The sequence below is a fragment of the Centruroides vittatus genome, unplaced genomic scaffold (assembly GCF_030686945.1).
Source record: "Centruroides vittatus isolate TY-2023 unplaced genomic scaffold, ASM3068694v2 contig_5, whole genome shotgun sequence".
NCBI lineage: Eukaryota > Metazoa > Arthropoda > Arachnida > Scorpiones > Buthidae > Centruroides > Centruroides vittatus.
Genome location: NW_027122286.1, coordinates 1,460,130 through 2,036,845, shown reverse-complemented (window position 1 = coordinate 2,036,845; position 576,716 = coordinate 1,460,130). Strand labels below are relative to the sequence as shown.

At 29.1% G+C, this 576,716-nt stretch overlaps 13 protein-coding genes and 2 long non-coding RNA genes across 18 annotated transcripts in view; 9 read left to right on the top strand and 6 right to left on the bottom strand.

Annotated features, from left to right (window-relative positions):
* The window catches only part of Ada2a (Transcriptional adapter 2A), a 22,756-nt gene extending 21,603 nt beyond the window's left edge, over positions 1–1,153 (bottom strand). The window contains exons 1-2 of the mRNA XM_067273847.1: positions 935–1,153; positions 663–754 (exon numbers count right to left, since the gene is read on the bottom strand). Of these exons, the coding sequence (XP_067129948.1) occupies positions 663–754; positions 935–1,105 (263 nt within the window). The 5' untranslated portion in view covers positions 1,106–1,153. The remainder of the gene's footprint in view (positions 1–662; positions 755–934) is intronic.
* Positions 1,154–14,569: 13,416 nt separating this feature from the next.
* Positions 14,570–42,917, top strand: LOC136978213 (PI-PLC X domain-containing protein 3-like). Of its 2 annotated transcripts, none has more exons than XM_067273873.1 (4): positions 14,570–14,627; positions 22,918–23,127; positions 23,249–23,324; positions 41,398–42,917. In XM_067273873.1, exons 3-4 carry the CDS (start codon positions 23,261–23,263, stop codon positions 42,600–42,602), a joined length of 1,269 nt encoding a protein of 422 aa, XP_067129974.1. In that variant the 5' UTR covers positions 14,570–14,627; positions 22,918–23,127; positions 23,249–23,260; the 3' UTR covers positions 42,603–42,917. The 2 variants fall into 2 exon arrangements, with proteins under 2 accessions (XP_067129974.1, XP_067129973.1); XM_067273872.1 differs by lacking the exon at positions 14,570–14,627 and adding an exon at positions 17,749–18,141.
* Positions 42,918–48,663: 5,746 nt separating this feature from the next.
* On the bottom strand, positions 48,664–51,343 carry LOC136978196 (uncharacterized). Its single transcript, XM_067273846.1, has 2 exons — positions 50,074–51,343; positions 48,664–49,665 (listed from the first exon to the last, which is right to left on the bottom strand). Exons 1-2 carry the CDS (start codon positions 51,277–51,279, stop codon positions 48,664–48,666), a joined length of 2,208 nt encoding a protein of 735 aa, XP_067129947.1. The 5' UTR covers positions 51,280–51,343.
* Positions 51,344–66,200: 14,857 nt separating this feature from the next.
* LOC136978219 (uncharacterized) lies at positions 66,201–71,850 on the top strand. Its single transcript, XR_010881189.1, has 5 exons — positions 66,201–66,255; positions 68,160–68,214; positions 70,122–70,264; positions 71,063–71,766; positions 71,825–71,850. It is a non-coding gene; the product is annotated as an uncharacterized lncRNA (long non-coding RNA).
* Positions 71,851–81,685: 9,835 nt separating this feature from the next.
* On the top strand, positions 81,686–85,952 carry LOC136978216 (glutamine synthetase 2 cytoplasmic-like). The gene is made up of 7 exons (XM_067273876.1): positions 81,686–81,822; positions 81,980–82,138; positions 82,321–82,482; positions 82,573–82,719; positions 84,187–84,314; positions 84,440–84,639; positions 85,432–85,952. Exons 1-7 carry the CDS (start codon positions 81,816–81,818, stop codon positions 85,718–85,720), a joined length of 1,092 nt encoding a protein of 363 aa, XP_067129977.1. The 5' UTR covers positions 81,686–81,815; the 3' UTR covers positions 85,721–85,952.
* A 2,489-nt stretch (positions 85,953–88,441) lies between these two features.
* Positions 88,442–100,906, bottom strand: LOC136978195 (serine/threonine-protein kinase Nek7-like). Of its 2 annotated transcripts, none has more exons than XM_067273844.1 (9): positions 100,821–100,906; positions 95,436–95,631; positions 92,624–92,686; positions 90,913–91,023; positions 90,692–90,800; positions 90,502–90,609; positions 90,321–90,415; positions 90,109–90,222; positions 88,442–89,693 (listed from the first exon to the last, which is right to left on the bottom strand). In XM_067273844.1, exons 2-9 carry the CDS (start codon positions 95,601–95,603, stop codon positions 89,514–89,516), a joined length of 948 nt encoding a protein of 315 aa, XP_067129945.1. In that variant the 5' UTR covers positions 95,604–95,631; positions 100,821–100,906; the 3' UTR covers positions 88,442–89,513. The 2 variants fall into 2 exon arrangements, with proteins under 2 accessions (XP_067129945.1, XP_067129946.1); XM_067273845.1 differs by lacking the exon at positions 100,821–100,906 and adding an exon at positions 99,654–99,801.
* A 3,056-nt stretch (positions 100,907–103,962) lies between these two features.
* On the top strand, positions 103,963–170,987 carry ValRS (Valyl-tRNA synthetase). The gene is made up of 27 exons (XM_067273842.1): positions 103,963–104,035; positions 104,123–104,278; positions 109,787–109,859; positions 109,926–110,026; positions 113,026–113,150; positions 113,231–113,395; positions 115,843–115,924; positions 119,408–119,527; positions 121,267–121,375; positions 121,458–121,637; positions 122,261–122,385; positions 122,479–122,582; positions 122,661–122,742; positions 125,618–125,694; positions 130,371–130,461; positions 134,652–134,757; positions 135,754–135,824; positions 137,943–138,068; positions 139,760–139,864; positions 139,939–140,086; positions 140,241–140,368; positions 140,444–140,599; positions 140,667–140,873; positions 151,767–151,878; positions 153,657–153,832; positions 170,628–170,777; positions 170,850–170,987. The coding sequence occupies exons 2-27, from the start codon at positions 104,126–104,128 to the stop codon at positions 170,916–170,918; spliced, it is 3,141 nt and encodes a 1,046-aa protein (XP_067129943.1). The 5' UTR covers positions 103,963–104,035; positions 104,123–104,125; the 3' UTR covers positions 170,919–170,987.
* Positions 170,988–179,704: 8,717 nt separating this feature from the next.
* Positions 179,705–181,084, bottom strand: LOC136978173 (peroxynitrite isomerase THAP4-like). 2 transcript variants are annotated; one of them, XM_067273822.1, is made up of 3 exons: positions 180,991–181,084; positions 180,691–180,846; positions 179,705–180,407 (listed from the first exon to the last, which is right to left on the bottom strand). In XM_067273822.1, the coding sequence occupies exons 2-3, from the start codon at positions 180,841–180,843 to the stop codon at positions 179,928–179,930; spliced, it is 633 nt and encodes a 210-aa protein (XP_067129923.1). In that variant the 5' UTR covers positions 180,844–180,846; positions 180,991–181,084; the 3' UTR covers positions 179,705–179,927. The 2 variants fall into 2 exon arrangements, with proteins under 2 accessions (XP_067129923.1, XP_067129924.1); XM_067273823.1 differs by lacking the exon at positions 180,991–181,084 and having other exon boundaries at positions 180,691–180,915.
* A 1,727-nt stretch (positions 181,085–182,811) lies between these two features.
* Positions 182,812–197,999, top strand: LOC136978193 (telomerase RNA component interacting RNase). The gene is made up of 3 exons (XM_067273841.1): positions 182,812–183,050; positions 194,922–195,005; positions 196,863–197,999. Exons 1-3 carry the CDS (start codon positions 182,856–182,858, stop codon positions 196,980–196,982), a joined length of 399 nt encoding a protein of 132 aa, XP_067129942.1. The 5' UTR covers positions 182,812–182,855; the 3' UTR covers positions 196,983–197,999.
* Positions 198,000–213,704: 15,705 nt separating this feature from the next.
* On the top strand, positions 213,705–231,396 carry VhaPPA1-1 (Vacuolar H[+] ATPase PPA1 subunit 1). Its single transcript, XM_067273877.1, has 7 exons — positions 213,705–213,852; positions 220,329–220,377; positions 223,412–223,495; positions 226,877–227,024; positions 227,111–227,171; positions 227,250–227,440; positions 230,986–231,396. Exons 1-7 carry the CDS (start codon positions 213,780–213,782, stop codon positions 231,013–231,015), a joined length of 636 nt encoding a protein of 211 aa, XP_067129978.1. The 5' UTR covers positions 213,705–213,779; the 3' UTR covers positions 231,016–231,396.
* A 6,607-nt stretch (positions 231,397–238,003) lies between these two features.
* Rtf1 (RNA polymerase-associated protein Rtf1) lies at positions 238,004–241,139 on the top strand. Its single transcript, XM_067273840.1, has one exon. The coding sequence runs from the start codon at positions 238,254–238,256 to the stop codon at positions 240,222–240,224; it is 1,971 nt and encodes a 656-aa protein (XP_067129941.1). The 5' UTR covers positions 238,004–238,253; the 3' UTR covers positions 240,225–241,139.
* A 9,746-nt stretch (positions 241,140–250,885) lies between these two features.
* LOC136978204 (KICSTOR complex protein SZT2-like) lies at positions 250,886–466,076 on the top strand. The gene is given in 65 exon segments (XM_067273857.1): positions 250,886–251,038; positions 267,279–267,416; positions 270,026–270,208; positions 275,298–275,375; positions 289,000–289,092; positions 292,076–292,213; positions 295,661–295,814; positions 295,897–296,117; positions 296,843–296,964; positions 304,178–304,320; positions 306,209–306,305; positions 318,124–318,282; positions 318,410–318,550; positions 318,676–318,741; positions 322,732–322,935; positions 323,021–323,135; positions 325,717–325,910; positions 332,592–332,825; positions 333,537–333,615; positions 343,717–343,823; positions 344,325–344,487; positions 356,418–356,736; positions 363,600–364,494; positions 378,942–379,193; positions 383,384–383,564; positions 385,518–385,635; positions 393,667–393,936; positions 397,149–397,341; positions 403,788–403,890; positions 406,222–406,407; positions 408,142–408,912; positions 410,674–410,926; positions 411,866–412,019; positions 414,845–414,941; positions 415,439–415,577; positions 418,631–418,768; positions 420,259–420,358; positions 423,628–423,692; positions 432,135–432,196; positions 444,383–444,527; positions 444,620–444,744; positions 444,836–445,000; positions 447,069–447,162; positions 455,554–455,727; positions 458,630–458,830; positions 458,922–459,076; positions 459,226–459,421; positions 460,601–460,785; positions 460,852–460,999; positions 461,125–461,387; positions 461,472–461,508; positions 461,511–461,659; positions 461,756–462,038; positions 462,109–462,170; positions 462,253–462,429; positions 463,455–463,711; positions 463,793–464,030; positions 464,107–464,320; positions 464,433–464,563; positions 464,629–464,999; positions 465,069–465,168; positions 465,171–465,299; positions 465,368–465,568; positions 465,642–465,710; positions 465,792–466,076. Coding segments are annotated over 65 exon segments (11,559 nt in total). The 5' UTR covers positions 250,886–251,005; the 3' UTR covers positions 465,924–466,076.
* A 150-nt stretch (positions 466,077–466,226) lies between these two features.
* On the bottom strand, positions 466,227–484,857 carry LOC136978209 (golgin subfamily A member 6-like protein 25). Its single transcript, XM_067273866.1, has 5 exons — positions 484,762–484,857; positions 481,788–482,706; positions 467,744–469,448; positions 466,600–466,738; positions 466,227–466,425 (listed from the first exon to the last, which is right to left on the bottom strand). The coding sequence occupies exons 1-5, from the start codon at positions 484,855–484,857 to the stop codon at positions 466,342–466,344; spliced, it is 2,943 nt and encodes a 980-aa protein (XP_067129967.1). The 3' UTR covers positions 466,227–466,341.
* A 3,967-nt stretch (positions 484,858–488,824) lies between these two features.
* On the top strand, positions 488,825–499,938 carry LOC136978207 (uncharacterized). The gene is made up of 24 exons (XM_067273864.1): positions 488,825–488,957; positions 489,030–489,168; positions 489,233–489,430; positions 491,654–491,793; positions 491,879–492,023; positions 492,095–492,260; positions 492,326–492,591; positions 492,652–492,842; positions 492,908–493,181; positions 493,241–493,388; positions 493,458–493,579; positions 493,638–494,579; positions 494,648–494,692; positions 495,241–495,717; positions 495,781–496,128; positions 497,183–497,668; positions 497,817–497,915; positions 497,975–498,129; positions 498,204–498,345; positions 498,407–498,655; positions 498,725–498,997; positions 499,069–499,197; positions 499,507–499,752; positions 499,816–499,938. The coding sequence occupies exons 1-23, from the start codon at positions 488,904–488,906 to the stop codon at positions 499,707–499,709; spliced, it is 5,391 nt and encodes a 1,796-aa protein (XP_067129965.1). The 5' UTR covers positions 488,825–488,903; the 3' UTR covers positions 499,710–499,752; positions 499,816–499,938.
* Positions 499,939–508,786: 8,848 nt separating this feature from the next.
* On the bottom strand, positions 508,787–537,529 carry LOC136978172 (uncharacterized). Its single transcript, XR_010881186.1, has 5 exons — positions 537,335–537,529; positions 521,011–521,077; positions 517,822–517,984; positions 516,518–516,574; positions 508,787–508,903 (listed from the first exon to the last, which is right to left on the bottom strand). It is a non-coding gene; the product is annotated as an uncharacterized lncRNA (long non-coding RNA).
* Between the last annotated feature and the right edge of the window lie 39,187 nt (positions 537,530–576,716).

Here is a 576,716-nt window from a genome sequence, read left to right as displayed (position 1 = left end):
AAGTTCTTATCATTAGAAATAAACTCCAAAATTTTTATTACTGTGGAAGTATTTGTTAACAAAATTAAATTCTTAAAATCAATAATTTTTGCATAGCTGTTGCTGCTTGAAACTTTTTCCACTAGTTATATTAATTTATTTTGGTTCACTATAGTTACATATCATGGTCTTAAAATATAATACAGAAATTATAAGCTTGCCCTGCAAGAAGGACTGGAAAGACAAATAAATAACATTAGACAGCAATTATGCAGACTGACATAAAACACTAAAAACAACAAAACACCAAATATAAATTGAAGAGGTTAGAAAATATTTCAGACAAATTAAAAAACAAACAATAAGTCTATGTATTCCAATAAAACAATTTTTTTAATAATTTATTGAGTTTTAATTGATATTTTAGATTTCTGAAGAAGTATCAATAGTGTATTTGAAAAAATAATATGGACAAAATGTCATTTAAATGATAAATGAGGAAGATAATTGCTCAAAACACATTCAATTAAATAACATATATATTAATAGATTACAAACATAATTTTAATATCTTTTAAATACACATAATTTTCAGAACACAAGTAAATTTAGATTATTAAATTTTTGAAAATTTATATTACTTTCATAAAACAATTAATTAGTGCTTATTTATAAAAACTCACCAATTTCCAAGACCACATTCAAATAAAGCATCCAAGAGACAAACTTCTTCAGCAGCTGTCCATCCAGATACTAAAAGAGGGAAATTATTTCTCTACAAATAAAAAAAATAAAATATGCTCACCATAATGTAATAGGTAGATATATTTTAGATATATAATAATAAACTTTAATTAATATTTATAAAAATGAATTTCTCAATTTAAACTGTATTTAGTATTAACTTGTTAAATTACAATTTATAAAATTTATTTATATATTTAACATTTCTGACCTTGATTTCATATGAATGGTTGTTTTGATGATTACCAAATTCTTTTCCTTTAGAAAAGCAAGTCAAACATAAAAAGCAATTTTTACAATCAGCACATTGAATATATGGCTCAGATAAAAATACTCCACATATTGGACATAATCTATTCTCTTCACAGTCACTCATCTGCATTAAAAATAAATTATTATTATTGATTTAATTATATTTTCATTAGTTAATTCTAAATTATTGTATTTAATTCTTCTGTATTCTATATATAGACAGGCTTCAACTTTCACACAACTTGATCTTTTGTACATATTACTTTTATACCTCTAAATCACTTTTCATATGCCTAATTAGAACCCTTGTACATTTTTTCAGCTGACAAAAACTATAAGACATAATAAAGTGGTGTTTTTTGTCAATTTAGATTTTCATAACAGCAAAGTTATTTGTAAAAGTTATTTTTTATCATCTATTTCCCATTTAATTTATGGTTTTAATGTTTTAAATAATGTTTTATGCCTCATAACATATTCACTGTAAAAAAGTAAAACTTTCATACCTTAACAGGATATTTTGTAATTTTTTTTGTTTTAGCTTTCTGAAAAGAAATTTTTTTATAACATACAACACTATGTTATTATTTCGAAATGATGAAATAATATTTTAACCAGATATTCATTATGCTTTATTAAATACTTAAACAAATACATCATTTTTGATTTATTATTATTTAACTACATTATTTGTAGTAGTCAAGTATTATTTCATTAGTTCACTATTTTCAAAAATCTTTAAAATATGCATTTCTTCAAATAATTATTTAGTTACTTAATGTGAAATTATGATCAAATAATTATGAAGAATTAACCAAAAAAATATTTAATATAATGATATGGTCATACTACTGGAATCAAGAGACATGCTTGGTGGATAAAGAGTAGAGGATGCCACTTTGCCACACTATAGATGTTAGTAAATCTAGCCACCTATGAGTTTTTACTTTTTACAGGAATAGTACAACAGTGGTTAAAAATGTCTTCTAAACTATGTAAAAAAAATTTCTTTTGGCTGAAAGTAAGTCAATGAATTTATGGTGTTTAAATAAAAGGGATTATGGATTCATAAATATAATTTGGACAGAAATATTGATAGAGAATTTGTAACTGTTTATAAGATGGCATTGTGAGGACAAGTTTAGACTATCTTTTCATGAACAAAATATCATTCAATTATCTTTTGAGAAAAGTGGACAATAGTCTTGAAACAGTGGCATATCCAGAATTTTGAGAATATGGGTGCTATACAAGGCAGATTCAATGGGTACCAATATGTCATTGTTTTCCAGAAAATGCCACTAAATTACCTTACCTAGTTTTTACATCACTCTTCTTTTATTATCTTTTTAAAATTGTTGAATAGAAGATGGAAAGTGGACACTTGATAATTTTGAATTGATAGGTTGATTATAAATTATACAAATTACAGTATAGTTTATACTCAATTTATAGTTTATACAGTACAGTTTATACTCAATTTTAATTCCAAAAGAAAAACTAGAAAAGGCTTAAAATTACCACATTTGTTATTTTCACTAGAAATTTTCAAAATTACAGTTAGGCTATTTTAAATTCATATGCAATTATCTTTAGTCTAGATCTACTATACAACTTGTCAGCATGTTTACAGGAAATATCAGTTTAAATTTTTCTGCTTTTTTTCGTCTGTATAAGATTACTTCCTGCCATTGAAGTCATGTCATTTTTGTTATTACATTTATAATATTTTTATCTTAATGTAGCAAAACTACTTGCTTTAATATTGTGCTGCTGCAGTCCCATAAGTGCCCTCCAGGATATGTCTGTCTTGAAAAGACAACTACAAATTTTAGAAAGGCTATACCAGCAAAAGAGATTAATAATTATATAGTCTGTATGTTCCTAAATGTATTATTAAGTTTTACCATGTTGTATGTAAACATAATAACGTTTGTACAGATGTTCTATATATTTGTTTAGTCATAATGTTTTTAAGCTATAAATATGTATGTTTTAAATATATTCATTATATATTCTATATTTGTATATGAACATAGATTATCACAATATTCATATATGAACAGTAAAAAAAAATTTATAATAATGCAAATTTATTTTATTTTCTCCTAATATAAGTTTAAAAACAAAATACTTTATCAGACTTAGTTAACATTAAATTTTGACCCAGATTATGAATACAAAAATGACTGATTTCAGCACTTATACTAAGATTTTCTCTATGATGGATAGATGAATTAACAACACTGTTAGGGTAGATATTAACCAGGTTAGTTGCCAGGCTGATTTAACTAAAGGGTAGATGGGTAGGGAAACCAATGAAGCTAGCTCCATTTCAAAACATGTGATAGATATTCTGTGTGCTGAGCATGTCACAGGGCTGTGTTCAGTAATGCAGAGCACTAAGTCAGAATCCTGAGCAACTTACTGGGCACAGCCAAGAAAATTCTGAGCATTATTGAATGATTATTCTTTGCCAGACAATTAGGAAAACTGGCAGACAAAATTAAATAAAAATAAATATAATAAATTAAAATTAATACAGTAATTTCTTTATCTTTAAAAATGAAGTTATTTAATCCAGCACAAACAGCTATTACAGTTGTAAGGGTAAAATTCTTCAAAGCAAAAATGATGAGAGATGGAGTGACATCATTAAGCACAGTAAGTCTACTAAAAGTAGTCTGAGTAAATGAGTAAGAATTCTTACAGTGGATGGAGTAAGAATTACTAAAAATATTGTCCAATATCAAAGCACAGCCTGACTAAGTCAGAATTCTGTATTAATGAACACAGCCCTGGTGACTAGCCACCCACTGTTCACCAAGCTAGCCGCTGACAGTACAACATACCCTTTATAGTTATAACAGCTAATTGAATACAAGCTATAAAAAATACAAATTGGAAAAGACAAGAATACTTGAAATATAAACAACCGAGGAAGGGTAATAATCAGTCCGAAACATAAATATTGGTTTAACAAAATCTCAGTGAACTTTCCAATTGAAAACTGTGGTCTGATAAGTCCTTAATATTTATAGCAAATTAAAAATGACTATTTAGAAGATTAAAAGCTATAAAAAGTTGCAATATTTTAAGATGTAACTGTAAGTGCTTTCAACAATATTTACTTTATGTTTTTTAGGTGATTATACTTTAAAATATATAATTTTTCATTGCTTTTATTCATTATAGCATTTAATAAAATTATTATATATAAATAAAATTTTATTATTTCTAATGTAGTATTATTTGGACTCCTTTAGATCAGTATACAAATTCAGTGACAGTCATAATTCCACATTATTAAATATTGTTAAAGAGAATGTATATTTTATGAATTTAAATGTATATCAGAATCTTGGATTTTGTATAGTAAGATATAAACACAATTATTATTATTTAAGAAACATGATTTTCATAATAAAGGGTCTGAATAGCTACATTCTATATTTTATATTATATACAAAGTAATATATATTTTATTATATTAAAATAAATCTTCTTAAAAAACCTTATAACCGGCGAGGGTATGCTCAAACCTTGTAAGCAAACGTTTTCGGATCCCTCCCTGGGTCCATCCTCAAGCTATGTTCTTTTTAATGAACGGTCATAAGCATACCCTCGCTGGTTATAAGGTTTTTTAAGAAGATTTACTGATATTACACCAGTGCATGTAGATTATTTGTTGTTATATTAAAGTCATAAAATATTGTTTTAAAATTCAAGATCTCTAAGGATATTTTTCTCTATTGGAATCATAATTAATATAATTCCTCTGGAATTAAAAAATATATTGCATTTATTTAATGATGCTTTAATGTAAATTAATGATTCTGAAGTTTTTGACATAAAGGTTTTCCTAGAATTTCAATTTTTTGCAAAAGAAAAAATCATTACTTAAAATTTATGTTAATTTAAATATTATTATTACAGATAAACGATCACAGTTCTTTAAAACTGGAATTTTGACAATTAGTAATAAAACAAACTATTCTATGTTCCAAAGAACATACAGAAAGTTGTTATTGAGAGCAAATCATACAGGAACACTCCTTTTGATGAAAAGAGTATATTTTTACTTTCTATAATTCACAACAGATATGCATTCCAAGCTTTATACCCTACTCAGTATTCCTTATTATATATATATATATATCGATAAAACTAAAAATAATTATAGTGACAACTGGAATAACTAATTATTAAAACCGTGGGGTAGAACAAGTAAAACTGTAAAAATTACAGTTTTAATCATTAGTTATTTATAATAATTAATCTACTCTTTCCATCAAAAGGAGTGTTCCTGCATGATTTGTTCTCAATAGCAACTTTATGCCGAGTTCCAAAGAACATACAACTAATTGAGAGAATTGACAGCAAGCAATCAAATAAAAAAAACAAACTCTGTTTCATTCTGTTGTAGTTCTGTTTTATTTAAAACTGGGATTAAAAATACATTGATAGAAAACAGTAAATTTGATTAAATTTGATTAGTTATTTCTGTAAAATTTTAATAATTTTTTCGTAGTTTCACGTTAATAATAATGCTACTTGTAATAAATCACAAGATTAATCAAATTGACAAAATAAACGTTTATTTAAGCTGATAAGTGAAAAAAAAATATAAACGTATTAGTAAAACTCGATGTTCCTTTTAAAAAAATAATAATTAGAATAAGAAAACATCTTACAATTTCAAAAGAAACAACAAAGTAACACATGGTACGGATATAGCGGCCTCTAATGAAAATCCACATTAAAAAAAGAAACAAACATTTTCAATAGTAAAAATATAAAAAAGTTATTAAACGCAATAATTCTATATAAATGTTTATGTTTATTTCAATTATAATAAATAAATTGAATTAAGTAGAAATTTATATATTTATATTTTAAAAATTGTAATACCCCTTTCAGAAGTTTTTTAAAACTCTTTCCGCCCTGTGGGCATTAAGATCTCTTTTTAGCAAGCTCATTATGGGTGCGACCGGGTAATGAGGGACAGGGTCCGACATATCCGGACGGACCCCACTCCCGAAAAATTCCTAGAGAATTTTCTATCCGGTCGTGATTCGATCCCAGGTCCTTCAGCGCGGTAGGCTACCACCATCACGGCTCGGCCATCTGGAAACGACTACGTCTTTTTTATTTATATAAAAAATTTCTCATCCAGCGAAAAAGCTAAAAGTAATTAAAGCTTTGAGTAGCTCGATCTAACAACCGGAATGGTAGTAAATTTGATGAGGAAAGTAATGAAGCCAATGAAAGAAAGATTCCGCGTAAAAAACTATAGTTCCAAAAGACTCCGATACGGGAAAATGTTACACTGTTGCAGCCTAGGGATCCGAGTGTTTGCTGGTAACAACCTTTAATTACTGCAAAGTCATGACAACGTAGGGTGCTTAGCGTCGGTATTTCTGGCTATAATGGATGAAAAAACGTCAGAATGACATTGTGATTACCAGTTTTGTTCAACATGTGTCTTTCGTCATCTCAACGTGCTTTACTTGTGAAGGTATTTCACCTTCACTAGTCGCAGCTACTCTTCGTGAATTTAGAACCCGTCAGAAGTTGTGTAAAGGCTCACTGTCAGTTAACGCATTGAAATTGATGATTGAGAAGTTTGAAGAAACAGGGTCACTATCAATGCAGCCTGACCGAGGACTGAAACCAGTGTCAGAATAGACAATTACAGATGTTGCAACTGTTATCGTCGCCGGCACAAGGTTCCCTTGATGGCAATAGCAGCGTCCGTAGCAGGACAAATAGATATGAATTATGCCACGGCGTGGAAAATCTTGTTGAAAGTTCTTAATTTCTATTCATACAAGATGAACGGGTTTACAGAAACTTCAACACAACGATCATGGTAGACAATGGATATTTGCTCTCACGTTTCTTGCCAGAATGGAAGTCGACGATGCCTGGCATGGGAGAATTCTGTAGGGGATGAGTCTCATTTTTATCTGGATAGGACCGTCAACATTCAAAACTGTTGAATCTGGGCATTCGAACCACCATTCGTTTCAGGAAATGCTATTACAGTTGATAAAAATGACTGTGTGTGGAGTTTTGCTTCACAGTAGATTTTCTCATAGGTCCATTCTTTTTTGAGGACAATACGCCGATGGAACTAGTAATCTGTTCCATTATCACATAGAAAATTCGCGCTAAGTTGGACAGCTATTATGTATGAATGACGAAACTTTCGTCATTCCACAACTTCATCAAAGACATGTCTGGACAAGATCATTTTTGCATAACTGAATCTAACTCTGTGCAGCTTTTGGCTGTGGAGTTACTTAAAGTCCAACGTCTTTCTTGGCGGAGTCTCGAACTCGACTTCTTTAAAATAGACAACGTTTCATGAGCTTTGATGAATATGTTCTATTGTAGACAACGTTTTTCATAAGATGTAATTTCAGACCCACAAGAACGGTGGCCACATTGAAGTTGGTCTAATTCCACACAGGGGAAGTGAATGTGCTGAATAAAAGGTAGTTTTACGTAACTTTCATTTAACTGTTCATTGTAACGTTTTTTACATTGCATAGTGCCACATTTTTTCCTATTAGAAACTTCTGGAACTACAATCTCTTTCGTGGAATCTTTTTTTCATTAGTTTTTCCCACCAATTTTGGTACTTTTACGATTATTAGATTGAGGTACAAAAGACTTTTAAACAGTGTCAGTTTAATTACGGCTCCCCTGTATGTAAGACACAAGTTAACGGAGTTAGGGTTTTCAGACACAAAATGTTTTTTTTTTTTTTTTTTTTTTATTTGTGGTTTTAGGCTCTTTACCGCTCAAAGATCACAAAAAGGCTAAAACACAAAATGTTAAAGCACGTTAAGCCTTAAAGTCCTTTAGCTTAATGGCGATATCTTAAGTACTTTAAGGAATGTCGAGTGATAAGTAAAATCCTAAAATTATATTAAACAAAAATTTCTACTTATTTATATTATTTCCTGTAAATAAAAGATTATAATCATTCTGATATATCTTTTTCTATTTATTTATTATTTTTTATTTTTTGTAGAAACCAACGAGCTAGAATATACTACATAGTGGCTGTAGCGACACCATGTTTAAAGAAAATTGAATACACGTCCGCCATTTTCCTTTTAGTCAAGGGGGCGCGCCATTTGTGTTGTGTAAAGGAAACGAGATAGAATATTCTACTCGTGTGAACGTGTGCAAAGGAAAAAAAGAGTTATAACTTATAACTGACAAGTGAGATGGTGTGAGTGAAAATGACCCTACTTAGTTTTTTTTTTAATTTTGAAAATAAATAAATAAATAAAGGTTAAAAAAAGAAATGTCTTGTTAAACATTTCTAAACAAGATAAAAATATTCTGTAGCAATAAGTTAAATACGTTTCTAAACATTCTTAATTTTACTTTGTAGACATAACAAGGAAAAGTATTGAAATCGTGTCAAATTTGACCCTGAGAGTTTTTTTTTTTTTTTTTTTTTTTTTTTTTGCAAATTTTCATGTTTTGAGACCTCCCGAACTCAAAGGTTTTTAAAAATGGAAAAATATTCCATGTGGTGAGTATTTGTCTATAAGAAACAAAACGCGATTATAGTAGCTTGTGTATAAGGAGTATAGATGCTATTAAATTTTGGTGGTGAAAGGTCAAAGAAGTGGAGAGATAGAGAGTTATCATGTCATATCTCGAGAGAGTTCGGACTTAATGAAGATGTTATTCGTTATTGGGCTTCAATTTGAAAATAATTGTAGACCTGTAAATTCCCATTGTCGTCCGTCCATCTGTCTTTCGTTAATTTCGAGAACAGAAGTAGATAGATGAAATCCAAGAACAAATATGGGAACCTTCGGGGCAGGAAGTCCCAATTAACTATATAAGAACTTCCGATGCAAACCGGAAGTCACGTTATTTCAATTAAAAACGTTTTCCCTGAAAGCAGTATGATATACAGGATGGCAAGACACTACAGTAAATAAATTAAAAATATGATTAAAAATTTAAGCCTGCATTGTGTAGTCACAATAAATAATAACTACTCTCAAAATTAAGCTTTTTGCCATTCGATAATAAATTAAAAATATAAAAAGTTATAAGTATAGGTTTGGACGAATAAACCGAAACGTTATGTCTTTCGAATTCGCCATTCATCCGAGTTCAAGAATTATTCAGAAGACAATTGAACTTTTATTATTAATCATCTTAAAATATAGAATACCATGCATAGTGTAATATTTAGAATGAAAATTAAAGGAAGAAAAGTAACGAACTGGCGACGTGAGACACGTCAGTTACGCCCCGGAAACCAAAACAAGCGGTCACAAGGCGAAGTACAGCTGTGCTGTTATGCTCCGGAAGTGAACCGAAACCACACAAAAATGTAAAAAAAAAATTTGTAAAATAATTTTATAAAACTATTAATGTTAAAAGGTAGAAATTTCATGTCCATAAAAGGACATGTGTTGAATTGAATATATATATATATATATATTTAAAAAAAAAAAAAAAAGAGAGAGAGAGAGAGAGAGAGAGAGAGAGAGAGAGAGAGAGAGAGAGAGAGAGAGAACTTCTCATATTTTAAACAATTAAAAGTAGAAATTTCATGTCCATAAAAGGACATGTGTTGAATTGAATATATATATATATATATGATTTTGACTCATCCCGTAACCTAAGTTCCGATCTCCTTACACTTACAAGTTAGTAACGAATGACGACCAATTAGAAAGCGGAGATGAGTAAGAACAACCAATAGAAATGGTCGATCTGGGACCCGAAAAAGTTATAAAAATTGCAATTTTAAGAATACGGGGAGCTTCTCTCTATTGTTTCCTATTGTACCACACCTTACTTGGAAGAATTATCTTTACCCCAACTCAACGTCTTTACGGACTTCCTTACAACTTCGCCCCGGAGCCGTCGACTCGCAGGAACCTTCAGAGGAGCCATCGAAGAACCTTTCTCTTAGAACTCTCTCTCTCTCAGTAAGAAAAGGAAACCTTTAGATTTAGTCTCTGCCGACAGATCGAAGAATATTGTTGTTGTAAGCTATATTTTTAAGTTACAACAAATCGGTTTGAAATTTATGTAACTGGAGAGTTGTCTCTGTACCAAACGCACCCACTTACGATTCGAAACTACTTGGATATCCTATTATTACGCGCATACCGGCAACCTCACAGTGCTACCGCCCGCCAAATTGAAAATATCCGGTTTTCTGGTAATTCCGGATTTCTGGAAGCCAGATAATTGGACTGTTACTGTATTCAACTCTTCAAATTAGCAATTATTAAAAATATAACTATATCGGTATGATGTTGTATCTACAGAACGATCATTTTAAGTTAAAATTGATCAAAAACTACTTCCGATCAATAATGTGTCGAGAGAGACATTATCTCTTTCGATCGTCCATTGAAAGAGATATTGCTGAAAAACTGGACTTTTTTCTGTAATTGATTAATTCAGCCGAAATGCTGTTTTGTTTCTATACACCTATTGAATTTTTCAATTCTTAGTAAAACTATCGTACACATTTTTATTATCAATACTTTATATGATTTACAGTCTATTTCTATATTAAAAAGGTCGGTATTGTTGAAGATCTAAATAAATCTATCATCTACGTCAATCGCACTTTTAATGGGCCTCGAAAATAAGTTTTGCCTAGGACAGTAGTCATTTCAAAAGAACTAAAATTTCTGAAAAAAAACGAACTTTATAAAGTAGTTTCGAAAAGTAAATTTTATAAATAGTAAATATTAAATTATGTATTTTATTAAACGAGAATAAAATGTATTTGAAATTATTTCAAATAGCTCGAAAGAGTAAAAATCTTGGGGAGAGATTTATTGTTTGACCGATCGGCATACTTTCTGTCCGTTATATAACAGAACCGGAAAAGTAAAAATGAAATTTATAGAGTTACCGCAGAAGGAGAATCTGATGACTTTGTACTAACTCCTTGACTAAAGATAGGTAAACCATTTTATAATACGCTTTCAGTCTGTAATTTGAATCTATAAAGGTTAAATTGCAGCCGTTATATTTCAATTAAAAGTTCTACTGGAGAGCTCCATATTTAGTTCAGCTCTTCTGCTAAAATGCAACTATCTTAAATAAGCAAAAACTTGCTGTGTGATCATTGATGAAAATACTTCTGCCTAATGATTTTGGTAAAAAATTATTTCAAATAGGAAAATTTTTCAGAATCTTTAAGACATTTTCTTTCATTCTACTAACCCCCGCTATCCCTGTCACAAAATATTTACACATTACCCCTCTCTAGTGTGGGAGTCAAATTTAAAAGACTTCTAATTTTCATTTGCAATAATTTAAATTTTCCATTAAAAATTCAATTTTAATTTTATTTTAATTGGAAAGTTATTAATGTAGTACTGTATTATTTACTTTAAAACAAAAGCACAATTAATTATGTCCGGTTATTGTAAAGTCCATGTGCAGTTTTATGTTACAATAACTAAAGATACACAAAGTATGCGATAAATAATATTTGAAAGTCTAACACTTAAAGCTTTTTACTTACTAAATTTTAGCAAGTGGAGTTAATTTATTTTATTCACACAATGACTCAATGACTCAAAATTTTGACAGTCGAAAAGAAAATAAACTGCATCATTTTGCTTGCAGAATTAAATTCAATAACAACTGTTAGAAAATAAAAAACATTAGCATTACGATTGTATGTGTATCTAAAATGAATAGCGTACTTACTTCTAGCAACAGTTACTACTATAATTCTACAAGCTAATTTTGCTTTCTATTCGACTGTCACCATTCGGAGTTCACTAACAGGATCTGTAAATAAAACAAAATAGTTCAACTTTGATAAAATAATTATGTAAGACAATATTTGAGTCTAACTTTTGATAGTATTTATCGCATAGTTTAAACACAGTTATCGAAGTCCAAAACTGTGTAGAACTTTAGGACCATTCTGTAATTAATTTAATTATTTGAAGTTACAAATATGTTTAATAAACTACAAAAATTATTTAATAAAATATCTATATAAACCAAAATAAATTAATTTTTTAAAATAAATTCTTCAAATTAATATTTTTTTAATTTTCAATTATTAAACAACTCGTCAAGTGCTTAGAGTTAAATAGCGATATATTTTTCTTTCTTTCTTAATTAATAATATTGTCACAGAACGATAGAAACACATTTCAGACGAAACACTATAATGTATTCACAAGAATGTTATATACAATTAGCATCTATGAAAAAATAACTCCGAAAATAATGAAATAACACAAAAATAAAAAAAACTAAGTAATTAGATGCATAAAATAAATAACAGTTTAAAATTTCGGAGTACTCGAGAACAGTTATCGGCTTAGACGATTCCAAAATCGAATTAATTTTTGATCACGCTTAAAAATTAATTCGGTTTTGCAGAGGCCAGCATCTTTCAAATGAAGTCCTTTTTGAAAGATGCTGTGGCCTCTGCTGCTCATTGGCTGAGAGCCACAACCACGGGATCTAATTTTAATATTAATTAAAAGTCTATTTAAACAACACACTTTAATATTTAAATACCATTTTAGAAATTATTTATATAAATTACATTTTAATGTATCATCAAACTTCAAGACTGATAACTTTTCTATCTGTAGAGATTTCATTGTTGTAAGATAAGTAAGATAAATAAGGTAAGAGTCATAATACTTTTTGTACGAATTGAATTCGTCATGAGCAATTGTATACCTGGAAATCGCTCATAGCAGATGTGCATTTGCTTAGGATAAGTGTTTTTTGCAGTTCATGGCACCACAAGTTCCTTAGTGACAAGGTTTAATAAACCTACGGAATATATTTCCAAAAAAAAATCAGTATGTCCTGAAATGTCAACTTACCAAATTTGATTTCATTTGGACTGCTAAATACAAATATGTGCATTTAAAGAACAGCAGAAGAGCAGAATAATCTACAGAATAAAATGCTTACCAGTGGCCGAGTGGATAAAACCACCGAACACTGGTAGTTGGTCACGGATGCGCGCGTGAACAATGAGCTTGCCAAGTAAAATTTTTCCGAATTTCTTCACATGTTTAACACCTAAATAGGGTTTCCGGTTTCCCAGAGAAAGTCCTGGCTCTTAGCAGATCGTCCATATGTTGCGTCGCCTTAGCCCATCAATCTAATCCGATGTAAATTTAAATAAACAAAATAAAGATTGTCTTTAAAATATATTCATAATACATACGTAAATCTTGAATATGTATATTTCGATAATAAGCTCTTTAGTTTACTACTTTAATTTAGGGAAGAGAAGAGCATGAATATGAGTTTCAATGGTTAAGAAAGCAAATGTCGTTAAAATAGAAGTAAGAAGTCGTTAAAAACCCTATTTATTTCTATTTTTTTACTTTAAATCGTTAAAATATAAATAAAGTATAAACAAAATATTTAGTGAAATTACCGGCAAATTTTCTCTAAATATTGAAAACCTTAATATAATAAACCGAAAATTTAAATTAATTGTATCTTATTAATTTGCAAATTTTGAAGAATTATATGTAAGTACAATTTACATTTTATAAATAAATTTCGTTACTTTTAAAAATTTACATTTATAATTACAAAATTTAAATTCAATAATTTTTGTTATTAAAATATTAAGTTTTTTTAATGGTAATGTAGAAATACAGGGAAGAGAAAAAATCAGTTAACTAAGATATATTCCTGATCAAGAATATACAAGGTATCTTGATTAACTGATTTTTGAATACATTATTATTTTAAAATAATTACGAAATAAACTTTAATTTATATACAATATAAAACTTTGAAGTATTTTAATTCCAAAATTTTAATATTTTAATCGAGGGTTAAATAATGGAAGGATAAATGTGCCAAGCTGTTTTTGTTGGGTTTGAGGCGGTAACAAGATGAGAGACGATAATTTGTAAAAATAGTTGAATGTCATTCTCTTCCTCCTTGGTGAATTGCTTGATATATTAGAAAAAAATAGAGGTGACTTTTCATTCCGAAGTGAACTGACTAAAGAGTAGAGCTCTATATGCACATACTCTGTAATTTGGACTCAAATTAATTAAAATACAATAATAATTGTATACAGTCAATCTTCCAACAACGCCACCTCTAAAAGGCAGCCATTTTTCAGGAACGTCTTTCTGAAAAGCATACGAATAACTTTCAAACAATGGCCACTTCCAAGCAATGGCCGCTGTTTATGCTTTATCAATGACCGTTGTTCAGAGACTTGACCGTATTTATATTTTAAATAAATTAATATATAACATATCGGATTTACACCAGTCATCCAGGTCATATATTTCTGAAAATCTTGAAAATTTAATCAAAAGAGAAAAGTACAGTTATTAAAGTACATGTAACTAAGAAAATAATTCACTTTTTAAAGAAGTGAGAGAAAGTGAACCCAAAATTTAAAACTATATTTCAGTTAAGATAAGCGCGGAATTTTAAATGGAAACATATGTTTTCGTTTTATCTTCAATACTTTAGAGATAAGAAGTCTTGGACTAGTGACCTGAATCAATCTGTATGTACTGTATATGTGTAGCCAATCAGGTTTAATGAAACTCAACTGTATATCTCTGTAACTGAATTACAGTAAATTTAAATATCTGCAATCTATAATATACAAGGTAAGCAAAAGAAATATTTTCCTTAAAATCAATATCTAGATTTTGTTTGATATATACTATTTGAGATATTGCAAATAGTTTAAAGTGATATCACATATAGAGTCGTATAAAACATAATTTGCATAGTGTAGTATAATTTATGAGGGCATGCTTTATATAAAGTTAAAACTCGGTAGTTTTAATTCTATATATGACTTGCCTCATATAATTATGCAATTTCAGAATTTCTATAGAGCATATTCCAGAGCCATCGAGACGGGAGAGTTGGGGATTTGAGTTTCTAGTGATTTCTACCTGTATAATTAATGTTACTTTATTAAAAAATTAAAATATTTAAGACTGCTTTTTTAATAATAAAAAACGTTATACGTATTTCATTTGTTAAAAAATAAATAAATAGCGAAATGAGCCCGCACTATCTGCAGACCAGGTACAAGTTCTCGACAGTCCCTGCATGTTCTACAACTTAAAAAATTCTATTCACCTCAATTTATTATCATATATCTTTGTTAGCTTACATCTTCCATTTTATAATCTCATAAACTTTTAATAATTCTGTTAAAAACAATATAACTTTTTCACTTTCTATGACTTCAGAAAATAACTTTAGTTTTTTAATTCTAAATTGGAGAGAACCATACTGTTGATAATTCCTTTCTTTATGTATTCTTTCTTTATTTACTATATTAAAATAGAAGATAGAAGTAAAGCATGATTTGATACAATAGTGGTTACATATGATTTTACCATAATGAAATACATATCATTGTAGAATCTTAATAAACCGGTTGCATCAGGTCATGTTGGTCCTGTCTTCTATTTCAGAAAAATAAATAAAGAAACGAGCAATTATTTATTGTGACATCATCATAATTCCGGGTTGCAATTTTTAATCATATTTTAAATTAATTTAATTTAATTTTAAATTTATTTAATTTAAAATATATGCTCTCCGCCTCAAATTAGTAGTGGCTGACCCCTGTACATCATATTTTTCCTTTAACAGTAGAGTCGTGACGGTCATCTACATAACACCTTTCAGGGGAAATTTTTGAATTGAAATAACGTGACTTCCGGTTTGTATATAAAGTTCATGTATAGTTACTCGGGGCCTCCTGCCGTTGTCCTTTCCATACCTGTCTCGGCTTTCATCTACCTAATCCCGTTCTTGAGATTAAGGGAAGAACAGATGGGCGAACAATGGATAGATGAATGACTGAGAAATTATAGGTCTACAATTTTTTAAAACTGCTGTCCAATAACATTTTACACAGTCATTTTCTATGTGAACAGTTAGTGAAATATCCAATTTAAAAAGTATTTTTGTGAATATGATTGACAGTAGAGGCGTTAGAATATACAGTATGAATTTTATGAATAATGTATAACAAAGAGGTGAATGGAATTTGAGACAATTGATCCCCTGTGGCATTTGATTAAGAACAACGACATTATCTCCCTCAATAAATATTGGTTTTAAATTGTCGTAATGTAATTAATAACTCGTAATTGTGAATAACATTAATTTTCAGGATGTTTCTATTATTTTACCATGTTTAAATTTCATAAAATTTGAAATTTTTATTAGGACTTTATTTCTAAATTTTAAATATTTATTGGAATTCTAAATCAATTCATAAAGTATCATTGTTTGAAAGAAAAAATGATTACAAGTTTAATAGATTCCGTTTTAAAGATTTAACTGATTCCTCGAACTAATCATCGTTTAAGCAAGCTGTTGTAAATCCATCTCCAATTTTCCATAGGATCAATATAGTTCTATATAGAAATAGTCAACAAACTAGCTTATATAAAATTTAATACAATCATAATACAAAATCTATGCAAGTAATACTGTATAATATTCTCGACGGAAAAAAATAATTAATAATATGTATATGAATTAATAACAGAAATAACTTATATCATATAGCTTTCTGTTAGCGTCTTTCAGCTTCAGCTTTAAGGCTGGATATTTTGTGGGAAAAAATTAATGCTAATGCCGAAATCAATGCTATTTTCCGGTTTTCACAAGCTTCTGCCTTAGGAAGGTTGCGCCTCTTGCAGGCTTTACTGTTTATTACAATGTGTAATATATGAATGAGCACTAACAGAACTATAAAATAAACAAACTTAATAGATAAAACTTTTATAAAAATTTTCAACGTAAATTCCACAATTGTAAACTGAAAAAAAAAATTGTTTGAAAAGTTAAATAAATTAGAAACGAGACAAATATTTAATTTCTATTGATTTATATAATTTTAGTAAAAATACTTTGACCACTTTAACCTTATGATTCAATTATTTCTCTTACTAAAATGTAATTTATATTAATTTGTGAAATTATTTTGATGGACATATCCTTAGCAATTATCATCATTACTAATCATTATTTCTTGGTAGTATTATTTAACGTCTTATTTTTTAAAATTCTGAACATTTAATATAAATTTCGAGACATTTTCTAACATATAATATACTGTATATTTTTGAAGTTATGTTATATTAATATCATAATTTTAAACCATATTTTAAAACTAATTTAGAATAAAACATCTTGCATATAATGCCAATAAAATATTAAAAAAGATAAACAATGAAAAAAATATTTATTAATAAAATGTAAATAAGCTAACTATATTTATAATAAACCTATAAACTATCTGTCAAAGAGCTTAGATGCTGTTTATATTAAAAATGACTCTGACAGTTTACTTTAAAAATGCTTCTCAAAATTAAATTAAATTAAAAAGCCTTTATTTTATTTTAGTAATATGTTTTGTAAACTATACAGCATTTTTTAATTTTATTTTTATACAAACACTCATTTAAAAATTATAATTAAATTAAACTAACTTCAAATTAAAAACACTAAAATAATTTTTAAAAATTACTTTCTTAAAATAATTCATGTAAATTTGAAATCAAATACATTGAAATTTGATTTATAATTGATTAATTTTAAAAACAAATATAATTTACATTTATATTAATTATAAACAAAACATAGGATCAAGGTTAAGAAATATAAATATAATTATTTTATCATGATTTATAATGTGGCTAATTAATAAATTATTTATTAAATAAACTACAACTGACCTAATTCCTTTACAACATTCAGCATTTAAAATCATTCAACATCACATTCACGCACCAATTCGAAACGTGACCTTTATTCAAACTATTGTTACAAATTTTTCCATTTAAAAAGTAGGAAGATTGGGATATAAAACAGTACTTAATATCCCAATCTTTCTATTTTGTTTCCTTTTTTTAAATATGGAAATCGCAGAATAGTTGCTAGCACGAAGTAACGACAGGAAATTAAATGAAAATAATAGTATAAAGTGAAAATATTATGTTTCATCATTAAAGAAGATCAATATTCGATCTTTATATTGATAACATCAATTATCAAGATAGGTATATAAATGGTTTAAAAAGTATTGATTTCTCTTCTTATATCAAATAGCATTGCAATAACAAAGGAATTACAGGGATAAAAACAGTAAGTATAATATAAATTTTTTGTTAATATATTTAACTTATTAAATTAAATATCAATTGGGTTTATTTATCTTTAATACAGATATTTACAATTATTTTGTATTTATATTTATATTATGGGAACTTCTACTTTCTATACATAATTCGAGAGCATTAATTACAGTAAAAATATATTTTAAAAATTGTTTAAATCATGTTAATAAATTCGGAAAGCGAATATTTATTGTAATATGCTAATCATTTCCATTAAAAATTTATTTTAATTAAAATACTGTCAATTTTTAACATAAAAATATTTTAAATGTTTGTTTAATATAATTATTGAAGTAGGAAACTAACAAGATTAGATTTTTATAGCTAAGTAAATACTGGATCTATTTAAATCTTTCGTATGTAAAATTTTGCTATTATAACTAAAATATCTATAATATTTTGAAAATAATTTAATTATTATTAATAAAAATGGTAAAGTTAATTATTTCTTATTCCTATCGCGTTTAATATATGAAATTCTTTATACTGTAATTATATATATGTATTTTTTGTTCTATAATTTGATTCTTTATATTTCATTTAAAGAGGGCAATTACAATATAATATATGAAATATATTATATTGTAATATTGCAATGATACATTTTTAAATGAAATAATGTAACTTCATTTTGTAATAATTATTTTTTATTATTGTCATTATAATGACAAAATTAATTTTATTTTGTCATAATTTTAATGAAGTAACGTATAATATATGTATAATATATTTATACTTTTATACTATATTATATCAAAAACTATATCAATTGGAGAAGACGATTCTGCCGTGTTTGATGCTATTAAAGTGTAAACGTCGGCAGAACCTGTTAATCTTACTATTTCAAGTTAATTTGATAAACGTTCTTCATCTTTTGGTAATTTGACGTATACATGAACATGTTATATATCCTATTAAAGTATGTGATAAGTAGAATAAGATATAAGTACTGATATTTTCAGTTAATATGCATTTATTTATATGCCATTCCAGTTATATGCATTATATCTATTAGTAAAACACTGATAGAAAGCGGGTTAACAAGAGCTCTAAATATGACCAATCATTGATGAACCAAATAAGGCCGGTGGGCCTTATTTTGTTATCAATTTTCTTGCATGCGATTTGTTATTATAAGCCTCATAAACACATTCTGTAAGATACAGTAATGTATATAATCATCATCATCATCATCATCAACCTGAAGTTACCGGAAGAAAGGCTCAGAGTATGAACCTGGGTAGGGCTGCAAAGATCAATAAATGTTGTCAGCAAACTATTTTGATAAGCTGAAGGATGTATTGGCCCGGTTAGATATTTTCGACAAGCCCCATCTACTACATAGACGAGAAAAGCTGAAGACTCGCTCTCCATAAACAGCAAAATGTGTATGAAAGAAAGGAGAAAAAAAGAGTGCATCTTGTAGAATCTAAACACGATAAAAACGTGTCTATTGTCTCGTGTGGAAAGGCACTGAGTTAAGTTATACTTCCTATGATTATTTTCGAAGAGAAAAGATTAAATCCTGAATGGAAGGATAATCTTCCACCTGGCAGAGAGATTGTTGCTGTGATCATTGAGATGACTGAGAAAAAAATCAGTCATGAAAAGGGTTTATCATTTTGCAAAACCAATGATAAATCTTGTAGTTGGACCTAGTGCAAAAAAGCAATGAGAAAAGAAAGCTGGTTCTGTTATTCATGCAGAGCAGATCGAATTGCTGACGTGACACTGTATGTACTGTACAATGTTCAAAATGTGTTCATGAAGAGTGCATTGGCCTTACTGCTAAAGACAAAATATCCAGTTTTATTTACCCAAAATGTGATGTTACCCTCTCTTATATTTTATTGGGTTTAAATACATTTATTATAGTTTTATTAATTACGGTAAAAAGTAAGAACTAATTAATTATTTCTTTACGTATGGGCTTTATTTGGAACCCCTATTCCAAATAAGGTCCATTACATAACTTTTGAAAACTATATTATTAAAGAAAACTTTTCGAATGATGCTAACTTTACTTTCACAATTTCGCAAGTATGCATCTTACAGTATGTTGCAGTACAACTTTCAGACTTTTTTCCTCTAATAGTGAAAATAGAAAACGTTTTAAAACGTTAGGTGGACCTTATTTGGCGAATGTACGTTATTTAATTTATTTCTAAATTTTTCAAATTAATTTTAACTTTCTAATTTGTATTTCATTTTAAAATGTATAAATACATTTAAAGAATCTATTTGAATACATAAAATTCAAAACGAGATTAGCCACCATACTGAGGAATGCAAATAATGTCGGATTCAGTTTGTTTTACTGTGAACTATCGGAATGAGTTCCAAAACAAGTTGACAATATATGTAAAGTTATCAGGAAATGACGATTGTTATTTTCGTTCAGTTGCAAAATGAAGATAACAATCGTCGGGTTAAGTATTTGACTTTTGAAACCACATATTTCAGTTCAAGAAATATTTTATAGAGCTGCGAGTCATTGTATTCTGCATTCAAGCTTGAAGGACAACAAAGCCAAATTTTATGTATATCTTCAAGACATCGCAAAAATGTGACCAATTGGGAGGTGCACTTTTTTCCTCGATACATTAAAGAAAATGTTCCACTCGAAGTGAACGAGTTGCATCTCTCTGCTGACGCATGTAATGGACAAAACAAAAACAATGCACTTGTTCGTCTCCAGCTAACTACTAGCTTGACCACTAGCGGAATTTAGTGAGTGTGCCAGTACTTTTCAGTACGAGGCCAATCTTATCTTCCCTGCAACAGGAATTTCGGAATAATTATAAGATAAACAAAACGAGCATGATTAAGTTTACGTTCCGGAAAAATATATGTAGATAATATAGACTGCAAGGAAAGAAAATCTGTGTACTGAAAATGGTGAAAACGGTTGGTAGCTTGCAAGTGAAAGAATGATACCAAAATTTTTCAAAAATAGTTTTTTTTTTTTTTCTATTTCCATCGAGTTGGGAGAAAAGGCAAGAAGGAAATGCCACTTTTCCATCTCTCAGTACAAAATTCTCGCTAGTTCCGTCAATCACAGAAGTGACTGTTGCACAGGAGTTCAAAGATAGCGCTTTTTTCAATTTTTTAAAGGCACAGAAGAATTCCAATTTAACTGTGACACCTCCTTAATAAGATAAGCTCCCTGTCAAAACGATAAAAGATATCCTAAAAGAAGTGCGTTACGTGGATTCCGCGAATATAGAATTCTTTGACAACATCCTAAGATGGAAGACAGTAGAGAGAGGACAGAGAAAATGAAGAGAAGGAGAACAGCTGACTAATTTTTCTTTGTATGTATCTGTGGATTAACAAAACGCTAAAAATTGTCTAGTTGTCTACGAAATATCGAGTTTCAAAACGAGATATGCCAATGACCTTTTCTTCACCCTGAACATACTGGTTGAGATTAATCAATTTACTCTAAGTATTCTGAGAAGGACAAGCAATAACGATTCATCAATACCTCGAATTTATTTAAAATTATCCAAGATAAATGATTTTTTTCCCAAAACATTGTTACAGGGGATAAAAATATTAATAAAAATTTAAGTAAAATTAAAATAAGATTATTTTATAAATCTTGCATTTTTTGTATGCATTTATTTAGTTATTATAAACATACATCCCGTCCCAAAGGTCCCGCCACCACCCCTTGCTGTACCTGCGTGAGCGTACCAGCAAGTCCCTTAAACTTAATACACCATCCACTATCTACTAGTCCTATGCACCATACCCATAAGGACACCTATGTAGATTTTTATTGGCATAGTATGGTCATGCCAACACCATGTATGCACCATATAGTATGTTAGAAATGCAGCAGGACGTTTATGGACATCACTGCTGCTATCATACAACGTGCCTTCCCCGAGCAGGAGGGGAACCATACCACCTGTAAAGTAAAAGTATATATATAAAAGCATAAAAACTATATAAATAAAAACTATATATAATAAAATACCACTTATATACTAATATAAAACCTTAAAACACACCTGTCAGTGCGCCCAGACTGACCATAAAATACCAATTTAAAAGTATATATATATATATAAAGTTATAAATAAAATTATAAAACATACAAAATGCAATAGACAAAATATAAAATACAAATGCACGATAAGAGACAATTGTTAGCCAGTTACAATACCTTATCATGTGGATACCGCGGGTTGTCTGCTAATATATTTACAGAATATTTATTTTTCCAAATTTTATAATTTTATTCCAATTGTATATAAGTTTATATAGTTTATAAATGTATATTAATTATTTTAAAAATTTATAATTCACTAACAAACCTCCATTTTATATTAACCAACATATTTGCAAATTTTAATTTAATTTATAAAATAAATCAATATTTTTCTAATTGATTATAATTATTTTATTATAATTAAACCGATACAAATTTTTAAATGACATGAAAAACTGGTTAATTTATTAATTTAACTATTTTAATTAAAAAAGTATATATGTATTACATTTTCTAGAGTTATTTTACGAGTTAATAAACTTTTATTAATAAGGGTTTAATTAAAGGAAAGCAAGTGAAAACAGCATAAAATTATAACTTAATATCTTATATTGTTTGCACCCTCTTAAAGCTTATTATATATTTAATAATACAAATATTTAGAAAAATAGATTGATTTAATAATTTCTATTTATATATTACAAAATATTAATATATCTTTCACCATTATAAAGTCAGTTATAGGTCAAAAAGGAGTTTACATTTTCTTACTGATAACATCTGCTCTTTTATCTGGTGAAAGCACTGAAATTTATCGAGTTAAATGTTAATCATACTTTAAGGAAACTATACGTAGATATTAAGCTATATCCTGTGTGAGGAAACATTTCATCCTAAATTGAGTGCAGTTTATTTCTCCCCTGGCTTTGGATAAAATATCATTGCTTGTATTCGGTAAGTTTACATAATATAAATTTAATTTTAAAGCAGAATACTAAGTCGTTTTATTTACATTTTTATGCATATATTTTATTTATAAAATAAAATATTTCAAAATATTCTTTATATTAACTAGATTGCGCATTATATGCCGAAAATGCTAAGAAAATACATCACATTTTTGCTATTTTTGAGTTTATTTTTCAATACAGGTATAGTTTTTATTTTATTTATTTATAATATGAAATTATTAATTAATCTGTATAAAATAAACCGGAATCAATATATTTTATTTAGACTTATTTATTCATATTAACGTATATAACTGCAGATATTTTATTTTGATTAAATATTAGGTGAATAACTTTTAAAACTTAAAAAATAAAAGATAAATAAATAAAAATAAATTTAGAAAAATTTTCATTAATAGAATAAGTTACTTGTTTTGCTTGTGTAATAACATTTCTATCATAGCATAGCGTATAAAATTGAATATTATATTCTAACGTCAGAAAATAATTTTAATAAATTAAATTATATAATATTTATAACCTTGACTAAAAATTAAGAATATTCAACGCTGTAATGAATAAAAATTTACATGATAACCTTTACAGAAACACTAAGTTTTCCTTGTCACGTGCATTCTATCAAGAAAATTAATATTTATTTATTTTTAGTAATTACAAATTATATTTTACTGTAATAATATTTATCATTTATAATAAAACTCTGGGTTATATATAAAATGTTTAATATATTTACGTATAAAAGTCTGCGATTTAATTTTTAGAATTTCGTAATCAATCAACTAGAACCGATGTGTCAAACTTTTCATAGAGATGCAAAAAATTAGTAAATATCATTTAATTTCTTTAATCTAATTTTTAATATTATTTGTATATTATTTATATAAAAAAGCTTCAAATCATTAAAGTCACATTTCGTTTATACGTATAAGAATACCTTTGTTGCAACACTGACTCGTTAATTTGCCACCAAAATTGCGAGTAATCCACTAACTCAAAAAGTCTTATAACACTGAATTAAAATGTTCAGATGCTCCAAAAGTCTATTAAATGAGATATATTTCAAATGTTACTTTTACGATTCCTAACTGTTTTATCATTCTTAAAGTAATCTTAAAAATATATCTTGGTTGGCTCACCAGTGACCAAATGAATAAAACTACTGAACACTTGTAGTTGGTCTCGGATCGCGCAAGAGCAAAGGACTGATCAGTGTGGGATTTTTCGAGTTTTCTTCAATATCTATCACTTAAATAGTAAGTAGATTCCTACAGTAAACCCTCCCGAGAGGCAGCTCACCTTCGTTTTGCATTGTCTTATCCCATCAATTAGTGAATTGAATATACAGAATATTACAAAAGTCAGATAAAATAATAATCTAAAATATACGAGGGTTAAGACTTCAAACTTTTTCACTGTTCATAAAATTATTTTAAAATTATTTTTGGGCCATATATGTATATCATAAATTAACTAGAGTAACTTTTTAATTATTATGCCTTTTTGTCCTTTCTAACTCTATTTAAAATTTATTTTGTATACTAGTACTTTCTATATATTAACAGAACTTATTATACTGAAAAATTATGGATGCAGATATTTAGTCTTACAGGTCAAAAATAATGTTCTTTATTTAGTTCACCTGTCTCTGCGTTCTCCAATTTTCCAGAAATTCGGCTATAGATTATTAAATAATAATCTATAACAGGTGAACTAAATAAAGAACATTATTTTTGATCTGTAAGACTAAATATCTGCATCCATAATTTTCCAGTATAATAAGTCCTGTTAATATATAGAAAGTACTAATATTTAAAATTTATTTTGTATACAACTAGAGTAACTCAAAATTATAATGATGTTCCAGATAAAATGATGGCAAATAAATAAATTTATCATTGATTTCAATATTTATTATCTTCTTTGATGAAATCAGGTCATATAAATTATATAATAACAAAGACAATAGATTATATAGAATATAATCTATTATTCTTTATTATTTTCATATTTAGATCACTTTTATAAATATTCAGTTAAAATAGAAAATATAAATTAAACTATTGTAATATATGAAATTAGAATTTTTCCGTAACGGTTGAATTTATATATTGAAATTTTATTCTAGAAAAATACACATACATGTATACGGTACATATGTTATTGTTTATTGAAATAAAAACTAAACAATAATATTAATTTTTATCTTAAATATAAATTCTAAAAAAATATTCGAAACAGAAATTTAATTTTTATAAGAATTTTAGAAATTTAAAGCAGTATGATATTTAATTTTTCTATAATTCTACATATTCTTTTACATGTAATTATTTTTGTTTATTTAAAAAAAACACGTAATTATTACACGAAGTGTCCGAAAAGATCTGCATGATTATAAAATTTTATTTTAAAATAAAAGAAGCGGTCTATCGAAATATGGTTTGCGGTAAAATAAGATTAACTCATCTTTCTTTTATCGCAAACAACATTTCGATACACCACTTCGTTTTTTAAAATGAAATTATATAATAATTTTCAAGTCTTTCTCGAACACCCTGTATATCATTATAGTTATTTACAGTATATTATGTATACTAGTTGCATATTTTACATAAAGAAGAATACTTATATGTAAATATTATATGCACAAACCTTAAAATATCTTTTTATTTATATACATAAAAATTTAAATAACATTATAGCTACTTGAATGAATGAATCTAATCAATGTTCGTATCGTTTCGACGATACGAACATTGATTAGATTAACATTGCACCTACTGTTCCTAACATGCTTCTATTACTTGTACAGTACAAGTAATAGAAAATGTGCCACACTTTTGTTATGTGATTCGATATTTCATTTTTTAAATTTAATTTAAATTTTATTTTATTTTTATAACAGTTTTTAAATTTTATATAAAAGGTTCTAACATTAATTTGGAAATTTAAAAAGTGATTTTTTTATAAGACATTGTAGATAATATATACTCTCAATAGACAGTTAAACAAAAGTATGTATTGTCTAATCCTTCTTAGTTGGCTATATTATTATTTGCTTGTCTTTGCATCGTACGGTTAATCAAGAATTACAGCAGAAATGAAATTGTTTGTCATTTCTGTTATAATTTTCAATTAATCTTGAAAATAAACAGAATTGCAATTTGACGCTCTTTTAGTGTAACAATTTGCTTAACTCTTTCCACCACGTAAGCACTAACAAGTAAGAGAATTCTATATTCAACCCATTATGGGTTTGGCTAGATCTTCAATGGGTGGCCGGACTATGAAGTTTGTAATCTAAATACTTGGAACAAACTTCCTATTAAAAAATCGTTGGATTTCTTGCCCGGATTCGATCTCCTTGTCTTCGAGAGCGACAGGATGACGCTTTTCCACCTTGAATTCTGGTCATCAGACAAAAAAAACCAATGTTAATTGTTACATCTTATTGTATAAAATTTGTAATCAAAAGGTATTTTTCTGATCTTAAAAAAATTGGTTATTACTTCACAGAGTTTCAACTGTTTTTAGATTAAAAATTTGATTGCTCTGTTTTGAATAATAATAATAATAATAATAATAATAATAATAATAAGTGGGTTAGGCAGAGGCTCACGTTCGAAAAATAGGTCACAGTCTCCCTTGGTTACCGGTGGCGAAAGCAGCACCGGCCCAAGCATGGCTACTGCAATGCCCTCAACAGATGTGAGGAACCAACCCAGCCTTGGTGTTTCTGTGGCAATGCATCCACAGACCACAAAGGCTGGAAAACCACGCCAACGGATGAAATGGACAGTAGAAATGAACGAGTTTATCATCCGTACTTATTACACCATCACAAAACTCGAAACAAACATGACAGCATACAGACAACAACTACACCATAGATTCACACAACAGTATCCTCATCTCACTGTCACTGAACAAAGGGTTGTTGATCAAAAAAGAACAATTATACACAACAACCTTATTCCACAAACAACACTTGAACTTATCAAACAACAGGTTGCTGATCAAATACATCAACAGACAGAAACATCTAACATTAATGAAGATCATGTAACCTGTCAGGATAATCCAGCAACAAGCATTGATAATAACACACATACAACAATTACCACTAATGATACTACAGACATTTCCTCATCCATCACTGATAACATAGACTTGGATTTAGTTAATACGCTCTCACTTATATTTCAGGAAACACTCACTAAATATACAGGTACAGATCCCACACAACGACCACGAATACCAAAAATCAACACGTCAAAGGAAGTAGGAAAAACACTAAATTATGTAAACACTCACTTACTACCACACTACATTCATTCAATTTCTACACTCGCAGACATTCATACATTAGTTTATGCTGGGGCAGTCACAGTAGTGACACACCATGGACTGAAAGTACAATCACAGACAAATACACAGAAAACACAATTCTATCACAAGCCTGCCTGGCAGAGAAGAATAGAAACACAAATAAATGACATTAGACAGCAATTAGGCAGGCTAACACAATACACTAAAAACAACATAACACCCAAATTAAGGAAACAGCTCAAAAACATTTTCAAGAAAATAAAAACACACACAAAACACGAACATCACAACACACGCATTACAGAATACATTGATACACTAAAACAAAAACTTGCTGCCAAAGCACGTAGACTCAAACGATACAAAACATGTACACTACGAAAACAACAAAATAAATTATTTACAAACAATGAAAAACTCTTTTACAGACAAATTAATAACAAAGCAAACACTGATACACAGCACAGTGGCACACCAACAGAAGAAGAACTCACAACATATTGGTCTTCTCTTTGGTCCAGTGCTGTCACGCACAATGCTGATGCAGGCTGGATCGAGGAGGAGAACAGAAACTTGCACAACATACCAACTATGCCCTGTGTTGAAATAAACATACATGATTTCCAATACACTGTTAACAGAACACACAACTGGAAGACACCTGGTGTAGACAACATTCACAATTTCTGGTACAAAAAGTTTACATCACTGCACCAGGAACTAGCTAAACATCTAACACACATCATCATCAATCCACAAGACATGCCAAATTTTCTTACCCAGGGCATCACCTACATGAAAGCTAAAAACAACAATACCACAGACCCCACACAATACAGACCAATTACATGTCTTCCAACACTCTACAAATTATTGACATCCTGTATCGCAAACAAAATATACAAACATGTTGAAGAACACGACATTCTAACAGAACAACAAAAAGGTTGTCGTAGAAACCACAGGGGATGCAAAGAACAGTTACTCATAGATTCAGTCATTCTACGGCAAGCACACAGACAACACAGAAACATACACATGGCATATATAGACTACAGAAAAGCATTCGACAGTGTTCCACACAGTTGGCTGCTACATATCCTACACATGTACAAAATACATCCATCACTCATTGCATTCTTTCAAAACACTATGCAGCACTGGAGAACAACACTACATCTCAGGGTTAGTAACACTTCCATACAAACAAACCAAATTTTTATTAGGCGAGGAATTTTTCAAGGAGATTCCTTGAGTCCTCTCTGGTTCTGCTTAGCCCTGAACCCATTATCCAACATGTTAAACAACACGCAATATGGTTACAATATTAGACACAAAAAAACAACACAGTTTACACTGTCACATCTCATGTACATGGATGACATAAAACTTTATGCATCCACACAAAAACAACTTCATCAAATCCTACAAATCACACATTCATACACCAAGGACATACAAATGGAATTTGGCCTAGATAAATGCAAAACAGTTCACATAGAAAAAGGAATCCTGAAGAAAGAAGATTTTGCACTTGGAAATGGAGACATTATTGAATCCATGGAAGAGGGCGAGTTCTACAAGTATTTAGGATTCCAACAGGCCAAACTAACAGAACATACACAAATAAAGCAAAGATTAATTAAAGAATACCAAAGTAGGTTAAATGCTATTTCTCAGAACACAATTAAATGCAAAACACACAGTTAAAGCAATAAACACATATGTCATCCCAGTACTCACATATTCTTTTGGAGTTATACATTGGACTCACACAGATCTTGAGCAACTCCAAAGGAAAACAAGAACAACACTTACTAAGCATAAACAACATCATCCTAAATCCGCCACAGAAAGATTAACCCTTCCACGTAAAGATGGCGGACGTGGCCTGATTGACATAGTTAACCTTCACTACAAACAAATACAGTCACTGCGAGAGTTTTTCTACAAAAAACAAGAAACATCACAATTACATAAAGCAGTAACTCTAGCAGACTCGAATAACACACCATTAAACTTACACTCACATCATATGGACACAACACAACATATAAAAAGCATAGACACCATTAAGCAATCGTGGGCTCGAAAGGCACTCCATGGCAGGCATCCTTACGATCTGGCCCAGGATTTTGTTGACAAAACTGCGTCAAACAGCTGGTTAGCTCGGGGATGCCTCTTTGGGGAGACGGAAGGATTCATGATTGCCATACAGGATCAGGTCATAAATACTAAAAACTACAGAAAACACATACTCAAAGATGCAACACTCACAAATGACACATGCAGAAAATGTCACATCATGCCAGAAACTATACAACACATCACCTCTGGTTGCAAGCTCTTGGCACAGACAGATTATTTACACAGACATAACCAAGTAGCAAATATAATACACCAAGAGCTTGCAAAGAAACACAAATTAGCAGACATCCACGAACCATACTACAAATACATTCCACAGACAGTATTGGAAAACGACACGCACAAAATGTACTACGACAGAGCCATAATCACAGATAAAACAATTTACCACAACAGACCAGACATCACACTCATTGACAAACACAATAAAATCACATACATTATAGACATATCCATTCCAAACACTCACAATATACAAAACGCATGCACTGAAAAAATTAGCAAGTACACAGAACTCGCCCAGGAAATAAGGCATCTGTGGAGGATGGATGGGGTGCTTATTGTACCTGTAGTTCTCTCCTCTACAGGTGTCATACCACACACACTACACAAAAGCCTGGGCACATTACAATTGAATAGAAACACATACATCACACTACAGAAGGCCACTATATTGAATACATGTCATATTGTGAGAAAATTCCTGAATACAGACACACACACTGATACACTTCTTTAATTTCTGTTTTGGTGTAATCAAAAGGTACTTTTCTGATCTTAAAAAAATTGATTATTACTTCACAGAGTTTCAACTGTTTTAGATTAAAAATTTGATTGCTCTGTTTTGAATAATAATAATAATAAAGTATTTTCACATATGAGAGAACATTTTCGTAATCACTATAAGAGACTCTCTAAAGTAATAGTCTTGAATTATTTGCACAGAAAGATGGTATTTATCATTCTATGGATGATTATTTTATCTGCAATGACCACAAATTTTTACCATTCGTTATGAGTTGATGAAACATTTATCTTCAATTTGTTATTGAACAGCACAAGAGAGAAAGGTATTTTCTGGAAAGTGCTGCATAGATTTATATGGCATTCAGCGAGCATCGTATGAAATTCGATTTCAGCACGTTAAAAATATCAGTAATCTATGGAATAATTACGAAAAGATTGTTCTAAATAAAATCTCAAAGCTTCTGTTTGAAGAATTATTTGTGAGCAAAATTATTCAGAAATGTGGTCGCATAATAAATATTAGCTATATAAACTGTAATGTGCTAAGGCTCACATTAATTGGTCAATCACTCAATTAATACTTGTTCAGCACGTTTTACTATTTTTCACATGAGATAAGAAAATAGCAATAATTTATTTCAGAAAAAAATCATGTGGTATTTTTACTTAAAAACTTATTAAAAACTGTCGTATATTATATAAAAATATGCAGTTCTACAAATTGTATAATTATCACATCAACGATTATCAACCTTTTCATATAAAATATATAGCAACCAAAATTTTTCAAATATTCTTTAAGAGAGTAAACTTTGTGAAAGGCTCAATAATATCATAAAATTCAGTCACGTTTGTATAATAGAAATCCCAACTTTACCATACAACGTGAGTTGCCATACTGAAAAGGAGGATGGGAAGACAATATAATTTAATAGAGGATTGTCATCCCAAATAGAAGACGTTTGGTAACTCTAGTGTATGGTCTTCATACGATCAGTGGCGTAGCCAGGTTTTCATGTGAGGGAAACCAAAGCATAATGAAGTTATTAATAATAACAAAATAACTGACTGAAAAATTAAAATAATATATAAAAAAAAGGAAATAAACATAACAATTTGGAGTTCAAAAGTACAGTACCGGAAGATTTTGTTATACGCCTTAGTATAAAGTCAATAAAGTAAAAAACGGCTTAGATTAATTATTTGTTTCTTAGACCTTCGTAAAGAATTTATTTCTGTGAATTTAGAGAGATATTATTTGTTAAATGATATTAGGTTTCGAAATTTCGCTTATTATAAACGCATTGTTTACAAACTTTTACTTACGAAGTACTCGGAACAAAATCCTGAAAATATAAGTATTGTAATTACATAAAAATTTTAAAAAATCTTTTTTGAAGACAATTTACATCAAGAATAGACAAAAAATAGACGCCATATTTTACATATAATATCCATTGACAATTGGAAGCTGTGCGCAAGTGCGCGCGATTTTTCCTACGGCGCTCGTTCTTTCGTGAGTTGGTTTATTATCTTCTTTTTTGGTTACTAATAAGAGAGTGGTGGGGAACCTTCGTTCTAACTAAACATAAGCCCCAAACAAAATATAATAAAACGAAAAATAATAATAAAATAAAAATAACGCTCGGACTCAGTTCCTTACAGGCCTATATCTCAAGTCGCTTTTTACCCTCCAATTGTTTTTATACTATTACTGGCACGAAATTTAGAAATAGTTTATATAATTTATATATATGTTACAGTCAAAACCCGTTTTTAGTTAGAACGCGTTTTAACTGGTTTAAACTAGTTTATACTGGATGTCTTTGTTAAAACCCGTTTTGTCTAGGTAAAACTAGAATTTACTGCTAGTCAAAAATGAATTTGAGTTAAAACTAGTTTTAACTAAACAAAACGGGTTTTAACAAAGACATCCAGTATAAACTAGTTTCAACTAGTTAAAATGCGTTCTAACTAAAAATTGGTTTTGACTGCAACATATAGAGTGATTCGGGGTAAGATGGAAGATGCCTACTTTTTGATATTTTCAAACGGTGCCGTCAGATATTGGCATGTGTTTGTATGATGAAGCGTTGGGCCAATATTGAGTGCGGAGAGCTGTAGTTCGCTACCGTTACCTTCATTTTTTGAGAAGAATAAAAGCAAGACAAGAACGAACTTTTTGTTGTGAAATGTTTCTAGAATCATTTTAAAACTAAAAGTTAAAATAGAATTTATTAAAAATTGCGAAAAACAATTAGTGTGTGATGTAGTTAAGCTTCTAAAGTTTCCATTGTGAGCTACTGCCGATCCCGATCACACATGCTACAACACGTGACTCCACTAGGCATCTTACTCTGACAAATGGAAAAGATGCCACATTTTTCTTGGGGTAACATGCCTATTTTTTGTTAATTGAATTCTAATATGCCTAATTTTAATAAATATTTGTTTTTTTTGTTTTATTGCAGGATATGCGTAGAAATTATATAAGACTTTTCAAAAAGGTTTTTGGACTGAAAAAAGCTTTCAGCTAGCTATAGAGCACGTTAGAACGGGCAGAAACTTAACAATACTTATACTGCACTGTTATACTTACTATGAAGTACAGTACTTTGTACTACATATGCAATAAATTAAATTTGGTTAAGATATTCGAAAATTAATTTTATGCAATTATATTTGTTATCTTACCCTAATGTCATTTAGCATCTCACCTGGATACTTGGGGTGAGATGCCTAAAATGCCATACAGTAAAAAAGTCGTCATTGCAAACACAATACACAATTCTTTTTCATATACTCCGAAGTTTTATTTGAAAAACATGCTCAAGAATATGATATTTTCGTTAGAGGCCTCCAAAACCTAAATTATCGCTATAATTTCCTTCATAAGCAAAATGTTATGTATAGTGACTCGGAGGAAGATGCCTAACTTTATTTATTTCCCCCAAACATATTTATGTAGCTAAAATTAGTTTTAACTAATGTTAAAAGTTAAAACTAGTTTTATCTAAAATCAAAACATGTACAGTAGTAAATTAACTAGACAAAACCCGTTTTATCTAGTTAAAACTAGAATTTACTGCTAGTCAAAAATGAATTTGTGTTAAAATTAGTTTTAACTAGACAAAACGGGTTTTAACAAAGACATCCAGTAAAAACTAGTTTCAACTAGTTAAAACGGGTTCTAACTAAAAACGGGTTTTGACTGTAACATATATATTACGAATTATATACTGTTTGTAATTTCATTTTTATTTAAGTTAACATTGTTCATTGACAGAGAATATATCAAAGTATATTATAAATTATTAAATAGACTGTAAAACAGTTTAGTCAAACATAGAAAATTTTGGAACATATTTTATTGCATTGATATACTAGAAAAATAAAAAACTGTGCAGATAATTGAAGAAATGAAATATTGGCGACAAAGGTTAATAAGTTGTTTATATATATTTGGCATTATATTAAAAGTTTAATAAAATAATTAGCAATATATTTATGGTCTTTGCTAAATTGAAAATGCATAGAATTAAATTACTTAATATATTGCTTTAATAAAAATTTATTTCATCGTCCTGTATTTTAAAAACTTTAATACCGGATACTGGGTGGCCGGATAGTGAGGTGGTAAAGGCATCAACTTTGCCATTCTGGGATTCCTGATTCGAGTTTTCGATTGATTCAGAAAGTTTCTCGTGGATAAGCTAATCTGGATAAGTCGACCTTCATCCCTCACTACCCCATTACTTCTCCCGGCCGAATTCATGATGAATTGAAAAAAAAACAAAGACATTCTTGATACTCTCAAGGTAGAAGTACTTGCATTAGCTACGAAATTTGGTGCCTATGGCATAAAAAGTAAAAAGCTATTTCAGATATATATATATATATCTGAAGTAGCTTTTTATTTTTTACGCCATATATATGCCAATAAATCAAGTTTCAAGTTGTTTTTTTTTTGAATTATATGTAGTTATTATTGATTTAATAAAATGAAAAAAATATTGTTATCTTTGATCAATAGGAGGAAAAACGAACAGTCTAGATTTGGTTGCTAGGTGTTCCAGGTATGCTTCACTTTTGGTGTCTTCTATCGTTGCTATTTTTCCACATATTGTAGTGTACCTGGACAAGTACTGTACTTACAACATGTTAGAAAGCTGTTATTTTAATTTTTAAGTAGTTTAATCTTCAATTTACTCTACAGAGTGCCGTTAATGAACCCGTAGAAGTTACTGTAACCACGTTCAATAAATACACCAGTTACATCGAGTTGCAACCATATGAAACGTATCACATGACCTCCTGATTTATTTCAATAGCAATAGTGATAGGAGTTACTCAAAGCTGATAAAGGAAAACTTATTTTGAAACATTTGCAGGTTGTGTTGCTTAAATTCAAATACTGTACATTACATGGATCGCCATTTATTTGCACTCATTACTTCTTAAGGAAGGAAACAGCAAAGAAAACCTATATACTTATTACACTGTTACCGTATTTTACGGACTATAAGACGCACTTTTTTCTTCGAAAAATTGCCTCCAAAATTCAGGTGCGTCTTATAGTCCGTAGCGTCTTATAGGTATTTTTTAAAAAAATTGCTTAAAAATTAAGGTGCGTCTTATAGTCCGTAAAATACGGTATTACCCTCAGTGTCGACTTCATATTTTTAAGTACCTGCTTAGTTTTTTGGAAAATTAATATTTTGTATAGTTCATGCAACAACTCAGGAAGGCACTCATTATTTAACATATCATGAAAAGGTAAGCCTCGATTTTTGTTGGAGGGAACCATAACAGATACACAAGAATTGGATGGCATGCTTATATCGTTGTTCCGGAAAAACAACGTCACAAATGCAAAAAAAAAAAAAAAAAAAAAAATACCATGAGATATAAAAGCAAATATTACTTTTAAGTAACCAGAATATGCTAACAATTGCTTTATTAAATGTTTCAAACGTTTTTATTCATTTTTACTTTCCCGGCTGTTAACAGCATGCTTTTGTTAACAGCCGGCATGTTTAACAGAATAAATGTATGGCAAAAAATGACTCCCCAAGAATTTTACATTTTTTAACTCAGAGAACTTTGAAACGTCAAAAAATTCAAAAAAAAATAGTTGACGTTTTATTGCTTTTTTGCTGTATATATAGATGTTAGTGTGTTTGTGAGACTAAAATTTTGCTTACACACTTTAAAACTAACTCCTGTCTTTTGTCAAAAACTAAACATTTGCCAGGGAGGTTTGTGTATTAGGAGGTTAATATTATTAAATTATGGAAGTTAAAAGTCAAGGGCGTAGGCAAATAGAGCATGCACATGTGTCGTATCTCTAGTGGGGACGAACTTAATAAAGCTTTTACTCGTTATTAGCATTTACTATTTTTTAAAATAAAACTCATCTCTACCCTCAAAATTAAGCTTTTGCTATTTTATAATGACCTACACTCCTCAAAAGCAAAATTGCAACACCACAAAGTAATGCATGTAACCACCTGAAAATTCCAGGACCAGTAGACATGACAGAGATTTGCAAATGATTAAGTTTCTGTACACCGAATTGTGTGGTACCCAGTTTCGGGCTATAAAGATGAGCAGCTTGGCACGGGCCGTAAATGCTATCAGCGACGGTTCGCCGCAGCCAGAACTTAAAAAATGCCTCGGAGACAACAGCGAGCTGAATACTACCAGTTAACGGCTGGGGAACGAGACAGAATCCTGGAGCTGCGCGACCTCAGTTTGTCACTGCGGGCAGTTGCCACGTGTGTTGGGCATAACTTGAGTACTATCAAGCAATGTGTGACACGATGGACGCAAGATCGTCTGCGAATATGCTAAAGCAAAAAAAAAAAAAAAAAAAAAAAATTGCACCGTCGCACGACAGAGCACACAGACCGGCAGATTCGCCGAACGGACCAGTTCGCCACAAGTGACAAACCATTTACAACTGGTTGCATGAAGTCGGGCTGCGTGAATGACAACCAGCAACGGAATGCCATTAATCGCCCCACACAGGGCTCCACAACTGGATCACTGAACGGCATCGGTTATTGTTTACGCATGAATCCTGCTTCTGTTTATGAAGGAATATAAGCCATAGATGGGTGTGGCAGTATCCTAGGGAACACTATGTGCAGCCCTTTTCACCAAGCATCACATCGGGCATCGTATTCTATTGGCGGACAGCTCTGGTGCACATTTCTGGTACTCTGACAGTGGACCAATACATCACACAAATTGTGGGGCCTGTGGTTCGGTCACTGGTGCAAGCCAGTGTTTCACAAGACAATGCATGACTATGCGTTTCATGACAAACTCTCACCAGCCTGAATGGAAACATCCTTTTCTGGCTGGCAGCTTTGCCAGATCTCTCTCCCATCAAACACCTGGGGGACCTTGTCTGATGTAAGGTGCACAAGGGACCACCGCCACAAATTGTAGACATGTAAATCACATTGGACATAGCTTGGAAAGGGTCTCAGGCAACCATTAATTGTCTCATTGATAGTATGCCTTGCCTTATAGCAGCCTGTGTAGCTGTCCATGAGGGCCATATTCATTACTGAATAAACAGGTGTCTGTTGCATATCTTTGTTCTTTTAATGATTTGCATATTTCTGTCACCTTTGTGGTCCTGTGGAAAAGTTTTTAAAACAATCTCATGACAGATAGCCCCGCACAAATTTAAAATTCGGCTGGAAATATTACGCAGTATATTAAGTCGTTGCTGGAATTTTTAATTACAGTTATGAATAATTAATAATTTTTTTGTATCTCCTAAAAGGTTAATTCATATTTTGTACATGTGGTATGACCGTATTTTAGTATAGGTAGCCTACTGTTATCAAAAAGTACACTAGAGATCCATAGATCAACACGTCTATATTTAAGCTATTTTTTTGCCTTACCAAGTATTTTAACACTCTTTTAATTTACTAATAAAATTATGAGGTAATGTATGTAGGCCTACTTACGTTTTTAATTTCAGCAATTTATTTAAATCGAATGTTTGAGGTGGAGCGAAGCCTCTTCTATGTTCTACTACTTACAGAATTGCGTTCGTTCTCAAAATTTGATTGCCATTTTCTATTAATTGCTATGAGGAATCCAAAAATGTAATATAAATAGAGGGTCCATGACTTCGTTTTCGAGGTGCAATAGGGGCAAAATACAATGTCTATGCTCCCTGATGTTATTTAGCGCGCATAACGTAGTTTAGGATGCTAAAATTTTAAAAACAATGTGCACCTAAAGGAAAATGGGCGAAAAGCAAACAAAAACACAAGAACAAAGCAATAGACATTGCTTTGAAGAAAGCAATGCCCATTGCTTTGTTGTTGGATATCCTCTGCATGGTAAGTGATCGCCTTTCTCGTGCCTGGACAATGCAAGGCTTGCCTCTCCGTAGTGGAGAGTGCAAGGTTTACCTGTCCATGGTTCGTCAGGTGCAAGGATCACCTATGGCCGGCAAGTACAAGAATCGCCTCTTTCTTTCCATCTCAGCTTCAGTTCTATCGAAATATTTGTCGTACTAGTCACGCAATGTTCTAATAAGTAAATTTTATATCAAGCAGCGTGTTATAACTGGTGTGTTTATTGTACTTAATTAACAGTAACTTCTACAGATTCTTTAACAGTATATAGAACTGTAAAGTAGGTTATAAAAATACTTAAAAGTTAGAATAATGACTTTCCACATACTGCAAGTACTTATTCAGAGATCACTCACGGCAGAACGTGACAAAACATCAATTACAGAAGATACTAAATAGGAAGTGAAGCATATTTGAAACACCATCTAGCGACCAAATCTAGAACTCCGCCTATTGGCATGTATGGCCGTGGTCATTTTGAATTCGAAATGAATGATGCATACTTTTTCAAGTTTCATGAAACTTTTGTCGTATTCGTTGCAAGAAGTTATTGATACTATTTGAAAATAAAATCTCGTGTTTAACAGTATCTGACTTTATTATTTTGAATATTTCTTTAATATTGCTTCTATAAATAAAAATAAAAGTAGCCTAAATTTATATTTGCAAACAATGAATTACAAATTTCTTATTGAATTAGATAAAGAATTGCAGAAGAAAATGATAATTACCATGAGCCTCTTAGATAAAATTTATATCTGTAAGAAAAGCCAACTTATAAACATTTACATTTAAAAATACATGTGAGGACGTCACAATCAAGAGAATGGAATAAGTTTCATAGAAATGAATAATCACAAGTAATTATATATATGTATATCCATAATATTAGTAGTAGTTTGGGCCATACTGATCACAAATTTTAACTAAATTAATTTTTCGAGAGAAACCTTGATCAAAAAATTAATTTCAGATGTCGATTAAATTAAGATTACAAATAATTTGTTGTGTTTAATTTTAAAATTAATTTTTCAGGTTATAAATTATTTTCAGATCAAAAATTTCTCAGGAAAATTAAAATTTATAAATAATTTTAATATTTAGAAAACTTCTCAATTCAATCCATTTATTTAGTTTTCATAAAACATCTTGTAACAATAAGGCAAAGGTTAATATATTCTTTCTAATTATTAAATTAATTTGCAATAATAATTTTTACAATTTGTTCTAATATCCAAGTAAATTAAAACACAACAACTTAAAATAATATTATAACAATAAGACAAAGCAAAATTGGGAAATAGTTCATTATAATAATTATTTAAATTATATTTGTTACTTATTTATTAAATATCGCAAAGAGAACAATGCTTTTTAAAATATTTGTGGCAATAATAATTTCTTAAATATTATCTGATCTTTGACACCGAAGAAGTTCGATGTCTAAATAATTGTAGTTCCAGTTTTTAAACAGATTTTTTTTTCTATCCGTCCACCTTTTAGATAAAAATAATTCGTTATACGTTGTGAAATAATTTAATAACTTTTGTAAATTACTATGTTCAATCCAACCAGTTATATCCGATGTATTTCAAGTATAAAATTTAATCCACAATTTTTTTTTTTTTTTTTTTTGGTAGTAAAATCGACTTGCCATTGATCTTTCGCTCATAATTGATACTTTTTAACAGAATCTATATAAATGTCTATTATAGTTTCTACAGGACTGTGTACTGCTTTTATGGCCTACTGTCGATAAATAATTTCATGATCTTTTACTTGAAATGCTTCAAAATCTAGTAGAATCACATTCTGTAATTTTATATAAATAAAAGTTAGGATTAGTATTATTATATATTTAATAAGAAAATTACGAAAAGATTTCATACATAAATATTTTTACTGACCATATAGAATGTTCATTGATATACCAAATGTTGTCTTGTCTTCCTATTTTTGATATTATATTACCATTATATTCAATTATTTCATCCATTTTATCAAATTGTTAATGCGAAATCTATAAAAATATAATTTTTAAAATTTATGTTGTAATTGAATTGAAACTTATGTTTTTAAAATTTACAAAATTTAGTTACTATAATGAAATGACAGTAAAAGATATATTACAAGAATTTAAAATTGTACAGTAGCAATGATAATAATAATACAGTATTATTACAAAATGGTCTTTTTTCAAATTAAATTTATACTGTGTGATCAAGCCAACTCATTAAACTTTGAATTACTATATGGTTTATACTAAACCACAATTTCTTTGAAATAATATTTATTTAACTGATAAACTCTAATTAAAGATATTAAATTTATAAAATGAAACTCTGATTATATACACTTTTTTTTAATATTATAAACTCATCTCACCTCAATGTAAATAATTATATATCAACGAACTTTAAAAATAAATTTTACAACAATAAGGTAATTTATTTTAAAAACAACTTATTTAATTAAGCTAACTAAAAACATAATAAAATTGTAACACTATCTGTATTAGTTATATATTATAGTACGTACAATTAGATTAGTTTTAAATATATTTTAAAAATTTATATATAATATGATTACATTTATTTTATATCAATAATATTATCATTTTAATTAATTTCTATACATTTAAATTTATATTAGTGAGTATTTATTTAAATATAATTAAGAAAAAGTTTAAAGAATATTACACTCCAAGAAAACGAACCTCTGATTGTAATTCCTTAAAATTTGTTTTTCATATGATAGATATAAACCGTACACATAATTGCTGAATTCTTATGTCTAACTGTTAACTTTTTAAAAATAATAGATTCATTATAAAAATGAATTTCGCTGAACTTTTCCGTTCAGTTTATCTACAACATGACAATAAATCGAAAAAATTTTTGTTTAGCATCATAACGCCAAGGATTTTTCAGCATCCATTAATTGGTACAGAAAATAGGTACAGCGACTTGGGTTTTTAATTAACGAAAAGCATGAAATATAAGCCATACCAATTAATCACTTTATAATTATTTTCAAATGAAATTAATTTACTTTCAAATAAAATTGATAAATTATCCATTTAATATATAGAATATATAATAGAGTATATTTTATTCCTCAATTTTTACTTAATCTAAGTGAAAATTTATCATTCAAAACTTTTTGATTGTTTTTATTAAGCATTGTACCTTTTCATTTTAATAATTACAAATTAATTAATTGATTTTAATGTTTTATTATCATTATCATTATATAGTCTTACTAGTTCTATAACAATTTTTCAAACACATAGCATATATAATTTATAAAGCTTTTTCGAAGTTAAGCATTTTACTTATTTTTTCATACTTTTGTTTTCAAATTTATTGTCTTGAAGCTATTTGTCATCTCAATGGCTCCCGATTATAGTTTAAGTAAACTGTAATCGGGATAACAATAATTCAGTTCAAAGGTTTCCCAATTTACCTTTTCTTTCTGAAACAAACGTTACAATATGATATTTCTCAACTATTTTTTTTAATTCGAATTTCTATATTTCATTAATTTATGACAAATTTTAATAAAATTCTGTCCGTTATACTTAACAGTTTTAAATTATATTCAATTTAATTTAATAATTTAACTAACAATTTTATTTTTTGAAGGAAATGGTGATACCAGTGTTTTTCTCACTGTATCTTCACTCGCATGGAAAGAAGAAAATGGAAAAGTAATACAAAGACAAGTGGAAATGAATTGGATTCATAATAATACATACGAAGAAGCATGGGTTTGTCTTTATGATCACGATCCTTTTGATTCTAAAGAAGATTGTCTAGTAAAAATTAATGTGACGAACGATCCTACAGGTTACCACAAAACGGAATTCGGTTTCCCAAAAATAAATTTTAAACCCGATAATTTAACTGATGAATGTCTTCACTATTGGATAGCTCTCATTTCCTCAGGGGATATCATTGTGTCATCTTGTTATAGGGCACATCCTCACTGGATGATTAATCTACGTGATCAGATAGGCAACTATAGTTTAGATGAATTGATGCTTCCAGGAACTCATAATTCTGGAAGTTATCAAAATTATGATCCTAGAAAGGATTACATAATGAACAGATACATTGTGACTCAAGATGAAACAATATGGAATCAATTGGTATATGGTAACAGATATTTAGATATTCGTGTTGCATATCAAAATGATACATTCTTCATAACTCATAGTGTTTTTGTATCAGATATTCCTCTAGCGAAAGTAATCGAAGATGTAAAACTCTTCTTAAATTCCACCCAAGAAATTGTAATTTTAGATTTTCATCGATTTGAAAATGGTTTTAATGGGCTTAACTCGGACAGAATACATTTAAAATTAATTCAGTATTTGGAAAATGAGCTCAGCTCTATAATGATACCTTCCAGTTATGGTTATAAAGTCTCTTTAAATACGTTATGGGAAAATAATCGAAGACTTTATGTAGGTTATACTAGTTATTCTGCAGAATTTGGATTTAGTAGTGAATATCTCTTCAAAAAAGTAAGCCATCAATGGGCAGATGCAGACACTATTCACGATCTTGAAGAATATTTTAACAGAACTGTTTGTAAAAGAATCAGAAAGAATTTACAATCCTCAATGGCACAAATGACACCTAAAATGGCTGGAATTTTTTTCGATAGATATAAAGGTTTACGTGTTATGGCACAGGCGGTGAATTTAAAAGTCACAGAATGGTTTCGTGAGAGATGGTGGCACTGTGCCAATATTGTTGCAACTGATTTTTTTCATGGGAATAATATTATTGAAGTTGCAATTGAAGCTAACAAAAAAAGATGGTTACAGTTGTCTATATATTAAAAACACTATCCATTGGTTAAATATAAAAATAATTAATTATAATTAGGTTTTTTTGTAATTCACAGATATAAATTATATGTTTATTAATGAAAAGAAAAAATATCGTATAATATACAAAACTGCCGAATATTATAAGAAATTTGATAATGAACTTCGACGAAAAATTGTTTTTTGAATTTTCTGGTAAAAAATTTTTATATGAAATTTTTATATTGTATTATTTCATTTATTTGTAAAAATAATATTGAATGCTTGTTGTGTTTATTGTGAAAGAGAGTGTATAAGTGTATGGTGATAATAAAAATCCAGCAACGAGTTTCGTAACTTTCCCGGAAAAAATATTTGTTTAAGAAACACATTACCAAAGTTTAAAATTGAGATTTTATTTAAGGCTTTTAGGCTGCGAAAAGAGAGCTAACAGGTGAAAGAGGCCTTTTGAGATTAGAATTCTTACTCGCGATGCAATTTATGCAGAAAAAGGAAACAGTATAGTAAAGAAGGAAATAATATATTACAAAATATTGTATTAAAAATTTCTTTTGTTGTAAGCAAATCAAACAAAAAAGAGAAAAACATTTTCAAAGAAATCTACAAAAAGATTTATGAACGAAAGAAAAATTATTAGTTATAACAAAAAAAGTAACAAAAATATAAAAAAACTGCAAAAATATGAAAGGAAAATCACAAAGGAATTACAAAAATGATCATAACAATCGCATAAGGTTCAGCCAGTATTTTGGTTACATAATTGGATTAATGGATAAATAATGTAAGTGTAGGTCCTACATCCATCAAATTAAAATTTCAAACTTATTATTATTTTTTTTATTTTTATTTTTTGTTAAATACAGTATATCTCGTATAAGTGACGCCATTAGCCAGTATATTCCTTCTCGTCATATTATTGACTAATTACAATCAGATCGAGTTGTTTTCAAAACTGAAAAGTTACACTTACTATTTTGAATAGTTGATAAGTGTAATCGAAAAAGATAGTGTAAAAGCTACCTAAAATAAGTAGCATACGTTTAATTAAAATTAATCATTCCTAGTTAGAACAAAAACAAAAAATATTAATATTTTTCTTACATAATTTAAAAGTTCTCATATACTGTTTCTCAGAAACAGTGCCCAGGGCCTGGTCTAGATCTACATATGTCGTGGGCCTTAATAGTAGTTCTGTTACTGCTCACGAATAAAACGCTTCATTTTGCTTTGTTTATACGAAGAAGACTGAAGCGTTTTAGTCGGTTTTCTGCATACTTTACAGCAATGATGAGCAACAATTTTAGGTGCGGGCCAAAAAGGAACTTCGTAGACTTCCGGCGGGCCGAATATATTTTTTTCTTACAGAGTTTCAGACTTTAAGCTTATCAAGTTCCAACATACTCCATAACTTTCAGCGTATTAAGTGCAATATGCGCCTAAGGTATTAAGTACCGGTACAGTAAATAGGTACAATACAACCTAAAATAATATGTGCTAATAATATGCAAACTTAATAATGTATAATAGGGCTGCAATTTTAAAATTGTAGAACTATAAATGTCCACTGGCGTCCACAAGCCTCTCTGTTTATTTGTCTGTCCTTCCTTAACCTCCTTAAGAATTGAGATAGACAGATGCAAGTCGAGTTTAGAAATGGAAATCTTAGAAGCCGGAGGCCTCGATTAAATATATGCATTATTGCAATTCAAAAATTTTCTCCAGAACAGAGTTAGATAGATGACCGGCATGACTCTCTTGTTAACAGGAAAAGCATGATGTATAGGGGGCAAAACACTACTAAAATCAAGAGCATTGTGCATCGAGATCAAAAAAGTTGCAACCCGGTATTGCAACCCAATAATTGTTCATTTTTTCTCATCTCTTCACTGGTCAAGTTTCGTTTGTCAAGAATATCATTTTAATCAGGGTTGCAAATGGCTGAAGCCCAAAAACAGAAAAATAAAATTACGTTTCCAAAGTTCCTAAGCAACATGTTAGGACCCCGCAGACCACGAGTTGCTCGTAACTGTTCTAGATAAAATTGCGTTTAAGTTCGAGATTAAAACTTGCACAACGGATTCTTAATATATAAAAATGTAAATCTTTCTTTAAAACGCTTAATAAATAGATTCTTATTCTGTACAAAAGTTCCAAGAAAAATTATGTTTAAGTTTATAAAAGATTATTCTTAATCAAAGGATTGTCGTATTCCACAGCTTTTGTCTTTTTTATACAAATTTTGAAAGTTTTGCATCACTTCATGTTCTTCTTTGGTTGATTGTTTGTATACTTTAACTTTAATGTTATCTCGAAACTCCGATTGATTTGCGTTTTTGTATCGAAACATATTGGTTTTTTCCCATAAATAATGCCATCGTCGTTTCACGTGTAAAATCTAATGGAAATGTCTTTTTCATACAACGGAAAACGTTAAGATTGCCAAATTTTATGTCTCAAAAATCGGAATGTTTTATAATTATTACATAAATATAAGGAATGTAATAGAAAATAAAAAAAAAAAACCAATTCGATCGCAAACAGTGAAAAAAAGGCGTGGGAAAGTTTGACAGAAGCATTAATTCCACACCTTACCTTAATGCAATAATTAATATTTCTCACAATTATTCATGAAATATTTTAATTTAAAAATGTAAAATTTATTTAAATACAAATATCCATCTACATTTATGTCCAATCACTTTATACATTTAACAAAAATTTTTAAGATTACATTATTAAATAACTGTTTAAAATTCACGTTATCTTGTTCATCTAAATTATTGATAGTTAATTTATTTTTAAAAAAATTTATTACCGTAATAAAATATAGAGATAATACATGGTATTTTTTAAATTTTGATTTAAAATAATAAACCACAAATTATGATGAAATTACATAAAATATAAATAGATATATAGCTTCATGCCAGATATTTATCAAAACCAGAACCGACTTCATGAGTGTGCGACTTTTGCATTCGTCCTACTAAGAACCCCATCGCTCTTAGTAGGACTTCGAGAGTAGGCCAACTCGTGCTTAATTAATGCTCAGTCTTCAGCGTGTTGAAAAAGCCCTACAATCATATTTTACACAGGAACCAGCAAAATATGAAGGTGATTCTGCATAAAGCACAATTTTAATATTACAGAAAAATGAGACTTACAATAAAACGTTTATATTTGGTGTCATGAATACAAGTGAGATTACATACATGCTTATATTCAATCAACAATATTTAATTTTTGGATTACATTATTATCACACTTGTATATAACTGTAGAATATATAGATATTTACAAATCATATATTTAAAAAATACTTACATAAATATATTTCACTAGAAATAATTGTATTTTGCATATAATAAACAACAATAGTCCTCGCAGCAAAGGATTAGACAGGAGTCAGCTTGAGCTGGAAGGATTTATGTGAGATGAGGAGACGTAAAAATTGATATATGAATCAGATCTCTTTCAGCTGTTTTGTTTTTTTACATTTTAAAAATATTTGTATCTTAGATAATTTTACTGTTTTTTACAAATTTTATTATTTCTGTGATCTGTGTATCAACTCCCACTTCTCTTTCCATCCCTTTCATCTGACGTAGATCCTTCCAGCTCAGGCTCACTCAGGCTAATCATTCACTGATTATATCTTAATTCTATTTTAATTTTGGTTTTACAAGTTACATTCTATATATAGGGTCTATAACTGTCCATGTTTAAACAATATGCGCTAATGATAAAAAAAATTACTTTTTACATTTTAATATTAAAATTACAGACTGATTCATACAAAACACCTGAAGGATATTAAATATGGACTACATACACAGACCAAGCAAACACTTGGACATATTTGTTATGCGTGTGTTGAATGCATGCATAACGTCAGTCGTAGTAATGTGTTCGCCATAATATTGGTGGAAAGCATTTATATGTGCATTTAGGTAAATGGTGCTCAAATATAAGCTATCATACTCCATGACTTATTGATAACTGCATAAAAAATGAATGTTATGTTCACGTATGGAGACTTTTGTATCACTCTCTAGTATATTATTTAACTTTTTGTTGATACCTTTTCTAGTTTTTATAATATTAGGAAGTTCACGGAGACATTTCTTTTTTATCATATTGATTAGCAAAGCAACATATTAAATGAGAAAAGACGCTATACTATTTTCTTACTATAACCCTGTAAATTTTAATGATAAATATCACAAGGTTTTTCCTTTATTTGTCACGTCTCTATTTGAGATTCACTTAAATATATTCTATAGAAGTACATGTTTAGATCAAAATGTTATAAAAATGCAAAATTTAAACTAATGATTTATTAAAAGACTCAGGAAAAATTTCAATTATATTGATATAATGTATCTCTCCGCTAAACTCTGTGGCAGAATTTAACAAAGAGATATCACAAATGAACATATGTGTATCACGAATACAGAAATACTTTGTGGAAAACTATTTGCGGATTAATTTCACAGAAGTATTCGAGATAGAAGAAACAATGGACAAATTGCACGAATATCGGATGGATTTAACCTTCAACGTACTGTACTACGTGGCAAAAATACAATTCTTAAGCAGAAAAGAGAGGATGAATCCCACAATGTAACGGAATGATTCGCCTAATTATGGACTGATTAATATGTTGCTCTCACAAAAATTATTCTAATTGTTTCTTATTCCGTTGTGTTGATGCCAATGAAATGCACAATATTAGATTGAATAAGTATATTTTTAATTAAAATGACTGACGGTATTTTTTAAAAAAATTAAAAATTAAAGAAACCAAGTCGTCTTCTATCCGCCATATCCAATCATCAGAAAACATTAACAGTCTTTCTTCACAAAGACCTTTTATTTTAGGCTATGCCTCTGCAGAATCATGCAAAACAGTTAAAAAATGTTCACTCGATGACAAGCCAATTACAAAATACAGTATATACACAATTTTAATTAAAATGGCTGACAGTATTTTTTTTTAAAAATTAAAAATTTGAAGAAATCAAGTCGTCTTCTATCCGTCATGTCAACCATTTTTCAGTATTGAAATAAAATATAATTTAAAAAAAATATCTCACTGTTACGCTTTTCCCTATTCATAAGGAGGACGGGAGGATGATTGCAACCGTAGTGGTTATATATGTTACACTGAAAGTAGATTATACAGTAAATATGATTACTAGTAAATGTAAACCTTCACTGAAATAATCAGTAAATATGGAACAAATCGTTCATTTTCAAATAAGAAATCCACATTCACTAGTGATTGTATACTCTCTCTAGTATGTATGTTTGTTTGTTTGTTAACCTTTACGGAATGAAGTGAAAAATAGATTAAAATAAAACGAAAAAAAAACCTTTTAATTAACATTTTTATTTATTGCTGCATTTCGAAGAGTTATGACATTTAGAAGTGTATAAAGTGTCGTTCTTCTTGCATTTACACTTCATAGTCTGGCATTTCAAAGTGCAAGAACATTTGAAAGAGCCTTGTTCTATACCGCAAGATTAGGCAGTTGCAATCATCGTTAAAGTAACAGTTTTGTCCGAGGAATTTCATATTCAGCGATCAATTTTTGAAGGCAAGCCGAAAATTGAGATCTTATAAACGTTACGTAATTTAATGAAATTAATGTATTAAAGTATAAGACTGCTATTGACGAACCGCGCTGTTTGGAACCGTTAGCTCTCTGTCTTGTGATGTCTGAAAAAAGTCTATTATAATCTTATTTATTTACTTCATATTAATAGTCAGTAACTGTTATTAGTTCAGGCCAGCCCAAACTGATAATACAGAAGACTCCGCTTATTATAAAACAAATATCAAGCAATGGGATCGGTTATTGTATATTTAAAAAACAATAATCTCTAAAAAATTGTAAAATTTCTTAAATCCGCTTATTATAATTCTTCTCCGCTTATTATAATCTTATGTGATAAAAATGAAAACGGCTGATGATAAAGGACAAAGTCGAAGATATCCATAACAGACACTCATGATCTGTATTCCAACCCAGATATCCAGAACAGCAGGCCAATGCATTTATTAAAAAAATTAATTACTTGACGAAGTTAACATTAAAGAATTTTTTTCAAAATTTTTTCTACTGGAAATTTTATTTATAAATTGCTTCAAAATAGCAATACGAGTAAATGCCAACAATATAAAAACTCCCTGAAGACCATTAAGTATAATAAAAAAATTCCATAACCATTCCATGTTAGAATAAGTAGAGATAAAGCCAAAAATCCAAGTGAAACCCATTATTAATGCAATTTTTATATAAAGAAAGAATCGAACATAATTTTTATTCTTTGCATTTTTTCTTGCAATTTTTGAAGATTTCGAAGTTTTATAAATTGATTTTGCAGTAATTGTGTAGAATATTATATTTATAATCAAAACTAATCCTAATGGCACAGCAAAGAATATTAAGAGGGCATAACGATTGCATATCCAACAATGACAAGAACCATAATGAGGACTAAATGTTGAATGAAATGCCCATTCACAAATGATAGAAACAATAACAATTATCATAGGTAAACCCCAACAATACAAAATACTGTAAATAAGGTGTGTTTTACGAATTTTTAAGGATAAATGTTTCATATTGGTAAAAGTTTTCCAGATATCAAACGCAAGAGCATTGGTACAGAAGACTGAAGCCAAGTAGAAATAATGCATAAATATTGCTATTCCTATGCAGAAATAATTACTGGGACCAACAGTTCCTACTAGAAACAACAGCTGAGCTAAAAGTAATGATAATGACAGATAAAATACTATAATCATTGGCAGTTTTTTATATTCTGATAAAAATATAAACAGTAATAATTTTATTATTAAACAAAATATTGAAATCGATAGGCATGCAGTGGTTAAATAACTTTGCACTTGAGAAAATTTCCGAGCATTGTTAACTTGTGGTGCACATATCAGGATGGTAGAGTTAGATAACATTTCATAATTTCCTGGAGTTATGATTAATCCATCTTTGTTTATAACTATTGTCCCATTTTCGTGTATGAAAAATTTATCGGCATCGATTGATATCTACAATTCAGAAAAAATATTGTTTATTGTAATTATTCTATAATTTATTTAAATTTTTTATTTTAAGATAGTGTTTCCCAACTTATTTTAATTGGATTTTTTTTTTTTTACATTTCAATGTTTCGTAATGTTACCAGCAATGTGAATTAGGATTTTTAGAAAATCCTTAACATATTAGTTAGGAAACACTGAATATCTATTATTCCCAAAAGTCAGATAACACTTATTTGTAAAAAAAAAAAAAAATCATTAATTTGTGTGTTAAAGCGTTTTACGTATTGAATAAAAGAATCTTATTATTGATCCAATTTTTTCAAATTTTCTAATCAATAAATAAAATAATCATTCATTGTAAAGATTAAATTGCTGGCTTTTGGGCTACACTATATTTTAAAAGAATAAACTTACCTTCAAACAAGTAGAATTTAGAAAACTATTGTAAGAAACTTGTAAATTATTAAAGGCATTTCTTGTAAACGTTTCTTTCTTAATACATATTCCATTTCTATAATAAAACAATTTACCACATTGAATGATTCTACATTTTTTCTTCCAAGGATCATATACTTGTCCAGTAGGACATCTTTCTTCTGTACCAACGATGACACCACCTTTATTAAAATCTAAATCTAATAAGATTGCCAAAGATTGCTTTTTCTTTTTCCTTCGACTTTGTATGAGTTCAGTTTCGTTTGAGGTTTCAGTCTGACCCGAGTTTTCAATTCCATCCAACGTAGTACACTCCAGTTGATGCGCTTTTAGACCCGAACAAAATGCACAAAATTTATTTTTATAAATATACTCGATACCTTTTTTATTCTTATGTTGCACTGGAGCATAATATGTAACACATTTTTGTCGAAAAGTATCGTTGTGACATTCGAAAATTCCACGCCATTCACATGTTTTCGGGGATGGCAATGATTTAGGTGGATCAAATTCCACTAAATATGAGCGATTACCGTTATTACAGATTTCGTTTGGAGTCCAAGGTAATACGTCATTAATATTATTACATATTGCGCAAAATATGTTCCTATAAACGGTCAAAGTAGATGTACTAGTAACTGGCACGTGCAATAAAGGATCATTGTGATACGAAGTTGTCTTTTCACACAGACATCTTGTTTCATTGTCAGCCCAATATATAGGACAATAAGTTACCATATAGTATGAAGGACTGTGTGTTTCGCTTGTAGAAACACATTCATATAAAGAAGGATCTGTAAGATTATCTCGTACAGAATCCCAGCAGCAATCCCCATACACGAAACAGTCTGGAGAACAGTTACACAATTTGTCACTGAATATTATTTGGTTAATTTGTGAACAATATTTGTGAGTAAGAAAACATTCTAAATTATCCAAATCCGCTAAATCAATGTCTGTAGATGATACAGTAAATTTATAAGCGAAAGGATCGTCATAAAATCCATTACTTTGGTCTTCTCCATACGTATCAGTAGTAACGTCCATCAACGTAGTTTTAGACATTAAATGAGAACCGAAAGGACTGTCAGGTCCCACATTGCACGCTAATATTAAATAACCATTTATCATAACTATGAAAATAAAATTAGGAACACTCATAGATTTCGGTGCGAAATTTTCCATCGAGAATTATTAGTAAACTTACCATTTTAGTTTAAGCACATGTTATAAAAAAACTTTAATAAAACTGGAAGTATCTAAATTTCGTAAGCAACAGAATAAAAACCGGAATTGATAAATAGAAAAGATAACTTCTTCCTGTCTATTATTTTATTCTGTTGTCTAGTAAATAAAATAAATTTTAATTTAAATAATAATTTGACTACTAAATAAACCCTTTACTAATTTAATTTTTAATGCTCTTTTTAATTTTAAATTGCTCAATTAAATTATACTAAGCATTTTATGTTGTGCATTTCTATATTTTTAAAAACATTAGGCCTATATAAATTTATAAAAATAAAATATTTAATGCCTATTATCATAGAGCGCGGTAACGCTCTATAGTAGAGCTCAGCCACACGTTTAATATTAAAGTGCTAAATTTGACCGTTAATACCTCCAAGACTAATGAAGCGATTTGGATGAATTTTAAAATATTTAGTTTCCAAGATGAGGACTGTGAAACCTTAAATTTTTGAATAAACTCGTTGAATCGTTCTGGACTTAAGATACCGAATGTGCTTTTCTTCCCAGATGCCTTTTTCTATGTACAGGATGTAACAAAACTACGTGTCAAAATTTTAGGTATAAATTCTAGGATCAAAAATAAGCTGTAAACGTTTTTCTAATTCTGCTTCGTTTTCGAGATCTGACCTGCCAAAACATACTAAAACTAATTTTAAACTTCCTTCCTAAAGGATACTGCTGTATGTTTTCCCCTTCTGTGTTAATATCAATACAGTATCTACAAACTGAAGCTTTCTTTTAAATGCTGGAAATTTTTTAACGCATTGAAAATGAACTTGTTTTAATACAAATGTTGAATTTCAATTGTTTTTATAAGAAATAAACTTCCGTGTCCATAGAGGAAATTTTGAGCAGTTCTTTTAAATTATTCTGTTTAATTTTATTAAAAACAAAGTGAAGTTGTATTCAAGTAAATTTTCATTGAAAAACTCTTGCTTTTTAACTATTATAGTTATTTTTATTTTTTGTGTAAAAACAAAAAATAAGCAGATTGATAATGCAAAATTTAAAATCGGGGTAATTCGTTTACATTTATTACAGTAAAGTCTATTTGGGCAACATTTACTAACCTTAATATGCTGACAGAAGCATAAAAAAGTACAAAAGTATGTATAAAGTTGCCAACTCTAGTGTTAGTATTTTGGTGGAAAATTTGAAAAGTACCTTTTTTTGGCAGGTCAGATCTCGAAAACGAAACTGAATTTGAAAAACGTTTATAGAGAATTTTAAGCATATTTTAAGCCCTAGAATCTATTCCTAAATTCCTTGGTACAATATATATGCCTGTTGATTGTTTTATAATTTATATAATTTGATAAATCAATTTTACCCTAATGTCACTTTCATCACTACTGTTCAAATAATTTAAGTAATATTCATAAAAATAAAAAATAGACATTTAATTTCACTAAAAATTAAATTTATTTTCTATTACATCAAATTAAAACGATTCTTGTTTTAATTTCAAATGATTCATTGAACGTTTCGGTTTTAGAAAAGTTTCTTCAAATGACTTCAGAATAAGAACAAATACAACAAACTGTATTTATTCGAGTGTCAATCACGTATTTTGATTCTTTAATATTGATAGGAGAGATAAAACATAAGAACATTGCAATTACTATTGTAATTATATTGTTTAAACGATGTAAACAATTTAACTAAGTTCTCTTTGGCTTCGTCAACTGGAAGAATTTATTCGCAGTAATCATTAAAAGGAGGAATAATTGAATAATTGGTACATAATGTAGAATTAAGAATATTTTAGAAAATTGAAAAGTAAGCAGAAATTGCTAGAAATTATCTAAAATTTAGCAATTTATAAATAGACATTCTAACATATATTTTGTTAAGAGCTGCGGATTTAAAAACATAATAGACCTACTAATTTCGAGGTAAGTTTTTCGAAAACATTAATATAAACTTTTACTTTTCTTGATAACGAACTAAACTATTTTATTTTAGAACATTAAATATAGTAAAAATTGAGAAAATTAGATTAGAACGATCATTTTCAACTGTTGCGAATTTCTCATTTTAAAATGTTAATATTTTGTCTACTTTTTGATATTATTTAGGGGAGAGTCGTGCGGTACCGACCACCTTAATATTTTTGCTCGTCATCAATGTAAGACTCTGGAAAATATGATTTTACAACAGTAATATGATACTTCAAATAGTGCTTCATAAAGTATAGGATAAGATTTCTCTAAAATTTGTCTAAAGTACTAATTATTTATAAAATAAAAGTCACGAATTCGGGTAGTGCAAATATTGTCGTCCAGTACCGACAAGTTACCGTTCTAAAGGATATTTAGATCTTAATGATAATTTAAATTGCTTGAATAAAAATCATTAAAACAAATAAAAGTATAAAATTCTTTGACAATATTAGAATAGCGTACTACAGTATTATACTATTGTAACCAATAACAATAACATTTATTCGAAAAAGTAAATACTAGGAAAACAGGAACAAATCGTCGAAAATTTTATTGAACTTGAACTTTACTGCTTACAATTGTTACAAATAAAATACAAAATATATTCTTGATCGGTAATTTGATATGTGCCAAACCTTTACATGCAATAGGCCTACACTGTACCCAGTCTTCTTGAATGAACTTTTAATCCTAATCTTGCATTTAAAAAAGGTAGTTGTTTTTCTAGTTTTTCATCGGAAATCCTTTGAAATATACCCATCTGAATGACCATACTTATATTTTTGCCAACTTGGATTGCTCTCATTCGATTTATTAATGTTGTTTTTGAAACTGAAAATGTCGAATCTGGCTACAAGAACAGCATCTATTGCAATCTTCATGCCAGCTTTGGTGTATTTTACTTTCTTTATCTCACTTTCTGCTATTTCTCTGTAAATTGAGAAGAAAGAAAACAGACCTTTTCTTTACAAATTACTTTTGGTCGGTACTGCACTACGGGTACTGGACGACGCCACATGGTAACATTTTGGATTGTCCGTTGTATACAGTTTTATATTATAAAACTAATACGATTTATCTTAACCTAATATTACTATAGACATAATAATTTTTAAATTGAAATTAATTACTCATCCCCAAAGTAGAATTAGGGCCGCTAAAATAACTTTCGACGCACTAAATAACAACAAGCACCTCGGGCTCATGATTCCTACGACCCTAATCAAATTAAATAGTCCCCAAAGTACTGTATATGACCTATGACAATGATATTCTGCGTATATGTCTGTATAATGCTGCTACCTAACTGTAGTAGCGAAAAACTACGAGGTCCTTAATAAGTCCTTAGAAAATCCAATAGATGGCGCTCGTAGCATCGAAAATGGCTTGTTTTCAGAAGCATCATGACTCACTAGACTAGGTCTGGCCAACCCAAATTGTTTCGCGGGCCACTTTGATCACGCATAACATTACGGTGGGCCACAATTTAGGCAAACATGATTTTAAAAAATAAAACAAATACAAAATGAATAAAATTTTATTGTTATACTAAGAGTTCGTACTCGCACTTGCGCATTATAACAATGACACATGCAAATTTTCATTTGTTTAATTGTTTTGGTATACACATAACGGCAAACAAAAGTTTTAATAGATATATAATATCGCTTACCGGCCACACAATTTAACGAGACGGGCCGCGGGTTAGCCAGACCTGCACTAGACAGCTGTGAAAGTCTGTCATATCCATCACATGGTTACATTTTTATTGTCGATCGAAGCACGAAACTTTCGTTTACACAAGAAACTCTTAGAAATGGCGGTACTGTACTCTTTAAACACGTAATTTCTGATGTACTAACTTGAAAGTATTTATTAATTCATTAGAACTTTGTAGTAAGGTAGCACAATAATTTAAAAAAATAAAAATAAAATCGTAAAACAAAAATGATTAAGTATTAAATACCATAATTGAGTAAATAAGTATATGCAATAACATTATGTAACAGTACAGCAGACAGCAGAATACGACAAAAAATAACCAACCATTAGCGTCATGCTGTCATATAGTGTCCTTGAACAATTAACGTAATTCAGACACCAGGAGCGCTGTATACTCAGTTCAGCGTAATTCCCTCGCTTACTAACCTGTTATCAATGCACTGTGCTGATCTGAAAAACAATTCTTATTTACTATTAAAATTCTACGTGTTTAAATGAAAGTAAGTAATTCCCTGATTTACTTATTTTAATACCAAGTCATAAAGTAAAAAGTAAGAGTTTACTTTTTACGAAATACAGCGTGTCGTAATAGCGTACATGTACAGTACTTTCACGCTATTTAAATCCATTTACTAAAGTTAATATTTATAAAATCTCGTTTGAGTTGAATGTAATTCAATATTTTTATTGTAATTAATAATTTTGCTGTAAAATGTAATTTTTTATGGTAACAGGATAAAATAAATCAGTAATACTTTTGAAAATAAATAATTATAATGTATAGCTTAAAATAAAATAATTTACGTATATTTTAAGTACAATTTATATTTTTTATGTCTGTTTTTTACAAATATTAAAAATACAGTGTATTAACGAAATTACAGTATTTAAAATATATACAGTGTTAGCTTGTAGGCCAGTTGATGTGACGTTTTAATGTACTGTATCTTGTGTAAAAAATACGGGCGAAGGAAAAGAATATTTGATAATATTTATCGCGTTTATATATTTTTGAATTAACTCACTGTAAGTAGGACTAGCTCAATAGTTTTCTTAGCAAGTTTTGATTCTAAGCAAGTTATGATTAGCAAGACTTGATTCTAAGCAAGTTTTGTATGTTATAATTAAGGTCCGGATTTTTGGGTGCAGTTTTAGAATGGATTGGGTGCTTTTTTCTCCGTTTTGGGTGCTAGTTTGGATGCTTTTAAATGCTGTATTATTAAGACAAAAACCGACAAGATGTACTACATTTACAAACTACATAATTGTTTATTGCAATTTAGACATAAAGATGAGCATTGTAATTTACAACAGTAACCATTTCAATGTTCTTAAAAGTGAAGTTTTCTCGTTTGGAGGATAGAATGTCTTTAAATAAGGAAAAAAAAATTTTTTTACGTCGACCGAGACTAAGGGGACATGTTTCAGTTTTACTCAGAATTCTAGTTCAGTGCAATCCAGAATATTTTTCAAATCGGGATTTTTTGATAAACTAGATTTGAGTTTGTCCAAGGCAAAACCGTCCAGTACATCAAGCACCTGACTTACAACCTTCCACTGATCCCGCATTTCAGTTCCACGTCTTTCCAGCTCGTTGATTTTATCCACCAATAACTTGTACGAATGCACGGAGTAGAGCTCTGAGGTCACTACTGGATCAGCGACCAGTTTCTCGATACTGTCGACGGCCGCAGAATCATCAGGAGGAAGTTCGTCGATAAACGCATTCATTTTCTCGAAGTTCTCGCAGTAGAGTACCACAGTGTTTACCCAAGACCCTCAACGGATGACCAGATATTATAGTTCGTTGAGTTCGTATTTTCAAGTTGGTACTTTTTGAACAACATTGGTTGTACATAGCACCTGGTCGGTGGTGCAACAAGAATGTTCAGCACGTACTGTTTTGTGGAATCCGTTGTTTCTTCCAGTATAAACACTACAGGATTGTCTCCAACAACGTCCAGGTACCCCTATAAATATATGCTCGAAATTCCTCCTTTTTTAAATTCCTACTATTAGTTCACACTCTCCCTATATACATATATATATCTTGTTGTTCAATTTTCAATCGTTAATAAAATACTTTTTATTCATCCACTCAAGTTCAAATACATTTTTTTAAACTTGTAGTGGATGACACTTGATGTTAATACAGTTTTTTCAAATATTAATTCATTAATTAAATTTAATTAATTAATTTTAGTTTTATATGGGAGAAAAAAAATTCTCTTACATAAGATATTTAGCATATGTATATACATATTTATATTAATTGTAATTATTTAATAAAAAGTAACTAGAATAAAATTTTTCTTTGTTGACCTAAGTAGGAATTGACTTTAAAAAATATTTTTTATATTACTTGTTTGTTTGTTTTCTCTATGCTTTTCCAAACTTATGTGTCGCCTGATTTTCGTTTCTTGGTGTTTCACGTCAACCGAAATCACATAATCGTAAATGGAACAGCAAAGAACTTTTCCGTCTGTGCATATGCCTTCATCTTTAAACTTATTTGCTAAAATGTTCAGTTTAGATGCGGACAATTTTGCCATTTTCTAACGTCGCCGACACCGAACAAAGCAAATTGGAACTGTTGCGCTCACAAGTCAAGTAAGGTGACCTCAATACAAAATTTTCTAGATTGTTCTTTTCTTAGAAAACACATGTTGCAGATTTTCAGTGAATCTGTTTACATTCTTAAAACAAACTAAGGCTTAGTTGTTTAGTCCAGAAAATTCCGCTTTACACCCTTTTCTCTCAACAAAAGAAGAGAGTAAGCTAATTATCGTATTTTTTTCCTCAGCCTACGTGGTCTGGTTTAACGAATTTGTTTTTTCTCCCTCAAGGGAATGAATAAAAATCACCAAAAAAAAATAATTGTCAACATATTCTTTGAAAATGTAAAAAAGGGAAAGCTGGATGCAAAATGTATAGTTTGGGTGCTAGTTACTGTTTTGGGGGCAGGTTTGCGATTTGGGTGCATTTGGGTGCTAAACAATTTGGCAATGAGTGAGGCTACTGCACTGAAACCAACTTAGCTTGTCTTTTTACACTCTGCCCCTTTCAAAAATCGAGTGGGTGCGGCACCCAAGAATCCGGACCTTAGTTATAATATCAGTGACATGCTGTGGAAGCGCCGCTTTCCTTATATTTTTTAAGATATAAATACATATTGTGCGGTGATCTTCATAAACAAGTTCTTATATCTTTGTTTCCTGTCAATGTATCTATTTTAGAAATAAAATAAATAAACTGTTTATTTTTGTCATTTTCAATATTTGTTTATAATTTTTATGGAAACAGCTTCCCTATCATCAAACGTCACCGCACCCCATTGTGTGAATACAGTATATATATAGCATATAAATGATGAAAACGTATATTTTTCATCTAAAAATGATCAACAAAATTGCTATATTCAGTTTGTATATAGAATTTTATTTAATTGTTCACAAAAATTTAATTTAAATTTATCAATTTAATGTTTAGGTTTAAATGGAAAGAAATAATAATAAACTAGGAGATCAGACAAATATACTCCAAGCATTAGTTTCGTGAATGATGGAACATTCATTATCATTTATATTATGCAGTTTTCTTATTACAAAATATTCTACCGTTATTTTATATAATAAATGGTAAAAACATAAATATAACAACAGAAAAAGGCTAGATATTTAATTTTTATATATCAAAATAAATTATTAGGTAATAGACTTGTTTCTTGACTTGCGTGACAAGTCTTATAAACAGATCAAATGGATTTATAAAACAAATGGGAGTAGCAAAACATTATATAAACTCTATTAAAATATTAAATAAAATTAAATTCTAAAATCTAATAAAAATTAATTATAATTATTTTTAATAATGATTTTATTTAAAATTTTGTTAAGCCATTTGAAAACCATTAAATAATAAACACTACTTCAGTGTTAAATAGAAGAAAATAAGACAAGCACTGAATTAAAATGATTTTTAAGAACATTTTGTAGTTTTTATGAATTAAATTATATTTCTTAGAAACTTAACTTTCTATTTTTTAAAAAGTTAATTCAAATTATTAATTTAATAAATAAGTAATTTGAATATTTGATTATATATTATCATGTTGAACTTTGTATTAATAATTTTTATCGTAATACATTACAACATAATACATTTATCAACATTTTATAATACAACATTTTACAATACAATACTATTAAATACAAGCACTTATAACAATATCACTTACACATTATCACAATAAGTGTTCATACTGCTGTAGTAATGAAAACTTGAACTCCATCGTTTGCAGGCACTCCAAAATTGCAGCTATAATGTTGACTCTATATTATAATTGACAATATAAAATAACTTAAAATTCTTAAAAATAATAGTTTGTCTAATTAAATAATTTTATACATTTAAATTATTAAATCTGAATAGAATTTCTTGAAGTAATTCGAATTTAAATTCAGTTAACTCGTAACAAATTTTACTAGGACATCACGCGACTTTATGTATTGCGATAGAATTGAAGCGGAAGCGGAGTTGAAAGGAAAGAAGCGATCCCTGCACCTGTTAGGCACAGAAGAGGCGATCCTGGTACAGTACCTGACAGACGCAGACAGGCGAACTTTGCACTTGCACCACTAAAGAGGCTATCATCAGGGCCGGATTTACCAATCCAGGGGCTCTGGGCACAAATTCGGTGGGGGTCCCCCCTTTAAGAGTAGGCAAATTTGATGATTTAGAAAATTTACACAAAATACTGTACTTTCAATTAGATTTGAACTAGGAAGTTGTAAATTTCATTTAAAAATAAGGTTATTGTAAACATACATATATTTTATTGTGTAAAACTAATTATTTTAATTTAACTGAAAAATACCTATGTGAAATTTTTTCCCGAAATTTTCCGATGTTTCATAGGTTTTTTTCCGGGTTTGGTTTTCTCTGCCTGTTGCCCTCCTGATTAGGCCACACTAGGCTGTCGCGGTAATAGAAAAAAAATTATGTTTAAACATAATTGTTTTTTAGTTTTGTGGGGACCCTGGGCACAGGCCCCAAATGCCCTTATGTAAATCCGGCCCTGGCTATCATCATACCTGTAAGTCACGGGAGACACGATCCTTGTACTGTCCTTGCTCCAATCAATTTCGATTGCTTTGTTCTTGTGCTGTGTTCGTTTTTCGCGCCTATTTTCCGTTAGGCGCACGTAATACTGTTTTTATTTTTGACTCATAGGCCTAAATTTCGTTAGATGAGCTCGTAGCATCAGAGAGCATGGACATTGTCACTGTAATACCTTTGTATATCGAAAACGAAGTCATGGACTCCTGCTTTTACTTTCCTGGCTCTGTTATCTATAACAGAGGGAAAGTTTGGCGATCGGTCGAAAAATGACCCCCCCCAAGAATTTACATTTTTGGACTTAGAGGACTTTGAAACATTAAGAAATGCAAAAACAAAAAAAAAACATTCAGGAGGTTTTTCTGTATTTATGGTTGTTAATGTGTGTGTGTGTGTGTGTGTGTGCGTGCGTGCATGTGTGTGGCAAGATTTTGTTTACCCTCTTTGAAGCTTAATAAATCCTGTGTTTTCGAAAATTTCTAAAATTTTGCAGGAAGGTTTGTGTATTATAAAGATTCATACTATTAAGTTTTGGTGGTTTAAGGTCAACGAGGTAATAAAGGGTAGTCGCGTGTCGTATCTCGAGTAGGATCGGACTTCGTGACGATTTATGTTATTAGCATTTACATTTATATATATAGGCTATATATATAAAACTCATCCCTACCCTGAAAAATAAAGCTTCCTGCCATTTTATAGTAATTAAAAATGTAGACAGTTTTTTTTTTTAAATGAAATATCGTAACAGATAACGCCAGCAGAATTTTAAATGTTGTTGGGAAAGTTAAGCGATTCGTTGCTGGATTTTTTTACATTTAAATGTACCCACATTACATTTCTGGATTCATCGTCTCAATTAATGAAAAATGGCAAAGTTTTATCAAAATAAATCTATTAAATTTTGAGAACGAACTCGATTTTATACAAGACGTGCTAGCGACTGTGAAACATCGCATGACAAAGTCGCTTGATTCATACGATATCGCTTTGTCGCGCGAGCTCGTGAACGAACCTAATATCTCGAAAAAGAAGTTATGGACCTCCACTTTTATTGCATTTTTGGATTCCGCATCGCAATTAATGCAAAATAGCAAAGTTTAATAAAAATCTATCCAATGGATTTTGAAAACGAACACAATTCTATAAGTCTCGTAGAAGCTTCGCTAACGCTCCGCTTCAATGATAAGATTTATCATTAAATTTATTAAATAATAAACTTAAATTCGTAATTATATTTAAAAATTGTCACTAATTATGTACGAAATCTGGAATTCATTTAAAATATTGTGTTTCCCCGAAAATAAGACCGGACCTTATATTAATTTTTGCTCTAAAAGACGCATTAGGTCTTATTTTCAGGTGATTTCTCGTCCAAAGGAGATCGCTTTGGTATTTACAAATACTTAATTATAATTTATATTATCATTTATTTTAATTATTAATGTCAATAATAATATTTATTTATATTTAATTATATATTAATATTATCTATAGCCTATAGATAATCCATATGGGTTGATAATAATAATAATAATAATAGCGAGGTTGAGGCCGAAGTTTTAAACACGAAAACGTGTACGTCGGACGTTCAGCCCCGCCATCCTGTAAGTCTAGAAGTTTGACAATGGCGTTTGGAAAGTCAGTGGAATCGTGCTCGACATTCCAAACGCCATTGTCAAACTTCTAGGCTTACAGGAAAGCGGTGCTGAACGTCCGACGTACAGGTTTTCGTGTTTAAAACTTCGGCCTCAACCTCGCTATTAAGCGCAGAGCCCAGAGGGTTAGGAGTTGAAAGTTGAAATTTGGTACAGTTAGGGTCGTCGTGAGAACGTACACGTAAGAAGGGATTTTTCGAAATCCCTCTCGCGGAGGAGAAGGAGCGAATTATTAAGGATTACTCTGAACTCGGATTCTACGGCACTATTTTAGATGCGGTTTTTTGCGTTAACGCCAGGTTCATCTGCTAGTTATTTCATAATTCAATACGTCCGTCGGGGTTGCAACGGACGTATTAAATACGACCATCTGGCTGAAGATCTTAATTGGGGGTTATTTTAGGGGTAGGGCTTATACAGTATTATGCGCACTCTGAAAAAAATCACAGGTCTTATTTTCGGAAAAATGCGGTATATTCATAATATTACAATATGAATTTATAACAGATAATATCACTAAATCTATAACGATATTTAAAATAATAATGGTTTCAATAGTTCATACATTTTTTGAAACTGTTTTGATAACTTGTTTAAATTTTATTAATTGGTAAATAAAACAATCACAATGTTGCAATCACTGTATTTAAAATCTTAAATACATTTTTCTTTTTCAGAATGGCCATGCAAATTATAAACTATAACTACTGTTCGACTTGTGAAAAGTCGTTTACTGGACCATTTCCGTATTCTCAACATATTAGTAGTAAAAGGCATAAAAATAAAGAAGAACTGAAAAATGCAAATATTCCTATATTTAAAGATGAATATTCGAATAATTATGTATTTTGTGAACCTTGTAGAAAGAAATTCACTGGATACAAATGCTATTCCCAACACTTGAACAGCAAAAGTCATCTAAAGCACTGCATAACGCAAGAAATTATATTAAATAAAGAAAATCGTAACTGAATCACTGCAATGTAACAGTAATGTAAGCATTTTTAAATTAATACTTTATTTTTATATTTATTAAATAACAGTATAATATACTTTATTAATTAAGTAATTTATTATTACATTATATGCTTTATTAAATATCATAAAGTGAAATTTTGTTTGAAATATGTTTCTTTATTTGGTCTCTATGTTAATTCTTTTCTTAATTTTAATTAGGTGTTAACAAATTCAATAACAATAGATTTTTTACATTATTCTGACAACCACTCAAAGGTGGTTTTTTAGACAATTAAGCAAACTACAATTAAGTCTTTCCAGCTGAGACAATCACCGGACACCAAGAATTACTCAGAAACTTGTTACCAAATTCCTTTTATTTATAAAAGAACATTATTACAAGTTTGCTTAATTGTCTGAAAAACCTCTTTTAAGTAGTTGTCAGAATAATCAATAAAATCCAGCACATATTGCTAATTTTTAGCTTGGTCTTATTAAAAAGACTTTTTACAGTTATACTGTGTTCAATTCTTAAAGGGATCTCTTATATTTAAAATACAGTGAACTCTTCTTATACTGTAGTTATTATCCGATATAGCGAACGATTTTGTTAGTTCTTTGTTTGCTTTAGTGAACTCGTGATATATGAAAATATATGAATGTTTTCATTCATTGCTTTGACAGTTCTCTACGAGTATATTAAGACTCCATTGCATCTGGCCAGATGTAGAAGTGACTTTAAAATGTTTTTAGTTTAATCTATAAGTTGTGGCTTTTAACATGACTAACAATAGTCAACTACTGACCGAATTACCGAAGTGTAAAGGCTCTAGTCATCTTATTTGGTAGGGTTTGGTGAATCAGCTGTTTTGACTCCATATTTGAACCCGGGTCTACCGGGTTCAAATATGGGTCAGCTCAAAATTTTCATGTATGAATCAATCTCTAACTGTCCGTTTCCCCATTGGTGGGCCGTGCTAACCCAGTGATGGATATGAAATAAAAGACCTCCTTAGTAGTCTACCCATAAGACGGAAAGAGTCAAAGCTGGAAAAATTAGGATTGGCAGCACAGAAAGGTCTCTAAGCCTTGGTTTATACTAGATTTGATCTGTAAGCAGTACCATAACATTAATGATTAGAATTAATTTCAGAAATCAATAACTAGACTGGCAAAGATATTCATTTATAAAATCAAAAAGATATTAAAATAATGAAAGTTTTTTATATATATATATGATGATTTTTATTGTAACATACTGATGATTGTCAGCAAAGTCGTTTATGAAATTGTTTTTATAAATAACAGTCATTTTGTTAACAAAACATGCATCTGGCTCTTTTAACTTATAAAAGCTAGTCTCATTTAATTAATATATTATATGAACATTATATACACGAGATAATTCTCCCATGAAAATATTAGTAGGCTATATTTAATAATTACAGATCTAATTCGTAGACTAAAAAACGCAAATTAAGATTATGTTAAATGTATGAAAAACAAAACAATATCGAAAAGTGCGTGTGTTTAATAGGCGTAGTGTTTCATAGACTAACAATGAAATCACAAAGTTTTATAGAAAGTTTATGATACATCTGAGTTGATATTTACTGTACAGTACATCAAGAATATTATTTTGAATTGAAAAGAAACAAAACATGATGCTTTTCTTTCAAGATTTGTCACAATAAATTATTAATCCTTGAATAACACATACTATTCAGTAGATAAAAATGTAAAGCATTCAAAATTTCCTAATACACTATTAACTCTTGACCCAATGGCTCTCAACTTTTGAGCCAGTTGCACACCGACGAACTATAACTATAATAACTATAATAATAGACGCATCAAAGACGTCTTAGCCTATATATAAACGAAATGTAATTTTAAGGATTGCAGTTTTTTTATGTTAAAAATATACAAATAATACTAAAAAGTAGACTAAACTTTTCATTTTTAAATGACTTCTTTTTTGAAATTTTGTTATTCTCCTATGAGAAAATTTCGTGGCACACCGGTTGAGAACCACTGGTTTAGGCTAACATAACCTAAAACCAATTTGACATTTAAGTAAGAAATAAATATGAACACATCTGAGATTATTATTAATCCATTTAACCCATTAGTGTAATCCATTAGTGCCCCCGGACCAAATCCAGTCAGCGAACATATTTGACGTACCACTTATAAGTGACAGAAATGGGTTTATTTTATTTTATTTATTTACTTATTTTTTGTATATATGAAATATATAAAATATTTGTAACCCGCCTACCTATTATGCACAGTTTGGTCTGCCATTCGAAAAGCTTCGGCACCACTGGTGTAATGGATGAACCAGATGATATACAGTTAATGACTCTTACGTAGCTGTTTAGTTTATTGAACAGTTTAAAAATAAATTATTTTAATTTTTAATAATATTCTTAAAATTCTTTGTTATACATAATTACAAATATGCACAACTGGTAAATAAAGACGTAATTCCATTATTTATATTTTTGTAATAATAAATTACCAATTTTAGTGGAATTAATTCTGATAAACTGTTGAAAAAACAACCTCTCCACTTCTTTATCAACGCATCATTTTTAACGGACCCAAAAAAGATTAAGCGAAAAATCGGGCGTTCTAGGCTATAGCCTAGTCAGCCTATTCGATAGGCTAATCAGGCACTGAGTACAGTATAGTACAGTACATATCGAAAATGTAGTTTTAGTACTTTCTCTGATACATATATATTCTGTTGTATACTATACTTATATAAAATTGTAGCTTACTCTGATATGAGTATACAACTTTTTATAGTGTACATACTTTAATACTATATATATGTAATATATATAATTTACATAGGCTATATTGCTATATAACTTATTCTTTTTATATCTAAAAATGTATAAATACAGCCTGTATAAATGAGAGAAATAATTAAATAAATCTATAATCAAAGCTCTTAAAATTAAGCTTTTAGACAGAATATCTCATTTAAATATTGACTATATGAAAAAATATATATATATGAAAGAATATAGAAATTTTATTTAGGCCTAATAAAATATTCAGGACTTGCATCGTTAATAAAGTATTTTATTTTTAAAAATGTTTATTTCTTTATTGTGTAGTTATCAGTTATTCTTAAAATAATTTAACTCTTTAATTTTGTAACACGCATCCAGCGTACACGTAATTTTGTGACACGTCATCCACGAAACCGTATTTGAAATGTAAAAAAAAAATTGTATGATCTAAAACAGTATTTAACAAGGTAACATTTTTCAACTGTGATGATTTAATTACTAATAAAGGAAATGATTATGTGAATTGCCTAAGTTAATGAAATTCGTGTTTGTTTATAACTAAAATGAATCATTTTATTTAAATTTTCAAGATTGCACAATTAGACGCAATATATACGTCACAAAAATTTCCCATATACGTCAGAGTCTGTAGTGTTGGCCGAGTCTACCTGACAAGCAGCTAACGGCTAAACGTGATCAATTTTAAATGTAACAGATTTTATTAACTTGTGTAATTAGCTGCTTTTTACATAGTAACAACGCAAAGATAATTTAATATTATATTATATATTATAATACAGTATTAATATTTAATATTTATTAATACTAGGTAGCCAGTTAATTAAAACTAAAAATAATAATATTATAAGTATATAATTAATCAGGGCGTCCTGCCTCTGAGGTTTCCATATCTGTTCTTGAATTTCATGTCTCCATTTTCGAGATTAAGGAAAGACGGACAGACGGACGACAGTGGAAATTTATAATCAATTGAATCAAATCAATTGAAACACATTTCGGAAATTGTGAATGAAGTAGCATACTTGTTGTTCGTCTTGATTGATTTAGTTATATTTCATTTTGGCAGTCAGAATTGAGCCTATTCATAGCACTTCTTTATAAAGTGTTAATATTTCGGTTTCAGTTAGCGGTGATGGAATATTTTGCTTTTAATATATATATATACAATATATTATATATAATATCATATTGAATTTGTAAACATATTTATGCAAGAAATACAGCTAAAAAAAAAAAAGAAAACTTTGCTTGGGGGTCAGGAACAAACTAATCCATTTTACATTGTTTCTTATGGAAAAATTTGTTCCAGTTTTAGAACAAATCGGTTTTCGAAGAAATTTTAGGAACGAATTAAGTTCGAAAACCGAGGTTTGATTGTAACTTATAAAAAAAAAAAAAAATTAAAAATGAATCATTTATTTTTAAAAAATGTTCTAATTATCAACCAGTTGAAATAACATAATTTTCTAAAAATATCTCGTTGTTTGTAATTTAATATTTAGAGAACAGAGAGTAAAAGTGATGAGATAAAGTTTTTTTTATCTCTCTAATGCCCTATCTCATCTCTCTTAGGTATAAACAGCCACGTGAAAAGAAATCACGGATATCTCCCCTAACTATTTCCATACCTGCCCCGTTCCAATGACTCAATTATCTGACCCGTCAATGACCGTCTATCTTTTTATTTGGGTGTAGAGACATACCATTGTGAAATATCCTTGAAAAGAAACAAAGAAATTTACTTTAAAAAACCCTGTTGCTGCAGCAACGTCTTTATCCTCTCTCGTCAGGGCTGGGTATAGGAAATACGACGGTCAATCTCTTATCTGTTTCAGATCCTATCTCATTTCTCTCGCATATGAGCAGTCTGTACAATACCTGAACCATACGTCTGCTTCTTCTTCTTCTTTTTTTTTTTTTTTTTTTTTTTTGCAAAAACCGTACAAATACTGTATATAAATAAAATGAAAAACAGATTTTCACCATTTATCTCTGTAAATCCTTTCTTTATTATTTTATTATCTTGATTTTATTATTAAATAATAAAATTAAATTTGTACAAAAACATTTTACATATTTCATTTTCTAATTTTTCGTAGAAATTTCATTTTATTTCTCTTCTAAATCTCTTCACAGTTAAGCTTTTGTTTTAATTCTTTATTTTTGTTACAATATATGAATATTTGTATACCGATATTTGTATTTAGGTTATATATAGTGCAAAAAATTGATTTTTATTTTTCTCATTCAAAACAAAATAAATTATACATGATATTTTATTATATGTAATCTGTAAACAAAGAAACATCATTAGAGAAATTAAATTTACCTATCAATATTTACCTTGTGACTATATTTATATTTTTATAAAATTGTCAAACATAATGGCAATATCTATAATTGTTTTTCTGAATAGTTAACATATTACTTATTGTTCGTACTTGCAAAATAACGATATAAACTACATTTATTATATTAAAAAGGTATTTAAATTGTTTATCGAATAAATTTCTGTTCATTTTGTATTATACTGAAGTAATCGGTGGAAAATAAATGTAATTATTTGTAACAACTTTTCTGTATATTAACAGATATATGAGAACTGTTTTATTGGAAGAATAACGGCAACTATAAGAAGCTTTCCAGGTAATTTAATTATGACAATACTGATAAAATTACCTTAACATAGAATTTATAGTATATAGATATGAGTATACACATACAGTAACAAAATAAAGTTTTATGTCAAACGTTTGAGAAATAAACAGAGGTAAAACAATTTAACAAACTTAGTTAATTGAACATTATTACATTTTTATTTTTAAACAGTTTAATACCGTTAGAGACGAAATGCATTTATTTTGCTAATTAATGGAAGCTAAAAAGTGAAGGGATACAAGTGAATAGCATTGATGGAATCATATTATAACATGTCAAAAGAAATTCGATTACAGTATATACCATAATTTTAATCCCCTATCACTACATCTACTTTTCAAAATAAGTTAACTCTATGCTTTATGAAATATAATGTTTCGATCTATTTCAACATCTTATTTTGACATTGTTTAGAATTGGTTCCATACTTTGCGGGGTACAATGCAAAATATAAATGCGAAGTTTTTTAAGACGCAGAGGCCGAATATTAACCAAGCATGGGTCGTTGCAGATTCACGGGTTGCATGACCCTCAAGCCGACTCTGATATTGATTGTGGTGTTTCATTGTTATATCCAGATAAAGAGTTTATTAATAGTGATTTGTTAATCATAATTTTTTACTAAACGACTAGGTTAGCACAATAAATTTGAAAATTAAATAATTTCCTCCATCCTTCGGTGTTTAGCCTTCTAACTTGGATAAGTTGACATCTGGAAGTATCGACATTATCCAGATTTCGCACATTATCCATAACACTAAATTTGACAAAAATAAATACTGTACTTTAAACAACATAATTGACACTGTTTTTTTCGTCTTGAAATGCCTTGCTTTTTGTTTATGCGGATCAAGATTAGATAACAGATATGCATAATTTATTGAATTTAATTTAAAATAAATTCAATATTTTTTCCAAATGCTTTTGGCTATTCTAAATTCTAATGCTTGGAACGAATTCTAATCGCTAATTTCTGGACTCATTTAACATGTATAAATGAAATTTAGTATACAGTGGTACCTCGTACTTCGAACGCTTCAGAGTTCGAACACTAAATTCGGCAAAAATTCGCTTTTGAGTTCGAATCGTTTGAACTCGAAGCGTAAACGCGATCTGTTATGTCTCAAGTCGTCTCGCTATCACTCTTGCGTTACTCTCATACGGTAGCGAGGTTGCGGCCGAAGTTTTCAACGCGAAAACGTGAACGTCGGACATTCAGCGCCGCCATCCTGTAAGTCTAGAAGTTTGACAATGGCGTTTGGAACGTCAGTGGAATCGTGCTCGACATTCCAAACGCCATTGTCAAACTTCTAGACTTACAGGATGGCGGCGCTGAACGACCGACGTTCGTTTTCACGTTGAAAACTTCGGCCGCAATCTCGCTAGTATGTTTTTTTGATTTTTTCGCTTTATTTCTCATGTGTTTGGTTGTATATATTGTTTGTTATTCGAAGATTTTTACAATTTCTTCCTGAATTTTTTTTTCCTCGACAGTTTTTGGCGCCCGTAGCCGTATGTAGTTCAAAATTTTCCGAACAGAACTTATTAAATCACATTTGACACATTCGAAGTTTAGGAGCATCTTTCCCATACATAATACAAATTTTTTAACTGTTTGTATGGCATTGTATCCTTTCCGAAATTCATAAAGCTTAATGTGTCTGATATGCTTTTTATCCCAAGACATTCAACTTTATTTTATACAAACAAAATGTGAAGTAAAAAATTTAAGATAAACTTTTAAACAAGGAATACAATTTCATATTAGCAATACTGTCTTCAGTCTCACAGCTGGTTATAATTAAATCGCATACCTATGTTAAGTAATGTTAAACAGTTGTTAAAGATACGCAAAAAAGTTTGTTCAATCCAATTTATCGTTAACTTATTTGAAGGGTGTGGAAGCAACGAAATCGAAGAGGAAGGTTGTAATATCGACTATTGAGACGAAAAAGGTACATTTCGCGAAGCATAAGAGCGATACATGTATGACGAATCTGATGACCATGTTATACGATAATCGACAGCTGTACAACAAGTAAATTAAATTTTCATTTATTATACGGTATTTGCCTATTTTATCTCTTCTTGTTTTAGTTTATTATTGGGGCATTTAATTGTGTCAGTTTTACCTTAAGTTGTATATATTTGCTGTTGTAAGTTTATCGAAATGGATATTGTTTATGGTCTGGGAATGGATTAGCCTAATTGACTTTTCATTATTTCTAATGGGAAAAATTGATTCGAAGTACGAAGCACCACTGTATACTGTAGTTAATTTATTTCAGGCCTTGAGATCGAAAATCTCGAGCAAGCGGCTTATTTTCTTAATATATTAATCGGTCATTGGTGCCCACGAACAACCTGAAACCACCCATTTTCATAAATATATTTTAATTAATATTTTGTTTTGTACATTATATAGAAGAAATATTATTGTATATTTACTAGAATACTAATAAATTATTTTTATATATTTAGGAATACGTTAAGTTGTATATATTTGCTGTTGTAAGTTTATCGAAATGGATATTGTTTATGGTCTGGGAATGGATTAGCCTAATTGACTTTTCATTATTTCTAATGGGAAAAATTGATTCGAAGTACGAAGCACCACTGTATACTGTAGTTAATTTATTTCAGGCCTTGAGATCGAAAATCTCGAGCAAGCGGCTTATTTTCTTAATATATTAATCGGTCATTGGTGCCCACGAACAACCTGAAACCACCCATTTTCATAAATATATTTTAATTAATATTTTGTTTTGTACATTATATAGAAGAAATATTATTGTATATTTACTAGAATACTAATAAATTATTTTTATATATTTAGGAAAAGCTTTCGTAGTTGTGAAATTGAACTCATTATCATGATCTGTTTTGGAATGTGATGAATTTGAAATGGTTGCTGATATGAAAAAGTGAAGAATGGAATGATAGCAAATAACTTTGAAACGAACAAAATATTATTTCACTAATGCAGCTTTATTAAAATATCGCACAAAACATTATAAAAAGTTAAATTTAAATATAAATTATTTTTACATGTTAATTATTACTCCATTTTGGTGTATTTCATTATCTACAATTGTATATAAATGTGTTTTAAAAAAGTATTTTGAAATACTGTTTTAAAAAATCAAAATTATTAATGTAATATATAGTATTTTATAATGTAAATTTTAGAATGAGTCAAATTCGTGTTTTTTATTTATTAAGTGATTCAACCTGTAAGTAAATCTAAAGTTCTCTGAAAGAACGATCTCTTAAAGAGATGAGTTTAATTTGATAGAGTTTAATACTGTAGTTATAATGTGAAGATTGTTTTGCTTCTTTTATGTTTTCCTCGTTGTTTTGGGCTAATAGGATTATCAGTCAATACACTCCATCCTTCTAAATTCGTCTTGTAATATTTTTTTTTTTTTTTTTTTTTTTTCGTAATATTGTTAAATAACTTAATTTAAAATTTAAAAACTGTATTATTTCTTCTTTTAGTAAATCAAACGAAAATTATCACACTGATATCAATATTAATGTGTTTTTGCCATAACAAATTAATGTAATTTCAAGTTTTTTTTTTATTATTTTGATGAAGTGTAATTTTTTCATTTAATAAAAACGATCTTGTTTAAATTTCTGTTTATTTCTTAATTATTTTATATAAATAAATGTTAAAGGAATTAGTTAAAAGTAATTACTTACTTTTATTATTGAGTATGATGAATTTATTATAATTTGTTTTACTAACTAAAACTATATAAATAATTCTAATTTTATATTCGAAAATTTATTTTATCGAATAAAAAATTAAGTCCGGCTTCATATTTATATTTTCATATATGTAATGAAAGGTAGCATTTTACTTTAAAATTATCAAGTCATTTTTTTTCAAGTCCATCATGAGTTCAACTAGGCCCACGTTGGGCGGCCGGGGCGTGAAGGACAGGACCCCTTATATCCGGGACAGATCACCCCAAAAAAGTTTCAATTTAATATAACAAAACAACATTTTGTTTTGTTATATTAACTTTAATCTATTCTGAAATGAAATATTATAATATTGCACAATTATATTAGGCCTTATAAAAGCAAACAGTTCTCATTAGAAAATGTGGATAGGAAGAATTAAAAGATTGGTTACGATTTCAGACACGAGAAATATAGCGCATCTCTCTTGTGTCGTATTTACAACCAAGGATCAAGAGTAAGAAGTTAACCAATAAGCATTCACATAGTAAAAATAAAGTACAGTACATGGTTAGCTTCTAACAAACCTTTGGTCCTTGGTTGTGAATACGGCAGTCGGTGGGGCATCAATTTTCCGGTCAATGGGAGTCAGATTTACAGTGGACTATTATCACAACTGCTTTATAGCGTTTCTCTTTTCGACGAAAGCGCCATATTTTAATGACATTTGCCACACCCTATTTAAACCTTTTAAGCTAGATTAACAGTCTTAACACATTGAATGCAACCTCAGATAACTAAAAAATAAATAGATTCATAGATTTGAAGATGTTTCATTTATCAATACAGTCAAACCTCGGGTTTCGAACGCCTCGCTTTTCGAACAATTCGGTTCACGAACAACTTAGCCAGTCTCATTTAATATAATTACGATCGTTAGTTATAATCATCCACAGTATCAAGTACAATTTTTGAACTCTTTTTTTATCCCGGTTGCCGAACAAGCTATTCGGCAAAAGCCGGCCACAGATTAGAGTAACATATATGTTCAACTCCCTATACATCCTATGTTAAAGAAAGTCGACGACCCGACCAATCAATGACAGGACTATCGATCCAGATGTTAGTGGCGCCGAGATTACTTTAAATTATTACACGTCACGATACGAATAATCGATGACGTTGATTTTTTATATTAGATTGCAGTGCACATGCGGAAAAGATACCATATCCGTTTTTCGGTATGCTCCGCTGTCTCCGCTAAATCAAATTAATTAATAAAAACCGCGCTAATTGACGTTCACATAATATAAGTGGCATCTAAGAATACGTGTTTAAATATGCTTAAGTTAAATTAAATGACGAAAATGTATTAATTTAATATTATACACTATAATATTAATATTAGGTAGCCAGTTAATTAAAACTAAAAATAATAATTAAATTTAAAATCAAATCAATTGAAACAATATTTCGCAGAGATAAAATACTTGTTGCGGTCTTGATTGATTTAGTTATATTTCATCTTGCCAGAGTTGAGTCTCTATAGCACTTCTTTATAAAATGTTAGTTTCGGTTTCGGTTGGCAATGACAAAACATTTCGCTTTCAATGTATAAGCTTATATATATAGAATAAATATAGATATTGATATAGCTAAAATATAATATTATATAGGCCTATAATATTATTCCCTTTATAGGCATTTTTATGCGTGAAATACAGCTAAAAAGGTTAAAAAAGTTTTAAAACTTAGTCAATTAATTAAAACTCTGGCCTTTAAACTGAAACTAAAACTAAAATTATAAATAAAATTAAAATTAATTAATTAATTTAAATTTAAATTGAAATCAAATTAATTAAAACATAATATTTCGGAAAGTATGTACTGTACTTGTCTTTTTGATTGATTTTTTATACAGTATTTCATCCAGGCAGTCAGAGTTAAGTCTCTTCTGTATTTATAGCACTTTTATAAAGTGTTAGTTTTAGTTTCGATTTCGGTTTCGGTTGGCGCTGACGGAGCATTTTGCTTTTAATATATACAGTAGAAAGAATAGATATAGATATAGATAATATTATTTTATTTATAATATTATATTGTATTTTTAAGCATTTTTATGCATGAAATACATGTATAAAGGTTTAAAAAAAGCTTTGTTTTGTTTTGGAAACAATATAAAATTAACCGATTTCATTTTGTTTCTTATGAGAAGATTTGTTTCGGTTTTAGTGCAAATCGGTTTTCGAATAACTTTTAGGAACGAATTAAGTTCGAAAACCGAGGTTTAACTGCATTTTATTGATAAAATTATAAGCCTCTAATTGATACTACGAAACTGTTAAAATAAGAACTAAAAGGTTAAATGTTTTAAAAAATGTTAATGGCTAATCTACTATACGAATTTCTTGTAATTAACTACTGTTACAAATTATTAATTTCAGATAAGTAAATAATCACATTTATTTTTCAATTTTTAATTTTTTTTAATAAATTCCTTCTATACTAAATGAAGATGAAATAATTAAAACTTATGTAGACTAATATTTCAAGCACTTATTATTAATTATTAATTTGGATTATTACAGGAAATATAATTTATAATTTTTAAATAAAATAAACACAGTCTAACCTCTAAACATAAAATATACTGACGGGAACATAAAAATTGGACGTTGTTTGCAGGTTATTTTGTATGCATTTCTAAATGTGCCGCCGCTTAGAGATGCCTTTATTGAAGATTCGACTATATTTTACTAAAATTTGAAGCAATAAATATTTTCTATGAAACATTATAATAAAGAGTTAGTATAATTTGACAAAATCAACTGTTAAATTTTAATTTAGAACAATAATTTTTATTTTAACGAATTACTATCTCATTTTACAACATTCTCATGATAAAGATATTTTTTTCTAATCTTTGTGAAATTATCTAAAAGTAAATATAAAAATGTATGCCTTTATAACGTGAGATTAGTAATATCTAAATAGCAAATTATTGAAAACCTAGCCAGTCTCATTTAATACAATTGCGATCGTTAGTTATAAACATCTACAGTATCAAAAACAACTATGTATCCAACTCAGAGTTTTCTTTCAATAATTTAATTAAGCCTCACCTCTTACTCATCCAAAATTAAGTTTAGATATTTCTGACCGACTTTTTTATGAAAGATATATTATTTAATAATTAGTTAAAACATTTTGAGTCTTCGAAAATATAAAATTGAGATAAATTGATACATACCATAAGACTAAACGTCTTTATAGGAAGCAGAGATGCAATCCCCATTGTAAACGTCTCCGAGAGATCTGAATCTGACTTCATTAACTCAGATACACTTTATTAATCACTAGTACAAAAATGGATTCCTAAAAAGAAGCTTTGCGTTTCCTATTATTACGCCAAAAGCAATGACATGAAAGGATGATTCATTTGGTTCATCACGTTATATAAAATCGATAAAATGAAGGCAAGTTTCGTGTGTTTTATAAAGAATTGAGATATCATACTGAAAAATACTTAAACTATTTTCGGATGACCAAAGTAAAATTTGATTATTTGTTGGCCACCTTAAAATATTCTATACAACAAAGTCGTTGTTAGATCATTTGGCATCAGGGGTAAACTTGAACGTGATTCTTTTGTATAAGCCTTTCATTAGTCTGTTACAAATTTAAAACAAAACAAAAAAAAATAAATAAAATAAAAAAAAACAGTTTTCTGTTGTATTGAAATATAATATGCATTATATATCAAAATATTAAAAATAACAGCAATGTTCAATTAGTTTCAGTTTCATTAAAAACTTAAATACATATAATAATTATAAATACAAAACTACTATAAAAATAATAGAACTTTTTGGGTTGCAATTTGAAAATATTGTAGACCTGTAAATTTTCATTGTCGTCCGGTGTCTGTCCTTTCTAAATCTCAAGAACGGAATGAGATATATGAAAGCCGAGAACAGATATGGTCTCGGCTTAAGGGTAGAAGATCTCGATTAACTATATAAGAACTTCAAACGCGATGCAAACTGGAAGTAACGTTATTTTAATTCAAAAATTTGTTCCCGAAAGGAGTTAGATAGATGACTAGCAGGACTCGATTGCAAACAGGAAAACTATGATGTACAGGGGCAAGACACTACTAATTTCGGGTGGCGAATATATATTTTAAATTAAATAAATTAAAAATATGATTTAAAAATGCAGCTCGGTATTATGTCGGTGTTACAATAAAATAATTGTTCGTTATCATCAAAAATAATTTTAGGTTAGTTTGATTTTTCGAGCTTTCGTTATTGCAAATTGATGAATTATGTCATCAAAATTAATACTTTTGGATAGATAGCAAAATTAGTGTAGTCCTGTTAATCGTTCTCGACTCTTCGAAGATCTGAAGTAATTTTTTATCATACGTAAAGGTTAATAATCCGCTTGTAAAGATACTGGTAAAGTATACAACTGACTCACAACAACCTTTGAGTACCCAGTAATATATTTAATTGAAAACAAACGTTTTCGACCGTGTTACTCGGTCTTCTTCAGGTTGAAAAACATCGAGATTCGAATAACCGTTGTGCGTACAGATTTAAAATTTTTAAAATTTTTACAACGTTCTCAATCTTGCATATAAAACTGTTGTGCGTGCGCGTTGCCATGGAAGCATATGTGTCGTTGACATATGTAGCACGCATGGCGAGAACGAATGAATATAATTATTCTATACACAAACAAAGGGATGGAAATGTACGTTAAATAGAGCTGTGGGGGTCTTCCCCTTCGTAACAGAATTTCCAAGCTTGAAAAATGTTAATCGCATCTTTGGAATTGATGCAGTTAGTGCGTAACCCTGCTTTGTATATTTCCAGAGTTTCCAGCAATCGTAAGTGTTCCATTCAGTGAGAGAGTCTTATCAATTCTGCGTTTTGCAGGTCAGCCCTTATGCTTGAGGTCGAGGCATAAGCGAATAGGGCAGTGGTGTCTCTGTTGTGATCGATGTCATATTTGTGTTCGAACAGGCGCTTGTCGAGAGAACGTTTTGTGGAACCAATATACACAAGCTCTTTTTGAAATCTGTCGTCCCATAATGGAACAGAGTATACCCCTGGAGTCAATCTTTTATCTATGTTGTCCTTGCAATTAGAGTTATTAGTGCGCGTGTTCTACACAAGTACAGTAGAGAACCGAAAATCGGAATCAATTGGGGACTGAGGTTGTTCAGATTAGTGATTTGTTTCGATTACCGATTATGTACGAAAAAATACATTAACCTGTCTGATGTTCAAATTTTTCTCCGTTGCGTGTCGCTTCGTGTAGAATTTTAGTCGATTTTAAGCCTAACGAAAATTTTTATAATAATAATCTAGGCTATCGTATCGTTAAAAATTATTTATGCATTTTATACAAACAAAATAAAGATATTGAAGAATATAAAAACATGAAAATTATACTTTAGAAGTAAATTTAGTATCAAAAACGTTCGATTCAGCACGACACAGTCCGATTGAAAGTCGTTCCGATTACCGGCGATTCCGATTACCGGAGTTCCGATTAACGAGTCTCTACTGTATAACCTAATGACAACACTAACACATGCACTAACAACTCGAATAATACTCAGTCTCTAGCTGTTGATTGAATATAACCACCACCGCGATTCTCTTTACAGGGAAATTGTAACACATACCAACAAAAAGATTGCTACAAGAGGCGTATTACTATATATGACCTCCTGCGCAATTGCAAGGACAACATAGATAAAAGATTGACTCCAGGGGTATACTCTGTTCCATTATGGGACGACAGATTTCAAAGAGAGCTTGTGTATATTGGTTCCACAAAACGTTCTCTTGACAAGCGCCTGCGCGAACACAAATATGACATCGATCACAACAGAGACACCACTGCCCTATCCGCTTATGCCTCGACCCCGGGCATAAGCAGCACCTAATTTGACAGAAGGCAGACAAGGCACTTGCCGGGGCCCGTAATAGGTTCTAAACGTACGTATTAGTATTGCGAATTACTATATTATTAGCGCCATATTCAAGGGTTAATAATTAAGAATGACATTGCCTACTGCTCCGACATCTAACAACATCACTGAGAATTAGATAATGTTTGTATATGCGCATTAGATCTGTTCGGTGAAGTTCAGAATAAAGCAGTGTTCGTTGAGAAAAATATAATGTTTATTGCTGCATAATTCTATTGTACCCCAAAAATACAATGCAAGTAAGATATTTAAATGGAAAAATAAAAATACACATTACAACTAAATTAATATTTTTGCAGAATCGAAAATCAGAAAAAGAATTATATTATTATTTTTTAAATTCTTTGATTGATATTTTGACAAAATAGAAAATCAGAAAGAATTGTATGATTTATTTTTTCTATTTTTTTATGCATGAATCGTTATTTTTTGTATTAATATATTGATTATTTTATGTTTGTAATTGTTTTGAAATAAAAATACTTTAATTTTAAATATTACAATTTTATTTATATTTGTAGTAATACAAAATTTGTAAAGGGGCCCATAAATATTATTTTGCCTGGGGCCAGCGAAGGTCTAAATTAGGCCCTGGGCATACGGGCTGACCTGCAAAACGCAAGAATTGATTAAGGGGCACGTCCACAAAATTACGTAAGGGCGATTTCTAGACCCCCACCCACCTCTGTGTAAAAAACCGTAATATTTTCTTTGATCCCCTTCCCTTCCCTATCTTACTTAATATTTAGGTATGATTTTATAGAAAGATTTTAACAAAAATAAATTTTTTTAATGAAACTCTAAAAACCTTAGGTGAAAAATATATAATTATTAATTATTTTCTTTGATATCAATGAAACCGTGTTGTGATTTATGTTTCTTTATGCTGACACAATGAAGTGACTTCTTTCAAACACTTGGCAGGTTATTCATCTTTATTCCTAACTGAATAAAGATGAATAATCTGCCTAAGTGTTTGAAAGAAGTCACTTCATTGTGTCAGCATAAAGAAAAATTATTAATTAGTTAATTAATATACAGTGGAAATGTCGGATATACGACCTTAATCCGTTCCTGATGTTTGGACTTATACCGAATAGGACGTATACCAAACCAACCTTTCCCATAAGAAGTAATGTAAAAATGATTAATCCGTTCTCATGTAAAAAAAACTCCTCTTGATATGGTATATTAATGGGGTTGTAAAATAATTGAAAACACTGTTTGAGCACATTAATAAAAGAACAAATTTTATTATAGATTTTTAAAGTTATTACAATAATAATCGCAAATAATTGCTTCTGATACGCTGTCGCCAGCACATTGTTTTTCAGTTATCGAAAGCAGAAAGCAATTTCTCAACATGATCTAATGTCTCCGATCTCTGTTTAGAAATTGATTTAACCCCTTTCGCAACGTTAGCAGATTTAATAATGTCTTTATTTTTCACGATTGTCGATATCGTCGTTCTCGGAATACGGTACACAACAGCCAAATCTCGAACACGCATGCCACCTTCATATTTCTCAACAATCTCTTTTCAGTTCCATTGTGATTCTAGTCATTTTTTTAGTTTTCTGTTGCTTTTCATTTGCCTTTTTGCAATTCATGATTAATAAAAATAATAAAGTTTTACTTACAAATTAAAATCAGAAGAAATTTAACAAAGTCATAGACCGTGGCACCGCGAACGTCTAGTCTGGTCTAGTACACCGATAGTGCTACTTGTTCATAGATGGTGCGTATAATTGAATTAAGTCGTATACCGAGCAAAATTTGTTTCGTCCAAGCAGGACGTATTCTGAATTGGACGTATTCTAAAGCAGACGTGTAGTATACCGAGGTACCACTGTATACTATTATTTAGCTAGTGCACGTGTAAACAGAAACGTCCTACAAAATAAAACAAGAGAGAATAGAGAGAAACCACATTCCGTTGTCATGTTGATTACATCTTGGCTAGGGCCAAGAAAATAAACTACATGCTAATAAAATGTGCAAGGTGCACCTGGGGACTAAATCATAAAGCTTGTAAAACTCTATATAATGGGAAAATACAACCAATGCTACTTTACGCGGCCTCTAGCTGAGGTCATGTAACTAGTAAAAATTCAGTAGCAAGTAAACTCTCTCTTCAAAAACAGTTTGCCATCAGAATTTCGAAGTGCTGCAGAACTGTTTCTACTAACGCCTCTCTGATACTAGCAGAGCTCCTTTTGCCACTATGTATTGTAGAAAAGGTTCTAAACTATTGCATCAGAACTACAAACATCAAGGCTCAACAACAGTCTCTACTCCTATCTACGGATTTTCATATGCCGCCACATTGCAATTACCCTATCTCTGATCATCACTCGGTAAACAAGGTTATCCCCAGGGTATATTGGTGTCATCTGTTTGGCTCCATGGATAACCATGCAGACATTAATATCTACACAGATGGGTCTAAAAGCCCTATTCATGTCGGCTCAAGTATCTGTATCTTCCTCCAAACTGACATATTTTGCCCAAAATATGTTAGAAGGTACAGATACCTCCCACTACCTCGACCTATCAAGCTGAAGATGCTGTCTACTAAGCTATTCAGTGGGCCACTTCACTACCAAACAAATCTCTCTCTATCAACATTTACAATGATTCTCAGTCTGTCGTGAAAGCTGTATTAAATCCCAATTGCAATAGCAATAAAATCACATATATCCAGCAGCATATAAAAATCTTGTAAATAAGATAACTTTATATTTGTTCCTGGCCATACTGGAATACTAGGAAATGAAAAAGCCGACTTTGAGGCTAAGTCAGCTGCAAAGGACACTGACTTGGACTACACTCACATCCCTCTCTCACGTAGCAGCCTTAAAAATTATATTCATGACGGTATGCAAAAGTGGAATCAACAATGGTTGAACAGTATAACTGTTAGAATAACAAGACTTTAATTTTCCTAGTGTTGAATGCAGGTTCTCATCACCACTTAGAGATTTAACGTTTGCTACTGCTCAAACTACTTACTGAGCATGGTAATTTTAGAAGCTACCTGGCGATGCATAACCGGGCAGAAACTGCCTCTTGCTTTGCTCTACAGAAAGCCTAAACACCGTCGACCATATGATCTATCATTGTTATCATTGTGCAATTTACGATCAAGACAGACTTATTCTGAAATTAGAAATCTTTACGCTTGGTTTCAGGTGGCCATGTCCACTCACCCCATAACTTTGTTCAGAAGCCACTGTTTGATACTTTTTACAATTATGTTCAAAAAACATGGAAGAAAAGACTATTTATAATTTCTAATATCTAGTTTTACATTTTAGTTTTCACTAAAAGCCGAATACTAATTTTATGTTTACTTTGTATCATGTATTTTGGTTTATGTATTCTTAGTGTTATAAATGTCACCACCATATATGCGGTTAAGTTACGTAACACGAAACTTATTTTTTAAAAATTGCTCCAAACATTTATAATTTCGGAAAAATGGTGTTGCAATTAATTTCCGGTTACTTTGATAAGTTTCATTGAGTAACAAAATAATTTAATGAAACAATTCAATTGTCGTTTTCAAAGTTTTTAAAAATTCTCGAAGTAGACATTTTAAACATTGTTCCTTAAAGCTGTTGATACTTATACTTAATAAACATTCCCAAAAAGCTGTATTTAAACTATATATCTAGAAGGTTTGCTCTAGTTTTAGAATGAAAGAGTTAGCGTTCTTAATGGATCATTTAGAATATCGTATGTCCATCAACTAGGACAAAGTCCTCGATAAAGAAATACATATACAGTACTTATTCTTACGTCATTTTAATGAATGTTTATCCAAACAATTTATAAACGTATTTTTCCCTCATAGATAGACGCTAAAGGATAGAATAATTCTACAACTAAAATGCAAGGTATAATAAAATATTTTTTTTTAAATTATATTTTATATATTATACATTTAAAAAATTTTATGTTTCGCAGTAAATCTTATTCTGCTTTTAAAAACTTTTAATATAAACATAATGAATGATATGTTCTTTATTTTAATATTCATTTCTTATTATTTAGCAAATGCTGCACTCGCTTCTTTTAAAGTTTTAGAACGATATTTAGAACTTCCTTTGGATGAAAGTATTTGTCAAATAACTTATGTATGGATTGATGGCACTGGAGAAAAACTAAGAGGAAAAACCAAAACTCTCGACTTTGTACCAAAAACTGTTCGTGGTAAAATCATTTTATCCAATTTTCGTAAACTAAAATTTCATTAAAATTCCTTTTTATCAATGCATGCAATTATAATTTATGCATATAAATATATAGGCCTATATACCAACAATATTATAGCTATTGTCAATATTATTCTATTTTAATTATTTTATTAAATTAATTAATTCTGGTTTTCCCAGATGTTCCATTGTGGCAATATGCCGGTTGTGGTACCTACCAAGCAGAAACTAGTAGATCTGATATGTATCTTCACCCTGTGGCCATGTATAAAGATCCATTTCTGAAAGGTTGCAATAAGCTTGTGATGTGTGAAACTTATACTCTTGATCAAAAACCTTCTGGTAAATTTGTTGATAAAATATATATATATATTATATATTTTTTTTTAATTTTTTAATTTGTTTTGATTATCGAAAAAATTCTCTTTTCAGTTAATAATAAAAGACGTTCGTGTAAAGAAATATTAGAAAAGGTAAAGGAAGAAAAACCATGGTTTGGTATTGAACAAGAATATACTCTTCTTGATGCGAATGGACGTCCTTTAGGGTGGGTTGAAAGAGGATATCCTGAACCTCAAGGTATTCTTTTCTATTTTAATCTGTTAAAATAATAATGTTATGATATTTTTAAAAAGTTTTATTTGTTTTAAGACTGTTCCTAAAATAATAATAGGCCTAATAGTTCCTAAATTTAACTTGCTGTTGTATTTTCTGAAACTGATTTGAATCGCTGATATGATGGATAAGATCACATCAAAGTATTAGTTTGTATCATTGTAGAGCATACAAAGTTATAATACTTTGTTTCAAACGAGGCAAACAAGAAATCCTAAATAGAACTGAAAAATATTCGAAATAATGCACTTTTGTGTTTAAACTTATAAAATGCTTGCAAAATATTTTTATGAATTATTTAATAAATAATAACTATAAATAAATGTCACGTTGTTTATAACTGCATTTATATACATTTATGAAAATTAATAAGCTCATTAAAAAATATTATAAAAACTTAACTTGAAAACAAAATAAGACATCAAATTAAAAAGTGCAAGTCAAATAAAGTCAAATTTATTTTAAAAACAAAAATTATGAATGATCATAAATGACTGTTCCATTAATTGATTTGTTTTGAAGTTATACATCAAAATATACAAACTTACTATTGGCATCTTATTGGCCATATAATATTGTGAGATCGAGGGAGGTAGGAGGAAGTCATATCTCCCCTTTCCGGCAACAGGTCGTTGACCTTTCACTTGTCAAGATGGCTAAGTTTACGATTTCGGTCTCGAGCGTCGGGACTCTTCGTGTCGGGCGAGTGGATGGGAGGTGGGAAGCGGTCGACGATAAGGAGAAAGCGATATTCGAGTCAAAGAAGACACCATTTAACCATTAAAACAAGATTTATTGGAATTAAACAAAGGACACAATTACAACAATTGACTAATCTCCCTAATTCGCGTAGGGTTCGAGAGAGAGCTTACATGTTCAGTTCATACCTCATAATACGTTCCTTATCGAGTTAGCACTTTGACATCCAAGAAGTGTATATCGGTATCCGGGAATGGCACACTTTTATAAAGTCACGACTGAGCGCGGTGACGCTGGAACTGTAGGTCCAGAGCGGTGACGACCTGCGATAGCGTTGGTCCGGCAGATGATAAGAGACTCCCCTGAGGGGGGAAAGAAGTGGCTTTTATAGCTTTAGGCTGGGAAAATTGGTCACGTGATCGAGGGTTGATGGCGATTTAGGTCATAGGTGTTCCCGGGACCAAAAATATATGACGAATTCGGACGTTAACTATAAACTTAAGTTGCAAGATGATCTGTATACAGCTTAAGAACAATGGATAGTTAACAGTTATACGGCCAGGGACGCATATTTTCTCGGCTAGGAATTTTTCATCAAGGATGTTTACAATTAGGGAAAATTTTTACAATTTTGAGTCTGATGGAATTCCAGATCTCACATTATTATTTATTTCTTTATTTTTCGTTCTTACATAATTTATAAATATATCAAAATCAAAATTTTATTCCTAGGACCTTACTTCTGTGCAGTCGGCACTAATAATGTATATGGAAGACATGTTATGGAAGCGCATTACAGAGCATGCTTATATGCTGGCATTAAAATTGCTGGAACAAATGCTGAGGTTATGCCTTGTCAGGTATAGCATTAAAAATAAAATTAAATAATTATATTTTATGATATAAAAAACTATTAATAATTTGATTTTTGAAAAAATTGCCTCAGATCTTTAGAAAATTTGCTGATGTAAATTATTCTTTTCAGTGGGAGTTTCAAGTAGGACCATGCGAAGGAGTTAGCATAGGAGACGATCTTTGGATGGCTAGATATATATTACATCGAGTAGCCGAAGATTTTGGAGTTATAGTGACTTTTGATCCCAAACCTGTACCAGGTGACTGGAATGGTGCAGGAGCTCATGTTAATTTCAGTACTAAATCAATGAGAGAACCAAATGGCTTGAGGTAAATCAAATTTTATATACAGGATATATGAAAAATGTAATGTAAAAATTGCGAGTATTCAATTATTCCAAATTATAAATTAATTAATTGTAATTAAGTTAAATTATAAAGATGTGTTTAGTATTGGTAATGTATGAATTCTGCCAGACCTTCCACAAGAATTATGGGCCTCCTGAAAATATTTTGACACATTAGCAGAGGCGCTAATATGGGCCTTCTCCATGGGCCTCTGAGATAATCGCTCCCAGAACATATTTTACCAGTCTCTTCTGTAGTTAAAAACCGCGTTACATCTTCAAATCAATTTTACTCTTTCTCTAAGAAGCTGTAATCTGTGTCAGTTATTATTATTATATTTGTAATAAATTAATTATATTGTTGAGAATAAAATTATAAAATAACATTTATTATAGCAATATTTAATAATAAATAGACAAATAAAATTCAAACATTTTGTAATACTCGGAATTTTTGAAGTCTTAATCTTGGAAAATAGTACTTAGTATGAATTTAGTTTTAGATTTAAAAATTTAATTTAATTTAAATATGAAAAGAAATAGCTTTCATATTTTGTAATTATTACTTTTTCAGCAATAAAAAGCATTAATTTTTAATTACAAAACAAAGATTCCAACAAGTTACTGTACTATTATTAACCATATTAATTTTCTTTTTGCGTCAGTTAATTTTTATTCTTAAACTTGTTAATTTGAAAAAAAAATCATGGCATAAAAACTAATTATTAATATTTTTAATTCTATTAATTATACATTTATATTAAATTATATACAGAATTATTGAAGAAGCTATAGAACTCCTATCACGAAATCATCGCCGCCATATTGAAGCATACGATCCCAAATCGGGCAAAGATAACGAAAGAAGATTAACTGGTTTTCACGAAACTTCACGAATTGGGGAATTTACATATGGAGTGGCAAATCGTTCAGCCAGCATCAGAATTCCTTGTCACGTAGAGAAACAGCAATGTGGTTATCTAGAAGATCGAAGACCTTCTTCTAATTGCGATCCATACATCGTTGCCGAAATTTTAGTCAAAACATTATTATTGAAAGAATGATGTGCATGGTTTTTCTATCTGATATATTTGGATATATACTGTATGTATATAAGCCTATAATATACGGAAAGTATAACTTAGCTTGTTTCCATCAGAAGAGTTCGGGTTCGATTCTTACTCGAGATATTCGGAAAAAAAATTTATTTTATATTTGAATAGATTTAATACAAAATGCAATGTAGCCAATACTATTTCTTACATCCGAATTTAATAAACTCGAAAATAAATTCAATTTCATATTGCAATTACATTACTGTTATTGTAATCAAGGTCTCTCACAGGAGACTAGCAGGGTCATTTGGCTGGGCCTCAAAAACATCTTACAAATCATTCATTCTATTGTATTTCTTGTATATTAGCCTATTTTTTCTCTAAACCTCTCAATACTTTCTCAATCCGTTTTAAGTTTCCTATCAATACATCTGTAGGCAAGTTGCACACTATTGTTATTTTATTTTTATACACAAATTTGGCAATGTTTCGGGGACAATACATGCCACCCCCTCTACAATACCAATAACAAAAACAAACGGTTCCTTTTTTTTTAATTCACTGAATTATTTTAGCCATTTAACTTTTTAGTGTTTTTCAATATTTATATGAATTGTCTTCATTTTTAAATTTGAATTTTTAGAAATTTTTTTATAGTTTATTAATTATTTAATATATGAATAAAATATAAACAGCATTTATAAAGCATTCAAAAACATTTTACATAAGAATTTTATTAATAAATTTTGCAATAATACATAAAATATATTCGATCTTATGTACATTAACAATAACATTTACAATAAAAATACAATTTGAATTTTACAATAGTGAATAATAAAAATTTGTTCGTTTTTAAAAAATAAGACTAGAATAACTATTGCTATTGAACACGATTTTGTAAAGCTTACTTAAATTCTGTGCATAGATGGTAATATTTTCAGTATTATAATTCAAAGCAAGTTGTTATACATTAAGAATAATCATTTTCATATTTGCATAAGACATTTTTAAGGCATTTTATAAGGCATTTGTAAGAATTTCAAAGATATATTAATTCAATTAGAGCTTAAAAATTGTACATTAATGAACCTAAAAATGACTTTTCAGAGGCCCAAACATCAATTAAACATTTTCTGCTGAATGCTAAGATCTTTTAATGTTTATATAAAAATATTTTTTAAACAAACTTTATTAAAATTAACTGTATTTTAATTATTTTTTAATAATTTAAATTAAAATATTTTTAGTAACATGTAGTACATAGTAACAGTATTAAATATTTTCTTTTATCAACAATTTAATGATTTACGGGAACAACATAAATTTTCATTACATTTTAAACCCTAAAATATAATTATTACTTTTAATCAATAAAAAAAATCATTATAACAAAAAAACTAGCTAAACTGTACTTAGTTCATAGTTATGCATCCTGCATCAATGACTATGATGTAAAAGATACGAAAATACTTATATTGTAGACAAATTTGGCATTATATATTTAGAATATTAATTTGTTGATTAAATTTGTTTGTTTAAAATAGTTAAAGGTGAGTTTTCCTTTGAGTTATCTATGAAATTATTCCTTATAAATGAACATCCAAGTTAGACTAGATAGCCAAGTACTAAATGTGTCATCCTGTCATTTTGAAGGACCTTGATCCAAGTCAGATCATCAAAAATTGGTTCAGGATTTTAAGAAATTTTCTTTGCTAGTTTCTTAGTTATATGTAGATCCATTATACTTATATACAATTTGAATTAATAAATATAATGAATTCAAAACTTTCAATCACACAATAAAACACATTTGATGCATTTCAACAAAATTCAAATGAAAGTAGTACAAAATAATCCTAAATGTTAATTTAAAAAATTAAAACAATATTTTTTGTTCATTTCAATTAAATTCTTTGAGTATTTAATTACTTACTTTTTATTTATAAATATATGCTTATATAATTAATTTTTGGATATCTTTTACAATGGTTTATTTGATATGTTTATTTCTAGAAAAATGGAATGTGCAAGAATATGGAAAAAACATGTAGGATATTTGGCAAGATATAAACTCTTATAAAAATGATCTTGTGCATACTTTAAATAAATAATTCAGAGTTAAATATTTATGTTTTAAACCTCTCTGCTACAGTTTTCTCAAAACTGATTGAACTATGATAAATTTAAAAATTTGCATCCACCATAGTGTTTATTCATAGCTGCGTTCCCATTAAACTTCTATAATAATTGCATTACATTTTCCAATCATCATTATAAATGAAATACAGATATACACTACCAATTTCCATTACCTTATTTAATCCAAACAAACCCTTACAAGACCTCCTGGAAGGCATTTCCCCTCATGTAAACATCACGCACCGGAGAAGGCAATGGGGAACCACTCTGGTTGTAACTTCCCTCAGGATACACCTCGGTGCCTTAACTAACCACTTATTAACCTGCGCCAGGTGCTCGCAGACGTCAGGATTTCTGATATGGCACGCAAAGAAAGTGATTTGTCTGTATTCTAAAAATTAATACTCATTTGCATTACAGTAAGATGTCTTATTTACATTTTAATAAAAGAAATTAATTTTTAATTTCAAGGTTTCTCAATCTAAATAAAATTAATAATATTTACCACTTTTATCAATAATTTATAGAATATAAACTGATAATATTTTAGAACAACTTTTTACATTTTTAAGTATTTTTCTCATATATATATGAAAATATAGTAAATGATTATTGATAAGTATGAAAAAATAACTTGTTATTGTTATGATTGAATATCATAACAAGCCATAAATGCTAGCATACAAGTTGACCCAGTGTATAAGTTAACTTCAAGATTTTCAGCTCAAAATTCTGGTGTAGACATACCATATAAGTCAACACCCAATAATACAGTATGGATATGATATAAGGTAGTCTATGTAGAAAGCACCATAATACTTTTCAATATATAATAAATATATTATATAGCTCATACAAAAGGAATGTGGACAATAGGATCTACTCATACATACAGTAGGACACTGTGCAAATGCTAAAAATCTTAAGTTATCTGGGCAGGAACTCTATTTGTAAATTAGGTCTATTGATAAACATATTCAAGCCAAAATGAATACCTTCAATATACTATTAATAGTTTACATAACATCATATCATGATAGAACAACTATATAAATATATTACGGTATAGTAGAACATTACAGTGTGCCTTTGCTCAAGCTCTGAATTTTCATCATTGATGTATGGTTAAGCATACCAGAAGTTGAAAACAACAAATGGTATAGTAATGTTCATGTATACCGAAATTTTAATTACTATATTAATATCTATATTAAACACATTCACCAAACATGAGCTTTAAGTTGGAATATTTGTAATGGCTAGCTGGATAATAAGTGCACAGCAAATGTTCAGTGTTGTTTCATTATGTGGAAAAAGCTCACATTTTACATCCATCATATAAGTCAATTCCTAGATTTGGACGGATTTCTGCTTAAAAATTTAACTTAAACATCATCATTTATGATAATTTAGATAATGCAGATATTATTTTTTTTAATAAACTTCTGTTATTAATTTTTGATACTATATCTGATGACTAGCCCAACATTTGAACTAGGATCAAAAACATATGGATCTAACTTGTGAAAAACTGCAAAGCTTATTACCCTGATCATTTTGAGCAATTTCAAATAATACTTTAAATAATTTAAGAATGTAAGAATGAAAACTACTAATTTCTAATTATTCTATTTAAGAACTAATATAGAGTATCTACAGCTTATAATTCTTTGTTCAATGAATCTTCAGAAACAGATGGAGATGGTGTAGATAGATTTGGAGGTGGTGATCTTGGAGATGTGAAGTTTCTTTGCATATCTTTGGCTATTTTATGAACATATGTAATATCCGGTCTCTTGGACGGATCAGGATCAATACAGTCACCAACTAAAGTTCGCAACTGAAAATAATTTTTTAAATTTGATTAGTGAATTAAATGAATCAAAACTTGAAAATAATAGTTTCCATTATTTAAATAATTATCTTAACTTTGAAATTAAAAATTGTCAAAAAAAAAAATAAATAAATAAATTCAACACAGAATGCAATTAAAAAGTAGTTTAAATCAATATAAAGTAAAATTAAGCTTTAAAATGTTTTTATTAACTTTTCTAAGCAATTACTTCGACTATAAATAATAACAGAAACCATTGTAACAACTACAACAACTAAATAGTTTATTTTTAAATATAACAATAAATAAAATTGTTAAAATGTGCAAATTCAGCTGGATTTGTCTAATCCATAATTTCAATCAGTAAAAAAATTAAATCAGAAGTTTTATAATAGAATAATTTATAACTAAAAAATCAAACCTGATGAGAGTAAATATCAGCTGGAAGGGGTGGATAATCACACTGTTCTATTTTCTTACAAAGAGAATATAAATTCATTTTGTCACCATAAAATGGTGATTGTAAAGCTGCCATCTAATTAAATAAATTCAAAAACATTTACGAAATTAAATTAATCATCATATTAAGCCACATAGCTTAATATTAACAAATAGTATATAAATTAAGCTAACCTCATATAAAAGACATCCTAAAGACCAAATGTCAGATTTAAAGTTATAACCATGTTCGTGAATTCGTTCAGGAGACATATAATAAGGTGTCCCAACTGTAAAAAGTTATTTATACAAAATTTTAATTTCTTATATATGTTTGTATAAGTATTTACATCAACTGAAATAAAAATATAATTACCTAGTGAATGAGCTGCAGTTGTTTTTGAGCTAAAAAATCTTCCAAGACCAAGATCACCAAGTTTAACAACACCTTGAGCAGTGATGAACACATTTGCAGGTTTAATATCTGAAATATAAATGTTTGTAGTGTAGAATTTTCAATATTATAACAGTGAAATTTATTGTATAATAATATAATATATAGTAACCTCTATGCATAATTCTTTTGGAATGCATATGTTCTAAAGCACCACAAACTTGAACAAAATATTTCCATATTGTTCTTTCAGGTATTAATCTTTGTTGTTTCTTAAAATGCTAAAAAATCAATTATAAATGAAAATAAAATTATATGATATTTCCAAGTAAAAAATAAACAATAAGCAAACTTAAAAATTAATTTTATACAATATAATTTAAATTCATTTACCTTTATCATCCTGGATAAATCTCCAGCATCAGCCAATTCTAATACTATATGAAGTTCATTATCTTCAATAAATGATGCCAAATATTTAATTACATTTGGATGATTTAATTGCTTTAATAGAAAAAGAAATACAAGTGTATATTGACTATTAAAGTGTTTTATATTTGAATTAGTAAAATAAAAAGTCTATACATTTTGTGAAACATTTCCTAAAGTTGCTTTTTTAGTGTATTAATTTAAATCTCAATTATACATTGTAAAACAAACTATATTCCTTTATTATTATTATACATTTAAATATTTTTACTTGATAATTAAATCAATTCTACAATAGTAAGTATAAATAATAATAATAATAGTATATAAGAAGTGTGTTAAAATAAATAAATATTCTATATTCATAGTTTTTATTTAAAAATTACACATTAAAAGATATAAAATATTAAAAAAAATGAAGATATAGAAGATATCATTCATTAATTGAGATGTTTGGAGAAAAAACAATATCTTTTACAGTTTAACCTAAAGTTTATTTGTTTTAGAACAGATAGTTTGAATCTCCTGCTTCTCTTCTTCATTATTTTGATTAGAAAGATTCAGAATATTCATTAATGGATAAAGACTGAAAAGTTATTCACATCATGAGAGAGGATATTCTAATTTTAAACAAAAACAGTGAACATTTTAATAGCCAAACACACATGAAACTTATATTATTTTTAGGTCATACTTAGCTAATTATTAATTAAATTGTAGATCTTTAGTCTAAAAGTAGATGGTTAAAAACAATTATATATTAATTTTAAATATTCAGTAAGTAATTTTTTTTTTTTATTTAACTCTTTCTGCCTTGTGGACACTAAGTGAACATTATTTAGCAAGCCCATTATGGGTTCAGCCAAGTCCACAATGGGGCAGCCGGGTGGTGACGGACAGGGTCCGACATATCCAAACGGACCATCCCCCCGAAAAATTCCTGGGGATTTCTTGACCCATCAGCATTCGATCCTGGGTCCCGCAAAGCGGTAGGCTGCCACCTTGACTGCTCGGCCATCCGGCCATTTAGTAGTAACTTAGAAAACAATAGTTTAACAATCTAATTTGAAATCAAATTTTGTAGTTTAATTAGTTAATAATTAACTTGATTCTAGCCCAAAAAAATAACTTGGCTTTTAGAGATATTTGGTTATTAAAAATTAAGCTATGGCTTATGTTTATATCTAATGAGCATTTCATTTTCATTCAAGGAATCTTTCTCTATAGTAAGTTCATAGAACTAGCTGTATACCTTGAAGTTAATAATAATAAAATTAAAAGTTTCAATGCTATTTTTCAGAATTATAGATAATATTTAAAATAAAATTTATAATGTAGAAAAGTATATAAGCAAACTTTTGAATTTAAAACTAAAGTTAGAAAGTCCAAATTCAAAATATAAAAACAGTTCATTAACAAGATGCTAATTAAAATTATTAAATTATTGAAAGGTTTAAAAGGTAACTGCAGGTCTAGTTTTTAATTTAATCTATAATACTCAAATTAATTAAAATCAATTAACTGAAATGGAACCATAATAAAAATATATATATTTAAAAATGTTAAAACATTTAAAATAATCTTGACTTATAATCTTGATTTTTGTTCTTTAAATACATAAAATTTAAATGAGAAAAAATTTTCACATTTTATTAAATTAAAAAAATATTTATACCTGAAGTAAATTAATTTCTTTCATACAGTCAAGGCGAGCTTTAGCATCTAACATGTCATATATCTAAAAATAATACAGAGAAATATATTTCAATTTAAAAGTGAAATTTTAATTCTGCAAATTTACTTGGCAAACTTTTTTATTTATATCCAACATTCAAGGACTAGAGAATAACAATTAATTCAATGTATACATTTTGATTTTGCATAAATTCTTTAGATGTATGAATACATCCAAGAAGAAAATTATAAATATAACGATTTGTCAATTGTATTAATAAAGGAAAAATTAAATCTGATTGTCAGATATTTGATACCAATTATTAACATCACTATATTATTCTTCTAATACATTTATGTAACAATTCAAAGACTTAAGCAAAGTCAAAATGAATTTTATACAAATAAAATATTCTTAAAATATATATCTACTATTTTTTTAAAAATAATAATAATTCAACAACATAAAAATTTTTAATTTCATAAAGACATTATGTTCTTCATACTACATCATAGCAACACAATTTAAAAGGAGAAAATTTTTTCCATTATGAATTGAATATCAAATAAATTTTCTTTTATGTATAATTTTGACTTTATTAATATAGGACACAACTACATTTTGTAGAGAAGAAAACTATTTTAATAAATTATGTATGAATTTATAGATGACTAATTACTTGTATTTGCTTTAGATGAACTAAATAAAAACAAAATACAATCAAACTTTTCAGTACCACCATTTGTTTACCACTATATTAAGTATAACAATAAACTGAAATACCTCAAACAATATGAATTATAAATGATGCCTATACACAAGTTTGAATTTGAAAATCATGTGATATGATGATGATAATGGCATCTGCAATGCAAAAATCATACATTTAGTAAAAAACAGATACCAAAAGATTTTCTGTTTCATATTTATTGAAGATCTAATCATAACTTTCATTAGTGCTTTACAAGAATGATGTTACTTAAGAGAGCACTGTATCAAAATTTCACTTTGTTAGGATTTTTTTAATATTAAATCAATAGCAATCATTAAGGTATAAAAAACTGAAAATTTGAAAAGTAAATATGTATTTGACAAAAATTATCAAAAGATTTGAAGACATAGAACAAAAGGAAAGGTTAAGAAGAAGCAAGAAAACAAGTTAGAGAATAAATGTATAAAAAATTGTCAGCAGTTATTTCCTTACAAGAATTACCAGGAATTTATTTTATTTATTTAAAAAAGAAATAATAATTGTTTACGATTATATTTAAATAAATAATAATAAAACTGAATCTCTTTGGTTGAAAAAGATCATTGATCTTCACTGAGGGAAAAAACAATCAATCTATACTCCTCAAAAGTGAAACTGCAACATCACAAAGGAATGTGCAAAGCCACATGAAAATTGCAGGACTGGTAGAGGTAAGAGAGATATGCAAATGATTAAGTTTGTGTACACATCAAGTCATAAAGACTGAAACTGGGTACCACAGCCAGCTCAGTAAATGCTATCAGCAATGGTTCATGGTAGCTGAACTTTTGAAGAAGCATAAAAAATGCCTTGGAGATGACAGCAAACTGCATATCACCAGTTAACAGCTGGGGAACAAGACTATTCTGAAGCTGTGTGGTCACGGTTTGTCAATGGATGCAGTTGCCACGCTTGTTGGATACAACTTGAGTACAATCCAGCAATATATGACTTGATAGACACAGAAACATCTGTGAACTTACTGAAGAGGAAGTGGATTGTACTGGTGCATGACAGAGCACACAGACTAGCAAATTCTTCAAATGTACATTGGGACCCATTCACCATGGGGCATGACATCCAAAGCCACCTGTTGCCATCACAGATACATTTGTGTCCACTCAAACCATTCACAAAAGGTTGCATGAAGTCAGGCTGCATGCATGACAACCAGCAACAGGGTGCCATTAATTGCCCATGTAGGGCTGTACACCTGGTATGGTGTTGTCGGGTATTGTTTATGGATGAATCTGCTTCTGTCTATGAAGGAATGATGTCCGTGGGCGGGTGTGGCAGTATCCTGGAGAACACTATGTGCCAGCCCTTTTTGCCAAGCATCACACTAGCCTCACACTGGGCATCATGTTCTATTGGTAGACAACCCAAGTGCACATTTCTGGTACTCTGACAATGGACCAGTACGTCACACAAATTGTGGGGCCTGTGGTTCGGTCACTAGTGCAGGCCGCACCCAACACAGTGTTCCACAAGACAATGCCCGACCACGCATTGCATGATAAACTCTCATCCTGAATGGAATTCACATTCTTTCCTGGTTGACAGCCTTGTCGGATCTCTCCCCCATTGAACACCTGGGGGACCATGTCTGATGTGAGGTGCACCAGGGACCACCGCCACATACTGTAGATAACATGTTCATCACTTTGGACACAGCTTGGCAAAGGATACCTCAGGCAACAATTAATCGCCTCATTGATAGTAAGCTTTGTCTTATAGTAGCTTGTGTAGCTGTTCATGAGGGCCATATTCATTACTGAATAAACAGGTGTCTGTTGCATATCTTTGTACTTTTAATTCTTTGCATATCTCTGTCACTTGTGGTCCTATGATTTGCACATAGCTACATTTATATTATAACTCAATTATTTTTCAAAAATAAAAAATATAATATAAATTTTTCTAGACAATGTATTAATATATCATTATCTGGATTAAAACTTTTTACCTTTAAATTAAATATTTATTTTAAAATATTTAAAAAACATCATCAATAATTTATAAAAATCTTTTCTGTATAAATGAAATAAAATACAAGTTTACCTGAACCTTTTTCAAAGCCACAATGCTGTTATCCAATTTACATTTTGCTCTATAAACAACACTAAATTGTCCTTTACCAATTTTCTTTTCTATGTCAAAATTTGAAATACTGTTATAAATTGAATCAGATGTAGAAAGTTTTGCCAACTCGGAATCTAATGAAGCCATTAATGTAATAACTGATGTATATCAATTTCTAAAAAGGAAAAAAAAAACACACACACACAAATTATAAACTTATATTAACAAATCTATTTATTTATTTATTAATATAAAACAAAAAACCCAATTTATAGACATAGATTGTACAAGAGGAGACTAAGCCAGAAGCACTCCAAACTAAAAGATCCACTATGCACATTGTATGAGCATACACCTAAAAGTTAATATATTAATATATGCATAAAGGTTATTGAAAATTAAAATTATCTATTTTGGATATTTTGTTATTTTTCTTATTTTAAAATATTAAGCATTATTGTTACATTATATCAACATATACATTATTAAAAGCAAAAGTTATCAGTAATCCTTTCTTACAAAATTGTACAAACTCTTGTATAAAATTACATTTTAAAATATCATTAATTTACCAAATATATACACTTCAAACAAAATTCTATAGAAAAGACTAAAATGTCTTCATTTTCATCACGTCAAATCACCAGGAACAATAGTCTTCCATCGAAGAGACGACATGTTATTAGAGGCTATGCCTCTGCAGAAACATGCAAAATAGTCTTAGAAGTTCACAGGTGACAAGTCAACAATTAATTAAAAAAATATATAATTGGTCTGCAATTTGAAAAAATTGTAGACCTATAAATTCTCACTGTCATTTGTCTGTCCATCTTTCCTTAATCTCGAGAATGGAGTTAGATAGTTGAAAGGAGAGACCAAATATGGAAACCTTAGGGGCAGGAGGCCCCAATTAACTATATTCAAACTTCTGATGCAAATCGGAAGTCATATTATTTCAATTCAAAACTTTTCCCCTGAAAGCAGTTAATACCAATAGAAGACTAGCACAAATCTATTGTTAAGGGAAAAGTATGATGTACAGGGGCAAGACACTACAGTACTAATGTGAGGGGGAGAGCATATGTATTAAATTAAATAAATTTAAAATATGATTAAAAATTGCAGCCCAGCATTTTAAAAAAAAACAAGCAAATAATTGCTTGTTTCTTTTAAAAATTAATTGTTGGCTTGTCACCTGTGAACTTTTCAAACTGTTTTGCATGTTTTTGCAGAGGTATAGCCTCTAATAAAAGGTCTCTGCAATGGAAGACTGTTGTTCCTGGTGATTTGACATGATAAAAATGAAGAAATTTTAGTCTTTTCTATGGATTTTTTTTACTATGTAAATTTGTCAGCCATTTAAAAACAAATTTAATATATATATATACACAGACACACTGTTTATAATAACTTTTTAACAAGACTAACATATGGTTACTTTACTAAAAATAAAATATTTTTCCAATACTGGAATTTACAGTAAGCTTTAAAATTCAATTACATAATGAAATCTAGCCATAATGATAAATATATCAAATCTGTTTTTTATCATTCAAAAACTACTACTTAATAGCGAGGTTGAGGCTGAAGTTTTAAATGCAAAAATGAATACGTTGGACGTTCAGTGCTGCTTTCCTGTAAGCCTAGAAGTTTGACAATGGTGTTTGGAAAGTCAGTGGAATTCTGCTCGACATTCCAAATGCCATTGTCAAACTTCTAGGCTTACAGAAAAGCGGCGCTGAACATCTGACATAAACATTTTTGCATTGAAAACTTTGGCCTCAATCTCGCTAATATGTTTTATATATTGTTGTCTAAAGTAATGTTATGATCATAATTTTAATAACTTAAGAATAAGTTCTTGCAAATAAAAAATTACCTTCGTATTCCCAGTAACACAGCTATTAAAAATAAGGGCATTTTTGATCAGTTTGACTGAACTTCAGCTAATAGAAACCTCGAATAAAATAGAATACAATGTTTGAATTAAAACAGGAACAAGAAATTTAAAACAACACAAAAAACAATAAATATATAAATAAAATACATATAATGAAGTAAATAATAAATAATTAATATAGAAAAAGCATAAATAATTAAATCTCAAAAAGTAACTGCCATGCATTAGAAAGGGTGAAGCATTGTGATGATTAATGCATGTAGATTTTACGAGCTTTATAAATTTCCAACTTCTCTAGATAAGAAAGAATGTGGATGTTGTCGATATTTAGTAGTAGTTTTGAATGATAACAAAAAAAACAGATTTGATATATTTATCATTTTGGCTATATTTCATTACATAATTGAATTTTATCGCTTACTGTAAATTGCAGCATTGGAAAAATATTTTATTTTTAATAAAGTAACCATATGTTAATTTTATAAAAAAGAGCATTTAATAATCATTAATACTAAAAATAAAGTAAATGTAAATGATGGTATGATGATATAAAAATGGCCACCAGCATGTGACTAAATTGCATCTCGGTATTCTTGTGTGCTAGAATATTCATGTTGTTATTGTGTATTCTTACCACTGAGAAGGAACTGATTGATAATACAGTTTGAAATGCATATGGTGTAAGTACATCTTTTTGATAATAAAAAAAGGACTTTTGAAAAGACCAGTGTAATTTTATTATATTCATTGTTTTAATATATATATATATAATTTTAAAAAACTTCCAAAATAAAAGTTATTTTATTTTTTGTACTTCACATTTTACCAATAGTAAAATTCAAAGTGAAGTCACCAGAGTCAAAAGAATTTTACTGACACCAATAACTCTGAGGCTACAACACTAGCAGTAACATTTGAAGCTTATTTGCTTGTGAGGACATAGTATGTAATCATGAGTGAAAATATCTGAAAATAAATGTGAAAAAATTAAAGTTTTATTTAACGATGTAAAACCTACCTAAGAAAGCAATTATCTTTGAACAAGATATCCAAATTACAATAGGAAGAAAAATCAACCCCGAAAATCAGCAACTCTGATTCCTGTATATATAATGAGTCAGTGAGTGCTTTACTTGACATGGAGTCACTTCTGTGACTTTGGATCCTAGCTTGTCTATGTAATCAACATCCTATATGAATGTATGGGATGCTGATGACATAGCAGTAATAAAGCATTCCAAACAAATTCAAAAGCTTTTTTAAATCTGTAGAAAAGACATTTTTAAATCTGTAACTACAGTATCATAAAGTGTCACTACAACAAAGGGAATACAGAGGAGCACTGCAAACCTTTTAATCAAAAAAGCAAGAAGGCAAAAGTTGTAACGTCAAATTTGTATAATTTAAAAATATTCTTTAAAAATGTAACAAAAATCTAAAACTAAATAAAAGAAATAAAAACATTATTAATTGTAAAAAATTAAACAAATAAAGAAGACAACAAAATGTTATATAATAAACATGTTAATTTACAAGTGAAGAGGAGCCAAACAAGTAATTTGGCCAAGATGCATTCTTTAATAAAGAAATGTAAATATTAAATAAAACATCTTTCCAAAAGCAGTAATTGTTCACTAAGGTCTCAATGGTCAGAGGTTACAGAATGAATTGAAATAATCTCGTAATATCAACCACACTATTGTAGTGCTTATATTAATTGATACAAAAAAACCACCCCTCATTGTTTCACAATTTTACTGTTAACTATTTACAAAGAACAAGTGTTTTCCATCAAAATGAGCTTATCTACTACTGCACTTGCTGCCTTCATTGCTGAAAATGATGTTTGTCTCACTCAATGAAGCTCACAACTTACAAGATGTAAGTTGTGAACTTTATTGAGTGATACTAGACCCATTTTAATCTAAAAAAAATAGAAGCATCCAGAAAAGATGCAACCATAAATTACAAGGATGTATAAATCATCTCATATGCCTAGAAGTCCTGCTTTTGAAGTATGTTAAAAATGTTTTCAGGTACTTAAACATCCTTAGTGACAAATACCATCTCAATCAATGAAATATCTGATCCTTCTATTTTTTGTGTGTTTACTTAACATATTTGCATTCAATTTCACAAGATATATAGCATTTAAATATAAATGTCACTTCTCTATATTTCCTTTTTTTCTTTGTTAATACTCTAAAAATAAATTTTTGAATTTTTCAAAACAATTTGATAAATATTTTTAACAAGTCTAATACAGTAAATAACTGCTTAACTTATAAATACAGTACCCTTATGCTTGGTCTCTATTCCATATCCTAATGGATAACAAAGTTATATGTATATAAAAAATTACCTTGTTTAACTCTACAGATGTTAGACACAAAGATGACCTATGACTTTATAGCAACATAACAACTTTCAATAACATTTCCTATCCTAACATACCCTAACGATATAAATTCCACACTATTATAGGCACCAATCATTTACTGTAACCATAATCTATTATGGTTACAGTAAATTGTATACCAGCCACAGTATGATATATGTTTACTTTTTGCTATCTTTTAAATTTAAATACATAAACTAAATTTTAAAAAAATATGTTTTAAAATGACATAATGTATTAAAAAAACTGATTAATAGTAAATGTGAAATGTGATGTCACAAGGATCATTCCTCCTTCCCTCCTCTCATCATGTATCTGAGTTACCAGACTCAGCTCTTCCAAAACAGTTGAGTATTCTGACATCACGGTTAGTACCAACATTCACTTACAGTACTAACCATGATGTAAAAACACTCAATGCATTTGGAAAGCCACTGCTACAGTGGGCATTTGGCAAATATAGGATTGGTATGCACTAGCAACCTCTATAGTCAGTCGAAACAGTTGAGTCTGCCGAACACGGGCATTACGTCACATTCTTAATTACGCTGCCTCCCCACGAGGTGCCACATCCTTTACAGACAGCCCCTAGCAATCTTTGTGAGTTTTTTTTAACATAAATGAGTTAGGCCACATTCTTATTACCTTTGATAGGCAAGAAAAATTACCTTCTTCATGACAAAGGAATTTAAAACAAAAAAAATAATAGTAGTAGTAGAAAGCTTTCATTATCTGACAAAAAATAAAATGGAATATAGTTTATTAAACAGATCACAAAATGTTTAATACTTTATTTATATTTTTTGTTTAAAATTATAAATAATATATTTATTTATTTAATGAAAGTGTTTATTAATAAATCAATTCAATAATGACAGATAAATTTATCAGTTATCACTGATAGAAAAAAAAAATTAAAATCAAAGCAAAATTATTGACTTGAATAAAGAATTAAATGAAGTATATAGGAATACCTGTAGAAAAAAACGTATATATTAGTTAAACTTTTGTCTAAAAATGTGATAATGATTTAACGTAATACACTTTTAAAGTTAGGAAAACTCACAATTTGAACTCAGTTTATTGTAATTTGCTGAACAAAAATTTAAATGACCCGATGATAAGAGCGATAGTCTTCTGCTGTAATATCGTATTTGAAATTAATTAATAGTAATTTTTAAATAATTTTATTTTGACAATTTTATTTAATTTTAATAATTACTAATACTCGTATTAAATTAATTTAAATAAAAATAGAATTGAGTTTTGTTTTGAGAAAATCGAATCCGGATCCTTTGATGCGATCCCGACATTGTAAATCAGTAATTGAAGTTTATTGATAAGTTCTTTATCAACAGAAGTTAAGATGACTATTAGCACTGCTATTAAGCGTTTCTATAGAGAGGTTTCATGTCGACATCACGAGTGACGTCATGAGCATGCGCAATTGTCCAGCGCCATCTTTGTGACTGTTTGTGACTTGTTTACGTTTTGTGTGTGTTCACGTGCGTTTTAACTGGAGTTCTTGTGTTGTTTTTTTCGTCGCGAATATCACTATGGTGATTTGTTGTGTAATTGGGTGTAATGCTAGTTCACTCAAGAACAAAGGAACATCATTTTTTAAAATTCCCGGCATTATTTGTCATCAAGGATCTCAAACTGAGGAGCTTTCACGACGAAGGCAAACTGCATGGCTCTCGAGAATTAACCGGAAAAATTTCGTTACGAATAAAGTGAATATCAATACAAGAGTTTGTCAGAAACATTTCATTTCAATATTTACGTTAATAAACACTAAGTTATATTTTAAAACCTAAAAGAGTTTACTGATTTGCTTATATTAATTTAGTTAGGTATAGTGCATTTATAAACGAATAACTAACGTAATTTCAGGCTTTAGCTAGTGCAAACTTATAAACATTACACGTTAAAACGAAAAGCAAGTAGACTTATTATATGCTAGTTTCAACTAGAAAATAAAGGTACTGAACAATTTGAATTAAAAAATTTCCACGGCTGTTTTTAATTAGACTTTTACTTTCAGACAAAAATTCTTACTTAAGAAATACGTAAAAACACGAGTTTAAACAAACAAAAGAAAACATATCTTTCCAAGCAATATTACTTCGCTGTTATTCATTACTTTTACTTTTATATCAGGAGAAACCCAGCCACTTGTTAAATAGTTATGGGCCTCTAAAGATTTATAAGCTTTCATTTGTGACAGGGTGTAGAAATTTGTTGTAAAAACCAAATAGTTTATAATGTCACCAAATTCTACTTTCGGCCACAACTCTTGATATACGACGAAGTCTGATAAACTGGCTTCGTATGGATCGCCTTGACATAACGAAATTTTCTCTTCGTACAGAGCTGCATCTCGTCCTGTTAGACTGCTAGAATAGCTTGCAAGAAAAGAATCTTTTTTAACTTAATCCATGATAATAGAACTGCAGTATTTTTGTACGTTTAAACTAAAAAAAAGACGTCGAATAACAGACTACGTGCAAGCTAAGCGAGCGAAAACTACCACAAAAATGGCGAATGGGCGGAGCAAACGTGTGTTTTATCACGTGACATGCAGCACTGCTATTAAGCGTTTCTATAAGATTATCTATTTTGACGGCCGAGCGGTCACGATGGCAGCCTATCGCTCTTGTGAACAGGGATCGAATCCGGACGAGTCAAATAATTCCCAACAATTTTTAGGGGGTGGTCCGTTCGGAAATGTTGGACCACGTCCCTCACCACCCGGTCCCTCCATTGTGGGGCAGGTCGAATTCATAATGGACTTCCTAAAAGAGACCCCCTTAGTGCTCACAGGACAGAAAGAGTTAATATACGTGGTACGATCCAAAAGTTCGGGGACTGCAGTAATCTATGACAACAAAAGCATGTATTTGGAGTTACAGCGTATGAAATGGATTCTACCAAACCACCTCTACGTGTTCAGGTCAATTTCACCCATGTCATGTGATTAAACCGCGAGCGCTACTGTTTTTTTTCCGGAGATAGTTACCTTTGTTCTGCGACGTAATAAAAGTGGAGTTTCAAGAACAACCTCCAACATTTTGACTTCGCCATGGTAGAATAACCGTACACCTTTCTTAGCAATTTTAAAGTCTCCGTAGGTGTTTTACCTAAACGCTAACAAAATTTAATGTTGGAAGTTGTTCTTGAAACTCCACTTTTATTACGTCGCAGAACAAAGGTAACTATCTCCGGAAAAAAAACAGTAGCGCTCGCGGTTTAATCACATGACATGGGTGAAATTGACCTGAACACGTAGAGGTGGTTTGGTAGAATCAGAGTCGGTGAAATTAACCTGAACACGTAGAGGTGGTCTGGTAGAATCCATTTCATACGCTGTAACTCCAAATACATGCTTTTGTTGTCATAGATTACTGCAGTCCCCGAACTTTTGGATCGTACCACGTATATATTATATAGATTATTCATAACAAATTTCATTTATAACTTAACCTGCCCAATTCCGAGTGAGGATTCCTTAATATGAACAAAGTTTAGATTCATTTCGAAATACATTTTCACACCCAAATTAATTGGAAAAAAAGTTTTTATTCAAATCACTTTTTCATCAAAATCGAATATAGAACATCCTTCAGATTCCAGAACAAAATATCAAACATTTTTTTTTCGTATCAGTTGAACATCACGAGTTTTTTGAATGTCCCACAGAAAAACGTAATTCCATGGTTACATTGCATTGTTCGCTTCGCATAAGCGAACAATGCAATGTACAGTACTTGTTCTCGATATAGTCTATTCTTAACAAAAATTTCGTACGATTCAACCCGTGAGGGGCCGAACTACCTTCGGACTAACCCTCACTCTCTTTGTTCTCTCCTCGTTTCGTTCCTCCTTGCTTCTCTCTCTTCTTTCCACATTCCTCGGGGTTGAGGCCTAATCCTCCCAGCCCCGTTCGCTTTGCTCAACTCGAGTTTCCTTCGCTTCCCCCTCAAGCCAACCCACTTGTTCAAAAATTTTGCGACGATTCATAAATTCCAGTTGCCGCCGTTTTTATTTTTTTTCCCGTGACGGAAAAGAGTGTCGATTTTAAAACCAAGCATTTTATACATCGAGTTTAATAAAACTATTTAATATTTACAATTTAGAAATAAAAATTAAGAGGGAAACGTTATAATTTTCTATTTTATTTTTCAAGTTAAGATCATCTGAGTTGGCAACACGTTAACAACCACGTTTCATATCCGGTAAATATTTCATCATTTATGACCCACGTTTTTTGATTTGATTACCGTATGTAATTTAATTATTTTTCATTTTTTCATTTTCCTGTTTATTACCCAAGAATTTGTCAATATTTAACCCATTCGTATGTTATAGAAAATGAATGCTGTAAGTAATAATGCCGATATGGATTCAAAATCAGAAGTAAAGAAGAAAAGTAATCCTAAAAAGGATGCTAAGAGAGAAGAAAAGTTAAAGAAATTTCTACAAAAGCAAGAAAAGTCACAAGCTTTGACTCAGAATAAAAGTGAGGTAACTTAAACTTTTATATCTAAATAAACATATAGTTTATTAGCATACATTAGCATGAAGGAATTGGTTAAGGTTTGATACTGAGATTATATTTGTATAATGGGTTAATGTTTATATATTTGTGGTCTTTAGCCCAAAATAGATCATTTAAAATTTTAAAAAATGGAAAATTACAAAGAAATAAAGGATAAAAAAAATATAAATATTTATGTCTTGATTATTGAATGCAACTGCTTTGTGAAGGATCTGCTGCATTGAATGAAAAAACAGGTTGTTTAAAAACTTTATTTACAAATTAATTTTTATGAAATGGTATCATATTTTACATTTAGAAAGGAAATAACTTATCTAAGTTAATATTACATAAGTTATTTCAAATTCATATTTGACACATTTGAAGAAAATAATCTGTTTTTCAAACTAGATTGTTGAACTGCTTCAAACTGTTGGATTGTCAAAAATTGTAATCATGAATTGTGAAAATCATCCAGAGATCATTTTTCATTGAAGGAAAATACTTATTTATTTTTAACATAATATGATAAATATGTTGATGAAGTTGCTTTAAATTACATTTAACTGTAATTTATTTAATTTGACAAAATTTTAAACATTTTGTATTTATTTATGATATTAAGTGATTTTTTTATTAATGATCATAAATACATAAGCATAAAATTTTGAAATGTTTTTACACTGATACTTTATTTCAACAAATAAGTTTATTGTATTTAAAACAAGTAATGCTCTAATCAATATTTTGTGTTTTTACTTAGACATTTTATGGAATTTGAAAATTGTTTTTCAATAATTAGTTTAATATTTTAGTCATTTATCAAGTTTATATAAATTAACAATGCCAATAAAAAAGAGCAACAACTTCTTAATTTATAATAGCATAAAGATAAATACATTGCTGTGCAGGATTTAAAAAATATTACTAAAAGGCTTTCTTGTTTGGAACAAAAGAGTATTTTGTTCCAATAAAGAAAGCTTTCAGTAGATTACAATAACCTCTACCTAATCCAACTCTTGAATGTTTAATTAAACAACATTATTTGCTTTTTATTACAGTTAAGCTACTTTAGTATATATTCCTTTAGAATATTTTAATGGTTAGTGACGCTTCTAAACTCCCGTTTTTCTTTGCTAAATAAAAATGTGCATTCTGATTTCACTTCTTTTAACCAGAATACAGTTTTAAAAAAATTAGTGCTGCGTGCCAAAAATGGGAGATGGCTTATATACACTAAATATTTTTCCTAAATATTCTGTCATGAAATGGGGAAACATCTTATATGCCATAAAATATGGTAAATAAAATAGTGCAATGCATGTAAATATAAAGCAGAAATATCCAGCACAAATAATAAGAGATGGTGTCTATCTCTAATATCAAATTACAGGTACTCCTCACTTTATGACTGAGTTCCGTTCCGACGACTATGTCGTTAAGCGAATTGGTCAATAAGCGAGGAGCTTGCATTGGGAATATAGGATCATTGAAAATTATACAAATTATGCAACAAACTTCAAATTTATTAATAAAAAGACTATTATGGTATGCTATTAGCCTATTATAGTACTATAAGACTATTATAGTATGCTTGGTGCGCATGTCACCATCCACCACTGACCGACACTCAAGCTGAGAAAGGGGATTCTGCAAATTGCAGATCGAAACCCGATTGGTCGTAAGTGCGAGTGGTCGTTAAGCAGATAGGTCGTAAAGTGAGGAGTACCTGTATTTAATATCTAATTATTAATAGTAGTGAAAAAATAGTTTGATTAATTATAGTGATTGTTTGGTTTATTATTAATACTTCAGGCTTAGTGATGTTTATATATACAATGTTTTTTTTACTAAATCTAAGCTTTTTCAAATCGAATATAAATTTAAAACTATACTTTTATAAATGCAACTTTAGTATGATATTTTTGTATATAACTTGTAATAAGTTATTAGTTATTAATGAATTTATTAATTTTTTATAAATTTATTAGAGCTGTTTTCATTGTAACTGTTGTGGACAAAGTGATTAATACGGGCATTATTCATAATGACCAACAAAATTGGGCATTGTAATAAATCTCAATAATTTATCAAATTGACCGGTCATTATGAATACTGCTATCATCTAGTCGGGCAAAGTGATAATAATACGTTGAGGAGTGATCATACACTAGCCAATCAGCAGTCGCATCTGAGTTGCGTGTGCGTATTGCATTTAGTACCGAATTTGGCGGGCAGTTGTGACTGTTTGTGTTCTCGACAGATTCCTCCCAGAGGGGAGCCGCCGCCAGCCGCCGATTGTTTAACGTCAACTAGTTTTTTCATTCACAGTAGTTCTTGAACACACGTATCAGTAACTAGTATGTATCAAACATCTAGTGACGTTAAATAATCGGCGGCCTGCCGGTGGTTTCCCTCTGGGAGGAATCCGCCAAGAGCACAAAACAGTTGCAACCACTGCCATGGTGGTGCACATAGGTAAAATTTTTTAATTAATATAGTTAATAGTACTTAGTTTTAAAAGATTACATGTTCGTTTTAAAATACTTTCGTGACCGGAGGGTCGGAGTCTCTTTGACCCCTCGTCAGGATGTGACACCACCGAGTCGGGCAAGACTCGGAAATCGCAACGCAGAGTTCTTGCGTCACGCGAGCGGTCGCGAGTGAGCGGGTATGTTTGCTGTGGAGGTGGAGGTAGGAGAACCGAGGAAGTGAGTCACTCGGGACACTGGCTAAGTAACAAGAATAACTTTAATAAAAATGTATAAAAATTTTACAGCACGATGCATAGCTAATAAGGACGTATTTTTAGATACGCGGAGAGAGAGAGTTTACAAATGATTCGCGAGTTGATAAATACCTTGGTTAAGCAAATGTGAGAGTCCTGGAGCCGTCGGGTATCCCTGTGAGGGTATGTTCCACGGAGGTTCACAATCCACAGAAGAACTAGTTCACAATATAAAATAATCCGTACAGTACTATGTTCACGATCTTAATTCTCTGTCTTCTAGGTGGGGTCGCTTCGGAAGTAGATCTGAAGATTGCGGGAAGGGTTCAGGGTTGGACTCGCGGTGGCTAACTAAACGATGACTGCCGGATTTTTCATCGTTCCCTCGTATTATTCTTCCACTTGGGTTTTTTCCATGAGGTCAGAATCTCGTTGTTAAGGGTTGGGTGTCCAATATGTGAATTACTTCTGAAAGTTCCGAGTGACATACGTCTAACTCGATGGATCATCCTCAACGAGAAAGCAAGTTCATGGGAAATAATTTTTATGGGTTTCCAACAGATTTTTTAATAAAATGGAGGGACAAAATCGAAAAATTTTGGGTTGAACACCTTCGTCCCTTTGTCTGTCACACTTTGAAATAATTCACAAAAAATAAATATTTCTAAATGAAATAAGTGGATTTTTTAATCAAATTAAAATGTTGCACAATTTAAAATTTGGTACTAAATGCAATACTCGCTCAATGCAATACAATCGGCAACTTAGAGTGCTGATTGGCTAGTGTATGTTGGATGATCACTCCTCAACATATTATTATCACTTTGCCCGACTAGGTGCTAGCAGTATTCATAATGACTGGTCAATTTGATAAATTAACCAATATTTATCATACTGCAAGCCCTTTTTGGTCATTATTCATAATGATCAGAAAGGGTGTGCAGTGTGATAAATATTGCATTGTGATAAATAAAGCATTATGAATAATGCTCAATTAATTACTTTGTCCATAACATAACAATGTAAATTAAAGCAGAAAATTTTTATCTCTGTTGGACACTATTGTTAGGCAGCTAGAATGAGGTGTGCATGGTTAAATCTCATTTTTGGCAATGCTAGTATCAGCTTGGTGTATACTTCCAGTAGTGTATAGAACAGTGGAAACTGAGCAGGAAGTTTTAATCTTCTTTTAAATGTAACAGTTGCTGAATTAAGAAAGAAATTAAAGGAATTAGGGTCAAGAAAACAGGAACAAAGGGAGAACTTTTTAAAAGGTACACAAGCTTAAAATAATAAGTGACACTTACAGTTTTTGTTTTCAATCTTGCTTTTGTTATCCTATACCTGAATGTAGGTTATGTGTAGCATAATCAAGAAATAATATATAATTATTAAAAAAATGCATTATTAAGAAATGCAATAATAATAAATGTGTGATATTAAGATTGAGGTATTAATAGGCTACAAAATGTAGTTAATGATTAATTTAAAAAATAAATACAAAACACTGTTAGCAGTCAGTATGTTCAATTAGAATTTTGACAAGAACTTCTGAACTCTTTTAGACATAGATTTGACTTGACACATAATATAGCCTAGTCAAATCTATGTCTAAAAGCCTAACTGTGAAAAACATTAAGTGTACATTGTACAGTATTTATTAAATAAAAGTCATTCTACTTATACAAAGTAACACTTCATAAAATGTATAAATTAGTGTTCTATAAATTTACCTATACTAGTAACTTCATAATCATTTTCATTGAAATACCTATTACAGATCTGAGCATATTTATTGACTTTTTTTTTTACAATATTTTTATTTATATCTTTACTTTCTGTTCCTTTTTTTTTATTGGGAACTTTTCCTTTGTATCATGATTTTCATCCAGAAATTTGAAATTTCAAACCTGTACCTTTCTTATTATTGGTGTTACACAGAGGCACCCAACAATTAATTGGCACTTCAATAATATCTAAATAACTAAAAAAAATGATTCTTAAACAATGTAAACACAGTATGACTAACAAAACAGGAAGCTGCATATTCATAAGCCAGATACTAGAGTCATGTGTTGGTTTTGAAAAGTGCACACACTATTACAAATTATCTCTATGAAAGCAAAAATATCAACAAGAATAATCTTTCATTAGATATTCTATTTCAAATTTTTACATTCCTTCTAATTTGGCCACATAAATGTAAACATTGGTCTTATATTTTTAATGATTTTTTTTACTTGCCCATTGGGATGAACTTTATATTGTGTATATTATGTATATTTAGAAAAAAACTTTGTTTTCATGATACTCTAGTAAAATTAATCATAAGAACTAAATGTGTGTCAAAGTCTTATTTTTGGCTTTCTTAATAAACAGTTTGAGTTTCCTTTTATTTAAATATGTTACTGAATTTCATTTATCTGTAAATCAAAAGCTATTTATGTTGAATCATTTCTGAATCCATTGTTTTTTTTATTTTTTGCTTTATATAAGGCTTGCAGATTGCTGATGATGCCCACGAGGATGTAAAATCATGCTTATCAATAATAGTTTTATGTGGAATAAATTAAATTTATATATAACATTGGTAAAAAAAAACAATTAAATTTAAGTTTTCTTTTGTGGTTAATTGTTTCATTTATATAAAATTTAATTTTATTGTGTAAACTTAAGACTACTACATTATGTAATAAATATTTCATTAGAAAACCATTATATGGATAATTATAAATTATATAAAAATTTATATTGATATATTTTGTAGAAAAAAATTAAAGAGAAAAAAGAAAAGGAAAAAATTGAATACATTTCAGTTACTCCAGAAGGGGAGAAAAAAGGTAAAATTTATTAATAATTTTTATTTAAGTTTTGACACATTTCTAATAATTTTTTAAATTCCATAGATGTGTCAGGTCCAATGCCTGACAGTTATAGTGTGCCATATGTAGAAGCAGCTTGGTATGCTTGGTGGGAAAAGATGGGATTTTTTAAGCCTGAATATAAGGTAGTATTTTAACATTATAATACTCTTAATTCTGTTTAATTTTTCATGTCTTTAATCCCGTGTATATTATTCTAAAATTTTTTCATGTGAAACTTCTGTTTATGTTTTTTTTTTATTTTTGGAATTCTTTGCTGTTTTAATGTTCTTTTAATAAGAACTAACAGACAAGTTATGGTACCTGCTGAATAAGGAATTAATTCTTCACCCAAAAACCTAATAACCGGTGCCAGTCCACTTAAATTATATGGCAAACGTTTTCGGACACTTCACTGCGCCCTTCCTCAAGCTTTCTAATCTTCTTACAACGAATTTTTGAACAAATGAAGTCATATTTCCGTTACGCACGTGCCAACCAAATAAAATTTAAAAATTAAAAAATTAAAAAAAAAATTAAAAGATCGAACAACTCAAATTCCAACCGTTCAACTATCTTCCGTAAATGAAGCTTCCTCCGAACATTCTACTGTTTTGCTATTTACAAATTCCTACATCGCTCCGCCCTTCCTCTAAAGAGCGATGACGTAAGCAGCTCTACGTCATTGCTAAACGTCGCACTTTTTAACAAATTTCAAAAACGCTCCTCCACACCTTCAATAAAAGATCATCATCCCGTTTCCTTTCTTTTACTCTGTCTCGTCTTTTTGCAGCAGGGCCTGCCAAGCCATCAATCTTTTAATTTTTTTTTTTTTTTTTTGATTTTTTTAATTTTTAAATTTTATTCGGTTGGCACGTGCGTAACGGAAATATGACTTCGTTTGTTCGAAAATTTGTTGTAAGAAGATTAGAAGGCTTGAGGAAGGGCGCAGTGAAGTGTCCGAAAACGTTTGCCATATAATTTAAGTGGACTGGCACCGGTTATTAGGTTTTTGGGTGAAGAATTATTTACAATCCGGTGTTTTAGTAGGAGTTTATGAATAAGGAATTAAATAGAAAAAGTTAATTTATATTAAAAATTGAAATTTAATGTTTATAAAAAGTTACTTGTAGTCCAATATATTTGCACTCCCAACATCTACTACAAAAAGGATTACAAAATTTCTTTGTATGTCATAGATGATAAATCCAATAGAACCCAAGTACTGGCTCTTGATGAACGACCTTAAGTCATCACAACACTATGAATTACTCAGAGCAATGCAAAATTTCAATATTGCAAAAAAGTTCTTATTGAGTCCCTGTACAAAATGATAGGAAAATTTTAGAAATTTGGAACCTGATATCGATATCTCCAGAACAGATCAACAGATCAAAAAATAAAATGCTTATTGCACATCTACAGGCCCAACCCTATCTATCAATATCTAATTGTTCATCTCTGCTGAGAAATCTAGGAGTTCAGCTAACAAAAATATCCTTAGCATAATATACATATAGAAGAAATTTGTAAATTTTGCCATCTGACAATTTATAATTTATTCTAATACAGTTCTGATTTATAAAATTTATAATTTGCAATAAAATTATCATCTATCACCTATATTTTGAGAAACTTTTACTAAAATCTAATTTAGATTTCAAGTTCTAACATACATTTCCAATTTAATGTTTTATTTTTCATTTTTTATCAATTCTGGCTGAGTTTGTTACTAATCAAATTCCTGTAAAAGCAAAGTTTAGACCAATTACACAATTCCTAATGTGCTGTTGTTTTGAGCTAGATCTAGTCATTGACAATTTATATGTTATAAAGTGAAAATATGAAAATGAATAATTATAAAAAAATATAATTTATTCAATTAGAAAATCCATCAGTTTGATTATCAATTGACTATAACTATAGTTAAATTTACATTACCTTCTGAAATGTAAATACATTAATTAGTTCATAAATTAACATTATTAAGAAAATATTCTAATAAACAAGAAAAATTGTTATTCTTGACCACACCACAAGAACAAGAAAAATTTTTAATTCTAGAATATTATTTAAAAGAACTTTTTACATATTTATATACTGAATATTTCATCATATTAAAATTAATTTTATATAAATTTAGAATGATAACTTACAAATTTTCACATATATTAAGTATATGAATTATATTAATATTATCTCTATTAGTAAATATTCTATTTACTAATAAAGTTAATATTAATATCTTTCATAAATCGTTGAAGCTGCAAAAATAGTTTATTCCATTCCTTGCACTTATAAAATTACTCATCACTATATAGGGGAAACTAAAAGGATATTAATTAATTTAAAATATGAAAGGCATAATTCTGTTTTTCATGAACATTGTTTATTTAATAATTGTAATATAGATAAAGAAAACACTACACTTTTACATAGAGAAGTCAATACATATAATAGAAAATTTAAAGAAAGTATAGAAATATTAAAAACAAAAAAATTAACAAAAATAAATGTGAGAATAAATGAAAACTGGATCAAATTATTATAAATTAATAAAAGAAATAATGTAATATATGTAAAATTTGTAAAAATAATATGTAATTTAAAATATAAAATTATAAAAAATATATAACAAGTTACATATTTTTTATAATTTGTAAATTATATAATAAAATACAGAATTAAAATATGTAAAAGCTAATATGTAAATGCCAAAAATAAAAATAAAAAATAGGAATTTTAACATAGAAGTGTTGATTCTGTGTATTGCAATTATTGCATTTGTTAAAATGTGAGAACTGTCATAAAGATTAAAATTAATGTGATGTTAAAAGGGGGAAGAATGTACATCAAGGTATGTTGTAAGTTTTAAGAGCCTTTTACAATTGTAAATACTACATTATTATTTTAATAATAATGTAGTATTTACAATTGTATATTTTTAGTCAACAGAAGAGGGGTTTATACCCAAAATGCATCTTGGCAATAAATATAATATTTAATAAAGCGGATGTGTTGATAGTCTATTGCCTTATTATACCACTTCATTGTGTGTAAGAGAAAGTAACAAAAAAAAAAAAATGCATAATTTCATTAAAGGGAATATATATGAATTATAATTATAAAATCATTTTTATTTTAGAGAAACTTAAAAGAACAAAATTATAAGGGGAAATTTGTCATTGTTATTCCACCACCTAATGTAACAGGAAATTTACATTTGGGACATGCTCTTACTTCAGCTATTGAAGATGCTGTAACACGTTGGTATGCTATTAAAGTTAAATGTAATGAAAAATTAAATGGATAAAAATTTTAAAAATTAATATTTTGGTATTTCATCATAGGAATAGAATGAAAGGAAAAACAACTTTATGGAATCCAGGATGTGATCATGCTGGTATAGCAACTCAAGTAGTCGTGGAGAAAAAAGTTTGGAGAGAACAAAAGAAAACTCGCCATGATTTAGGAAGGGAAAACTTTATTGAAGAAATCTGGAAATGGAAAAAGGAGTAAGGAGAATGAAAACAATATATATGTATATTATATATACATGAATAAATAAATGAAAATATATACATATATATTTTCATTTATTTATTAGTCTTTCCACCCTGTGCTATTAAGAGATGCTCTTCTTATGCTTATCATGGATTTGGCTCTCAATGGGAATGACTGGGCTATGAATGGCTTGACATCCATGAAAATTTCTGAGGGTCCAACAAACAAATAAATTTGAACCTTAAAGGCCCATTTCCACATTACACAGAAAATATCGTAGAAACAAAAATAGTGACATCACTTTGAGTCTATAAATTTATTATCTTGGAAACCTAGAGCATGAAATACTTCAACTTTTCCATTTTTATTCGAAGTTTCTGTCATGTTTTAATTAATAGAAAAACATAATGGTAATGATGCATTAATGACACTGATCATTTATACAACAATCATAAATGGATACTTGTGGTGGATCGCTAGTGAAACCCCTTCTATATGGCTCACAGAATTGTGTTCATACTCAAAATCTGTTTGATTGATTTTTATTAAATTTTGCCATTTTTCATTAATTGCAATGAGGAATTCAAAAATGTAATAAAAAAATGGGGGTCCATGACTTCATTTTTGAAATATGAGGTTTCATGAGTATGTGTGACAAAGCGATATTGCACTAATCATGTGATTTTGTTGCTAGCATGTTTTCTACAGGCTTTTCTATAGAATTGAGTTTGTTCTCAAAATTGAATGGGCTGATTTTGATAAAACTTTGCCATTTTCTATTAATTGCAGTAAGAAATCCAAAAATATAATGAGGGTCAATTTAAATGTAAAATGTAGGGTTGATGAATTTGTTTTCGATATACGAAGGTATTAAAGTGACAATGCCTGTGCTCTCTGGTGTGACTGAGCATGCCTAATGGAATTTAGGTCCAGGGATCAAAAATAAAAACAGCATTGCATGTGCCTAATGGAAAAATAGGCACAAAAATGAACAAAGCAAAGCAATCAATAATGATTGCTTTGTTGTTGCCTTTCCATGTTGACAAGTACAAGGATGTCTACCATGGTCAGTAGGTACAAGGATAGCCTCTCCTGTGGCCAACAAGTGACGACAATTGCAAAGTTTACCTGTTTGCATCCATTAGGTACAAGGATTGTCTTTTCTGTGCCTAACAATTGCATGGATCACTTCTTTCTTTTCATCTCCTCCTCAATTTTATCTCATTATGACAAAGTTGTGCAATGTCTTAGTTTATAAGTCTAGCGCTACAGTCAATGGAAATCTGTTTGAAGTATTCTGATTTAGTTGAAATAGAATTAAACAGAAAATGAAGTGGAATGAATTTTATTAATTTTTATTTTTGTTTTCTGATAATGTGGGAACAAGTTAATGGGCTACCTTTATCAATCTGACTGTTTATATATACAGTAGAGCGTCGAAAATTGGCGTCAATTGGGAACTGGGATTGTTCCAATTAGTCATTTGTTCCAATTTCCGACTTTGTACGAAAAAATATATTAACCTGTCCGATGTTCAAATTTTTCTCCGTTGCGTATCGCTTCCTGTTGAATTTTTCTCCGTTGCGTGTCGCTTCGTGTTGAATTTTCGTCGATTGTAAGCCTAACGAAAATTTTTATAATAATAATCGAGGCTATCGTATCGTTAAAAATTATTTCTCTATTTTGTACAAACAAAATAAATATATTGAAGAATATAAAAAACATGAAAATTATACTTTAGAAGTAAATCTAGTATCAAAAACGTTCGATTCAGCACGACACAGTCCGACTGAAAATCGTTCCAATTTCCGGCCATTTCAATTACTGACGTTCCAATTAACGACGCTCTACTGTATAGTTATATTGAATTGAAATTAAATTTTAATTGAATGGTTTAATTATAAAGCTTTATGTATGTAATAAGGTTTATATGGATCTTTACAAATTAATGTATAAAGTAAATAATGTATTGTTATAAAATTCTTTATTTTTGATGAATTTTAAAATATTCTTATGGTAAGTGTAATTGTGACAAAAGTCTTAATTTCAAGAAAATGTTTTCTATAAACACTGCACGATTTTTGATTTCTCTAAAATATGTAAGCTTGATTGCATTAAACTTTAATTTCATTTGCATTCATTCAAATTTTTATTATATTAATTTTAATAGTAACAGTCTGTATATAAACACTTTTCAGCTTGTATCAACAAAATTTTTGTAACATATGGCCTTTAGTATTCATATTACTTAAAATCAAAGATAAACTACATAATTTTTTTACTGAATTCTATCATTTAGAATTAATTGTTTAATTAAAAGGATGTTAAAATTTGTTACTTTCTGTTTTGCTATTATTTTGAAAAAGTAAGCTAGTAAAAGTTTATGTATACTTATTGATTGATTAATCATTTTATATAGTATTTGATAATTTGTAATTTTTAAAAATTATAATTACAGAAAAGGTGACAATATTTACAAACAATTAAAACTGATGGGCTGTTCTGTAGATTGGGACAGAGCCACATTTACTATGGATCCTGTGAGTAAATTATGTTATCAGTAATTTTTAATATTTTTTATTTTTGCAGTGAATATTTCATTTAAAAATATGTTAGTATTGCAAAATAGACATGTTATTCAATTAACAGTAATTTTGATTTTTTCAAAATATTTTCAAAAAGAGATATTTAACATTCAACATAAATATTGAATGAAATATTTATAATTAATAGAATCCTAATCAGGAAAACAAGCATTGCCACAAAAATGCTTTGAGCTTTATTTTGTCTTAAATTTCCTTCAATAATGTTGCTCAAAATATTAGTAAAGGAATTTTAAGGCACTTGTAAAGCTTGAAGTATTTTTCTGTAATGATTTATTAGTGAGGTTGCAGCTGAAGTTTTCATCCCTAAAACATGAATGTCGAATGTCAAGCGCCGCTTACAAGATAGTGACGTTCAACGTTTACGTTTTAGAGATGAAAACTTCAGCTGCAACCTCACTATTATAATAGTGACATTGCTTCACCAAAACTTCCTGTAATTGTAGTCTGTGTAATGTGCACTTTATTTTTATGTTGAATCTTACTTTCAAATATGGTTCCAGTATCCTTATGCCACAACTTTCAAAAGTTTCCATTATTTAGATGTTTTCATAGGGCTTTACTTTTCAACTTGGTTCCACTAGTTTTTTTTTATGGGAATTCCAAGTATTTTTAGTCATCAATAACTTCATAATAGGATAATTTTCATGATAATTCTATATTCACCTGACAAATGATAGCTTGAGGCACATCATGTTACATGTTAACTAATTGACCAATAATATGTTAAAATTTTAAAAATATGCTATTAACTTATAAATGCTCAATATTTTTAAATAAACCTTTTAAATGGGCAAACAGGAGGCAGTCAGCTTTCAAACAAGATATTAAACATATGCAGACTCCTACATTGTTTGGTAGCTTGGTGCCACTATTCTCTCTCATTATAAATCTAGGTGACAAAATATTGATTGCATAAGTCCAAAATGATTCAACAATTTTATTCAAAATTTAAGAGTAAAATCTGTACTATAAAAATAATAGAAGTCATTACTAGAGCATGAACCATAAGAGTCTGTTATGACCATTAGTTTCTTCTTGCTTCAACAATTTGAATTAATGCTGACTACACCAAAACTAAAATTCAGCAACATTGAGAGATATGAAGTCATGAAGTTCTACTTCCTGCAGTGTGGGTGGCACATTCCTGAACTGACCATTTCAAGGTAAATTCTGGATGCCCAATATTAGCAGTAACAGATGAAATTCATGATCTGATCCTTAAAGACAACTGCATTTCAGTTAAGATGATTTCCAAAATCTTGCAGATTTTCTATGAAAGGATTTCCATGCATAATTTATGATGTTATTGACTTGCAAAAGTTCTCTGTGAAATGGATTCTGAAGCTTCTCAATGCTATCAGAAGTGGAATTAGATGATTGCCTCCAAAGCCATTTTGGTATAGTTTTGTGCCAATGTTGAGGATTTTATGGCCTAATAAGTAACTACTGATAAAATATGGCTGCATCACTATGATCCAGAACTATGATAAAGGAACAATCATAGAGGCATGGAATGAAAGGAACGGTATCATAGATGGTCTTCACAGCCAAAGAAATTGTGTGTTCAGAGAAATTGTAGGTATTCTAGGACAAGGATGGTATCACTTTAGTACAGCATCTGCCAAAGGACTATGGAATCAACATCATTTATTACTTGTTTCTATTGGATGAATTGCAAGAGATTTTGAAGGTGTAAAAAACAGCATAGAAAGCTGAGTTAAAGTGTACTCTTTCTGCAAGATAACATCTTAAAATAATTTCTTTCATACTCCAAGGAAATTGCAAAAAGATATTTCCTTGTGTTGATATCTATATAAAAGTCTGGTGTGACAAAATAATAATTTCTTTTTACATCTCGACCCATACAGTCATCAAAATCTTACAAAAAAAATCAAGGATTTGGTGTTTGAATTGTTGCATTCTGACTATTCACTGAATCTTGCCCCCTTGAATCATCATCTTTCCAGGTTTAAAAAAATACATGACGGGTATGAAATTGGGACTACAGAGGGCCACAGCTCCAATGACTCTTTAGTTAGACAATCTAAGTTCTTTTTGAAGGGATTAAAAAACTGGAGGAACTTGTAATAAATCTGTAGAGTTGAGAGGTGACTATATAGGATAAAATATGTTTAATTTATCAAATTTTTCTTTTCTGCTAGGAAAATTTGCAAACTTTTCAATAACTCCATAATTTGTACTAGCAAATGATTTAATATCATATACTAAAACCTTTAGCCTATGTGTTAGTTACAAGTCTTTGTGACATATTCTCCATAATTGTTTAGAAAATATCCAGCAACATGTTCCACCATTCAACTTTCAAAGCAATGTGACCAATTGAGCTTTGTTTTAGGGCAATGTACAGACCTAGCAATCCAGTTTCAAGTTCATGTAGGATTTAAGTCAGGATTCTGGACTGACCAGTCCAACTTTTTATGCTTTCAAATTAGGATCATCAACAGACAAGCATGTTTAATATCAATATAAATGATTTAAGGACATTTTTTAATATAATTTTTTTGAAATTTTCAAGAATAACAATTTGCTAGAACACTTTCAAATTTTTATTTATTTTTTAATATTTTCTGAAATGCCAATAGACAGTTATTTGTATAACAATTTGCAACTGTAATAAATCTGTGCAAATAAAGTAGCATCTTGAAGTGGGTTCAGACTTGTTGCATATCCTCATATCAATATGGATGGATCTGTTGCACCATTCCATATCAAAATGTTGATACAATGATATATAACAAACTTACAATTATTTACTTGTCAGTCTTTTGACATCACATCAAAATAGCATATACAATATAGGGAAACCATTCTGGACCTGCACACATTTTGCCAGTCTGAGGACTTCTCAGTTCTACAATGGAGTACATAGGCTATACACCAAAAGTGCTTGTTTTTGATGCATGTTTATATGTAAGTTCACCAACAGATTTGATTCATTGTTAACTTTTCTACTCACATAGATTTGTGACAACTGCAAATGTCATGACTTCTTTCTTTTAAGAGTATAATGAAGGTGCCACTGTTAGCTTCACAGATTATAGTCATTGCTGCTTGAAACTATGGGTCCAAAATAGAGCTTCATCTCATTCCTGAAATTTGATACAGGATATAGATATGAGAGGAAAATAAGCTGAATTGATATTCCACAACAATATGATATAAGAGTATGCAATAAGTCTGGACTCATCTTTAGACTACAGTGTTGGTAACTTCTTGTTCAGTTAAAAGGAAATATATAATCATATGGACAATATTTTTTTCATTGCTGAAAAATATTAATCTAATAAATATCTTTTCTGGTTCCTTGAAACTATTTCAGCATTTTTCTGTGTAATTACTGTATTTAAATTTTATTGAAATTTTCTAAAGAAAATATTTTAAAATTTTTAATTTCAGAAAATGTGTAAAGCTGTAACAGAAGCATTTGTACGCTTACATGAAATAGGATTAATTTATCGAAGTAATAAACTTGTTCATTGGTCTTGTGCATTACGTTCTGCTATATCTGATATTGAGGTAAACATTTTAAATTTAATAATAATCTTATACAATTTAAATTTATATTTTATGTATTAAAATAAAATTAATTAAGATTCATGCAGAGAGTGCTCATTGTAAATCATGCCAATACATGTCATTTATTATATCTACATGTTGATTACATTATCTACATTGAGAGAGATAATAAACTTAAATAATTGAATTAATGACAAACATCAATTATATGTGATAATTAAAATGTCTGATTTTCATTGTCTTTTGTTTTATTTGTAGAATTAAAATTATCATCTTTTATTAATTCTTATACTATATATATTATATATATATATATAGTATAATTACAGTATAATAATTACAGTACAGCACTGTCTATGCCAAAGTTGAGTCAACAACTGCCGATAAACAGCACATGCTTGTTTATTTATACCAGCGGAATGCATCTGATGCAATCAAATACACAAGATAATGTAATAATCTATGCAAATGATGAAATGTGTAAAATACTGGAAAACAGCTAGTGGTCTTAAACTTTTGCAAACAACTGTAATAACTGTAACTTTTGCAAACAATTTTTATACTCTATATATATATAGAGTATAAAAATTGTTTTCCATTCCGCATGTTTTGCATTCCGCTGGTATAAATAAACAAGCATGTGCTGTTTATCGGCAGTTGTTGACTCAACTTTGGCATAGACAGTGCTGTACTGTAATTATTATAATGGATAAGAAACCTTCACTCACTTGCAAAAAGGGAAGAAAAATAGTGACCTGCATAAAGTTGGTTTTTCTGAATGTCAAATAAGTTCTAGAGTAAACGTGAGCAAGACAGCTGTTCATCAAGCTATCAGTAAATTTAAAAGTTCTGAAGAATTCACTGACTGAAAGAGGAGTGGTCCTCCTGAGAAAAACCTCTCCACGTGATGGCCATGTGATAAGAAATGTTGTATGATCACCAAGAAACTCCTGCAATAAAATTCCATTAGATCTGCTTTTTCTATGTGTGGTCTTAAACTTTTGCAAACAACTGTATATATAATAATCTCATTAAACTGGTTAATATAATAATAATACTAATCTTGTAAACTAACAAAAATTTTTTATTTTACTAATGCTTTCAAATTAGGATCAACTGATGTCTACTCAATAACAAAATGGAACATACATTTATAGCAGTTTTAATTATGCTATTTGTTCTAAATGCATTTAAATATATATTCTATTCCATTATTATGTAGACCTGAAGCTTATCCATATTTAAAACATATTTAAAAGTACTAGTTAAATTAAATACAATTTTGCTAGTTTTCAAAGTTTACACTTTAATTATACATTTCTCATTTTCTTTTGATGTGTATAAATTGATAATGATACGTTTTTATTGTTGCTTCTGCTTTTGTTTCTTTAGCTATGATTGTATTCTAGTCCTACTGCTACTTGATCTTTGTCCTACTGAAATGTTTTATTAATAACAGTAATATAACTAAAATATTTCCATTTTTGTCTTATCTTTCTATTTTTAATACTCATTTGCTAATTGCTTAAGTATTGTCAAATCAATGCAAATTTTTAATATGAATAAGTCATTAAAAGATTTCTCAAAATTAAACAAATAATATTTGTTTAATTTTGATTTGGCAATATTTGTTTAACAAATATTGCCAAAAATTATTTGTTTAATAACTTTTTAATTTATTTAGTTAAATTTAAATAATGCAATTATTTAACATTAATTAATCATTTTAATTTTTTTAGGTAGATAAATTAGAATTGTCTGGTAGAACATTATTAAGTGTGCCAGGAATGAAAGAAAAAGTAGAATTTGGTGTACTTATATCATTTGCTTATAAAATTGAAAATTCATGTATGATAGATAATTTTTATTGTGGTAATTTTAATAATTTTAAATTCTCTTTATTAAATTTTTATAATTATTATTATTACAGCAGAAGAAATAGTAGTAGCTACTACTAGAATTGAAACAATGTTAGGTGATACTGCAGTTGCTGTACATCCTGATGATCAAAGGTATAAACATCTCCATGGAAAATTTGTTATTCATCCATTCTGTAATCGACGAATGCCAATTGTCTGTGATAAATTTGTTGATCCAAATTTTGGCACAGGTAAATTTTATTTTAAAGAAAAGCATAGCATAATTATAAAAGGAACACAGATAATTCTCAGTTAGTGCAGTAAATGTTTGTTGAAAGTGTACTATTAAGTGAAAGCACATTAAACAAACGTTTATATCTCGTAAGAATATATGTATAATGGTCAGATGCATTCCTGAACTTCATTCTACATATATAAGATTGCTTTGACTCTTATTATTTGTTTAAGTCATAAACTGAGATCACATCTTACAGTTTGAGCATATCTTTGTGCAAGAGCTACTATATTGAAACCTCAAATTTTCTTCATCTATGTGCTGAATTATTAACATCACCATACATTAAATAGTGGGTTAAATCAATTGATAATAATTATTCTAGAAGATCAAAGAAACTTTAAATAAATATTGAGGCTGATAATTCGAGACCAGTTGGGAAACTATAATACAAGGATGGTGTTAGGTTATTTTCCATGTGGCATCTAGAAAAACTTTTCATAGAATTGCATTATACTGAACAAATTATGTACAGTACAAAAACTATACATAATTTGTAAATTATGTAAAAACTAAAATGCATTACTGAGGACTATCTGTATTAATAAATTTTTATAATAATATAATATTTATTTATAGGTGCTGTAAAGATTACCCCAGCTCATGACCATAATGATTATGAAGTAGGAAAAAGACATAATTTACCTTTTATTAATATACTTGATGATGGAGGAATTATCACAAACAACTGTGGGCAGTTTGCAGTCAGTTCAATTAATTCAAAGATTTTAATTTTAAGTTTTATTCAAATAAATTCCTGAATACTTGTTTTTGAAATTATATATTCTTAAATATAGGGGTTAAAGCGTTTTGAAGCAAGAAAAGCTGTGTTAAAAGCACTTGAAGATATTGGATTATATAGAGATTGCAAAGATAATCCTATGATAGTACCTATTTGCAAGTATGTAAACAATTTTTATAGTTATTTTGAATAAGTTTTAAATATTGTGTATTTAATATTTTTTGTGTGTATTTTTAGTCGTTCAAAAGACATTGTAGAACCACTTTTGAAAGTTCAATGGTTTTTAAATTGTAACGATATGGCACAAAAGGCTGCTCAAGTAAGTAAATATAGTTATGAAACTTTTTATCAAAATTTATTAAATATTTCCTACACTTAATTAATTATTTATTATATGTGATGCTATAAAACTTTTTCCATTTGCTTTTGTATTTAACATATATCTTCATTTTAGATGACAAAGAAAAAATTTCTGAACTCAATTCAAGAAAAATCAACTTTTTGTATATTTAGTTTTTAGGATTTCTATTCTGAAATGATCATTTTAATACAGATCACATTTTAATACTGTATTTTTAGATTACATTTTACTTTATTTTTAAACTCTTATATATATAAAGTTATAAATTTCTATTGTAATTAATCATATCAAACACATAATCATATCAAATATAAATTAATACAATAGAATACAAATACAATAGAATAAATTTTGTGTTAAATTTTCAGCAAACCTTCCTTTAGGTTTTGATGATCACTCAATTAGTAAAGACTACTAGGAGTAAGATAAAAAAGAAGTTACCAAAATAAATTTTTGTAGAAGTTGCGAAAAAATTCTGTTGAATATGATAAAAACAATTAACTAATCAATTATTTACAATCATGCCAAACACTTAAGCTTAATTCCTGTACATAATTTGCAAACTGCAGCATGACAAGTCATAACTTGGTTGGTGTTTAGCATTGCTAAACAATTGACACACTGAATGTTAGCATCAGTTTAATTCTATGTGATGTGTACTACAGACAGTTATTGAAATCAAAGAGAAGTTAAATTGGATTTGTGTATAAGTTGAGACTCAAATATAGATCAAGAGCAATTTTACTTTCCAGACTGTTATAACAGAGGGAAAGTATGGCAATCATTCAAAAAATGATCCCCCAAGATTTTTACATTTTTGGACTTTCAACCTTGAAATCAAGAAATGCAAAAAAGTTGGATTTTTTTTTTGGATGTTTGGATGTGTGTGTATATGTATGGGTGAGTAGGTGACATGATTTTGTTCACTCATTTTGAAGGGTAATAACTCCTGTGCTTTTTATCAGAAATTTCTGAAATTTTGCAGTGAGATTTCTGTACACTCAAACCTGTTTTTGTGCGGTCTATTTTTGTGTGATTTTTTGTGTGCGGTATGTGAATTTCAATCAAATTGGTATACTGCACAAAAATAATTGCACAAAACACATTGCACGTATAAAAAATCGCACAAAAAAGGTTTGAGTGTATTAGGGAGATTGATGCTATTGAATTTTGGTGGTTAAAGGTCAATGGATTGGGGAGATAGACGGGGATCATGTGTTAAGAGTGAGGTTGGATTTAATGAAGATTTTATTTGTTATTAGCATTTACAATTTTTTACAAAACATCTCTACTCTCAAAATTAAGTTTTTGATCATTTTATAGTAATTTTTCATAATATAAAAAGTTTTTAAAACAAAATATAACAGATGACACCACCTCAATTTTAAATTTTTTTGCTGGGAAAGTTATGCAACTCATTACTGGAATTTTTTTCTGTTTTAAAATTGGGAAGAAACATTGACTAATATTTAGGACAATGTGATATATTATTATATATAAATTTCACAATAGTTCAAGCATAGAAAGTCAATGTTGATTAAACTAGTTTGTAGAATACAGTAGAACCTTGATTATCCAGACTAATTGGGGATGAAGGTAGTCCGGATAAGGAAAAATCTGGATAATCGAAAAATAATACTGTACTGTATTTAAATCGGGATCAAATTTTCAAGAAACAAACGTTTGTTTTGAATTTGGACTACTACTGACCAGCACTAACACTGTCTATTGTTTAAAGGCCCTCTGATGGCACAAGAAGACAGATTTTATAAAATAAAAAGCAGTTGAAACTGTCAAATGCAAACTATTTATCATTTTATGACTAGTAAAATTTTTTCGTCGCGTTCACGGCTTTTAAGTAATGCATAAACCTTAAAGGCGCAAGGCCGTAGGCAATGGGCCACATCACCCATGCCTTACACCGCCCTTGGCCACAGAAATTATTTATAAATATGTATGTCAAGTTATATTTTTATTATGACGCAAAATGTGACGGGTGAGATGTTGGGACAAAAAAAAGTTATGCATTCCATCACGTACATAAACAGTGTCGCAATCGCCAAGTGCAAATCAGCAAATTTGTAAAAATTTGTTTATTTTGAACAGTCCGGATAATCAAGGTTCTACTGTAATTTTGTAAAAAGTATGCTAATAAATTTATTGTTTTTTGTATAAATTTGAAATTGTAAATAGTTTTGTTATCATATACTGAGAATTTTTTTCAAAAAACAATTAAATGATCATTATGAAAAATGTAATTGATGTACAATTTAGACATGTTCAGCAGAGAATAACTTACAAATTTATGACCACACCTATGCTTTTGCTGAGAGAAAATTTTTAATTTCTAATGTTTTCAGTCTATTCCTATAGGCCATCATCAGGTTTCTTAAAACTGTTTCACAAATAGAACATTCTATTTAAATTTTAACCTTTGAAGAATTCTAAATACAAATTTAAATTGAAACAAGTTAAATAAATAACTTATGAAAAATACAATGTTAACAATAAAAAAAGATAAATTAAAAAAATATATAAGGTTAACAAAATACAAATAAATATTCTAATAAGAAAAATATATACAAAAAAAACTGAGTGTATAACACAAAAGCTAAATATGATTACAGGGAGACATTGCAAATACATTATAAATTTGTAATTGATGTAATCTAGTGTTAGTTAACTATAATAAGAGTGAAAATTATAATTGTTTTCTAGTAATTAATAATCGGTAAAACTAATATTGAAAATTATTAAAATAAATTACTGTATTAATATTCTCTTTGGAAGTAGTTATAACTTTGTATGTGTGAAATTTTATATTTTTATGTAGGCTGTCAGAAATGGATCTTTGAAAATTATCCCTGAAATGCATGAGAAAACATGGTATCATTGGCTTGAAAACATTAGGTTGGTATGACTAATTATAGAAGTTTTACAGAACTCATTATTTATGAACAAAAATTTCTGGGAAAAAAAAATATTCACTAATGAGTTCTTACAGTGTGTTTTTTTAGAACTAATCAAGGAGAAAATAGTGAAATAGACATGCAAACATAACTACACATTGATATTATATACCAAAAAATACTGAAATTTTTTATGTTTAATTTACTTTGCTCAAGTTGCTTTTAGTCTAAAATAGACCAAAAGCAATTTGAAAATTATTCTTTAGTTTTAAAATACTGTAATATAATTTATTCTCTACAAATAATTCTCTATAACTGAAATTGAACTGAAAGGTTTGAAAGCATTCCAATATTTTTAAATTTCTGAAGAATATAAGAATTTGTTTGATATATTTTGTTTTAAAAATATTTAAAAAGCATTACACTTATTATAAGATTGTTATGAATTTAATATCTATATAAAACTACATTGGTCTGAAGAACTGACTAAATCCTTATTCACTGATATGAAATATTTGAATAGAAACAGATTCCTTACAGGAAAACAAATTGGTACAATTGAAACTCGACTATCAAGTACATTACCAGAAAAAATTTAAGAGCTCAGTAAAGTCAAAGTTCTATGAAGTGTCAAAGTTTAACATTTCATGCATCACAGCATGCCACAATGTCTGAGTGATTTGATTAATATAGATATAATCTACCTATTTTTTAAAATGTTTATTATTTAATCTGCTTCTCATTATTTTAAATTACCTTTTCATGGGTCTTACTATTGATTATTGTTTCTAAGTTGTTTTTATTGTTTAGTTATTTAATCAAAACAATATATATATTTAACTACAAATATTGTTCATAGAGAGACTTATAAATTGCAAAACAGTTGTAAAGAACAATACAAAATACCAAGGTTGGACCATCAAAGATGATTAAGGGTTTCCTATTATCATAATTTTCTGTCTAATCTGTGGATTAAGTGTTTATAAAATTCTTCCAATTTTAATGCTGTGGATTATAGCTATAATCTGTGACAATATTTTATACCATCAAAAAGTAAAATCATGTTACTTTTTGTTAAATTAAAAAGTGTTCTCAACATGATAAAACATGAAAGGTATCTTATTGTTGTATACTTGGGTGTATTCACTTCTATTCACAGATGGAATAGGATTATTTACACTCAGTCATCCATACAAAAATAATCTATTCTTTGTTAAAATATGTTTTAAGCTTAGCTCTAGTTGGTTTAACTTACATAGTCAATAACAATTAGTATCTGATCCTGACACCTTGACCAAGAAGATTGAATGTTACTTTGATGTAACACAAGAAGACATGTCATCTTCACTGTTGATATGGAGAAGGTTTGTTCTAAGAAGGATCCAGAAAGTTCTTGTAAACTGGCAGATTTAGGTTTTTCGGGGCCTAGGGCTTACTGAAGTCCAATGGAGCCCAATTTTTTGTTAATATAAATAATACTATAAATTATCATTATTATTATATTATTAATATTAACTATTTTTACTATACAATAAGTGCTCATTGTTGCTGAAAAAATATTAAAAATTTATGATAACAATTCAACTTTTGTGGGCCCTTGACACTTGGGGCCCAGGGGACCTATTCTGAGCTCTTCTGATAACTCAACAAGAGCAATACATGGGACATTCAATAAGTCCCCTTAGCGAAAGGCAGTTAACGAACCTTAGACAAATTGGTATTCTGTGCTCCTCGTTAAGTGGGTTTCGCTATGAGTAGTCGGTCAAGATGTGTCTGGGTTCCATGCTATCAATAGCTATTATGCTTTAACTAATCACAGTTTAGTTAACATTGTATTTTTGTCACGTGACTGCAACCCGCCATTTTCTAAGCGAAACACGTGGTTTTAGCATTGTCGTGTATCAGCGCTAGTGAAATAGTTTTGTTTTAAAATGTCAAAGAAAGGACAATGAAGCCAGCAAACTACAAGTCCCCAGTTTGAGATGCTCATTAATTTTATGAAAGACAACCCTAAATTAATGTCAGGGAAGTTAGATGCTTCTTTTACCGTAAAAGATCGCCAGAAATTGTGGCAAGAAATAGCCAACTGTCTAAATTCTGATAGAGTCAGCTCACAAAAAGATCCAGAAAGATGGCGAAAAGTAACTGATAGCTTTGAATATAAATATATGACTATCATTTTAATTTATACATATGCGAATGAAACCTATTTCAGAAATAAAGTTCATGCTATAGCTACTTTAAATTTTAACAAGAAAGCAATTACATTATTCAGACAATATTCATAAACAGTTAAGGTAATTATTTTTAAGCAATACAACAACATAGTTTATTAACTCTCTCTCCAATTGCATGTGAAGTAAAATCATTCTTACAACAAAAGACGCCATGTTGTTTTCACTTTCGTTACATTCCTAACGGCAACTCAAGACTGATAACAAAAACTTAGTTATCGCATGTGGCTATCAGAACTGAAAACAAAATGTACAGCTTGGAATAGCATTTTCACAGTTGATTAAATGTGAATCACGTGGTTCCAATAGAAACTGGTTTTTATCATATTTGTTAGCTTAACGATACTACTCAGAATAGGTCCCCAGGGCTTAAGTCCTATTAGTCCCTATGTAGATCTGCTCTTGTAGAGATGTAATTTAATTATGATATTTTATTAACACAAGTAAGACAACCATATTCTATAGTATCAAAACTCATACAAAGGAGTTTTGATACTTTAGAATTTGCACATTTGATATGGAAATGACTATTTCTATTGTTACTTTTTATTTATTTAATTTTTTAAAATGACGTAATAATAAAATTGAATTTAATTCTATTATAAATTTGAGATTAGAATGATAATTCCATATCAAGCAACTCTGAAAAAAGAAAGTTTTGTTATTAGTTTTTGAGTCTAATAGTTTAAACCTGAATTTTAGTTAAACATAAAAAACTTATATGTTATTGTTAAATAATATGCATTTATTACCCATTGAAGTGTTAAAGTTATTATGTAATTATTATACCATGCAATTACTAAGTACAATGAATTATGTTGAACTTGAAAATGATATTAATATACCAGCTTCACTAAGTTGTAAATTAGTGATTTACTGCATTTCATAATTCTGGATTTTAAATTTTTATTGTATCATTTTAAAATGAATCATATAATCTCTTTTCTAGATTTAATAATATTTTTTCTTATTAAATGTTTTTACAAGTTTCATCATCTCATTGCTGATGAGCCAGTAAAGCAAATAAACAATTAAGCAAGCTTGTGCAAATTATCCAACCATCAGCCAAATTAATTGGGCAATATTATGTATAATATTGCTCAAGTAATTTGGTTGATGGTTGGATGATTATTAATACATCGAGTTTGTGAGATGATTATATATTGTGCAAATTAGATGACAATAAACTTTTTTATCAATGAAAACTTGCTCTACAGATTATATGCTGCTGTAGTTAATAGGCAGGAAATTATAATAACTCTTTTCAAAAGAAAAGTAAATTTCTTTACATTAAATTATAATTTTTATTTAAATTCAAAGCACTTAAGTAACCAATAATTATTTGATACAAATTTTAAATTATTAGAATATTGAAAAACTATTATATATTAAATTATAACATTAAGAGAAGATTGCAAATAATGCTGAAATTATAATTAGTACAATAGAGTCCCACAAATTTCATTTAATGTGGACTGAGAAGGTGATGAGTTATTGAAAATGACTACAGATAGCTATGATACTAGGCTAAATAGCTGAAGTTTCATATGTATTACATTATATGTGCAGATTCATATACATATTAACTACGTACTATTAGTAACTTTCTATTTATCATTAAATTTTAATTTAAAAAATATTGGCTGTTCAATTGCTACTTTCAATGTCGTCATGTTTTGCAGTGGCATCTTGGGAAAGGTTTATAATTTTTGTTAACACACAGAGTTGATACTATTATCAAGTATCACTAGTGAAGAACGATAATTTATTTGATCCTAGTGTTAAGTTATAGATGTAAAAGTTAGATTACACGTATTTCTTTTTTTGACAACAAGATGAGTTTTATGGAATGTCACATTATTGAGGACCAAGTTTCTGGACTCTACTGTATTTTTATTTTATAAATTTCTTTTCATTTTTGATACTTTTCACCATGTGAGAAATAAGAGGAGTTTTTCATACTCATTGTGGGTTATCCAGGCCTGCAATGAAGGCAGCTAGGTGCTGAAAAATTGGGTTGACACATCCAGGACAGTCCATTTGTTTTTTCTGGAAAGTTGCTCACAAGATTTAATCTCTGGATTTCTAGAGTGGTAGGCTGATACTCTAACATTCTTTACCATCTAAGTTAATAAGTTTTTCCAGGAACTAAAAGTTTACGTAAGTTACAGTTGGTTACATATTTCAGCTATTATATATCAGATCTATGACTGTTACCAATGAAAAAAAAAAATTAAATAATTTCTACATTGAAACAACATTTGTCTCTTATTGATTAAAGTTTCAATTATATTAAATGTTGATTATTTAAAATATATTTTTATGAAATACAAACATTTTACATATTGCTCTAATTTTATTACAAAATTATAATTAATGCAATTCTGTTATTAGATATGGGATCAGTCTAACTGGTTTTGATTTGTGTTGCAATTGTTTTTAGGGAGTGGTGTATTTCTCGGCAGTTATGGTGGGGTCATCGAATTCCAGCTTACTTTGTAACAGTAGATGATCCCTTTATATATCAGGGAACTGTAAGTATTAAAATAATTTTATCTTATTTTATACATTAAGTAATATCATTAAATAAATTATAGTTAGTAAGTTTTTCATTTTAAATTTATTTATTTTTAAATGAAATTTTGTTTTGCAAGGCAAAAATTTTTGCTTGCAATCTGCTGCATTATTTTATTTATATGTTTATAAAATGTATATAAATAAAATTTTTTCTTTTATGTAAAAAATCCACAAAAATACACTTTATAAAATTGAAAAAAAAAATTATAAAAATAAAAAATTAAGAAAAATTAAATATAATGCATTTATAAGTTTAATAAATGTGAAAAAATGCTCATATTGTTAACAATTTAGTAAACTTGCACAATAAAATAAAAATAATCTATTATGTACTGTATATATTATATATAAAAATTTAGGACATTAAAGTTCATTAAAAATATAATTCAGATAATCTAAACAGCATATTCCCTTATCCTTTTTGATATAAGAAACTCATTTAAAATACACTGAAGCTCAGTCTTTTATTTGAGGTTGCAGTTTCAATAAATTATGTAAAAGTCAAAATATGTCCACTGATGATGGGAAAATATTGTAAAATCAAATATATCATATTTAAAAATCTAGAACATTGAAGTTAATTTGAAATATAAAGGTAGATAAACTAAACTGTATCTTCTCTTGTTCTTTATCACACCTTTTTTATATATATGTACAGTAGAGCATCGATTATCCGACTCAATTGGGGACTGAGGCTGGTCGGATAATTGAAAAAACGGATAACCGAAAAGTATGAAAAAATACATTATTAGTATAGTGTATTAGTATATTAGTATATCCCATGTAATAAGCATATTAGTATATCACTATTAACCTACTTCGCGTTGAATTTTTATTGATGTTAAGTCTAACAAATTTTTTTTAAAATAATAATCATCGTTAAATTATTTCTTTATTTTGCACAAAATAAATACAGAAATAAAGAAAAAATAGAAAATTAAGCCTGGTTTAAATACTGGCTTTCCTTTCATGGTGGAGCCAGTGTTTCCTGCTAAAACACACAAAAATTAGCAAAAATAATACTGTATTAAAGTAGCCAAGACATAGCCAAATATTGTAGCGCCACATCACTAGAGGACATTTGAATTTGCCGACCTGAACGCGGTTGATTAACCGATGTGATGGTTGATTGGAGGTCGGATAATCGATGCTCTACTGTATATATAATTTATTTGGTCATACATAACTCAGATAAAAGGAAGACACCATTTGGATTGTCTATATTTGTATTTTTAATGAAACTTGGAATCTAAAGAAATCGGACAGAAGGAAGATAGATGCTTTTGAACTGTGGTGTTGGAGACGGCTTTTGCGCATTCCATGGACAGTGCAGATCACCAACAAAACTGTCTTAGACAGAGTCCAACTGAAAATCTCACTGGAAGCCCAGATAACCAAACAGAAATTGTCCTTTTTTGGTCATATAATGAGAACCAGCTCCCTTGAGAAGGCGATCATACTGGGGATGATTAGCAGGAAAAGAGCATGAGGCCAACCAAGGACTCGGTGGCTTGACACAATCAAGTGACACTGACTTATTTATAACAGAATTGAAGGAGGCTGTGCAGGATAGAGAGGCATGGAGAGCTTTGATCCATAGAGTGACCGAGTCAGACACAACTAAACGGATAAGATAGATAGATAGTATTTTTAATAAATCTGTTGCATAGATTTTCTATCATCAATGTTACTCATTTTTTTCAATTTTCAAGCCAATTTATGTAGATCACAAATTGTTATTATGTTATATTAAATACAATTATATTACTTTTAAAATTTAGTAGTGTATTGAAATGACTATTTTTCTTCCTAAAAAATCAGCTTTATTTAAAAAGAGATTTTTTTTATTCATTGGATAAGATAGATTTTAATATATTCAGAATATATTAAACAGATAAGTATTGTCTTGCATTAAAATTTCTTCACTTTTTTCTACTACTTGATGTTCTAATGAAATCATTAAGCTCTTTTTTTTTTATCTGCAGTGTGTTCTATACAGTTTTGAAGATTCTCAATAGTCAAGTTATAATAAAGAAATTATCTTCTTATTGACACCAAATAAACATTGAATCTGTATAAGTATTATAAAATTTCCACAAGAACCCTACTTTATTTAAGGAATTGTAAGACCAAGGAGAAGAAGCACAAAAACAGTGGACAATATTTGTTTTTCAAATATTTATTGTAACACAAATTTGTATTCTAGGCACTCAGCATTTCAGATTAACTTCCCTCTTCAGCAGAAGGTTACAAAAACTCCTTTTAAAAATATACAGGTACTCTTTTCTTTACGACCTATCTGCTTAACAACCACTTGCACTTATGACCAATCGAGTTTCGACCTGCAATTCGGGGAATCCCCTTTCTCAGCTTGAGTGTCGATCAGTGGCAAATGGTGACATGTACACTAAGCATACTATAATAGTCTTTTTATGAATAAATTTGAAGTTTGTTGCATAATTTTTATAATTTTGTAACGATCCTATATTTCCAGTGCAAGCGCCTCTCTTATTGTCAGATTCGCTTAACGACATAGTCATCGGAACGAAACTCTGTTGTAAAGTGAGAAGTACCTGTATTTAAAATTATTTTTTAACATTCTGCTGAAGAGTGATGGCACTCCAAAATGATCTTCCTTCAACTAGGGAAAAAGCCAGATTTGTAACATATTCAAATATGAAATGCCAGTCAGTTTTTTTCTGCAAAAAAGAATGGTCTGTAAATTGTTGATACAGATAGTGCACAAAAAACATTTACTTTGGGTTAGTCCTGTTCCTGTATAATGCATGCATGAGGATTTTCAGCACTCCATATGCAAACAATTTGACAGTTCACTCTGCTAGTTTAGGCCATGACACACTAGGCAATTTCTTGCCTTGGAGACATATCTCTGCGTGACAAAAACCTGTTGATGTTCAAGATGTCCAGACACACTATGAGATAAGTTGATGGAATCATATGATTGACATTTCTTCCTGTATCTAGTAATGATATTCTTGAATAGTGTGGCTATACCATAAATTGGTTCTTACTATTGAATTAATGAAATTAAACATCATGTCCTATCAACCATCGACGAGTGACTGTCCTCCATTTTTATTTTCATGTTAAAAAGAGTTGTACTTGCATGATAAATCTACATGTGCTCATTGGTTACAACAAGCAACAGGAGACTTTTTGTCTCCCAAAAGTTAAGCAATTTGACTCCCTGCCAGGTTTTTCTGTCACTGGGCAACATGCCTTCCACAAAAATTGCCTAGTGCCTTTAAATAGAAAATGGCCTCATCACTGAAAATGAGTGTGAATACCATCTGCCTCTATCTAGCCTGTTTCATGTAAAGAGAGAAGTTCAGTCTTTGTAGGTCATCAGTAGGCTTCAGTGCTTGCAAGTTATACAATTTGTGGCTCATAACACATTTTTTTTCTCAACACATGGTAAACAGTAGGAGGCTGAGTAATCCTCATTTTTGACTAGCATGATAGGTTGATTTCTTCAGGCTGCATATAAAAGTCTCTCTCACTCTTTTAACATTCTCTGCAGAGATGCCTGGTTGCTCTGGACTTATTCATTTACAAAGACATTCTGTGTCCTTGAACTGCTGATACCACCTACAAATACTCTGAGCTGTCAGTAGATTCATTTGGTACTTTCTATGAAATTCATGCTGAACAGTGATTATCTACTAACATCATGCAAACTGCAACACACAAAAAGCTTTCTGTTGACTAGATGCCATTTTACTTCTCCAAAAGAACTTCATAAACAACACATTAGCACAACCTATTGTTCATAATCCAAAACTTAGACATTTGTCCTTTACATCCATGTATTACTTATCATTTTTTGTTGTTAATTTTTAAAAATATAAAAATTTAAATTAGATGATTGTTTCTGAATTACTCTGTATATCTGACATCTCAAGAACTTGTGTCATCAAATATTAAAGATGGACAAAGACAGTATTTGTCGATTGAGCTAACTTCATCTAGAAATTGCTGATTGTGTTTGGTATATTTAAATTACATTGGCATAGAAAACATACAATTTTTATGCCATTTCTCAGAAACATTTGATGTTAGGCTTTAACATTAATGACTTTTTATCATTTATTTTTTAGTCAGTAAATAGTAATATCTTCTATGATAGGAACAAGATAATGAATATTGGATCAGTGGAAGAACAGAAGAAGAAGCTTTAGAAAAAGCAGCCAAAAAGTTTAAAGTTTCTAAAAATAAAATTAAGTTAAAACAAGGTAAATACAACATTTTTTGTTAAATGTATGAAAAATATGAAATTATCCATTATTTATAAATTTTCATTTAGAATAAAAGTTTTCTTAATTCATAACATATTCTCTTGTATGAGTAATTAATAAAATCACTTTATAGATATAATTGGGACTTGATATATATTTATAAAAAATCTGAAGATTATGAGTATGTACTGGTAATGAATGGAAATTCATCTTTATTTAAACAGTTATTTGAGAAGTTATGTGAATGGTTGTTTAAGAGCCAAGTTGTCAATAAGAACAGTTATAAAATACAAAGAAAGTAACCTTGATTGCTTTTCTCCAATACACTTTTTTATGATATATACTAATAATTTTCATTTTAATAAAAACATTTATGTTATTACCACTTCATTGATAACAACTATAGGGTCGTTCAATGCCAAGTGATGGAGATCTCCATCTCGACCCCTCAGATTTCAATGAAATTTGGCACAAAGATAGCTAAGGACCTTAACTTAAGTCATGTAAATATTAGCTGCATACATTATATTGTTCTTGAGATATAAGCCAAAACATGAAGGCACCTCAGGTGCACAGTGATTAAACAGCCAACTTTGTTGTCCAATGGTTCCTTGACTAATAGCAATTACAGCATGAAACTTGGTAGGATAAGACAAGTTTCACATGGAAAATTCAGATATACTAATAGAAGCTTCTAACAAAATGTAATCTATTCACAAATCTTTATCAAAGATTGAGTAAAATTTATTCTTGTGGAACTGAAGCCACAAGAACAAAGTATTTATTGTAAATATCTACATTTCAATTGCCGGTTACAGGCAATTGAAACGTGGCTGTTTACAATAAATACTAATTTCATATTATAATAGTAATAAATTGTCTCTTGGAATAAAATCCTTTTTGTGTGTATTGAATGAGATCTATATTCCAAAATAATCTGATAAATATAAGTTGTTAAATTAAAATTTATTAAATAACATTTTTCTTAATTAGATGACGATGTATTGGATACATGGTTTTCTTCTGGACTCTTTCCATTTTCAATTTTTGGATGGCCAGATGAAGTAAGTCAATCATACACGAATAGAATATATATTATATAAAATATAAATAGTGCAACAAGTTTGATTTATTTACATACTTTTTTCCATTTTTTGACACCTTTCTGTGTGTGTACTAAGAGGATCTTTTTTTAATTATGTTCAGCTTGGTTCACAGTATATCCAGGGCAGATCATCCTCCAAAAGTTCCTAAATTAACAATGGAATATTCATAGAATTTATACAAAATTATATGATAATGTCAATGTAAATTTATTTTATTTAGACAAATATGTCTTTTTAAAACTCGTTTCTTTTACATAAGTCAAAACCCATTTGTTAATTTTCATACATTTATTAATTCTTAAAATGCTTAGAAAGCTGTAAAATCTTTCAAGAATATTTTATGGACTATCTAATACAAACATACATCACTATAAGGTACTTTGTTAATATAGCACTTTTGAATTATATTCATATTTATTATTTTCAGAACTTCTCATGCTCTTCAGAGGACTTTTGAAGTTTGATTGATTATTATTTTTTGAATTTTTCTCTAAGCTTAACACTATTGGATAATTAATTAATTATAATATAATTGATTTTAGGGTTCTTAGATGCATTGAGAAGTGAATAAAAAGATTATTATTAACTTTAATATGATATTCACTTTAGGTTTTTTGTGGTCTGGAAATTAACCCATTAATCATTATAATAGCAAACTACACGTGTGCAAGGTATTTTAGAAATGATTTATTTTCTACAATAATATGCTATTAAATCTATATGAATAGTTAAGTTTCAAAAAAATAAGACTTTTACTTTATTTTTAATATTTCTAATTTTTTTTTTTTTGTGCTTTTCCTAACTTTATATACATACAAGATATTACTCAAATCTTGACCAGCATATTGTTTATTCTTTCCAATGTTTGCAGCTATCTTTAGGACTGCATACAAATTAAATAAATATAATATTAGAAGTATAAAACATTATTTCCGAATATATTCATTTATTTAACATATTTGAATCATATTTGAATTTATAAATTTGAACATATATATGATGTAAAAAAATAATATTTTATATGTCTGATACTCTATTTATTCGGTTTGTATGCAGTTTGATGGTTGCAAACATTAGAAAGAATAAACAATATGTTGGTCAAGGTTTGTTTAATATTTTAATTTTTTCATATTTTTACTTGTATAATATTTATTTGTAAATATATTTTATTTATATAAATTAAATTTATTCAGTATGTATTGGGTCTGTTAGATACTTCCTTCTTGGTAAATAGACTCATAGATACAATATCGCATTAACTTTTAAGTATTGTTTAATGAAATAAATAACAGGATTTTATTATGTTTCTCTCACATTGAATAATAGAAAATTTGTTTTATGTTTAATTCTTTTGATGTGGTTTTTTTTCTGTCTTTTAAAAGTAAATTACAGTTGTGGTTTATATGATGTTATTTTACATGATTTTGAAATGTAATCTTGGAATATAAATAGAATTAATTTTGATATTCACTATAAGTATAAAATTTAAAGTAATGTACTATAAGTATCTAATTCAAGGCAACAAAATTGTTTTTAAAAAAGCACTTACTCAAGAAATTGAAAGACTGCATTGAACTATATTATACAGATAATGAAGGTTACCTGTGTGATACTGTTTAGTTGAATTTTTTTGTATAGCATTTGCAAATTTCTCTAAATTTTAATATCTATCTATTCTAATTGTTTAAAAATTGGACTTAATACATCTAAATGTTCATTTACATTCAGAAATGTTTATTAATGATGCAATTAAAACCAGTTATTCCATAGTTTTTTTTTTTAAATACATTACAGTTGGGATATAACTCACATAGGAGTTGCATGCTCCACAAATGCAATCTTTGTATAAATCATAATTGCATTATGCTTATATTTTTTGAAAAAGAACTAGGTCAAAACATCATCATAATTTTAAGTATGGAATTTTTCCATCACTAGGATGATAGTTTAATCTAATTCTTTTATATAAAAAAATCTTGAAATGATACAAAGTAGTTTTTTTTAATTTTTTATAAAAAATTGCTTTTTTAAGTATGTCTTTTAACTGTATAATTTAATAATTTTTTAATTTTTCAGACAGATGATCTAAAATTATTTTATCCTGGAACTTTACTTGAAACTGGATATGATATTTTATTTTTTTGGGTTGCAAGAATGGTTATGTTGGGTATTCAATTAATGGGACAATTACCATTCACCAAGGTAAATTTTTTTCTGTAAACAACTAGTAAATAAATGTATATTTTGATTAATTTATGAAATAAGTTGAAATAAATTATATTTTATTAAACTTGTAGAAATTATAATAAAAATTGTTTTATCATTTATATATTATAACTTTTTAATAATCTTGTATTAAAATACTATTTGTATATTAAATGAAAACATATTCCAGACTGTGAAAAAATAAATAGTATTTTTAAGTTGATATTTTGTCATATATACTAAATATACAAACAAATAAAATATGAATGTTTACATGTGCAAAACTTTAAAGTTGATAGATGAAATCCTGCTACGAATTAAATCCATTAGACTTTAGTACAAATATCCCCCATATAACATGGTAGTTAAGTTTCAAAAAAGTGCCATGTTATGTGAATCTGTGCTATAAGAAACAAAGGACTAGTACAAAACATAGGGTTAAGTTTCAAAAGTTAGCAAAAGGTATACTATTCTTTTTCACAACAAAGAAAAATATGTTTATTAAAGTAATTGTTAGTTAATTTAATTAATTAGTTAATCACAATTAAAAGTACTACACATTAATATTAACTTTTTCTTCACTGCCAAACACTGTTAAATTAAAACATTTTCTTTTTTGGTAAAATATCTTCATCTTCTGAGTTTTCTTGTTGAATCTAATCTGAAGTATCAGCAACATATTGATTTTTCTCTGCTTTTTTTTTAAATCTGATATTTTCATTTGCTTGCATTTGCATAAGAGAACTTTTAAAATTAAGTCTTCTTATGTAGTAACTTTTAATTTATTCTATAAAAACAAAATACAGCAACAAATCTTTTGGGTTCATTTACAGCACTATAACAACAACAGTGACATCTGGTTTATAGGAAAGGTAGAACAAGGAAGAAGAAAAATTGTACAGTCAGTTCTCATTAAAGAAAACTGGACTAAACATTGAAATTTTCAATAATTTAAAATCTGTGGGCAAATATAAGACAATATGTATGCATGCTTACTTGAATAAAAAAAATATTGAATTATGGTGTTTGCAGTTAAAAATTATGACATTTTGTATGGGAATGTCTCCAATTCTTGAACCGTGTTAGAGCAAAACTGTGTTATATGGGGATACCTGTAATTTGATTTCTTTATCATAAAAAAATGCAGCAAAATATTTATTCATATAGAAGCAACAAAACATCATAACAAAATGAAGCTTGCTGTATATAAATGACAGGCTCAATCAATTGTCACAATCAGAAAATATGATTAGTGAAAGCAATCATTCATTTAACTATTATAATTTTGTTTCTCATGTATATCAGCCTGAAGAATAAGAACAGAATGAATTTATAAGCTTTTAATACCAGAGTTATTTACAGTACTTTTTAAATATTTTTCAAATCGGAATAAGAACATTTTATTTGTTTTTAAGAGCAACAAATAAAACTTTTCATTTTTCTAGAATTTTTCTAGATTTTTTGTTTCATACAAAATCTCTCTGAGATGATTTTTTAAATAACAGAACAAAATCAGGTGTTCATGAATATCATAGTTAATAAAGCGTAAAAATAGGACTTCACTGTAATGATTCAATACACTCTTTGATTTTATTACATAAATGTAATTTAACAAATTTATTTGTGTGTCACTGCCTCTAAAAATAATCATCTTAAAATTAAGTTATAACTGAATTATTCCTTTTCAGGTTTTTCTCCATTCCATCATAAGAGATGCACATGGTCGGAAAATGAGTAAATCTTTAGGAAATGTTATTGATCCTACTGATGTTATATATGGTATTTCTCTAGAGGTAAATAAATATATATATGATAATATAATTGAATTGTTGTTGTTTTAAATTAAAATTTTTTAATTTGAAATTAGGGTCTTCATAAGAAGTTATTGGATTCTAATCTTGACCCAAATGAAATTGAGAAAGCAAAAAAAGGTCAGAAGGCTGATTTTCCAAATGGCATTCCAGAATGCGGTACTGATGCTCTTAGATTTGCTTTATGTGCTTACATGCTACAAGGTAAATTATATGAAATACTTTTAGGTCAGATAATGAATCTATTTATTTTTTAAAAGATGAAATCAATGTGTAAACTTTTATGAAAGTTTTACAATTAAAAATTACATCAATAACATCAATAATAATTAAAAGTTATCATATTTTATTCTTAAAGGACGAGATATTAACCTTGATATTAATAGAGTTGTCGGATATCGTAAATTTTGTAACAAACTATGGAATGCAACTAAGTTTGCTTTGACATCATTAGGTGATAACTTCAAACCTTTACAACATCTTCAGGTATAATAAAATAATTTCATATCATTAATTATTTTAAATCATCAAGTGTTAATTAATTCAATTGTTTTATTTTAGTTAACTGGTGATGAACAACCAATTGACAAATGGATTTTAAGTCGTCTTAGTGCAGCTGTAGAGATGTGTAATAGGGCTTTCGAAGAATATGATTTTCCCTTAGCAACAACTGCTTCTTATAATTTTTGGTTATATGAATTATGTGATGTTTATCTGGTAATTTTAATATGATATTTATAAATTGTAATTTAAAAAACATTTACAAATTTTTTCTTTTAATTAGGAATGTCTTAAAAGTATTTTTCAAAGTAATAATGAAACAGCAATTTATACATCTAAACAAGTATTATATACTTGTGTGGAGACTGGATTGAGACTTTTAAGTCCATTCATGCCCTATGTTACAGAAGAATTATTTCAGAGAATGCCAAGAAGAACAATGGATGCACCTCCAAGTATATGTGTTACTTCTTATCCTGAAGTTGATGAAGTAAGAGCTAATTAATTAAAGTAGAGTATAATTAATTTATATTTAATAAGATTTAGGATTTATTAATCATCTTATGTAATATTTTTCAAATTATGAAATATTTATTTACTTGGAATTGTAATTCTTAATCTTATTCTTATATTTATATTTTTTTAATCCAATTAACAACAGTGGAAAAAAGCCTGTCTATAACTATTGCAATTACATTTTAGTTGATTTTCCATACAAATTACAGAGCTACAGAAGTGATAAGAAATTCAGTTGAATACTCAAAATTCCTGAATAATCAATAATTTTTGCGATATATTTTTTATTCTTTCAAATATATATTCATACATAGCGATAAGAATGCATGCCCATGTGACCTCACTGCTAATTTTGCAACAATAAAGGACAACCCATGCATTTTCCTGCTCAGTGTGTTGTTGTTTCTCATTTGATGAGCATTACCCCAGACATCCAGCCAAATTCCATTGCTTTTCTTTCTTTTCAGCTTTTTCATGGGACCAAAGAAAGTTTCCAAAGACAGCAGTTCTTTGAATGCCATGTTAAATGTTCATTAATTTTTTACATTAGTCTTTTATATTAATTTCTTCTTTCTTTTAGTATTAAACACTATATTTATTCTCCATAAAATGTGTTTTGGTATGTATTTTGGAGTGTCTAAAATGAATTAATTGGATTTACATTGATTCGTATGGAAATAATTGCCTCGGTTTTCGTTGGTTTTGGATTTCACCGATTGTTTTTGGATGGATTATTGATGAAAAGCAAGGTATCACTGTATTTATTTTATTGTCTAAATAGCTAGTGAGCAAATTAATTCATTGTTTTGACATATTTTGGATTAACAATTCAATTCATCAATCTGGACTGCCAGATTTCAGAATACATTTATGATAATTTGTAATTAATTTCATAATTTATAAATTAATGTAATTAAAAATTATTACATGTATGCAGCCTGAAAATCTCAAAATTTACATTTATGATTGAATAATCCAGGCTTCAGACATTATTTATTATTCATTCATTAAACAGTAATTTTTGACATGATTAAATATCAGCTTTATTTGAAATTAATCTATAAATTTATAACATAATAATATCTATATATTTTTTTTAAACATTTTAACAATGATTAACATTTAATAATAATGAGAGAAAAAGATAAAAATTATTATAAAACTGCTATTTCTGTAACTAAAAAATAAAATAAGCTGTTTTATGTTTATTTTAATCTTTAGTGATAATTCAATTCAATTCAAATTTATTAACGTAATTTGGAAAAATTCCAGTTACAAGGGGTGCATTAAGTTACAAATATTAATAAATATATTATAAATCCGACAATAAATAATTGTTATGTAAGTTACTTCTATTCTTAAAATTTAGTCAGTCTATTACAATATTAAACAAAAAACTAGAACAACAACCAAAACTAAATATATGTATCATTCATTTAGACTCTCCACCGTTTTAATATATTTAATAATGAACTGATAAATTCTGATAATCATAGATGGATCCATCTGAAATATTTTTTGATAGAATTCTTGCATAGACTTGATAGCTGACAAAGTCAAAATTCCCGACTGTTCCCTAAGTTTGGAACAACCTTTACATAAACTAATTGTATGGTATACCGAAATTTGGTCATTACATAACTTACATTGTTTATTCCTAATGGCCACAAAATTTCCTTCAACTGTGATGTAAAAACTGTTTAATCTGATCTGCATATAAAATCTTTTCATCCCGAATAGTATTTTATAATGAATATAATTACTTGCTGGCGGAAAATTTAGATTAACTATATACCATGGGTGAAATTTTGACTCCTGTAGATTTTTCATCTCACGAACAATTGACTCGTTATACATATTCTCCACCAATAAAGAAATTCCATAATTCCAGTCTGTTTCTGAACCGTTAAATAATAAATGGGACAAACCATAATTTGCCAATTTGATTCTAAGTTTGTTATACCAATTATTTTGATAGGTTTTTTTTGTTCTCTGCCAAGGTTTTTAAAACTTTTAATATCATATTAACTTGAATATTCTCACTAGCTAACAGCATCTTCAGAAATTTATGATCTTAATTACCAAGTACGGCTCTAATAACATCCGATTTGTATCATGACAGATCGCATACCCCGGCACTGCTTTGTCTAATCCATAAATTTTTCTTATAAATTGTAATTGAATTTTTTCAAAGTAAGATAACCAGTCCAGACCCCATAATGGTAGAGCATAACAAATAGAATTGATAACCAGCGCTGAAAACAGACGAAACTGCATTTGAATAGAATTTGTTTTCATTTTAACAAATAAACCATTCTATATGCTTTAACCTTCATCCGTTGAAAGTGTTTTCCGAAAGACAACGTTGAAGTGATAAGAACCCCCAGATATAATACTTCCTCAGTTACTTTCAATTTTTCACTCACCAAATAAAAATCATGGTCTTTCCTCGCCAGCTTACCTCCCTTTCGAAACACAACAATATGGGTCTTATTCGGGTTGATCTTCAATCCCATTTTCGAAAAGTATCTCTCAGTTAAATTTAATTTTCTTTGAAGACCTATTTTTGTCGGTGAAATCAATACCACATCATCGGCGTATTGAATCGAATGTACTATCATATTATCCTTAATAATAATACCATCCTCCTCCTTCATAAATTGATTATCTAAGTCATATATCATAAAATTGAATAAATAGGGTGATAACGGATCACCCTGTAGTAAACCTCCACTTATTTCGAACGAAGGGTAAGTAATTAGACCACTTTTAATTGTAATAGTGTACTGACCAAACAAAGACTTTATTACCTTTGTAAATGTTGAGTCTGCTCCATTATCTTCCAATTTCACACATAATTTATCCACTGAAATAGAATCAAATGCTTTTTCTAGATCTAAAAAGGCCATATATACCTTACGTCTTTTTTTAACAGGGTGAATTTGTATGGTTGAAAGCAATAAAAATATTGCCACTTCCGTCCCACTCTTTTTTACAAAAGCAAATTGTGAATTTGAAATTAAACCATTAACCTTGGTCCATTTTTCAAACCTATTCACAAGCACTGATGTAAAAATTTTTTTTAGCGTCGATAATTCTTTGGATCAGTTACTTCGCCCTTTTTAAATATCATACGAAAATAAGCAGAATCCCACATTTCGGGCAATAAAACTTGATTATAAATATAATTAAAATTCGACGCTAAAGCGTCTATCAATTTTATAGGTAAACGTTTTAAAAAACTAACTGGTATTAAATCCGGTCCCACCGCTGTCGATTCTCTTAGTTTTGTAATAATTTTCACTAATTCACCTGCTACTATTGGCTGGTTCAACACCCTTTCTTTAGCTCTTTCCGTAGGTAAATCTATATCTTCAGTAACCATTAAAGCACTCGGCTCTCGCTTCTTAAAAAACCTATACCAGTTTTCGAAACCAATAGGGTCCTGATATTCCACCTTCTTTTTCGGACGGTATTTTTTTATCACTGACCAAAAAAACTTATTATTGTTTTTATCTGATAATAATCTTCTGTTCAAATTATTGTAATAATTTCTTTTCTTGGCCTTTATGAGGTTATTGTAAGTTCTTTTTGCACTTATATAATCAGTTAATCACTCTTTCAATCTAGTTTTACGAAATAGAGTTAAATAATATTCTTTAAGTTTCTTGGCTCTGTAGCAACACAAATCAAACCATTCCTGTTTGAACTTATTTTTCATTTTAAGTGACTGTTGGATACTTTGTGGACTTTGTTCTATAATATATTCATTACAAATATTAATCAATGTGGGATAAATTTGATCGGGCCTCACTTCATGAATTAAGGCCATTCTGTCAACCTATTTAAGCCTCAAATTTATTAGTATTGTATTTATATTTCTTTGTTTGAGTCCAAATTACCTCACTTATTTTATTTTTATAAATTAATACATTTGTTTTTATCGATAGAGTGACAGGAAAATGATCCAATAAATCATCATCAAGAACTCTTAATTCAACACACTGATCTAATACAGGTTCAGTACAAATTATATAATCGATGACTGATGTACCTAGTGCCAAAATGAATGTGTATCTACCAGGATAATCGTCTTTCATGCATCCATTCAGAATAAATAAGTCGCTCTTTTTCACCCAATTTATCAATAGCTTTCCTTTTTTGTTAATTTCATTATCCATGCTATTTCTTAAACTATAAACAGCCGGATTAAACCCTGAATAATCAGAATCAATTTCATTGCCAATTCTGGCATTAAAGTCCCCGAGGATAATCCATGATGTTGTAAGATGCGACCAATCTGAATAAATCATCTCAATTTCTTGAAATGGTAACTGCTGGGACTCATATGGCGGAGAATAGTAGACCATAATTGCAATATAGCTATTGGGATTCCAATTTATTTTAAATCCATCAACTTTGATTATAACAAATATTAAGTTAACATTAGAATGAAAATAAATCCACTCTCCCATATTTTTCTTCACCAATAACAACAATCCGCCCTTAGGTCTTCCAACTCCCAGTTTTTTTGTAGCTGGGACCATTAAATAATTAAATGAAGACTGCAGGAATTCCATCTCTTTAGCAGTTAGGTCAGTAATCCAAGTTTCTTCCAAACCAATAATCTCGTATTGTTTCATTAATTTTTGAAAATAAGTAGAATATAATTTTTTCCTAAGACCTTGAGTATTCCAATTTATAATCGTAATTTTTGGTTCTTTCACTAATGTTAAATTTGTTTTCATAAAGTTATTGCTGCTATTCTTACTAACTCTACTATTTATTTTAGGCATTATGTTGGTTAGTTGATTTCCACTTTTAAAAAAGAACCAGTGTCTACCAAACAGTTCTCAGTTAAATTATAGGTAAATTTCTTATTTCTGTAAATCAGACGGTCATTACGTAATAAAATCGGGCTACCCTTTTTCTTTTCCTCTAAATAATATGGGATCAATTTAGCTCTTCTTTCCCTAGATTCTCGGGTAAGATCAGAAGTTATGTGTAATTTACTATATAATTCATTGGAGGATTCTTTTTTATACTTATAAAACAATGATATTATTTGGTTTTTCCTCTGTATTGAATTTAGAGTGATTTTTAAAATAGTCGGATCTACTTTCTTTATTACATAATAGTCTCTTATTTCCTCTATCTTAAATTCGGTAATCCTTAACTCTTCTTCTATAAATCTACCTAGACTTACTCTAGTATTCATATTATCAGACAAAGGGTATCCAAATAATATTAAATTAGACTGATTTGATATATTTATAATTTCGTTTGTAAAATATTTTTGGGCTTCTAGTTTCCTATTTAGTTCCGGCAATGCTAATTCTAAATTATTAACCTTCTGTTCCATTAATCCAAGTCTAACCTTAAATTCTTTATTATCCTCATGTAGCCGACCAATCTCTGTTTTAACTTCTAATATTAGTTCAGTTATAGCTCCATGTGAAGCTTGAGTCAGTTTAGTCATTTGGTGTAAACTTGCGGTGATCGGACTGTCTTCTCTTTCTATCGACTCCAAACATTCCACAAATGTAGATTCAAAATCAAAATCACTCACCTCCTCAGCTGTTATCTCATTTTTCTCCTCCCTCAAAGCAGGCCTTGGTTTACGTAGCATATTCTTCAAACTAGTCGGTTTAGACATCTTAACAGCATTATTACTTCTTGTTAATGGAGGTCGACCTCTTTTCGATGGTGAATGTGATAAAGGGTCCAGATTTTGCTCAACTCCGGCCAAGATAAGCAAATTCTGTATTATTAAAAGTAAATATACTTTGATCCATAGCATTTCCATCTTTTAAATTCCTAATAACTCTTCAGAACAAGCTCTCACTAAAATTACACCAACACCGTTGAATGCTAGCAGCGCCTCCCAATCTTTAGTGATAATGCTAAGTCTTATGCATTTTCATTTAATGGTAAAAATTTTGATTTTATTTCAAAATAAATTTGATAAATTTGAAATATTTATTGTAAATGTATCAAAAGAAATTATCATTTGAAATTTGTTTTGAAATGATAATTTCTCATATATAATCATCATGAAATAAATATTATCATTAAGACATTCTCTTTATGATTCCTTATAAAAAGAATAATTTTAATTCTAAATAATTTAAAGTTAGAAGTTTTAAAATTATGTTAGTACTGTTCAAATATTTTAATCATCCTGTCCCTGCTCACTTCTTAAAAGAATAGAAATAATATTATTGTTTTAAAATATTTTTTTAGAAATTTGAAAGTTAAAGGGCATTACATTATTTAGAAATTTTCAGCATTTTTTCAAAACTTTAGAATTCCAAAATGTCTAAAGAATATTCAGTTAATGTGAGCCTAGGTATACAAAATGGCGGCACTTCCGGTAACCTCGATTGCAAGTGTTTTTAGGAAAGAAATGTAGATGGCGCTGATAGTAATGATGCCTTTGTATGCAAATATCCATCAAAAAATTCCGTTCAGGAAACATGAGGAATAATGTGAATTTCGAATTTTGGTTACGATGTAGACAGATTATGCATGTTGTTAATTTTTTTAAAAGTGTCTGTGTTTATTTAAAGTTTGTACAATTTACTCGAAGTCTAAAGTTATCGAGGAGGAAAGTTTGTCAATGGTAATTAACATGTTAAACATGTCCTTAATGTGTTTAATGCGTGTTAAATGTCATAAAAGTGTATTAAAGGTGTGTTAACATTGTGTAAGTGAGGTAAAAATTTTGTAAATGGTTTATATGTGGTTTAAATGTGCGTTTATAGTGTGTAAATGTGCTAAATGTGTTTAAAAGTGTGTAAATGTGCTAAATGTGTTTAAAAGTGTGTAAATGTGTGTTAAACGTGTTAAATTTGTCATAACCAAGGATATGTAATAGTGATTTCTGACCCAAAAGACAACGTGAACGACACATGGAAGACTATGTGGCCGTGGATCGCAGGTGCCACCCTCTATGGAGACGCTGCATATCGTAGATGAAAAGGCAAGAGATGTGAATCGTAAGACTGCAGTTCTTAAGAGGAGTAAAATTTATGTACAATACAGGCAAATTTTGTTCGAACCATTGATGTATAGAATCTTGTAATTCACTTCGTCCATGCATCGATTGAATTTATAGGTAGTATGATGACTTTTTTATTTTTCATTTCTGGTCCAAGAGTAAGAAAAGTAACCAAAAGCAGGGGAATAAGTAAATAGCAAATTTACGTTTTAAAAATGTTTTAGTTTTAAAAAAGTTTAAATATAGGCGCGTTTAGGTTATTGTCGATGGTCGCCATCTTGTTTGCATATTTGTGTGTGCAAACAGGATGGCGACCGGAAGCGCCGCCATTTTGTGTACCTAGGCTCACATTAACCGAATATTCTGTTCTAAGATTCTGTATTTCTTACTTTAAGGAGTAATTAATTACTCCTTAAGTATCACTCATATGAAAGTGATATTGGAAAATTGATCTGTCATTATGATTACTTGTCATAATATGTTGATCTACTTTATTATAATAAATTTAAATTAATAGAAAATAATATATATATTATAAAATAAACATTAATGGTGTATAACAAATATTAAATAAATATATATATATATATATATATATGGAATATTTGTTATACACCATGAATGTTTATTTTCATTGATAGATATTTCAGTCATAATTAACTTATGAATATCTGAAATTTTTTTTTTTAAGAAATTAACCATTTCAATAAATTAATTCTCCTTGATATTTTTCATTTAATAAAGTCAATGTAAGATGAAAAGATTCAATTTAATACAGTTTTCAATTTATTTAAATGCGTAAATGATTATCTGATAAAAATTAATCCACCTTTTTATCTGTATATGTTGTTATTTGTCTTTAACTTTTTTGACTATAGGATTATTTATCATTTTTTAAATATTTTTTAGCATTTATATACTCCACTAATAATAAACTGTTATGATCTGTTGCACTTTCAGTAGAAATTTGTTATATAATATATAATCATCAGCATAAGAGATATGACTAGTTATACTGATTGGCAATTAACATGATATGAGTCTGTTTATTTGTCTTTTATTCCTTATTGTGTTAAGTTGCTGACATTTGTTAGTATCCCATTTGTTAGTCAACGATATAATATCAAATTCTGTCTCATAAATATCAATTTTCAATAATTTAATCATAATAATCAGTTTATTGACATAATAGGCAGTCGCCTGTTACAAGGGGGGACATATAAGATAGAAAACAGACATTCAATTACAAAGATCAAACATATCTACAATTTATGAAATCTCATATGGTTTTTAAGATTTTACATTCAAAAGTCTTCTAACACCATTATAGAAATTAAAAATTTCATTAGTGGTAGCCTGGTTAAACTTATTATACATATGACTCACTAGGCTTAGGTTGACATTTTGATCTCTAGTGGTTTCTGAGTCTTGATCTTTATCGAAGTCACATCCATAGAAGAAATGAATTTTTGATATTAGTTTTTTGCAGTTTGGACAGATGGAATGGGCATATTCTAAATATTTACCTTCTAACATAAGTCCTCTTTGATTAAGTTTCATCTGGACAAAAAATTTTTTAACTTGAAAAGTTAAGTTCGTAAAAATATAATTGTTAATAAATGGATAGTTAAAGATAAGGTCATAATAAAACTTGTTGCTTCTATTACGAACATCCTCAGTGTCTTGAACTATGGAATGTTCTATAACTCTATGCATTAATTGGTTGATATATTGATTATTATTTCTGAGATAATTGAAAACTAGATCAATGGAAAAACCATATTCGTTAAGTATATGAGACAGTTGGGTAATCCAATTCCGATTTGTATTTGACCTCTGAGATTTATTGTATAATAAAAATACAAGCCTAGTAGACAAGTCATCTGTATTAATTATCTTTTGTAACCATTTCATGCAGGCTTTAAACAAGGTCGTGTTTATCTTATATCTGTTAAATTCCAAGCGAAGAACACTCCCTGGAGTGTTGAACTCCAATTGATATAGCTTACGTATGAATATATTTTGAAGTTTTTCAAGATTATTAAATTTGTTAGGACACCAAATAGGAGCAGTGTACAGCGAAGCATTTAGCACTATAGAATTAAACAATTTAAAGTGAGTCTTATTATTTCTTATCTTTGCTTTAGAAAATAAAATTATCAAATTATTCAAAAGATTTCTGAATTTAGTGACAATGTATTTATAGTGTCTCTCAAATGACAAATTAAAAGTCCATATGAGGCCCAAAAATTTCTTTTCATTGACAATGTTTATTTTTTCATTGTGAATATAGAAAGACATGACTTTTTTAGACATTCTGTTCCCATTTCTAAAAATCATAACCTCAGATTTCTTAGGATTAATTTTAACCTTTAACTTATCTAAGTATTCAGTTATTTGTAGAATTTTATGTCAAAGAGCAATTGCAGATGGAGCAACAATGACTATGTCGTCTGCATAGGATAATGAATGAATACAAATGTTATCAATATAAATACCGTCATTTTCGTTCGTAAAACAGTCATTCAGATCAAATAGGTAAAAATTAAATAAATAAGGGGATAAAGGATCACCCTGCAACAATCCCCTGCTGACTGTAAATGGCGTCCCACATATATTATTTTGTTTAATTATTACATTATAATTGCTGTAAAGTTGACCAATAATATTTATTAGACGTTTACTAGCCTCATGTTTATGTAATTTGTTTTGGAGCAGTTTTATACATATTGAATCGTATGCTTTTGATAAGTCCAGAAAAATAGCAAAGACTTTTCTTCTCTTTTTTAATAACTGCAGTTGTATAAGTGCCAATAAAACAAATAAGGCTTTTTGCGTGCCTCCGTGCTCTATATAAGCATATTGAGTAGGATTGTGTAAATTATTTGTTTTTGTCCACGTATTCAATTTTTTGGCTAATATGGCTGTGAAAATTTTTCTGAAATTTGACAGTAACGCAATTGGTCGATAGTTTGCAGGATCGTCTTTGTTACCATGTTTGTAAATCATCGATAGAATCACCTCTTTCCAGTTTAGAGGAATTTCTCCGTTGGAGTAGATATTGTTAAAAAATCTAGTCAAATACTGTATTAATTTGAAAGGCAAAAGTTTAATTAAAGAATTAGGAATGCCGTCGGATCCAGGGGCCGATTTGTTTTTTAGCTTGTTAATACATTCTTGAATTTCATGGACATTAATGGTTTCTTCATGATTTAGATGAAGAATCGTGGAATATTCATTGTGAATGTTAGACTGGTTATATAAATATTCGTCCGAAAATTTCTGGAAATGGTCAACCCAGTCTTCACGGCTGATAACTCTTTGGTTAGTATAACCATGTCTATTCTGTCGATAATCATTAATAATTTTCCAAAAAGTTCTCGAATCTTTTGCCTCCATTAATGTTTTATTTAAATTAAACAAATGACGTTTCTTTTTTGCTCTTATTAAATTCATGTAAGTTTTTTTGCTATTTATGTACTTGTTCAGGTCCTCAGATAAATTAGTTTTCCTAAATGTTTTTAGCCAACGTTGTTTAATAATTTTATGTCGATAACAGCAGTCATCAAACCAAGAGTTTTTATATTTTACTTTTCTGGTCGAATTGCGATATTTAACCTGGCATTCCGATAATTTACATATTAACCTCCAATAGTTTGCAATAAGAGCGTTGTTTTTCTCTTGCATTAAAAGTTCATCAGTTATGGATTCAGAACAAGTTAACCATTTCTGCATGTTAAACTTTATGTGATAGTTCTTTTTATTTTTGGATAGTTTATTATTGAATAAATTATTCAATAATTTATTCAATAATAATAAATAGGGAACATTGTGTCTGTGTATTTATTTATTTTTTTCTTATTTAAGTTTTGCTGGAAAAATGAAATATTAGAAACTCAAGTTGCGTTTGTTCAAGATGTGATACATAAAATTCGTTCCCTGCGTTCCGATTATGATTTGGGAAAAAAACAAATTCCTGGTGAGTTTCCATTTAATGTAAAACTAATCTATTTTATTTAAATTATATACTTATGTACAGATTTTAATATACAGTGGGTGATTGGTTAACGAACATAATCCATTCCAAGACTTTCTTCGTTAACCGATTATCAATTTACCATAGATTTTTATGGGAATTTGATTAATTCATTCTGGAGACCCCAAAAAATAAAAAATATGTACTTTCTTACTATGTTTATTTATATGTAATAATAAAAATACATATATACACAGTCTTGCATTTTTATTAGTCATGTTTTTTCTGTTTGTGAGGGTTAAAGAATCTGTCTAATGTCAATTGCTTTTGTCTCTTCTTCAGGATTTTTCAGAAGTAATTAATAGCATTGTAATTGTAGAGATCCCTAAGCCTATTAACCTCAAGCTGGTTTGGATGCCATTCTAAGACCATTGTTCTGACATCTTCCCAATTCTTCAAAAGATGTTTAATAACAGATGTTGGCATTAATCCTCTTTTTCAGAAGAAAACATATCTTTCCAGGTTTCTTGGTGTTCTTCATTCAAGACTTCTTGGCATTCTTCTGTCATCAGATCAGTTTGAGGTTCTATTATGAGCTCTTCAATGTTCTTTATTTCTCAGATGTGATTTTTGTTACTCCTTTAGCTGCTTGAGTCTTCTTGATTATACTGTATCTTTCTTAGATAAGATTGAACTGCAGCTTACTGTAGACCTGTTCAAGCCATAATGCCCAGAAACATAAGACATCTGCCCACTCTATTATACTCTCACTTTTTGAAAATAAAAATTGACACAAAACTTAACGAGTGCCTGCCCAACAGTCTCGCGAACAGTATAAAAGAATTGTTTCTGTCAGAAAAATAAAAGGCAGGAATTACAAGGGAGAGTTTCAAAGTTTTGAGGAATACTATTTGATCAGTATATACCAGGTTGAGTGTCGATGTCGACGTCTCCCTGCTCTGAAAAGTTCCAAATTGTTATCTGGAGACAAGGAAAGAACAATCGGTATTCATTATTTTACATCACTTCTTTTTGTGTTTGTTCTGAGAGGTGTTCCTTGTCCAAACATAAAAAGACATAAAAAGCTTTCACAAAAGTTTTTGTTATCTAATTTATTCTTTAACCAATCACCCAATGTAATTGTAATATTAAGTTTAAATGCTAATTTGAATTGATAAATATTGTTTTCTTGCATGTCACAGACATTTTTTACCTGAACCAATTACAAACATTAAGTGATGAATTTTTTCAATTAATATTAAAAAATAGAGGTATATTATAAAATTACCAAAAATATTCAGATTATTCTCTATCACTTAAAACAATATCATCTATTGATATTATTTTAAAAATAGTCAATGTCATGATTGTCAGTTTGTCATTGTAAGACTCAAATTATGGTCAAATATACATAAATTTTCATAACTGATTTAATTCAAACAAGTATAGGCATCCCTCATACTCATTGTCCCACTATGGACTTGACCAAATCTTTGATAAGCATGAAAAACTCTGTTAGGATGAAAAGAAATGGATTTTAATTTCAGTAAAATAATTTAGTCGTGTGCTATCAAAACTTTTATTTTTAGTTTTAATAAAAATAAAATAAAAATTATAACTTTTTTATTGAAAATTCATTATTGGATGAAAAATAATGTGGAAGAAAATTGAAATAATGTGGAAAAATAATGTGGAAGAAATACAATTTATCATATATATCAATAACCTAATTTATATTAATGTAATTAATTTTCATATTTTTAAAAATTTTATTTTTTCAGTATATTTAAGATCTGAAGATAATGAATTAAAATCAGTATTAGAAACATTTGAAAATTTGATAAAAGTGCTGACATATTCTTCAAAAATAGAAATAATTAATGAAAATGTAAAAATTCCAGAAGGCTGTGTACCAGTTTTAATATCAAACAAATGTGAAGCTAATCTTTTATTAAAAGTAAGTATCTAATGGCTTAATATTAAAGTTATAATAAGATTCAAATTGCAATTTTGGTTAAAATTGATTGTTACTATACATTAATTCTAGATTTAACTTTTAACTCTTATGTGTGAATCATGATTTAACTTTCCACTATCAGATTATTAAAAATTGAATTACAGGTAAACAAGTGCACTATTTGAATTATTTGTAAAAACAATACAACATTTAATTTTTATGACAATTTTAAGCTCTTACAAGTAACTATATTATAAATGAATACATCAACACAGGATTTCCAATTTTAAAAATCTCTACTACGTTTTTGCTCAATTTTTAATTATTTTTGTTTTTAAGTTTTTGTGGCAAAACACCAATTGCTTAGTGTTCATGGTGTTACAGTTTCTGAGCTAATGTTACATTTTATTTCTACCTTTTAGACAATAAAAGCAAATTTGTTAACAAACATTATATTTTGCAACTGTCATAAAATTAATACAGATTCTTTTATTATTAGAATCCATTGTCTTCTAACCTTTGAAAACAAATGTTTAGTTTGAATGTGACATATTGTGTAGACATATCATGACACATTCAGATCTATTAGAAAAAAACAAATTTGTAATGTAGTTCTTCACTTCAATTCAATGATTTCATTATCCAATCTTAGATCATGTCGGTGAATGCAAAAAGTAAGGTCTTAATCTAGAATCAAAAAGCACAGAATCTTGGGTTACAAAATTCTGGATTTGAATATGGTTTAATTCTATTATAGATATAATTTTAATTGATTTTGGAACACTGAAGAATATTTATTTATTTATTTATTTGAAAACTCCATACATAAAATTAATTTTTAGGAGGGGGTTACAAACTTGATAATTTTAGTTAATAAGTTATATTTACACCAAATGGTTTCAGCCAAGTTGTTATTAGAGAAAGGCCATGTATTCTATCAGTCGATTCTTACAAATAGAATTATTAGTACAGTAATACCTCTGTTTTCATTGACTTTGGTTAGCACTGGTTTCGGTTTTTGTTGATTTTTTTTTGCGAAAAATTTGTCTCGGTTTTTGTCAATTGCCTCAAATTTCGTCAGCATGCCAAGTGACCTCACTGCTAATTTTGTGAAAACGAAGGGCGACCCACGCATTTTCTGGCGCAGTGTGGTGTTATTTCTTGTTCTGTGAGCATTATCCTGCAACGGCTCACTATTGGCCAATGTTTCCATTTCTGAACACTGGGAGTTCGGTCGTGGGTTTGCATTTTTGCCAGGATGGGATGGTCATGTGGAGTTTTCTGGGTTTTCTCCATGTCTGTAATGCCTAAATAGGGGCCAGTTACCCTTAAACAGACCTCCTGGAAGGCATCATTCCCCGTGATACGACCATCATAAATGCATACAACTACTATTACATGACAATTATGTCACACTTTACCATGGGGCAATATAGGCTAGAAGCTCATGTCCAACTAACTTCTACAAGACAAGACATTACCCACGCGTCTAGCCAAACAATTCCATTGCTAATTAGTCTTTTATGATTAATTTCTTATTGCTTTTAGTATTTAACGTTATATTAATTCTCTATAAAATGTGTTTTTGGTATGTATTTTGGACTGTCTAGAATGAATTACGTGGATTTACATTGATTCATATGGAATAATTGCCTCGGTTTTGGATTTCATCGATTGTTTCTGGATGAATTATTGACAAAAACTGAGGTATCACTATACATGGTGATAAACATAAGTATTCCAATTTCTCACAATTAAACATGTAGTGATTCAAGTTTGCATTTCCCTTCTCATGCAACTGAAGTTAACTCTATGCTCAAGTTTTTCCATATTAAACGAAACTTACTCAGTCGGGTCTGGATAATCGTTTTTTTAACTATAAATGGCATTTGCTGATAGTACAGTAGAGCGTCGATTATCTGAATCAATTGGGGACTACTGGGGTTGTTCAGAAATTTGATTTTTCAGATAACCGATTATGTATGAAAAAATACATTATTAATATAGTATATTAGTATATCCCAATAATAGTATATTAATATATCCCATGTTGAAATTTTTCTCCATTGCATGTTGCTTCACGTTGAATTTTTGTCAATGTTAAGCCTAACGAAAATAAATAAAACTATATTTCCTTACTGAAGAGACAATATAAAATAAAATAATCAACCATTCCAACTTCAGCAAAAATTCTTTAATCCTAAGAACGTTTTCAAACGCATTAAGCGTTCATCTTCAGTTACATCTTTAAATTAAATATGAAATTCGAACTAATATTAAATTCGAACAAATATTACATAAATTAACGATACGATTACAATAAATAAATAAATACATAAAAAATAAAAATAAAATAAAATAAACAGGATTATCGTAATTTACAAAATTATGTCAATATTTCATCAACAAATAAAAATAAAATAAAAATAAAACAAAAAATAAAAACGAAACCAAAAAAACAACGTGCGGTTTAAACCAATCACGGATTATCGCTGTATTTCTTTACAAATGCCTTCATCCGTCATTAAAGATTTAAAACAATATCAGCTCTAGGATTTATCGTACTTCTATGTTTAGCCCAAATCATCGCACAAAGATTTCCAAGCTGTGGAAAGCCCATCAGCGTCCCTATAATTAATGCATTGCGTACTTCTCTGCGCTCTGTGGATCTCCAATTTTTCGAAAAATTTTATTGCGTGTCTCGATCTAGTAGCCCTGATGATAGAGGCTTGGTCCCAAAAGACCGTGATGCCTTGCTGCTTAGCATAACTGGCCAGGACGGTACTATCAACTGATTTTTCCACCGATCGCTTGTGTTCATTAATCCTCTTTTTTAAATTTCTCAAAGTTGCCCCTATATATACTAATTTAGAATCGAACCTATGATCCCTTAATGGTATCGAATAAATTCCTGTTAGTGAGTTACGCTCATACTTCATCTTATCATTCCTTAAAAGCTTGTATATGGTCGGATTACGTCGATAAATAACCTGCAAATTCCTACTCTTGGAAATCCTTTTAACTAACGGCTTAAGAAAAGGAATGTAATCGAGGATCACTTTCTCTCTTGGTTGGTTTCTACTCCTCCCACTCGTTCGGTTATGGTCTTTCTTGATGAGAGCATCTATTTTTTCTGTTCTGTAGCCATGTTGCAAAGCCGTTGTTCGGATGTATTGTAGCTCTTTAATTGTATCTAAAACATTGGTGCAGTGTGTGTGCGCTCTCTGTATCCACGAGCGAAATACTGCCATCTTGATATGCCCCGGGTCTGCAGAGTTCCTAGGGATAACGATTGGGACTGATATCGGTTTCCGATAGACATTCGTGCAGATTTCCCCTCCTACACATGTTATAGTGAGATCCAAGAAATTAACACTATTATAACTTTGCTGATCTAACTCTAGAGTTAAACCATAGGGGTTTTGATTCATTAAATCTATAAACTTTTTGATGTTGCGATTGTCCTTCCACACGATAAAGATGTCGTCCACGTATCTCACGTATAATAAAATATCATCCCCTACTATCGGGAGAATACTGCTTTCTAGCTTGCGGAGTACCAATTCGCAGAGTATATAAGACATAGGGCTACCCATCGGTACTCCTCGCCCCTGTATATAAGTTTTGTCCTCGAAGCCAAAGAAAGATGTGTGACATATCAAGTCCGCTAATTCCAAGATCTGGGTGTGGTACTTTGCAGCGTTCTTAATATTGGCGAATAAAAAGTCCCGCAAGGCACAAAAGCAAGGAGGCAGCTTGATGGAAGGGTATAATGCCTTGTAATCTAATACCGTCAAACACTCCTCATTCATGAGCGTAACATCCTCAAGTTTTTGGATCAATTCTATCGAGTTTTTGATCGAAAACGGCGAAACTTGCATATTACTTTGTATAAATTTAAGAAGTACTTTTTCTATCTTGAACGTCGGAGCATTACACTTTTCCACTACAGGGCGTAATTGGGAACCTGTTTTATGCGTTTTTCCGAAAGCAAACATTCTCGGAGTCCTGGGAGCTTGTAAAGTGGCAGCATCCATATGTAGCAATTTCGCTAGAGGAGTTAGGGTGAATCTTATCACTCTTTGTTGCAATGCTTCCAAGTAATTATTCGGGGCAAGATGACATTCCGTGCTGTCGATGTATTCATTTAACTTTTCCCTATACGAGCTTCGTTTGATGAGTACAAGACCTTTCGATTTGTCCGCCTTTAAGAGAACCACATCATTTTTTTGGAGCCATTCCTTTGTTTCCTTAATGCGCTGTTGGAAAACTATATTTGTTGAGTTGTTACGTTTTACTTTTTCGGCATATATTCTTGTTTTCCATCTGTAATAATCCTGTGTGGTTAATTTCATACCCTTTATGAGATTTTCAACGTTTGGTATAATACTTTCCGGGCGTATTAGCGGTGTCGGAGCAAAAGAAGGGCCGTGCTCCAAGGCGTCAATTAAACACTGCGGTGGAATAATGTTGTCCCAAGCGGTTAGAAATATATCTTTTTTTACCCTCGGTTTAATATTTTGGCATTTAAAAAGCCATTTTAGCTTTTTAACGTACTTGCGTTTTAGCCTTGTTTTCAAGGAAAACTCCAAATCAATCACCCTACTGTTGACCTCTTCGAGGATAGCTTGATCTTTCGCATATAAATCATTCTCCAAATTTATGGTGGTACGTAACAACCCATAATAACGCCTTCTTGCAATTCTAATCGCCTTATTGAGGCATAAGAACTTTAATTTTGGTAACAAACTGCGACAATCCAAAGGAAGATTGATGCGATGAATTGACATTGGAAAAACTCCGTTTAAACGGCACTGTATAAGAAATTCGAATTTCATTCTTGCTTTGCATAATTTCAGAACGACCTTTCTATAAGTTTTGGCCGGCGGAGCCATTAACTGAATAAATAAAACTATATTTCCTTACTGAAGAGACAATATAAAATAAAATAATCAACCATTCCAACTTCAGCAAAAATTCTTTAATCCTAAGAACGTTTTCAAACGCATTAAGCGTCCATCTTCAGTTACATCTTTAAATTAAATATGAAATTCGAACTAATATTAAATTCGAACAAATATTACATAAATTAACGGTACGATTACAATAAATAAATAACATAAAAATAAAAAATAAAAATAAAATAAAATAAACAGGATTATCGTAATTTACAAAATTATGTCAATATTTCATCAACAAATAAAAATAAAATAAAAATAAAACAAAAAATAAAAACGAAACCAAAAAAACAACGTGCGGTTTAAACCAATCACGGATTATCGCTGTATTTCTTTACAAATGCCTTCATCCGTCATTAAAGATTTAAAACAATATTAGCTCTAGGATTTATCGTACTTCTATGTTTAGCCCAAATCATCGCACAAAGATTTCCAAGCTGTGGAAAGCCCATCAGCGTCCCTATAATTAATGCATTGCGTACTTCTCTGCGCTCTGTGGATCTCCAATTTTTCGAAAAATTTTATTGCGTGTCTCGATCTAGTAGCCCTGATGATAGAGGCTTGGTCCCAAAAGACCGTGATGCCTTGCTGCTTAGCATAACTGGCCAGGACGGTACTATCAACTGATTTTTCCACCTATCGTTTGTGTTCATTAATCCTCTTTTTTAAATTTCTCAAAGTTGCCCCTATATATACTAATTTAGAATCGAACCTATGATCCCTTAATGGTATCGAATAAATTCCTGTTAGTGAGTTACGCTCATACTTCATCTTATCATTCCTTAAAACTTTTTGATGTTGCGATTGTCCTTCCTTTATCGTGTGGAAGGACAATCGCAACATCAAAAAGTTTATAGATTTATTGAATCAAAACCCCTATGGTTTAACTCTAGAGTTAGATCAGCAAAGTTATAATAGTGTTAATTTCTTGGATCTCACTATAACATGTGTAGGAGGGGAAATCTGCACGAATGTCTATCGGAAACCGATATCAGTCCCAATCGTTATCCCTAGGAACTCTGCAGACCCGGGGCATATCAAGATGGCAGTATTTCGCTCGTGGATACAGAGAGCGCACACACACTGCACCAATGTTTTAGATACAATTAAAGAGCTACAATACATCCGAACAACGGCTTTGCAACATGGCTACAGAACAGAAAAAATAGATGCTCTCATCAAGAAAGACCATAACCGAACGCGTGGGAGGAGTAGAAACCAACCAAGAGAGAAAGTGATCCTCGATTACATTCCTTTTCTTAAGTCGTTAGTTAAAAGGATTTCCAAGAGTAGGAATTTGCAGGTTATTTATCGACGTAATCCGACCATATACAAGCTTTTAAGGAATGATAAGATGAAGTATGAGCGTAACTCACTAACAGGAATTTATTCGATACCATTAAGGGATCATAGGTTCGATTCTAAATTAGTATATATAGGGGCAACTTTGAGAAATTTAAAAAAGAGGATTAATGAACACAAACGATAGGTGGAAAAATCAGTTGATAGTACCGTCCTGGCCAGTTATGCTAAGCAGCAAGGCATCACGGTCTTTTGGGACCAAGCCTCTATCATCAGGGCTACTAGATCGAGACACGCAATAAAATTTTTCGAAAAATTGGAGATCCACAGAGCGCAGAGAAGTACGCAATGCATTAATTATAGGGACGCTGATGGGCTTTCCACAGCTTGGAAATCTTTGTGCGATGATTTGGGCTAAACATAGAAGTACGATAAATCCTAGAGCTAATATTGTTTTAAATCTTTAATGACGGATGAAGGCATTTGTAAAGAAATACAGCGATAATCCGTGATTGGTTTAAACCGCACGTTGTTTTTTTGGTTTCGTTTTTATTTTTTGTTTTATTTTTATTTTATTTTTATTTGTTGATGAAATATTGACATAATTTTGTAAATTACGATAATCCTGTTTATTTTATTTTATTTTTATTTTTTATGTATTTATTTATTTATTGTAATCGTATCGTTAATTTATGTAATATTTGTTCGAATTTAATATTAGTTCGAATTTCATATTTAATTTAAAGATGTAACTGAAGATGGACGCTTAATGCGTTTGAAAACGTTCTTAGGATTAAAGAATTTTTGCTGAAGTTGGAATGGTTGATTATTTTATTTTATATTGTCTCTTCAGTAAGGAAATATAGTTTTATTTATTCAGTTAATGGCTCCGCCGGCCAAAACTTATAGAAAGGTCGTTCTGAAATTATGCAAAGCAAGAATGAAATTCGAATTTCTTATACAGTGCCGTTTAAACGGAGTTTTTCCAATGTCAATTCATCGCATCAATCTTCCTTTGGATTGTCGCAGTTTGTTACCAAAATTAAAGTTCTTATGCCTCAATAAGGCGATTAGAATTGCAAGAAGGCGTTATTATGGGTTGTTACGTACCACCATAAATTTGGAGAATGATTTATATGCGAAAGATCAAGCTATCCTCGAAGAGGTCAACAGTAGGGTGATTGATTTGGAGTTTTCCTTGAAAACAAGGCTAAAACGCAAGTACGTTAAAAAGCTAAAATGGCTTTTTAAATGCCAAAATATTAAACCGAGGGTAAAAAAAGATATATTTCTAACCGCTTGGGACAACATTATTCCACCGCAGTGTTTAATTGACGCCTTGGAGCACGGCCCTTCTTTTGCTCCGACACCGCTAATACGCCCGGAAAGTATTATACCAAACGTTGAAAATCTCATAAAGGGTATGAAATTAACCACACAGGATTATTACAGATGGAAAACAAGAATATATGCCGAAAAAGTAAAACGTAACAACTCAGCAAATATAGTTTTCCAACAGCGCATTAAGGAAACAAAGGAATGGCTCCAAAAAAATGATGTGGTTCTCTTAAAGGCGGACAAATCGAAAGGTCTTGTACTCATCAAACGAAGCTCGTATAGGGAAAGGTTAAATGAATACATCGACAGCATGGAATGTCATCTTGCCCCGAATAATTACTTGGAAGCATTGCAACAAAGAGTGATAAGATTCACCCTAACTCCTCTAGCGAAATTGCTACATATGGATGCTGCCACTTTACAAGCTCCCAGGACTCCGAGAATGTTTGCTTTCGGAAAAACGCATAAAACAGGTTCCCAATTACGCCCTGTAGTGGAAAAGTGTAATGCTCCGACGTTCAAGATAGAAAAAGTACTTCTTAAATTTATACAAAGTAATATGCAGGTTTCGCCGTTTTCGATCAAAAACTCGATAGAATTGATCCAAAAACTTGAGGATGTTACGCTCATGAATGAGGAGTGTTTAACGGTATTAGATTACAAGGCATTATACCCTTCCATCAAGCTGCCTCCTTGTTGATTATTTTATTCTAACGAAAATTTTTATAATAATAATTGTGGCTGTTGTATCATTAAAAATTATTTCTATATTTTGTGTAAACAAAATAAATATATTGAAAAATATAAAAACAAAAAAAAATTATACTTTAGAAATTAATCTAGTATCAAAAACGTTCGATTCAGCATGACATAGTCCGACTGGAATGCTTTCGGTTAACCGACATTTCAGTTGATCGGCTTTCAGATAATTGACACTTTACTGTAAATGTGAAAACACTGACAATTGTCTAATATTTCCAGGTACCATGTGTGATACTTAGCCTTGTGAACCCTGTCTCTTTCTTCTCTAAGAAAAAGATTGCCAAACTCAGATAGGATTGTATTTGTGTAATATTTTAAGACACCTGGAAAAGAGTCTATTAAGTGAGATACTTATTCCATTAAGGAGTCACTCCAGTTTAGTAAACCAACAATACTTTAGTTATCTGGAAGATGAGAGCTTCTTCAAGGTAAAATATGCCACACATTCCAAAGAGAATAGGTCTGAAATTATATTCCTCAAAAAATTTAAGGTTAATTTAACAAAACGTTTTCAGGGAAACTCAAGACCCAATTCAGATCTAATTGCATAAGTTGGGATTGACCTCTTGAGACCAAAAAAGATGATGGAAGAACATCATCTCTACAGAATTGATGTCTTCAAAACAGAAAGACCCCCCAAAAAGGCAGACCATAAGACCAACTCAAAGTAAATAAAGAGGCTGCTAGTTTCTTACACAGGACCATATCACTATTCCTTACTCTTCTCAATATGTCAATAATTGAATTTATTTTAGAGAATGCTTTACCTTTAACGTAAGAAGTATAATTTAAAAAAGAACCAGAAGCTAACAAATGAATCCCCAAATAAGTAACTTCATTAACAATACTAATTTCTCTTCCATTTAAGAAAAATTTATCTGCTTTTCTCAACCTTCCGCCTTGTCTGAAGATTATTATTATATAAAAAAACACGGCAACCAGCATCCCGGTAATCTTTTAAATAAGTTACCAAGTTTTTACAACAGACACGCAAATTAAACGATAGGTCTAGAGCCAGCTTGAATTTCCCCAGTCTCTCCCTATCCTCTTGTTGAATTTTTGTTCTAAATTTTTGCAATAAATAATTTTGACATTTCCAGGACAACAACTGTATGCAATAAAATTCCCAAGTTTTGTCCCGCAAACAGGAAATACCTACTATATTATGCCCTGAAAAATCAGCCACATCCAATTCCTTAGACAATAGATTAACAATATATTCCTGAATGTCCAATTCTTATGGAATACTGTGGTTGAACATTAGATTGCTTCTATTGGAAGCATTAACTTGTCTGTTGTGGGCAAAAGTATGCAACTCGCTGATGTCATCGAAAGGAAATTGTTGTTGCTACTCCAACTTATCTACATGCAAACACACTTCAGAAAAGTCTGTTTCCAATTTCTTTACCAACAACAAAGTTGACTGGTTAGCCAATTCCAGATTAGCAAGCTTTTCTTCAATACACTTTAACTTTGAGTGCATCACTACTGTGCTCAAAGTTGTCTCCAAATACTGCTGTAAAGATGACATTTCTTCTTTATCAGAATCTAGAGGATCGTCTCTTAAAATAATATTCCAACTTTGGATACTTAGCTCCCGGGTCACTCAGGGAACGATGATACACACACAAATAATATGGAAATAATTCTCAATTGTAGATTCATTGAAAAAGGAACATTTATGATCCTCAAACCTTTTCAAATACAAAACCAAATCACCTCTAACAGAAAAACATCTTAATAAAATTAAAGGAAAAATTTAAATTTAAATATTTTTCTATCCTGAAACCTAATTCCACTGGTTGATACCAGAAAAAGTTGTCATTCAAAGTGATCCCATTTCTAAACAACCACAGTAATGAATTGGAAATGCGCAACATAAAATCCAGATAACAGAAATCATCATTATACCACTGAGAATAAGAAAAACCATAATGGTTAAGCAATTTTTTTATCCCACCTCCCCAATCAGACCAATCAGAATTAATGTTGAAAAGAAAAGTTTTACAAATTTGCAACAAAGACGATTTACAGTTCAAACTAGTCCAACTACCTCAAGACTCTCTTAATAATATTGAAATAAATAGGACATCTACCAAATTCTAATGCTAAGGAATAATGTGGAACCCCATCATCCTAAGAAGTAAGCATGTCTAATAAAAGTTTCATTAGATAGATTCATATCTTGTTTTCCAATCATAAAACCATACTTTGGCACCATACAATACCACCGATAACATCTGGGATTCATATAAATGAAGTTTGTCTTTCCATTTTTCCAATCTACCCTTCACACATGTTTGGATAATCCTAAACGACAGAGCCTACCGTCTTCTCCCTCATTAGGTCAAGATGTTTGACAAATTTACCATTTGAACAAAATAATACAGCCAATATTTAAATTCTCGGACCACTTCAATGTTATGTCCTCTATAAAACCACTTTTCTTTAACAGAACCATACCCCCTTTCCTAAAAATCACAATTTTCAATTTAACCAAATTAACTTCCATTGCCATGTTACAAACATCTCCAAAACATTATCCTCTGTAGGTTCATCACAAAATCAGCAACCAACATGATGTCATCAGCGTAAGTCAAAATTTTCATTTCAACTCCCTCAAAATCAAAACTGGAAGCATCAGAATCATTAACTTGCCTAATCAAGTCATTTAAGTAAAAATTAAAAAGCAAGTGACTAAGTACACAGTCCTGATGCATACCTTTCCTTGTATAAAAAAAGAAATTTGTATTACCTCTCTCTGTATGTACACAGGCAGAGGAAAAACTGTACCAAAACATTAAACAATTTGGATTAAGCTATAAATTTGTCTTCTTCCACAACAAACACCACAAAAGGTCTCTATCTAGGGAGTCAAAGGCAGAGTGAAGATTCACAAAGAAAGCATAAACTTTACCACATTTCTTACTCAATGTTTTTTAAATAATTGTGGAAAGAACAAATATATTATCCACAGCCTAAAAAACTCTTACAAAAACCAATCTGAAAGTCTGAAAATATCCCATAATTTTCAACCTAAATGGTCAATCTATTAACCAAAATTCTCCCAAATAACTTCAAAAAACAAGAAGGAAATATCATGATATTTTGGGGAAGATTACATGATCTTTTTTTAAAAATAGGAAATATTTTACTAATGTGCCAATCAGCTGGAAAGGACCAAGTCGAGAAACTATCATTAAACCAAGAAATTATATGATCAAATACATCATGAATAAATATATAAAATTCGATTGGAATACCATCCACCCGAGGAGTTTATTACCTGTCATCTCAGCTAAAACAGATCTCATTTCATCTGCAGAAATATCAGAATCCAAAATTGGATCTCCCCAAGGAAAACGATAATTGTATAATGACACATTAGAAATGTAGGATGACTGAGAACCACAGACAAAAAAAATGTTTGTACCAATCCAAATCTGAGTTTCTCACAACCAAACAACTATTCAACCCTCTAACAGTTCACCAAAACTTCCAACTAATCCTAAAAAAATTAACATTATTTGCAATTGAGAGCTGAAATTTATGTTTCCTAGCCCTACAAAGATTTCTTGCGAGATTCTTCAACTTAAGATAATTTTTAACCACTAGTTTATTATATGTGGCCATTTTCCTCAGCTTATTTAATACCCTACTCCTCTCAACTATTGCAGAATGACATGCAGAATCAAACCAAGAAAATTGACGGTTAAATTTTCTGTCAAGGCCAAGTTGGTAACCCATCAAAATAATATATATCTATTTAAAACATCAAGATTAATTTGATCTTCATCTATACACTGCCATTTTTGTAAAAAAGCCAATCTATATTTCATACTTAACTCCAGATCATCCTTATTCCAAAATAATCCATGCGCTGTACTCACTTTACAGGGAGGAATAAACCATCATTACTATGATTGCCTACAATATCAAAACAGATTGGAAAATGATCCGATTCCATTCTATTATCTATAAAAAAAAAGTCTGAGATATAGCTCAACAAATTAAAATGTATTAAAAATAATCAATTACTGATGAACCCCTAGGACCAAGAAAAGTAAATTTGCCAAACTTGTCCCCAAAACTTCTACCATTAAAATAACCAAATTCTTTTGTTCACAGAATTTTTAAAATTTTTACCACAATCATTTAAAATTATATCGTTAGAATATCTTTCAAATTGCAATGAAGAAGTATCCTTCAATATAGATTTTAGCCATTGCTGTTCACAGAGGCAAATTCTAGAATTACAGTCTTCACAAATACAGTAGAGAGTCGTTATCCGAATCAATTGGGGACTGAGGTTGTTCAGATAACTGATTTTTCAGATAACCGATTATGTACGAAAAAAATATATTAACCTGTCCGATGATGAAATTTTTCTCCATTGCATGTCGCTTTGTGTTGAATCTTTGTCAATTTTAAGCCTGACGAAAATTTTTATAATAATAATCAAGGCTATTGTATCATTAAAAATTATTTCTTTATTTTGTACAAACAAAATAAATATATTGAAAAATATAAAAACATAAAAATTATACTTTAGAAGTAAATCTAGTATCAAAAAAGTTCGATTCAGCACAACACAGTCCAACTGGAAAGCATTCGGATAACCGACGTTTCAGATAACTGCTGTTCGGATAAACAACTCTCTACTGTAATAACTTCCTGATTCCCTATTGTAAGTTCCAATTTTGACAAAATTTCCATCCAAAAATTTTCATACCAGTAGATAAATACAAAAGTCAAAAACTTTCTATTAAATTTAATATCAATAATTAAGAAGAATTTATCTTTCAAAACTATATTAAATCTATAAGTAGTTTTTATACAAAAAAGCCATCCACCCATCAAGCGGCCTCTCCAAGAAACGCGAAATCCAGGCATATAAATTCAAATAAACCCAAGTGGAATGGGGATTTTAGGTTAGTGTCCAACACTAACCTAAAATCTCCATTCCACTAAGTCTCCAAAATATAAGACCAAAATGTCTTTAATTCCAGTATAGTTCCAAACCAATAGATTCACACTTGAAATATGTCAGAATGTAGCTACATTTTCCACCAATTTATTTTGATAGTTATAACGATACATTTTACCATCTATCACTGCCAGATTTTTTTTAAACACAATTGACTTAGCCCCAGCTTCTCTTTTCTCTTTAGCAAACAATCTTAATGCTCTTAGTACCACTCTAATTTATTAAGGATTGTCATCATTTATATAAATACCCAAACCTTTAAGTCTGTTAGCTCTTTCTTTTATCAAAAATTTATCTTTATAGTCAAAGAAGCTATGAAATATGAGTCTCAACCTCCCCGGAGATCATTTATCAAGTCTATAAACTCTATCAAAATCACATTCTCTACATCAAACAAATGTCTAACATCAATGATTTCTTTATCTCATTATTTTTTTCAGGAATTTCCTTGACTCCTGAAACTATATTATTATTATGTCTACTAAAACATCCAAACTGTAGAATTGAGATAGAGGGCAGTTGTACTTCAAGTTGATTCACAGTTTCCTTAGAAATACGTGGAGTAGGTCCACCGGAATCCAATTTTTCCAAATGCTCTACTTGCATTTCTAAATCCACTAACGCCTTGTCTAAATTCATAAGCCATACCTGAAGATGATCTAAACATGAAATCAAATTATCTAGTTTATCATTCAGACTCTGATTCATTTTAACCAAGGCTACCAGACCCTCTTTCACCTCAAAGTCACCTTCTAACAGTTGGTCAACATTTAAATTACCAATACCCTTGGAAAGACAAAGCTTTGTTCTACATGAATTGTAGTCCACAGGAGGACTTCTGCTTTGAAGCCATAAATAAATCTTACCTGGAAAAAAATACAAAAATAAGAAATATGCAAAACAGGGTAGCAAGAGGTCATCACAGCCAATCAACACCAAATTAATCAGGCCAATTTCTTTATTCAAAGAAAACCCACCTCTGCCATAACAAAAGCACACAAGCAGAAGAGATTAAAATGGACCAAATAAATGATGTATTGGAAAGAAAAATGAAAGAGAATTATATAGAGTGATGAAAAAAGTTTAATTTGGATTGCCTAGGTGAATTGTTGGTACAGTTTAAGATGGGAAGAACAGACATGTTCAAAACATCAACAAGGTGGCAATTTTGTGATGATATGAACATCATTCAGATGGAATGGAAAGTCTAACATTAATTGTGACATTAATACAGAACAGAAGGAATGTAAATGGCTATCAAGAAATGCTGGAGAAACATCTCTTACCGTTTGCAGAGAAAATAGGAGGCCCAAGATGGATCTACCAACAGGACAATGCCTCAATACACAATACTAAGTCCACTTATTAATGATTTTTGAGTAATGGAGTTCTGATTTTGGACTGGCTACTTTGCAGTCCTGATTTCAACACCATTGAGAATCTGTGGGAAATGCTTGCTAGAGGCGTGTATGCAGGAGGCAAGGAATACTATACAGTATAGGAACTGAAGAATCAATAGTAGCTAAATGGAAGGTAATTGAAGAAAAACATTTGCAAATTTTAATGAAATCAACACCTAATCATGTATTTAATTTCATTTTGGCTCAAGGATGTTACATTGGGCATTAAGAAATTTTTTATTCATGTTTTGTTACTGTTTTTTTAAAGTAAACTTATATTTATGGGACACTAAAAAAATCGAAAAATTTACTGTATAAATTATCTATTAAATTTTAAATAATAAATATTTGTTGGAGTGTAATTGTTATGTAATAAGTATTTTAACAATTAGTTACTACTATATTTCTTTGAACAGTTTTTTAAAAACCTAATTTTACTAGGTGGACGTATATTTATGGGATATGTTTTCTTTTTTACTGTAACCATTACTTTGTAAGTTGCAATTGGATTTTATTTTTAAATCAAAGGCAAATTACCAGAAAGAAGTCCATTTTACCTTTGTTAAAATTGAATTTGTTAACATTAGGGAAAGTCTAACAACTAAACAACAATCTGTAATGCATTAATGTCTGAGATGTCAGACTAACACATTTGAAGTGTGCAATGCCATAATGTTGTAAATGCCAAAAAACAAACTTTTCAGGAGAGAGAAAAAACACTTTTTCTAATGAACAAACTTTAATCAAATGCTATAAAAATTATTTTAACAATTTACACTTTGGAATAAAACATTGGGTTTAATTTCAAACACCTAAGTATGATGGTAAGGAAAAAAAAGTTTAAAAACAAAGTTAGAACGTTGTAAATGCCAAAAACAATTGCAATCATAAAATTAATGTTTCTACAGCTGAAAAATGGTTTTGAATACCAAAAACTTACATTTAAATTATTAAACACAATTTACAAATTCAATATCAATTTTAACATTAAAAACTGGCAATAATCTATTAGTGACTGCTTCCTGGCTTCAACAATGTTGGGCCCACAGTTTTGGTACTTGAACTGGGCTGTAATCTTTATCAATTGTAATATAATTATGATAAATAAAGGAAAATATAAACAATAAGGTATTAATTTAGTGTAATAAAAGTTAAAATGTATTTAAAAACTTCAAATTTGAAAGATTAATGGAAGTCCGAATATCATTTTGAAATATCAAATAATAAGGTGATACAGGTTAACTATTAATAAACTGGGATTCAGTTATCCAGTTCTGCGTAAAAAACTCACTGCGTTACAAATTGGAATAACAAAATGATGTAAATGTAAACCGTAACATTTTACGCGCCAAAAGTCATGTGGCTTGCACTTTGGCACTTGAATTTATGTGCAAGCCATAACGTTTTATCTTCAAAATATAGCCACTTAGAGTGCCACAATCGCCACAATATTTTTTTGTAGGAAAAAACATTGCATTTAAAATTCATTTCTTCAATAAAATGTATTTTGAGAAAAATGGCATTTACAACCTTATGGCATTGCACGCTTCATTTATCTAAAGTGGAGTAAATTATTTGGTAGCCAAATGAAGTCTGTTTCTAATGACATGTTCGATAAGTGCTACAAACTGTCAGTTTCCTGTAATCAGCACAAAAAACTATGTAAGAAATAATTTTCTCAACTTTTTTGGTTGAGATATATAGTCTAAAGTCCAGTCTAGATGTTCACAAAGTACAAGGGTTTCATCCTGCTTAAAAAAAGTACCAGGCACTGCCCTGGCATGACTACTGCACTGAATAAAACTGTAGCTCAGTATGCTTTTACCAAAAGTGTAAGGGAGTGCAAGAATTTCTTACAAAAATGCATGTGTGTTCAAAAGTTTGAGACCCATTGAGTTAAGAGAAAATAAAAGTGTGACACTTTATTAGAAAATATTGCAGTCTTGTTAAATTATATTATAAAAATAATGAATTTTTAACCATTTAATTTAGAAAGTTATTTATTTATGTTTAATTTTGTAATTATGCATCATTTTATGAAATTTTAGGGTACAGTTGATTTTGCTAAAGAAATAGAAAGACTGGAACAGAAAAAAGAGAAACTTCAGTCTCAGCTTGTAAAATCAAAAACTTTGTATAGTTCTTCTGATTATGAAAGTAAAGTTCCAGAAGAAATAAAAGCAGCAAATATAGAAAAGGTAATTTAAATTATTTATGTAATTATATCGTTTATACATTAACCAATGATTTATTAAATTGTTTTTATTTAGATTGCTGAAATGGAAGAAGAAATAAAGAAAATCACAAATGCTATAAATACATTACAAATTATGAATTAACATTGATAATGTATTAATTTTTGTATTTATTGATAAAAAAAATAGCTAAATATAAATTTTATTGGTATACTAGTATTTATTACTTAATCAGAAAAATAAATTTACTAATAAAATTTGATAATATGTATGGTAATACTTTTGATAATACAGTAGAGCGTCGTTTATCCGAATCAATTAGGGACTGGGGTTGTTCAGATAACTGATTTTTCAGATAACTGATTTTTCAGATAACTGATTATGTACGAAAAAATATATTAACCTATCCCATGTTGAAATTTTTCTCCATTGCGTGTCACTTTGCGTTGAATTTTTGTCGATTTTAAGCTTAGTGAAAATTTTTATAATAATAATCGTGGCTATTGTATCGTTAAAAATTATTTCTTTATTTTGTACAAACAAAATAAATATATTGAAAAATATAAAAACAAAAAAATTTATACTTTAGAAGTTAATCTAGTATCAAAAACGTTTGATTCAGCACGACACAGTCTGTCTAGAAAGCTTTCAGTCTGACTATAACCGATGTTTCGGTTGATCGGCTTTCGGATAAACGACGCTCTACTGTACTGTACTTTATCAAATGGATCATGGAATTTAGATTAAATTCAAGCTGACCTCATAACTTGTTATGGGTAGGATGGACACTGTTCTAATCCCTTATTCATGCTAATCAATCTGATTGCATTGATCAGATGCTATATAAGATTAGCCTAGTGCTGTAAATATCTTGATTTGAATACTTTCAGATTCTCATTTTATCATAGACAATAGCAATCTGGGACATCATTTCTCCTTACCATTGTGAGTAACAACATTGCAGATCTAGACCATCAATAATGGATGTAACTGTGGCAAGTTATACAACCTATAATGTGCTGGTATGTTTCGTTAATTAATAAACTGACCTCATTAGAAATTAGCTGTCCATAATGGGCTTAATTGTACCTGTGCATATACTATAGCTTAATGTGCTGATGTCTCAAAACCAATCATTATATGAGGGGAGATCAATAATAAATGTACAGACCAAAATTACACTAACATTTATAATTAAAGAAAATATTTAATACATTTCACAAAAACTTTTGTTTATTTCTCAACATAATTGACTTAAATGTTGAGACATTTATCCAAGCATGACACTAGTTTGAACATCCCTTCACAGTACTGTTGCATGTCAAGTTGCTTGAAGTAGTACAGAACGGTGTCTTCCAAATCCTCCTGATCCGCAAAGCGTTTCCCTGCCAAAAATTTCTTTAAAGATCCAAATAAATGAAAATCTGATGGGGGCTAAATTTGGACAATATGAAGGTTGTTGCAGGACCTCTCAATTCCGCTGTGCCAATCATAGTTTAGTTTGATTTGATGTGTGGAGTATAGTCCAGATTTAGCCCCTGTCAGATTTTCATTTATTTGGACCTTTAAAGAAATTTTTGGCGGGGGAAACACTATGGATCAGGAGGAATTGGAAGACATTGTTTAGACTACTACAAGCAACTTGACATGCAACAGTACCATGAAGGGACATTCAAACTAATGTCGTGCTGGGATAAATATCTCAACATTTAAGGCGATTATGTCAAGAAATAAACAAAAGTATGTAGTTTTTGTGGAATGTATTAAATATTTTCTTTAATAATAAATGTTAGTGTAATTTTGGCCTGTATGTTTAATATCAGACTCCCTTTGCACTATACCAGGTGATTGTAATTAAAGTATCCCTATTCAATGTTGTCTAGAGAGATATTTAATAATAGAATCAGATTCAGTTGCATTTGTATGATATTTCAGGATGGCAATTTCAAGGTATTTCCATTAAAAAATACCAAAACCAAAACTTGCTACTATCATACTTTCGGTATTGCAAGCAACAAAGAATGGTTTTTGTTGCAAAAGCACACATGGTGCAGCCAAGTTTTAAGCATAACAGTGACCACAAGTGTTGAATGTTATTCTTATCAGCTATGATGGCCATCATTTTGCCAGAACATACATTTCTTTTCAATTTACACCACAAGCTCTTGGGAGAATTATCACCTGATCTCAGGAAACAGGACATTTATGAGTTCAACGTAGTCAAAGAGGAAAAATCTATCACTTCACAAGTCATTGGAGATGTTACCACAACTATTGTTTAACAGTTACTGAATAATATTGTAGGCTCTATAGTGCACATGAAATAGTTGGATGTCCAAGTTGGATAACATCCACACTCTTCTGGGGAACCCAGGATTAAATCTGCACCAGCAAAGAACTCCAGGAATTTTTCATGGGCAGAAAGTCCTGGATATGTTGGGCCCTATCTCTCATAACACATAGGATCAATCACCATTCAGTTCTCCCATTGTGGGTTTGGTCAAAACCCACAGTGAGTATGGAAAAAAGGCCCTCTTGGTGCTCACAGCAAAAAGCCAAAAATGGAAACAGTGCACAAGGAATGACGCAGTAGTTGAGCAAATATTCTATGGCACAGTATGAAAGATACTGAGAAAATTAACACATTGTTATTTGTATAAAATCAGCAACAACCAGCAGCTCCTTACTACTGACAAGGAAATTCCCGGACAGTTGGAAGTGGATGTATTGTGACAAGGAAAATCCTTTGAAGCAATGAGGCATATTTTAACCTGAATTGAAAAGTGAAAATACATAAATGTCAGATTTTAGCTACACAAGTATTTTCCAGCATATTTTACTACACTCACCCAAAGTTAGTCTGGTGTAAATTCATAACCACATTTATTCTTGGACCATTTTTCTTTGAAGAAAATTGTTTCATTGGGCCTATGACATGCTTTGTCATTGCCCAGGGATACTAAGAGATGCTCAACATTCATGTCATATCCCAACTGCAATAGCAAGAATACCTGGAGTCAACCACTTTTGTTCAAAATGAATCACCTCTATATATTGGAGACTGCATACAAGTTTCTGTGACATTTTACTAATAGCAAAGTGATTAGTTGTGATTTCCTACAGCCTGGCTACCTCATTCTCTGGATCTTAATTCACATGATTTTTGTTTGCATGGACATTTAAAAAGAGTTATTTAGTAGTCAAGTACATGTCCACTGAATGGTAGGTTGACAACTTAATTGCCCAGTCACCCAATTGCAGTATAATACTGCAAGTTTAGTAGTCTAAACTTGCATTATTATACTGCATGTAAGAAGCAGCAATACTTAGAATAAATTACTGTCAACTATTCAATTTGCCGATCATTGCCTTGTTCTTCACCTCCTTCAGAATGGAAACTATATTGAGAAGGAACCTCTACATTGCTAAGCTCTCTAGAGGTATAGCATGCATCTTGTAAAATAAAATGTTTTTTTCAGTTTGAAAAGTGACATAACAGTGTGTTTTGATACAAATTTCTTTCTACAGAAATGTCTTTCTTATGTCCTGAAATGTTACCATACCAGATTTGCATTTGGACTGTTAAATATGTTTCTAGATTATAATTACAGTACTCCTATTCAATACTATCATTCAGTATATAATTCATTATACACTTGTAATTTCTTTAGTAAATTAAGCAATTTATAAGGTAATATTGCATATGATTGTGCAAGATAGAAAATTATCATTATAAACATGTAGTTTTTATTATTTTCACTTGAAAATTTTGTAAATCCATAAGTCATTTAGAATAATGAAACAAAATAAAAAATAGTTTAGAATAATTTTGGACACTAAAATAAAGACATCATCCTGGGGTTTTTTAACACACTGGATTTATAACTGTCTCCCCTCGCCTGAATGGTGGGTTGACAACTGCCCAACCACCCAATTGTCTCAGCTAATTTTTAATGATTTGCTTTAAATTCTTCAATTGATGATGATAGTCTTAATATGATAAAATATTTATTTTAGATCAAACTTTCTAAAATAATTAAATTATTATTATAGTAAAATAAAAGTTCAGGACAAATCTTTTATTAATATTTAATTTTCAAAATTACTAAAGATTTTTAACATATTCATATGTCAAATTATAATTATTTAATTTAAATATTTATCTTCAAGAAGCTATTCTTTATTTGAAATTTTGTCATATCTAATTTACTTTTAGTTCGATTTATTAGAATCTTGCTCTTTGATCTGATTTTTGGAAGTATTCTGGGAACAGTAGAAGTAATGTATTGATTTCTATTTAAAAAAAAAAAAATAGAATATGCACTAAACACTGTTTAAAATGGAACATGAAATACCATCCAGATTTTCCATTTTTACAGATTTATCTTTTCATTAATATTCAGGGTGATTCAATAAGAGTTGCAGGATTTTAATTTGATGCTATTTTTGGGGCACTGCAATGCCACTTTGCACCCCTAACTGTTCTATTGGCTTGAGAAATTCAAGATGGAGCACCATGCAGCTCAATGATACGTGCATATTGTGCAGCGTTTGTATGAAAACAAGGTTGGGAATGCAGTCACAGTGACTGGTGAACAATATTGTGACATGATCAACTTTTTATGGCTTTTTATGTCAATGGTATCAATGTGACATGGTTCCAGCAAGGTTTGAAACTTTGCAGTTGCTGCATGGGAAATTTCCAGATCACATTCTCTCAAAATGATGAAATCAACTGACCTGCCAGATTTTGCAACTTGACACTGTTGGACTTCTTCTTTTGGAGCTATCTGAAAGAGAAAGTATATGCCGACAACCTGGAAAATATGGAACACCTGAAGGACAATATCTGATGTGTCATAGGTCAGTATTTTAGAGTGTCATGAAAAATGTCACTAAAAGATTAAGTTTGCAAGAAAAGTACGAGCAGCCATTTGCATGGTATTATTTTTGACTCTTAATTTTTCATCTCAGAATCACCTTCAGTGGTGTGTTGGAATCAGCTCATGCAAGCCAGTTGTTAAAATTCTTGATGAATGGATAAATGTTGAAGAATAAATAGTACTTTACATATTAAAAGCAATGACTTATGTTGCTGCAAATGCAACACTTCTTCCAAATTACTTCTAGACATTTGTGTAAATGACAATGAAGAAAAGGTTTGTTTCTGTTAATTTATCTTTGTTATCCAGAATGATGAATGTCATTCAGAATTTTTACTTATCCTAATGGTGCGGTTTCAACATACCAGTCTCTTGCACTTATTGGCATTTTTTTCTTTTTTTGGTCCATTTTTAATGGGCAAATGCAACACTTCTTCCATTTCCCATAACTATTAGCTCCTTATTACCTTTCTTAGGATTTTAATTCTAACAAAGTAGTTCATCTCATGAAAAACATCAGAGCATAGTTTTTCATTGTAAATAGTTTCACAAGTTAAAACCAAAATTTTCTGTATAATTATAATAAAAACACAAGGACATTATATTCTGCAATAGAAAGAACACCGTCTGAAAAAATCAGGTCAATCTGATCTGTATTGAGCATGGTACAGATCAGATTGACCTGAGCATATTATAAATAATCATATTACTGAGAGTAAAGGTGACAACTGATCTTCAAGACCCAGCTCATACTTAGATAATAAAAATATGATTACCAAATATTGTTATATTGAAGATTAAGTATTATATTTACTGGTTTAAACTCCGATCTTGCCTTCTGTACAATAATTAAACAAAACATAGAAAATAGCTATTTTGGAGACAAAACAATCAAGAGTTATATATACAGTAGAGCGTCGATAAGTGGAATGGCCGGAAAGTGGAACGATTTTCAGTCGGACTGTGTCGTGCTGAATCGAATGTTTTTGATACTAAATTTACTTCTAAAGTATAATTTTCATGTTTTTTATATTCTTTAATATATTTATTTTGTTTGTACAAAATGCAGAAATAATTTTTAACGATACGATAGCCTCGATGATTATTATAAAAATTTTCGTTAGGCTTAAAATCAACGAAAATTCAACACGAAGCGACACGCAACGGAGAAAAATTTGAACATCGGACAGGTTAATGTATTTTTTCGTACAAAGTCGGAAACTGGAACAAATCATTAACTGGAAGGACCCCAGTCCCCAATTGGTTCCACTTATCGACGCTCTACTGTAGTTAAAAATTGCCAAGACAAATAAATTTTGTATCAAAAGATTTATATCCTTTATCTAATTTCCTAAATCTTAAATCTAGTGGCAAACAAAAAAATCCAGATATAGATGGAAAAAATAGATTCTAAAGTGATAATCCTATCCAACACATGGTACAAACGTCAATGTTTTGACTTAAAATGTTGGTCAAAAGTGATAGCATCTGTCATCATTGTCACCAAGAGCAGTGTCTAAGATCACAGCCATTCACATGTGTGTGTAATTTTTGCTGATCAGGAAAGGGGGAGTCAGACTCAAGTCAAGATGTATGAGGGGTAAAGGACAGTATGTAGGTGATGGTGGTCATACTGACAAAAGAAACTCAATTATTTAGATTTAAGATGGGAGCTTACAATTTCTTATTGACATTGTTTCACTTCAACGAGGATCAGAATTCCATGATTCTGGTGAAGTCATTGGAGGTGTCGACAGTCCCAGGGCTGTCCAAAGGATGGAGAGCAATGAACGTGGCAAAGACAGAAACAATAGTGTTTCGAGATGACGATGTCACAAACACAGAAAAAGTAGAGTGCCTATAACAAGAGAGTGGTTGTACAAATAGCTGCTGTCATGTCTTTTCCAAACTGTTTATTTAGCTGCAGCCTACTATAGGCTGTATCTATAGTTGGAAAAATGGAAATAATCTAGTAATTATTTAAATGGAAATTCAGGCAAAAGAAAGTAAATGTTGTTTTCAATTTTTAGAATCAGAAGTCATGGCAGTGACTCCCCACCAAGTAAAAAAAGTCACTGACTGACTATATACAGGGGTGCAAAAGTAGGTATACAGTTATTATGGAAAAAATCATACAGGGAGAAAATATGAAGAAAAAACATTTATTTACATTCAAATTAAATTACAAATGAGGAATACAAACTAATAAAAGATAATAAAAATAATAATAATGAACACCAAACATTTGTATTTCTGATTATCAACTGTATACCTACTTTTGCACCCCTCTGTATACAGGAGTTGCTGAATTTCAGGGGTCGATTTCTCCACCTCTCAAACACCTGAAGTAATTCCAAATATCTCGTTTGAAAGAAAATTGTTTTCTTAGGTAGTGTGAAAAATTTCAAGATTTTCTGTAATGCAGTTGCTGAAATATAAGCAATGGCTATTTTTGTACTTTTCAGTACAAAAATAGCCAAAAAAGCTGTATTTTCTTCTTTTCCTTTATCTGGCACTGCAGACACTTGTAGAGAAAAACTACTGGGTCCATAAAGCTTAAATTTTAAACTTAAGCCTTTCTCATTATTAGTGAGGTGCTTATGAAACTTCTGGGTCGGTAGGTTGAAGTTCATGGGGTTTCCTATAGAGCTAATTCAGTTTTATGGCTTAATTTTATGGTTCTAAATATGAAATTGTATGGAAACAAATGAATTTTATTCAAAATGTTACTCAGAATTATGAAAGCTCAAGCTTATGCAAATTAACTTTTTCATAACAATTTTTCTAAATGACATATCGAAAGTGTCAGTCAGTGCCAATTGAAATGAATATTGAAAGCGTTCAGTTGGCAAAACATTTTGTTGGTGGTGCATTCAGTCACCAAGTGCTAACTAAAATGTACATCATATCTTGATGTAATAATACAATTGATATCCAAACAAAAGCATCTGACATGTAAACTATGCCAAATAAAAGTTTATGAAAATTTACTTTCATTTTCAGTTCACATTCAATTTACGATCAAAATCTTTCTTTGGTAAAGATAAGCTTGGCGCTTGGAGGCAGAATGTAGAAAATGATAATACAGGTAAAAAACGTGGGTACCACTTCCAAGTGCCAAGCTTATCTTTATCAAAGAAAGATTTTGACCATCATCTAAATTGTCATAAATTTTTACTTGGTTTAATCTTTTTACATCTCAGATGTTTTACTTTGGATTAATTTTTACTATTATTATTTGTTTATTTAATAAAAATTTTTGGAATTTGTTTATGATGAACATTTACCAGATGTGATAAATGACAAGCCAATTCTTTTTTGTTTTTAATATTCTGAATGTCAATAATTAAAGTTGTTTTATATAACATAAAACAAATGGCTAAATAAAAATATAAATAGTTCTAAAAATAGTTTATTTAATCTAATAAACATGATAAAATGATATAAAATGTCTCAGAGAATGAAAGTATCATGTTTTTCTGTCTATTCACCAGGTAAACTAATGCTATTTATTTTTAAAATTATAAAAGAAATTATAGTTTTCATTTAATTCGTTACCTTTTACATAATTACTTGAAAGATTATATTTATATTTTATCAGCAATGATTATTGTATTGCTTTAAAAAGGCTATGAATATTTTTAAGATGCATTGGATTTGCAATAAACTCAATGGCTTCTTCTGAACAATAAGGATGTGGATAATATACACATTTACTAAATTTTCCACTAACAATGCCAAAGATTTTCCACATTGCCTATTTACAGATTCATATCAGATGTTATAGCATTGACAATTAATCCCACATCTTTACTATATTTAATTATATCAAGAATTAATTTTTAAAACAGAATCATCTGTTGAGTTTTTAGTATAAAAGTATGCAACAGTCTGTTTCCACCTTGTAAATATACCACTTAACATAAATAGTGAATGAGTAGCCAAGCCTCTATGATTTAGTAATGTTACCTTGCAATAATATGTATTAGTACTTGTGTCATAATCAGTGCTTGTAGTGATGTTCCATCCAAAATTAAAACACATTGCTTTTCTTTATCTGTTTCCATATCAACAACTTTTATTTTAAGAAAATCAAACACTTTGTACAATATTCCACTTTCAAATTTTAAGTTTTCCAGTCATCTATGCAAGGTTCTTAAAGACGGATAAGGCAGATTGCATTTGAGTAAGCTGTCGTAACCTTCTGAACCCCAGTCTCAGTCCTAGTACATACTGTTTCATTGAACCATTTTTTAAAACACATTGATTTTCAAGAAATGCAGGCTAGCTGATCCTCTTTAAATATGTTTTGTACAGCTGTCTTAACTTTATCATTTTGGCAAGTTCTAAATTTTTGTATTCTATTCTTAACTAATCTTTTATCAACATTGATTAATTTAAAGTGTAATTTAGAAATTATTTTATCCTTTTTCAATATTACACTTTTTAACTTGTCAATTATTTTATCTTCATCTTTACATTTCTCAAAACTGAAATCTTCATTGAATGTTGTAGAATTGCCATGTTGAATGTTATCTGTTGCTGGTTCATAACTTGATGCTCGTTCAACAGAACTTGCATCATCTTTTGAAATTTTACAAGTTTTTGAAGAAAGTGGGTTTCTTACTGGTGGAACCCTTCTAGATTTTTTAAGTGGTGCATAAGAAAATATGGAAGGGACAGCATTATGCTTCAATTTTCTAGTTCCATCAACTCTAGTTTTTTCCCATTGATCATCAGGAAAATGTACCTGAAAATCAGATTAAGTGTATCATTTCAGATATTAAGACAGCACATTTTGATTTAAACAATTTATGCTATTACTTATTTAAGTGCATGGAACTTATGGTTTGCAAATGCATAATTATAAGTTCCGTGCAATTAAATAAGTAAACTATAACAATACTCATCTTATGTATACTGATTTTTTAATTTAAATTTTAAGCAATTTGGACTGTTTTACGAATGAATATATCATCCGAATATAAAATAAAAATTTTACATACCTAGATGATTGTTAATACTTCACTCACCTCACATAAATAGCTACTGTCGGTTGCTTTCCAGTTTTCTCTTTTTACTTTTATTTCCCAAAGTTTACGACGTGCAGGATCTTTCGGAAAAACTTTCATCAAAAATCCTTTCTCGCTGCGATTTGTGCAGCCGAAAGCGGCACATCCAGTCATACTCTAAGAAGTATTAAAGTGTCAAATAAGTTAAACTAAGTAACTTCTTACTTAACCTTAAAAATATAACAACTCGCATGAAACTCAGAAACTTAAGATTAATACAAATAAACAGTGCATCGTCTATATATTATTAATATCGCTAACCTTTAATTTTAATTTATTTGCAGACAATGGACGTAGAGACGATAAAATTTATCCACGAAGCGTATGGTTCCAATCTCTCTAACACGTTTTTTGGAAGAATAATGGCGGCTTAACGTCACGTGATCACAAACTGCCAATAGAAAAGCGTTCTTTAAGGTCACTTACCACAAGTTTCTAGAGGTTCTTTTCCCGTACCGTAGCGCCACCATTAAGATACCGCAGAACTATAGAATGGAGAACATAATTGATTTTGAAATAACTAATAAAAATTCATTCATAACAACCACTTTGTTGTTGTGAACGAACCAGCCTAGTTTTATAATTTAAATTATAAAGAGAGTATTTTCAATCGTTTTTACACTAGTTAAATTTTTTCTAATGTAAAGAAAAAAAAGCGTGCTACCTGCATGGTGGGGAAATGTCTTAAAACTGATAAAAATTTAAAGTAAAATTAAGAAAACTTAAATCCCATTTTTTAATTTTTTTTTTCTCTAGAAAATAATTGGCAAAATTGGTTTCTATAATTTTACTAATATTCCGCTGTGCGACGGCCGGATGGCCGAGCGGTCAAAGTGGCAGCCTACCGCTCTGGGGGACCCGGGATCGAATCCGAACGGGTCGAATAATCCCCAAGAATTTTTCGGGGGTGGTCCGTTCGGATATGTCGGGCCCCGTCCCTCACCACCCGGTCGCCCCATTGTGGGCCTGGCCAAACCCATAATGGGCCTTCTAAAAGAGGCCCTCTTAGTGCCCACAGGGCGGAAAGAGTTAACAACAGCGGAATATTTTTTTTTTTTATCTATCACGGAATATTTATAACAAGAGTTTTGGATCATAGTTACAAATTATGAATGCTTTATTCGTGATTTATATTAGTTAAAAATGAAAATTAGTTTAAATTTTTAGGATACTTATACATGATTTTTTTCACATAAACGTCAGGTTTTTCGCTCGATTCAAAGAGTAAAATAGAACGTTTATCATTTGTTTATCGTCCCGTAAAAGCGAAAATAAATTAAATTTATGGATAGACATCTTGCTTAAAATAAATTTTTCTATTAAAAAATAATACTAAGATTATGAGATGGAATTATGAATAAAACAAAAACATTGGGGACTTAAGATTTGATATTCTCCCACTGAGAGAAGTGCTATTATTATTAGTAATTGAACGTTCTGTAATATGCATAAGTATGTAGCCTAAAACACGTTATTATTTGCATTCATTATATACAAATATACACACCAATCGAAAACACGTTATTAAATAAATATACTCCCATAACTGCCGTAAATGAACCAAGGTTAAATAACCAACGTAGATAAAACAAGACACCAGCATCGCACATTAGCATGCTACCGTCGCGCCGCTGACTTGATATTGATGCAACACTAAAATAGTGCACACTAAAACTAGCTTTCACACGTGGCTGTAACCATGTGTGAAAGCTACACAATAAGCAGCACGACTTTTTGTGGCACTGGCGGAAAAAGGAACTATTCAAACCGTCTGCAGCGCTGATTTTTTATGTATGTAATTGTGTATAAAGATCCCAATTAATCTACTGCAATTATAAATGGCAGCGCTGTTAAGTGACTTTACTATCTGCAGAACGGGAATAGTTTTAAAAAATATATCATAATTAATACTAGGAAAAAACTTAGTTTTAATAAGTAATAATGAATAAATTATTAGAATGTACGTTTTAATGAAATTTTATAAATTTTAAAATAAAATTAACTTTTTTTATTATACAAAGAATAAATTATTTTCATTTATTTTTATAAATGATTTTTTAATATTAAAACCATTAATTTTATTGGCAACACTTAAATTGAAAACGCTAGTAGGAGTGGGAGACAAAATGGCGGATGATTCCTCGTCTTCATCGTGTGAGTCGACGAACGATAATAATAACGATACTTTGAATAATACAGAGGAAAATAGTAGAGGTTTAAATGCCTTCGCCAACGATGGGAGTTTTATGGAACTTTTCAAGAAAAAAATGGAAGAAGCGAAGAAACAGGAGACGAAAAAGGATACAGGAACAACGAACTTTGTAAGAAGTGTAAACCTCAAATTATCTTTATAATTACGTTCGTATCAGTATCAGATTCCAATATATTTCCTAAATACGGTTCTTCCTCACCTTTAACTTCCCGTTCAAGTAGATAGATTGGATAATAATTCAGCATCTGTGGCATTGAAACAACGTAGAAAGGAAATTTCTAGTAATTAATTAATTAAAAAATTAAATTTGCATAAAAAAAAATGTTACTACATTTTAATTGTCAATAATATCGTAGAGAAGTTGAAAATAATTGTGTACAGATTTCTTTTAGGTAGTATGAAAAAAAAAACTAAGTTTCATACAGTATTATATTTTAATGTATACTGGTTCTTTCTACATTCATCAGTTTATGTTGAAAATATGTTGTAGTTTAATTAAGCTTAATATATTTAAATTGTTAATGGCATTTAGTTGCATTGGCTGAAAAATAATCTGTTTTTATACTTAGGATCAAGGACAGCTCTGGCTGTGAATGGAAGCATTCTCAAGATGCCAAACTTAAGAGCTGCCAAAAATTGTATGATTAATAGTAATAATAATTAATTAATTAATATGGTGATTCTAACCAGTGCTGTTTATGGTTAAAAGTAAAAAATCCTGTTTAATTAAGTGGAAAAATTGGTTTATTCTGTTCCATTACTTGTGCTACTCTGTTATGGTCCAAATGTATCATTCAAAGCTTGAATTGAGCCGGTTTATTAATCAAGAAATTATCAATAATAGATAATACAGTAAAACTTGTTTAATTCAGATTCACACCATACCAACTTCTGAACATGTTTTGGTATTTTCTTTTTTCATCTTTTAACTGTAACAGGTGAATGTTACACAGTTATGTTTATTTTTATATTCAAACCATTATCATGTAAAAATAAATTTATTTCTAGGTTTAATTCAAAGTGACTTAAAAAGATGGGAATATTCAAATGCAAGAATCTGTATATTAATAAGTCTATGGGACAAACATGTCAGGGTCCCATCCTTTAACTTTATCCTGAGCAGTTTTTGTGTTTTGCAGTTTCATTATTGCAAATACTCAGGTTAATAAATGTACGTTTTAGTTACTAAGACCATTGTTTTTATCATCCTCTTCCAACTCAATCTCATTAATCCCTCACCCCCTCAAAACCCAAGCAACACTGGGCATACACAGCTGGTTGAAAATTATTTGATTCTAAAAAATTCTCATTGTTTCCAAGTGCTTGTGCTAAATATTTGAATACTTCTTAAGTGCTATCCTTGAGCTCAAATGACGACAAACAAGCTAATTTGAGTATCAAGAACTAGTGTCTTTTCCTGCTGTCAGAAATTCTAATTTCATTACAGAGATGTAAAGACCAAGTTATTATGTGATCTGACTTCTCAAGGAATTTTAATGCTATATTAATAATTACATAACTTCAAACTCCATACTTACCAACAATGTTAATTAAATTGGTCTCAAATACTTAGTATTAGTTACTAAATAACTATTATATGTAAGGCAAATTGGCAGCATGTTATCTTATTCTCATTGTTTTCAACAAATTACATTCATTACTTGTTTTTGAAAACTGTTCTCAGTCGTTTAATTCTTAAAAGTATTTTTCTGTCTCTAGTTAATTCCAGCAAAGATCCTATGTCTGTATTACCCTTTATTACATGTACTTTATTTCAGGGTTCTGATAAGGTCAAAATTGTTTTTGGAATATGTTTGTCATGCTTTGTGGTGACCATTATACCTGGAGACTATTTTACTTATTTTTCTACATATGGGATCATAATTTTCTGTTTATTTAGGCTAACTTATGTTATTTGTATTTAAAAACTTGCATTTTTACATTAGAGAGGGTTCTGACTTGGGTGAAATTTAACATAGAAAATGGTTTGTTCTGAAGTTTGTTCCATTTAGGTAGGTTTCTGTTTATTCAGGTTTCGTTTTACATGGGTTTTACTTCATAATAATTTGAATTAAGTATTGTAAAAGGTTTAATCCTATTAATTTTGATTTACAACTCTCAATAATTTTTAAAGATGATAGTTTTCTAAGACTATCATCTTTAAATTTAATGCTAAGTACATTTAAAATTAAATTTTAAAATTCTTCAAAAAGTAAACTTCCATTTTCAGAATTAATGAACTTTATACAAAAATAAAACAAAAAAGTATACAATCCATTAAATCATTTTAAAAAATTGAAAATATTATTGAGATGTTCTACACTAACAGATTATGTAATTTTAAAAAAATTAGAATAGATTGGGAAGATGTCAAATCATGAAAATATCAAGAAACAAGTATCTAATAATGTTAATGAGATTACACCAATGATTCTCAGTCTGTTCTAACATGGAACTAAAAACATCTAAAGAACCTACTGAATCCCTACTTGTCCATATTCTCATGAAAGTTGAGCTGTTTTTGTTATCTTAACCTTAAATTATATATTTCATTGGGCTGCAATTTGAAAAAATTGTACACCTATAAATTCCCACTGTCATCCGTTCACCTATCTTTCCTTAATCTCAAGAACAGAGTTAGATATAAATAAATAACGACTAACCCGTTACAAAGCTACACATCCACAAGAGCCGAATTATCGGGCTAGAGTTGGCTATAATAAATAAATAATTAATAAGACAATTTGGCACTAGAGCTTGGTGTTAGGCGCCATCTCTTACTAAACTTAATAATTATAATTAAATTAAATAAATAATTTTAATAATTTGGAACTGGAGGAAAAGAAATCGGCCCGAAGCGGGACTTGAACCCGCAACTTCTGCTATCCGTGCAGACATGTTACCAGTTACGCTACCCGGACCTTTGGTCCGATCGCCTCCTCCAGTATATATAAGCTAACACAACGACCATCGATGGTCATTACGCCTTGCCGGGGTTGCGATGGCCGGTTGAGTGCCTTGGGAGGACGTGGACACTGGATGTGTCCCCAGCTGGCATTGTAATGACCGTCGATGGTCGTCGTGTTAGCTTATATATACTGGAGGAGGCGATCGGACCAAAGGTCCGGGTAGCGTAACTGGTAACATGTCTGCACGGATAGCAGAAGTTGCGGGTTCGAGTCCCGCTTCGGGCCGATTTCTTTTCCTCCAGTTCCAAATTATTAAAATTATTTATTTAATTTAATTATAATTATTAAGTTTAGTAAGAGATGGCGACTAACGCCAAGCTCTAGTGCCAAATTGTCTTATTAATTATCTATTTATTATAGCCAACTCTAGCCTGATAATTCGGCTCTTGTGGATGTGTAACAGAGTTAGATAGATGAAATTTGAGACCAAATATGGAAAGATTAGGGGCAGGAGGTGCCAATTAACTATATATGAACTTCCAATGCAAACTGGAAGACATGTTATTTCAATTCAAAACTTTTCCCCTGAAAGCGGTTAATAGATGATTGGTATGACTCTATTAAAGAAAATTATGATGTACAGGGACAGGTCACTACTACTATGAGGTAGAGAGCGTATATTTTAAATTAAATAAATTAAAAATATGATTAAAAATTGCAGCCTGCATTGTGACAATGTCACAATAAATAATTGCTCATTATTAGATAAAAAGTAAATCAAAAACATAATGAAAATGCCTGTAATTATTTCTTTTAAAAGCATTTGTATTGCAGCAGCAATGGATATTTAGGCATCAAAATGAAAAACTTGTAGCTTGATACTTTTTCATATTTAAAGGGATTTCCACTAGAATAAGAGCAAAGACTGGAATAAAAGGATTCTTCACTTTGAAAATCTTGATCTACAGATATCAGCAGAAGATATGGATAAGTTTGTGAACTTTCTTCTGGCCTGTCTTAGGAATAAATTTAATATAATGTGCTGAATTAGAAATAATACATATATCTATAGTTTCAGCCTGATTAAAAGTTTTAACAGAAACATTAAAAAGATTAAGAAAATATAGAAAAATTAATTCACTGATCATTTAGTCTTGAGTTAGGCAAGTAACAATACACATATTGAAGGTGCTGTGTATGTGAAATTGTTTAGTAGAAATATTTGTTGAAGTTTTTGTCAGCTGACATTCTCAACTCATTCCTGCTGCTTCTTGCTTAACTTTGCTAGTCACCCTGGAGAGTTTTAAAATTAATGAATTTTGGTAATACTGTGCAAAAGAATTATTCAAAATCCCACAGGTCTGTAAAATTTAAACAGAATAAGATTTTTTAAATTCTTATTTCATTAATTCAACCATACAAACAACTTATCTTCAGCAACACAAATGGGCTATTGTATTATTTTCCAAGTGTAAACAAATAAAACAAAAAGGAATTTATCCACTTTTCAGAGAAAAACAAAATAGGTATTTTTGAATTTCTAGAATTCAAGATATTAAGGACTAAAAACACTACAGGAAGAAGGTAAGAGAAATTCTTCTAGAACCAATTGATTTTATAAGGTGACACAGCATTGAACTGTGTTTATTTTCCATCTCTCAAAACACAATAATTTTGTAAATTATAAGAATTTGTATTATAACTTTTACATATCCTGAGAAATATAATCAAAAATGCTATGAAATAATATATTATGAAAAGTTTACTTATATCACTAAAGTAACTACATACTGGTAATTTTCTTTTATAATAAATATTATAAAATAGAAATGAGGTTGAATCATGCATGATATTTAAGAAAATTATATTTGAATCTGATATATAATTTAATTGTAATATATTTTATGAAAACTCAACTATTTAAGTATTTTTTAAAATAATTTTTTCTTATAAAATATTTTTGTAAAATGATAAACATAGAATAGTGGTACTGTATATTTTTTTAGTTTAAAGATCATAAGGAATAAAATAAGTTTTTCTTTACTTAAAAAGTTTTTTCCACTATTAAAGTTAAACAAATTTGGTCATATTTTTGGTTTTGTAAATTCCAAATACAATGAATTCCTGATTTAGTATTTTAACAAAGTTTAAAACTAAATACAAAATCAAGAAAATATTGACACAACTGAAATTGTTTTGAAAATTAATTTTAATTTCTATTTAAAATTATATTTGAATCTGATTTGAATTCTTCTTCCAAAATCAAAGTTCTAAAGTCAAATATTTATTATGTCAGTTTTTTAATGCTTAAACATTTTTGATTCATGAACAATCATTATTAGATGATCAGTATACTTTTTCTAATATGATAAATTTTTAAAATTAGTGCATTTCCATTTTTAAAGAGAATATTTTTGGTCCAATCTCCTAGTATATATAAGTATAAGATATAACTATCGATGGCTATCACGGTGCCGAGTTTAATACGAGATGGCACCTAACGCCTTCCTGTACTGTTATAATTCATAATTATTATTTCCAAATTATAGCCAAATTACTTATGGCTGTGTGAGTGTTTATTTACTACAGAATATTTTGTCTTGTTTAGAAATGTTTAAATAAAGGGTTAAAGAAAGAAGTGTCTTGTTATTTACTTTCAAAATTTAAAAAAATACTAAGTAGAGTTGTTTTGACTCTCACCATCTCAGTTAAGGGTTTAATCTCTTTCTTTTCCTTTGCACACTTTTACACAAGTTAGAAGATTCTATCTGGTTGCCTTTACATAGCACAATTGCACACCCTTTTGACTAAACGGAAAATGGTGGACATGTATTCAAATTTTTTTAAACATGGCATTGCTACAGCCACTGTATGTAGTATATTTTAGCTTGGTGTCACCTCAATAAAAGTACATTATTACCACAATAGGATTAATGGCTGGATATCCAAGGCTTATGGGCTGCTTTAGAGCCAGAGTTGTGGAGCCAGAATCTGATGTTTTTGGGTGGAGTCAGAGTTGATAAAATTCTTTCAACTCCAGCAACTCCAATATTGAAGTTTACCATTGACAAAATGTGATAAAAATTACTTTTTAATTATTTTTAGGTAGCTAAGGAAATTTCTTAGAAAATGGAACACTTCAATAAATTTAGGTATCAAAATATTAACCCATAAAGGCCATTTCATAGTAAAATGTCACTCTCTCACACATGTTCTATGCTTTCAGAAAATAGCTTTTATTAATTTAAGACTCACCAGTGGTTGAGTGGATAATACTTGTAGTTATGGTATCACTTTGAATTTCCAAGCTTATCTTTATCAAAGAGAAACTCTCAAGAAAATATGACTTTCACTTTTCGGGTGCCATAATTTTTACTTGGTCCAATATTTTTTTACATCTCAAATGTTTTACTATGTATATTAATTTCTTTTTTTTTTGACTAATTAATTTTTCACCTCTCTCCTATTGGTTTCAAATTATTTATGACTATTTATTATAGCTTCAATAACATAATTTGGACTTAAAACAGTCAATAGAAAAACAGTGAAAAGGTACAACCAAGATCAGAATCTAACTGCATCAAACTAGAAGAGGAAAAGAAAACTGTGCAAAATGTAATTAAGGATTGTTTCAGCTTATTATTCACTAGTTTAAATTCTTGAGGCATGATTGCACCTGTCAATTCAAAATAATTGATTCCCCCAAATTTCATATTTTAGAATTCTACTATATGAGTTTAGTCAAGCATCGGTAGGAAATTAACTGTTCTTGTAGTAGCAAGAGCAGAAAAATCTATTTTATGGACTGATATATTACATTTTAAATCATTATTTTTTGCATTTTATTGTATTTTTTATTTTCTCGAAGATAATTAAATTTAAATTAAGTTTTTCATAATTAACCAATAAAAGTGGAAATTTTTTTGCTTTTAAGGTGTAAGGTTACTTCTGGGTAGTGTAACTCGAGTCCTGCTTCGGGCCGATTCTTTTCTTCCAGTTTAATCTAAATTAATTAATTAAATATTATAATTATTAATTTTAATAAGATATGGTGCCTAATGCCTAACTCTAGTGCCAAATTTATTTCTAATCTATAATCATATATCCAAAATTTAATCCGATCATTTACAGCAATTGTTGGTGTATTTGCTTATGATATCTGGTTTCATTTGATGTATATTTGTAAGGTGGGGTTTGTTTAAGTACTCAAAAGTTTTACCTACTTCATTATATCCAATTTTGATTCTTATTGTCAATTTTAGTATGGCTTTTTGTAGAGAAATTTTACATAAAAATATTTGGGTACTCAGTGGTGTCTCTTATAAAAGGAATCATAATGTGACATTTTAAAAAAGGGTAAGGTCAGAGTTGGTGTCATACATTGCAAATTTGCTAATGTCTAACTTTTTGTTTACCAACTCAAACACCATACAGTTTAGAGCAGTGCTCGGCAACCGGTGGTCTGTAGACCATTGATGGTTTGCGAGAAAATTTGGGTGGTCTGTGGAGAAATTTGGACATTGATCAACTGAAGGTTATGCATATTACAAAAGAAATGCAAAATGCTTAGTTGCTTTTTTCACTCATTGAGGGTTTTTATTTGAATCTAAAACCAAATAAGAATTGACTGTTATCAATAAATAATGAACAATAAACAATATTGTGAGTGTGATTGTCATCCTTTCTGGAAAAATGCTAAGAATCCATAAACTTATTTTAAACAAGCAGTAATGAACTTTAGGCTTGCATTAATTTGTTATAATTAGACATGCAAGTTTCATATTAATAAAGTAAAATTGAACTTTTATGATCATTATTCTACAGATTTTGTATTGTTTAAAAAAATTCATGATAGTTGTCTGCAGGATTCAAAATTGTGAGTTTAGTGGTCCGTGAGGTCAGAAAGGTTTCCAACTGCTGGTTTAAGTACCCAGGTTGAAGTTTGAAACCTCAAAGTTTTATAGTAGGGTTGATCCTGATTAATCATATTTCACTTCTCAACTCCTCACCATCCAGCTATTCTGTTTTTGGCACAAATGAATAAACTTCATTACTCACATAGAAAAATAAAGAAAGAAAACACATTTATTTGTGATTAAAATTTGAATAATTTAAAAATGGAGATGCGTAAGCAGCTTTTGTAAGATGTTTAAAAAAATTAGAATTATGTAGTATCTGGAATTGATGTTATTGAAATGTTATACTCAAAAATACTTACAATAATAATAAAAAAAAATGACTGCTACAATCAAAAATGTTTTTTTTTTCATGTTTCTAATCAAAGTAAGTTAATCAAACTTGATAAAAATTAATATCAAAGGTTATTTATATTCTAGTTAACTTGAATTTAATTGTTAATTCTATTCATTTTTAAATGAAACTTATTGTGTATATTAATATTTCCATAAAGTTTATTTTCATATTATAAACAATTCATAATATTCAACAATGATAACTTTGAAGAGTATGCTATTATTTTGAATTTAGTCAAAATTTAAGGTGAACTTAGGTGACAAATTGAAGTCAACAGGCTGTTTTGTTGTATTCAGGTCCAGATTCTATTGAATAATAATATGTTGGGTCACAGTGTGTAACTTCAATGTGTACAGTATCAAGAGAATTTTCAACTGATGGTTCATTTAAAATTTCATTGTTGGAATGGGAAGTCAAAAGGTTTGTTTGGTCTGACTGATGAGCAGACATAAAATATTTCAAATTTTAATTGTTGTAATAAAATATTCATTAAAATTTTTGTGTTAAATATAACTATATAAATATTCTAGAAGTTTATATGTAGAATATATTAAAAAATTTTGAGATTTACATTAGGAATATTCTCTTTTTAACGTTTTACAACTATCTATCTATATGATCATCTAATTGATATTGAAAAGGTTCACTTCAGTATGTTACTATTAAATATAAAACATTATAGTACAGAAGATTTTTAAAATTTTAAGAGTTTCTAACAAAAAATGTACAGCAAGTCAAATATAATACCAAATATGATAAAAGTTGAAAATGTAATTTAAATTATGAAATATTAAAATCATTGATAACCTGTTGAACCTAGATTGGCTTGATGCTTAATTGTAGGATATTGACATAAGTACTTGATGATCTATAGATTAAATCTGTTAAACAGCAGTTTACAACCCTCAGTGATGATTATTTATTTAATGATATGTGCTTGCATGTAATTTACTTTTAGTTTAATTTTTTTTTTCTTGTAACATAGTTTTATCAACTTAGAATTACATTAAGTTTATTAGATAAATATTTTGTGAGACTTCATTGAAAAAAATTAAAGCAAAAATAGTAAAATATTACTTTATCAAGGTTTTTTTTATAAAATGGAAATTTTATATCCTCATGTAATTTTTAAATATTTTAATAAAAATTGTATATTTATTTATTTATTTAAATATGATGATTTAATGTATTGTATTAAACAAATATGGTATGTAATATCTTCAAATAATAATACATTTATAAGTATTAACACTGCTATTTCATAATATTTTTTGGGGGCATGACTATGTACTAAATGAAGATCATATACATCTCTAAATAATATGGTCTTTTATTTATTTATTTAAAAAACTGTCAAAAAGAAATAATTTGATTATTGATGTGAAATAGTTTGTTCACTTTAAATTTTGACATTAAATTATATGATCACAATGAATAGATAGAATATAATTTTTTAATAATTATTTTTTATATATCTTTACTAAATATATTTATTTGATTCTATTGTTTAATATTATGAATTGTTATTAAAACTTTATTAAAATATTGCTATTTTTCAGTTTGCATGGTAAACAAATTTTGATAAATTTGCAATAAAAATCAGTTTAAAAAGTTTTTTTTCTGTTGCACTAGGATTATTTTAAAAACAAAATTATAAAAGTTATAAATCAAGAATTCACTGTAACTTGCTTTAAATCAGGTTAATTTTAATAAGATCTATACCTGCAATTTTATTATGGTGTACAGAAAACAGCACAAGTCTAATTTAACTTCATATAAATTCATACAGAGATGTGTTGTATCAGTATTTGAAATACATAATTCCAAGATACAAGATTCTTTCTGAACTGATGGTGATTAGGCTTTTGATCCTGCATCTTTTAACTAGCTACTATTATTTGGCTTTTTTCTGATTTTTTTTTTGTGTAGGATTTATATAGGTTTGCTGCTAATTCTAGTCACTGTTTTTCAACAGTCTTTCTAGATATTTTATATAATTGAACTCTAAAAGTAATAAGTGAATAAAGGAAAATTTCATATAAAAATACTAAAATTTAATTGTGTGCATTTTATATTTGTAAATTAATTGCTATTCTGAGATTTATAAATGTATTTAAAATAATAATTTTAAATGGGTTGGTTCTTTATTTTCTTCTGTTAATGTACTTTTCAAATATATCTTTAAGCTACTATTTTTGTTATAAAAGTTATATAAATTGTAGAACTAAAAGTTGACACATTGAGGAAAAGTTCCTAAAATGTAGTAGTCCTTATTCTGACTGACTTTCTGTGTAGATACTTTTAGAATCTGGAGAAAGAGTATAATACAAATATTTGTGCATGAAAAAAAATTAGTTGAGTCCGCATAAGTCGACACCCCAAGGGGGAAGTGAAAATGTGTCGAGTTATCCAATGTGACGACTAAAGCGAAGTTGGAAAAAAAACCACAAAACTACAATTAGGAAAATACAGTAGTGCGTTATACAGTAGTATAGGCTTACAATACATTGTGTCCTCCATTTACAATTACTCTGTAGATGAAAAACTGAAAAATTCATTTAGTGTTGTTTTGAGCATTTAACTGTCTTGACTTTCTTTTTCAACGATCATGAATGCCTTGAAAACATCATCTTCCCAATTGTCTTTGTTGGCAAGTAACGTCTAAGGATTCTTAATGCCTCTAGCCTGAGAAAATGCAAAATTGAATTCTAGTGTGACATTGATGTAGATTGTATATTTTCTTTTTGTTTATCTGTTATTATTTTATACATAAAAATACATAAAATGTTAAGGCATTTTTATTAATATGTGTATATGTATATATATCAATATATATATTAATTATATATTAATAAATAAATCGACCCCTCCTGAAAAAAATGAGTTTGCACCACATGTGCGGAGTGAATTCATTTTTTCAGGAGGGGTGACGACTTCTCAGAGTGTGGGACAGCAAAAGTATGTCGACTTATCCAGTGGTGACGAGTTACAGTGTCGAGTAAACCGGAGTTTTTTAACATTAATGCCTATGTAAGTCGGCTGGGACCACAGAAAACTGACTACTTAACCAATGGTGTTGACTTATGTGGATTCGACTGTATTTGAATTTGGAAAAAACTTATATAATAAAAATTATAATTCTGTAATTCAACTACTTTTAGCATCATAAAATGCTATTTTTCCCATGACAGGCAGAACAAACTCACTACTAGTGCAAAGTTAAAGTTAATATTAATTATGTTAACTATTGATAATGATGGTTAAAATGTTACTGATATATTTTACTTGGTGTAATGTTATAAATTTGTTATTAGCTTGATATTTTTGAAAAAGTTTTTGGTAGTTAGGAAATGGCTTTTGCATATTTTGTTTTTTAGGTGTATACATTGAATAATAGTGATGAAGTTGTTCTAAATTAGTAGTTTCAATTTCAAAATACTTATATTTTATAATTGTTAATATTATGAAGGTTATATTCAGTATTGTTTGCCTACTTTGTAATAATATAGCATATATATTATAAATAAATATTATAGTATTTATTTATAATGTAGTATCTTAGATACAAAGATGCATAATTAAGTATTGTCTGAGAAAAATTTTAGAAACCTAACATAAAAAATATTTAAAAAAAATCACAATAATAGGCTTGTGCTGTTTGGTAAATACCATTGCTTCTTCTATAATCATTGTACCTTGCAGGTTTGGAAATTAGCAAGAGAATTCCTTGCACAAATACTGTACTGAACTCCAGGGATACTTCCCACATGAAAATTGCAGACTTTTGCTAATGGTGCAAGTACTTATTCTCTTCCCAGGTGGGTAAACGGCGAGGAGGGAAAATCCTTAAGACTGGTCTGGTGAAAAAACAGAAAATTCCACAGAAGGGGGTTAGGGAAAAGGTAAGTATTCCATTTTTTAATTCAATAAATTCAAAATTATCCTAAACAACTAGAGGAAATGATACTTGTAGTAAAAAAAATTTTAACCTTAAACTCCAGTAACAAATTTAAACCCTTAAACATGCTACTAGAGTTTATAAAGTGTGAATTTTTGAGTACAAGATTTATTAAATTTAAAATAATTATTATTAAATTATTAATAAATTATATTATTCTTGAAGAGGAGAAAACTTTCTCATTTTACATAATATGAGACAAGGAAATTAAAAAGTTAATAAAAATGGTTCATGATATTGTTTGAAATACAGTGGAACCAGTGACAATGTCCAAGGTCTCTAGCAAGAGAACACAATTTTTTAAATTCGTTTTTGGCCCACTAGCCAGAGGTTTCCCAGAATGTGTCCATTGGTGTGCACTACCAGATCTTGGAGCCATAAGTGAGAGTTGAATGTACCATATAAGAGGACCAGGATTTGGCACCTTGAACTAGGTCAGCAGCTGATACTGATACCAAGCTGCTACTTTGCCATAAGCCCCTACAGCCTTACAGTAATTTTAAAAAAATTATCATACTGTATATTTATAGATTAAAAAGTCTATAAATATATAGTATGAAAGTAAAAATATTTTTATAATTATTTTTACAAAATTATAAATGAAAGCACATTTTCTCAAAGTTCTTAACTTCTGAATTTCTCATGTTTCTTTAGTGATACATTTTGCTGTTTGATTTTACATCAAATGCTTTGCAATATAAGACCTGAAAAAAGCATGTCTTAATTCATCCAGTCTTATAATTAAGTAAATTTAATTAATCATACATATATTTGTTACTAGGATATGTGAATTGTGATTGAGTATTTGATAAGAGAATGGATAAAACAGCATTTTAGATACTGGCAAAACAATAAGTAACATTAAGATTAGATGAAAATTTTGAAATTTAAATAGTGTGAAGAGAATTTGACTTTGTTTGATTGTGATTATGTACTGGATATTTAAGACATATTCTGATTGATATAAACAAGTGTATATAATAAATTTTATCATATTAAACAATCTTATTTATTCATATTAAATGTTAACATTTTCAAAGTCAAGATTTTTCAACTTCAGATGGCATTTCAAACAGAATATTTGATATAATTGGTAGTTTGTTTGGCAAGAATTGTGGTTTTGTTTACCAGAAATCAGAACTGCTGTAGACCCTTTGATGGGTCTACAGCAGTCAAATGATAGACCCATCAAAGGGTCTATCATTTTCTTCTTATTAATCTATTATATCAAAATAATAGATTAATAGGAAGAAAATGATAGTCTAGTAATACTGTCCCTCTTTTATATCTGAAGATGTCATGATCAACTACAAAATGAACTTTATATGAAATGTGATGATGGATGCAAACAACTATTATTTTAAATATAAGAGAAACAAACATTACATTTTCAAATAGGGACATACACAACAGCTGTCAATGTGTCATGCACTAATAGTCAGTCTGATATTCTTAAATATTATATATCAGTCTGACAGATACCTTGCAACAAATGGATTAACCCATTGCTTCCTAAATCCATTGTAGTTGGGTCCATAAAATCAAGAGTTGACAGTGTTTTTTGTTCAGACAAATCAAAATTAATTGTCCTGTATATAAAAAAAATTAGAGATAAAGTTAACATTATATAAATAATAAAAACGATCTTAAACAATTTATAGTTTTTTAATTAAAAAAAAAATATGAATTTTTGAGATTGTGTTTACTGTTGGCTTACTTTTAATAATTGCATTTTATTATAAACTACATAAGATAAGTAGGCTTCAAAACAATTGGAGATCTCATTATTAATATTTTTTAGGATGTAGATGATGATTCTCAAGAAAATAGAGATGCCTGGTCAAGATATATGGCAGAAGTCAAAAAGTACAAAGAACACGCCTGTGATGATGACGATAAGACTCGACCTCTAGTGAAGTGAACTTCTAGAAACTAATCTGAGTGACACCTGCTAAAGAATTTTCAAAAGAGAAAAGCATCTTGTTGAGCTGTACAGTTAAAAATTTGTTTATAATGTAAATATTTGTTTACTTCCTTGAATTTTTAAAGCCACTTCACAGAATTCTCTCATTGGGACGACAGTAGGTTGGTTAGAGATACTTCTTTCTGTTTTGTTGCTTACTTTATGTAATTCTAAAAATATCTTTCTGTTTTCTTTATTTTCAAACAAATAACTACATTTAAATGGATATAAGAACTTCCATTATAAAGTTGCATTATTTTGAAACTTAAAATGAATTCAATTATGGTTTCAAATAGAAGTTTGTTTCTGTAACATAAATTTTTCATTTTTGAGTTTAGTTCAGACATACTTTTAACACGCTATTCTGTACAGGTAAAACAATATTTAATTAGAATTAAACAGTAGCCACAGATAACCTTTTTTATTATTCATCATATAATTTCATAATCATAGAACAAGCAGCATTTCACACATTCACTTCAAAAATTTATAGGTTAATAATAGCATATGCTTGGCAATGTACTTCTTACATCTTCATAAACATAATCATTTGAAGCAGAGATAAACAATATTTTTTTTGATAATTTGTAAAAATAATTTAATTTGTCATTTAATGAATAATAAATTTTGAATAATGATATTTTGTAATGTATTCAGATTTAATAATTTATATATTAATTTTTATGTTAATGATATTTGTTCTAAAGTTAGCACAATGTAATTAATTGAAACTATTACAAATAAAATTATATATATTAGTGATAAAAAAATGATATTTTTAATCTATTTTATGATGTGTAAAACATTCTCACAAAAGCATGTTGTAAAAATATAAATACATATCTTTGAAGTCTGCTATTTCAAATTTCCATATACAGACTGCCCTCATTTTATGCAGATTGACAATAATGCTGGGTTTAAATTTTCCCAAAAAATTTAATTTTTTTCTCCCCATAATGTGAAGAATATTTTTGCAAAATGTTAAATGCAATTATATATATAATATATATTTGTGCCTTGTGATAGTACAAGTAGCAACTTTGCTTTAATAGTGATTCTATGCAATATTAGTTTGTTGCTGTTATTCTAAAATGTTTATTGTTCACATGGTATTTTATCATCTTAAACTGAGGTTAATGTGTAATAATAAAAATAGAACAGCCATGTCAAATAAAAAAAATAATGAATCCAAATGTTCAAATTGTCAAGAAATCGCATCTATCAATAATTTTAGATGTTAAACATCCTTAAACAATTTTTTGCTAATGCCAGCTCATTGATTGAAAGGATCCTAACTGTGAGCAAAATGACTTTGTAAAATGTTTAAATGAAGCCTTAGCATCTTATTACGAAATTTCCAAAGAGAAGAAAAGAAAGACACAGCAAACACTCACAAAGGTACATGATCCTTAGCCTAGTCCATCATCAATGAATGATCCTCAACCAGGATCATTCATTTGTGTCTAGGCTCTGAGGTTGTGTCCCGTGGCACTGCTATACTTATGAAATAAACACAGTGGTAGCATAAAAACTGCATCATTACTTTCAGATATAATTTTGTATAAGTAAAAATTTTGGTACTAAACATGTTTTTATTGAAAAAGTTATATGTATTCATTTGTGGATGCTTGGAATGCATCTCTGTTTATTCCATAATAAAATGGATTTATTTTGTGCAGATTTTTTTATGCTGTTTCTTTCAGGAATGCATTACCAGTGCAAAATGAGGGCAGTCTGTAGTTATAAAGTAAAGAGCCTTAAAATTTTACCATATTTAGTTAGCTATGTACAGTAGTCATCAACAAATTTTAGAATGGAAGAAATTCAAAAATAAAAATGTGAAGGGACATGAAATTTGTAATAGAATGGAGCAAAACGATATAAAACTCTTAATAGTAAATTAACATGTTGCTCTTAATAAGTTTTGCTGATTCTGTAAGATTTATATTTTATAATTATAACATTTGTTCAGGTAAAGATTCTTATGTAACTTTCAGACATGTAAACATTCAAACATAATTATCTGATCACTTCTTACTTCAAGAGTGGTGGTGATATGATATATCATGTCCTGATTATTTTTGGTATTAATTAAAAGAATGTCAAGAGAGAAAAATTCTGAAGCACTTTAAATAAGTGTAAAAAGTTACTTGCAAAATGAATATAGTGGCAAAAGCCAAAGTTTAATACAGTCAAGCCATTTTTGTTTGTTAGTGACCATTACTCAGAGGTTTGACTGTATTATGTTCAGTTATGCATCATTTTAGAGTAATTTTTCTGTCTGAATAGTCTGATAACTTTTAAAATAAAGATGCTATCAGAAAAAGAACAGAATCTAAAATAATATATATCAATAACAACTAAAGTACATTTTTTATATGTAATAATTGTTTATATTTGAGTTATTAATGTCTGTTTTTTTACTATCACTAAATTATACATAGTCAAACCTTAATACAATGTCATCCTAAAGCAAATGCCACCTTTATAAAGCACCAATGAATACTGATGGACAAATCTTGTCCATAAATATTTGAAATAGCAATCTGCCAGATTATTTATCAGACTATGTTAAGGTTAATTAATAATTAGATACAAAGCAATATGGCTAAAGGTGAGCAGTTAAGTTAATTAGCTTAAATTGAGAGAATTTTTGTTAATCTAACATATCTAAATATACTGCTTTAAAAATAATATATTTAAAGCAGTGTATTTATATACAGTAGAGCATCGTTTATCCGACTTAATTGGGGACAGGTTGGTCGGATAACTGAAAAGTCGGATAACCGAAAAGTATGAAAAAATACATTATTAGTATAGTGTATTAGGCCTGGTTTAAATACTAGCCTCCCTCTCATGGTCGAGCCAGTTCTGCCAGCTAAAAGATGCAAAAATTTAACAAAAATAATAATAAAGTAGCCAAGACATAACCAAATATTGTAGCGCCACATCACTAGCGGACATTTGAATTTGCCGACTAGAACGCGGTCAGTTAACCAATAAGTAGGTTAATCGAGGGTCGGATAATCGATGCTCTACTGTATTTATATTTACAGTACTGTATATAAGTTTGACTTACTAAGGCCAGGATCTGTTAGGTTAGGCCTCTTTATGCCACCTATTGACTTGCTTTTGATTTTTCAGTTCTCTTCAAATGCATAAATGCTCTGTGAATTCTGAAATTACATAAATTAATTATTTACATTTCATATTTAAAAGTCTGTTTACAGATTCCAGCTGGCCTCAGAGCCATAAGATTTGGCTCCCCTTCTCTTCTTGGCTCTGACTAAGATTAGATAAGATAGTAATCACAAGATTAGTCTCTAAAATACTATTTTATAAAATAATTTACATAAATTTGTAAAAGTGTTATACAACTTTTTAGAAATAATTTTTTATCTTTAATATGCAAAGTGTAATGAATTCATATTATCCTTCAGAAAAAAATTACATATGATTGCTTAATAATGTTTCAAAAAACTTTTTAGTTGATATATTTGCAATAAGAAAAAATAAAATGATCTTTAATGGACAATGTATAATAGTTCCTGTGAATAGCTAGAAGCAAAAATATACCATTGGGCATTTCAAAAATAGTTTGGAATACAGGCTACATTCATTCAGTCCAATGTGACAGGAATACATTAATTTGATGAGTTTTTTTTAATTAAAAAATCTAATTTTATTCACTAAGTTATCTTAAATAAGATCAAAAGCTTGTCTTTTTTTAATTTAAAATTTATTGACTTACATTAAGTTACCACCCATTACCTGTTTAAACAAATTATTGGTGCCAAAAATAAGATTTAATTTCAAACTTAAAAGTATTAGGTAAAAGAATTTATATAAAATGATGGAATTAGTCATTTGTTTTTTTTTATAATTTTTAAATTATATAAAGCTATTAAGTATTAAACTAATAGAAGTAAATTTTACCATTAGAAGATTGTAATGAAATTGAAAATTTAAGTATTAAGTTGGGCATTATTATAATAAATACAACCTTGCCAAAAACTGGAACTGTACTTGTAGAGTCGAAAGTAACACCTAAATTCAAAATTTCCAGCAAATAAATTTCAAAGTGCGAACGTTTTCGGCCACTACTTTTATCGGCCGTCTTCGAGAAATATATTTCCTGAAGAGGGCCGATAAAAGTAGTGGCCAAAAACGTTCGCACTTTGAAATTTATTTGCTGGAAATTTTGAATTTAGGTGTTACTTTCGACTCTGGGCATTATTATAATAAAGTTCGTAAAAAATGTGTATTTTACTAATACATATGCACTTAACCAATTTTGTATTAGATACACTGTAATTAAATTCAAGATTAAATATTAAAATAGTTTTTCAGTTTACAAAAACTTTATATTTTTATTCTGTATAATCTATATATATAATTGAGACGAGTTAATAATAATAATCAGCGCAGAGTCCAAACGGTTAGGAGTTGAAAGTTGAAATTTGATACGCAGTTAGGGTATGTCACGAGAACGCGCACTAAGAAGGGATTTTTCGAAATTCTCCACGGAGGAGAGGGACAGGATTAAGGCTTAACACTTCCATCAACAATGGAAGTGTTAAGTAACTGGAGAACAAGAGAAAGCGACGTGCAAGATTTACGGGCGCTGGAGGGGGGGGAAGTAATGTGTTAGAACATTCGATTTTCAAATTTAAACAGATTAGTTCGGTTTTTCTCGACTCTTCTTTATAACATTCGATGAAAATCGAACGATATAATCAGAACACGTCGTGAAAATCGAACAATATTAGAACATTCGATTTTCAAATTCGACCTTTCTTTAGAAATACTTAGTTCGTTGATAAAATTACTTTTTTTTGTGACTATAATGTAATAATCTTAATCTTTGCTATCGTTACTTTTGCCCGAGCAACGCGGGGCCTACCTGCTAGTTTCATATAATTTGAAATGTATTCAAATAATTAAGAATTTCCAATTCATAAAAAAATATACTGTGGAACTTCTATATTCGATATTCGTCAGTATTTTCTGGATTTGTTGTCATTCCCAATATCGGCAGTGACGCTACAATTGCGCACCCGCGCCGATCAGCTAGCCGAGTTAGCTTAGTTTTACCAATTTAGCTAATTTTTTGCTAGATTTAGTGGATTTATGAACAATCTAGGGGTACGTTCGTTAAGTCGAACGAGTTAAACGCGTTAGTAACGAATCGTTCGAAAAGTAGTCGTCTCGCTCAGTGCGCATGCTCCGCGGTGATGACGTATGGAACGAAACCCTAACGAAGCTCACGAAGGAAAGAGTTTACTTCGTTAAGAAAATGGCGCCCGACGATATCGATGTTTCTAGATCTACTCGAGTGTTTAAATTGTGAATTAAAAAGTGAAATGATTGAAATAACGTCCATCCGAAGCAACCTAAAAAAAATATTTTGGATAAAGCTGCACTAGCAACATTCATATCTTCGATTTTAGAAATAGCCATTTAGTTATAACGATGACGTCATTCTCGTTTAACTCGTTTGACTTAACGAACGTACCCTAGCTATGTAAAGTATAACGGCCTAGCAATTCTTATGCTATCTAGCTATAAAAAATCAAACAATTTTAATGGAAACAAAATGATTTGAATATTTTTATTGAAATTAGTAGCTATAAATTTGAATTTTGCGTTGGCAACATGTCAGCTAGCTGTAGTTAATCAGTCTTCTTTGTACGGTCGTCGTGTGTTCTTTGTTTCTCGCGTTGATTATTTTCAAAAACTCAAGTTCCAATGGCTCCAACAAAGTGCACTGAAGAAACACAGCAAAAAAAGAAAGCTGTTAGAACAACAATAGAAATTTTAAAAAATTATTGTTAAGTCTGAAAATGGACAAAGTAGAGAGAAGTTTTCATCTCTAAAACGTGAATGCCGAACGTTGAGCGCCGCCATCTTGTAAGCTTAGAAGTCATCGGAATTATGCTCGACGTTCCAAACTTCGGCCGCAACCTCTCTAGTGTTTCCAACTTACCCAAAGAATTTAATATGCCGACATCATAATTGGAATTACCTAATGTTTTAATTGATGGTATGTCTTTTAAACAATAATAATCTTACTCTTTTTTCACTTCTACGACTATACTGTATTTATTTAGTACAATAAAAATAAAGTTTTACAAACAACAAAATTTTTATTGTATCTTTTTTAGGAGGGAACGGATTAATTGAATATCAGTTATTTATTATGAGAAAAATTGTTTCGTCATTCTCCATATTCGTTAGATCCTTAGGAACAAATTAATGACGACTATAGAGGTTCCACTACTAGATTAACACAGTGGAAATGGAAATCGATGACACACTAGAAGCACTAAGATGATGATTAACTATACATCATTCAAAAAGTTCTCCCCCGAAAGGAGTTAGATAACGACCGGCAGGAGCCAGTTGATTATTATATTTACAGTATGAAAAATTATATGTTTTAGTGCACTGTCGGCCGCTAGCATGCATGCACGCACTGCATACCTACCAAAACCGGCCCTGAGTCGTTCCAAGCGAGACTTTGTCGGCTTCCCATCCATTTTTCCTATGTGTTATATGTAGTTTATAACCTATGCACCAAGTTTCGTTAGATTTGTTGAAATCCGGCCGTGTTAGAAATAATTGGCTATTAAGATGATAAAACGCGTCGTAATCTAAATGGTGTCAATTTCTCACCGAAATAATATATTATGTAAAAGATATAATACATTGCAGACCAACTAAAAACAAGTTATGTGCAAGTGCCCTGCGTACAATAAGAAACTCTTCATATGGAAGTGCTGCTACTTGTTATACTTTCAACACCTAATATAACAAGGTGACGGCCGGATGTTTCAGCTGTTAAGACTACAGTATACCGCTCTGACATCAAATTCGGGCTGTTGAAAAACCCGGGGCAAGCCGATCTGTACCTGGTTTGTCAAGATAGTCCGGCAGCCAAAATTGTGGTTCTTCAAAAACCGACAATGGGTAAGATCAAAACGGCCCTCTATAAACAAAACAAAACTAAAAATCACCAGCTGCCATATTGCAATTGTGATGAAATATACGATGAGCATGAAGATCTTTAATTAATGATGTTAGGTAAGAGTTAGCAATATTGAAATACGAGCGAGATTTGTGCACAGATAATTTCTTACTATAATAAATTTACAGAGATTTTAACAGAAAAATTCATCACAAAGCGATTATTGATGCGAATGTGTGAAATTCCATTTAATCCATGCAAGTTGTGATTACCAGAGCCCCTTCGGCCGCCAATTTAAAGTGTTTTAATCTTTAAAATTGGCGTTTCCACTTCCCGGGACGAGGACCCAGGGGTTGGATTTGTGGGAAGCGAGTGTTCGGGTTGTTTCATTGTGTGGAATTATGCAAAACGAGGCGCTTGACGTGTAAGTGCGTGAGTGCGAGGATTCGAGTAAAGGTTAAACGGTGTATATCTTCGTGTACAGTGATGTTATGTCCGTGCGTGTGTGTGTGTGTGTCTGTGTGTTCGAAGAACATCTTCGGCACGTCTGAAAACAGAAAATCCAGTAAATTACGATACGAGAATAAGATGTGTTGAAAATGAAACGAAAGAGTTCTTACCATCGGAGATTTCGGCAAATATTCACTTGTACGATAAATGGCAAATTGGTCCTCTTCCTGGTAAAGTTGAGGAGGGAGATTCTTCTCCCTCCCAAATGTTCCTACAAAACACAAAGACAGTGAGAAAACGAGAAGTTGATTCATTTATTATCTAAAATCAAAATTATTACCTTTATCAGATAGACTTTCTTCCCGAACAGTGTCATGAGGAGAGCGAAGGACCTGACCAAGCCTATCCTAGCCTAACCTAACCTAACCGGAAGCTCAATCCTCGTAACAGCTGTTTGGGAAGAAAGGTCGGCCGAATGTCGCGTCCGGTGAAGAAACGTGTCACGTCCGGGTGGTCACAATCGGGAGTCAAATCCGTTGTCGTCGACCGAGTGTCACGTTCGGGAGACCAGTCCGTGGTCACATCCGGGTAAGAGAAGGTCACGTCCGAGTAAAGGTGTCATGTCCGGGTGAAAAGTGTCGAATCCGGTCAGAATGTCGCATCCGGGTGCAAAAGACGAGTTGGGTAAAACCGAAGAAGATCACCGCCTAGGCCAAAGGAACCGCAGCCACCCGCAACAACAAAACCGCGGTTCCTCGACTTCGGCGGCGCTCTCCTCCGATTCTTCCCCGTTCCGACTTCGGAAAGACGATGGCGACGCCGTCGCGAGAAGCGAGGACGAAGAGGCAGGCGTCGCAAAAATAGGAGATGACAACGAACTCCAAGATAAGGACCCGGAGGTGATGTCACTCCCTACGGCTTCCACAACAAGGCCTGTGGCCGGCTGATCCCTGACGACCTTGGCCAAGTGGAATGGACTCAGAACTCTCCCGCCTCCGGGAGAGTCCCACGCCACACGCACTGGGGGAAGGTCGTCACCACCCGCTGCCTCTCGCTCGACGGTCTCCAACGACACCGAACATTCGGCAGAGACCAAGTCCACTCCCGGGTCCTCGAACGTCTCATCGGAGCCGTCCGAGGAACCCCCTCCCTCCGGCGCCACCGCATTCTTCCGTCGGAACCTCCGGCGAAACCACTCCAACATCTTCATTCTGAAAAAAAAAAAAAAAAAAAAATTGCAATTAGTCGATTAAAACAAAAGCTTAAATTAATGTCTAAATTCTTCCGAAAATAAGCAGAATGCTCACCGCAGCTGCCTTTTTAAATCTAAAAGATTCGAATCCGACCATCGAACGACGTGACGAGATGTCTTCTGGGACCGATTAACGCAGAAAAAGTTCAAGATTATACTCACGACGAATCGGATTTCGGATAGCTGGCGTTAGATCCTACCGGAAATTGCTAGAACGTTCCTACTGTATTTGCAGTAGAGACGACCGACCCGGAACGAAGAAACTCTCTTACGTGTAATTTGTATTTGTACGACAGTAAAGACACGCCGCACGTAGCCATGAGGAAAAGGTACTCGAGCCCGAGTCGTAACAAGTGTTTCGTTCTAGAGCAATTTACCTAACGTGTACGTCACATAAACGCAACAGCGGCATTTAAAAGAGTTTCGTGCAAAGAAATTGCCAACGAGTCGACCAAAACACGACAAAAGTACGAAGAAGCGAAACCCGCCCACATCCCAACTCGCCATTCGGGACACGAACGTTTAACTGGCACAAAGCATTGGCAGATCGACTGCACTCAGAAGAGACCACCTCGTGGAAAGAGACAAAGAGACTAAGGAAAACAATTCTTTGTGTCCAGCCTGTGATAACTGTTAAGTTATCACAGGCTGGACACAAAGAATTAAGTGTATTAGTATTAGATGTGTTTGCAGACAATTTAATTCTGACAAAATAAGCCATTGAAAAGCGTTGTAAGTAGTACATAAATTGCATGGAGAAGTCGGAGGTCAAAGGGCGAAAGTTTTGACGTGTCCAAGGAACATCCCATGCTTCGGAATACGGTCTCCGTTTATCAATGTTACCAGAATATATTTCAGTTAAAATTACGATGGAATTCGTATTTAAAGTTAGTATTAAATAATTTTTAATTGAATTTCTATAAATAATCCTTATTCTTTGACCGTGTTTATAAAATATAAAAGAATTAATTACGAAAATAAACCAATGAGCAAATACTTAATCCGTTTCCGGCGCTTCGGTCGCTTTCCAATGTGGCGGCTCGTTTAAAAGTCATTTCGGATCCTGATTCACAAGCGATACATTAGCCTCACTGGTCGTTTCGCTTAGCAACTGGCAACGTCGGTCGGAGAAAGAGCCGCAAAGGCTATAATCTCCATATCAAACAAGCGAAAGAAAAGGATTCACAAGCGACGGCACATTTAAACGCAAATACGCCGGCCGATGTCGTCTTTGAAAGTTGGACTAAACGAAACGAAAATAAAATCTTACAGCTAGCTAAATTCTAATTAAAACCTTACTTGGTATAATATAGGCGTCCAAAAGTCGGTACAATTCTAGGTCCGAATGAGGAGGTTGGGACTTTAACAGAGCTGTAGAGCATACTGATAGGAACAAAAAAAGTCTAATAAACCATGGGTGTACGGGCGACCCTTCCCGAGATACAGGTCCCCAAAATGACTATGTGATCTCTTCGAGACCCTCAAAAATGGGGTAAAATTTAAAAGTGAAAATTTTCGCAAGTACAACTAAAATTTCTGTTTCGAACGCTTTTTGTTACAACTGACTAGAGACTCCTAAAAACCCCCTAAACACGAGGGTGCCACCTCTCCACCGCCACTTCCGGGGAGCGCCGTCGGGATTCGTGCCGCTCTCTCTGCTAAGCCTGTCGCGCGTTTAACAGCCAGCAAGCCCTATTCTAACGACACTCGTCGACAATGACCAAAGAAAAGCTCGATTAACAAGACTAATTAGGCAACGCTTTCTCCGATTGACCGACAGCGCAATTTTTGCTAAATTTCGTAATATTTCGTTTATCTGACGCCATTTTAAAAGCGGTTACCTGACGTCATCGGACGTTGGTTATATGAAATATGCGTGTTATAGTTTAGTTACGTAAACGTTAATTAAAATGACTTATATATTAAATAAGCGATATTTATGAGTTTACCTGCCACAAAGAAAATATCGTGTTCGTATTCTACACCAAGGAATCAAAATATTATAGTTTTTCTTGTACGGAAATGGAGAAAAATGATGGGCCAACTGCCCGAAACGAACGATTCAATTTTCTTTTTATAGTCAAAAAATCCTGCAACGAGTTGCGCAATTTTCTCGGTTGTTGTGCGATTTTATTTAGAAAATAACTTGTGTTTTTAACTACGATATAATAAATAGAATCGTGTGTGGCGCCATCTGTTATGTGATTTTGTTATAAAAACAATTTCTGATCTTTCTACCTCGTTTATTAATATTTTATAAAGTTCAGAAAATTTCTTAAGAGATAAATTAAATAAATATAGACTTTTGTACGTGGATCAATAAATAATGGCTCTTTATTATTTTTTCAAAGCCACATAGATTTATGGCTATGGATTAATTTAATAAAATATTTTATATTTAATTTTAATTATTCAGCAATTATGTAAATTATGTAACTGTTAATTAGAAAAAATTACTGACTAAATGGTCAAAGAAGCAATAGCATATTTGCATAGTATGTCGTATGCTGTTTTATTTTGTCAATGTGCTGTACTGTCGGAGAATTTGTACAACGTTGATCAGGGAATGTCATGGAATTTGAAACAAAAATTTGAGTAGGAACTCTGTATATAGTTAATATTGTTCCTTTAATTATCTTAATGCTAATGAATACAGCAAGAATTAATAATTTATTTATTTAAAGTAATTGAAGTAAAAATAAATTAATTTTTTTTGTAAAATTTTAACGAATTTCGGAAAAAGTATATTTTTGTCTAGATACAGTGGTACCTAGCTTAACGAGCACCTCGCACAACGAGTATTTCGTATAACCAGCAAAAAAATTGTAAACATTTGCCTCGTTTAACGAGCGATGTTTCGCATAACGAGTGATGGGGAGAGGGAAAGTCCCAAATTGTGCGCATGTGGCATGTTCCATCAGTATGTGTTTAGCACTTGTTCCGCTAGCATCTTACTGTCGCTTGTGTTCACATATATTTTCCAAATCTGTGTTCACAGATATTACTTATAAACATCAACAACCAAAACCCGCTATATAATAAACACGCCAAACGTTATGCCAAATTCTTGAGTCATTAAATTTAATGACTGATTCCAAATTAAATTTTAGAAATGTCTGAATTAAAAATTTACTACAGTAGAGAGTCGTTTATCCGAATCAATTGGGGACTGGGGTTGTTCGGATAACCGATTATGTACGAAAAAATATATTAACCTGTCCGATGTTGAAGTTTTTCTCCGTTGCGTGTCGCTTCGTGTTAAATTTTTGTCGATTTTAAGCCTGACGAAAATTTTTATAATAGTAATCGAGGCTATTGTATCGTTAAAAATTATTTCTTTATTTTGTACAAACAAAATAAATATATTGAAAAATATAAAAACATAAAAATTATACTTTAGAAGTAAATCTAGTATCAAAAAAGTTCGATTCAGCACGACACAATCCGACTAAAAAGCGTTCGGATAACCGGTGTTTAGTTAAACGACTCTCTACTGTATTTATGAAGACAGGGAAACATAACTGCTTACCCCCAGTGAAATTAATTAATTTCTAATATTTAATTATAGTCTTTAGATAATCCAAGATCTTGGCATATCGTTTGTAGTGTTTATCGAACATTCTAGCTGTGATTTTTTTTTTGTTTTTGTTTTTTTTTTTTGTTTCTGTAAATCGAATTCTCATTCCAGGATGGTTCATTTTGCGCTAGAAGAAAAGATGATGATAATTCACGCTTCTTAACTGTGTATATTGTACAATTTTTTTGAGTAAACGTTATACATGAAATATTTGAGCATTTTTTCGGCGTGGAACACATTATCGTATTTTACATTAATTTCTATGAGAAAAATTGTTCCGTTAAATGAGTGTTTCGCATTACGAGTAAGACTCTGGAACGAATTATGCTCGTTAAGCGAGGTTCTACTGTATTTAGTTAATGTTTAACTAAATTGCACACTGCATTGACAAAGCTGTTTTAATAATAAAACTGTATTACATTCAGTTAAATTTGTCTTAATTTTCTTTTAATTACGGTATTTCAATATTAATATTAAGTCAATACAAAGTTTATATTTCGGTTTAGTATAGTATTAGCGAGGTTGTGGCCGAAGTTTTAAACGCGAAAACGTGTACGTCGGACGTTCAGAGCCGCTTTCCTGTAAGCCTATAAGTTTGACAATGGCGTTTGGAACGTCGAGCGTGATTCCACTGACTTTCCAAACTCCATTATCAAACTTCTAGGTTTACAGGAAAGCGGCGCCGAACGTTAGACGTACAGGTTTTCGCGTTGAAAACTTCGGCCTCAACCTGGCTATTATTTATGCTTATTTTTAATATAATTCTTCAGCAATCGGAAACTACATTTATTTGGCATCTACTATTTTATGATCGTCGCAGAACGTCGACCGAACGCTTCCAATACACTGATAATGAAATCATTAAGTTTTAATATGCATAAGTTTGAGCTTTTGTTATTCAGGATAGCATTTTGAATGAAAAGCATTCAATTTCTATCCAATTTTATGTTTATAAGCACGAAATTAAGCCGAAAAAGAAAAATCTTTCTTTGGGAAATCTCCCCTGAACTTTGACCTTTCGGCCCATACGTTTTGCAAGCACCTTACTGATAACCAGAAAAGCTTAAATTTATAATTTGGGGTTTTTAGACCCGGCAGTTTTTCTGTAGGAGTTTCTGAAGTGCCGGATGAAGAAAAGAAATTGCAACCTTTTTGGCGATTCTTGCACTTTTCCATTGCTTATATTTCGGCAACCCCCTTATAGAAAATCTTAAAATTTGTCATATTACCTAAAAAAACAATTATCTTTACAACGAGATATTCAGAATTACTTTTGGCGTTTGGGTCGGAGAAAACAACTCTGATTCCTGTATATATCAGTGGCGTGCCATCCATGGAAGCTGTGGAAACGCCGTTCTTTTAGTAGGCCCATTATGGGTTCGGCCAGGCCCACAATGGTGCGACCGGGTGGTGAGGGACGGGGCCCGACATATCCGAACGGTATTCAGAATTACTTTTGGCGTTTGGGTCGGAGAAAACAACTCTGATTCCTGTATATATCAGTGGCGTGCCATCCATGGAAGCTGTGGAAACGCCGTTTCCCTTGTATTTTCAAAATACATATTGTGCAATTATTTTCATATTTTAACGTACATGGATAATTTTGATAACGTACATTTGTAATGAAAAACAAAATGCGGTTTTAACAAAATATTAATTAAAATTAATATTTTGTTAAAACCGCATTTTGTATCTTATTACAAATTTCCATACATGCGAAAAACAATGATAAGATTGCTATTGTATATTAGAATATAAATTCGTATATGCATATTCCCGATGGAAGCGCTGTATTATCGAATATGGGACAGCTACCACGGCAAAAATATTTGAATCGCATAAAGCAGCCAGATTATACGCATTCGCTTTACAGAGCACCAACTTCATGCGGTTTAGCTCATGGATGCTACACACCAAAATATAATATAACGCTTCCAACTATTTTATCCAAGGCCGGCACAGCTTCCCTATCATCAAATGTCACCGCACGCCACTGGCATATACCGTATAGTCAGTCAGGGATTTTTTCACTTGGCGCGGAATCACTGCCGTGACTCACGATCAGAAACGTTCTATAAAGCACTGTAACCACATAAAAGTAAAAAAATAAACATTGTCAAGTGACGGCGGGCTGGAGGTGGCGGCTTTCAGACAGCGTGTGACCTAGATACTGTAACTGATATTCGAACCTACTTTTCCTTAGAGCATTTTTTTTATCGCCGATGGATTTCCCCGATTACCTGACGTTAGTAATAAATGGATTTTTGATTAATTTTAAAAAATGATTATAGTCCGATTCGATATAAAAATTTTAACCTTTGTTATATATTTAAAATTTTGCCGCAATCTTAGAGTGCTGTTGTGATAAAAAAAAAAAAAAATTAACCAGATCGATTCTAGGCGCGCAATATTGCAATTTAAAAAATCCTTACTAAACACTTAGGAGTGAACAGATCAACCATTCGAGAAAGTATTTCTCAGCTTATTTAAACATTCGGTTAACGTTTTCGACTTTCTGGACAACACCGAGATTTACATTGACGCAATAATTCTCGCAATAAGATCCATGGAAATATCGCATGACAGTTTATTTTGGGTCACCGATAAACCGATGCGCAAAATCTTGATTTTTATCCCAACCAATGTTTCCTCTAATTTTTTTTTTTTTTTTTTTTTTTTTTTTTTTTTGTAGATGAGCGGACCATATACTTCTCTGAGCAAAAAAATTTTTGCTGAGCATATTCTGAGCATATATATATAATCTTATTTTTTCCTATAAAAATTAAAATAATTATAGAGATTAAAATTCATTTTAAAACATACTTTCATACAAAATATTATCTTTTGTCAATGATTTAATGTATTCGATCGAAATATACGTAGCAAGAATCATGTTGCAGGCATAGTGAAAATTAAATAAACAACAATTCAAATCAGTGTGCATGCTCGCCTGCGCGGCACATAATTTTCGTGCGCGGCCGCGCAGCTTAGAGGAAACATTGATCCCAACCTCCATAACTGGAAACTTTTAAATAAACTCTTAATCAGGACATGCCACCCCTAAGCTTTCTGTATTTGGTCTTCAGTTTCATGTACCAAACTTCGTTCTCGAGACTAAGGAAGGACAGACATGCGGAGGACGACAGTAGGAATTTATAGGTCTACAATTTTTTCAAATTGCAGCCCAATTTAAATAAACAAAGGGATGCGCACCAATGTTGTTAATTTAAATAAAATTTTATTTACACATATTCATATACTAAATAAGAAAAAATTTCATTTTAGTTTACAGCTTCTATTTCATGGCGGTGCAGAAAGGCGCCTATTATCAACGGGGAAGTTTGATTTGAATAAAATTAAAATTAATATATATCAAATATTTTAATGGATTTTTTTAACCCCCTGTCAACTATATGAAACTATCGATAGTACGTTCTCACGGGTTGGCTTGGGTTTTGAATTTACTCGCGATCAGCATTGATAGGGGCGGTCAAATATGCGTAGCACGCGGGCGGCTAACAGTCCAAAACATGTTCATAACGAAAACAAGCTTAAGCAATGGCGTCGTCGAACGGTGCACACTCGGTAACTGATCCTACAACTTTTTATTTATAGCATAATTTATATGTATTATTCCCAAAAAGTTATAAGTGATTTGGAAGTGTTGAGTCAAATTAATCTAGAGTCGATTAATTTTATGGAAGAAAACTTTTCGAACATCCGTAGCCCCTAAACTGCACACGTACCGGGCTGTGATTGGCTCATGTATTTAAGTGTCCACACAGATTCATATAACACGGAACGTATCTACCGTGTTATGGGGGGGTCTACTGTAAGCAAACAAGAATTGCAGAATAAAAGAGCAATGCATGCGCGATTTCATTATACAAGATCTACCCATAATCCAAATTGTATATTTAGTAAATAGTGCCATCACTCTACTCTTAACTCCCTTTCCCGCCCTTGTCACGAATAGTCACATTTCTTAAACTCCCTTTCTTGGGGCATGACATAATTTATGGACAATCCGAAACCCTTTCCGTTCTTTGGTACTTTTTCTATATCCAGGAGCTTTTTCTATAGACATCACAAGTTCCGACAGGCTTATAATTAGGGCGGTTCGAATGGTTTGTTTTTACTCTCTGTCCTGTGGACATAACCCCTTAATAAAGCCCACGTGGGTTCGGCCAAATCGACAATAGAGCGGCCCTATATGATAATAGATATGAGGAAGAAAGTCCTCTTAGTGCCAGTAAAGTTAAAAAAAATAGAAAATTTTTTTAAAATAAGATATAAATTGTATTTTGATTAATTAATAGATAATAATGTTATTTCCTATTATTTATAATTAAATTAATTAATCAGTCGTAATATAATATTTTAAAAATTATTATTAAAATTAAAATAAAAACAATCATTAGAAAAATTTATTTATCCACTTGAGGTCGTTTCGCACAGACGACATTTCGCAGTGGACTATTGGTCTTTAATTTTTCGAAAATTTTAATAATGGGTAGTGGTTTATTAGCAAAAACTCAATATGTTGTATATTCAATAACTTTAAGCATAATTGTATTTGTTGGTAAGTTAAATCTAATGATTTTTACTTAATATATTATTCAATTTGTTTATTTGCCTGAAGTGGGTTGTAGCAAGTCTTGTGACTAGACGAGAGTATATTATAAAGATAGAAATCAAAGGAAAATTTTCATTAATCCATATTTCTCTGACTTATTTTAACAAAATCATCTTGATTATTATGCTTATAAACGTAATATCAATAATATTTTATGCATTATAAATGCATAAGATTATAATGAGGTAATTATGAAGATTAGAAAATGTAATGTGATCCTTATTATGCAACAAGTATTTAATATGTTACAATTTATGTAATCTTTCAGCTTTAAAAAATCATATTTTCTATCATTATACATTTTAAAAGAGATTTAATTTTAATTTTCATTATTATATATGTGAATTTTAATAAAAATTCACACATATAATAATCAAAATTAGAATCATAAATTAGAATTTGAATGTTATAAAATTTTTCATGCAAAAATTGTTTACCTGCAGTCATTTGAGTACAAGATATGTTCAATATTTTAAAGTGGGTTATCTTTGAATATAACTAACATAAAACTTAAGAAAAACACGTTATAGCAATTAGTTTAAAAAGATTAGAATATAATGTAGGACAAAGTGTTAGCTTGTTGCTTAGGTCCTGGATTTGATTATAATCCATAAAAAAAATTTTGAGTGGTTTCACCTGCTATATCAGCCCATCCTTCATCACCATGCTGCCTGTATTGTAGGTCCATGATGAGCTTACAGAAAAACTTAGTACAGTATTTGGAAAATGGAAAGAGTTAAACAAAAACAAGTGTTTTCGAACTTATTTGAGTTTTGCTCATTGTCAGAAACAAATAAAATGAATGACAATGTTTTATTTATGTTAGTGAGCATAAGTTTAAAAGTGCTAAAAAGTTTGGAAAACTTTTTGTTTAATTAATTGACAAAATTTGATAAAATATATTTATTTTACCTAACAATGATTATTTTTATGCTTTGAACAGTATAGCTTGGTCAAACACAATTAACTTAGAATTGAATATAATATACAGGTATACCTCGAGTTACATCATTCTCGATTATATGTTGTTTGTCAAAAAAGTAAATGGAAAAATAAAAATCAAGTTTAAGGCATTTTATTTGACTTTACATCTATCTGCCACAAATATTGATAATGTAATATCACTAGAAAAGCATTAAAAGCACATAAAATCATATTAAAATATGTACATTTACAGTAAATGTTAGTATAATCATCATAAATCCTAGAGAACGAAACATGAAAACATCTGTGTTTCTGTGTTGTCTTATTTAGCAGTTGTTAAGTGCTCATTATTGGCATTTTCCATGGTAGTTCCAATATCTATCATTTAGCATTGTTGTCAGCGTCACTTGATATTGGTAAATTTAACATATATTAGTTTATTTTCTATTATTGCAAAATAATTTTAATAGCTGTATTTGTTATTTAACCTTAAAAAATCATCTTATTTTATAATGTCTTAGAGCAGTGGTCCCCAACCCTATGCTTGCGGGCACCATAGCGCCCGCCGATCGTTTTACGTGTGCCCGCCGCTGTGCGACCACGATAAAAATAAAAATATTTCGGTTTTCAATAAAATGCTATGTAAAAGTTTTTTCATTTTTAATGATTAACCACTCAAAAGTAGAAATGGTGTCCAACACAGATAAAAGCACAAAGCAAAATGCGACCGATCTCTTTTTTCCCTCCGCCAAATCTTCACTAACCAAATTTCCCATACCTGAAATGAAATAAACCAGTTCATTCTGAACATCATAAAATCAAAGTACAGATCACGACTTACAGATGAACACCTTGACGATTGCTTACGAGCAGGAATATCATCATACTCTCCTAATTACGAAGCAATGGCTAATGAAATGCAATGCCAAAAATCACATTTACTTTCAGATTTATATTTTTTATAAAGAATTTTTATACTCTGTAGATTTTGTATGCATTGTTTAGTAATTACTTGTTTTGTAAAAATTATTGTTAATAGTCTTGTGTATGTTTTATTACATTTTTGGAATTAAATGTTTTCTGTACATTATGTGTATGTATTATTAACTATGTCCAAGTATAAATTCACCTTGAAAAAATAAATGGTGCCCGCCGTCCGGCCGGTATTCTAGAATGTGCTCTTAGGTACAAAAAGGTTGGGGACCCCTGTCTTAGAGAAACCACATTCACAAATAAAGAGTCTGCGTTGTACTGTAAACATCACCAAATTGTAAACATGTATATTTATAAGTATGTACTGTATGTATGTACAGTACATGTATTTGTAAATTTAGATTACTTTTTTCTGTACTATATTAAAAACTAAAATTTATTTGTTTGTAAGCTTAAAATGGATTCTTATTAACCATGCATTATTAAAAATGCATTTATAAATAAAATACAGAACTGGGAATGGTAATTTGTGGTTTAGCCTAGTGACAAGTAAATTTGGATTCAAGTAAATTTGACTTACGTCGCATCTCCTGGAACCAATTACCAACGTAAGGCGAGGTATACCTGTAAAATAATACAGAAACCACTAAAATCCAACAAAATTCATTTTCCTGTAATAAAACATATGTTTATGACATTATTTAAAATGTCCTCAGGTTTAAATGGAATGGAAAACAAAACAGAAAGAATACAATTTGAAAATTGAAGATGATTATCTGATTGGATGAAACATAACACATTGTGGTTGTGGTTATCACATTTTAACTATGTAGAAACAGATGTTGGACTAAAAAGATACTTCAAATAGAGATTTCTATCAACAATATTAAAAAGGACAATATGTAATTTACTTAAGTTGTTAGATTGTTAGATCAACTTAAAAAATAGTTAATTCTAAATTCATTTGCTTCAATAAAAATCCAAATCTCATATGGCCTATCAGATATTTAGCTTTTTATCTAATTTTATTTTTCAAAATAACCTGTCACCACCACTTTCATTCAGTTTGCTAAATTATTATTTCTAGAACAATTGTCTCTCTCTGTTGTTTAATATGAAAAGATTTCACAATTAATATTTAACTATAGTTCATATTATACTTAAGTATTCTAAAAATTAAATATATATGCTTTGCTATAACAAACTAATGTACATATATTAAATTTTTAGAACCGTTTAAAATTGTTTAAAATGTGTCCACAAAAATTATGAATTAGTAGTAATACATTTTAAAATGTAGAAGTCAAAATTGTTTGCTAAATATATAATATATATATAATCATAGGAAACATAAATACAGGTATCCCTTGTGTAACATGATAGTAATGTTGCAAAAAAGTGCTGTGTTACTTGAATCCATGCTGTATTAAACAAAGAACTAATACAAAACATAGAGTTAGGTTCCATTAGGTTCCAAATGTTAACAATAAGTTAACATTTGGAATCTAATTATACTATTGTTTTTTGTTACTAAGAGAAATGCATTTATTTAAAGCAATCAAAAATTTATTTCCAATTTGTAATTAACTAAAATTTGCAATTAAAAGTACTGTATTATGCATTAATATTAATTTTAGTTAATCAAGAGCGAAGAAAAAAATATATAGAATAACAAAGCTTGTACTTAAATATTGTGCAATTTTGTACAGAGGATTTTCCAAATTCTCAAACCATATTAGACTGAAACTGTGTTGTATGAGGGATACCTGTACTATAATTCTATATTGTAAATATGAATACCAAAAATTGATTTAAAACATTTTTGAGGATAATCTGTATTTCAAATTGATGTAATTTATTATATAGAATTTTGATATATCCAGTTAATTTGGTTTTGCTTTTATTTACATCTGTCACACTTTAAATAGTTTTAATTTATTGAATTCATTAAATATATATGATTTATTTTTTTAACAAAAATTAAGAAAAAGTTAAATGTGTTTTAAAATTTAAAAAAAAATTCATTAAAACTGAATCAAATTAATTTTCTATGATTTGTTATCTCACGATTAACTAGTATCTGGTATTAAGGTATTCAGATTAAATTAAATATAATATGAATTTATTAACATTAGTATTATTAATACTTTATAACTTTCAAACAGTAATGAAAAAGTTAACAATTATTTTTACTATTAAAAACATAATAACCAGAAATTACTGTGTATAAATATATATCAATTATTATAATGCAATTTTTGAGGTAAAATTCTTATTTAGAATTCATTTTGATAGTGTATTTTTGTATTGTTGATTAATTAATTATACCAATTATTACTAAAAATGTATCTCTCCAAACATTAAAGTCTGTCTAAACATCCAATAAAGACAATAGATCAAATCAGTTATGTTAAATATTTTTGTTATTTCAACAGTAGAAGTTAAAGTTATCTTCACTTTGATAGTATCTCATATATCCAATTATGAATCATACATTGCAATATTTGCACATTCTAATCTTTTTCCTTTTCAATGAATACTTTTTGTACTTGATGTTTTATAGAAACAGTTGCACTTTTATTATTTTAGTATTTTGATTAAACTAATTCTGTAATTGAATATACAGTGGGTGATCGGTTAATGAACAAATCAGATAATGAAAACTTTCTCAAAAGATTTTTATGTTCGGATAACGAACACCTCACAGAACGAACACAAAAAAAAGCGACGTAAAATAATGAAATATCGATTGGTCTTCCCTTGTCTTCAGGCAACAATTCAAAACTTTACGGAGCGCGGGAGATGTCGACTCGACACTCAACCCGATATATACTGATTGAATAGTATTCCTCCGAACTTTGAAACTCTCCCTTGTAATTCCTGCCTTTTATTTTTCTGACAGAAACAATTCTTTTATAGTATTTGCGGGACTGTCAGATGGGCACTCATTAAATTTTGCATCAGTTCTTAATTTTGAAAGGTGAGAGTATAATAGAGTGGGCAGAAGATGTCTGATGTTGCTGGGCAGTATGGCTTGAACAGGTCTACAGTAAGCTGCAGTTCAATCTTATCTAAGAAAGATACAGTATAATCAAGAAGATTCAAGCAGCTTAAGGAGTAACAAAAATCACATCTGAAAAATGAAGAACTTTGAAGACCTCATAATGGAACCGGAAACGGATCTGACTACAGAAGAATACCAAGAAACTCGGCGAGATGTGCTTTCTTCTGAAAAAGAGGATTAATGCCGACATCTGCTATTAAACATCTTTTGAAGAAGTGGGAGGATGTCAGAACAATGGTCTTAAATTGGCATACAAACCAGGTTGAGGTTAACAGGCTTAGGGATCTCTACAGTTACAATGCTATTAATTACTTCTGAAAAATCCTGAAGAAGAGACAAAAGCAATTGACATTAGACAGATTCTTTAACCCTCACAAACAGAAAAAACATGACTAATAAAAATGCAAGACTGTGTATATATGTATTTTTATTATTACATATAAATAAACATAGTAAGAAAGTATATATTTTTTTATTTTTTGGGGTCTCCAGAACGAATTAATCAAATTCCCATAAAAACCTATGGTAAATCTATAATCGGTTAACGAACAATTCGGATAGCGAACAAAGTCTTGGAATGGATTATGTTCATTTACCAATCACTTGCTGTATCTGTTTGAAAGTTTAATTCTAATGTCTGACAGACTGTCATTTAGATTAGGATTGAAGTTTTGATTGCTGTGGTGCCTCATTTCTAATTTGGGATTGTAATGTACTAACATTGGAAAGAGAAATCCTTTTCAGTTAGAAAGATGAATTTTTTCAATCAAAAAGTTAATTCTAGTGTATAAGGTAAAAAGGTTGTATATTTAAAAAAAAGGTAAAAATTTAAAAAACCTTTAAAACTTCTTTAAAAAAGCAACTATGAGAATATATCCTTCTCAGTCTTTACCGATTTTCGAAGAGACTTAAAAACTATAGACTACAACTTTCTTTTAACAAGGAACAAGCTTTATTTATTAAATAAAGACTGAGGATATATTCTCATTCTCAGTCTTTATTTAATAAATAAAGCTTGTTCCTTGTTAAAAGAAAGTTGTAGTCTATAGTTTTTAAGTCTCTTCGAAAATCGGTAAAGACTGAGAAGGATATATTCTCATAGTTGCTTTTTTAAAGAAGTTTTAAAGGTTTTTTAAATTTTTACCTTTTTTTTAAATATACAACCTTTTTACCTTATACACTAGAATTAACTTTTTGATTGAAAAAATTCATCTTTCTAACTGAAATATTAATTCTGATGTTTATTCAGTGTTTATTCTGAAATAATATCAAAGCTTTTAAATTTTTCACAATTATTATTATTATTATTATTATTCAAACTGAAAACACTTTTATAAGCTTGTTAATTATATTGCATAAAAAGATTAATGAGATATTCTGTTTTTAATTTGTATGTAATTTATTTTCATTAGTAATGTATCTATATAGACTTAATAAAAGTTTTTTAGAATATTTATTACAAATGAGAAAAATATGAATTTATATTAAATTTTCTTTTTAGGATTATATTATGTATTAACTGGAAGAGGGAGCAGAATAGATTTTGCATGGTAAGATTTTTCTAAAATATTCTTTTCGTTTATAGTAATTTTTAGATTTTTTGCAAATTAATTCTCTCTTTTGGATGATAAAAATCCGTTTAATGTTAGCGATTGATAGAATTTAGTATTTTTAACAGCATTTAGAAAATTGAAAATCTTTGAGAAGTTGGTTCTTAAATAGTATACGTGATATGTGAAAGAAAGGTTAAAATATGATGCTACCTTAATATTTCTGTTTCTGAAGTTTTTTTAATTTATGAAGTTATTTATATTACTATCCAATAAGTATTGGTGTGTATAGCTATTTAAATTTTATTTGTTCATGGAAACTGCAAAGTATATATTACTAATTATTAAATACATATATCGATATATTCTTCAGATTGTAACACATTGAATTGCTGATCACAACTTTGTGTTGTTAAAAGTTTATTAATAAATAAATTATTACAGTGTAATAATAATAATAAAAATTTTTTACCTCAACTGTTGTCTTAATTTACCATATTTAGTGAAATGTAATACACCATTGAATCTAAAATGCATCTTAATTTTTACATGCACACCAGTGAGGCTTTTTTTTTTTTTCTTTTTTAAATAGAGAACTCAAGATAAATTTATGTTAACAGAACTGATTCTGCTGAAATAAATTTTGTTGAGCATTTATTCCAAATAAAATAAGTTATATATCATTATCGTCTCTGGTGTTAAAGTTGGAAACTTCCTTTTATATTAAAATCAACACTGGATTCAATGTTCACATCTTTCCACACACAATCATCCTCAGTGATGTTTGATGCATTGGAAAAGAAGCATTTCTTGAAAGACTATTGCACAACTTTTTCTGGAATTTGCAATTAAGTACTTATAGCATTACTGTAATAAACAAATGAGACTGAGCTAAGTTGATCTCTCAAATATTTACTATTACAAATTAAAATCATTCAAATAACTCAATGGAATTAGTGACTGAAATAAGATATGTGGCAGTAGAAGCTGCTAATTATGACGTTTTACATCAAATCTAAAACACATCCTATTTTTGGAGACATTATAATCTGAAAAAAAGTGCATCTTACATTCAAGTTAATATGTTTGTAGTTTAGTTTTTTATAACCAAGGGGTTTTCTCAAAAAACTAAATCTATTTTACATAAATCTTGAATCAAATTCTGGCAATCTTTAAAAATTTTTACCATAAACTTAAATATTTTAACAATTGTTATTCCTGACAAATCATGAAATAATATAAAATAAAAATTATCATGATTAACTCTAATATTGGTCTTATTTTTATATCATATTGATTGTATTTATTTGTATTGATATTTGACAAATAAATGAAATAACAAAAAGATGATCTTACAAAAAATATCACAATTTTCCATCTTAAACTGTTTTTATAAATCATGTATTAAATCTTAATTGTAGAAAGATTGATAAATTGTTATAGGAAAATTTTAAAATGTGAAAGTGTTTTTTATTTATATTAATAACTTATGCCAACTATGGAAGTGACTTGAGTAAAGTTTCTTATAATCCAAGTGTAAGAATTAATTTGCATAATTATCACTAAATTAAAATTTTTTTTACAAATAACAGCTGCAAAAACTAGTTAACTTTAAATAGATTACCATCAAAAACACTAAAAAACCAGCAGAAATGATAAAAACTCACATTAGCGAATGCTTTCCTCCATATTAAATGGACATCTTCAGGCTCTTGACTTTTATATTTGAATGGCACAGGATTGAATTCCTTAATTCAAAATATGAGACTTGTTGATTGATGGACTGGCTGCTTAGACAGTTTCTTAGACCTCAAGATGCTAATGGAAATGAATCTACATCCTTGAAGCTAATGGCTACAGCTCTCAAAACAGCTTTATAAATTTCTAACAGCTCTAAAAGTCTGAGTCAAGGGGGCTATTATCTGTGCAGTGGAGAATTTGGGTACTGTCAAAATGTATTTCAATTTTAGAGTCACTGGCATAGATGGCCAAGGCAATGGTGTTAAGCCCTTATTTATAGAACTTTAATGTTCCTTTATACAGGTAGTGATGTGTCATTTTGTGGTCACATATTCTAATGCTCTGTTAAGTTGGTGGTCTGTGTGACCCCAATAAGTGCTGTCAGTTGGGTTGATCTTTAGCATTCCTGAGGAGAGAGTATATCATTTAGCTCTTTTTGAAAACCAGCAAGAAATTATTGAGTCTGGCTATGTCCATGTACAGAGCTACAAGTATCCTAAGATATATGACATCCAGCATTTCACACAATCTCTCCAAACTATATATAAGGCTATGTCAGAATTGTAGTGTTTGTTAAGGCCTCTAATGATGATGCTTAAGTAGCCAGTCATGTTGTATGGCTTGTGCTGTTTTCATCTTGTGCTTTCAATCTTGTGCAGTTTGGATATAAAAGTTAAGAGCCTAAAGATGTCTATTTAACATGAAGGAAAATGTTCATTAATGTGGGTTTTTACCATTTCTGTTGATTGTTTTGTTTTTGTGACTGTAGTTTATTTAAAACATTTTTTACTGATTTTTTTATCTTTACTATTTTAGAAAAGCTAAACTTAAAAAACGTCATAAGATTTCACAACCATTTTTTTATTATAAATTTATGTCATAAGCTAAGGCATTTTTTCGACATAATCACAAATTAATACTATTGTCTTCATTTATCATTTAAAACACTTTCATACTAATAAAAATATACCACACATAATATATTCTATATTTAAGCTTGAAGATGTTTGAAATATTAATTAGCTTCTATTGTTTTCTGACTCATAATAATAATTTATCTTTTTTCTAAAGTATTTTTTCAAATAAATATTTATAAAAACAAAACAACAGTTTTTAGAATCAATTATACATCATAAACAATGTTTTGTGTAATTTAAGGGAATTAATACTTATAATTATAGTGCATCAGACGTTTTCATTCTTCTGTGTTTTAAATATATTAAATATTCTTGTTAATTTGAATAATTATTAAGTTTCGTATTTTTTATATTTGTTATAATTTTAAAATGTTTAGGTTTCTCGAAGGAGTATCTCCTTACATATGGTGTGCTCTTGGAATTGGTCTTGCAATATCTCTCTCAGTAGTTGGAGCTGCTTCGTGAGTTGATTTTAATTACATTGTTTTATAGTATAGGCTTTGTATTAATTTTAATGATTTTAAGATAAAGCAGTTAAAATTTATGCCATTATTTTTCTTGTGAATAAACACAATTAAATTCATTATTTTATTTAAATGCTATAAAGATTCTTTTAATAAATGAAGCATGCATGCCATAACATTGTAAAAGCAAAAAAAAACTTTTCAGGAGAGATAAAAAAAACACTGCAAAGTGAATAAATTCAAGTTTTGAAGGAATTCATTTCAATTTTACAATAAAATGGTAAAAAAACTCACTAGATTACAAATTCTCTGGAATAATAAAATGTTGTAAACATGACCTGTAATGTTTTAAGCACCAAATTTCTTGTGACTTGCACTTTGGACTCTTAAAATGTTATGACTTGCACATAAATTCATCTTCAAAATACAGCCACATTCAATGCCACAATCAACACACTATTTTTTTGCAGCAGAAAACATTTCATTTAGAGTTAATTTCTTAATAAAATGTACTTAGAGAAAAATGGCATTGCACACTTCAAATATTTGAAATTTTTAAATATTTTATCCAATCAGAAATGAATGCCATTAAAAAAAATGATAAAGGAACAAATTAATTTATTATTATTTGAATTTTTATAATTATAGCTATCTCAAAAATATTTCTTAGTAATTATTTAAGATGATATAGAAATTTCTCTTATATAATAATTCTAAGTTACAGTCAGACATTTCATAATTCTTACTTTAGTCTAAGGATTCAGTTGTTTCTGAAAATTATAAAATAATGAATTAGATACTTTTGTTCAGATTTTAATCAAAATTTAAAAAATGTGATTTGTACACGCAAGCAGAATTTTGTCTGGTTAATTTGAACAATCCTATTTCTAATGTAAGTACTGTTTATTGTTTAGAAATTACAGTTACATAAGAATTGAGATATTGTGAATAGCACTAGCTTAATCAATATTGGAGAATTTAATAATCATTTTAGTCAAATTTTATTAGAAAAGAATTAAAAGTTTGCCAAATTACCAGAATGAATTAAATTTTCTGCTCTTTTCATATTTCTGATGATGATGCAATAAAAACTAATAGATTCATTATTATACTATTCCAAAGATTTTATGATTGATTGAAATTTGCTTAAATGACTTAGACTGAGGATTACAAACAAATATTACATGTAATAATTTCAATATAATTTTGTGCATTAATGATATATTGCAGTAAGTACAGTATAGTCTTATTTTGAGTGGAGGTTGTGTCAGCAGGTACTTCATAAAATAATATTTAGTGCAAATTTGTGCTATGATCTAAGTAGTTCCAGATGATTTGCCACCCCTGGTCTAGGCAATCTATGGCACACATGTCCAAAGTTGCACATTGGGAGACATCATCTGGAACATAATATATGATGTGATTTTGGTTTATCGCTCATATTTTTTAGTCACTCTTTCAGTTTATCACTGGTCATTCTTTTTTCAGCCAACTTTTTTACATTTACTCTAATTAAAGCATATTCACTTCATTTATTTAAATTTCATTATTTAAAGTCTAAAACTTTGGAACACATTAACAGTTTAAAAGACAAATATGTTTACTATATAGCACTTGTATGCAAAAAGATTTGCATCCCTGGCCTAGACACTCACACAGCTATTTGTAATTAACAGAAAAATGTCAAAATGTGTTTAAAACATTTTACTTACATTTTTACTATAAATATTAAAATTCTCGCTTTCTTTTCACTCTCCAGCATTCACCGATTAAAAACAAGCGTTTTCAGCTACCTTCAGTGGCCTGCAACAGGTTAAACAGGTTCCTGAACCTGCTACAAATGTTCAATATAGAATCTGCTTAACTTGATACAGGCTACTGAAGGTAGCTGAAAACATTTGTTTTTAATCAGTGGATGCTGGGAAAGTGAGAGGAAGGTGTGAATTTTACTATTTAGTTCTAGTTTTAGAATTAATAAGTTTCTTCTATAATAAGTAATGTTTAAATCCAGTGTTTTTTACTATACAGAGCAAGATTTTATCATATGTTATTGAGTATACTTCCAAAAAGAATTCATAAAAACCACGATGTAACACTGAGTAACATTTAGTAATTCTCCATGTTCAGAATGTCAGAAGCTGAAGAAGCATAGTTTGTGGATTTCAAGAGTTTGATTCAGTGACACTAGGAGTGGTTAATCATTTGTCATTTACGGTCAGATTGCTAAGATAATTAAGGCATCAGCATACTGCTCTGAGAACCTATGATTGACTCTAGGTGGAAAACATCTGTAATTTTTTAAGGGTGGTCTGTCCCAGATAGGTTGAACCCATCTTTCACCATTTGGTAGTCCTGTTGTAGGTCTGGCTGAATCCACAATGAATATGAAAAGTGGACCACCTTAGTGTCCACAGGATGAAAAGAGCAAAATGTAAAAGAAAGTTACTTGCATTCTAAGAAGAGACAGATTTATATGAACAGACTCTACTGTAACAGATAAATCTCAAATTAGTTTGTATGTAAATTCAGTAGATGAGAGAAAGTTAGTCAAACTCCTGTTTGATATCTTTTGTTTGATGAAATGTGTATTTGCATATGTATCATCTATTTTACTTTAATATAGGTACAGTATTTAAGATATATTAAATGTGCATATAAACTTATATAATTTAAATATGGTTTATTAAATTCTAAATTTATGGTCTCTCTTCTTGTCAAACTATATTTAAAAAAGACAACAACAAATTTAATTATTACATTTACTGCTTTTAGAATTATTAAAATTAACACACCTATGGAATTGAGTTCTGCAAATAACTTTATATTTTAAGTAAATTGTGTACTTTAGAATGAATTATTTAGCCTAATAAATAGAGTTGCAATAAATTGGAGGGCTTATCACATCAGCCTACATATCCTGTATATTATACAGTATAACACCAGTATCCATTAATACAATCATAACAAGCATATACCATAACCAAAGATTAACTACTAATGTTATGATTGTTCCTGCTAAAATTTTATCGTGGTAATTAAAGGCTATTTTTAGTAAAATGTAGTCTATTTATTCTAGTCAGCCCCTGATGTGATAAACCCTCCAATTTATTATAACCCTATTTATTAGGCTAAATAATTCATTCTAAATTAAAGTTGTGGGCTAGAAGCATTATTTAATATTATAAATTATGTATTAATACTACATTTGTAAATTATTTATTACTGTTATTTAATATACAAGAATAATAAATACAAATATTTTTGTTGATAAATATTTGCTCATATTAATATTAACTAATATTGATAAAACGTTAATACATTTTTTTAAATAAAATCTTTAATCTAAATTAAAATATAAACGATTTTTGTTTTATTTAGAGGCATCTATACAACAGGTGTGAGTATTGTAGGTGGAGGAGTAAAAGCACCAAGAATTCGAACAAAAAATCTAGTAAGCATCATTTTTTGTGAAGCTGTTGCAATTTATGGAATTATTACAGCCATTGTATTATTGAATCAGTTGGGGGTAGGAAATATTATTATTATTTTTATTATTGTTATTTATAAAATAATTTCTTTAACAATTTATTATTACATTTTTATACATCTTAGAGATACAAAGCAGAACGTTTTGAAACTGAGAGAGCTGTTAGAGAAAAATATCTTATGTCAGGTAGTGTTATTAAATATTCCTCTTTTATAATTTATTTTATATTATTTATTTTAAGAAATTTATTAATTTAACTTTCAGGATATATCATGTTTGGAGCTGGATTGACAGTTGGATTGGGCAATCTCTTTTGTGGTCTTTCTGTAGGTATTGTAGGATCAGGAGCTGCATTAGCTGATGCAGCAAATCCTGTTCTTTTTGTGAAGATCTTAATAGTAGAGATTTTTGCCAGTGCTATTGGTTTATTTGGACTCATTGTGGCTATAATTATGGTAAGTAAAAATTTTCTAAAGTTTAGAATTTATGCTGTTGTTTTATGATAAAAATTTTATTTATAAATATACAACACAAATGATGATGATTTTTTCTTAATTAGAGAATAAATATTTTACAACACATTCATTTGATAGCATTTATTAACAATGCTTGATATACAATATATAATCAGCAAATTCACATTATTAATTATTAATGTAAAATATTCATTAGAAATATTCATAAAAATGATCAACAAATTTAACAGATTGAATAAACTAGAAGTGCTTTTTAAATTTTTATAATTGTTTTTTCTAGTTCAGTTTAAAAAGTAAGTAATAATAAAATAAAAATACAAAATATTGCATTTTAAAACATATATTTTATATTTTTGAGTAAATTTTTAATTTGAACCTCTAATAATACTCTTGTTTAATTCATAAGAACTAGACTTAAATATTATTAGATGTTCAGACACATACAAATAATGATTTCTATATTGTATATTAATATGAAATAAATATTATTTATAGATTGTTTTTAAGTTGTATTTTATTAGATGTATTGATGGTTTTCCTGTATATTATATTATTTACAATAGCATAAATATTGATTAAGCATTCTAATTAAACAATTTAAATCATGTTTATTTATAGTTTAATTTTATGGCTTTCATTATACAGATACCACTTCCCTTATAAATACAAAGCATTTCAAAAATAGCTTTATAACTTCAGTTGAGATATTGGTGAACTGGTGAAGAAACACATAATCTTAGAACATTTAAATATAGTCAAATATTTTAAGTTATAACCATTAGTTTTTTATGGTTCAATGTTACTTCCATTTGTTATGCAGCAGATGTCCCATCTGTAGTCAATTTCATCCCACATACAGTGTAGCATTTCCAGTGTCATTTGAGCAACTGCAGTGGTAATTTGAGTTTAGAGTTCAGCCACATTTGCAGGTAAGAGTGACACTTACAGTTGATCTTTAACAAATTCCTACAAGAAAAAATTTAAATTTGTTAGATCCAGGAAATGAGGTGTTATGCTAACAGTTCACTTCAATCAATCCACTGTCCTAAGAATTGGTTGTTGAAGTACTTGTATTTCTCTAAGGTAACAAGGGGTGCACCATCATGCTGGAAGTGAATGTGTCCTTCCTGATCATCTTTGTCAAGTTGAAGAATGAGGAATTGTTGGAGCATGTCCAGATATACAAAGCTAGTAATAGTGAAGCAACGCAATGAAAACAGCCATCTTAATACTAGTTGATCTCACTATGGTAGGAGTTTTCAGTGCAAAAGTTATGTAGATGAATCTTAATATGTGTGGATAAATTTGTGCATTTAAAAATATAGTGCACATCTTTGAATAAATTTTTATTCTGTGAAGTTGTAAAGACAATTTTAAAACACTCTGTATAATAATTGATTCAATAAGTTATATTCATAGAATGTCAGTTGCATTCCATAAACTTCTGATAATGTATATATTTGTTTGATATTGAATGAAAGGAAGCATATTTGTTTATTTTGTTATGATATCTTGTAAATAAAAGAGAAATTTTGTTTGTGGCCCTGCACTGCCTTTGTAAACATGTTTCTGTTTGGATTTGCAGTAACATTGAATTTTGTCTTATTTTCTCTGAGCTTTTCTTTAGGAAATTTTTCTTTTTATTTATATACTTTCCTACAAACCTGTTTCATTGCACTTTATAGAAAAATTTGTGAAAGTCCACAAATTTCTTTCAATGTTCATAAAAATTTATTTTTAAAAATGAATTTGTGATGTTGCTATCTATAAAGCAATCTTCCATTAAAAACACAACACACACAACTTCACATTCAGTTATTTCTACTTTGGAAGTAGTAAATTAATAAAACAGTTTAATTATTAAGAATGCTTTATGTAAATAATGATGAGCAACTGACTAAGCATTGTTGTTGCTATTTAATTAGTGTCCCTTTGCTTGAATACTGGTAATTTACTTTACCACTTCTGATATAAAACATAATATGGAAAGATTTTAAAAATTTTTATTATTTCCTATCTACTTATAAAGTTTATTTGGAATATAATTATTGTCTCTTAAAATGTTTTACTTTAGATTGTTTTGTTACAGATTGTTCTACTAAGAGTTACTTTTTTAATCAAATTGTCTCATTCAGTAAAAAAGTGAAAGAATAGTTTTTTACAACTTCTTGGTATTTTTTGAGAAAACATATAATTATTAATGCACAGCATTCACTTATTATGTTTGTTTTTCATCCACTACATCTGGGCCTGTAGGACTTGACATTATTGTAAGCCCATTCATAAGATCCCAAAACATTGAATAGTTGTTTATTTTACAAATAAATTGATCATTATTGAAAATTTTTTATTTCATTTCCACATGAATATGCAAACTTTTGTTTGATTTTCTGAATTAGATACTGAAACTGCTGACAAGTCAGTCATTTAACTAAATTCACAAATTTATATATTCCAACTAAAATTTGAGCACAACTATATCATTGTATTCAAATTAATATTAACATTATTACTATAGTTGTTGTTCTTACCCTATACAACTAGATTCATTTAACTTGTACTTTTTGTATGGCAGTATAATGATGTCAATGTTTAGTGTTAGTATTGCAAACCAAAATCTTAAGAAAATTTTTTCCAGTATGTTATACTTAAAATATGAAAGTTCTTGTATTATTGTTACTTAAATACAAAATAAGTAAATTTTATTAACTGATAATACAGACTGATCTTCTATAATATTGGTAATCTAATTTAGTCATAAAACAAGTAATACATATGTAATATTTCATTATGGATCCATGTTTAATGTGTTCTTTACCATATTGTGTGTGTGTGTGTATATATATATATATATATAATGTTTTACAAGATTGACACACTTTTGTCTTTTCATTGAGTTTTTCAGTTTTAAAAACCTACATAAATAAAAATGTACATGTTTGTTTGTTCCTAATTGCTAATCTCCAAAAGTTCTTCACTGATTGCTTTGAAATTTTGACACAACATTGCACTTGAATATGCGTGTGTATTTATATAATATAGATGTCGAAATTCCCCCATGGGGGAGAGGAACAGGATTAAGGTTTACCGTGAAGAACTTGGTTTCTATTATACTATTTTAGATGCAGTTTTTTGCGTTTTTGATTGCGTTTTAATAGTGTACTTAGTGTACATCAAGAGAATGTACACTAAGAAGGGAGTTTTTGAAATTCCCCCCCCTGCGAAGGAAGTGTTATATATTTATAATAGATACATTTTGAGCCACAGCAACGCGTGGTGGGTACTACTAGTATAAAATAATAAATTTATTTAATTTTTCAGTTGTGTTAATGCAAAATAGTTTTGATCCAAAAAGCTTTCATTTTTGCCTCAAGTCAAGATTATATTTAGCATTATTGATGAAATCTGTAATAAAAGTTTGAATATATCATTCTTAATAGATAACGATTTATGTTTTATTTTTTAAATATTGGTCAATATTTCATTCAAAATTACATTAATTTTAAATTTAAAATATCTTTCAGAGTTCCAAAATCAGCATGGGAGAAGAATGAAAAACTTAACATGTAAATATATATAGATTTAGATATTATAACAGATACATTTGTGAAGTCAAGACATTCCTTTAACCATTGGATTGAGAAAGTCATGAACTATATGTAAATTATTCATATTGTAATGTGGAACTATTTGATTACTAGTCATGTCAGAAGATTATCCTGGAACCAATTTTGTTTTAATTGTTAATTTGTAATTCATTTTTTTTAATGCTCAAATCTTTGTGGTTATTTTTATTTATTGAAACAGTATATTCAATTATAGAATAATGATGATGATAAACTGTTTAACATGATGAATGTTCTCCAAGACACTATATAGATGCTTGCTTGCTAAATGGATTTTTGTTTAAATAAATGACATTGAAAATGTTAAAATTTTTATGTTGAATATATTTGTTATGATACACACCTTTTTATAAAAATAATCTTGTACAGGCATTTTGTACCAAAATTGTTTTTCTATTCCATAGATTAAATACATTATAGTTCTGGATTTTAAAAAATTGTATAAAAGTCCATAAATATCTTCATTGCAAATTTTTTCCTATGACTAATTTGAATTCATTGTAACAGTTGTCAGTTGCAATTGATGAAACATTCAAACTTTTAAGCAAAAAGAATTAATAGATTTTGTCAAATGATTGTATTATTATTGTTAATTATTAAATGATTGAATGTAAAATCATAAAGTTTTTGCATAAGTGATTTGCTGACAGCATTAAAGTAGTGAAGCATTAGCCTGCTGCTCTGAAAGATTAGAGTTTAAGTCCTGATTGGATTTTCAAATTTTTGTTGATAATGTGAACCAGATATGTCAAGTCCTATTCTTTGCCATCTGACTATCCTATTGCAGGTTTGATGAATTTGTGATAAGCATGAATAAACACTAGTAGAAGGAATTTCAAAAGTACATTAAACAATTTCTTTTAAAGTTTTTTACTTATTACACTGGAATGACTAGAAATTATCAAAGTAAAATGAAGAAAATATATGTATATAGGGTTTACCCATCTGGAAACTCAGGAATTTTCATTAATGTTCTGAAAAAGTCATGGAAAGCTGAATGTCTCATTGATTCTTTTGTTGATTTCATTTTTGAAATATGGCTGTCCCAATATAACCCATCTTCAGGCCAGCAAGAAGCAGTAGGATGCAATGCAATTTATGAGCAGGGATGCAGAATATTTTCAAGTCTCAGAATCTCTCCCAAACATACACAAAATTATAGCACACAAAATAAAACCAATTTAAGAATCAATTAATAATTACTACTACATAGTTTGGAAAATTTGAATTAAATCATACAAATAATTAAATAGACCTACCATTTTACCATGCAATACTAAACTGATAAGTTAACATAAAAATATTTTAGATTAAAAGAACATTTTAATTTATGCATATGTTATCATTATAGTATAGTATACAATTATAAAATTGGTGTAATACATTGATTAACAAAAAGAAAATTGAAGTCAATGCCATGAATTATTATTTTTATTTTTAGAACATGCAGTAATTAACAGACTTTGACACCCAAAACTGCAAAATTTATTTATGGCAATGACAGAATGAATTTTTATAAGGCTTAAAAATTTTAGTTAAGAACAAACTTCAAGTAATGAACACCAAAAAAATACTTTAAAAAGGAAAATTTCAGATTTAGCAAGAAAATTTCCATATTAAAATTATTTTTCCATCATGGCCATTTTATCTAACTTCTAAAATACCTCTTTACACTAAGTTAAATTACTTTTAAAAGTTAATAGGAAAAATTACATACATTTACAATTTAAATAATTTCATTAAAAATTATATATTTTTGTAATTACTTGAAATTTTAAAACAACACAAGTTGGGTTTTGGCCCTCAATACTGGCTTCCTTTATATGCTTAGCTCATTAATGGCTGAGTGGATAAAACACTGATGGGTGATCACAGATTTGCATATCAACAATGGGCTGGTCACATGGAGTTTCATGGGTTTTCTTTACATCTAAATAGGGCCAGTTTCCCGAAAGTCGTCCTGGGAGACTTGGCAGATTGTCCAAGTGTTACATTGCCCTCCCATCAATCTATTCGTCCTAAGATGTTTAACTGCTTTTGTTATCTCATCTGAAAACTGAAAATTTTTGCATAGTGTATAGAAATTTTTATGTGCAGGTATTTAAGATAATTTGGATAGCAGAATTCTCAATGTGTAGTCCATGGATCCCTGCAGGTTTGCAAATGTGGTGACAGGAATCCTTGAGTTTATAGAAGAAAAAGAAGCATATCATACTGTGCAAATTAAAAAAAATATTTCTTGTAATATTTACCTTAGTAAAACACACATTAAAGTTTAAATTAAAAAACACACAAAAAGAATTTAAATTAAATGAAAATGTTTAAAACAAAAACATTATTTTAAGAAACACTTATTAATATTATATATTTATTTATTTAAATTAAATTCTACTCTAGGGAACCTGCCAAAAGATTTATTAAAGGGGTCTACTGGAAGGTGAACTTGAGAAATATTGGATTAATGCATGTGCTTGAGGTATTTGTACTTAAAGGCATGCAGTTCTTTCAATTTTTCAAAAATTGTTTTAAGTTTTTCTTTTACATTAATTACATCTTACATCTTAATTTTTAAGTTTTCTCTTTAAATAAAGATACACTGCTGCTGATAAGAACATTAAAACTGTCACAGTGAAACGACTTAACATGGGGGTTACAATTATAGAAATGTAAAGAATATGCAAGTGCTATTCATCACCTTTTCTCCACTGGTGTCCATCTGTCTGTAGAAACCTACAGACAGATGCTAGTGGGAATTTATAGGTCTACAATTGAAAATTGCAGCTCAACAATTAAATATGTTGAGGAACTTCAATCACTTTATCAACTCACTCACTAAAACTTCTAATTCACAATCCTGAGAATTTATTATTAAAATAAAATTTTCTGTACAAATTCAAGAAATTTAATGTATTTAAAAATTGAGTAGAATATAAAAGTTAGTTACAGAAAAACACAATACAAAATGTGAAAGTTTTGGATAATTAACTAAATTATCAATTATTATTTTTTACATTTATACCAGGGGCGAATTCTCTGGGCTTGGTTAGTATGCACCACATGCTTAAGTGAAAGTTTTGACTGTCAATATATTGATACTTTTTATATGAGAACAAATATGCCAATAATAATTTATTATAATGTGTAAACTCTTTTGTCATTTGTGTTTCCTTTTAGTTCACTAGCTGTTTTAAGTCAGTGCGATGCTTGTGGGAACTCGATTGCTTGCTTGTGTGGAGGTTTTCCGCAACAAACAAGTCCGTGGTTTTCCGCACACTTGTTTGACGTCATTCGAAGCATTTAACACAGCCAGATTGTATTGATAGCTTGCGGTACCCAGTCAGCATGCATATACAGTGGTGCCTCGTATAGCGGACGCTGCGAACAACGGACTTTCTGTTTGGCTGTTACGTGACTCGAGCAACGGACTGGCTGCGAACAACGGACTTTCCGGCATAATTGGTGACTGCTCCATGGGTGCGTTCTTTAATTCATTAAAGATCATTTAAATGTGTGTAGCTTGTCATCCTTGTTCCTCACACTACATAATGTACTTGTTTGTAGCTTGTTATCTTCTCCATCAAGCATAGAGGATAACATAAATACATGGTATGTATTAAAATAGTATAGGACATTTAAGTAATGCATTAGTAAGACTCATTCTCCCCTCTCAAATGTAATTGTTCAGTAAAGGAGAGGAGGACAAAGTCAAAACATCATCTAAACATTGACAATTCAAAATATGTTATCCAGGTTATTCCATTATTGAAATAAGCATAGAAGATAGGTTGACTTTTCTCCCTAAATAAGATTGTATTCATCTAATACAAAAGGAGAGGCAAGATCAAAAAAGGAAATGATACAATATTTGAATGTCTATTATTGCTAAACATAAAGAAAAAGGAATCTTAACCTATATAAACTTTTTGTATAAATGTGCAAGTGACAGATTGTTAAATTTCAAGCTATATATAAAAGTGGAAATCTACTTAAATATAAAAGTTGTTTTTAAAATTTTTGTAGGAAAATGTTATTAACTGCATGAAGTGATATTCATTCATCTAAGCAAATCGAATTCATTTGAGCGATTTGTTAAACGCAATACAATTTTCTATTAAAATTTATGCAAGCCTATGTAAAATTATTGAATTATAGAAATTAAGGCAATGCATTTTTGTTTTGTACATTTATAATTTTATTGTGCTGTAATGTTATAGCTTAAATAAATTATCTCATTTCATAGTATGTAAATACAATTTGGTGTTCTAATAATATGTTGAAATGCAAGTATTTGCTGAAATCTTTGCAAAAAGTGTAAATGGCGAGTGTTAACTGTCCGTTTTGTCAGTGTAGTGTTATTGTACACTTTTCTACACTAGCTCAAAGGTCAGTATAAAACAGAATACAGTATCCTCGTTGGTCAACGAAGGTAAAGTAAATGAAGAGCACAAGAAATAAGGATGCACATGCTATAATTAGAGAGAACATATATCAAATGATTTCCATAGATTCATTTAATGCGCAAAGTCGAATCATATTTCATAGACAAAATTATATTTCCATTTAATGACATTTTTCGTATATTTATATTAAATAACAAAAACCGTGAGTTAGCAAAGGAGAAGATTATATTATTAGTTTTTATTATTCTATGTCCGTCACTTTATTATATTACATAATATTTGTAATAATATATTTCGATTCAATTTCATTTGTGTGTTATTAAAATGTTTTTTATTCAAATAATTAATAAAAAATTAAAATTAGCCAATTGAAAGTACACAGTCTAAGCTATACCCGTATTATACGCTATTCATTAATTTATTGTTTTTCACTTTGTTTAGATAAAATCTTGTAACTTCACTTTCGAATTTCCGATTTAGTTGAAACTATGCATAAATATGTTTTTCCGGTTAATGTTACCTATGGTTCCAAAATGGCGGCTCGTCTCTGATTCGAGGGAACAGAAGAAAGAAAACAGTGGGGACGCACGTTCTAATTTAACCTAACCTATTTGGGGACCCGGGATCGAATCCGAACGGGTCGAATAATCCCCAGGAATTTTTCGGGGGATGGTCCGTTCGGATATGTCGGGCCCCGTCCCTCACCACCCGGTCGCCCCATTTGTGGGCCTTTTTTTTTTTTTTTTTTTTTTTTTTTTTTTGTAACTCTTTCCGCCCAGTGGGCACTAAGAGGGCCTCTTATAGCAAGCCCATTATGGGTTCGGCCAGGCCCACAATGGGGCGGCCGGGTGGTGAGGGACGGGGACCGACATATCCGGACGGACCACCCCCGAAAAATTCCTGGGGATTTTTCGACCCGTCCGGATTCGATCCCGGGTCCCCCAGGGCGGCAGGCTGCTAACCTTGACCGCTCGGCCATCCGGCCGCTCCCATTGTGGGCCTGGCCGAACCCATAATGGGCCTACTAAAAAAAGGCCCTGTTAGTGCCCACAGGGCGGAAAGAGTTAAAAAAAAACTAACCTATTCTAGTAAATTACTATAATTATTGCCAATCAAATTATTAGAATATGTTAGATTAGAACGTGCGTCCCCACTGTTTTCTTTCTTCTGTTCCCTCGAATTCAGAGACGAGCCGCCATTTTGGAACCATAGGTAGCATTAACCGTCTTTCCGATGACAATTCATTTTCTTATAGTTTGCAAACAAATTTAACAAAAAATTAGTGAAACCTCACAGATAATATACGTTAAATTAAATGCTAAACCAAAAAGAATTTCAATAATTTAGTGCTACATATAAAAAATTAAAAAATAGAAAAAACTTTAACGAAACGCTTTTTGCGAATAAAAAGTTTTTCAAATAATTTTTATCTCTACATAGTCGCCATTCTTTTCTAAACTTTTCCCTGCAGGAGACAAGGGTAAAAATTCCTTTCTCAAAAAATTTTCCACTTACTGAGTTGAACAAGTCCATGATTGCATCTCATCATATGAAAAGAGTAAACCTCCAAGTTGTTTCTCAAGACGTCCAAAAAAATTAAAAAAAAATAAAAAAAAATTAGAGGGTGATAAGTCCAGACGTTGTGCAAGATGGTTCATTACTTCCCATCCGTATTTTTTTAGCCAGTCTGAAGTCTGACATACAGTACGGAGAGTTGCATTATTATGCAACGGGCCTATCATCCTGCGCATAGTCCAGACTTAGCAACCTCTGATTATATCTTTTTGGTCCCTTTGATAAATATCTTGGAGGCTTACACTTTTCATATGATGATGAAGTTATTTTAAAGATGCAGTGATGGACTTGTTTAAATCATTAAGCCAAACAAATGGAAATCGGAAGGAGCCAGGCGGGACTGTGTGGTGAATGAACAAGAATCTTCCATTTGCGTTTCTGAAGCAAGACTGTCGTCTAGTCGTGACATGCGGTCTTGCATTGTCGTACATCAACCTGACTCCTTTCGTCAACCATAAATCTCCACTAACTTTTGGTTAATTTCGGTGGATTTTTCAGTATTTGCATGCACAAATCGAATGACTGCTTGCACTTCCAAGTTGGAGTGTGTTTCGATCGGAACCAACATTCTACGGCCGTCACTGAACATGCACTATTGAACCCAAGACAAAGACCCTGCCACTTATGAAATACATTTACAGTGCATACATGTTTCAACTTGATCGGTGCTACATAAGCTGTATAATGAATGAACAACAGTATCTTAGTCACTGGATCCTCGTATATATAAAAGAATCCAAAATATAAATTTTGTTAATAAAATAAGATTTATTTTATAACTTCTTGTAATTAAAAATAAACAAAAATATTTCAAACATAATATAAAATTTTCCAATTTTATATGATAAAAACAGAATATTTTGGTACATTATGGGCTGTTATTATCTAAATGTTCTGTAATCTGTTAAATATATTTTACAATTGATGGTATAATGGAGGAATAAAAACGAATCGGATTGGTTAATAAACGAAAAATGTTAAACTAAAATCCAATTACAGAGCTGTATAGTAACTACGTATGCAACCAGGTTATTGTCGATTAGAGGACGGACGAATTTTCTTATTGAGCTAGTCGCCATTTTTCGGAGACGTTATGTTTTGGAGATAGTTTTTGCTGGATTATGGTAGTTTATACTTGTTTTATTTAAGTGACTTTATTCTTTGTGTGACGTAGTTAATATATCAATCACGATGGTTAAACGTAATCGAGCGGTGATCGATTCTAGTAGCGAAGACAGTAACAGTCCGGACGATTTGGATGAAGAATTACTATCTTTAGCTAAAAGAAAATGTCCAGAAAGTAAAAATGAAGAAAGTTCTAATTCTGATTCCGATTCGTCCGACAGTGGAGGTGAATGGAGTACCGATGCCGATAAAACAAAAACCACAACTTCTACAAAAGATGATTCTCCCAGTGACGATGACGAGGACGACGACGACGACGACGATGATAATGAAAAACCTTCGTTTGATTCTGAACCCGAGGAAGGTGAAGTATCAGACAGTGGCGGAGAGAGTTCGGGAGATGAAGAATTTAATGATGGATACGATGAGAATCTCATGGGTGATGAGGAAGATCAAGCTCGACTCGCACAGATGACAGAAAAAGAAAGAGAACAAGAGTTATTTAATCGTATTGAGAAAAGGGAAGTGCTGAAAACAAGATTCGAAATAGAAAAGAAATTAAGGTTAGCCAAAAGAAACGAAAACAAGAAAATTAATAATAGCGAAGTTAAGTTAAACAGCGAAGCTAGTTTGCGTAGTAAAGAGCGAAGACGTACGGTCGAAGAGAAGAATTACAAGTTGGATAAGAAAGCTCAGGCAATTAAAGATTTAAGAGCTGAACGAGAGAAAAAGAAAAAGCAGTTAGAACAACAGTTACAGAAAGATTCGGAAGCAAATGAAGAGGTCGAAGAAGAATCCGAACAGCCAGTCAAAAAGTTAAAAGCAAGTGATATTTATTCCGACGATGATGACGACGATAGTAGCAATTCGGATGTGGATGATAGAAGTGAGGAGTCTTATAGATCTCGAAGTGAAGACGAGATGCCAAAAAAACCACAATATATTTCTTCGAGGCAGGAATTGAGTAAAATTAGATTATCAAGACACAAGTTAGAAAGGTGGGTTCATGCACCATTTTTTGAAAGAGCAGTAATTGGATGTTTTGTTAGAATTGGAATAGGCACGAATAATGGTAAACCTGTGTATCGAATTGCTGAAATAGTTGGAGTTGTGGAAACTGCCAAAATTTATCAGTTAGGTATGACAAGAACTAATAAAGGATTAAGATTGAAACATGGTAATCAGGAACGTGTATTTCGTTTAGAATTTGTTTCAAATCAGGATTTTACAGATAAAGAATTTTTTAAATGGAAAGAGACAATGGTTATGGAGCGATTACCTTTGCCAACATCTGAAGAAGTATCAAAAAAAGTTAAAGACATACAAGATGCTATTAATTATGAATATAAGGAAGATGATGTTGAAACAATTGTGAAAGAGAAGGGACGATTTAAAAAAAACCCACATAATTATGCTGTAAAGAAGACTCAGCTAATGAAACAAAAAGATATGGCTATGTTGCTTGGCAATGATGACGAAGTGCAGAGATTAAATTCAGAACTGGAACAACTTGAAGAAAGGGCTAAAGAGTTAGATAAACTTCGCACTAGTAGTATTAGTGCAATTAGTTACATAAATGAGAGAAACAGATTAAAAAATATTTTGGATTCAGAAAAAGCTATTTTACAAGAAGCAAAAGAAAATAAAGCAAAAGCTGTAGATGATCCATTTACAAGAAGAAGGTGTGCTCCCACGTTAGTTACAAAATCTCGCGAAGCACAAATCAATGCTGAAATACTTCAGAAACTTCACCAACAAAGGTTACAAGAAGAACGTATAAAAAAACAAGAAGAAGAGGAGGAGGAAAGAAGAAAAAATGAAGAAATGAAACAAAAAGTTAAAGTTACAAATAATGTTCAACAACAACGTTCTGGAGATGATTTATTTACAGCTCATAATTTTGATATAAAAATTGACTTGGCATTACCATTACCAGCAAGTTCATCAAGTTCATCAAGGCCATCTCCTGCAGGAAGAGTTGCTCCTAAGCGGTCACTTAATCTTGAAGAATATAAAAAGATGAGAGGTCTGATTTAAGTCTTCCGTTATGGACTAAATAATGATTTATTATTTTTTTTTATGTACTTAAAAAGTATTGTTTATAATATTGACTTTTAATACTGTATATGATGTTGCCAAAAGAATACAGTAAATTATAATTGCAAGAATGAATGATTGTAATGATACTGTACTGAAATTTATTGTTTTTTCAGTATTTATTCATAATTTTAAAGGATAAATCTGTTGTTTAGTATATTTTGAACTGTTTTTTAGATCTTAATTTATTTTTCCAAAAAGAAAGTTGCAAGCTATCAGTGATGAAATCTCAATAATGAAATTTTAATCAGGGTATATTAAAGTATAATTGATGTTAGTAATGATTGATCTGAAGACTTGATCACATAAATGATAATTTTTGTCATATCAACTGTATACTGTCTGAAAATGCCTCAAATTAGAAAATGTCAAATTGTACAATTTATTTTATAGTTTTGACTATTCAATAATCATATATAACAAAATGTTATATTCTGAGTGCTGTGTTGAATGTTGAAGAAAAAAACAAAAATCCCTATTTTGCTATGTAAATAGAATTTTGTCATATTTCAAGAGATGTAGGGGACATTGATCTGGCATATATTCGTAACGCTACTGTTGGAATGTGATTTACCAAATTGGAATTATAGCAAACATTCTAAATTAAGCATTGATGCTACGTTATAATTTTTTAATTGTAACATAATTATACAATGCATTTAAAAAATCTTTTGACGTGACGAAAATCCATTGACAATGCAAAGTGTATATCATCAGTGCAAAATTTAGAATTCAGATGCAAGTATATGTGCCTGATCACAAAACTCATCAGAACCTTGCATACTTGTTCAATAAATTTATGATCACATTGTATGTATCATAAATTGGAAGTTTATTAAATATATATAAAATATATATATTTTAAAAAGTTTAAATATAATTTCTATTTTGTTTTTCTATTTTCTAATTTTTTCCTTTTTTTTTTTTTTTGCATAATTTATTCTATAAATATTTGGTTGTGTCAAAGTCAACAACAAAAAATCATATTGTATATAGAATTTTATAGCTTTTAAAATAAATTTAACATACTTTTCTATTGGAAAGTTAAAATATATATAAGTTGTAGTTGTGCTATTATGCAAGTTTTTTCAAATAGTAATTAAAACTGTGGGGATATTTAAAGAAATGACACCTTGTTACAACATATAAATTTATTAGTAACTAATACTTTTAATGTATTTTAACATTTTTCTGAACCTGAAGATGGTTTTGTTCAGTGTTCAAGCTAATTGATGTGATGGTCTGGGAATATATTTTCCAATTTGCCAAGTATCAGTACTAACAAATATATTTTTGCCTTATTACTGTATTATTGTATTTGAGTGCAAGCAGTTACAACTGGTTTTGTATTTAGATACATACTGTAACAGTACAATGTCATTATTATCATTATTTGTATGAAAACAATTATTATTTCATACTGTTTCCTTTCATGTAAATTCTCTTTGGACCAGTAGCTGATGGCTGATGGACCATCACTTTAATTATCACTAGTCTAGACCAAAAGTGTTACTAATAAATGAAATGTATATGTTGGTAGTAAGGTATTCTATATACTTTGAACCTTAATTTCTCATTTAGGAATGTTATATTTTAAATATAAATAAGCAAAATTTATAAAAGAATAAGATTTTGTTTATATAAATAAATAAATTATATATATAATAATTTTTACAGATAAGTAAAATGCTTACAAATCTTAGCAATTTTATAGAATTGCTATGATTTAAAATTAATGTATATAAATTTTTATACTGTAAGAGTTTATAATAATTAATTTTAATAATAATCGTTAATTTTTCATTTTAATTATAAACATACGTTACATTATTTTGCTAAGGTTAGAAAAATATTCAAAATTAACAGAATTATTTTTTTGTAGTAAAAACGTTTATAATTATCATCATCTAACAAAATACAGTTGTTAAATGATAATTCCAAACATTTACTATAAAAATTTTCTTGGAATAATTGGTGCTAAGACGTTATTTAAGTATAGAAAAAGTTTTCAGTTTTTTTAATTCGTATCAACTTTCTCAGATTTATTATATATGTAATATGTTGTAATAAATAGAAACTCTTCCTTCAAAATGTAATTTCCGGTCATAGAGGAACTTAATTATTAACTGACCTTTAAGTAGAACGAAATATAAAAGCATTTAAGATAAATTGTAAGCTTTTTGTGATTATAAAATATTTTTATAAAGAAAGCATAATAATAATTGTTAACTGAAACAAAACAGTACTCAATCCTATATTGATGTTTTAAATTAACCAATCTTTTCATTCTTATTACCGGTATTTTATTATATTAGCGTGCTGATAAATTAGTTTTTTCTTGTTAGTAAGTATATTTTTAAAAATTGATACTGAATATTTCATACTAATCAGAGATGAGACTACATGTCTATTCACTGTTCTGTCTTTTAGATTTATAGTTTTCCCGGCTCTTATATATGAGGGAAAGTATTACGAACGGTCAAATATGAACCCAGATTTTTACGGTTTTGAACTCAAGAACTTGAAGCGCCCAGAAATGAAAAAATGGGGGGCTTTCTATATGGTGGGGGCACGATTTTGTTCACCCACTTTGAAGCTTAATAACGCGTGTTATTTATTTATTTATTTATAACTTTAGTCGAAATTTCTGAAATTATGCAGGAAGATTTGTTTATTGGAGGGATTGATTCTATTAAATTTTGATGATTAAAGGTCGAAGGAGTGATATAAAGGGGATCGACTATAGCTCCAGATGAGTCAAACTTAATGACGATTTTACTCGTTATTAGCATTTACAATTTTTTTCTATAAAGCCCATCCACACCCTTAAAATTAAGCGTTTTTCCGTTTTATAATAGTTAAAACTATAACAAGTTTTTAAAATAAAATATCGTAACAGATAGCGCCACATAATGTTGCCGGGAAAGTTAAGCAACCAGTTGCTGGATTTTTTTCTAGAATGGCCATTTTGTCCTTTATTTTGTGACTTGAAATGGTAAATTGAATATTGGTACCCGCACACAGCACTAATATTCAACATACCTAATTTATTTTAGGCAATTTATAAATTTTACCAAACCTGCATTGATTATTTAAATAATTAGGACAGCTCAATAGAAATGAAAGTGTTTTAGTGGTTATTACTACGAAAAACTCCTCTTTAGATAAGAAAGATCAAGGAAACGTTTTGTTCATTTCCAGTCGCTGGAATTTCAGTGTAAATGACGGCGAACTATTGACGAATTTTCGTATAGTCCTACTGTATTTGAGGCAGAGCGTTAGCGAAGCCTCTTCTATGTCACTTACAAAATTTTGTTCTTTCTCAAAATCTGTTCGATCGATTTTGATTTAAATTTTGCCATTTTCTATTAATTGCGATGAGGAATTCAAAAATGTAATGAGAGTCCATGACTTCGTTTTAGATATATAGTGAAGTCAAAGTGTCATTGTCCGTGTTACTGACATGATTGAGCTAGGGCTAGGGGTCAGAAATAAAACAGGCATTGCGTGCACCTAACGGAAAATGGGGATACTATAGATTACTATCTATGGAATTTCGGGACTTTGAGTATATATCTGAACTGAGGGGACCGAAATGAGTTCAACGATACCCTACTTTTGGACCGGAGACGAAAAATAAAAAAGTTATCATACTTTTTTTCCAGCGATCGCGCGATGATAGGGAGTCGCGTCGCTCTCACCGCTAAGTCGGCCTCGCTATCGCGATCGGGAGTCGCGTCGCTTGCCGTTAAAATTGCCTTTAGTAGACGTTTCCCCCTTTTTTACTTTGTTCAATAACTACCGTGAATCAATAACTAGTGACGTTTAGCACATGGCGGCCTGCCGGCGGCTTCCCTCCGGGAGGTCAGTCGAGAGCACGAACAATCGGAACGGCCGCCACGTTCGCTGCCATAAGTAACATTAACAGAAATGGCGATCGCGCGATGATCGGAAGTCGCGTCGCTCTCTCCGCTCTCGTATCGCGTGTTTAACCCTACTGGAGATGACCGTAGTCCGACGTCATGGTTTGCAGACTTTACCGCAAAATGGCAGTACTAGCAACTATGGCGCTGTCTTCATGAGAGCATTAAAAAAGTATGGTAAGTGAAAAAGTATGATAACTTTTTTATTTTTCGTCTCCGGTCCAAAAATAGGGTACCGTTGAACTCGTCTCGGTCCCCTGAGTTCCAATATATAATTAAAGTCCTGAAATTTCATAGATAGTAATCTATAGTACACCCCGGAAAATAACCACGAAAAACGAAGCAATCGATTGCTTTCTTCTTGGATTGCCTCTCCATATCGGCGAGTGCAAGGATCTTGTACCTACCTACCTCCCACGGCAGGTAGGTACAAGGATTATCTCTTCTATACCTAACAGGTACAGGGATCTCTTCTTTCCGGATCTGCCTAAATTCTATCACGATACGACAAAGTCGCGCCATGTCCTAGTAAAAGTTATGTTACCAATGAAAAAATTAAGAATGTCAAAAAAAACAACAGTAGATGGGTTTAAATCCTCGTTTTGTCGTTATTCAATCCATCTACAAACATATCTTTTAAAACCATATTAAAAATCGTTGAATTTTGCTTTTGAGGCATAAGCAAAATTCACTCCTGCCAGCTGGATCTAATGGTTCCCACTGAATGTATATTTTCATTAGAGAACAATATGTAGACAAGTGTAAAAACCCAGTTAAAACTCGGAACATTGGAAGCAAGCATATATATCAAATGCAACGTTCACAAATTGTATAGTTTTATAAATTTTTAAAACAACCTGATTTATTAAAAAAGTTCATTCATGTGAAAAGTATTAAAATTAAATTTTTTTAAAACAATAATATAATTATTTAAAAGAGCAATTGCCCGGGACCATTGGTGGTCCCGGGCAATTGCTCGTTTTGCTCATAAAGCTACAGCCGAAGTGTTTTAACTAATATCCTAGGGTGCATATACTTTTCGTTTTGTATGGATCGATCTGTAAAATCGGATCAGTCTTTGTCACGTGATACAGATAGCTTCTGTCATGGCAGAAAGTATACAAGTAGGATCGAAGATGGCGGCAAATATTGGTTAGTTAATAATAGTCTCTGCTTGTTAGTTAACGTATACTGAATTTTAAAAATATACATATAATATCTTTGAAATTCTGCATATGTTAACTAACAAGGATCAATTAATTGAATTAAAATAATCCATTTTATCCCTCGATATTAAAACCGTAGTTAGTACTAAACGACATACGCTGTTATGAATTATCGTTTATTTGACAAAATTGTTTGTGCTCATTCATACGAATTTTTAAATCGTATTACTCTGTGAATAAAATTGTTTTTCACAAAATAAAATTTAAATAAAAATTTCACAAAATTAAAAAATAAAACTTGCAGAAAAGATGAAAGTGCACGCCATACATTCTTGCTGTACAAAATTGTCTCTAAATACTTATTTTTTCATCTCAGTTTATCGTATATTTTAATAATGATGTTTTTACTTGTCATTTATAAGTTTTAAATAAGTTCCCTTGTCAACAATTAAACGTGTTTCTTCGTTATTTACTGTACGCTTAACTTTAGCAATGGAAACCGCCATCTTTAATCTCTTTTATCCGATCCAAACGATCCTACTCTCCGCTCGGATTAGTTTGATCGCGATCCAGTTGATCCTGGATGGCGTTTGTATACGCAAACAGAGATTGATCGGATCGCAGTAGTTCCTTTGTATACACGATTTGAACGATCGAAGTGATCTTGGATCAGTTTGATTCCAAAAGTATATGCACCCCTAAACTGACTACTTGTAGTTATCGGAAGAGCTCAGAATAGGTCCCCTGTGTAAGTTCGCAGACCTGGTGGAGATTGGGGACTTAAAATTCCACTTCTCAGACACAGTGTATGTTCGCCGACTTCTAGGGGGAATCGTAATCCCGTGACAGGATGATCTAGGGCAGTGGTCCCCAACCCTATGCCCGCGGGCACCATAGCGCCCGCCGATCGTTTTACGTGTGCCCGCCGCTGTGAGACCACGATAAAAATAAAAATATTTCGATTTTCAATAAAATGCTATGTAAAAGTTTTTTCGTTTTTAATGATTAACCACTCAAAAGTAGAAATGGCGTCCAACACAGATAAAAGCACAAAGCGAAATGCGACCGATCTCTTTTTCCCCTCCGCCAAATCTTCACCAACCAAATTTCCCATACCTGAAATGAAATAAACCGGTCCGTTCTAAATATCATAAAATCAAAGTACAGATGAACACCTTGACGATTGCTTACGAGCAGGAATATCATCATACTCTCCTAATTACGAAGCAATGGCCAATGAAATGCAATGCCAAAAATCACATTTACTTTCAGATTTATATTTTTTATAAAGAATTTTTATACTCTGTAGATTTTGTATGCATTGTTTAGTAATTACTTGTTTTGTAAAAATTATTGTTAATAGTCTTGTGTATGTTTTATTACATTTTTGGAATTAAATGTTTTCTGTACATTATGTGTATGTATTATTAACTATGTCCAAGTATAAGTTCATCTTGAAAAAATAAATGGTGCCCGCCGTCCGGCCGGTATTCTAGAATGTGCTCTTAGGTACAGGAGGGTCTAATGATGTGTTCACTTGTTTATAATCGATCAGCGCCGCCGTAACTTATCCGTTACAATTCCCAGACACGCACCTGTTATCAAAGAGTTGACCGTTACGAGATTGACGGTTGCGATTTGCCCTGATCGATTATAAACAAGTGAACACATCATTAGACCCTCCTGTACGTCTCATTCATTAAATTTGGTTGTAAATGATGCTGCCAAAGTAGGAATAAATATGTAAGTTCGCCGAAATGGGGGGAGTTTTTATTCCCAACCGTCGGGATGGCTAAGGGCTATTCGCATGTGGGTGGCGGTTTTGAGGAGGCAGAAAAACAAGCGTTTCACATAGAAACCGTTTATTTTAGTCGAAAATGCTTACATAAATTTAGCAATGGTCCTTGAGTTCAGAGCTTTAGGTTGTTTTCGGTTTCGGTCTGGTCCTACGCTGGAGGGGCCCCGTAGCAACGTCGAGTTAAAAGTTCGAAATTCTGAAGAGACAGTGCACAAAAGATGAACGGAAACACTACTATTGGAGGTAAATGAACACAACAGGTAGTCTAGAGGAAGCTCTTCTGTCCTTGACATCGGAGGCTTTATAATTTTCTCGGGATCGAATCATTGCTAATTGGTTAACTCTTCTCCTCCTCGCTTCCCAATTGGTTTCCCACTTGTCTCCAGGTGTAAATGGAGCTTCGTTAGGTCGCAGGAAAGGTCGACAAGAGAAGGTTTATCCGACACCGTCTTTTAGACTATGATCGCGTTTAATTGTTGACTACGACACCAACGCTCATTTTGATATTTTTTCTTTTTTCTTTCTAGTTTCGTTTTGCTTTCTAAACTGCGTCTTAATTTTTAATATTTTTCTTTCTAAATTTTCTTTGCCTAAAATTTTGTTTTTCCCGTTACTCTTTATGAGCGTCGACATCAAAGTCCGGTGTCGCCGACTCGACACTTATAAAAGTTATCATCTCGCGGTTTGACTTAACAAACTTGTACATATCCCCTTTGGGGGGGCTATTTCCGGGCCTCACAAAATATATCAAATATTTTAATGGATTTTTTAAAACTCCTGTCAACTATACAGAACTATCATAAAAACACGCCAGTAAATTCCTATCGGTTGAGTTAAGTTATAATTTTTTTTTTTTTTTTTTTTACTCTTTCCGCCCTGTGGGCACTAAGAAGGCCTCTTTTAGAAAGCCCATTATGGGTTCGGCCAGGCCCACAATGGGGCGACCGGGTGGTGAGGGATGGGGCCCGACATATCCGAACGGACCACCCCCCGAAAAATTCCTGGGGATTTTCGACCCGTTCGGATTCGATCCCGGGTCCCCCAGAGCAGTAGGCTGCCACCTTGACCGCTCGGCCATCCGGCCGTCAAGTTATAAATCTAGTCTACAGTGGGCAACCTTTTTTATAACATGGGCCAGAATAAATTTTACGTTTTTTCCGCGGGCCGTAGTAGTTAATTGACGCCTTCTTGTGACTTGTAATTTTTTTAGTCTGCAAATATGAAATAAATAAATAAAAAGTTAATTACTACATTTATTTCTCTTATCGTTTTCGAAAATTACAAATAATTGAAAAAATAACTATTAATTAGTTATTTTTCCAATTTAATATTCTATTAAAGATCTCGCGGGCCGGATAGAAACTTTTCGCGAGCCGTAGCTGGCCCGCGGGCCGGGGGTTGCCCGCTGTTGATCTAGTCTGCTCATGATTCACATAATCGGGCGAGGGCGGCCGAATATCTAGCAGGCAGGCGGCTAACAGCCCACAACCGGTCCGGGATATAAAATTAGATGCTTTATGCGTGTGTTGCTTCTACCAGCTAAACCGGGTGATGTTGGTGCTTTGTAAACCGCATGTGCCAATGCCTATATAATCTGGCTGATTGGAGACTGACCCGGTTTCGACACTCCTTCCGCCACTGAATTATTCGAATATACAATAGCAATCTTATCGTTTTTTTTTCACATGTAGTATAGAAATTTGTAAAAGATACATAATGCAGTTATAATAAAATATTACTTTTAATTAATGCAAAGTAGGTTAAAATATGAAAATTTATATTTTATAAAATACAAGGGAAGGTCATTGGAAGGTGGAATCGGCGCTTCCATCGCTTCCAATGACGGCAAGCCACTGGTTTTTAACAAATCAACCTCCGAAATTTTAGGATAAAGAAAATAAAAAGCAAATAACTATAAAAAAATTTTTTTCTTGGTACTTCGTAAAATTAATATAGAAAAAATATTGCATTTATTAATAGAAATGCATTAGAAGTTCTCCAGACCTCGTAAAGTTTTCAGGCCTAAACCCAGGGAAGGATCTACATAGGGACTAATAAGGCTTAAGTTCTGGACCCCAAGTGTCAAGGGTCCACAAAAATTGAACTATCATCATAGATTTTTAATACTTTTTCATTAACAATGAGCATTTATAGTGTAGTAAAAAAATAGTCAATATTAATAATATAATAATAATAATGTTAATTTATAGTATTACTTGTTTTATTGTAAATGGAGCCCCGTTGGATTTCATTAAGCCCTAGGCCCTGAAAAACCTAGATCCGCTCCTGCTTAAACCATTTGAGATTTCCATACTTTTCATGTAGTTATGATAAAATCCTCTTTTCTTTCCATTCCTCTTAATAGTCTCACTTCTGAATCAATTACTCGCTGAATCAATTGCTATTTTTCAGCCGCCCTTATGGCTGAAAAGTATACTACAATACTACACATATGCTTACTCACCATATATGCGTACCGACAGCACTTTTTTTAGAAGAAGATCACTGGAATATACTGATAATAAAAATCTCTCGATGTTGTATTGAGAATCATGCAGTAGCTGACCGTACGCAGCTCGAAAGAGATACGAGTATTCAAAAAATGCTTATAATCACTTCTATCTTTCCTTCTGAGCAATTTCCATAATGAATACGTTTTTTACAACTCTTTCCGCTCTGTGGGCACTAAGAGGGCCTCTTTTTAGCAGGTCTATTATGGGTTTGTCCAGGATCACAATGGGGCAGCCGAGACTCGACATATTCGGACGAACCACGACCCGAAAAATTCCTGGGGATTTTTCGACCCATCCGGATTCGATCTCGGGTTTTCCAGAGCGGTAAACTGCTACCTTGACTGCTCGATCATCCGCCCGACCCTTAATGCATACTAGTATGCATACACAATCAGTTTTCATTCTTGACCTTTTTCGTGCTTGCTTACTCCATTCTGCACTTTAACAAATTAATTAATCTAAATGCTAAATGCAAAAAATAAGATAAAAATAAACAAACAAACTCGTCGTTGCGGAGAAATGCGTCCACGACTTACAGAAACAAATGGCAATTTCATTGAAAAGTTTCAATTCAAGGTTTGTTCGACATTAATCAGCGCTGTAGTCATGCTAGGGCATACTAGGGCGGCGTCCTGGTATATATATATATTTTTAGACAGGGCGAAGCCCTTGTACTATTGAACATCTAGTTGGACTTTAGATTATGTACTGTCCCTCGGCCAAAACACTGAAAAAATTACTTCTTGCACAGTTTTTTTTTGCGTTGATTACTAATATATAGGTCATTTTCGTGCATTTAAGCCGTTTTGCAGATATTATGCTACAATTTTGCGCTTTGCCCATTAAAAACTCAATAGACAGTGGCGATTCAACTGGCACTTTTTAATTTACAACTGTACCCTTAACACGAATGTATTCTTTTTTAGTTTTTTTTTTGCATCAACAGATACTGAGAAATAAGTTAATGTATAACAAAATCTTAAGAAAAAAATCAAACGCATCCAACTTAGTGAGTTGTTATTGAAGCAAAAGTTATTACATACAATTTTAAATTATTAAAAAAAACTTAAAATTATGTTATATTAAAACTTTCATAATAAAATTTCTATAACTATAATAATTAATTAAAACACGATTAAAATTTTAAATGAATATAAATAATAAACAGTATTAAGAATTTTAATCACTAGAGGGTGTTGAAATTCTCGTCTGCTTTAAGTAAACTAGTTTAAAAAATAAAAATTAGATTTTCGGTGATATCCTTGTATATATAAATTTAAAAATATATATCTTTAAATAGCTTAATTAAGCATATTATATAATGAACGATATGGAAAATTTCGAAAATAAATCGGTAAGTAGTAGTAATATCAAATAAATATGAAATAAGTAGTTTAGTAAACTATTGATTCAAGTCATAACATGCAATTAAGCCTATTAGGGTTAAGGTCAATCGTTCATTAAAGTTAAGGTTAAATAGTTTTCAGAAGAAAATTATTCATTTGTACAGTATAAATTATCTATTTTTTATTAAATAAAATGTATGCATATATAATAAAGAAAATATCTATGATAATGAATTGTTATGACAGAATCATATATATAGTTACACTGAATTACGTCATTATTATGACAGTATATATCATATATACATTATATTATACAGATTTATAATAAAAAGTATATGTAGTAGTTATATAGAATTATAATTTGTGTTTATTGTGGCAGGATCATATGAATATAAATATATATAAAGGTGAGATTCTGATTCTACTGACTGGGATATACTCAAGATTGAAATTGTAGAGTTAAATAGATTTATATATAAAACTATACATAACTCTGAAATTATGTATAATAATTATTATACACAGATTATATTTTATAACAGAATTTTCATGTAAAATAGTTACTACAGGATTAAAAAAAAAAAAAATGGTTTGATATTAAAATTATTTAAAGGATATTTTTATTAATCCAAAATTTTTAAAGGCAAATTTAATGTTCACACACACACACACACACACATATATATATATATATATATATATATATATATATATATTTTAATATTTACAAGATTTGTATTTAATTCTTTTGTTGATGAAATGAGAATGTTTTTTATAACAGTTTGCATGTCTAATGTATTATCACATGTTTATTGGTGAAATTCTTAATCATTTATAAGTAAATATTTATTTAATTAAATATAAACAAATATATATTCTTCAGCATGTGTGTATTATATATAAAAATTATTAATCTGCAATTGAATTTTTTTATTAATGCCAAACAATCTTACTTTATAACTAATTATTAATTAGCCTTATTACCACCTGATAATGGGTCAGCAGATCATTTAATATATATTCTTTATTTTTCCATTGATTTTAAAATTATTATAATAAGAAATTGTTTTTCTGGTAAATGAAAAATCTTGTAACAGTAAGGACTTTTTAGATTGTTTTTATTGTTTTCATATGTATTTATTAATTAAGTATTAATATAAACTGTTTGATTAATATTATTATCAGAATTTAATTCTCTGTAATCAAAATAAAACAGGCATGATTAACTAGCTCTCAGAAAGTAAGTTAGATTTCTCAAAGAATAAGAATTATTTAACGAGCTAGAGATGAATAAATCGTCGTACTTCTTTCTGTATTTGTATTCTTATGTGATGATCTATAATAGTTATATAGAGGATGTAATATTTGGGAAATCTTGGAGTTTACAGTGCTTTAAATGCTAATTTATATGTATATATGAAAATCCAGATGGGATCTGCCTCTAATTAGTTTGGATTTTTGATGCTTCACTGTATTTGTAATATATGTTATACTGAAATATACATATGTCATTATCATATCCAATTTTACAATTTTTATAGCAACAAATATAATTTATATCCTCTCTGACTAAACATTTTGATTTATTTGAAATAAACAAAACTTATAAATAGCAAAGTAGTAGAACAATTTTCTTCAAAAGTAGAAATTACTGAAAGTAAAACCTCCAACAGTTCAACTGAAGTAGTTTCACCAGACAATACAACCAAAAATATTAAAAACACAAATAATCTGAGACATTAGAAAAATGTATGCTTCAAATCTTGTGAATTTACAGGATGAATAAATAATTTAATAATTTTACTAAATTATTTTTAAAATTTTACAAATTTGAATAATTTTCATTTTGGTGAAACAGAGAAAAGGTATAAACTGTGTTTCCTTGAGAAAACCCCAGGAGGGTTATTTTTAAAACACATATCCCCAGAGTTTTTTCAAGGCTAGTTTATTATCTTGCAACATGAGACAAGTGAGTAAAATTTGGAAGAAATAAACTTTAATTACTTGTACGTTTTCAAACTGTCAAAACCATTTACTGACTGTATTTATGGGTTACAGCTACATATGAAACAGTTATTGTTTTCTTAGTTAACCTAATTCAGTGTTTTACAATTTAGTTAATATATTGTCATTCATGTTTGCTTCAATGTCATTGTAGGAATCAAGAACTTGACTACCATCTTTTCAATCTTGTATTTTTATTTGAGTCTTAATTATCCTTCAGCTGATAAGTTCTTAACTTACGAACTCAATCATGACTTTTCCATGCTCAAAATTTGACAATATGATACTTATGGGTTAAGAGGAAGCCAGTCGGAAATTGTGATTTTTCCAAATAATGCAAATTTTTATTTTTCAAATTTAAAACAATTGTTAAATCAAACAATAAATTAACAATTTACAAAAGGGTAGTTTTAATATCAAACAAATTTCAAAAACTGCTTACTTCTTACAATTACAGATAACGGTTAATGTTACCTATGGTGCCAAAATGGCGGCTCGTTTCTGATTCCAGCAAACAGAAGAAACAGTTGGGACGCACGTTCTAACCTAACCTAACCTATTCTAATAAATTACCATAATTATTATCAACCAAATTATTAGAATAGGTTAGGTTAGGTTAGAACGTGCGTCTCCATTGTTTCTTCTGTTTGCTGGAATCAGAGACGTGATATCAATAATCATCCTTCTTGCTGTTTTTAAATTTTCACAACTTAAATAGTAATTTTTCTTCTTTTTAGAGTTAAATTTATTAGTCTATTGTTATTTAGATAATTTCATTCAAAAACGCGATTTTGATCGCAATTTCCGACTGGCGTCCTCTTAACCCATAAGTACCGACAATATTTATAGTTTTATTTCAAAAAATGTATTAATGAATGCTGGAATAGAAAATGCTGTCTGACTCTAGACAATTCAAAGAGGTAGAATTTTAGTTAGTCTTTACCTGTCACTCTAAACTGCATTGCCCTATACATTGCAGTACTTAACATGTACTGTACAAGAACATACTTTTACACCAAACTAGTTATATAAAACGAGCGATTATTTATTACGATATCATCACAATGCTGTGCTACAATTTTAAAATGGACTTAAGGTGTTTTTCCTTTCTATTCCCACCAGTTTATTAATTCACTATTCTGTATGACATTCAGCTTACCTGATAAACATACAGTGAAGCATTTTATGTCTTTTATTTTAGTTAGTTTTTATTGTTTTATTGTGTGTTACCCTTTTTTATTTGCCAATTTTTTTTTATATTTTAGCAAGTTTTACCTTTTCAGTTTTACAGGTTTTCCTTTTTTTATTACATTTTAATAGTATTTTATAGTCATTTTACTATATTTATTTTTATTTTTTAAATTTATTTTAGTTTTACTTGTTTTACCCCCTACATTTTTATAAAATAGGCCTACTTAGTTATTCCAGTAGTCATCATTAGATACCATTCCAGATAATTTTATATTTTTGTAAGTTTTATGCATATATAAGACATAATAGCTGTTAATTTTTTATCATAATTTGTTCTATAGTTTCATCATATTATACATTAAGGACTGAAGGAGGGGAAAATGGCCCAAAATGCATTTCCTTTTGTAAAAAAAATAGAAAATAAAGTCTACATTTTCCATCTAAAAAGTGTTTCTGTGTGATAAGTTCTCCATAGCAATTTTGTGATTAATTGGGCTGAAATTTCAAAAAAATTGTAGACTTGTAAACACCCACTGTTGTCTGTCTTTCCTTAATCTTGAGAATGGTGTTAGATAGATGAAAGTCAAGACAAGATATAAAAAGCTTAGGGGCAAGAGGGTCTGATTAACTATATACAAACTTCCGATCTAGACCAGAAGTCAATTCAAAAATTTTCCCCTGAATACAGTTACATAGATCAGTGGTCCCCAACCCCCGGTCTGTTGATCAAATGGTACCGGGCTGCCCCAGGAATATTAAATTATTTCCGTTTTATTTACTGTGGTGTATTTCTCTCGGGTTTGTGCGACTTTCAATGGACGAGAGGTTAACTGGGAGCTGAGAGACGTTACCTAAAACCGTGAGTTAAAATGTTAAATCACTTTATATTCATTTTTTGGTGTAACTGTATTTTATTTTGAAGGTATGTTTAAATACAATTAAATTAAAATTATTAAATCAAAACAATCTAAAATATAAACAATCAACATCCACCTCAGTGGGTCGTGGTAAAATTATCAAATGTTGACCAGTCCGCAGCAATAAAAAGGTTGGGGACCACTGACATAGATGACCGGTATGACTGTTGTTATCAGGAAAAGTATGATGAACAGGGGCAAGACACTACAAATTTGAGACAGAGAACATATATTTTAAATTGAATAAATTTAGAATATGATTAAAAATTGTAGTTCAGCATTGTGATGATGTCACAATAAATAATTGCTCATTCCAAAGTAAGTTCTTCTGCCCGTGACTTCTCCTAAAGGAGGTTGGCGACTAGCTTCTCTTTTATGAATAATTTCTTCAGTATTCAGTCTCGTCCATTCCTCGAGGTCATCCATCCAGCCCTATCTTCTTCTTTCCCTTGATCGTTTTCCATCAATTTTGCCTTCTAATGTGTTAGGGGATTTCATATTTTTTTCCCCTCAATATGTGTCCACAATATGCTAGTTTTCTCTTCTTAATTATATTTATTAATTCTGTTTTTGTATCTGCCATCTGTAAAATTGTTTCATTAGTGGTCCTGCTTGTCCACTTGATCTTCAACATTCTTCTGATTGCCTACATCTCAAAGGCCTCAATTTTCTTCTCCATATCTTTCTGTAGTGTCCAAGTCTCACAATCGTAAAGTGAAATGGGCCAAATGTAGCATTTTAGCATTTTTAGTCTTAATTGAAGCTTTAATTTCTTTTCACACAGAATGTTTTTCATCTGGTTAAACTTGTCTTTAGCCTGTCTTCTGCTTCTAATTTCTTTTGTTAAATTACTGTCTGAATAAAATTTTTTTCCTAACTAGCAGAAGCTATCTACTTGTTCTAGGTTCTCTCCTCTGCATTTCAACTTTATTGTGTGCCTATCTTTACTTATGCACATTGTCTTAGTCTTCTTTGTATTTATTGTGAGTCCCATTTCTTCACTTTTTGAAACTAGTTTGTTTAACAATATCTGTAATTCTTTTTCTGATGTATCAAGAATGACTGTATCGTCCACATATCTGAGATTGTTGATTATTCTGTTAATCTTTACACCTTCTGTTCTGTCTTTTAGGGCTTCCCGCATTATGTACTCAGCGTACACATATAGGATTGGTGAAAGTACACAGTCCTGTCTAACCACTCTTTTCACATCAATCCATTCAGATTCTTTTTCTCAATCTAACCTTTGTTTTCTGATTCCAATATGCATCTTTAATAATATTAATGTTTCTTCTGTCTAGTCCTGTGTTGCAAAGTATTTTAAGTAGTTTGTCATGCCATATCTTATTGAATGCTTTTTCATAATCCAGAAAGCACACAAAGATGGGGTCATTCATATCTTATCATTTTTTCACTAATTTGATAGAGCAAAGATTGCTTCTCTTGTGCCAATTCCAGTTTGAAATCCAAATTGAGTCTTATTTATATTACTTTCAATTTTTCTGTATATTCTGTTAAGGATGATTTTTAGCAGAATTTTGCTTATATTATTAGCAAGCTAATTGTTCTGTGTTTACAATATTTTATAGTTCCTGTTTTCTTGGCTACCATAGACCACAGTACCATAATAGAATTGTTCATTTCTTCTGGCATCTTCCCTTTTTTGTTAGTGTTGTTCAAAATTCTTGTTAAAGCTACTATTCCTTTATCCCCTATATTTTTAATAAGTTCAATTGGTATTCCATCTGGTCCAGTTGCTTTACCTTCCTTCATGCTTTTCACTGCACGTCTCACTTTTTGTTTCATGATGTCTGGGTCTTCTTCATCTGTCTCAGGTTCTTCAAAGTATCTGTGGTCTTCATAAAATGTTTGAATATATCTGTTGTTATTTTGCCTTTTTATTTTTCTACACATCCTGTTCTTAGTGGGAATTTTCCTGTTAGTTCCCAATCTTTTTATGTAGTTCTTTGGAGTTATGGTCTCTCTCCAATAACTCCATTTCTTCACATTTTAATGTTAACTAGTTTTCTTTTGCTCTTATAATTTCTTTTTGTATTTGTCTATGTATATACTTATACATTTGATGATTTTATCTTTATGCTTCTTTCTGTCATCCATGAGCTATAAGACTTCATTTGTCATCCATGACTTATTCTTTTCCAGTTTTTTATATCTGATTGTTTTTTCAGTTGCATTGAGAATTGCTGATTTCAATCTTTGCCATTGAACTTCAGGGTTTGTCATGTAGTTATTTTCTTCATGTATTTTGAGTATGTCCATAATTATTTCTTGGTAACTCAATGCAACACAGGCATTTTTCAGTGCCTCTGTGTTTAATTTTTGTTTAGGGCTTTTTTTCTTAGTTAATTTTAGTTTTAAACTAAGATTGCATACTAACAAGTTGTGGTCAGAGCTACACTCTGCTACCTGGGTAAGTTTTGGTTTTAGTGGCCATGTTCTTGAATCTCTGATTGACCATGATGTAGTCTATTTGATTTCTGATTATGTTATCAGTGTTATCAGAAGGTGCTTTCCATGTATATAATCTTTTGTTTGGTTGATCACACCAGGTATTTGCTATTGATAGGTTGTAGGCCTATTTACTACAAAATTCCACTAGTCTGTTTCCTCTTTCATTCCTTTCCCCTAGACCAGTGTTTCTCAATGGGGGCGATATTGACTCCATGTGATTTTCCATGTTGGGGCAATTAGTAACTATTTATATTTTGGAGGCAAAAAACAATTTTTTGGGCAATATAGTAAAACATTATATTAAGAATAATGTGAGAGGCTGATATTGTGTTAATTAAATGATTTAATTAATTAAAGTAATATTCCAATCCAATACTCCCTGGGAAAAAGGGCAAACAAAAGGTCACCGAGAATAAGAAGACTGACCTGGACAAAACCCAAACACATCCTATTTCCTGTGATTTGTTGATAGATAAAACAGTTTGAATATCAACAGTTATTACTAAGGTCACAAGACAAATCCTGACCTTAGTCACCTCCAGCTATTAATTCAGTTTGTTTGACAGCCGTTATCAATTTTATGAAGTAGAATGAGTAACAATACCAGATAGACAAAAGTAATAAATTTGCCGAAATGTTCGATTTCTGACAATTAGCATAAACAAACTCTAGACACAGAACAGGTTACATCATCCGATACATTAATCAGCTCCCCTGAAAACGGGTATAAAAAGGGGTTGAACACAGTCCTTCGGGGGCGGACATCAACAGCACCTCCAGCCTGAAGCTGCCATAATCTCCGCCAATTCTTCGATGGTCCATCTCTGATACTCTGCTAGATCAGTGAATGTCTTCCAGACAACACATGAACCCGGATCCATGAACAGCGAGTAATCATCATGAGGTATTGACTTAGGTTGTAAACTGTTTTTGTAAACTCTCTCTCTCGCATAGTTTGTAAGTTAGACTAATATTAACTCCTGATATGGAAATCTAATCTGGTCAGACCTCGATGACAATTCTATTTGGCGCATTAACGCACGAACATTCACGCGCCAAATAGAATTATCGTGTTGATACAGTATTTACTACTTTCCTTGTATCTTTATTTGTTTTGTACTCTAGAATTGTAATAATCTAGGCGTTTATTAAATGTGTTTCGTATTCAATGCATGTCATCCTTGAGTCCACTTGACACCTTATCCCGACCTCACCAACCCTTCCCACTACACTAATAACCATCCACAATGATCATCCTCTGACAGAGAAGCCAGTAAGTGGGGTCGAGCTTGCAGCTTAACCCCCTCAGTTCTCACAATAATTAGATATTTTATTCATTATATTGTACAATAATTAAACAAATAACCTTGTAGTAGTCACTAGTCTATTCAATGCAATACAAATTTGAGGGCTGAGGCTAACGTGCAACAAAATTTTTTTCAAAATGAAGGGGGTGATACTATGTAATGGTTTTATTGAAGGGGGCAATGATTCATTAGAAGTTAGGAAACACTGCTCTAGACCAAATGATCCTACTATCTCCAACTCTCTACCCTTGTCCACTTTTGCGTTTAAATCCCCCATTATAATGGTGAATTCTCGTGACTTTGTGGTTTCCAGTGCATTTTCTATTTCTTCATAGAAGAATTCTATGTCTTGGTCATTTGCATTCGTTGTAGGTGCATAAACTTGAATTATGTTAAGCTTAAAGGTTTTGTGTTGAGTTTCACAGCTATTACTCTGTAATACTGTGCTCTGAACTCTTCTACTGCATTAGTGAATTTTTCATTCATTATAACAGTCACTCCATTATTGTGTGTGTTACCTCCTGAATGCCAGGCAGTATGGTTTCCAACTTATTTTACCAGAATTAGTCTATCTCATTTTACTTAATTCCAAGAATGTCAAGATTGTATAGGTATCTCTCTTAGTCTGGCTCCTACCCCATGAAGACAAATCCGGCTTGGGAGACCCTGTTGGTAGCTAGCATACCGCTGGCCAAGCATGCAAGCCTCATAACCATGTCAAGGTAGAGATACCAACAAAGGGAAAAGTAAATTACTTTACTCTAAGTCTAATTAAATATTAAATATATGACTTAGTTTTATGGTGCTACAATCAACAAATGGCTTAATAATTTCCAATTATGTGGAGAATTTGGTCTATATGTATTATACTCTGGTGTACAATGCTAAATTTTTATTTTTTAATTGTTTTGGGTAATCTCTGTATTATCAAGTTTCCTGTAGATACATACAGTGGAAACTTGATAATACAGAGGTATAGATAAGATGAAATTTAGATAGAAATGTTATATTAATAGACAAAATTATGGTAAATATTTCTTTTTATCAAATATAATTTTATAAATGATTTAATGCACTAAAGTCTTTCCAAAATTGTATTTTGGAAAAGAAATATTTTGGATAATTCTTTTTTATCATTAAATTCATTGCAGACTAAAATTGAAGCATTATTATTAGACAAATTAAAATCATGTAAGTATTTAATTTATATATATACATTCTTATTGTTAATGGAATTATTAAGTCAGACAGAAGGGATATTTAAAAACATCTCTTAATCAAATATAGTAAGGATATCAATCAATGCCTTCAAAGCTTTGAACCTTCAAAAATTTTTGGCATTTTTAGGCTTTGAAGCTTCAGGAAAAAATGAGCTGAAGTTAAGAATATTTTAATTAATATTCAAAGAGTAGTGAAAATAGATTTCAAAGCATAAATTAAAATGTTGGTGTTGGCACACAAACGTAGTGAAAATGTAGACAAACTTTAATTAGTACTTAAAACCATTGAACCTACATCAACTGATAATGGAAGGGTTTTCTTGCTTTGTGATAACATTTTAACAAAAGTATAGAATCTTTTGTCTCTTTTGTATACAGTCAAACCTGTTTTTATGCGGTCTTTTTTTGTGCGATTTTTTATTTGTGCGGTTTTTTTTGTGTGATTTTTTATTTGTGTGGTATAGTTGGCGACTAGTCTCGTGCGATTCGTCATGTCTCACATTGACTTTTTATAGCTAAATAAACTTATTATAGCATAAATGAACTTATTATAGTAATATTATTGCATGAATATGCGAAAAATGAAATAATTTATTTTTTAAGTCAACAAAACATTACCTGCATGAAAATATGTAAAACAGATGATAGACGAGACGATGCAGTCAAGTGCTGACATCTGTTGTCAATAAATTCTATTTCGTACGGTTTTGAGTTATTTTCTATGTGAAACTTTTTTTATGCGGTCCCTATTGACCGCATAAAAAAAATATTTTTTTAATTGTGTTGTGAAAACTATTTTTTATAGCCATTCGTGAAGTTTCGTGCAATTTTTTTTATGCGTTTTTTTTTAATGCGGTCGCTATCCACCGCATAAAAACAGGTTTGACTGTACTTCATTTTTTATTTTAAAGAGAATTTCAAACATGTTTAATAATCAAACAGATTTGAAATTCTAAATTGAATTTGAATGAAGCTTGTTTTTAAAATTTCTGGTGTGTATTTATAATTTAATTTAGGAATTCTCAATTTAGTCATCTAATCAATTCATAATAGATACAATTTATTCATTTCTAGTAATGATAAATTACTGTGGCAAAAATGTTGGAATTAAAACTTTTAAAAGTTTGAAATTTTGAAAATCATGTTATAAAACTTTTAGGGATTTGATATCCCTAAAATACAGTCAAATTTGAAAAAGTCAGAACTCGAGTAAAGTTGAAACTTTCAAAAGGTAAAAAGTTCAAATATTTTTTAGTAAAATGAAAATTAACCTAACAAATATTCTCTGAAAGCCAGACCTATGAGATCTTGTTTTGTATGAAAGAATTTGTTATTGGAACCCAAATATGGTGAAGTATAGATGTGAAAGCTGGAAACTTGTGTGTTCTGTATTTTTGAATTACAATAAAACTAATAAGAAAAAAAGCATATCTCAGCAACAAAATAAAATTGAAAATAAGGTTGAAGGTTGCTGCAAACAAGTGAGTGTAAAAAGAAAAGAAACAGGAAAGATATACTAACAATTAATAACAAATAAAATTAACTGAGATTAGTTTTTATGGACTTGATGAAGGAGAAGAATCACACTTGTATACTAACCATACCCATGTATGTGCATGTATTCTGTTCATTTATTATTGTAAATTTATTTCCTAAAATGTGATAATTGTTCTAGAAACCTGAGTGAATAGTTCTAATTTATACCAATTGATGTTAGATTAATAATAAGACTTTACAGTATATGCAGACATTTCCAGTGGCAGATTTAGTACTTAAGAAGCCCCAGGAATAATTCAGTTTTGAGGCCTCTCTCTAAATATTTTCATTACCCCTACACCCTACATTGTGCATTCTACACGCATGATTTTTACTCTGGTAGGCACTATACCAATGGTCCAGAAAAAGTGAGACACAGGGAAATAACATTGAAAATTAACCAATATAAAATTACAACTGCCTGGCTGTATTTAAAAGGTTACTGATGTTCAGATTATATTAATTATGAAAATTGAAACTCATTGGTACAAGAATTATTAAGTTTCAATAGATAAAAGTGTTAAAAACTAAAAAAATCTAGTAATCCATGGATATAAAAAATAATTTATTTTAAAATTTACTATTGACTTTAGAAAATACTGCTAAATTATTGATTATTTTTATTATGAAAAAATAATAATTAAAATAAATGTTTTTATTTTGAGAGCTGAGTGCACATGAGACTCAAAGGTCTCATGTGCGTGCCTTGTGCGCCTGTATAGAAATCTGCAGACATTTCTAACAAATGATAAACATATGTAAATTATTAAAAAAAAAAACTTGTTTTTCACACAATCTCATAAAAGTATAGAGAAATATTTTCAGGGATTTGTATAGGTTATAGAAAAGTAGTAAGACTATACTACTATAACCTATCAATGATTAAGTAAACCTATGAGACATGGAAGAACAAAATAGTCCTGTTGAACTCTGACTTTTGTTATAATATATATATATATATATATATAATATATATTGATAAATAAAAAAATAATATCCAAGTAATTTTTGCATGCAAAATAATCAAAAAACAATAAACGCATTAATGCAAAAATCAGTTTTACAGGTAACCTTCCTTTTTCGATTCTGCCATTGTCATTGGACAATCGCAGAATGTAATGAAATCGTATTATGAGAAAAAATAATAAAATTGTTTTATTATTAATTAATAATTTTTCTTATTGTACTTAAGAAAATATTAAGTATTTAAAAAATACAGTATTTTTTAAGTTAAAATAAGATTAAACTAACAAAAACCAAAACCAAAGTGATGGGAGAAATACGATGCACTTGTATATTGATGAAGTAATACACATAACTGAGGAACAAACGAAAAGAACCAAGTTGAATTAATTAAGTTGGGAAAAAGAAAGTATGCATTATAATCGAGAAAATGCGAGTATTGTATTAATTTTTAAGATATTGGTATTAAATCTATTTTATAAAATCATGATGGCTCCTGTAAATCGAGTTATCCTATAAGAATAAAATACAATACCAATATAACTCTATTGTTAAAAAAATTCACATATTTTTGCTCACCTCGAGTTTTGCTTAGTAGAAATGGTTAAAAAAGTGTGCAAAATAAATACGGTATTACAGGACCACCTACATTGGACAACCACCTGTCTAAAAGACCACTTTTTGAAGGAACCGTGGGTTGTTGCCATAGACAGGTTTCACCGTATATTTATATACAGAGGTAGAGCTGCCTATCACAAAATATGCAATTTGCAAAAATTTATTCATCTGGCAATTGCAGTGGAGAATAGCCACAGAGTAGTCCACAAAAAAGTCATTTGGTGAAGAAGAGTATCACAGAGAACATGAATCTGTCTTGGTCAATACAGTTTTACTATTAATAAACAAAAATAAAGTTACTTAAAATCTTAGTCATAAATACGCTGCATGTTTTTATATTGTCAATCATCCTTTCATTTCTGGTTGATACAAAATGTTACAGTAAACAAAAAAGTAACCTGGCAAATAACTTTCTAATTTGGTGAATAAAAATTGTGTTTGGTGAATGGATTGGTGATTGCTATAAAAATGCCAGTGTGACCCTGTATATATATTGATGTGTAAATTTAATGAGAAATCTGACTATCTAAAAATTTTTAAGAGTAAATATACAAATAAAATAGAAATGTATGAGGACGGGTTTTTTTTCAACCTTCGATTGTCCATAAAACAAAGACAAGTGTAAATAACAAAATGAATTTATTACCAAAAGTTAGGTACAAACATGGTTACTTTTTGACGTAATCACCGAGAAGATTGAGGCATTTGTCTATCTGTGGACGAGCTTTGAAATCCCTTCTTCATAGAATGTTGCTGCCAGTGATTTGAGATGGGCCTTAACATTGTTTTGAAGATCGTCATTAGCTTAATAAAATACCTAATATCGCTGAGAAAACTTATTTAATCACAAACGTTTTCAGCCAAATGGTTAAATAAGTTTTCTCAGCCATATTAGGTGTTTTATTAAGTTTTTGAAAGCAAGGTGGGTTGGATATTTAATTAATTGATCGTCATTAGTCTCGAACCTCTGCCCTCCTAGCCACATTTTCAGTTCAGGAAAGAGGTGGAATACCATTGTTTCTAGACCATTTCATATAAATGTTTTTATATAATTGATAATTATATAAATTTAATACTAGTAACATAAGTTTGGTTTATTAACTTTAATTATAATAGTCTTTATATCTACATTATAGATATTAATCTTTGCTGGTATCAATAAGTAAACATTAAAATATTAACTACAAATAAAATTAAATTATTGCCCATTAATTTAATTTTAAATGTAGAATATCATTTAGCAGGACTCATACTAGACCTAAAATATTAAGTCATTTCAACTGGTGAATCTTAGGAATGTGAGTCAAGTACAAAAAATTATAAGTTAAATTTTAAAACAATATTTCCTGATAGTCATTGTTTTCATATAATTAAAAAACATAATTAGGATTAAGTTTGATTTAGATTGCTTACTTATAATAATACAAATTTTAATTTAAAGTATAATACTATACACCAACCAAAGCCGAATATAATTGGGCGAGAAATGGCTATAATACTAATAATTTATTATATTAAAATAGTTATTAGTATTATAGCCATTTCTCACCCGATTATATTTGGCTTTGGTTGGTGTATAGCTTTACTTGTATCGGGTGTAGTAAAGATGTTTGATTAAAGTATAATAGATGAGAATGTGCAACGTCAGCTTTTTCGCCTAATTCGAAGAATAAAACTAGCGTGTTTATTGTTGTTTATTGTACTGTCAATGTTGAGGAACTTGTTATACATTAAATAAAATGGAATGTAGTTAATGTAGTTTCAAATATAGTCATAGACAAAGTTTAAACAGGTGTATTAAGGCAAGCAAACCCATAAAGGATGACAAAGGAAGTGACAAAAATATTAAAATATTTAAGTGAAGGTTTTAATTAGTGTTAATTATTAAAATTCTTTTAAATGCTCATAATGATATTATTTTTAAAAAATATTCATGTGTATGAGTTTTTTGTGTGCTTGTGTATGAAAATACACAATTAATATCAGAGGTGGCCAACTTTTGTGTACATAAGATCTACTTTTTATCTTAAAAATGTGTTGCGATCGGTTACAAATATAATACATTAAGTCAAGACATCGCGAGCGATTGACCAAAATTGGCTTGGCGATCGACTGGTTGATCATGATTGACTTGTTGACCACCCCTGTTATATATCAATTGAATTACCATACTGTAACAAAATGAAATGTGATAGTCAAAATAATCAATGAAAATTGGATGCTCGAGAAATGAAAATTAATTAATATATATATTATTATATAATATAATATACTATATATTATATTAGATGTTTTTTTTTTCTTAATAGAAATGAAAGAATTTATTTTTATTAGAAATAATAGAAATTTGACAGTTTTTCTCAGCTGTTGATTTGGATTTTTATATTATCAAACAATACAAAAATATTTTAAAAAATTTTTTATGGATTAATAGAATAAAATTTATCATCTAATATTCAGACTTTTCTGATTTATCATTATTATTTTAAAAAATCATTGGACAGTTTTTTTGAAATACAGTCAAACCTGTTTTTATGCGCTCTTTTTATGTGCGGTTTTTTTAATGCGAATTTTTATTTGTGCGGTATAGTTGGCGACTAGTTTCGTGCGATTCGTCATGTCTCACGTTGACTTATTATAGCTAAATAAACTTATAGCATAAATGCACTTATTATAGTAATATTATTGCATGAATATGCGAAAAATGAAATTATTTACTTTTTAAGTCAACAAAACACCACCTGGACAAAAATATGTAAAACAGACGATAAGACCAGACGATGCAGTCAAGTGCTGGCATCTGTTGTCAATAAATTCTATTTCGTATGGTTTTGAGTTATTTTCTATGTGAGACTTTTTTTATGCGGTCCCTATTGACCGCATAAAAAAAATATTTTTTTAATTGTGTTGCGAAAACTATTTTTTACAGCCATTCGTGAAGTTTCGTGTGATTTTTTTTAATGCGTCTTTTTTAATGCGGTTCCTATCCCCAGCATAAAAACAGGTTTGACTGTATAAAATTAAATTATGGATTGTTTGCTTAGATTTTTTTTGGAAATGATCTGTAACTAATTATAATGTATAATATATTAGTAGTAACATTTGAGATTAATAGCTAAAAAACAATTATGTTAGCAAATTAGATTAAAATCATGTTCATGTATACAAAAATTTTGTTTTCTACTTGTTTTCTTTAAGATATTTAAAAATATCAAACTTTAAAGAAGAAAAAAAATGATGTCAATATAATCAAAGTTCTGTTTATCAAAGTCAGTGTATTATGCAATGAACTATGTCCCTTTATTCAGAATCTAAATTTGATTAGATTATTGTTATGACATTTTGTTAAGGAATTTTCTGTATATGGAAGAAGAAAATTTTAACATCAAATTTTTTTGACTAGGTAATATTTTATATTGAATTTTGTTTATGTATTTATAAATGTTTTCTGTATATTTATATTTAATGGAATATGTTGAAAAAACAGAACAGTAAATTATATAATTTATACTTGACTACATAATTTATATTAAGTTATGTTCCATACAAATAATTTTAAATAATTAAGACTTTAATATAATTTATATCAAGGATTATTACATAGTTTTTATTACAATAAAATTTATCTTATGCAATTTGGTTTTATAAGAAATAAAACTTTTAAAGGTATGATTTATACATTTCTGTCTTCTCTTACTCAGAGTGTATATAGTTATTATCTTCACATGACATTTATGCAAAAATTTTCAATATTGAAATTTTTATTACTAATAACACTTCTGATCATTCTCTAAAATACCATCAATTTAAATGTTTTATTTTTATTTATTAATTAGAAATTTTATTTTTAATAATAATTTAAAATTGTGATATACATATAATGTACTTCACTGGTTGAAAGTTTAATATAAAAATTGTTTAGAAATATAAAATATATAAATTCAGTTTAAAGAGAATACTTTTTAGTGAAATATTTACATAAATTTTTTATATACAGTATTATTATTGTTATTACAGGAAGAAAATATGATTTTAGAAGCAGATTATGTATATGTTGTAATGAAAAAAGATTACAGAATATCTCGAAATATAAGAGCTCAATGGTACTTTGATCACCTTAATAAATCAGTTAAAGTTAAACCAAAGAAATCATTAGTAAGTATTAAAATTCTAATTGAATTAAATTTTAATAAGAACCTTTATAACTTTACATTGAAATTTAATACAAGATGAAATTTTCAATTTGATTATATTTGTTGATTTGAAACATGTTTATGTAAAAATTATAAAGAAATGTATAAATAATTGAAAATGAAGAAAATTGTTGTTAGAAATGTAAATAAATAAAATGAAAGATGTACCAATTTAAAATTTTAATTAACTGATTAAAAAATTCTTAAAGTTTATAGGAATCATAAAATATAGGTTACTGTATTTAAAACAATCAAATCTTAAAACATAAAAACAATAAATTTATACAATACATTGACTGCTATGTACAGTACAATATATACTAACAACATTTAATACAGGATAATACAGGATTTTAATTTTGACTTCAATATAAAATAAAGTTAAATTAAAAATACAAAAATTTTGTACTCTGAAATTTTTAATTTATGTTAAAATATAAAACACACCACAAAACCTCACTAGCATTCAATGACAGAATTAAAGTGTTAGCAAACGTTTTGTACTCCTGAGTCCTTTTAAATTATGTTAAAACAGGATATTAGTCAAGTTAGATCAGATTCTTATTTGATAATAGAAAGTTTTATTTGTTCCACATTTTGTAATATTAATCTCTTTTATTTATATGAAAATAGTTAAATATTCGTTGATAGATTTTTAAGAATAAAAAGAGAAGTACTAATGAGTTAATAATTGGTTTATTAACTTGCCATTTATTTAGTATTCATCTCTTACTTTTCTGAATTTTATCTATTATTCTAGTTTTAGATAAAATTTTAAATTTTTAAATGAAATGAATGTAGCATGTTAGATGAATACAAAAATACATTCTACCAATACACTGAAAATTATACTGAGAGGTAAGAAATCAAGGTAAACCACTGAATAGGTTTCTAGATATGTAAAACAGAACAACTCAGTTTGGTCTATTTCTATAACAAAATTATAATGATGTAGTTGATAAAATATTTTCATTCTGCTTTTGAAAGTGAAAATCAAAAAAATATTATAGAAAAAAATGATCTTATGTATTTATGTAATTATTTTTAATCAGTATAATAGATAGACTTATTCTTTTTTGTTTATTCAGTTAATTCTCTCATTTTTTGATGAAATTTTTTAAGTTTTTAGATAGTAGAACTTGAAGAAGTGGAAAATCACTTTGATGCTAATGTTTTTTAAATAGGGCAGCTATATTTTAAATTATTCAAAACATATCATAATACAAAGTGACAATATTTAGATAGGTTAGATTAGATTTCTCCTTGAGATTAGAAAGTCAGATGAATGACCAAAATACCATTCAGTTGCTCTGAGGAGTACAGTTCAACTCCAAGTTGGATTTCAGGAATTTTTTATGGACAGTAATCTGTATATGTCATCTCTTAGTTTTGTCATTTGGCTATACCATTATGAACTAACAGATCCATAATATATATGAAATAAAGGTTTTCTTGTCATTCAATGGATGGAAGGAAGAAAAAAAAAAGAATTGTATGTAATTCTAATATAACAGTACCAACTAAACCTTTTAAATCCTGCAACTTAAATTTATTTAGAACAAATGTTTTCAACCAAGTCTAAATGTCTTCTTCAGGTCCCATGTAATTCTAGTTAGTTTTTGAACAGATTTGTGAAATAATTTCATTAAATTATTCAATATATATTTGCATTTATTATAAAATGGTTAAATTGGTTTTGTTTGAAATAGGAATCAATAATTTGAGTTTACTTCAGATAAATTGTAATCAGGCTCATCCCTTGGTTTGGGTAGAGCAATAGGAGCAAACATCCTGTTCTCTAATATATTCAAGTGCATAAATGATACTGATATCTCAATCACTAAGGATATGATGATAGCATTTCATTATTTAATATGTTTTACAAACAAAAAATTGTTGTTTTACCAGACTCCTTTAATTAATTTTACAAATATAGTTCCAATTTATGAAATTAAAGGAGTCTCTGATATATTCAATTTTTTGCATTAGTTTGTATTAGAGACTATGGATTCTGTTTTTAAAGGATAATACAAATTATCTGAAAAAATTAAATATGTTTTAATAATATAACTATTTATAGTTATTTGGATTTTCTCAACAGTAACTAAATAAAATTACTAAGAAATCTCATGGCAACTTATATTTTATTTATAAGTTTTTTTATAGATATGTAAATACAATAGAGCATCGATTATCCGACTTAATTGGGGACTGGGGTTGGTTGGATAACTGAAAAGTATGAAAAAATACATTATTAGTATAGTGTATTAGGCCCTGGTTTAAATACTAGCCTCCCTTTCATGGTCGAGCCAGTGCTGTCAGCTAAAGCATGCAAAAATTTAACAAAAATAATATTTATATTTATTATTTTATAATATTTATCATAAAATAATAAGTAGCCAAGACATAACCAAATATTGTAGCACCACATCACTAGCGGACATTTGAATTTGCCGACTAATTTGCTTGTGGTCGGTTAACCGATAAGTTGTTTAATCGGGGGTCGGATAATTGATGCTCTACTGTAATTACATATTTTCATAAATATAATTTTTCTTTATCTTTCTTTAGTCTGAATGCACTGGAGAAATTGATGTTGTTTCTATTATACCTAAACATCCACCTGAAAATTGGAATATTAATGAGAACCATAACTATACTTTTATGATTACATCATCATCTGTTGTTACATTTTTTGCAAGAAAATATCGTTTAGTTTATTGTGTAGATCTTAGTGCATCAGTTGCAACTGTGGTGAGTTTGTTTTTTTTTATTAAATGTTTTAATAATTGTATTTTTAAAATTTTATTTTCAATAAAAAAAACTTTGAAATGAAACAAAATATTATTGATATTGTATTTTTTTATAAGAAAAGTTGTATAATAAATTATAAAAAATGTTCCCAAACTCCCAGTTTTCACAATTGCAAGGATCTGCAGCAGTGATTCCCAAACTTTTTTGAGTCACTGCTCCCTTGGTTCCTTAAACTTATACCTAATACTCCTTAACCCAGGTATGGCCAACAGTTTTTGCCTCGGGCTGAATTGGAAACTTTTTTCATTGGCCGAATGAAATATTAAAATTAAAAAATGTTAAATACAAAACGATTAATTTAAGTAAATAAATGTTTAAATATATTAGTATTATATTTCTGTCAAAGCACATGAATTACTAAGTTAAATTGAATATTACCTGTATACCTTGAATTACTGTCTAACACATTATTTTGTGATAAACATTAATATTTTAAATTTATTTTTTTTTATATTTTTTATTTTAGCACTATCACACAGATGAGTACAAAAGTTGTAAATCTCTACACTGGAATTTTTTTTTAATATAAAAAAGTATCGCAAATCCATTCAACCAATTATTGGAAGTTAAATAGCTAATATTGAAAGATTAATCACGGGCCGCATAAATTCCTTAAGTGGGCCGGATCCAGCCTGCGGGCTGTATGTTGGCCATGACTGCCTTAACCCATTTTTCCTTGTGTGAGAAATGCTTGGAAAAATTTTTAGAAAAACTTTTCTATGGACCCCACTCTTACCATACATTGTTCTACACATCTGAAACCATTAAACACAATGTTTTTTTCTTACCTGTTTTAACAGAGGAAAGGGAAAGGTTGTCAGTGGCCCCAACTCTTGTTTATGGTTACCATTCAGTACCCTTTCTTCAGTGCTCCCTGTTGCCAACTTGCTTCTTTTTGCTTTCTTGGATTTATTCACTGCCTACATGGAGACGGTAGCACTCAATTTGTGAACCACTGATCTATGGTATCCCTTAATGTTTTATAACATTTTCAGGAGCCTGTATCTCAATTTTAGCTGTTGTTTTTGACGGAGTCTGGTAACATGGGCTTCTTTAACATCAATACAGGAGTGAGACAGAGATGCACTTTGTCACTGTTCTTGTTTCTCCTTGCCATGGATTTCATTATGCAAAGAGCAAAGACAATCCTATTCCATGAGAAACAGCTTGTGTGACAGATTTAAATTTTGGGGATGATATTGAATTGCTTGTGTGAGAAGCTGGGGAAAAATGGGGTCTCCATTAATACCACTTAATCGGCGTGGTTTGGTGAAAGCTGCCCGTGTTGTCTTTGGATGGCTTGTAATGATGTAAAGGCTGAAGATCGCAAGATCTTTGTCCTGTGAGGATGTGTTGACACCAATTAGGATAAGTGTAGGATAATTTAAATCTCATTCTAACTTGCGATTCGAATGTGATTTATAAGTAGGAGGGTTAAATTTCGAGAGGGAAGATCGTAGGTAGGTCGATAGGAGTCGTGTGCCGAATGAGAGACAGTCATGACAGATTTAAATGTAACAAATAAAAGTTTAATAAAACTACAAATCTAAGATATACATAAGTATAATACAGTAGACGATTAAATACGATTAAATAACAATTATATAAAGTGGTGATTATTCTAGCTCTTATGCCACGTGGCTATTCTAATATCTATACTGCGAGCGCATCCCTAATTTCTGAACATGGAGAGAGAGTTTACAAATATCTATACAAAATACTTTAAATCTTTGTTGATCATTGACGACGAAGGAGTATATGCCATTGTCATGTGACAGGCTTTGTTCTCGTTGTTTTCCTTGGTCGTATAGCAAATGTGTCATTCCTCCTTATGGTTGCACAGTCTACTTGGGATTTGATGAATTGGGTCCTTGTATGGAGAGCAACTCTTCTCTTCTGACGAAGGACTATTTCTATCTGGACAAAGGCAAATGCTTCTATGGAGTTTCCTGCAATGAATGCCCCTTAGAGCTGCCGCAAACTAGCACTTTGCGAGAGCAGAATGCTAGCAAACGTGCCCTAGCACAACTGATGATGTCAAAGGCTCCGCCCCTCTCTTGTTGCTCACGTGGTTTTTCCTTTGCTAGAGCAGCGATACGAGAGTACTCTTGCTGTTCACAGAATTCAACAACGAGAGCATTATGCTAGCAAGAGAGAGCAGGGGAAAATGGATGACTACATAAACATGCCACACGTCGAAAAAGAAATAATAGAATTTTATCGATGTACGTAAATTACATGATTAATACATTCAGTATTGAAAAGAAAATGGTATAAATGTTGTATATTAAAATAGTAAATAGTTATTTATAAATAGGCTTAAGCCTAGTTAGGCTAAACTAGTAGGCATATTTTTCCCATGCTGTTTCAAAGTTCGGAACGAAAACTGACTGATTACAAGTGTCGGTTATAATAAAATCTTTGTTCTATAGCCAATCCACATCTGTGGAATCCACATCATGTGGACTACGTTACGCGAGCAAACATTGTGTAGTTTGCGGCTGCTTCGTGCCCGAGTAGCTTATCTAGCAAAAACGATCCATAGCATCATGGGGAAAAAAGGCGGGGCTTGGGAACATGACCGAGCGTACGCTGGCTCTCGCTTCCTGTAGTTTGCGGCGGCTCTTATGACAAAACGCCTGGAACTCTCGGTGTCTTGTCCTTTTATGCATTTAGTCTGGGAAAATGGTCATGTGATTGGTAATTGTTTAGAAACAAAGGTTGAATTTGCAGGTGCTAGTTCAGCAATGATTTTCGTTGACATAATGGTGTCGCTTACTTTCTCTTCTTTTACAATGGATGTTATCATTTTGCAACTGACTGTTAAATTTCTCGTCCATTTGTTTACAGAGAGCGTCATTCAATCCGTTCTTTGAGCAATGTTTTTCTAACAATCACGATGGAGAATTTAAAATATAATTTTTCTCTAAATTTTGTAAAATCGAATCTTTAATTTTCGCAGTTGGTAAGATAGGGTATGTTTGCAAGAGATGGCCACTAGTTTAGATACTGAAGCCAGTAAGATTGGCTTACCTATAAGTGTTGAAAAACAAATGCAGATTGGTAGATTCTAGAATAACATGTCTTTAACAGTCCAGGGCTGAGTTATAGACCAGTACAACAGTTCATTTATCTTGGAAGCATTGTGGCCACTGACAGAGGCACAGATGAGGATGTTAATTGTAGAATTGGAGTGGCATTAGCCGTTTTTCAATGAATGCAATCAATTTTATCAATAACAGCTATAAATATTGCTATGAAGATTAAACTCTTCAAGAGCATTGTGATACCAACTGCAACATATGCTTGTAAAATGTGGAAATTCACAGCCAAGGTGATCAAATGGTGAACACTGTCAACAACACTGCCAAAGGAAAATACTTGGCATGTTATATGAAGACCATGTCACAATAAAGAAATTTTAAAAAGATCAAATTCAAAATATCTGTTGGAAACTGACTGAACACTAGATGCATTTTGCTGAGCATATGCCAAACCATCAACATCCAAAACTGCCTTACAGTGGATATCTCCCATCTATATATATATATATATATGTTATGAATATATATGTTACTGTGAAAGACCGAAATCCTGCGAATGTCGAGATTCACCGGTGAATGTCAGCATTCATACAGTCGTTTCGTGCTTGTACGAAATATTTTCTAAATATCATTATTTCTCACTTACACGGACATTCAGCATGCACTGATGTGAGCGTTGAATAAAAATATTGTTCCTAGCATTTAGTCGTAGAACAATTTTTTTTTGCAATTACAGCATGTATAGCCTTCCCTTCCATTTCTCAAATTAGTTGCAGCTGCTTGTCTGAAGTACATTTTTTACATAACGTAATATAAACTAACCTAACCTAACCCAGCCTAACCTAAAACAAATCTAAACCTAACCTAAACCTATACTAACATAACATGACATTAATAATATCACCAAATATTTGGTCTTTCACCAATGGGCTGTCATGTGTCAACATTCACCGGAGAATCTCGACTTTCTCTAATTTTGGTCTTTTGCAGTAACATATATATATATATATATATGATATATCGAATGATATATATATATGTCATGCTATAAGTTAATAAATAACTTCTTTCTATAAGAAATGATCTCATATATATATATATGAGATCATTTCTGGCATAAAGAGCAAAATAAGAAATAATTCTTATAGAAAGAAGTTATTTATTAACTTATAGCATAACTGGTTACATTATTTTATAAAAGATGTTCAGAATGACCTTTGCTTGGTGTGGAACAAGTGGCTGCCTGTTGAATAATATTTCTCTGTACACTTTGCAACATGGCAGGTGTTATGATTGTGTTGGCTGCATGCATGGCAGCTACTAGGTCTTGTTGAGAGTCTACTGGCCATCTGTAAACAAGTGCTTTGAGATGTCTTCATAAGAAGAAGTTCGTGGGATTTAGATTTGGTGATGTGACTAGACCACCATAGGGATTCCTATAGGATACTTTTAGTGTTTTTATGGCTAAAATTCTAAATGACTGGAAGTAATGTCATAAACCATTTAACATGAATATCTCTGGAATGTCTCATCAAATTGAAAAATGGATAACACTGTTTCAGCAGTTATCCGTGTTTGACAAGGAATTGTATGATTATTGTGCAGTCAATTCTGATCACCCTGTATATCATTGTAAATTACTGTTTCATTTAAGTTTTTTTTACTTCAAAAATTTATTTTTACATCCTGTTTCGCATTCTACTTATATAAGACTCAGTCTGAAATTAGTTATAGTTGCTATATTAGTAAAAAACATTTGTTTTTATTGAAAATTACAAATATGCTTTTGCTAGCATTTGATCTAGATTTAATATTTATTAATATTTATAAATTTCATTAATCAATTAGAAAATTTAAAGGAAAGAATTTTGTGTGTATTAGTATTTTTGTTAATTATTTATATTAATTAATAATAAAAAATTTTATAAAAATTTCTGATAATTTAAATATTCATTTGCTAACATATTTTTAATATTTTTTAATAGGATAAAATCTGTGGAAATATTTTATTTGATGAAATTTTTCTAACTGTTGAAAAAAGTTTGAGAGGAATAGTTAAACCAGTAAGTATAACTAGGCTTTTATTTAAGAAAATTGTGTGTTACTTTCCTGGCTCTGTTATATATATAACAGAGAAAAAGTGTGGTGATCAGTCAAAAAAATGACCCCTCCAGCATTTTTACATTTTTGGACTTGGGTCTTTGAAATTTTGAGAAATGCAAAACAATTTGGGAGTTTTGTGTGCTTATGGGGAGCACGATTTTGTTCACCCACTTTGAAGCATAATTACTCTTGTGCTTTTTATTGAAAATTTCTGAAATTTTGCAAGGAGGTTTGTGTATTAGGGGATTGATACTATTAAATTTTGGTGGTAAAGGTCAAGGGGTGGGGAGATAGAGGGGATCATGTGTCATCTCTGAAGTAAGGTTGGACTTAATGAAGATTTTAATTATTATCAGCATTTACAATTTTTTGTATAAAACTCATCCGTACCCTTAAAATTAAGTTTTTTGTCATTTTATAGTAATTAAAAATATAAAAAGTTTTTAAAATAAAATATCATAACAGATGGCACCAAATGCAGTTTAAAATGTTGTTATTGGTAAAGTTAAGTAAATTGTTGCTAGATTTTTAAAAATGAAATAACTATTGTTAAAGTTTTAATAACTAGTGATTGATTAATATTAGATACTCAGCTAGTAATGTAGCTAAATTATTCATTCAATCAATTTTGAATAACTAAAATTTTAAATAAAGTTTCTTTAAAAATTTATTTTAAATTTATTTTGACTAAAGAAATATTTCTTAGTACTCAAAAATTTTACATCAAACTTTAAATTCTTTTATATATATGATATAAATATGTTAAAAGTGTATAAATATGTTAAAAATGTATAAATATGAACATATATAAAATGTAGTATTAAGATATATATACAGTGAAACCTCCATTAATGGACACTTCTGAATAGAGACAACTCTACTTAATGGACGTTTTTAAAATTCCCGGACCCGTCAAAAAGGACATCTATTATATATACACAGTCGACTCCGCATAAGTCAACACCCCAAGGGGAAGTGGAAATGTGTCGAGTTATCCGATGTGTCGACTAAAGTGAAGTTGGAAAAAAAACCACAAAACTACAATTAATAAAATACAGTAGTGCTTTATACAGTAACATAGACTTACAAAACATTGTGACCTCCATTTACAATTACTCTGTAGATGAAAAACTGAAAAATTCGTTTAGTGTTGTTTGTTTTGAGCACTTAACTGGCTTGACTTTTTTTTTCAATGAACATGAATGCCTTGAAAACATCATCTTTGCAATTGTCACTTGTTGGCAAGTAACGTCTAAGGATTTTTAATGCCTCTAGCGTGAGAAAATGTAAAATTGAATTCTGGTGTGACATTGATGTAGATTGTATATTTTCTTTTTGTTTATCTGTTATTATTTTATACATAAAAATACATAAAATGTTAAGGCATTTTTATTATTTTTATATATATATATTAATAAATAAATCGACTCCCCCTCCTGAAAAAAATGAGTTTGCATCACACGTGTGGAGTGAATTCATTTTTTCAGGAGGGGGCGTCGACTTATCGGAATGTGGGACAGCAAAAGTATGTCGACTTATCCAGTGGTGTCAAGTTAAACGATGGCGAGTAAACCAGAGTTTTTTAACATTAATGCCTATGTAAGTTGGTTGGGACCACAGAAAACTGACTACTTAACCGAGGGTGTCGAGTTATCCGGGTGTTGACTTATCACGATTTGACTGTACCTTTAAATAGTAGACATTCTAAATAACGGATGTCATGCTTAGATCATAAATGACATTATAAATGTAACAATTCTAAATATATTTCCCACTCCTTAAAGTGGCTAGCGAATCGCCTTCATAACTTGACATTCAAATGAGCGTATATAATTAAAAAATAAATAATATATTGTATATATTTTAATTATATATGCTATGTGTACGTTTTGGTATGTTCACATTCCTAATGCAAATTTAATGTTTTTGTAATCCATTGTATTCTTCACTGATGATCAAGTTAAGATACAATATAGCCACAAGCATGTACCTCTGAATAGCAGATGAACTTCTCAGCTTTGACAGTGTCTGCTATTCAGAGATTATACTGTATATCTTAATACAACATTTTTCAGTAGACATGTTTTGTTAAAATTAATGAAACACTGTGCAGGAAAGTCTCAAGTTACGGTATTGTTTCAGTGAGAAAAGATAAACCAGATGATTGTTTCCCATTATTATAATGGAAAAATTGTAATGCATTACAATGTCAACCCAAAACTTCTATTTAATTTTCAAAAACATAACTAAACCAAAATACATAATTTATCTATGTCACAAAATATCTTACAGTATAGACTTAATTATATGAAACTCCAAATTATATTAAGCATTTTATATCCTAGGATGATAGTTTATTACATAGATAAATGCTGTATTTGTTTTAGTTACATTGTTTCGAAATTAGATGGGAGTTTTGGGTTGATGTTTGGGTATCCTAATAAAAACTTAGAATGCATTACAGTGTTTTATTTGGTTAAAATAATGGGAAATAGTCTTCCAGTCTATACTTTCTCACTGTAGTTTATACTTTTCTAGTCATACTTTCTCCAGTCTAATTATGTGATTTTCAGGAAGGGATTACTGATGTTAAGATGGGAAGCCTGTAATTTAATTTACTAGTTTAGACTTAATTTTAAATTTAATGTTTTGAGTATAAATCTAAATACACAATTATTTTTATATTCTTAACTAAATTTTTTGCTAAATAGTTTAAAATTTAAATTTAAAATTTTACCATATTTTAACTAAAATAATACTATTCTTTTATAGCATATGTAATTCGTATAAGTGAAAATGACAAAATGAATTTTTTTTCTCATGATGTTATTTATAAGTTATTTAACATTATTTGAATTTTTCACATATCAATTGTCTAATACTTAATGAATTATATATTTCTATATTTTGTAAATTTGATAAAAATATTATAATATGTAACTTCAAAGTTTATCAATATTATTATTGTTATATTAATTATTTAATTCATCATTTAGTATAAAAATTTGATATTTACTTATTAGATATAAGATCCTTTGCCAAATAATGAAATTGAAATAGTTAATCTTTGTAAAAAAGGGCTGGCGGAAATTACAATTTAATAAATTTTAAAAATTACATTACAAATACTAGACATATCTTCATTGCTTGCCATGTCCAATCACCAGGAACAACTATTTTCCACTGCAGAGATAACCTTTCTTTGTAGGCTACTACTATGCACAAATATGTAATTTATGCTAGTCCCTTTTTACAAAGAAATGTTATATTTTTAATTGTGTTGGGATTATCACCTGTGGACATTTTAGACTGTTTTACATATTTGTGCAGAGATGACCTTTCTTTGTAGGCACAAAGAAAGGTCATCTCTGCATTGAGAATAGTTGTTCCCGGTGATTGTACATGGCGAGCAATGAAGATATGTCTAGTATCTGTAATGTAATTTTTACTTTATTAAATAGTTAATTTTATCTTTTTCTTTGCCTATTTTTATTAAAATGAATATGCAATATTACTATCAACAAAATTTTTTAATAGTTGTAAAATCAATTACAACAAGAGACTCATTTTTCAAAATAATGATTTCAAAACACTAATGAAATACTCTAATCATTGAATTTACAATATATACTTTCTCAAAGATAAAAAATAGAATAAATTAAAAAATATAGTTAGTGTTTAAAATAATATAGAATAGATATACAAAACATATTTTATATATATTAAATATATGTTTCATATATATTTAATAGTTAAGTAAGTTGTAAGTTTAAAAAATTAAGGATAATTACTGTATCTTCTTAAAAATATATGCATACTTTTATATATGAATGTGTTTGTATACATGTATTTATTTATTTATTTCTAATAATCCAGCAAACTTTTTCAAAAGCAAAAGAAAAACAAACTTTATTTATTCTGTTGTTTATTTGTTCATAAAATAACATTTAAATTGTTTATTGTATTTCCTATAAAAAAATAATTATTTTCTTAATAGACAATGAGTAACAAATTTTTAAATTCTGTTTATATGGTTGGATTGAAATAAATTTCTTATGCATTATCATTTTGCAATGCTATTTAGTGGAACAAGTGGAGTGTTAGTCAGTTAAATTTCATGGATCTTTGCCACACTAGAAGTCATTGTTATGTTATAAATAGATGTAAACAGGTAGAGATCAAGTGTAATTTAATTTTCAAGAACTGTAGAAATTGAAAGCATTATTATTATAATTTTTATAGGATTCTTATTCTTGAAGTTAAAAAGTATTTATAAAACAAACAGAATTGAATGAAAATTAATTATGAATAATAAGAAAATGCATACTAAAAACAAATAATTATCTCAATTAGAAAGAAATGATTTTTGCTCTTTTTAAGCATCAATGTAATAAATATGATTTAGTTAATATTTAGTCATCATTACATAGCAGTAATCAGATTTAAATTTGAAAAAATACTCTTAAACTTTTATTGTACCACTTTAAAGTGAATTGTTTAATTACTTTTCTAGATTTTATAATACTTTTTAATTATTAAATTTTCTTACAAATTGCATAATTTCTTTATTGATGGCAAGAAAGTAAATAAATAACAATGTACACTTGTGCAAATCATATGACATATTTATTGTCAGCAAAAATTATCTTGTGGATTATATTTCAAAACTTGTGATTATTTCAATGACATTTTGGGATTTGCAGTTCAGCTCTAGAACTGAGTAATTTTAATTGACCTAAGCTCAAAATTTTTTTTTCTGCTTTTTCTCCTTAATTTTTAATTTGTCATATTTTGGGTTTTTAGCATCAGTTATGAGAGAAACAGGCTCTTTATTTTAAATATATTCAGGGAGATGGTTCGTATTAATATTATTTTGATATTTATATTGAATTGTCTTTCTGGTTTAACTTCAGACAAGTAACTTTATCATGAAATAAGGTTGACTAGCCATTGTGGTTTAACTTAAATAAAGCAAATAAAACACTTTTAACAATTAGTAACAACTTTCCATCTTCGGATGTAAAATAACATAAGATGAATGACATTTCCATCCTTTTACGCCAGAAGATGGTCCTTTAAATGGGTCAAAAAGTGCCTATTCTAGACCACATGATACTCAAAGCACTCCAATTCCCAAAGGGCCCGCAATGAAGATCGGAATCGGGACCCCGCCACCAGATGCACCACGGTTGAGTACAACCAACAATTTTATGCTTTATGTAGAGAAATTGTGGCAAAAGCAGGCACCAAACTAGCCTACAGAAGGTTATATAGTATGCATAATAACACATACTATATATGCATTATAATGCAATGTGAAAGACAAGCTTGACGATCTCAGGGCTCCAGGAGTATACAGTATCCCAGTGAGGGCTAACAGGTTTGGCTGAGACATTATATACATAGGCTCCATTAAACACTCCATTCAACAGAGGGTCCGTGAACACAGATACGACATAGACCATACCCAGTACACCACCACCCTATCCACCTATGCCACCAACTCAGAAGTTCATGTGGACCTGTTCAATGCCAGGCTGATAAGAAGAGCATTCCACACAGATCATATGAGGACCCTGGAGGCCCTTGAAATATTCAAGTCTGGCCTAGTGGGGAAATGCATCAACTCTAAAGATGGCAATGCACTATCATACGCATGGCACTACATATGCGATGAGCAAGACACCACCGATGTTCCTTAGCACTCTCATATAACCATGTTCCAATTTATTTTTGAAAATCTCAACATTTAAAAATGTTCCAAAGAAAGGCATCCTAAGTTTGGAATCCCATTTTTAATTTTAATTTAACCTGAAGCAGACCTTGGGTGAAGCCAAAGACATTTGTTCTTGAATTGAAACGTTACTGGAAATAAAGGTTCATTAAATGTTTTCATTAATACCGGTAATCAACTTAGAAGATATTGCCAATGTGATTGTATATTTTATTTGCAATGCAAGAGGTAAGAATCTTGTAAAGTGCTGGACATGTAATTGGTCTGTGCAAGGTCTTTGGAGTTGTTGTTTTTCAGTTTCATGTAGATGGTGCCCTGTGTGAGAAAATTTGGCATGTCTTGTGGATTGTTAATGATAAAAGTTAAATGTTTAGCTAGTTTCTGGTGTGAATTTTTTGTACCAGAAATTGTGAATGTTGTCTACACCAGGCATTGTCCAGTTGTGTACTTTCTTCATTATGCAGGATGTCTTGTGTATTTATTTTAACAATGCATTCTAGGTGTGTCCTGCATGTCTTTGCTTTCGTTTTTGATCTAGTGTGCATCAACCTTGTGCATGACAGCAGTAGACCAAAGAGGAGACCAATAATTTGTGAGTTCTTCAATTGGCATGCCATTGTGTTGGGAATCAGTACTGAATTTGGTATTAATTTGCCTGTAGATGAGTTTTTAATTGTTTGTGAATAATTTATTTTGTTGTTTCTGTAGAGCAAATTTTGTAATATTTGAGTTACCATGCTTTGGCTGCAAGTTTTTGTTTGAGTGTGTCAATGTATTCTGCAATGTGGACATATTGTTATTTGTGCTTGGTGTGTGTTTTAATTTTCTTGAAAAACTTTTTAGCTATTTTATTAATTTAGATGTTTTTTGTTGTTAGCATATTGTGTCAGTCTGCCTCGCTGCTGTCTAATATTGTTTATTTGTGTTGCTGTTCTTTGCTAGACGGACTTTTGAAGGGTTTTTGATTTGTGTGCTACTGTCTGTGGATGCAGTTTTAGTCCAGGTAGGTTACTACTGTGACTGCACCAGCATAGACTAGTGTGCGGATGTCTGAGAGTGTAGAAATAGAATGAGTGCAATCTGGTAATATGTAAGTGTTCTCATAATATAGTATTTTCCCTACTAGTTTAGAAGTGTCGATTTTGGAAAATGCATGGCTGTTGTGTGAGATCGGTACCTGTAAATTTAGTGAATGCTGTTGTATCATTGTTTTCTTTTGATCAACAACCCTTTGTACAGTGACTGTGAGATGAGGATATTGTTGTGAAAACAAATGATGTAACTGTTGTCTATATACTGTCATGTCTGTTTCAAGTTTTTTGATGATGTAGTGAGTATGGATGATAAACTCATTCTTTTCTCATGTCCATTTCATTTGTTGGTGTGGTTTACCTGCCTTAGTGGTCTGTGGTTGGATTGCCTCAAAAACATCAAGGTTCAATTGGTTTCTCACAATTGGTTTCTCATAAGTATGGCCTACTGCAATGCTCACACCCTGGTGTGGGCATTGCAGTAGGCCATACTTAGACCAGTACTGCTTTCACCACTGAAATACTATGATGTATTTTTTGAACATGAGCTTCTGCGTAACTCTTGAGTGCAGACCTTGTTAACCCAGATGATGTCTGAGCCTGTATTACACTTGGATCATGCTATCACCACGGTTAAATCTCCTCAGATGTGGGTTCAGTCACTCTTGGCTTCATTTCTCCCCATAGATATCACTGGTATGAGTGACTCTACCAGGAGCATAGCTCTGTGGTTCATCAGAATTCTCTCTCACCACAGCAAGGTGGTGACTGGTGAGAGTGTTATTGTTTTATTATTATTTGTTGTATTTACATTGTATATAATATTCTAATATACATTTTTAATTTAGATGCATATTTAGTAATTTTAAAAATCAGTGTTCGATTTATGTTAACTTTGTAACGAATGTTTCATTTTCAAATATTTGTAATTTCAAGCTGAAGATGACCTACCTAAAATAGAAAAAAAATGTCTTTTTTGTATTAAATAAATTTGTAGATGAAGCTGCCTGAAGAAAGCAGCTTCATTTACATTGTTTATGAAATGGTGTTAGTTTTAACAAACAACTCTACTAAAACCCGATATATTAATAATAAAGCCAACCCCTGCCATATGCCATTGGGCTATATAATGGCTATATTAATAAATTACCAAACAGTTTGACCCTAGAGGAAGGCATTAGGTGTCATCTTGTAAAAAATTTAATTAAATAATTTAAATTAAACTGGAAGAAAAGAATCGGCTCAGAGTAGGACTCAAACGAGCAACTGCTGCTTATTGTGCGGATGTGTTGCCAGTTACCCAGACCTCCGGTCCTATCTCATCTCACAGTGACATTACACTATAACCATCGTCAGTTACTACGGTGCCAGCTGAGGATGCATCAAGCGCCCTCATCCTGTAAACTCCCATATAAGACATTCAACTGACCATCATATACCCCATCAAGGCATATATATAAACAAACTCTACTAAAACCTGATACATTAATAATAAAGCTAATCACTGTGATATACCATCGGGCTATATAACAGTTGAGTGCCTTATATGGGAGTTTATAGGATGAGGGCAAGTGATGCATCCCCAGCTGGCATCGTAGTAACCGATGATGGTTGTAATATCATATACAGGGTGCATAGGAAAGTCCCTTTTACTGGAAAATTCTTGCAAGCGGAGAGAACTACAGCTATGCAAATGAGGTAACGGTATAGTAAAGTGACAATGCCCGACCTAATGCAAACGATGACAGTGCTTCTAGTGGTGAAATTTGGAAGATAGGCAGTGCAAATCAAAAACGAAAACAGATAGAGCAAACTTTCCAATTAGAAAGTTTTAGAGCATTAATTAATTAGTACGAAACGGCACGTGGTTCACACGGATAAGATAAATTGTCGCCTGTATACCCAAAAGTGTCCAAAAGCAATGCACGCCATTTTGTGTGACGTTTGAAAGGAATAGCCATAGGTATGAAGAAATACACACAATTTATTGCATAAAATACTTACTGTAAGGAACTGAGTCCGAGCGTTATTTTTATTTTATTATTATTTTTCATTTTATTATATTTTGTTTGGGGCTTATGTTTAGTTAGGATGAAGGTTCCCCATCACTCTCTTATTAGTAACCAAAAAAGAAGATAATAAACCAACTCATGAAAGAACGAGTGCCGTAGTAAAAATCATGCGCACTTGCACTGCCCAGCGGAAATAAACAGTTCGCAGAAAAAAATGGAGGGGGGACTTCCCACACTCACTAGAAAAGAAATACTTACTAAACCGTCATAAAACATCCCAGAAAATTGTGCTAAATGCTTTGTAAATGGTTTATAAGATTTTGTCGGAGAATTGAAGCTGCCAGAAAGAAATTTGATGTTAGAAAAACTAAGTATGTAAATAAGGGGAGTAACCTAGCTGAATTGTGACGTCACCTCACTGCATAAAACCAGCACGCTAACCGAAGATGATCGAGGTGATTCCTGATCGAGGTGTACTAATGAGTGAAAGATTCGAGGCGAAGTCCAGATTGAGAATTAGGCGATCCAAGGTGTTTAAAGAGGAATTCGATTTGACGATAGCGAAAGGATTGAGGAAACAGGTTCCTAGTATAGTGAGGTGACGGATAGACGTTTAGTTCGTAAGAGATTTTGTTCATAGTTCTTAAGTATTTGATTTGTTGAATTTTCAAAGGGGAATTAAGATTAAGTTAAGCTAAGTAGCTGAGTTTTATTGTTGGGTTGACTTGTTGATTTTCGTTAATAAATTTTGTTTGGGATTATAGACAATTGTACATAGTTAAATTTGATTTACTAATTAAATATATTTGAAACTTTTGCTTTGACTTGATATTTGTCATTATTTTTACTAATTTTTTTGATGCACACGTAAAAGCCCAGGCCTGGCAAACTAATCTCAAATCCGCATAAAGTACCTGTTAGGTTAATGGAAGTTTTACCGGCTGCAGTTAGTGTCGGTTTCCTAAGATACTAAAAATAGTACTTTACAGTACTTACGTCTACAGTTTGATAACATCACACAAAAAACAATGGAAAGCCAAACTGTCACACAGTGATAACAAGTTAATGTTGAGTACGTTTAAAAGCTTGTTACCACTGTGTGACAGTTTGCCTTTCCATTGTTTTTTGTGTGATGTTATCAAACTGTATTGATATAAGTACGTATTTTATGCAATAAATTGCGTGTATTTCTTCATACCTATGGCTATTCCTTTCAAATGTCACACAAAATGGCGTGCATTGCTTTCGGACACTTTTGAGTATACAGGTGACAATTTATCTTATCTGTGTGAACCACATGCCATTTAATACTAATTAATTGATGCTCTAAAACTTTCTAATTGGAAAGTTTGCTCTATCTGTTTTCATTTTCGATTTGCACTGCCTATCTTCCAAATTTTGCCACTATAGGCACTGCTGTCGTTTGGTTAGGTCGGGCATAGTCGCTTTACTATACCATTACCTCACTTGCATAGCTGTGGCTCTCTCCATTTGCAAGAATTTTCTGGTTAAAGGGACTTTCCTATGCACCCTGTATATACTAGGAGATGAGATAGGACCGGAGGTCTGATCATAACTGGTAACACGTCCTGATGATAAGCAGCAGTTGCTGGTTTGAAGTTCCACTTCAGGCCGATTCTTTTCTTCTGGTTTAATTTAAATTATTTAATTAAAATTATAATTATTAAATTTATTACAAAATGGCATCTAATGTCTCCCTCTAGGGTCAAATTGTTTGGTAATTTATTATTAATATAGCCATTATAGTCTGATGACATACAGCAGTGTTTTGCTTTATTGTTAGTTTTAACACAAATTAATTATGGTAACAGTGCTTCTAAAGTGAAAAATTGTTAGAAATGACTTATGTCTCTGGTTCTGCATGCCAATTCCATCTTTTATTTATGTAATATATATATAAGGGATTGCAATATCGGACCAAAAGTTTAATACCGGTATTCGGTATTTTTTAGATCTTAATACCAGAATATCGGTTTTAATACCGTAGTAGGAATTTTAAAAAAAGAAAGAAAACACGGGTGTTTTTTTTGTTTTATTTGCCAGTTTTATTAGAGGGTAAATATCACAAAAAATCATTTGTAACTTATAAATTATAACAGTATATAAAGAATCACAAAAAGTAAAAGAACAAGGAACATCTTATTTATTTAAATTAGAAAAAAGTGTAAATATCACTATTCAGTCTGTGGTATTATTACAAATTTTTGAAATGTGATCTTAAAAAACATATTGCATCAGTTGTACTGTCATTTAGCCTGGAACATAATTTTGTGCAAAAATTACCAGCTGTCGAAAACGCCCTTTCAACATCTACGCTAGTTGGTGGTACTGTTAGCAATGGGCGATACACTTTTTTCAAGTATTTACCTCTAAATCCCTCATCTTCAAATAAATCGATTTCTCGTCGGATGGTTTTGGATATAACCGATTTCTGCATTGTATTTTGGTTTGTTGAAATTTTTTTAGTCATCACTAATTCTAATTTTTGTTCAAGAGACAATTCCTTTTCACTATCGACATTAGTGTCATCATCATCTTCGATAACTCTACCGAATTCTTCTGAATGTGGATAGGTTTGTGGGTAAAAGTTTTAAGAAAATTTGCTATAAACTTGATCAAATTTGAATTGGTTAGTCACTTTTCTTCATTTTTATTTTCATTTTTAAAATAATTATAATTATGTAAATACCGTAAGACATTTTCTATTTCAGTATGCCTTTCTTCTGGGCGATTTTTCAATGTAATATATAATTCTTCAGATAGTGATGTGTGCTGTTCTCTCAGCGACTGTAACATGAAATTTATTGTTGCATTAGTTGTTAATAAATTAGAATCTTTCCGACATAATGCCTCCACAGCCAGTTTTATTGAAAGTAGAGCTGATACAGTTCTGGATATTAAGTCGAATTTACTATCGGAAAAATTAATTCGCAGGTTTAAGTTGATTATTGCTTTTTGGATTGGATTTTTCAGTTTCAAAAATCGTTCCATCATTAGGAGTAAACTGTTTCAATGTGTTTTAGAATCTAATATTAACATATGTTCTGTTTTATTTTCAGTTAGTATATATTTTTGTAATAAGGAATTTTTTGTAGGGGAACGTTTAAATATCTTAACAATTTTTCCAACTTTATTAATTATAGGTAACAATTCTTGATAAGTTAATATTTCATTTTCATTAGCAATATCTTCTTCAACAATTACATTGTCATTATGTTCATTGTCAGTATCACCCCCACTCTCTTCAAAGTCGGAATCAGAAGTATTTGGGTTCTTCTGTTCTTTATTTTTTTGGTATAATACATCTATTACTCCTAATTGAATTCCATGAGCATAGCACAATTGCTGAATTGAACCAATCAACTTTCCAACTTTTTTCATAACCGTTGCTCCATCAGTCGTTATGGATAAAATATCTTCTTTCAGGGATAATCCATGTTTCCCTAATTTAGATTTAAGCACTTCCACACATTTTTCGGCTGGCATAATTCCCCAGACATGTGTAAGTCCTATATTCAAAATTTTTTTTCAGAATGAATATTTATATTTAAATAGCGTCTATTTCTTACACTTGTCCATTCATCAAATGTAAGACTAAATTTTTCACCATTTACTTTTAATTGCATTAACTCGTGTTTCAAAGAATTGCGAACACCGTTACTGTAGTTTATAACAGTTCTTATAGTATTAATCGATGTTGGTAGATTTTTAAAATCTCTGGCGGATAGTGATTTTCTTAATTCAGTAGAAGTGCAAAACACTCAAAATGGCAAACAGTCTAATGCTGTCATTTTACTTATAATTTCATCCAAATTATTATTTTTTTTCAAAATAATCTAAAATCCCTGATGGCTTGGGCTTAGAAACTGTGCTTAAATTTGTATCTTCATCGCAATTAGATTCTTTCCTCTTTAACAAATTTGTATCATGTTTTGTTTTTAAATGAGTATGGAGTCCTCTTGTACTTCCTCCATTCACTTTAATAACTCTTGAACATTTTTTACATTGTGCCACCATATTCTTTTCATCATATAAATAATGAAACTAAACCGAAGTATTATCAACAGATTTTTTATGTTCTTTAAAGTTATTCTTATTCATTATTATAGGTTTATTAATTATGAGTATATAATAAATCTGAAAAATATTTTGAACCCTAAAGTATGATATGCAAATACAATGTGAATAACAAACTCACCAATTTAAAAAAAAAATGTCTAAATTTTTCGAAATAGTCCGCACTTTCTTCACAATTACAACCTTGTTTTCACAGATACGAATATCAGACTACGAATCCTGCACGTGTGCAGTATCGCTCTGAGCTGTAATAGGACAGTTTTGGCCCGCCTCCTTGGGTGATTTACATATTGATCACTTCTCTAGACTGTACGATGCAAATTTGTATTCACAGTCTAATTCATATCGCCCGTTAGGGAGACATAAAAACAAAAACGTATACTATTTTGCTATATTGGCGACCCCTGAACATATAGTGGAGACAATTTAAAAAATTTCTAGTAAATACCGAAAAAACGGTATTTAAACTTGTGAATACCGGTATTACAAAATTGTACAAATGACTCAAAATCCCGGTATTCGGTATCCTGGTATATTGGTATTGCAATCTTTAATATATATTATAATTATTTTAAATTTAATAACTTATTATTTATTAAATTAAGGTAATGAAAGTAAAGGTTAAATAACATTTGATTTTTTTCTATGTATTATATAAAATTAAATTATTGTAATAAATGTTTATGAAAGATGTTTTTATTATTTCTAGTTTTACATTCCTGGAAGCAGTTTTATTTTTCAACCAGAATTATATTTAACAGTTTTTGCACATGTTCCATTTTGTACATCAAAAATACAACAGGTTAGTGTATTTTCAATGTGCACTATAAAAACATGTTTTTTTTTTTAATGAAATAACTTAAAACATTTTTCTAAATAATAATATTACATCTATTAGTAATTTAATTTATGTTCATACATTACCTCGTGTGTCTGGCTTCATATTATTATCTGTATAAAATGCTTACGTTCAGGTAGCCAACTGTTTAAATTTTTCATGGAGGAATGTTTTCATCCTGTTTTAGGACAGTTTCAGCTTCTAATAAGTCACTAACACAAATCAAAGTCCAATTTAGTTGGAACAGTGACTTGTGTACATTAAGATGAAGCTGTCCTAAACCAGGATGAAAACCTTTCTTTGTGAAAAATTTAAACAGTTGGCTACCTGAAAGTAAGCATTTCATACAGATATTAATTTGTTATATTTTTACAATGTTTGCTTTTTAAAGTAATTATGATGAAGTTTATATCTTAATAATAGGTTATTTAATATGTTGCAAAAATTGTCAGTTGAAATTTTAAATACTTAAGATTCTGATATTTGGAAACTTCACTGATTTTTCTGTATTGGTTTTCCTAGAGAGTAATAATTTAATTGTTTTCTGTAAAAATTTTATAGATTAAAAAGTTATATCTTACATTTATTTAGGCATTACATCAAGAAGATTAGCTTCTAAATAAATTTCATTTTATACATAGATATTATGCTTTCTCTATTTATCTCTACATTATATATCAAATCTTAATAGCTTTTCTGTTAATTTTTTTATACCCAATTTAGAGCTAAGTTTTTATGATTGTTTCATTCATCTGTAACTTTGATTTTGTTCTATGTATTAAATTTAATTTTTTCTTAAGAAAATCCTAATAATTTGTAGGGATGTAACTTTTCATTTTAAAAGATCGACAATTTATGTTACTTCTTTATTCCAACCAAGCTCATGTACTACAATCTTTTCTATTGTAGCTACTATTAATGAACTTTCAAATATTAACATTCTGTAGCTTCACATAAAATTGTAACAGAATTTGGCTGAATTTACACTTGTGCAGCTAGATCTGGTTTTGTAGCTCATCAGCAGTTGTCATGACAATAAAAGCTTCTGGTTGCCATTGTTCTCAGATAACATACTGGTTTGTCTGACTTGACATTTCTGTTGTTTGTCAGACTGGCAAATTGAAAGCAACCAGTCAGAATAAATCTTTAATGACATGTTTTAAAATGGTGTGGAAGGTAGATATGAAATGTATAAATCTCACTCCCACAAAAATATTTTGCTCCAACGGTATCATTTCTTGTTTTTTTTTTTTTATCACTATATCACAACTTCTGCTAATATTACAAAAACACTAAAATAATAAATACTGAATGTGGAAGGTTAATTATGCAATTGTTAGGCAATTATTTTGCTTATAAAAATGTCATATACAAGCATAATTAGAGAATATTAATTGTATTTTTCTAATATATGACCGTTTTATATTTTTTAAATATTTGAATTTACAACAAAGAAAATGAACAAAATGCTACTTTTCATACAATATTGAACATACTTGTACTGTACATGTAAGTTTTCTTATTGGTTATATGAAGTGTTGGTTTCTGGTACAAGACAGACATGTCAATGATTTCAGATTTTTGTTAGTCTGACCAGTTAGTACCACTGGTATTTCAGATTATCATAACCAAATCTGGCAGTTCTAATGTGAATCTAGCCTTAACCAGATATTTCTTGGAAAATGAATGTCCCTTCAGTGAGCCAATTTTAAAATATTAGTCTAGTGTTCTGACTCAGTCTTAGAAGTTTCTGTTTAGGACTTGACACAAATTATTTTAAATACCGTATATCTCGATGGATAAGACGACCTTCAGATAAGACGAGATATAAATTTTCATTGAAGTTTTATAGTTTTAACATATATCTGTCCTGTAAGATGACCCCCAAACTATCAACAGCCTATGAATTTAGTTTAGATCAGCTATCATTATCTGGATAATGATACTATAGCGTTCACGGAATTATGTTCTATTCGTAATTTTTTGAAAGAACGTCAAATTTTATTTTCTTGCATCTGGTGGCACTGCCTTGCAATTATTGCAAACATTCACACTGATTTGGGCATTCAAGTAATGACCTTGACTATTCACAGAAACATCGTATGGCCTATTCTATTTTGTGGACATACTCTACTCTACTAGTAAATAATTACGGTTTGTCCGTTTTACTATTATGGTTTTAATTTATATAAATTTCAATCTAATTTTTTTGTATCTGTCCTATAAGATGACCCTGGATTTTCGGGGCCTTTTTTTATGATTCAACTATTGTCTTATCCGCCGAGATATACGGTAACCCATGTAACCAGATTTCCTTGCATTTACCTGATCATTGTTTGCATTACTATGATATAGAAAAAATATTCTTGAAATATTTATTTATTTTATTTGTTTTTTATATTATTTAAATAATTTATATATAATTTTTTGTTTTATTACATTACAAGTATTCAAAATATTTTGTATGATATTCATGTAACCTGTGCTTTGAAAGTTATTTTGTTCAATGTACATGATTTTGTTCTTTTTCATGAAGATGACATGTTGATTTTAGCGAAAGTATTTTTAATAAACTTTTTTATCAATTTAATTAATTGTCTAAAAGTTTTAACATCTCAGGATAGTAAAAGTTTATATTTTTATTAGTAATTTTCCACTACTGTTATATAAAATATTGTTTTCATTTATCTGTTAAGAAGTGACATTAAGTATGAAAAATTGAAAATTACATGTTTATTATTTTTCAAGCATTGTAGTTAACAAAAGTAAACAAATAATTATTAATTATGATTTGAATTAATATATTTTAAAATTTATCCTCTATATTAGTAATTTTTAAACTTAGTTAATTTGCCATTAATATAAAAAGTTTAATTTTGTGTAATGTTCATTATTAATTGAGAACTTTTCAAATTATTTGAATTATTACAAAATATATTCTTTACAGGTTATAGTTCAAGGTTGGATTGTTACATCTTCAAATGTTAATGAAATTTTGGAAAGTATTCATAAAAAGTTGTTAGGAATTGGAGCAAATGTTGCTGAAATTACTGCTAATATTAATAGGCAAAATGAATTAGAAGAGGTAAAGAAATTTTATTATAAGAAAATACAAATATGAAACTTTTTGTATAATTATAAAAAAATAATTTTTAGTTGTTTTAGAAGAATGTATCATTTTAACAGAGGGAATTCTGTAGTGAATAGGACATTAGTCCAAAATGTAAACTTATGACAGTCTCTAAGCATTGTGTCACTATTAAAAGCTTATTATCTGAAGTTTTAAAAAATGATATTTTAAAATTTTTTATTCAACATTATTAATAAGTTATAATTATCCAAAATTAAAGTAAAACAAGGTTATGGCATCAATGTTGACACTATAAGGTAACATATTTCAAAAAAAACTTGTACAATTTTATTGTTTAAAGCTAAGACTGTATTTTGTTTTTTTTTTTTAAATACATGAAGTTATGCCATATTTAGAAGATACAAATTGGAAAACCATAATTATTTTCTGCAAAAAATTAATAAACAAACTACTCATTTTTTTCCAGTAATTGACACTAGAGAATCCAGTGATTGACAGACATTTCCCCAGTAATTTGCACAGTTCACAACATCACAGACTTGTTAAACAACAAGATTTCCAATTAAAAAGATATTTAATAAATTATGCCCTTGAGATGTAGTATGGCTTTGCCTTAGATTTAAAACATCTTTGTAGAACATGGAGAGAAAGTTATCTTTTCTAAAATTATAATAAGAATATTGGGCTGTTGACTCGACATTATTACAAATAAGTAAACAGTAGCAATTCTAATTCCTAGAGATAGAAAATTAACTAACACAAACTAGAGAAAATGGTAGGCTACTTGGGCCTGCTTAGTTAATATTATATACAGAGAAGGAAACATTGAAACTTAATTCTCTATGCCCAGATTTGGTTTAGCTAAAATTTATAATGTTTTTGTAATGATATTTCAGAAATATCATTACATAAACATTATCTGAAACATTATCAGAAATATCATCACAATCAGGCTATACAAATACATGAGCTCCTCGGCATTTTCCTCCCAAATTTTACATCAGAGTAATTTTCTATGCTAATTATGAGTTTAACATATTGTTTTTTTAAGCATTCTTTACAGTGAAAGCTCTGTTAGTATCCTTGTGCCAATGTGAAGACTGGTTTATTCTGAGAAAATCTGATTTTTAGCTTCCATTTCTCCAACAAGATCATAACAGATTTCATTGCAGCTGTCATCATATCATCTTTGAATCTGAACTAGAAACGTCATTTGGAGTTAAGGCTTGAACTCAACTCCAAGTGATTGGCCCCATTTTTTCTTTCAATTGGATTTTTCCCAGAAAATTTGTAACATTCTAGTTATCTAATTCAATCAAAAGCCTAGATAATATCCTAACAGAGTATTACATAAACGAGGGGTTGAAAGTGCTACGCCTGGACTTTATGCATGCAATAAATAAGAATGAAATTGTTAGTAAGTCAAAAACCTGAATTAATTACTTTATGTAATACAAAAAAATTTATTTATTAATTTCAGTCTGAATGTATGTCCAATAATGAAATAACGTTAGCAAAAAATTGCAAAATATAATAAAAATAATTCATCAAATCGAAAAAAAAAACAAATATATACAAAACTTTCCCAACAGTTTGGACAAATTAAATTATAACTATTTTAGAATTATCTCCACAAAAACCGACAAGCAAAATAGGAGAATATATCGAAAATTCACAAAGAAATCGTACAAATTTGCCTAACCATTACCAAGAACTTCTATGTTGTCAATGGAACTTTGAAAGCCTTTTGTCAATCTTGCTCAATCCTTAGCATCACCTCATTCAGTCCTTGGCAATCACTTCCTTCATATAGTGCAGTTGAGGTAACATTACATGTATACGCCTACTTGGCTCTATTTACATATGTAATTGTTAACATTTTATTTATTCTAGTAATTTTCCTTTTTAATTTGTGTCATTGCCCTTACAATTAATTTTATAATATTTTGTTGTGTGTTCAATGACAATTTGGAGTGGGAGATTACTCTTTTAACTTCCTGTAGAAGTCTCCCCTTGAGATGTCATGGGTTGCAGCTAGCAGTTATAGTAAGGTGAGTTAGTTTTTGAATTCTGCTGGGTGAGGTGTGGTATTCTATCCTTAACGAAATAAAATGCCCCAAAATAAATATAATAACAAACTAAAAAATAATTCCTAAACAAAGTAGAATGGGTCGGAATTGACTCTTTACAGATTTACACACTGGAATGGAATGAGGAACATTAAAAGTCCTATTGGCTGTGTGACAGCCTATTTTATACTGCAATGAGAGCTTCATTCATTGCAGACTTGAAATATTTGAATTTTGGTTTTTTGGCTTAGATTGCTTAGGAGACATAATCACCAGTTGGATATAAGAAAATCTGGAATGAAGCCGGAAGGTTAATGATAAGAAAATCAGTAATTGACAAAGTTTATCCAGTGTTTGACTTTAGACATAGATGGTATGATAACAGTTATTGAAACTATTGATAGTACATGCTTTTGCCTTAAATAGTTATTTGGAACTTTAGGCAGTATTTTTTAATAAGTTTTCACTACTTAAATTATGGAAATAAAGTAAAACATTATTAAAAACACTTAACATCAATTAGATATAAATGGATCTTCTCTGCTTTGCTCTTTAACAAAACATTAAAATGCCTTTCAAACCAGGGATGGAGAGTCAGAGAGTCAAATCTTTTCATGGGAGTCAGGAGTTAGAGTCAATTTTTAAAAAATGCCAACTTAGGAGTCATCTATTTTTCTGCTGACTCCCCATCCCTGTTTCAAACACATAATCTATGGATAATTCACATGAAAATAAGGTAGTTGTAACTATATATAGCTATATTTATTAAAAATTTTAATAATAGTCAATAAAAATAAATTAATAATAATATAACAAATGTAAAAGTATGCAAAATAGTTTGTTAATATTTTTAATGCTAATTTATTTTAAAATTACAGTGTTTTAAGTTTGTCATATAGTTTCTAGATTAGAAGAAAAACCTATTGTTAATACATAAAATATTAGGACATATTAAAATTAATAATTATTTCTAGAAATATCTGTATACTTTTTAATTTTCTTCTATAACATAAATATTTCTTTAATTAATTTTATAAGTGATCTGTAATAATAATATTTGTTATGATATTTGATTTTATATGGTATTAAATTGCAATAAATAGCAATTTATTGCTTATTTATGTTGTTCTAATAATTTATTGTTTTTTAATTAAATTTCTAATAAATGTCATAAAAATATAATGAAATTATATGAGAACAGATATTTATAAATAACATTTTCTAAGTATATAATCATTGTTCTTATTAAACAGATTTTAATATTAAATATATTATATTATATTATGTTTATATACTTGAATAGATTTTTAATATTTAAAACATAACTTGCTTAAAATTTTAAAAGTTACTAGATTTTATTTTTATTTATTAGTCAGATACAGAACATATACCTGATGGAATTTTTGATGAACATTATAGCTCTTATCAAAAAAAATCTTTAAATATTCCTTCTGATATTAATACCGTCAATATGCTTCGATATGGAATATTATCAATACAATTGCTTCCTGAAAATAGTAGTGCTGGTATGTTACTTAAAGAAATAATTATTTACAAGAAATAAGATATATTAATTCAATTGTTTAAAATTGCATTTTTTTCTTATAGGAATTATCATCATTACTGACGGAACATTAAGTTTTCCAAATACAACAATGTTAGATTCATTGCTCACCCAGTTACATAACAGTACAATATCTTGCTCATTTCTTCAACTAGGAAGTAGATATCATCCTTTTGCCTGTTTTGGTTTTGTGCCATATGCTGATTTAATGCAATTTATTGCCACTGCTACTTGTGGTGCATATCTTTCTAATTGTCCAGATGTAGTAAGTAAAAATGACAATTTTTATTAAATTTAGAATTAGTGAATCTCCAGTTTGTGGATATATTATTACATGTATTTAAAAAATAAAAATAATTATTGCTTTTTAAATAAATTATTTAAGTATAGTTGTGGTTATATGTTAAGTAAATGTTCAACAAAGACAACCTAGGTACAGTACTTCAACAGCAGTGAAGTAGATGATTTATGAACATTTTTAACTAAATTCACTAGTCTGCTTTAGATCTAACTGGAACTTCTTATTTTTCAAAAATAGAACACCTCGATGTTTCAAAACATATTGGAGTATTTTTAAGTTATTTAATTTCCTTGTTATGTTTGATGACATTTATTCCAAAATTAAAATTAATGATGATTATTGGTTAAGACCAATTTCTTGGTAACCTTTATAAATTATGTAGCTATTAAATTTTGGCTTTATTACTTAGTAATTCAATCAAATTATTGAGAAGAAAGTTATTTTGTCCTATCCTGTCTTATCCTGTCTTTAAGCTTATATCATTGGCATCTTTATAAAAGAATTTGGTCTGGCATTATTAAACTAGATTGATATTTTTAATGTGATTTATATTTTTTAATATTTTATAAGTAATTTGTGTTTGTGTGTATATTTTTTTCTTTGATGAAATGTTCTTTTTTTAATCATTTATTTTTATTTAGTTGTTGAAATTTATCAACATTAATAAAAATAAAATTTTATCTTTCTAGGATGATTCATATAAAATGAATATATATCATAAAGCATTTTATTCATGGAGTTTTCAGAATCATTCCTTTAAAACAAATCATGAATTGTTGGATAACAATTTTAATAATGATTGGATTTTACAGTAAGTTTAAAAAGTTTATTAATTAAGTAAATAAGTTTATATTGTAGGTAATAAATAATATAATAAAATTATACTTAGATAAAATTTATTTTTAGCCATTATTAGGTGTTAATGAATTTTATTCTTTGAAAATGGAATGTACTTCATAAATTTATTAAATTCTAAATTGGGATTACATAATTCAATTAAGTCACTTTTTGATTTGGTTGTATGTTTTAAGATTAAAACTAGAGGCATGTTAATATTGATTTTTTTTGTAATTAATAAGTTTTTTGATTTATGAAATGATGTTGCTAAATTTATGTAAACAAACAAAAGACATTTTCTTAATATATCTGTTAGGCTCAAAGAATAATAATGCTCATTGAGTGAAAAAAACATTCACAACACATTGTGGTCTTTTTAAATCATCCACTATGCAATATATGTGTTGTGGCACTTGTAAAAACAGCCACAATGCACTGTGACTAACTCAAAAAGACCACAAAGTGAAATTTACATTGTGGCTTTCATGATATTTGACCACTGTGCATTGCGATGATTAAGAAAAGCCACAAGGTGTTCTGAACGCTAGCTGATGCAACCACAATAGTAGGTGATATGATGCACAATGATTTGTAACTTTAAAATATTGGTTCTAGTCTCAAAACATTTTTATTTACAATTTTTTTATGCTGAACAGTATTACTTCTATGAGTTTTTCTAAAAATTTAATTTTCATACCTAAAAAATTTCAAAGAAATAAAATGCTTGGAGAAAAATACACATTTGGTTTTTTTTTTGTTTTGCTTAAAAGTTTTAAAGGTCAAACTGCATGTACTAGTAGGTGCTTGATGTACTCTATACGATGACATAAAAATCATCTGCTAAAGTTAAAAATCATTGTGCAATGGATTTATTATGGTTAAAAGCCACCATAAATTCTGTATGTTAACTAATAATGAGGTGATGATATGAAAATAAAACTTTCTTTTTCATTATGATTTATTTATCGTCAGTCATCCTATATAAGTAGGTAACAAAATTATTCAGCACGTACAGAAATGTAACTTGGTTACTTTTCAATGACATTTAATCATTCATGAAAATCTGTTGTGGTGCTCAAGATGCCAACGTTTTCAAACAACTAATTTACTAAAAATAATTACTTTGTCAGGAACTTTTATAAATAAATGTCTTTTTTACGAGAATTAAGAATGTTGCAGAGTTATTATTTTTACAAGAACTATTACTGTGACATTTTGATTTGCATTTTATGTTCTTTGAGCAACATTTGCATTTTTTTTATCAATACGGTATCTTTTACAGTGACACATTATAAACCCTTGCTTACTTTCAAATGTTAACATGGATGCTGAGCAAAGTATTAATGAAGTTGAGGGTACATCCTGAATGTTAATAAAGTTACTTTCAGAAATTGTAAATTCATTTTGAGCATAAAGTCGATCAAGAAGACCTTCCTAACTGATAGAGACCTGATGGATTAATGCTCATAACAACAGCTAAAACATTTCTGGGAGCTGCACATCCCCTATCAACATCAGGCATCCTAACTAAAACATTCAAACCACTTTCAACTGCAGGAAATTTTGAGTTGGATAGTGAAATCATTTTATCTGTCTGTTTCTCTAGGCCAGATTTGGCACATTTTCTCTCAGCATTGATGCTGTTCTTTCTTAAACAGAACTTGAAAATGACATTTGCACCAAGTCTTTCATTCTCGTTGCTTTCTCCACAGATAACATGAACATATTCATGACACTCTGAACACTTGTGAGCTCCTGAGGTTAGTTTGACCTTTAGCACTTTTAAGCAAAACAAAAAAGAAAAAAAAAACCAAATGTGTATTTTTCTCCATACATTTTATTTCTATGAAATTTTTTAAATATGAAAATTAAATTTCTAGGAAAACTCATAGAAATAATGTTGTTCAGCATAAAAAAATTGTAAATAAAAATATTTTGAGGCTAGAACCCATATTTTAAAGTTACAAACCACTGTGTGTTGTATCACCCTCTATTGTGGTTGCATCAGCTAGCGTTCAGAACACACTGTACTTTTCTTAATCACTGCAAAGTGTAGTGGTTGATTATCATGAAAGCCACAACACAAATTTCACTTTGTGGTTTTTTTGAGTTAGACACAATGCATTGTGGCTATATTTACAAGTGCCACAACATAAATATTACGTTGTGGATGATTTAAAGAGACCACAAGTGTTGTGGACATTTTTTTTCACTCAATGAGCATTTTTGTTCTTTGAGCCTAACATCTATAAATACAATTTATATAGCTGTATAAACAAAAATATATACATTAAAACCTAGTTAAGTCAAAATTTAATGGGTAGAAAAATCCTGACTCTGAGTCAAAGAGTTTCAAGTTAATGAGTTTAATAACCAATTATGTCAAATTTTTCTGTGACTCAAAATTTCCTGTTATTAAGCTATTTCTTAAAAATCTATTCATAGAATGATTAAAAATTGTTACAGTTTATTATTATTTATTATTATGCATACTGGATACACTCCTTGATGCGGGTTGTTACAGATTATAGTGTTTTGAGGACATTGTCAAGGCCACTCCCTTTGTTCAGTCAGAATACTGGTAACATACCGCATCAGTTGAAGGATGCCAATGCAAGGTTGTAATGGCATGGTGTTGTGTTTGGCATGGAGTCATAATATTTATTTATCTTAAATATCTGTATTTACATAGAATATAAGAAAAAAGGAAAATCAACGATCTATCAAAAGGTAGAAGGTAAATGGGAAAATAAGTTTGAGTTATTACCTATTTATCAATTTTGACTTAACTATATTATATAAAAACCCATGACTGTGCCCAGGACTTATAGACAGATTTGAGTTAATGCAGTTTGATTTATCAAGGTTTTACTGTATACATATGGCTTTGTAATATTATTTTATGCTTAAAAATTTTATAAACTGTTTAATTTAACATAAAAAAATATATATATATAGTTTGCAGATGAAGTTGTTATATGTTAGTTTTTCATTTATGTCTACTTTAGTTTTTTGATTTATTTGTTTAAGGCAGGTTTTTTTGACACCTGCTGGCAGCCACAGGCTAAATTTTTGAGTAAGCCTAACATTATTCAGTCATTTATAAAAAATTATTTGTTTTAATTAATTTATGAGTAACTAGCAGATGAGCCTGGCATTACTCAGGCAAAAAATAACAACAGCAAAGATTAAGATTATTAGATTATTTCAAACTTCTAACCTTTTTATTATATTTTACTAGATAGATAAATATATTGTCTATGCAAATTTTGTGAACATTTTCACTTTCAGTCAGGTCCATGTGACATTGTCCTTTAAGATAACTAGGTAGTCTGATAGTTGAATTAATGTTAACTCACTTAAAATTAAACTTTTATAAATTTGTTTAAAAATTTTCAAACAAATTTATTTATTTTTAAACAAAAATTAATGAAATTACTAAAAAAAAGTAAATTAAAATTTGATTATTTTTTATGCAAAACAACACTAAAATAATTTTTATATTTATGTCACAGAATTAAGAGTTGCAAGTAAGTAAAAAATTGTAATTAAGGGTTCAAAAAATACAGGCAAAATTAAGTAAATAATTATTAAAAATAATTGTAAGAAACTAAAACGAAATCAATACTGCACTCTTAGAACCTATAACTGGTGTGATATGAAAACAAAGGATGCAGATCACCACAAACGTTTTCGAACTGCTGGGAATTCTTCTTCAGGTGTGACACTGAATTACTGATGAGACAGAGCTGTTAAAGAAAATTCGAGAAACAATTATAAGGTGTTACATGAGACATGTGTGTTCGTCTAGTTGACCTAACATGACCTTAAAGGTTGGAGCCCGTCAACGTCTGTTGTGCTGTCGACAGAACCAGCTCATCCTTAAAATTGATGCAGTTCTCATTGAGGGACGATTTGTAGATTTGAATGGCCTCAAGCCACTTAAGGTGTTTGTTGTGTGATGTAGTGTGTACGAGTTTCACCTGGTGGAAGGTTGCCACAATGTTTAGGTTGGCGGCATACACAGCGAGGGCGGAAGTACTTCTCTGATGACGTACGTCTGCTATATGTTCCTGGACTTTGACTTCCAAGGAGTTGTGGATATGATATAAACAGATGTACGTCATCAGAGAAGTACTTCTGCTATTGCTGCGTATGCCGCCGACCCAGACATTGTGGCGACCTTCCACCAGGCGAAACTTGTACACACTACGTCACACAACAAACACGTTAAGTGGCTTGAGGCCATTCAAATCTACAAATCGTCCCTCAATGAGAACTGCATCAATTTTAAGGATGAGCTGGTTCTGTCGACAGCATGGCAGATGTTGATGGACTCTGACCTTCAAGGTCATGTTAGGTCAACTAGATGAACACACACACATCTCACGTAACACCTTATAATTGTTTCTCGAATTTCCTTTAACGGTTCGCTTTGTCCCATCAGTAATTTAGTCTCACGCCTGAAGAAGAACTCCCAGCAGTTCAGAAACATTTGTGGTGATCTGCATCCTTTGCTTTTATACCACATCGGCTATAGGTTCTAAGAGTGCAGTATTTTACACATTCCAGTGTTTTGCAGTGTAGTGTACTAAATCAATACTAAATAAATTAAATGTACAAATAATAATTAAATTAAAAAATACAGTCAAACCTGTTTTTATGCGGGGGATAGGGACCGCATAAAAGAAAATGCATAAAAAAAATCGCGCAAAACTTCACGAGTGGCTATAAAAAATAGTTTTCGCAACAAAATTAAAAAAATATTTTATTTATGCGGTGAATAGGGACTGCATAAAAAAAGTCTCGCGTAGAAAATAACTCGAAACCGTACGAAATAACTAGGAATTGCTTTTTTAACTCCTTGAGCCTTTTTCTGCAACACCTAATGGGGAAAAAAATCCTCTAAGAATTTTAATTTTTATATTAATTAATTATTTCCACTTAAATAGAATCTAACATTAAAAAGTTAAAAATAATCGTTAAATAATGATTTTATTTGATAAATATAGCTGCAGGAAGTGTTATTTCATTTAACAAGGTGTGAAATTTCACACCTGCAGTCTAAAGCTGGAGGGGAGCTAACTTACCACATCTGTTCAAATATAACATAATATTTATGGTTTTTATGCTATTAAAATAAGAGGGGACCGAAATAAACGTATGAGAAAAAAATTTTACTGAATAAAAAATGAAAAAACCTGCTGATGTCATAGAAAACAACCAATAGAGTTTATAAAAATTTTACAGGAGTCAATTATGTTCCAATTTGATTGAAATTTTCATATACCGCACAAAAAAAAATTGCACAAAACAAATCGCACAGAAAAAGACAGCACAAAAACAGGTTTGACTGTAATAAAATCATAATTAAAACTCTGGCTTTTACACCAAAACTGAAAGCAAAATTGAAAATAAAATCAAAACTACTTGAAAATCAAATCACTTGATAAATTGAAACTTTTTAAAAACTGTTTAAAAATTGTTTTGAAATTTTCAAATTGTAAAGTAAATTAATTTTTAGAGTTACATTATTTGCATGTGGTGGTGATAGAACATTTTGCTTTTAATATATATATATACAGATAAAAATCATTAAAAATAATATAAAAACTAAAACTAAATCTGTATATCAGTATTCTATATATAGCCAAAGGTTATTTATTATTCAAAAATCAAACTTAAAAAATAGTTGTTACGGAAGTAAACGAATAATTGTCTCTTCAACTCTAAGTGTGAGTCAAAAGTGAAGTCTTTTTGTGTTTCCTATTCTTACACAAAGATCTTCTTTTCCTTTGTTAATTTTTTTCATGAATTCATGTCAAGTCCACAGAGGAAGTTAATGAGCGGTCCTTTTGAGGAACAAAATGTAAACCCTCATCTATGACTTGATATGACGTACTCACATGCCCCTTCTTTGTAAAGTGTTGGTTTCTACCTATTTATCTGAAGATATTTAAAAGTATAACTGAATTGTGATCACAATAAGTGAAGTTCTGCATCTGTTATCTGCTAATTTTGGTAACATTAATGATAATTTGGATGAACAAAGTTCCTGCCAGGCAATCCCAAGACCTGGAAGTGGTAATACAGGCTAGTTATTCTCATTTTGAATGCTGCTTGATAAAAAAAAAAAACTATTGCTAAATATGATACTTTGTTAACATAGAACACAGTGAACCTTCTAATTATAATTTTATGTTGTGTGGATTAAGCATCTTATCTAAAAAGAATATTTTTAGGTAATACTTGAGATTCAGTACTTGAACTTCAATATTTTGTAGTTCCCAAACTTCTATCAGATTTCCACTATTTACCAAAAGTCACTTTTGACCAATGGTGATTTGCATTTCTATTGAAAAAGATAATGACAACATATACACCTACACCCATGACAATTCACCATTTTGAAACATATGCAGCACCATCCCTTCTCATTTTTTCAGTTTTGCTATATTAGAATAAGCCAAATGATTGCCAGAATTTTGGGCTACTTTACTGCTACTATTAATAAAGTGAGGATTGGACAGAAGTCTGGGTAGTGTAACTGGCAATGTATCCACATAGTAAGTGGCAGTTGTGGGTTTAAGTCCTGCTCTAGGCAGATTTTTTCTTCCAGAATATTCTAAATTATTAAAATATATTAATTTAACCATAACTATTAAATTTAATAAGAGATAGTGCCTAATGCCTACCTCTGGTACCAAATTATGTATTATTTAATTATTAATAGTAGTGGTAAAGTTGCCCAAAAATCCAGCAATCATTTGGCTTATTACAAAAATACCGGGCTTTTAGATGTTTATATAGCTATATTAGAAAAATTTAGGAGGAAGTGTGACCAACTGGAGATCTACTTGCATCCCCTAGTCAAGAGATACAAGCATCTGCTATCAGAAGTGCCTGTTGGTTCTTCAGGCACTTCTGATAGGTCCAATCTATGGTTAAAATGACTGATAACAATATCTGTGATTATAATAATAAATATTCTGCTGTATTTTTAGATTTATTCATATTGGACATCCAAGAAGCACTGAATTAGTAATAAATTTTTAATGAATGTTTTTTAATAATTTTAAACAAAAATTAATTCTTTATGCTTTAAATAACTGAGTGAATTAAAACTTTTGAATTTTTCTACAATTTCAATGTTTTCAATAATAATTAAAAATTTTTTTATATTACAGAAATAAGAATTTTTATAACAGTGATGTACAATCATATATTAAAAAGAAACAAATGGAAGGTACTTTGCCAACTTCTCTCTCAAGCATTTTGTCATGTAGATTGAGAGAAGGTTATGTCATTAAGAGTGTAAATATAAATAAGCGTGAGTACATTATTTGTAATTAAAATTTTTAAACTTTCAGATGAATGAAATATTTTCTGGTTACTTTTATATGTTTAAAAATTAATTACAGTTCATATAATTTTTATAAAAAGTTAAATTTATTTTTCATAATTCACAGTTTTTATAATCAAAGTTATGCTAATAGTAAACATTTATAGATGAATCTGACTAAAAGATAAACTATGAGATAAATTGGAATTTGTATTTATATTCACTACTAGGTGTATTAAGAAACACAAGGCTTTTTTACATCTTTATTTCTGGTTCTTCCACATGCCGATATGCGTTTCGGGCTTAGGCCCCTCTTCTGTCGGCTGTACAATAAAACACATTATAAGTTTCTTATATTAAAATTGTTTTATCATAATGAGGTATGACATATCATGACATATGAGAAAGCCTTGTGTCTCTTAATACACTTAGTAGCGAATATAAATACAAATAAAAAGAAGACACAGTTTCGGAATACATATTTATAATAAATTGGAATGTTGATGCTAATTATAATACAGTATGCACCAAAATATACAGAACTGAAATAAAAAAAACAAACAATATTACCTTGTCATCTGTGAGTTTATTTCTCCTGAAAGAAACTAACATACACACAATTAGTGTGTTGATTTACCATGATATGTGTAATGTAAGTGTTCAAAGTGTGCACTGCCTTGCTGTAGACAGTGTTCATATTGTTCCACAGATTCTCAAACACATCCCAGAACAAAGACTTCTGAAAATGGAAAGCAATTTGTTTGCACAATGCAGGTATAGTTCTTGACAGATCTTCACAGTTGAATACACTCTTCTTTAACATTCCCCACAAACAGGCATTGGATGGTGTAAGATCAGGAATGGGACAAATATGGGAAGTCAGTACCACGTGAAATGATTTGTCATCAAAAGTTTTCCTGCAGAATGGCTAGAGATTCTCTAATGGTATGGCTGGTTGCCTTGTCCTGTTGATACCATTGTATATTCACGTGAAGGCCCTTTGCATGACAGAAATCCTGAAGAAATGATCTGATCACCATGTCTATGTAGCATTCTTGGGTAACAGTAAGAGCATTGCCTTCTTTTTCACTAATGGAAACACATGCAACTGGAGCTATACCCTGTTGACAAATGCACATGCACTTTTGAGATATGTGAATTTCAGTACTGTATATTTTGGTGTATATTGTATTTAAAGTTGTTAAAGTCATGTTAATTAAAGCTTCTGTTGCACACATAAAGAAATTTTCACAATTAATTTAATGTTTTAAACAATGGATACTTGTATTCTTACTTTGTGCTTTGAACACTTTTATTGTGTATGTACTCTATGTGTATACAGATGTACTCTAATAACCAAAACACATGAATAGTAATATACTATAACTGTTTCCATGATAATTATTGATTCCAAGTATGCTAAATATTTTTGCTTCTCATACCAAACCCGTACATGTATGTCTTTGGAAAAGTTTTTAGAAAAATTATGCATGAGCTAACTGGTTTTACTTAGCACAGTATTGTGTCATATTGGCATTTGTCATCTCTAAAGGAAAACCTATACCCCTTTCCAAGAAATGTATGTTTTGGATACTTTTACACGAAAATCGTAACTCTGGATCTACCATAACCTCCCTCCAATGACGAACTTAACATGCTAGCTTATTGAATTTGTCAGCATACTGGATTCCAGGTTAATGGAATTTCACTTTTCAACAGATTTCTAATTAAGCTGGGCTTATTTTTCTAACTATTAAACTGCTGCTAATAAATATTAAATAATTAAAACATATTATGAACAAATGAATAAGATTATTTTTGTAATTATTTATCTATATTTTATTCATTTCTATTTAAAAGATTTTTTTAATTGCAGGTGAAAATCAAATTGAAGTCAAACTGTTATTGCCATGGAAATTCAATGTAAATATTGAATATTCAGTAGTGTCACATTGGTTACCTGTTAAGGGAAGGTAAATAAAATAAATATATATTTTATTTATAAATATATTATATATTACAAAGTAGTTATATTTTATGTCTACAATTTAGTAACATTCAAAAATTAGAAAAGTGTCAATTGCTCTAACAAATCTTTGTTTATAAAAATGTTAAATAATAAAGTGAAAAGTTACTGAAATATATATATATATATACACACACAGTCAGTGGAATCCAATTATAATTATGGATAATGTTAACAATCTGCTATTGTTGTTATAATCAGTCAGTCCCAAAACACTATACAAAATAATCTGCCTATTATAATTAAACTTTGGCTATTGTTATCAAGAGTGATGATTACTCTTGGAGACAAATGATAAGAATTCTTAGCAAATTAATACTAAATGGATCTTTTCTTCAAAACTTACTTTCAACCAAAGCGTACAATTTTATCTTTTACATACTGTAAGAGCAGGACAAGAATTCTTAGAAAATACATGTGTGCACTGTACTGTAGATCTTCATTTGAAATATACCTTTGGGGATGAACATTCTTGTTGCAATTTCTGTAGTTTAATTTTGTGATCTGTTGAGTTAAAAACAATTGTTTATAGAAAATACAGCATATATAAATGTGTAATGTTTTCTTAAGTTTACAGTTTGTGATAAATATAAATTGTATACATTCATACTGTAGTTGTTTGTAATAAATTGAGATCAATATTGAAAATTTTTTATCCTCTGTTTAATATTATCAGCCAGTTATCATCATCAAAATTTGCAAGTTCCAAAGTTATCATAATAAGCAGATTCCACTGTAAATTTAATATATAGTAATTATATATATATATATATATATATTTTCTGAATCTAATTTATTTTCCCAAGAATCGAAAATTAAGAATTGTTAAGACTCAGATTTTATATTGAAATTATGCAAAATTGTAAAATTAGCAACAAATATGACAATATTACTTAAGAACACTAGATGTCATTACTAAATATAATTGATTGGTAAAAGACACACTATCTTTGATCTGAAATTCTAAAAATCAAAAAGCTCTTAAAATTGAATTTTTTATGGAAGCTATACACACATTAAAGCTTGTGTTTAGCACCAAACATATCCTAATGTGAAACATACTCAATCTATACTATATAGGTGTGTTGCATAAATCATTTCTCAGTCCTCTAATACTAAAAAAAAAATGTCATTGAGTAGCAGAAGCTGTTTCTCACTAATTTTTATTATTTTGTGACTTTGAGGACTGTAAATGGATAGTAGGAAATGGTGAGAAACAGGAAAGGAAACATTTATCATTATCTGTAGTAAAGAAAATAGAGTTATTGCAGAAGCTTGTTGCAGCTATATCTATGTGCCATCTTACTGTTATGAAATCTGAAAAATTTTGAATTTCAAAATATATCTGTTCTTAAGACTGTAACGTCTTATCTAAGTTATTTCACTCAAATCAAAAGCCAGAATAATATCCTAACTATGCATTACAAAACAAGGATTAAAAAGTCAGGCCTGGGCTTTGTTTGGGCAATAAATATGACCAGAAACATTATTAAGTCAAAACTTGAAATAAGGATTACTACACATAATATGAACAAAGCATAGTTAAAGCCTGAATATGTACAATCAAGAAATAACATTAGAGATGAATTGCAAAAGTATAATGAAGATAATTTATCAAAATCCAAAAAACTTTCCCGACAATTGGGGACTTAACAATTAAACTATAACTATCTTAGAACTACCTCCACAAATATCGACAAGCAAAATATGAAAAGATATAAAAAAATTTACATTGAAATCTTAAAGATTTGCCTAACCATCACCAAGAAACTTCTACATTGTTACTGGAACTTGAAAGCCTTTTGTCAATCTCACTCGATCCTTAGCATCACCTCGTTTGGTCTTTAGCAATCACCTCATTCGATTCTTCATTTTACCTCTTTCTTATAATGTGGTTGGGGTGCAATATTTACATTGTGAATATGTTTGTTTTGTCTGCTTTCCAAATTTACAAACTTCATAGCTAGTTGTTCTAAGTTTACCATTTGCAGAACTTTTTGGAAGAGACCTATACAGTATTAGATAAAATTAAGAAATACTTTGCAGAAAATCCCAAGGGTAGGTTGGGAATTTTTATGGAAGCTATACACACATTAAAGCTTGTGTTTAGCACCAAACATATCCTAATGTGAAACATACTCAATCTATACTATATAGGTGTGTTGCATAAATCATTTCTCAGTCCTCTAATACTAAAAAAAAATGTCATTGAGTAGCAGAAGCTGTTTCTCACTAATTTTTCAAAAATAATTTATAATATAAAATATTATAAATTATTTATTACTAAAGAGGTGTTAGAAAAGGCAATTTCTATTCATAGTGATAAGATAATTGAGGCAATAATGAAAGTCAAAGAGGAAGTTTGTGATATTAGTAAGACCATGCAATCTGCCTCCCCCAGAGTGGAAAAGTGCTGGAAACTTTAAGAAAGGCATAAAGCCATTAGAGCCAGCAATTGTATCTCCTAAACTGACTCGCGGTTTTGGTGTATAGTAAAAAGAAGGAAAATACGTCTGATCAGACAAAGGCACTCCTTACATCTAGTGTAAAGCCTGCAAATCTTAGTATGGGGATACAGCATATCAGGAATATAAACAAGGGTGGAGTGGCAGAGTGGCAGTTGATGTGATGGAAAATCTTAAGGAGCTGCTTGTAATGTTGCAGGTTTAACTGCTGAGTGTGCAAAGAAGCGACTTCCACTTCTAAAAATAAGTTCTGTGCCTAAGACTATTGACAAGGATAATCTATTAGAATCTGTTATTGAGCAAACTTTTCACTTAAGCAAACATTATACTTCAGCGGAATTTGTCAATAGCATGAGAATCAGATTTCCAGTTAGCCAGAAAAGTGAAAATCATACATCGTGGGTGATTGAAGTCACACTCCACATTCGGGATCTCATTCTCAAAGGAGAAAAATTAAGTATCCAATGGACCAGATACCCAGTGACTGATTTTGTTCCTGTCCATCAATGTTTTAAATGTTTGGCCTACGGACATTTTGCAAAGGATTGTCAGGCAGAATCCATGTTTGTAACCATTGCAGTGGTAACCATCTTTATAAAGACTGTGATAATAAGAACAATACCATGAGATGTGCTAACTGTGTAAAGGAGAACCTAAAAAAAGACCACAGCACTATGGATAGGTCATGTCCTGTATATCAGCGAGTGAAGGCACGAATAATTAACAGAGTTGACTTTGTACTGTAATCGCACTACAATTTAAGTGCGAACATGTGAGCAGAACCAAGCAATGAACCTGACCAACCTTAGGTACTGTGTTAATATCCTTTTCCAGGGAAAACTTTTATTTTGTTCTGTTTTTCCAGCTAACAATGATGTTGGATCTGTTTCTATGGATAACTCAGGTTATCAGGCTTTTGCAAATGGCTACAATGGTTTGTTTGTTTGTTTTATTTATTTTGTATTCTTGAAGCTATTTCATGTTAGCCACATTTTATTTTGTGTTGCAGCAAGAAACCACCAAATCTTCTGCCTGTAATTATGTTATGTGTAATTATGTCATTACTATTGCTAGGAACACTTGGAGCTTTGGCCCTAATGCTACTAAGCTTATTTACAGGGGAGCAATTCAGCCAGCACTCCTCTATGCTGTACAGATCTGGGGCTTCGTGGCCGCCAAAGTCCATAACTGCAAAAAACTGTTATTTGTTTAAAGGATTGCAGCTTTCTGCATTTGTAAGGCTTATAGGACTGCACCCACTAGTGCCCTTTTGGTAATGTTAGGATTGATCCCTATCAACTTAGAAATTAAATGCATTATTTGGCAGGAAAATCTCATCACCTTACCCTGGCGAGATTATAGCGACTCAGATAAGTAGGTAAGATTCCCCCCCAGTTTGACCTTGATCGATGATATCAAAAAATTTAGCATCGACAAAAATACCCTTATGATTTATGATTACCACCTTTCCCATCAGCTTGCCCCTGACATTTACTTCGAAGATCTAGGTGATCATCCCATGTTTAGGATTTACGCTGATAGTTCCAAGATGGGTGACGATGTGGGTGCCACTTTTGTAGTTTACTCCGACATAGGCCGCGAGTTTCACAACGCATGCTTCCATCTAGGTTCACACTGCTCAATAGCACAGGCAGAAACTTTAGCTATTTATATGAGCTTAATTCACATTAGGCATAGGAAGGACAAAAGAGACTACTTACACTATCACATTTATTCTGACAGTAGGGTAGCTTTACACAGGATTGCGAAGTCTGATAGCCGCTTAAAACTCATCTATCTCATGATAGATGAGCTTGGCAATGAGACCACTGCCCGTCTTGCCAAAAAAGCTGCAAAGTCTTCAGTCACTAGTACTTTCAGTTACATTCCTACCTTGTACATCAACAATCACGTCAAGAAGCAAATCCTCATTCTCTGGCAAGACAACTGGGACTGTGACACCACTGGTAGGCTCACCTACACTTTCATCCCTAAGGTTGACACTACTGCAATTCTTCGCCACCTTTACCCTAGTTATATCCTCACTCAGCTACTTACAGGACACGGCAACTTTAAGCAATACTTACATAGATTTAACCTTGGAGACAATCCACAATGCAATTGTAATATTCAGGAGGTCCAACACCTCTTCACTTTGTTTTTTGCTGGAATAGGTACAATCACATTAGGGATAGTTTAATGAGAGCTGCTATTCTTGAAGGATACAACTGGCTTTGCAATCTGCACCAACTCATTCACACATGTACACTGTTCCATCATCTACTCACATTTATATATTTTAGTGGGGCTCTTGAGAGCACTCACTTCAGAGGTACGGATGACAATTAGCTTTTTCTTGGTTTGTTCAACTGTCAGCATTTAGCTGCCATTAAACTTTGTATTTTAATTCTTTTTTCTGTCTTCTTTTTGTTTTGTTTTATTTTATTATGTTACCTTCTAAGCCATGGAGGGCTTTGTCTGTTTTCTCCCGAAAGGGGCTGTTCATACGTGTTTTGTGTGTTGAGCACCAAGGCAAGTTAGCCGTTATGGGGCTCCTAATACCTCAAGTTGTAGAGGCAGTTATTCTGTACACAACTATATGCTCGTAATTTGTATTCATTGATGTTATACAGTTGGCTCTCGGGTGGCACACTATAGTCTCATATTTCACACTTTCCTGTCATTCTTTTCTTTTCTTCATTCTTCTAACTTCTATAATATTTATATACTTCTCTCCATATTTTTTTTTCCAAGGCTGTACCTATTGGTGGAGGCCTTCTAATCCTTTGGTAAATGTAAATGTAAAATGTCTTCTTTTTCAGTCTAAATTCAGTTAGTTAGTTGTAAGTTAGATTAGGGACTCTTAGCTTTGGTTTTCAATTAGAATATGATAGGTTTGGTTAAATTAGATTATGGTTTGTTAGCTTTAGTTCTCTGGTTAGGTACGTCCTAGGTTATGGTAGGTTAGTTTAGATTAGTGAGTAAGTTAATGTTTAAAAATAAAAAATAATAAAAATAAAGAAATTGGGGTCTTGCCCGTTTGTCTCTGTCAGTCCATTCGTCTCATCTAGTTTGTCATTGTGTTCATGTCTTTTTCACACTGTCTGTCTAGCCTGTTAAACAGTGTTAAAGTTCACAGCCGCGTTCAGTTTTATTAGTATTAAGTAGATATAATTCTTTCTACTAACAGCCACTTGGCACTAACTTCTACACACAGCTATTTGTGGTGGCACTCAATTATTGGTGTTTGCTACACTCAGGTTTTCTTTGAGACCCTTTGGGGGACTACAGCTTTGCAGCTTAAAAACTGCATGCTAACATCAAACATAGAGGGTACTGTAGCCATATGTACACCGTTCAGAGGGATTTTACCTTTTTCTACTGTCTATCTCTTCTCCCTCCTTCTTCTCCTTCCCTCCCCTTTCCCTTACCCTCTTTTCTGCTGGCTAAACACTTCGTGTATGGCCGATGTCTTTCTTGTATGTATGTATGTAATTATGTTTCATTGTTGTTTTTTGTATTTTAGTATATAAGTTCAACTGTAATGTACAGTCTTTTTATAAAGTTTTCATTTTCGGGATTATCAATGTAATAGTGAGATGTATCTACAGTTGTAATAAGTAACAATTTGGATATTTGATAGTGCCAATGCAGAATCGAACAGATTGTTTTAGAGATTAATAAAAATGAAATGAAATGAAGTGTGGTTGGAGTGATATTACATGCATATGCCAACTCAACCCTATTTACATACTTAATTGTTAACAATTTATTTATTCTAGTAATTTTCCTTTTTAATTTGTGTCACTGCCCTTACAATTAATTTTATAATTTTTTGTTGTGCATTCAATGACAATTTCAGGCAGGAGATTATTCTTTTAACTTCTTGTAGAAGAGACTTCTACACGAAGTTAAAAGAATGATGTTGTTTCTGGGTTCGATGTTGTCTTAGGTTGCTGCCAGTAGTTGTCATTGTAAGGTGTTAGGTTTTTGAATTTTGCCCACGTGAGGTGTGGTATTCTATCCTTAACAAAATAAAATGTCTCAAAATAAATAGAATAACAAACTAAAGTATAATTCCCAAACAAAATAGAACAGGTCAGAATTGACTCACAAGACAAAATATATCTGGTTCCATATTCAATGTACAGTAGAGAGTCGTTAATCCGAATCAATTGGGGACTGGGGTTGTTCGGATTAGTGATTTGTTCGGATAACTGATTATGTGCGAAAAAATATATTAATCCGTTTGATGTTTAAATTTTTTTCCGTTGCATGTTGCTTCATGTTGAATTTTTCTCCATTGCTAGTCACTTCGTGTTGAATTTTCATCGATTTTAAGCCTAACAAAAATTTTTATAATAATAATCGAGGCTATTGTATCATTAAAAATTATTTCTTTATTTTGAACAAACAAAATAAATATATTGAAGAATATAAAAACATGAAAATTATACTTTAGAAGTAAATCTAGTATCAAAAACGTTCGATTCAGCACGTCACAGTCCGACTGAAAATCGTTTGGATAACCAGTGATTTGGATTACCGGGGTTCGGATTAATGACTCTCTACTGTATTGTTATATCACATTGATGTGAATTAAACTGAAAAGCAATTTAGAAAAACTGGATGCCAAAATTGTTGATATATTTAGTTCCATAAAAATGACTAACAGGATTATGACAAACAACTAATACTTTTCTATTATTGAAACAAGTTTAAAAAAAAGAAAAAACATTTTTTAGAAAATAATATTTAAATATTTAATGTTTTTTAGTCATATAATGACAGAATCATTAAGAAAAATGAACGTACTTGCTTGCGCTTCCTAATGTTATCTTCTTTTAATGTCAAAATAAAATTTTGAAGTGAATAAATATATTTGCATTATCATTATTTTATTATGATGAATAAATTGTAATAATTGGAAAGAATTGTAAAAACTTGTAGGGTATTGAAATTAATGATTTCTGTTAAAAAAAATTAAGCAAAAACTGGAAAAGTATATGAAAATGATTTTTGTAATTTTTTTTTTTTATCATTATAAATATTTTGTAGTGATTCACTTATAAACTAAATAATTAGAACTGCTTTTAATTTATAAATTTGATTTTATGTTTGCTGCAACTAATATTAATTGTGTATTTTATAAAAATGAATTTTTTTTAAATTTTCATTAACAAGCAAATAGCATTAATTTATTGAGGTATTCAGAAATCAGGCCATGATGAGTATGAAGGTTATACTGATTCTATTGTACTAAAAGATTTATGTTTATATTATAATATATTTATTATTTCTTATATTAAGCTACTTTATGTCTTTATAGTATACTAATAATAACAATTTTTTTAATCATTTTTTTAAACCAGTTATACTAATCATCAAATGCTACACAGATTTTTAATATATTGAATAAATTAATTCTATTACATTACATTACATTTTGACTTCTATTATCTCCAATTATGAAAAATGAAAAGGGTTATAGATCAAATATTGTAAAGGATATTTGATCTAAAAACTTAAGCTACTGTTAAGATTTAAAAAGGACTTACAAGTGATATATAATATTTTTATTTTAATGAGAAATAAAATGGAATATGTTAGCTGTTATACTTTCTCTGTATTTGGTGAAATAGTATTTATATCTATATTTAGCATTATAACACAGAATAGCTATCAAAATTTTTTGGGAGTTTTGAATGTACTACTTGGCAGGCATTTCAATATGCTCTCAACATATTTTTCTAAAAAACTTAAAAGTTACAACTATACAGTAAAATACAGTAATACATCTGTGCATGGCAAACAATGTGATAAAGATTGACTAAAGAATGAAAATTATATTAGTGTGCAAGATTGCAAGATCTACATTTCTGGATAAAAATAAAAGTAATTACTCTGAATAATTATAAAAGTACCTGTTGTCTTAGCCACAATAGTCTGATGTCCTGTATAGTATTGTGATGTTAACGAGCGGTATGAAGACAAAGAAACGAAATTGAGAAAAACAAAACACAATGAGTTTTATTTTCTTCGCTCGTAAATAAACAGGATACAGGGGATACCAACAAACACCTTTTCCCACCGACAATACATGAGAGCAAATACCAAATCTGGTACAAAAATTTTTCCCGACAATATCTCTTAAAATATAAACCTTAATTCTAGTGTACAATAAAAATTCCCGACAATATTACTTAAATTATAAAATTAAAACTATTATACAAAACAAAGAAATAAAAGGAAGAGAATATCAAGAATGGACAGGAAAGAAGGTACCCACGACTAGATTGACGAACCTACAGGCCGAAGTATCACGGTGAAACGGGGATCGGCGAACACTTTCTCTTTTTCTCACTCTCTAAAACAGTTCAAATCGTCCTTGTCCCTATCTTTCTGGTACTAGGCGTACTGGAGAGACTCCACTATCACTCCTTCCAACTCGAGTTCTCGCTCCAGAATGACACACATGTTCCTCTTTCTTCCCTCAGGGCTGCACTCCCTCTTTTGTTTTCAGGGGTGAGTCATCGAAATAACAAAGAAAGCATAAGAGCAATAGGTACATTCCAGGAAGAATGGACAAATAGGTTGGAATAAAGGAAATAAAGAAAATATAAAATATAAAAACAATATAATTACATATAAAAATATACATCTGAAGCATGGCGTGTAGCCACAGTATAAAACAGTATAAAAGTAGTAATGAATCTGCATTCTGAAAACTGTTTGGTCAACATGAAAGATTTTGAAATCAAATAAGATAAATGGAATATTTGAGATAATTTTGATTATATATGATCATAGCACAAAACAAATTTGATCCAGTAAATAAATAAATGAATTATGAAACTCTAGGACTAATTTATCAACAAATGAAAAAGGTTTTTTCATTTAAATATTATGGAAGTTGACTGTGTTTCATTTTATTATTTTTTAAGTAATCAGTTAGAATCCTTGTTATATGTTGTTTGCAATCAGTTTTTATTGGGAAATATATATAATAAAACCTGTCTATGATGACCACCTACAGTTCCTTCAAAAAGTGGTCTTTTAGACAGGTGGTCATCCAATACAGGTGGTGCTGTAATACCGTATTTCCGTATGTATTTTGTGCACTTTTTAGCCATTTCTACTAAGCAAAACTCGAGGTGAGCAAAAATATGTGAATTTTTTTAACAATAGAGCTATATTGGTATTGTATTTTATTCTTATAGGATAACTCAATTTACAGGAGTCATCATGATTTTATAAAACAGATTTAATACCAATATTTTAAAGATTAATACAATACTCGCATTTTCTCGATTATAATGCAAACTTTCTTTTTCCCAACTTAATTAATTTAACTTGGTTCTTTTCGTTTGTTCCTCAGTTATGCGTATTACTTCATCGATATACAAGCGCATCGTATTTCTCCCATCACTTTGGTTTTGGTTTTCGTTAGTTTAATTTTATTTTAACTTAAAAAATACTGTACTTTTTTAATATTTAATATTTTCTTAAGTACAATAAGAAAAATTATTAATTAATAATAAAACAATTTTATTATTTTTTCTCATAATACGATTTCATTACATTTTGCGATTGTCCAATGACAATGGCAGAATCGAAAAAGGAAGGTTACCTGTAAAACTGATTTTTGCGTTAATGCGTTTATTGTTTTTTGATTATTTTGCATGCAAAAATTACTTGGATATTATTTTTTTTTAAATATTGCAGAAATAAGGTAGGTTGATACAGAAACTATTTATTGCACATTTACTTTATATGAGCGTCAAAAAATAAATAAATTAATTAAATAAATTTTATCAAACAATGACATTAGTCGATTAATTGTATTGTGTACAATATTTTATACCCTAAGGAAAATAAATTTCATTTTTCCACAGTTAAACTTCACAGCTAAATTGCCGTTGTGATAAACCATTTTCACTTTCTCTGATAACTTTAACACAATTTTCTAAAGACAGCACTTTGCATTTCTTTCATTTTTGGACAATTTCGAACAAACCGAAATGAATTTCCTTTGTTGCTAGACTAATTCATTAATACCTGTACCTAATTTCAAGGGGGGAGAAGTGTCCAAGGTGGTTCAAACAAGAGTTTAGACTAATTCATTATATTAGGAGGGGGTAAATGTTGTTGAGATGGATTCGAACAATAGTTTAGACCAGATATATTTGCAGAAGTGGTCACTTATTACAGTTGTCGTATGTTGTTTTGGACCAAAAATTGATGCCCGCGGTCACGTTACACAGGTGGTCGTTTAATACGAGTAATGTATGTGAAGACTATATATAAACTATTCCGTGCCAGAAATTTTTGCCTGTTTTGACAGGTGCCTGTCGAATGCAGGTGGTCACCCAAGCAGTTTTCACCGTATTTTGTGGCAGGACATTATGGTAGAATATCTTGTATTAACATTTGAATTTAATATTTATGAAGCATTAGTTTATATCCTTAGGCTTTTTGAGCTCTAATAGCTTATCTTTGACTTGGCTGTCTGGATTACTAACAAGACTCTGGGCCAGGGATGGAGAACCTGCTGCCTTTTGGGCCAACAAGTGTGGCCTTCTGCGGCCTGTGATGTAAATGTCGATATATATTTTTTTAAGACCTTTATTTTTTTTCTATAGTTATTATACATAAATTTACAATACACACATGCATATATAGACGAGAGGAAAAATAACTGTGTTCCTGTCTTTCTTTTATTACATAACTTTCAAATTACCTAGCGGCCTAAGCCTAGGGATAAAATGACAAAAAAGAAATTTCAATGCGGCCTCTATAAAGGACAATGAATTGTAATGTGGCCTTCATGAACAAAAAGGTTTCCCATCCCTGCTCTAGGCCAAGGGTGGTAAACCTTTTTGTTTTTGCGTACCATATAGTAAGCATACTTAGCTTTAAAGATGTTTATGCATGCCAAAGTTTTAGAGTTTGGCATGCATAAACATCTATAAAGCTAACAATATTTAAATAAATTGAACAAATATGTTTTAATTAAAATAAATGTAAAAAGCTGATTGAAAAAGGGATGATCAGGTGATAAACCAAAAGAATGATTGAAAAAGCCATGATAAATCAAAATTGTATGATATGTTATGTGCCAGATAATTTTTCCTTACATGCACTGCCACTTTGAGCATGTGTACCACATATTTGCCATCCCTGCTCTAGGCTACATATAACATATATATATATATATATATATATATATATATATATTTAAAATTTTACTATTTTTTGATAGTATTTAAAATAATTTCAAAAATGTTTGTTTAATTTTAGTGAATCTAGTCAAAATTTTACTTCTCCAACTTGTACATATGAAGTAGTTTTTGAAGGTAGTTATGAGCTTCTCCATGATGTAACATGCCCAATGAAGAAAGCAATTCAAAGTTCTTATAGAAATGCTGTAGTGAAACAATTCAGGACAACTTTAAAAAAGTAAGTGTTCCATTTTAGTAAAGATATAAGTAATTTATTATTAAAATTATTAATGTTTTTATTAAATTAAAACAAATTACAAATGATCAAACATATTTACTAATTTGAGAATTTTAAATAACTGTAGTTTGTCCAGAACTGATCAACTTTTAGCCCACATTCATTCATTTGCTCATAATTCTGTTTATTATACTGTGCCAGAGAGCATTAAAAATGGAATTCCAGTTTTTGATTTATTGCCAAATTCTGATACAAATATTTCACTGAAGTAAGTTTATATTTATTATTACACATTTGATAATTATAGAGATTATTTTGATTTAGTAAATTTTTTTTTTAATTCAATGTTTTATTGCATTAATAAATTTAATTATAAAAATTTTTATTGTTTAGAAATTCTTCCCATGCACAGTTTGCTAATTTTTGGAAACCTATTTGTTTACTTGATATAAATATTTGGTAAGGAAATTGTAAATTATGTTTTAATTAAATTTATTTAATTTTTAAGAAATTTACATATATAAAATGTGTATATTGATATTATAAATACAGTATACCTATCCCTCGATTTACACAGAAGATAGGTTCCTGAGAAAAACGTGTAAATCGAAAAGTATGCAAAAAACGCATAATTTCGTTGTTTATTAATTATGAATTTTTTTTCAATTTTTTAAATGTACATAAATCAAACAAAAATATTGAAAGGCAAAAAAAATATATTCTTTTATTAATTAAATACAAAGTACAAAGGAACAAAAAATAAAATCTGAAAGATTCATAAAAATGTAATGTAATTGTGTAATGTAATGTAATGTAATGTAAAAAATGTAATTAAAAATAATGTAATCGTTTGTTACTTATAAATATGAAAAATTAAAATTTTCTGGTTTAAAACTATGTGCAATGAATGCAACTTCATGCATATGGGGAGTACCCTACATCGGTTTATCGGTTACTATTTGACAGATTGAAATAAAACTGTCACCTAGTATTTTAAATATCAACTATAACATGTAATTAAGGTGGATTGGAATATAGATGTAGATTAGAGTTGAAAATTGTTCCTTTTGATCATAGCCAGTTTATTTTCTACATTTATTTTTTAAACCATGTAAAAGCGAAAACGTGTAAAAGAAGTATCGTGTAAAACGAGGGATAGGTGTATACACATATATACATACAATATTCTATATTAAATGATTTTATAATTATATTAATTTATTTTAAAGTAAGGAATGTTAATTCTCAAAATATAGAGCTAAATTAATTTATGTTTTATGATATGAATATATTAAAATAGAAAAGTGCTATGCCAAATGATTGCTGGATTAAATTGGGCTACTTTACCACTATTATTTTTAATGGTGGTAAAGTAGCTCAATTTAATCAGGCAATTATTTGACATATTACTAAAATATCAGGCTTCAGGATGTTTATACAGAAAAGTGCTTTGAAGGACAAAATGGTTTTTTTTTAAAATTTTATATATAATATAAACTTAGAAAATATACAAAAATTCTCAAATAGACAATACTTAAAAAAATGCCATCTCACTTTGTCCCTTTTACACACCATCATAAAATAACCTATTAATATTTTATCAAATCTATGTATAAAATATTTATAAGTAAAATTTTTAGATTTGTCTCTAAAAATAGAAAATTGTATCTCATTCAAAATCTTTTTGCCTAAATGAATATCTTTGCAGAGAAATAATATTTTTTCTTAAAAAACTGATTTTCATTTTTAAATGTTTATTTTGAAAATAATTATTCAATAGTTATGAGTTTTATTCTATGATATAAATTGTCCATCTGTGATATTAGCAATATTAATTAAAGAAAGCAAATTTTTTTAATTGTAGTTCTTAATTATATGGAAAGAAATAATGATTTGTTACTCTTTGCTTGTTAAAATACAGAAGAAAAGTAATGAAATAAATTATACTTTAAATATATAGGAAATCCTTGTTAATCTGAACATGAATAATTTAAAATCCTGTTAGTTCATAACTATATTATTTGTCCCAACCAGGGATATAGAGATTTATATGTTAGGGAATTCAGTTAATTCAAAATACAGCTACTTTGAAATTTGAAGTGACAATTTCATCTGAACTGTTATATGTTTGTGTTAACTTGTTCATTTAGATCAAAATGCCTCCATTCCATACTATAAAAGAGCAATTGACCATTAACAACTCTAATCTGGTCAACATGGCTTTGCTTTTACAGTAACACATTTTCAGATGTTATTACCCATCAGTTATCCTGTTTTCTCTTATTTCATAAAATACAGCTGGGTTTCAGGGTTTCAAGATTGGGCTACAAGTAGCAGATTGAGATATTTGTAAGGCCCTATGCTAATAGATTTGGGTGATTTACTACATTTTGGGCTACTTTGAAAATAATTTGGGATACATTTTGAGGAATTTTGCTTTACTTTTTATAATACCTAACTGGCAACCTGTTAGGTTCTCATCAGACATGTGCTATTTACCTGCAGTTTATTTATATTATTATTAATAATTATTAATTAATGAAAGTAGCATTCTGTATACATAGTCATGCCCCATTTGCTCATTAAATTACACTAGTTACATGGCATTTGGCATATTGTACAGAAATATGTAAATCTCAAATAATCAAAACTCAATAATCAAAGTCATGATCATTTTGTGTTTTGAATTTTGAACTAATGAGTATTTTTTGTATTTTTTTCTATACTTATAAGTGTGTTCATTTTTATTATTTATTTTAAATTCATAAATAATTCATTCTAAAATGTAAGAGTAACATTACCGTACAACCATCGACGGTCATTACAATGCCGGCTGGGGACACATTAATTGCCCACGTCCTCCCAAAGGCACTCAACCGGCCATCGCAACCCCGGCAAGGCGTATATATATAAATAAACAACAACTAACCCGTTATATATAAAGACCAACAACTGCCGAATTATCGGGCTAGCAAATGGCTATAGAAATATTAATAATTTAAGTAAATTTGTTACTAGAGTTAGGCGTTAGGCGCCATCTCTTGCTAAATTTAATAATTAGAATTTTAATTAAATAATTTAAATAAATTTAGGCCTAACTGGAAAAAAAGAATCGGCCCGAAGCGGGACTCGAACCCGCAACTTCTGCTATCCGTGCAGACACATTACCAGTTACGCTACCCGGACCTTCGATCCGATCTCCCCTTCCAGTTGATATAAGATTACTGTACAACCATCGACGGTCATTACAATGCTGGCTGGGGACACATTAATTGCCCATGTCCTCCCAAAGGCACTCCGGGGTCGCGATGGCCGGTTGAGTGCCTTTGGGAGGACGTGGGCAATTAATGTGTCCCCAGCCGGCATTATAATGATTGTCGATGGTTGTACGGTAATCTTATATCAACTGGAAGGGGAGATCGGATCGAAGGTCCGGGTAGCGTAACTGGTAATGTGTCTGCACGGATAGCAGAAGTTGCGGGTTCGAGTCCCGCTTCGGGCCGATTCTTTTTTCCAGTTAGGCCTAAATTTATTTAAATTATTTAATTAAAATTCTAATTATTAAATTTAGCAAGAGATGGCGCCTAACGCCTAACTCTAGTAACAAATTTACTTAAATTATTAATATTTCTATAGCCATTTGCTAGCCCGATAATTCGGCAGTTGTTGGTCTTTATATATAACGGGTTAGTTGTTGTTTATTTATATATATATACGCCTTGCCGGGGTTGCGATGGCCGGTTGAGTGCCTTTGGGAGGATGTGGGCAAGTAAGAGTAACTATGGAATAATAACTGAATAAAACATATTGGTGGAAAAAAAATCAAATTTAATATAAATTATAATCAAATATTTAAATTGTGTATAGTTTTTAAATAGTAATAATTTTTGTATATTACAGATTGTTTCAGAGACTATATTGCACATATTAAAGTTTTCAGTATACTGTGAATAATTAATTATATTTTATTTTCCAGCATACATTGCAAAACATAACTATATTAAAAAGATTTGCTGTATATAGCATAAAAACAAAAATGAAAAGTTCTGCAGTACGATAATATTTTACTTTATAAAATTATTTGAAATTAAAGCAATTATTTTCTAAACAGTTTACTTTAAAAAATTAAACAATGAATAAAGCTAATCATAATTTTAATATTAATATATTATTAAGTTATTTGTTTTTTAATTAATATGTTAGGTTAAGACAATATTTTTATATTATTTTATCCATTAATACAAGAAAAATCATCTGTGTCAACAATATAAATATTATGAAGTTTTGTAAACTTTGTTAACTAATATTATTAACAGATACATATTGTTAACTAGTATATTTTCTCAGTACAGTTTGTTATTTTTGTTGTTCTGATCTAGATTAAGTTAGTTTAAAATAAAAATATTCATTTGATGTTTATTGTAATAGAAATTTCTATATTTTTTATAGGCAAAAATGGATGCATACTCATAGAATTGGAATTATTTTGGAACATGATATGCCTCTTCCTAAAAATATTCATTTACCCAATTCTAATGGTCGCTACAATCAAATTCAATGTCGTCAGGCATTAACTTTACTGAATAAATTTTTACGAGAATATAGTTCATTTGTCTTAATTGAGAGTAATTCCTATATTAAATTACTGTTCAGGTAATATATTTAATCAAATACATCTATTTCATTTTTTTCTTCATTGTTTTAAAAATTATTATTATTATTTTTTGTTTTTTTGTAGTTCTTCGGATAAGCCACCAGATTCATTTTTTATTATTCGAGTAACTTCTAAAGCACCATGTATGGTGATCCGTTTGGCATTTCTTGGAGGAACACCTGGCTACAAAAGAAATGAAGTAAAAGTTTTATATGATTATTGAGATTATCATTTATAAAAATAATACAGAATTTTATAAATACTTGAAGAAACTACAGTAAAAAAGAATAACTATATCAAGTGTTAAAGTTTATTGTATATGTTACAGTAAAAACCCGTTTTTAGTTACAACACGTTTTAACTAGTTGAAACTAGTTTTTACTGAATGTCATTGTTAAACCCATTTTGTCTAGTTAAAACTAGAATTTACTGCTGTACATGTTTTGATTTTAGATAAAACTAGTTTTAACTTTTAACATTAGTTAAAACTAATTTTAGCTACATAAATATGTTTGGGGGAAATAAATAAAGTGATGATTGGGATTAAAACATTTGCATTATTTAATACGATATTTATTGAAAATATTGGTCACACATCTGTGTTATTAACATTAATTAACCCTTTGTCCCTGAAGGCACCGATCGATTGGTACCCTGGCTTTTTAAGCAAAACTTCCAGGGTATCGATTCATCGTTACTTTGGTAAATATCGATTTTTGTAAAATTTATTAACAACAGATATAATCTCGTTCAATATGAAGTGAATAAAGTATAATAATTCATTATATTAGTTTATAGCAGTATAAAATTTTGATTTCAAACAAATGTTTGATATAATGTGCAATAATTTCACAACGAATAAACATACCTGCATAAGTGTTATATCGAATTGTACAAAACAATACTCTACAACTTTCTGGCTAAGTGTGGGCAAACAACTATGTAACTAGACAATGTTAATTTTCACAAAATGTTACAAATTATCAAGTTTGTGTGTCAGTTCTGATATATATTATTTTTTTTCTTATAAATTTTTTTAATAAAATGTATTGAAAAATATCGTATTTAAAACTAAAGATATTAATAAATGTAAGTGATTTTTTTCATATAGATATAATGATAATTTGATTTTTGGTGAACTTTTAAAATAATATCGCCTGACTGACCTATATTGCCTTCGGAGGGATCGCAAAATAAACGTAAACAAGATGTCGGGGGGAAAAGGGTTAAAGTGATATGAAATTCATCATACACTATAGGAACGTGTTAGCTGAATGACCTTGGTCGAAACAGTTTTTACTAAGCCATTTTGTTAAAACTGTTTTGTCTAGTTAAAACTAGTTTTAACTCAAATTCATTTTTGACTAGCAGTAAATTCTAGTTATAACAATGACATCCAGTAAAAACTAGTTTCAACTAGTTAAAACGGGTTTTTACTGTAACATATATAAAAACAAAGTTTTACACATTGTATCTTTTAAAAATAATTAGTCTTGAAAGTAGTGCTATTCTACAAGAACAAACAATCACAGGAATGTAGTAAGTTTTGTTGGTTTTAGAAAAAATTCTGTTATTCCAAAATTGGCCCTATTTTTAAATCATTATAAATCTATTTTATTTTTGTTGTGCTTCATGGTATATTATATTAAGCTACTTTTTAAAAATTCATATAGTTTATCACTAATGATTTTGTTAATAAAATCTTTTTTCTTCTTATTTAATTAATTAATTAATTTATTTATTTATTAGTATAAGGTAAATATCTATTTGTATAGGCAAAACAACAACAATAAAAACAACATGTACACAACACAAATTGGCAGTGAACCGTCGGCATAACATACAACTAAAACAAAATAAAAATTAAACAGTACTTTTTGGTTAACAGGATACCAGCCGATATGTACAGCAACAGGTAAGATTCATGCTCTGAATGAGAAGTTTTACACCACCCCACCATTGTTGACCCTTCACATGATATTTGTCTTTGAAGGTCAGTTTTTAACACGTATCAATCTACTGCCTATTCTATGTGCTTTGCATGTAGACATGTGCCTCAATGTTCATTATCAGTGCCTGGGTGGGGGCAAGCCCCTACATTCCTCTAAAACTTTATAACATCAAGTATTCCACAAAGAGTCAAGTAGGCTACCCAAAGCTGGCACAGTCAGATGAGCTAAATTGGTAAATGTGATAGTCTTTTGTGATTGTCTTCTGATATCCCATTAACCGAAAAGAACCAATAAAATAAAAACACAGAATTTTTGTTTTCTGTAACAGAAAACAAAAATTCATAATTAGTTAAATTGCACCAAAATCGCTGACAAAATTCACTGCCAACACCTCCAACAGTGACTATCAATTATTTTATTTTATTAATTAATTAAATTCTTCATAAGAGCAAATTATTAAAATTAAAATTATTAGTCTTTGAAATGTTTTTTGTAAATGTTTCTTTACAAGAAAATAATTTTAAAGTAATGTTGAAAGGAAATTTATATTAATGTTATATGTAAAATAGTTTTTTTATAATGTTTACTGAACATAGTTAGTTAAAAAGTTACATACTGTATATTAAAGTTATTTAATATAATTATATAATAATTATTATAATTAATAATTATATAATTGTATAATACAATATATAATTATTCAATCATATTTCATTATTTTGAATTTCTAATGCTTTTGTGCATTTATGTAAACTCAAAAATATTTTCTTGTAATTTTTTTAAAATTATAGTTTAATTCAAAATTAAACTATTTTTATTAAAATTCAGATTGTGACTGAATTACGGGAAAAAATTCTCAGCTTGAAATTTCCAAAGCGTACTATTACAAAGGATTTTCAACATTATTCTTTTCAAAAAAATGGCGGTTCTCCTCAGATGCATCATATGTGTTTTAATCAAGAATGGAAGGAGATTAATTGTTGTATTTTGCTTCGAAAACCTGTTGAAAAAATGTTAATCAGGTAATTAAATTTAAAATATTAACTTATAGTTTGAAATAAATAAATAAAATTTAAATAATGAAAAATTTAAGAAATGAATCAATGTTAAAAATTTAATTTGATTAAAATTTTAAAAATGCTTTTTACTATATTGATGAAAAATTATATCCATAGAAATTTTATGTGTAAATAGAATATGTGTATTTATGTACTGTACAATGTATAAGTTGGAAGGATTTTATATTATTTCTAGACTCCAGAATCAGCAAATGAGACCACTGCATAAATTTTTAAAATATGAATGTAATTCCTAATAATCTGAAAGAAAACTGATAGCTCTAAAATAAAAGCAATAACAAAGATTTCTTTGCATGTGTTTATTATTATATAAAAATTTTTGAGTATAGCCAGATACTTTTTTTTTAATAATTTTATTTTATTTTTTTGTTTTTTGCTGCTGTTGAAAGAAAATAAAATTGCAGATGCTGCAATTGTTTTAATTATATGTGATTTTATAATTTATCTTGATATTTCAAAAACAATTAAAAGAAAGTGTGATATCAATTAATATCATCAATATTATTGACATAATGTTGTTGATATTGATATGACAGTTATAGTGTATCAGTAATACACTATAACTGTCATAATAACAAAGTATCATGATAAGCTGGATGTTTTTTAATACAGCAATATTAAATGGATTTTTATATATAGTATCATTACTTGGATTCATTTCTTTTTGAAAAAGAGTTAAAAAATTTGCTTTTTAAGAGACCATGAAATGTTGATAATGGACACTAGACTTTTTCATGTCCACTTTATTCTCCTATGTGCTTTACAGTCTTTAAACCAATTGTCAATACACATTTTGGGCTGATATCCCTCATCTGTTGGCTAAACAATCTTTATTGTTACATAGTATTAGCAAAATTGTTTCTTATAAAAATTCATTTAGACATATTTGATGCATAATCTTCACAGCAATTTCTATTTTATTGTCAACATGCGTAAACAAATGTACTGTGTATTGTAAATTATTTTGATATTATTTTTAATAAATGTATTTTGAAGTAGTCTATATCTATCAATTTCTGTTGAATTTCACCTTGCAATTTTTCTTTGAGAACATTTTTCCAGTGTTGATCTTTTGGACAAGAATAGAAATTGCTGTAAAGAGCATGTATCAGTTATGTTTAAATGAATTTTTGTAAGAAACAATTTTGATAATACTATGTAACAATAAACATTGTTCAGCCAACAGATGAGGGGCATCAGCCCAAAATGTGTATTGACACAATTAGTTTAGATACTGTAAAGCACATAGGAGAATAAAGTGGATGTGAAAAAGTCTAGTGTCTACTATTAACACTTCACGATGTCTTAAAAAAGGGCACAGTTTCAACATTAAGAAGAGTTTAAAAAGTGATATCTGTTAATCTCATTGGCATGTTAGCTTTTATTTTTGAATTTAACTGGTAAAAAATTACTGTTGAGAATAAGGTAGATTGATGAAATTTGTACAGTATTTAGGAAATCTCTTTTAAGGAAAGGTTTTATTTGTAGTTAATTTTACTATATTTATTACAAATTAATTATTAATAATAATCAAATTTCTTTTAAACTATAGGTTATGTTTTAATTTTAGATGGAAATTACTGAAACAAAATATGCCAACTACTCCAGAAATTACTGTTAGTGGCAATTGGTGGATTTTCTTGACATTTATTAAAATATCACTTCTGTTGTTATTATTTAATTGGATAATAAATCCCATTTAATAATGCAAAGTGATTTTTGTTGCAAATACAGAATTATCTTACTGATCTTATATCCAAACTCTACACATATCATGTAACCATGTCATAATTCAACATTTAAGTTCCTTAAAGGAAAACAGAAGAACAATTCTCTACTTCCATTCCATAGACAATGGTTTTATTTTAAAAATTAGGTCATTTTTCAGGATATTTTAATCCACATATAAATAAGAAGGATCATTTTCTTTAAATGTATTGGATTAAAGAAAATACAATAGAATCAAATATTTTTGTGTTATTTTTTAATTTTTTTTATTAACTTGCATTCACAACTGAAATTATATTTCTTTTTAAAGCATGGTGTATAAAGATCACTTTTGCTCAGAACCATTGGTGGCTGCAAAGTAAGAGCTTTACTCTATATTATTCCTTGTTGATAGTCATCAGATATGTTCCAAAGAATGTGCTTAGAAACTATCTGCTAAACACAGTAATTTAGTAATTAGTCTTTTTTATCTTCATGACTAGGTGTATTAGTAGACACAAGGCATTTTTACATCATCTTTATTCCGGTGATAGATATACATAGGCATTTTTACATCATCTGGAATAAAGGTGATGTAAAAATGCCTTGTGTCTACTAATACACCTAGTCGTGAAGATAAAAAAGAATAAAAGGAAGACACAGTCTGGGAGTACATAATTAATAATTAATCATTATTTACTTATATCTGTAATTCTTAAGTATTGTATGAATATTTTATTTGACAATAATTATAAAAAGCTTTTAAGAAATTCTATCGAAGTAAACAATAATTAATTGAAAAACTAAAATGTTTATTATCCAGTGTGACAACTTTTTAATCACATTAATAGATAAAGCTACAACAACTTCCATATGACATTGAGCTAAATAACAGCTATAATAATCATAAATTACTGATCAATTTGACCCTAGAGGAAGGCATTAGGTGCCATCTTGTATTAAATTTAATTATTGAAATTTAATTAAATAATTTTAGATTAAACTGGAATCTGTATTGGGTTTTTGTAAAGATGTTTATATTTACATAGGAATAATGTTATATATATATATATATGTATGTATATATATGAAGTCACTTTAATCGAAAAACTTTTTGGTTGACAGTCTCACAGCCCTTTCGGTTAGAAAATTAAGACTTAATATATATCAAGAACATATATATCAGCGAAAAGGTCGCACATTAGAAAAAGAATCAAAGAACAAGAAGCTGCTATCCACTTTAAATATGATAATTCACCATGGTATAACCACACAATAAACAACAACTGTCAAATTAATAGAAATGATATAAATATTTTACATATTGAGAAAAATATTTACAAAAGGAAATTCAAAGAACATATTGAAATAAAGAAACAACCTAAAGATAAACTAATAAATATTTCAGAGAGCATGACAATCAACCTTCAATGGTACCAGTTAATAGGGGCATTTCATCACATTAAGTATATTAATAGTATAGCTTAAGATATGTTGCATTTGTGAAAACTCAAATATTGTACTTTGTGAAAAATCATTGTGATATGTATATATATATATAAAGATACAGAATATTAATTGTAAGTAATTTTACCCTTTACTATTTAATGGTTTTTTAAAAAAAATTGTATTGTAATATAATGTAATTTACACTTATACAGTACTTTAACTAGAAGAACTGATGTATAGTTACCTTTATTGTAAAAAAGAAATAACAATACATAATACTGGATAAATTTAAAATAAAGTAAGACCTAAAGTCATGAATTTTTATGTTTTTTTGTTGTTATAAATTATGTTTTATGCAATATAGAGAATGTTTTATGTATATTTATGGAAAACAAGGATGTGAAAGTGGAAAACTTTGTGATATTTCTCTATGAAACATGTAAGTCTTTGTAAAAAATTTTTTATACAATATATAAGTAATGTTGGGTTCCTAACTGTACTGTTGTTGTTTTTTAACAGCACTGAAGAGGGGTTGTAAATTTACAACAACCCGAAATGTATTTGTATAACACCCATTCAAACAACTCAAAATGCATTTGTATAACACCCGTTTTGTGCAATAAAGGTTTAATTTTCTAACTGGAAATGCTGTGATACTGTCAACCAAAAGGTTTTTTGAATTAAAGTAACTTCATATATATATATATAAAATATACAATACAGCATCCATATCACGTTAAAAGGAATAATGTATTATATATTTGAACTATGATGTAATTATATGATTTTTGAAGAATTGTACCTGTTTTTTTTTTTTTTTTTTTTTTTTTTTTTTCCTAACTGTAGGATGATGATAAATTTTAATTAGATCATTTTTAGTTTTCAATTAGTTTTAATTAAAAAAACTTAAATTTTTTAAAATTTACTAGCATATGCATTAGTTGAATCCATTTTAATGACTTCTAAAATATAAATAACTTACCTTGAAACAGCAATACTTTTTGAAATGAAAAAATTGACTTCTATAGGTATTGATATTTTTAGTATAATACATTTGTGACCATTACATTTAACTTATTTTTAATCTATAGCTTTCATATAGTAAAAATTTATCAAAATTTCATGATAAAACAAAACAATTATGAGAAAATGTTATTAAATTTTCTTGCATCACTTAAATGAAGTGAAATGGTTAAATTTCAAAAAAGTAAGTAAATAAAAAGAATTTAAGGAATTTGATGTTTTGTTATATATTTATTATAAGCACCCTAGATAAGTATTGTTGCACTCATAATAAGGGCTTTTAAGTGAACTAATATGACAATCATATCATAATTTACATTTCAAAGACAGCAGTGAAACAATAGCCCAATAACAGACAGTCTATGTGTAGCCAGCCTAATTATGATTTTGTATATTATTTTAGTTTTACTATGGAGAAAGGAGTGAAACGTCAACTCTTGTTTTAAATTAAGAAAAACTAATTTAAAAAAGTATAAAATATTTAAACTATGAATTATTTTAAATATGAATTTAGATTTCATATACTTTTTAAAGTAATTAGGAATATTAAATGCAATTAAATATAATAACAAAATTAACTACACATTATGCCAAAGTAGTTATGATGTTATGTATTCACTGTCTTATATGTTAAAATAAACTTTTTATTCAAAATTGCAAATATTTTAGATACTTCATAACTATCCTCATCAGGCTGATTCAATTGGAATCATTTTGAATGAGAGTTTTCATATTTGAACAAAGCAAGAACCTAATGGATTATTTTTTTTTAATAAATGTTCCAGCTGTGTGTATGCTCATGGAATGTATGCAAATTTGAAATTTGATGATGATAATTAAAAATTATTAAAAGTTAAAAAATATCTTTTTAAACAAAAAATGGAATGGGTCTTTATACATTATGCTATAGTTTTATGATTTTAAGTCGATTAGATAATGTGATCCGTAGTTTGGGAATGTTGAGGGTGGTCCTGTTACCAGGTAGGAAGGAGATGTAGAATGCCTCCCATAGGAATAATGCTCTTCTATCCTGGCATTGTTTAAGAATTAATGACGGGGTTTATAATCTTGATTCAGGACTCTTTTATCCACTTCTGTGATTTTTATGTCTTCCTGGTGTTCTTGAATAAGTGTCTGGAGTATTCTAGTAGTAATTTCAATATAATTGATTGCTCCCCCTGAGAGATGGTTTTGTAAAGATTTGGCATATTCCCTCAATTTTTCCAGCAAGTCAACTTTATCTCTATCATTACATGAAAGCCTATGCAACACAGGACAATAGGGGATCAGTAGGACAATAAACCTGAATTTTCTTAATGTGCATGTGACAATTAATGACAGTGACTCCAACTATGATATTGTGGACTGTATATAGGTAAGGTATTTTTTTTTGTGCCAGAGTGGTTAGCAGAAAGAGTGCTCTTTTTATGTGGTTAATAAGGTATTTGAATTTTTCAGATATCTAACCCACCTTATGTATTACAACTGATACTAACCACAACTCATGTTAACTGCTGCTTGACTAGAGAGGAAGAGAAATGTCCTGAGTATGAGAATTGTTATGATGGAATATATGTATTGGGGTTGGAAGGCCATTGATGGAATAATAAGGGGCAAGGCATTGAATTTACAGAACACAGAATATGAGGACAATGCTAAAATATCTTTTCTGGTTCTACATATACACAGATTCCCAGTAGAAATTATGTTTTCTATGGTGAAGAAAATAGAAAAGTAAACTGAGGACAGCATTTAAATAAATATTAGTAGTTCTTTCTTCGAGTCCTCCCAAGTTATTAAGATATTATCTACATATTGTAAATAAAGGAGAGGTTATTGCATAGCAAGTGGGGAGTTAATTTTTGATTTAGTGTTCTTCATAATAAGTTTAGCTAGTGTCGCAGAGAGGAGTAAGCATATTGGTACATTTTGCTTTTAGATATAGATATTTCCACTAAAATGAAAGTTTATTTTCTGTATTGAATAGCATTGCTTCACACAAAACCAGTACTTGTGGAGTTGAGAGACCCTTCCTAATAATCATGGCATTTGCTAGCATAATGACTTTAAATTGCAGTACTGAAGGGTACAATGATACCATGTTGATTTTGTAAAAGCAATATGTATGCTCAGTGCAAAAACAAGAACACAACAAGAAATTAATTGTATAAAAAAGGAGATATAATTTACTAAATTTTTTGAAGATAACTTATTCAAGTATTACAGAAATGAACATTAAAAATTTATTCAGTAAATTTTTAAAACACATTTTGTTCATAAATATCAATTGCAATTACATTTTAATTATTGTAAAGATGCACACTTATATGTGATTTAAATGACAAATTTTAATTTTAATTTTTGATTATAAATTTTTAAATAATATGATATATACAATACATTATATTTAATAATATATTATCTTATTTTACATTACATTTTCAGATACTTGAAAATGCCTTCTGACTTTACACATTCTATATCAAGTCAAATGAACACTCAATTTACAAATCAAAGATTTCCTTCTTTTAATAATCATTCTGATCAAGTTGCTGTAGATATGCTGGTTACTCTCAGTCGTTACCTTTATCATCAGCGATGGATTTGGACTTTACAGAATGATCTGAGTTACTCAATATCTATGAATGTAGTAGCTCAATTACTTTCAACTATTATTCAGTAAGTATTTATTAAAATAAATATGAGTATATTATCAATATTTTATCCTAGTATAATGATATTAGTGGATGTACAGATTTAAAAACAAATTGATAAAGATTATTTTTACAATTTTATGAATATTTTAAATCTGCATTTTTATAAATGTTAAAATATACTTCCCAACAGTGAAATTGCAACTTTATAAAATTTCATAAGTCTGTACTTTTTTGTACTGAATTATGAAATTAAAAAGAATAGAGGTGCCTAAGATATGCATATTACCAAAAAATAAACACAAGATGCTAAACAGGATCATTTATTTAATAACAAGTCTGTGCTTTTTAAAAAGAGTGCAGTAATTCACTGCTATATTAATATACTAATGCTACTATCATAATTATGTATCCAACATAAGTGTATATTCTGTTTTAACGTTTTTAACTAGAATATATTAAAAACAACTTTGTAGCTGAATTCTAAAGGCACAGGATGGATTAAATACACCAAATACTTTATTTGTTAAATATTCTCTGCTGAAATGAGGGTATGCCATAAAATACAGTAATTCTTTTTCATACTTTTATAATATCAACATTTATAAATATAATAAAATCAATATATACAATAATAAATGTAGAAGGCATTTTTAATGCATACTTTATTATAGGTATGTTTATGAGTTGTTAATTATTATGTATTAATTAATTTTTTCAAAAATTTACATTTCAGGATGCGATTGCAGGAAGGTTTTCATTTTGCTCATTCTAATTCTGGAATAATCAACATGGTCCATGAAATTGACATGAAGGTTAAATATAACTTTTTGATAATATATATTTAAGCATTTTATTTCAGAATTATTTAAAGTTTTTGTTATTTTATTATGGTTTATTATTAATTTGTTTTATTTTACTTTTAATTATTTGATTATCCCTTTTATTAAAATGAGAGAAAAATAAGATAATTAAAAATTATTTATGCAAACATATTTATAGTCTAAATAAATAACAACTAACCCGTTACAAAGCGATGGTTGTCATGTTAGCTTATATATACTGGAGGAGGCGATCGGACTGAAGGTCCGGGTAGCGTAACTGGTAACGTGTCTGCACGGATAGCAGAAGTTGCGGGTTCGAGTCCCGCTTCGGGCCGATTTCTTTTCCTCCAGTTCCAAATTATTAAAATTATTTATTTAATTTAATTATAATTATTAAGTTTAGTAAGAGATGGCGCCTAACGCCAAGCTCTAGTGCCAAATTGTGTTATTAATTATTTATTTATTATAGCCAACTCTAGCCCGATAATTCGGCTCTTGTGGAAGATATTTATAGTCATTTTTATTTTATAATTTTAACCTGACAGAAAATAGTTCATAAAACATAAAAGGCTTATTGTTGTGAAAAGGCTTGAAATGTAAATTAAAGCTGAATTTTTATCTTACTGGATAAAAATTTTTTAAATTTAAATTTATAAAGATTTTATTTAACAAAAGCTTGCAATATTTAGCTATATTTAATAGATAAAAATTTTGTAAAAGAATACTTGAATGATCAGTTTAAGAACAAATAAAAAAACTTAATACAATAAATGGAGAGAAAAAATGTAAAAAGATTATTGTAAATATAGAAGTAAATTCTGTTAAGTCTTTAACTCAAAAATCATCAAAAGATATTTAGAAAATATGAATCATGTTATAAGAAGAAATGAATTTATTTTTTTATTTTTTATTTTTTTTAAATCTTCAATAGTAGTAAGAAGTTTCAATTATCTTTTTAAACCTGAAAAATATTAGATATGCTATTTTACTTTAATGCTTTATAAACATTATATATGAAATGATGTTTATAAAATATTTTAACAATGTAAATTTAAATTTTGAATAAAATTACAAAATCATCAGATACAAAATCATTTAATTGAATGTTTTAAATATATGATACTTTTTTGAAGATGATGATAGCACTTTTCAGAAAACATTTATGATTGAGTAAACTTGGTTTTAATAATAATGTTTGTTCTTACTAAATTTAATTTAGAGTAATTTTAGTGTTATCTTGTATTTTATAATCATTATAATTCATAAACATGAGAAATTCTTTGTAAGAACCATAGCTAGTTAATTCTATATAAATGTGATAAGTACACATTTAAAGAGAATGAAAACTCATCTCATTATAACAAAAATATAATATTTAAAGACCCTCTAAAAAGAATGTTTGCTATTGTTTTCGATTTCTGAAGTGCATGAATTATAAGTTTAACAGTTTAAAATAGTTTTATTACTGTCAATTTTATTAAATATTAAAGAAGAAAATTTTCTGGTTAATGTTACCTATGGTAGCGAACATGGTGGCACCATAACACGAAACAGTGGGGATGCACGTTCCAACCTAACCTAACCTATTCTAATAAATTACCCCTATTCTAATAATTTGGTTGGCAATAATTATGGCAATTTATTAGAATAGGTTAGGTTAGGTTAGAACATGCGTTCTCACTGTTTCAGAGACTAATCACTGTTTTAGAACCAATTTTCCTAGAAGAATGGTTGCTTCTTGTAATGGGAGATAATTTTATTTAATTACTCTCTGTTACAAAATTACAATTATTGAACAAAATAATCTATTTTGCAAGGCCAATGCAGTGCCTATACCTTTCATTTTCATTTTAATAGATCAATACATCAATAGATGGGGCTTAGAGTATAATCAGAGGCTGTCTGCATACTAGTTGATCTATGTGCCGAACAGAATTGTATTTGCTTGTAAAATTTTAAAAAAATTTTGTATTATAAGTGATTTTTAAATAAAAAGTATCATGACTGTTAGTGACCAAAGAAGATCTTGGTTGGGTTTTCTATGAAAAGAGCTTCACTGACTTAATAGGGTGGGAGAAATGCCATTTGTTTAAGAGAAGAATAACTCTCCAAGATGTCAAGTCAGCAGAGCTATTGGGTTTAACAGGTGTACAACCACTGATTGACAACAAGAAGAAAGATATTTGTGCTATGCTAAAATTTATAGAGGAAGATAATAGAAAATTTTTTCAATGCTATCTTAAGAAAATAATGACTATAGAAGTAAATCTTTACAAATTTTGTACCTTGTGGATATAGATCATTTCCATTGTTTATCTTTTTAGTGAACATTTTCTATTGTATTTAAACAAAAAAACTTTTCTTTGAGCAGCTTTCCTCCATGTTTTCCTTTCTTTTCCTTCATGTTTCTGAAGAGTTTCATGTTTATAGAAATAAACATTTCCTCTACTTGCTTTAGACAATGTTTTCCTTTTTCCCAAAAAGTACTTTTAGGTACTTAGATTATTTAGCTTTTCCAGTCTACATATATTTAATTTTGTATGTACTATACAATAAAATATGTAAAAAAACAGTTCTTTGCATAAAATTTTTATATCTTTTATTGGGCTGCAATTTAAAAAATTGTAGACCTATAAATTCCCACTATTGTCCATCCATTTATCTTTCCGTAATCTCGAGAATGGAGTTAGATAGATGAAAGTACTACCATATTTTACGGACTATAAGACTCACTTTTTTCTTCGAAAAATTGCCTCCAAAATTCAGATGTGTCTTACAGTCTGTAGTGTCTTATAGGTATTTTTAAAAAAAATTGCTTAAAAATTAAGGTGCGTCTTATAGTCCGTAGTGTCTTATAGTTCGTAAAATACGGTAATTTGAAGCAGAGAGCATATATTTTAAATTAAATAAATTAAAAATATGATTAAAAATTGTAGTCCGGCATTGTGACAATGTCACACTAAATACTTGCTCATTTATATTATGATTTAAATTTTTATTTGTTTTGATTTTTTAAAATCCAATTATCTAAAATAGATGTGTTTTTTTACATTTTAAAAATTAACAGTAATTTTATTTCTTTACTTATAAACTATCAGACTTTTACACATCTTAACATGTTATTTAATTTCAATACATACCACTTTTTTAATAGCAGTCTACTGTAAGTGAATTTTAAAAAATTAAGCCATACATAGGAATGTCATTACAGTCCATTTCAAAATTATAAACACACCCAACTTTTTTCAATAACAAAAACATTAACAATTGTAATATTTATTATATTAATATATTGTTTACAACATCAATTTAAACATTTTCTGAAATTTTTAGAGCAAGCTGACAATTACAAAAAAAATTATCACAGATTTTCAATTTTTGATTGTTTCAAAAGTATAAACACATATGCACAAAAAATGATTTGTGATGTTTCAATATTTTGTAGATCCACCATTTGATTTAATTAGTTCAAATACTCTATCAGGCATACATTTTTATTAGTTTTTAAAGTTGATTTTGTTTAATATTTTCCCAACAATCCATGATAGCTAATTTCAGTTCATTTACAGTATTGTATTATCTGTTTTGACCATATGAGTCATCTTGACTCATAATGCCCCAAACATCTCTATCGGGTTCCCATCAGGGCTTCGTGATGGCCAATCAATTACATTAATTTTTTTTTTCAGTAAACCAATTTTTAGTTGACTTTGATGTATGAATGGCAACATTACACTGTTGGAATTGCCAGTTTTCGCCCCCAATAAGTGATCCAAAAGTTATTAAATTTTGATACAACAGTTCTTGACACTATTCTGAATTCATTCTACTTTCTATAAATACAATATTTGTTTACCTTCCATCCAAATCCTGCCCATACCATCACAGATCCTCCACCTTGCTGTCTGCTCATTCTGACTTCTTCGTTCTTCCTCAAATCATACCAGTAGTGACTATAACCATCAGGTCCATCCAAATTCCACTTTTTTTCATCTGAAAAGACTATTTGTTTCCACTTCTCTTTCCATGTCATCTTGTCTTTGGCCCACTTTAATCTAGCTGTTTTGTGCAGTTGTGTTAATTTTGGTTTGTCAGCCAATTTTGTAAATTTGGCATTTTTATGATTATGCATATATCTCCATAAAGTTGCTAGTGAAACTGAAATTGGCAATGTTGATGCTGCTTCTCTGACAGACAACTTGTTGATTGTCAGTAGCTGAAAAATCTTTCTTTCGTTTCTATGTGTAAGGAGTTTAGGCCTTTCACATCACTTATTTCTGCTATAATTTTTACCCTGAGTTAATATATTTCTCACAGCACATGTAGTTCGATTTATAGCGGCCGAAATTTGTCTTAGAGATTGTTCTGATCCTTTTAGTTGGTAAATTTCACGTATTTCCAACTCAGTGTTTTTCCACAAGACATTGTTTTAAATCACAAAAAAACCATTTAAAATTGGTGCCACATTTTTAATAATGAGTTATACTTCCCTCTAGTGACAACTAATTAAACCAATAATTAATAAAAAAATTATTATACTAATTTTATGCACCTGTGTTTATACTTTTGAAACACTCAAAATTTGAAAATCTGTGATAATATTTTTTTTTGTAATTGTCAGATTGCTCTAAAAATTTCAGAAAATGTTTAAATTTATGTTGTAAACAACGTACTAATATAATAAATACTATATCACTATAGTTAATGTTTTTTAAATATTTAAATGTTTATATAGTTAAATGTTTAAATAGTTAAATGTTTATTAAATATCACTATAGTTAATGTTTTTGTTATTGAAAAATGTTGGGTGCGTTTATAATTTTGAAATGGACTGTAATATTAGAATTTTACAAAGAATTACATACAGCGTATGTCAGAATTATTAACTGTTTGAAGATTTGTAGTTACTATGATAACCAGATTAAAAGTAGGAGGTTTTTTTTGTTTTAGAATTTAGAAAAAATTTGAGGAGAGCTGATAAAAAAAAAAATAATAATAATAGTAAATCAATCAACTGGCATTTGCAACAGATTTGGCTGCAAAGTGAGTTTTATTTGTTTTAAATGTAGATAGGTAAAAGTTGCTTGGAAGCAGCAGAAAAGTATGTGTATAAAAGCATGTAATGAATACGAGAAAGAAGCCAAGTTATCAGATAATGAAAAACTTATAAAGTTAAGCCTATTTGAACAAAAGGTGAAATTGATGCTAATGATTGAGAATCAAGTTAGAGAAATACTTTTCACTGAGGATGATGATATTATTGAGTGAGAAATAGATGAATTGGAAACATATATTGATAGGTGGAGACTTTTGAGAGTAAAATGAGTAGTCTTAAAGCAAAAGTAGAGAATTCTGTTCATTTTAATATACTTGTTCCTTCATCATTACAAATGAGTAATGCAAAGTTTGTTATTCTGTTATCTGAAGTTAAAATTACCCTTATTTGATGGTAATATGAAGAAATGGTTAGGATTCTGTGGACAGTTCCAGAAAATTGATGGAGATCCAAATTTAGACAGCCATGATAAATTTGTTTATTTATCTCAAGGTATGGGGAAGAGAATACCAGCCGAAGAATTAATTAAGAATTTTCCTTCCAATGGAGAGAGCTACAAGACTATACAAGGCTATAAGACAATTAAAAGTCCATTTTGGGAGAGAAGAATTACTTATAGAAGTATATGTTTGAGATCTTCTTTCTCTAGTATTACCGAAAAATAATTCAGTTAAAGGGAATGCTCTAAGAAAACTTTATGATCAATTGGAAACAAAGTTACAATCAAAGTTATTAGAAATGTTGGAGGTTGCAAGAGATAAGTATGCAGCAATGTTATATCCACTAGTTGAGTTGTGAGATACTTCATGCTTGGAAAAGATTTTGGTCAGCTCATTGTAGATCTAGAAAAGAAACAATTCAAGATGATCATTCTTGTAACCAAGGAATGTCCACAAACTCATCATGTAGGACTGATCTTGATCATCTACTAAGTTTACTTCAAGATGAAGTTGAAGGAGAAGAGAGGATACAGTTAGCCATCAAAGGGCCATGCATTCATTTCAACTGAGTGTTCTAATAATAGATGAGAGAATAATAATTCTAAGAGAGATAAATTATCATTGATAGTCTCCACAGCTAATTTGTTTGCTTTTTCCAAAGAAGGATTTCAGAAGATATGCATATTTTGTTCTCAACACCATAAGTCAGAAGACTGTAGGGAAGTTTGAAAAATATTACAAGAAAGACAAGATGCTGTGGAAAAGGCACATTCTTGTTTTCTTTGTTTGAAGAAAGTGCATATAGTAAGATGATAAGATGAGTTGCTTGATTTGCAACAAATGACATCATTTAACTCTGTGTAGAAGTTTTCTGGGGGTTCAAGTTTGTCGTGTTGAAGAGGGAACAGCTAGAGAACTACCAACACAGCAAGATGAAGCACTTGCTAATTTTACAAATTCTTTGTGTGATGTTGCAAAATTTGTTGAGAAGTCAACATAGAATTCAACATACTGTTTGTGTGATAATAGATGCTTGTTCTCAATATTCCTATGTATTGAATTCTACAGCCAAGAAAGTAGGTTATAAATCTATTAGAAAACAAAGCTCTCCAACATTCACTATTTGGAGGAGCTGATTCTGATATTTGTGATCATGATGTTTTTACTGTGTTTTTGTCCAATTTATCAGGATTGTATAATTGCCATTTTGATGTTCTTGGTCAGTTCTTGGTCATATAGAGGTGTTAGTTTCACTATTGTACAGTTTCAGTTTTTGTTTACTGTTATTTGGTCAGTCTATTATTTGTAGGACTACATACTACATCTGTAAAAAAAGGTTCAGGTTTCAGGAGCTTAAAAGATATGGTATTGAGTTGACTGATCTTGAGAGTGGACCAATTGAACTCCTCCTTGGAACTGATATAACTGGTAAATTGATGACAGGCAGATATTGGAAGCTTGCTTGTGATCTTGCAGCTATAGAAACTCAATTAGGTGGGATTGGGATGGTCATGGACCATACTGCTGAAACATTGCCTAATAATACAGCCTTGATTGTTACTTCTATATTGTACAAGGACATTTATTGACAAGACTATGTTTTTGTACAATAAGATATCATTTTTTTTTCCATTTATGGATTATGAAGAATGATTTATTAATTTTGTTTTAATAGTACATATTGAAAAATGTTATTTTAATTTATATAAAGCTTTTGTAAAAAAATAATTTGATGTAATTTATTTTTAAGTAATATAATAATTTCTTACAGAACAAATTACAGTGGGTGATTGGTTAACGAACAAATCGGATAACGAACACTTCACTGAACAAACATAAAAAGAAGCAACAGAAATAGCAAATACCGGTTGATTTTCCTTTGTCTTCAGGTAACAATTCAAAACTTTTCGGAGCGCGGGAGACATCGACATTGACACTCAATCCGATATATACTGATCAGATAGTATTCCTCAAGCTTTGAAATACTCTCTTGTAATTCCAGCCTTTTATTTTTCTGACAGAAACAATTTTTTGATAGTATTCATGAGACTGTCAGGCAGGCACTTGTTAAGTTTTGCGTCAGTTTTTATTTTCGAAAGGTGAGAGTATAATAGCAAAGGTAGAGAGTGGGCAGAAGATGTCTGATGTTACTGGGCAGTATGGCTTGAACAAATCTACAATAGGGTGGAGTTCAATCTTATCTAAGAAAGATACAGTATAATCAAGAAGAATCAAATAGCTAAAGGAGTAACAAAAATCACATCTGAGAAATAAAAAACATTAAAGTGCTTATAATGGAGCCTTAAACAGATCTGATGACAGAAGAACACCAAAAACTCTTGAATGAAGAACACCGAGAAACTTGGCGAGATACGTTTTCTTCTGAAAAAGAGGATTAATGCTGATATCTGCTATTAATTAAAGATCTTTTGAAGAAGTGGGGAATGTCAGATCAATGGTCTTAAATTGGCATACAAACCAGGTTGAGGTTAATAGGCTTGGAATTCTCTACAATTACAATGCTATTAATTAATTACTTCTGAAAAATTCTGAAGAAGAGAGAAAAGCAATTGACATTAGACAGATTCTTTAACCCCACAAACAAAAAAAACATGACTAATAAAAATGAAAGACTGTGTATATATGTATTTTTATTATTACATATAAATAAACATAGTAAGAAAGTATATATCTTTTAGTTTTTGGGGTCTCCAGAACGAATTAATCAAATTCCCATAAAAACCTATGGTAAATCGATAATCTGTTAATGAACAATTCGGATAGCAAACAAAGTCTCGGAACAGATTATGTTCGTTAACTGATCACCCGCTATATTAATAAGATCTAAAGCAGAAATTCAATTATGCTTTGTAAGATTTTTTACAATTTATTTCAATCTAAACATTAGAAATATTCTTTCTGAAATATATTTGGACAATTCTTTTTAAAATTTTTTAAACTATATTTTTATAATAAATGATTCCAGATATAATATTCCAAATATTCTTATAAAAATGTTTAAAAATCTTAAAAATATTTTAATGCTTTGAATTTATCTATAAATATAAAAACATATTTAAAAAATTTTTTGAAAATAATTGAAAATTTTTTTTAATAAAAGTAAAAAATATTTTCAATTTTCATTGAGAATTACAACTCTTTATAAAAGTGTAATATATAGATGATGTGCGATTTATAGTCAAACTCTGTTTACAAACTTAATTCATTCCTAAAAGTTGTTCAGAAACCAATTTGTTCTCAAACCAAAATAAATTTACTTGTAAGAAACAATGTAAAATGGATTAATTCACTCTCGATTTCCAAAACAAAGCCTGTTTTGCCTTTTTAGCAGCATTTCATGCATAAAAAATGTCTACAAATGCAATATTATTAATATATAATGTAATATTATCTATATCTATATTTATATCCATTTTATATATATATATATATATATATATATAATATTTTGCTTTTAATATATATATATATTAAAAGCAAAATATTTTGTCATTGCAAACTGAAATTGAAACTAACATTTTACAAAATACTATAAACAGAGACTCAACTCCAACTTCCTGGATTTTCATCCAGGAAGTTGGAAGTTGGAGTTGGAAATATAACCAATGAATCAAGATAGACAACAAATACTTTATCCACACTTTTCAAAATGTTACATTTCAATTGCTTTGATTTAAATTAAAATTAATTAATTAATTGATTTTATTTTTAAGTTTAGTTTCAGTGTAAAAACAAGAATTTTAATTATTATTTTTAATTAACTGGCTACCTAGTATTAATACATATTATATTAAACATTAATATTATAATATATGATATAATAATAAATTTTTGTTATTTAATTTGTGTTAAGTACCTTTAAATATGAATTTTTGGATATTATTTATTTTATGTGAATGTAAATTAATGCAGTTTTTATTAATATATTTGATTTAAATTGAATTGTGGTGTATACCAAAAACCAGAAGTCATATCTTACCCACATGTGCATTGAAATATAATTTGAATAACATCATCATTGATGGTTCATGCGATGTTTAATGACATGTGAGGTGAATTTCAGTATCACTACTGAATTGGTAGTCTTGTCGTTGATTGGTTAGGTCATCGACTTTCTTTAGCGTAGAAAGTATAGGTAGTTGACCATTGGTGGTCGTCTGTGCTGAGTAGCTTGTTCGGAAACCTGTATTGTACATAAACTGGGGCAAATATGATGTCCAAAAATTTGTTCATAAACAGGGGTGTTTGTAGCTTGAGGTTTCACTGTATTAGCATAAATTGAAAATTCCTTAGTCAGATAATTTCAACAGTTTACATAAATATTTCATTTAATTTAGTATTAAGCATTTCATTAAATATATTAAATGAAGCTTCTTAGTAAATTACTAATTATTTTATATAATTATCTTTTTCATTTACTCTTTAATTAATAGTGTGTGTGCTTAATATTAATACATTATGGTTATATGCATTTTTTTAATGATTAATTTGAATGATGTTGAAAGCTTTGTGATATTTAATACTTTATATTGTATAAACAAGTATATTTTAACTTTTAACATTTTATTTCAATAGTTTTCTTCAGATAAAGGAGATGATGACTTATTGGTTGAAGATTTGCATCCTTGTGTGATTCAATATATTATTTTTCCTCCACATACAAATACTACAATAAAAGATTTGTAAGTTTTATAAATATATTTATAAATTTATATTAAATACAAGTTTTGAAAAGTCGTTTACCATTTATCAAATTTGTCGTTATTATTGAACAAAGTAGAATATTGATAATAATTGTTTGTCAGTTTTATTTAATCAGCACTTAAAAAAATTTAGCAACACTCCCTTATGATGTCAGTATTGATAACAAATAAAAGTCATTACAAAATTAAAGTTTAACTGTTAGATTAGTTACAAACCTAAAATTATTATTAAAATATTTTAAATGTTTTTTTTATTAGCCTTGTCATTATTATTCAAGAGTATAAAACTTTAATAACACGTTTTAGAATTGATTTATATTTTTTTTTAAATTCAATGAACTTTTTTATATTCATTATAACTGTAAACATCATATGTATATTTTATATATTAATAAATTTTGTACCTAATTTAAAAATAATAATTAATAAATTTATATGTTATAAATGGTAATGTATTTATTAAATATTTAAATTGATCAGACAATCTCAAGATGAAGATATAGAAATTGAACTTCCTGAAGCAGATGGAGAATTGCAAATAATTACAGAATGTTGGGTTGAACCACAAAATGGCATTGCTATACCTAATTCACCTGGTGTTAACCATTTAAATGGATTAACTTATGAACAGTTTCCTCAGTCTGTGAGTAATAAAATTTAAATCATAATATTAAAATGTTACATTTTTAATTTTAAGTATATTTTATGAAAAACACAAATAATAATTGACAAAAATGTAAAATATGACAGAATATTTAAAAAATGTTTATGTTTGTTCATATAATATTAAATATTTTGTCTATTTTTTGAATATTGGAGAAGTATATCGCTTTATAGGTAAACTGAACTTTGCCCCCATTTAGTAAACCGTTCTTTGATTATCTCTGCCTACCTAACTTTATGATATAAGTGCAATCCAAAATTAGTTGGAGGGGGAAAACATTACATTTTTATTTTTTCTCATAAATATAAATGGAAATGAAAATCCATGATATTAAATTTGCATATTATAGGAGAGATGTAATAATTAAAAAGTTATATATTTATAAAAATTTGTAATTCTGTGACAAAACTGTTGTTGTACATTCTCACATTGATTGCATCATAACCTCGCACTGAAAATGGAGTTGTCCAGTTGATGGGAGTGTGTGTGTACACACGCATATATATATACAACCCACCTGTTGTCATTACAGATATTGAAGATTACAAGCTATAAGTGTGGTGTAAAAGGAGAAGATATTTTTGTTGAAGCTTCACATTATACCTGTGAGCAAAAATATTTGGAACTATATGGTGTTAATTCAGAATTGAAATTTATGAAGTAATGACTTATTCTGTTTTACGAAGGATTGCACCTGTTTGAGTTGGAAGTGGAGATCTTGACATTTTATGTAGTGCAAATTGTGCCAGATCTAACTCTTCCAGCTCATATAGAGGCAAAATGTCTTCAATGTGAGAAGTGCAGCAACTTTTAGTTTAATATTTTTATTTTTAAAATATTAAGCTTATTATTAATTATTTAATTTATTAAAGAGTAGTTTTCAGTTTTAATGTAGGCTAATATAATTATTGAATAGAATGTTAAGATTATAATTATAACACATCTCTCCTATTTAATGAATGGTATGGGGTAAGTGGAGTAGTAGTCTCTTCACTTTAATTTAAAAGTGAGATTCAACTCCTCCAACTTATTTCCTTCCATAAAATCAACAAAGAAGTGTAGTTTTGTTTAAGAAACAGTTTGTTTAAACTAATTCTGGTATTTTAATTTTATTTATTACTGTAAAAGTTCTTTTTATCAATTACTTAATAATGACATAATTGTAAAACTATTTTGTAATATCTTATAGAAAAATACTTTGTATGGAAAGATTAAAATAATAAATGACAAAAATGTATGAAATTGTGGAATTTTATCATTATAAATACAAATTAAAGTTAGATAGTTCACAAAAGATGCCACTGTTTACTTAATTATTTTTCAGAATAGTCAAATGAATAAAGCAACATAATAAAAAGAATTAATACAAAAATATTAATAATTCTAATTTTTTCAAGATGGGAATATTTTTACTTTTAAAAAGAAAATTATTAATAAATATAACAAAAACTTAAAAATGAAAATAATAAAAAGATTATGATGACACATATTTTATTATAAGAGCTATTAATGTATAAAAAAAATAATTAACATGATAATAAAATAAAAATTTTCCACAATTATAATTAGAAAAAGTTTTTTGAATTATTATTATTATTATTTATTTTTATTTGAAATGTTACATTCGGAATTTTCTGATTAAATTTAAAGTGTAATTGCAAATTACAAAAATTTTCTTAATCCAGAATCCAGACAATTCCAATATTTCTATTGAATTGTATTTACAAATGTTATCTTCGTACTTATCTCCTTCCACTTGTACTTGGACACTACCCTGATTTTTATCACTAAGTAAAGCTGATTAATAATTTTGTTGCATTTCTAACAACAAGGTGAAATTGAACAGATGTATTATTTTCAAATATTATTTAATAATTCACTTTAAAACATATAGTTGTGGTAAAACTTTATAAAATAAAAGTAAACAAATATTAATTCTTATATAATCAAGTATAAAATATTTAAATTTGATGGTAAATACATAATATATATTTACAATACAATATTTTATAAATAATAAAAAGTTTCATCTATTTAATTACAAAGCATAATGTTTTTTTTTGTGCTAGTTTTTGTTAGTTTGGTTCAAACTTTAAATGTTAATATCAAATAACTAAGTTAATTGAAATGATATTATGCTTATCAAGTTTTTAAATCAGAATTTATACACTTTCATTTACATTTATTTTTTAAATTAATATTAATTTTGATATATTTAAATCATACCTTTAGTTAAGATTGAAATTCAAACATTATAAAAATTTTAATAAGTAAATGAATTTTAATATATCAAATAGAACTGTAATTAATCATACAAATTTTATTTATTTCTAAAAATTTTTATTTTTTTATTTATTAACTCATTTAAAAATTTTCTTTACTTGAAAATCACAACAATATTTTAATAATAGAAAAAAAATCATAACTCAAAGTTCATGAGTCAAAATTTTTGTTAAGTAGTGAAGTGGTTTTGAATTTAAGATTAAAATTTTTAAAAAAATGTATTACTGAAAATTAACGAAAACTTAATGTAAAAAAAACTTGATTTAATAAGAAGCAAATGTAGTGTGATTTATATACATTTATATTTTTATAAATCCTGTATTTTTATCTAAATTCTAATGATTTTGCTTAAGAATTTGGAGTCTGGGAAAAGTCAATCATCTTGTCTTATGTCAATAGAGGTGGGATTCAAAAGATAATTTATGAGCAAGGTTCATTTGTACAAGGTTTCTATATCAAATAATTTTTTCTCTTTAAAAATAGATAATTTAAATTAAACTATGCAGTTAAGAATTTTTTAAAATTTATTATTATTTAAAAAAGTAAAATAAAAATAATTACAAAAACAAATAATTGAAAAAAATCTTTAAATACTGCCATGGTTTAAGTATTAAGGAAAATGATTTATTTTTTAATTTTATCAACTTTTTTTAAATAAATTTGAATAATGAAAGAAATAAAAAATACCAATTACACACACTACACAAAAGTCTGGAAATGTTAGATGTTCACAACAATACATCTCATTAGAGAAACCAGCCATACTAAACACACATCATATAGTTAGGAAAATCTTAAACACAGTGACATATGAATAGCATATAAGCACAGTAAGAGCACTTGGCACTGTTATTATCTGAGTAGGATGCAATCCATATAGAGAATAATAATAATAACAAACTTATAAATCTTAAATCTCACAAGTTAACAAATGTAGGACTTATGACACAAGATATGTGTTTAGAAGAGCATGAAAAAGTTAATCACTTCGAATTGTTGTTTTTATATGCTGAAATGCATATGAAAATGACAAATATATATATATATATTTGTCATTTTCATATATTATATAATATATATTATATTATTATTATTATTATTATATATATATATATATAGTGTGTTGTACACTAAATATATATGAAAATTTTTTAAAAAACCAAAAAATAAAAACAAATGGCTTAAAAATTTTACAATGAATAAACAAATTACTTTCAAAGAACTGATTTATAGTAAAGTTCCATATGTACAGTACATAATTTATTCAAAACCTTAAAAATTTTTTAGATTATTTGGTTAAGTTTTAGAACTGAACCTACATAACACAACAATTAAACAGTTAAATAATAATTTTTATAATACAAAAATAAAAAGATATAGATTTGTTAATCAATAATGTGATATATAAATTTTCCTGCAGTTGCTAACCAACTTTCTATTTTATTGGAGAAATAAGGAGACAACTGAAAATCAGGATGAGAGAACACATTTGTACAATAAAATATAATAATACAAATTTTGCCATTGCTGTTCACTGTGTTAAAGTGGTTGTCAGATTTTACTAAATAGAGTTCAGATATTATTAAAAGAAAATTACATAAACATTTAAAAATTATAAAAATTCCAAGAGATTTTAAAACAAATTTAAATGATGGATTTATTTTAAGTGAAATCTGACAACATGCACTAATTTAATTGAAGAGTCCATTAAAGTAAACTACTATTTAACACTAATACCCAATGTATTGACTTCTCTTACTCTGTCAAAAATATAGTAAAAGACAGTGGTTCAGGCTTCATTTCTATAATCTTTATAACTGATTTTATTTCTAAATTTGAAATTTTTTTTAGAAAATATTTTTATTTATTATTATTTTTATTTAATTTTATCTAAAAATATCTATTAAATTGAATAAGTTGTGCAGAGAGTTATTTATTTGTTGGTTTTAATCCTTTTTATATATGTTTATATAGTTTCTTTAAATTTCCTTTAAATTGTTTAAAAGGTTTATTGTTTTACAAATCATAATAATTTTAAGTCATTTTATTTTTTTAAGTTTTTCAAATTTTAAGAAGTATTTCAAACTTTGGAATATTTTGCATAGCTAAAAGATTATTTTAGTTACTAAATACAGTCGAGTCCGAATAAGTCAACACTTGGATAACTCGACACCGTCAGTTAAGTAGTCAGTTTTCTGTGGTCCCGGCCGACTTACATAGGCATTAATGTTAAACTCCGGTTCACTCGACACCGTTTAACTCGTCACCACTGGATAAGTTGACATACTTTTGCTGTCCCACACTCTGATAAGTCGTCACCCCCTCCTGAAAAAATGAATTCACTCTTTATGTGTGGTGCAAACTCATTTTTTTCGGGAGGGGAGTCAATTTATTTATTAATATATAATTAATGTATATATATACATATTAATAAAAATGCCTTAACATTTTATGTATTTTTATGTATAAGATAATAACAGATAAACAAAAAGAAAATATACAATCTACATCAATGTCACACCAGAATCCAATTTTGCATTTTCTCACACTAGAGACATTAAGAATCCTTAGACGTTACTTACCAACAATTGACAATTATAAAGATGATGTTTTAAAGGCATTCATGATCATTGAAAAAGAAAGTCAAGCCAGTTAGTGCTCAAAACAAACAACAATAAACAAATTTTTCAGTTTTTCATCTACAGAGTAATTGTAAATGGAGGACAGAATGCATTGTAAGCCTATACTACTGTATAACACACTACTGTATTTTCCTAATTGTAGTTTTGTGTTTTTTTTTTCAATTTCGCTTTAGTCATCACATCGGATAACTCGACACATTTCCACTTCTGCTTGGGGTGTTGACTTATGCAGACTCAACTGTATTTAGTTTTTATAGTTTTAACCCCATTGTTTTATTTTAATTCATACTTTCAGTTTTTAGATCACAGTTTTTGATATATAAAAATCTATAACTGTAATTCTCTCCCAGGTAAATTTGCATTGGTTTTAATTTTTTGGTTTTCATTTCATATATTTAGTATTCAGCATATTGTATTATATATGCATTCATGTGTTGATACACTATTAAAATATATTTTCCTTGTGACTTTACTCAGGATCAGTTTTTTAAAGAATTGTTAAGAACTGAAGAAGGGTTTAGACTTGAAATGCATAGAAAAAAGACAATTCAAAATGATTAATTTTGCCATGTTCTTCTAAACACATATCCTGTGTGATAAGTTTTTCATTTGTCAAGTTGTGAAATTTAAGAAGTATAATAATTGAATAGGGCAAGAAGCTTTGAACACATTATAAAATTATGAAAATTCTGCATAATCAAATGTGATTAATTCTGGCTATTTGCTTGACACTTATTTTTGTAGTGATCAAAATTTCAAAAATAGCATTTTGAAATCAAGAATTATTAATTTTTTTAGTATTGCTGGAAATAAAATATATTAAAAGGATTATCCAAATGTATATGTAAGATTATATTAGAGTAATATGTTGTTATACTAATACAGTATGATGAAATATGAGCTACATTATTTCATTTAAGATTAGTGATAGTTAATGCTTATTGTTGAGTGCTTGCTCAGTGTGTGTTAAACATGGGTCAAATGAGAGTGAGTTACACAGCAAAGTTTAAATTGCAAGTAGTGCATTATGCACAAGAAGAAGGAAATTGAGCAGCAGGAAGAAAGTTTGATGTAGATGAAAAAATATGCAGCATTGGATTCAAACAGAGGATACTTTTGAGAAAATATCACAAAATTGGCAATTGTTTTATGAAAAGACTGCAAAATATCCCAATCTGGAAGAAAATCTGTTGAGATATAGCTGTGATATTCAGGAAAATGGATTTTTTGTATCTGTTAAAATGATTTAGTTCAAAGCCCGAAGGATTACTCAAAATATGAAAATTTGCAAAGGTGAATTTTAAGGGAAGTTATGGCTGAGTAAGACGTTTTATGGCACAACATGAACTTGTGATTCGATGTCAAACTTCAATGGCACAGAAGATTCCCTACACCTACAAAGAGAAACTGCTTGCATTTCAGAAACATGTCCTCAGCTTAAGAAAAGACACAAGGCTATGATTTAAGGGCAATAGGAAATGCTGACAAAACTCCTGTCTTCTTTGATATGCCAAGTTACACTACAGTCAATCTGGCAGGTGAAAAACAGTTTTGGCACAAACTGCATGAACAGAAAAGCAGTGTTTGGCTGTAATGTGTGCATCATCGCTGATCAGAAGCAAGCTCCCACCTTACGTCATTTTTTAAGCTTAAAATCTTGCCAACAGAAACACTACTGTCTGGAATATTGGTACGAGTTCAAGATCAAGAATGGATGACAAAAGAACTCTACATGGATTGGCTGAAGTCAGTGTATTCTTGGCATCCAGGTGCACCGTTATGTTGGCAGTCTGTATTGGTTATTGACAGCTTTCAAGATCATCTGACCAAAAGCGTAATAAAGACAAAGGAGGAGAAAAGTGACATGGTTATGATACCAGGAGGGATGACTGGAATGCTGCAACCACTTGATATATCCATTAACCTTTTTTTAAATTTCATATACAACATTTCTACTGTGATGGAGTCTGTGCTGACCGGGAGGCTAAGATCTCTGTCTCAGAAATACAGATGGATTGTGGTGTCATAGAAAGTAATACCAGAAGAAATGGTGTCCAAAGTTTAAAAGTCACATCCATTTCCAACACGATAGACAGGTTAGAAGATGACAGTGTATCTCACATCATCTGAGAATGAAGACTCAAGTGATGATGGTAGTGACAGTGATGTTTCAAGTGAAGAACATAAACAATAGCTGTCAGTTTCAAATGAAGACATTGATAATAATTTGTATAGTCCTGTAGCATTATTGCTTAGTTGGGCCCTCAGACAGCTCCCTTCTTTTCTTCTTCTTTGCTTTTTCTTTGCATCTTTTTTCTTCTTACTTCTCATTTCCTTGCAGCCTCCAAATAATCTTGTGGCAAAGTCCTAAGGAATGTAAAGACAATTAATGATAACAAATTGTTTTAAAATTATTTATTATCTTGAGTATAGGCCAGACCCTAATGTTGGACCAAAAATTTAGGGTAAAAAAAGTGTGGCCTGAACACACTTAAATACAGTATATTATTTTATGCAAAAGTCATTTATTAATAAAAATAATGGCTTATGAAGATTATCATAACAATATGAACTTTGTTATTTTAAAAATAAAATGTGAAATCATTTAGCTTTATTCAAATCCACAATTTGTAAATTATTTCATGATAGACTGGTAACAGTGATTGAATTTGATTTTAAAATTTGAATTTTGTTGAAATAATTAACATTTGTTTAAAAACAAATAGACAAAGTCATACATCTATAAATTAAAAGTGAACGTATAAATTATCTGTAGACTTGTAATAATAGTAATTTAATAATTAAGATTAAGTATAAATGATTAAATTTTTATAATTATCAAGAACAGAATTTATCTTTATTTTTATCTTTTTAAGAAGCAGATTTAATAAATAATAAACATAAATTATTTATTCTAAGCTTGTCTATTCATTGTACTAAACAAATGTTTTTGGTGATTGTTTTTGTTTCTTTAGAACTTGACAAAGACCAAAAAAAAAACTTCTAAAATTTCAAACGTTTAATAAATAATTTCAAAATCAAAGTTCCAACATATATAATCATTTCAATATAATGATTATTGCATTGAACAAAATTTCTCATAATTTTGTTCTGCACAATGAAAAGACACACTAAACTTCAAATTGTTAATAAAATTTATTTGCAACAAATTGTGAAAATTAAACATAACATTAAGAAATAGTAATGTTCTTTCTATTTATGTATAGATTCTACTAGAATTACAGTTCTGTATTATGTACAAATGGGTACACTTAACTGAAGTATTTCATAAATATAATAAATACCTTAAATTCAATATTTCCATATATTTACATATTCAGTTAAATAATGCAATTTAATAAGCATGTACCATATTTACTTGCATATAAGATGAGGTTTTTATTCATTTTTCACTGCTTCAAAAACCTAGGTCATCCTATAAGCACAAGCGAAGGATTATTTGCGTATTTTGCAATAATTTTTTACTGAATGCTCACTTTTGGTGTTTAAAAACAAAAGTATTTTATCTGAATCGTTTGAATTGTTCTTGTGTATTGTCAGGAGTAAAGATTGAATAGCAATAGGAAAAGCATGTGGTTGCAATAGCAATGGGTGTTTAAAAACAAAAGTATTTTATCTGAATCGTTTGAATTGTTCTTGTGTATTGTCAGGAGCAAAGATTGAATAGCAATAGGAAAAGCATGTGGTTGCAATAGCAATAGCATGTGGTGAAAAGCAATAGGAAAAGCATGGAAAAAACAATAGGAATAGCAACCTTTTGAATTGAATTTCAAATTGAAATTCCAAAATCACGTGAGAGCCCGATATAAGTTTTAATCCATTCCCACATGAAAACAGATGATTATTTGGAAATCAGAATTTGGAGAAACTCATAAGTGTAATCAACAGAGAGTGGATTTAACTGTTAAGAATTGGCAAAAAAACATTCCTGATTGTCCAGCTTTACATGAAGAAATTATGTTGTTGATTTTACAAGATTTTTCCTGAAAGTTTAAAATGCCAGTAATTTTTGCAGGACAATGTGTGCATTTATGTGCATTTGATATTTTATTTGTGAATAAATGAAATAAAATTAGACTTGTATTAATAAATCTAATTTTCTTTATTTTGATCTTTAAAGTGACATCTTGTTCTATATGCAGGATCATCTTATATGCGAGTAAATATGGTAATATTTTTAAAAATTACTTGATCATGCCATTGATTTTGTAAGGAAATTTAAGATATATCAGATCATAAAATGAGTAATGTTTTGGTAAACTTCAGTTTTAGTAAAGTGAAATATTTACAAAGTTATGGTGAATAGTAAAGTCTATTTTATTTATTTATTTTTTATTTTTTTGAAAAAATAGATAAACTTGACTTTGGAGAAACTTTCTTTTTTAATACAATGCAAAATAGTATACTACTTATAGTGAATAAGAAGTTAATGAACAGAAAAGCAATTTGTGAAATTGAGACAGATTGTAGCAATTTCAAATGTATTATTGTTTTGTACTTTTTCATGGAGGTAGTAGTAGTAGTAGTAATAATAACTATTTATAATATATTTCAGACAGAACAATACAAGATTTGTTGTGTAAATATGTAAATGTTTGAGGAACAAAGAATTCTAGTGCAAAATTAAAATAATGAAAGAGTTGAGTGGTATAATTATAAAAGCAAGAAAAACCCAAGTAGAAAAAACCAGAAGATTCAATAAAACAGAAAAGTTTTCTCTCCTTTTATGATCTTCTCATAAGATATTTAAAAAGTGTAACATGAGCAAGGTGAATAGAAATGTTGTTAGAATCTTTGGTTTTTGGGATGATATTCTCAGAATAGATAAAATAGTTATTATACATAAATTATAATTACTCTCTTATTAGTAGTTGCAAATCTGAAAGATTTTTGCGTATCTAATAACCATAAGGAGAGAGAAGATAATATAGGTTTTTAATCTGTGTTTTTGTATAGATGTAAATAGAAAGTTAAAATTGATAGAGATTTAAATACTTTTATCTAGATCTAAATAAGAGACTACATAAGGAATTATATTTAGTAAATCAAATGGAAAAAATGCAAGTGTTATATTTTTTAGGTTGTTGCTTAACTTTGTTTATATTGAAATAAAGCATGATAAATTACACACTATATTAGTTTACTGTTGTAAATTATTGCTTAATTTCTTGATTTTGTCTAAGACTTTATTTTTGAGATTATACTGTAGGTTATTATGTTGGTAGCTCAACACATTGAGTACAAAAAAAAATCTGAAGTTCTATTATTCAAGTCAGTTTATTTAGATTAAAAAAAACTTTGTTTTTTTATTTGTGATAAATATCAATTATTGTTAGTATGTAATGTAATATGGCAATAAAGTTTTCGAATAAAAAAAATTTGCAGTTTATATTTGTAAACTAATAGTAATTTTAGTTGCAATTTATTTGTATAATTCTGTTTATATAATTTTAATTTTATATATTAATTTTAAAACATTTTTATTTTTATTTAAATTGTATTAATATTTAAAAGTTTGCATATATAACTACCAAAAAATAATAATTATTAACTTAATAATTGATTTAATATATTTGAGTTAATAATTGAGTTAAAGAATATGCTTTAGTTTTTGTATTCTGTTATGAAATAAATAAGTAATGCAAAGGAAAAAATACAATACAGTAGAGTGTCGATTATCCTAAAGCTGATCAACCGAAACGTCGGTTAACCGAAAGCCATCCAGTTGGACAATCAAATGAGAAGTTTGTTGTCAGATTTATTGAAATGATTTCTCAATTGAAGAAGTAGAGAAAGATTTTCAATAATTAAACAAAGAATATAATGCATTTGCTAAATTTTTCTTATTGAATTTAATGTAAGGCTATGTTGAATATACAATTGGTAGAGATATTATGAAATGGATGATGACTAAATTTCTTCTAGTGTTAAGTAATAAAAAATTTATAAAACTTAATAAAGATGTTTAATTGCTTATGTAATATTTATTAAATAAAAATTGATATTGTCAGGAATGAGTTGATAAAATTGTCTTTAGAAAATTGACAGAAATTAAATTTGTTTTTAAATCTCTTCAATGATATGACACAATACAACAAAATTAAATGTTTAAATGGCATTGTCAAAATAAAAAGTTTAGTAAAAAAAATAGATAGTTTAATTTTTCATAGTTCATTTAAACATTTAAAAACTAAATTTAATTTCTGGTCCTTTTTTTTATAATATTATCAATTTGTTCCTGACAATGCTAATTCATATTTAATGGAAAAACATGGGAACAATTAAACATTTTATTTTTATTATAATTTTGCACAGTTTGCACTGAAAGACCGATTATTCATTATACATAAGGATGTATTCATAAATGCACAAAATGAGAAGTTTATTTTTAAAGATAATTTTCAATCTAAAAAAGTTACAAGATAAATCACTATTACTATTTTGTTTTTTGTATTTGCTGATAGAAATCTATGATATGTGAAGCCTTTCAAATGTTTTAATAAACAAGAAAAACAAATATTTTACAATCATTTTATTGGATAAATTTGTCTAACATATATATGCATTTAAAATACAATTATCCTAAATAATAAAAGTATTAAAATTAAAATTTAAACAAAATATTATCATATTAGTTGTATTGTATCATAGAACTGGATGTCTCTACTAAACATACCAATAAACCAAAAATACAGCAGTTTAAACTTGTTTAAAGATGAGCATTTTCAGCTGTCTTAAACAATTTAAGACGACTGAAAATGCTCATTTTTACATTAAAATACAAGTTTAAACTGAATTTTTCGTTTATTGATGTGTTTATCATTTACTAGTTTTTTTTTTTTTTGCTTTTGTATGTTTTCTCTCTTCTTTTTTATTTATTTATATTAAAGTAATTTAAGTTACTTATATAAATTTATTATTTTTTTACTTTGTTTTTAAAATTATTCTTTTTATATATTTTAGATGTTTCCTATAGATCTGGATTGTGTATCATGCTTTCTTACAATAGAACATTTGAGCCTTCTATGCAAGAACAGAAATATGTCATCACCTTTTGCACTTGATGCTGATAATACTTCATCAGCTACACCACTTACTACAGATATGCATCAATCTTTTCTTTCTGCAGCTAGATCAACACCAGATATATTGATGTCTCAAACATTATTAATTTCACCATCATATGAAACAAACATACAAATAATACCATTTTCTTATGATATTATGAAAATACTTCCTAAATGTCAACAAATGGAATTATTATTTTCTACATTTATTCAAGGTAAATAAACTGCTAATTAATTTTTTTAAATGAATTAATCTTTTCAGTTCTAGTAAATGTGATAATTTATGTGACATTTGCAACATTTTTCTGTACTATTTTTTAAAAGACTAAAGCTATGTTATTATTATTGCAGTTTATTAAAAATATGAAAACAGTAAATTTTTATTGTATATCAAATCAATATAATTAATTATTTTTATATTGTATAATCAAAAAAATGACCAAAATTATAATATGATTTAGTGCAAAAGATAAAAATGATTCCAAAATTTGTTGTGCTTTTTCAGTTTATAGTAATGGAATGAAATTAGCTGTAGACATATTCAGAAATTTCCATAGAGGTGTTCAAATAAAAATAATAGTAAATTATTTAATTCCAAGAATTATTTTTTTAAATTAAATTTATTGAAGGAGATTTTAGATATTTTGTTTTTATTAAAGTCCATTTAAAAAATTGTAATAAATTAATGGTTAAAATATTTTAATAGGCAAACTTAAAATAATGAATAAAAAAATAAAAAAAATTGATGAAAGTAATAGTAAGATTTACAATAATATATGATCATTTACCATCATTTATTTATTTTATATTTCTGATTAAGCTGATTTTCAGTGATTTTGTGATTTTGTTAAAGATACAACAAGACTATCTGACTAATACTGAATTAAATCTTATAATAAATAAAAATACTTTGAATTTAGTAAAGTAATATGCTACTGCAAAGCTTTTCTATATATATATAAAAGTGAAGCTTTGATCAATAGAGCCTTGATTTTTGTGAGAGAATATACACCACATGTAGATTATTTAATCTGAATTACAAATATATTATATACTTACAAATTCTTAACATTATTTTATTCATTCTTATAATAAACTCTCTTAAAAAATTATCGACTATATGATAAAATGGTTTGTTTTCAAATTATTGCATTTAATTATTAATTACTTAAAAAATAATTTTTCTAATATGTTCAGGATTTATAATCTTATTTTTGATTCAGTTACAACAAATCTTAGGAAAAAAAAAAAAAAAAAAATTAAATCTAAAACTAATGTTAAGGGATAATTGCCATTAAATCTAAACAGACTGTCTTTCAGAATTAATATCTTTGTTTAAAACAAAAGACATGTGTAAGCACTTTTAATGATCTATTTTCACTTTTATCAGGCAAGAAATTCTTTTTTAAAACAGAAATATCAAACAGAATTTCTTTTAAATCAGAGAACATACACTTAAAATATGATTTCTGCTATTAAATCTAAACAGAATTTTTTCTAAATCTCTGATCTAAAAGAATTTTCCATTCAATCTAAACCATTAAATACCATAAATCTAAGCAAAATTTTTTTTTAAAACAGAATTCTTTCCTGATGATGATAAAATACATTGAAATTGCTTGCATGCACCTTTTGTTTAATAAAAAAAAATCTATCAATGCTGAAAGATAGTCTGTTTAGTGTGTTGAAGAATTGGCATGAGGTGTAAGTAAAAGTTTTATTGCCATTAAATCTTTAAATGTATAACTATAAAGCTTATTATTTGTTAGAACTCATTATAGTGGCCTGAAAAATGGATTTTCTAGAAACTTTTTAATAAAAAACATTTTGCTGATTGATGATGAAATATGTTATGATGTTAAATCACTTTTGGCTACAGATGTTTATGATCAACTGATTTCAATATAAATTGTTGTTTATGGGAGTGCTATACAATCATTACTGTGACATTGCATATGAAAAAATATTTTAAAAAACCAATATTTTGAACTCTAAAAAGTTTGTTATTTTCTGAATTAAAATAAAGTTTAGGAAAATATTCACCTATTTCTCTCTTGATTATTTCTTTATATAACATATTTTTTAAATTTTGATTTCATAAATTTTAAATAGTTAATTCAATAATTTTAAATGTTAAATTTATTACTTTTCTATTCAATAAATATATTTTATTTACATAATTTTATAATGACACTTATACTTTTGTTTACTGAATTTTTTTAAACCATTTAAAAATTTCAGACTTAAATAGGAACACTTTTATTGAAAGTTCTTTTTTACATTATTCACAACAAAATGCATTTCGGGGTCTTAAAGATTTTTAAAAATTACTCTGTGGCCTTTGAAAAAATAAACAGTGTTTTGGATAAGAAATGAATATATATATAATTAATATCATAAAAAAGGTGATTGAACCAAGAATCAGAAAGACCCAAAATGCAATAACTCATCAACAACTGCTGTAAATCATTGGGTTATAATTTGGAATAAATAATTCTAAATTACAAATGAATTTGGCACAAGAGGGAGACGTTAGGCACTATCTTTGTATTAAAATTAATAAGTAAATAATTTAGATTAAACTGGAAGAAGAGAGTCAGCCTGAAGTGGGACTTGAACCTGCAACTTCTGCTACAAATGAATTTAACAACTGCTGTAAATCATTGGGCTATAATTATAGCCCGATGATTTATGGCAGTTGTTAGTGAGTTACTGCATTACGTTGGGTTTTGTAGGAATGTTTATATGACCCAAAATGCATTTTGTTGTCATAATATAAAAGAAACAGCAAATAAAATAATTTGTTTTAAGCATAGAATTTGTGACTAGTTTAAAAAGTTCAAAACAACAAAAGTTTAACTCATTAGAAAATTAAGGAATCCAAAAATAAAGTATATATTATATTTATAACTAATAGTTAATTAAATAAATAGAAAAATTTCTTAATAAGTTAAATGATTGATTTTGTATCAAATATTATAATAGTACAGTTTGTTTCATATAATAATAATAATAATAACTCTCCCGTGGTCACTACCTGGTCGTGGTGGGAGAGACCAGTAATTTTACTGATCCATAGGCAATGCAGGTTGGAGCATAAGCTCCTGGTAGGGACACCCATGCCAGTAAGGTCTATGGGGAGAAATGAAGCTAAGAGTGACCACACCCACATTCTGTGGAGATATTTATTATGGTGATAACTAGATCAAAGTGTGATACCGGCTCGGACGTCGCCCGGGTTAACAAGGTCCGCGTTCGTGGGTTAGGCAGAGGCTCACGTTCGAAAAATAGGCCACAGTCTCTCCTGGTTACCGGTGGCGAAAGCAGCACCAGCCCAAGCATGGCTACTGCAATGCCCTCAACAGATGTGAGGAACCAACCCAGCATTGGTGTTTCTGTGGCAATGCATCTACAGACCACAAAGGCTGGAAAACCAACGGATGAAATGGACAGTAGATATGAACGAGTTTATCATTCGTACTTATTACACGATCACAAAACTTGAAACAAACATGACAGCATACAGACAACAACTACACCATAAATTCACACAACAATATCCTCACCTCACTGTCACTGAACAAAGGGTTGTTGATCAAAAAAGAACAATTATACACAACAACCTTATTCCACAAACAACACTTGAACTTATCAAACAACAGGTTGCTGATCAAATACATCAACAGACAGAAACATCTAACATTAATGAAGATCACGTAACCTGTCAGGATAATCCAGCAACAAGCATTGATAATAACACACATACAACAATTACCACTAATGATACTACAGACACTTCCTCGTCCATCACTGATAACATAGACATGGATTTAGTTAATACGCTCTCACTTATATTTCAGGAAACACTCACTAAATATACAGGCACAGATCCCACACAACGACCACGAATACCAAAAATCAACATGTCAAAGGAAGTAGGAAAAACACTAAATTATGTAAACACTCACTTAATACCACACTACATTCATTCAATTTCTACACTCGCAGACATTCATACATGAGTTTATGCTGGGGCAGTCACAGTAGTGACACACCATGGACTGAAAGTACAGTCACAGACAAATACACAGAAAACACAATACTATCACAAGCCTGCCTGGCAGAGAAGAATAGAAATACAAATAAATGACATTAGACAGCAATTAGGCAGGCTGACACAATACACTAAAAGCAACATAACACCCAAATTAAGGAAACAGCTCAAAAACATTTTCAAGAAAATAAAAACACATACAAAACATGAACATCACAACACACACATTACAGAATACATTGATACACTAAAACAAAAACTTGCTGCCAAAGCACGTAGACTCAAACGTTACAAAACATGTACACTACGAAAACAACAAAATAAATTATTTACAAACAATGAAAAACTCTTTTACAGACAAATTAATAACAAAGCAAACACTGATACACAGCACAGTGGCACACCAACAGAAGAAGAACTCACAACATATTGGTCTTCTCTTTGATCCAGTGCTGTCACGCATAATGCTGATGCAGGCTGGATCGAGGAGGAAAACAGAAACTTGCACAACATACCAACTATGCCCTGTGCTGAAATAAACATACATGATTTCCAATACACTGTTAACAGAACACACAACTGGAAGACACCTGGTGTAGACAACATTCACAATTTCTGGTACAAAAAGTTCACATCACTGCACCAGGAACTAGCTAAACACCTAACACACATTATCATCAATCCACAGGACATGCCAAATTTTCTTACTCAGGGCATCACCTACATGAAACCTAAAAACAACAATACCACAGACCCCACACAATACAGACCAATTACATGTCTCCCTACACTGTACAAATTATTGACATCCTGTATCGCAAACAAAATATACAAACATATTGAAGAACACGACATTCTAACAGAACAACAAAAAGGTTGCCGTAGAAATCACAAGGGATGCAAAGAACAGTTACTCATAGATTCAGTCATTCTACGGCAAGCACACAAACAACACAGAAACATACACATGGCTTATATAGACTACAGAAAAGCATTCGACAGTGTTCCACACAGTTGGCTGCTACATATTCTACATATGTACAAAATACATCCATCACTCATTGCATTCTTCCAAAACACTATGCAGCACTGGAGAACAACGCTACATCTTAGGGTTAGTAACACTTCCATACAAACAAACCAAATTTTTATTAGGTGAGGAATTTTTCAAGGAGATTCCTTGAGTCCTCTCTGGTTCTGCTTAGCCCTGAACCCATTATCCAACATGTTAAACAACACGCAATATGGTTACAATATCAGACATGAAAAAACAACACAGTTTACACTGTCACATCTCATGTACATGGATGACATAAAACTTTATGCATCCACACAAAAACAACTTCATCAACTCCTACAAATCACACATTCATACACCAAGGACATACAAATGGAATTTGGCCTAGATAAATGCAAAACAGTCCACATAGAAAAAGGAATCCTGAAGAAAGAAGATTTTGCACTTGGAAATGGAGACGTTATTGAATCCATGGAAGAGGGCGAGTTCTATAAGTATTTAGGATTCCAACAGGCCAAACTAACAGAACATACACAAATAAAGCAAAGATTAATTAAAGAATACCAAAGTAGGTTAAATGCTATTCTCAGAACACAATTAAATGCAAAACACACAGTCAAAGCAATAAACACATATGTCATTCCAGTACTCACATATTCTTTTGGAGTTATACATTGGACTCACACAGATCTTGAGCAACTCCAAAGGAAAACAAGAACAACACTTACTAAGCATAAACAACATCATCCTAAATCCGCCACAGAAAGATTAACCCTTCCACGTAAAGATGGCGGACATGGCCTGATTGACATAGTTAACCTTCACTACAAACAAATACAGTCACTGCGAGAGTTTTTCTATAAAAAACAAGAAACATCACAATTACATAAAGCAGTAACTCTAGCAGACTCGAATAACACACCAGTAAACTTACACTCACATCATATGGACACAACACAACATATAAAAAGCATAGACACCATTAAGCAATCGTGGGCTTGAAAGGCACTCCATGGCAGGCATCCTTATGATCTGGCCCAGGATTTTGTTGACAAAACTGCGTCAAACAGCTGGTTAGCTCAGGGATTCCTCTTTGGGGAGACGGAAGGATTCATGATCGCCATACAGGATCAGGTCATAAATACTAAAAACTACAGAAAACACATACTCAAAGATACAACACTCACAAATGACACATGCAGAAAATGTCACATCATGCCAGAAACTATACAACACATCACTTCTGGTTGCAAGCTCTTGGCACAGACAGATTATTTACACAGACATAATCAAGTAGCAAATATAATACACCAAGAGCTTGCAAAGAAACACAAATTAGTAGACATCCACGAACCATACTACAAATACATTCTGCAGACAGTATTGGAAAACAACACGCACAAAATGTACTACGACAGAGCCATAATCACAGATAAAACAATTTACCACAACAGACCAGACATCACACTCATTGACAAACACAATAAAATTACATACATTATAGACATATCCATTCCAAACACTCACAATATACAAAACGCATGCACTGAAAAAATTAGCAAGTACACAGAACTTGCCCGGGAAATAAGGCATCTGTGGAGGATGGATAGAGTGCTTATTGTACCTGTTGTTCTTTCCTCTACAGATGTCATACCACACACACTACACAAAAGCCTGGGCGCATTACAATTGAATAGAAACACATACATCACACTACAGAAGGCCATTATATTGAATACATGTCATATTGTGAGAAAGTTCCTAAATACAGACGCACACACTGATACACTTCTTTAATTTTTGTTTTGGTTACTATGCCTTGACTTTGGTCCGGCATAGTACACAGCCACTGGTGTTAACCGAGTATATCTCACTTAACCCAACATAATAATAATAATTTAACCATGTTACATATTTATTGAGATAAAAATAAAATTTAAATTAAATTTCAAAGATAATTATTACTAAAATATTTAAATTATTAATATAGATTTTACTATTTGCAGGTTTAGCCAACAGTTCAATGAAGCAAGTAAATGATCAACTTCCAAATCAATATTTATTTGAATTCTTTATGGACTGCATAATTGAAATAAATGACAGAGAAATAAATCTCTCAAGCAGTGATATGGCCATATTTCCATGGTTACTGCACAAAAGAGAACGGAATTGGATTGAATATTCTATTCCATTTCATTGTCCTAATATTCCATCTGAACTTCATATTGATTCAAATTATAAATTTCCAGGAGAAAGAAATAAAGTAAAATTAGATTCTGTGCCAAAATGGAGGTGTTTTGTTAAAAATGTGGAAACAAGTCATGTTCTTTTGACATTTATTCCTGCAACATTTGAAGACTTAAAGAATCTTGTGTTTGATAAATCTAGCTCCTGTGATTTTCCACCAAAATCAGTTAAAATTGTGAGTTCTTTAAATTGGAAAGAAACTGAAAATATAGATATAGTAATTAAACCAAAAGATAAAAGTAACAATATAGAAGAGGAATTAAATATTTCTAAATCAAATGAAGAGGATATGTTTGTAAATAGTACAGAAAATTATTCTTCTCATCCAGAAATGTTTGGTTCTATAACATTGCCAATATATGTATATAACTGTTCATTAAATAGCTTAGTTAACCAATTAGTATACCATAATAAAGATAAACACTGGAAAGATCTGTATCATGATATTACATTCAAGATAGATGATGAACATTTAGGATATGATAACTCTGGTACATTTAAGAATGACACGTATAATGATGGATGTGCTAAACAGCCTACTCCTGAGCCAAGATCTGAAGAATCTGAAGTGGAATCTGATAAAGAACCACTGAGAACTTATTGTAATATGTTAGAGATATATTTTCAAAAATCTTTTGCCTATGCGTTATTTAAGTAAGTATATATTTTTAACTATTTAAATTATAAAACCAAATCAATCTTCTAATAACAAGGCCAAAACATAAAATATACATACAAACTGTTACAAACATTTTTGCTCCACTTCTAAGACTTTCCTCTGGCTAAACATTTAAGAAATAAACTTTTCTACCTATATTATTTTTAAATGAAATGCTCAGACAATTTATAGATAGGTTCAGATTTAAAATTCAAAAGCATCCAATGGGGTGTGTTCACAAATGGTTTATGTGCTGCAGATTATATGGAATGAGAATCAAATATGGCCTGCCATGTGTGGGAGATTTGTTTTGAGATTTCTTTTTTAAACTTGATGCATATCCCATGAAGGTTTGCTTTAAAGATTTCTAGACCTTTCAAGGCTCTGAGTTGTTCAGTATGGGGTGTTTTTTCATATAAATAGTCACCTGTTATGGTTTGTGTTTAACATTGTTGTTGCTGGCATAGATAGGCAGTGATTTGTCTTTTTTTATCTATATCATATCTGTGTTTAAGCTTGTTTAGCTTTGTTTAAGGGATCTCTTTGTAAAACTGATTTAAGCAAGTTTTCTGGAAAATCTCCAAACATAAATAGTATTTTATAGACCCTTGGTGCTTTGTCATTGTTAGTCTAGTCTTTCTTATTACATAAAAGCTTGAATGCATGGGGTTTGCATCTATACTTGATTCCTGCACCTACATAGGATGCAATCTCCTTATATAAAGAGTGCATGGAATATTCATAGGTTATCCCTTTAAGATGGGAAACAGCATCTTACCCACATGTGTCCTTAGGTCATATGTTACTTTGCTGACCGTCCAATTGTTTTCTTTGCTTATGTGTCATTTCATAGACTAAGCTCTTGGGTAACCATACTTGTAACCATACTCTTGGGTGATTCAAAAGTCACAGAAATTTTAAAAAATTAATAACTCACAAATTATTTACGGTAAGATGATGCAGTTTTCACAGAAATGCTTAGAAGGAAGCAGGATTTTTTTGTGTAATAAAAATTTTAGTACCAAAATAGTTAAATTTGTTGCCATTAGGTGGTGCTTGATACAATTACATAATTTTTGTAGACCGACCATCATCTGTACGGACTCCAAGTCTATCTTGGAAAGCATGATCTCTCCTAACAGTCTCCCTCACACCATCACCTCCAACATCTTTGCAGCTTTACCTTCTACCCACATCTCGAGCATCTACATATGGACTTCTGGCTATGCAGGTATCTCCATCAATGAAGATGTTGATACTAACGTCATCTGCCCAGAAGACTTCCACTCCATTAGCAATCATGAAATTAAAGAAAAAATGAACCAGCTCTGGATATCATATCCCAAAAGAGAAGTCTTTTCTTGGCTGAATATACCCTTCGATCCCAGCCACGAAGACCTGGACAGGTATACCTCCATTCTCATCAACAGAGCCCGCACCAATTCCCTCCTCACCAACCACTTCCTGCACAAATGGAACCTTTCCGGCCAGGACAAATGTCCTCACTGTCCCTCCCACACTGATACCTCCCTGCATGGATTGGAAGAGTATCATCTTTCAGGAAATCAGAAATTGCCTTTTGTCAATTTCGAATCCTCAAGGCAACGCCATCGACAAGATTAGTGACTGTCTTGTGCATATCAAAAATAAAACTAGTCTACGCATATTAAAGTTATTTTTCCATGAATATTCAAAACACTATAATTACTAGGGAGCGCTTCTACCCCACCTACCATCTAATCTATAGTGCCTCCCAGTCTACTATTTTTGTCGTTATTTTTAATTCTGTCTTCCATCACCAGAGAGTGCCACCACTCCACCTACAGGACTGATGGGGCGATATAGCCGTGTAGCTTCTGCCCAACTGTAACCTGTAACCTGTAACTGTAACCGTTTGTGTAGTTGTTACTAGAGCTTACACTAAGAACATTTTTATTTATTTATTGTTATTTTAACAAATTTACAAATGTTTGATGTGCCCATCATTCACAAGCACAGCTGTTAGACACTATGAACAGCATTAAAGAGCATTTCAGTTGGTATTACTGAAACTTTATGTTTGATAGAGTTCTTCAACATGGCTAATGAAATTATCTAAAGAACTCTATCAACGGCTGGAACGGCGGGTCAGAACACACACACTTTTTGAAAAGGTTGATGATGACTGCTCCTGATTGTCTTCACCCCTCCCTTTTATTTGGGGGGGCTCCTCCTGGGTTTTTTCCATGACTTGGTTAAGATTTTTAGTATTTTAGAACCAATAGTCAAATGTTTACTCATTGGTTCCAGGTGACACATTTAATGTGTCACCTTCAATAGGGAAGTAAGTTCGTGGGAAACAGTTTAATTGTCTCTTGGATAAGTTTTATGGACCATCGGAGGTTGAAAAAAAATTGCTCTCATATAAAGTTTGGAAAATTTATTAAGGGATAAATTTAATAACTTTATACTTTTGTATATGGATTATACAGGATTTCTTAATAATAATGGCTTTTTTTTTTAGAGCCATGAAGTTTTACAGTTGTGAATTAATTAAATACTTTCATTTAATAAAATATTTTTTGTACAGAAGGCATGCTGTAATTTTAGTTTTAATTTTACTAATTTAGCAATTATAAAAAATATATAAGTTAATTAGAAAAAGTAACTAGTTAAAAAGTTGGAGAAGCAATAGTCTATGTGCCTAGTAAGTCAAATGCTGTTTTATTTTGTTAATACAGTGATACCTCGGTTTTTGTCTATAATCCATTCAAAAACAATCGGCGAAATCCAAAACCAATGAAAACCGAGGCAATTATTTCCATATGAATTAATGTAAATCCAATTAATTTGTTTTAGACACTCCAAAATACATACCAAAAACACATTTTATAGAGAATTAATATAGCGTTAAATACTAAAAGCAATAAGAAATTAACATAAAAGACTAATTAGCATAAAGATAAAAGCATTAAGATTAAAGATAAGATAATTAGCATTAAGGTGAAAGTAATGGAATTGTTCAGCTAGACATGCGGGGTAATGTCTTGTCTTGTAGAAGCTAGTTGGACATGAGCTTCTAGCCTATATCACCAAGTGGTAAAGTGTGATGTAATTGTCATATAATAGTAGTTGTATGCATTTATGATGGTCGTATCATGAGGAATAATGCTTTCTGGGAGGTCTGTTTAAGAGTAACTGGCCCCTATTCAGGCGTTACAGACATGGAGAACACTTGGAAAACTCCACGCAGCCTGCCCATCCTGGCGAAGTGCAAACCCACAACCGAACTCACAGTGTTCAGGGAACGGAACCATTGGCCAATGGTGGGCCATCATGGGGTAATGTTCACACAATGAGAAATAATGACACACTGCACTGGTAAATGCATGGGTCATCCTTTGTTTTCGCAAAATTAGCAACAAGATCACTTGAGTACACTGACGAAATCCGAGGCAATTGACAAAACCCAGACAAATTTTTTGCGAAAAAATCAACGAAAACCGAGATATTACTGTATTCCATAATGTAAGGAATGTGAGGGTCAGAGAATTTGCACAAAGTTAGTTAGGAAAAGTCATGGAATTTAAAACAAAAATTTGTGTAAGAACCCTGTATATAAAAAATAGGGTTAATGTGAGCTTAGGTATAACAAAATGGCGGCACTTCCGGCCGCCATCTTGATTACGACTACCGGCGAAAATATTTATGCAAATTAGGCCTCGCGGATTATTAGACACTAAAATCCCTATTTTAAATCTATTTTATGTAAAAAGGTAATTATTAAATTGAAAAAACAGATTTACTTACATTAAGATGCTTCTTTTCCCTTTTTCCGACGCTTGTTTTCTACAACAGTTGATTCTGACAGACCGGTTTGATTTTGTTTCTTCTTAGTGGTTTTTTCGCTCTTTTTTGTAACATCACATTTCTTGCATGTTTCCTTTTTTACTTTTTTCTTATTAGTACAAACAGGAGCGGCAGGAACAATCTCCGGTTCTTTCCATTCGGGAATTCTGCCACATCCCGGAAATATCTTTCTTAAATGTTGTAAGAATATGTAAAACCTTTCGCCGGGTTTCTTACATGGCCAATCTAAAAACTTCTTGTACATAAATGCATACATGTACGAATCGGATAGATCGTCGGTATAATGTTTCGGCAGATTTTTTTATTTTTTAAATACTCCCAGAGTCTTTCAATATTTTGGGTGTGATCACCAGTAGTTGGATTAACAAAATTTTCTGAATGGTTGACTGTTCTATGTTCAATATCGATTCCATGCAGATCGTCTATATGCATATAGCCTTTTCACTTGTTGGTCAGGACTGTACTCCCTGAGTTAACAAATTTAGAAGTTATCCAGTTTAAAGTGATTTCGGAGTGATCATTCACTTGACAAATATAGCAGTCCTGTCTTCTCTGCATATTCCACCGACAACCCATTTTGTACTTCTCAACTTCCGTTTTTTTTCATATTTGCGTTTGCATATGACTGTTTCGTCCATTTCTACAGTTTTGTTCGGTCCGCCAATTTTAAATGTAGTTAAATTATGCATAGCAACCATCATTACAAAACGGATGTGGTTTGACCAGTCTATTCCAGCTCTATTAAAAATACCTGAGGCTAAGGCAGCAGTTGTAGTAGAACAGTCTAATCCAATGTAATGCCACATAAACGAAAAAATTCGATTCTATGAGATTTTGCCGCATTTTCCTTTAAATGTTCCCTCAAAAGCTGAAGAATTGCTTCTACATGTCTGCCATTGCATAACACATGATTCTCTGTCAATTCAATAGATTATTTTACATAAATTAGAACACTTTTTACACACATCCCGTACGTGCTGTATTCCTAACATTACTGCTAATTTAAAACCTTTATCAATTCAGGTATCAATACCCAATTCGGAAAAGTCAGATTTGAACAATTGAAAAAACGATTGAGAGGTGCATTCAGCCCAAAATGCTTCGGAATCAATATTAAACGATCCAATTTTTAACAAATTACTATCAATAAATAACTGAATTGAAAAATTAGGAGTTTTAAAAAACTCAAATTTAGTATTAATGCAAAATCTACAATTCTCTTACCGTGTCTCCTCACAAGGGGCGTTTCAAAAATTAATTTGCATAACACGACACAATCGTCAGCAGCTCCCTTTACTTCGTAAGTCATTTAGTCATTGCATTCGAGATTATCGGAAGTGCCGCCATTTTGTATACCTAAGCTCACATTAACCAAAAATAGTAAATTTCTTTAAAATCCTTTTAATTTAAAGTTTAAAATGAATTTTAAAACATAATTTAAAATATACATTATCAGTTCCCCTACTTTTTGTTTTGTGGAGTTAATTGATTTGGCAAGTGAGTGGCTTATGTATAGAGGTAGCCACTATTTAAACATTTAATGAAATGTGTAATGTTTTAATTAACATTTATTTATGTGCATTTTACAAACATATGATAAAATTGATGGTGATACATAAAATACATAAAATTCATATGCATTTTAAGTATGTACTGAATGATTGTAATTGAAGTGTCTCTATTCAACACTGTCTGCAGAGAGATTTAGCATTCCAAATGCAGCAAAATCTGCATATAATGATGTTTTGATTAAAAAATAATAATTTTCAAAACTTATTACTATGGTACTTTTGACACTGCAAGCAATAAAAAAGCAGTTTTTTTTGCATAAGTATATGTATTACAATCAACTTCCAAATATAAAATTGGCTAGAACATGCATTTCTTGTTGGATGGGTTGTGGTTATGGAAGATCCTGTGGAATGATGAGGCAAATTTTTACCTTAGCTGTTTACACATGCAAAAATAATCTTAATACAACACCAGCAAAAATTTTAATTCAACACAGATAATTGTTTTTGATCTAGTCATAAGTCTGCATCAAGCCCATATCACTTTACATTCTATTTTGGAATGTAAATGAGAATGTTACACATTTGTCTAATTTGTTCTTGTTATCACTAGGTTGAAAATATTAAAATTTTTTGTCTTGAATTAAAATTTTTGCTGGTGTTGTATTAAGATTATTTTGTATATGGATTGATTCATCCAGTTTTTAGAAGTATTTTAATTAAGCTGTTTTATGAAAACAATGGCTATGCTGCACTGTACTTTGGGAATTTCTCGGTCTTAAGAATTTACAATTGATTGACACTGGCCAATTGATATGAGCAAACAGGATGTCTGGAACATCAACTCAGTGAGGGTGTAAACCTATTAGATCACAAGTTGTTGAAGATGTTATCAGAGCCGTTGAACAATTAATGAATAAAGTTTCAGGCTTCTGACTGGCTCCTCACTGCCAGAATGAATGTTTGTGTTATCAGAGAATAAATAAAAACTTTTAAAATTTATTTTGTCTACTAGTACTTTTTTATAAGTAAAGTACTAGTATACAAAATAAATTTTAAATTAAGATAGAAAGGACACAAAGGCATAATAATTAAATAAAAACTTTCTTTGCAGCCTAATTTATAGGCCAATATAAAATTTGTGTATTCCAAAAGTTTTATTGGTATAGCTTTGGTTTTGTTGTAAGTTTTGCTTAGTGGATGGGTTGTGGCTATAGAAGATCCTGTGGAATGATGAGGCACATTTTTACCTCATTGAAACAGTGAACACTCATAATTGTCATATTTGGGCATGAAAAACTCCTCATGTTTTTCAGCAGATTCCATTACACCTAAAGTTATCTAGATAAATTTACAACCATGTTTATCCTTAGACCATTCTTTTTGAAGAAGCTAATCTCGATGGGCTGTAATGGTGCAGAGATACTGAGAGATGATCAACTGTCATACCCCAATTGCAACAGCAATAATGCCTTGAGTGTTGTCCACTTTCATAAAAAATGGAGTGTCTCTACTTATCAGATGCTGAGAACAGCAGTTTCTGTGACAACATTTCACTAATAACACAATGATTAGTTCTATATTTTCTACTGTCTGGCTGTTTATTTCTCCACGTCTTAATTTGTGTGATTTCTGATTGTGAGAACATTTAAAAAGTGTGGTTTATTAAGAGCATGTTGCAAATTTAAACAGATACACTTTATATGAGAAGCAATACACAGGATCAATTAACTGTTGAATATGCTGTTCATTGCCATTAGTTTTACTCCTACAAAATGGTGGTTATATTGAGCAATATATATCCTTTACACTGCCAAGGTTTCTGTACATTATGAATGTGTTATAAAAAGTAAAATATTTATTGCTTACAGAGCCAAAAGTGACATAGTGGTGGGGTTTGTTGCTAATTGTTTCTATGGAAATGTCTTTCACATGTCCTAAAGTGTAAGCATTGGTTGTATTTGGATTGCTAAATATCTCTCTAAACAACATTGAATAGAGTTACTTTAATTATGATCATCCGGTATCTTTTTTCTTTAATTTAATTACATATTCATTCTCTTTTTAACAACCTGTTTGAGACATTATGAAAACAGACACTAATTAAATTTTGCACAAATTAGTATATTTTTAGTAGTTTTTGTTTGAATGAACTGCATTATAAATTTTTGTATAAGAATTATTAAATATTGATACAATGATAAGAAAAAAAGAAAATACAGATAGTTTATTGAATTGTTATACAATAGAATCTTGTTTCAATGGATCACTTTGGCTGACAAAAATCATCCATTGTTCCAATAATCAGTTATACAATGAACGATGGATTTCCCATACATCCATGAAAATATTTGTTATTTAACCTTCTACATAGACCTATAAGAAATATCTATACTTGAAATTATTCATCCTCTATTCTTTATTCTATAGAAACACGTGTTACAAGATTGTATATTATGCCATATGTGTGTACAACAAAGCTGACAGAAATTGCATATACTGTAAGCTCAAAATGAGGCAAATTACGTGTTAGGGTTAAGGTCTTTTATTGTTAATTCTAGTTTCAATTTTTCAAAAATAAATCGACCTCTCACAGTGCAGGATAGGATGACAAATAATACATTTAACAAATAATACTGTTTTCAGAAAAAAACTTTATTGAAGTTATTTACACAGATCACAAGGTAGTTGCGAACTTTACAGACTGCACAGAGAGAGAGAGAGAGAGAGAAGGGGGAAAAACACAACTATAAAAAAACGGAGATTTTCATTTTAAAAAAATGGGACAAGATCTCGTGCTCTTCTCACAAGCACTATTGTTGAGTCTAACATTATGTACGTACATTAGCACTTCATTTGACTTCCATGATTTGTTAAAAAAAACTTCCATCTTGGTTTGTTTTGATGCTGTTTTTCTACCTATTGAATACAACTGCTTCATATTAGCAATGTCACGTACAGCCTTTCCATTTATACTGAAACTTGTCAGGGATGTTTTCATGATTTGGGAAGACTCAATGGCTTCACTAAATTTTGGCACTACACTTGCACCAATGTCAGAATGTTCGCTAGGTAGCTTCTCCTCAATCTTATGTCTGATGATTCTTTTCATACAACTCTTTAATTATACATATCCTAAATGTAACAAGTGCATCATCAAATGCTACAAATATTAGCTAAACATTGAAAAAACACAATTTTACAATAGATAGGGCTAGAAAAAAATTCATTATTCCAAGTTATGGATCCCTTAAAAGGAAGTAAAATTACATTGATGTGGCAGGACTTTGGAAAAAAATCTGTTGTTTTGCAATCTGTTAAAATGAGATTCTACTGTATTTCACTTTATATTTTTTTGATCGGGGGAGTCGTGGACGGTGCTGGTGACTTTTTATGCGAGGCTAGAAGTGACGTTTTATCGTAGTATTGTGGAAAGTAATTGAATATGGCGTATCAGAAAGTTCACGAATACACAAATATTTTAGGAATAAGTTTAATAATGTGCTTATTGCAAATTGCGGGGATAGAGTCTAACCCTGGGCCTTTGGCTAGATCTCCTCAGGAGATTGATCGTGCAGATATGCAAAGTAAGAGGCGTGGAAGACCCCGGAAAGGTAGTGCGAAAGAATTAGAGAGTGGAGATGAGTTATTGAATCTGATGCAGGGTGAACAAGAACAAATTGTAGAAATCCCTTCTATAACTAAAAGTGGGATAGTGAGAGATTCAAACATTCAAGACTACTTTGCAGTGGCCGCGGAAGAGGACGAATGTGAAACGGAAGAGACCCAATATACTTTAAAAGGAATATACGAGTTAATTCAGGAAAAGTTTATGCAGTTAAATTCAGATTTAAGTACGATAAAAGTAGAAGTAACCTCACTAAAAGTAGAAGTAACCTCACTAAAGGAAGAGAATAGAAAACTGAAAGAAGAATTGGATAAAGCCTTCCAGAGAGTGACCGACCTCGACCAGTTAGTTAAGTCTGGTAAACAACTGCAAGGTAAGCTGGAGTTTCAAATTGACTCTTTGAGAAACGAGAAAGTAAAGAATAATATTATAGTCCTGAACTTCCCGTTTAAGACAAACGATCTCGCGGATGAAATTAATTATTATATTAAGAACGAACTAGAATTACCTGACTGTTTGCCTGATAGTTTGGTCAGAGTGTCGGGCGGGGATGATAAATCTATTGTGAAAATTATATTAAGTTCTATCTATGAGAGAAACTCGATTTTGCGAGAGTTCTGGAAAAAGAGGTCAAAATTGTCAGGTACAGGAAAGGGAAAGCCTCTATTTATAGCAGATCTATGTAAGAGATCCAGGATCAGAAGGAAAAAATTAACTTCGATGATAAGTCAAGAAAAAGCAAAGGGACATAAAATAAAGGTTAGAGACGATTGCTTCATAAAAGATGGTAATATCTTTACGTATGATTTAAATTCGGAAGAAGTAATACAGATTAATTATTTTTTATGAGTCGCCAGACTGTTGATAGAGAGAGGCGGGAACAGGAGAGGTTGAAATCTGATGTTAAAAAACTGACTAATATTAAGGAAAATAGTAATCTCTACCAGGAGAGTTCATTAAACTTGTTACCTCTAGACCAAGTCGAGGAAAATATTCAGGCTATCTTAGACAAAATTAGTATAAGCTTTTGGAATATCCAAGGCCTTTTTAAAAAAATCTATAAAGACCCTGTTAAGCAGTTTTTACAATCGCATGAAGTAATGGGATTCACAGAGACTTGGATACCAGATATAAATAAGATAGGGAAGAGACCCCTAGAAGATAAGTTTTGGATTCTATATAGTAATGCTCAAAAGCCACAAAAATTTGGTCGACCAGTTGGGGGCTTGTTACTATTAATTAAGAAATCGTTTGGTCAACTAGTGCAAACACATATTACTTCCAGTTTTATATTCGCCTTGGTGGAATTAAACCAGAGGCTACAATTGTTGTGGGGAGAAGCGAGATTGGGAATCGTTCTAGTATATATATCCCCATCGTCAGCTGCTATAGAGCATATTGTAGAGATACAAGAAAAAATCAACCAATGGTTAATATATTCCGACCTTTGGGTGTTAGGTGGAGATTTTAATGGACGTATAGGCGACAAACTGGATACGATATATAAAGGAAAAAGTTTGAGAATTGATAATGCGAGGATATCGAAGGATAGAGTGTCGAACAATAATGGAGAAGTACTGTTAAATTTTACACGTGAAAATAATTTCTTTATGCTAAATGGGAGATTTACCGGAGATATTCCAGCGGAATATACGTTTATAAGCCACACTGGCAAGTCAGTCATAGATTATATCATTTGTTCAGAGGAGATGCTTAGTAAGTGTATAAAGTTGTCGATTCTTGACCTTGATCACTCAGATCATTTTCCAGTACAGTTGTTGTTGTCCGGAGATAGTCCAAGAGTGGAGTTCTGCCAGAACAAACTACAGAAACATAAAGAGGCGGGATCGTTGGGAAGTAGAAGGTTTGATAAACAGAAATTGTCACAAGATTTGCCAAAAAAGTTTGAGGAGATATTAGTCCAAGAATCACTCCACAGACCGATTGATAATTATGAGAATCTAATTGCGATAATAGATGCGTGTCGTGTAAAGTACAGGCAGGGATGTGAACCACGGAGATTTAAACAGATTTGGTATGACAATAGATGTTACTACTACAAGATAAGGAAGCAAAAGAGTTTAGCTCAGTTTAGGAAAACAAATCAAGAAGCAGCCTGGAAGAAATATGTACAGAACAAAAGATGGTACAGGAATTTTGTGAAGGCAAAAAAGAAAAGATATTTATCCGAACTTAACGATAGGCTGATAGAAGCTAAGGACTCGAAAGTATTCTGGGATATCATAAATGATTTTCGTCGACCCACTGGTTATTTACGAGAGCCAAGTTGTGTACCGTACACTAGTTGGCTACAGTATTTTGAAGGGTTCTCAGCCGATTATCGTAATAAAATGGATCAAGTTTATGTGGAAGAATCTTATACTGAGGTAAAAACTAGTGAAGAAGTGTTTAGTGTCCAGGAATTACAAAGATGCGTTGCGAAACTTAAAGTGAAATCAGCACCAGGTATAGATAATATTCCTAATAAATTAATTAAAAATTTACCAGTATCTATACTTAGTTATCTTGCAAGACAATATAATGGCTTTTATTCAAGAGTAGTAGTTCCAGTTGACTGGAACAAAGTAATATTCTTCATGTTATACAAGAAAGGGGAAAGGTTAATACCTGGCAATTACCGTCCCATTGCATTATTACCGACGTTTCGTAAGCTGTTTACATCAGTGCTGCTTTCCAGGTTTATTGCATGGATTGACAGAGAAAATCTTAGGAATCCCACGCAGTTTGCCTTTGTCAAAAAAGGTGGGACTCAGTTAGCTCTATTTGTGTTAATGGCCATTGTACAAATTCAGCTGTATAAGAAGAGACAGAAAGTTTTCGCCTTATTCCTAGATATAGAGAAGGCATATGATGCAGTAAATATTAAAAACCTTCAAAATAAAATGCGATACTATCAAGCGGAGACTTTAATGGTAGAAATGATAGGATTGTTATTTGGAAGCTATGAAGCGACTATTAGACAAGATGACACGCAGTGGGCGCCGTTTAGGATAGATCGTGGGCTGTTACAGGGTGACCCATGGTCCCCCCACCTCTTTAATTTTTATACTTTTGATTTAAATAACAGTTTTGAAAGGGAAGAGGATGGATTCTTGATTGAAGAAAATATAGTTCACTCCATTGTCTATGCAGATGATATTGTGATAATCGCCCCCACTGCTGCTGCTCTACGGAGGAAAATTCAGCAAACAATGTTATATTTTAATAAATTAAAATTGAATATTAATCCGAAGAAATCGGCTATCATGGTGTTTAGAAATGGTTCTAAGCTTTCAAAGAGGAACATGTCATTTTATATTAATAAAGAGGAATTAAAAATAGTCAATGAAATAAAGTTTTTAGGGGTAATCTTAACCCCTATGTTGTCCTTTGAAAAACAAGTCAAAATGTCACTGGTCAAGGCAAATAAGTTAATAGGAAGTATAGGAATGTTATTTTCAAAAATTAAATTAAAAAACACCCAAACGCAATTTAAACTGTTTAATTCAATAATTGTAAATGCAACAAGCTATGCAGCCCCAATTTGGTGTTTGCCAAAATATCAGAAGTTAGAAGCGATTCAAAATAAGTTCATACGGAGAGTGTTTTTACTGGACTATAAAATCCCTGGAAGCATACTAAGATTAGAGTTGAATAGATTCAGAATGACGTCAATGTTGGTTAAGAGATGTGTAAAATTTTTAATGAAGGTGAGAGACAGTGGGCAGTTGTTGTTTAGTCTTTTGAACCAATTATATAGGAAATCATTACGAATCGAATCGAGAAAGAACTGGGTAAGTCACCTGACTAGAGTAATTAATAATTTTGGATTTTCGATGGGCCCGTTTATACACCTTCCGGAGATTAGTGGAGATTTATGTAGACAGCTTACTAGAAATGTAATGGAGAATTCATTGATACTTGATGTGGAGGATATCCGGACACGAAAGATGCCGATTCCATATAATATAATACTGGACTACCCTAATATTAATAATTACATGTTGTTTAATCTCCCCTTTGGTGTTAAGAGGTTCTTCGTCCAGCTTCGCCTTAATAATGATGTAATAACGATTGAAAACAAGATTTATATTTATTCTAAAATTGAATGTCCGAGGTGTTTAAAAAACTTCTCTAAATTTCATCTGGTCTGTGGATGCGAAAAAGCAATAGTGCTAAGACAAAGTTTCGATTTAAATAATTTAAATGAGTGCTCCTCGGAAAAAGAAATGTATATGTTTTTTCATGTGGCTAAGTTAAAATCTATTTATAACTTGTATAATTTTGTTAAAAAATTTGTAACTATGTAACTGTTTATTTAATGAATGTTGATCATAACTCCCCTTGTAACAGGCCAAGGCCTATTACAAATAAAGATGAATTGAATTGAATTGAATTGAAAATTGTATTTCACTTTATTTCTTTTAATTGTGGATTAAATTTGTTATAAAATTTGCCATAAAAACTGTTTTTTACTTCATTAATAAATATAGTGATTAAGTATTTAAATTAATAATATAAAATTGAATTTATTGAATAATTATTAAGCTAACAGTTATTGATTGATATGATATAATCAAATTAAAATTGGTTTTGGGGATTTATCTGAAAGTGTAAATTTTTTATTTGAAAATATAGAAAATGATTTTTTGACATAAAATTTTAAATAGAAAAACAATTAATATCTAAATGAAGGACGACACCAGTCAATGGGCCAGGGCGGGCAAGATGATGTAAATTGATAGAGGATATGAATTGTATGTAGGTAAAATAAAAATGATTCATAAAGTTTTTAATTATTTACTATGTACAGGAAAAGAAATATCTTAATTAAAACATTTTTTTTTAACTTACAAGAAGCCTAAGAAGATTATTTTAATTAAAACTTAGCATTTAAGTAATTATTTTCAATTTCTAGGGGAGGGCAGCTGCCCCCTCCTGCCCCCTTTGGCAACGCCCTTGATTTAAATAATGTCTTTTTTTTTAAAAATGTTGCATTTTAAAAACTCATTTTGTAACTAGATGAAGACTTGTATTTTATGAAAGAAGTCTTTTATTTGTATCTGTTAATTTGACAAAAATGTTTTAGAGTTAATTCACAAACACAAGGTGCGTTATTTTTTCAACACTAGGTGATATTCCATTTTATTTAGTTGATATGGGTTACATGCATGGTACCACGTTTTGGGCAATGCCCCTTGTGTTTATGAATTAACAGAATTAAACAACACGGTTTCAGAAGAACAAAATGTTTTAGAGTACTAAATAATTTTGTTTTCTATAACTTGAATGTTTAAAGATTTTATTTATAAAATTCAGAAATTTTTCTTTAATGTTTTGATGAAAAACGTGATATAGAATTTATGTAACAGTATTTTTAGAAATTTGTTATAATGGATCATTTTAGAACAAATGTTTTTTCTCTTTTCTTATAAAATTAATATTGTATTTTTAGATCTCTTCATCATGGATCCTACATAGACAAACAAGATGTATTAGCAGTTATTGATGGAATTTGCAAGGAATCTCTTATAGAAATTAATATTACTAAGTTTCTACAAATGATATGTGGACATATGAAAGATTTCTGTATGAAAGCAACTGTAGAACAAAAACGTCATTCTTCAGAAAAAATAAACAACAAAAATAAATGCAAAAATGAAAATGATGCTAAAACAGAAAATTTAACTTCAGAAAATAGTGAAAGGTTTGTGTAATTTAATTTATAATTTAATATTTTGATAGTCACAACCATTGAATGGATATATATTAATTATGAATTATATATTGGAAAAGAGACTATGTAAAAAAATTATTATTATAAATGCTTGTTATGACGTATTTCTATAAAATTTAGATATGTGATTATAAGTCTTTTCAACAAAATTTTAAACAGTTATAGGCTGCATTTATGCATACACAAGAAGAAGAGAAAACAGTGAAAGAGAACTTTTGGAATCATAATTTGCATTCACAATGCTGTTTATATAAAAGAGGGATACAGAGTTTTTGCATGTTACACACAAAAAATGCATGAGTTTCTGTCATTCTTGAAAGTTCAAATTGCTGCATATTTTTCTCTCTTCTCCTGAGTTGGTGCATTTGATGTAGTTCAGCAGCCTCACTTTTGCACAACAACATCAATAAAATGGTGACAATGAAGTGCATTGGCAATCAGTTGAATGTGAAGAAAATGGCCTGAGAAGCTACAAAAAGAAAAAAAGACAGGGATGTGATATATAAAAATAAGAAAATGTTGATAGAGTAGTTTTGTTTATTTTTTGTTATATTTTTCTTTAACTTTATTTTATTGTAAAATTCATTGAACTTTTCCTTCCCACTTTTACATGAATGCAACTAAGGAAAAACAAGTAGATTATTCCTGTAGGCACATGACATTGTTTGGTTTTCCCTCTCCTCTTGTTTTTTCTCTCTTCTGCATAAATGCAGCCTTAGGTTTATTTTAGGAGAATTTAAAAAAAAAAAAAAAAAAAAAGAAAGGAGAGAGAGAGAAAGGGTTTATTTTAGAAGGATACAATTATGTGGTTTGCTCGTATTAGTGAGAAAACTCAAAAAGATTTCTTATGTTTAAGAAATCTTGGTAGGTGCACCATGCATTACTTTCACAATATCAAAACAGCATTCAATCACTCTCTACATGTTAAATAACATGTCTTGAATTACAGTTTCGACTACATTTATTATGCAACCTTTTAATATTTTAATATCTGTAACAAGTGTTGATAAACTAGGTCTTTCACATAACTCTACAAGAAAAAATCCAATGGAAATTATGTCAGGAGCAAGGTAAAAATTGAATTGATCTATTTTACTTGCATCTATTGGTTAAGAAAAACTTCATTCAAAACTTCTATCTACAGCAACAGAAGAATTCTGTTTTTGTAATGTAGGAAATAACTTTGTATATTTTGCTGACAATTACTGAAAACTATAAGTGTTAATTTGTTTTTCTTAAATACATAATATTTTTTGTTATTTATCAGTTCTTTTTCAGACACCCTTTAGTTTCTCTGTTACTTCTGAATTTGAGTGTGTAGCATTTTAACTTAATTTATAGATTTAGATAATTTTTTGATTATATATTGATGATGATGTATTTTATTATATTATCAATATATAATTTAAAAAATTATCTAAGATGCTAAAATTTGAATCTTTTGAATTAACAATCAATTCAGAATGCCACACAAAAAAAAAAAAATTCTGAACTAGACTGTATGAATGAGGCTATGAATAACAGATGAAGTTGAAGTTTAGACTCAGTTTAAACTGCATCTTAATCTTGACCTCATTTTTGTACAATTATATGTGATACATATGAATATTTTTAAGATAATAATTTTTCAGTTTTATAAATTATATTTTGTAATGAAAATCAGGACACTAAGGATGCATGGGACAAGATGAGGGAACAGGACTTAACAAGGAAACTTATAATTATAAATGTAATCAATAACAACAGAAAAATTTTCGTTTTAAGCTATAAAATAAAATATCTGATTTTTATGAAGTTATAACTTCATAAAAATCAGATATTAAGTAATTGTAATCATTTCAATGTGACAAGGGGCATTGGCTTCATGCATTTGTCTTTATGCTTTAATTCTTCAATGTATGGTTCATAAGTTGACTAATTCTTACTACAGATATACTGTGATCAGACTGAAATGATGAAATAGAGATATTAAGTCTTCAATAAAATTTTTACGTGACAACAAATATTTTCTTTTTTTTTTTACCCATATAATTTTTAGTCACTTTCATTGGTCATTGAAAGCATTCATTCCTCTGTAAAAATTTATACTAGATTGAAAGTAATTATATCTATATGATTAATACTTAATTTTGTAATGTCTTTCTCTGATAAGTATTACCATATTGATAAGACTTAATCAGATTCAATGAGAAGGTATCAGCTGTCATTGAATATGTATTTCTTATCAGTTTTAGATTATTTATAAAAGTAAATTTATTGAGTCAGTTTTTTGGAAATTGCAAACAATAATAGAAAAATTTTTGAAAATTCACAAAACTTATAACTAATAAAATTAATTTTTCATACTATACAAAATCTAGATTACAAGAAAAATGAGAAATAATTGACAGAATGTTTTAAAAAATATTTTAAACAAAATAATGACTTTTATGATAAAGTTATTAAAAGAAAACCATATAAATGAATTTATTTATTTATTTATTTATTTTTGCAAAGAGTATATGTTGCATAAGTTTAACACTTTTGCAATTAGAGATATATCAAACAATGACATAGTGAAGTAATGACACAAATATTACTGTAACAAATAAGTGATATATTAAAAAAATGACTTTGTTAATCTATAATTAAATATATAGTGTTTTCATTTTATAATGAAAAAAATGGATTTAATATATTTTAAATTTAATTTTCACAACCTATTCAGGCTTACTTTTAAAATTCTTAGAAATATCTCTTTATTCCATAACAATATGTATTATTAATTATAAGTTTGGAGATGATTTTAATAAAGGAATAATATAAGTTTATGAGTTTCAGTTATTTGTAATCATTTTTTTTTTTTAATGTTACTTCTTTAATTTGTCACTTTGAAATATTTAAAATAAACATATTTAACTGTCACTCCTTTTGAAATACTTTTCATTATCTTATGGGGTCACTCTTTCAATAAGATATTTATGTTACTCCTTTAAAAACAGCCATTCCAATCACTTATGTTTTAAATAATTTGCATAGAAATTTTTAAAATATTTCTAAAATACATAAATCACATTTATAAAATATTATTATTTATATGAAATACAGTATATTCTTATGAGGTTAACAAACATAAAACAGATGAACAGATATAATCATATCATTATGAGAGCTATTTATATGTGTGATATTATAGTTACTAGATTTATTCAAATTTATATAGAAAGAAAAAATTTTTTTCAGTTATACACAAGATATCTATAATGTTCTTTTTTTCTAGAACAGTTTAATGAAAAGGTAACAAGGTTCATGTCTCTGATTTGAATGAAACTTGGTGAGCATGTAGCTCTAAACACAAACAGTCTTTAACCAAACAATAAGACTCATTTCTCAAGCATTTCCGAAAAACAGGCATCTGAAAATTGAGTGTTTAGCTTATAAGTTTTTGGAAGTTTGTAATGGCAATAGCTGAATGAATAAGTTGCTGTATACTGAATCTAAATTATGTAAGTTCAAACCTTTGCAATTTTAGTTTTTTTTTTAGCTTTAAACATAATGAATAATAATAATAATATGGTAAATTAATAAGAATAATTTTGTTACACATTAAAAAAAACTAAAATTGCAAAGGTTCAAATCTACATCATGTAGATCTAGTACCTAGCATCTTATACACTTGGCTATCACTGTTACAAGAAGTGAAATTCCAAAGACTTATAAGCTAAACACTCAATTTTCAAAGACCTGTTTTTCAAAAATGCTTGAGAAGTGGGTCCTATTATTTGGACAATGGACTGTTTATGTTTAGGGCTACATGCTCACCAAGTTTCCTTCAAATTGGAAATCTGAACATCTCCTTGTAAGTTAAAATTAATAGGATTGATTCCATAGTTTGTACTAAAAGAAATATGCAACATTATTACCAGTACAAAGAACATTGTTTGTATGTACAAATATCCATGCATGTATTAAGAAAAGCTGTATATGTGTATATACAGTATATGTAGAGAGCTTGATGTTTTATTGTAAATTAGGGAATAAAATATATTTTTATTAATGATTGTTTATTGCTGTGAAAACTTTTTAAAAAACTTTTTGTTTTTATTTCATTTTTGTTATAACTTAGTGCAAAGTAATAAGAATTTTTAAAATAATAATTTTATTATTTTTTTTCTTTTAAGTAATGAAAAGCTTTTTCCATTGGAAGTACTGCAGCGTCACCAACCATGTGAACCATTGCAGCAACTTCATTCAGATATTAAAAATAAATTCTTGCAGATACTTCAACATTCTTTCAAACCAATTCCATCATTACCAGATTTTTATTATTTTTGTCCTCCATGTTTTCTGGATAATGAAGTGGTATGTTAATTTTTAACTTATTACAATAAATGGAATTAAAAATAATATAATAAATAATATATAAATATTCAAGTTATAATTTAAGTTATAATGAATAATATTTTGAATCAATAAAATAGGCAAAGTTGTAATTAATGGATAATTACATTTACTGTTCTTATAGATAAGTTAGATATAGAAACAGAGTTGTAACTAACTAATTTTGTTTTTGAATTTAAAATATAAAATTTCGTCTTCCGATATTTCAAAAATAATTATATATTAAAAGGAAAAATGAATAAATAACAAGGAGTAAGTACTTGAGATTCAGTTTATTTTCATGAAAATTCTTGTTTTTAATTGTCATTAATGATTCAATGATACAGTAATTGATTTTTTAATTCTTTTCTTTACTATATTCCTTCTGTACTCTCAACAAGGATTTCATTCAAATTATCTTTGTCATAATATATATAAATATAATATACACTGTATTTATTAAGGTTTATACCTAAAAGCAGCATGTTGGAATTTGTTCATTTTAATAATTTATCAAGAACAAAATGACAGCATATAAAGCAATTTTTTAGTGAATATTTTTCTTTTCTTAAAACAAATATTAGTTCATTATAATTAATTTAACTATTTTCTATGCAATGAATTTTAATATTTATGTCACAAAATAAATTTTATTATTTTAATTTTTTTAAGATACTTTAAGCATGCAATGCCATAATGTTCTAAATGCCATTTTTCTCTCAATACATTTTATTAAAGAATTGAATTCTAAATGCAATGTTTTCTGCTGCAAAAGAATATTATGGTGATATTGGCATACAGCTTGTAAGTGGATGTATTTTGAAGATAAATTTATGTGAAGATATAATGTTTAAAGTGCCAGAGTGCAAGACACGTGACTTTTGGCAATTAAAATGTTACGGCTTATATTTACATCATTTTGATATTCCAGAGAATTTGTAACCTAGCAAGTTTTTTACCATTTTATTGTAAAATTGAAATGAATTCATTCATTAGAAAAAGTCTTTTTTATCTCTCTTGAAAAATTTATTGTTTGTCATTTACAACATTATGGCATTGCACACTTCACTTATCCTAATTGTGATTTTTTTCAAGACAGTTTTTATATGTTGTGTAAAATATTTGTAATGAAGAAAGTGAAAGCATTTGTATAATTATAATAAATTTTGTAAATTAATTATATTTTGATTATACAAACATGTATGGGGAACCGCATCTCTATATGCCGTTAATAAACTTTAGATGGCACAAAATCATTACATGCACTCAATTTATAATTTAAACTTTATAGAATCAGTATCTGAACTCTACCACATTGATAATATTGACAAGATTAGTGAAATTTACAAGAAACAGATTCTGTTGGAGGGTTTCAAATATATAAAGGGCAAAAAGGAAAACAGCTTCCTCAGAATTGGTATAGGAGAATGTCGCAGATCAACACGTGATACTTGTATAATTCGTGGATTTAGTCTCCCAATTGTTAAACTAGAGGTGGTGAGATCTGCACCAATCTTTCAATTAATCTTCTACTGGAATAGTCTGTGCAACGATTTACGTAACATATCGAGTTATGAAATCTTCAAAAAGAATGTAAAAAAAAGGAAAAACTTTAAGCCACAGTGATATTTGTTCTCAATTAATTTTTGGACTTGAGGTAGAATGTAATTTTCTTTCTCAGCTCGTGTCTTGTTTTTGTTTTACTTTTTTTTTTTTTTTTTTTTTTTTTGGTTTTGTTGATTTTTGCTTTAAGATGCTTGTAAAAGGCCAACCTGACCACAGTGTCTTTTTTGAGGAAATTGAGGAAGTTATAATCATACAGTTTTATATAAAAATTTTATTTATTTATTTATATTTTAAGATATATTTTGTATTTCATAATGATTATATTTGGATTTATTAATAGTATTAAATTATAATAAATTTTATTTTTAGTTTCCAGTTGTGAATGAAAATCAAGAAAAAATTTTGGAAGATAGAGAAAGTACTGTTGCCCATACTGATATAAATGAAGTTTCATCTGAAGTAGGATTAATATCAGAAGATATAGAAGGTTAATATTAAAATACTTTTTAATTTGCAATTTATATTCATTTTATGTTGTTATTTCTAATAATTTTAAGTAAACAAAACAAAAAAATGGATTAAACACAGCATTTACATTTTCTTACTACCAAATTCCAACAAAAGAAAAATTTGTTATAATAGGTGTGACTTATTGTAATTGTGGATATTTATTGTTATCAGTTGTCTAATATTATTAGAATGATCATGTCTCAAAACATATAAGTTAAATAACGTTACAAAACTTTTGCTTCTTTTAATTGAAAATTTATCAATACAGTAGACCCTCATATAACGCAGGGGATATGTTCCACGTTGTAGGAAATTGCGTTATATGGGACAGATCAATTTATGTAAATTCAGGAGTTTGTAAATTGTAACGGTTGTCAATAAATCTGCCAATATTAACAAAACGGCATCATCGGAACTTATTTGTTGATACTTCCAATAGTGAATAAATGTTAAACAGTGAAATGCATAATTTTACTTTAAGTTGAATAAAATTATTTTCCTCTTATCAGTGGCGTAGCGTAGTGGGGGCAGCAGGGGCGGCCCGCCCCGGGCGGCACTTTAAGGGCGCGGCAAAATTTCACAATAAATAATAATAATACCTAAACAAGGGGACGGCAAAATTTTCCTCTGCCCCGGGCGCTGACACCCACGCTACGCCACTGCCTCTTATATCTTTAAATGAGTATGTATTATTATTTTTTTATAAACTGCTACTTCTTTAAACTATCAGCTTCGCTATTCATATATAAACAACAGGTAAGTGCATACATTCACTTTTCTAAACAAAAAATCAGAAATTATGTGAAAATGTTAAATTTATTTTATGGGTTTAGGTTTATTTTAGGAGAATTTAAAAAAAAAAAAAAAGAAAGGAGAGAGAGAGAAAGGGTTTATTTTAGAAGGATACAATTACACGATAAACAGTCCATTATACAGGACTGTTTATCGTGCTGTATGAGAACTAGTCGCAAATTTTTTGTCACGTTGTATGAATTCGCGTTTTACGGGAGTCTACTGTACTTATAATAATCAGAATTAAACTTGAATTAAATCATTCAATTATATAAGATGTTTACTCTTAATACATTAAACATTGATTTTAATTTTTCAATCAGTACTGTATAAATTGCAGTAGTTTAAATTTAGATTCTGGTACTTGTTACTTCATTTATAGGATAATTGCTGTTGTTGAAAAGTGTGATTTTCATTATTGTGTAATTAAAGTACAATACTGTAGCATATCTCAACATAATGGAAAGAAGCAAGTAAGAAACACCAAGATTTATCTTTCAAAAATAAACTTGAAATTTTGAAATGCTAAGTTGCCAAAAATGAGTTAATACAATGTTGCTGAATAGTTAAAAATTTCATAGCCAGCTATGTGCAAGATTTTGAAAAATAGAGTGAATATTGAAATGTTAGTGGAAAAGATGAGAATAATGATTTGCAAGAGAAATCAAACCAGAAAATATAGTGAAGTTGAGTTAGATTTGAAAGGATGAATCAACATAAAGATAGTCTTGATCAGTTATTCCCAAACTTTTTTGAACCATTGCCTCCTTGCATCCATATACTTACACCCACACCCCAATCAGTTTTTCCTTGTGTGAGAAAGACTTGGAAATATTCTTAGAAAAGTGTTTCTATGAACCTCACACTTTGTGTCCTTACCATACATTGTTTTTTACATTTGGAAACCATTAAACATGATGTTTTCTGTTAACCATTTTAACACAGGAAGGAAAAGGTTGTCAGTGACCCAAACCTCACCTACAGCCCTCATTAGGCCAGGATCATGCCTCCAGTACTCCCTGCTACCTCCTTGTTTCTTTTTGCTTCTAGATTTACTCACCACTCCCCAGGGGATGACACCATCCACTTTGGAAACCAATGGTCAAGATCTTCCAACAAATGCTCAGATTCATAAATTTCTGAAAATACTTCATTATGGTGTACAGATGTGTTGAGTCTCAAAAATATACAAACAAGAGCATCTTAATAAATACTGCCAAAAAACAGCCAACAATTAGCATTGGGTGAACTACTCAAATAATTGTAATTAATAAACTTTTAATTTAAATTATTAAATTTATATTTAAATGTTTTTAAATTTCTGATTCAATAAAACTAGAATTTCCACTTTGATCAATGCTTCTTGGCCTTATTTTAAGTATTGTAAATATGCTGTATTAAAAAGAACACATGTATATTCTTTTGAATGTAATTGTAATAATACGAGTGGTGTTCAAATGAAAAGGTACAAAACATCGTCACAACCAAACTGGTTAAAATGGGAATATGCTGCTTTGGGATACTGTAGTGAGACATCTATGCATGCAAATGTAGTGTCTGGCGTGGTTGTGTGTCATTCGCGTGCACCTGCACATGACACAGGAGAGAAGAAGGCAATTATTGTGTGTTCTGTTCAATTGATGCAGCAGTGCATGTGAGTACATCATGGCATTCACGTTGCAAAAGTTGATGATTGAGGAGCAGTGAGGTGTTATCAGATTTCTGACTGTGGAAGGTGTTAAACCGGCCGATATTCATCGCTGGATGATGGCCATATATGTGGGAGACTGTGTGTCTGACAAGTCAGTGAGAAATGCATGTCTACATGTCTCCAGGGTTACACAAAGTGTAATGGCCAAGTTCAAGTGGGAGCAGGTTGAGCATCCACCCTACAGCCTGGACATGTCGCCTTGCAACTTCCATCTGTTTGGTCTGCTCAAAAAATATCTCAAAGGGAAGCGCTTCAACTCGGACAACGAACTGAAGGACACAATGGAGGACTAGCTTTTGTCACGGCCACAGGAATTCTGGAAACAGGGAATTCTTCGGCTTGTTAAACAGTGGGATAGTTGCACTCAGGCCTCTGGTGATTACTTTGAATAAAGACTTCAATTATACCCACAGTGTTGTTTCGTACCTTTTCATTTGAACACCCCTCATAAATACAAATACAGTGGAACCTCATAATTTGTTCCAAAACTGTTACTCTTAACATTTTGAAACAAATTATGAGGTTCCACTGTATTTACTACTCTTAAAGGAAAACTGAGGTTCCTACTCTTAAAGCAAAACACTTGTTAATTGAAACAATTTTTCCCATATAAATTAATGTAAAATATGATAATGTGTTCCATGCTGAAAAAAATGCTCAAATATTTTATGTATAAAATTTATTCAAAGAAAATTATACAATATACATTGTTATGGAGTGTGAATCATCATCATCTTTTCTTTTAGTGTGGAATGAACCAACCTGGAATGCAAATTTGATTTGCAGAAAACAAAAAAATATTGAATTACAGTAATTTCTAATATTTAATTATAGCGTTTATGTAGCCCAAGAATTTGGCATATTGTTTGGCATGTTTATTATATAACAGGCTATAGTTGTTGATGTTTATATGTAATATGTCTAAACATAAGTTTGGAAAAATGTGTGATCATAAGTGACACTAAGACGGTAGTGGAATGAGTGCTAAACACAGACTGATGTAGCATGCACACAATTCGGGACTTCCCTTCTCCTCATCACTTGTTATGCAAAATGTCGCTTGTTAAGCAAGTCATTTTTTTACAATTTACTTTGCTCCTTATGCAAATTACTCATTATGAGAGGTGCTCGTTAAGCAAGGTTCCACTGTATATAGGCAAAACATAAAGAAAACTAGGTATAAGAATTTCTGAACACATTAGAGCAATAAAATATAATTATTCTAACTTTGCAGTGGCAAAACAGTGTCAACAAAATGATTGTGAAATTAATTTAAAATCAGTAAAAATTGAAAAAAGGAAGAGAATTATTATAAAAGACAGTTATATGAACATCTAAAAATATTGGAAATAAAAGGAAATAAATGATAATTTAGAATGTATTATAGGTAAATCATGGCATCCATTATGGGGGTATATGGTGTGCAAATAGATTAAAATTTAAAATTAAATAGCTGTGAGTTAAACTTTGGTTGATAAGTTATTAATGTTTTTGATTGATAAGTGTTCATGTTAAAAAAGGGAAGAAAAAAACAATGTGGTGAATCCCTTTTTGGTAAGAGTTTTTTAATAACTGTTTTTAATAGTTTTACTGAATAGTAAAATTGTTATAAAATAATTTATATAATAATTGAAATCACCAGTTTTATGTACTATTGGATATAACAATTTATGCTGGCCTTTTTACAAGCCTATACAAACCGGCTGTATTTAATGTTATGGGTAAGAGATAATTTTTGAAAATGAATAAGATAACTTTTTTGTAATTTTGTTTTATAATAATTTTAAATTAAGTTTGAGAAAGTTTTTCTTGAAAAATTTACTATCTTTGATGAAGTACTGCATTTACAGAAGATTTTTCAGTTATTTTTGAATGAGTTTGCAGTCTTATTACTGAAAAAATAGCATGTGCTTCCACTTGCACATGTGACATTCTGTTATGATTCAAATTTTTCCAAACTTCAAATGTTACATAGCAACGACAAAATTCTAAATCAGAAATAACTATGTTTATTAACAGGAACATATAAAATTCTAGATTACATAGAGCTACACTTAACAAGATAATGCCATATGACATAAACAAAATAATTCTATCTTCAATTGATATCTTATAAACTAATCTATTTCTGTCTAATTGCAAGATAGAGTTTACAATTGATTGCAAGCTGATAAATACCTTGATGATTATTGATGTCTTCAATATTCTTATTATTTTTCACTGGTGATGATTCATTGATGTGGAGTCAACAATTTTTTGGTTTTACAGTCCTCTATCAATCTGTTATTTTTATTTCTTTCTATCTGTTAGCAATCTGATGATGGCTGGTTGTGGATGACAGAACTGAACTGATTTGAACTGGGACTGAAGTTGAGAGGCCATTAGTCTCCACCGAAGCAGCCAAACTGAACTCGGACTAGCACCACCAAACTAGACTAGATCTTCTTGACCGTTTCTTTCCTTTTTATAAGGTTTGGTCTGTTTTCTGTATCGATGTGTCTCTGAAAAAGGCAATATCAGATGGAAACTTTATTGTTATCCAATCCTGAATTTTTTCTCTTTCTTCTCAGTCATCTCTTCAGGAAGAGTTGTTGAAAGGGAAGTGTTATCTTTGACAAAATCTTGCCACTTCCTTATGATTTTTTCCAAAAACTTTCTCATTTTATTAAAATTTATTAAATGAATTATTTTTCTTTAAAATTTAAACAACAGTTTTACAAAATCGTAGCCTGGGATCTCACATGATTAATGGAATTTTCAGAAACATGATAATTGAGATTTCATATAATAGAGAAAGTTGAATCACCTGATTCTTTCTTTGAATGGATATTATCTTGAAATGATAGTTATCAATATGTTACAGTTCTTAATGTAATCCAGTCTACAATATTGAAGTTTCTTAAAGATATCACACAAATATTTAAATTTTCCACTGTAAATAAACATAATAAACAGAATCATTCATTTTGACCTATTGAGACATTGTCAAAATTGTTCAGTTCTATTTTGAGTCTTGTTCATTTTCAAATAACAAGTACTGTATTTTACGGACTATAAGACGCTACGGACTATAAGACGCACCTTTATTTTTAAACAATTTTTAAAAAAAAATACCTATAAGACACTACGGACTATAAGACGCACCTGAATTTTGGAAGCAATTTTTCGAAGAAAAAAGTTTGTCTTATAGTTTGTAAAATACGGTATTATTATTTGAACAATATAACACTTTTATTAGTGGCATATTGTATAGACATCAAACATGATAATAACAATTTTTATAATTTTTTCTAAACAATATTTAATTTTGAAATTTGAAATTTCTAGGAAGATCATCTACAGGTAGGTGACACAAATCTTTAGATCATCTAGGACAGGAATGGCAAACCCTTTTTGAGCCCAGCTGCCATATAGTAATCACACTTAACTTTAAAGATGTTTATGTGTGCCAAAGTTTTAGACTTTGAATAATGATATTTAAAAAAATTAAATATCATTATTCAGAATTAGAATTATTCATTATTCTTTAATTAGAATAAATGTAAAAAAGCTTATTGAAAAAAAGGATGCTAAAGTGATAAACTGAAAAGACAATTGAAAAACATAGGTGATAAATTGAAATTGTATGATACATTACGTGCCAAATGATTTCTTTTTATGTGCCACTTTGGACAAGTGTGCCATAGGTTTGCTACCCCTGATCTAGGACCTGACAAGACTTGATCTTTTTGTAACTGAAATTGGGACTGGGACTGAAGTTGAGAGGCCATTAGTCTCCACCGAAGCAGCCAAACTGGACTCGGACTAGCACCACCAAACTAGACTAGATCTTCTTGACCTTTTCTTTCCTTTTTATAAGGTTTGGTCTGTTTTCTGTGTCGATGTGTCTCTGAAAAAGGCAGTATCAGATGGAAACTTTATTTGTTTCTCCAAATTCCTCAAAACAGATACAGCTATCTGCTTTCTTGGAGATTAATTTTAAAAAATTCTAAAAAGCAACCAATAGAGCTGTATGTGAATATTTTTTTTAGAACACAATGAAATTAACCATCTTTTGATTATTTATCATCACCACTTTAAGTTTTGGTTTTAATAATGATTTTTATTTTAACATAGGGAAAATATTTAATTATTTAATTTACTAATTAGGTTATCTCCTGTACCCTCATACAGATATTTAAATTTAAATATTGTGTACGTTAATTTTGATTATGAATTAGCTTGTTCAAGGGAAAAAGCATATTATAGAGAAAAAAATTATGATTTTGGATATTAATAACAGTTCATATAAAATAATTTCCATTCAGTTCTACAGATTAATAGACAAAATTAAAAATATTTCATTGCTTACATTTTTAAACATAAATAATTTGTTTTACATTTGTATTTAATGAAATAAATACTGTTATTAGATTCTGTTAAGTCACTTTGGTAACTGTTTGATAATGGCTTAGAAAGATCTAATGCAGTGTTTTTCAACCTTTTTCATTGAGTGGTACCCCTGGTTAAAAAATAAAAACTCGCGACACCCTTGACCAGCAGCAGATCTAGAATCTGAAAAAGGGGGGCTTTAATGGGGGATAGATGAATCTTTTGCGAAAACGAATATTATGTGCAATGCTGGGGTGGGTCCAGGGAGGGGACTCCCTCCCCAGGAAGAAAAATTTTAAAAATTGGCAGTTTTAAGTAGCATTTTAATGCAAAAATAATGTTTCTGTGTTCAAAATCAAAATTTAAGTCCATTGAATTTTGTCGAAATACTGACAATGAGTTATCTTGAACTATACTTAAGTAAATTTCCAAGAAAATGCCTAAAGGTGTTAAACTTTGTGACACCCCAATCGTGGTGCCGTGGCACCCCGGTTGAAAAACATTGATCTAATGTAAGATCCTCAAATTTGCAAATCTAGCAGCAATCAGCTGAACTAGTAACTCATAGTAGGATCTCTAGTAATGTCTAGTAGATTTTCCAAATTAATTTCAATAATATCTGATTTATTTTATTCATCTTGTGTTTCTTCCTTTTCTTATTTCCTTGAATTTTGTTAAGTATAATTAATTAGCTCTTTTTTTTTTTTTTTTAAATTTCATGAACTGCATACTTTAGCCCCTGAAATATGAATTATTGTGTAAAGTAATTATTTCTAGTAATCAATTGGGTTTTATTTAGTTCAGTACTGATAGGTTTGGACTTTTTATAGTCTGTAATATTTTAAATAATTGCATACATTCAATGTTCTATTAAAAAGCATTGATTTTTTATTTTCATAATTTAAATATTTATGATTTCAATATCCAGATTTATATATTGTAAGGTATTACTGCAAAAATCATTGTCTTAATGATTTTCATGATGAACTAATAATAAAGGAATCTTTATTATTGGTTTATCATGATATATCTTTTTCACATATTTGCTTGAATATTTTGTATATGTTTTGATTACTAATTTATTTTTATTGGTGTTAAACTCTCTACAATAATGATTACTATTTTTATTTCTAGAAACAGAAAGTATGCATGCAACAAAAATTGATATTGAGATTTATGAATGTGTGATGGATCATCAAGATATAGAAAGATTAAGTAATGTTTCTAATCATACTCAAGGAACTCAGAGTGCATTGTCTTCATTACTAGATGAAGAAGAACATTTTAATTCTACACAAGAAACTAGTAGTCAACTTCCTCCTCTCTTCATTCATATGACTTGTTCTGTTAGAAGGAGAAAAGATGTAGGAAGCTGTTCTGTTAGTAGTCTTCCAACCTGTTTAGGTATTGATAGTTTTTAAAAGATTTTCTTAAAATTCTTATTAATTTATTTATTTTAAAATAGTTACTTATCATGTACATTTATACATAATTGAGATTTTTATGTAGAAAAAAACTAAAATAATTAAAAACATTTATGAAAATTTGTTTCTCCAAATTTTTCAAAACAGATACAGCTATCTGCTTTCTTGGAGATTAATTTTAAAAAATTCTAAAAAGCAACTAATAGAGCTGTATGTGAATATTTTTTTTTTAGAACACAATGAATTAGTGTTACTAAAACATCAAACTATTGAACTTTCATTACTTAATGTATTATCAGTATACAATAAGACCCCGCTTAACACTGCCTCAATTAACGTTGATTTGATATAACATGGTCTGCTCAAAGCCTAAAAAAAGCTAAAAATTTAATTTAATTTAAATTATCATGTCATTTCATTGATTCATATATAATACAATAATTTACGAACACGAACCAATCAGCAAAAGCTCAGTAGTGCTATACTTCTCTTAAATCTATGTTTGTTTTGTGTAATTTTGGAAAAAATATAACATCATGGATGCCTAGGAAATATTGACTTTACCTTGCAAAAATTAATTGATAAATGCATGAACGAAGTGTGGAAAAAGGTATGGCTAGAGGTATCCAAGAATTCTCAACAAGAAGAACCTATTGTTGACCAAATTGTCAACCTAATCAATGCAGCAGGACTAGGAGATGTAGACAAGCAGGATATTGAAGAGTTACTGCAGGTTTCTGGTGAGAGCCTTACCATTGACGACCTTCAAGGACTGGTAGAACAAGGAATTCATGTAGATCTAGAAAATAGAGATTCTGAAAACGAAGAACTTAAAGAATTTCTCTACAGATTATTTTAGTAAAAGTTTGGTAACAATAACCCAAATTGTTGATCAAATTGTAGCAAATGATCAAATTTTGAAAGGAGTGCAGAAGCAAAATGAGGCATTTTGGATGCAATCTTCTGCTACTGACATTTGCCTAAGGAAAGAAAAAGTAAGCAACAAATGAAACTACACAACTTTATCACAAAAACCAAGAATCTCAGAAGAGCCAGGACCTTCTTCACAAAAAATGAACTTTACATTTCTGTGTGCATATGTTTATATATTATTTAACATATATTATTATGCAAATTAATATAAAAATAACTTAAAGTAAAATTTGTTTATTTTTGGTCAAGTGTTCCCCTTTCCCTATTTACTCTGTGTTAAAATGACCTTGTTTAACGCTGTTTCGTTCAACACTTTGTTATCTAAGAACGCATCCCCTGCATTAAGCAGGATCTTACTATATTTTAGGTACAATAGACTCCTTCAGTTGACTCTTTGAAGTAACACTCAGAACTTGGATCTGTAACCTATCCTGATAGATTTTACATTGAGTAGTACATAAAGGTTTGACAGTTTTAAAAATATCATAATAATGTTCTGCAAAAAACAAATCAAAAAACTTACTTTGATGACTTCTTATGAGTTTGCAGAAAACAAATATTCAGACAAAATATTTTTTGTTGTTTGTACACAAAATTCTAGTAATTGACATTCATACTACCAGTAACCATCATGAAATGTACCAATGATTGCCATTGGTATGAAACCATTTTTCTATTTCAAATATTATTATAACATTAAAAAGAAAACATTTGATCCTAAATGCAAGTTAATAAAAAAAATCTTATAATAATGTATAAATATTTGATTCTTTTGTGTTTTCTTTAATTTGATAATTTAATGAAAATGATCTTTTTTATTTACATGTGGATTAAAATTATTCTCATTCTATATGAATTTTTAATATTCTTTAAGTATAAAAATAGTTGTTTACATAGATTGGAACTATTAAACATATGATTCTTGCAGTAAATATGCACATTTCAGAAAAATGAGTTAGCAAGTAGGAATAAAAATTGGAACAATAACTTTGTTATAATTTCTTTTGGCACTGTATTGCATTGAATTTTAACAAGTTTTATTAACTTTTAACTTTCTCAACATGAAATGAAAATGGAGTGCCAGAAAGTAAAAAATTATTTTTACACATTTTGAATGTTTTGCACTGCATTTGCCTGTGGGAAAGAAAATATCAATTTACTTGTGTATAGGATGATCTCTAATATAGAATGAGGTGTGACTTTAAAGTTCAAAATAAAGAAAAAATTAGAATTGTATTAATAAATCTATTTTGTTTAATCACAAATAAAATATTATCAAATGCACATATTAAGGCAAACATGGTTGTTTGCCTTAATACGTGATGAATGGAAAACAAAACTAAAACATTATAATGAGAATGACCAGAAAAAATTTATTTTTAATGATTCAGAATGTGCTAATAGTCATTAAAAATAACAATTTAACATATATGAAATAACTATATTTATGATTATTGCTAAGTGGCATGTATTTCATTAATGATTTTATAAGTAATGGGAAACTATTATCTGGGAAAAATGAGATGCAATGCAGTTTTTAATTGATGGATGTAGGATTAAACAATAAACAAAGCATGGTGTGTCTTAATCTGTTTACAGTAGGTGCCAACTTATGATAAATAGACTGTAGATTTATAATGGCAGCATGAACTATGCACGGTTTACAGAAATTATTGCAAAAATGCAAAGAATCCTTCACTTGCATGTATAAGACAACCTAGGTTTTTGAAGCAGTGAAAAATGAATGGAACCTTATCTTATATGCGAGTAAATACAATTCATCAGTCACACACACATTATTAAATACAAAACTGGGTCCTGTGAGAGGCAGTGCATAGCCCTAAGACACTTTAGCTTTCCTCTGATTTGACCCCTAAAGTAGGCCTATCAGAGAGAAAAATTTTAGTAGAGGACACTACATATTTTTATAGGATAATACACTATATAAGAATATTACATGTTTTTCTATTCTAACATTAGCAAACTTTGTAGAGATAACCCTATCTATTTACAGTGTGACAATGTTAAACAAGGAAGAGGATACTTTTTAACTCTTATTATAACAATAAATCTTTCTATAACAATATATTTTTTTGTTTTAAATATTGCTTAAAGAGATTTGACTGTGTATATATATTTATATATTCTACAATAGTTTTCATTTTACATTTGATATTCTATTTATATTTAATAGTAAATTATAAATAATGTAAATAAAATATATATTTTACTTTATATTATAACAATTAATGTTTACAGGAGAAGTGATAAAATGTTTAAAGTTATCATCTCTTGAAATCAATCTCAAAGATTTGGAAATTACTCTAGATATATTATGTCTATCTTTACCACCTGAAGTAGAATATCCTCAGTTGCAATTCATTTCTCCCTTGTATGAACAAGATACTGAAAATATTAGAAATGAATGCAAAAGTTGGCAATTATTACCAAAGTATGTACTTTTTAATTAATTAAAGTTAATTATTTATTAGAATTATATCAATTACAACAACATGTAGTTATTGAATTTTTGATGATAATTTATTATTTTACTATTCTTTACTAGAATTATCATTTATTATTGTTACCTGAAGTATATATTTTTTTAATAATTTATGATATTTAAATTAATATTTTAAAAATGTTTATGAATTATATTTGTAGCTATTTGATTTAGAATTTTTGTGTGTGAAATTTCATTAAAATAGAGAGAGAGAATTTTTATTTAATTGCTAAATACTAAAACTGTAAAAGATTGGTGATATATTTATGTATCTTGGGAATATTATTGATATATTGTAATTTCTAATTTGAGAAAATTGAGTTATTTCAACTGAAATTTTGTTATTTTAAGTGTGATTTCTTCATAGCACAAGTTGTTCTTTATACAATAATTTTCATTAAAAATCAACAAGTATAAACATAGTTTCATTAATGGCCATCAACATCTGCTATAATATCAAACATATTATACACAGGATAGGAATTATTGCTTGATTAGGAAATCATCAATATTTATTGATTTATATTATACTGGGAATGCAATTCAGATCATATTGTCCCTCATCAGTCCATGCACAAGTTATACATTCTTAGCAATCGTACATCTTTTTAGATAAATGAATACAGGTATACCTCACCTTATGTCAGTAATTGGTTTCAGGAGAGGCGACTTAACTCTAAAAATGACTTAAGTTGAATTTACTTGAATTTACACTCGGCTAAACCACAAATAACCATTCCCAGTTCTGTATTTTATTTATTAATGCATTTTTAATAATATATGGTTAATAAGAATGTATTTTAAGCTTACAAACAAATTACTTTTTTCTGTACTATATTAAAAACTAAAATTTATCTAAATTTACGAATATATGTACAGTACGTACATGTAAATGTATATGTTTACAATTTGGCGATGTTTACAGTACATTGCGGACTCTTTATTTGTTAATGTGGTTTGCTCTAAGACATTATAAAAAAAAAATGATTTTGTAAGGTTAAATAACAAATACAGTTATTAAAATTATTTTGCAATAGTAGAAAATAAACTAATTTACGTTAAATTTACTAATAAAGACTGCTAAATAAGACGACAATACAGAGTCACAGATGTTTTCATATTTTGTTCTCTAGAATTTATGATGTACAGTATTAACATTTACTGTAAATGTACGTATTTTAATATGATTTAATATACTTTTATTCTTATTTATTGTATAGTAACATGATTTTGTGCACTTCTAACACTTTTCTAGTGATATTACGACTTCAGTATTTGTGGCAGACAGACGTAAAGTTGAATAAAATGATTTAAACTTGATTTTTATTTTTTCATATATATATATATATATATATTTTTATAAATGACGTATAATCGAGAACGACTTAACTCGAAACAACGTAACTCGAGGTATACCTTTATACATAGTGATAAAATTTTCCTCTCCTGTCAGATCTGATACCAGTTACGATTGAATTTATCATGTCCTAACTCACAAATTCTGTGTAATTTATTGGCAAATAGGAAAGTGTTTCTAATTTTGAATGGGGAGTGAGATGGGTAAGTCAATAGATTGTTTTTGGGCATTGGAAGTCCACACAAGGCCTGTTTAACAGGTAAAACAATTTTAATGAGCTAAAGCAAGGAGTACACAGAAGCTATAGCACTAAGCCTGTATACAGTTACACTATTCATCTTCATTTTATAGCACATTAAGATCGGTTCTATATCAACTATCTAAGCACTTGTATCTTAAACCAACTTTAAATTACTGGACATTAAAACATTTGTTGCTGGATGATTAAAGGTGCAAATTTTCGTATCTTAAACCAACTTCATATCATCTTTTCAGCTTTTTTGTTGATCTTAATCAGAAATATCAGCAACATCATTTTTTTTTATCATAAAAAATTTGCATAGATGACGAAAATAAAAATATGTTATTAATCAAAAATTTGTTCTAGTAGGTCATGTTTGTTCAGTCAAGTACTTAGTGACTTTTTTCCAGAATTTATGTTCGAATACTGAATTGTTCAAGTACTGAGATACTGACATACAGTCGAGTCCGCATAAGTCAACACCCAGATAACTCGACACATCTGTTAAGTAGTCAGTTTTCTGTGGTCCCAGCCGACTTATATAGGCATTAATGTTAAAAAACTCCGGTTTACTCGACACCATTTAACTCTTCACCACTGGATAAGTCGACATACTTTTGCTGTCTCGCACTTTGATAAGTTATCACCCCCTCCTGAAAAAATGAATTCACTCTGCATGTGTGGTGCAAACTCATTTTTTTCATGAGGGGGAGTCAATTTATTTATTAATAATTGATTTATTAATATATATATGTACATACTAATAAAAATGCCTTAACATTTTATGTATTTTTATGTATAAAATAATAACAGATAAACAAAAAGAAAATATACAATCTACATCAATGTCACACCAGAATCCAATTTTGCATTTTCTCATGCTAGAGGCATTAAGAATCCTTAGACATTACTTGCCAACAATTGACAATTGTGAAGATGATGTTTTCAAGGCGTTTATGATTGTTGAAAAAGAAAGTCGAGACAGTTAAGTACTCAAAACAAACAACACTAAACAAATTTTTCAGTTTTTCATCTACAGAGTAATTGTAAATGGAGGACACAATGTATTGTAAACCTATACTACTGTATAATGCACTATTGTATTTTCTTAATTGTAGTTTTGTGGTTTTTTCGACTTTGCTTTAGTCATCACATTGGATAACTCGACACATTTCCACTTCCCCTTGGGGTGTTGACTTATGCGGACTCGACCATATTTTGTTTATTATTTTTACAAATGATAACTTACTTATCATTACAAAAAAGTTTAATAACACTTACCTAGAAATGTTTAAACAAACTTTACTAAATATGAAGATGAAACTATAAAAACAAAACACAGTGACAGTCTAAAAGGCTAAAGTCTGAAAGCAATGACAATGATAGGAAAGCAAGGACAAGGAAGAAAAACATTACACTATTAGTTTTCATTAAGTAAACCTGATGAAAGGCACAAAACAAATCTAAAATTTTAATATTCTGAAAATTGTGGATAAATTTGAGACAGCACACATGTTTACTTGAAGAAAAATATATCAAATAACATGGTTTGTACTTAAAAATTGTGAAATTCTGTATGGAGGATTTTTGAAATTATTTCTATTTATTCATCATAAAACAGTTTGATCTGCAACAAAACTGGGCAATAATATACAAATAAAAACACTAATTCTTTCAGCAGACTGATGAAAAGTCCAGAAAAACAAACATTTTCAGTCTATGTCTAAGACATACTTCAGGTTACAGTTTTCCAGAAATAGAATGCCTTAAGCTTTAATGTTCAGAAATGAAATGTGCAGAATGTAGAGAAATTAAAATTTAAAACCAAAGATTGTACAATAGGATGTATCCAAATGTAGCTGTTGTAATGCAGTTTAAAAAAAAAAATAACCTATCAAATAAGGCTTGCCATGCTTAGGAAATCTGCCTTTCCTCCTCAAAGTTGATATACCACTCTTGCATGTCTGCTTTAAAAATTTAAAGTGCCTCCACCACCTTGAGTTGATCCATATTTGCCATTGTTCTAATCAAAGTTGCTTGTTGTAAATTTGGTTGAATTTCATTTTCACCCACATATATCAAGAGGGTAGTGATTTGTCTCCCATTATCTATATTGTGCTCATTTCTAAGAAGTTTACACATGTGAGGGATACATCTGCAAGTTAATCATGTACCCACATAACTTGCAATTTTCTTATAAGTATCATATAGTATGAATGCAATGATCATAAGCCACAATCTTGTGGTGAAAAATAGGTTTTTGTAGTGTTGCATTATCTGTGTGAGCACCATTCTGTGTGTAGTTGGGCTGTGTTCATCTTGTCTTATGCCTGTGGGCTAACTTATAGACTAAGCCTTTGAGATAATAATATGCTGTAGCTAAGTCTGCAATGCAATTCAGTTCTACTTTAGTGTCCTCTGCTCTATTAGAATTGAGTGTAGGCTCTTTTGTAAGGGTTCTAAAGGCCACTATTTTATAGACATAAGGATCATTGGCTGATAAATGCAATGGGACAAAGTCTAGTTTATAATATATCTTAGTACCAACGCCTTTACCAATAAAAGGAATGCTTATATCTAAGAAATCATTCATTTGGTTTGATTCCAAAACTAGGCCATATGGGTCATTCATAGCTTTGAAGAATTCATTGCTATTAGGATTTGCCTTTCATATAATACAAATGTCATCAATCCATAAAACTGATAACATTTGTTCAAGTTGGCTGGTATACACAAGACTTCATTCCATTGTGTATACAGAAAATTTTTGATAGTTTGAAATTCAAGGAACAAAGTAATCACAACTTCAAATTATCAAGTTTTTAATTATCCAAGATTTACATATTTTTGTACAATATGCCAATGATGTAACTGATGTAATTTATTAAGCAAATGGAATACAGCTACATGTACAGAATTCCACTTTACTTAATTAACAATTATTAACAATATAAATAAACTGCAGGTATGCAGCATGTGTCCTGTGAGAACCTCACAGGTTGCCAGAGAGGTTTTATAAAAAATAAAGCAGAATTCTCAAAATGCAGCTCAAATCATTTTTAAAGTATTCCAAAAAGTAGTAAGCCACCCAAATCAATTAACCTTATAGCCCTACAAATATCTCAATCTGCTGCTTGCAACCCAAACTTGCCAGCCATATTTTATGAGGTAAGAGAAAAAAGGGTGACACTTGGAAATGTTATTGTAAAAGCAAAGAGATGTTCTTAGTTTATTGATCTCTTATAGTATGGAGGCACTTTGATCTAAATGAACAAGTTAACATATGCATATCACACTGAACTGTGATATGCAGATAGAATTTTCACTTTGAATTTCATAGCTGCATTTTGAACTAACCAAACTCCTTAACATGCTTATCTCTACATATCCTCAGCTGGGACAGATAGTACAGTTATGAACTAATTGTATTTCAAACTATCTGAGTTCAAATTAATGAGGATTTCTTATACCAGACAACTCCAACAATTCTTATATCTATAAAATAGTGGCCTTTAGAACCCTTACAAAAGAGCCTACACTCATTCTAATAGAGCAGAGGACACTAAAGCAGAACTGAATTGCATTGCAGACTTAGCTACAGCATATTATTACCTCAAAGGCTTAGTCTATAAGTTAGCCCACAGGCATAAGACAAGATGAACACAGCCCAACTACACACAAAATGGTGCTCACACAGATAATGCAACACTACAAAAACCTATTTTTCACCACAAGATTGTGGCTTATGATCATTGCATTCATACTATATGATACTTATAAGAAAATTGCAAGTTATGTGGGTACATGATTAACTTGCAGATGTATCCCTCACATGTGTAAACTTCTTAGAAATGAGCACAATATAGATAATGGGAGACAAACCACTACCCTCTTGATATATGTGGGTGAAAATGAAATTCAACCAAATTTACAACAAGCAACTTTGATTAGAACAATGGCAAATATGGATCAACTCAAGGTGGTGGAGGCACTTTAAATTTTTAAAGCAGACATGCAAGAGTGGTATATCAACTTTGAGGAGGAAAGGCAGATTTCCTAAGCATGGCAAGCCTTATTTGATAGGTTATTTTTTTTTTTAAACTGCATTACAACAGCTACATTTGGATACATCCTATTGTACAATCTTTGGTTTTAAATTTTAATTTCTCTACATTCTGCACATTTCATTTCTGAACATTAAAGCTTAAGGCATTCTATTTCTGGAAAACTGTAACCTGAAGTATGTCTTAGACATAGACTGAAAATGTTTGTTTTTCTGGACTTTTCATCAGTCTGCTGGAAGAATTTCAAGGTGTGAGTGTTTTTATTTATGCATCATACTTTTGTATCTGACAATATTTCATTTTAAAATAAGAATTTGTTTAAACAAATAATCTTTATTTTTGATATTTTTATCTATTTCTATTCAACAGAAAGTTCTGAGATACATCTTGACATTGCTATTTATTAATAAAATAACAATTGTTAAAGTTAAATTAAAAGTATAAACAGTTATTAACTAGCCAGTATGTTCATTTTCTATTAGTATAAGTAGCTGTTTTACATGTAACATACATATGTGAACAATATATGTATGTTACATGTTTTTAAACTCAGTTTTGTTAAACTAAGTTTAAAATTAAAAACTTTGGCATTATTTAAAGTTTGAATGCATGTATCCACATAAGCATTCTAATTTTTATTTCTAAGAATCATTGTACTTTTTTTTTTCATTTTACATTTATTATTTGTATGTCTTAAAATAATTAAATTTTATTACTGTTTTTCTTTATTTAGGGAAGTAATGGTTGATTCTATGAACTATCATGATTTTTTGTCTTCAGAAATCAAGTGTGGAAATAAAATACAGTACAAGATTCTTCGACATAAAAAGCAAATGGTATTTTTATTTAAATATTATTTTGTCGTATATTATATAATATAAATTTATTTTTAAACAATGCTTATATTTTTAATATACTATAATTTAATTTTTTACAGTAGAATTGATAATTTTGTTAATCTGGAATTGATTATGCAAAATTTTTCAATAATAATCAGACATGCTAGTAAGAAAACCAGTGCACAATACCAAAAATCTAGCAAAAAACATGTAAGAACTTACTGTGAAAACATTTGCTTTAGAAAGCTTTTATGTTTTTTGCCAGATTTTTGGTGTTTTATTCTAGTTTACTTTACATATATCCTGTTTTTGCTTGCCAATATAATTAAGACATACAAGTATTTTTTGAATTAGAATTTGTTTGATCATATGGTGCATTAAAAACCCTGAGCATAATGTGCTCATTACATTTTTTCAAGTTTTTCAGTCAATCTTGATATAGTATAGTCATGCAATGTGTTATCTTTAAACTGGTTAAAGAGCTTGCAGAAATAAATTAGAAGTATACAGTAGCATGTTCTGGTACAAAATGTCTGATAACTTAGTATTTTTGATAATTCAGTACTGTTCTTGTCCTCCAGGTGCCAGATTAACAAACTATTATTGTATTTAATACATTGTATTTTGAATACAAAATCATTATTAGTTAACCAAATTAAAATAAATAAATTAAAATATTAAACAAATCACAGTGATCAAAATTATTTTGTCACTTGTCTATACTGATGATGATGACAAACTGTTAACAAAACTAAAATTTCTACTAACTCTAATATTAAAAGGATCATTAAAACAATTAAAAGAAATATATAACTTGAAGATTTGTTAATTATTATTATTATTAATTAATAGTAATTCATCCATTATTGTTTTCCTGCCAGTTTTTGTATAACCAATCTTTAACAACAGATAGCATAAAATAAATAAAATGTCAGCAATTTAAACTACTGCACTGCAAACAAGTAATGATTAAAGTTTAAAGAACTTCTAATGCATAATCCTTTTTAGCCTTAACTGGCTGAAAAGAATTGTCATTATCATAGATGCTGAGAGAGCAAAAAGAGAACTTAAAAATGCTTACATACCTGAAAATAATAATTATAATCAAAACTTTCATTACAATAAACATAAATTTTTAATTATATTTTAAATTTTACATTTTGGGACATGCTAATTCCGATAACATTTAGATAACTGATAATAGTATCCATGATTATACTGTACTTATATCTAGAATGTATTTGGTATTCACTTTCAAGTACAGTCAAACCTGTTTTTATGCGGGGGATAGGGACCGCATAAAAAAAAAACGCATTAAAAAAAAATCTCACGAAACTTCACGAATGGCTGTAAATAATAGTCGCAACACAATTAAAAAATAAATTTTTTATGCGGTCAACAGGGACCGCATAAAAAAAGTCTCACATAGAAAATAACTCAAAACCGTACGAAATAGAATTTATTGACAACAGATGTCAGCACTTGACTGCATCGTCTGGTCTATCGTCTGTTTTACATATTTTTGTCCAGGTGGTGTTTTGTTGACTTAAAAAGTAAATTATTTCATTTTTCGCATATTCATGCAATAATATTACTATAATAAGTGCATTTATGCTATAATAAGTTTATTTAGCTATAATAAGTCAACGTGAGACATGACAAATCGCACGAGACTAGTCGCCAACTATACCGCACAAATTAAAAATTCGCATTAAAAAAATCGCACAAATAAAAATCGCACATAAAAAGAGCGCATAAAAACAGGTTTGACTGTATTTTCTTTCTTTACAAGCATTCATAAATACATATGTTTATTGATAAAAAAAACTTCTGATCATGTGTGAAAAAGGACCATATCTGAAATCATTTATAAAATTTCAGAAAACAAAATACAAACACAAAATTGCAAAACATGAAACATATTTAACCTATTCGATGTTGAAATTTTTCTCTGTTGCCTGTGACACCATGTTGAATTTTCATCAATGTTAAGCCTAACAAATTTTTCTTTTTTTAAAAAATAATAATCGTGTTTACTGTGTCATTAAAAATTACTTTTTTACTTTGCACAAACAAAATAAATATATTGAAAAATATAAAAACAAAAAAACTTATATTTTAAAAGTTTGTTTTAATATAAAAATTGTGACACATAGCGACATCTAGTATCAAAAATGTTCCGATGCAGACACGAAAATATTTGGGATTGCCCACGCAAGTCAATGAGGTCAACACAAAAATTTTCGGGAACAGTGCAGGACAGGCTAATATTAAACTTATTATTTACTTTTTGAAAATTTCTGAATGTTTTTTATTTATATTAATCAGATTCAATGGATGCTCCAAGATGAAATAGCTTCTGCTGCTTTAAACACCTATCCTCTGACAGTAACAACTCTTGATATGGTTGCAAAACATGTAAAGAATTCCACCCAATATCCTTGTTGTTTGATGGAAGAAGTACCACTTCAGTTTGTTTTTGGATCAGATATAAGTCTTGATAAATTTACTCAGGTATATATAATTTAAATTAGACAATGGTTTGAACTTATTAGTTTAACTAGTTTATTAGTATAACTTTAACTAATTAAGATATAAGAGAGTTTACTGTATTTGACACTAAGATAAAATAAATCTTAGTGTCAAATACAGTAAACTCTCTTATATCTTAATTAGTATGGGTGGGTATGATCCCGATATTAGAAAAATCCAGATAAAAGAGTGTGATAATTTTTAAATATGACTGTAACATATATGTCTGCTGTATGTATAAAAATATTTATTTTGAGTTTGATGCTTATTTTTGACAATTAAAATTAATTATGAAAGTATTGTTAAAATTGTTTGTTTTGTTGTTCTCAATTTGCTGACAAGCTGCAACATCATGCCAATGCCTCACCATTATCATATCATCAGTGGTTGATGCATTGTGCTCTTCTACAAACTTCAAGAAAACTTTAATTTTTAAAAAAATTTTGAAATGTACAGTACATACTGCACAGTATGGAAAGGTAAAATTTGGAGTAATGTGCAATATTTTCAAAAATTTTTGGTTGCCTTCAATCAATCTGAATAAGGAGAATCCAGATATGAGAAGACTGGATGTAGGAGAGTCTATTGTATTTTATATATTAAAATATGTTGTTTTATTCCAATTTACAATTTTAATATTTTTCATTACATCAAGCTATATTTTGTTGAAGGGTAACATATTTCAGGGATTTAATTTGATGAACAAATTTTTATCATTTTTTATTTCTTATATAGCTAAAAATACTCAAATCTATAATTTTTTGTAATGATTTACTTGCAAAACATCATGGACTTGATCAATATTCAGTTGTACTTGAGATTAAAAGATACACATACCTGACATTATCAAATGTATTTACACAATTAATAATTAAATCCAAATACTCAATTTTATTCTTTTTTATGATTCTATTTTAAAAAACATTGCTGTGAATCATATTAATACTGTGAATAAGTCTTTGGGTGTAATTTCTGTATTATCATAAATTAAAAACATGTTATCATAAATATATCACAACAAACATCACTCCCTTTAAATCTATTGTGGTTATATCCACTTGTATTAATTAATAAAAATTGTACCAGCTGTAATAATAATTCATTTATTTTCAAACTTTTTAAAATTTTTGTTATTATAAATCTTAGTAATTGATGAGTACATATTGAATGTCTGAATGCCCAATGATGCCATTGTTTACGCACTCATCAACTTGAATTTAGTTGGTTTGTCTGTTAATTCATCTACATTTTAAATGAAAACGTAGAAGTGTCATATAAGACTAATTTATTTTTAATGAATCTTTTTTGGTTCATTAAAAATAAGTTAGTTTTACTTTATTTTTACCATTTAGACAGTTATATGTAGAGTTTAGTAATTCCCATTTTTATTATGAAATAAACTTGCTAAAACTTGCATAGAAGATACAGAAATGAATTTAGTTTACTCTCATAAAAAGAAAATAAGTTAATTTATGACTGTATTTTATTAATAAAATGAGTCTCAGAGCTTTACAGATATAGGTTGTGTGTACTTTCACTTGTATGTAATATTCAAAAATTCTTTAAAATTTATATAAAAATAGTTACAATTGATTTATATATGAAGTCATGAAAATAATTTTAAATGAAAAAGAATAATATGTTTTTGTTTGTTAATTTGTTAATTCAGTGTCTTATATCTACATATAAATAATTATAAGTTAAAATTTCTTTCAGGAATTTAAACAAATGTCTGCACCTGGTTACCATTTAAAGAAAGAAGAAAATTATTATTATTTGATTATAGATATAGAAACTGCAGAAAAACTTAAAAGACCATTTGGTTCTCTAATACCTCCTCTTGGTGCAGCTAGTAAAGATTTAATCATTCAAGCAAATCCACATGGAGATGATAGTACTCAATTAAAAAATATCACTGAAACTTCATATAAAGACAAAGATATACATGTGAGAAGGCTAAGTGACACAAGTCTTACAGAGGATTGTAATCAGTATTTAGACTTTATGAAAACATCAAATCAGTCAATTAATGCTCCACAAATACTGAATATTTTACGACAGAAAACGCACAATGAATATGAATCTGAAACAGAAGATGGTGAAGATAAAAATTATAAAAAATCAAGAATGACTCGTAAATTGAGTTCCAAATCTCAGAGAGATAGATCAAGAGAAGAATCTCGAGCATCTTCTGTTCCTCCTTCACTTCCTGATGAAAATCTCTCGCTTTCTCATAATGAAACTCTGCAAGTAGGACAGTCAGCACCTTCAGGGTTTACAAATTTTTTCCAGAATGTAGATACACTTTTAGAATGGAAACAAATAAAAGAAGAATCAAATGAATCTTTTTATCAAAAATATATGATAGAAACTGAAAGAAAATCGAAAAATAATTATTTTGAATCTTCAGAAGAAATTCAAGAAAATAATTGTCATTCCTTATCTGATAATAGATCTTCTAGTCCTGGTATTGAAGTAGATTCTCAGGTAATAATATGTAAATATTATAAAATTTTATAATCAAATTAATTTAGTATTTTTTAAATTTAAATATATCCACTTTTACTTGTAGATCAAAAAGCTAAGTTTCAGACTAGTAAATGTTACTTTACTTTTTAAACACTGGTTAGACATGCATTTTCAATGTCAGTTATTAATGAAATAACATTAATTTTTGAACTAAAGTTATTTGTTTTTAAAATAAATTAAACAAGATTACATCATTTTAAATAATTTAAAAGTTAAAATTCTTTAAATGGAGTAAAATAGCTAAAATTTAAAGGTTTAAATGTCTTTTCTACATTTCTAAAGCAATAATTTGTGTTATCTCTTTATGCAAATTGTTCTATTTTCTCTGCTTAGATTTCTTTTGACATGGAATATTGAAAAATAGTCAAAATAGTTTTTAAATCTCCAATATTTGACTTCATCTAAATAATTTCAATTTGTTTTTGTTATAAACTGAGATTATAAAATTTAATACTAAAATAATTATAAAAAAATAATAATAACAGCACAACTCAAATAAGAATAATACTACACCCTGCAAACCATAATGAATGATGGGAGAAGAAATGAAAACAATTGATTCTTACATAAGTGTTGCATTATTTTTTAATAATTTTCTTTGTTGTTTCAAATCCAAATATAAACTTTTTAAATTCTTGTCGTTGTAACAAGTAATCCTAACTTATCTAATTTTGTCACTTTTTGAATTTGGTAAAATCAAAAGTACATTTGATGCCAATTTTACAAGTAACACAATAAATAACTGCCTTTTTCATTAAAACTCTTTAATTAACACAAAATATAAAAGCAAGCACTTGACAGTGCATTGCTGCTTTCCTTAAGCAAATTATTTAGATTGGAATGTCGAAACATTAGAATATTGAACAAGAAATTCAAAGAAGAGAATATAATTTAAAATTTTTTAACATACATAACTTTTTAATAATGTTTCTTTTTTCAATTCTATAACAGACTAAACTCAAAGAAACACAAATTGACATAAAACAAGTTTTTAAACATTTGAAATAATTTTTAAAACTACAAAAATAAATTAAAACTATAAATTAGAAATTATAATGGCTGATAGTGACAAATTAAGGTTTTAGAAGTTTGAAAAGCAATATCCAAAATTTTCTGAGGTTAAGGATTTGTCTATTACTAGAGTTTATAGTTGGCATATGTAAGGATTCCCAGATAAATATGATTATCTGGTCCACTCTGACCAGATGATTAACGATCTATATAATACAGTTTTAAATCTCTGCAAATCTTGTATTAGAATCATATAATATCAGACCTCTCTCTAAGTATGAATACATATTGCTGTCATTATGAAGGATTTTGTGCAAGGATAATTGCAGTTTGATCAGAAGGTTGAGAGTGTATTGTTTGAAATTATGAACAATGCATAATGAAAAAGGTCCTAAACAGATACAAAATGGGAGCCATTCACATTGTTAGATTAATAATATTCTCCAGAATAAAAACACTTTTCTTAGAAATGTTTCTGGTTATTGTGCCATTTATGGACTTATCAAAGCAAAATAATTTAAATGAATTATTTATTAAGAGACATTTTATAACTTAAAAATGTTTTATATTTTATTAGTTTTCTTTTAATAATCATAAATTTTTCAGTCTAAGTTAATCTATCACATTTAATGCACTGATCTATTTACAAATAAAAATAAATTATGTATCAAATAATCTTAAACAATATCATATAATGTATTTTTGTAGAATATTAGTTTCTCAGAAACAGTTGATGATGTTATATCAAGAGACTGTACTGAAATAGAAAATGATGAAACTACTGGTCTAGATTATACAAGTAAAGATGAACTGCCTTCTCCCAGTGATCTTGCAGATAATGGTTTTAATCCAAGATTACATTTAACAACAGAGGAATCACTTGGATCAACACCAGTTGTGTATAGTGAGGTTGATTTTGCTAGCTGCATTGGTAGTGGTCATGTCAGCAACACAGAAGAAGGTAATGAAAGTTTATTTAAAATACTAAAAGATTATTTCTCAAATATTAATAATTTTATACATTATGCTTATTATATTTTAAATTTTGATGTTATAAATAAGTGATCAAATTTTTATTATTATTAGTATATATTTATAATTTTTTAAAATTATATTTTCAAAATAATTAAATAGCACAATGGTTTGCTGCTTAATTCAAAATTGATTTGTTTCTTTGAAAATCTTATTTCATCAAATCTTCAATAAAATTACTATTTCCATTTTCAACTTTGCAATAGCTGTCTGCTTACATTAGTCAGTTATGTCAATAAATTGAATTTTCTTAATTCTCTTCTTTTTTTCTTAGTGAAATCTATTTTACATATTTTTAATTATTTAGATGAATGAGAACTTAATATTATTTTTGTTTACATCTTGGTTTCTACTGAGTATTGTTCTTTCTTTAATTTCTGTTTTTTATTTAAATTTTACTTATTAATCCCTCTTTGGATTTAGCTAAATAAACTTATTTTTTCTTAATTTATATTTCAAAATTTAACATAAAACATAAATTTGTATTTAAAATTTTCATGATATATATTTACTAATAATTATATGAGGTAAATTAATTTTGTTGATCTTTTATATGGTAACTTGTTGCTTGTTGAACATAAAAGAGTATTCATACTTAACAAACAATTACATTGAAATGCAAATTTTTTAAAGTTCTTCAATAGGACCTGAAGTTTTAATGTAAGATATTAAATTGTTAATATAATTTTTTAATTGTTTACCATTTCATTAAATTATTTATTCATTGCATTACATTTTCAGAATATAATTTTATTTATATAAAGTAGAAGTATTAATAACTATGTAACTGCATTTCATGTTTTATATTATTGTTAATTTCTGTTAAAACAATTTCTATATATGTATATATATTATAATTTTTTAACAGGTTATGAAGGTGATAGTAGTGAATCTGATAGTAATGAATCTGATGGTGATTGTGATTGGTTGAATTTACTTGATACAAAAAGACCTCTTTTGCCTGGGTTCTGGCTAATTATGGAAATCTTCAAAGATAAAGTTTGCCTATATTTTCACATTAGGTATTCAACAAAACTTATTTCTAAATATTTTTAATATATGAAATTTATAGTTAACAAATATATGATAATAAAATTTTGAGAAAATGCTTCAAATGACGCAATATTGTAAAAAGTAAATTGCTAAAAGAACAGACATTTTACATTCATTCAGTTTAAACAAGTTTCATGTTTATTTAGCATTTCCAATTTTAAATCATTGAATGATTATGAATCATTATGAATGAATATTTGCTAAGTAAGAAGAACAACAAGTAATTTTTTGAACAAAAGGTTTTTGGCTAATTTAAATCAATGAAGTGCTGTTTCAGGAATAAAAATCTAATTTAAAGTCCTTATTTCAGCAACTAATTTATGCTGTTAATATGTTCTTATCACATATTAGTTATTTTTAATATAGTGTAACACTATCTAATTCAATTTAAAACTTATTTAAAATATTTCAAAAATAAGTTTGTTTTTATAGAATTATCATAAATTAAAGTTATTTAGTTCTTAATTATATTAATTTGTTTTTTAATAAAAATTTTTTTTAGATGGAAAGACCAAATTGCTTATTAAAAAGTTAAATTTAATTTAAAAATGGTAATATAAGACACTTACATTGCAGAAGTATGGGAAATGTTTTAAAAATATATATTACATATTTTTCTGATATTCCAGTTTTTGTGATTACAGATAATATATTTGCATTCTTTAAATTTTATCATATCTTGTCACAAGGAAAGTGTTTTAAAATTAATAATGGATTTTAAAACTTAATTTTTAATAAACCTATTAATTATTTCGTATGGACTATTTTTAAAAAATTAGAGAATTCTTTTTAAAGTTTTAAAGAAAAATTAAAGAATTCTAAAGAAAGTATGTTATTATTTACAGGTTTGTAAAGGAAATAATGATGATAATTGTAAAATAATAATGTAATAATGTTTTCCTCCATAAAATCAATGTTTATGTTTAAAATCAAAGCAGTCATTTGCTATGTAAATCCCACGATAATTAGTTATGATTTTGCTACGTTTAATTTATGTAGTACTTTAATAGTCAATATCAAATAAATGCATTTACATTTGATTGAAACAATATTTAAATTTGTTTTATTTTAAACAGTTTAATTATTTTTCATATTTTTATTATTGGTTGATATTTTTAATTTAAAAAAACAATGGTTAAAAATAATTTAACAAATTAAAACATATAGCAGCCAATAAAAATTTTTTTTTTTCATTTTGGTAAGGAACATATTCATGAAAACAAGTGGTGAACAAGTAATGATCTTTGCAACATTTTATCACTTTCATGTAGTTCTTATCAATGCCATTTAATTAAAGATCTTTATTTAGTATCATTTGAGACATTAGCGAGGTTGAGGCCGGAGTTTTAAACGCGAAAACGTGTACGTCGGACGTTGAGCGCCGCTTTCCTGTAAGCCTAGAAGTTTGACAATGGCGTTTGGAATGTCGAGCATGATTGCATTGACTATCCAAATGCCATTGTCAAACTTCTAGGCTTACAGGAAAGCGATGCCCAATGTCCAGCGTACACGTTTTCGCATTGAAAACTTCAGCCTCAACCTGGCTATTGAATTTTGATTGACACAAATATATTTATGTAGATATATGACAATATCATTTAAGGTATTTGTATTTATTTGACTGATGATAACATGAATATGATAAATTTTACATGAAGTATAAAAATATATTTAAAATAATTATATAGTGGCATTATGATCAACTGAAATCTTTTTAATTGAGGTTTTGCATTATCCATGGTGAATTGTGAAAAAGTACTTTGTCAATAAAGACAAGAGAACACATTAGCAGCCAATAGCAGCACACATGTCATACTTAACTTCACAAATTTTAACTGGATGATGCACAGTATTTGAAAAAGATCTAAAATTTAAAAAATATCTAATGAATTATCATGAATTTAAAGAGAAAAAAAAAAGATTAAAGAAATTTTAATTGTAATCATCATAACATTTTCACTTTATAACAATATTCTTCTATTTTATTGATAACTTTATACTAAGCACTTTTTCTTTCTTTTCCTGAGTGTTTGATTATCTGACATTTTCTTGGTTCACATTACCTTGGACAATCAGGGCTCTACTATATTTGAAAATCTATTAATGATTTGCTATAGATTAAAATGAGCTCAAAGCTACAAATATTGACAACATCACTATATCTTTTGTTGTTATTATTTTTTTTATACTAATGACTTTGTTTCTACTAATAGAATTATTTTCTTATGTAAATAACATAATGGCAAAATTTATAAATTATATTAGAAAATAATGCAACTTGAAAAAGTTCAGTAACTCATCAAACTGCTTAATTTGTTATAAAAGTTATAGTTCCCTAGGCTAGGGATGGCAAACCTTTTTAAGTCCGCATGCCATATTGTAAGCATACTTAGCTTTAAAGATGTTAATGTGTGCCAAAGTCTTGGACTTCAAATAATGATATTTAAAGAAATTAAACGAATACACTTTAATTTGAATAAGTGTAAAAAATCTGATTGAAAAAAGGATGATCAGGTGATAAACAGAAAGGATGATTGAAAAGGACAGAAATCATATGATACATTACGTGCCAGTTTGGGCACGTGTGCCATAGGTTCACTACCACTGCCCTAGCCCAATGAATTATGAGGTATTTTCTATTGTAAAAAAAAAATGTAATGAAATTAATTTTATTAATTTTTAATGAAATAGAATGTAAAAATTAATAAGATGTAATTAAATATGATGGTATTTAACATTATTTCCAATAATTTAGTTTAATACAGTTTAATTGAAATATTTCTTTATTGTTTAGGCATAGAGATGAAGAAGATGAAGAACTGAAACAAAGTAAAGAAATCTTAAGTCAAGTTATTCACATTATTAGAAATATTTGTAAAGTTGTTAATCAAGTAAGTTTTATATATCAATACATTAGAAATATTTCAAAATCTTAACAATTCAGTTATAATACCATTCTAAATATCTCTGTTTTTGATTAATTCATGAAAGTTACGTTCTTGACAAATTGTAATTACTTTTTTACTAAGTTAAAAAAAAAGTTAAAAAGAAAGTGATATTTTCTTCAAAAATAGACTTCAATGATTTATTAACTGTTAATAATAAACTGCTTTTTTTTTTTTTGTTTGCTAATGTATATATTTTAAAATTATTATTAACTATAAAAAAAAATAGAACCATTTTTAAAATATTGAATGTTCTTAATTTCAGTATGTAAGTGTTCTTGTTTTAAGAAATAAGCACTATTAAATTGTTAAAAATTAATTGTATGGCATATTCATTTATCATTCGGAAACTGTTATTCTAACTTAAGTATAAAAAAAATATAAAATTACACCATAAAAATTTTACTTCACAGGTGGTTAATAAAATAATTTATACATTTTAGAGTTTGTTGCTTCAAAACTTACATGAATCAAGAATGTGTAATCAGTTATTAGTTCCTGAAGCAAATGAAGACATATGGAAACCTGAGTCTTCAACAGTAGAACAGTTTAAGAGCCTGAAAAGGATACCATCATTTGATGGTAAGAATTTAAGTATATAAAACTCTCTTTAAATGTGTATGTTTTTAACAGAAATAAGAAAATATGGTAGATTGTCAATTATTCAAACTATTTGGGGTGTGACAATTTCAGATAAATATTAATTTTATTTTAATACAATAATAAAAAAAAAGATTAAGACATTGAAATTTAATACATTAGAAGCTTGTGACTTTTTAATCCTGCCTTTGTATTCGTACTATAATAAATGAAACTTAACATTAACATTGATAACAAGATAGTACTACAGACATAGCTATTTTTCAGCCAGAACATGCCAGTATGCCATGCCAACAAACAGTATAAAAAGTATCAACAGTAGTAGTGTAGTATAAAAAAATATTATGCTGGCAGATATCATAAAATAGTATCATTATTTTACTTGCTACATATTGGGAATTGCTCAGTAAAAAATATTCTATATGTTCAAGCAACAAGTCTATTGACTGACATGACAAAAACAAATAAAACAAACTGGGTCACAACAAATGCCATGGGTTGATTGGAACTGATGTAAAAAGTAAATGGGATGAGGGACTTCTTTCATTTTTCATGAAATGGACAATACTTTCTGGCAATTCTCCCCTATTATTTCAACTTAAATTGTCAACTGGGACTTAACTATTATTAGAACTTATTACACTTGATAACTGGTTCTGCAAATTAAGTAAACAAAGTCAGAAAAACAGTCTTTATTTATCATCTTTTTTTCAAGTGATAAATAAAGACTGTTTTTCTGACTTTGTTTACTTAATTTGCAGAACCATTTATCAAGTATAATAAGTCCTAATAATAGTTAAGTCCTAGCTGACGATTGAAGTTGAAATTATTAAGTTAAGGACACAAAGGCGTATAAATTGAAATCTCTTCCATTATGTTCTTGTTAAGAAATGATATGGAGAAGTGTTAATGATAATACTTTGAAAGGAAAAAATAAAAATGTAGTTACTAAAACACTCATTTAGCAATTACAATTAAATCCAAAACAAAAAATAAGGAAGAAAGTGTAAATAAAGAGACATGCAAAGTTTGGAAAATATTATAAATGCTACAATATAATGTAACATGCAAATATAAATGAAGAAAAAATAAATAATTAGTAGTATTAAACATTGTTTATTAGTTATTGTTACATTTTTTCAAAAACAGATCTTTATTCTTTAGTCATCATACAGTATATATGTTACCTATAGTAAGTTTTTTTAGAAAAGCACACTGCCTATAGAAGATTGTCAACAAGTGTTATTGTGTAAAAACTTTGTAAAATCTGAAATTAGTACTCTTTGGAGTCAATTTTGATTAATTGATTTTTTGGATATTTACTGTTCCACTATAGTTGAAACACATTTAAAATTAAATATTCAACATATGACTTATTGTTTGCATTAATTTTTCTGTTTTTATGATGTGTGTTTCATGTCTTGTGATATTTCAAAATACTATACTTTGTTAATTATTTTTTACAACTCTATCTTATTTAAGATTTTTATTCTTTTGTCATTAACTATACCTATAGTTTTTATATTTTAATTATATAATGAAAAATACTATATTTTACAGCATATAAAATACACAGACATATAAGACACATCCCCATTTCAGCACCAAATATTTAGAAAAAAAAATGTTTAGTGTATTTAAGCTATTCTGCATTTGGCATTCTGCCTCAAGATGTTTTAAACTGTATTTTAGTTTTTAAAAAAGTAAAATTAAATCCACACTTTTATTTTTTATTTATCAGGGAAAAAGAGAAGTTTAAAAGAAGTCATTTACCATTAAAATATTCAAAATAAATAAATGCAAAAGCTACTTAGCTACAGCAAATAATAATATATTTAACTACAAAGTAACATTTTTATGCAAGAATGAGCTAAAGGTTATTTTATTCTACTGAAGACCGTTTGGGAAATTCATTATCTATGGGAGATCACAACTTTACATATAAAATATAGGAATTGTTTTGAGTTTTTTTTAGACAAAAGTTATGTCATATATGACTTAAAATACAGTAATCTAAATAAAGCCTGTTTTTGTTTTATCTTATCATATGTTTACTAAGTATAATAATTTTGAAAAAAATATATACACTAGCATCTGCTTATTGCAATTACAGATATTGTTATCAGTCATTTAATGTTATAAGAATTATGTGCATTTGCTATCAATTATCAATATGAGTTTTAACTGATGATTTAAATGTTAAATAGTTATTGGTTTTAATCAGTGTTTTCATATAGTAGTGTTTAATTTCTGGCATTTCTTACTTTAAATACATGCTGAATTAATTACCATTAATTAATGATAATACTAATTAATAAATCTTTAAATTATGCATTTTTTAATAACTTTTTAACATGTTCTTTTTATGTTGGAATCATAAAACCTGATCATTGTCTTATTTAATTACTCCACTTAATTTTATCAGTTGGTAATTATTATCTGTATAGAAGAGTCTCAAAGTGATAACAATAAGTGGATTCTACTTTATTTTTTAGACATTAATTTTAAATATACAGCGTGTCCATAAACTTCGTGTGCAATTTAAAAAATTTATAACATTATTAGTGTTTGTGGTAGAGAAATTATGTAGAATGTATTGGAAATAAGAAAATCTATATTTTTTATTGTTTTGTTGTATTTTATTAAGTTTCCACATGTCCACCATCATTAGTAATAAAAGTGTAAGTTTTTATAGTTCTCTATTTTCTAGTTCCTTAAAGTTTAAAGTTTCAAAAAATTGTTAAATTATTGTGTTGAAGAGTTACTAAATAATTTTACTTAAAACTAGGTACATTAAGCTTTCTAATACTTTTTACAGATTTTTTTTCTATCACAAATACTAATAAAGTTATAAATTTTTTCAACTGCACACAGACTATGGACACCCTGTATTTAAATGTTTTTAATTTATTATTTGGGTACTTATTAAATAATGATTTATCAAATATTTATATGTTTATATTTTATTACCAAATTTAAAATGCTAGTGTTTTATTTCATTTTGTAATTTAATTAAAATTTTTTTATTTTTATAGATTACAATCAAAATAATTATTTAGAAGCAACTTTGAAATTTATGCCTGGTGCATTTGACTGTGATGTAATTTGGCAAACTCACTTCACACTTCATCACAGACTATATACCGGACAGAGTCGCAGTAACATGTCTAGAGGTTTGTTTTGTAGATTCTTTAAAGTTTATTATTATATAATGACAGAATTTGCAGTAAATATGTAAATATATATGTATAAAAGATATAATTTAATTTAATATAATTTAAAATAATGTTATATATAGTAAGAGTCAAAAATATTTTTATTATAACTTATATTATGTTAATAGTTACAAATATTTACAGAATAAGTATCTTTTATAACAACACACTTTTACCAATATTTGTACTTCTTATTAAAATAGTCTTGCAGCTCATTCTGCATTATTCTTTAAGTACAATTGTCACAATATGATTTCCTTTTTCTGCTGATGTCAGTCTATGAACTTTCTATAAAGCTTTCTTCATTTTGATGAAGATATGAAAGTCTGCAGGAGAGGTTTGGTGAATAAGGAGGCTGTGAAAGTCTGATGTTTTTTCACATATTCACTAACTAGGAGAGTGTGATATGCCATTTAATATGTTTGTTGTCATATAGATATATATATGTATATTTGAATTACTCTAAAATAAATTAATCGTTACAGATTTAAATAAAACGGTTGTTGATTTTTATATAATTTTTTTAACACATTGAGTGTCCCAGTTTGTAAATTTTTTTATCCCTACAGGCAAATATTTTACATATATGGTACAGTACACTAAGTGTACTGTACTGTACAATATCACAAAGCTGATATCCAATATATTTTCAAAGAAATACCTGATAAGAAAACTGTAATTCTTTATCAGGAAGTTGATTCAACATTTTTTTCTCTATTTTCAATTTTTAAAAAAGTTAAATTTTATTATTCTTTCCTGTATTCAAATTATAAAAAAATCTAAAATTTTTTTATGCTGGTAAAAATCAGACATTTCTGATGTGCCATATATGCATCAATACAATACACCATACACTATTTTGCCAATGAGAAGAATTGTAATAAAAAATAAGAAGTGTGACACTCCAGCAGTACACTTGGCAAATTATGAAAAGTTGAGTATGACACACCAGAATGTCAGATGGCATTCAGTGTATTAAAAAATAATGTGAAAAGGCCATAAAAAACTTAAATTACATTCAGTAACAAAAATTAAAAGAATCATGAACATTTTCAACTTTCTCCTGACACCTGCTTTAGGTTTATAGCTAATTGTTCTATAATGGGATATTTCAAAAGGAAAGTCTACAAAATTCAAATTTATATCAATAAATTTGAATGGATTATATTAAATAATGAATGAACCAATCAGGAGTGCAATTGTTTGAATGGGCAAGAGTGAAATGTTAAATAATGTGAAAAACATGTCTAAAGAAAGTTAATTATACTAGTTAAGTCTTGTAAATCAAGTGAATTTTTTTTATAGTTCATAATATTGTAATGTTAAATTGGATTTCTGACATAAGAAAATATATATATGTTACGTGAATATGTTTAATAGAATTTTATTACATAACTATTTATAATAATGAAAAATATTTTAAATCAGAACTTTTTGCAAATTTATAGGAATTCAAGCCTTGAGAACTGTCTTGAATACTTTCTCTGTAAATAATAGAAATAATATGTTTGTTTATCAAGAAAGATCTGGGTCTGTATTTTATCTGAGGTTAGTATAAATCATCGATAAACAGATTTCTAAAAGAAAAATTAATATTATTTTTTATTCTTATTAATTAGTTTTATTTTGAACACAAAAAATATTCATTTAAATTAGTATTATATATTGTAAATATTAATTAATATTAATAAAATATTTTTAGAAAATAAGCATTTCTTCTTTCAGACTCTATAATAAATTTTTATATAAAATTGTGTCATATGTAAATGGCTAGTTCAAACTGGTTCATTTATTTTAAAAATTATGGTGACAAAATATTACTGTTCTGCTGCTATAATGTTTACAATAACTTCTTTAATTAAGAAATCAAACTTCATTTATTGTAAAACAGTGGTTTTAATTAAGTCACCTTATATTTGCTTACTGAAAAGACAAGTTTAATATAAAGCATGGGTTGAAAATAAAATTGCAATCTAGATATGAATATTATTTATAATAATTTACTTTGTAATATTTTAAATAACATATTAATATTCTATTTGTAATAAATTTACCTTAAGTCATTAAACAATTTATTAGCTTAGTTTATTGAAATTTTTTGATAATTGAAAAAATTCGTTTATTAAAAATTTAGGCAATTATAATTATTTATTAGTGATTGAATAAGATATCGTTCTTTCTATTCCTATGTGTTATTTGTCTTAATGTATTCATTTTACTATTTGATTCTCTGTTTATCTTATAATGTTCCTAACATTGATATTTTATTTCAAATATAATGGTTTTATTAGAATACTGAACAAAAAGAAATAATTTCATTCTCATAATTTTTAACATTTTAATAATGTAAATGATTTACTTTTTCTTTTAAGAAATAAATATTGAAAAATTCAAATTTAAAAACTATTTTTATTTACAAAATAAAAATTTCAATTAAAAATTTAAAAATATTTACTTGTTTGTAAACATTTCAATAAGTAAATATTTTTATTTGATGTTTTGATGTTTCAATTAAGCATTCCAGTAGTTTAAATAAGTTGTGTAGGAATTTATGGAATCTCTTTAGAGATATTATAAGCTTTAAAACGTTTTTCTATATTATTGGAAATTGAGAAGATATAATTATTTCCTACTTCATATCAATTCATTAAAAAAAGACTTTTTCATAGACATAATGATGATAGTTTTTCAAATAAGTATTAATTGTACTCAGAATGTTACCAAAAAAAGTTTATTTTAAATGAATATTCAAAATTCTTCATTGTGAATGATTTTTCAAAAGGAGTTAATATATAGTTTGAAAACAAGTATTATAAATTATATCTTCTTTACTACAGAACAGTAATTTTATGTTTATTGTATTATTCTGAAAAATACACTCCTATAAGATTTTAATTTTTTATCATGCTTATAGTCAATTTTTGGTCAATTTGTTTTGTGTTGCATACTATCTACTTAGAGAAAGTATGGGGAGTCAGACACTTGAACTGCTGAGCAATTAAGCACATATCAAATATAAAGCAGTATATCTAAAATTATTCTACAATGCATACAAACAAATTCAAATTAGTAGTGATGTGAGCACCAAGCAAGTTACATAGACAAAGGTGGTTGTTTGACAATTGGAACTTCACCAGAGAGTATCACAATTCCACAGGAAAGGGGTGGATGAATGGTGACATATTTTTGCAGTGATTGCACCATTTTAAACAACAAGCATCCTATGAACAAAATCCTTACCTCTTAATCTTAAATGGGCATGCTAGTCACAAAAAATTGACAGTAATAGAGTATGCTCATAAGAATCACATTTGTATGCTCAGTACTCCACAAGACTATGCATAAGCTGCAACTTCTCAATAGGACATTTTTAAAGCCTTTTAAATTTGCATTGCTTCGACAAGTGTGTATGGATGGGATGAAATCCTGGGGCTAGGATTACTGATTATGTCATTACTGCACTTATAGATTTCTCCTTTGCTAACGCAGCTAGGCTCAAAATAACCCAAAATGGATTTAAGTGCACGAGAATTTATCTTTTTAATCATGATTTTTCTGAGATTTAGTTGATCAACCTTAAGGCATGAACCTTCCATGACAGAAAATAACATCAATCAGCCATCTACCAACCATGTCACAGAGCCTATTTCTGAACCAGCACCTTCAATTAGCACAACTGAATTTTTGAAACAATTGTCACCTCTTCTTAATTTGTCTAAAAAGCATCTTGTGTCATGCTCACAAAAAACACAGAAAAGTGAGATTTTCACATTATTTAAAATAACATAAAAAACAAAAAGAAAGCTTTAAAAGGTAAAAATCTAAATACAAAACTAAATTTTCAGTCTTTTCAATGAAGTTTGTGATCAAGAAACGGAATGCATCATCTGCAGGAAAACTTTTGAAGAAGACTGAATTCAATGCCATAAATGTAAAGATTATGCTCACAAAACTTGCATTGACATCAATCTATTATAAATTTATTCTTATTGTGACATTTGCAAGGCTAAAAACACTTAGGCCATTATTAATAAGTATCTGGGACCACCTGCCATCTTTTCCATTGCCAAAAATGGAAGCTAAAATTTTTGTATAATTATTTTTAAAAAAATGTTTGTTTTTTTATTAATATGATTAAAGAAGTTCTAAAATTTATTTTGAGTTTGAAAATAAATGTTTCAGTTTTGTATTTAATATTTTTTGTGTATTTTATTTGATATATGTCCAGGGCTACCTGCACTTCCCCTATATTATCTATTACAATAAACATCCTGTGTAACTGAAAATAAACTATAAGATTCAAAAGCATTTTTTTTAACCCCAATAAAAAGTTTAAGTTTATATGATATTTTTTGATTGTTTTAAAAAGTGGATTTTGAAAAGAACTAAAAAATTATTAGATTTGTTAGCTAGCCTTGTTTTTGATATATAATAATTAAAAAGTATTCTGACTTTATTTATTCTTGCAACTAGAGTTAGAATATTTTAATAAAAATCCTTTACAAGAAATTAATATTTTTATATCATTGAATATTAATGATTTTGATATTAAAATTATTGAAGATTTTAAAAATTATTTTAATAACGTTTTACTTTTATTCAATTTTTTTCTGTTTTGTATGTTGTCGTTTTCTAATGTGAAAAAGTTATGAAATTTTTTAGATATTTGAGTTTTAGATATTGAAGGTTTTGATTAATTAAAATTATTTTATTGTTAATTAAAGTTAAGTATATTGTATATTGATATTTAGTATTTCTTGCAAGCTAAAACTGCATTTTGTATATAATTTTATTTTATTAATTTTTGAATTAAATAGGTTACATGAAGTGCAGTGTCTTCAAGCAGAATATCATAAAGGAGAAGATGTAATTTCACTAGGAGGTAAATTTTTTATTATTTATATTATGAAAAGAAGCATGTCAAATAAATTACAATAACTTTATAAATTTTGTTAAATCTAATGATCAGTTGGTAATTTTGTTAGACAATATTGCATTTTATATCATCCATAAGAGAAAAATAAATAAAGGAATTTTATCTATTTATATTCATAATAATTGTTTCTTAATCAATCTTATTTAGATTTCAAATGCTGTAATATACAAATTTACAGGATGTATAATAGAATTAATAAGAGTTAAGTAAAAGCTGTTAATCAGGTAACTGTTTATAGCACAATGCATTGTTTGAGTGTAAGTTAACTTCTTGTAAGAAAAAAATATCTGTCAAAATTTAAATGTCAAATGGATATAATTGGTTTGTCTGGTTGTAGCAAATAAGACTATTATTGTGCTTTTTGTTTTGTTATGACTTGTGCCACATTGTTTCCATCTATATAAAATACACACCCTTGTAAAGAACTAACAGCTAATTAGTACAGCCAAACTTCGGGTTCCAAACTTAATTCATTCCTAAAAGTTGTTCAAAAACTATCGTATTTACTAGCTTATAAGACAATCTTGTATATAGGACAAGGTGTGACTTTAAAGATCAATATAAAGAAAATTATATTTATTAATACAATTCTAATGTTATTCCATTTAATCACAAAATATCAAATGCACATTAATGCACACATTGTTCAGCAAAAATTACTGGCATTTTAAACTTTCAGGAAAAATCTTGTAAAATCAACAACATAATTTATTCATGTATAGCTGGACAGTCGGAAACCTTCCTTTTGCCATTCTTAATAGTCGAATCCACTCTCCATTGATTACACTTATGAGTTTCTCCGAATTCTGATTTCCAAATGATCATCTGTTTTCATGTGGGAATGGATTTAAACTTATATCGGGCTCTTGTGTGATTTTGGAACTTCAATTTGGAATTCAATTCAAAAGCTTTGCTTTTTCTATTGCTATTCATCTTTACTTCTGACAATACACAAAAACAATTTAAACAACCCAGATAAAATACTTGTTTTTAAATACAAGAAGATAAGCATCCAGTAAAAAATGAGAATACACGGTTTACAAAAATTATTGCAAAAAACGCAAATAATCCTTTGCTTGTGCTTATAGGATGACCTAGGTTTTTAAAACAGTGAAAAATGAATAAAAACCTTGTCTTACATGCGAGTAAAATACGGTAATTTTTTCTAAAACCAAAACAAATTTTTCCTTAAGAAACTTAATAAAATGAATTAATCCATTCCAGACCCCAAACAAAACATTTTTTTATCTTTTTAGCTGTATTTCATGCATAAAAATATCTATAAATGCAATGTAATATTATATATAAGGGGTTGTTTATAAATTACATAAGGTATTTTGGGGTGGATGGGGTCAAGGATTTCTTACTATTTTTTACTCAGGTAGAGGGTAATAGATCTTGTCTTACATATTCTTATTTTTATTTTTTAATCTCATTGAGTGGTGGAATTTTAAATTTGGCTTTACTTTGGTGGTTTCTACTAAGAATGCTTGTTGTACTAATGTGCACCTTGTGTGACATGATAAAATAATAATGCTAGCAGACTCACACTCTACACATTTTTTATCATGGGCAAAAGGCCATGTGGCCATTTAGTGGTTTCTCTCTCCTTTTTTTTTTTATTAGAATAAGTGAACCACTCCTATGGATGTATAACACTAAGAATATGTAAACCAAAATACATAATACAAAATAAACATAAAATTAGTATTTGGCTTTTAGTGAAAACTAAAATGTAAAACTAGATATTAGAAATTATAAATAGTCTTTTCTTCCATATATTTTGAATATAATTGTAAAAAGCATCAAACAGTGGCTTCTGAACAAACATGTCAAGTGGACATGGCCATCTGAAACCAAGGTAAAGGTTTCTAATTTCAGAATAAGTCTAGCTTGATCGTAAATTGGACAATGATAGATCATATGGTTGATGGTGTCTAGGTTCTCTGTAGAGCAAAAGCAAGAGGCAGTTTCTGCCCGGTTATGCATCGCCAGGTAGCTTCTAAAATTACAATGCTCAGTAAGTAGTTTGAGCAGTAGCAAACGTTAAATCTCTAAGTGGTGATGAGAACCTGCATTCAACACTAGGAAAATTAAAGTCTTGTTATTCTAACAGTTATACTGTTCAACCATTGTTGATTCCACTTTTGCATACCGTTGTCATGAATATAATTTTTAAGGCTGCTACGTGAGAGAGGGATGTGAGTGTAGTCCAAGTCAGTGTCCTTTGCAGCTGACTTAGCCTCAAAGTCAGCTTTTTCATTTCCTAGTATGCCAGTATGGCCAGGAACAAATATAAAAGTTATTTTATTTACAATATTTTTAATATGGTGCTGGATATATGTGATGTTATTGCTATTGCAATTGGGATTTAATAGAGCTTTTAGGACAGACTGAGAATCACTGTAAATGTTGGTAGACAATTTTGTTTGATAGTGAAGTAGTCCACTGAACAGTTTGGTAGACAGCATCTTCAGCTTGATAGATGGTGGTATGTGGGGGTATCTATACCTTCTAACATATTTTGGGCAAAATATGTCAGTTTAGAGGAAGATACAGATACTTGAGCCAACATGAAGGGGGCTTTTGGATCCATCTGTGTAGATATTAATGTGAGATCCCGGGGAGGTAAGAGAGAGTCTTACCTCTTTTTCCAGCAACTCACTTGTTAAGGATGGCTGTTACATCGACGGAGCGTTACGCGTAACGCGAGTGGAGGAGGAGGAAGGATGGGGTCGACGATAAGGTGAAGCCGACAGTCAAGAAAGACACCATTTTATAACAAAACAAGATTTATTAAAAACGAAACAAACAAAACTACACTTCTACCCTCATATACAAAAAGGGGGCCGGAGAGAGAGAGTTTACAAATATTGGTTCATACCTCTTGGCAAAGTTCCGTAAGAGACGGAGTCCGGTGAATGTCCCGGTAGGTAAATATTCACTCAGAAGTGACGATAATTTTCGGGATGACGGAGAGTCAGTTAATGGGACGATGGCACATAGAACCTTAGAATTCGTAGGCTGGACAATGGCACTTAAAAACTTAAGAAACTCAGAAACTTTCGGGTTTGGTCGACGGCGCAGTGCACTTCATAATGGAGAGACGATCGGAGAGCCCTTTAGGGGGGGAAGGAAGTGTCTTTTATAAGTTTTTGATGGGAAAACCTGTCACATGATCGAAAACAGGTCGCTATTAGGGTCATAGGTGTTCCCGGGATTTAAATAAACGACTAGTTTGGACGCTAACTGTAAACTATCGTGCAAGATGATCTACTTGCTTTGAGGGAATAATGGCTTGTTGACAGTTAGGAGACAATCGTTGCCATTCGAGGGTCAACAATTTCCCGGGTATGGAATGTTGTTGATTAAGTCGTTTATAACTGGAGTGAAATAATTCAGAAATTTTAGGTTCTTAACTTCCAGATTTCACATTAATGTCTGCGTGGTTATCCATGGAGGAAGTAGATGACACCAAATGTACCCTGGGGATACATTGTTTACCTCGTTTACCTTCACCTTGTTTACAGGGTGGTGATCAGAGATAGTAAGGTAATTGCAATGTGGTAACATATGAACAGCCATAGATAGGAGTAGAGATCGTTGTTGAGCCTTGATGTTTGTAGTTCTGATGTAGTAGTTTAGAACCTTTTCTAAGAGATTGAATGATTCTTATGAGATTAAATAAATAAATAAATAAAATTTATAAGATAATTTATTAAAACTACACTTATTTTAATTTACTATTCTTTAAAATAATGAAAAGAAAACAAAAAAACTTCGTTTTCTTCTCATTGTTTTAAAGAATTGATTAATTTTAAAGAACTTAAGTATTTTTGTATTTATTGCTATTTATAGAAATAAAATATAATTGTTTTCAATAATTTTAATAAAAAATATTTACTGAGTAAATAACTGAAAAATGCTTAGGAAAGACTTTAAAAGATAATGTATTGACCAATGATAAAAATAAGCAGTTCAAATTTTTAGGTTCTGTGATAACATAAAGTAGAATTAGAATAAATTTATAACATAGTAATATAATTTATTAATAATATCTCTTCATTTTAATAGCAAAAATTAAGTAATAATGTAATTTTAATAGTTATAGTTATTGTATTGTGGATAGTATAATATTATAATATTACATATTTCACCCATAATAATATAAATTTTGCAATATTTAAAGATGAAAGAAGTTATTTTATTGTTAAAGAACATTCTGTTATTACAATATTCATTTTTAGTTTGATGTAAAGTTAGGAGATACAGGTTGAACCTCAATAATCCAAGTTTGTGACTAGACATACAGTATACTTCACAGATTTCTGAACCAGTGAAACTTAGGATAAAAATGGCAATATAGTAATATCTGTACTTGTATAGTAACATCAACTGCTATAAGCAAGGTGTGTGAATGTAAACTAGGGTTAGCCAATCTTTTATAGTTCATGTGACAATTTTTTCATTTTTTAGTTAACATGTGCCATACAAACTTATATTCCTTTTCAGTCTTTTTAAAATATGGTAATATGGATATATTTAACAGTTATGCATAAAATAACTTATTATATATATGGTAATATAAACACTTTTAGCAGTTTTAAATAAAAATATTTTATATAAAGAGAAGATAAACATTAATTACTTTAATGAGACTTTTGAAATTGCTTTGCTTTCTTCAAATTTTCTCAGTTCTGGAAGATGTTCACAGGACAATAGTCCCCAGAAATAAATTATGCCAGAAGCGTCTGGAAGTGAATGAAGTTCTTAAATTTCATTTTCAATAAAGTATTGGTTTATTGGTTTTGAGATCAATAAGTTCCATTTGTATGTTACGAGGCATCGTCAAGATTTTTTGTTCAGTAACTGAAAAGGGATTTATAAATGCAAGTATGTAGTCTTCTTTGACAAAATCACTAAAACAATTATTAAAGAACTCTTGCAATAATCTGAGTTTCTCAGTATATGGTCGCCATTATCCTCAACATATTCGCTGTGTTTTTTTAAATATGGAAATTGACTTAAATCCCCATTTTCTAACTGGGAGATGAACAGTTTTAATTTTATTTTGAATGCACTGATGTCATTTACTAAGCTCGGAAACAATTTGTTTCTGCTCTGCAGTTTCAAATTTAGATCATTGAAGTGGCTGGTAACATCAACTAAAAGTGCTAAATCAAATAGCCATTTCTCTTCACATAACAGGACTTTTTCCTCATGCAGATCATCCTTCTCTTCCAGAAAATTACAAAAACTATCGGTTTCCAAAATCTACTGAGAACTTGTCTGCTAGAAAGCTAGCACACATCACAATGAAAGATGAGATTACTATATTCCATATCTAACAGTTCACAATATTCTCTGAATTCTCTTCTGTTTAACCCTCTTGCTCTAATTTTATTCACACACTTTACAACTGGTATAACATTTTTCAAGGTTAGAGTTTTTATGCACAGATACCCTTTATGTATAATACAGTGATCCTTTAGTACAGAATGACCTAAAAACCTTTCAAGTAAAGTTACAGTCCTGGAAATTCTACCTACATTGACAGTGCTCCAACAGTGCAAACACTGATGAGCTTACTAAAATCTAGTTGTTGATTTTCTGGACATGACTTTACTTTGTCAAATATGTCTGACCCTCTGATTTTTCCATAAAGTGAGTCAAGACCAGTAAGTTCTTCAAGGATGTTAAAATTACCATCAATTCCTCTTATAAAATGCTTAATTGAGCTACATCATATATGTCAGCAGATTCATCCAAGGCTATAGAAAAGAAAGAACAAGCATGAACACAATCTTTCAATTGCTCAGTAACATCATGGGAAAGTTCTTTAATGCATCTTGTAACTGTTTGCTTGGACAGAGCAATTTTGTTTACTTTTCTTTCAACATTCTTATCACCAAGCCATTTTGCAAATTTTGCGAGACAGGGCTTAACAATTTTCTTTCCATCCAAGAAAGGCTTGTTTTTTTTAGCCAACACAAAGGCTATTTCATAAGACGTCTCCAGCATTACCACATTTTCACAAACATATTTTGTCTTTTTTTGTTTCTTTTTTTTTCTTAATTACATATTTTTTCTATAACTCAGACCCAAGAACTAACTTCAGTTTTTCTTCTAATTCTGTTTGATGTTTTCTATAGTGTCTGTTAAGATTGTCTTCTCTTCTATTATCTGAGAGAGTGCTTTCTCTAACAGTGCACAATGATTTTCCTGAAGGACCCACAATAAATAAGAACTCAGTTTTCCACAGTTCATTAAACTGGTGCTTGCTATCACCTTCTGCTTTTCTTCTCATTTTCTTTTGCAAAGTAATAGATAATTGACTGTAAAAAAATTATTTCAAAAAGTAAAGATTATTATTAAATAATTTATTTAAATTATTTTATCATTTTAAACATTATGAACATTCAAAAACAGTTCTATAAGTTTAATATAAGATTCCTGTTTTCATGAAGGCTTAATACAGTTCTATAAGTTTAAAAATCATATATTGTATTTACTCACATATAAGACAAGGTGTTTATTCATTTATCACTGCTTCAAATTCCTAGGTCATCCTATACATGCAAGCGAAAGATTCTTTGCATTTTTGCAAATAATTTTTGTGAACCATGTATTCTCATTTTTTACTGGATGCTTATCCTCTTGTATTTAAAAACAAGTATTTTATCTGGGTTGTTTGAATCATTCTTGTTTATTGTCAGGAGTAAAGATGAATAGCAATAGGAAATTCCTAGGAATTCCAATATTGAATTTCAGATTGAAATTCCAAGATCACACAGAAGCCCAATATAAGTTTTAATCCATTCCCACACAAAAACAGATGATTATTTGGAAATCAGAATTCGGAGAAACTCATAAGTGTAATCAACGAAGAGTGGAATCGACTGTTAAGAATTGGCAAAAAAAAGTTTCCTGATTGTCCAGAACAAATTATGTTGTCAATTTTACAAGATTTTTCCTGAAATTTTAAAATGCTAGTAATTTTTGCGGGACAATGTGTGCATTTACGTTCATTTGATATTTTAGCTGTGATTAAACAAAATAAAATTAGAATTTTATTAAGAAATCTAATTTTCTGTATTTTGATCTGTAAAGTCGCACCTTGTCCTATATGTGAGTAAATACAGTATATACACACGCAACCCAAACATCCCTGTTATGAAAGCTGTTATGTTAGTAAAAACACACACATACAAATACATTGATTAATTGCAGGTTTTGGTAATCAGCAAATTAAAGGAGTAGGCAAGAACTTGACATACACATTCAGAATGAAAAAAATTATTTTAAATTTACAGAACTATATTAAGCCTTCATGAAAACAGATATCTTACCTTAAACTTAATTAAAGAACTGTTAATAAAAACATGTAAATTTGAAAACACAGAATTGTTCACACACATTGAATTAGAAGTCCATCAAACGTTATGACATGAGAGTCAGCTGTGAAATGGATTAACTGGTGATGCATGTCAGGATTTTCCAATACCTGTTGCTTCAAAATTAAACAAGTGTAATACAAGTATAATAAATGTGCACTCTAGAATTCAATGATAGGTTAATTTTATTTATATATATATATATATATACGAGTTTTAAAGTATCTAAAATAAATTTTTTCATTTTGAACATGTATTTTAAGTGTATGCACTGAACCCAAGAAAGAAATTTTTTTTAAATTTCTCTCTTGGGTTCAGTCTTTCACTTCTAATCATGCAATGCACCACTTTTGGTGAATGCATTATAGGTTGGCCATCCCTGATGTAAACAATATAGGACACTAGTGGTGTCACATTGCAAATATTGCCAGTTTATGGATAATTTGATGTTGCATTGGATATTTATCTGTCCTTGAAAAAAAGGTGATAAGTTTGGGTATTTTAGAAAACCTGCTAATTTGGTTCAATAAAAGTATTAAAAATTACAAATTGGATACTTTTCATGTGACCAAAAAAAATAAAAATGCAGAAAAGCTATAACCTATGATAATGATATAGACTTTGGTAGATGTTATTTTCATTTTTATTTTGAAGTCAGAATCAACTTTTTTAAGCTCTTGGATTGCATAGCTGTGGATTATTTCATATATCTCAACATTCAAAACCAAATAATTTCAGTTTTTCTTATTAGTAGTACTTCAAAGCTGGTCAAGTGGTGGTCATGCAAACTAATGACACTTACACATCGATGACAATCAGTAGTCAATAATGCTGGTGACTATATTTAAGGCTTGTGAACTGCTTAAGGTTCTGTATTTATTCTATCTTGTGTATTTCAGCTGGACACATATTAAAATTTCAACTGTCATATTTAAAACTTAATATCATTTATACTTAAAATATTTTTTAATAAAATGAATTTTAAATTTAATAGATTCCTGCAGTTCATCCATGTTAAGTTTAGTACAGAAAAGAAATCAAGATGATGATGATAGTGTAAGTTTATTAAAAATTTAACATATTTATTTAATATGTAGCTATTTTTTGCTAAATGGAATTTATCAAATTACAGTTTTCTTACTTGTAGAATAATTTAAATTATTATTGTTTTTATTTGTTCCAGTAGTCAAATCAAATCAAATTTATTAGTATAAGGCCCCAGTTAGGGACTGTAATCCAGCTGGATTTTTGCTTGACCAACATCATTCCAGCTGGATCCAGTGCAGATCCAGCACAGATATATTTTCGGTGCAATAAAGTGTTATCTATCTATCTATCCAGCAATTTATGGTTTTTTTAAAGAAATAAAACATTTTTTTTTTTAAAATACTTAAGAAACTTTTATTATTTAGACTGGTCATTATAAATCAGTAAAACTTCTTACACATTTAGGTAGTGAACTTAACTTTGGTTTGGTTTAACACTTGAGATAGAGATAATTAACTTTAAACATTTAGTTAGATTATAATTATAATGTAATCTTTAAGTTAAATAATAGCAAAGGTAATTCTACTAATTAATTTGTATTAATATATTATAATAATGTAAGGACGGATAATCAGCGGCTAAGTGGCTATCAGTCTTACCAGTTTTCTTATATAGGCTCTACATATCAGTCTGTAGTTATTTATAAGTAATTTAATTATTAGTGTTAGTAAAGTAGTGAGTAAGTAATTAGTAGTAGTCTAGTAGTTAGTTATTATCATCACAATCATGAATCACACACATTCATATTATCATATATCTAAGATACTGATACTCATTAATTTAATTAACAATTTAACTAACTAGGTAGTCTCAGTTTCTCACTAATTTTCACAATAAAATTGCCTAGCCTAGCCCACTAACCACTTATAGAATAAAAGTTAAAAACTCTTATTTAATAGAATTAGAGTAGAAGTTATAAAATATTAGTATTGTCTTGAATAAAATATTTTAAAGGATTAAATAAAAGTAATTAATTAATTAAATTAAGATGGTATTGATGGTGTTGTCTCCCAACCTACTTCTTAATGAATTGCATATATATCCCGCTGTGGAGAAGGCCTGCTGGATCCAGCAGGCCGAAGAATGCACTGGATCCAGCAGGATTGCTGGATGAGGGATCCAGCAATTGCAATCCCTAGCCCCAGCCTGTTACAAAGGGAGTTATTCCACTTAAATTTATCATAAAGAATATTACAAAAACAATTAAGTACAGTGGTGCCTCTTATAACGTACGCCTCGAATAACGGACGCTGCAAACAACGGACTTTCCGGCATAATTGGCGACTACTCCGTGGGTGCGTTCTTTAATAGCGGTCGCTCTGCGTCTCCGCTACTACAGGAGTGCGCTGCTGTTTGTAGGCATTTAGGAACGATGGTGAAAGAAAGAAAGATGGCAGCGTCCGCATTATCGATAGTATCGTGATGGAGGAATCTATATTTCTAAAATATGAGCTTTTAAAGGCAAAAATAGGGTCCCAATTGTAAAATTCAACCATAAAATGGATTATTTGTTGAAAGAGCATTCAAAATAGCCACGAAAAAAATAGAATGCCAGCTACCATTCGAAAAAAATTCGTAAAGACACTTACATCACCGTGTGCGCTAACTCGTGCTTTCACAATTTCTAAATTTTCATTCATAAAACCACATAATGGACCCGGAAACGAAACTATCTGAGCCATGGAGGACGCCATATTGCTTTCTATCGTAAACTACTGCTACAAGCAGCTGTTTTTACCGTTCGATGGTGTGCACTCCCACCGGAATTTAGGAACACGTTCCGCAGGGAATTTTTAAACGGATGTCGCTCGCGCAGAGTTATGCGGAGGAATAAAAGAACGCACCCCATGTTCATTTTTTTATGATACAGTATGGTTATTTTATGCTGCAGAACAAATTAGATGTTTTAACATGTATTTCTATGGGAAAATGCGTTTCGTATAACAGACGTTTCACTTCACGGATGTGCACCTGGAACGGATTAAGTACGTTATGTGAGGCACCACTGTATTAAAAAACTTTATAACATAGTTATATAAATTGCAAATAAATCGATATGTTGCCCGATGGAACATTCTATACATCGCTTCCACCGAATCACATTCATTTAGACCAATAAGATCATATTTCTGCCTTAACTCTAGGCTCTTCTCACATTCACAAATCATATGAAATTTGGAAAAAGACATGTGACATCTTGGGCATAAAATATTCTCATATATATAAAGTTTGTTATCTATCATTAGGAGTATTAGAATTAAGTCAAAGTTGAATAAAAAGTCTCTTCATTCTAAACGGTAAATTCGAAAATATATAGCTATTATTACTTGAGTATAATAATATCAAACTATAACAATTTAGTGATATTCTTAAACGAGTGTCTTCTATGTCTCGCAATTGAGAAATATCAAGTACATTCCAAATAAGTTGCTGACACAGTTCTTCTTCAAGATCCGACGAGAATATAAATGGTTCAATCGAGCAGCCAAAACCATTTATCATTTTAGAAATTAGAAAAACCCAGTTTCTTTTAGATGGTTTCTGTATGGAATGCTTATATAATTGATATAAGAGATTGAACGTAATTTCACCACTTTATCTTAGCTTAATTATCAGCTTTATACATCTTTTTATGAAGAGTGCTGTAGGACTAAATCTGCTTATCTCCAGTCTTAACATACTTCCAGGGGTTTTATAATCCAACCAAAACAGCCTACGTATGAATTGATTCTGTATAATTTCCAACTTCTGAACATTGGAGAGACACCATAAAGGAGATGCATAGCTCACCAAGTTAAAAATCAAGGACTGAAATAGGTTAAACTGAGTTTGGACAGAACCCAAATGAGTCTTGGCGCACAGCTTTGTAACACCCTGGATTAACCCATTGGCCTTGACCATCATATCTTTAATCTGTCTTTCAAAAGAAAACAAAGGTAAAAAAATTACTCCTAGAAATTTTGTTTCGTTGACCACATCAATCTCTGTATTATTAATATAGAAAGACATATTTTTCTTAGAAAGTCTTGCTCCATTCCTGAATATCATTATGTGAGATTTCTTAGGATTAATGCTCAAATCCAATTGTGAAAAGTACATAGTTAATAGTCGTATTTTTCTTCTAAGAGCGACCGCCGTTGGTGCTAGAATAACAATATCGTCGGCATATGAAATAGAATGGACCACAGTTAGGAATTGCAATCCAGCGGTGTTTTCAATCCAGCTGGATTTTTGCTGGATTAACATCATTCCAGTTGGATCCAGCACAGATATATTTTTGGTGCAGTAAAGTGTTATCTATCTATCTATCTATCTATGCAGCATTTTATTGTTTTTTTAAAGAAATAAAACATTTCTTAAAAAATACTTAAGAAACTTTTGTAATTTAGACTGGTCACTATAAATCAGTAAAACTTCTTACACATTTAGGGAGTAAACTTAACTTTGGTTCAGTTTAACACTTGAGATAGAGATAATTAACTTTAAACGTTTAGTTAGATTATAATTATAATGTAATCTTTAAGTTAAATAACAGCAAAGGTAATTCTACTAATTAATTTACATTAATATATTATATTATAATAATGTAAGGAGGGATAATCAGTGGCTAAGTGGCTATCAGTCTTACCAGTTTTCATATATAAACTCTACATATCAGTCTGTGGTTATTTATAAGTAATTTAATTATTAGTGTTAGTAAAGTAGTGAGTAAGTAAGTAGTAGTAGTCTAGTAGTTAGTTATTATCGTCACAATCATGAATCACATACATTCATATCATCATATATTCAAGATACTGATACTCATTAATTTAATTAACAATTTAACTAACTAGGTAGTCTCAGTTTCTCACTAATTTTCACAATAAAATTGCCTAGCCTAGCCGACTAACCACTTATAAAATAAAAGTTAAAAACTTCTTAATAGAATTAGAGTAGAAGTTATAAAATATTAGTCTTGTCTTGAATAAAGTATTTTAAAGGATTAAATAAAATTAAATCAATTACTTATTTTTTTTATGTTATTTTTTTATTTCAGGTTATTTTTTGTCATCAAATATTTTTTTGTCATTTAACATGTTATGTTATTTTGGAAGTAAGATCTCAAAAAACAAATAGTATTGATAGTGTTGTCTCCCAACCTACTTCTTAATGAACTGCATATGTACCCCGCTGCAGAGAAGGCCCTTTCAGCCTCTACGCTAGTAGGTTTGAGAGTCATCAAATAATCATAAATCAAAGATAAGTTTTCACCTCTGACTCCCTTCACTTTCATAAACAGCCATTTCCTTTTTTAATAACTTATCATAATCCTTCTCAGTACTAGTTTCTTTCCGTTTTATGAAGTTTTCTTTCTCACGCTTTAGTTGGATCTCCAATTCTTGTTCCAATGTGAAATTCAAGGAATATGGGTTATCTGGATCATCGTTTTCCACATCCATAATCTTCTCTGCCATTGCTGCTGATTCCACTACATATGTATTTACACGATTCAGAATATTTTTCATCTCCTGGCGCATTACATTTTTTTTCAGCATTATGAAAGAATAATCGGGCTTTCTAACTTTTTGGTCATACTTCTTCGGGTTCTGTATGCAAATTAGCATCCCTGTGACCTCGGTAAGACGCTGTTTTCTGATTCTTTTGCGTAGTGCCTCAGAAAGGTCAGTACTCAAGATCGTGTCCTGGCTTTTTAGTTTGTCTAAGACAAATTTCAAGGTTGTGTCAGCAGTTATCAAACTCGACTCTCTTCTACAGAGAGCCTCTACGGCCAGTTTAACCGGTTGAAGACTGGTGATCAACTCATTGATTAGTGACCACTCGTCATTGGAAAATTTAGAGTCTGAGCCAATGTCTATTAAGGCTTTATCGATGCAAACTTTTACACTGTAGAAACGTTCCAGCATGCTGAGGAGACGTTCTACCTAGTGCGGCAGTCAAGAATCAAGCTCAATTCTTTGCCCTTCACTTCTTTTACATATTTTTGCAAAAACATATCATCTTTGGTTGGTGATTTTTTAAAAGTCTTAACAACTTTCCACACTTTTTTAAGAAGTTTGCTGTATCATGGAAACATTTCAGGTTCAGTCGGTGTCGGTGTTGGTTCAGTGACTACTACTAAGTCTTCATTGGTCTTTGTGTTTTCGTCATCATATTAGTCACTTTCGTCTATCTCTGTGTGTTCTACTTCTTTTTGATCTTTCTTTTTATACAGAACGTTTACCACAGCTAACTGGATTCCATGTGCAAAGCACAGTTGCTGATAGCAAGGCAAGAGTCTTCCAACTTTCACCATAAAGCTTGTGCCATCAGTAGTGATACCAATGGTGTGGTTTCAAAGTTTAAGCCAAATTTTTTCAACCGTTCTGACACTAATTCAATGCAATGTTCGGCAGTGCAGGATCCGTGAATTCTGATTAAGCCAAGATTAAAATGAGTCTCTTTATGGTGCACTGTTGAGATTTATGTATCTGTGATTTTTTTGAGATGTCCACTCATCAAAGCTTAACGAAAATCTTTGACCCTTTTCTTTTAAATTTGCGAATTTTTGTATTAAATCTACTTCGATAGTTTTCGCATAATTGGTAATCATCGATCTTATGGTGTTGGGAGAAGTTGGCAATTGGAATCCATTTTTTGCGAACAAACGTCTTAAATCGGAAGATGTACAAAATGAACTCAGTGTAAAACCATCTTTGCACACCATCCTTGTAACCATGGCTTCCATCGAATTTTCTTTTACAAAATAGGCATCAATACTCTTCTTAGCCTTTTTGTTCGGTATAATATCTACTTCCTGATCATCGACATATTTTGATGTAGTTGCTATTGCTGTGGGAACTACTGTATCTGTATTACGAAGTGGTAATTTGCTGCTTGCAGAATTAACGTTGATGCAGTGTATCTTTTGTAGATGGCCTTTTAAGCCTGTCGTTGAACGCTTACTAATCAGCAAAATTTTTGAACACAATAAGCATTTTGCACTTCGACTATCATCCAATTTTTTAAAATAGTCCCACAAGTTTTTTTTATCATCATTCTCACCACATTTCTCTTGCTGACTTGGCTTTGTAAGAGACATTACTCAGTACGAATTCGAATTGTAGTTAATTATTATTATGTAACTGTGAACTGACTGAACTGGCTTGATATCTGAAAAAAATTAATTAAAAATTTTGATTTATAAACATACATACTACATACCTGATAAATTTTATCGCCAAGCAGCTGAAGCAGCACTAAACTAACCAAGTTTGATCCAAATCGTTGAAGCCGTTTTCATGGTAAATAATTCAATTTTTATTTAAGATCACGTGGCATATCACAGACGCCTCCTGGCATTTTTTTAGTCGCAATTTTTCCGAATTTTTTAACAAATTTCAAAAAATTCAAGTTTTCTAATTTTTTCAAGCTGCGAAAAATGCAATAAGTAACGTTTTTTATTGCGCGCTGAATGTTACTCGGGGGAAAAGTCAAAACAAGTGCCGGCGTCTCGCAGCTGAAGCGGCGTTCCATCACATGATTCATTGACGTTCCCAAACCGACCGTAAAATTAGAATTATGCACCTGGACTAGGAGGTGAGCTACTTATTTTATTTAGCGCGAAGTCACTTTATTTAGTGAGAGTGGAAAGTCAACTGGCAATTAGATCAGCGGAGGTAAAAGGGCGGGCAGTGCGGTGTAGAGAGGAGGTGAGGCACGTGCTGCACTGAATGGCAACGTCACTCTCGCCGCCGAGCGATAGCGCACTTAGCAAAGCGGCAACACTGACAACATAAACTTTTGCGCCATTATTTAGAAAGTTAATTGAGTATTTGCGGATCCGCAGCGCTGGATCCAGCACCTGATGGTGGATCCAGCAGGCCGAAGAATGCGCTGGATGAGGGATCCAGCAATTGCAATCCCTAACCACAGTACTACCTATCGTGGAATCCATCATCCTCATTATTGAAAATATCATTAATATCATAGGTATAAAAAATTAAACAAATAGGGGAAACCAAGGGTTCTTCCTGTAACAGGCCTCGACAATTGAATGGAGACATCCCTGTTCACCATTATATCTACAGATCATCTCATAATGCCCAAACAATAGACCGACCAATTTAACCATATAACTATCTGCACCACAATGTAACATTTTATTCTGTAAAGCCTGAACATTCATTGAGTCATACACCTTCTCAAGATCAACAAATAGAGCAAAAACTGTGTGTCTTTTTTTAAATAACTGGATCTGGATAGTGGCCAACAAAACAAACAAAGTTAACTGAGTACCACCATTTGAAATGAAGGCAAATTGGGTTGGATTTAACAGATTCTCATATTCAATCCATTCAATAACTCTTATAGACAACATAGCAGTAAAAAGTTTTCGAAATGTCGAAAGTAAAGCTATCGGGCGATAGTTAGCTGGATTGGCTCTATCTTCTTTCTTATACACCATTTGAAAAACCACACTGTTCCATGAGTTAGGAATAACACCCATTACATAAAATCTATTGTATTGCCTGATTATATATTTTAAAACTGTAATTGGTAAAAGTTTTAATATTTTATTAGGAAACCGTCAAAACCCGGGGCCGACTTAGTTTTGAGCTTCTTGACACATGATTGAAGTTTTTATATATTAAAGGCCTCTTCCATTGGCAAAATCTCCATTTCTTTCAATTTTCCCATTCTAGTTAATAGCCAATTTATCCTTATATCTAGTCGAAAAATTATTGAAGAATTTATTCCATTCAACTAAAGATATATTAATGGATCCTTTCGAATGAACAACAGGTCGTCGAAAACTATTGATCACTTCCCAAAATTTTTTTGAATCTTTGGTTTCTATTAAATATTTGTTTAAATCAGCATAATAACTTCTTCGTTTTGCTCTAATCAAATTGATATAAATTCTTTTATTATCAATATATTTCTTCCAATCAATTTCCTTATTAGATTTTCTGAACTGATTCAAACTTCACTGTTTTTTCTTCTTATGATAATAGCATTTATTGTTATACCAACTTTGTATAAACCTTCGCGGCAAACTTTTGAAACAAAATTTAGCATGAAACTAATTTAATAGACTAATAAAAATTTCGTAGTTAACCAGCAGACTTAACTTATCCTCTTGATCTAACACTTCGTGAAACCTCTCTGGAACTTCTCTTGTTAACCTTTGTAAATTAAATCTTAGGCTTCTTATTTTGTCAAATCTTACTTGCTTCTGACTGCTAGGATATAAAGAATTTGTTTCCCTCAAGTGACCCAATAAGGTTAGCTGAATTGGGAAATGATCGGACTGATCATTGTCAACCACCGACATTGACTGGCAGAAATAAAGCATACCTTCATTGACTAGAATATAATTAAATTTGTTTAGTCGCTGTATATATGTTTAATAGGTGGTTGTCTCTTTAATCCGAAAACATTCGGTAGACTAACTTACAGCTGTACAGGCTTAAAACTTTTTTATTGGTTCTTTATCAAATGCATTTCGGACCAGTTTTATGAGTCCTGGTCCCTCATCAGTGCTACAGGAAAACAAAGGTTTTTATTAACATGGGTGACGCGAGTACGTACATAATAAGATTTACAAAAATTCTTTAAAAAACATTTTAACTAAATACATTTTTTATACCTTTTTCGTATACTCTTTATTAACAATACATTGCTTACTGGTATCTGTTTTCATATTCGTTTTTTAATTCCTATTTTCCCTTGTATTTACAGTAGTACTATAATTATAAAGTTTTCTTATATAAAATCTTTTACAAAGATCTGTGTAACTAATATAGAGTTTTCTAAAATTAAATACGTACTTACTATTTTTTCGGATGTATTTCAAACATTTTACAGCAAATTTTGGTCCTATAAATATACACTTAAGGTTGTTTGCAAAGCATTGCGCTTTTTACAATACTAGAACGTTTTTGCAGTAGGGCACCCTACTGCAAAAAACGTTCCTACCACCTATTAGACTACAAGACAACCACACAAGACAACCACCTATTAGACTAGAATATAGTCAATAACAGATTTCCCAATGTGACTCAGGAACGTATATTCTCCCAGAACATCCCCAGCTATTCTTCCATTTAGTATAGTTAAATTGTTATCCTGCAAAAATTCCAAGAAACGTCCTCCCACTGGGTTAATAACTCTGTCTTTGGATTTCCTAACGTTATTAATAACTGGATTATCTCCTTGATAAACTACATTTACATTTTCGCCAATACGTGCATTAAAGTCTCCCCCCAATCCAACATTCTGTAATATTACTCCAACAGTTAATCACTATTTGCAATTCCTCAATATAATTACTATAATTTGCAGTTGGGTTAATATATACTAATATAATTCCTAATAACCTCGTTCTCCACAATTTGTGAAGTTTGGGATTTAGCCCAATTAAATTAAAAATATACCAAGGTTTAACTTGTACATACCTTAAGTAACCAAACGATCTCTTAATTAATAACAAAAGACCTCCTGCAGGTCTACCGAATCTTCGTTCCTTGTGTGCTGCACTATAGGTTAACCAGAAATCATCCTGTAGGCCCATGTTCTCCAAAAAACTAGAACTGATCGGCCAAGTCTCAGAGATATCAAAAATTTAGGTAATGTTTTATAGATCAGTCACTAATCTTATTAACCATACCTTGGATATTCCAGAAGGTAATGTAAGCATTCCCAGCAACGGCGCAATGTCCCAACCCCAGAGAAGTCAAAACCATTGAATTCAGGTTGTTATTTCGCCGAGTCACAAAGTTATTGGTCCTTAAGCCATTTAATAACTCCTTACTATCATTCGTCAACCTTGGCAGATTATCATTGCGAGACCCCTGGTTCCTTATAAAAAATGGTCTAATTGGATGATTTCGTTTGAATATATATTGCATGTGAACATTATGCCATTCTTAATATAATAATCATCTCTAACAATGATTTTATGGCCATTGGACTTCTCTGGGCAATTCTTGCAACTAGTTTTTGCCTCCTGACCCTAGACCGTTTACATAAGTCAGCCGTCAATATTATATTCTCCTTATACCTTTTCAACAAGTTGGGCTTTGCCGTTCAAAATGCCCGCAGGATTAAGTTTCTCTCATATACAGAAGCAAGGGAGATTTTGACTATAGACTTGGTATTGTTTCTGGAAATTCTGACCAAACTGGACAAACAAAATTCCACTACACCTAACTCATTTCTAATAAAATGAGAAATCTCGGCAGACGGGTCTTCAGTTGTAAACGAGAAATTAAAGATAACAATATTACTCCTCATTTTTTCATTTATTAACTTATCTAATTGAAATTCAATCTTACCTCTCAACAGACCGTCATAATTAACACCCTGTTTCAATTTTTCCACTTTATGAGAGACAATATTTAAGTCCTCCTTTAGGTCGTCATATCTCTTCTTCAATATACTTAGTTTTTCCTTAATTGCACCCAAATCAACAGAGAGTTGAGAGAACTTCTCCTGAATTAGATCATACACTGCTTTAATGGTGTAATGCGGTTCCTCACCAAGATCATCCTTTGCAACAGCTGACAAAGTAAAATGGTCTTGAATATTTGCATCTCTTACTCCCACCAGATACCATTTCGATGGTGTTCCGTCTAATAAAACAAGATCGTCTTCAACAACATCAGTTAAATTACATCTTTCAGTTTCACTAGAATCCCCCTTACGAGGTCTATCTCGACCTCTCTTTTGCATATCCACCCTCTCGATGTCCAGAGGGGATCTCGATAACGGACCAGGGTTGGGCTCAATCCCTGAAATTAATAGTAGACATCTAATTAACTGTAAACCTAGATTATTCATTTTAAATTGAATCATCCAGTAGCTCTTCATAACACTAGAAAAAAACCCAAGCACTTCCATTTGTTCCAATAATCATACTTTGTAGAAATTCTGTTTATATATGGAAAAATTTCTTTGGAAGGTCACTATTTTATTATATTCAAAAACCTCCTATTTTATTAATGTTCTACAATATGAAAATATTTATTTATATTTTTATAATCTGTAATTTTATTACTCTCACTTAATGTATATTGACAGAATATGGTCATAAATATAAAATTTGGATTAAAATTAATTATCTAAATATCAAAGCATTGGTATCATTTATTTAATTAAAGGTGTTTGTACTTGAATTCTCTTTTATTGATATTAGAAACAAAATTGGTCTTATATAAATTATTTTGTACAAATTGTGATAGATTAGTAATAGTGTAAAGATAGCATAGTAACATATGAATGTGTTAGGTTATGTATTTAATAATTTATATACTTCTAAAGTAAATTTGTTTTGTATGTTTGTTTATAGCATAACATGCTAGTATGTGATGACTGAGTTCATAATTTTTAAAAATCATTCTTACATTTAATTTAAATCAAACATCACGTCACTTTTTTCTAACTTTTTGAAATATCAAGCAACAAGTTGCTTAACTTTCCCAGCAACATTTAAAACTGTGTGTGTGGTACTATCTGTTATAATATTTTATTATTAAAAATTTTTATATTTTCAATTATTATAAAATGGCAAAAAGCTTAATTTTGAGGATAGGGATGAGCTTTATACAAAATTGTAAATGCTAATAACAAGTAAAATCATTATTAAGTCCAACCTTATTTGAGATATGACATGCAATCCCTTTATCTCCCACCCTAACAACCTTTAACCACCAAAATTTAATAGCATCAATACCCTCATACGTAAACCTCCCTGCAAAATTTCAGAAATTTTTGACAAAAAGCAGAGGAGTTATTAAGCTTCAAAGAGGGTGAACAAAACTGTGTTCCCCCCCCCCACACACACACACACACACACACACACACTAACATCCATACATATAGAAAACCCCAAATATTTTTGCATTTCTTGAATTTTCAAGATCCCAAGTTCAAAAATGTAAAAATCTTGAGGGGTCATTTTTTGACCAATCACCATACTTTTTCACTATTATGTAACAGTCAGATAAGTAAAAATGGTGCATACATTCTGTAATAATTAATCTATCTAATCAGATTTTTTGTGTCATTTAAAATATATATGTAACACAATTTGAAAAATATAGTTCTTATATTTTTTCTTTTTATAATGTTGCATTTGACATAATGTTATAATTCTATTTCTGATTTTATAAAAATCAGAAATAGAATTATTAAAATTAATTATATTATTTAAAGTTGCAGGAATTTCGACCAAGATTGAGTTCAGGACTTTCAGAAAAAGATCAGTTTCATGATTCTGTTTCATATATTTCTAATAAAATATCAACACCAAAGCCTCGACATTGTATAGCACTTCATGTGCATGGTATAAGTGAAGTTGGTAAGTAACTTGTAACTCTGCCTCCACAAATTAATAAAGAGTAAATTAAAAAAAACCAACAAATTTTAAGTCTTCACTGTAATGTATTACAGGATTAGATATAAAAGAAGATCTTGTAAAAGCACTACAAAGTAAGTTAGATGATGCAGTATTAGATGTTATTACAATGATGTTGAAAAGAAATTCAATGTGTAAATTAACTCCAGAAGATGTACATGTAAGTGTAATAAAATTTACAATGTTATCATTGACTATTATCAATATGTAATGAATGTGGTAATAATATTGAGAAAATTTTTTAAATTCAGTTTATACAAAAAGTAGGAAAAGAACCAACTCATGTAACTCATTATACTCTCCATGCTCAAGCATTTCCACATTTGCATGCTATTGGTGTCTATCTTCGGCAAAATTTACTGCACTTTCTTCATACTCCAAAATATAAAGATAATAAACCAGAACATCATTTTCGTGTAAGTAAACAAATTTAATATTTAAATTAAATATAAATAATGTTAAAATTACTTTTAAAAATAAACATTCACTGCCAAATTTGAAGTGAACATAATTTTATACTTTTTAAATCACACAGTTTGATAAATCTAGGAATTATAACACCAGAATATATTTGAAAGAGAGTGAAAAACTTAATCATGTAGAATTGTCATTTTGCAGAATGCATTTCAGATCAAGACTCCTCTTCAGCTGCTGACAAATCTATTAATACACTGAGTAAAGTCAGAAAGAAAATAAATAATGTTAGTATAATATTAGCACTTGAAAAAGTAATATAGAATGCCATATGCTGAGTATTAAAAGTAAGATTTTAAAAAATAAAACTTAAAAGAATTTACTTGGGAGAATGCCAAAACAGATTGTAAATTGAAACGTTGTCTATGGCTGAGACTCTACTAGCGTAAAAATGGGCATAAAACCCCTCACCGTAAAAGTCTTTAATCACATGACCATGATATTTTACACCTGAGCAGATCGTAAAAGCGAGTTGAGCAGTGTTCAACTTTCGACACAAATATGGCCGTAGAACGGTACCATCCACCAATCAGAAGTCAGTGAAATCTAGGTCATTGTGACACGGTGCAAAAATGGCAGAAAATGAGCTTTTGTGTATGTTCTCTCGTGGCTACTCTAGAATAGATCTGGAAAGATTTATCAAAAACATCCAAAAGTATTCATTTATCTATGACAAGAGGTATCCCAATTATAATAATGGATGCCTAAAACATGTGATTTGGATGGCCAAAGGAAAATCCTTCAATTTCGAGGAGTATATAATAAAAAAGCTAAGCTTATAAGTGCTGTATATTATCTTAATAGTGCGATAATAAAAGTCAATATATGAAAGTAAAGATATTAATTTTACTACATTTGTAATTATAGTACAGAAAAAACTTGTAGAATATAATCAATTGTCTTTATATCGATATATCATGTATACAACCATACAGGCGTAACTTTGACAGCATTGTCGCCATAAAAAGTTCGTTAACTGGACCACCACAAATAGGTCACATGATCAAAAGTTTTACGGTGAGGGGTTTTACACCTGTTTTTACACTAGTGGAATCTCGGCCTAAAACCTTTCAAAAATACAGATTAAGAGTAAAAAGGGGCTAAATTATGATAAAGTAAAATATTAAATAACTAAAATAATTTTTATCTATGTAAAATATTGCCAACTTTAAAAAATGTTTATAAAAATTAAAACAGGTATTATGAAATGATGTAAAATTATTGTAAAGCTGTAAAACAGTAGACATTTTAAAAATATTAAAACCAACAATAAATTTACCAGTATAAATTATTCAGTTTAATAAATAATTATATAAATAAAACTAAATAATAAAATAAAAATAAACGATTAAAAATGCAAAATATATTTTAAAAAATTATTTAAAAAATTTAAAAATCAAGTGTAAAAGTTATAAAAAGGATTATATAAAAACACACTGTGTGACTTTTTCTGTACTTTCATCAATGGAAGAAAAGTCAAAATATTGTGTAATAGTGTTAAATAATGATTTTCTTTAATGGACTCTTACATTTATATTAAAACGTGTTGCCAGATCTTGCTCAAAATTTATCCATCATTTAAACTTATTTTAGTTTCCTAAAATTCCTAATTTTAAAAAAATTACTAAAAATTTTTAATAATTTCTTAAAAAGTTTAAAATTGGTGTTTTATTCAATTTTTTTGGTTTGTTTCGTTTATTTTTAAATTATGTTAAATCTTATATTATGTTCATATGTTCATTGTAACAAATTGTAAAACTGAAAATAGTTTAAATAAATGTTTTTTTCATAAACAGAATAGTTTACCTTAACAAGCAGTGTTGAAGATCTGCTTTTAATAATATTTTAAAATTTTATTCATGAATTAAATTTACTTAAATTTAAAAGTTGGTCAATGACTAACAAATTTTTTATTGTGATGAATATTACAATAAAAAATTTGTAATAAATAATTTTGACATAAATAAAGCATAAATTTAAATTACATTAAATTTTTTATTTAAATTGTAGCCTTATCCTGATGATCTGTCACAAACATCATTTAGTGATGATGATGTTTTTTTACATTTTCTTTATCAAAGTTCAGGTGTATCAGGAAACAAAGGTAACTATATTTATTTCAAATATTTTTTTAATTTGTTAGTTTATATATTAATTATTTCATATATAAGAATTCTAACCATTATATATTTTCAGTAACATCTATATGTCATATAGTTATTTTAATATTGATGTAATTAACAAATATTTAAGCATAGCTATAAAGCAGTATGCAAAATATATTTTGTACATTAATGCACTTATTATAATATAATTTATCTAAGTTTCTATATCCACAATATTTATTTTTTAACTATTGAAATTAATGTTGACTATTGTGGATAGTGAAGCCTATTTTAAATAATTTGAGATTTTTTTGAAAGCCAGCATAAAAGTATAAGAAAAAAAAACTACTGTTTAAGAGAGAGAAGTAAATAGGGGCAATAATAAACTTAAAATAAGACTATACTACATTGTTTTTATAAGAAGTCCACTTGTTTAAACATTTTTTGAAGCATGGCTTCTGCTAAGACCATTATTTACTGTATATTATGATGTAAGATTTATTCTCTCAACCCAAAGTTGAGTTAACATTAATTCGACGAGTACTACAAGGAAGTCTCAGTTTTTGCGACTATTATTTTCTACCGATATGCATAAGTTACATACAAATATTATATCTACTATATACAATTAATTACATGGATGAGTCCTTCTAGAAGCTTTGTTCCTACTGCTCTTTCACTCTCAATCTCAATTGCCAATAACTTTCCCTTTTTGTTGACCTCGTCATTCATCCAGCTCAGTCCCTCGATGGAAAGAAAAAGCTCTCTTCCATTGGTCTTTCCACCTATTATATTCTCCTGTCCCCCTGCTGGGTTCATCACCCCCTCTGGGTGTAATGGGCAATGGAACATTTAGGAATGCATCAAACAAAGAGCATTGTGTCTGAGATAAGGAAAAACATGATGAGCGATCATCACAATGATAACACTGCATATGAAATTCACTTTTTAAAAACTTTTTCTGTCACTCATACTTTTAATCCTGTATACAGATAAAGTGATAATACATCTGTATAAACATCGGATTGTGATTCTATTTCTTTATGATTCTAAGTAACTGTCACAAATTACAAAAACATTTGAATCAGGAGTACCTAATATTTATCTATTACCATTTTATAGTAATAAACCTCATGAGTGGTGTATGACAAGTCCTAAAACATTTAAGCAAGAACTTGAACTTTAATAATAATAATAATAATAATAATAATAACTCTCCCGTGGTCACCACCTGGTCGTGGTGGGAGAGCCCAGTAATTTTACTGATCCATAGGGCAATGCAGGCTGGAGCACAAGCTACTGGTAGGGACACCCATGTCAGTAAGGTCTATGAGAAGAAATGAAGCTAAGAGTGACCATACCCACATTCTGTGGAGATATTTATCATGTTAGTAACCAGATCTAAGTTTGATACCGGCTCAGACGTCGCCAGGGTTAACAAGGTCCATGTGCGTGAGTTAGGCAGAGGCTCACATTTGAAAAATAGGCCACAGTCTCCCTTGGTTACCGGTGGCTAAAGCAGCACCGGCCCAAACATGACTACTGCAATACTCTAAACTAGGGTTTCTTATTTCCCGGTCTTTTGCTTGTCCCGGGATTCCGGGATAAAAGTGAACTGTTTCCCGGGATCCCGGGAAATCCCGGGATATAATAAATTATTTTTAAAATATAAAAAATATCTTGAAATCGAATGATATCATTATTTTTCATTTTTTAAAGTAATTTAAGTGTTCTACAACCTCCAAAATCGTATTAATAATGATGTGTAAAATATGTATTAAAAATACCTTTGAATTACGTAGAAAATTCACAAATAAAAAAAAATTTGTTAAAGTTTGTTCGAAACTGCTTATAACAAAAATTGCCTACAAATTGAGTTAAAAATTTAAAGAAAAAAACTGAACTTTGATCAAACTTCTAACTTAGAAAATGATATTTTTTATTTAAATAAAACATAATACAAATATTACTGTAAATTTTTATAATGAGATTTTAAGAAACAAAGATGGTCGATACTCCGATCACTCAATCTGGTTCTTAATTTGGTAATAAAAAGTCCTGCTGCCGAGAATGCCCTTTCTGATTCAATCGATGTGGGTGGAATCGTTTTTAACGCATTTAACAGAAGACAGATGATGTGTGTTTTTTCACCTGTAGCCTCAAAGATTTCTATTTCGTTCTCGAGACGCGTTTCAGTACTGCTTTTGTTGTCCACTTTTCTTGATCTGTCTATCTCAGCTTCTTTGATAGCAGCATCAAGCTCTTGCATGACTTTAGCTAAAGTCATTGCAGATGAGCTTGCGACATCTGGTAGTTGATCTGTATCACCGGAAGTAGAATCAGTAGATACTTCAAAAAGACGATCTAACATCTGTTTTGCTGATAAAATTAACATAGTCTTGGTTGGTAAGGCTGGCAAACTTTTTTCACTTGGGAAAGTTGAAACTTTTCCATAATTCTTTCCACTATTGAGATATTGTATGAGGCCAGTCAGTTTTACATTTCTTCTCTCTGCTATGCGTCGAATAAACGACTCTTTTAGTCTTCTTGAAAAAGGTGTGTTTAGTTGATTTAACTCATTTATAATAAAAGAAAAAATACCTTCCGATGAAAGTAAAGTCGATCCTCTGTTGCCAAGCTTTTCTGCTCCAGCTTTTAATGGCTGCAGTGATGCCACGATGTCACGAATTACAGTAACTTCTTGTTTGTCAAGATCAAAATTGTCCGTATCTTTATTACAGTCAATGATTGCTTTCGATATGGATGATCTTATTTTAATAAATCGCTCTAACATGGCTAAAAGGCTATTCCATCGGGTTTTGGAATCCAGAAATAAGTGCAAATTTTTCCCATGTTCCTGTTCAACGTATTTTTGTAAGATGTTATTCTTTAAAGGTGATTTGCGAAAAAATTTTGCTATTTTTCTAACCTTATTAATGATTTGAGAACAGACTATTTCATTACCTAGTGTGTCATGTAATTCAAATGAAATATCTATATCGAAAGGATCTTCAGCCAAACGCTCACACAAAACACTTTCAAAATCAATACTATAACTAAAGTCTTCTTCATCTTTCTCAATATCATCATTGCGCTCTTCATCTTCGGTTTGAATTTCTTCAGAAAGAGGGACTGCTACTGAAGTGGTTGACTTTTGGTACAAAACATCACATACCGCTAAATGAATTCCGTGTGCATAACATAACTGATGCTCACATTCAATTAACCTTCCAAATTTCACCATTACAGCTGCACCATCAGTAACACAGGCTTAAATTAAATATAAATGCATTCCGGCATTCTGACAGTTTATGAGTTAATTATACTTTCTATTTGTAAAATTTCTTCAATCTTAACACAAAATAAGAAAAAAGTGAACTTTTAAAAAAATTGCGGGATTTCCCGGGATGAGAAAAATTTCCCGGGATATTTCCCGGGGTAAAAAAACAGCCGGGATCCCGTTTCAGAAACCCTACTCTAAACAGATGTGAGGAACCAATCTAGCCTTGGTGTTTCTGTGGCATTGCATCCACAGACCACAAAGGCTGGAAAACCATGCCAATGGATGAAATGGACAATGGAAATGAACGAGTTTATCATCCGTACTTACTACACCATCACAAAACTTGAAACAAACATGACAGCATACAGACAACAACTACACCATAGATTCACACATCAATATCCTTATCTCACTGTCACTGAACAAAGGGTTGTTGATCATAAAAGAACAATTATATACAACAACTCTTATCCCACAAACAACACTTGAACTTATCAAACAACAGGTTGCTGATCAAATACATCAACAGACAGAAACATCTAACATTAATGAAGATCATGTAACCTGTCAGGATAATCCAGCAACAAGCATTGATAATAACACACATACAACAATTACCACTAATGATACTACAGACACTTCCTCATCCATCACTGATAACATAGACATAGATTTAGTTAATATGCTCTCACTTATATTTCAGGAAACACTCACTAAATATACAGGCACAGATCCCACACAAAGACCATGAATACCAAAAATCAAGTACGTCAAAAGAAGTAGGAAAAACACTAAATTATGTAAACACTCACCTACTACCATACTACATTCATTCAATTTCTACACTCTCAGACATTCATATGCTAGTTTATGCTGGGCAGTCATAGTAGTGACACACCATGGACTGAAAGTACAATCACAGACAGATACATAGAAAACACAATTCTATCACAAGCCTGCCTGGCAGAGAAGAATAGAAACACAATTCTATCACAAGCTTGCCTGGCAGAGAAGAATAGAAACACAAGTAAATGACATTAGGCAGCAATTAGGCAGACTGACACAATACACTAAAAACAACATAACACCCAAATTAAAGAAACAACTCAAAAACATTTTCAAGAAAATCATAACATGAACATCACAATACACACATTACAGAATACATTGATACACTAAAACAAAAACTCGCAGCCAAAGCATGTAGACTCAAACGATACAAAACATGTACACTATGAAAACAACAAAATAAATTATTTACAAACAATGAAAAACTTTTTACAGACAAATTAATAACAAAGCAAACACTGATACACAGTACAGTGGCACACCAACAGAAGAAGAACTCACAACATATTGGTCTTCTCTTTGGTCCAGTGCTGTCTCACACAATGCTGATGCAGGCTGGATCGAGGAGAACAGAAACTTGCAAACATACCAACTATGCCCTGTGCTGAAATAAACATACACAGTGTCGAATACACTGCTAACAGAACACACAACTGGAAGACACCTGGTGTAGACAACATTCACAATTTCTGGTACAAAAAGTTTACATCACTGCACCAGGAACTAGCTAAACACCTAACACACAACATCATCAATCCACAAGACATGCGAAATTTTCTTACCCATTCTCTTACTCTTATCACCTACATGAAACCTAAAAACAACAATACCACAGACCCCACACAATACAGACCAATTACATGTCTTCCAACACTGTACAAATTATTGACATCTTGTATCGCAAACAAAATATACAAACATGTTGAAGAACACAACATTCTTACAGAACAACAAAAAGGTTGCCGTAGAAACTACAGGGGATGCAAAGAACAGTTACTCATAGATTCAGTCATTCTACAGCAAGCACACAAACAACACAGAAACATACACATGGCATGTATAGACTACAGAAAAGCATTCAACAGTGTTCCACACAGTTGGCAACTACATATTCTACACGTGTACAAAATACATCCATCACTCATTGCATTCTTCCAAAACACTATGCAGCAATGGAGAACAACACTACATGTCAGGGTTCATAACGCTTCCATAGAAACAAACCAAATCTTTATTAGGCGAGGAATTTTTCAAGGAGATTCCTTGAGTCCTCTCTGGTTCTGCCTAGCCTTGAACCCATCATCCAATATGTTAAACAACACGCAATATGGTTACAATATCAGACATGAAAGAACAACACAGTTTGCACTGTCACATCTCATGTACTGTACATGGATGACATAAACTTTAAGCATCCACACAAAAACAAGTTCATCAATGCCTACAAATCACACATTCATACACCAAGGACATACAAATGAAGTTTGGCCTAGACAAATGCAAAACACTTCACATAGAAAAAGGAATCCTGAAGAAAGAAGATTTTGCACTTGGAAATGGAGATGTTATTGAATTCATGGAAGAGGGCAAGTTCTACAAGCATTTAGGATTCCAACAGGCCAAACTAACAGAACATGCACAAATAAAGCAAAGATTAATTAAAGAATACCAGGGTAGGTTGAGTGCTATTCTTAGAACAGAGTTAAATGCAAAACATATGGTTAAAGCAATAAACACATATGTCATCCCAGTACTCAAATATTCTTTTGGAGTTATACATTGGACTTTCTTACAAAAGATCACAGATCTTGAGCAACTCCAAAAGAAAACAACAACACTTACTAAGCATAAACAACATCATCTTAAATCCTCCACAGAAACATTAACCCTTCCACGTAAAGATGGTGGATGTGGCCTGATAGACATAGTTAACTTTCACTACAAACAAATATAGTCACTGCAAGAGTTTTTCTACAAAAAACAAGAAACATCGCAGTTACATAAAGCAGTAACCCTAGTAGACTCAAATAATATGCCATTAAACTTACACTCACATCATATGGACGCAACACAACATATAAAAAGCATAGACACCATTAAGCAATTGTGGGCTCAAAAGGCACTCCATGGCAGGCATCCTTATGATCTGGCCCAGGATTTTGTTGACAAAACTGCGTCAAACAGCTGGTTAGCTCAGGGATTCCTCTTTGGGGAGACGGAAGGATTCATGATCGCCATACAGGATCAGGTCATAAATACTAAAAACTACAGAAAACACATACTCAAAGATACAACACTCACAAATGACACATGCAGAAAATGTCACATCATGCCAGAAACTATACAACACATCACTTCTGGTTGCAAGCTCTTGGCACAGACAGATTATTTACACAGACATAATCAAGTAGCAAATATAATACACCAAGAGCTTGCAAAGAAACACAAATTAGTAGACATCCACGAACCATACTACAAATACATTCCACAGACAGTATTAGAAAACAACACGCACAAAATGTACTACGACAGAGCCATAATCACAGATAAAACAGTTTACCACAACAGACCAGACATCACACTCATTGACAAACACAATAAAATCACATACACTCAAACCTGTTTTTGTGCGGTCTTTTTTTTTGCGATTTTTTACACGTGCAATGTGTTTTGTGCAATTATTTTTGTGCAGTAAACCAATTTGATTGAAATTCATATACCGCACAAACCATAACAAATCACACAAAACAAATCGCACAAATAAAAAATCGCACAAAAATAGACCGCACAAAAACAGGTTTGAGTATACATATAGACATATTCATTCCAAACACTCACAATATACAAAACTCATGCACTGAAAAAATTAGCAAGTACACAGAGCTTGCCCAGGAAATAAGGCATCTGTGGAGGATGGATAGGGTGCTTATTGTACCTGTCGTTCTCTCCTATACAATTGTGATACCACAGACACTACACAAAAGTCTGGGCACATTACAACTGAATAGAAATACATACATCACACTACAGAAGGCCACAATATTGAATACATGTCATATTGTTAGGAAATTACTGAATACTGACACTGACACACTTATTTAATTTTAGTTTTGTTTTGGTTGCTGTGCCTTGACTCTGGTCCGGCATTGTACACAGCCACCAGTGTCAACCGAGTATAACCCACTAAACCCAACATAATAATAACAAATACATACCTTAGTATTTAAAATACCACATTTATTTAAGTATTAGGTGCATTCCTATTTTGATCTTTTTCCAAGAGAAAAAAATAAGTATTTGAACATCAGACTTTCTTGATGCTAAACAATTCCCATGTTTTTTTGTATAAAGCAAAACTTGTTGCTTATAATTAGAATCATATGATCTTGTAAGTACCTTAAGCACTTGAGAAATTTTGTCCCTCTCCATTCTTGGGTTGTCTTTCACAATTCATTATGAAACTTTCATCATTAATCTTTTCAATGAATGAAGGAAATTATTATTATTATTATTATTATTAATATCAACCTTTATTAACGTAGAAGGCTTTCGCCTGTTACAAGGGACGGGGTTTGGAGCTTAACAAAATAGTCCAACAAAGAGTAAATTTAAATAGCACTATTTCAGCTGCCTATGTATCAGAGATAATTAAAGTATACAGTATAGCAAATATAATTTCACCCTTTAATATATATTATTGGGTTACTATCCCTAGTAGTTTATATATTTTTTCTTTAGGAATGATCGTTAGAACTGAATGAAGGAAATAACCACGCTTTCTTCTGGATTTTTTCAATATGTTGCCTGACCAATTCCTCCTAACACAACAGACTAGAGTGTTTTTGGTAATCATTGTACAAACAAACATAAAGCATTTTTTTAATTAAATATTTTTAGTTTTGAAGTTAAACCATTAAATACATTTTATTTCATGTTAAAATGATGTTATTGTTTAGTATAACCTTTTTTATGCTATCATATAACAACAATACGGTATTTTTAATCATGGTTTGGCATAAATATGGCACAAAGATTAAAATTTTGCAAGTAAAATGCAATCCAAGTTTTCTCTTCAAAAAAATCACAAAAAACAGCACTTTATATTTGGATAAATATAAATAAACAAAAAGATATAAATATCAACACATATGTGTGTTGATATTTATATCTTTTTGTTTTCATTTCTGATTCAGATCAGAATTTAGTTTTAAAATTTATTTTGTATATTTTTTAAAATATATTTTTAATATTATTTTAGAATTGGCTTGTGTAATTGTTTCTGTTGTTGATGGACAAGGAAGACCTGTTCAGCATATCTCCTGTCCAATGTTGCCTTCATCTACTGCTTACAAAGATGGCATTGCACCTTATGAATATGAAGAATTTACTTTTACTACACCTTATGAACCAAATCCTGAATGTAGAAGTCCAGGTCAGTCTAAAAACCTAAGAAATTTATTTAAGAAAAACAAATGCCTATAATTTTTATGTTGTTTTGCATTGTTAAACTTAGTAACTTTTGTATTATTTTCACAATTGGTAATTACATTTAATTCTGAATATATTTTTATATTTATATTTTTTTGCTAATATATATAGGGTGATTCAGAAAGAATCATCTGATTTCAACTTTTTTTATTTTTTTAAAATTTGCAACACAGAATAATACATGAATGTAAAGGACAAATATCTAAGTGTTTTTTTTACAAATGTTCAATTTGACTTCCTTTAGTCACATGTATAATGTCAAGACAATATGCAAATTCCTGCCAAATATGTTCCAATGTGTTATCATTGTTAACTGTTTTTAAAGCAGCAGGAATGCATTATTTAAGTTCACGTAGACTTGTGGGCATAGGTGGGACAAACACTTGATTTTTCACATACCCTTAAAGGAAGTCAGACTAAAAGTATTGAGTATTTTTTGCACTCAATACTTTTAGTCTGATACTGATACTAGTATTAGTACTTTTCCTTGTTGATCCTAGTCTTTTCCTCAATCTGATATTATTATAGTTTTCAAAGACAGGTGAGATCCAACTGAAATTGGATTTTGCAGCTGAATCCAAAACCAAAACTAGATTTAGATTTTAAAGTCAGTTTGAGCACAAACCAAAATCAAATCTTAAATTATTTTTGGTTAAGTTAAACTTATATAGTAAATATTAATGATCAAAAAATCAATTAATTTGTTACATCAAATTTCATTTTCAGAATCCATATATATTAGTATATGGATTCTGAAGTATGCTTAGAGCTTACTATACTATACTCTAAGCTTACTATATTCCTATAGTATGCTTAGAGTTCAGATTACTATTTATAAATAACTTGTCAGTTATTTGAAAAACTTAAAAATATATTAAAATATCAAATCAACTAATACAATATTGGTAACATTTAGTTTATATTGAAAATTAGTTTTAATAATTTGTTAATAATAACTATCTATAATAAAGCATGTTATTTATGTTAAATTAAAAGTTTCAATTAAACAAAACATTTCAAAATCAAGCACAGGCTGAATAGTGACAGTCAGCAAGATTTCCTGTATCAATACTTTAAGATTGATATCAATACCAATATTGGTATTGATACTTTAAAACTATTCATGATACTAGTATTAATACTTTTATGGTATTGGGATGTCCTTAGCCACAAGAGTTATATATATAACAAACACACAAAAAATAAAGCAAGAAAAAAATGCACTCAAAAAGCACAATTATAATGCAAGAGATATGTTCACATCATTAAGCTGCATTGTTTTACAAGATGGAAACTGCAAAAAACCTTTTCTACTTCATATTGAGGTTAAAGAAATAGTAGCAGAAACTACATGCCCAACTACAGTTTCTCTTGAAATGCAGAACACAACATTCCTAAGTGGGTCTCCCTCGGGTACAAGGCATTTCCACCATGTCTACAAGGGACACTTCCAAATGTGAAAATATCTCTTCTTGAAAAACTGATTAGGAACAAATGAAGATGTCTTGTGGAAGTCAAGCTCAAGCACAAACCTCTATGAAGATCATCTTCGTTTTATCAAAGTGTGTGATTTGTCTACACTTTATGATCAGTTGGGTAAAATACATAGTATTGCATCCAGTTCTATGCAAGTACTGCAAAAGAAATTTGACAGTAGCATAAGAATATTGTGTTCTATTTTTAAATTTTGTTCACCTGAAGGTGATAAACATAAGTTCATTGAAAGTGCTAGCAAAAATAAAAAAACTATTAATGCCTCACTCAGTTTGTTTTTACTTTCTTTTTATGTGATATTTGGCATGAGGTTCATACTGTATTGTGTTAATATCATTTAACTCAACACTAAAAATGCTAACATAATGTTAGCATCATGTTAGCATTATGTTCAAACAAACTTCACTACTTAAGCATTGCTTCAAAAATTTAAGTCATTCAACTTGAAACATTTATATTCAACAATTTTCAATATTTATAAAACATCAATATTCTCTATATATGTATTTTGTAGATTTTATGATGCTATGCCTTCATTAATGCATTATTTTTTAATTCTTATGTTTTTGAAATTTAAAAACTTCACAAGCATAAGAAACTGAAAGATAATTATTGTATTTCACAGCATTTAAAATTAATATAATAGAATGGATAAAAAAAAAAACATGCTTTATATTTTTACTTTTTTCTGCATTATAAGTGAAATCATTTCACAGTCATAAAATAAAATAAATTTCTACTGTCATTGAAAATTCTAGCTTAAAAATTGATAATTTGTGAGATAATATGAATGATTTATAAAATACTAATGTAATAATGCTTATGATAATTTATGGTTTCTGAATATCATATGATAATTACAAAATTAAATATTGCTTCATAGTTTGCTACACATGATATAGACATTAGGAATTATTAGTAGTGATCTATATTTTGATTAAATTTTTTAAAATATATTAGTGACTTTTAGGTCCTATTGCACTAATAAGATTTCAGATATGGTGTGCAAGCAAAGTTGATGTAAATTCATTATGTAACAAACTTGGTAAAGCTGTTCGACCTGCACTTTGGGACTTATTAATGGAATTTATTATTATTGGATTATTTAAATGTCATGTTTTTATGGATTTGAATAATATCAGTAAATCAAAAATGAAATTTCTTGAATTAGAATAAATGTTTTCAATCTATTGCAAATAAACAATTTATATTTATACAGTTTTAAAATGCTATTCACATATTATGTATTACATAAAAATATTAAGTATTTTTTTAAGGGGAGAATTATTTACACTTTATTAAAATATTCTTAAAATAATAACATAAAACTTATGCACTTCTTTAACTTTTAGGTCCTATTGCACTAATAAGATTTCAGATATGGTGTGCAAGCAAAGTTGATGTAAATTCATTATGTAACAAACTTGGCAAAGCTGTTCGACATGCACTTTGGGACTTATTAATGGAATATCGACTAATTACTGCACCAATTTCTGATTTTATTCAAAATGATGAATCTCACTGCAGCAGTGAACCAAATACACCTCTTAAAAGTAAGTTTATTGCTGACTTTTGCATCTTCTACAAAATTAACATTACATATTCATTTTGATGATTCACTTATAATGTTTTTTTTTTTTATAGCACGTCGAACAGGATGGGTTATGACAGAACATTTCAGTAAAGAACATTGTTTTTCACCCATTAATATACCTTCTAAAGGAACTGATTTTTCTACATCAATATCAAATGGAGCAAATAATTCTCCAGTACAATCTCCTCATGAATCTGTTTTTAAAGTAAATAATACAATGTTTTAATTTTAAAAAATAAGTATTATCAATGCCATTTTCTTTGTGTCTTAGCAGATTATATAATTTTATATAACAATATTTTTATTTATAGAGATAAATTAAACTTTGCATTAATTAAAATTTTAAACTTGCAGTTTGCTGATCCTCAAGCTCAAAGATCTCTTCAGACAAATAGAACTGAAAGCAGTTCTTCACCTTTGCCATTAAAAACCAATGAAATGACAAGTCCTTCAAATCTTTTAAATGTATATGAAACTGGTGAGAAAGGCAAATTACAGACAACCTATCAGAAAACAATTAAGTCATTTCTTAAATTTGGAAAAAAGCTAGGTAATTTTATGTTATTTTTTTCCTTATATAAAGAAACTCAATATAGTTTATTTATTTTACTAATAATATTGTTTGTCCATTTTATAGATATATTTTTAGAATATGTAAAAATGAATTTATTAGCAACTAATGAGACATCATTTTAATAATTAAAAATAAGCTTTCTATATAAATATATCTACATTTAGAATAGTAATTTTTTATGCATAATTATAATTGTTTTATATTAGAATGATAAATAATAAAAAAAAATATCAAACTATAGTGAGATAAATCAAAATATTAAATCAGTTTGAATAAAACAGACAAATTAAATTCAAATTTAGTGCATTATTTATTTAAACTATGTTGGTGTATTTGAAAGAATAATATATCAAATTAGATTTGACATGTTATTTGTTCAAATTTTGTGATGTATTTAAGAAAAATATGCATATGAATTAAACAGTTCATTCTTGAAATTTAAAATTATGACATTCTATAAAGTCTATCAATACACACTAAACCTTGAATCAAGGAGCTAGTTGTTTCTAACTGTCAAAATGTTTTCAAGATTTAACTTTTCATCATCAGCAACTTCAAGAAACCAAGTTTGCATGTATGATGCACCATTACCTTGGTGAAACAACTTTGTGCATTTCTTGAGGAGAAGCTTTAAGACATGGTTACAGTACAGTTCTCTGTTAATCTTGGCCTTATGAGGCACTTTGATAAATGGAAAGACTATACACACACACACTGATTAACTCCCATTAAGCCTATAGGCCAATTTTTGAGTAATAGTTTTCAAGGTTTAACATAAATTCTCTTACCATTGCAATAACCTCATCTATTCTGATAAGTTATTGCCACCGATCAGCTACAAGATTTTTACATATAATTTTCTGTAATTCTGTAAATTTTGTATATAATAAATAAATTTTCTTTCTATGACTTTTTTCCTGCCAAATGGAGATTGATTTTGGAATAGTCTTTGCAAGATGCATGACTGAATGCATACATATTCACAGATTTTCAATATTTTGAATTTTATTTTGAAATAAATTCTATTTGTGATAATTACCATATCTTTATTTGTTTAATCTTGATAAAAGTATTGTGAAGTATTAAGTTATAAAGTGATAAAAATTATAAAATTTAAATATAAATTTATTTATGTTTTTGCATGTTTGTTTACAGAAGTTCCAACAGTAAAAACTCATGTATATTATTTGAAAAACTGCTATCCAGTCTCAATAATTCTTAAAGAATTTCAAGCCAAAATCAATGAATTAACTCCAGATATATATCCAAGAATATTTCAAAAAGTTACTGCTGATAGTGAAGAATTTATTGTTATTAATAATGCTTGGAATATGCATCTTGTAAGCAGATTACACCTAATTATTTTATTTTTTCATTAAAAATCATAATAATAATTATATTTTCAGCCTACAGATTCAAAAGGATTAATAATAAATGAAAATTCACTGCCTGGTAAAACAAAAAGTTATATAATGATTGGTAGAAATGTCAATCAGTGGAAGGCTTGTATGGGATATTCTGAATTTTTTAGTTATTTAGAATCAGTTTCTAAAAGTAAGTTATAATTTTATTAAAAAATAAAAATAAAATTTTTTAAATATTGGAGTTGAAAACTATTTTGTTTTGAGTTTACTCAATAAAATTTAATACAGCTAAAAATTTATTATTTTATTCTTTAGATCAAATGAATTATCAGAAATACCCACCATATCTAATTAATTTTCAAGCTAATTACAAGGCACATGAATCTACACCAACATCACCTATCACATTCAGCAGATCAAGTTCTATTATGAAAATATCTACACCATTATCTGCACCTCATGGAAACTGTTCATCTAATATATCCAGAGGTTCATCTCCATGTACAGCTACAGATTTATCAACTTTACAGTTTATTCCAAGACAGCGTTTATTGTTATTATATATCACGAAAACAAAGGTAATTATAAATAAATTTTATATGATTATTTAATTTATATTATTATTATTATTATTATTATTATTAACTTAAATTATAATCTAGCTTAAGCTATATCTCTACAATTGGGCTTTGGACCTATCCAAAATATTTGTAAAATCTTAACACAGTTGGTTGATTGGCATAATAGTCGCTCACTATTTTTAAATAGTGTCATTTCCCAAAAGTTAGGTTTGTTTCATAGCCAACCAATAACTCAATTGGGTCAAGAGATAAATTCAGAGAAATCACAGGTAAGTTCATTTTTAATAAAATAATGCATTAACAGTTTTATAAAAATATAAAATAAATAAATAAATTTTATTCTTATTGAATGCGATGAAATATAGGGGATACATCTTTCTACGCAGAATTATGCCACAGCTTCAATTAATTACATTGATGCTTTGATCAGGAATCATAATTTTCCTCAAAAATCAAACCAGATGAGTTCTTTGACAAATCTAAAACGATCTTCAACAATGCTAGCAGTAAATAGAAATTCATCTCTGGATATCTTTAGGGAAACACATCCACCACAACCACTTCATCGAACACGTTACGGATTGTTACGTGATTTAGTAATGCGTCATGGAAAACAAATGCTAGATATTTATAATACTGAAAGTAGAGGTAATGTAAAAAGTATGTTGCATTCTAAAAATTTGAAAGAATATGTTGTAATTTATGTTAACTTTTAAAGATTTGCAAGATGTTCATAGAATATGGCAATCACGTAGTTCTGCTTTAACCAGTCCATTAATGGTAAGTACTATTTTTTCATGATTATTGATTTTGTCTCAAACTATACATTATTTATATGCTTTTTTGGGCTTTGAATTATCAGGAAAGATTTTTGCAATTATTTAAAAAAGTAGGAAGATTAGAACATTATTGCTTAACACCAATTTTATTCAGTCCTTCATGGCGATGGAAAGTATCTCCCATAAGGGATCACACTTTGCAACCATTAACTTCTCAGATATCTGAAAAATCATTTAATCAAGAGGGTATTACATCCAATGTAAGTAATTTCAAAAATTTCTCAATTGAAATATTCATAAATAAAGTAAAATGTAATAAATAATGAAATCAATCATGCTTGATTCTAATTTAAAATTTAAACTTTTCAATGAATTGGACATCTAAATTAGTGGTTCCCAAAATTTTTCTTCACATCACTTCCTTGGTTCAATATACTCATTTTCAGCAATCCCTATTCTACCCCTCAGAAGTTTTTAGAATATTGGTTTTCAGGACTCACACTAGGAAAAATAATTAAATTCAAAATAGTAACAATTAATTGTTTATTTAATTATATCTAATTAAAATTTAAATAAATTTAGTTTAATGATAACTTAAAGATTCGAGATAATTTGTTATTCATAATTCTTGATTCATTTAGCAAGAATCTTGAATAACAAATTGAATTTTCACAATTAGCAAATTATTAATGTGGGGAATGGACTCAATAAATTTCTCAATGCTTGGTCTGAAGTCACTTGGGGCTTAATTATATTGAGTGTGTTTACTAGTTACTCATTCGTGTGCAAACTTGTAAAAGAATGAATGACTTTACACACACACAAGTACCAATTGCACTGGGCTTCATTTTCAAGGCTATACTAAAAAGACTTTCTATAGCAAGTTCTGTTAATGCTTTTCTCTATTTTCAAAGAATGTATCTGTAGTGTTAACTGTGGACTATCTGTATGATATAGGAAAACCAAGGAGACGCTTCTTAGTACCTAAATTAAAGTTTTAAAATATCCATTTTTACAATTATTCAATGTTTATACAATGTAATAACATCATATTCAAAAGTATGTAACTAATTTTAGTAATTGTCAATGATCAATCATAAATAAGCAAAAGATGAGCTTAGAGGAGCCCATTGTCATTGTCACTGCTGCCCATTTGTCTCTTAGCACCCATTAAAGTAATTCCACTACCCACTTTGGGAACTACTGATCTAACTTGTTCATTTCTATCAAAGAAAATGTTTAATTTTAAAAACATTTCAATAAAAGTAAACATTATTATTTAAAGCGTTCCCGCCATAGTTCTGGAAATAGTGTCAAGAATAACGAGAACACAAACAGCAGTGGTAGTAGTATAAGAAGTAGAAAATCTAGTGGAAGTAGTCATCAGTTGCTCAATAATCTAGGAAGATCATCATCTAGATTGATAACTGAAGAAGCATGGCATTTTACTGTTTGTTCTCACTATATTCAGGAATATATTCAATATTTACAAACTTTAGGATTTTTGCCAATTCAAACCAGAGGTCCTACACCCAGACAGAGGTATTTAAAGAATAATAAATAGTTTAATTATATTTATTTATAACTGATATTTTATAATATCTAAACTTCTGTGCTTAATAGTAAGAATTTAAAATCAAAAGATGAAGAGAAATTACATGGCAAGGGAACCCACATAAGTGCATTTTCTCATCCCAGAACAAGCAACTGTGGACTCTCTGTTTACTATCTCATTCGTTCAATGCTTGGAGGATTATTAGTGTTTGAAGTGGGATTTAGTGATCCTTATGCATTTTGTCACTTATATTCACTGGAATGCTTACGATTAAAATCTAATAATTCACGTTTCATGAGCTCTCAGGTTTGATGTTTTTGTCATAAAATTTGATTTTCATTAATTGAAAAGTGTATTTATTTATTTTACTTTGTTAATATAGTTTACAACAGCTTTTGTGGATGAACTAGACAGAATTAAAATAGTTATGCATCTACACTCTTTTACATTTGATTATCATCTGCGCACCATTTACTCATACATTTCTGGTCAGCATCTTATCTTTCACAATGGATATCATTTGACTAGTTTCTTAGATGACTTTATGAAATATTATCAGAAATCTCCTTCTTGTGCTAGAAATGTTATTCATTCAGGTAAATGAGTAATTGTTGTGTCTTAGTAGGCTTAATAAATAGATATTTATTAGATAAGTGAACTTTATGATGATGATGATGATGATGATAAATATTTTTATCCATAAAACAGATACTTTGGCCATAAAAGATACAAATTTACCCCCCTGTCAGTTATATAACTATATAATTAGCCATAATAAATCATATTCTATGACAGTTCATAAGATGGTTCCTATTATTCATTCTCTTGGTGTGGAAATGGTAAGTTCTTATTTATTCTTTCTAAAAATGTCAAAATGATACTAATTATGAATAACTTTTTATAGGACACAGAATTTGTTTTAGTAGATACTGTAAGAACTTGCAAAGTATCTTATTCTGATGCTAATGATGTATGTCAAGTAGAAAGTTTTGATGTGGGTTTACTCATAACACATGATATAAGTGTAGTAGATGACATTCCTGAAAGTAACACACTTTTTCTGAAATATTACATTATACTTACTAGTCAACGAGAACCGTATCCTAAATTATTTAATAGCCCTCGAAATTTGGGCACTTTCAAACCTATTCGATTGGCAGTCAGTCATCCCTCTGGTTCCCAATCTCGTAAATGTAGTACTGCATCTAATCCATCAGAAGAAAAGACAAAGTTAGAAGATTCTGGTGAATTTTCAGATGCAAGTGAAAATACCAAGTAAGAATAAGTCAATGAAAAGTATAGATCTACTTCTTTCCACAAATATTGATTTTACTGTATGTGCAGGTCACGTGTTTCATCTCCTCGGGGAATGTGTGATGAAGAAGTGATGTATCTTGGATATTTCAGCAGTCAAAGAAACTTTAATGCAGCAGTTCTTATACAAAACATATCAAAGCATCCAAAATGCAACTAGAGGACATTGTGAAAAAGGCTGCTCTACATTGCCGAAGAGATTTTCTTTGGAATAATCTTCTACCTTATGGTAACAAAGACGATAGCAGCAACAAAGAGAAGGTTTATTTTTTAATTTTATTTTTAATCTCATAAATCCATTTTTTTAATCTAAATTTATAACTTTATAGAATGTAACTTCTGAATTTGCGGAATTTTCTGAACTGTTAAGTTTAGTTACAGTCGTTCCATTAGATGATATAGATAACAACTTGGCAGCTTTTCTCAATATGCACATTACTTGGTATCAAGGATTATCTAAAGTACTTAAGAATAAGTATTTGAATCGTCATCGATATTTCAGAGCCCCCGATGAAAATATGTATTATGTGGTAAGCTATTCTATAATGATTAATATTTAAACAGTAATGAAAATAATAGAAGTGTCAAATTCACGATTTTTAGGCTGTAATGCATTCCAAATACCAGGATTTCTTTATGCTACTCCACGTTAATCTTCATTCCAGTAGAGCTGTAAGACATTTTCTTGTAATTGATTTAAACTTTACCTACTGTAAACTTTTAATATTTCATTTTGTTTTTCTTTTTAATTAGAATTTGTGCCTAGTTCTCAGAGAAAAACAAGAAGATCAGGACAAATCTACCAGAAATTTAGAAAGCATGCACTGTTTAATTGAAGAATTTGTTAATGTTTGTTGCTTTCATCTATGGAGTGGAATCGTGTAAATAATTAATTAACAAAGAACTTAATCAGGTGCAATACTTACATAATTCATTCCTATTTGCTCAGTATTAACAAAATTAAACTTGATAATTAACTGTAAATAAAAATGTACATAAAATAAAGAAAAAAAATCTACATTGGTTATAAAAAAGAAATGCAGTTTAATTTCTTGCTTTGCTTTTCACACATTAGTAATTTAAATTAGCATTAGGCAATAATTTCTTTAAATTTGTGATTTACATTATCCGACTATGTATTTGGTAATAAGTAAAAAAAAAAAAAAAATTAAACAATTCAAGTACAAATGAATGATATAAATATACTTTTATAACATCTGTACATAATCCTCGCCAATAATAATTTCTCAAAAATTCCTAATATTTAGGCATACAACCATTAAAATATACAAAATCGGAACAACTAAGATTTTCCTTCTGCATTCTGAATTCTCTGTTCCCATTGAGCGATCAGTGCACTTCGACGTCTTCTGCCGTTTAACGGAGCCTTTAGGGAGGGAAAAAAGAAATTAATTTTATAAATAATAAAACGAAGGGCATCTTGATAATTTTTGGAAGCAATCGCCTTCCTTCTCGAAGGACGTTCACTTTGACTGGTTTCCTTTTAACCTTCGCGACCACGTTGTACCGTTTCGTAAATTTTAAAACTCTTTATACTTACGTCATCATTAGCCATTTTATTTTGGTCCTTCGCATTAAGGCGATTTTCGGTGCATTCTGTAGAGTTTTCTTTCTCGTTTCCGTTCATTAAAACAGTGGCGTTGGGCACAAATTGATCGGATAACTTTAATCTTTGTTGCCTGTGTAAAAGGAAACATTTTAATATTTCAAACGTTTTTTATTAAATTAGTGATAATTATAAATGCCAAGCAGATTGATAGATCGAATTATCATGAAAAATCGAATGTCATCTATGCGACGTGGCAGCAATTTTTCATTACTTACACGCCCCGTAAACATGACATTAAACTATTGTCTGGGTCTGAAATGACGCATTCAGTGTTTATAAGTTATGTGGTTGGAATATAAATGAATTATTCCAAAGAAACAAATGATCTAGAAAAACACTTCCGGGTCAATTACTATCCGTTTTCAACTTAATAAAAGTCGAATTCTGTAATCATCCTTTAAAAAAAATTATAATAGTTTCGTTTCGCTTTATTTTTTAAAATTAAAGTATTTCGTTGCTTTCATAATAAAAAGAAACACGAATTACTCTTTCTAATTATTTTTTAACTGTATTATTTCATTTAATTTATCCAAAATATCATGAAAAATATTTTCAAGTTGTTTTTCCCCATAATTGTAACGACTAAATATGCCTGATGCATTTCTTCCTATTTCACACTCCTTGGACGATTAGGAATAGTTGTGCTTTCTAAAATAGTTAGTATCTATTATTAGGTCTTCTCGGAAAGAGATCAGCAGTGCTATCATATTTATTGGGACCTTAAAAGCATTTGTTATAAATGTTTCATTCCATTGCATTTTTTGCATATTTCGAAAAACTCTTATGTCTTGGATACACTGGGAAGTGTCTAAAAAGTGGCCCGAGACTCGATATAAAAGGCCTTGTCCATTATAGATTTGTATGAAATGTATGTAAGAAAAGAGAAGCTACATTGAAATGCTATAATGAGGAAACGAATAAAAATGCTACGTGAAGATTAATAACTAATAATAATAGATTTACACGAATGTGTGACTGCAGAATTTACGTTTTCTATTAAACTGGCATTCAAACTGTATGAGTACTCCAAATTATACTTCAATTATAAACAGATTCATATATAAATTTTGCATACCTCAATTCCTCTTCTCTTGCTTTCATTTCCAATAATTCCTGTTGAATTTTAGACTCTGCACTGACATTTCTTCTGTTAATCAATGGAAATCTTGCATCCACTTTGACCTTTTTCTCTAATGCCGGCTTAGAATCGATTACATCTTCACCTTTCGGTCCGTTACTCACGTTCTCTTTTCCCATGTAATTAAGAAATTTGGCACTTTTGCAAATGGGACCACTCGTGGTCTTTTCCGTCGTCTCTCGAGATATAGTCCTTATATGGCTATTCTCTCGAAGATCCAGTTCTCTTCTCGTTTGCTCTTCGATCTCTTGTTGGATGCGGTTGGTTGCCAGTAAACGTTGAGTGTCACCTCTTATCGCCATTGTCACTGAGGTCCTTTCCTTAATTACTTTTGTTGCGGTTTCTTGTTTTTTGGGTGGTGCATTTAAACCCTTTTCTCTTCTCAGTTCTTCTTCGCGTTCTTTAAGCAAGCGAATTTCTCTCTCGATGGGTGATTCTTTGCTCATTCTGTAAATAGGTTTGTCCTCGACTTCCACTTCCTCTAACGGTCGAACTTTTATCTTGTCCCTCTTCTTAAATATTCCTAAATTTGAAGATACAGTCTCACTAACCGGTGATTTCTTCTCCACTATTACTGGTTGTTCCTTTTCTATATTAACAATTTTTACTGTTTCCTTTTTTTCTACGACTTCCGGTATTTGGTTTTTAAGATTTTCTCTCATTCTTCTCAACTCCTCTTCTCTTTCCCTCATCTCTCTAATTTCTAAAGCGATTCTGCTCTCGGTTGTTTGATTGCAGTAAGGACGTTCGGTAGGTTGCACCTGAGTATGAATGGTTTTGTGGGGTGTTTCCGCACGTGGTTCGATTATCCCCAATTGAATTTTTGCAGTTTCTCTTTCTTTTGCTAGAGATTCTTCTCTTTCTCGCTGCAATCGAATTTCTCGATCGAGGACACTTTCTGTGTATTCCTCTTCCTCTACCTGTTCCTCTTCATCGTCTATTCGGTTTTCTCCGCATGTAGTTATTTCTATCTCCGGAATAATTGGCTTTTCCTTGTCAATTGCTTCGGGTTCCGGCAGATTATTTTCCTTTTCCTGTTCATTATTTGTTACGTGTTCCATTGTTTCCTCCACCGCCTTATTAGTTTCTGTAATATCTTTAATTTCCTGTGATTCACATTTCGATTTTTCTTCCATTTCTACTACTATCGGTTCTTTTTTCTCCTCTTCTTTTTCTTGCAACATATTCTCTTCTTTCTTTTTCAGATCTTGTAGCACGTTTTCCTTCTTTTGTAAATCGTCACGTAAACCATTTTTTTGAAAATCTTCATCTTTTAAAGCATCATTTTCTCCAGTTTTTTGCAAGTCTTTCTCTTCCAAAGCATTGTTCTCTTCCTTTTTTTGCAAATCCTCTTCTTGAAGGACTGAAGTATGCTTTTCTAAAGGCAAGTTTTCGATTGTTTTGGGAAGAACACAACTTTCTTCTCCTTCGGGTGAAGGTCTTCTACAAAGTTCCGGTTCGGTCACTCCAGTTTCTTGACATTTAATTACTCCATTTTGTTTCAATTTGCAATGACCATTAACGACAACGGGTGGAAGTCGCTGTTCTTCTATACTCGGCGCGACTACTTCCATCATTTTCTTTTCCCAAAAATGTTTTAGTTCTTGTTTCTTTTCCAAAATGGAACCAAAATCCACTGAATCTAAACAAAACAAATAATATAATTTTATTAATAAAATTTAGTTATTTATATAGACTAGATCGGACAGAAATCGAAAAAACAAAGCTATAATTAAAGCTATAAAAAAGACCCATAGAAGCGTGGGTAAACTCACGTCAAGGGTAATGACTGGAGGTCATTGTCATACACTGATACTAATTAATCACGTTATTGTTCCGATTATTTGGGTCTTTTCACAATGATTCAATTATGAATGATAAGTTATTGTTAATAACTAACTAGATATTCATCGAATCATTTATAATAATTTTTTATTCTCCCTCTTCGGGGACAAATAGGTCGGGGATAGTTAACCTTGCGACCTGAATAACTACTAGACACCTTTTTTTTTTATTCCTTTAAATATCAAGGCTGCGATTTTTAAGATTCAACTATAAGAATTATCAATGGAACGAAGTAAAATGGATTTTTTCCTTGCTCTACTGACTGATTTTATTTCTTTCATTCACGGTATTATAAGGAAAGGATTATTGTAATACTATGAATGGAAAATTGTTATTATATCTAAGCAAGAAACTATTTTAAAAACAAAAGTCGACTGAGTAAAGATATCTCAAAATCCAAGTCTTGAAACTGCAAAAAATTGGATTCAAATTTTTGTAACTAGAAAAATGCAGAATTTCTTCTAGTTAGTTGCAGAATTTGGAAGGAAGTCTGAATGGGATGCAAACGGTTCAATTTCTATAAGTATCTGTAATTAGAAGGATTCAAAGAATCCTAGTTTCATGAATTGTTACGGGAATTGGAACTGTTGAATCTAATTTCAATTTCTGTAACTAAAAGGAACTCTTTGAATCCTTCTAATTATAGAAATTCGAATTGGATTCAAACTCAATTCTTTTAACTAAAAGAATGGATTTTCGTTGGATCCAAAGACAAAAGAGGAATCTCACGAACCGGATAGAATCAGTTGTTGTTCCTCTCCACGATTTTCGCAGTTTATCATTTAAAATCGCTCGAATTTCCTCATCGCCTGTTCCTTTTGTCGTGTCTCCCTGTCAGAAAATACGCGATAAATAACCTTGTTTTAAGAACTATTCATAAAGTAAACATACGTCCTTACGACAGAACCCGCGACGATTATCTTCTAAAATTCAATTGACACTCCTTTTGACTCACAGGCATTACAACCTCAATATAAAATGGCACAATTGATAAAGAAACACACGAGTTATATATAAAAGTCGAGATTTTTTTTCTTGTTTTTTCGAACGACTCACCTGTTAAGTAATTACTAGCAATTGCAAGAGACATGGCGACCGGTAAAATGTAGTTATGAAACAAGTGCACTGTTTATAAACACGGCACTACTTATTGAACCGTGCAAAGGACAGTTACTAGGTTAGCAACTTGCTTAAAGGTTTTTATTTTATCTCTTCCTCCTAACGAAAGATCCATTAAATATCTGTTTTAAAAATACACTTAATAACTCTGTTAGCTGGCATTTGTAATTTTAATAATAATTTTCCCTTCTTTATTTAAAAAAAAATTCAAATTTTGAAATCATTAATTTACAAATCCCTCTTCAAGTTCATTCGTTACAGTTCACTAGACTTTGAGGATTATTAATAGGATTTTTTTAAATAAAAAATATCAATTTTTAGGAAGAGAGTTTTCCTTCTTTTGCGGTGATTTTCCATTTTTTAGGAAGCGATTTTTCTATTTTCTTCCTTTGAAAAATTGCCTTTTTTTAAAGAAATGTTTTATTTAATTTCACAATTACCTTTTGATAGATTAGCGTTGCTGGATGTTGCAATTTCGAATGAAACTAACAATCTATCAGTTTTTCACAATTCATTATTTTTCAATGCTTCTACGCGAATTCATGCTGCGAGAGAGGAAATTTTATCTATCGATCCTTCCAAGGTCTTTCGTGTATTTTAAACGGACAAACAATATTCCTAAAAGGAAGTAAATTAACGAATTTTTGGGTGACGAAGCGATCACGTGAAGAGTGCCACCGGCGTAGAAAGTGACGATTTTTTAATTGGTGCCGCGGTTTAAATAATTCATCGTTTCGTGACCCATAACGCGTAGTGGGTCTCGTTTTGACACGCGCAAATTTAAATAAGAAAAATACATTTTTAGCAAATTATAATCTAGAGAGTGTTTATCGAGTAAGATAAGAGGTTTTTAGCCGTTGATAATTTCTACCGTGAGGTTTCTTTAGTGTTTCTAAGTAGTTTCTTATATTTTAAACTCACCTGGTTAGGAGCCAGACACGATAATAACGTGGCGATAGATTCTAAAAGTCGATTCTTTCCTTCCTTCCTACACCTAAAAACACTATTGGTCGATTTTGCGACGCGGTCGACCTTGAAAACCGGAGATGGAAGTTTTCCTCTCGACCATAAAAACTACTTTTTTTAAAAAAACAAAACAAAGTTTGCGTTTTTTATATATATACAGTATATATATCATTTTACTTCAACCGAACTCCGATTTCTAAGTGGTGGCTATCGAGTGACGCAACAGCGAACGAAAGCTACCCCCGTCCCGAGATAAGCTCGCGTATGTGTGACGTTTTTCGAATCGGCTCGTGTTTACAAAATATAAGAACTAGTCTTATTGGTTGCGCATTTAACACCCGTACATTTAGTGAATATTTTTATTATTGCCAGATGTGAATTAATAAATAAATTTCTTATCGAATTTGCTATCTCTCTGTTTTCTAGACACTAACACCCATTCGTTTATCGAACTAATCACTTATCCCCTAACCTAATTTGTCGAGAAATTTAAATATTATCCCCTTCACACAGTAGGTAGGCACGTATCGAATACAGGTAATTCACCTCTAGATTTATTTTAAAATAAGTTTCTGTACAAAAAAAAATTTTAAAAATGCATTTTCGGCGGACGAAACCGAAATTTCATCATTAATTTACAGGGAAATTTTCCGTCTATTTTCGAAATATTTAGTAATAAATAATGATTAATCGAATATATACGAATATATATTCCATTAATCATTGTTTATTTCTAAATGCTTCGAAATATTTATATTCATAAATATTTTATTTATATAAAATCGCATAAACACGATTACACGACCCAAAAACACACGTAAAAATATCTAAAAATCCACGTGATGCATCACTAAACTCATCGTTTTTTATAGAATAATATCCCCATTTCGGTATAGATGTTAGAGTTTTGTCGTTAATTATACTGAAATTTCCCATCTATTTTCAAAGTATTTGATAATAAATGATACTTAATCGAATATATAAAAAAATTCGCACAAACACAATTATACGAACCAAAAAAACACGTGTAAAAATGTTTTAAAATCCCTATATGCTTACTAACTCGGCATTTTATACATAATATAATTATTCCACGATGGGGATATTTTTTCAATAATTAAACGATATACCGATATCTAACTGTTACTAATATTAATTTTGAATTTTTTAAAAATATAATACATGTAAATCGCATTACACTACATATTACATCACACTTTATCATAGAATAGAAAGTCTTATAATCCGTAACTATATATTTTCCTATCACAAATCACTCTAATTATGACATCAGAATAGGTAATTCGTGCCACTTTTCCAAGGCCTCGATACTCCCATTTTAAATGAAACGTAATAAATTTTTCCTCTTTTTTTAATTTAAAAACTCGACAGGGGGGTCGAAAAAATGGTCTGGTTAGCCAACCCACTTTTATATTCTATAAAGAGTTTTAAAAATGATATCTGCAGGTGACTGTCAGTGACTTGTTCTCGACGTCCTTGTTTATCTTTGAACGCGTATATTGACGTGAATAATTAATGGAGCCTATCACCGAACCTTCGTATGTACGTTAATTTAATTAGGTTTCGATTCTGACGAAATACTTAATGGTGTTTAGGAAACGCAATTAAGTAATTCGAGTCTGTAGTTAAAAGTGAGATATCGCCAGTCTTATGTTGAAAAGGTTGACAGAGAAACTGATTTAACAAGTAAAAGTCACACGTTCTGTAGTAAAATAAGTACCAGAATATTAAAAAAAAAAAAAAAAAAAAGATTTGGTTTTCTAAAAATTTACATTTCTTATAGAATTTTCCGTTCCCATTTAACGTGAATAAATGCTTATTTTTTTTATTTCACTTTGGCTAATTGAGGTTCGATAGGATAAATGCTATTGTGACTATAAAGTTATAAACATCATAGATGAAAGTGGATCCAACCGTCGAGTGAAATAAATCATCTAAGACGCTAAATAATAGATTAATCCTCTAAAAATTTGAAATTTTAGTACAGAAATTGTACTAGAAAGATGTAGCACGCGCACTAAACAGGTACAAAATTGTGTTTCGAATAATGCTACAAAATACAACGATTCAGCATTTTTATAAATTGTGTAAAAAAAACTAAATTTATAATTCCATAAATTTACAAAAAAAATGGATTTTATAACCTCTTCCGATGCAAAAAACATACAAATATTAGTATTCCAACCATCGTACATAAATTTGTAACAATTTTTTGAAAGAACGGGGTCAAAGTAGTTGGCAGACATTTTATTTTAGAATGTTATTTTACACGTTCCGATGCAAATTTCCAGTGGGTCTAAGCGTTATCGAAGACTAAAAAATAAAATAAAGTAAAAAATAAGAGGAAAAATCATCTTCCTCATTCCTCTGTCGACCAAGAAAAAAAAAAAAAGCAAAATGAAAACTAGCCTTTCAACCTAATTAACTCGTGACAATACACTCGGTCTGTCACGAACGATCCTCACGCTTGGCTGTTGTTACGTGACGTCACATTCTTTCGTGATCGTTAAATATAATTTTGGAAGAACGAGGAAATGTCATTCTCTGTCACTTCTCTCCGCAATTGTTTCAGAGAGAAATGCCACGACTATTCGTTTAAAATTTTAACAACAGATGGAAGCACCAACGAAAGGTGTTCGTGCTTCCATCTATTGTCGGTAAAAATCACTTTTCGACGTTTACTATTATTATTTAAAATATTTTAATAATGTTTTAAAAATATTTAAATTTTTTTGAGGTTTTTCAACAGATGGCGAAAAATGCTCATTGAAAATGAAAAACTGAAATTTTTACACTTTAATAGAGTTTTAATACATAACTTAAAAATGCAAAAAATTTACATTTTACATTTAAACAATTATTTTTAACTAAAATACAAAAAATCATTAATTTTTATTTAGTAAAATATCCTTTTTTTATAAAAATATTAAATTAATAAAAATATATTAAAATATTTCTGTTAATAATTGCAATGTTGTTAATTCATCATTACATCATTACAAAGGAAAATTATTGTTAATTATTTTTTAATAATGGAAATTTTTTAAAAAATTGAAAAATATTACGTAAGAAATATCCTAATTTATCTTCTTTTAAATGTAAGTCTAATAAGTAGCAGGCAGCCAAGAAAGCGAGACAAGGACGTGATCCGTTTCATTTGAAACAAACTATATCATTGACTTGTTTACCGCTTGTCACTTAGATACACTCAGAAACGAAATTCAACGTCTAAACTACGTGGCTTTAATTTCAGCGCATGCTTTATTCAAATTAGGAAAGTGAAGTTTTTCACAAAATTTCAATTTACTTTTTTTTCTTCTTCTTCTTCTTTGCAGGTCAACAAAACGCAAAAACGTCAGAAAACGTGAATTAGATTAACACAAAACATTGTAGAAAAGTCAAATTTCTTTATCTTATCAATTTATTTTTATTTTATTTATCAGTTGTATGAGGTCAAATTCATTTAAAAAAAAAAAATTCTAAAATTTAATTATTGTTTATATAAAAGAACATATGAGATAGCAACCACTTTTACGACTGTATGAAACACCGTATTTTCTTATTGTTTGTATCTGTGATAGGGGCGGATTTAGGGGGTACTCAGGGCGCAGCAACACCCTTTTCTGGAGGTTTCCCCGATTAAAGCCGGGTACCTCGCGGCTCGGGTAGTAGAAAACTTCGTAAGGCATGTTTACATCCGTCTAAAGATTTCTGGATCTGTCATTGTCTTTGTGTGATATGTAGTTATTCCAAGAACGTATATTCAATCTATGATTTTCGAGTAACCAATTAGGTCGTAAATCGTGAGTCTATTATACCCGAAATCACGATAACTGTATTATAATAGTAATTTCTTTATTCATTGATAACTGAAAGTATATATTTAACACTAGGTTCACCTTTAACACCTCGACCTTACAGTTTTTATAAACGCATAAATCTAGTTATAGTTTACTACACGTCCTTGTTATCGTGTTTGGGCGGTTCAAAGGACACGCTAGGTACAGTAGTACCAAGTACATAAGGTGGGACGGTCACGAACCTATATTTACAGATATTATTTTGAGGTACTTTTCCTTATATTTATTAGTTTGACACCTCCTTGGAGTGTCATATCAATAAAAATATGAGGAAAGTATCTTTAAAAAAAGTTTTCTCCCCTCCTCATTTATATAGGTATAAATTGCGAAATATTTAACCAAATCGGTCGAAATTCTGATATATTTGTGCTTTGTACTTTCTTATCCTGCTCGAGAAGTTTTTCTTATTCATCTTATCAGTATCAAAACGTCTGACAACCTCCGGAGATAAACACATTAAAATATGTAAATTAGCCTCGAAATATTTTTCCGTTTTGTAAAATCCATTATTTTTTCTTTTGTCGGGTTTTCTTCTATGAGAAATAATCACAAGTTTTATAAAGTACTTGGTACAGCGTCCTTAAAGGAATTATATCAAGTATTTCAGCACCTGAATTTAAATTTAAAGTGGCCTCAAAGTACCTATAAATGCTAGTCAGTACTTATATATATGCTCCGTCCCTTCTCTGTACAAATGATTTTTCCTTGTGTTCTCCCGGACATCTTTCACGTTGAAGGTTGAAGTTATTAAAGTAGTCTCCGACAGTCGTTTTTAGGTCGTTGTAAGGGGTTGAGAAATTTTCATAATGCCCCAAAGCGAATTGTCACGTGTTGTTATGTCTGGACTTCGAGGAGGCCACACCGTATCAGATCCTCGTCCAATACATCGTCTACTGAGTTTGTTGTCCCAATTAGAGAATAAATCGTTAAAATTTATTTTCTAAGACACTCGAGCAAAGGACTTTTTACAAACTCATGCTGTAGCCAAATACTACTAATATATATACATAAAAGAGTAATATTTGCTTACATTCAATACGATGTTAGTTCAGTTCAGATTCACAAACTTTATTAATATTTTTATTGATATTAAAATTTTCTCATACGAGATAATAATGCATTTCACAAAGATGAAACTTTCCCGAAAGAACGTAAATGTAAATTAACCTTTTTTGGAGGCTAATTCACACTTTTATTTTCTTAAAATTAAGAATGTCGAAGACCTGGGCAGCGTGACAAATAATAATAATTCCTAATGAGAAATTCCAATTTATAATTCAGAAATAAAACATTTTATCGAAATTATTCGGACGTGATTGTTCAAAATCACGTTTTGAATAATCATCATTTAGATATTCTAAACTCTTTCGGGGGAAAAAAAAAATTGGAGAATAATGAAAGCATTTTATTTACATTACAATTATAGAAAGATTCGCGAAAATTTTAATGAATTTTTTTATGTTTATCGTGTATATATGATTCGAAAAAGTTTGCATGTAATAACCCTGTACTTTCGATAGAATTTAATAGTTTAGGAAATTGTATTGAAAGCCTATTCTAGCGAAAGATTCTACGAGTATTTAGGAACCTAGGTTGAAGATATACAAATCTATGTAATAAATTTTACAGCTTGTTAATTCATTAAGTTAATACTTTTCCAATCTGTCATCAACAATATCTGTACTTGGGCTTTTCAGCTAGCTTCATTACCGTGTATTTTCTATTCTTCTCTGCCTAGATTTTCAATAGAATAAATCTACGTGACTATAATAAGATTTATCGAAAACAATCTATTGTTATAAAGTTTCTCCTGTATGACAATGGATTACTTTCAATAAATTTAACTTTTTGCTTAAATACTCAATCGTATTCATTATTTTCTATTATTTTCAAAGTTTCAGCATTTGGATTGGAGGTAAAGCCTTTTCCTATCGCTTTAAGAAATCCCGTTTCGGCAGTAGGCTGCACATTTTTTATTGCTGATCAGCACAAAGTTAACGGGATATGAGAGGATCGAGATAACTAGGATCAGGGCAACACATTGAGAACTATGATGTCCTGATTTGGGTTATATTATGAATCAAGTTCACTCACAAGAAGCAAAAAGCCCTTATGTGCCAGCGTTTCGCACAAAAAACGCGATCTAATCAAAGTCTTAAACATCTGCCACTCTCGTAAAACTTATCAACCGTTATGCATTTTCTTTCCTTTTTTTTGTGTACTGTGTAATATTTTTCTGTAAATGTTCTTTCTTCCATCGGAGCCAAATAAGCGCGCTTAATTTACTTTCTTCAGCAAATTGGTCTGTAATTATATGATGCTCCGAAACAAAGAAATGGGCGAATAGTTTTAAAATGAGACTTCATTCTTTAAACAATTTTATATATACTTTTATCACACATAATAATTAAAATTTATATTTTTGTGCATCGATTTGCAGTAAGCCCTACAAATTATAATATTCTGCAATATATTAGTCAACAGGATGGCTATTTTTTATAATACAGAGTAGCTTAAAAATCAGTTAATCGTTGTAAAGACTAAATTCCATTTTACCAAAACTATTGCAATTCTGTGCAAAGTGTATAAAAGAAAAGTACCCATTCGTAGAATTATTCTTTGCATATCATTCTTTCTTTTAGTAACAGTCAGCTTCTTATGCAATCTATAACACTAATTGTTTCGTCAAAATTCAGCAAAATAATAAAAATACATATCATTATTCAGAATTCAGCAATTCAAATCACCTTCTGCACTTCAAACATTGCAGACGTGATCTTCACGAATGTAATCGAACAAAAAAAAAAAAATGCTGATATAGACAGATTTTGCAAAAGTACATTATTACTTATGATAAATATTAAATTTGATTGATTAACGCGCGATATTAGCACATTATAGGCTTTATGGGTGCCATAATTATGCCCAGTGTGAATAGGCCCAAAATACAATGGAGTAACCAATATGGGTGAGTAATGAAGAACAATGCCTTAAGCCAACTGGTCCTAAATTAACACCTTATCCTATGACTATCTCATTTAATTGTTGCTTTATTTAAAAGTAAATTAGTTAATTTAAGAAAGAATATATATTATATATATATATATATATATATATATATGTTTTCACGAATATGTTGGCGCTATACCGAGGTTTAAATGAATCTATATTGCTAAATAAATAATAAACTGCCGCTAAATTGACGTTTGACATATATTGTGTTTTAATCTTATTATTTGAGCAGTAAAATACTATTATTTAATTTAAATTAATTAGTTGTTAATTACAATCACAATGAAGTATAATTTTATATTCATAAAAACGATCGACGTTTGTAAATTTTTATACATTTTGGTTCTATACTTTAAAGCAGCGGTTCTTAACCTTTTTAATGGTCAGCACCCCCTTGAATCTGAAAATAAGCTCTTGCTCCTCCTTAAAAAATGTGCGTATATTTGTTGTACGAGGGTTTTACCCAATTCTCGAACCGTGTTAGAGTGAATCCGTGCTATAGAAATGCCGTGTTATACGGGGTTTACCTGTAAATATTAGCGAAGTTGAGGCCAAAGTTTTAAACGCGAAAACGTGTACGTCGGACGTTCAGCGCCGCTTTCCTGTAAGCCTAGAAGTTTGACAATGGCGTTTGGAAAGTCAGCGGAATCATGCTCGACGTTCCAAACCCATTGTCAAACTTCTAGGCTTACAGGAAAGCGGCGCTGAACGTCCGACGTACACGTTTTCGCTTTTAAAACTTCGGCCTCAACCTTGCCATTGTTACAAACCTCGTTTACGTTCTTATTCAAGGTATGCGAACACGTCTCAACTAGTTTCTGTATTGCACGTGACAATGTGACTACATTAACTGCATGTACTGACGACTGATGACAAGCACGATGTGTTGTGAGACGGTAGAGTAGAGAGTGAAGAAGTGGGAGTGCCGTGTTGCTGAGTACCACGGTTTGTAGAGAACACGGCCGCCTCGTTCTTATTTATTTATTTATTTTTTTAATTTTTGAAATTTCTTTCGCACCCCTGGAAATGCTCTCTCGCGCCCCAGGTTAAGAACCACCGCTTTAAAGTGTAAATGAAATAAAATATTAAAAATTCCTCCAACTATACCGTCGTAATGACGGTTATAAAATATGCTACACAAGCATCATCAATTATTAATCATTGAACGTTTACACAAATTTGTGATTACCTGAAGATTTCAACTTTTGTCTTAACGAGTCTTGTTTGGAAATTTTCTTGTTTTTAATACACTTGAGTGAACAATTTTGATCATTTTCAAGTAATTTGACGATATATAATGAAAATATGTAAAAATTAAATAAGATCTGTAATGAATATAATTTACATATTAATTAACTTGTAAATAATTATCTGAATGACGTTAATTAAAAAGCTCAACATGGAAAAATTAATTTAAAAAGTCAAAAGTTGGAAAGTTGTCTCAAGAAAATTAATATATAATTTAAAACAAAGCGATTTCCCGAAATTAGACACTAGAAATCGCGGTTGGTAATAAAAATATATCAAAAATTTAAGTGAAAATTAAAAGATTTTAATGTAGAAAATTATTTTAATAGTATAAAACAATTTAACTTTATCAGAAATGAGTTTCAGATAAGGTTTTCTTCGTGAATAGTTTTAGAAATTTATTAAATTTAATACAAAAACCGAATAAATATACGTTGTTAAGCATACAAATTTAATAAACTTAATTTATTTAATAGTTTGAGTTAATAAAATATTTCCAAACTATTCGCTATTCAGAAATTATGTGAATCAGATCGATTTTTTAAAAATTTTAATTTAGTTAAGGCAACGCAACACGGGCAACGGGGGAGTGCCTCCCAGAGGACTTTTATGCGAAGAAAACTCGGCCAGTCCGTTCGCGAGGTGTGAACCTGCGACCAACTATCAGTGTTTGTTGGTTTTATCCACTCGGCCACTAATGGACCTGCAAAATCAATCAGCATAGATAAGGGATGTGAATGAAATTTATATCAAGAACTACTTAAGGAAAATTACAAGGAATGGATTCGATAAAGATTGCCACGAGAATCTTAATCTTACCTCAATTATCCTGATTTTTCGAAGATTGTTTTAGTCAGGAAGTTGTTTCTTATCTCACATTCTTGACTACGAACTAAGTACAGTATAAAATGAGCGAAGTTAAGAATAATTGATGTACTGTATCTTACACTGTGTTAAATGCCATAGGGAAAATGAATCACACGGCGACGAAGAAAAAGAGTAGGAAATATTTGCTGAAATGAATATCCTCTACAGAAATATTTTGCTTTTCTTTTTAAACTAATAATTAATTACTTCAATCGGAGACATTGTGTGATTCATAATTATCCTTTCTTTAATGAAAATGTGACAGATCTTTGATAAGGGCTTCATTACTTTAGCTGTTAACATTAATAAAGATCCTTGTTGAAATAACTATTTGCATACTTAACAACATAAGAAAGTTGCAAAGGATATTTTAAAATTAATTATTAAAATAAACACATTGAATTTGATATAAACCCAGACCCATTTTACACAAATGTTAAACTGCCGATTTAATATTTAAATGTAGGATACAAATTACTTTATTCAAATTATCGAAATCTGGCATACATTTAGCCCTCTGACTATGTTTGGCTCCGTCTTATCTTTTCCAGATCCTGTCAAATAAGTATCTAAAGAAGTCAGAAAATTACCTGACTATTTTCTAATTAGAGAATAGAAAAGCAATAAAATTAATTTGTTCAGAAGTACGTTTCTCGTTCATAATTGAATTTTTTAAAGTCAACATAAATAGAAATTTTATTTAAAAATTTAAGTATCGACATATACAAGTTCCACCAAAAAATAATTAACGATAAGACATATGATATGTTGTCGTGACAACATTTTCGCATTTAAAACACTTACATTAAAATGTCTTTAAGAATAAATAAGTGATAAACATGGATAAATGAGGTTAAATATAATTTATTTAAAGGGTTTAACCCTTTAAGTAAATTGTACTTAACCTCTTTATTCAGAGAAATTTCATATTTTATGCAAAAATAATGTAAATTTTCCTTTTAAAAAGTGTAAAATGTCTATAGGAAAAGCTAAAATAACTTAGATTATTTTATATTCTACAGCATTAAAATATAATCTCTTACTTGGTATTTGAGAACTATTTGCTTCAGGAACCACTTCAAAGGAAGGCGAAGTACATCGGCAATCTTCATCCTTCTTCTGTTTTCTTTCATTATATTTTTCTAAACTAGCGCGAAGAGAAGGAGGACAATTCTTTTCATCGTCAACAGCATCTTCTGAACATAAACACTGATCCAAAGTCCAACTTTCGATGGTCTTCCTCCTCACTACTTGTTTTTCGATGATTTTCCTTCTTTCTCGTTCGATATCCTCCAAAGTAGTCGTGCCAGTTTCTACTTCTTTTCCTTCCTTGTTATGATTCGTTTCTGTGTCTATCAAAGTCTTGCATTCCATAGATGATTCTGTTAAGAGTTCTTCAGTAACTTGACAATCGTTTCCAAGATCATCGCTGCAGCATTCTAATGAAGAGTCCTTGCTGGGCACAACTTCGTAAGTGTAACACTCAAACTTTAATGGATTCTCTGTTGTAGGAATGCATTCGAACCTATGCAGACTTCCGTCGTCTTCTCGGCCGAAACATTCGATCGTGTCGTTCGTGCTCCTGCGAAAGCATTCGACTTTTCTCGAAACTTCCTCCACTTCTCCATTTTCTTGATTGGTCTTGGTTTCAACCATATCCGCCACGAAAGCTAATCGTGCTTCCACGATCGAATCCCTTTTCTTTGACATATTTTCTCTTTCGGGTATCGATTCCTCTTCTGAAAACGTAGCAGTCGAATGAATGCCGTTATTCGTCCATAACACTTCACTAGTAGGTGCACTCCGTTTTAAGTCGAGGTCATCTAACTGGCTGTGGTAAGTCAATAAAGGTCCTATGGAAGGAATGTCACGTGCAATTCCTATTTTATTCAGTGAAGGAAGTCGAACTACGGAGACGTCGTAAGCAATCGCGTGGCATTTTTCAGTCCATTCAGTTAAGTCCTGAAATTTAAAATAAACTTTAAAAAAATGCAGAGAAAACTATACTAAACTCGATACAGAACGTTGACTTCGTGCGAAAGTCGCCCACTCTAATTAAAGGGTCATCAGAATGTTGATTAGGTGTGAAGGGAAACGGCCGAACTTATTATATTTGAAGAGGTTAAGTAGATTAACTCACTCTCTTCGGACACCAAGTGAGATTCACTTAATATTGTCCAAGAGAGATCGTACCATTAGTAATTACTGTCCGCTTTGTCACTGAAAAATAGACTCGAAAAGGAAACGGGTCAAAGGAACTCAGTATGACTAATAACGAATAGGGCATACATCCTTTACAAATGTCAGCCTTATGATATGAATTAAGCAGATATTAAAGTATTAAATTGGAGAAAGTGAACCGTTAAAAGTCTAAGAAAATAAATTTTCTTAAATTTTAAAGATGTTAAATTTGGTTAGTAGAAAAGTTTACTAATGCGCTTACCTTTGTTACATAGGGGCATATACAGGGTTTCTTTCACAGCTTAAACTAATTAGTGATAAACATTTGCAGTTGACAATCTCAGCTGTTTTATATTTATATAATATAAACACGAAACAGCTGAATTTTTAAATACAAATTTTTCAGATTAAAATGGTTAAATATTATCTTGCAAAGCGCGGGACTCCAGGCAGGTTTTATATTTATATAACACCATTAACTTTTTTTTTTTTTTTTTTTTTTTGCTTTGAGAGAGAAATTTTGATTTATATAATGAATATAAAACAGCTGACCGTCGATAATTTTAAAATATTTCAAAACAGAAGGTAAGTAAAAGAATACAAAGTCCTCATTTCGTAATTCAATGTTAGTTATACCCTGTATTAATTCAGCACGTTGAAACTATTCGAGGTGCTACGAAGTTTAGGGCCTCGTATGCTTCAATTCATTATTATTCGGTGAAGGCGAAATGACTTCTTATAGCTTAGGGCCACAACGAGTCTAAATCCGGCCTTGAACACGATATTAATTACTTTAAAAAGCATTTTTACCTTGTTGATGGAAACTTAACTCGGGGGCGTAATCGATTAATTAATATTTAAATATTTAAGAACCTTTACTTATATATAGAATTACCATTTAAAAATCAAATTTCAAGAATGACTAGTTACGCTAATTTCTTTTCTAGAAATAAACTGGTTTCGGTTTCTTTTCTGGGGTAGGGTAATTAATACTATGTTAAGGGAGACGATGAACGAGAAGGTGAATAACCCGAAAGTGCAAATAACGTAACAAAGACCAATTTCGTCAATAATCGACCACTATTTGTCACTCGGTTATTAATGTGGTTACTGGATAGAGGCAAAGATTACGTCTGTAACAATAATAACAAGGGTAGAAATAAATAAAGCGTGACGTTGGCATTCAAGGAATTTATCGTAGTAGTGAATGTGGGTAATGCTTTATGCATCGATGCATCACTTCCTCTGCTATATGATACTTCCTTAATTATATCGATAATTAAACTGGATTTTTCCTTATTTAAATAATAATATTTTAAAGTCTTTCAATGCCGATTTCGCACAATTTGTCATTTCTACTTATTTATTCATCATTCTTTGAATTTTATCTAGGCTACAGCTGTTGACGGGCGTCGTGTCATTCTACTTTTAACAACCTAGCTTATTATTTACAGTGATCACGTGCGGAATTTTTAAATTATAATTACGAAAAATCTTGATGCTAAATGAAATAAAACCCATAGTTCAATTTCCATGCGTTTTTCTTTACATAGTAATTATGCTATTTATATTTTTGTTATTTTTTAATTAAAACGAAGCGTAAAACTGAATTTCCTTTTCCTTTTTCTCATACTTTCTTTCAAAGTCCCCCCTTTCAAACAGTAACTAAGCGATTTAGTGACAGGGGCGACACTAAAAAAACTTCAAAACTTCAGGTTAGGATCAATTACAAGCTTACGTATAATACATTTAAAGTGGTGTAATTAACAAATTTTAAACAAAATAAAAATATATCATTTATATAAAATTAATTTTAAAGTAAGACGTAATACTTACATTGTAAGCATTACAAGTAATTTGATCCATTTTTTGATATACGAAACTCGAAATTGCCAAATGATCGACACCGAAGCAGACGCGTAACTGCGTCATCCGTTCGGAGTCGCTGTTCAAACAGAACACGTATTGTAATTTTTTTTATTTTTTTTTATTTTATTGTCAGGAAACGTAGCTTTGTCCCTCTAACCTTGCGTCATTTCGTTACTAGCATTATTAATCGCCATTCAATATACAAAATTATTTTATAGATTAAATAATGTTAATTTTTTTAATGCTGCACGGGTGGAATGCATGTTGCCATCTATTGCTGGAAACGTAATTTATAAATTAAGATAACGGCTTAAATTTTTAAAAAAAAGAAAACAAATTTGAGTTTTCTTACAAATTTAAGTCATTATTTTAAGTTATAGGCTTGTTTGTACTCGTTAAGAGATACTCGTTTGTTGCGGTATGTCGTGCCCGAAGCATCAATTTGAGGCCCTTTCGGACGTTCTACGAGTGACCTATAATCCTATTTGATGGCTGCACTTCGTTAAAAAAACAAAAAAAAATCTCATTAATACCTAAAATTATGCACCTGTGATAAATTTTTATCTAAAATTTAAGCTAGGATTAACTACAGATCATTGATTAATTAATTAACTTATTTTATTAGGTTCGGAAGTTCAGAAATTTGCCGATAAATTAATATTTTAAATTATTTATTTGAAAAAAAAATTAACTCGAATTACCTCTAAATATGGAATTACCGATTTATAAATTTAAAAAAAATTATTTTATCAGTAATTTACGCGAAAAAATAAACTCGAACTGCCTGGAAATATGGAACGAAAATGAAACGGAACCGCATTGATCGATACTAGTCACGAACTTTTTTTTTTTAAAGTTGTTGATCCCATTTCGTAATTTTGTAAATCTATCCACAACGATTCAAATTCAATCGGCATAACAATAAGTCGGAATCTTTGAATAAAATAAAGTACAATAATAATACAAAAAGCCGCACCTAATATTGAGTCCAATTAAAATCCATTCAAAAATCTTCTTTAGATTAAAATAAAAGATTAACAAAAATAAAGAATGACTCATGAACGTGGGCGGAAGACATAAATACTTTTTTGAAAAAGTTTAATCCATTTAACTAATCTTAAATCTCAAAAAAGGAAAAGAAAATTTCCTTTTCAACAACCGCTTCGTTGATTTTGATCTTTACGAAACAACAAACAGATGTGCCATTTAATAGTATTTATCTTATCATTTCAGGATATTCTAGAAGATTCTTATATAAAATCCAGCTGTACGCACATTTGCAAATTTAAATCTTGTAAAAATACGGATAAATTATGATAAATTACGGCTAAATTAGGATATCTGCCTTGATGAATGTGCTAATTTAATTAAATAGCAACGTGTTATAAACGTATAAATTTAATAAATCACGAAATTTTACTTATTTCGTAAATACATGTTGCGTTAAAATATAAAATTCCTGCTAAACTGTAAACAAACTAATTAATTTAATAATTCAAAAGTCGTTTAAATTTTAATTAAGATCGCTTACTCGTCAGCTGGCAACACTTATTCGAATTTTTAAAAATTCGTTATTTTGCCGATTGATCAAATATCACGTGACTCCCATTGATAAAACTAAGCGTTGCGTCATTTGACGTTTAAATTAGCGTAGTACACCCAACAATAATGGCGTACAAATGACATTTTTAAGTAAATATACGACATGAGATGTTACATACGCTATTAGTTACGGCAAGACTGAATATTTACATCGCTTCGTCAGATCCCGTTTCGCGTATCATCCTTGACCTAACTAAAAAGTAAATAAAATGTTAAATATGTCATACGTGGTTTATCACATTTAGGAAATTTTCTTAATATTCTTTGTAACGGATTACATCTTCCATATTTTCTTCTTTAATTTTAATAAAAGCGCGTGTTTATTATTAATTTTCTCTCATCATTTTCTTGATAAGCGAGTTTAAGTATGTTACTTTCAAGCAAAATTTGAGAAAATTAAATAAATTATTAATTATTATAAATAATTTTTTTACAATCAGAGATTATTACGAAAATTATTATTATTATTATTTTTGCTATATTTTGCCAATTATATTGTAATTATACATAATTTAGTTCGTTGAATAAGATTATGAATAGTGCCAGATTTACTCGTACACAAACTAAACAATCTACAGCTTAGGGCCTCATACTACGAAGTTATATCTTAGGGCCTCGTGTTTTTACTGTTTGATGGAAGAGATGGGCCTCGTATATGCTATTTACATAACTATGTTCATTTACTTTGGCTTACATGAGATTATCAATATGAACTATTTTTATAAATAAAGACCCTTAATAAAAGTTATAAATATACAATTAAAATTATCATTTATATAAAAAATACATTTTTTAAATAACTATTAAACATATTTTAGAGTTTCTAACTAAATTTCGATCGCAATTACTTCATAATTATTGCAATGAAACTAAAATAATTTAAAATAAAAAAAGTTAGTTAAAAATTCGTAAAACTTTAAAGGATATAAACTTTTATATCTTTTAGAGTTTTAAAAATCACATTTTAGAGATTCTTTTAGTTTGATTTCATCTTATTAATTTGAATAAATTAAAATTAAAAGTAAATATATATTTAATTAAAGTAAAAATTCGAAAATATAAATTTAATTTATTTACATGAGAATATTTATTACAAATAAATAATTAAGTAAATAAAATAAAATAAATATCTACCAGAGAGAAAGGTGAAGCGCTGATGTTTTCGTACTGAAGTGAAACTACTTTGAAAATGTTTTCATGCCTTGGGCTGTGCTGGATTCCATAAGAGGCGCCCTCTACCAGATTCTCGGCGAAGTACAGTACATAACACTACAAACCTCCCTCAAGGTATAAAAAAAAGAAATATAATAAACAAATAAAAAGATAAATTATCGAACATAAATCTTCACTTCGCTTCCTGATTCATGAAAAAGTTAAAGGCGTTCCTACTATATTGATGTGTTTATAATAACTTTCGTTTACAGTCTTAACAATAATAACAATAGCAATAACAATAATATTACACTGAAACACCCCATTTACTGATCTTATAAAATAGCTTATCTGTCCCATTAAGAATAAGAAAAAATATAAATAATACGATTTTATTTATTTTATAAACACAAATATTTTTCTTTTTTTCTTTATCCTGTATTTTGTGGTTATAAATCCCTCATATTTTAATCTTTTTTAAAGTTATATTTGTCGAAGTAAAAGGATAAATTACGTCACGTTAACATAATAATGTACACAAGTCAGTCGATTCGGTTTGTCAGCATAGTATACACTATAGGTACGCTATTACGTCAATTTGATGTCATTTTACACTTCCTCCGTTATAATATATATAACTTATATATAGGCTGCGTTAGAATAGATTACACTGTTATATCAAAATAGTACACGTTATTACGTCAGTTAGACGACGTCTTCGTCTGTTTTACATATATAAAAGCCTATATTAATGAGGGCGCATTTAGCGTCATTTCACTCGATCCCATTATTAAAAAAATATAGGAATGACGTCAAATTTTCGTGAAGGTATGCACTATTCTAATAATGCAAATGCTCCTTTAAAGACTTATCCATCATAAATACTATATAACGGCTCTAAACTTTAATTATTTTCATTATTAGAATAAATTAAATTCTAAGCATTTTTAAAAAATCGATCTTTAAAAAATATTAATTAATACTTAATTATAAAAGAATTTTTATCAATTAAAATCGTCATCATATTCCGAATTCTTATTTATTTTTTAAACGTTTTTTACACTAATTTTTCAATTTGTTTTTATTGTTTTACTTATTTAGCTTATTATTTAATAATTTAAGTTGTGATTCTGAAAATTATTTCGTTACTTTTATGTGTAATTTATTTGCATAAACATACGCAATCGTTGTTCATTTATTGAGTGATGAAGGACAGATTCGCTACAAAATATCCAAGATAACACGTATGTATGATTTAATCTATCAAAAAATGTTATTTTAATTAAATTTGAGTATCTTTAAATTACTTTTAATAGATATAAAACTCAAATGTAATAAAATCTGTTTAATTTAGGATGATCAAGTGGTGGATTTTATGGTGGTTGATCGGTGTAACTTACAACACTAGAGTAAGTGTTCTATAATAAATTCAACTTTACTTCTTAAGAATAAAAATTAAAATTTTCTGTTTATCGTAATAGGAACCATTTTTAGATAGATTAAACAGAGAATTAGATCGCATCACTATCGAATTAATTAAAAAATTCGATTCTTATGAGTTAGATTCTGATGACTTCATGTATCATTACATTCCCGACACCAATACGGGGAATAGGAAAGGTACTTTAAACATAATTTTTATGCTTTATAAACATAAATTTTAACATAAATTTTATTTTTGTAGAAATTTCGATTGATGCATTTAATATTTATAAAGTTCTCGAGGTTCCTCAGTTTAAAAAATGGCGATATATCAGGTTCAACAATGCGGATTACGTACTGGCAATACAGCAACATAATTTGTCCCTATGGAGAGAGCCGACATTAAGCGAATCGTCTCAATTTTTGGAAAATAACCGTTTTTGGCACGAAGAATTTGATGGTAATTGCATAAATTAATGCAACAATTAGCATAAGCTGGCTTAAATCGTACTTCCGCAAGAAATCAATTAGTACACAAAATGTAACTCTTAAGGTAAATCAAAATAGCAAATTTGTAAGTTAATTCTAATTATTATTTTCTATTAAACTTCTTCTAATTAACAAAAATAATCAGTCATCTTAATTTCAAGATTTAAACAAAAGTAACAATTCGGAACATTGGTCTTTAATCGTACTTTGATGTTCCTAATTCGTACTTTGATGTTCCTAATTCGTACTTAGAAGAACAAGACTCTTGTTACTTAAATACGTACTGTACGTTGATCACACTTGTAAGTCGTCTTTTCAACTCCTGTACATAACTTCGTGCTCCCAACCTTGACATTGTGTACGTTAAATCTGGTTTCTTTATATTTTCATTGCACATAAAGCGATATCAACTAGAATATTCAACTTTGTTGCTTTTTCTTTGTGTTATTTTCGTAATTTTCTTTAAGTTTTTCCAAAAAATCTTTATCGAAAGTTCAAGATTATTATTTTTTAATCCTAGTGTATTCTCTAAATTTTTTTTATAAAGACTAGAAGGCAACATTTGTGATTTTAGTTTTTCGTAATATTTAGTTTTGTACGTAATGTAGTTTTTTTTAACTACTACAGTTCGGCTTATAGGAGATGACAAATCTTCAAGCTCTGTACTCTTAGGCCTAAAGGTAACTATTTTGGCAGTCATCAGTGGACATTAAATGCTGCAGAGATGCTAATTCTCATAGATTCTTTGCGTGTTCTACGTTCTGGCTTGTAGACTGAATGAATATCATTGATTCTATTGATCATTCTCGACTGCTGCATACTCCTTATTTCTTTGTAACGATCGTAAGGATGCAATCCACATGGCTCAAAATCACGTAAAGCAGTCTTTAGATATATTCAAGGATATGCTATTCGTAAATCTCGGATATGTTCAATTGTTTAATTATCCTCCCAGGGTGATTTACGCATTCAATTTGCGGAAAATTCATTAAAATGATGCTGCAAAGTCTTTGCAGCAACAAAAAGGTTTGTTCGGGAGTTGGATTTTATGTTTGAGCTTGTAGGTACAGCATTACAATTTCTATACCCCGGCTCGATTAATGGCATGAATCGAGTGGTCATCTAAAATGAGAAGGATTTGCTTTTTATCACTTTTTTCCAGCTTAGCTCACTTTTTATGAAATGCTTAAATTTTAAAAATAATTTCAACACTATTCGTCCATTGACAGAGCAGTTATGTAACTATTTGGTGGTCTTCTCTTTTCAAATTATTTGTCAATGCGTTTTCTTTTAAAAATTAGCATAGCTAGTTAATTTAACTGCATTCATACAATAAACAAAAGATCTGGCTAGGACGGATCTTCCAGTAGGCAATCTTATCTTCATGTTCCTTTATTTACAATATTCTAAGAATATGGTAAATAACAAAATTAAGAGGCATAAACTGTGTATTGACATTTGTGCTTTTGTTGAGGATAGTACACTTGCAGGTTTACGAAATCTTAAAGTTCAGAGTTCTTTGGTACAGTCGTTTATCAGTTACAATAGCGACGAAGAAAAAATTCCAAATGTTTGGTCTTGTGGGTCTTCCAATTTTTTTGTACTTTTTTCAAATATGCTTTAAATGCTGGCTTTGATATTATGTAAAAACATCTGATTAAACTTCATGATACTATTATATATTTTTTTAAAAGTTTTCTCCATATCGCTTTTTTGCAACCGTAGTACTTTTAGACATTTTCATGTAAAAAATTACTCGTACATTATTGTTCTCAAGCAACTGGCAAGGATATGAATTAAGCCCGCAGATCAAGTTGACATCAATCATGCTAGAAAAGAATAAAGGTATCTTAAAGACTTCTTTTCTTGTCGCCTAAACATCGTCAAAGAAAAAAAAACTTAACACACGATCGTACATTATTGGCCAGAATTATCGATTACTAACATAAAACCTTTAAAATGTGAGAAATATTTATTAAGAAATAACGTAAAACAATCTTCTTTTTAAATATTTTTGCATAGAGCAATCTTTACATATTCTTTGCTTCTTTCATAGGGTGGACTAGTTGATATTCATCCAATGTGTTTATGCAAAATTAAAAAAAAAATGACTGTACGATTTAGGCACGAATAAGATTTAAGCAAATTTACACTAATGGTATATTGTAATGTTTTTCCCTCTCTCAACTTTCAGGTGAAGTAGTAGATGCTCTTATGTGCATTATAGAAATTAAATATAAAAAGATATTTCATCTGGCAATGATCGAATGCAATTATGACTGTTTTCTGAGGGTTTTTCAATGGAATGACAATATGGAAACAATGATTCTCGAGGTTTCTATTAAGAATTTTTTTCGATTAGATTATTTAAAATTATGAATTATATACAAAGTAATAACATTGTTTGGTTTCTTTTAAGACTGTAAAACCGTTAAAGATGAAAGGCACGTTAAAACCATTGAAATTATGCTATATTAAATCTCATTACGAATGGGATCACTTCTCTCTGATTATTCTCTTCGAGAACTATCGAGGAATTGATAAGATCATAGAAAAGAGCAATGGTATGTTGATTGAGCGAGTGTAATTTCTTCAAATAGCTTAATAATAAACGAAGCTTTCTTTTCCTTTATAGATGATACTAAAACTTTCGTAACGATTTTTCACGCAATCGCTCCAGACGCAGTTGACATTGAAGTGTTTACTGTCGATGGACTCGATTACGTTGCAATGGCTACACGTTCCGCAGTGCACATATATCGACTAGATTATTATCTAACAAGTGCAGAATATGTGAATTCGTGAGTAGATTCTTAAGTTATTTCTAAAGATATACTTTTATTGAAGAAAATATTTAATTTTTTAGAATAAAAGGAGAGAAGATTAAAGACATAGAAACTTTTAGGTTGGGTTTTAAGCGTTTCTTAGCAATTGCTGGGAGTTATGTACAAAATTTATACGAATGGACAACAGATGGCTTTTTCGTAAAGCAGAACTTTTCCGAGAATGGTGCAAAACAATGGTTCAGTTTCTCCATCCCAACTTGTAGGGATGAGGTAATATTGCTGTTATTAAGTAACAAATTATCTGTATTTGTATGGCATGGAGAAATGGAAAGATTTATCAGAGCAGGTAAATCATATGATTTTGTAGCCTTTTGTAAGCTATATTTTTATTGTGTATAATTTCTAGCGAAAAATTATCGTGAATTACTTCCCATTCCGGGAACTATAACTAGTTTCGAGCATATGAGGAAGCCGTATCTCTTATTCTTTGAAGGAAGAAAAAGTTCTCTTGTATCCATCAACAGTACGCTTAAGGAAACTGATAATCCCGTATATCAATTCTTGAACGTTATCTCAAAAGAAATGAATGAATTAAAGGTTTGTTCAGTATCTCACTAATTGTTCCGCGACGAAATCCTTTTAATTTCCGAAATCATTTTCAGGATATGCTTCTACAACAAGAATATAATATGAATTTAATTAGTAATGTTTTAAACCATGCCGTAAAACCGGACACAGAATTGCTACGTGTAACACAATATTTTAATAAAATAACGATCTTTGGTACCCTTCTTGCTGAAACTTTGACTTATCAAAATGCCAAGGTTAAAGATTCTGAAATAACGATGGACGAAGCAAAGGGAAAAATTGAAGAGTTTAGAATAACATTAATAAATTTGGAAGATTCTGTCGATCTTCTTATTCACGAAACTAATGGTAAGTGAAGGAAATAAATTTGTCGAAAATAGAATTTTATTAGAAAATATCTATCGCAGATTTCGTTTTGATTGGGGAAGATTGTGAAATCACTGGAGGAAAGAAGATAAGTGGAAGATTTGATATCTCAGAAATAATCACAACCGATTTGTACTTAGAAAGAGTAAATGATATCAATGTCACTGCTTTACAAAATACTCTATATTTGTAAGGTCTTTTTTTTTTAATTATTCAAATATATGTGTAAAAATATTCTAATTTTTTATGTATTTTAAGTGCTCCTGGAACAATCACTTTTACAATGCCTTTGTTAGTAAACACGCTCGAAGTTGAAAATCTGAATGGGCTCAACATAAACGAAGATGTTATGCTAACAAATTTCCACCAAACCATAACAGGTATTTATTTTATATCTTTACATCCTTGCAACAGTGCTACAATCTTTAAATATTTCAGGATCCGTTAAATGTTCATCTATTTTAACTGTTAACGGAGATATTACGGTAAGTGGTAACGTGAACGATTTGAATATAGAAGATGATTTAGTGATTTTAAGTGAAGATCGTGTTGTTGTTATCCCTCTGCAATTCGTCGAATTGGTAGAAGTAATGGAAGAAGTAGTGGTACCAATTATTGATGGAATTGTTGTAGAAGAACTGAACCGTACTTCATTAAAAATAGAGGGTGATCAGCACGTAAGAGGGAAACTAAGCTTCGAAAAACTGTTAAAGTTTAGATCATTGGAAGTACAGCAAATAAACGGAAAAACCTTGAATTTTTCAAATTTTGCAAGAACTGATAGTACTTGTATCATCGCGGGGGAGATAAGTTTCGAGAATGTAATTTTTAAAGAAAGTCTGATTATTGAGAATTTAAATGGGCTTAGAATTCCAGATGATTTAGTACAAAAACATAAAACTAGTACGATTTTTGCGGAGAAAATTTTTAGTGAAGTTATAGCAGATGACGTGCGAGTTTTTGGAAAAGTAAATGATCTAAATTTGCCTCAAGACGTGATTACTTTTACTGTGGATCAAAAAGTGGAAGAATATCAAGTTTTTACTACCGAAGTCATAATAAATAACGTTCAAATAATCGGGTTATTTGATGGAATTAATATAACCCGCCTCTACAGAGTATGGAAAGATTTCCAAGAAAGTTGGCACCGTACAGAAAAGGGATCTTCTATAAATGTAGAACAGTTGCTCGGCTTGAATGGGACATTTGAGGAGTTTTATCACGATTTAATATTTATTCACGACGAAGTTGTTGAAATTACAGGATCGTATAGATTTATCGAATCTTTCAATGTCGAAGATGTTGTGCTTAATGGTAAAATTAACAGTTTTAATATATCGAAAGACTTCTTGTTAACTAAAGGCGATCAGTTTATTAGAGGTAAGATTTATTTAATTTCTTATTCATTGCTATTTTCAAGAGCTGAATATACATTTTTCGTTTTGTAGGAAAGAAAACATTTAAGGGTTTTGTGACATGTGAAAAGAACCTAGGTATTGTATCCTTCTTATTTACAGGATGGTCCAAAAATCGAATAATCGAAAAAGTTTAGTTAACAACGGATAAAATGCTTAAACTTTAACTGCACATTCGTGACTCAATTGCTCCAGTTCCATGAGAATAGGATACAATATTGCTGTTTCAATTTACGATGTGTTTGTGAAGTATGAATTACAAAACTTTCAGATTAATGATTTTTTCCTTGCAAAACTGATTAAAACATAACTATGCAGTAGTGAAAAATGTATTCTAGGCGTTAAATCATCCGTTTCTCAAGTGATTTACATATTAAAAATGTTAGAAATAAGAACAATTAAGTTATCTAAATCCAGTTCTTGCAGTGTTTCCTTTTTCTGAAGATTTTCACTAAAGAATGCTATAAAATTTAAGATAACTTTTTAAATAGTTTCTCTAAACTTTAATCTCGTTTCTACTAATAAAGCTCCTTTTTTACTTTTAAAACAGTTGAGTTTTGGGCTATCCTGTAGTTTACAACTAATTTACGATTTAAAAAAATGCAATGTTTTTCTTATATTTTCAGAAGGAAGAATAAAAAATGTGGATTTGAAATACCTAAGAAGTAATTCTATATCTCTTAAAGAAAGAAATCTGATTCCTATAAATATAACTTTTGAGAATGTACAAGTATTGAACGACTTGGAGGTTGCAAGTACAATAAACTCGATAAGTTTTCATGACGATGTAATGCTCAGATCCATACAACAGACTGTGACTGGCAAGAAAACATTTTTTGAATCTTCTTTGAATAACCTGACAGTTGATAATCATCTTCAAATAGATTTTATTAATAACGAAAAAGTAGAAAGATTACTGCAAGAAAGAGTAACGTTAGATTCGAATCAGGAATTAACAGGGATTTATCAAATTTTTCACGCAACTGTAAACAATTTGAATGTTTTAGGGAGTGTAAACAATTTGAGGAACTTCACGGAGTTCCTTACTAATGTTGTATCTTTAAGTAAAAATGAGAAAATCTATGGAGAGAAGACATTCACAGGTAATTATAAATAAATCATCATCTTTCTTTCCAGATGAGTTTTTATCACTTTTTTAATTGCAGGAACGAGTCAATTTTTATGCAATGTCACTACACGCTATGGAGTAAATGAAATAAACTTCGCAGATATAAATTCGAGAGCAGTAAGGATAAATGATGTAATTAAATTTATGGATACCATGAAGTTCGAGGAAATATTGGTGAGAGGAAATCTCTCAGCACGCATCGTGAATGAGGTGGATATTCAATATTTGCTAGAGAACAGCGTTACGCAAGGAAGTAACGCTACCATCTATGGTAAAACTGAATTCTTAGAGAATTTTTTCATTCGAGGAAATCTGTACGTTGCTTCTATCAACAATATAGAATTTTCGAATTTCTTAACAAAGAATACAGAACAAAATATTACAGGTAAACTGACGTCTATTTTTCTACAGATATAATTATAACACATCGGATTGGTTACAGAAGCTAAATTCAAAAGGGTTTAGTTTATCTTATTTTCAGACTTTTAAATTGCTCGAATATCAATTTGCAAAACTTGAGAAATACGAAATAAAATTTTACTATTGTAATATTTTTAAAATTTCAAATGTCTAGTTTAACTGCTCGATTTATATTTAAATGGTAATGTAAAGCTTGGTAAAGCTGAAGACTAATCTCTTATGAAAAACGAACAGTTTATTCGAGTTCATATTTCATTTCATATCAAATTTAACTGTTTATATAATTGACTATTTTCTATCTTTATCTTTATAACATGTACTATACACATTAGTAGTGTGTGTGTGTATGTATATATATATATATATACATACATACATACATACAACTAACAATTAGTAGTTATCACTTTCGAGAACTAAATCTTTTCTTGAATATTTTCACATTACTCACTTTGCTGGAGAAATTTTAACTATTGATGCTTTGAAGCTCCATTTTAATGTGGCATGGCTTAACAAAATAGCACTTAGCTAGATCTTTTTTTTATATAACAATTCCATGAGAACACTGATCAGTCCTTAATCTTGCAGTGTGTAATATTTCATGTTAATCGTTCTTAGCTTTTTAGTTTTTAGTTTAGTATATTTCGTCTATAGTATTACTATAGACGAAATATAGAAAATTTTAACACTGTATATCAAACAAGGTCGTATAAATGAAAAATATCTGAAGTTTATTAAAGGTTTTTTTAAATATTGTACAACTTTGAAATTTTGTAATAAATTCAATTTTGTTTTTTTTAAATTACACATTTTACTGAATTTTTTAAGACGAAAATCGCACTGTACCGAATATTTTTTCCGTTTAGGCAGGTTTTATTCAGATTTTACTGCTTAAGTAAAGGGATTTATTATATTATACAGTAGGGTGGTCTATGAGAAGACCGTATCATCCTGTAAATTGGACGTAATGTATAATACGAACTTAACAATCATTTTATATTATTTTTTTCTTTTTACAGGAATATTTACTTTTGATAAGGTTGTTTTAAATGGACAATTGGAAGTTTCCACCTTCATATCGGAAATAAATATAACAGAATTGAACGAATCTGTATTAAAATACGGGAATTCAATCTCAATCCATGGAAATTTAAATTTTTTGGAAGAAGTTATAATTGAAAACTTGTGGGTAACGGGAGTGGTCAACGATTTAAATGGAAAGATCGTTTTCAAAAACGTGACGACTGACGATCCAATTTACGTCGAGGAGGAAATCTTTGCCGAATATATAAATGATATGGCTTTTTGTAATATTGCACAGGACATCGTTACCATTCATGGGCAACATCGCATATCTAAAAGTTTTAATTTTGACCAGGTTATAGTGCGCAGTAATGTGCATGTCGATGGAAATGTCTTAGTAAGGCAGTATGTTAATAATATCAATATTCAAACATGGGCAGAGGATGTAGTATATTCGAATAAAGAAGTTGGCAGTATTACGGGTGAGTTAAACAGAATCGCTGTATATAAGTGATTTAAATAACGAAATTATTACAAAGATTGCTTTTAGCCCTTGGTATAATTAAATATCTATCTCACATTAGTAGATTTTAATTCGATTTTAAATACTTGATAAGCTCTAATTTTCAGGAACGAAGACTATTGAGGGTAACGTTGAAATGAAAAATTTGTATGTGAAAACTATAAACGGGATTCCTTTTGTAAACTTCTTACTGGTTACATCTAAAGGTCAGTTTGCTTGTATTCTCAGTCAATCCTGTATAAAGACTGTGTTAATTTTTTTATAGATACGCAAGTCATAACAGGCAAGAAAACATTTGAGAATTTGCATATAAACATAGACATTCAACTGAAAGGTTTCTTCAATGGTTTAAACATATCGGATAAACCAAGTTTTCCAACGTTTATAAATGAAATAGGAGTTTCATTAACTCATTTAGAAGTAAATAAGCTAGCGTTTCTTCATGCTTATATTCTTTCTAATTAGGCTTTATAGCAATTTTCATTTTATTTTAGGGAATTGCTGTTTTCTTTAAAAATATAAAGGCTACAACTGTGCATGGAATAAATCTGCAAGATTTAATAACATTAAATAGCGAACAATTTATAGAAAGAATGAATTTTTCGAAAATAAAAATCAATAATATAAATGTGACAGGTATGTATACTCGTGCTTTTTAAATGTTGTTATAAACAAAATTTACAGATGATCTTTCTAGGTATTATTAATGGAAGAGACGTTTATGAAGTGGAAAAATTTTTTAAAGATGAACATATGGTTACAAGTGTTCACACGTTGATCACGTACGATATAAGCGTAACAGAAAGTTTCAATGATCATCGGCCTAGCATTATTGTTAATGATATAAAACGTTCCTCACTAACTATAAGAAATAGGAAGAAAGTAATTGAGAGGATCATAAGAAATCAAACTTTGGCAATTGAAAGAATAGAACAAATTATAAAAAGTGGGTTTCTCTAAATCTTTCAAATTAATAGAAATTTATCTGTAATAACAATTTTTTTTCTTTTTTTAGATTCTTTTACCTTGTTATACGAATTCATAGATTGCAATTTTTTGCGCGTGTCCGCATCTAAAGTAGTTGCCGATCAAAACACGAGAACAATTCATTTTTATCAATTGCCCGGGAGCGAGAAAGTGATTTCTTTCTCGTTTGTTAACGAAACACGTGACCAAGAACAAGGCTGTCACGTTAGTAATATTAAAATTTCCAAAGAAAAAGCTCGATTGTTGTTAGAAAGTAAGAAAATTAACTTGAATAGATTCAGATCTTCAAGAAGAACAAATTGTAAGTATTTTTCGCGATACTTCCTTAAATATTTAACTTTTTCTTTTTTAATTCAAATGTTCTTTTAATAGATATTTTAACAACCGAATTTGAAGCCACTCACATCGCCTTGATCGAAAATGTAGCCAAATTGATCGTGGTTCATAACAGATGCGTCCTTTTTTCAAAAAATAATGTGAAAGATTTTCAAGATTGTAAAAGTAAGAATAAGATATTTAACAGATTGTTAATGTCTCCTAGTGAGATTCCATAGAGTAGCCCAAAGTCAGTTTAGTTTTTGAAAATATTAATGATATTCTCGTTCAATTTACGAAAATGATTTTAATATTAATACTTTTCGTAAATTTCTAATTTTCTTGCAAAAATTAAGTGCTTGCAAAAAATACGGTTAACTGTTTTTGGGTTACCCTGTATCTATGAGCCTTACATAAACCATAGGCTGCGTATACTATTAACTTTATGAAAAATTTTTGTTTTGAAAATAGTTTTTTTTCCTATTTTTTAAATAGACGTAACGAGCGTAGAATTGTTTTCTACGAACTGGAATCTCTTCGTAGTCATCGGTAGGGTCTGTACTCAATCCTTTTGTCCTTGTGGACTCAGTGCAATTTATGATAAATATGGTAGAAAAATGCAAATCCTTCCCGGACGCAAAAATAGAAAACTTACTACACTTTACTCGAAGTATTTATCATTATTTATTGTTTTCTGAGGAAAACTTCAGGAACGAATCATTAGAAGTGTCTTCTGTAAAGGTATGTCTGTCTTCTTATTGTGTGATTCTTATTACTTTTACAACTTATCTATTTTGTATTCAGATTTATAGAAATAGAGGAAGAAATGTAATTCCATTTGTTCTATACCAAAATATTCCATTTGAGAACGTAAAACATGTCAAACTGTTTGAATATGGCATTCAGCGCGAGCTTTATCTCATAATAGCAAATTCTAGTTTCATCAATATCTACAGATTTGAAGGCGAAAGCGGTTTTACTAAAGAATTTCCTATTTGGATTAGTGACGTGCAAGATTTAGAGATCTTATTCCTGGACAATCAACTGTACATAATTGTTGCCGGAAAGAAAACTTCGATTTTATTAAAAGCCATCTCGAAAGGTAAATAAATTTAAATACACTCAAACCTGTTTTTGTGCGATTTTTTTATACGTGCAATGTGTTTTGTGCAATTATTTTTGTGCAGTATACCAATTTGATTGAAATTTATATACCGCGCACAAAAAACACACAAAACAAATCACACAAATAAAGAATCGCACAAAAATAGACCGCACAAAAAAAGGTTTGAGTGTAAGTTATTTAAATTCATTTATTATATTTATTGTTTTTTTTTATTATAATAAAATAATCATTTATTATATATTCTAAATATTTTCAGGTTCTCGTGGAAAGAATTTGCCATCGGAGTGTCAACGTTACTCAAAAATTAACTGTTAACTTGTTCTATTACTCGTTTCAAAAATTAACTGTTAGTTCTTTGAAAAATTTGTTGACAAATTTAACTGTTTAAAATATTTGTTTACTTGAAAGAATAAACTATTGAGAATTTAAATGTAGATTTTTTTTTCTTAACTTTACTTAAAACACGTTTTTCAGATTTCTAGGTTCCAAATTCTTCAGTTATATTTTCTTGACTAATTTGATATTATTTCCAGTTCGCTCATGCAATAATTTATGCATGGAGCAACTTTTCATCAGCAGGAAAAACCTGAGAGAAACCTATTTAAAAACATGCTTCGGGTTTTTTGTTTAAAAATTTTATGGACTAACAAGGTACTTTTTCTCCCAGAATGAAATGTAGAATGTCAATGTGCACCACTGAGCAGCGTGTGCTCCACGATGCACTCGACATACGCGACACCAAATGCATTTTACCATCGACGTCTAGTGTGGAATATAGAGTCAGCGGCTTTTTTGATCCATGGCCACCACTTTCCCCAGATTGTCTATCCCTCTGAATTTTCCTTATAGAGTCGCCTAAAAGCATTAAAGTATGATGCGTACCCATTAACTCTGCTTGGTATTGACGAAGTAGTCGACGAGAGACTTGGGAAACAGTGACAGTAGGAATGCTACCTGCTATCTATAACGTCACGTTCGACCGTCTACATCAGTGATTTTCAACCGGTGTGCAGTGAAAAGTTTTGAAGGTTATTAAATAATCTTCGAAAGAAGCCCAAAGAACAATAAACGACAAAATTAAAACCACTTTGAAAAACTCATATAATAGAAACGTATAATGTAGTAAAAAATATATATTTACGAGCAAAACTATGTGCATAACACCGGGTTATTTCGTTTAAAATGCATTTTTGATGTAAAGAAAATTTCATCTATAATTGCCCATGTTTAGTTCAAATTATTTTAACTCCAATGTCGTGCTATTTCTAATATAGCAGGACATTGGGCAGGTTTCTAAAGTCAATTATCACGCCACTTTTAAATGCAAATTAAAACCCTATGTAAATTAAAATTATTCATTTAAATAACTATTGCTGCTGTTTTAAGGAACAACAATGCCGTTTTAAGTGGCAAATACTATGACGATAGAATGTTTACAAATACTACTTTAACCCGTAATTAAATTTCCTCAAAAAATATCACGTGATTTAAAGTGTGCCGTGAGACGAAAAGGTTGAAAAACACTGATCTATATCTTTGTATTGACTCTGAAGACTGTAGTTTAGTTTTGTAAATGTTCTAACAAAATGCTCACTTTTTGTACGAATTTCTGCAATGTTATCTGACCAGAGGATAGACAGGTTATTCTAAATTATTCTTCTGTTATAGCATTGGAACAATCATGCATCACTCACGCACACTGCTGAAACATCATTTGCCTCTGGATAGGGATGTTAAATGGCCACTGTGTTTAGTTAAAATACCATGTTTATATATCATCACTTCATCGGTCATAACATACCGGTAAACATTGAACTATTCGGACGTTACGAACATGCTACTCAACTGAAAACTAAGCATATTCTTACAGCGCATACGTAAGTTCCTAGTATCCACAGGCCGGAGAGTTAAAAAAAGTACATACATAATCGATAAACTTACAAACTGGTACATACTAAGAATAAAATCTTTGCGCTTATCAACCCATCTCGATTATATTATAGAGCCCAAACGGTTAGGAGTTGAAAATTGAAATTTGGTACACGGTGTGTCATGAAAATGTACAGTACACTAAGAAGGGATTTTTCGAAATTCCCCCACAGAGAGAGAGGATTAAGGATAATACCCTGAAAAACTGAGCTGCTAATGTACTATTTTAGATGCGGTTTTTTGCGTTTTTGCGGGAAATCGAACATATTTTTACTCATCTAAAAATTCTCTAATTAGCCTCGGAATACGGGTGGACCTAATTCTTGCACCCGGTGAAAATGGGTAAGATCGACTGTAATCTAATAATCTTAATCTTTGGTATCGTTACTTTTTGCCCGAGTAACGCCGGGCTCATCTGCTAGTTTTTTTTATAAACAAGTAAAAAACGGAAATCTCATGCTGTTCGCTACCGCACTTTGAAGAAAATTCTGCTCACTGTGACCAATTTTCTAACACTACAATTTCATTGCTATTGTGATGTGATTTTGACTATTTGTTATTCTTATCTAATAAAACAAACTCTCGGATAAATCCAATTCCAGTACAATGTTTTGGAAAATTTAAGCCTATTTTAGAAATAGAAGTTTATATGTACGTAAAGTATATTTGCCTTGTATATAGTGGTATTAATTTTCATACTTTTAAATAAAACTTCTATGTTACTCAAGGTAAAACTCGTTCTTGGAAACGAAAATGCGTCAGTTGTCGTCATATCAGCAATTGTTTCCATCTTCTAGACCTACCAGCCCGTGCAAGATACTTGTCTTAGATGATTTGAGATTACAGCGCTCCACTCGCTGTGCTGTATCTCGAGTCCTAGTAAAGCGATTTTGAAAATCAAATGTCATTCTTTTTCTTTCGTCGAATTGAACAAGAATAACACACACAAACTATGAAAATCGTTTTGGTTTTTTATTTTATCAATAATGATTTTGACAGAAATGAGAGAACCCACTCGAACTTACTTGACAATATTACGTATTAAGATATTTGTATTGCATAAACTATGTATTAGGTCAAATTTTATTTCCAGAATCTATGAATACTTAGAGTTCAGATTGGACTGCAATTTTAAAAAAAATGTAGACCTATAAATTCTCGCTGTCGTCCGTCTTTCCTTAATCTCGAGAACGGAGTTAGATAAAATCCGAGACCAGATATAGAAGCCTTAGGTGCAGAAAGCTCCAATTGATTAACTATATACGAACTTCCGATGTAAACCGGAAGTCACATTATTTTAATTCAAAATTTTTCCCCTAAAAGCAGTTGATAGATGACTGGCACGACTCCATTGCTAAAGGAAAAGTATGATGTACAGGGGCAAGCTGCTACTAATTATTGAGCCATCGGTGATGTTTAAAATAAACTATAATTTATATAATTGTTTGCATTGACATTTGTAAACTTTGAACACAAACTTTCAATGTTAACTTTCAACACTGTTTTACCTTTTCACCAATAACTTCTTATCTACCCCTGTATCCCGTGTATAGTAATACCCACAGAGCCTATTAACAGGATTGTAGATCGGAAGTTTCTTTTGTGAATATAAGAAATCATACGAGTGTAAACCGAAGTACTGACTGACGCATTGCCTTTGAACCAGATAGCCGGGATTCAATTCCCTGGAGTAAGCAACAAAATATTAATTGCTGTTCTGGAGCTCAGTAAGCCTTAGGTGTACTGTACTCATTACAATGATCCATTTTACGCGATTGATTTTTTAAAAGGGAAAAAATAGTTTATTTGAATATTTTTAAATTTAAATTTTCGTTAAAATTTTATTGTTAAAAAGTTACTTTTTTGATGAAATCAATAGTTAATTTTTTTTAAGCACAGTACAATACTATATGTACACCAGAGAATGCTTTGTCGATTTTGTTTCCTATGCTACTTTGTGTTTATTATATTTACGTTCAAATAATGTTAACAATAAATGATATTAGAATAAAAAAGTTCGTTTTTCTTTTGTAAATTGCCTATTTTTTAGTGTTCGGCATTGAAATTGTGGATCCTATCGAACATTTTTCTAATGGATGCATATTACGTGATTTTTTTTTTTACACTGTGATCTTTTGAACGTATCCACCGCGCAAAAAGGAGGAGAGGTGTGACTTTTCAGCAGTAAAAACAACTGGAAGGAACAGCGACAGCCGCCAAGATTTCCAGTTTCTATACCCGATGCCAATACTGGCCGGTATCGATACTTTAAGACCGATACCGATAGTGGTATCAATGCTTTAAAACTAGTGATACCGATATCGATATTTTTGTGGTATCGGGAAAACCCTAAATGTAATATTAGTACTAGTAATAATTTACCAATAATGGATGAAACAGAAGCCAGCCTATATGGTCTTATACCAAATACGATGCGTATTCCGACGTAAATTGTAAGTTTACGATGAGCTCTCTAAAACAAAATTGTCTCAAAAAGTCTTCCATTTAATCAACATCGCAAAAAAATAAGTACGTTTTCTACGAGTTAAAACGCAGTTACACTTTGCGTGTTTAACTCCTTCTTTTTCATTAATTTACTTGATATAATATTTAGACTAGTGTAATAAATTGTAAAACTGTTCGAAATGCGCTTAAAATTATGTTTATTTAATAAATCCGGATCGATAAAACTAAATTCTTTTCGTGTTCTAAAATTAAATTTCTGTTTACTTTTTCCTGTCCGTGGGCACTAAGTGGGCCTCTTTTATCAAGCCCACCGTGGGTTCGGCCAAACCCACACTAATGGAGGTAGCTAAGTGGCGAGAGACTATATATCTGAGACGATCATCCCACGAAAAGTTCCTGGAATTTTTTCGACTCGACCGGCTTTGATCCCAGGTACTACCTCTTAATCACCTCGGTCACCCCGCCGTCGTTTCCAGCTACTATAATCGATTAAAAATATTAAAATTTAAAGTTATTACATTTTGATATTTAATTATTTAACTAGATTTTAAATTAATAATCCTTAACGCACGACTTTGTGGACACCTTGTAAAAATGTGGAAACAAAATACATATGATTATATAAATAAAAGATTATATAAAATCTTTCTGTAGATATTTACATATTATTAATTTAACAAATTTTGATAATAGTATTCTTTTAGAATTTCTAAATAAAGCATAAATCCTTTCTCTTTAGTGAAGATTTCTCATAAAATTCTAATTTTTCCTCTTCGATATCACTTTTCACAGTTTAATTCTAGAGAAATTTACAATTTATCTATTTGACATTAATTGTTAACGAACTGTGAGAATTTAACATATTGCAAACTAAATTATCTTATATTAAATGAATAATTTTATGCAACACGATTAATCATACAATAATTTTAAAAGAGAGAACCTATAAATATTCATAGTTTCATTAAAATACAGTTTGTCTGATTGATGCATCGAGTCTATACAGATTAAAACAATGATAGAATTCATTTTTTTTAAATCCAAAGTGTTATTTCATTAGTTGTTTCCGAGAAGATACGAGAAATAAATGCCATCAGACATTGATTTAGTATAACTAAGATTTGAAGCATTGACTTTTAATTAAAAAAAAACATGTTTTATTTAAAATAAAATATTACTTTAATGTATTAAAGTCTCTACTTTTTTCTTTGTTTTGTTTTCCCTTCTCGTATAATTGCCATATTTTATAGTATCGTTTTGTTTATATAAAAAACACATTGATACCTAAAAAAATTTAGGAAATTTAAGAGATTTAATGGAAAGTCTGATTTTATCCGTTATTCATACACTATTATTCTAATATCTAAGTCAGTAGTTTTAATCTATGGAATGTCTCCCCGGAGAGATACAAGTCAGGTGTGATATAAATCGTAGAAAAATGTTTGTAATTGCTTTAATATCGAATAAAATTATAATTTAAGAAAGAATGGAAAGTGCAAATCTTCCATCCTTTCCTAAATTAAGTTTATTTTCAGGAGATATGTGAAGACAGCGATTAAAATATCTGGATTTAATTTTCATATTTCCCTCAGTAAATGAGAATTTCTGAAAAACTGGAAATCAAATTTTTGAATTCAAATGTTTATCATCACTTTAAAACAATGTAAATAATTGTTTTTGTTCATCATTTATCATGCTATTAATCTTGGAAAATCCTATCAATAGATAAAATAAATTTTAATGTCTTCCACTAAATTATTGCATTTGTGTTCAATAAAATTAAAAGTGCAATCGATCCTCAATATAATATAAAATCTATCAATGTCTTTATTCTTCGTAGAAATTTAGAGACTACATTCCTATTAATCAGTATCTAAAGTACTGTATTTTTTCAAATTTTAATTTAGTTATTAATACCTTTATAAATTAATATAGAACATTGATGAAAGTATAAAACCATGTCGATATTAAAATTAATGACTTAAAGTGCTGTAACATATTTAATTACTTTCTGCGTATTGTAAATCAATAGGATGGTTAATCGAAAGGAGTAATTTATGATCTTGCTGATCTATATATAGAAATTCATTTTTACTTTTTAATTCGAGTTAAATATCTTTTTGGGTCAGCTAACGTCTACTTTTACTGCTTATTTCTTGTACTTTAAAGTCTTTTTTTCGCTACAACAAACCTAATATCGTATTTCGAAACATTCGTTATTAGTGTTATGTACTGTATTACTATTACTTAAATGTTTAAATTGTCTATTTAGTAATCTAAATAGCTTCTAATGTAGATGAAAATTTCTAATGATACATAATTTTACAGTATACAGTATAACCCCTCTACAGTATTGTGATATCTCTCTAAAGTGGGCTCTTAATTGGAACCAGCAGACAAGTATGTAGTTTTCTTCTTTTCTATTGAGATGCCTCTCTAAATTGGACACATTTTTCTAGAACTCCAGACTCCAACTAGAGAGGTTTTAATGCATGTCTCTTTAAACTATAAAAATATATAAACATAAACAAATCTAAAACAATTTACTGTTTATAATAATTAAATAATAATAATAATTTCATTTTTATTGGAGTTGATAATTAAAATATTATCTCTAATTTAATTACATTTTGATATGTAAGAGAAGATATAATAAAGAGATCATCATAGTAATATTTTAAATTATTTCTTCGTAAGTTTATTATAGAAAGACACGACATAAAAATTTAAAAATTGTTTAATCGTTAAATTAGTTATATGTTTTAACTAAAACATGTAAAATTCCATAATTAATTTTGGAAAAAGTTGAATTTCTGTACTCTTAAATACACTGAATTTAAATTAATTTGTTCACATAAATTATTTTAAAATACATTTATTTAAATTACTGTATTAGTAATACAATATACAAAATTACAATTATTACAGAGTTCTGTAATAGACTTTCATTTTACAGATATTAAAAATGTAATAGACCTTTATTATAATTTGATATATTTACAATAAAACAAAGAGTACTTCGAAGTACTCCAATCAATGTTATCACTATAATTTAAGATTACGAGTTATTTCTAAAGCGTAATTCGTTAAAACAAGCTGAAAATAAATATAAAATTTTTGGGCGGAATATTTGTTAAATTTTTGACAAGAATTTAATTTCTTTTCTAATAAGTATTTATAATAGTACACAGTAAGTGGAATATGTAAATTTATTAAAATTTTAACAATATTTCATTTTATTTTTCTCCTGTAATTATATCATCTAGAGCAAAAAAATACTAGAATCTTAATTATGAACTTAATAACTGTAATCAAATTCTTAAATTTAGTGCTAAATCAGGAAATAATAATGATAAAAATACACTAATGTGAATATAAATGCTACGTGCTCATTTTTAATACTAATTGCAGTTCATTTGTTATGGTCATCTTTTAATTTAATTCTAGGCACTTTATTCTTAGGTTTCCTTTTAATTTAATTAAATAGTCAGATATATGAGATAAAATAAATTCTGAAACCAAATATAAATGAATAAAAGTATAACCATGAAAAGAAGTATAGGTAAAATTAAATGAATATTCCCTGGAGATCTTGCCATTCAGATATATAAATACCTTAACAGTTGTTCAGTTATCAATCCAGAACTTATTATCATTCAAAATTCTTATATAAATTAAAGTTTATACTGAATTTGTTATAAAATATAAAAAAATAATAATTTCTAATGTATTCATATAATAGAGATTTGCATTTTATTAATAAGACTTGTATTAAAAATATTAGAAAGAAAACTTATAAAAAAAAAGGTATAAATAAATAAATTAATTAACATAAAACTTATACAAATGAAAGTTTACAACGATTTGAAAATAAATTTTTATAATATAATTATTCTTTTGATACTGTGATAACATAGAATTCTTTTAAAAGTGAATAAATTATATATCCGCATCATTTATTCTTATCAACAGATGAGAAATTTTAGTTACAAGTATTAAAATTCAAAGGATATCGTCTAATTTTATACTAAGCACTTTAGTAAATTCTTCAAGTTATAATGTAACAATTATCATTTACAAATATTATAAATTAAACAGTAATAGAAATTAGTGTTTTCTTTTATGTTATAATAAAGCTTTCTTAACATTAAAAGACAATGATTCTCTTCGATTTAAAGTGCAATTATTTAAAAATATATAATATTTACTCATTGCATTTTAATGATCCTAATCCAGTTAATTCTAGTTTTATATTAAAAAAAAATTATATTTTTACACAAGGAAAGCTTTCTATCTTCGAAAATTTATTAAAATGTGAAGCTTTATCCCAGGAAACACATGGAAGAATAATTAGAAGTTCAAAGTTTGTTTCTAAAACAGTAAAAAAAAAAAAAAAACGTTTTAATCAAAGAGTGATGAATATTTAAATGAATAAAATTAAATTATTTATATATTCATATATCTTGTTGGTATTAAATTTGATATTTAACTTAAAATATTGATTTTCTTTTATTATTATTTTATAAGAATTTTGTTTTACTTAAATACTATATTTAAAAAGGAATCGTTTTGAATAATGCACGACTCTATGCACTAATTAAAAAAATATATCATTAAAATTTTTCACAACGATATCCAATGAGTTACTGTTTATTTGCTTCAACAAAATAATGATATAGATTTGTCCATTTGTGATCTATTTGGTTAAAATTCTGTCCTAAATTAGCCTTGTGATGCCTTATAATTAGTTTATAAAACATAAATAAAACTAATAATGGATAAATTTAACGTTCTTTAAAATTACAAAACGTTGGCCATTCTAAACTTTTTTTATACTCGTTTAATTATTATAGACTCCGTATATACTAAACTCCAAAAAGACTGAGCTAAGTCATTCACTATATACATAAAGCACCAACGAAACTGTTCACTACATTGGTTACACACTACATCAAGGAAATACTGTATATTATATCGGCTAGATTTCGATGAATACTGAAAAACTTAAGAGCTATTGTTTATTTGATTTTTTTTTTTATTATAAATTCGAAATATACGTGGTATAAAAGAATATCACGCCGTCTTTTATTGGATGGATAGATTTCAAGGACTTTTTTAGAGATAAAATTTGATATACTCTATCCCTTATAATCATCAGTCAAAATTCGACACTAAAATCTAAGAAATACTATTGGAAATTGAAAAAGTAGTAATAGATACCTTGTAAAAGTGATTCTTGTAGATACAGGTCTTATGATCATTAACTGAAACTCGCCGAATTACAACATTAAATGATTTGATATCGATCGTGTTCTTATATAATTTATTTTTTCTGTATCAGAAATGAAAGAATCTCTCTTATGATTTTCTTCAAATTATTATTATTACTATTTTATTTTGTATATAAAATAAAATTTAAGAATAACGAATAAAATAAGTAAATGCATGCAAGTATTTATATTTGTATGTATTTGTTTTTCAGATTTTACGGTTTATTTATAGAAAATCTATTGTTCTTATTGTTACATATTTAACTAATATTGAAACAATGTTTTTTTTTTTTTTTTTATACGAGTTGAGAGGAGACGTGAATTTTAAAATAGCTTTAAAAGGAGATGTAAGCAAAAATGTTTGCGCACCCCGAACCTAGAGAATGCTATTTCGTTCACTACATAATCTTATTTATCATACGTATTCAGTTATGGAATCTCAAAATAAACTGCAAAGGAGAACCATTTTTGTACTGGAATTTTAATGCAATTTATATGCAAATTTATTCATAAATAACTTTTACGAGTAAAAAACATTTATTATTTATCAAGAAACTAGTTTATAGATTTATGTATTCACGTGACTAAAAGAATATTTAAAAAATAAACTTTTCCAGAGATGTTTTTATTCGATTTTTGTTTAAAAATCAAATATATAGTATTTAAATTACAAAATATAAATTAAAAGAAAGAAAATCTTATTGTTTATTTTATTTTAATGAAAATATATTAAAAATTGATATTAATGCAAATTTTTATTTAAAAATTTTTGATAATTCGACGTGTATTTTTAATAAATTATCATCAGAAATTTCGAAAGAAATTTTAACTGTGAACTTTTATTAGAAATTTAAACTTATTCTTAATTAATGAAAAAATAACACAAAATATTAAGTTAGATATGTAAGTAATTTGCACACAGGTTGTTCAATTTAATATTTATCCAAGCGCTAAAGAGAAATGTGGTTTCTAGAATTGAAGAGTACAGTCCTTCCAACAATAATAGAACATGCAATGATTGCCTAAAAACTATTATTTTCCTGTAACTTTAATAAAACTTTCTAGTACATAGTAACTTTACAGTAAGATATCAACAATTATTGCACAAGTTTGGATAAAAATGATTAATAAACAAAAGAGATACTATTAGAAAAAATTGAATGTCCAACATTAATAGAACATCTTGACTTATGATATCTTTAAAATTAAAATTAGTAGCTGATTTGCTACCATTTTGGAAACAAGCTGAAAAATACGATTAGACATTGAATTAATGAAAGATTGCAGTCATTCTTGTGGAATATTTTCTCATGTCTCAATGAGAGCAGTCTTTAGTTCAGTGACGGTTTTGTATTGCTTTCCTCTGTTATACATTTGGTAAACCAAGTCACCCCAAAGATTTTCAATTGGGTTTAAATCTACACTGAGGGGTGGTCAGTCCAAAAGTCCTGTCCAGCAACTTTCTGTCTATAAGTTTGGAGCTGCCTCCAGACAAGTTCCTGATAAGTTTGAGAGTTGTTTCGGCTTTCAATAAATACTAGATCTGTCTTTCCATTTCATCCAATTCCCGCCCGAGTCATGTACCACCACCAGCTATTCTCTTTGAGTACTGCTTTTGATCTAGTCTTTTGTCTGCCCAATATTACTTAAAACCATCAGGTCCGTCAAGATTCCACTTTTTCTCATCCAAGAAAATTACTTTTCGCCATCCTTCCTCTTTTTCAAAGTTGTTTCTGGCAAACTAATCGAAGTTGTGTTTCTCCTTGAGCTGGTTGCCTGTCTTCATTTTGACTAAAGAAACATTGCCTGTTGATCTCAAAACACTGTGTACTGTTGACTTACTGAAGCTCAGCTTCAATTCATTTTCGAGTTTTTGAACGGATGTCTTTGCAGTGCACGTCGAACAATTGCACGTTGTTCTCTAGGTGTTATTGAACTCTTGCGCCCACTGTTTAGTTATGTTGTTTGTTGCTCCTTATTATTGAGATACTTTGAGATTGTTGAATGAAGTGTTCCCAAACTTTTAGCAATATAAGTTACTTTTCTCTCTTCCTGGTGAAATACATCAATTTTGATCTTCTCTACAGTTAGATCCTTCCCACGTCCCATTTTTAATAGTAAGGTACTATGAAGTTTACTAAACCCTTTTTTCCACTTGCTGATCGTATTTTTATGCATATTTCATGGATTCCAATCATTACTATTTTGTAATTAATTCCAATCAGTATATGTTCTATTAATGTTGAACATCCTATTTTTGATGATAATATCTAACTCTTTTTTTTATTAATCATTTTCTCCAAACTTACATAATAGTAGTTGATATTTTGCTATCAAATGTACTATAAAATTTCTTCAAAGTTACATCAAAATGAGCAATCACTGTATGTTCTATTGTTGTTGGAAGGGCTGTATATGCATATGCTGCATTAGTTCCAAAACAATGTTTACAATAAAATGAATTAATTCATTCAAAAAGAAACAAGTGTAAATCTCGCTATAGTACCAAGGCAATAGGTAAATTTTCCCACTTTTCCCGAGCGGAAGAGTAACAGAAAATAATCGCTTTGAGAAAATTTAGCGTAACGTATAAAGAATCTCTGACTGTAAACAATTGTAAAATCAACACTGCATAAATTAATTTTTAAAAAGCTTTATGACCTCCTTCAACAATAATACAAAAGTCTAGAAAGACAGTTGAATGTGGCGTTGAGTGACACATAGTATACCTGGCATCACTGTCAACAAAAGCCTCTCGTATTTACCTCTGCAGCTTTCCAACATCAACCAACACGCTACACTGTTGGTTACGCGTTATAAACTAATGTTTTTAGATTACCCCATAGGAAAAATTCAGCGGGATCCAATCTAGGGAACGTGATGACCATGGAACAGAAGTGCGATATCCTATCAATCGGTTGTTCAACTGCTTTCTGAAACACTGACACACGTTTGCCCGGAAATGACCTATTGCTCCACCTGCTAAAACCAAACCTGCCGCAGTCGCTCCAACGGCAAGTCTTCGAGAGCGCCGAATCATCGCACAAGCGCAAGAAGCGTGCGATTAGGATCTCCGGAAGTTAGCAGCTTGAAAAAGAGATACATTCTGCGAGCCTCAGGCAGAGATACCATCTTCATCAAGGCAATTTGTCATCAACGGTGTAATAAATGTTTTCTTTTGTGATTACTTGTTATTACAATCAACAGCAAAGACCCATTCAAAACAGTAAAATTCACTGCATTTTAGTTGATTATTAGAATCACACCATCGAATATTAAAATTGATTAATCAGTATTTTAATATCCCAGTTCTTATATATAACAGAGAGAAAAACATGGCAATCGATCAAAAAATGATTCCGCATTTTTAAACTCAGGAAACCTCGAAACGTCGAAAAATTTAAAACATTGGCGAGGTTTTTCTGTATGTATAAATGTTTGTATGTATGTATGGGTGCATGGGTTGCACAATTTTATTCACTCAATTTGAAACTTACTAATGCCTGTAATTTTCGCGCCCACCGGCAGCCGAATGGAATGAACACTGATAGTTGGTCGTGGGTTCGCGCCTCTCCGACGGGCTGCCCACGTGCGGTTTTCCGGATTTCTTCACGTTTGTAACACCTAAATGGGGGCCAATTTCCTTTAGAAAGTCCTTTGGGGAAGCATCTCCTCGGCAGATCACCCATGTGTCGCGTTGCCGCATACAAACCTGTGCCTCTTATGGAAAATTTCTGAAATTTTAGGGGATTGATATTATTAAATTATTTTAATAGCATCAATCCCCTAATACACAAATCTCCCTGCAAAGGTGGTTAAAAGTTGAGAGAGTGGGAAGATAGAATAGGATCATGTGTCATATCTCGAATGGAATCGGACTTACTGAAGATTTTACTCGTTATTATCATTTACAATTTTTATAAACTCATCTCTAACCTCAAAATTAAGGAGATTTTTTGCCATTTTATAATAGTTAATAATATAAATAGTTTAAAAAATAAAATCTCATAACAGATGGCGCTACATAAAATTTTATCGCCGGAAAAGTTACGCAACTCATTGCTGGGCCTTTCTATTAAGTTATTAATTCATTTGATAGCATTGCTTAAATTTAAGAGAAAAATTATCTCAAATTTATTCTCTTTGAAGAATGTCTCGAATTTAAGATGGGATTTTTAGTAAATACGATAATTAAATTATAATTAGAAGTAAATCTACTGCACAAATGTAATATGTTTGATAGTCCTGTGAAAAGACTTATAAAAAATAAACTATAAAACTTTCTTAAAATTCAATTAGATAATGTAATCGAGTTTAAAAAAAAAATTGTTTAAAGTATTAATTACAGTTATACTTATCATATTAAGTCTGAAAATATTAGATTTAAAAAATTTTGAAAAATCTAACTTGAAATTGATTTTTCTAAATTAAAAAAAAAACTTGATTGCTTTTTAATAACCTTAATGATTTAATATTAACGACTATGGTTTATCTAAGAGAAACTAAAATAAATGTCAGTTTTTCAACATAATATAAACTTAGAAATTAAAAGTGAAAAATAAATGGAATAATACAAAACAAACTATTACATGAAAAATTTTTATGTTAACTTTTTATTATGATAAACACCGTTCATGTGTGATTATTTGATTAATATAAACACAATATATAATATCATGTACGTAATTTTTTAGTAAATCAATCATAAAAATCCAGCATCGAGTTGCTTAACTTTCCCGGTAACATTTAAAATTTTGGTGGCGCCATCTGTTATTTAAAATATTTTTTAAATCGTTAATTATTATAAAATGGCTAAAAGATTAATTTTAAGGGTAGGGATGGTTTTATAAAAAATTTGTAAATGCTAATAACGAAGTATTTAAGTAGAAGCAATATTTATCTGTGTTTCCGCTCATTTTTTTAAAATAATACCTTGATTGGTTTTGAGTCGTTTATAATAATTATTTATAACAATTGTAACTAAAGATTATTTTTTCTGAACCTTGATTTGTATATAGGGTGTTTAATATTTATCCAGGTCAAAATAATATCAAACCATGCTCTTTTGTAAGGACATCGAATAGTATAATCATTTCGCAGGAATATTCATGAGTATAAGCTATCGACGCAGTACTATACAATAATTATATAGTTTTTGCATTGGTAGCTTATACTCATAAACGTTGCCATGAAATGATTATACTGTATGAGGAAACAAGACGAAATACAGGAGAAGCAGCCGCACCAATATGCACTCGACGTGTAAACGTAATACACTGCTTGAAGCAAACCTGTAGCCTGTTAGGATCACGGTCCAGATCGCCTTCATCTTCACGTCATCGCAGTTTTGGCATACTTCCTCATACGAGCATACGTGAAGCAGGAAGGTAATGGGGCCTGCAGCACTTACAAAGATATCCGAATTTTACATCACCATGACACGCATCCATTCAACATATCTGTAACTGGTACAACATGCAGGGGATAACAGACGCGATTTGACTTGAGTAATATCATGTAAAATTTGTGCCGAAACGAAGTACAATTGTTTGGGCAAATTTTATGGACAGACTAGGCAACTTTGTACCATTAAGCTTGCTCACTATATACACGAAATACACGACATTAGGGACGTTTTATATTAAACGTTTAGAATAGCTTCTGGAGTGAGTTAAGTTCTTAGTTCTATATTCATCGAAATTGGGGTTAGTGATCTCTATCTTAATATTCTATACACAACGGTGGACGAATGGGTCGATGACCAGTGATGGACCATGCACTTGGTGGCCCCGACCTGCACAATCTGGTTTTGAGACCTCCTCGTTCTAAACATTAAAGTTAACTTTCCAAGTCTACATATATTGAAAATTTTATTGCATTTCCTATTTATATTTTCTGCCAACTACATTATATTTTAAATACGTTAGTATCTTTGTTACTTTTTAATATATTCTTTTAAATTATATTTACTTTAATTATCATCAAATTTTCATGAAAACTCCTTTTTAAAAGCGTCTTAAATTAGAAATAATACAGTTTTTTAAACTGAGATACCAGACACAATAAATAACATTAAAACAAATTAATATTTTAATATTAAATGCTCTCATTTGTGTTGTCTTATAATTAAATTCGCCTATTTTTTTTTAATTTACTTTTTTATTTTATAACTTTACTAGTTAAATTTAAATTTATGCTTATTTAGTCTAACATAAGATAGCTTCAAATCTATTATTTTTTAATGGTTGTATTACTTGAACAGCTGAGTTTTCTGAATATAAAACATAGAAAGTGATATTATTATTATTAATAATTATCTTAGCTTTCACTAACGCTTCTAAAAACATTAATTCGATAATTCAATGTGCTGTACACGAACCATTTTCATATCATTAAAAGATTGACGAAAATCATATACAGTACAGATTTAATACAATCCTTTCAAATAATATTTAAATATTATATTTTAGATTGAAATTGACTTATTCAATAATAAAAAATTTAGCCTTAAATCGCTTAAAAAAAAAAAAAACAGTTGTAGATCACGTTTAAGAGTTTCCATAATAAATTCTTCTTATTCCAAATTACATAAGTTTGATATGAAGTTAAATTCAAGTTTACATGAAAGATATTAAGATATTAATTTTATTTTATTATTTTATTACGTTTTAAAAATAACAATTATGCTTACTCTTTCCCTTAAAGTTTATCTTACCTTTAAGCCTATTTACAATTCTTCAACTCTCGAATTTAATATAGAAGCACAAATAGCCTGAAAGATAATATAAAACTCAAGTTTAAACCTATCTCTGTACTAAAGTGTTAATCTATACTGACAAACTTTTAAATTAATTGCATAATATCATAAAAGATATTTTAAAATATGACAGAAATATTATTATTTAGTATAAGTAGACAAGTAGAAATTGTAATGTACTAATTAAAATTGTTAAAACTTGTTAAAAATAAATAAATAAATCGAAAAAAGTTTTTAAATATCATTTTCAAATATTTTTGAGTTTGTAATTCTCGAGAATGACATTTCTTTACTAATTGAAAATGTCATTCTCGACGTTCTGTTTTCGTTCTGCTCTAAGAAATTTTGTTCATTAAGTTGACACGTAATTAAACCATTTTTACGAAGAGGAAACTTATGAAAAATAATAGATTGACAAATCATAAAGTATGCATAACTTACTTATTAAATTGTATACTTTTTGTATTGAAAAATTTTATAAACGAGAATCTTATCTAAGGAAAACCCGGAGGGTCAATTTGACACGATTACAATACTTTCCCTATAACAGCTGGGGAAATGTAACTAAAACTAAAAGGAGGTTCAACACAGTTTTACCTTTATACAGGAAAGTGAATGACTGTAAATTTTAAGATGATGAATTTTTCGGTCGTCACAAAAATTTCTAAGAATATTAACGCATAATTTTTTTTAAAACCAATGCTAGATTTTATAATTATCTGTTATAGATTTCGTAATTATACTGCGTTTATAATTAATTGTATATTAATTATAAATTTATGTCTAATTAGAGTTTATAATTCGCTTAAATTAATTATAAAGTAAATTATAGATTACATAATTATGCCACGTTATTAAGTAGTATTAATAAAATAAATGTTTAAACATAACATATCATTAAAGATAATTTTAATTAATAAACATCAACTAATGCAATATTTTATTGTATAAAAGCACGCGTGTTTGCTATTAAAATTATATATTATTAAAAATATAAATATCTCCTCAGATGTATACAAAGTTGTATATTATAATTTTACAAATTTGTTGTTTTATTGTTGTTGTTGTTGTAGTCATTGTGTTGTGATTTTTCCATTATAATTATTACAATAAGACCAAATTCTAGCGAAAAAGCTTTAGAAATCAATTTGAAACAACTATTTAAGTGTTTCTCTATTATTTTCAGACTGATCTAACTGTTTATTATTATCACTTACTGTGGATGTCATTAAAAGTTTAGTTAGACACCCTTATAGGCTTACATTGTCTGTACGCAATAATAATAGATTTTACTTGAAAGTTGTAACATCAAAATATAAAGATGATAAATAATGGGTCAGGGTCACTTGAAATACCTGTACCGTAATAACCTACTAGTAAAAACACCTTGTTTCTCATTTTATATAGGTACTGGTATTGTGAAATCTTAAATAAAAATTAGTCAGTCAAATTAAAAAGATAAAATAAAGGTAAAAATGTTTATTAATCTAAATGAAATAAAGTAGCAGCTACAGGAAAAATAAATTCGTAGTTCAATGCCAGAAAAAAAAACTGTAATAACTGAAGTAAATAATATTTTGTTGACATTTTAAGTTAAATATTCAAACTGATTTACATTATATTTATATTAACACATACATAGCATTCTTACCTTGTATAATTTGTCAAAGTTCTTAATGTTATCCTTACATCAGTCAGTTTTCAATTTTATAATACGGCAAGATTAGAAAAGAGATAGAAAACAGTTAATTCTTAATATACAGGGTGTCCCAAAAAGATGTACTCACTCTTTGATAAACGATTAATAATATGTTTTTTTAATTTAGTAATAAATTTTAAATTAATGTACTTATTTATTTGTTTATTGATTTAACTTCTTGGGACTGTGTGTTTGTCAAGACACGTCTATTTACAAAAAAAAAAAAAATTTTATATATTTGACAATCAAAGAGTGAGTACATCTTTTTGGGACACCCTGTATATCACACACGTACACACAAAAACATGCACACATACAGGATGTTTCGCGTAAAGTGTTACAAGTTAATAGCAAGGAAATATGCTTTTAATAATAAAAGTGATAAGAATAAAATTGATATTTTCGAGAAAGATTTTTTATGCTGTAAAAACAAAGCATAACCTCTCCTCTGGGTGTGACGGGTCAACTTCCAAATTTCAAATTGAACAATTCCAATTTTTTCATATTTTTGGATTTTCTATTAAAAATAATAAACTTTTATTGTGAACATTTTTTTAGACAAAACTGATAATTTCAAAAGTTATGAGCCTATAGGCCTATATTTGTACGTTTTGACAGATAACGATCTAATAAAATACAACTTTTTTATAGGCTAATTAAATTCTATTCCTTTATTGTCTAGGTTATTTAACAAATGTTTAAAAAGATGACCATTTTCATCTAAACATTTCAGTAATGACGAAACAAAATTTTACCGAACGGATTAACATTTCTGCTGTTATTTCAGCACGCGCATCGCTTAATCTTTCTTAAATATTCATATCTTGAATCGTGGTCAATTGTTGAAACAAAACTTCATGCATTATGAGACCCAATAGGAAGTAAACAATTTGTGTCACGTCTGATGATTTAGATGGCCATGAAATTGGTCCTCCGCATCCAATCCATCGTTCTGCAAATACGTTGTTTAAACTCAGAAATTAATTCAAAAATGAGTGGCCTATTGCTTTTGAATCGCATTAAGAGTTAATTAAAAATTAACCATAAACAACTTTGAGATCTGTTTCAATTAATTAGTTTTTTTTTAGAAAATTGCATTTTGTTTTACACGATACCCTGCGTCTGCTGTACAACAACCAACTCCCTATGCTGCACGTCAGACTTCAAACTAGCTTAAAAAGTTTGGACAGTAAGTAAGGGACCATCCTGCGCCTAGCATCCTCGGATTTTTACTTTTTTGGGTCTCTTCAGAAACATCTTAGTAGCTTATACATCTCAGATGACGATGAAGTTAAAGATGCGGTCATGGACTTTTTCATTTTTCAAATCATTAAAGGGTGAATTTTTCAGAAGAGAATTTTTGCCTTTGTCTCCCGCTGGAAAAAGTGTTTAGAAAAGAGTAGTGACTATGTAGAAAAATAGCTTAGATATAGATCATTTTCAAATAGCTAATTTAATTTTTTAATGTAATTGGTTATTAAGTTGTTACAAAAAGATTGTACCTAACTTTTGGAACATGCCCTTAATATAGTGAATTTGAAGAAACAAATGTAATACCTTTTTTTTGTAATTGTAATGAAAATTAAACGACAACAATATATGGAAAATATAAAATTGAAAAATTAAATATTCATTAAATTATTAATTAATACATTTTTTTAAGCATCAAGATTTTAATATCTGTATTGAAATTTACATATCATTAATAACTTTTTGATTAACTTAAAGATTATACTGTATGCGTGTTTGTGTTTGTGTGTGTACAATATCAACTACAAAATACAGAATACGTTTCATATTTGTTGACTGGGCAATGCACGCAATGCACTGTATTCGGTTGGGGCTCTGGAATTTTTAAAAACCCTTTTTTTACTAACACAGAAATCGTGTCACAGATTCGTCAAACAATCCATTCCCTTCACTAAATAAATGGATTAGTCACTGCTACTGTGTATTTTTATAACCAAGCTAAGATTCGTGAAACGAGCTGTATGTATGTAGCCTACATACAGTGGAAAATCGATTATCCGAACTTGATGGGACCAAAGGTCTTTAGAATAAATGAAATTTCGGATAATCCAGAAACTCGTTTGTTTTTGTGTTTTGGGTACATCAAGCACTGTAATTTAGTTTCATGAACTTTAATTACTGTATTTGAAAATAAATTAATTTACTCAAAATCTAGCGTGATGTTACGTATATGTATGATCTAGTTTCGAGCCTATAATCGACAGATGACGTAGTAATTTCCAGTTACACGGAGAGTTTGGTCTCTGTGTGGCATGTACTGTTCCAACGCTACACGTTTGTTTTTTGAAAACCGTTTCGGATAATCGAGTTTCTACTATAAACTGTATATCTTTGTTCACTGCCAATTGCATTGTTGAAAGCGATTAAATCAAGAATAATAATATTCAGCTATTCCAAGCCTGTTTTAACGATTCTTAAGATAATCTTAAGAAAAAGTTTATCTCGGTTAACTTAATTTGGGTCACTCTGTATATACGAACTTCACAGTCTCTAAATTAAATAATATACTTAATTATTTTATCCAAACAAGAAGAATTTTATACTATGATAATGCTTAATTATCTTTAAGCATTGTCATTTTTTCAACACCGAAAAACGAAGTAACGAATTTTTAAAAAAGCTTTTTCTTTTAAAAGTAAATTTGTTATCAATTTTAAAAATTAACACTTTCAGGGCATCATAAAATATTCACGTAACAACGACAATTAAAAGTAATAGTTACCAGCATATTTTACTTAGATAATGCCCACATCAGGTCGATCGTAAAGCTGATTCAGAGTATTTACGATCTGAAAGTATAAAATTACTTTAAATATATGATAAAACATCTAAATTAATCATCATACAAAGGAATAATTGTGTTACGTTTTCATTTATGATCATTAATGAGCTACTTATAATTATAGACTATACAGAGTGATTATGAAGTCCTTGTGCAAGTGTAAATTCTAATAAATTTGGATTTACGCTTGATACACCACAGTTTAATGCACTGTATCAAACTTTGAATATACTGCAAACATAAAAGCTTTATTTATAAATATTTTATGTATTGGTATTATTAATTTTTGTTAATTAATTTTATTTTCAGATCCTTTAATCAATTGAAAATGACAACAGTAAGAACAAAAGATTAACTGGATGTTATGGCTTTTAAAACAGTGCGATATGCGATAAAACTTCTTGAAAAGTTTTTGTCTACATCTTGTATATTATCAATTATAATAATAAATTTTATTCATATTAGCCAAGACTAAAAGTGCAATGCTATCTATGATAATAGTGTTTGCATTACTTAAAAAATCAAGCAACGAGTTGCGTAACTTTTCTGGCCAAACTTTAAAACTGTGTGTGGGGCCATCTGTTATGAGATTTTATTTTAAAAACCTTTTATGTCATTAATTATTATAAAATGGCAACATTTTTATTTTGAAAGTAAAGATGACTTTTATTTTTAAAAAAAAGAAAATTGTATATGCTAATAATGAGTAAAATCTTCATTAAGTCCGACACCACTCGAAATATGACACATGAGCCCCTTTCCCGCTTTTTCCCCTTAACCTTTAACCACCAAATTTTAATAGCATCAATCCTTTAATACACAAACCTCCTTGCAAAACTTCAGAAAATTTCGACAAAAGGCCCAGGAGTTATTAAGCTTCAAAGTGGGTGAACAAAACTGTGCCCTCCACACACATACATAGCCTACTAACTTCCATACTTAGAGGGGGGAAACAATTTTTATTCTTTATTTGTCGACGTTTCAAGGTTTCCTAAGTACAAAAATGTTCTTGGTGGCCATTTTTTGACTGATCGCGATACTTTCCTTTTGTTATATACAGTATAACAGCCGGAAAAATAAAACTGAAAACCATTTCCGTTTTCATCTCATTCAAGCAGTTGACATTGTGTTTAATTCTTATGTCTATAGTTCTTATAAGCGTGCAGAATATGTGAATTAAGCTCTTCTGGTTCTTGAGTGAACAGAGGTATTCACCAGAGATAATATAGAGGGGATTCCGCCAGAGTTGAATATAGAACTGTTCAAGATTGAAATTGAGAATGGTAAAAAGATTGTTGTTGCTGGGTGGAAAATGTAGAACGATGTTGTAGACTTTATGGATTATACACTGTTTTGAGTTAGTAATATCAAAGTCAAGCGATATGTTAATATGATTGTTTGCTAGTAAATTAACATTTATGATCCAAAATAATTCATCATAAAACACCCTTAGGGATAATCCATTCTGCTTCGGCATGTCTAGTTTTATATGCCAGTTGTTTTTACTAAATTTTAGTTTGTTATACCATATAGTAAGATTCCCCAAATTCCCCAACAGAAGCTTGAGCGTCCCGCAGAGGAGAGAAAACGGGGAATTTGTTCCTCCCTGAAATCTAGTAAAAAATTCCACAAATTATAATGGTAAAAGTGATTGAAATACGTAACCTTAACCCTCGACAATGGAAGGCCTTTTCTGTCTTTTTGTATTTATAATCTACTTGTGAAGAAATCCCCCAAAAAATTAAATAAAAATTTATTGATATAATTATTTGTCTCCAAGCTTCACCTCCCTGAAAAATTTTCTGCGAACGTCCAAGGTGCAGTCTGATGACTACACCTTATATATTATATAATCCATGATTTATTCATGGCCTGTTTATTCATGGAAATTACGCTTATAGTAGTGTATAGATGCAAACTCCAAAATATATTTCATATACAATTCTAAGTTAATAATTTTTCTCGGAAACGAGATAAGATAGTCTTTTCCCATTATACACCAAAATAAACGCTTTTTTCGAAGTATGGATGTAATTTTTAATTAAAAATTCTGAAAAATATGTAAAATATACCGAAAAGTTATTACAGGATGCAATATATATTTATAGAGAAGCGATAAACTTGTATATATGCCAAGTTTATTTCCTTTAACTCAAAAAAATTCTCTTAGTTGTATATACACATACATAAATATTTAATCTTGCATGAAGAATAAAATGATTAAATCAGAATGTGATATAATAAAATAAATCAGCCCCTGGTGATATCGCTCATTCGGATATATCACGTTATTTTGTTGCCTCTCAAATATAAAAGCACTTTAACCGATAATGGATAGATAAATTGGTTATATCGCGCCATCTGATATATTGCTTATTTGGTATATGCATTTCAAGATATTCATATAAGATATTTGATTTGTTTGAAAAATAAAGTAACGAGGCGTGACACAAAAATATAGAAGTATTAATGATGACGTCTGCATGGACTAGAACTTTGACGAACATTAGTGACATCGTTTGTTACGTCACTATACATTATCTTATTTTTCAAACAAATCAAATACTGTAGTTTACGAGAATACAGAAAGGTATTATCGAAAGATCATCTTCAAAAATTATCTAACAATTAAAAGTCGCAATAGTGCTTAGTTTCGTTATCACACACTTATCAGCGTTATATTGTTACTTAAAATATTAAATCAGGCTTTTTAGATTCTTTAGTTAGTATCAGTTTTAACTGATATTTTCTGACAAAAAATACTCAATTGGAAAAGAGTTGAATGGAAATAATATTCTAGAAAATGGAATAAATAGTCGTGATATTTTTAAATCCACCTTAGATCGAAACGTATAAAATCGATTTAAGGAACCAATCGAAGCAAAAATTCAATAAGTCTACGTAAACTAAACAACATTCTAGCCAAATGACTCTAATAGCTGTAAGATTTGGTTAATTATGAATATTTCTAAATTGCATATCGTTAGATCAACTATAGGAGACCTAAATATTAATGGTTAAATGCTTTACTTGAATGATAGGTTAATGTTGCTTAATCTGTTCTCAAATAAAACATCTAAAACTCTTTTAAATAAAATGTATTTGCTCGAGTCATGTTATTTATAATTATTATTTTTTCCTTTGTTAATTTTTCCTGCACATTTATATAACGATATAAAATACATTAAGTTAATGAGTAAATCATTATATTATCCTCACATTAATTAGATCAAAATATTTACATTTTCAAATTAAGGATCGTCTTTAATATAACAAAATCTCATACTTTATTTTATGCAGAGAAATTTTCAGACATCAACTTTAAATAGATATAATTCTTTATAAATCTAGCCATAAAGCTGTTTACAATACAGATTTTTAAATAATTAAGTTTTAAATAAGCCTATTCAAACATTCAAATATACATATTTTTAAAAAAATAAAATAGTATTTGAATTATGTATATTTACAATACATTATAAATAGTATTTATCTATCATTTAATGTAAATAAAAGTAAAATTTTTTCTTATTAAACAATACAAAGTAATGCAGAACTAATTAAGTATCCTAACATCTTTGTGTACTTAATGTCACTATATTAATATTTTGTCATCAGTTAATAGAAAATAGCGATCAGTTAATTAAAATGATCAATTTAAGTAATAAGTTTTGGCTCTAAATACAAAAAATTCTTCCACTTTATTATTATATAATTATACAATTACTTTATGATAGCAGAATTTTTTAAATAAATATTTTTATAAACTTATAGGTAGGCCCAAAACCGCGGTATATTTTAAGGTTATTTTAAAAACTATTAAAAAAGGTTTGGAACAGCTGAGTTTTATTACAAATTAATTTCTCGGTAAATTGATTTTAGATCATCCTGTATATACGCCTCTTAAATATATATTAATTTACTTAAAAATTACATTTTTCTTTTGTCATTTAATTAGATTCATTATTTATAAAACTAAAACTAAATAAAGATATTTATCAAATTATCATTGGAGATTAATGTAACGCACATTATTCTATACTAGATTTAAGACTTTAAATCACTGACATTGTAAAAAAAGAAATATTTATTGTGAATTAGGTATAAATTTAACAGTGAATATTTATAAAATTATCTTCGATAATATATAAATTAGTTGAAAATATAGTAGTATAACCTATAATAATTAACTATGTACTCTAAATATGAATTTTTCATGATCTCTAGTTATATAATAAATGCTTTGTTTGATCGATAACGTTGTCGACATACATCCTAATGACTGAAGTTTCCGCATTTTGATTTTTTGAAAATTATTGAACGGAACTAGCTCAAAATAAAACAGTTTCCCACTCGTTACTCATGCAATATAATTACGTGCTGTTCAGTATTCTAAGGCAATTTATTAAATTTTCAGCCGTATTATTGGCAATAACTAAGAAACATCCTTCTTTTGCCAGTGACACATGCAAATTTTTCTTCTTTCTAATAAATGGATATTTATCATTTTTTAATTTTCATAATTATTAACGGAAACAAGTGGGAAGTACCCGTAATTGTAAAATTCCAGTAGTTAATGAGATATGAAACCTGATATTTCTTACCTATGAAACAATAAATCAAGAAATCTTATAGGCCTACTCGTTCATTCATTCGTTTCTAATTTTATACAGTTTATTCTTGTAACTGAGTTAATAAATTAAACGAAATATTCTTATATAAAGTATTAAAATTTGAATCGAAGGATTCAAAATGTAGACTCAACATATGAATTTTAAGTTAGATTCCAACTAAACTCCAAAAATTTATCATTTTATGTTAAAAAATTTCTTTTCATAAGTGATGAAAATATTTTTAATGGTTTTATTTATCTTTTTTTATAGTTTTCGGAGAGAGAAGGAACCACATATTTGTGGCTTAGAGCTGTCTTTTGCCTCTTTAAGGCTCTATAAATAACAAGCAGAACTTTGAAACTTTAAAAAATCGGTTATTTTAAATAATAAACGTCTTTAAAACACGTGTTATTTTATTATTATAAAATAGTTTAAAATGAAAAAAGAATATTAGGCTTTGAAATTAAGCATAACTCTATAATTGCTAATTCACTAAAATAATTAATATTAAATACCGAAAATAGTTTATATAAATTTAATTACAGCTATGATATTAAAAAATCACTTGAATTTTTTTAAATATAATATTGTTTCAAAATTCTTCTTTGAGTGGAATTCCACAAATTCCAATTTTACATTACTGCAATCACTATGAAATTAAGCTATAAACTATTGCACATTCCATTGCAACGCGGTAATGGAATGTGCATCAATTCCGCTAATTAATATTAATAAATAAAAATATGCAGAAATTTCGAACAAAGGGATTCAAATAGTTTGATTCCCTAAGGTACCATAAATAACGTATATTTTTGGTACCATGGGGTCAATGTGACATAATACAAATGAATACTGATTATTGTTTACATCTTTACATAAGATAATTCATATCGATATTGTCTACTTTTCACATTTCACTTACAACTATTTATAATCATAAAACCCATTTATTACAGTAATTGATTATTGTTAGAGTTACTAAATGACACAAAACTGTTAAATTTTCTAGTGAATTTCAAAATTTTAACATGTTTTTATTTAATCTATTTTCACAACTTTTACAGATGATTTTACTGTGATTTCCCCAAACGTAGTTGTTTAATTTATTGCACTGGCTACTAGTCTTGCTGTCTTTATTTCTGAAACATAGTTGGTGACGTCTTGATTTATCTTTTAATCTATTTTTCTATTATGCCTGCTGGAACTTGATTAGTTTTAATTTCGTAGTAAGATATTCTTGAGTGATGGGCATCTGACAATATTTGATATTATGTTAATCCCTGCACCAAGTGTAAAGTTCATACAATATAAAACCAGAACAAAATTACAATTAGATTAATCCCACATTGCAAGAATTAATTAATGAATCATGCAAATGATAAATACCAATTTCTAATTTTCTAATGTAATACGTAATTAATATCTATTTCTAACAAACAACATAACGTATATGATCCCAAACGTATAAAAACAGTAAAATATCCTAAACTAATACAGTAATGTAAGCCTCCTTACATTAGTACGTATTTTGAAGATACAAAAGGAAATACGTAGAGCGATAAACCTGGAAAATTAATCATTACCATGTTTATAGCACTCTGAAGTGTCTGGGGTCAAAATGACTCCAAGGTGTGAATAACAGACGAAAAGCTATCGTAATAAAAACTATTTTTATGTATGAAGAAATCCCAAATAACGTTTGATGACCATAACAGGTTCGGGAACATAATGTCCACGGCCGAGCCCGATCTACACTGGGATACCCCGGCATAGGGAAGAGATAAGGACCGATATCCTTTTCTGTATTATTCGTGATAACTTATGAAGAGCTAGAATGGATCAATATTCAATTGTCAATTCAGAATTTTATTCGACCATCCAATTCCTGTTTGTAAATGTACAGATAAATGGGAATGGAATTCTTTTCCTTAATACAGTCGAGTTGCTTAAGAAAGCACCTTCACGATTTCTGCTTAATGATCCCTTATCCGAAGTAACAAGATCACTCAAGAGATTGTTAATAGTGTTCGATTTTCTTCACTTTATCATATCTTAGGGATTCTTGGAAATCTTAAAATTCATTATCACATAAAACTGATATATTGGTTTCGTTCTTACACTCTCTGGTTACACTCTTAAATCATCAGTGGATGATCCAGAAGAACCCAAAGGGGGTTAGTTCAAAAATTAAAAAATTGAATAATTAATAAGGACCTTTTATTAACACGCGCACGACGATTGTATTGCAGATGGTCCTATAAACCACATTTGCCATCATAAATGTTTTTAGTTAAAAACGTTTTGAAGTTCGAACAAATAAATTTTTTTATTTTTTTATTTTTATGTGTGTCAATGGAGAGGGCTTAAGCGCTTATAGCCATCTCTATACATAATTAATTTTATTGTTCTATTGAATAACCAGTAAATAGAATATATTTACTAGTCATATTACTTTCACATCTTCACAGAAATACAATAAGACGTTTAGCTGCAAAGATACTAATATCCTCGCTCAAAACTTCTCTTTATTAGGACATACAGTATAAAAACAAATAAATACAGTATCGCTTTAAGATACCTCCGAAATCTGATTGCCAATCACTTCTTGTTTCGTGAGGAGGTGATCCATTATTTGTTCATGTGTCTTTTTAATATGTAATTGGTTCTCATACATGTGTCCAATAAAACCTATTCATTATGATTCTGTAAGAAAGTTTTTGAATTTTCCGTTTATTAGAAAACTAGAAAACTGACCAACGGAAGATTTCACCAAATCCCCACATATAATATTGATATACATTTGGGTAGAGAGCCCTGTCGCCAGGCATTTCGAGCGTAATATTAAAGATAGACCCTTGTAAATTTTCCTTAAAATAATGCTCCCTTATGTGGATTGCTGCTCTAAAAATGTGCTTGTTTAAACAAACTGCTCTATTGTCCATGTTAATGGGAGTATCAGAGTACCACTAATGTACAACATAGGGGAGAAAATCGAGGATGTGAAATAGTGCTCTCTTAAGGGGACACGACTGTACTTTTATTCGGAAAGGATTACATGATTATCGGAACTTTTTTGTTGTTCTTATGGTATTGATTGCTTTTTTCTTCAAATAACATACAGCAAAAAATATTATTTTAAAAAAGTGAATTTTATCATTTCCTGTACTTGAATAAATGTAAGAATTGATAAAGCCTTATGAAAAGGCCAAACAAGTCAAACATTGAATCATATGTAGATTATGAAAAATTGCTAATAGACTTTTTAAATCTCAAAACTGTTTGCTTTTAACAAAAATATTTAATATACTGATATAAACTTTTTGTCGAATGATATTCTTTTTAAGCAAGAAATCTATTGATAAATTCTATCTATAAATTGATAAATTTTCGATGGTAATATCAATTTGAAGGGTACTATTCTGCCGTCGAAGTCACGCGTGTGGAATTTTGTTGTGATCGAACACAAAACCTTTCATATTTCTTTAATTCATAGATTAGTGTAAAAATTTTTATTAAAGGAATAATATATACTTTACACTGAGCAATTTTCTCAGATTTTATTGAAACTGGAAAAACACGCGGTAGAAAGCTCGAACGAAAGAAACCAAAAATATCGAAAAAGTTTAGGATTTCTAGACAATTTCTAGAATCTATATATATAAAAACGAATGTATGTCTGCCTGTGTGTCTGTGTGTCTGTTTGTCCTTCATACATTACCACACCATTTATCCGATTGCCATGAAACTTCGAGAAGTTGTTTAATACACTCCCGCGAAGGTTTGTGGCATATGTGAAGACCACCATTTCCCCCTTCCAAAAATATCTTTATATGTGGATTAAGGCTTTTATGTCCAATAGATGGCGCTAACTCTGACGACCTAAGTTTGCTTTTCTGTGAGGCATTATGCTTTTCTGTGAGAATGGACTGAAGCAGATCATTTTCTATCTATCTATATAAATAAAATATAACGTTCGTTTGTTCCTACCGATTCCTTTGAAATTTTGACACAACGTTGCATTCGAATACTCACGTGTTTTTATATAATATACATGTCGAAATTCCCCCCACTGGGGGGAGATGGATGGGATTAAGGCTTACCGTGAAGAACTGGGCTTCTATTATACTATTTTACATGCGGTTTTTTGCGTTTCTGATTGCGTTTTAATAGGTTACGTCAACAGAATATACACTAAAAAGGGATTTTTTGATATTTCCTTGCGGGGGAGAGGGACAGGATTAAGGCTTACTGTGAAGAACTCTGCTTTTATTATACTATTTTAGACGCGTTTTTGATTGCGTTTTAATAGGGTACGTCAAGAGAATGTACTGTACACTAAGAAGGGATTTTTTGAAATTCACCCGACGGGGGAAATGTTATACATTTATAATAGATACATTTTGAGCCACAACAACGCGTGGCCGGGTCAGCTAGTTTCCTATAAATATATCTTACTTTGCTTAAACATTATAAGTATTGTTTTTATTTAAATACTATATTTAGGCATCAATATCAATTTATCAGTGGATAAACATTTAAATTTCCAACCAGATTCAGAAATTTAATTGATAACGAGCAATTACTTGTTGCGACATCGTCACAATGCCGGGCTGCAATTTCTAATCATATTTTTAATTAATATAATTTAAAATATATGCTTTCCACCTCAAATTACTAGTGTCTTGCCCCTGTACATCATACTTTCCTGCCAGCAATACAGTCGTGCTGGCCATCTATTTAACTCCTTTCAGGAAAAATTGTTGAATTGAAATAATGTGAAGTTTGTATATAGTTAATTGAGGTCTCCTCGCCTTAGATAGATGAAATTCGGGACCAGATATGGAAAGCTTCATAAGCTTTCCATATCTGGTCCCGAATTTCATCTATCTAACTCTGTTCTCAAGATTAAGAACAGACAGTGCGAATTTATAAGTCTACATTTTTTTTCAAATTGCAGCCCAAAACATTTCTATTTGTTAAATAATGATAAACTATTGATGAGCCATTACATCTTATTTTAAAATTTAAAATCCATTTACCTTGTTTCATATTGTTTTATGTATTAGTTAAAATATTCTTTTAAATACATCCACAGTACTTTTTTTAGAACATTTTTTATTTATTTTGAATATGACTATCCCGCAGGAAATAATAATAATCATGTCTGTGGTTCTCTATAACTGAAACTAACCTCAAAATTCAGTCCTCATCCGTTTACAAGTTACTTTTAACACAACAGTGAGTTCTATTTTGGACAAAAGCCAGTAGATATCGCTAAGTTAAAATTATGAGATGTATGTCTTGTGGGTATTTTAAATTAAAGAACAATACAAGCATGAAAAACTTATTCCTTGTCATTTATTGAAACTAAAGAATTTCTCTTTGTACATGTTCATTAAAGGGTTATATATTTTTGATGATAATTAACTGAATTTAATACAGAGGAACGTAAATGCGGTAAATTAGTTTAGATCGAGATAAATACATTGCTAAGATATTACGTACATTTGTTTAGTTATTTCTCGTGTGTATTTATTACACACGAGAAATATTCGTGTGTAATAAATAACAAATTTATCCAACAAATATCCTTGTCATAATAAATAAAAGTATTGTTTACCTAACGTGGATTTACATTTTAAAAATGTCCAATAAATTAAATAATTTTCATTAGTAATTTTTAAATAACAAATAGAAATGTATTAAATAAATCCATTTTTTTATTGAAAATTGTGAATAATAGCCTTACTTAAGGTATGATAAATGAAAAAGATAACTTGAAGAAGGAATAGAATGATAGCATAGCCCATACTAAATAATACTGGAAAAACATGGAAAAATTGCATACCATAGCCTGTACCAAATGTATACTAAGATTAGGCTTATTTATCAGTCTCTTAGGAAATTAAATTGATGAAAATGAAGAAACATATTTTAATGATATTGATACAAAGTGTCTAACAAGCACTATAAGCACGAAGATTAATCTACAGTTCCTAACAAAAAAATCAACAAATATACAGTGAATTAACGATAATCATATGAAAATGAAAATGTTATTAATTATTAAAATAAAAGAATATTATATTTAGATTCCGCCTTGTTGGAATATTTAAAATACACTTTAAATTAATGTATAAAATAAAGGATCAATCAGATAAAAATACAAAAACGATTTTAAAAAGTTTTTTTTTTGATGGATTATCATAAAAATATACATTAAATGATTTATTAAATTTAAATATGCCCTCTATCTTAAGTATAATATTTAAAATTTTTATATTATAAATAATATGTTATATGACAAAATATGGGTAGACTATTTTAACTATATAAAGTTGAAGTCATTAATAAATATTTTACGCAAAACTGAGTTTATAAATTAATTTAAATATCATTTTAGCAATTAAATTTAATCTCAATATTGTACAGTAGGAGCTTTATGCATATTAATATACAAGCTTAATATAATATACTGTCGGACGAGAAAAATACATGTAAATTCCTTTACTAGAATTACGTTTCAAATATAAAAAACTTATTAAATGTAATTCATCAAGAAAATAAATTGTACATAAAATTCGCCATTTCTTAGAACATTTTAAAAATCGATATTTACTTTATTTTACTTTTTATATATACTTGCGTATTTGATATATTCATAAATTAATTAAGAATTACATTTTAAAAATGAAAAATATTAGCACTTATTTTATATGAAAATCGTAAAAAAAAAATCTTAATTATTTTTGAATCATTTATTAATTAAATCTAATACTTTAATTATTAAAAATCATAAGTTATTTTAATTAATTTTAAAATTAAAAATTAATTAACGACTTTTAAATCATTAATTAATTTTTAAAGGACTATTACGTAGGAATTTATAATTTTTCCAAGATTCTTCGTTTTTAATTAATTCAAATTTCGAACACCAGATGGCAGAATCGGCAGTGCTGTAATGCTGAGGTAAGAATTGATTTTATAGAAAGATCTATATTCACTTGTAACATAAATAAATTAATTTAAACAATAAATAATGACAAATGTATTTAATTCAGGCATTTAAATCAAACATATAGTTTTATACAGTCGATATACAAGGTAGCCCCAATGTCAGTTAACTGAGAAATATTTTAAGATTATTTTTAACAGTGGTTAAAACCGGTTTCGAACAGCTGCATGTAATAATTCGTGATTCAGTCGTTTCTAATGAGTTGAAACAACCTTAAAAATATATCTCGATTAACTGATTTTTGAAGCCACTACATAAATTAGAATTTTATACAATGAAATCTATAATTATTTAAATATTAAAACCTTTAATACAACATTATCTTAAAACAGGGCTATAATAATAATAATATTTATAGTATTAAACTCAATTTATAACATTAAAGAGAATGTTGAAAAAAAAATTCAAATTTTCCTAATATTCCTGGCTTAAAAAAAACAACAATAATAAAAATATTATTTTAAAGTATCACTTTATTTACTAAAGTTTTAAAAGTTATATTTAAAAAAAATTATGTCACAAAAATTCGATTTTACAAAGGAAAAAACAAAAAAAAAAAAGGAAAAAATAGCTTTTAAATTTTAAATCGATTATTTAACTCTCTTCGTTTTTAATCATTAAACGAAAGCAAGTTAACGTCAAAAAGAAATTCTTTAATGCCTTTTTTTCATTTTTACTTGTAACAATACGTTTTTATGAATAGTAACAAACCGAAAAAACTCAATTCACTGTTAATCCTTTTCCAAAATGTCGACGAAGATAACAAATAGCGAAGTATCATTAATAAGACACACGAAAACTTTTAGGTTCATGATTTCGAGTTAAATAAAATCGTATACATTCGATACAACTGCAGTAGCTCTTCAGAATCCTCTATAGTTTATAACCAGTACTGGTAAGTTTTCTTTGTATTCGCCTATCTTTATATATATATATACATATACATATAAAAAAGAATGGCCTAGATGCTTTATTCCATCTGCATTGGAAGCAAGCCAGTTCTTGTATGTTTTCTTATTTTCCAAATTTTAGAAAAGTTGAGAAACTGGATAATTCGAAAATATCGTTTTTAAAATATATTTTTTTATCCTCGTCTCACTTTTTAACTATTAAAAAAGTATGTATACATAAATTAAACTCCTTCTATAAATATACAAATCCAGTCTCCTAACTAGTGATTCGTGAACTCTAAACGACGTGACTAATTGTATTTTTAAGTAATGTCACGGTCTTCGCAAGGCTAAAACGGGTCACCAACTAAAAAAGAAAAAAAAATGAAAGTTGGAAACATGTACTAATCAATTTTCGCCTCTAATTGAATTTATATGAAATAATATTTTAAATTTCGGGATTAAATTCGTCCATAAAAATCTTTCTAAAGACGCAGGAACTGGCTTGTTTCCAAATAAATAATAAAACTATTTTACAATGGCAGCATTATTTCTATTTTCATAATCGTTAATGAAAGATGTGAAGTTATTTCCGAAACTCCGCCTAATTTTCAAAATCCTTCCGCTTAGTTTAAAATTAATGATTAATGTTGATATGTTAATACACGACGTAATAATAAATGAAGTGAAATGATTCCCAATAATTGAAATTAATGTCATTAAGTTAAATAGTTAAAAATTATAATTTCAAAAGGTTTTAATAAACAGTTATAAATAAAACAATAAACCTTCTACTATAAAAACTTCTAAACTATCGAGTTTATGATAAATCCTAATTTAATTTGGTAATATTAACTGTTGGAAACAAATATCCATTTTTTTCCTGTAATTAAAATAGTAATTGTTTCGACTAATTATTTTATTATACATAAAAAAAAAAAATTGAATATATAATAATAAAGATATAAAACATTTTCCCGAACGACTACAAGTTTAATGAAATATTCTACCAATAATTTAAATTAACATGAATAAATTTTTGTATCTGAATTTTCAAGTATTTTTCTTTGATAAACCTTTAAACGTACGTTATATACGCCTGTGATTCTCTTAGAGAACAAAAATTCCCGAGTGAGAGAACACTATATACAATTTACATTTTATAGCCGTAATCATATAATTTTGTAGATTTACTACTATAAAAATTGTATTACCTACGCAACGTAAAAAGAATTCTTGTAATACGATTATAAATATCTCTAACTCATACAAAGAATTGAAACTATAAAATTTAAGCTTTGTTTGTTCTTTACTTTCGAATTCTCAGATTAAAAAGGTAGAGAGATGTAGCTAAAAAAACAAAGTACTTATTACTTGAGCTTGTATTTTAACACAACTGAATCTCTTCTAACAGTATCCTGATCAATAGCAAACAACAGCCTATCAATCAAATTCTTCTGTCTGACCTACTTTGACTTAATAGATCTTTAAACGAATTACTTGGTATAAAAACGTTATTCTCCCCCTCTCTTAAACCAACATCAACTAGTGTTCACCTATGCTTTTACTTTTTTTCTATAAACTTTAAAATCTCTTCTAAACATTTTTAAGATATGCCTAAAGGGAAACAACTTGCGGTTATCGATAAAAGTTATATCTGCATTCTGACTCTTCTACTTTTCCTCTGTTATAAAAAAAAGAAATGATATTGCACGTATCATTAATCTTTTTCTACATAAAATTTCCGAACGTATTGATCTGATGACAATTTTCGCTTTCGACGTATTCGAGCAGTAGTATCACCATTTAATTATAGTTTATTTATAAATGGGGTATAATTTATCTATTTAATTATGTTCCGATTATCAGCCTATTTAATTACGAGTTTGTTTATTTAATTTTACAAACAGAAAATTAGGGTAATTATGAAATTAAATTTATCCAAAAATAATCTTTATTAACTTTAAAAATAATAATAATAATAATAATAAATACAAACTCTATAAATAGAGTTATTAAATATATGTAAATCTCTTTTATTAGAATTAATAAGATTTATAAATTTACATTATTTAATTTTTTTAAATGAAATGTTTAATTATTTAATTAATAATTATAAACACATTTTTTAAGTAAAGAAATAATTAAAACGAGATTTCAGATTATATTTAACATTTTAAAATGTATGTTTTGAAGATAAAAATCATCCATGCATATTTAATTTCTAAAATAAATGCGATCTTATCATAAAGGTTAAATAAAAATCATTCGTATCTAAGAATAAAAATTTTATTCTTAGATATACAAACGATAAAATCGATTAGTTATATCAGTTTTAAACTACAGAATTTAATAATGGCGTCAATGATAGAACCTAATTAACTGCACGGTTTAACTCATTTACAGCCACAAATGGAAATGTTTTACAACACATCAGAATAATAATAATAATAATAGTCCTTTGTTTTTTTTCTTTTTCCCTTTTTAAAAATTTTATAATATTTACAAAAACCTTTATAACTTTGGATGATGAAGATTTCAAATTGATATCACATGTTATTTAATAGAAAATGTGTTCCAAAAATTTGGTAGAACAGTTTGGCTCATTTCCAAGTCAGAAAATGTTGCAATTTTAATTGACCATCTCATTTAATTAAACATAAAAGTTTTCTAAAATTATCTAGATTGAGAGATAATTATTTGAATTGTGTTTATAATTTATATTAAAATAATTACTATAGGAATGATGTGTATAATGAGAGAATTGCTGTTTAGTTATTGTTTCTCATCACATTATCATTATTAAGAATCATGCATTTATATTTAAGTATACATATTATATAGCTTTAAAATCTACACAAGATTATGAAAAACTCTTACCAATTAAATATTCTATCCTTATCGCATTACTTCTAAATATAATATACCCCAGTTTTTCCGTACAAAACAATAGATAATGTGTAGATAGCATGCGAGAAACCTGATGAAATTATGTATAAAATTTTTATAACGTGTTCTTTTATTCTGGACAAGGTAGATGTATTTAAAAACTAACATTTTACCATAATTAAGACATAAAGGAAAATTACAAAAGGAGATGATAATACATTTATTCAATTATAAATGAATAAAAAAAATATTAAATTCTTTGCTAACCGTAAATTAGGGAAAAAAATAATAAGAATATTTAATTTAAAATAAATTTATTCGGCTTATTAAGTTTAAAGATAAACGAGCTAAAGATGGTATTGACATAATAAAAGAATATTATTGTACTATTTCTTTTAACCGTATTGAATCTAAATGTCGTTTTTTCGTAATAAAAATAAAAGAAAAAAAGAAAAGAAAAAAAATTAAATAAAAAATAATAATAATAAATTTGCTAACTTAAAAAAAGATTAAATATAAAATAAACTAAATTTAGAAAATAACTATTTTTCTTAAATATTCTTTTTGGAATTACAAAACTACAAAAATATTAACTAATTTCCAAACGCCATCTGTTGGTTCCTAAACGGTTTATAAGATTGGGTTTTCGCATTTAAAAGGAAAAAAAATATATAATATAATAAAATTAAAAAAAAAAATTAAACTCATTTCCCTTTCGAATGGAGTAAAAGATTATAAGCAGCGAGAGATAAACAAACAAAATAGTAATGGAGGTTTAAAAAAAGTGTAGTAAACGTTTATAAAGTGCCATACATCTAACTGAATCGATGCATTGGGGGATGTAGCAGACGACTTACCTGTGTTCTCTTTGATCAAAGGCGCGAAAAGAGCCCTTGTATCGATTTTTTAACTGAGACTGCGTCTCTCTGCTTTAACGATATCGAGGATGGTCTCGACTCTTTCCGTTTACTTGTAATTCCCTAAATTTTTTTATACCCGATAACCTATACAAAGTAGGCATAACTTTCGTTAATTCTCTCCGATCGACTCAATCAAATCGATCCGATCAAACGATTAATCGTCGGTTAATGACGTCATTAAACAAGATTATGTTACTTAATTATATTAAATCCTTCAATCTGTACTAATATTTATTATTATTTTTTAATGTCGAATATTAATATAAAGTAATAAAACATCTGTGAAAATTTTCTGTATAAAGGAATAAAAATTTCTCAGTTAATTGGAAGTTTTATAGGTGGAGTATCTAATCGTTATTTTATAAAAATATCTTTGAGATAATAATAAGTTTTCGAATCTATTTAAAATATTTATGAAGTTCTTTAAATGTAATGAAAAAATTATTATGAGTTAATAATCGATATAAGATTTTAAGCATTAATATATACGTAATAAATAAAAACAAATTTAAAAACTTAAAACTTAAAGTATTTTCGTCATTATCGATGACGAAGATAATTTTTGTGACGTAGTCATGGCACCAGTTATAATAATTTAAGCCATTAAAAATTAAAATAAAATTTTAAATATCTTTTATTTAAATTGAAATATATATATATATATATATATATATATATATATATAATTAAATTAGTATTTAAAACTAATTTAATTTTTTTTATTTTTTTAATTACAGGAAAAATTGTTCTTAGTAAGATACTATAAATAAGAAAAAAATAAAGAAGAAATAAAATAATTTTTATTATTCTAAAATATCGGAAAATAAAAAATTTAAAAAAATGCTTTAATTTAAATGATTTTACGCTTAATTTTAATACATAATAAAATCGCATTAAAAACATTAATTTTATTCATTCATGTATTATAAAAGATTTCATATAACTTAATGTCACCTTTTTTATTGTATATTTTATTGTTTACCGTACTTTGTAATCAGAAATAAATTCACTAAAATATCAAAGTTAAACAATTAAAATTGTTTTCATTCGTTTAAATATTTTTAAATTTACCAAAATCTTCAATAAAATATTTTTAAATTCATTTTATAAAATGAATTTAAAAATACTTTAGTGATTAATATATATTTAAAATTCGTTAACCATTAAGATATTTAAATTTTATTGATTTTTTAATCGATTAATTATGTTGTTAACAGATTTTCAACTAAGAATAAATGAAACTAATTCAACACTGACAGAGACAAGGCCTCTCAGAGATTGACAGAAGCCCGAGTCACTTATTTTTGGGGCCCCAAATATTTAAAAAAAAAAAGTTTAAAAGTTTTATTTTTTAAATGATAAAATTTGACAAAAAGATAAAAGGTTTCCCTTAATACACAATGAATGCAATAGAGTGAATACTTATAACACGGGGCCTACTGTCTCACGATAATCTTTAAGAATTATATAGTTCGCTGACAAATTTTGAGGATCCATATGGTATCTCACTCCATATGGGCTCGCTATGAACCTTCCAGATTTGATGTAATCGCACGTATTACCATCATAGACCCCGAAATCAACGTGTTTCCGACATGTATCCTTCCTGTTCCTACTAATGAGCGTCTGTAGATCCTATCATTTATTTATGATCTTGCTGGTTAACCTGCGATTGGGTATAGAAGAGATACTTCCATATTTTAAAAATGTTAGTACAAATAATGAAGAAAATACCTAAAATTCCGAGATCACGAAACAATAATTTTATATGTTTTAATATTTACAACATAAAATAACTTTTAAACTTCATTGACTTAAGCGGAAAGAAACTGCATCAATGGAAACTAAAAACAATTTTAACTTACATAATTATTACAATGACATTATAAAATAATAAAGTAACAAGTTCCTTTAATAAAAAAAACACAGTAATAAAAATTCTCAGAAAATAAATCATCAAAATCCAGATCTAAAACAAAAAAATTTCACCTAAAATAAGGACAATATGAAATTAATTTTAAGTATTTTATTTAATTTTATTTTTATATTTTTGTTAAATTTTAAAATTGTATTTTTAAATGATTTTATAATCTTTGTTAATTATAAAATGAAATCATTTCATTTTTACGACGTCTTAAGAATGATTTTAATGATTAAAAATTTTAAAAAACACGCAAAAGTTTTAACTTTTAAATACAAATGTTAATCATTTTTAAAAGAATTAATAAGAATATTTTTAGATATTTTCTTTCTAACTTTTTAAAAATATCTAAAAATAATTTAATTACAAATGTACTAAATTCGGTAGAAAAATTATTAAAATAAATACATGTCATTTATTTAAGCAAATTTTAAAATATAATTAAAGAAAAAAAAAAAAAATATATATATATATATATATATATATATATATATATTTATATTTAACAGTTAAATACTATTAATTACATAATGTTGTTTGAATTTAATTTTAAATCATTTTTAGAAATAATAAAAAATTAATTTTTATGCTATTTTAAAAGTTATTATTATTTTACGAAATAAAATTGATTGCAATTTTATTAAAGATACAAACAAAATTTTAAAAATGCATCCTTAAAAATTTATGAGAAAATAGCGTGAAGAATATTTTATTTATTAAATTCGTGTTAAAATATTCTTCAAGATTCGTTCGTCTTTCAGATCAAAATATAACAATTCTATTGAATTATTTAAAATGTTGTTAATAATTTATTTTTAAAAAGTTTTAATAAATAAATTTATTTATTATTTGAATTTTAAAATGAAAATTTTCCCAGAAAAAAAACGTTTTAAATAACAATTTCTGCGTTATTTTTAATTCGAATTTAATATTTTTTTAATATAATTTTAAGACAAAAATATTTTCTTCTAACATAACTTTTTAAGTTATAACTTTAAAAATTAAAATAATTTTTAAGTTATTTAACAAATTTAAAATGCTTAAATAATATTAATTATATATCATTTTTCGGATTTTAATGAAATTTTAAGATTTTATATTAATAATTATCATCGTATAAGTCCTATCAGGCCATTATAAAAAATATAGGCCCCTTGACAAATCTTGACAGCTTAATGGATATTATAAGAGCACGTAAATTTTGAGGGCTCCAAATTTCACGTGCTCTTATGACGCCCTCATCTGATCTTATGACACTTTCAAATAATCTTATGACATCTAACGCCCTTATGATGGCCCCCTGAGATGGCATTTCCTGACACGTGTTCTCCCTGTCCTCCCGAGGAGGGCCATGGATTTTATCATTTATTTTGAAGCTTTCTAAAATAGAATCAATCTAGATGAGATGAAGTAGAATATTCCTTAAAGTTTCTCTATTTTCTTTATATACTGAAATGTTTCTTTTCGTAAATTTTTCTTATTTAAATTTTAGAAAGTATATAAATAAGAAAAAGCTCATTTTAAAACTATTTTCAATGAATAAAATATCTACATTTTATTTATTTTTTATGAAAAGTTAAAAAAGGAAAATTGATCATTTATATTGTCAATCGGGAGTAATTTGTAATGATAATAAATGTCTTTCCAAAAACGGTAGTAATTTTATTTATCTAGAAAAACTTTTCATTAAAATTTTTATGGAATTTATTTTTTTATAAGCTTAAATAATTTTTTTTTTTAATTATTAAAGGAAATCTTTAAGATTTAGAAATATATAATTACAGATTATATATATTACACAAGGATAATTAAACATTGGATTTTACTTCAATTCTTAGACTAAAATATTACTTAATATTTTTTTATTAATTTTTATTTTTTATTTATTTATAAAATTTAGGCTATTTAATATATATTTCTCATTTTTATTTATTTGTTTATAAAATTTCTTAATACTCTTAGAATATAAAAACTTATTTTAAAAATCTTCAGAAGTATTTAAATATTGTACTTTAAAGCTATTAGGACATAATAAAAATCGGTTATATTAATTATATAATGTCTTAAAAATATGAAAACTTTGTATATTCTTAACATTAGTACTTAGCCTAATTTATATTTAAAAACATTTAATAGTAGCTTAAAATAATATAAATAAATAAAGATATATATATATATTACTTATCTCAGTGTAAAAGATTTAGATCTAGAGAACTAGAAAATAGAAAGAAATTCTAAACTAGCCATTTTTATTTTCTAGTTATGTCAATAGTTGAGTAGTTTTTAATAGCTAAAACCTGACGCTACAAATCTTTATCAGCTCGTTCCATGTTTTATTGAAAGGATGATAAATTTTTTAACAATGGCAATCATTGGTGCAAATTTTATAGTTTCCTTATATTTAAGATCAAACTGTTGACTACAGAACATAAGAATTCATTCAAACAATGCGCTTTCATGATTTTTTGATGTAACAGTTTCGTATATTCTCTCTCAAAATAATACCCTGCGTAGATACAAGAATATTAAAGCCGCATTATCTATGTTTTTCTTGTAAATGTGTTACCTTTTAGCAGAAATAAATATCAGCTTTCAAAAATAATTTTTTTTTTATTTCAAGAATGTTTTAGTTATATTTAATATTTTAGAATAGTTGGCATATATATATATATTTATATATGTCAACTATTCTAAAATATTAAATATAGCTAAATCTTTTGTAAATCTTAAATATTTTACTTTTTAGCTTATATCTAAGATAATTATTACAGCCTATTTTACAATGATATCCAATTTGATAATAAGTTAACTATCACTTTCATTAAATATATATTATACAATTAATTTACTTTTTTAATGAAATTTATATGGAAATTTTTTACATGTTTAGTGTCAATTCCATTTTATTAAAATTATAATAAAAATAATTTTAATAAAGTGGAGCTGTTGAGATAAAATGTTTTAAAACTCAGAAATAATTATTAAAAATATTTTAATAAAATTATGATAAGCATAAACAATAATAGTAGTATTAAGTTTAAATTAAAATAGGACATCTTACAATTTAAAACAGCAATACAACTTTCGAATTGGCGAAAGGTATACTATGACATAAGCTATTGTATGTTTTCCCTTGCTACCTCTTCTACAAAAATTACCAAACCAAGCTCTTTATCATAACACTGTTATAAAATGTTGGGAAATTAGATTAAAAAACCATTAATGGTGATAAAATACACTTTACTTTAACTTTACTGACTGCCGCTAATGTAAACACTGGCAGTCATGAAGACTAAACAGTTCTTGTAACTGGTGCAAGACTTTTGAACATCACTATTTAACGCGATTATTGAAAAAAAAATTGCTGAAATATGTAATTATTGTCTGTCTTGTGGTAGACCACAGAAGCACCTTACGGGCTGCATATTGGCCATCGGTGCCTGCTGGTTTAAAATACGAAAAATTTAATGAGCAAAATATAAAATAGTAATAAGTAAAGCATTACTAATTTCAAAAATTGTAATATATGTTCCTTTGATTAACTTATTTTTGTTATATAGCTAAATAGGAAAAATTAGAGTTTGTTATCGTTATTTCATATCAGGAGCAAGATAATGAGTGATGTAGAATTCCCTGTTACTAAAAGTACAGTAGGCCTATACATAAATACTACATTATTATTTGAATAATTATCAGCCCCGATATTTCAAGCATAAGACTGAATGATTAATTAAACTGTATAAATTTAGATTAATAGGTGATACAATTTACTCATTAGAAAAAAAAATATTTTTTTCAGACAATAAATGTACAGCATTTTATACTGATGCTTACGAGAAGTATCCTCCTTAATATCAAATTTAATATCCATAATTTCATCCATTTGTTTCTAATTCACAAAATAACTACTGTAACTGTAAAAACTAACGCCATTCATTCAGAGGTAGAAGCTTCAAAATTTAGTTTTTTTAATGTAAAAATATATAAATGAATGCTTCTTTAGAAAAATAATGAACAATATGTTTTTATTTGCTTTATTAATTTTATTCATATGTTTTTATGGGTTTCGGAGAGAAATGGGACTCTTCTCACCTTTTCAGGCCTAGTGTAATTGATAGTATTTGTTTAATGAATTCGCATTCTGAAAAGAAACATCGGATTAATAAATTATTTAAACTATATTATTTACTTTAATCAATAAGGTTCAAACAAAAAACTAATAATAACAAAATTATTATTCCTGATTAATTTTTCAAATATTTATTGCATTTCTGCACGAAATACCCAATTACATGGTTACTTTATTGATATTATATTATCATATGTTGATAATGTGACACCAATAAAAGAATTTCCGGTTCATAAAACAATAAATACTGATTCTTTTCATTATAGTTTTTGTCCTTCCGATAACTCGATTTGTCTTATTTTTATGTTTCATTAACAATTTTATGTATTAAGTGCTTTGATAATAGTAATATTAATACAATACTTATTGTTTAAGAAACACGTGTTACAATTAGTTTTGCAAAATATAAACAGGAAATTAAAATTAAATACTAATATAATATTTTAAGATTCTTGATAAGTAATAGGATAACTAATTTTTAATTAACTTATAAACTTGTTATCTTAAAATATTCCACCAATATTCTCAGGCTGGTCTTAAACCGATTGAATCGATAGGACCTAATAGGCGCCTCTGTACAGTTATAACCTCCGGGAAGGGAGAAAATTTTCATTTTTAAAGCTGAACTTACCTATATTTTGTGAGAATTGCAGATTTTATAATTATAAAAATTATAAAGTACAGTGTAAATATTTAAGCGATTTCGTTTTTATTTAATTGTTTGTTTTTTTAATGATCCTAATGTGAATCCGCATTAAGGCCGAGCGTAAACATTCTAATCAATGAGTTTCAACCTTGTTAAATAAAATATTAGGTTTACTTTCTAAATACTAAAGCAAATTTTATCCTTAAATTCCAGAAATTGTTTCCGGTATAACAATTTCTGGTATTCGTTTCTTAAAAAACCTAGTTTAATTTATATTTATTATAAAATGAGACCTATTTTTCAGTGAATTGTGTTTACCTCGATTATCTCGATAACTCACTTTCATTCCTTACATATGGTTACGAGAAAAATGTCGGAGACAGATATTTAAATTTTTTATATAAATACACTCCTGCAAAAAATTGCGGTTATAAGTCTCGTTTAACTAATAGAGTCAACAAAAAGCATTTTTATGTGGCTTATAAGCTTCCCTGCCAAATTGTGCTGTAACAATTCAACAAAAGTTTGTTATTTATGTTTTCATATTAAGAATTATTCAAATTTTTTCAAATATTATAAATTTTACACGATTATATATTTTTAAAATATTTAAAATGATAAATTTTTAAAGTGTATTCTTCGAAACAATCTCATGATACTTTTCACATTTCCAGAAAATAAGAAAATTGAACAGTAAAAGTAGAACATACTCTTTCAATAATAAACAACTTAAAAATTTATTATTTCGTTTACGATTTGAATAATACGCAATAATCTAACACGTAATACAAGAATAATTTTCGAAAAATTTTTATAAATAACAAAATTTCAATCGAATTCATGAATTCTTTTCAAGCCGTGCTATACGTTTAAGAAGGAAGCCTGTAAATTCTCATAACAAAAGATACTGTTTTTTACTGCTGATTTTAATATTTAAGCTAGATATAACTAAATAAAAAAATATATAATTAGTATTTTCTCTCGCATTTTTCTATATTACAATTTAATAATATAGTTACATCTAGCTTCAGATGTTGCTTTTGTTAATATGCTGAAAAATGGTATTCTGATCTATTAATATTTAGCCTCAATTTATTACTTAATATGCTTAATACATGCTAATTGGATTTAATTAGTATGTTTTAATACCAGAACTAATAGCTTCATGTATTAATTAATAGATCTTAATATCTAAGTTTGGACTTCCTGTATAATTATGATCCACTAAATTATTTCTGAATTATTAGATTTACCTATGATTTTTAAACAAAATACTCTATTTTAACTATATTTTTATCATTTATTTTCATAATTTAAGTCTATATTTTGTTTTCATAAGTCCAGAGTCCGTGCAGATTAAGAGAAAGCCGAGATGCTTATCATTTTGAGTTTAAATATATTAAAAAACAATGATGACAAATTGCATTATATTTTTTGAATAATAAAATTTAATTAGAATAATAAAGTTTTCTTAACACGCAGGAAATGCGATACAGCAAATAATTTATAGCAAATCTTTTTAGACCCCTTAAATATGAGGCTCGGGTCAAAGGGCCTTACTGGCTCCCTTGGCTTATTACAGGAGTGATAGTAGAACTTGCATAAATCTATATTTACTTTGTTTCCATTTATATATGAGCCTATAATTAGATAATAAAAATTTTGTTTATTTATGCATAAATTTCAAGTTATTAATTTAAACATTAAAATTTTATTTATCTCGAAACATAAATCTTGTGCTATTTAAAATATTAGTTTTAATTATGAAAAATATATATATATATTTTTTTTAATTTAATGAAATTTTAAAACAAAACAATTTGTTTATGGAAGTGCTAAATAATCTTAAACTGATGAGTTTAATTATAAAAATAAGTAATTAGCACAATAACAATGTAACGTAAATTGATGAATTCTCAAACAGTTGCCTTGAATTATTACCAACATCAAAATTAATTCAAACTAAACCGCATTCTGAATCCTTAATGTAACCTAATGTGCCGATTATAGTATTCCATTACTCGTGAATGTTAAAAGATTCATAAAACTAAAATAGTGGCTATAGATTTAAATTAAAATTATATCATATTTCGTGAAGATAATTAACAACAAAATGTTAATAAAATAATTTATTTTATCAAAGAATTTTAAGCAAATATAATCTAAAATTTATCATGTCCAATCTAACCGTGAATAAGAAAGACGTTTTTCATTGATTGTTTATATTAAATTCGGAGATATTAATGAAATTTTTGTACAAAATAATAAATGAAGTTTGTTTTAATAAATAGCAAAATATGGAATGAAGTACAGTTTTTTAACGTAAATAGCACAGCTTAAATAGCAGAATGTTTTAATAAACTTAGAACTTAGAACAAAGTATAAAATTTAATAAATACAGTAAGTTACTATAGCATAAATTAAATATTATTTTCTAAAAATTCATAATCAATTGGAATTTTTAAAGCAAAACTCTACACTTTTTGATAAAACATTTTAAAATGTGAGTTACCTATTGATTTCTATTAGATATGCTTGTATAGATAGCTGTATTTACTGTAATTCAGGTGTAAAACTGTAGCTGTTAAAGCTCAGTATTTTAATAAATAAGGCAATACTGAATGGAGCCGAACATTTTAATAAATAGCACCGCGTAGAATGAACTAGAATATTTTAATAAATAGTACAACATAGAATGAATTACAATATTTAATAAATAATACGATACATAGTTAAGTAGAGTATTACGCAAATATATACAGTACTTAGATTTTATTATGAATTATGCACTAAATAAATATTCCCATTTATTACTAAGTTTAAGCAAGTAAAAATGACTAATTTTTATAGTAAATTTTTAAATCATAATGCATAAAAATAAAAATTAAAAAAAAATTGAATTCATTACAAAACTATAAATTAGATTGGCCAAATTCTTTTAGAGAAAAAAATAGTAATTTCAGTTATTTTCCCTAAAAACACAAAGTAGCAAATTATTATTTTTTGAGTTCTATTAATAACTTTTAAATCTGGATCCTTTCAGCAAAATTTGGCACAGAATTAGATTATGTTGAGAAAGTGCCACAGTTTCTACACCATCTTCAATTTTTTGTGAATAACTGTAAAAAGTCAATAATTTATTATCTTAGAATTAAAATCTTAATTAATTAAAATTAAAATTAATGATATTAAAATTGAAAAGAATTGATTATAATTAAATTACTTAAAAATAAATTGTGAAAAAAATATATTTAATTAATAAACATTCTTTTCTCCTTTTTTATTTGTTTTATTGATAACATTTCAGAAAAAATTTATCTTTAAAAATAAAATACTAAAAATAAAGAAATAAGAAGAATAAAATAAAAATACTAGAACATAAAGTAAAATAAATTGAACTCAAGAATATATATTTATTGTAGGAAAATAAATGCTTAGTTTGAAGACGTGGATCTGTTTAATCTTTAAAATGCTATTTATTATATAAAAAAAAATATAAAAGAAAATAAAATTCAATATATTAATTTTAATTTGTAGATAAAAGCTTAAAGTAAATCTTCTATAAGAGGCTATTACATATAATCAATTTTTATGACGAAAGATTGTTTTATCTAAATATTGGAATTTCCATTAAATAAAGAAGAAAAATATCAATCAATAATAATAATATATATAAAATATATATATATATTAAATTTGATTTTAAGAATTTGTAAAAATTCAAAATTTGATATAAAAATATATTTTCTATTTTTTATTTTTTATTAACTATAAAGCTTTTTATAAAATAAAAAGCTTAATATCAAGTGTTTACATTCCACTTAATGTAAAAAATACAGTAAAATCCGCTTATTGTAATCACATATATTGTTATCAGCGTTTAACATCATATCGAAATTAGCACGTCCCGAAACATACAAGTTAAAATACGCATATAAAAATTCGCTTAAAGTTATCATCATCTTTAGGTAAATAAGCTTGTTTAAGCTTATCGGTTATCGTTATCAGTCTTAACCAGTGGTTAAGACTGATAACTTCACTATGTTCATAACAAGATTATGAGTAGGAGCGTTTTATTAATGAACTGCTGAAATTTAAACAGCAGGCAAACAACGCTGGATGAATTATTATTAATTAATAATAATTATTATAATTAATAAATCTTTAAGTAATACAGTTTCTATTGTTTTAACTTATCTTTCTAACGTTGGAGCCAATAAAACCAAAATTTCAACTAATTGTAGTCTTTTACCCTGCTTAATGTTATTGTTACCGGTATAGGTAGTTACAAAATGATTACAATAGAGGACTTTACTGTATAAGCGTAAATCAATTGGATTCTTTGTTTTAAAGTTTGGTAAAATTGGACAGATGTAAACATTCTCTAGAATAAATATAGATATTTCTCATTTAAAGCATCAAGCCAAGAAAATTTTGAAATAAACAATAGAAACCTTTATATTTAAGAAAAAAAATTATAAACTATTTAAAGAAAAAAATAATAATAAACACCAGGTGATGATGTAATAATATTTCTGACATGTGACTAAGTTTGTTACGTGAAAAACATTATCTTTAAATTGCTTTGTTAATTAGGTAATTAAATTTATGCTTCAATTTAAAATGAAATGTTTAAATTGTGTTAAAATCATTACTTTAAAGTATTTTCCTGATAAGAAAAGATTCAAAGAATTTAACTTCTATCTTATGTTTGTAAACATCATTATCACATTCTATTATCTTCACTATATAATTTTAGGATTAATTTAGGATAGTATTGCAGGTCAGCTATAAATATTGAGAACAAGTTAGGTGAATTGTAATACTGTAAGATATACTTGCATGATCTATTCAATTAACTTCTATAAATTTGTAAAACAAACAGTTTAAACTAAATAACAAATTTGTATAAATTCATTGTAAATATTTAAATTTATTAGAGTAAATTGATTATTTTTCTTGTCAAAACGTATTGGGAGACTAACATAATATATATCATCACTATCATTCTATTTTTATTTTGTTGAATAAAGCATTATTTTAATGTTATTTTAGCTATTCATAATTATTTTTTCAAGTATTGAAAGCAAGCAATATATCCATACGTGGAAAAACACGTATGGATAGAATAGATAAAATTACATTTGAAAATACACTTAGCCAACGATGAACAAATTGGGATAATGGTGATGATCATCCTCATTATTATATTCCCACTTTATCGATAAATAAAACGCATTTAACTTTACTTATCTAAACCTAATTTTTTAATATAAATTATTAATAACAATCATTGAAAATGCATGAAATGAACAGATATGGATGGTATAAAACAACATTTAAAGGAACATTTATTCAGAAAAAATATAAGTAAGATAGTGATGATGAGAATAATATATTTTATCATCATTATCTGATTTTGCTCATAGCTAAAAAAAAAAAGTCGTTTCAAACGTTACCTTACCTATCTCATAACTATTCTTTTCATGTATTAATAGCAAACACTATCAACAATAGAATGGGATCTTCTTTTCCATGAATTTCAAATTTTGAATGTTTTTTTAATAGTAAAAGGCATTCTAAATTTCTTAATTTCATCTTATTTTTCATGATCAAGTTAAAATTGTCAAAAATATTTATAAACTTGCTATAAATTTTAATCTGTATTTAGAACATATAAATAAATATATAAAAACATTTTTCTACAAATAAATAAGATGCGATTTAAAATTTATTTTACCAGAAAGTTTTATTCAACAATTTTAATTTTTTAAATTAAAATTATTTAGTGGAAAGCCAAACTTTGATTTTTATCAGGATATTTATATAATAATATTAATTTATTAATTTAAAAATCTTTTAAAACATTTAAACGTGTAATAAATTGCATTTTAAATGGTTTAAATAATTTATTGCATGTTTAAATGACTTTTTTTTAAAAATACAATAATGCATATAGGAAGGTAATTTATATTTTATTTTAAACATTTAAATACATTTTGGAATAAATTAAATATGTATTATTTTTTTATAAATGTTTCTAAATTGTAATTTTCTTTTTAATTATCGTTAAGAAAATGAAATATTTCAAGATTTTAAAATAAAATTTGATTGTATAAAGAAACGAAAATGATTGTATGAAGAATATGTTTAAAAATCTTTTTATACCATTTCAAATAAAATGCATGGTTATTATTAAGTATAAACAATAAAAGTTTTATTTAAATTCATTTTTATTTTAAATAATGTTTTAAAATAAATAGAAAAATAAGCATGTAGAAAGAAAAAAGTTACTTTACATTCGTTTTTTATTTTTATAAAGTTAGCGCAATTTTAATTAATTAATTAGTTTTTAGTAATAGTTTTATTTTTAAAATGCTAAAAATTAGAATTATTTTAATAATATACAATGTAGGAATGGTGATTTTTCAACTGTAAATTAAATACATAAAAACATAAAAATATGTATATATAAAATATTTTACAATTATTAAAATACAAACTTATTTTAATTTTAAAATTTAATTATATTATAAATTTACAAAAAAAATAAAATTATTTATATTTGTTGTTTCAATTTAAAAAAAAAACTTTTTACTGAAAAAAATGTCATATATGTTGTACTTTCTGATAAGACAATCTGGCTTTTTTTTAATATAAATAACGTAAATAAAATAAAAAATAAGTAACGTTTTTGATGTTAAAGATAATAATAATAGTTACTTCATAAAAAAAAATTCTCCATATTTTATAACAGATCTTAAACATGGAGTTTTATTTTTGCCCCTTTAAATAATACTTTGCCTCTTGACACAGTTGAATGATCAAAAAGCTAACCAGGAAATGCAATTAAACATTGATCTATCTTGGCTATTGGAGAAATTATGTCGTAAAACATAAACCAACAAAAGGTTTATCGACTATAAGAACGATCCAGCTTAAAAGTACAATAAAATCAATTTAATAACCATTAATTATAGTAAAATACATTCTTATTTACTTTTTAATTATACATCATCGTATTTTTTTTTATATTAAATAAAAATTTATTGTAAAAAATTATCATTTTGTAAAAGTTATATAAATAAAAACTAAACATTTCCATAAATTTGTATAAATATTTTAATTTAATTTCAGTATTAAAACTACCAAATGGATAAATTAGAATTAAAAAATGATAATATTTAATGGGAATTGATATAAAATATGCATTTAAATAAACATAAAATGCATTTATGTTTATAATAAATTTAAAAAAAAAAGTTAAAATGTTAAGTCAAATCAATGTCAGCTATGCATTAAGTTAATTAATTACTAAAAGGATATAGTATAAAAATAAAAAATATATATATTATTTAATGGAAAGTTTATTAAATATGGATCCAAGGAATAATATTTATGAAAAAGTAAATTTATTTTAATAAATAATTTAAGTAAAAACATTAATAAAATACTCCAAGCTAAATGAATGCTAAATCAGTTCAAAGTATAATTAGAATAAAAGTAAATGCCTTGTAATTTTTATGATGTATCAAAAAGAAAAAGCTTAACTCCTATTTTGTATATTTAATAATTAAAAAATTATGTTAGCATTTTATCCATCTTTTTGCCATATATTTTTTATGCGTACTCTCTAAACCATTTTTGAGATAATACTCAAATTTTTAAAGATAATTTTAAAAGATCAACATAAGTTACACTAAGTATGATTAAATTTGATTTGAAAGTGCTACAAAATTTTGAAAAAACATTAAGAAAAATTGAATATAATGGTTTTAAATGCATTTAATTATCAAGTTTTGTATTTTTTTTAAAGGCTAAGATTGAAATTATTTACATAAATTGAATTATTTCTTAATAATTTAATTGTAAATATAGTTTCAAAAATTTGGATAGGGTGTAATATGTTAACAGTTCTGTTGTGAGAATTTTCATTGTCACATCTATCATACATTTAGTAGAACAATTTATTAAATTGATTCTATATATTGAATCATCTTTCTCAGTTAATAAAGCCATCAATACATGTTCTAAGTATAGATTAGTAGCAAGCAACCTCCACCCAATATCGCATGCAATGTATAAAAAAAAATTCGATTTTCTTAGGAAAAATATATTATTTCAATGTTAAGAATTTATTAAATATATATATATATATCTCAAGCGATAAAATATTAATTCACACAGAATTAAAAAGTCAGCATGAAATAATTTATGTGGTGGTAAGTACCGATCTATAGTAACTAATACGACATAAGTGATAAAGTGAAAATTATACAAAAAAAAACTATCGATAGGTTGGTAATTCTTGGATAAGTTTGCTTCTACGACAACACTTATGGAAGAAATACTTGCAGATAAGAGACTAATGACAACATTTTATGACATTTGTAACAGTTAACGTCTACGTATCTTCTGAAAATGGAAAAAATTTTGACTCAAAACTTGGTTATTATCAGGAATATTTAGGGAAAAATTTTAAGGGACGAATCTCTCTTAAAATATTTTAGCTCTTTTTAAATATTTTAATTTAAAATATAATAATAAAAAATATATTAAATTAAAGAGAGATTAGTCCTTTAAAAATTAAAAAATTAAAAACTACATTTTAAGTTCATTAAACATTTTAAAAAAATTTAATTTATTATTTAGAAAAATATTAAAAATTATGAAATATTTACGGAAAAATTTTAAGGGAATCTGTCTTTAAATATTTTAATTTAAAATATTATTTTTAAAAATATTAAGTTATTAATATTTTAGGCTAGATTTCTTTTTCTTGAAATTAAAACCACAATTAAGAACGAAATTTCGCATGTTCAATAAATATTAAAGAAATTAATTTATTGCTTAAAAATATATTTAAGTTAAAAATATAATTCTAGAATTTTAAATCGAATATATTTATAATTAATTCTATATTTTGATTAATATAATAGAAAAAAAATGGGGTGATATGCACGAAGAAACGATACTTGATTGTTTAAGATTAGAATACATTTTCATTTTCTTTATAAATGGCTTTAAAAATGTCCAAGAAAATCTTAAATACAATTTTTATGTAAATTAAGTCACATTTTTAAGAAAATTTTCCTAAAAAATAATTGATATAAGAACATATAAATGCTGAAATCGTACTGTATATATTTTATCTTGAATTTTTTAACATTCGTCTAGGAATATTAAAAATATTTTATTTTTTAATTATAGTTTTAAATGTACATTTTATTTATCACGTTTATTTATTAAAGTTATTAATTTTTTTAATAGAAATATATAATATAAAGAATAAATTTTGTGCAATTTAATATGTTTTAAAATACTTCAAACAGTCGAAAAAAGATTTTAAAAACTATATAAAAATAATAGTGTAATAAAACTTTTATAATATATTATTTGAGTCTGTAATGAATAAAATTTAATATTGTCATTTAAAACATAAAATTCTCTTTAAAAAACTTCCTTGAGAAAAGCTGAGTAATATTATAATATAAATTATTCTATGAATTCACATTACTGTATTAACTGAGAATACCGAAGAGCTGAAGTTCCTATAGTTTCGATCACAATACAATTTATACTAGATTTGAAGAAGTATTTTAGCATTCTGTAAATTGTGGATTGAACACGGGTGATCTCATCATAAACAAAATTTCATATACTTAGTGGAAACTACAATATCTTTAGAACGGTTAACTGTTTTGAACCATTCCTATATAATTTAATCACAGTCTAAATCTAGATTACGAATTCAGAACCTTTACAGATCATTTAGAAAGTTATGACAACTCCCCTAATAATGAACAAAATAGAGAATAATATCCCTTTAATTTACATTTACAACAGAATAAATTATCAATAGAATAGTAAGTTTATTGTCATTAGAGTTAGCTCTGTTGCAGGGACTCGATTAAAGAATTTCATAACAGAAATAATTATATAATAGACTTAACACCTAAATTTATATAAAATTCATATACATAACATGTAAAAAAGATTTACATTCTGAAGACTAACTTTTATATAAATTTAAAATAGTAAATCTACTTAATATCATCTTTAAAAGTTCTTCTTTTCTTATAAAAGAAAGAAGAAAAAAAAAAAAAAAAACAGAAATTGTCACCAAATTAAAATAAAATGCACATAAATTAAAATTTAAATTTTGATACAATTCTTCTCAAGAAAAAGGTATTTTAATGCTATAACAGTTCGTGCTAAGTCCAGAATGAATAACTGGAAGTGAAGATTACAGGGATTTTGTCAGCTACACTGCAAAATGTTTCTACAGTATATGTAAAATCAATAATACCACTCCTAATTCTAGCCAACGTTTTACAACTTAACAACAGTGTATTTATCAATATAAATAATGTGTAAACGATAAAACTCCAATTAAGGTTTTGATCATTTAGGCAGAAGTTTTTCCTTTCATTTTACTTTAAAATATGTAAAAATTTACATCATTAAAATATAAGATTGATGATCATTTAAAGTGATTGATACTTGATGTCGTTGAAAATGACTGACAAGAGAAACAGCTGAAATTTTTCTCACAGTGTTCGAACTTAAACATAGAAAACTAGAAATATATGTTTTAAATAAATCCTTCTTCTACTTTCTACTTTTATCTTTTGAATGATATAATGTTTCTGTTATAAATTGTCAGTAAAGCATTTCCGAAGAAAGGTTACATCTATCTCGTTTTAAAAAGGGTGTATTATATATATTTAAGTTGAATTATATCAACTTGAAAGATTCACTAGAACTGTATACTTTCATGTATAAAACTGGCGAAATTATTTTTTAAAAATTCAATATTTGGCTTATTAAAAATTAAATGTATATAATTCTGTCTTAGAAAGAAAATTAAAATTTTTTGTGCTGTTTAAAAAAAAATTTCTTTAAAATTTTAAAATATTGTCACTTAAAATTACAATTGTTTTTATTCATAATATGTATAAAAAGTAATTTTATCTAAAGTTTTCTAAATATTAAAACAAAATATAATAAAAATATTTACAAACTTTCAATAAAACTAAATTTATGTATGAGCTAAGCAAACTGTTTGATAAGAATTTACTATAGTTTGATTAAAAAGCTACAAGGAATTTCAGAACTGAAAGAGAAAGTTTTACTGTAATTAGAATAAAAAGCTACAAAAAGTTGAAAGCCAGAAGGCATTCTTTAAAATATATTCCAATCAAATTAAATGAAAATTTTTAAAAATGCTAAAAAGTTTCTCAAAAATAACATATATAAAAATGTTAAAAGAATTCAAATTAGAAAAAAAAGCTGATCATTAAAAATATAATAGATAACGACGAAAATTAAAAAAAAAATTAAGCAGAAGAGATCAATATGAATGCATTCTTTGTATACATTCTTTAATTTGAACTAGGAATCAGTACACTACATGAATATGTAACATATATAGGCCCGACCCTTGGATAAGACAACTGAAGCCCTAGGCCCCAAACTAGGGAAGACGAATGGTCCTCAAGGGTTAATAACACTACTTATATCGTGCATAAATGATATTGATATTGATATTTTAATGACTCATGATATGCGTCATGGTGTCATTTCATCATCTAATGTGATTCACAACCAAAATATAATTGCTTCTACTGATATACTCAAAGGTGACAATTTTCCATTATTTCTTCTGTAGAAGTAGTAAGCTATCTAAAAACAAAATAAAATCGACAGCTTTAACACTTAATTTTATAAATTTTATTTTAAATCTATAAAAATATAGCCATAATAGGGGGCCCGCATTTATCAATCGAGTTACTTCGGGCCTCTCACCTTTCTAGAGAAGCCACACACACAGATACACATGTAAATACAGTATACATAAGCCATTTGGAAAATTAAATTAAATTAAATTTTAAAAATCTTTATTTTAGAAAAAAATTTACTAATAGTTACAGAAACAATTATAATTTATCAAATAATTGTCATTAAATGGTTTCACCAAGGTAAGATCCAAAAATAATAACAGTTTTCGATCAATCTTTGATGTTTATTTTTTATAAAAATAAAAAATAAAACATTTGATAATGCAATAAATGAATCGAAGTATTTTTTTATTTTATTTTTAAAAAGATATTGGCTGAAATCCAAGTAAAAGGCAAGTCCATTATTGTTGTAAATGATACAAGCGGGCCAAAAACTGACACATTAATTGATCATGATTGTCCTCCATCGAACGATATTGATTAAACACAGATATAAATTTTAAATTTTCCCATCGCATTCTAAAAATTCCTCTTTATTTTTTTTCATTTTTTATTTTTTAAATTATACGTCATTTAAATGCCCTTCTATCTCATTCATAAGTATAAATTCGATATTTAAAAATCCATAAAAATCGCGTTAATTTGTACGTTGGCTTTATAAAAAAATATTAAATAATTCTTTTGGTGAGCAGGAAAAAATAATGGAATTAAAAAATTATATGTGATAAAAAAGAAAAAATTTAAGAATTTTAAATTAGATTCCCAAGAGAAGCAATTAAAGTGTTATTTCCTCTAAAATATGAGGTTTTGTAGAATTATTGATGATTTATTTTTTCAGTAAAAAATATCCTGAATTATGTTCTCGGTTTGCTTTATATTCGCATAAGTGTAAGATTATCTCTAGTAATGCCATTTCGTATAATTTTAACTAAAAAAATATGATGTTTCTGAATTTAACATACCTAAAGCAACAATATATTCAATCATTATTTGGGACACTTGTAATACTGCATCATATTTGTCATAAAACATCTAAAGAGAAACGCTGTTTGATATGTATTATACATCAGTAGTTCCAAGTATTTTTATTCTTCCTGATTATTCAGAGAATCTAAATTCGAATTAATGGCAACAATATTTTTATTTCTTTTTATTTTCTTATGTAAAGCTTCTATCTTAAGTCGCGTTAAAGGACTTAAAAGAATAAGGCCTGACTCAAAAGAAAAGAATATGATTTTTTTAAGGATAGTGAAGAGTGATAATGTGTTTTGGAGAAGAAAAAGAAAGATAGAGGGAATGTGTCCTGAAAAAGAAAAGAAGAATAGACGGTCAGGAAAAAGTATAAAGGCCCTAGCCCCTCCATCCTTTACCTGACGTGCCGCTTTTGATTTATTACGTGTCTTTTTCTTCTATTACGTACTTGGAATTATATACATTAATTTTTAGACTTAATATTCAAAATTTTGTATATAGATTCCGGTCCAGGCCTCTGTACAAGTTTAAAGTCCAGGGCTAAAGCCATAGCTTTTCCTCTCTACGTCGGCTCTTATCATATCAATTATATTAAAAATTTTTTAAAATAAAATTCGCTGTATTTCTGCTGAAGTCAAATTCTGCTAGATGTCCTGACTGTCGGTTATACATACTTCATACTTTAAGGTGATGGTTTCCTCGCGCTTCTAAATTTATAATTGTTATATTAACGGAGAAGAGGGCCTTTTATATGTTACAGTTTAGGACTACAAGTTTAAATAAAGCCCTATATACATATGAGGCGATTATTAGGGTGTTATTTTTCCCCGTTTCATCATTAGAATATATAATTCTAGCGATCTGCTTGAGAATTATTTGCTGTTTGAATTTGTATTCATCATCTTAATTTTGCTTTTTCTCATGTCGACTGCAATGTTTACCTTTTATTTAGTTAAAATCCTTTCTAACACATTGAGAGATCGTGACATTAACCATTAACAAGATTTCAAGGTTTAGGAGATGCAAGCTATAAATAAATGAGTGTACTATAGCTACATTTAAATAAATAAACTACCAATGAGTTATTATCAGTATTTTTAAAATGTTTTTATAATCGGGCCCAGATAGAACTAAGCCAGTGAGGCCTCTTTTATTGGTTCGTTAATTTTGAAGATACAATATATATGTGAGTTGTCATATGAATTAAACATTATTATTTTATTCCCACAAGTTATGTTACCTAAGCCAATAAGACCTCTTCTACTGGTTGTACTGGCTCACATTAACATAGATTGGCCATAGGTATCGTTTTGAACGAAACAGTATCCCTTTTTTGTCCTATTCCGATCGTCTCGCCGTTTTAGTAAAATTTACACTTTTGTCCCGTTTTTTGAAAATTAAAGACTTTATATTTCTAGTTTGTATATTAAATGCATTGGTGTTTTGTATTCTGAACTTTTTATTTGTTAGAAATGTTTATTCTGCATTGATAAGAGTCATAAATTTAAATGGATACGCTTAGGAATATCCGTGAAAGGCAAAAAATAGTTTAGTAAATTTAAGGAACACATTACACGAATAGAAACAGATAAAATTCGATTACTCTATCAATGGCACTTTTAAAAACAACAATAAGTTAGAATCAAATACTTGGAAAAATAGAACGAAGAAAATTCAACGCAGATGGGTCAAAATTCACGAAAAGGATTTTGAATTCCATGATTTTAATAATAAGATAAAATTAGTCCTTTGTTTTCCGGGAACTACAGCTTCTATAGAAAGGATATTTTCTCTCATGAATTCTCTGTGGCCAAAAAAAAAAAAAAAAAGTTGAGATTAAATATTCAAGCCACGAAAGCAATGTTAATTAAACTATAAATCAAAATTGCGACAACAATGCAATAAGTTTTATGATAAAATTGCGAGTGACCGAACTTATAGACAAAATAAGTTCATCTGAAAAATATGTTCGTCTTGCCCTGAAAAGCTACATACAACTTTTAAATTTGATATCATATTATAATAAAAATGACATTTTTTAAATTAGATTTTCGAAAATAAAAGCTTTTAGATCCGTGTATTTTTTACATCACTATATTAATATTATTAATAATGTACTAAAAAACTACTAATAATGCTCATCTATATTTCTTGAAAGAAGTTTAATAAGAGATGGTCTGCATTTATCAGGTGCGATTCTTCCGTCCCATTTTAGTATCAAGAAATTATGATCAGCCTGCATTAACACAACTTTTTGATTAAACGATGAAAAAAATGTGTATTTTATATTTTTAATCATATATTTTTATGGCTTTTAAAGAGAGGTGGAGCCTACATTTGTGACTAGTTTGGGCCCTATTCATTTTTAAAGCCTACTGATTAAACGTAACTTAGAAAATTTTAAGACAATTTTACAATAATCATAAAAACTAGTTTATTAATTTGTTATAATAAAAACTTTTACGAATAAAAGTATTTTATAATTTAGTTTTTCGCAAATTTACGTATAATAATGATCTTATTTATCGAAAGATAATATTAGAGAAAGCTATCAAATATTTTAATGTAAAGCTATTTTTAAGTATTAGCTGTTCCATTTAATAGACTTCCCGTAATAAGAAAAGGGGATACAATTTATTAATAACTAAGATAAGAGTAAAAAAGATGTATTTTACGTAATAATAAAGTGAAATTTTGGTTAAATTAAAATATTTAATATAAAGAAAATATTTTTTAAATGTTAATGTAGTCAAAGTTTTCAAATTAAATTATGTAATTAACAACAACTTCTATTTTTCCGCATATTTAAAATTCAGATTGTTTAATCAGATTTAAGTTTTATTTTATAACAAAAAATTAACTATATTTTTTTAATTTAAAAACATTTATTAATATAAATTTATAATCAAATATATAAGTTATATTACTGTATATATATATATATATATATATATATACAGTAATATACGTTATATATTTGAACTATTTTAGTTAAAGTTAAAATTTATTTGAATAAGAATTTTAAATTTAACTTGAAGGATAGATTTGTTAATAGTATAAACTGGATGAAAGGAGTCAAAGCCATTTAAAATTCTAAAATATGCTACAAGGTTAGAGAACGATACACTGAAAAACGTCAAATAAGTTCTTCGTAGTTTGGTATTTCTAGTTTTGTTAACTTTGATATCAGTAATATAAATAAAAATAAATATATTTAAAGAATTAGTTTTATTTAATTTTTAAATATTACTGAAATCCAAGAAATGCTTTTACTAATCTAAGTCTAATTTTTAAATTTCTTTAATTTACATAGAAAAGGATACTATGATGCCATTTTAAACTTCAATGAAACTGTTCGAAAATATATCTCACATTTTCATGAAATAACTGATAAATGAAGGAATGATTTTTAAATAAATAAATAAATAATATAAATATCAAATTATGACGAATAATGGGAAATAAGAGCTGTAGACCTGACCCCTCGCGTTTATAGGTGCCCAAAACTGGAATCTGTATAGTGAAATTATACTTATATAGAAAATCAATTTACGTAATTTTAAATGCTGAAACGAGAGAGGAGAGAGAGAGAGAGAGAGAGAAAAAAAAAATGTTATAAATCGAGAGCATCACGTCAGAAAGTATAGAAGAGTCCGGAAGATCTTAGCCTCGATCAATCTCTACCGCTTTAACTAACATATAATATATATTAAAACTTTGCACAAGATATAACTTGGAATATAATAATACATACTGTAGTATTAATATCTGAGGACGATTTACACATGCCATAATTTACAACCTCACACTTTTAAAACTAGATTTATTTTTATTTGATTGAGGAAAAGACTTACTACATGTTATACCTTAGGCTGCAAAAAGTTTAAATCCGGCCTTGTTAATAACGGTATAAGTTTAGTCTATAAGTCACTTATCTATCGAATCAGAAGAAAACCAAGATTTAGATTTAATGCTTTTGCTATCTAAAGATGTGGATTCAGTTCTCTACCGAGACATGTTCCTTTTTATCTACTCGGATCATGCATTTTATTAGATAGACATTTATTTGTATAGGCCTACTAAGATTTATACTTTGTTTGCTATTTTTATTCGATACTTTTTAACTTCTAAATTTGATAAACTTAAAGTCTGTAGATTATAGAAATGAGAAATCATAAATCATGATTGTTTGTGGTCTTTAAACAAGAAGAGATAGTATCTCGCTCTCTTAATATTAAAAATTTTATTTCAGATATATCGAAGAATTCATGTTCATTATCAATTAGGATTATTTGATAGAATTTAAAGAATAGATAAGTAATACAAAAAACAGAATAACATTTTTTTATATAACTTAGGTAGAAGGTTTGTTAACCGACAAACTTTGATATTATAGATAAGTGTATTCCCAACTAGCGGATCACGACCACTTGGGAATCACAAGTTAATGTAACAACTTTCCAGTAATCTATGCTAAAAGGAAATTTCTTATTAAATAAAAAACGTTGTAAAACATAGTTAGTCAATAGTCAAAGTATCTGCTTATCATGAATACCAATAAATTATTTAATATAAATTTTTTTTATTTAATTAGGCCATCATCAGTTATAGAAGAACAGAATACATTTGAATTATAAATTGGTATAAAATAGGGCAAAATTTTTAAATTAACGGATCATTCACCCATGAACGTTAAATGAAGGTGTTATAAATTTAGTACTTTTATTCAGTATCAGTGCATACTGTTAAAATATGTATTGATAATGCAACTTAGGTCTACATATATATTTTTTGACAAAAACAGTTATGCACCAAGAAAAAGGCGTTGAATTGAATGAAACTTTATTAGTACGATCGTAATGAAGATGATAATAAGATATTTTAATATCATAGCAAAAAGACAATTTCCTGTAAAACAATGGTACAATTTAAAGAAACCTTTAGTATTTTGTAGGATCTTCTTTTGCCTGGATATGTATAGCGATACGATCGGGCATGGAGGCATACAGCCACCGTGTGATATCCTGAGACGGATTTGCTCACAGATGTTGCAACTGTTGCTCTAGATATCTTACACTTGTAAATTGCTAAAGCTGGAATTTCATCTGGTCCCACAAATATTTGCTCGATAGGCGATAAATCTGGAGATTGGGAAGGTCAAGGAAGTGTGGAAATCTGACTTAGCCATTTCTGGAAATCCCTAGCTATCTGCTGCCAAGCATTATCGTCTGGAAAAATGATTCTTTGTAACTGTCATGAAAGGCAATACACGAAGGCACACGATTTCCTGAACGTACTTCTGTGTGTCAACATCCCTTGCATCATTACAATCGGAGACCGGCTATCATATGAGATGGTTTCCCAGACCAGCATAACATACTACTATGGCAATGTAAAGGCGGGATGGAAGCATTCACCAATGGCCCTTCACACTAACATGCTGATCGACCGTTTGCAAACAGAATCGAGACAAGTTACTAAACACAATGCACTAAGTCTATAACAGCCCATACTTCTCTGTTACGGCATCATTGCAAACGAAGCCGACGATGCTGGGTGCTAATGGCAGGATGCATAGCGGCCGACATGCATGCAAATTTGCCATTGATATTCATCTATCAATGATACGAAAAGAGCTAAGATTCTGTAGCGATGCTTCAAACTTTCTCTGGATGGTGGACGAAGATACCGTTGCAGCTATTCGATAGCACTGTATTCCCTGGTGTATTCACTGGCCTCAACACTTTCTGACGGTCAGTCAGAACGGCCCACGTTTCGAAATTCGGAGAAATGACTATTCTGCTTCTTTCAGTCCGATAATGCTACCACTCTCAAATGCTGGTGGGCGTTTGAGAAAAATTGAGCGGATAAAACTACTTTTAACATTGATAGCTTGTCCTAGATTTGCACCTGACTACCGGGCTGGTCGTGTGGAGTTTCATGGGTTTTGTTCACGCATCTAACACCTAAATAGGACCAGTTTCCCATAAAAGTTCTCCCAGGAGGCATCACTCGGCAGATCGACCATGTGGTGCATTGCTATATCCTATCACTCCAATCCAATCTCTTTTAAACTCCGTCAGTGTGTATAATGTCTTTGCGTCATAAAGGAATGCCTGGCATTTGAAATCTCTAAACATACCAGGTATAGACCTACCGGTACACTAAAAATTCTGAACACAGTGAGCCTCTGGTAGCTTTTTATAGGATATTGGGTAGCGATACTAAGGCACTGTGGTGGTATTGAACATAACTATAATAATTTTCATACATTCCGAGACGTCTCTATACCGTTTTTCAGTATTCGGATAATTCCATTTAAGTGTGTAACTTTATGTCAATGAAATGAAGTATGAGTGTAGGCCTGCATCAGTGGCGGACTAAGGCTAAAGCAGGCCCTAGGCAACATTGTAATTCCGGGCCTATTTTTCAGTCATGACACATACTTTACGTTTGGTAGTTTGGTTTTAAAGCATATAGTTTCTATTTAATTATCGGATTCCAAGAAAAAAAAGGAAAAAAATAATATACATGTACAAAAATTAAATAAACATAATTTATTAAAACAAACAATAATACTTAAACAAATATACCCAGATTGATTAGTTATATTGCCTTTTTTCTCACTTTTAATTCTGCAAACTCGTCAATTAGTTTGTCATAATTAATAGAGTTATTTAATAACTCTTTTTCTATATAAAGTAATGATAAACTATTTAATTTTTGTTGGCCTAATGTGGATCTTAAAAAATTTTTTATTTTGGCCTAATTTTATTCTGACTGAGAATGATCTTTCACCGCTTGCATTGCTTATTGGAAGGGTTAAATAAATTCTCAGAATTATGTTTAAATTAGGGAATGTTGAAATAATATTATTTTTCTAAATAAATGACCACATGGATACAGGCGAAATATTTTCTTTACTTATAAAAGTCTTAAATTGTAATACTTCATTTTTCAGTTCTGCTAGGTTTAAATCTTGTTCATAACATTTTAATTCCTCTATTGAAGAGTCACTAACATCACTATCATGAAAAATTGTTTTGAATTTATTGTTAATAGTTTTATATCCCTCAGATCTTTTTTAAATGTTGCTAATTAAAGAATTGCATACAACAAAAAAAAAAAAATATTAACTTTAAAATGTTCTTTGCCACTGAATCTTATTTCATGTTCTGGAATTTCATCATGAAATAGTTTTCGTATTTTCTGTCGTTTTTTATCATTAGTATATGCAATATCTTTAACTTTTTCTGCTTCTTTTTCTAAATTGTCAAAATCATCTCTAACAGTTTGTATGAAATCTATCAATGAATCATATATTAAAACTGGTGTATTTAGGGATTCGTCTTTTTGTTGAAGAGTCTGTTGAAGAGTCTGTTTTTGTTGAAGAGTTTTCTTTTTTCACTTCCACTTAAATGTTTATAGGAACTCATTTTAAAGACCACGTACTAAAAAGAAAGAAGAAAATGATCTTCAATTAAATTTATTTTTACTCAATATCACAATCACAAACAAAATCACAATTTGTGGTATTTTATATTATATATTATTTTAATTAAATAATGTAATACTTTTATAAAAACTTACATTTTTATTTTAGGAATTCCAGAAAGTATTAACTATGAATCCAAAACAATCTATTCGCAATCAAGTCTAGGTACAGTACTTAAGTCTTAATTGCACAATTTTCAATCACAACTCACATAAGATGCAATACGTTCAGGAGACACTGATTTTAAATAGCTACGTTTGACTTTTTAAACACGTGCATAGTAAAGGCTCGATCGTATTTACACACATCGACACTCGCGGGCGTGGATGCATAAGCACGGGAACGCTCGTCCACACTTGTCGACTTTATCAATCAACGATTCGGCATAATTTGGATACGTTTCAGCAATAATTATGAATATCACGTTTTTCTGTTAAATAAAAATAAAAATTAATTATAAAAATTAAAAAATTAAAAACCTAATTTTCGGGCCCCAAAAATTACGGGCCCTAGGCACGTGCCTAGGTTGCCTAGGCCTTAGTCCGCCCCTGGCCTGCATATTGCTTTCGGAAATCGCAAATATACGATATTTCTTAATCGATATGTTTGTATTCGTGTAAGTCTGAGGCCCCTAAAAGCATAAAACCGTGGGAAAGATCTTAGATCCAGATTCTTATTCTTAAAATCTTCATTAGATAAATTTAATTTGAATCTATTTATATCCTACTATCAGAATACAGTTTGATACAATTTTTTAGATATAAAATTAAAAAATACTGCCAAAAACAATAAATTTTATATAATAGGCTAAACGATGAAAGATTTCAAAACTCAAAAATAAACTTATAAATATCCAAATGACTAAGTTAACTAAGCGTGAATAACCTAAGGCTCTTTACGTGATTTGTCGATATTACAGTTTGCTTATTATTATCTTTTACTTAATATCAAGCACAGAGAATGGAAATCATTTGGATGAATAAATAGTAAATTTTATTAATAATCTTTATTCTTATAGTTATATAAATCAAAAGATGTAATATTTCAATTAGCGTGTAAGTATTTTCATTTTATAAAGGAATATTAAACTAATTCTATTCGATTAAATTTATTTTGAATAAAAACGTGATATTTATTATCTTTGATTCTTGATTTATCAAAATTAATTTTTTTTCAAACATTTGAATTCTAAAATAAATCAATGAATAATAATAACAACTATGATTTTTTCTTTGCGCAATAAATATTAAAATTCTGAAAAACTTAATTTAAATTAAATTCTTTAAAAATTTATATTGATTTGTATATATAAAAAATACTTATTTATATATACAAATATTAAAAATTATTAATATTAACGATAAATTTAATAATTTTCAATATTATCACTATTCTAGAAATAAATGTCATATCTTTAAAATTTACATCAGCAAATCAATTTCTCTACAATTTGTTTTTTATTCTTCAACAACAACGTTAGATTTTCTACATAAGACGTGCTTATGTTATATTTATATTTTATATAAAGCTAACATAAAAATATAAATACAGCAAATTTATCATCTCTATGCTATAATACACAGGTCTAGAGAAAAAGATTGCCACCAGGACTATCTATTTCATGCTTCAGACACAAAGATCCTCAAACTTCAATATTTTATGTACAAGATATGAAAGTGATATGAATTGAATTTTATTTTGATAAGTGGTAAAACAGTGTTTTTTTTTTTATTTTTTGTATTGAGTTACGGTGGTACCTCGTAGTTCGAACTACTTGTACTTCGCATAACTCGACAAAAATTTACCTCGGAGTTCGAAGCGTAAACGCAATCTGTCGTGTGTCCAAGTTTCTCGCTCTTGCGTTATCTCGTATGTTTTCATTGCGCTTTGTTTTTGGTGTGTTTAGTTATATATATTGTACTGTATGTTATTCGTCGATTTTTAACAATTTCTTTCTGCAATTTTTCTTTTCGTGGATCCTCCGCACGTTTTGTATCTTTTAGTTCAAAGTCTCCCGAACGGTACATCTTAAACAACATTTGACATGTTCTAAGTTTAGGAGCATCTTCTGCATGCACATTACATATTTTTTTTTTTTTACAGTATATTCTATTCGGAAGTCATAAAGCATATCAGGCATATTATGCTTTATGACTAAATATATTGCTTTTTGTCCGAAGATATTACAACTTAATTTTATTCAAACAAAGTGTGAAGTAAAAAATTTAAAGTAAGATTCTAAACATATCTGTAAAATCTAAAATTTACTACGTATAAAATCTCACATTATTAATAATATTTTAAATTTCACAACTGTTATAATTAAATCACACATCTATGTTAAGATGCCAAAATCGATGGTGTGTAACTAGTTAATGCAATTTTCATTTTATTATACAGTATTTACGTATTTTATTTATGGTTTTCGTGTTTTAATTTATTATTAAAGCATTTAATTGTGTCATTTTTACCTTAAATTATGTTTATTTGCTTTTTTTAATTTTATTAAAAAGGATATTGTTCACGGTCTGGAAATGGATTAATTCACTTTCCATTATTTCTAATAGGAAAAATTGATTTGGACTTTGAACAATTCAGAGTTCGAACGACCTCCTTAAATGAATTAAATTCGAGGCACATCTAAATAGCATATATTTTAATGATTTTCGGAGTAGAATTTCACTCCACATTTATGACTAGCATATTTACAACAAGCGAGATGAGGTGGAGACTACTCTTAAATCTGACAATACATATATTAATTTTACATCTAGCGCTTACTTTATGTTTATAAAAAAATAAAGATAAAACAAGAAATGATGCAAGGCCTTTTCATTATCTGACGCTAAATTATCTTTATTTGATGAAGGATAATCGAACTTATTAAAAAATTTTACTTAAATGTAAAAAAAAATCCTAAATATAACAAATTTATAATTCAATAACATATGTATGGACTAAAGGCCTATTTATGGCTTTCCATATTTACGCGGTAAAACTTATAAAATTTTACCATTTTTTATTTTTATTTATTGATGACTAAACATCAATAAATAAAAATAAAACTGTATTACGATTGTCAATGTAACTCAGTTTCTCAATGAGAGCGACATTGTTCCACGAGATGAAATAGTTTTTATGGGGCAAAGATTAGTTTGGGTGTAAAAAAATTTTGGAAATTAGTCCAACAAGCAATGTAAATACTGTGATTCTGTAGTATTGGTTGAAAGGTCTTGGGAATATATAATATTAAGGAAGTAAGTATTCCTTTACTTATTCGTTATATTCTAACAAATAATTTAAAATATCGTGATAAATAATAAGTGTATTGTTCCTTTAAATTTTGTTTGGGGAGCGATTAAGAAAAACATTTGCAATTTTTAAGAAAATATTGAGAAAACTGATAAGTTTAAATGTGAAATAACATTTGTATAATTAAAACTTGAAAAGTTATATAATAATTTTTATATATTATAATTATTATGTATATTGATAGTATTGATACGTATATATATATATATAGAAAGTGAAAAAATTGACATAGGACATGTCATTCACGAATGTGGGGTTTAACTTCTCTCCGAAAGCCATAAAAGTATATACAGTAACCAGGCTCGATAAAATAAATAAAAACAATTTTTCATTATTTAAGAAATTGAAATAATATAAGAAAATAAACTTTGGTTTGTATTTAATAAACTTAAATAGGTTAAATTTTGGGTACGGGTTCCTAAATGTACTCTAGCTCTTAAATAGTCTCTGGTCTTGATAATATAGACTAAAATTATTTTATTTTGTTTACTATTGAAAAAACGTTTCAGATTTTTTATAAACTGAAGAAACATTATCTATGTTAGAGTCAGAAATCGAAAACGCTCAAAAAGCAGAAAAAAAAGGACCGCAATGGGTTGTGGCTTTACAGAGAGATCCAGATAAAGAAATATCTCGTTTTGACTGTTATAAAGAACCATGACTTTTTTTAACAATCACGACAGAAATTTTGCACCAAGGCAGTTTTTAAAAATACTAAAATGTGTTTTGATTGTTTATATGAGCTATGATGAGAATTTTCTTGTTGTGGCTGTTTCTGTAAAGCCACGACGTGTTCTGGTCGTTCTATCCACTTATTGAGAGGTTTCGACCTCTGAGTCTAATATATACAATACAACAATCTTACACAAAATAAGGATTTTTAAAAATTATTATTGTAAATTTATAAAATTTTAATAGAAAGTATTTATTACTTAGCACAAAGTGCAAATAAATATTATATCATATTCAATGTTATAGTGCCTTTCAAATCGAGAGAGCCCCTGATCATTTTACCTTTTGGGGGCCCAGATGTATTAAAAAAACAAAATTTCATTAAAAAAATAATCTGTAATAAATATTTTTAAAGATCCATAAATGTGATGCCCGAACCAAATGATCCTGTTGGTCCCCTTGTAATTAAGCTACAGAATGTACCAACAAGCACTGTGTAGTGTAGTAATAAGTTTAAAATCTATTTAAAATGCTAATGTTTATTTAACCTATTATAAATATTGAAATTTCCTTTTATTATTTTTGGAAAAATTAGTGATAACGAAAACTTAGGTTATGATAAACGATTACAGTTACAAAGTTAAAATTTTATCTAATGTAAAAATACTCTTCCACTAAAAAGTAATTTTAACTTTTGTTTTATTCTTGAACGTATCTTATATGAATAATATACACTAATATATAATATATCTTATAAGTCTAATACATATGAAGTTTTGTGTGAAGTCGTCGTGAGTATAAACTAAACCACTGAAATTTTTTTATTTAAAAATGGTTAAATTTATAAATTATTTACATCGTCAGAAACATGTATTTTATATTATTTAAGACTTTCTGAATAAGAACAATTTCTCTAATGTATAAAAATTTTAATACAAGCTTTTTAAGAGAGAACATGAGAATCGCTTCAAATGCTAAGTCCCTGTAATGTTTACATAATTTGATAATCTACTGCATATTTCATAATGTCAAAAGTATTAATATCTATTTTGTCTAGTGATTAATGATAAATCTCCTAAAATTCTCTTTATATAAGCATAATTACTGATGAAAATGTTAAGATATAAAATTTTCCAGTAACACTACATTTCTTATTCAAGCCCTATTTTTTAAAATTTTGCTATAATAAATAAATCATAATTATATTTACATAGGGTTTGAGAGAGGTGAAATAAGACCAGCGTAATCACAAATGGCGGAGCATCTCTGAAAACCAAAAAGTACGTAAATAAAAATCAATGGAACAAATAAAAGCAGATTTTCATAATTTTTCAAAAGAAAATATATCATTTTCACATTGTATTTTTTAATATATTTATTAAAGACTAAATTATGAGAATCAAATGGCCCTTCTGCACTCCATCTAAGTTATTTGGTTCGTTTTTTTTTTTTTTTTTTTTTTTTTTTTTTTTTTTTTTTTTTTTTGGAGCGATATAAACTCGAATTGTTAATGTAGTTAAAAGGTTTTAAGTTATTTCGTGTTTTTACTTCTCTGTAGGACCATATTACAAAGAAATGTTAAACATGCACATTTTATGAACACTTTTAACTTTCTATCAATTTTTTCATAACTAATATATGAAGCATCACTATTTTTCAAACATTTACTATACATAATATATATTAAAAATATATTATTCATACTAAATATCATCACTATTTTTCAAACATTTATATACATAATATATATTAAAAATACTATTTATTCACTACCTAAAACTCTCCCTTTTCCGTCACAAAACAAATGATCTCAGTTGAATTTTATCAAAAATATCTAATAGAATGAAAGAAATCATTTAATTTATATAAATATAATTATTTTTATCTAATATGTTTCACTGTAACGATCAACTTTAAAAAGTTATAATTATATTTATCCACTTAATAAATCTTTCATCTTTAATTTTAAAAGTATATTTAAAAATGTACTTTTAAAATTTTATGAAATAGCCTAATGTTTTTAAATGCAATTTTTTAAAAATTTTCTCCAAATATCATAAATAGTAATTAAATAATAACATTTTAATGTTAAGTAATAGGTGAAATTCATTAATAAAATGAATCATTTGTAACAAATTTTTTGAAGTTCTCTCATATTTAGTCCAGCCCTCTGGTCCTGTTGGACCTCTCTGATTTTATATTAGCAGTAGCAGGCTTGGATTGTGCGAAATCGTAAACGAGCATGGGCCTATGAGGCTTCTTTTATATAACTTTATATATGTAAAGCCCATATCACATGACATTTGATGCTGCACAAGATCTAGAATCCTAGCCAAATTTCAGATATCGAGAGATCTGACTTTTTATTTTTATAATGCCCCAATCCACTCAAAAAACCAATACTATGTTTAAAATATAATGCCAAATGAATAATTATTATAAATGTTTTTGAGACTTTTATAAATATGAGGCCCAGCTTAATGGCCCTGTCAGCCTACTGTGAAAGGATTCGATTTTCTCTTGTATTCCGAGTATTAAACCAAGACGTAGTATCGAGAAGCATATATTTGTGAGTCTGGGAATCCTTATAACGCCAAATCTAAACAAAAGCCTTTGTTGCTGATGTCTAAAATCGTCAATAGACTATATATAGGCTACATAAAGTAGATTAAACAATCAGAGAACTTTTTATTTAATTTTTTTTATTTTAAATCTTAAAAGAACGGTTTAATCGAAATAAAAATATTCATTGACTTTATCATCGTATGTATATTTAAATAACCTTTAACTTCTTTTAATCTAAATCAAGATTTCTTTATCTAACTTTACTTGTAAATCAACGAAAGATGAATAACCTCATTATAAACGTGGAGAATAAAATATTTCTCATCTTATTACTCTTATTTAATTTAATTTATTTTATTAATTTCTCTAGAGAATTTAATGCAAAATTCTGTAAATTTATTTTATTAAAAATTTAATGGCAAATTTTTCATTTACTATTTATCTAAACTTTTTCAAACAGTATAAAACCTTAGTTAGACATTTCACAATTATGTTAAAATTATTTCTTTCTATTTTTACACATTGGTGACAGATTTCATATTTAATTCTCACTAATCATTTATTATTTTTATATTTCTTGTTGCTATGATAAAAATTTAGGATAAAGAAACTTATTATTGAAACCCTAATTTGTTAATTTAATATTATAGTGTGAGTTCTTCTAACATTTTCACCAAAAGCAATAAAAACCTTCATATTTTGAATGATACACTGTTAATACAGTACTTTAATGTAATTTTATAACATTTCCAGTAATGCAAGTTTCTTACTGAAAACGTTGAAAACTTATATTGGAATACGAGCAAATATTTATTGTGACATTGTCACATTTCCGGGCTGCAGTTTTTAATCATATTCTTAATTTATTCAATTTAAAATATATGTTATCTATCTCAAATTTGTAGTGTATTGCCCCTGTACTGTACATCATACTCTTGCTGATAGCAACAGAGTCATGCTTGTCATCTATGTAACTCCATTCAGGGAAAATTTTTTGAATTGAATTCAACTGACTTCTAATTTAGACTGGAAGATTTTATATAGTTAATCAGGACCTACTACCCGTAAGCTTTTTATATCTGGTTTTGACTTTAATCTATCTAACACCATTATCAAGATTAAGGAAGGACAGAAGAGAGTGAACATTTACAGTAAGTATAATATAATTTTTTTTTTTTAAATTGCAGCCTAATTAACAAAGTACAACTCCAATGAAGTTTTTTTTAATTATAAATTTTTATAATAGCGAAAATAGATAAATAAATAAAACTAATCAAAGAAAAATAGTGAAAATGGTTTTTCTAGCAGAATTTTTCTTTTTAAGCCATATTTTTTACATCCTGTTGAATAAATCCGGATTATTTGGATTAATTAAATAAGAAATATCACAAAAATAACTTGTTTCTTTTAGTCAAGGTCATTGATAAAGGCTCTACTTTGAATTTTATAAGGTAAGCTTATCTCTAAAGTTGATTTTAGTAGTTTAGATTATGTTATAACTCGTTTTTGCTTCCATAAATTTTATCAAAATTTAGATTAAAATTATCGAAAGTTCAACGTTTTTTGAATAATATTTTTAGAAGTTATTATAGTTAAATTCTGCTTGAATGCTTTTTTGAAGGTTTATCTTCTTTTTTTTAATATTATTTGTTTTTTAGGTTTTTAATTAGAATTCAATGTTAATTCTGTAGAATGAGTTTTTTTAAAAATTATTTTACTTACTTTTTCTAATTTTAATGACTTTAACTATTATAATCACGTAGTAATGCAATTTAAAAGAATGGTATAATTAACATATCTGTTAAACCATTGAATTTATAAAGAGAGGAAGTTCAAACATTGCCTGAGACACATGAGATGCATTCTGGATAGTCACGAATGAGGGAGCCCACTCCTCTCCAAAAGATATAAAAATATATGAATAAAATTAATAAAAATAAATTTTTCATCACTTTCCAAAAGACTTTAATTTATATCACTTTTGTAACATGTTTTTTTTTTTTTTTTTTAAATAAAGGATTAAATTTTAAGGCCTTTCTATACCCGGCGCCGAATCAAATGATCCTGCTGGAATTTCCTTTATCTAGATTTGAGGCTAGATTTCTAGCTTTATTATAAGAGTTGGCTCGATGAGGGATGGATTAAATATGGGAGGACTTCTAAAACATTTGTTACAAATTATTCATTCTATTGAATTTCTTATATATTAAGAAAAAAATCTTTAATATTTCTTAAATTTTCATTTAAAAATACAACACAATTTTTAACGATATAGGCATATACTTTTAAATGTATTAGCACTTCAAAAGCTAAGTGGCTTGCCCTCTGTCGACCCTTGAAAGGCCCTGGCCTGAGTACAAATAAGATAAAAATGTATAAAAAATAAAAATAAAATATGGCTCTATTTTTAAAAATTTTTTATTGTTACTTAAAAAATTGATTCTGAGTAAAAAAGTTCTGTTCAAATAATCAACTTACTGATATTTTTTTTGCAAGAAAACGGGATAAAATATTGTTTTAAACTTTGTTTTTTTTCCAATTCATTTTTTTTTCACTTATAAATTCAATCATTTTCGTCTTTATTTTGTTTTTTGACATTTTTAAAAGTTATCTTGGCTTAGACTTTAAAAAAAGTTGAAATCAGCTTTTATATTTCATCTTAATTTAATATATTAATAAATAAGAAAAAACTATATGTAATAAAATATCAGAATTATCTGTTAAAAAATTATATAAAAATGGAGAGTTGAAAAAAATTAAACAAATTACATGAATTTATAATAAGAATAAATTAATATTAAACAGTTAGAGTTTTTAATAATTTGTACTGAAGAATTAAAAGAAAAGCTTTAATAAGAAAATGATTAAAAATTAGTAAACAATTACAATAAAACATGCTGTACATATATTTATTTTGAAAATGCAATATATTTATGTAAAATATAAAACGGGTAATTATTTATTGTGACATCGTCACAATGCCGGGCTGCAATTTTTAATCATATTTTTAATTAATTTAATTTAAAATATATCCTCTCCACCTCAAATTAGTAGTGCGTTGCCCCTGTACATCATACTTTTCCATTAACAGTAGAATCTATCTAACCGATCATCTATCTAACACCTTTCAGGGGAAGTTTTGAATTAAAATAACGTGACTTCTGGTTTATTCGGTTGTTCGTATATAGTTAATTGGAGCCTCATGCTCTTAAGGTTTCATATCGAGTCTCATCTTTCATTTATCTAACTCCGTTCTCGATATTAAAGAAAGACAGACGAACGACAGTGAGAATTTATAGGTCTACAATCTTTTTTCAAATTACAGCCCAATAATAATAATAATGAAAATGATATATATTTTTTTATTTCAAATAATTTATATATGTATAAATTTCCATTATTAAATTAAAACCAAATAAAGTAAAAGAATAATCTTCAAGTTTTACGTTCACATCTAACAGCAATATAAGTAAACTTATTGTATAAGTAAAAAAATATAAAATAAAATAATAACATAATCCAAGTTTCTAATTCCGAAATCCACGGGAATTTCTTATAAAAAATAAGTTTAAACTCTAGAATCTTGTTGTTAATATTCTTTCCTCACTTTTCTTCAATTCGATGACTAAAACGAATTTACTCTTAGGAAATCTGAATGGGATGGAAAAACACATTTGATCGAGAATCAAACTTAGATATTTCCTGTAATAATTTAGTATAGTCAGTCCAGATAGAGGGAAATCAGTAGGGTCACTTGGTTAGGATTTCTGCCACAGACAGGTTTCAAATTTAAACTTTTATGTAAAAAATAACATGATTTGATAGTGATAGCCTATAGATCAGAGTTTCTTGCAAAACAGTAAAACGTTTTCTTTTTTTGTTTTATTCGTCTATTTTATGGCTTTCGGAGGGCCCATTTTACCTCTCTTAGGCTCAGATATAGATAATATTTTTAATCTTTTATAAATTCGAATTCATAAGTCTTGATCAATTGATTAGGAAATTACTTTAATACATTAAAAATCGTTTGCTAAACTACTTTCTTTAATTGTAAAAATAAATCGAATCAATCAGTTTGATAGTTTTGATCTATTTAGAATCAAAGCGTTCTCATTATTAAATAACTGTAGAGACTTAAGTAAAAAACTAGAAAAAATATGCATAACTTTTCCGTATTAAAATATTCTTGATTTAAAACAATAAGCTAGTTCTCATAATCATGATAAGATTAAAATTTAGTGAATTTAATGAATTAATTATCTTTAAATATTTATTAAACTTAAAACTTAATTCTCATTGCAAAATTTAATTAAGGTTATAGGATAATATTTTCAACATCTATTTAATACGGGCAGTATTAATAATATAAAATTCGAGGTCATCGGTTATAATGTTTATAAACATTGTTCTGGCTATAAACTTAAGTCTAAATCGTAGTTTTACTGACTTCAAAGATTGTTTTAGTTAAACATATGTGTAAACTTAACTCAATATAATAATTAATTCAACATAAAATTTTAGATCTAACTTATATTTAGTTCGCTCGATAGCATATAAACATAAATATATTATTAAATAAATGAAGTTGCTTTGAAGACATATTGTTCAATAAATTTCGTGTTTATACCGGATTATCGCTGAAAATTTTAATATGTTTCTCATTCGATTTATTATTTAAAAGTGTCTTAATATACCGATATTTCATTACTAACTGCTAAATTAATTCTACGTTTATTGAAAATAATAAATCTGCATTTAAACTTAAATAAAATTAACTTGTTTTACTTTGTTTCATAGAATATGATCTCTTATAAGCCTTCACCCAAATAAGTTATATGCGAATCAGCGATAGGAAAAACAATATTACATCGTAAAATCGAATGGATATAGCCAATAAATTAGCTATTTTTTCCAGCCATTTGATGTCAATATAACATCTTTATTATGTTAAAAAAAATTAATAGCTGGCAGTGGTCTGAATTTATACTTGTTGTGTCTCTAAGTTATAACATATAAGAGATTATTCTTCCCCAACAAACAGAGCCGGAAAAGTAAAATGTAAGTCATACACGAGTTATATGCAAGACCGATTCTGGTTGACGAATACTGATGAGAATTTCAAAATTTGCCATTTAAAATACTGCATTTGGTTAAAATTTGAATAATAATAGACGTTTTTCATAAAAAATAATCGAATTTGTTATTAGTTAATGCAGCGAATCTTCAGTATTAAGAAAAGAGTTCAAATTTACAATAAAATGACAGTAATTAAAAGCAAAGAATTCAAATAGGTGCCCTTTTTGAATTCATAATTATTTTATGAATAAAAGAATTACGATTTCAATTCTAATTTATTTTTAGAGATATTTTGAAAAATCTTTTAAAAAAACAAAGCTTTTTTGGGGTAAAACGAAACCATTAAAGATGTGTGACACATATATAGCATATCTTGATAACAAGCAAATAAGATTCTTCACTATACATCTTGATAATTTAGCGCATGAACTAGATTTTCTTTAAATCGATATAATATTCTTGGATTTATGTCAAAATGAAAAACTAAAATGTAGGTAATTATGAGACAATATATATTATAGTTCTCGACTTTTAACTTATAAAATAAAAATTCTTGAATAGAGATTTGTGTTACTGCAAGAAAGACAAACAGAGCCATTTGTAAATAATATAATACAGTATATAGATACTAAATTCTATACAATGTTTACGCTTAACGTTTTCTTAGCGTATTCTAGATAAAAATAGTAAGTTGGAAAATGTAAAATTTGAAGTTCTTGCCCCCAACTGAGATGGAGATAAAATCCATCTCAAGTAAGTCTATTAAGATAAATTTGAAACTTGATCTTAT

Excerpts from the sequence above, each read along its gene's own strand:
- LOC136978213 (XM_067273873.1), top strand. The coding sequence starts at position 23,261 with ATGCCGAAAATGCTAAGAAAATACATCACATTTTTGCTATTTTTGAGT. Across the intron at positions 23,325-41,397 it reads GAGTTTATTTTTCAATACAG|GAAATGGTGATACCAGTGTT; the intron begins GTATAGTTTTTA and ends TATTTTTTGAAG.
- LOC136978196 (XM_067273846.1), bottom strand. The coding sequence starts at position 51,279 with ATGGAAAATTTCGCACCGAAATCTATGAGTGTTCCTAATTTTATTTTC. Across the intron at positions 49,666-50,073 it reads TAAATTCTACTTGTTTGAAG|ATATCAATCGATGCCGATAA; the intron begins GTAAGTTTATTC and ends TCTGAATTGTAG.
- LOC136978216 (XM_067273876.1), top strand. Across the intron at positions 82,139-82,320 it reads TGTACCAAAAACTGTTCGTG|ATGTTCCATTGTGGCAATAT; the intron begins GTAAAATCATTT and ends TGGTTTTCCCAG. Across the intron at positions 82,720-84,186 it reads AGGATATCCTGAACCTCAAG|GACCTTACTTCTGTGCAGTC; the intron begins GTATTCTTTTCT and ends TTTTATTCCTAG.
- LOC136978195 (XM_067273844.1), bottom strand. The coding sequence starts at position 95,603 with ATGGCTTCATTAGATTCCGAGTTGGCAAAACTTTCTACATCTGATTCA. Across the intron at positions 92,687-95,435 it reads TGGCTTTGAAAAAGGTTCAG|ATATATGACATGTTAGATGC; the intron begins GTAAACTTGTAT and ends TATTATTTTTAG. Across the intron at positions 89,694-90,108 it reads CTGATATTTACTCTCATCAG|TTGCGAACTTTAGTTGGTGA; the intron begins GTTTGATTTTTT and ends AATTATTTTCAG.
- ValRS (XM_067273842.1), top strand. The coding sequence starts at position 104,126 with ATGAATGCTGTAAGTAATAATGCCGATATGGATTCAAAATCAGAAGTA. Across the intron at positions 122,583-122,660 it reads ATGATAGTACCTATTTGCAA|TCGTTCAAAAGACATTGTAG; the intron begins GTATGTAAACAA and ends GTGTATTTTTAG. Across the intron at positions 140,087-140,240 it reads ATGTGCTTACATGCTACAAG|GACGAGATATTAACCTTGAT; the intron begins GTAAATTATATG and ends TTATTCTTAAAG.
- LOC136978173 (XM_067273822.1), bottom strand. The coding sequence starts at position 180,843 with ATGACTGGATGTGCCGCTTTCGGCTGCACAAATCGCAGCGAGAAAGGA. Across the intron at positions 180,408-180,690 it reads ACAGTAGCTATTTATGTGAG|GTACATTTTCCTGATGATCA; the intron begins GTGAGTGAAGTA and ends TCTGATTTTCAG.
- LOC136978193 (XM_067273841.1), top strand. The coding sequence starts at position 182,856 with ATGGCGGATGATTCCTCGTCTTCATCGTGTGAGTCGACGAACGATAAT. Across the intron at positions 183,051-194,921 it reads ATACAGGAACAACGAACTTT|GTGGGTAAACGGCGAGGAGG; the intron begins GTAAGAAGTGTA and ends TTCTCTTCCCAG. Across the intron at positions 195,006-196,862 it reads AGAAGGGGGTTAGGGAAAAG|GATGTAGATGATGATTCTCA; the intron begins GTAAGTATTCCA and ends AATATTTTTTAG.
- VhaPPA1-1 (XM_067273877.1), top strand. The coding sequence starts at position 213,780 with ATGGGTAGTGGTTTATTAGCAAAAACTCAATATGTTGTATATTCAATA. Across the intron at positions 213,853-220,328 it reads AAGCATAATTGTATTTGTTG|GATTATATTATGTATTAACT; the intron begins GTAAGTTAAATC and ends TTTTCTTTTTAG. Across the intron at positions 220,378-223,411 it reads AGCAGAATAGATTTTGCATG|GTTTCTCGAAGGAGTATCTC; the intron begins GTAAGATTTTTC and ends TAAAATGTTTAG.
- Rtf1 (XM_067273840.1), top strand. The coding sequence starts at position 238,254 with ATGGTTAAACGTAATCGAGCGGTGATCGATTCTAGTAGCGAAGACAGT.
- LOC136978209 (XM_067273866.1), bottom strand. The coding sequence starts at position 484,857 with ATGACGCAGTTACGCGTCTGCTTCGGTGTCGATCATTTGGCAATTTCG. Across the intron at positions 469,449-481,787 it reads AAATAGTTCTCAAATACCAA|ATTCAGTGGATTTTGGTTCC; the intron begins GTAAGAGATTAT and ends TGTTTTGTTTAG. Across the intron at positions 466,739-467,743 it reads GCAAGAGAAGAGGAATTGAG|GCAACAAAGATTAAAGTTAT; the intron begins GTATGCAAAATT and ends CCTTTTACACAG.
- LOC136978207 (XM_067273864.1), top strand. The coding sequence starts at position 488,904 with ATGATCAAGTGGTGGATTTTATGGTGGTTGATCGGTGTAACTTACAAC. Across the intron at positions 489,169-489,232 it reads CAATACGGGGAATAGGAAAG|AAATTTCGATTGATGCATTT; the intron begins GTACTTTAAACA and ends TTATTTTTGTAG. Across the intron at positions 489,431-491,653 it reads TTGGCACGAAGAATTTGATG|GTGAAGTAGTAGATGCTCTT; the intron begins GTAATTGCATAA and ends CTCAACTTTCAG.